This window comes from Megachile rotundata, chromosome 4 (assembly GCF_050947335.1).
Source record: "Megachile rotundata isolate GNS110a chromosome 4, iyMegRotu1, whole genome shotgun sequence".
Classification (NCBI taxonomy): Eukaryota; Metazoa; Arthropoda; class Insecta; order Hymenoptera; family Megachilidae; genus Megachile; species Megachile rotundata.
Genome location: NC_134986.1, coordinates 10048861 through 10464066, shown reverse-complemented (window position 1 = coordinate 10464066; position 415206 = coordinate 10048861). Strand labels below are relative to the sequence as shown.

At 34.4% G+C, this 415206-nt stretch overlaps 25 protein-coding genes, 2 long non-coding RNA genes and 3 pseudogenes across 48 annotated transcripts in view; 17 read left to right on the top strand and 13 right to left on the bottom strand.

The window, feature by feature from the left end:
• The first annotated feature begins 46683 nt into the window (after positions 1-46683).
• On the top strand, positions 46684-48130 carry crim (QVR superfamily protein crim). Its single transcript, XM_003701616.3, has 3 exons — positions 46684-47094; positions 47180-47314; positions 47411-48130. The coding sequence occupies exons 1-3, from the start codon at positions 47043-47045 to the stop codon at positions 47686-47688; spliced, it is 465 nt and encodes a 154-aa protein (XP_003701664.1). The 5' UTR covers positions 46684-47042; the 3' UTR covers positions 47689-48130.
• A 71-nt stretch (positions 48131-48201) lies between these two features.
• On the bottom strand, positions 48202-49415 carry LOC100880899 (protein lethal(2)essential for life pseudogene; annotated as a pseudogene). Of its 2 annotated transcripts, none has more exons than XR_013038003.1 (2): positions 49260-49415; positions 48202-49194 (listed from the first exon to the last, which is right to left on the bottom strand). The product of XR_013038003.1 is annotated as a protein lethal(2)essential for life pseudogene, transcript variant X1 (transcript). The 2 variants fall into 2 exon arrangements; XR_013038004.1 differs by having other exon boundaries at positions 48202-49187.
• A 1518-nt stretch (positions 49416-50933) lies between these two features.
• Positions 50934-51965, top strand: LOC100881013 (protein lethal(2)essential for life). The gene has a single exon (XM_003701655.3). The coding sequence runs from the start codon at positions 51081-51083 to the stop codon at positions 51672-51674; it is 594 nt and encodes a 197-aa protein (XP_003701703.1). The 5' UTR covers positions 50934-51080; the 3' UTR covers positions 51675-51965.
• Positions 51966-53214: 1249 nt separating this feature from the next.
• Positions 53215-54372, bottom strand: LOC100881126 (protein lethal(2)essential for life). The gene is made up of 2 exons (XM_003701656.3): positions 53916-54372; positions 53215-53633 (listed from the first exon to the last, which is right to left on the bottom strand). Exons 1-2 carry the CDS (start codon positions 54238-54240, stop codon positions 53380-53382), a joined length of 579 nt encoding a protein of 192 aa, XP_003701704.1. The 5' UTR covers positions 54241-54372; the 3' UTR covers positions 53215-53379.
• Positions 54373-59187: 4815 nt separating this feature from the next.
• On the top strand, positions 59188-60146 carry LOC100876534 (protein lethal(2)essential for life). Its single transcript, XM_003701617.3, has one exon. The coding sequence runs from the start codon at positions 59322-59324 to the stop codon at positions 59958-59960; it is 639 nt and encodes a 212-aa protein (XP_003701665.1). The 5' UTR covers positions 59188-59321; the 3' UTR covers positions 59961-60146.
• Positions 60147-61126: 980 nt separating this feature from the next.
• LOC100876645 (protein lethal(2)essential for life pseudogene) lies at positions 61127-62290 on the top strand (annotated as a pseudogene). The gene is made up of 2 exons (XR_013038006.1): positions 61127-61339; positions 61408-62290. The product of XR_013038006.1 is annotated as a protein lethal(2)essential for life pseudogene (transcript).
• An 842-nt stretch (positions 62291-63132) lies between these two features.
• On the top strand, positions 63133-64105 carry LOC100881236 (protein lethal(2)essential for life). The gene has a single exon (XM_003701657.3). The coding sequence runs from the start codon at positions 63317-63319 to the stop codon at positions 63956-63958; it is 642 nt and encodes a 213-aa protein (XP_003701705.1). The 5' UTR covers positions 63133-63316; the 3' UTR covers positions 63959-64105.
• Positions 64106-66373: 2268 nt separating this feature from the next.
• On the top strand, positions 66374-67240 carry LOC100881460 (protein lethal(2)essential for life pseudogene; annotated as a pseudogene).
• A 103-nt stretch (positions 67241-67343) lies between these two features.
• On the bottom strand, positions 67344-119069 carry LOC100881350 (uncharacterized). Its single transcript, XM_003701658.3, has 13 exons — positions 118782-119069; positions 118512-118591; positions 112927-113001; positions 75631-75798; positions 74881-74985; positions 74364-74766; positions 71465-74299; positions 71305-71408; positions 71117-71216; positions 69082-69163; positions 68768-68957; positions 68230-68325; positions 67344-67996 (listed from the first exon to the last, which is right to left on the bottom strand). Exons 1-13 carry the CDS (start codon positions 118882-118884, stop codon positions 67844-67846), a joined length of 4494 nt encoding a protein of 1497 aa, XP_003701706.2. The 5' UTR covers positions 118885-119069; the 3' UTR covers positions 67344-67843.
• A 1343-nt stretch (positions 119070-120412) lies between these two features.
• On the bottom strand, positions 120413-132003 carry LOC100876755 (aquaporin). The gene is made up of 4 exons (XM_012281452.2): positions 131809-132003; positions 123102-123359; positions 122165-122449; positions 120413-121584 (listed from the first exon to the last, which is right to left on the bottom strand). Exons 2-4 carry the CDS (start codon positions 123357-123359, stop codon positions 121366-121368), a joined length of 762 nt encoding a protein of 253 aa, XP_012136842.1. The 5' UTR covers positions 131809-132003; the 3' UTR covers positions 120413-121365.
• Positions 132004-142923: 10920 nt separating this feature from the next.
• Positions 142924-195796, top strand: LOC100881569 (aquaporin homolog protein drip). Of its 2 annotated transcripts, XM_076531085.1 has the most exons (5): positions 142924-143094; positions 146334-146466; positions 174667-174860; positions 193114-193257; positions 194239-195796. In XM_076531085.1, exons 1-5 carry the CDS (start codon positions 142939-142941, stop codon positions 194635-194637), a joined length of 1026 nt encoding a protein of 341 aa, XP_076387200.1. In that variant the 5' UTR covers positions 142924-142938; the 3' UTR covers positions 194638-195796. The 2 variants fall into 2 exon arrangements, with proteins under 2 accessions (XP_076387200.1, XP_012136841.1); XM_012281451.2 differs by lacking the exons at positions 142924-143094; positions 146334-146466 and adding an exon at positions 170957-171361.
• Positions 195797-196858: 1062 nt separating this feature from the next.
• LOC100881675 (SET and MYND domain containing, class 4, member 3) lies at positions 196859-201818 on the top strand. The gene is made up of 7 exons (XM_003701661.3): positions 196859-197620; positions 198284-198815; positions 199831-200153; positions 200369-200577; positions 200697-200821; positions 201124-201333; positions 201439-201818. Exons 1-7 carry the CDS (start codon positions 197314-197316, stop codon positions 201758-201760), a joined length of 2028 nt encoding a protein of 675 aa, XP_003701709.1. The 5' UTR covers positions 196859-197313; the 3' UTR covers positions 201761-201818.
• A 744-nt stretch (positions 201819-202562) lies between these two features.
• On the bottom strand, positions 202563-231257 carry LOC100876977 (uncharacterized). Of its 3 annotated transcripts, none has more exons than XM_012281454.2 (6): positions 231027-231257; positions 206950-207181; positions 206753-206892; positions 205846-206381; positions 204045-205730; positions 202563-203429 (listed from the first exon to the last, which is right to left on the bottom strand). In XM_012281454.2, the coding sequence occupies exons 2-6, from the start codon at positions 207170-207172 to the stop codon at positions 203366-203368; spliced, it is 2649 nt and encodes an 882-aa protein (XP_012136844.1). In that variant the 5' UTR covers positions 207173-207181; positions 231027-231257; the 3' UTR covers positions 202563-203365. The 3 variants fall into 3 exon arrangements, with proteins under 3 accessions (XP_012136844.1, XP_076386434.1, XP_076386433.1); XM_076530319.1 differs by lacking the exon at positions 231027-231257 and adding an exon at positions 229013-229168 and having other exon boundaries at positions 204004-205730; XM_076530318.1 differs by lacking the exon at positions 231027-231257 and adding an exon at positions 229013-229168.
• An 11255-nt stretch (positions 231258-242512) lies between these two features.
• Positions 242513-244784, bottom strand: LOC105662021 (uncharacterized). The gene is made up of 6 exons (XM_076530554.1): positions 244572-244784; positions 244148-244378; positions 243835-244032; positions 243264-243343; positions 242930-243128; positions 242513-242699 (listed from the first exon to the last, which is right to left on the bottom strand). Exons 1-6 carry the CDS (start codon positions 244747-244749, stop codon positions 242686-242688), a joined length of 900 nt encoding a protein of 299 aa, XP_076386669.1. The 5' UTR covers positions 244750-244784; the 3' UTR covers positions 242513-242685.
• Positions 244785-246625: 1841 nt separating this feature from the next.
• Positions 246626-249715, bottom strand: LOC105662023 (uncharacterized). Of its 7 annotated transcripts, none has more exons than XR_001095356.2 (6): positions 249583-249715; positions 249307-249502; positions 249111-249216; positions 248758-249026; positions 248164-248669; positions 246626-248076 (listed from the first exon to the last, which is right to left on the bottom strand). It is a non-coding gene; the product is annotated as an uncharacterized LOC105662023 (long non-coding RNA). The 7 variants fall into 7 exon arrangements; XR_013038072.1 differs by lacking the exon at positions 249111-249216 and having other exon boundaries at positions 246626-247136; positions 247262-248076; XR_013038070.1 differs by lacking the exon at positions 249111-249216 and having other exon boundaries at positions 246626-247515; positions 247606-248076.
• Positions 249716-250234: 519 nt separating this feature from the next.
• Positions 250235-258188, top strand: LOC100877200 (uncharacterized). 3 transcript variants are annotated; one of them, XM_012281457.2, is made up of 4 exons: positions 250235-250370; positions 251871-254428; positions 256756-257137; positions 257447-258188. In XM_012281457.2, the coding sequence occupies exons 2-4, from the start codon at positions 252600-252602 to the stop codon at positions 257582-257584; spliced, it is 2349 nt and encodes a 782-aa protein (XP_012136847.2). In that variant the 5' UTR covers positions 250235-250370; positions 251871-252599; the 3' UTR covers positions 257585-258188. The 3 variants fall into 3 exon arrangements, with proteins under 3 accessions (XP_012136847.2, XP_003701670.2, XP_076387324.1); XM_003701622.3 differs by having other exon boundaries at positions 250241-250379; XM_076531209.1 differs by lacking the exon at positions 250235-250370 and adding an exon at positions 250530-250834.
• LOC100881784 (coiled-coil domain-containing protein 124) lies at positions 257631-259913 on the bottom strand. Its single transcript, XM_003701662.3, has 4 exons — positions 259761-259913; positions 259053-259217; positions 258678-258949; positions 257631-258485 (listed from the first exon to the last, which is right to left on the bottom strand). Exons 2-4 carry the CDS (start codon positions 259209-259211, stop codon positions 258287-258289), a joined length of 630 nt encoding a protein of 209 aa, XP_003701710.1. The 5' UTR covers positions 259212-259217; positions 259761-259913; the 3' UTR covers positions 257631-258286.
• Positions 259475-261125, top strand: LOC100877314 (UPF0235 protein C15orf40 homolog). Its single transcript, XM_003701623.3, has 4 exons — positions 259475-259730; positions 260098-260188; positions 260249-260376; positions 260455-261125. The coding sequence occupies exons 1-4, from the start codon at positions 259605-259607 to the stop codon at positions 260542-260544; spliced, it is 435 nt and encodes a 144-aa protein (XP_003701671.1). The 5' UTR covers positions 259475-259604; the 3' UTR covers positions 260545-261125.
• Positions 260548-268651, bottom strand: Vdup1 (arrestin family protein Vdup1). Its single transcript, XM_003701663.3, has 6 exons — positions 268106-268651; positions 266758-266882; positions 265770-265987; positions 262602-262748; positions 261729-261950; positions 260548-261306 (listed from the first exon to the last, which is right to left on the bottom strand). Exons 1-6 carry the CDS (start codon positions 268216-268218, stop codon positions 261115-261117), a joined length of 1017 nt encoding a protein of 338 aa, XP_003701711.1. The 5' UTR covers positions 268219-268651; the 3' UTR covers positions 260548-261114.
• Positions 268652-269547: 896 nt separating this feature from the next.
• LOC100882001 (uncharacterized) lies at positions 269548-272012 on the top strand. Its single transcript, XM_003701664.3, has 5 exons — positions 269548-269714; positions 269968-271129; positions 271228-271382; positions 271455-271639; positions 271720-272012. Exons 1-5 carry the CDS (start codon positions 269602-269604, stop codon positions 271890-271892), a joined length of 1788 nt encoding a protein of 595 aa, XP_003701712.2. The 5' UTR covers positions 269548-269601; the 3' UTR covers positions 271893-272012.
• Positions 272013-273295: 1283 nt separating this feature from the next.
• Positions 273296-353242, top strand: igl (IQ calmodulin-binding domain containing protein igloo). The gene is made up of 4 exons (XM_003701665.3): positions 273296-273890; positions 314945-315232; positions 316242-316372; positions 347486-353242. Exons 1-4 carry the CDS (start codon positions 273818-273820, stop codon positions 347636-347638), a joined length of 645 nt encoding a protein of 214 aa, XP_003701713.1. The 5' UTR covers positions 273296-273817; the 3' UTR covers positions 347639-353242.
• A 14968-nt stretch (positions 353243-368210) lies between these two features.
• Positions 368211-372413, top strand: Cdc45 (cell division cycle protein 45). The gene is made up of 9 exons (XM_003701624.3): positions 368211-368615; positions 368903-369055; positions 369135-369344; positions 369418-369585; positions 369663-369907; positions 369988-370324; positions 370398-370792; positions 370867-370943; positions 371026-372413. Exons 1-9 carry the CDS (start codon positions 368565-368567, stop codon positions 371088-371090), a joined length of 1701 nt encoding a protein of 566 aa, XP_003701672.2. The 5' UTR covers positions 368211-368564; the 3' UTR covers positions 371091-372413.
• On the bottom strand, positions 371613-386966 carry LOC100882220 (nucleoredoxin). Of its 5 annotated transcripts, XM_012281463.2 has the most exons (9): positions 386106-386966; positions 378744-378920; positions 373634-373903; positions 373455-373555; positions 372822-373017; positions 372492-372582; positions 372276-372412; positions 371971-372216; positions 371613-371909 (listed from the first exon to the last, which is right to left on the bottom strand). In XM_012281463.2, exons 1-9 carry the CDS (start codon positions 386592-386594, stop codon positions 371901-371903), a joined length of 1716 nt encoding a protein of 571 aa, XP_012136853.1. In that variant the 5' UTR covers positions 386595-386966; the 3' UTR covers positions 371613-371900. The 5 variants fall into 5 exon arrangements, with proteins under 5 accessions (XP_012136853.1, XP_012136852.1, XP_012136854.1 ...); XM_012281462.2 differs by having other exon boundaries at positions 371613-372216; positions 386106-386954; XM_012281464.2 differs by having other exon boundaries at positions 371613-372189; positions 386106-386949.
• A 506-nt stretch (positions 386967-387472) lies between these two features.
• On the top strand, positions 387473-388437 carry LOC100877537 (mitochondrial import inner membrane translocase subunit Tim10 B). The gene is made up of 3 exons (XM_003701625.3): positions 387473-387804; positions 387907-388002; positions 388127-388437. Exons 1-3 carry the CDS (start codon positions 387781-387783, stop codon positions 388301-388303), a joined length of 297 nt encoding a protein of 98 aa, XP_003701673.1. The 5' UTR covers positions 387473-387780; the 3' UTR covers positions 388304-388437.
• A 188-nt stretch (positions 388438-388625) lies between these two features.
• On the bottom strand, positions 388626-392635 carry Arfip (ADP ribosylation factor interacting protein arfaptin). Of its 4 annotated transcripts, none has more exons than XM_012281467.2 (6): positions 392510-392635; positions 391802-391990; positions 391550-391717; positions 391165-391486; positions 390911-391088; positions 388626-390840 (listed from the first exon to the last, which is right to left on the bottom strand). In XM_012281467.2, the coding sequence occupies exons 2-6, from the start codon at positions 391971-391973 to the stop codon at positions 390688-390690; spliced, it is 993 nt and encodes a 330-aa protein (XP_012136857.1). In that variant the 5' UTR covers positions 391974-391990; positions 392510-392635; the 3' UTR covers positions 388626-390687. The 4 variants fall into 4 exon arrangements, with proteins under 4 accessions (XP_012136857.1, XP_012136859.1, XP_012136858.1 ...); XM_012281469.2 differs by having other exon boundaries at positions 392425-392581; XM_012281468.2 differs by lacking the exon at positions 392510-392635 and adding an exon at positions 392340-392428.
• Positions 392636-393115: 480 nt separating this feature from the next.
• pix (ATP-binding cassette sub-family E member 1 pix) lies at positions 393116-396571 on the top strand. The gene is made up of 9 exons (XM_012281471.2): positions 393116-393243; positions 393809-394042; positions 394120-394335; positions 394418-394625; positions 394891-395077; positions 395158-395564; positions 395640-395952; positions 396059-396293; positions 396382-396571. The coding sequence occupies exons 2-9, from the start codon at positions 393830-393832 to the stop codon at positions 396427-396429; spliced, it is 1827 nt and encodes a 608-aa protein (XP_012136861.1). The 5' UTR covers positions 393116-393243; positions 393809-393829; the 3' UTR covers positions 396430-396571.
• Positions 396572-398418: 1847 nt separating this feature from the next.
• On the top strand, positions 398419-404036 carry LOC100877763 (uncharacterized). The gene is made up of 11 exons (XM_076531099.1): positions 398419-398557; positions 400057-400201; positions 400295-400397; positions 400625-400782; positions 400881-401148; positions 401293-401485; positions 401572-401753; positions 401863-402073; positions 402157-402363; positions 402500-402733; positions 402898-404036. The coding sequence occupies exons 1-11, from the start codon at positions 398455-398457 to the stop codon at positions 403092-403094; spliced, it is 2001 nt and encodes a 666-aa protein (XP_076387214.1). The 5' UTR covers positions 398419-398454; the 3' UTR covers positions 403095-404036.
• The window catches only part of LOC100877876 (uncharacterized), an 18680-nt gene continuing 4638 nt past the window's right edge, over positions 401165-415206 (bottom strand). Inside the window, exons 6-10 of the mRNA XM_012281478.2 lie at positions 414978-415155; positions 404195-404584; positions 403792-404013; positions 403500-403718; positions 401165-403429 (exon numbers count right to left, since the gene is read on the bottom strand). Of these exons, the coding sequence (XP_012136868.2) occupies positions 403260-403429; positions 403500-403718; positions 403792-404013; positions 404195-404584; positions 414978-415155 (1179 nt within the window). The 3' untranslated portion in view covers positions 401165-403259. The remainder of the gene's footprint in view (positions 403430-403499; positions 403719-403791; positions 404014-404194; positions 404585-414977; positions 415156-415206) is intronic.
• On the bottom strand, positions 404766-412829 carry LOC105662024 (uncharacterized). Its single transcript, XM_012281477.2, has 2 exons — positions 412446-412829; positions 404766-409802 (listed from the first exon to the last, which is right to left on the bottom strand). Exons 1-2 carry the CDS (start codon positions 412827-412829, stop codon positions 409368-409370), a joined length of 819 nt encoding a protein of 272 aa, XP_012136867.1. The 3' UTR covers positions 404766-409367.
• Positions 409745-410434, top strand: LOC143264332 (uncharacterized). Its single transcript, XR_013038020.1, has 2 exons — positions 409745-409870; positions 410035-410434. It is a non-coding gene; the product is annotated as an uncharacterized LOC143264332 (long non-coding RNA).

The window sequence follows — 415206 nt, the reverse complement described above, 5'->3', positions numbered from 1 at the left end:
TTTGGACAATGTAGGAATTGGACAATGTGGGAATTGGACAATGTGAGTATTGCACAATATAGAAATTTGACAATGTGGAAATTGGACAATGTGGGAATTGGACAATGTGGGAATTGGACAATGTGGGAATTGGACAATGTGGGAATTGGATAATGTGGGAGTTGGACAATGTGGGAATTGGACAATGTGGGAACTGGACAATGTGAGAATTGAACAATGTAGGAATTGGACAATGCAAGAATTTGTGAATTTAGGAATTTGAACATTTGAAGATTTAGCATTTGGAAATTTTGTAAATGTGTAATTTTATTAATTTTGAAATTTGAAATATGAAAGTTGGCTAATTTGGTAATTTGAATTATATATCATCATATTAAATAGCATCCACAGAAATTTCACATAAAAAATGACAACCCTATGTGTCATCAAACTACATGTCACATCAAACTACATTAACCAAAATAACTAACACAAGTTTAAATATTGTAGCTCATACAAAATAACACAGATTTTACTTAATTTACCGCAATTCAGAGAAACATTTTATGGACCGTTACGAGCTCCCCGAACACGAATACGGTATAACGAACATGCAATTGACAAAACTCCGGAAATGGGTCGCATTAAAATTAACAGGAACCCACAGTTCGCTATTTACGAAGTTTCGGATTAACTTCATCGACGCGTAAGTAACAATTCACCGTTTCACTGGCAGTTTCATAGTGATCTGTATTTTTGCAACCATTGTTTTTTTTACCGTTGGCAAACGAAGTGGTCAATGGTCTTTCACGAAAATCCTTCCCTCGTTGAAATAATATTTATCGATCGAAATGTACTTCGGTTTTGATGACCACCAATCAGTCAGTATAACATTCAATCGTAACTCTCTCTCGAATTTCGTTGCAATAATTATCGACGCTCTAACGATCTATCATCGAGTATTATACGTTAATAATTTTCGCCCATCATTCTAAACGTCTGTGAAATTCTTGAACGCGAAATATAAATCACTGTGAAACGCGGTAATAAAGATGGCTAAATATACTGGGTGTGTATTGTCGCCATTTTCTTAAACTTTTAGAATTAAAGTTAACCTTCAAATAAAATTAATCAAGTTTAGAATTAATTCAGTTACCTTAATCTTTGAATAAAGTTAAACAATTAAGATCTCTACAATATTACCACTACTCTTTAAAATGTTACAAATTTTTAAATAAAAGAATTATTGAAAGTGATTCTCGGCAAGCGCCATCTTGTTTTCTTCGTGTCACGTACTTTAGTCTTCGTAGAGTTATTGTAACTGTTTTCGACTTTGCAGTTAATGTCAGAATTAGTTCAATGATTCTGTCACCTTGAGTTAACCTTTAGATGACCTTAAAGTAAACTTAAATTCTGAGATTTAGGTTAGTTCCATATTATCACAAGTTTAAATAACTAAAATATTCTTTATGATAACATATAATACAAAACGATATTATCCTCATTGGAACTATTTAATAATTTATCAATTAAATTTGTAAATTGAAGCTGTAACCATGTACAATTAAATTTATTAATTTGACTGAGTCCTTCAACCAGTCCAATGAAATAATTTTGTTGATCGAAATGTTTTTGTCAGTGAAATCTTCGAAGACACACCCTGTATACAGTGCGTAGAGCGACAGCGTGAAAATGCCGGTATAACTGCATCGAGGAAGCAGAAATCCAACGTCCATTAAAATGAACACCCCTGAAGAGAAGAGGGATGAATCCGAAAGGATTACAAGTTGGACGCGATCGGACGTACAGAATGACGGATCCGATAACGAAGGCTGCGCGAACCGAACCTTTCACCGGCATTTTCGATGGACGTGATGTGCTAGTTCGCGAACAAGCACGTAAAAGGATTCTCTTTATACCCTATAAAAGCTGAAACTCGAAAAAAGAGTGACCGACAACGGCTAATTATGTACTCTCATTCGTCGAACAGCCTTTGTAGGTTAATATCAACACCTACGTACATAAGTATCCATTTGCCATTCATCCCCTTTCATGCACATTCGTATACATTTTTTCATTATAACTTTTTTAAATCAAGGTTCAACTTAGGATATTAATATTCGATAACTTGTGTACTGATTAATACTTTCAAGTTGAAAGAAAGGAAGATTAATCATTTGGGGGTTGAAATTTCCAATCTTGAACTTGGAACAGAAATTACAAACTTGGTAATCTGGCGAATATATGATGCGATGTATATCTGCAGAAGTTACTTAAATAGTGATAAAACTCATCCCAAATTATGAAGGCCGATCAAAGTCATTTAAGATAGAGTTAAAGAGTTAATGTCGTTACCGTATGATTGATTTGTCAGGTACATTAGTTGAAGTACAACTACAATATTAAAATGGATAAAGAAGCTTGAAATGTTTGTCAGTCTGGTATTCGACAGTCTTCGAACATGAAAATCATAAGTGGACCCGAACTTCAAATTAAAGAGTTATTCAATTTCAATGAGTTATTCAGATTGAGGTCTTATCACGTTTGAAGTACGAGTGCGTGTTAACGCGAATAATATTCAGTATCAACTATAAAGGGAAAAAATGTGGGAGAATAAAGGAGAGTTAATTAAACTCGAAAAGGCAAGGAAGAATCACGGTAGACACTAAATGGAGTTTCTTCGTTTAATATTGGAATGCGACAGGTTACGAGACTGAACTAGAGCGACGCTATAGGTGCGAACAGAGGGCGGTCGCGGAAGGGATAGGTAGGGTGCGAAAAGGAGAAAGGGGGTGGTTCAGGGTAGACGGGGTGTTAGTTTCCTGGTCGGATATTAGCTGTCACGCGGCTCACTGGACACCAGACATATATACAGAGAGAGGAATCGGTGTAAAGGTAGCGCGGTGCAGCTAAGTACGGTGGACGGTCGACATTGGAAGCTTGCCACATTTATGTATAGAAAAGTCTGATCGTACCCAACAGACGTTACGGAAAACCTGGATCGACCATGGCAACGAATGAATTTCCTAGATTCCGAGTCTATCGTCGTCTTTTTTTCTCCCGAGAGCTCATTCTTCCGTTTCTCGGCCGAAATCTGGCTTCCTGGGAACGTTCGATTGACCGATCGACGATTACCGTTCCGTATCGGTCCGGTTGGCGACTTCGAACCCGCTGATAAGAACCGAGTGACACAGATAAGAGACTTCGGTTGCGGTCGACATGCTGATTATCGGAGTCCACCAGATTTCACCTGGGGTTCTTCTACAACTACCATTATTTCTTTACAACTCTACACTAATATCTACATTATATCGCTGATACATCTAAAGTGATATTCGGTACATCTTAAGTATAAACTGACACTAGGTATATTTTAAATATAAGTTAATATTAGGTATATTTTAAGTATAAATTAATATTAGGTATATTTCAAGTATAAATTAATATTAGATGTATTTTAAGTATAAGTTAATATTAGGTATATTTCAAGTATAAATTAATATTAGGTGTATTTTAAGTATAAGTTAATATTAGGTATATTTTAAGTATAAATTAATGTTAGGTATACTTCAAGTATAAATTAATATTACATATATTTTAATATACCAGGAAGAGTTTGTAACGGAACATTTATCAAACAAAAGCAAATGGACCCTATCAAAACTATCATGCATCAAAACAGTTAAATCACACAAGCTTTAAAACATCTGAAGCTTGCATCCTTTGACTATAGCTTCCCTGAATTTTCTCGAGCTTAACAGGGTGCGTGGATAAAAATTTGCATCCGCACGGCGGAAACAGGCCACGGAGCAAAATACACGACAGGGGGCTGTATTTTGTAGATTCAGGATGTAGAGCCTCCCGTGAAAATGAGTTTCGTCGTATGCAACTGCGACGGAGACGAGAGAGGATGTAGACACATGGTCGCGATTCGATATGAACACGAAGAAAAAGTAGCGTAGACAGAGTTGAGGAGGAATGGGAAGATGTGTGAGGGGTGGGGCAGGGATAGGGTAGTTTGGTATTCTGGTGACTACCTGGGCTGCATTGCATCACGTATAGCGAAGCTGTGCTATAACGTAGGCCGTAGGTTTACACGTAGCTGGATATCCCGTGGGGGATGAACGACGCTTACGTTCATCAGCCTGCTTTAACAACCCCTTTGCTGTACACTCTATTTTTACGGAAAACTGATTGGTCATCTTTTCAAATTTTATTTCATTCAATATAACCCTTGACAACTTACTTTGGAATCTTCTTTTAGGAAGTCAAGATGTTACAAAACTCCAAATCAATTTTACAGTTAATTTACTATAAGTCAATTTTATAGTTAATTTAAGGTTTCAGTATTGAAAATATGTTTCTCTGTTTTCATTAAAAAATAGATCTTTCTTGTCGACCTAAGAAGTTCAATTTTATTTTAGGAGTTTACGTAATCAAATTATTTGTGGCAAGCAAAGAAAAATGACTAGATAGTCTGCATGTGTGTATTATCTGATTGTGATTACATTATCGTGTAATCTCTGTTAGGGTTCAGAAAAAATTGCCATCACCAATTTCCTTGCTGACACGTTGGGGCTGAAGAAATATTTTTACCTAAATGCAGACATCACGGGACGATCGATCAATCAACTTGATACTTTTTAAGGCTTGGTACCTCATTCGACGTGGAACCAGGGTGTCGAAACACGATGGCGTTAATGACTCGAATTTCCTAATTTTGATTTAGCTTTCTTAAAATATTGAAATGACTACATTTAACAATAACCTTTGCATGTCATAATAGAATCTCATTAATAACATTTTTATCTATATTTACTGTCTTTAGCTTTCGTACAAATTTTTATGTGAATGACCTTTGTATGTATAAGTTACACTTACAGCTTTTTAATTTGTAATAATTCTGTTATTACTGTACATACTTGTATTGTACTTGTGCATCTTATACATACGTCTTGTACTTGTTTTCTGTATGTACTTATTACTATTGTGATATATTATTACTCTGTCTTGTACTGTCATGTCATTCCAATTTTGACGGCGTCGACGTAAATCTTTTTTTAAATTAAAACATTTTCATCCGAGAGATAAATCAAGATTCATCGTAGACGCGATCAAAATTGATTAAATCGCAATTTCTCAATCTTGACACGTGTAGCAAAAGAAAAAGAATGTTTTCTTTAATGAAGATCCCTACGCAAAGGGGGAAGTTTTCAGTTCGTCGAGTAATTAGTTTCCAAAGTTAACGAAGATGAAGCTGTCGGTCTTTTTCCCCTCGATTCGCCGTAATAAATAAAACGAGCCACGAAATTGCGAGAAATTGAACGGATGGCCGAGACCGGAAGCCGACCGACGAAACGCGCCATTAGAAAATAAATAATTTTCGATTCAGCAACGTAACCCGAGGAGGGAGAGGTTAAAGGAGCCGCTGTCTGAAGGAAAGCTGACCTGGGTGAAATCTAGAAGACACGGATATCATCGAGTAAAGTCACGAATCGACCGACGTATTTTTTGAAGGACCAGGAGACAAATTTGCCGAATCGACGGAATCCGTTTGCCCAAATGAGACCCACCTTCGCAAATCATGGATGCGCCGTCCGTCACTCACCGAATCTTAAAAATACCGTGTTTACTCAGAAATTAGAGATGAAATCGGTAGGACTACGTACTACGTGGATTTGGTACACGCGGTTATCCGCTGATTGCTATTTCAACAAATGGAATGCAAAAATTATTAGGGAAATTTTACTTCTTCATTAGCTTATTTTTTTATGTATTATATAATTACTTGAGAAGTTTTACATGTTCAGTATTATTAGAAAGATTGACTTATTTTATTTAATAAAAAAAAATAATAGTAATACTTTAATAATTAAAGTTGTTCAGAAACCACCTACCACCCCTTTTCAGTTCTTACAGTAGTTGTGTATCACCCTGTATAATTATTTGACTAATAGTGATTTTGCTATATAGAAGTGCTATTAAGAATTAAAGTCAGATAATTTGAAATAGAATTAATAGAGAAATATATAAATGAAAACATTGTATCTAAATTCTTTAACCGAAATGTCCCGGTAGAAAAGAGGAGTCTAGTTATCCTTGGTCTTCCTTTTTCAGCGTTGTTCCGCTTCGAAATTCCGCTTTGTACAAACGAAGCAAGGACGAAGACGGGCTTTCAGATAATTTGCCTCGTCGATAAAAGCTAATTCTCGTCACGGTTCAGGGGATCGAAAGAAAGAGAGGAAAAAAAGGAAGGGTTCTTGCGATTTAATTGACCGGCGCCTGAACGAAGCGGATTAAGTTATGGAATTAAGGGAGGACTCTTGAAATGTTTCCCTCTTATTTTTATCCGGATTTACTTTAATTAATACACCGTAGTGCAAAAAACTGATCGATTATCGATCATTGCAAGTTTCCCGAGACCTTTTTTGTTATTTCAGCTGTGCAAATGTTGATTTTAATATTGATTATTTTAACCCGCTCGTGTGATTCGATATCGTTTTACTGGGATAAAGTTACTATTGACATTTCATCTGTAATTCCAGCTTTCATTTTGATTTCGAGAGCTACCGTCCATTAAAATTATCGACCAATAACACAGTTGAAATTCCAAAATCATGGAAACGCTCATGTTTATTCGCCGTTTATATCCTCGAACTATGAATGCTAACGTTTGTTCTACATAACTGCTAACTGATATAAGGGTCTCTAAATTTGGTCATTTACGTTCGCGAATCTACACTTTGGAAAATTCAGAAAATCTTAAAAACTTTTGGACTTTAGAATTTAATTCACAGATTTTAAATTTAAAATTTATTTAGTGTTTATAGAATTAAAAAATTACAGAGTTTTATAATTTATATAAGTTGACGAACTTGGGATATCTAGCTTTTACATTTTCATATTCGGAAACGTTGAAATCTAATTACCCTTCAAAAATACAAATTTTATCGTAACTTCGTAACTTGTCAAATTTCCAAATTTCTATTCCGAGATCCCCTGAAGAAAGCACATCCGATAGTGCCTCAGCAAATATAAGAAATAGAAATGTCAGTAAAATAACAAAAGCATAAATACCCCAAAGACGTAATCGCAGAAGGCGCAACTGATCAAAAATCAGAACGTCGAAAATTTGTAGAAGGATAAAGAGTGGATATCGCGAGAAAGGATACGTCATTCGGTTAGCCAAACAAGCGAGGGTTATGATTTTAACGCGAGCCGATAGACCGACATAGATTGGTTGAAAGAGGTGCTGACGGGGCCGAGAGATCGAGGGGATGGTTCGAGGTCTGATACAAGCGGGGGAACCCTGGTATAGAAGGCAACCCGTAACAGTTAGGAACCCTAGCTTCGAGACTAGCAACGGGCTTTTCTATCCTTACCGCCACGAAGCCGTGGAGATTCGAGCAAGGGATGGCTGCCGGTGAACTCGAAGGTTGCAGAGATAGTTACGGGGGTTGGAAGGGTGGTTGAACGTGATCTTTCATAGCTGCTTGATTGGCCCGACCCTAGGGTAAAGCTATTGTCCCGTTCGCCGGTTAACCAGACCGCTGACCTCGCGACAAAATATTTAAGGTCCCTCTAAACTGGCAACAATAAAAGGAGACACGTTGATGAAATCAAGATCGCAGGAAAGTTGTGCGCCGGCTGACCCTGCACGTCCACGCGTTCGACGAAGACCACCAGACGGGTGTAGCCGGTGATCCAGAAGGAAACGGATGCTGGATGAAAGATGTATATACTTTCCACGCCGGACCGAGAGAATTTTAGGGGAGACGGAAAGAGAAATAAGCGCTGGATTTCCACCACGATAGGTCTTGATAGAAATTGCTGCCTACGTTATGAATCATCGTTTAAGCTCTCGTCAAATAACCCTGATAATGATCACGATATTAATCTTCCCTTCGTTATTTACTGCTCAAGCTGATTTTCCTTTGTTTCTCAAAATCATTTTGTTTATAGAAGCTGTTCCTTTCTGATGATTTACTTTTGAAAGAATTTTTTAAAGAATTGGTTTTTGATTATACAGGTTGTTACATAAAATGTGCTCTTTTCTGGTGATTTACTATTAAAGGTTTAAAATTTATTAACTTTCATTTGAAGTGTATTGGAAGTCACTTCTTGAAGAATTAATTTTTTGTTTGTACAGGTTGTTCCATTAGATGTGCTCTTTTCTGGTGATTTACTATTAAAGGTTTAAAATTTTTTAACTTTCATTTGAAGTGTATTGGAAATCACTTCTTGAAGAATTAATTTTTTGTTTGTACAGGTTGTTCCATAAGATGTGCTCTTTTCTGGTGATTTATTAAAGGTTTAAAATTTATTAACTTTCATTTGAAGTGTATTGGAAGTCACTTCTTGAAGAATTAATTTTTTGTTTGTACAGGTTGTTCCATTAGATGTGCTCTTTTCTGGTGATTTACTATTAAAGGTTTAAAATTAATTAACTGTCGTACGTCGTGTATTTGAAATCATTTGTTTAGGAATTAAGTTTTTGTTTATACAGGTTGTTCCATAAGAAGTACTCATTCCTGATTATTAACTATTAAAGGTTTAGAGTTAATCAACTTTCGTTTGAAGTATATTGTCAATCATTTTCAGAAGAATCAATTATTTATTTATACAGGTTGCTTCATAAAAAATGCTCCTTTCTGATGTATCACTTTTAAAGGTTTAAAATTGCCTAACTTCGAACTGTATCAAAAAACACTTCTTAAAGAATTAATTTTTTATACAGGTCGTTCCACAAAAAGCACACAGTAACGTACTATTAAACAATGAAATGAATTAACAACAATGAATTAACCCGCATTCGAGAAGAGCAAATATATCTGCATATAAACGTCAAGCTTCAACGCGGAAGTAAAATTAAATTACAAACAGTAATTAAAAATATGAAACATTAATATCCGCATGAAAGTTTACGGAATTCAAGGGTGCATAAATGGTCACGAAATAAAAATAAATTACAGTGATTAAAAATATGAAATATTAAAGTATATATAAAAGTTTACGGAATGCAAGAATGTTCACGTAAATGGTCACACTTGGAAATGAAAATAAATTACAAACGGAAATTAAAAATGTGAAATGCTAATGTATGTAAAAAAGTTTATACGTGGAATACGGTCACACTTGGAAAATAAATTACAGGCTATGATTAAATATTACTGTGATTATTATGGGATTAGTACATCGAACAAAGAATAATTATAAGTTTTTTCTTTAGTTGTATTAAGTAAATTATGGAGTTGTAAAGTATCATATAACGGTATGTTCAGGAACGTGGTCGATGCAGTTGACGCATTACGCCATTTTGTAGTGTCATAGTCACCATTTTGAAACAGGGTAACTTCACGAATTTCCTAATAGTTCACCGATAAAAAAATGAATAAAAAAATTGACTCACGTTTCTCGATGCAACTTTTGACCCCTGTAAAATCACGAGTGATCACGGTGTTCTCGAAACGTACGATCGACAGGTGATTCGCGCAAATACCTTGCAGTGGCTCGAAATACCTGGTCGTCTTGAATTGCTTCGAGCGAGATCCAAGGAGAGAAACGGCGGAAGAAAAACACGGAACACAGAGAGAGAAGGAAAACGAAAGAAACGAACCGAGGGGGTATCCGTGTATTTTCCAGAGGAAAAACGAGCAGAGTCGTGGCTCAGCTCGTAAATACTAGGCATCCTACCGTTGATTGGGGCGTGAATCTTCTGAGTAAATATATATCTATATACCGTCTACAACACGTATATATACTCCCTTAAACTGGCAACTTACTTTCGGCTGTGCGGTTGCAGCCACCGATACACTGATTACGCCACGGCAGCTTAATTGATTCCAGACCAATCTGGAGGTCCTTGGGACTGTTCTACTTTTTGAACTTTTTCCAGTCGTATCCTCCTTCTTTTTTTCCCGCTCTCCCACTCTTCGCTCGCTGATTTTTTGTTTCCTTCCCTCTTTGATTTCCTCGATGCAATCGAACCTCGACAGTGGGATACGTTTCGCAAGAAATCACCGTTAACTTCTAATACTTGCTACCGGTCCGCCAATGGAAAATGGCTACTCTGCTAGGGAAAATGGCGATATACGGCGCGATAAACGGAATTCGTTGATCTTTAGGGGTTTTCGAATTTATCTTGGGCGTTCAAGTTTAGAAACTTTTAAAACTATTAATTTTTTAATTTAGTAGGTTTGAAACATTGGGGGGTTGGAAATTAAAAAATTTACAAATATGAAAATTACAAAAGATATTTAGGAATTTGGAAATTTTTAGGTATGCAAACATATAACGGTTTGATGCTTGAAAATTTAGTAATTTAATAATTTTTGAAATTTGAAGATTCTAAACTCTTGCAACCCTTCGTAAACTCGTGGAATTTTAAAATTCGAGTCTGACTTATACAAGAAAAATTGTTCCCTGTCCGAGATTAATTATCGTCCCATGTTTTAGTGATCCGACTATGATGCCAGACAGAAAGAGGGAGGATTAAGCAGTTTCTCCTTTGCAAACGTAATGATGTACGTCGGCGGACCCTCCCTTATTTCCACCTTATCCTTCTTCGTCTCTTTTCGAAGTACCAACCCCTGGTGAAAAAGCTCTCCAACAGGCCTGTAAGTTAAGCGTGCAAACAGTTTCGCGATGGTGCAAGAACAAGAAGTAACAGCTGCAACGCGACCACGATATAATCCGAAAGATCGAGCAGACGAAAGTAATTATGCGCGATATATCGTGGCTGAACCCTTGCTCGTCCGCGAGCTTCTTAAATCTGCGGGCAAACTTTTTGATTTATCGTTTCGTACCCTTGTTTGATGCCCCGCTACCGAGCCTGTAATTTGCCAGAATGGGGGTTGCTTCTCCCTTGAACCTGATTTTATTGTTCTTTGTTCGATGCGACTCTGATATGTCAGAAATTATTAGAACTTATATTATGTTAATAATTATACATTATATGTTTATACATTTGATAGAATTGATTGTATGTTATTATATATACATTTTGATAGAATATAATGAAGTATTGGTGCACTTGAGTACACTTTAGGACTGAGTCACTTAAGTCAATTTAGAGACTAGTCCTATGAAAGTTTCTATGATAGCAATGTCAGTAAAAAAGTAATGTAATGTTTGTAGTAATTATGCAAATTAAATTTGAGTCAATTTAAGGACGGTCCTATGAAAAGTTTCTATGATGGCGATGTAAAAAATAATGTAGGAAGTTTATATAAATTATGCAAATTAAATTTGAGTCAATTTAAGGGCTATTCGTATGAAAAATTTCTATGACAGCAATGTGCGTAAAAAAATAATGTAGGTTCATATTAATTTTAAATCGAAAAAATTGCGTTAAATGTTTCGATTGTAACCGCAGTTTGTTAAACATTGTGACAGAAATCTGTTTAGATTGAAATTTCTCTCGCGGCATTTGCGCTAACACAACTGTACATAGACGCTTTGATCTATTAATCCAAGTAGATGGTGCATCAAGATCAAATCTTGACAATGAAATCGTTTACCCTTGAATGCATAATCAATATTGGTTCCTCGCTCAATGTAAATATCAATTCAGATCCCTCGCCTAAGAGAACCACGGCGTATATTCAATGAAACATGTTTGCCTACGTCCAACAATTGCGTTCAAGCCGCGATCCGTTTAGCCAACTTATCGTTGAAAATTCGGTCGATCGAGAAAAATCTACTTTTCGTTAGAGTCAAAGTTGATATTCATTAGAGACAAACTTGATTATATTTCTTTAGAGTCAGACTTGATTATATTTCTTTAGAGACAAACTTGATTATATTTCTTTAGAGTCAGACTTGATTTTATTTCTTTAGAGTCAGACTTGATTATATTTCTTTAGAGTCAGACTTGATTATAATTCTTTAAAGTCAAACTTGATTATATTTCTTTAGAGTCAAACTTGATTATAATTCTTTAAAGTCAAACTTGATTATATTTCTCTAGAGTCAAACTTGATTATATTTCTTTAGAGTCAAACTTGATTATACTTCTTTAGAGTCAGACTTGATTATATTTCTTTAGAGTCAAACTTGATTATATTTCCTTAGAGTCAAACTTGATTATATTTCTTCAGAGTCAGACTTGATTATATTTCTTTAGAGTCAGGCTTGATTATATTTCTTTAGAGTCAAACTTGATTACATTTCTTTAGAGTCAAACTTGATTATATTTCTTTAGAGTCAGACTTGATTATATTTCTTTAGAGTCAAACTTGATTATACTTCCTTGGAGTGAAATTTGATGAGCTTCTATTGGTGTCAAACCTCCTTGATTACATTTCATCAAACCCGATTTTAAATCATTAAAAATATATCATTTGATGAATTTTGTTCGTCCTCAGGTTCCATTCTCTCGATCCGCAATCGATTTAGGCTTTCATCGAAATCGTCGCCTTTACGGAAACTCTGGAATTCGAAAGAAAATTCATTAAACGAACGATTCCCTATCGAACAATCCGAACTATAATGCCTCTGGTAACTGCACACGTTCAGTGAGTACAATGTATCCATCGAGCATGTGGACGACACACTGACACGTGGCATAATTTCCATGCATGAATGTGGACGCGGTGTATTCAGGAGCTCGGTATAATGCTCGTGGACGAATATATCTATAATGGTGCGGGTATTCATGGGGTACGTGTGTCTGTGGCTATATACGAGGTGTTAAGAAAGTATTGGAGAAATAACTGTGATCTGGTTAAATTATTTATGTTGTGGAATAATAGATTGTGAGACAAAATTATTACTTGATAATATCAAGATGATAATACCTGATGGAGATGTAGAGATCTTGAAAGTGTATTTAATTTTTAGAATAAATTTGCGAAAGTCTTTGTAAAATTTATCTGTTGAATTATGTTTGTATTTGAACGAACGAGGCCATTAGACTCGTCCTGATCAGGTGAAGATTAATCTCCTAAATTCCTATGAATCAAAAGTGTTGAGAATTTCAAGTACGAAATCTTTGGTGCAATTCAATTTGCAATGATTAAGAATAATTTAATTAAATATTTTTAAGATCATAATTTTACGATACTCGGGTAAGACAAGACTGAATTCATTTTAGTTCATCAATAATCTATTTTTATCTTTAATCGATATTTGCCTTCATCGTCACTTTAGTATTTTCAGTAGTAAAGATCCTTCATTTCGCTGACAGCCACTCAATCTATTATATTATAACCTTTCGATATTCGTTATGTTTAATAGTTTTTATTTAGACGTGTCAAACTGTCAATATAATACCATACTTTAAAATGATATTCCTTAATTTAATTGAACAGAAATGAACAATTTAAACATTTAAATCATTTTTCTCATTTTCTCAATTTTATGATTTTCTGAGCAGTATAAAGTTTTATTTTTAGGTGAAATTTATGAAGTTACAAAAATGTATTAATGACTACATTTGTTCATTTAGCGTTCACCGACCTTTAAATTAATAAAAAAAAAATTGTTCCATTTGTCATTTCTTGACGTGAAGAAATTTTACAAATCTTATTATTTCAACAAAAGTCTACATTTTTAACAATCACTCATAACGAACACTATACCTAAAAAAAAATCATTAAAATTCACAAAGACGTCACAAGTCGACTTGACAAAAATTTCAAGAACGTGACACAAACTATTACTTCAACGACCATAACTTTCTGAACACCCAGTACATAAAAGGAGGTAGAGTTAGGTGGCAGGACGAGATGTTGGATGAGGTTGAAAAGGGACAAAGGATGCCGCCCACCAACCTGGAAGTAAAACAGAAGGAGAGAACGTTCCGCGGGAAATAATTGATTGTATTAGGTGAGTTAGTATTCCGCCTGCGGATTGCGCGGCCAAACTCTTGCCGCGTGAACCTCTCGGGCTTACTCCTCTCCGTATAGGTACACGTGTACCTGAATGTGCAGCTATGTACAGTCAACAGCAAATCTGACTTCCCTAGGGGAAATATGGCAACTGTGGGCGATAAAATCTTGTACACTTTCAAAAATTTTTGAGGTTTTGACGTTTGGTAGGTGGGTAGTTAGATCTTTGGGATTTGGGGATTTGGAGAGTTTAGGGTTGAGATACTTTAGGATTTGGGAAGCGGAGGATTTGGAGAGTTTAGAATTTGGGGAGCTGAGAATTTGGGGAGTTTAGGGTTTGGGGAGCTGAGGATTTGGGAAGCTGAGGATTTGGAGAGTTTAGAATTTGGGGTGTTTAGGGTTTGGGGAGCTGAGAATTTGGGAAGCTGAGGATTTGGAGAGTTTAGAATTTGGGGAGCTGAGAATTTGGGGAGTTTAGGATTTGGGGAGCAGAGGATTTGGAGAGTTTAGAATTTGGGGAGCTGAGAATTTGGGGAGTTTAGGGTTTGGGGAGCTGAGGATTTGGGAAGCTGAGGATTTGGAGAGTTTAGAATTTGGGGTGTTTAGGGTTTGGGGAGCTGAGAATTTGGGAAACTGAGGATTTTGAGAGTTTAGAATTTGGGGAGCTGAGAATTTGGGGAGTTTAGGGTTTGGGGAGCTGAGGATTTGGAGAGTTTAGAATTTGGGGAGCTGAGAATTTGGGGAGTTTAGGGTTTGGGGAGCTGAGGATTTGGAGAGTTTAGAATTTGGGGAGCTGAGAATTTGGGGAGTTTAGGGTTTGGGGAGCTGAGGATTTGGGAAGCTGAGGATTTGGAGAGTTTAGAATTTGGAGAGCTGAGAATTTGGGGAGTTTAGGGTTTGGGGAGCTGAGAATTTGGGAACCTGAGAATTTGGGAAGCTGAGGGTTTGGGGAGCTGAGGATTTGGAAAGCTGAGAATTTGAAGAGTTTAGAATTTGGACACTTTAAGATTTGGGGATCTGAGAATTTGGAGGTTTGAAATTTGGATACCTTAGGATTTGGAAAGTTCAGGATTTATCACTTTAGGTCTTGTAGTCTTTAGAATTTGGAGAAGTTAGAATTTGAATACTTTAGGATTTAGGGAGCTGAAGATTTGAAGGTTTTGAATTTGGACACATTAGATTTGGAGAGTTCAGAATTTGGCACTTTAGGTCTTGAAGACTTGAAGACAAATATGGAAAACTTGACAATTTAGAAATTTGAAGATGTAATACTTTGAGAACATTGAGATCTACGAACATGACACTGTTCTACAAATTTGATAATACAGAAACTTGAAGATTTAAATTGCAGCAAGTCTAAAGAATCAAGAAGCTTTAAAAAATGTTTCCATGGAAAGAAAGGTTGTAATCGAATGTACTAAATGCGGCCAACAGTAAATGTTTGCTCGAAATCACAAAGCTCGTATCCATCCAACGGGTGATTGGCTCGACGTTCACCATATAATAATCGCTGCTTTTAATCGAAGACCGCGTTACCGGAGTAAGGTGCAATGCGATAGCGTGATTAGATTGCGGCTGTAAGCATTGCTCGAATCGTTCGCGGTGTTTGGACTAGTAAACGTTGCTGCATCTCTGAAACCATGGAAAGAGGGATATTAGGGAAACGATGCTGCTATAGTGGATGAAGTAGCGAACTATTAACTGGAAAGTTTGGAACTCTATATACAGAAGAGTTTACTGTGGAGTACCTAATTTTTGGGTCATTTATGAAATTTAGTAGGAGGTCTGTCTGTTAACAAAACTGTTAATGGAAATGTAGCTTGATATTGTGAAGTTATGAGTTAATAATTCAAGTTTGCAAATATTAATATTCATTCTCTAATATTTATTCTAAACTCTAAGTCTCCAAATCTTGGTCTCCACACATCAACACTTGAATCTCCTCATTCTTAACTTGAGGTTTCAAAGCAATAACATCTATGTCTGCTAATAAATCTTCAAATGAAAGTATAGCTTGATATTGTGAGACTATAAGCAATACAACTTTCCAAATATTAATATTCATCCTATAATATTTATCGCCAACTCTTGAGTCTCCAAATCTTGGTCTTCACACTCAAACTCTTGAACCTCCCCATTCCCAACTTGAGCTTCCAAAACAATAACATCTATGTCTGTTAACAAATCTTCAAATGAAAGTATAGTAATCCAAATTTCCAAATATTAATATTCATCCTCCAATATTCAACCCTAACTCTTAAGTCTCCAAATCGTAATCTCCACACCTCAACTCTTAAACCTCCACAATCCCAACTTGAGCTTCCGAAAACTTTAGCATCTTAAGTCTGAAAATTAAACACTTTACCACTGCACCCTGCACCCATCACAATTTTCCCGCCATCGGTTCAGATTCTAAATCTCCTGAACTAAATCTCCAGACATATCAAAACGTGTATACCCCATTCGACCAGCAATAACCATCGAGCACCGCTGTCTTCCATAAAACACACTCCCTTCCGCTAAAAGTTAAAATGTTCAAAGGATTTGAAGTTACAAGAGCGGCAAAAAGAAGTCGATAGCTACCGCAAAGACTTAGCTTCTCGCATGTTCTCTGTCAAAAGATTCGCAACTCGGGCGTACGACAGTTGCAGGTAGGACGAAGAAAGAGGTTCGTACAGGATATTCGTAGTAGCAGGGTAATTGTAATTGAATCGTAACCCATATTTGCCGACCGAGAGTTTGAAAGAAACGGACAAAAGGGCGAACGGCTCGAGGGGCGGAAAAAGGGGAAAAGAAGCCGATGGCGATCGATCAGGTCGCAAGTTTCATAGAAACGAGCGGAGAAGATTTCACGATGGAGGAAAAAGGAAGGAGAGAAGCGGTGGTCTGTCGGTATTCGATGCCTATACACATCCAGCCAGGTGTAGAGAGGCATGAAGCAAGCCGTAAGTAAGCCGTAAGCCGAAGCAGACCGTGGGGGCTGCTTCTGACTGGCAGGTTTCTTCATCGAAGAAGTCACCGGAAATGATGCTTCCTTCCTTCCTACCGAGTATATATTGTCGCGGTACCAACTACCAGACGTATCCTCGGCCACGTCAATAAATGTACCATCGACGAAAATATACTTTAAATATGAAACAGTCAGGCGCAGGGCCTCCGATCCCCATCGAGATGACTCCCGACAGCAACATGCCTCGAACACGCTTCAACTCGCTATACCTTTGCCCTGCCCTCGCCCCGCTTACGGGAATACGCTCCTTTTCTACAACTTTACCGACGATGCACCGGAACTTTCTACGTTGTTCCTAAACGGAGCATAACCGCTCGAATCACGCATTTCATTTCGATACGCTTTTACTGATTCGCTGAGATCTCTTGCTGAAAGGTTTTTTTGGTTTCTTCATCAAATATCGAGATTTTTGGGATCTTGTGTGGGGATCGTTTTTGGGATCTTGTGTGAGAATCATTTTTGGGATCTTGTATGAGGAGGTTTCTGGGGTGATAATGAGTTGCGAGTTAGGTGACAATGTGAGGTGCATGTGGGGTGCACCTGAGAATACTGACGAATAAGCAGTTTTCTAGGTCTTGAAGTTGTTTATTTATCTCTTTACTTTTGTATTATCACATTTCTAAGTTCTTCAGTAGTAGTTTCCAAATCTAGAGATCCCCAATTCTGCAAGACCTCAAATCCTCAAATCATTAAATATCCAAATCGTTAGTTCTTCAAGTTCTCCAACCTCCAAATCCCCAAATCATCAAGTATCCAAATCTATAGTTCTTCAAATTCCTCAACCCCCAAACTCAATCCCTAAGTCCCTAATCGTCGAATCTCACATTTCCAACTTTCCAAATATTTGATTTGAAAGAACCCCTAACTCATACGAAAACACAAAAGTTATGTTACTAATATGAGTTAAAACCATACACTCACTCTTTCTTTCGTATTTAAAATTTTCTAACATATCAAGGTTGTGTGACATATGAAGGTTATATGACATATGAAGGTTATGACATGTGAAGGTTATATGACATACGAAGGTTATATAACATATCCAGTTATAAACATGTCATAATATGAAACATCAAAATATGATATTACTCCATAATCTTAAATTCCTCAAATAAAAACAGCTTCTGATTATAAAATGCACACGTTAAAATAATCATTACACAAACAATTAAATATCCTACCATAACTAGTATAAAACTTCAGTTTATCAACAAGTAATCATTTTAGATAGCGGTTCTTGTTGACACACCCTGTATACCTCTCGTTAGCCCTAAAACATAGCTTCTAAATTTGACGATACTCGTTTAGAGTTATCCTTTTAAGATTGGAAGGTTTGCTCGCCAATTTATACTTATGTAACAAGACAGTATTTGGATTTTCTTCCACGTGTTCGATTCTTCTTCCCGTTATGTCACACACACGAAAGGTATTCTCTAACGTTCGAGTAAACATTAATCAAGAGACGTACAGTTTTATTGTTGGTACATGAAACAGAATTATCTGAGCCGAGCAAACAGCAGCTCAAAACGTGCGAATAAATATCCTGTTACGTGATTGAGAGAAACTGACGAAATTAAGTGTTTGGTTAGGTTAGGTCAAGTAGCAAATTTTTTATTTATCTCGATAGAGTTTATTAGTTCGCGATAGAGTTTGAAAGTAGTTTTTTAAGGATCAGATTTTTAGGAGCTCTTAGCTAATTTCTGTTGATTTACAAAAGCGAAAGGTATCCTTTTGAGGATTCATGGAGATGCTACAATAGCTGAGAGAAATAGATGGAAACGCAATTGTGTTGCATACGGTTCTCTCCGCTTTTATGCGTATGCAATGGACCAAAGAATAAATTAACAGACGTTAATTTCCTGTTTGGTGTCGATAAAATTATCTTTGCTTGTGGTAAAACGGTGATGGGCCGATCTACTTGAGCTGCTCACGTGGGACATGGCGGGTACATTGATACGGTTTGCGGGGTTAGGGTTCTTCAAGTTTAGGATTTAGAGTTTTGGGAATTTGGGAGATTGGGAGATTGAGAGATTGAAAGATTAAGAGATTGAGAGATTAGGAGTTTGAGAGATAGAGAGATTGAGAGATTGCGAGATTGAGAGATTGAGAGATTGAGAGATTGAGAGATTGAGAGATTGAGAGATTGAGAGATTGAGAGATTGAGAGATTGAGAGATTGAGAGATTGAGTGATTGAGAGATAGAGAGATTGAGAGATTGAGAGATTGAGAAGTTGAGAGATTGAGAGATTGAGAAGTTGAGAGTTTGAGAGTTTGAGAGTTTGAGAGTTTGAGAGTTTAAGAGTTTGAGAGTTTAAGAGTTTGAGAGTTTAAGAGTTTAAGAGTTTAAGAGTTCAAGAGTTTGAAAGATTGAGAGATTAAAAAATTTGAAAGTGTAGAATTACACAAATTTTCAACTTTTCAAAAATGAAAATATCATTCCTCTAAATATACCAATTTCTGAATTTAAAACTTTGAGAACTTCCAAACCTAAAAATTTAGAAACCTGCAACAGTTATTCACTTCAAAAATAAATCAAAGAACTCAGATCTAAAATCATTTCAATCCTTCAGACTCGCTTACTCCAACATTTAAAAACATACGAGTCTTCAATTTTTCTCCGTACGCATCGTATAAAAATCCTCATAGCAGTCACAAGCGTAAAATCACTCGATGCATCACCGAAGATAAATTTCAAAAATCATACGACTCATGAGACGTTAAATTTGTCTCGGCTGACACGGACGAAAAATACAATTTTTCGAGTAAAATACATGGTCGTTTCTCTTGGAAAAGAAAGTCACGGTATTCCGCGTCTAAATAACTCGTACAAATGTGTTCAATTGAATCCTTAAGAGAGGGCACACGCCTCATTTCGGGTCTCGAGATCGCGGAGAACGAGCCAAGGTAAAATGGGGTGGGAGACATTCTTGTTATTTTGGTGGCGAAGCAAAGCATGGGCACTACAGCACGCCTGGTCTACGTAGAGGAGACCCCTTCGTCCAAAGTTTGAGGCCACTTCAACGGTCGACTCACAAATTGGACTCGTAGTTTGGTTAAAGTATAATTGGCATTCGTTTCTGATAACGAACAGTGGCCGACGCCATGTCGGTTCCTGCTTGGTGTACACTTCAAATTTTACTGTTTCTTTTTTTCGTAGTTGAATCGATAAGAAACACCAAAATTAATTTAGAGAAATTCAGTCAAAAAAAATTTGTGTCAATTTCTTTTGTGTTAAAACTGATTCAAGCTTGGAGAATTTTTTTTATGAAAAGTTCAACGAATTAACCCTTTGCGCTCAAGAGGTGACTCTCAGTCACCATTTTATTTCAAACAATAATTTGAAATTAGCATTTTTTAACTGATTCTATAATGACACGTGTGATGTATAAATATAGTGAAACAAACAATAATGGAAACTATTAGTAGAGGAATAACAGCCTCAAAAGAATTAATTTAACTTTTTAACTAACAATAAGTTTTAAAGTTGCTGTTTGCAAAACAGTGAAATTACCTTCGACTGCAAAGGGTTAATTTGTGTCATAAATGAAAATAAATCCAGAGAATTCATTCACGAGGAAATGAAGAAGAGTAGCTTAAAGAAATATTTTTATGAAAAGTGATAAATGAATATCAGTCATAAATGAAAATAAGGGAAATTAAAAAGTGTTACATTCACCCCCGTTACATTTAACCGCATACCCTAAACGGTGGTTAAACGCGTTAAGTAGCTGTTCACGAACCGTTAGCAAAAAGTGCGGTGCCTAATTGAGGCGCGATCGTCGGGCGTTGTTTCACAATAGGGAATAATTAGTCGTGGAGCAGCACGGTCGCGTAGTCCCTTATCGCCGCAACAGAAAAGAACGTAAACAATGGATCGAGGGTAGTTCATCGGTCGGCGATTGTGAAAGCGGCACACGTAGTCGCGAATAAGAGCCATAGATATTCGTCGTGGCGTGCTCGAATATAGGCAGGCATGGGCACGCGTGTTAGCAAGAGCCGACGTATGAAGATTGAAAATGGATTTTCGAAACGCAATTTCCCAGCGAGGAAATGAAGCGCGTGCACGACCGGCCGGTCGTACGTGTTTGCGCTCGTACGTTGAATATTAAAAGAAAAAAAGAACAAAAATATATATATATGTAGCAGAAAAAGAGAGCAGCCCAAGTTTCTCGTTCACTTGTCCCTTTTCGGTCGTCGCCAGACTGGGGGGCTCCTTTTTTTTTCTCGCCGGCATTTTCCGAAAGCTTCAAAGCGAACGGGCGAAACCGTCGATGTAGATTTCGGATGATAAACCCCCCGGAAAATTTGCACCGTCGTTCGAAAAAAATGCCGCTTCTATTATACGCGTGTATATTGAATCCGTGGAACCGTTTAATTGCAAGTTTCTGTACACGCGGTTTTCGGGATTTGTGTACACTGTTTGGCTATCCTTTTAAACGTTTCAACGTGGCGTTTTTTACGTGCGGCTCCAATTGATTTTCGGCTTATCGGGAAATTTTATCGTACCTAGTCATTTCGGCACGGAAATCAGGCTTTTTAATTTTTTAAACGAACGTACGCCTTCAATAAAACGGCCATTCATTAATGCAAACTCTGATTAATTCAGGTACCGATAATTAATTGAACTTTTAGTTTGACGTTTAATATGAATTTATACATTCAGAAATTTAAGAACAGAAATATTTGTAATTTCAGGAAGTGAAAGTTTTAATACATAAATTTAAAAGAAATTCAACATATAATACAAAAAAAAATGTTTCACTCCTTCTGAATGAATTTATACATTTTTATAAAAAATGAAGCTCCATAAAAATATGAATTTTGAATAATTTTTCATTAACACAAATATAAAATATTATATTTTGAGTGCAGAAAAATTATACACCCCTTCTGAATGAATTCGTACATTTTTATAAAAAGTGAAACTCCATAAAAATATGAATTTTAAATAATTTTTCATTAACACAAATATAAAATATTATATTTTGAGTGCAGAAAAATTATACACCCCTTCTGAATGAATTCGTACATTTTTATAAAAAATGAAACTCCATAAAAATATGAATTTTGAATAAGTTTTCATTAACACAAAAATAAAATATTATATTTTGAGTGCAGAAAAATTATACAATGCGTCCGAATGAATGCATAAACTTTTATAAAAAATAAGAGGACGAAATTTCGAATAATTTTTCATTAACAACAGTGGCAGACTTCGAAACAGTTTGAAATATAACGTTGACATCCCTCATTGAAAATTTTCTATCCAAAGTGGTTGTACACGAATGTACGAGTGAAAGGTGAACACCGGCTGCCAGATACACACGATGATTTTCAATCATTTTCGGGCATGCTTGAAGCACTGTACTGAAAATCGATTAAATATTGAGTGGGGCGATCTCATCGTACGAATAATATTCGTTATCGCATCAAATTGAAAATGTAGCGCGTATAAGAAATTAATGGTCTATTTATTCGTCAAACTTTTAACATCCATTAAAATAACGTTCGTTAATTAAAAGGTATTCCGACAAATTCATATTTTTGTGCAACGACGAAGTCGTGCGTGGTACAAACGTCATTCGCATATTTAGAAAATGGTATCACTTTGCGTCACGAATATTATGATATAATTATCGTGTTTTGGGGGAAATCGACCATTTGGCGCGATCTAATAGTGTCTTCGTAACGAAATAAACGTTTTAAATGGATAATTGGAGGAATTAATTTAGCACGCAAACTGTTCGTCCGAATTATTTCCCGTAATTTCGGCGGGTTCCACGGGAGCAAAAAGCGTCTGAATGATTATTTATCGTATTTACCGGCCCATGGGGAAAATCAGGTTAGACCGATATGGATCGAATCAACGAAATTTGTCGGAGTGTTGTAACGATAATTACGTAGCAACGCGTTAATAGGCATTACCGTGAACAGCCAGATTCACGCGCGACCATTAACGAAATCCTACACGAGAAAGGTTTTGATCAGCTAGTCGATTTTAATTACGTTGTCATTCTCTTCAATTTTCGCTGGACGATGTATGTTCATGGCATAAACTACTGCTACGGATATCGAAGCAGATCTCTGCTAAACCTACAAATTCATCATGGTTTTCGTTTGATTTAAACCAATTTAATTTTAACTGTAATTCAATTACGTTTTCTAAATCTTAAGACGGAGACTTTCAAATTGCGCGCCATAGTGGCGCTGCAGGTTCATGGCGGCCGCGTAAGTAATACAAAATGGACGTTCATGGAACATCTATTAGTCGAAAGTATTAAATGATGCTTTTTATTCGATGATTTTCTTTCAATTTGTATCACTCGTAAAATACGAAATGAGATTTTGGATTTTGAAATTTTGCAACGTTGGAACTTTGACATTTTCTAATTTTCAAACTCCAATGAAGTTTCGAATGATGTCCCGAAATTTTTAAGATACTTAAAAAGTTTGAAATCTTGATAAAGGGTTGCAATTTTTAAATATGGAGACTTCTACATTTTTCTACCTTAAAAATTTTTAATATTAAAATATTATAACTTTAGAAAATATTGTCTAAATTAAAAATAGTCTTCATTTACACAAAAATAAAATATTATATTTTGAGTGCAGAAAAATTATACAATGCGTCCGAATGAATGCATAAATTTTAGGAATTAAGTAAAATATGCGACGAGTTAAAGAATTAGATTTCGCGAGGACCACTCGATTCAAATAAATCTACTCGAGTAAATGAAATAAATCTGTGATAGCGCCTTAAACGAAGCATAAACGTTCATTTTTCACGGCACTATCAACGATACGTTCGTCTTTTAGCAGAAATCAGAAGAAAAACGAGAAGAAGAAGCTGCGCGAGTCACGATAGCGAATAAAAAGCTGGAGCCGCTTGAAATTCCCATTTGCGAAAATATACAGAAACGGGAGGGTAAAAAATCGAGAACGGTGGCTGCGCGACGGAACTGCGAAGCAGATTTCAACCCTCCGGGGGCTTGGAGCTAACCTCGGCTAGAGCCGATTAACGATGCAATTTATCAAAAAATAAAAGCTTGCTTTTAAGCTGATATTTCGCGACACATGGCGCTGCTTTGCTAGCGGAAAATCTCCTGTCGCAAATCGCCTTCAGTTTCTCCGTTAATGGCATAATTGTTCCACTTTTCGAATCTTGCGATCGTTTCAACAACAACCAATATACAATTCTTTTTTTCTTACCTCTTCGGCCCTTTTATTATCCCGCTAATACAAACACCGTCTACTTTGAAACATTTTTTTCTTAAAGAAAATGTAGCTTGCAGACATCTTTGAAAGCGAAACTTGAAACTTCGAAAGAGTGCTTTTCGCATTTTAAAACGGGGGTAGTTTAGTAAAGTTTACAACTTGAATTATGGAGTTCTGAAACTAATAATTAATTTGTATTATAAAGCAAGCTCTACTTAATTTTAATATAATTTTCTTCGTTCAGAATGTCTGGTTTAATACGAGACTTCTTGAAAAATAAACTGTATTTTATTAGAAGAAGACGCGAAATAATTGACATTTTTTCTTGAAGTGTAAAGAAAGGAATCTTCTATGAAGAATCTTCAGAATAATATTCACAAACATGCCTACTGCTTGATCCATGGCACAGGGTTTTGTGGCTGCTCGATAAATGTCTGTCAGATATCTGACAGTCCTGTAAGTACTTGTCATATAATTACATGTTCTCTATGTACCTTTCAGACAAATACTAGTTGTACAATTATCTGACAGGTAATTAAAAGTCCTACGATTACCAATTCGATAAGTACCTGCTATTTTTCTTATCTATAATAATCTATTTGATAATTGCCAGTTCAATAAGTGACAGTTCTATAACTGACAGTTACCTATAACCCAATTATTACTCTGTACTATAATTATCTACACAATTACCAGCACGATAAGTACCAGTCCTACAAATAACTGTCAGATAATCGTCAGTCCTATAAGTACCTGTCCAATAATTTCCTATCACATAATGTCACAAACTTAAATTTACATAAAATCTAGTATCTAAATCTTATTTTTGAGCAACCTTACCATTGTATACATTAATAATTTCAACGTGATTCAATATGATTTCTGATGGGTCCTTTTTGTCTCCACTATCTCCAACATCGTAACCTGTCAATTAGCTTATTGTGTTAATTAGCGAAAAAGTAGAAAACAATAATAAAGACATCACTATTTGTAACCGATATGATTAATGTCCTTGTTCGGAAAGTATTTGGGTAGAAAGTTGGACTAACGACGAAGATCGATAGAATATCTTGAGCGATCGCAAAACGGGACGAGTAAAATTGCCGGAACCGACGTCAGACAATATTTCGCTCGTTAAGAAGCAGACCGGTGGCGGAAGAGGGCAAGAGATATTAAAAGTAAGGCACGATGAGCGAACTTATCTCATTAGAACAGCTTGTACAGCCAATCTCCGCTGTGCTGTTGGGCCGACCTCGGATTACACGCGACTTTCGAAGATGATTGAGAGTTAAGGCCTGCCTGTCTTTCCCATAATCAGAATCGTTCCCACGAATAGTTTGCCCAAGAGAACACGGAACAAATGTTCGAGAAGTCCTCGATTTGATAGAGATAATGCTAAAGTTTGATGTATTAATCAGTCGACGCTCGCGACTTCTGTTGCTACGGTGGTTCTTCAACGTTTACCCTCGAAGTAACATATTTTCTGTTGAAGTATTTTTAACTGTGTACTTTCCAATTTTTAATTATACAATTTTTGGATATTTTCATATATTCGAAATGTTAGAAGTTTTGAAAGTTTGCAATTTTTTCATTCCTCGATTTCCAAATTTTTCATTTCCAAATTTTCAAGATTGATCTAAACTCTGATCCGGAGATTTACAAGCATTGAAATAGTGAATTTTCTGATCTGCAAATGAACACGTTAGCAAATTTTCAAATTTACATACTAGTACATATGGGTCCTAAGACATTTTCAAATTTTATTTGGAATTTTTTCATATTGACGCATACTGCAAAAAAATAAAAAATGAGGATAGAAATAAAAGTTCGATGTCCTATTTATTTTAAATAGGAGTTTCAGAGAAACTTTGAACTTGTTCTTCGAAAATCATCAGAGAGCAGTTGATGATCATATTCCACGCGATGGCCACGATTACGAAGTAAATCAAACCACAGGCGAATATTGAAATATGCTAAGGGAATCCATATCGCCAGCTGTTCCCTTAATGCACTCATATGTATGTGTAAGATATTCTAATGTGATTTCCAATTCATAATGCAGCGGAGGAAAGTAGGATAGATAAGATGACGCGAACGTGACGGTAACTAGAGGACGTGTCACCTTTTTCAAATTCTAACACGAGATCATATCTCCTAACTTTCATTTTGAACAGATCCGACGAAATTTGTTTGACACTTTTCGAAGTGAAACTTCTGTAACGCCGAGATCATGGTTGATCGGCAAATTCACCTGTCATGGAAGATGTATGCAGATTTTTCAGGGTTGTACTTCTTTACTTTTTACTGTTCTCAATTTTCAAATTTCCAAATTTCCAAATTTCCAAATTCCCAAGTTTCCAAATTTCCAAATTTCCAAGTTTCCAAGTTTCCAAATTTTTAAATTTCCAAATTTCCAAATTTCCAAATTCCCAAATTCCCAAATTCCCAAATTTCCAAATTCCCAAATTTCCAAATTTCCAAATTTCCAAATTTCCAAATTTCCAAATTTCCAAATTTCCAAATTTCCAAATTCCCAAATTCCCAAGTTTCCAAGTTTCCAAGTGTCCAAGTTTCCAAATTTCCAAATTTCCAAATTCCCAAATTCCCAAATTCTCAAATTCCCAAATTCCCAAATTCCCAAATTCCCATATTCCCAAATTCCCAAATTCCCAAATTCCCAAATTCCCAAATTCCCAAATTCCCAAATTCCCAAATTCCCAAATTCCCGAATTCCCAAATTCCCGAATTCCCAAATTCCCAAATTCCCAAATTCCCAAATTCCCAAATTCCCAAATTTCCAAATTTCCAATGTTTCTCCACATACTAAATATCAACTAAAAATCCTGTAGGTAAATATATGAGAGCAATAAGTCCCACCCTAGTCGAGTGTCTACTGTCTGAATTATTAAAAAAATGACTATAAAAAGTCTGTAGAAATGATTTGCTTAATTTTTCGTAGCATTACTTGAAGTGTATTTCTACTTTTCTTGGTTCTGTCCTTATTTTCCCACTCGTCTATTAATTGCTCTCAGCTTGTTTATCATTACGAAGTCATCGAACAACCGAAGACTCGTTTCACGCGACACGGATTTCAAGGACGTAATTATCCCAGAACAGCAGTAGGTGTTCGCGGTAATTAATTAACGAAACTCAGAAGTGGTAAGCACTCGACTACCCGGCGAATTAGCATGATCAAAGTGATTAATTTGTTTGCGATCTCGTAAACCCTTCGAGAATCTCGTCATTTTTAATATGGTCGCAGAAATAATTAACGAATAGGTCTCGGAATAAGGAAGATAGAAATTCGATGTCCTTCGAAGGGATTGTTCTGTCAAATCGTCGATAAACGGGGCATAATTTCCACATGGACCGGCATGCTAATTAGAAAGGGCATTTCCGGCCGTTCGTGATGACTGCCGTGGATATTGCTGAACGCGGCACGGTTAAATTATCCTTCGTCAGTTAGCCACATCCGGATTATGACCGGGCAACAATGGCTAATTTATAACATAACGCTCGGCTATACGGATAGTTACCGGGCCATTTATTCGCATTAACCATCATATCCGTTTCCATCTTGCCCTTTCGAAATATTTATCGTATCTCGTTACGATAAAGCGTAGATTTCTCCGGATGGATTTTGGTTTAGAAACTTCTGCATCATCCCTTCATACTACTCTCTTGTAAAGGCAGTTATTGCGTTCAGTTAACGCAAACTTTGCGCTTTGTATCCATTACATAAAATATGCAAATCTGTGCCGAAATTGTGCTATAGAAAAACTGGGATAAAACTAGGTGTTGGGACAGGTGGTATAAAGAAGATATGTATTGGAAGATACATCTCAAATGATATGTTTGAAAATAATTTTGCTTGATAATAATTTTGTTCATTTATTGAAATGTATCATGTGTGAGGGTTAACATAGGAAGACTAGGGACTAAAATCGTTGAATGAAGACATCTAGGTCCCCTAGGAATCTAGGGAATTGGCCCCAGTTCCGAACCCTATTTTTTAGGGAAGTTATGTGTCTTCAACTCAAATAACATCAGTGAAATTTTACTACTTTATTTTCTGAAATAATTAGAAGTTTATTCGTTAAAACATGAACGAAGTATATTCATCAGGGTACACAAGTATTTACTACATATTATTGTATAAATTATTGTTCATGCAATAACTAAACTAAACTATTTGAATTTCAAGCACAACTAACCACATCAAATGTATAATTGACAAATGGGAATAACAGAAGCATCATTCCTATTGTCTATAATTAGGATTGATTACACATTATTGTAATCGATATAACACCGTTAGATACAATAGTACGTTGATAAATGAAACTAATTTGAACGCATAGAAACTTTGCAGAAATATGAGGTATGCACAAGGTACAGTATCTGACATATGTAAAATATTCTTTAATGTGTTGATTAATTACATATATTACCACATTAGTGTCATTAGTATCATTCATGTGCATTGGTGTCATTCATATGTTCTTACGTAATTCGTATGCACTGTCATTCATATGTTGGTACGTAATTCGTATGCAGTGTCATTCATATGTTCATATGTGATTCGTATGTAAGGTCATTCATATGTTCGTAACTCATATGCAATGGCATCCACATATTCGCATGCACTTCGTACGTAAGGTAATATGCTCGTATGTACATCGTCTGTAATTTCACTCATACACATATGTTCATATGCAATTCGTATGTAATGTCATCCACATATTCGTATGTACTTCATCTGTACTTTCATTCATATTCTCATATGTAATTCGTATGTAATGTCATTCATATGTTCATACGTAATTCATATGCAATATCATCCACATATTTGTATGTACTTCATCTGTACTTTCATTCATATGTTCATATGCAATTCATATGTAATGCTACCTATACATACATATTTTTTTATGTGCTTCATACAAAAAGTACATTCATATGTTCATATTGTATAATTCGTATATAATGTCATCCATATGTGCATACGTAATTCATATGCAATGTCATCCACATATTCGTATGTACTTCATCTGTACTTTCATTCATATGTTCATATGCAATTCATACGTAATGCTACTTATACATACGTATATTTTTATGTGCTTCATACGAAAAGTATATTTATATGTTCATATTGTATAATTCGTACATAATGTCATCCATATGTTCATACGTAATTCATATGCAATGTCGTCCACACATTCATATGTACTTCGTAAGTAATTCATATGTTCACATGTACTTCATATGTTCATATGAAGTTTCTACGTAAAATGATGCATACATATGAAATTCATATGGCATTGATATTTTGGTAATTGCTATGTGAACCACCTATGTTCCTTTGCCTGTTTTTAAACAAATAAATACTACTCACTAGCAAGGATAATTTGATCAACGAATATCCTCGTTAAGGGTGCAACAGAAAAATCTCGTAACCCCACTGTTCGGGGTTTGCACAGAGAAAAATTCGATTCCCGACACGGACGACGACAAACTGGTAACCGCGACCGTATCCGCGAACCATCGATTGTTACGAATTGAAAAACAATTAGTGAATTGCGGTTTGTTGCCGACACCGCTACCATTTCAACCTATCCACGGATGCACCCCCATTCAGAAACTCTGCAATTCTCTCATCCTGCAATCTCGTCCGGGTCGTTCTATACGTATCGGCGTTCATTTGCATACACGCGTTGAAAAGAGTGAAATGGAAACGCAGAGAGTTCCGCGAAAGAATTCGAAAGAAGGTGAAAGAGAAAATATCGATAAAATAAACGAGGAGGAACGTATAATAAGCTGCTTTGACGGCTACCTAGGGGAGAGAGTAAAATATATTTTCTAAATCTCTACTTGTTTCGCAAATTTGATATACATATCAGAAATGTCATTTTTCAGATTACGAGTCATAATTCTAGTAAGCAGTAAACTTTTGACAATAAAGTAGACATTTTCTATTCTACATTTTTATATGTATTTTAAATTATAGACAGAAGTCTGCTTTAATGTCTTTTGTAACTTTTCACATTTATCTATAAACTTTCTTTTCATGTCCGAGTTACTTTGAGGTCTCCAAAATGGCGTCCTTCACAATTGTGACCGTTCGAAACGTTTCTTGCGTGCTTCATATCCTGATTTTTCAAAAAGGAAGATTTCATATCGAACGTTCGAAAAATGCTCATAATCGCCGATCGCTGTTGATAAAAATAAAATTCGATTCGACAGCATCGCCATTTTTTTGTCGGTTTTATAATCGTTCGAGGGAAATGAACGTTTATCGGAGCGAAGCTACCGATGTAGGTCGAGAGAAGCGATGAAAACACGACAGAGAAGCGCATTCGCTAAATCCGTCTTGCTTTTCGGAGCGAACTGTAATCCTATCGATTTTCAACAACACCGTAATGTTTTTCGGTAGAGTGTAAACTTCCCTGGAAACACTTAAACCAGCTTTTTCATAAAAATTTTCTACCATGTCCGGTCGCGATCGTATTTTTAACGATTTTAACCATTGACTTAGCATCAAATATGCATGGAGACTTTGACCTCGATCGATATATCGTGGGATCTAATTTCGGGAATAAATATGATGCAAATTTAGTAATTTGAGCATGATCGAGGATAGCTTTTCACTTTCTGTTATGGAGGACGGAACCTAACCTATAAACTGAAGCTGAAAATTATTTTTATTCGAACAAAATTTATGAATGAACAATACACATGTTTTTTAAGAAAAGAATATAATGTATAGAAATTATAATAAACTCTTTGGTTTTTTTTTATTTATAATCCTTACATTTAATCATGAATATTATGATCATGTGTATGTGCATGAAACAATATGATTACTAATATAAATGACTGTAATAAATTCTTTAAGTGTTTTACAATTTATAATACTATTTTTTAACCATGGAAAATATGATCATATGTATGTATTCAAAAAAATGTAATTACTAATATAAATGTCTACAATAAATTATTTAAGTCTTTTATAATTTATGATACTATTATTTAAACATGAACAATATGATCGTATGTATGTATTTAAACAAAATGGAATTACTAGTACAAATGTATATAATAAATTATATATTACAATTTATAACCTCAACACTTAGCAACAAATAATATGATCAGATATATTTATTTAAAAAAATGCAAATGGTAAGATGAAGGTACTACATAAATTCCTTAAGCTTCCTACAACTTATAACCTTAATAACCATAACTAGTAAAACTGCATGTACATATTTTTTTGAAAAATAATCATTAACAAACTTACATAAAACCCCACATAAATATCCACGCAAAAGTTTTATTTTAATTAGTTATAATCGTCCTAAAATTTTTATTTGATTTCTAATTTTGAACCAAACAAGTTTTACTAACTTGATATTTAATTTTTAACAAAATAAATTTTACAATTTGTAAATAGTGTTTGTAGACAATTACAAATATGAACAGACAGAACAGAACAAATATGATAAATGAAAAAATAAAATTTTGACAAAGTCTTCCCTCCTGAATAACAATAAAAAAATTAATTATTAAAAAAATACGTGTCAACAGCTGATACAGTGACCCGAGTTCTCAGCGAGGAATAAATCTTAATTATTCTCTAAGAACAAGCGATCATTCAAATGACAGGAGATATTCTTTCCTGTTCTCTGGTAGAATACCGTAGAAAATGCTAAGAATGAAAAAGAACGCGATAGCTCAGAAGAAAGTCGGCAATAAATCGCATGATTAGAATGATGTATAGCGCGGACACGTGGCGGTCGTGGCTGCAAAGTACAATGCACAACCGAACGAATTCTGTTTAGGTTGGATTCAAGTGTCCAAGCAGTTTAAGTAAAGACTATTTCTATTAACGTACTATTACAAATACATAACTGTTAATAAACGAACGCGTTAACAGTAAAGAACCTTAATAAAACAATACTGCCACTTTCGTTATTTTCCAACGCGTTTTGTTTATCGTACAAAACATATTTGCAAGTCAACATTTAAAAATAAACAAACGTGCCAATCATCGTTTCGTTTGTTCGTTTAATACAGGATTTGCAGAATGTTGAAATACGTTCTTGAAAATGGTCATTAACCCCTTGTCCTGCAATATCGTGTCACACGCGTGACGCACGCTACAGCTCATATGTGACGTACCAGTCGGGTGCTTTCATCGCAATTCAATTTTAGGTTCAATTCTAATTATCTTCACAATCAAGTATCGTACAGAACTTTGTCTTTATTTATTTTCGTGGTAGCAATTAATTATTTTTGCATAACGTAACTCCTATAGAAATTTGTGGGTTAAGGGGTTAAGGCACTTGTTTGTAAAGCAACCCCTAATGTAATGGATGTAATAGCAACTCCTAGTGTAATGGTGGTTGATGCTTTTATTTTCAATTACGAGTACAATTAACCTTTTCATAATGTATATAGTAGTTTGAGAACACGGTATAAATTGTATGTATGTTGTAAGAATATATAGCACTTTTGCAGGTATTATAGATATGACTATTTGATTTCCATATAGCACGACTCAGCAAACTTGAACAACTCCCATATATCATAAGTTTTGTTCAACGTCATTTTGCTATAATACCGGAGGAATTAATCGGGTTAGAAGGGTTGCCTATAGTAACTCCTAGTGGGAGACAAGTTTTACATAGTACTTTGGAAGAGTATGAACTTTTTAGTGTGAAAATTTAGAATGAAAGAAATTCTATAATTACAAAATCTCACTTCTTAAAGTTTCAAAGTTGCAAAATTACCAAAACTCCAAAATCACCATTTTCTTGTAGTCCCAAAATTCCCAAATTCCCAAACCCCCAAATCTTAAAATTCCTAACTTTTCAAAACCCTAAAATCACAAAATTCCAAGAGTTCCAAATTATGAGAGTCCCCAAATCCAAAAATTTCCAACTTACCTGAACCCTGAAATCCCTAGATTCGCATCTTACCAAAAGTCCAAAACTGCAAAATTCCCATCTTCTCAAAGCTCCAAATTCCCAAAACCTTAATATCTCAAAATTCCCAATCTTTCAAAGCCCTAAAATCCAAAAATTCCTAAAGTCCCTAAATCCAAAAATTCCCAAACCCTCAATATCTCAAAATTCCCAACCTTTCAAAGCCCTAAAATCCAAAAATTCCCAAACCCTCGATATCCCAAAATTCCTAACTTTCCAAAGCCCTAAAATCCAAAAATTCCTATAGTCCCTAAATCCAAAAATTTCCAAACCCTCAATATCCCAAAATTTCTAATTTTCCAAAACCCTAAAGTCCCTAAATCCAAAAATTCCCAACTTACCCAAACCCTAAAATCCTCAGATTCGCATCTCACCAAATTCCCACCTCACTAAATCCATAAAATTCCAAAATCCCCAATTTCCAAAGCTTCAAAATTCCACCCCGCCCAAACCCTAAAAATGTCAAACAACCCGAAACGCAATTTCCGAAAATACTAAATCATCTCCGCGAAAAATGTATTCTATTTTCGTGGCGCACGCTTTGCACAGTTTCATCGGGACCTACATTTCAGGAGTCTCTGGTTTAATAGGATCTGTCAGGCGCGAATAAAACAATTGCCAACTATCAAACGCACTACGGGCAACTTAAGTGCGTGTATTTGAAACGAGCCAAACGCACGGCGGGGTTTCGGGACGGTGGGTTTGGAATTTGATTTTCAAGTGATGCTCGTGCCGAGGATTGCACCGGTGCATCGGTCAGCGCGAATCTCTGGACACGCGTACGCGTATAAAACAGATGATTGTCAGAAGTACGTTCGTTCGCGTGTAGTTGAAATGATATGGAAATTAGCCGTAGGCTCGCCGTTGTGAAACGCCGCCGCGTTCGTCCTTCTTTTTCCCTCTGATATTTTTTCATTTTTCTCCAACCCCCGTGTATGCGCTACGTGTGTTTTTTTTTTTTCACTGTCCGTCGCGTTTAACCGCGCTCGCGTCGATGTCGCGTCCCGGCCGTGTTGCGAAACAAAAATTCAACCGTGTCCCATTCGAAAGACCACTTTCGTTAATAACTGTCGCCGTCCGGAACACGCGAAAATGATTTCCGAATCGATCGCGCTCCAACATTTCCACAATTTTCATCGAGTGGTCCGACGAATTTTCGTTAATAACGAACCGATACGCCAGCATCGCCGAATGTAACGTTTTTCATTAACCCCGCGAATTATTTTTGGTGAAATCAATCTTTTTTCTACTGTTAACCACTCGGAATAAATAAATAGAGAAAACATTCGATATTTGGAATCAAAAATTTGATATCGCTGTGGATGTTTATTTGTTTAATGGGCGAAACTTTTTTTCAGGTTGTATATACCGGGTGATTTGTCAGATATACTAATCAATTCAACTAGAAGAAAATTTTTGAAAGAAAAATTGTACTGTTTAACTTAACAATGAACATATAAAATAATTTTACGACTGTTGCTGTTTTCAAGGTTTTTTCAAGATCGTCCTGATTTTTAGATTGCAGTATACATATACTTTTAGCATCACACAGTTGTAGCTGATGTCAGTGAGATAATTTGTGAGTTAAAGGTTTTTACCTTTTAGATCATTTTTATACGTAATTTATGACAAATACAACATAGAACATAAATGATATATCATACAATACATACATGTGCCATATGATAACACACATGTTCATATAATACACACGTGTGTATAGTATTCATACAAATGCAGGTCCACAGTGATTTCACTGATCTTGAAATATCCTTTCAATATTACCATCCTAAATATTCCTTCCCACCTATGAAAATAAAATAACTACAAAAAGTTCACATATGAAAAATATCTTGGAAACCTCATCAAAAAGTTCACATATGAAAAATATCTTTGAAACCTCATCAAAATCAATTCCTCAACAATAAAAATCAGGCGATTTCGTAAAAAGTAATGAGACCTAAGTGCAAAAGTACCTTGTAGCCTTTCAGGATTAAGAAGAGTTTCGTGTCACGAGAAATAAAAGCGATTGATTATCGTCGCGTGAAACAGCGTCGAAATCTTCGATGAAAGGAAGAACGAGGATGGTTAATCGAATTATTTCTTGGTGGTTCCCAACTTATTTCGATGGATTGGCTCGGATCAGGATGTGAAAGAAGGTAAAAGCGAATTTGGGGAAGGGATAGATTGATAGGCAGCGGGAGGTAAAGTGTTGGGGGAAAAGTTAAGCGAGATATATTGAAGCTGAAACTCGGCCGAAAGGGTGCCAGCTATTTCCAACGAATTTTTCTTTCTGATTAAGTCATTTTATCGAGTGATGATGGCGGCAAACTTATCGTAGTTATTACTCACATCGACTAGCCGTTCACGAGGAAAAATCGTGCCAAAACGACGGAGTAATTAACTGCTGTGCTACGTCTTCGAATTTTATAATTATTCGTTGGAAAACTTGGAGTGTGGAACTGAAGGAGAACTTTGAGATAAATATTTCGTAGTCAAATTTTTAGTCAGATCTTATAAATTATTTTGTTTTAAATTTCTTTCCAGTCTTTCTAGAGTTGTGAACAAATGAATAAGCGAAGCATTAACTTCAGTAATGCAATCATTGTTTATTTCAAAATATGGCAGACATTTTAACAAACCTTCTGATGAAAATTTTTCAAGTAGCCAAATAGTCAATATTGCAAAATAAAAAATTTGTAAGTGATCAATAAATTTTGTAATATAGCGAAAGTTGATACCAGTTCTAGCGTGAAATAAAAATGCACCCTTAAGGGCACCCCTCCATGGTCCGTCATAAAGCATATTAAGCATTTTTATTTCCCCCAGCAAACGATAGGAAATAACTTCATACCGAACTAGAGAAGCCATATTATTTTTAATGGTTCCTTTATTGCTCGCTTCTCAGTCGGCTTAACGAAAATCACGAACAGCCGTTAATCGTAGAGCCTGTTATTAGCGGTGCAACATCGGGTCGAAGCATCGGTGTTTTAAAGGAATTATCGGGGCAGCATCTACGCAAAAGCACGGTATAATGAGTTTTACAAATAGAATTTCATCGTGCATCGTTCGTGTGTGCACGATAAATCGTGTGGCCCCCGGTGGTTGATGTGTTTCGAGATATTAAGCGGTTTTCACCGAGAAACGAATGGAAGTCCATGTGTTGGCATTATCGCGTCGTTCACGCGAATGGACACGACGCCTGTGAATTGCATTCGTGTCTGCGATTAATTTTCTCGATATACCCATCGTTCATCGTCCATCGAGTTTACGATTTTATTTTTTAAGATTCCACGACGTTTGTTCGGTCGACTTTTCTAACGACCGAAAACCACAGGTGGGGAGTTTTATAGAAGAATTATCGGGTATCTCGTGTGTGAATAACGCTAGAGATTCGCGATAGCTAAAATTTACACGCCAATGCTTAATTAATCATAACGTTCCTATCCGTGCTATCGTGACGCACGGATATCAATTTTTTTGCATCTAACCCCGCACGCCATTCAGTGCGACGACTTAATTTATTTGCACTTTGAGGGTTGAAATCGTCTCGGTTTATTATCTGGCTAGAAATTATTGTGACACGGTGCAATTAAGTTGTGTAAATCAACGATATGGCAGGTGAAAAATTACAGAAAGTTGAAGTTGGATGCAAGGACGTTATCGAAAGTCGCTTTTGAGAAAATGAATATGTGCTTTATAATAGAGCTATATACTGGGTGTCTCATAGTTGTGAGACATACACTTGTGAGACACCCTGTAGACTTTTATATAGATGGAGAAACTGTTGCAAAACAGAATATTGTCTTTGTGAACTAATAGAGTAATTTGATATTAGAATAACGAAATAGTCAAATAGTAACTTTGTAAAATAGAGGAATAATAATACTGCAAAATGATAAAATTGTAGAACAGTCAAATAATAGTACAGTACATAATGGAATAGTACAATTGCAATAATAAACACTACTGAAAATAATGACCAGTAAAAAATATGAACCCAGTGAAATAATAAGATGAAATGAAAGAATAGTAAAATAAAGAACAGTGTAATATTGCAATTGTACCAATAACTACCCAACCCAATACTGTAATAAAATATTGAAAAATAACCTAAAATAATCATACAGATATCGAAATATGAAGTATAAGAACGTCGATGAAAGTACATCTTGATGAAATGAAGAATGAAGAATGTAATTACACGTTTGATTAAAAAGTGTCTAAGTACCTCGACGTCCTTCAGTAACAAAACGCAAGAAAGTGGTCGCGATCGAAAGAAGCAAAATTGCTCGAAATCATCGAAGAAACGCGTGCAATTTGTTAGAATATTTTCATTCCCCTGTCACGGATTCACGGATCTGTGAATTTTTAAGGTCGGCTGATGATTATACCGACTAATGATGTGCTGAAGTGTGCTCCCACGAGCTTTCCAACACTCGACGTGACAGTCCGCCATGCTTCAACGTGCTTTGCCACCCTGTCGTTCTCCTTACGATTATTAAAACATTAATGAACGAAGATTATTTCAGCCGGCCGTATAATTGAGTCGGTCGAGTGGCAGAATCTGTACGAGCTTCCATAAATTATTAAACCGCTGTTCGCGTGTGTGTAACCTATCAGCATTATCTCTTATCGCGACACGATCTCGTTCTTTTAATTACATTACATAATTGCGTATCAAAATACCTGCGGGTTTACTCTTCTTCCTGTATTTTCCTCGGAACGTTGTTGAAGCTTGATAACCATTATTTTTATCGTAAATATGTTTGGTTGTTGACACGGATTGCTTCTGTACAGGGTTTTATCGACGATACTTTTTTCGGAGTGACACGTTTTTTAGGGCATGGAAATTTGTTTATTTACACGAAATTATTTTTACGTTGCTTGTTTAATTTTTTGATTACTTGTAAATTCATTTGAGTTTAAATAAAGGAATGTATGTACGTGTTTTATTTATGTAAGTATAATTGTTTACAGAAAGTGTAAGTGGAATTGGTGTGGAATTTGAAAATTTAAGTACTTAAAAATTTAGGTACTTGGAAAGTCATTTTAGGAATTTTTGTATGTGGAAACCTACAAATTTAGAAATTTAGAAATTTAATGACTTTATGTAGAAATTTAGAAATTTAGAAATTCAGAGGTTTAATGTAGTAATGTAATTATTTAGTAATTTAGAACTCCAATCATCTAAAAATTTATAAATTTAAAAATTGAAGAACTTGAGACTTTAAGACTTCTGAGACATACGTGAAAGTTAGGTTAGGTTGCGCATAAATGCTTACTATCCGCCATTAATCATTGAGAATTGAAAACAAATTGCATCGATTAATAAATCGATTAATAAATCATTGTAATGAATATCCTTAGCGATGCGCATGAAATAATACGGAATTAATGTCGATAAAAATCACTAATTTTCCGAGCAGATTATTTTCGATAGGAAGCCCCAAGGGATCAATAACGTGATTAAAACGCGACAACGAAAATACTGCTTTTCAATTTAACTCGTGAACAGGCCGAAATTAAAATGGAAGCTTATCGTGCTGTTGGTAATCGATTAAATAATTAAAAAAAAAGAGGAAAACGGTACATCGGCTATTTTCATTTAAATTCAAAACATTCGCGTATCGATATAGAGAATTCGTATTTCTGTGCCGTTTGACGAGTCGCAACGATCGATTTCCTCGTTAATTCGACCATTTTACATTGCGACGGAAACGTTAGTGGGAAAAGGCGCAAAAAACCGAGCGACAGGTAGAAAATTTCAATAACGTCGTCGCGATTTTCGAGTTAATATTACGATAAAAACGCATCAATTTTCGGTATGGCTTTCGATAATCGTATCAGTATCGATACGCACTTGCATTGATATTTCGATACAATTGCGGTACACGAGAGAATTTTCCCGGAATCACCGGCCGTTTCGCGTCTCTGTTCCTCCTCGTGTTTATCCCTGGATGCTGTTTCTCTCGGTCGGGAAACGAAAAAGAGGAAAGCAGCGACGAAACACGACAATTATCTGCAAATCGCTAATTTACAATTTTGAATGGTGCACCGGTGCAAGCTGCGTGGTCCGAAAGGATTACGCGAATTCCGACAGCGAATTCGAATTAATTAATCTAGATAATACGGGAAATAAAGTGAAAGTTCCCTGTCACTGTTAACGCGACGAGATTTGTCCTCGATATACGTGATTGGTCCCGCTGTAATTGAATTCTTGTCCAAATTTTTTAAACAATTTTGCCGAACGGCTTTCAATATGTTACGCATTTCGACCGAATTTAACGGGAAATTGTAAACGGTTATTGCGACGTTTAATTTCCTTTTCTATTTGTTCTATAATTTCGCTTTGAATTTATTCAAGAATTAAGAAATTTTTATGTTGAAAATTTTTTATTGGGATTTGAGAAGACTGTTTGAAAATTGGGAACTTGAGGTAGAATTTGAAAATTTAGACAGTTAAATATTTAAACATTTTTGGGTATATTATAACAAATTTAAGAAATAAAAAATTTGAATAAAAGTTTGAAAATTTCAAGTTTTAAAATTTTTATTACACTAGCTTGCAATAAAACACAAATTTCCACAAGCAAAACTATTCCTCAAAAGTCTTTCGAAAACACCCTATATGTCTAGTCTTTTTTTTTGCGGATAAAGTAGAGACTTGGTTCACACTGCCGTTTATTTCATCCTGCATACGGTAGGTTTGCAACGTATAAAAAAAGAAGAGCCTTCAGCACGGTTGCTGTTGAATTTGGTTTTTGTCGGTACACACGAGAGGGGTTGAACACGGTCATGTTCGAGATATCGTTGGATATACCCGGCATCGAACACGGTGTTCATACCCCTCTCCGACACCCTACTTCTCGATAGCACTCTTCCACGCATCGTTTCGAGATAGAATTTCGATTTGCAACACGTACGCGTGTTGTATAGTTGCGAGGGAAAAAAAAATACACGAATTGGGCCACTGGACCAATACTACATTTTCTATTTCGCCATACAACATCCCCTTTTGTCCCGTTCTCCTCGCCCGATGATGCATTGTTACATTCATGAAACTCCCTAATTTTTCTACAATCGTCGTATTCAACTTCTGCTGATTTTATTTCGCTCAGACGGATAAACGTTGATGCGGGTGAAAATTTCGGAATTCGGAAATTGTAGTTTCGGGGAATTTGATATGTACGGAATTTTAGAATTTGGGTTTGAGGATTTGAAGATTTGTGGAAGTGGAAAATTGAGGTTTTGGTAAATTGGTGATTTGGAAATTTGAGGGTTTAGTAATTTGGGGATTTGGAAAATTTTAAATTTAACGGTTTGGAAATGTGGAGATTGGAACTTTGGAAAGTTGAAGATTTGTGGATGTGGAAAATTGGGGTTTTGAGGTTTTGGTAAATTGGTGATTTGGAAATTTGAAGGTTTAGTAATTTGGGGATTTGGAAAATTTTTAATTTAAGGGTTTGGAAATGTGGAGGTTTGGGACTTTGAGGATTTGGAGGTTTGTGGATGTAAAAAATTGCGATTTTGGGGTTTTGGTAAATTGGTGATTTAGAAATTTGAGAGTTTAGTAATTTGGGGATTTGGAAATTTGGAAAATTTTAAATTTAAGGGTTTGGAAATGTGGAGATTGGAACTTTGGAAAGTTGAAGATTTGTGGATGTAGAAAATTGGGATTTTGAGGTTTCGGTGAATTGGTGATTTAGTGATTTGAGGATTTAGTAATTTGTAAATTTAAAAATTACATAATTTTTACCCCTCTAATTTTCCCACATTTCAACCATTCCTAAATTTAATTTCAAACAAAATTTTTAAAATAATTATACCAACAAGCAAACTAATAAATCTAAATAAGCACGTTTGTTACAAATATTTGAGTATCTCCATCCCCGTGATTTCAGTTTGCAACCTAACACCGATCGAATACATTTACGAGGTTGTATCGATAGTAACGAGTTACAAGAGTGCTCGTACACGAGATGAATCGCTCGACAACGTAACATGGGACTTTTTTTTAGGATCCACGGGAAATTCAACGATCATGCGCGCGTAAAAAAAAAAGGAATTGCGTCCGAATCGTCGATATTCGTAAATTGCGCGAGAGACGGAATAATATGGATGCGACCCAGAAATTCTATTCGGGCTGGGCCGGTGGTAGCCAGCGTGAGAATGTTATCGATAGAAATTCGAAGCGATCGGCAATTTACACGCGCGTTCTGTATCGATTATTTCAAAATTAATTGAACGTAGGAACAGATGTACTGATTGCTCGTGTTAACGCGGCTCCCCGTTCGCGCGTTGCAATATGGCTATAATTAATGAACGATAAAAGTGGACAAAAACTGGTGTAATTCGTTCGCGAAAATTCATTTACGTCCTTCAAAATGTTTCATTAAGAAAATTGCCTATGCATAGCTTTTAATAAGCTGCTTAACAACACGTTACTTTTATGGCTTTTTGATGCTAGGTGTATTTTTTAGAGATTTTATTCTTTTATTCTTTTATTCTTAATTCAAGACTAATGTTCTTAATAGAAAACTTATTCTAATATTAAGAACTTGAACAATATTATTATTGTTACGTACTATTGTTACATAACATTTTTGTATATGTTACATTATTTTGTATACCGTAATAATAATATATCAGTTGTGTAATATATTATAGGTTATGTTAGAGGTGCTACCAATTTTATATTTTTAAAAAACTGTACATCAGCCAATAATCTATTACTACAGTTTATTTAAAACCTTGACAATATAAAGGTACAAAAGGAATTTATATTTAAACCATTATCTTAATTTAATGAAAAGAGTGAAACAATTTAATGTCTCAAGTGAGGTTATGGCACATGATCAGACTACTTTCAAGATGGCCGCCAAAAGATTGCACACTACAAATTTTATATTATAATCTATTTAAAACCTTAACAATAGAAAAGTACAAAAGAAATTTATATTGAAAACATTATCTTAATTTAATGAAAAGAGTGAAACAATTTAATGACTAAAGTGAAGTTATGGCACATGATCACACTATTTTCAAGATGGCCGTCGATGGGCGTCGTTTTAATTTAAGCAATAAGCAAAAGCAATTGCAATCAAACTCATATTTACGATCTCAAAAGTTGTGCAAAACCGATGGATTGTTTTTTGACAAATGTTTTCGTTAACCTTTTCAAGACGTTTAACATAATGAACCATTTTATACGAAACTTTAGCCGAGAGAAAACAAACGAGATACATTTTCCTCAACGTGCGCAGATATTAAATTATTCAGCAAGTTTCGACGAGTAAACGAGGAACCAACAAAACGCGAACGTTGTCGAAGATTGTTAGCATTTTAATGTATACAGTAGGGTAGTTCGAAAAATTCGAACATTAAAATGGTGGTCAGAGATTTTCTTTCGTGTTCTTTTTGATGGGAGAATTTTTTACGAGAGAAATTTCAAGAAAATACAATGTTTAAAATCGGCGTCAGGTGGTTGGGTACTAGATCATGTAGTTTGTTAGATGAAACTTGGAAATTTGGACTGAACAAGATACATCATTAATTTCATATATTAGAGAATGTTAAAATAATTGTATTAGGAAACACTTATTCGGGACAATTATTGATAGTCATCACTTTACTCCAAATGAGATCAAGGGTTGATAGGGGTTTAAAGATGGAAATAGTCTTAACTAATTTAAAACAAATATATACTTTTATCAATTGTTTGTTACCAATTCTGGTAACAATTTTTCATCAGTTTTAAATTCTCCAAAATTTTTAATTATTTAACATTGATATGTGTAATAAATAATCTAGCAGTAACAGTGCAAGTAGAGATCCAAGTAAACCAAAGAACAAAAGAGACCCTTGCATATTTTACAAAAATCTTCTCCTACTTAAAATTCACCCTTTCATCTATTAACTCAAACAAACAGAGCCATATCTAATTTTAATAAAACCGCTTTTGTTGCATCGTTTAATCGCACGAACATCAAATAGAACAAAAGATCGTCGGAAAACTCAGATAAAAATTTCACGAAAAGTTGCAATTTCCTGTACGATCGTTGCACCGAGGCGATCGGTTTGCACGAGCGAAACGATATAGGAAGAAGATGATTCCCAATAAATTTGCAGAGGAGGAGACACTGTTTCGTATTCGCGTCGCAGCTTATCACGCGATGCAGAGATGCCAACGAACCGTGGCTCGTAGCCGAACGTCTTATCTCGATCATAAGATTCGGCTGGAAAGGTTTGTACATACGGATGACACGTGGCTGACTCATATCGGTCTATGCAAAGTTATGCCGTCACGTCGTGAGAGACGTGAGAGCATCGACTCGCTTCCTGCGAGGAAAAGTCCACGGAAGTTGGTTCAACGATAAATCTCCCGGCGACAGAGAGCACTCCTTCAAAGGCAATTTACTCGGTGTCTCGATAAACAGGAATTTAAACGCCGCCACGCGATAAGCAAAGACTATCGAAACTAATGTCAAGCTCGAGGAAATTGCGACTTTGCTGCGTGACGATACTCTATTATCGTATCTTTCAATTACCAATCTTCCCGCCAAATCTACAGAGATACTGAATAAATTTACCAGAAATCGTAGCACCTACTTTTCGTTGCCTGAGTGGGTCATTTTAGCAAATACCTTGTTACAGGTCAGCTGATATAAAGTACTTATAAACTAGCTAATGAAATTATGTATTTGTCAATAAATTTGTAAAATGCATTTGTAGATACATTTGTGAATTTACAATGTGAATATGCATTTGCAATATATATGTGTATCATGCATCTTATATTACAAGAAAATCATATATCCTACTTCATAAGAAATATATCCTATTTCAATATACATGCATCACTATTACAATTTACATAATAATTTTCCTGTTAACTCTAAACCTGTATACAACAAATTATAACCGCTTCAAATACCACAATGTAATTCTTTAACGTGATTAACATCGATTTTTAAGCATTATTAACTTTTATGCCCTTTATCTACCCCAAGTTTCTCGTATTTTGTTTCCCGCCCATTCTTTCGTCCCCCTTTTCTTTCCCTGCAGCTTGTCTACCGGTCTCACTGCCCCGGGCGCTTTCCGAAGCGCTAAATGGCAACCAAGATGGAAACTTAACGGTCTCGTTGAACCACCCTTACATTCCCTGCTCTAAACTTCGGGGAAATAAAAGCAGGATACCAACAGAGGGAAAGAAAGGACGATCGCCATTGAGAACGAAGTTCGATAATGCTAATCTTGCGTTACTTCGGTAGAAAGCATATCTTATGTTCTATAAAATTAACCCTTTTGAAATTGTTTAAAGATGTAGACATATCGCTGTCAGTGACAGTGACAAGTTTGTAAAATATTTGGTTCTTTTGAAATTTAGTAAGAAATGTTTAGTAGGATGTTCAAGTAAGTATCCTTACGTGGTGTAATTATTTTTTTGCAAGAATCATTCTGTTCTTCTGATGAACACTATAATGGTTGCTCACACAACATGCGTGTGACGATTGATAAACGTAGGTGGTTGCTCTAACAACTATCACACAAAGAAAAATATTAAATTTGTTATATTAAACGTCTCGTAATTATTGTTGTTCTCGTTCGTTTCATATCTATGTTTGCACACGTTGAATTATTTTGAAACTTCACATAAAATTTTGTTAAATTAATCCTCCAAAAATATTGCCAGGCCCATGTGACATTTGACTGCATAGGCAGCCATCATAGTGTTATTTCAATGCATGTAATAGCGTTAAGTAATCAATACATTGTTATATTACAAATAAATATATCTTTTATTCGTGCAGTTGCGTAACAAAAGTATTTGGTGAAATTCCACGCCGAAAGGGTATAAGGCAGTAAATATTTTCTAGCAATTCGGCGTATCTGGAAATCTAGTTGATCGCGAGCGTCTTACCAAAATAAACAGAAGACGAAGTAAAACTGACGAAGCCGCGACGGAGCAACGGTGGGTCCTTCGGGATAGCTGTAGAAACGGGCGGGAAGAGCCGCGGGCGGATCATCCATGCAGCAAGCGGAATCCACCTCGCGAATATCTAGATTTCTCCTTCACCTCCGCCAACCCCTCGGTTTTCTTCCTTCGCTTAGGTTCTTCGTTAGCGGTTTCGAGGGTGAAGTACCGTGGAGTTAGCTAATTGGTTGAACGCCTCGGGCTACTCCTGGAATCCATGAGATATCCAAAACCCTTCGACCTCCCTCCATATTTCCTCCGTTCAAACCTTTGCCTTTCGTATCTATATCCAAGTATCTGAAACGATACGAGGAAGAAGGAGGTGTAACTCTATGTACGTATAATGTATACCCGTTCGAGATTACGTAATCGCATTTTCAGTGTTCGAATGGAAAAGCCTGGAAAGCGGAGTAAAGAACAGGAGCGAAGGGAACACTTCGAGGACATTCGCGTCGAGTTTATCGTGAAAGTTTTCGCCGGTTGTCCGAGGATAAGGACAAAATCTGCAGATCTCCACCGACGACAATGAGGACGACTCTTCTAAGACGGTATCCAACGATCGTAATATAGTGCCACCGATTCCTGTGGCGAGAATCGCTGCCAGATACTGGTCGCTAGTTTTAACGTTTATTTTACCTGGTTAGATATCCCACGGGACGCTGGATCTTATTTATTGCGGAAATTATGCTACGTTTAGACGGGGTTTGGGATTTAATTGATTGGAAATTTACTTGTTTGGAAGAATACTTTTTTAGGTGCAATCTTTTGTCAAAGAAGCATGACATGAAAAATAAAATTTTTAATTTCAAATTAATTTTGAACTTATTAATAGCTGCAATACAACTCTTAAGTAAACAATAACATAACAGTTATATTATAACATACTTACGTATAATAATAACATACACAATTTTAATTTTAAGTTTCTAAAAGAATTCTATGTACTTTAAGTAATTTTTAAAAATATTTTGTAATTTAATAAGTTTAAAGAATATTTGGTATCGACTTTTTTCATTTTTTAGAAAATTGAATGGGTGGCGCCATCTCTCCGGCGAACAGGATGAACTACACGTATTTAAAACTGTAGTTTCATTAGTTCCTATCTTTCGCCGCTAGATGTCGAAGGAGTTGAAGTTTCTCGCTATAAAGTTGGTATTTAGACCTCTAGCGGTGGAAATAGGAACTAATGAAGTAGGTGATTCAAAACCGTGTAGTTCACCCTGTTCGCCGGAGAGATGGCGCTACTTGTTCCATTTTCGTCGATGACGTCACTTTTTGAAAAACGCGCTAAAATTTAAATTTTAAACAATATATAAGAATAAAACTATTATATATTCAGAACAGTTCGCACACTACGCAATATCTCGTCAATGATATAGGGAATAACATAATAATGGCAACAAAATTTCTTTTGTATCGCCAGAAACCATTCTCACAGATATCTTCTTTTGTGAACGATAGCTTAGTTTAAAAAAATTTAATTGATATCGGAGCATGATAGTTTTCCGAATTTGCGCCCACTTTTCTAACCCGTTCGATTTTGTAGAGCAATTTGCGATGTCGGTATAACATTCATTTCATTTCATTTTATTATTTTTTCACTTGATCGTTAGATGGCACTCGCAGTACTGTTTTTGAACTGATCAGAAATATAAATTTTAAAAACGATCACTTACGTTGTGATATAATCTTTAGCATCGCGCTTCTGTAAAATATGCAATAAAGCAGCTTGCTGTTAAAAGTCAGCATGGTCTTATGAAAATTTCATTTATTTCGAAACTGCCGGTTATAAATTATATATAGTGTATGTCGCACTGGGATTTGTTTCCTGTAACTGCCATTTTCCCCAGAGAAGGTAGAGTTACACTTGAATGTACAATCTAGAGATTAGTGTATATCACACAATATATACTGTAAGCGTACAAGGTTTATAAAAACACGAAGTGAAAACACAAACCTCAGCAAATTTTGGCTTTATATCTAAAATAAAAAAGATATTTTTTATTGTATATTTAAAATATTTTATACCATTAACTGTGAAAATGAACAAAATAATTTGTGTTATTGTGTTGTTGAGTATGCTCATTAATAAAGGTAAAATGATAGTTTAATTATTAATATATAAACAATATGATTAATGTAAATTTATATATTTAAAATGTGCAATCTATATTTGCAGGAGAGAGCTTGTACTGTTACAGATGTAACAGTAATCAGCCTGGGTGTGGCACTCCTTTAAATTGGTTATGGTATTGGGGAGAGACCTGCCCAGAATATGATGACAAATGTGTAAAAATTATTGAAAAGAAAGGAGGTACAAATATGGAGGAACTAGCATTAGCTTAAAAATACATTAATATTTAACTATATTTTCTAATTAATGTAACTATACTTTGTAAATTTTTTCCAGCGGAAACCATGATAACACGAGAGTGTTTAAGCTCTGTACGTGGCTTTAGAACAGACATTCCAGCAGATAGATATGAAGGTTGTAGAGCAGCTGCCAAAGATGTTAAATTGGGACATTATGTGAATAACTCTATTTCTCAACTGGATATTCATAGAGATTATTATGATGAAGTAATATGGTGTTTCTGTTATTTCGATCATAGGTGTAATACTGCTACTGGTATTACAATTTCAACCCTATTACTATTTATAGGTGTTGCTATACAATTTGCAACATAAGATATTTAGAAAATACTCAATTCTTACATTTCAGATTTACTTAAATGTATTTTTTTTTTAAATAGTTAGATCTGATTGCATTTACTTCAATTGGTATATGCATACATTTAAATGAACTAAATTTACTTCAAATTTTGATTCTCCACACTTGTACATAGTGTAAATAAGCGCTTTAAGTATTTTTGTGTTACCAGAAAAATGTGAAGTAATTATTGAGTGTTAAGAAAAGACATAGTACATGTTCCGTCCAAAAGATTATTAAAAGTTCAGAAATATTAATATTTTTATATAAGTAAGTAGTTAGACTATCTTAACATATCAAAGTGCCGTCCACTGTCAAAGAAACATATTTTTTAATCTTATATATTTAATTGTTAGGTTTTATAATCTTTTTTATCACAAATGTACAATTAATTATATTAAAGTTTTAATATAAATTGAATTTCCTATATTTTATTTCTATTTACCTTTCCCTAAATAGGACTTAAGGGAATAATAAATGAACACAAATAATTATATAAAAAACTTTAATTTTATTACAAAACACTTTATTACAAAGAAATTTTAAATAACATGACATACATAGTTACAAAAACAATTAAGGTATGTTTACAATCTCAATATTTTATGACATGTCAAAAATTTAATAACTTAATATCTATCTAAATTACTAATTTATAGGAACAATGAAAAATTACAGAACGAGATTAACACAATGATATTAACTTGAATGGAATGGAAAAGAATGCTTGAAATCAGTCATAAGTACAATGAAATAACAAAATACTGTTTACAAATATAACATGTTTGCTGCTAAAATGCAACCAACATTAAACAGATCTCTTAAGCAGCCTTAACTGTCTGCTCCTTCTGTCCTCTTTGTTGCGACGCACTTTTCTGAGGTGTTGCCTGTTGCTCTTTTTGTGCTTCATTTGATTTTGAGTCTTCTCTTAAAGCAGGTTGTCCTGTATTTTGAATTTTGATGATTCTCTCATTCTTTGGCTCTGACTCCTTTCTCGGGGCAGTGATCATTAATACTCCATCAGATGATAAACTTGACTGAATCTGATCGATATCGCACTGTTCTGGTACAAGGTACTTTCGTACGAACTGTCTGGAGATCCATCCATGTTCATCTTGTTTCTCTTCGTGTTTGCCCTCGATGACTACATTATTGCCCACAACTTTGACAGTCACTTCTTCTGGTGCAAATTGTTGAACATCCAATGTTACTTGGAACTTGTCCTTGTCAGCTTGTACTGTTGATGCTCCACTGGTTTTACGTTCAACAGCTCTGTCATAAGGTTGGTATCTCCTTACTCCACGACGACGTGGTCTAAGTACCAGAACGTCAGACTCGAAAGGTGCCAAAGCACTAGGCAGTTCGTCAGGACTCAATGTTAATCCAAAATGTTGATCAAAGAGACGATGAGGTCTCTCCAGATCCTCCCACCAGCTGGAGAATAGCATCGGTAGAAGAGACATCCTTTCTTCCGTTTCTGTAACCTTCAGTAAAATATGAATTTGTTCTCACAGACTTATTCTCTATATCACTCAAAACTGTAACTCACTCTTTTAATTTACAATCTCGCACTGTTTTTCGCGCTTAGAATACAACTTTTGGCAGCAGTAAGCGTCACCGTTAAAGATTCCTTCAAATGTACTCGTAATGGCCGCTGCGCGCGTCTATATATTGCTTTCGTCCAGGAACATAGTGGGGGTACTAGTAGCCGGTATATAGAATTTTCCCGAAATCGAGCTTTCCAGATATCAAACAAAAAATTAAAAATTTTGACAGAATACAGCTGATCAGAATGTGCACAATGCGAAGTCACGGTTCGAGAAAGTACAGTGACTCAGAATATGTGTCATTCTATTAAAATATGAATGTCATTTCAGAAGAGAACGTGTACAAATACACAACATACATGTTTGGATATAATTGTAAATTTTCTTATGTTTCCTGTATGAAATATATTGATTTAATATAAAATTTGAATTATTCTAAGTTTAATCTCTCATGGGACCTCTCTTTTATTTCAGAAAATAGTATTTTTATGTTATTAATTGATGAGTGCAAGTAATATAGGTTGTAAATGTTATTTTCTTATAAAACTGTTTTTTGTTAATGAAAAATGTGTTTATATGAAGTCCAATCATGAGATATTTAATTTTGGCATTTACAGCATTATTTATTTGCACTTTTTAGTTATTATAATACATTACTTGATTTGTAATATAAATTAGTTTTGGATATTATTCAAATTTTATGTAGAAAATAATTATTTGAATATTATAATGCTATACTTGACCAGATATTTTTTTAAATAATTGTGTTTTAGTTCATTTTTACATAAAACTGAAATTTTTCTAGATTATTCCATTATTTAGTTCTGAAGTGTTACAACTTTCTATTTTGCATTTAAATAAATTTTAATCAACTTCTGAAATACCTTTTGACATTTTTAAGTCAATATTTTCCAAATCTTAACAAATTATTTAAAAAATCATAAAACAATAGGAAAAGTTAGGTGAAAGTTCCAGAACTAGAATTCTCTAGAAAAACTAAAATTATACAAAATCGGCTATAAATAATACATAAACAGTTTTGTTTTCATTTAGAAAAATATATGTACGTTCATTAAAAGTAAGATTATCAAAGGAATCAATACAATACTCTAAATTAATTAAAAAATTTCGTTAAGGTACTTTATCGAATTACACACTGACTTTTGCAAAGATAAAAGATATTCATACATCCTATATTACTTTTCATCCATTATTTATTCAGTTCTTTTTGTTTTCGATTTAAAAATAAGCGTGCGCCGAAAGCCGGTAGGTCTAATGTCAAACTTGTAAATACAAAACAATTCAAACTGCCTACGTGAGCCTACTTAAATTTCAAAATTTTGTACTGTATAAAACAAGACAATTTCCAGTTTATAACAAAATTCATAAATAAATTCCATATCATCCGGTATGAAAAACATCCGATAGAATTCTCCAGCAAAAAAGAAGCAACATGATGTAGGTAATAATTAGAAGATAAACGATCTCGATTTTGTTTCTACGTGTTCGTTAGATGTGTAAACACATAATAATTCGAATAAATTGCCTACGTGAGCCGGCTTTTGCCTTCCATGAACGTTATATGCTATACAGCGCTGTCTGGATAACTGTTCGATTCTAGAAGTTTCGCGAATCGTCGCGAGCTGCGCCGGCTCGACCATAAATACGATCGCAGCCGGCTCTGAAAGCAGTACTTGCATAGCAACCGACGAGTGAGCATCGCGAGTTCAAGCGAATTTCTCGTTGCCTAAACGACACAAAGCGATAACATTTCAAATAACGTTTTCTTCAATTTCATCGCATAACAAGACTTAAAAATCATCATGTCTCTGGTACCATTGCTGTTCTCCGACTGGTGGGAGGATTTGGACCGCCCGCACCGACTGCTGGATCAGAATTTCGGTTTGGGTCTGTACCCGGAACAATTGCTGTCCCCCAGCCGCATGGAGCTGTATTTGCAACCACGAAGAAGAGCATCGTACTACAGACCCTGGGCTGATTTGCTTCGCACGAGCGAGGGAGGTGCATCGACCGTTCAGGCTGACAAGGACAAGTTCCAGGTAGTGCTCGATGTCCAGCAATTCGAGCCTAACGAGATCGACGTTAAAGTCGTCGACAAGTTCGTGGTGGTCTCGGCGAAGCACGAAGAGAAACGCGACGAACATGGCTGGATCTCCCGTCAGTTCATGAGAAAATACATGATACCGGAACAGTGCGATCTCGACCAGGTTCAGTCGAAGCTTTCTTCAGATGGTGTACTTACCATCACTGCACCAAGGAAGGACCAACCTAAGATCGAGAACGAGAGAACCATCAAGATCGAGCACACCGGCAAACCGGCGATCCAGAATAAACCGTCGAAACAGCAGCAGCAGCAGCAGAAGCAGGGCGAGGAGAAGAAAGAAGAGAAGAAGTGAAGAGGTTCCGTACTACTATCTGCCATTCATGATATTCCTATTCGATATAGTCATTAATCGTTTATCTACGGTTTAAAAATATTATAGTATTTTATATGTTATTAGTTCACCAACGTTCAACGATAGGTTTTTATATTTATAAGTTGTCATTTCGTTTCATAGCATATCATTTCGTTTTCGTTAGAGATTAATATACGTATGTGTATATATTCTCTGTCAGTAAGAAGACTATTAAAGACAATGTGTGTCATTTTTTTATGTTAATAAATTTATAAGTAAATTAAAATTAAATTTGTGTCGTGAATTGATCCTTACATTTCCCATCCCATAAATTCCATAAAGTATCTTGTTATCGATTTCGTTTTCGTTTCAAATGCAAAGTCGTTATTAGTTTTGAAGGACATAGTTGAATATAAAATAAACAGTTCGGTTCTAAAAGTTCTAGACATTGCGAAAAATAAATATAACTTTAGAGTTGAGTTTTGAATTGAGTTAGATTATTTCTTTGGTGCTCGATAAGATTATCATTGTTCCACAGAACTGCATTGCTGATAGTGCATTGTAAAGTATCAGTATCACTTAATATCGGACATAATATATAATTTTATATTAGACTTGCGTATACTTTGTTCGAAATAAAATTATTTGAAATATATTCATAATCGGTTCCAGTTCACTTACTTTTATTTGAGAAATAAAAGTTGTTTATTTTGTATGAAATTCAAATAAATCATCCCCTTAATAATTTGTTAAGATTTCATTGAAATAAATAATTTAACATATATAATCATTTTTGTAAGAATAAAATATTTTGTCGGAATAAACTAACCTGAGTTTGAATGAATTTGTTATATTTTTCAAAATATGTATTTTGACACAGCTGGCAATGTTAACAAAAGGAATAGTAAGTATTTGAAAAATTATTTTGATAAAAATTAGTATCAATACAAAATATAAATACTGAAATAATTCAAAGAGAATCCATTTTCTTATTTAAATAAACTAATGCAAAATTGTTTTAAACAGCATTTAATCATCAAATCGCAGAATAAATTATTTGAGTAATCATTCTGAAATTATGTTTTTCAAATAATATTCAAATTGCTTGAATTTAATTCGTTGAAATATTTAAAGGAACGTTCTGGTCGTTTACGAGACGTTTCGACGCAGCCGGCAAACAACATAACCTTATCTACTTCGATTCGGTAATCTAAATATTCAAACGCACAATACAAAAGGATAACTATATTTCTTTTATAATCTTATAACTTTGAAATATTAATTTTCAAATGAATTAACTTAAAATGATATTTATTTTCAGTATTATATTTATTTATATTCAGCCTAGTTTTACTATGAATATACCAAAAAATATCTTGTTTTGATGAAAATTTAAATTCCAATCGAAAAATAATGCAAATTTTGCACTTAAATCAAAGTTTAACTTAATTTTCTAAAAAACAGAATTATTCTATTCAAAGTTATGACAATTAAAAATTTTTTAATTAGCAGAAATGGACATCATATAAAATCCCAACAATTATTTTCTTTGTACAAAGTTTTTATTTAATTCGTACAAATTCAGACTTAACTTACAGAAACGTAAAAATTATTTATACATGTATCTATACACTAAATGAAGGAACACAGATGAAAGACTGATAAATATACTAAACACATAAGTAAAAAAACAGTCAACAAATTTCTATTGGCTTTGAGCTTGTCTTAATTTCTGAGGTTCCTCTTCTTCTGATGGCTTTTCCGTGCGTTCAATTTTAATAACCCTTTCTTTTTTGTTTTCAATGGCTTCCGGCTTCCTTGGTGCAACTATTGTCAAAACACCATCTGAGGACAAACTGCTCGTCGCCTTTTCAGGATCGCATTGATCGGGAACTAAGTACTTCCTGACGAAGTGTCTCGAAATCATACCGTGGTCGTCTTCCTTTTCTTCATGTTTTCCTGTAAAAATAATTATAGGAAAATTAGTATTCGATATAGATTAGTATTCGTTGCATATACGTAATAACTTAGCAACATAACTATAGTCGAAAGAAAGGAATAAATACTTCATTCAACTCAAAAATGAAAAAGTAACATTTTTAAAAGCTTCACCAAACGTCATTACAAATAAATAAAAATAAAGTCACTTCAATTACAATTTATTAGTACTACGCACTGTCCCCCACTATAGTTACGCAGCAGATCACAAGAGAGCGCGTAATTTTATTTTAAAACACTCACCTTCTACGACGATATAATTGTCGACGACTTTTACGTTAACCTCTTCAGGTTTGAACTGTTGCACGTCGAGAATGATTTTAAATTTGTCTTTATCGTCCTTTAATATCGACCATCCAGCCTTCTCTTCGCGTTCCCACTCTAACCAAGGTTGAAATGCATATTGCATCGGGGACATGCGAAATGGTGATCTATCGAATACCGAATTGAAGAACTGTTCCGGACGTAATGCTCTGCCGAAGTGTTGGTTCATCAACCGATGTGGTTGCTCCAACGTTTCCCACCAGTGAGAAAACAATCTTGGAATCAATGTTACACCTCGTCTCATTTTTATTTTTTAAAATCACTGAGAAGCTTGATATGAGGTTACGTGAACGATGCGAACGCCACGCTTGTTCTCTATGCACTGTCGCGTGAGCCGGCTACACAATTCCTATATATAGTTCATGGAGCTTCGAGCACGTGCAGTAGGTAGATTCTCGATTGATCTTTCTTTCACGAAAATTCTAGAACGTTCTACAAAATTTCTGATTAAATATAGATGTACATTAGATGTTAATTTTTTGTTAATTATAGTATTTAGCTAACCTTCGAATTTTTCTTTCATTCTTTCTGTCATGTTTGAAAATTCGAATAATGCCCGCGTTTGGTATCGACCGATGTTAACAATGACGTAACAGCGATTTGAAATTTTAACAGCTCTGATCTAACACAAAAATTCCTTTACCTGTAAAGTATTGTGTATTCTTCCCAGATATTTGATTGAGGATAATTATGGATAATTACTCTGATAATTATTAGACCTCAGAAACAATGTTTTATACAAGCTTTAGGTGTTATTAAGTTGTTAAGAAATTGTTGAGAATTGTTAGGAAATTGCATCAACCTATTCGCTAGGTTAAGTGAGTGTTGCATCAGCTGTATTATGACTTGGCTTTAATTTTGTTATCTATACAAGTTATTTTTGTTACATCAGGAAATTTGTCATGTCCTTATTGTACATCTCATATTTATTTTAATACAAATTAAAATACATTTAATTAATTTTTTAGTTATTCTGTCAAATATAGTAGTTAAATATATTTGTAATACTTTAGTAAGTTAATTTAGTATATAGTTTTTAATGCAGTGTGCAATTAAAATTCAATAAAGTGAACTACTGTGGAATATGTGTGTTTCATGTTTGTTAAAAATGGTGTCCTTCTTTGAATCAATATAAAATTATTTTGTGTCAATTATTACACACATTCTTAATTATAATAACCAATATATCAATTATATTATGCTACCACTATTATTATCACTTTTACAGTGTATAACATAATGAAAGATTTTTTATTAAAATAGCTGTTTTATTTTATTCTATCTCTAACTCAATTTTCACCAGTTTTTAATGCAAAATAAATAGGTCTCTCTAAAATAATTTTAGTTGAAGTTTCAATTAGTTTAAATTATAATTACTATACAATTCACTATACCAATCACTGTATAATTCATTGGATGATGTCTCAAGAGTATTCCACAACGTATCTGCTTGCTTGTATCGACGTTCTGACGTGGGCCAAACGCACGGTTAACGTCGCAGCAACGTTGTAGAAACGTTTACGTCTCAAATGTTACGTATTTCTTACGTTTACTTTTGTTTTGATATTCGTATTCCGCTGATCAAGAACGTCATCACAGTTGTACAAAAAATTGAAGTTATCGAGAAGCTCATTAACGGCGCTGATTAAATAATTAGTTTCTTTACTTAAATTACTATTTATCATTTTCCCATAAATGATTACGTCAAATAATACACTGTTATACATATTATAATAATTGTAAATGAACTTTCTATATATTTCCTATGAAACATAATTAAATACAATTTAATTTTGCAAGACTGTTTAGTTTCTCAAGATATTTTATATGTTTTTAGAACAGTTTAGAGATGTTCAAAACTGTTTCATGGTTATGGCAGAAATGGATATATAAAATGAATTTCTGCGCATTTATCTTGCTCCGAAACTGCGTAACTCATTTTCCGTGTTTCACGACACGTATACGTTAAGTCGACGATAAAAAGGTACAGACAGTGCCAAACACAAATATTTTTGCCATAGAAATTGCGATAAATTATCTATAGTCATTCATTACATATTACAATTCTTCTGTTAACATTCTTAAGAGCTGTTATTGGAAATTGATTAATTTTTCAGTAACATTATTTTGCGATAGCGTTAGTACAATACACGTTAGTAGTTAGCACTACAACTCAAATGATTATAGCAGTTGATATAATCTCTTTTAATAATATCTTTTAATAACATCAATATATAAAATGTCTTTTAATAATATCAATATATAAAATGTCTTTTAATAATATCAATATATAAAATGTCTTTTAATAACATCAATATATAAAATGTCTTTTAACAATATCTATATATAAAATGTCTTTTAACAATATCAATATATAAAATTAAGGATTAAACATAAATTTACTAATAAAACTAAATAATAATAGAAATTATACTTAAAGTCCCATAACGTGTCCTTACTTATTTCACTAACCAAACAATACTTTCCAGTAAATATTTAATCAGAGAAACATAAATATCCGAAAGTAGAGAAAAATCGAACGTCAGTCTGCGTTGGTCAGTTCGAACGTTTATTCAGCAGGAACTGCCTTGGACATTGGCCTTGTGGTTGATCAGCAATCTGGTTACATCACAATCCTGCGAACCCCATTTAGAAGGGGAAGGTTATGGCAAGGTTACTACGCATTTCGTTATCTTTATTTCCAAGAGCAGAGACGCCATATCTGCGTCGCAGTAACTCCGAGGGGTAGTTATTTCCAAGATAAAAAATAGCATGGTTGTTTACCTTCTGAAACATTCCAGTAACCATTTTGCTAAAAATTCAATTTCTCGTTGATGCACGCAGCATACTGTGTCAAAGTAAATTACTTGTATAATTTTTTATAATAAATTTTTATTCGAGATATTTATACTACGGAATTTTACTGATAGCATACTGTGCCATTATTTGTATCATTTTTCATAATAAATTTTATTTTGGACACTCATAGTGCAGTTACGCACAAAACACACCGTTCGCAGATAAGCTTCTATTTTCTACGTGATTATCATTAAAAAAATATTCGCAGACGCGGAGAAAATAAACTTATCGCGGATTATGGCTCATCGAAGGTGGGTTCGGATGGACACATGTGTGTTTTTTATTATTTAAATTAAGAAACACATGAAACATTAAATTTTGCATGAATTCGTTGAAACATTAATTTATTTATTTAATTGAATATTTATACATTTAAACATACATTAAAAAGATCATTTTTAATAAATTTAGAAAATAGACATGGATGTCTTTTTTATAGAAGCTCAAATTTTGTATGGATTCATTGAAATATTAATTTATTTATTTAATTGAACATTTATTTATTTAAACATACATGACAAATTTAAAATACATTATAAATTTTTTATAAATTTAGAAAGTATTGAATGTCTTTTTTATAGAAACTCAAATTTCACATAAAGCAAACGCAAGTATACTTGTGTATTAATCAACTTATTTTGCAGAGAAAGCATTTAGGGCAACGCCTCAGAATGATGCGTCACTGCTATGGTTAATTCGGGATGTTCTCTTTTTTTCTGACAGGTGTCAATTACGATGAGTAATACGCAGGTGACTTAACGGTTGTCACGTTATCTCTGTAAGCGAATTCGCAAGAGTGCGCAGACGCATGATTCGAGATTGATCCATTTGGAAAATTCGGGAACTCCCGGACAAAACGATTTTGTAGAAAGTTCGATATTTATAGATTGCGCGCACGCAGTATGTGAAAGTTTGAAGAAGCTTTGACAGTAACGTTCAGAATGTTCTAGTTTAAATAAAAAAATATGATATATTTCTTCATAATGTGAATGATGTAATACTTTACATTAAATAATCACTTTATGTGTTAACAGAGAAAAACCATATCTGCTAACATACTTAATTAAATTTTTAATTTACATGAAAAGAAAAACTGATTTTACTATTGAATATTTTTTTAAAGAATCAGTATAAGATAATAAATTAAAATTACAAGGAATAATTTAAAGATTTATTTCACGATTATAATATACTTAAAATATCCATTTTCATTTTATTCATATTCAACAAATGTTCATTTTAAAATTATTTTACTATTATTAAAGTATTAACAAAGAAAATAATCTTGGAAACAACGAGAACGTTGACCTCAATACAGAAAAGAGATATCGAAAATTCTAGACTTTTGTAGAAGATACCATTACCTTATTCTGTTTTCTTTTTAAGTTTACTTTTTCTTGATATTACGTGAAAATATGGATAATAAACAGTATTTCAAGAAATAATTGTTACAATGAATGTAAATAAAGTGCAAATTACGAAAAATGATAAGCTAAATTCCTTTCTTTTCACTTACGTAACTGTTACGTTGATCAGATTATTCAATTATCTCCGATTTCGTACAACCATTACGTAGGAATTCGGTACAACATTCTTGATAAACGTCATTTACAAAAGAAATCGTCTACTTACAATCTTTTACAAGAAAATAAAAAATATGAAGCATTAAATAATAAACTCTTTCCAATAAACGTCAATTTTGTATTAAAATGAGAAAATTACCAAATTAAGTTAGCAAAAATAATTTTTCAAAGATGTAACCTAATGTAAATTGTTTATAAGCGAAGAGTACTCGACGATATTGATTCAGACCTTGAATTTTAGCGTAAATCGCTTTGCAAAAAATAAAACAGCACACCAATAAATACTTATAAACGAAAATTTAAATATCCACAAAAGTGTCCTTCAAAATTAAATAACAATAGCAGCCAAACTACAGTCACCAAGTTAAAAATACCAAATATATTTCTAAAAATATCAGCCACGACCGATAATCGAACTTCCGTCACTTTATCTTAATTACGAATTAATTTATTTCGTCACCCAAAACCGAATTCGAGAAGTTTCATTCGACGTAACCCAAACGTACATCGAACGTACTCGAAGCGAAAACAGCGGCGTGTCGAGTCGCTCGTGAAAATTGATCGATAATGCAACGAGAAGAGGAAAACAGTATTAATTACCTCTCGCACAATCGGCTATCGTGTACAGAAACAAACGAAGCAAAACTCGCAGTTGACATTTTCGTTTTAGCCCGGTAACTTCTCGAAACCTGTAGATATAGATAATGTACCACCACATAGAAAGCCCAGCACATAAATAGCGGTCGCAGAGGGCAAAGCTCCAGTTACAACCGAGACAGCGAACAAGCGTGTATCGAAGCGAGATCTGTGTGTTTCTAACGTGCTTCTGTGCTCGAATTTTTTCGAAAAGTAAATTTTCAAGATACTGTCACCGATCGGAAGAATGTCGTTGCTGCCGTTGTTGTTCTCCGCATGGTGGGCGGATTTGGAGCGTCCCCATCGATTGCTGGATCAGAATTTCGGCATGGGACTCTATCCTGAACAACTGGTGTATCCCGGGATAGACAGGTTCTCTCCTCTGGGCAACAGAGGTGTCCTCGATCTGTATTACAGACCTTTTACCGACATCCTCCGAAAAGGAGAGGGCGGTACATCCACCATAACCGCCGATAAGGACACCTTCAAGGTCATCCTCGACGTGCAGCAGTTCAAACCAGAAGAGATCAGCGTGAAGTTGGTCGATCGCTTCATCGTCGTGGAGGCCAAACACGAGGAGAAGAGGGACGAGCATGGTTTCATCTCCAGACAATTCGTGAGGAAGTACCTGCTTCCGGAACAAGTCGACGAAAACGAACTGGCTTCCAACATATCCTCCGATGGTATTTTGACTATCTCCGCGCCTTTGAAGAAGACGGAGGAGAAACAGAACGAGAGGACGATCAAAATCGAGTTCACCGGTAAACCTGCCCTTCGGAGCGAGAAGGAAGGTGGAGGAACGACTACCAGCACAGAAAAAACGACCAAAGAGAGCGAGAGTCGTGAGGAAACGACTGAGACGACGGAAGAGAAGCCTGAGAAATAAGACTTAATTTTTTATGGTTCCTACATTTTTCTTTTTGTACAGACTATTCTCTGTTTTATATGTATATTGTCATAATGCAATTATTGTAGGTTAGAACTGATTTATATACTCTATTTAATATAGATGTAAAATTGTATGAAATCGTTACACTTCCCTTGTTTTTTAATAAAATAATTTATAACTTAATTTTGGTGTTTTCTCTATCTTTAGTTATAAGAATTCTTGTAATTAAAAGGCATTGAGACCTTCAGTATTTTTTATGATAGTTTTTCTTCATTTTTTTTTGATAAATTTTAAAATTTATTTAACTCTTCGTTTAATAACAAAAATTAGATTTTTACAGTTCATAAAACTTTGTAAATATAAGGCATTGAGACCTTCAGTATTTTTTATGATAGATTTTTTTCATTTTTTGATAAGTCTTGCAATTTATTTCATTCTCGTTTAACAACAAAAATTAAATTTTTACAATTCATAAAAATTTGTAAATATCTAAAGATCGAAGAATTTTTATTGTAGTAATTTATTTCTATTTATAGAGTATCTTGGACTTCGTTAAATTTTTTAGTTTTATTCCCATGGGATTCTACTCGGGAAAACCGGTTAGCCAAGTTCCTTGTCTTTCTATTGTAATCTCAATTTTGTACCTTGACAAACCGGGTGCAATGTTAAGTATGTTGCACCATGAAAGTATCGTGTTCAGTTTAAAATATTCACATTTTCACCTTAACGTTACAATTTAATATTTATTCAGAATTAATCAGAAAATTTTAACCACCATGACTATTTTTACTTTAAAGAAAGTGTATTTTTGAACCCTTATATTAATACAAAAATAACAAAAAATAGGTACGTATTTTTTATTACAAAAATTGATTTAAAGAAACATTTTGCAAAATTTCAATCTAAAATAAAAATTTGTACATATGTTTCTAGAAAGATATTCTTTGAATTTAATAAGCATGATACTATTATTATAAAGAACCATAGACTCGAAGATTTTAACAAAGTGTGTTAGTTTATTTACATATTCGAAACATTCACAAATTTCATGATGTATTATTTTACTTAGGATAATTGCAAAATAATGAAAAGAGTTTTTAAATTAATAATTTATAAAGAATTTTCAAACGAAAAGACTTTATAGCCTTTGTTACGTTCGCTGTTTATTCCCTGCTTAAAACAGCTGTAAAAATACCTCATTTAAAAGCAGTTCATATCAAGCTCGATTCAAATTTTACATATAGATGCTCAGCCGTTCGATCGAAGCGCCTCCTGTTAAATGGCACGGTCATGTTGCGAACCACACCAGTACATTGAGAGCAGTCGCATTGGCCAGAATTGGTGCATCGTGACAAAGTTCGCTCAGCCGTTTAAAAGTATGTAATAAGGTTGCTTCATTTGAAATCCAAAACTCGGTAAAGAAAATTAATTGAAAAATTTTCAGGTAGTCAATATGTCCCTGTTACCATTACTTTTCTCCAACTGGTGGGAACACCTGGAACGTCCCCATCGAATGCTGGGTCAAGATTTCGGCCTCGGGGTTAACATGGGGCGTTTAAACGACAGTGTTCCGAAATATTCCATGGCTTATTACAGGCCATGGGGCGGCGAAATGTTGCGACGAGAGAACGGGGGTGCATCGACCGTGAAAGCCGACAAGGACAAGTTTCGTGTGGACCTCGACGTGCAACAATTCTCACCTGATGAAATTAACGTGAAAGTGGTCGACCATTTTGTGATTGTCGAGGGAAAACACGAGGAGAAGCAAGACGCGCACGGTTGGATTTCCAGACAGTTCACGAGGAAGTACATGATACCTGAACAGTGTGACATCGACCTGGTGTCGTCGAAGCTCTCCTCCGACGGTATCCTTTCCATCATCGTACCTCGAAAACAGCAACTAACTTCCGAGGGTGAAAGAGTAATCAACATCGAGCATACCGGCAAGCCGGCTGAAGTGCGTCAAACCGAGGAAGACAACAAGAAGGAGGAGGAGGAGGAGGAGAAAGCAGAGTAATAAGTTGTCGAAGTTTTCTGCAAACCTTCCTAATTGTTGCATTATTGTACACGCATTTTGTAGCTCCTAACGCGAGTATTTATTCGATGTGATATTTATAAATGTATGCCTTTTAATAAATGTAGCGATACATTCCTCTTACGTGAGAACGCACCTTTATGGTGCAATAGACTGACTACGGTTTATCGACTTTATTCGATACCTATGGTATCATACTATTTTTTCTGGTTTTATTTTCTTATCAATAATCGTAGTTTTGCCTTATCTTATTTTGTATTGTTCTTTTTCGAATAAACTACGAGTTATAGAATTTGTATGGTTTTATTTGTTCCTCGCGTATTAGGTGATTTTAAACATCTCATTTAGACACATTCATTAAATAAATTTCATCAATATATTTGAGTATTCAAAATTTTTCAACAAATTTTTGTTCTATCATCAAGTAAAATTTCTCTGAAATTTTGAACTTTGTAAATTTCAAAGTTCTTAAAAAATTATGATCGTTCTGAAACTCTGTACATGAAAGTACCTAACATTAGAATGTAAAGATAAGAATTTAATAATAAACGACTAAAAATATTCGAATTTATTACTGCAAAAATAATTATTTAATAACCTCACATTTATGGTATCGATTCATTGACTGCCATGATCGAAACTTCGTCTTGACCTGAATACTACAGCACATATAATTATAAATAACTAAAGTTATTTCTATATACTTGTTTTATTATTTTTAATTGAAAAATTTTCACTGTTAAATTCGCAAATTTTTCAAGTTTCAAATTTTTAACTTTATTAGTTTATTAACTTTTGATTTTCTAAATTAAAAACTTTGATAATTCTCCAGTTAATTGTGCCGTTAATTGCATGATTCTAAAAAACGAATAAACAGAACCAGTTCCTAAACGTTTAAAGCAAACTCATTCGGTAGACACGTCTGAAAGCAGCGTCATCGCATATCAGATTATGGCGGGTCCCGAATCGACTCTGTTTACGTCGTGTTGCGCAGGTCCGTAACAGAACTGATCTTTAGCACGAAAAAGATAGCGCATTCAAGGACACCTCTGGTGTTTTCCAGGGTGTTCTCGAACACGCGGCGCCCCCACCATTTTGTCTAGCGCGCAACGTATAAAGAGAACTGCGTGGTTGCCGACGGTTGATTCACGTGTGAACGATATAACGGTGCGGCTGGACAACCGGTTGCGAATAAGCGATTCACTCGTTACATAATAATAGTCTTTCTAAAAATAGAATAGCTGTAGTAAACAAGGCTTAAATTAGAATCGTGGTATCGAAGTGTTTGGCGCGTTTGTGAATTGAATAACTTTTCATAATGTCGTTAATACCGATGTTGTTCTCCGACTGGTGGGAGGATCTAGACCGACCTCATCGCTTGTGGGATCAACACTTTGGCACGGTAGTAGATCCAGATGATATGCTGGATCTAGAGCCTCTGACTACAGATGTCCTGCTCTATCGACCATCATCCAGACGACTCCGAAAACGCTACCAGCCGTTCATCAAGAGCAGAAGGCACGGAAAAGGTGCATCCACGGTTCAGGCAGATAAAGATAAGTTTCAAGTGACTCTGGACGTCTCACAATTTGCGCCAGACGAGATTAACGTCAAAGTAGTGGACCAGAACGTTGTTGTCGAGGCCAAACACGAGGAGAAAGAAGACGAACACGGTTGGGTCTCCAGACAGTTCGTCAGAAAATATATTATACCGTCGCAGTGCGATATCAACCAAGTAGAATCGCATTTGTCCTCCGATGGTATCTTATCTATCACTGCACCAAGGAAAGAACCTTTAAAGTCGAAATCAAACGAGAAGGTTGTAAAAATACAATACACGGGTAAACCTGCGTTAACCAATTGCGAAAGTCAACAGAATGATACTGAAACGCAGAATGAACAGCCTCAGCAAAGGGGACAACATCAGCGTGGACGAAAGGGCAACGTGAAAGCTGCGTAGATGTAGAATTCATTCATCATCATCACTATTTGTATTTTAATTATTCATGCAAACACTTTATTGTATTGTAAATGTACAGTATGAGAACATTAAAAGACATTTTTGTATTGCTTGTGTGTTTAAATAAACTATTCTTTTGATTTAAAATGAAGACTTTATTTGTCCCTCTCTTCCTGAATCCTTGTACTTTCTTAAGATTGCTGAGTTCAAATTAGGTTATTTTTTATAAATGACTTTTTTATTAATGTAAATGTAGAGATTGGTTACAGAGAAATTGATATTTTTGCATAGTCGACAAATTTTTATTTAACGTTGATATCAGTCTTTCATTAAAATCAGTAATTTAAATGTTAAGAGAAGAGCAATGATTTTTAACCAAAATAAAATATTTCATACTAAACAAAACATTCGTATTAAAATTTGTATAATGTGCATCCTATTTTAATAAGTATTTTTAATAAACATTTCAATTTAAATACAAAAATTAATTTTGCATTCAGTTTGCTTGCGAAAATGATTTTTTTCTAAATTACATATTAATGATTTTTTATATTGAATCGCATATTTATCAGTTTTCTAAACAGTTATATTCGTCAGTATATTACTTAAAAACACAATATAAGGATAAATTTTTTACTCGAACGTCAAAAGGAATACGTGACGCTGTACACGCGCAACGCTCTGATGGTCACATTTTATCGTACAACCATCTAATTTTATACAACCAGAAAATTATGCCTGAATCTACATTACAAAATGAATAATTATCAGTCTGTAAATAGTATATATATCCAGCATAAAATAAGATCTGTCTAAAATAACGTGACGAAGGTTGCCAGAATGTTAAAATAGAAAATAGTATCCACATGAATGCGCAAATGATGCGTGTCAACTTTGTTCCTCATAGTAAAAGTGCTTCGATTTGTACCTAGAAGTGTCTAGAATTGCTCAGAGTACGTTGACCGATGCGATGATAAAGCATGTGGGCTTGCAGCCAACGTAAGCCAACAACTTAGTTAGAAACACCGAGAAAGATCGATTTTACTTCGCACAGAATTAGACCTGAGTTCGAATGGTACTCCAAGTAGAATCTTTTTTCCAGACATTGGTCACAGGATAGCCTTCTTGTTAGGTAAAATTTAAAGGGAACAGCTTGACCTAGGACGAAGAAAATCAATACCGAAACCTCATGGGTTAAGAAAGGTCTAGAAGGTGCGAACGAACGGTGGCTTAAATATAACTCGAGGAACCAAAATTTCGATTTGAATAATCACCTTGTCAGCGATAAATTTGAATGAAATACGAACGTTCTCCTAACGTTCTAATAAACGAAGAAATTAATAGAACAAAGTACAATGAATTATGAAAGTTGACAGTGATATTTAATTACGTTCTCACACTGGTTGGATTTATTTCTTGAAAGGGTAATAGGATATGTACTTAGAAAGCGGTGTAAGACGAGTAAATGGTACTTATTTATCTTTAACAGGCATACATATATGTCTGACTTGTCGAAAAAATGTTCCGTAGAAAATTCTAGAAAAGTCTAGAACTGGCACAAAGCGGAAAATTCTAGAAAAGTCTAGAACTGGCACAACGACGATGATCGTTGAAATTATTAATTAATATTATGTGTTGCGAAATTGCTAGACAAAGCAGAATTACATTGAGTTTTGTTGAAAAAATATTAATTGTTTATCTCATAACTTTTGTCATATTTGTCTGATGTAATATGACATCAGAAATCAATAAACGAATATTACAAACGTATGTCTTACGATTATTGCTGATAAGAACAAATGTCCGATAAAATAATCAATTTTCAAAATACAAGACAACACGTCACACATTTAATAATACTACACTTTTTATTGGAACTTCTTTTAAAAATTACTAATTTCATATAAAAATACATTGTATCTTTCCGTTGCATGATCCAATAAACTTTATTTCGAATGACATTGCTAGCCGCATTAGTCACGTCACTCGTACAGTCGTATCATAAGATTTCTAGAAACGACTCGTTTTTTCGTCGAGAAACGTTTCAGTCAATCACGCAAAGAACGTCGATAAAAAAGCAAGATTAACATTTTTCTCGAGGTAAAACGTATTTAAAAACATAAATAAACCGATCGAAATAAATATAGGGTTTCTACGAAACTACGCACTAGCTACATCTAGTACGTTGCGACCGCGTAGCGCAAACTTCTGCTCAATTTTCAAATTAATGACCGATGCATCCGTTGGACGAATGCAATTTTACATTGAAATTGTCGGTGAGTCACGTACATGCTCTAAAATATACTTTGATGCAAAAATAAAACAACGAATTTTCTCGAATATGTTTACGGATTTAGAACGTTCTGGACGCTCCACCTACCGCCGGCCTGCCGGTATAAATACGCGCGCCGTGAGGCGTAGCGACAGTGTTCTACGCAAAGCGAAGCGAACAAGATTCTCAAAGCGAGAAGACGACAAAGCGATTTACTCTGCGAGTCTTAAACATTTACGAGAGTAATTCAGTACATCAGTAATCCAAAAATGTCTTTGGTACCATTGCTGTTCTCTAACTGGTGGGAGGACTTGGACCACCCGCACCGGCTATTCGACCAGAACTTCGGTTTGGGCCTGTATCCTGAACAACTACGCAATCCATCCATCCTAGAACAATATCTTCTGCCCAGCCGGGACCGAAGACTCTTCAAATCACCTCTGCTGTACTACAGACCTTGGGGTGAACTGCTGAGGAGCACCGAAGGAGGCGGCACATCCACCGTGCAGGCTGACAAGGACAAGTTCCAGGTAGTCTTGGATGTCCAGCAATTCAAACCAGAAGAAATCAACGTCAAAGTCGTCGACAAATGCGTCGTCGTCGAAGGCAAACACGAGGAGAAGCAAGACGAGCATGGTTGGATCTCGAGACAGTTTGTCAGAAAGTACCTGATACCTGAGCAATGCGACATCGATCAGGTAACGTCCACATTGTCGTCTGATGGTGTACTCAGCATTACGGCACCCAGGAAAGACAAAGCGATCACGCAAAACGAAAGAAACGTCACCATCGAACAGACCGGCAAACCTGCGTTGAAAGAAGCAGGAGCGGAGGAGAAGAAGGAGGAGAAATAAATCTTTATATACCAAATATGTATTTGACTGTAAATGTATACCTCGTACTTTGTGTTCCTGTATTATATTCTCGTATTTGTTAATATTTTTAACATTTAGAACTTTGTTTTTGTAAAATAATTTAAGGTTCTTTTTTAATAAAATATTTGAAATGTACTTCTGGACTTGTTCTTTGGACATCTCTACCCTTAAGATAAAACTTTTACACTCTTAAGCTAAATGCGGAGTCAGGATTTTATGAAATAATTAGCCAGTATAATTAGAAGCATTATAATATAGTATATTTAACATAAATTTGTTACATATTTATTGCTAGCCCACCACGTCGTACTTATTCCTAGCGCGCGTACTCTTATATACACAATTGTTGTAAAACTTAAGAAAATGAGTTGGTTCAATCAAGGCATAGTAACAATACATTCAAATTAGATTAAGAGTAACGTGTAATAGCACTCTGACGAGCACGCAGAAAAATATGTTCCGATAATTTCAGCACGTATCACAAAATATACGTAAATAGATTTAATACTGTAAATATACTATCTCGTTCGTTGTACGATTTTAGACAAAATGATTCGTTAATGCTTAGTCATAAATTTATTTGCATAACTGAAACTGAAACTGAATAAACTTTTTTTTCTTCTGTAAAAACGATCTTAGTTTAATCACTGTATACCCCTTTTAAATTCAATTCTTTAAGGATTGCTTTCCACTACAGTCTTAAAGCGTATAAAACAGGGTATCCTGGAAGCTTTAATATCAGCTATCCTTCAACACTTCTTTCAGAATTGATCCTGTATTTCTGGCTGGAACGAAGTCTGGGAATGTTGGCAGATTCACGTTCGAAAGCAATAACGTAGACTGCGTTGACGATGTAGAATGTTGTCTACTGTGGCCGGGTCGTGGTAAAGCCTAAATGCATTATACAATTTCGTTCAATTAAAGTAAGTATTATAATTTGAGGGTTCCTTCAGTTAAAAAGAAACGCAGAAGAAGAAGTGTCTCGTCACCCGCTTTTATTATTCTTTTATGGTAAGAAGATAACAGGTTCTCCCTTGTCTTCTCATGAACTCTACGGTTTCTAAAATCGATGACTTCTTCTTCTACGTATTCTTAACGAAAAAGATAAATAGTTTTATACGAACCGATGTTTGAATCGGTAAGGCAGGTAACTGTGGTTTAGGCTTTGATTCACTTTCTAGAAATCTCACAAATGCAGCTGACAAGGATGTCTCATGATCCTGAAACATACAAATTATTAGTACAATATATTCAACTATAATATTACATTTATATTACATGTGTATAATCAAGTTTTTAAATTATCAAATTTCAAAATTTTTAAGTTCTAAAAATCGATTAAAATCAAATGCATCTTTTTTCTCTAAGGAATTCTTTCTGCACGCTGTTTGGACGGTATAATCTACTTGCAGAGTAAACCTCCCACCACTTCCGTTGTGTTAGAGCAACACAAAAGGTTATTCACCTGTCTGGATAAACAAAATAAAAGGAAACTCTATCAGTGGTAGTCAGACAAACTACTTCCCCCACATTGTTACAGAACCTGTTGCTCACGTGATGTGAACACAGCGCCCTCACTTTTGGCGGTAACATTGGAAGTGGTTTCGGCGATAGATTTTAAAATTGTGTTTAAACGAAATAGTGCAATATAAAGTTGTTTACCTTGTTGGGAACGGAAGAGCCACCACTTAAACGAGAGAACCAACTATTTTGAGCTACGGCGTTATTCAAACCGGCTTTATCCTTCTCCGTTTCATTGAAGTCCAAAACTGTAGAAAATACTCGGAGCACCGCGGACTTATCTGCTGCCGACGATGATAGGTAACCCAATAATAAGTTTTTAACGAGGGTTCTGTAAATATAATATATTTACTTATATGTACTTAATAGTACAGCACAAATTATATCATATGTATGTATATTCAATAGATACTTGTACTATGTTAGTACAGAATTAATAGCGAACATGTACTAACTTGTCAACTTTTCCCTCTCCATTTTGTTTTGCTTCTTCTATCCTATGATCGGCAGTGTTTACAAGATTCGATAACCGGTCAACTATAAATATACGATAAAACAAATAAGAAAGAGAATATTTAGTTTGTATATGCTTAAAGATATACGTATTGATAAAACTATTCGAGGAAAAATTTAGCATTTTGGATGCTTCGTTTCTATATACGTGCATTCCAACGTTGTAAACTTGGCAGATTTGAAGGTTGAAAAGATATGAGCGTAAGTATAATACAAGTACTGGTTGTCCGAATATTACACCAGTACCTGAATTAATACTCACACCCATGTCTTAATCGGTCATGCTGCATTCTTCATTTATCATGCCATACTAGCAAACTAACTTTGACTCATGCCACTAGAAGTAAGAAAGCTTTATTAATATAGTAAAAAGTATTTTAGTATGTTACAATAACGTGGCTGTAAATATTATATTTATTTCAAATTTAATAGTACGCTATTACAAAAGGTCAAACAATTCAGAAAGTAATTGTATGGAATAAAATTAAAACATACATATTATTGAGAGCAAAATAAAAGCTTTTAACTACATGCTTTGATCCTTGTAGGATAATGGTAACGGGTGGGAAACCCCACGAGGTAATATGAGCTTTTACAATTTACACACTCACAGTTACCGCATGAGATTACCCACTCCAACACCACCAAATTTTATATATACGTGGTTCTACATATAGTTTTCCTTATAACGTACAATTGAAACATGATTTAGTTTCAGTGGCAAGTTACACAGTTCATGATCAATAAGTGTAACGTTGTCATTACATTATTCCTAGCTTGTAAAGGAGGTATTATCTAACGTATTGCAGGAATAAGGTAATTACCAAATTAAATTTTTCATAGTTCTATCTGTACATAATTAATACCTTATATCAATAAGTAGGAATTTATATTTAAAAAAGAGAAGGTAGTACCAGCACCAGTGGCAATGCATGAGCCAATGAAGATGTGATTTAGTGCGCTAAGGCGATGGTCCGGTTCGTAGCCGGATACCAGCAAGAATCCTGGGCTATTGTCAAAATCCCAGAATTACCAGCTGATATTTGACTACACCACCGGATTGTCTATGTGTTTGATTTTGCAGATTAGTCACAGGTCATGCTCAATTTGATGATTATAGAGTGAATTTCAACCATTTCACCAGTGCATATATACATATTGTAATCAGAACATGTGATATTTTGTGTATTTATTTGTATAGAAGCTTTCACGGCATCAAACTCTTTTGCAGGTGCTTTCTTACATTTTGTATAAGGGGAACTTTAAGCATATTAATATACTCTTAAGAAATAACGGTATCTTTCTGTATTATTTTAGTTAGAATGATTCATTAATATGATGTTCAATAGTGGTCACAAGTACTTCAGAGCATAGGAACCAGACTTGGACTAATTTTTATTAAATTGTTTTAAATATAAAATTATATCATTGTACTGCTAAATAACCAAATAATCTTAAGAAAAATTATTCTCTTGTTCAAATCAATTATTTCACCTGGTATTTAAATAAGATAATGCATTACTTTAATAAGGTCCAAGACTGGTAGAAGCAATTAAACTATATAAAAAATTAATGAATCATTCCAAAAGTGATTACATTAAACATATATTGTTAGCCACTTATGTTACAAATTTCAATAATCAAAATGTCTAACTGATGGGCTGATTACTCGATAAATTTCCATTTGCAAATCGTGTTAAAAATTGCACACAAAAAACCCTTAAAATTTATAACCACACCAAAGAAGTACATAAGATTATTTACTTTCGTTCAGCGATAATTTCTGTAAATGACAATTAGTCAATGTTTGAAAATCAATTGCGTGATGTAACGATTCGTTGCGTTAGTTCGTTTCATTTGTTTAATAAACAATGACTTTAAATGTACTTGATTTGCAAAAAAATGCTAATCATGCGGAAGATAAAAGGAGCAAGATGCAGGCAGTTATAAAAATTCTAGAAGTATTGAATGAGGTACCTTCTTGGCTCAGTTGTTCGATACGTTCTGTTTTTTTATCGAGTTGTTCGCTTAATCTGGACGCTGCTTGCAAGCATTCTTTAGCTTCGGCTAATTGTTCCTATTAACAGGCATTAAAACATTTATCTTTAGGCAAACATGTATCTTCTATTAAACGTTTATTTCATTCATTATTAGCAAAGATATACCTTGAGATTGGTAACCTCATTGGCTAACTCTTCTTGTTTCCTATGAGATTCCTTCAACTTCAATTGTATCCTCTCTGTGGCTGCCACGACATCCTTTTCCTTATCTAAAAATCATACGTTTAGTTTTCATATTTCTTATTCAAATATATTTGAAACTCACCTCGCTGAAACTGTTCCAGGACAATTTGTAGATTGGTCAGAGAAGCAGTTTGCGACAAGATTTTATCCTCAGCAACAGACAACTTTTTCTGTATATCGTCCCTCTGTTGAACAATCAATGCCATCTGTTGTTGCAAAGTTTCCACCTGTTGATTAGCTCTGATGTTAGCAGACGTGTAGGCGGTGGAGCTACTCTTCACCTTCTCTTCAGCTTGCTGCAGTTTCGCCTCCAGTTCTTTACGAGTCTCTTCAGCTAACAAGGCTTCTTCGGTGTAACTCGATTGCATCTCGACCAGATGCGTCCTAAGCCTCTCCAACTCTTTCGCCGCGTTCGCTTCTTTGCTTTCACTCTCGTTCAGTTGATTCTGCAACATTCTGTTGTTGGATTGTTCCTGGATCAAGGCTGCCTCCAGCGCGTTGCACTTTTCATCCAGAAGCGCGATCTCCGCCGAAGTTTGCGTCGAATTTTCCGCACATGCTTTCTGGCTAGATTGACTCACACGTTCCTGAAGTCCATGCAACTCGTTCCTCATCCACGAAAGCTCCGCTTCCTTCTCCTTCAACTCGGATAAACTCGCGTCCTTTTCGGACATCAGGTTTCGAAGCTGTAACGTTTGCTCGTTCAACATGTGCGTCATCTTCTGAATTTCTCCGTGGTATTGCAAGCTTTCGTTGTGTTTAATGGTCACCAGTTTCACCAGTTCATCTCTTTCGTTCTTCACGGTCTGAAATTCGTTCGACAGTTCCGGATTATTCTTGGCTAGCTCGAGCGACTGTTTCAGGTTATTAATTTCTTCATCTTTCTTGCTGATCAGGTGGGACAGACTTTCTATGGTTTCTTTGGCCATATCGGCGGATTCTTTGTTGCTCTCGATGCTCTTCTGTAACTTCTTTTGCGATTCGATCGCCTCGGCCATCAGTTGTTCGTTGCTGGTCTTCAGGGTCTCATTCTCCCGTGTTCTCTCTTCTAACAGCGCCACGACTTGTTGCTTCTCGTTGTCGTAGGTGTTCTCGTTTACGCGATGCAGCAGTTCCTTCTTCTCCGCCTGCAGACACGCCACCTCGTGCTCTAACCTTCTGCAATTATCTTCAATCTCTTCGCGTTGGCTCTTGAAGGCATCGTTCTCCTCCGTGAGTCTTGCGAAACGTTCCTGCAAAGCTGTCAATTCTCTCTCCCTCAAACGCAGGGTTTCCACCTCGTTAGCCAGATGAGCGTAATCGTTTTGCATGGAGCTCAGTTTCTCCGTTAATTTCGAAACTTCTTCGCGTTTCTTCATCTCGTTCTGAAGATTCTCGTTCTCCAGTTGCAGCTGCTCGGCCCTCTCGTTCATCGACAAAAGTTCATTCTCCAATTTCGCGTATCTCTCCTCCGTTTCACGCAATCGTTCTCTAACTTCGTTCAGCTCTCCTTCGTTAGTTTCTACCTGCTCCTTCAGCTCGACCCGTTCCTGTTCCAGCAGAGACTTCTCGGTGTTCACCAGATCAATCTTATCGTTGGACTCGTCCTGAATGGCAGACAGCTGCTCTAGCAAGGAGCCTTTCTCCTTCATCAGGTTCTCGTTCTCCTGACTCAGCCTCGTTATGTGACTTTCCTTCAAGTCTATCTGAGCGAACGCTTCGTCCAGCTCTGCCCTCATGTTCAAGATATCGTACTCCAAATCGTCTTTCTCGCGAGTGACTCTGTCAAGCTGTTCCCGGAGGTTCTCCATCACGTCGTCGTTCGTTCCAGAGTTAACCTCCCGCCATTTCGCGATCTCCGTCTCCAGCTGTTCGTTCTTTCGGGACAGCTCCTCGTTCTCTCCCTCGATCTCTCTCTTCGCGTCTCGCAGGAGAGTCAAACTGTTCTCCAGCTGTTTCGCGTTAGAGGTGGAGGTTTTCAATTCCCGTCTGACGTTCTCCAAATCGAGCTTCAACTCCTCGATGAACTCGATGTTCTCGTCCAAGCCCTTGCACCTCTCCAGCGACATCCTCAGCTGTTCCTGCGTCTCCTTCTCCGCGTTCTCCAGCAAATCGACCTTCCTCCGCAGCTCGTCGTTCTCGTCCAAGGTCGCGTGCAACCTGCGATTCAGGTTCTCCACCGCGCTATCCGTTTCCTCGATGTCCTCTGGAATATCCTCTAACCTCGTCGGCTTTCTTCGGGACGCGGTTTGTCCTTGACTCTCCGTTCGGTTCTCGTTCACGCAACCTTCTCGCAACATCGCGTTCTCCTTCTTCAACGACGAGTTCTCGGATTGTAAACGCTTCACCTCTTCGTGCAACGATTCTGTTTCCGATTCTAGAGAGGCGACCCGTTCCTCGCTAGCCTCCGGTATGGACGGTAAATTCAATTTTAGGTCCTGAACCTCTAACAACAAGGAATCGATGTGCGATTGCATCACGTCGCATTCTACTTGCAAATTGTCCTTCATGTCCACAGCCTCTTCCAGGTCTCGGCTGAGCTCGGTTACCTTCTTCTCTAAGAGCTCCTTCTTCCATTTCGTGTCCACGTACTGTTTAGCGACAGCCTCGAATATAGACTCATTAGGTTCTGTTTCGACTACGGTACTCCTCAAGATATCCTTGATCCTCTCAGTTAACTCGGCGATGCTATTCTCATTGTCCTCCGTTGTTTGCAGATCATTCGTCTGGACAGATTTATCCGCACTGTCCAGCTGGCTTATTTGTATCGAACGAGACACAGTTTCGATCGGTGTACGTATCGTTGAATCCTTCAGCCTATCCTCCAACTGGGTAACTTTGTCCTGAGCCTGATTGTAGTCCACGTAAAGCTGCTCGTAAGCGTTTTGAAGGGACTGGTGCTTCTTCTCGACCTCCTCCTTCAGGGACAGCAGCTTCTCTGTAAATTGGACGGAGTTAAAGCAATGGATTAGCAGAAGATAGTTATAAGTTTTAATTTTTACCTATCGATTCTTCATGCTGTTGGTCCAACTCCTCAACGCTGGCGAACAGTCTTTTGTTCTCCTCCTGGAGCTCCTCGATCTTTTTGTATAACTCTGACTCCCTGTTGCTCGAAGCCTCGATAAATCCATCGTGCCGTTTATGATGCTCCGAGTTCACCTCGAAATTGGATTTTAACGGTACGGATTCGCTGTCAGGACCCTTGAACTTCTCGTCGAAGTCCGATTTTTCTTGTTTATTGGCCTCGCTCTGCTTCTCGTTCTCGCTTTCCAGCGCCTTCAACGCGGTCCGGACTAAATCCAACTTCTCCAGGGAGTTCAATTTCGACAACACAGTACGGAAATCGTTGATCAACGCCGTTTCATCCGATTGCACGCGTTTCGTGCTCCTCTCCGTTTCCCGACTCTAATTAAACAGAAAAGCTTCATCTTACACGCCGTCGCGATCGCGTATCTAATCGAAGCAGCTTATTTTATACACGAAAACAGATACCACTACGATTTAATGAAATGTCTCTACCTTTTCCTCCAGCTGTATTATGCGATTCACCATATCCTGCTTGGCTCTCACGAATTCCGCTTTTTGGTGACCATCGGTCAGTTCCTCTTTCAACGGATTATTAACCTGTAACCAACGATTAGAGTTTTTAATTAAGCGATCGAAAAGAATGATAAATTGATCACGTCGCGTCAGTCAGCGTGTAATAGCGTACCAATAAAATGGCAGTGATACAATATTGATTGAAGATAACGTGGATAAATGACACGTGTGGTCACGTGTGTGTGTGCGTGAAACGGTCGACAATGGCGAACGGTTAAAATTAAACGCAATTATCTGGAAATAATTGCCAAGGTAATTATCCCTTTAGCGTTTTGTGGGACAGAAGAGACAATGCGATTATTGACTACGTGAAAATATTACGTGGAACATAGGCGCCGATGATTTTCGAGAAATGCGTTAAAATGTTTCTTTAAAGGTGATTTATGATGGCGATGGGCAGATCGAGTAGTTGCTGATGTTCTTTAGGATATGGTCGTGTATGGTGTGCAGTAATGAGATTGCGAAAACGATGTCGAAGCTTTTCACTTCTGATTCGAATTAATTTCTTCAATTTTTTAAATTTACAAATATGTGTAATTTGGAAATCACACATTTTTGAACTTTGAAATTTTTTAGATCATAAGCTTAGCAACTTTTTATCATAAATTCTGGATATGAGATTGCAAAAATTTTTGAAGCTAATAAATTTACAGGAATCTCTCGATTTACCTTTTGAACGCGTTTTAATTCCGCTTCCAAATCGTGTATCCTCACGGAGGCTTGTGCCAACTGTTCCTGCAAGTGCCTAGCTTGGTTCTGATTCTTCGAGTTTCGACTTTTGGTGGCCAATGGGTCCCAAAAAAATACTTCGCTGTCCTCATCTTGGCTGATATCGTTCTGCAACAGAAAGACGATTCATAGTCTCAAATTTTCAAAGTTTCACAAATATAAATTTCATATAATAAACGAAGTTAATATCACTATAATATCTTGCTAAAAACTTGTCCAAAATTCACTATAATTGTCTAGAAACTGATGTCTATAAACATCTTCAGAATTAAATGATTCATAGAGAATGTAGTTTTCCTTTGAAGATATTGCTGTCAACAGTAACTTTAAAATTTTCTAATTAAAAAATTGGACGAAATTATTATTTCCTATTATTAATTATTATTAGTCTCTTCGAACAAGAGTAACGTTATATATTTAGTTGAAATTGTATTAAATGCACAGTGTATCTCTCCAGTACAAAGTTAACCCCTCATTTCGTTATTCGAAACTCGAGGTACTTTTATAATAAAAAAATTCAACTAAAATCAAGTATCAAACGAGTATCGTGTTTAGCGTGTTCCTTCAGAGTTTTAAGGCGGATCGAAGCAGGATGCAAGCAGAAAACCGTATGATTAGGAACATAGTATTGTAATCCACGTTTACATAAGTCGTGTCGCGAACAATGCGTGTTAGTACATATAGTGTCGGGCAGCAAAAGAAGAAGAAAACGAAGAAGAAGTAAAAAAAAGGGAAAACGGACGGGTGCAGTTATGCAATCGAAATTATGAACGGTTTGGCGATCTTCGAGGAAGAGAGCGAGAAAAAGGTAATCGAAGGCTCGTCGGCACATATTCGGTACTGAAATTGTCCGCGCCCCGAATGGAAAGGATGTCAAGATTTTACGGTGAATTGAGACCTTATAAAAGCCTTGTCATTCCATAGAAATTGCCTGGATTATGTAACCCTCGTGGACTTCTCTCACGTGTTCCATGCATATTTGCCCGTTGTTTTTATCCGATGCCGGCTCGAACCCGTGACGAACCAGCTCGGATATCTCAATTCAATTCAATTCAATTCCCGCGTTAATATCAAGGGTAAATCGAATTCGTATTGAAACGCGAGCTGAATAAATTACCTCCTTTTTTAATTTCATGATTAACGTGGGATACTGCATTTTGGATTGCGATTGTTCCCGGCTAATGGCCATTCGTTTTCACGGTGATTTCGGTGCAACCTTAATGTACATGTTAACACTTTGCACTCGGTTGTTCCTTCTGACGGGACATTTCAAATGACAAACTAAATTTTAGCAAAGGGTTAACGTACCCTCGAGAAGAAAATATTATAACTATTTTACAAAATAAGTCACATTTTAAACAGCTCGATATTGCTTTGACTTTATTTAAAGGCGTTCACCATTAGTCACGTGTAATTACAAAGCACTCGTATGTCACGTAATGCGTTCCAACACGTGTTTTCATGCGATCGCATACATTTTTCCGGAATATCGTAAGATCGTGTAACGAACGATCGCGAGAAAAAAAGCATGTAAAAAGCGCTTAAAGAAGTAATAGGTAAGAAAAGGTAGAAATTCGAGTTCGTATCAATAGAGAAACACGGGCTGTCAGTGAATCGATTCGAAAGTCCTTCGTCACGCATTACCATAATTCTATACAAATTATTCAACGGACTGTTATTGTAGCCCCGGTGTTGCCCTGACAAAAGACTACAAATAGGTTTTTAATCTACCATAAGTTTCCTCCCACTATGCGGGATTCACCTTTCGACCGGGCTTTTATGTCGTCCAAAGTTCTTTCATCTGAAAGTCAATTCCCCAGCTTACTTCGAACAGCTCGTACGTTTCCTCTCTGACATCTGCATAACACGGAAGGCTGCATCAATTTATATATACATACAGTCACCATCTGGAAAAGGTGCATTCTTTCGTGTGTACATACACGAATTCCATAACGCTGTTGGATCTTTTTCTTGGAGGAAACAAAAATTCTGATGCGGCAGGCGAAGTTTTGTTATTTTATACGTATGGTGATTCAGGGATGTGGAAATTTGCTGTTCGAAAATTTGGGTTTGGAAATTGTGGAATTTCAGGGTTTAGGGATTTAGGAAATTTGGGGAATTTGGAGAATTTGGAGATTTAGGAAATTTGGGAAATTAGGGGAATTCGGGGAATTTGAGGAATTTGGGGAATTTGAGGACTTTGGGGAATTTGGCGATTTGGGAAATTTGGGAAATTTGGGGATTTGGGGAATTCGGGGAATTTGGGGATTTGGGAAATTTAGGGATTTGGAGATTTGGGGATTTGGGGAATTTAGGGATTTGGGATTTGGGAGTTGGGGAATTTGGGGTTTTGGGGATTTGGGAAATCTTGGGAATTTGGGGATTTGGGGAATTTGGGGATTTGGGAAATTTGGGGATCTGGGGAATTTGGAAATTTGGGTATTTGGGGGATCTGAGGGATTCGGGGAATTTGGAGATTTGGGGAATCTGGGTATTTGGGAAATTTAGGGAATTTAGAGAGTTTAAGGATTTGGGGGAATTTGGGGATTTGAGCGTTTGGAGATTTGGGAATTTGAGAATTTGATAATTTGATAATTTGATAATTTGATAATTTGATAATTTGATAATTTGATAATTTGACAATTTGAGATTTTGAGAATATAAAACCTTGATAATTCATTGACAATTTGAAAATTTTCAAACTTTAAGTATTTGAATTTCTGCCTCTAGAAAATTAATTTTTCAAATTTCCAAATCGACTCTCTTACAATTCCCCACTACATTTTCCACAATACTAAACTCTTCGTCATAAAAGTTTCACCAAACAAGAATAAAAAAACCGATACATTAATGAACTTAATAACCGATGCAGTTTATCTCGCGCAGGAAGCCAGATAATTCGTTTTGTGTTGTTTCGTAAAGTTCGTCGCGACTCGATATACGGAATCGGAACGGAAACGAATTTGAAAGTGCACCCGTTACGTTGTTTTTCGGCCCTGTTCGGGCACGGTTCGCTCATGACAGATGCGGACGAAAAAATTCATTCTTGAATGGTGTCGTTGCATATTATTCAATCGCGTCTTTCAGATATGCGAACGATACCGAAAACTTCTCGCTGCACGTCATCGAAATGCTAATCGATGCATACGACTCGTGCATCTGCTCGAACTGACACGTCTTTGGACCGATTTTGTCCCCTGATAAAGTCCTGTTGTGCCCCTGCTTGTTTGATTATTCCGATTTTAGAGTGCGTCGGAAACGATCGGGGAAAAGAAATTCGATACGATATGGGACCAGTTTCGTGATGAATATGAAAAAAGACTCGGTTAGGTCAGGTCAAGGAATAATGCATCGTTGCGTATGAAAAGTTTCCTTCCGCCATTACTGTTTGTCTTATACGTTTACTTTACCTTGGACACATATTATGTCTTTGAAGGAGATCTGGATTCAGGGACGTTCGAAAGTGGAGGAAATTCGGTCGATTCGTTTTCGTCTCCTGAAATATTAGGATCTAGGGAAAATTTGGAACTTCAGGAATATTGATATGTTCTTAGTATGTGGACTTAGATGGGGTTGTAAGAATAGGAAAAATAAGGAAGGTGTAAATAAAATTTTTTACGTTGAAGTTTCACTGATTTCAAGTGTAAAAATTTGCAGTGTCAAGTTGAGGATTTAGGAGTTTGAAATTTTTTTAATTTTAATGCAGGAGCTTGGGAATTCAAAGTTTGCGAATTGTAAGATTTAGGAATACGAGACAACTTCTTTTTAGGGATTTATTATATTAAATTACAAGTTCAAAAAAGACTGTAAATTTAAAAATGTGTTCCTAATCTTCTGTCGAAATCTTTCGAAATCTTGAGTTATAATCTGTTTACTGACTTCGCCCGACTCTGTCCGACCTCACCCGATTCCGGCCGACGTTGCCCGAGGAGTCCTCAAAAGTCCGAAACCCGTTACTACTAATTTCTACTCCTTTCTCCTTGTATTTCACTAATTGATAACACAAATTAATAACGAGTTATGAAAACTACATTCGTTTATTCACGACGATAAGATTATTATCAGCAAACGATAAACGTATTACACTTGCTGCGCCTTTTTAAACAAATAAGGAAGTCAGGCTGTGAACCAACAATAAACATTTTTATACAATACATTTCTTTTTAACACTCTTTCGAGTATAAGATAGCAAGGAAGATTTAGATAACGTTCATTCTCAGTTTCCTGTCGATTCTTCAATATCATCGAACACCTGATAAACTCATAAAAAGCGTTCGCGTTTTTTTCGTGGAAATTCCCCGGTTTATCAATGAATGTTAATCTCGTCGCAAGACTTCGTAGAAATATTGTTCGAATCGACGTGAAATTAATTCGTGAACCGTGACACGACGTTTCGAGCGGTTCGTTAGAAATGCATCTGATAATGAGACGCTGATAAACCGTGCGGATGAATTGTCGCGATGCAGTTTCGAACTTGTGCCAACTTCAGAATCCACGATGAAACGTTCGAAGATATTCCTAAACGCCTAAAGTTATTTTGAAAGAAAATTTTCAGCGTTCGTTTATTTATGGACTCTCATGTTTTTTACGTATTGCCTCGTAATCGAACTGATAATTATAAATTCTGCAGATGACGGAAACAGAATCGGGCTATTCATTCTAATTCCGATGCTGACAATGATTCACATTCATGCGGTGAAGACAACGATATAATTCTGAATAGGGTGATAAGGAACGATGTAGTTATGTCACATGGGGGAATTGACTTCTTAATGAACAATAATATTGCTAATTTTAGGTACGGTGTAAATGTAAAACAAAAATGGGTATAGAAGATGTGAAGATATAGGGTTGTTGAAGTTTAGGGATTTCGAAGTTTAGATATATCTAGGGATATTGACGTTTAGAGATATTATCTAGGAGTTTCAAGGCTTAGAGAATGTTTATAGGAATATTGGGATATAGGGATATTGAGGCTTAAGGATTTCGGTGTTTGTGGACTTCGGGATTCAGAGATATCGATATCTGGACATGTAGAAATATATTGCTCGATATAACACGAACATGTTTCCTTTTTACAGTAGAATTAGCGATATTTTATCGCGATTAGTTTCATGTCACATATGCTGCTAATATCAGACACCTGCGATAAGAAAGTACAAAAATCGCAAATTTATTTCAAGAACGATTCAAGTCTCGAAATTTCAAGTAGTTGTCACTGCATGTATCCTGTGCTTTCGTTTTCCTTCTCTAATTTGTTAGTACAATTCCCAAACGAGAACAGCAAATACAGCTAAAAATAAGTCAAGATCAAGCATCGAAGGATCATAAACAAAGATATCGAACGCGTCGAACGAAACCTTGTTTTATATGGATTGTGGATATACTTCGAGGCCTCTAAGTACTAATTATAATCTTGCTAAGATAAATGACGTCACAATTTCAAACATGGTGACGAGTCATTCGAGCGCCATTAAATGGATATTGATCACCGCATTAGTAGTGAATCACGTGCAGCAAGGACACGTGTTATCCTAACTTATACGACAAATAATGCTCTCACGGCTGTCACATGCTCGAATAAAAGTAATAAATTAACTGCGGTTTTTGCACTTTAAATGCGGGGACATGTGCAAGTAAGAACATTTTATAAGGTATGAACATATGCATAAGAAGATTTTATATTGCATGAACGTACGTAGTAACATGAGAAGATTTTTTAGCATGTGAACATGTGTGACATAAGAATATTTTATATATATGAACATGTGCAGGTGTATTACATACGTACATATTCATATGAACGTATGAATATATGTAACATATGAACATATGTAGAAACATACGAACAGTTTACATGTATGATATATGTAGGTAATGTATGAACATGTGTAATAGCACATGAACATTTTATAACATATAAATATATGACATAACATAAGAACATTTTACACATATGACATATGCAGGCAATTTATGAACATGTGTAATAACATATGAACATATATAAGTAACAACATTTCAAACCATATAAACATATCAGTAACATAAGAACATTTTACACATATGACATATGCATGCAACGTATGAACATGTGCAATAACATATGAACATATGTAAGTGACATATGAACATATACAACAACACAACAACATTTTCTAACAGAAACATATGCAACAACGTAACAACGTTTTGTAACGTAAGACCATGTGCAATGACGTAACAAAATTTTATAGTGGATAAACATATGCAACAACGTAACAGCGCTATGTAACGTATGAACACGTGCAGCAGCGTAACAACGTTTTGTAACGCGAACACATATGCGATAGCATAAATAAAAAATATGCAAAGTAAAAATATTTGTAATCTTCTAACAACAGAATAAATTTTCGAATTCACAAGTTTTGTGAAAAATATATTTCACAGTTTATTGCAGTTCACGGTACGATTATTTCTTACAGTCCCATTTCTAAACGGTTCACGTGTAACTGTGCCATCTTATCAAAATACGTGTTGGAAATGTATGCTGCAACTACTGATAGTAACCGTGGGAAAGGAAGCTTTTATCAAGTTACTAGAATAAATTTAGCCCGTAATCTCCACGAAATAGGATATTTTGATACCGACAATAATTTATGAAACTTGTTAATGTCATTTGCTAATTTGCCCAAAGTTTTCTTCAAAATACAAAGTTTCCATGTTACAAAATACCTTCAAATTTTACACGAAATGACATGTATTTCCCCTAGAAATATCGCGATCAAGACCATAGAACCAACGTTTAAACCAAGCAGATGCTACTCGATATGCTAGCTCGAGCTATGTCAACACAGACTGCAATAAAATCCGCGTTACATCGTTTACACGCGTCCACGTGCCTTGTTTTAATCATACAATTCGTTCGCGATTCAATTCGATATTATTCAGCTGCCATTGTTGCTTGATGTCAGTCGATAATTGTGAAAACTATAATCTTCGAAGCTTATGTTTCCAATCGATGAGGTGTCATTCGTCAACCATTTGCAACGTGTTATGTTTACACTGCAAATAGTTGTTACAAGTGGTCATTTTGGTCAAGCCTATGCCTTCGTAACATCACACATCTATTTTATGATACTTTTACACGATGAAATCATGTTTCGAAATTGGTCATTACATAGATAGTGTACGATGCATGGTGTGCCTGGAGTTCAGGATGTGGGAAAGATGTCAGGATGTGGTTAATGTTCCCAAAAATTATACGGATGTCAACGCACGAGCTGGTGCGTGAAGAGATTGATGTTTAGAACTGTTACAATTAGTAGGAATAGAAAAATGGACAACTCACACGAATTTTCAAGGGCAGTATTAGTCTTATTTGCAGAAATGTAATACTGGAGGGGTTCACGATGATAGACTTCTTTTAGTTGTGGACCACACGTCCCCTCATGAGTTCACATATGTACATGTCTCTGTTGGGAATTCTTTCTAAAGAATTACTTCCAACAAGAACGAACAAATTTAGGTCTAGTTGTACCTCAACCAGGTTGATAATTAGTTAAAAACAAGAGGGTGCAAAGGTAACTAGTGTATATAACACTCTACAAGACAATCTCTACATAAACAACACTCTAGAAGTATGATCAAAATGCGCCATCTGCTCCTATAAGCAGTTTTAATATCCTTGAAATTCGCGCGTTGTCAGATGGCCAGAAAATCTGGCGAATCGAATTCTCTTATCTTGGACAGAAACTCGCTGAATGTTAACTTCTGAGTATCCTGACACGAGACACACGGTGTACCTTTTCTCGTCGTTAATATCTTGACGTTAGGAGGGGAACGAAGACGCTTGCACGAGTACTTGGAACGGTATGGAGGAGGTAGAAAACGAAGACCAAGGAAGAATGCGACGATGGGAACTTGTCGGTTTGCTGACTAATCGTCGGCTGTCTCCTAACTCTGATCCTCTTTTCGCGATCGTGTGACCTGCTGGAGAACGTTCTCGTATTCGCTCGCGAAATTCTAAAGAAATACTGTATTCTTTATTTTAACCGAGCAACTTTTTCATTCAGGATTCTTTGGAATTTAAATTCCGTGACTTTTGCGATTTGCAGACGTTCGAGCTCAGCAATCTTTATGTTTATCAATTTTTTTCTTGTAAATATTTTTAGTAGAAAAATTTCTGAAATTGTCCTTCATTCTTAATTTGTACGTTTTCTTTACATCAGAAATATAAAAATTGTCAAAATGACAGATTCTGAAATTTAGACATTGCAGAAATTAAAAATTTGGAAATCTTTAAATCTTACAAATTTTTAAATACTACGAATTTTCAACTTCATACACTCACACACTTAAGTTCAAAAACTTGCAATTTTTCTAAATAAAAAATTCTTAAATGTAAAAAAGCACAAAAATGAGTTCCAGTAGTGCAAAAAATAATGTCAGTTTTCGCTCAGGGTTTTAAAACTCCATACGGTACTGATTCTAATAAACGTCGGTCACCAAGTTACGTGAACGTAGCAATATACTATCGTCTTCGATGAGTCGAGTCATAAACAGGAATTTTTACGCTCTCTTCATTTCTGAAGTCCTCTTCGTTGCAACAATACAAGGGTCTGTTAAATGGTCGCTCGAAAACCGATTGCATCGTACTTTTCTTTTTGTCGTAACTGGCTTTTGTAGCTACGTGGGCTTCGGCGTTTATACTTCCATTCAATTTTAATTTCATTTAGTCGCGGTGGGTCGGAACCCTCGGAAGATTATTTGCTTAGAATGCAAATTGATTTTCCTTTTTAAACGTGCATGGTCAATTTTAATTTTTAATTAAATGCTTTCTTGTATTATGAATAGTGGCATTAAATGTGAGACTTTTGTTGTGGAAATTTCAGGATTTGTGAATTTGCGAATTTGAGGATTTGGGTGTACATAGATCTTTATATGTGTAGATATTCATACGTGTAGATCTCTACATGTGTAGATACTTATATATATGTGTAGATACCTATGCATATGTGTAGATCTCTACATGTGTAGATACCTACATGTGTAGATCTCTATATGTGTCGATACCTACATGTGTAGATCTCTATATGTGTAGATACCTACATGTGTAGATCTCTGCATGTGTAGATCTCTACATGTGTATAAACCTATATGTGTAGATCTCTACATGTGTAGATACCTATATGTGTAGATACCTACATGTGTAAATACCTATATGTGTAGATCTCTACATGTGTAGATACCTACATGTGTCGATACCTACATGTGTAGATCTCTATATGTGTAGATACCTACATGTGTAGATCTCTGCATGTGTAGATCTCTACATGTGTAGATACCTATATGTGTAGATCTCTACATGTGTAGATCTCTACATGTGTAGATCTCTACATGTGTAGATACCTGCATGTGTAGATCTCTACATGTGTAGATACCTATATATGTAAATCCCTATATTCCTAGATCCCCATATCCTAGCTCCCCACATCCCCACATCTCAACATTCTTAAATACTCATCTTCCTCACTAGCCCTAAATCCCCATAACCACACATCCCCAAAACTATATCCCTATATTCTCACATCCATAATTATTTTTTTTTTAAAACCATAAAATTTTAAACATTTACAAATTTTTAAAACTTGCATATAATACATGTATAAATATACATATAAGTGCGTAAACTTGCACTGAATTTATGGTCTCAATTAAGCTAGAATATATTACGCATAATTATCGAAAGAAAAATGTAAGACCAGTGGTTGCAATTTTTAAACGGAATAGTACGGCACGAATCGTTTCGCGAATTATCAAGTTTTGCAACGTTATGAAACAGTCTTAGCACCCGTTGTCACGTTACACGCGTGTTGGTGTGCGTGTGCAACGTTTCACGTTAACGTGCAGTGCTCTAATACTGTAGCGAAGCACATTGTACCTGTGCCGGTACCAACGTAATAATGTCGTGCGATGTCAGTGACGTAACTCCACGGTAGCCACCGTGCACTTTTATACTGAATGATCAAATTTCAATAGATCACCGCTTTTTTATTGAACTCTTCGAAATGAAACTTTTGCGGGTGATAGCTGGTTCGCAAATTTTCAAGCTTCTGTAGTTGTAAATTTCAATATTAATATTTTCATATTCTAAATTAATATTTTCAATATTTACGATATTTTCAATGTGTTCAATATTGTTCGTATATTTATTATTTTCGATATATACCTTCACGATTGTAGAAATCGAAAATATTTCAGTTTCAAAATTTCTAAATTTTCAGTCTCTTGAATTCCTACATTAATAAAATTTCCGATCTATACAATTTTCTTATTAACCTTGATTTCCCATCTTTCGCAATCGAAGTTTCCAACTAATTCAAGCGTCGTATCGGGCTGACAATAATTGGTATTTTTTACAGTACGTTAACAGAAGATAGGTGGAAGTGGAATTCCTTGACCAGACCGAGTACGTGCATCGGACTGTGTTTTAATTAAAAGAGCTTAATACAACTCGATCGATTCATCTCCAAAGCCGAGCAATTTCACTACTGCTGCATTGGTGAGTACATTAGATATCACTGCACAAAGTGTTCCAGTTTACAAGCTTGCAAATTGAAAAATTTACAATTGTCAAATTTTTTTATGTTCATATTCAGGAATTTAGGACTTGAATATATAAATTTGTGAACTTAGAAACTTTTTAATTTTAAACTTTTACATTCACATATGAATTTAATGCATATATGTCACTATGTACATATGACTATGTTCATAAGTATCAGGACAAATCAGAATTATTTTATACAAAGTGACTATTTAACACAAGTATTTGAAATTTGATACAAAGTGAATACTCTTGTAGGTTTGAAAACTTGATATATTTGTCGTATCATATACTTGTACTCATATACTTGTACTCAACTTGATATGTCATATACTTGTACTCATTGACATATCATATATTTGTACTCGATTCAAGAATTGAACACTGATACTTTGTTCTCTGATATGGTTCAAATTTTTCAAGCTGAGTAATAACCTAAAACTAGCTTTTAAAAAGATCATAACATAAATATGGTTATAGATATAAATTATGTGAAATTTCAGAGTTTTATTTAAAAAATACAACTCATCTATAAGATAGAGAAAATTAAGTGTATTTGTAATACACTCAACTAAAAATTGTATCTGGCGTAAGGTTCAATAAATTAACAGATCTAATCTTACTCTCAAAATTAGATTTAATTTTACTCTCAAAAATAGATTTAATATAATTAAGTAAACAGATGAAGTGTTCCAATACCCACTTGACTATATCTTGACCTGAGTATACTGGATGTCACGAACTTCCTCTTGTTTTTATTCAAAATACCTCTAAATTGCGGCGAAGTAGGATGTTTGCGTTACACCCATTATCCAGCAACGACACTTTCAGGGCAAACTTTCATTTTCAAAAAATTAGATCACTTTATCGACGCGTGGTGCTTTTAATGCCTAATTACGCAACGCAATTAACCTACATCGTCGAGCCACTTACAGTGCATTTTAAGCAATTGAAAATATTCGAAACGTGGAAACAATTCCATAGTTCCAAAGTAAATTTTTTAATTACACTTTCGTTAGCATTATCGCGTTAAGTAGATTTGTTCCCGGTTTGTAAGAGCGGTTCTTCAAACAGGGAAAGCAACAACCCGCATTGTATAACGCGTATAAATTCTCTTCATTTCGCAATTTGACCGTGTTGTATACTTATTCCTTTCAATTTCAACGATGTCACAGCTTTTTATGGCCTCTGTTGACAATTTTCCATTAATTCTTGAACCGTTTAGCTCGGCTTCCAACCGAACAAAACCTTCTCCTTGACTGCTTTTTACGGAAATTTATATTCAACCGCGGTACGATGTACCACTATTTCTAGAATCACTGTACGGAGTAATATTACCGCAAACTGGAGATTTTGGTTATATTTTGATGTATGGAACGAAGATTTTTACTTTGCAACGTTGCAAACTTATTTGCTTTATTATATGTTTTTAATGATTTCAATTACTTTACTTTTTTTAAGATATATATTTAAAAATTGATAAATGTTTCAAAATAAAATAATGATAATTGATTTTTCCTTATTTGGAAACCTGGAGTGTTTAATTTCTCTAAGTTACTTATTTTTTTAGTTACTTAGTTAGGTCTCTAGTTCTCCTCTAGTTATTTATTTAGTTGGGTGATTAGACAATTAGTTATGTCGCAGTTATTTATTTAGTCAGTTAATTAGTTATGTCTTCAGTTTTCCTCTAGTTACTTATTTTTCTAGTTACTTAGTTAATTAGTCAGTTAGTTACGTCTCTAGTTCTTCCCCAGTTACTTATTCAGTCAGTTAATCAGTTAGTTAGTTAATTAGTTTTGTCTTTAGTTCTCTTATAGTTACTTAGTTAGTTACGTCTTTAGTTCTCCTCTAGTTACTTATTTCTTTAGTTACTTAGTTAATTAGTCAGCTACTTATATCTCTAGTTTTCCCCTAGGTACTTACTTAGTCAGTTAATTAATCAGTTAGTTAATTAATCATGTCACTAGTTCTCCTCTAGCAATTCATTATATAGCAAGTCAATTAGTCAGTCAGTTAATTAATTATGTCCCTAGTTTTCCTCTAGTGACTCATTCAGTCAGTCAGTCAGTCATTTAGTTACGTCTCCTAGTTACTCAGTCAGTTTTTAAAAAATTCATATATTCGTCCCATACTGCTCCTCAGAAAAATTCAGACTGTCTTTTGGATCACGATTACCATTTCACAGTGACATTTAGCATGCAAGTAAATTTTGGAGGAGTAGGTTTTTGCGGTGAATCAACGGTGAAAAAAGCGGCGCGTCACATAGAGATATCCACGACGTACTCGAGACTGCAGCTAATATTTGCAGTGTGAACAATGCAACGAGTGGTTGAATACTCGAACGTTCGTTATTCCAGATACTTGGACTGACGTATCTAGGTGGAGGGAAAACGGGGAACCTTTAGTTGGCCGCTTCTTATCGTGACCTCCTTCGTGGATTGTCCGGCCATGCTGTTCGTTAATTCCCTTTTTTCTTGTTTTTACCTCGGTACCCACTAAATGGCCAAAAACCTGCGGTTTTAAATACCGTCACTCGGAAATGCAATATACATGATCTATCTTAAGCGGGATTTAATGTATTGTTCTGATGTCTTCATTTTTACATGTCTGTCAAGGTGGTTCTTGTATTACTGAATAACAAAGAGTCTTTTGAATAATATATACCTGTCTGGTCACATGGAAATTTCTACTCTGAGCCCTAGATTTCCAAGATTTCTGGTTGCTTTTGGATGACTACCAAATAACATATGACTTTACACATATGACACGTGTAGGCAATGTATGAACATATGTAATAACATATGACTTTACATATATGAACACTTTACACATATGACATATGTAGGCAATGTATGAATATATGTAATAACATATGATTTTACACATATGAACACTTTACACATATGACATATGTAGGCAATATGAACATATGTAGTAACATGTGAACATATGTAAGATCCTCATATCACTAAATACATATATTTACTAATTTTTGTATTCCAACAGGCCAATACTTAAATCCCCAATATTTTATGTATCACATCATCCAAATCTCTATATATTAAAATTCTCATATCTTTAAATAGTCAAAGCCCCAAATCTCTATATGCCAGATCCTCAAATCCTCCAATATTTAAATACCCAATCTCCAAAGCCCCAAACTTTGAAGTTTCGAAAAATCCAAATTTTCAAATCTCCAAATCTTGAAATTTCTATAACTCCAAATCTCCGAATTCTCAAACCTTCAAATCCCCGAACTCCCAAATTCTTAAACCTTCAAATCCCCGAATTCCCAAATTCTCAAACCTTCAGATCCCCGAACTCCCAAATTCTCAAACCTTCAAATCTCTGAACTCCCAAATTCTTAAACCTTCAAATCCCCAAACTCCCAAATTCTCAAACCTTCAGATCCCCGAACTCCCAAATTCTCAAACCTTCAAATCCCCGAACTCCCAAATTCTCAAATCTTCAAATCCCCAAACTCCCAAATTCTCAAACCTTCAAATCCCCGAACTCCCAAATTCTGAAACTTTCAAATCCCCGATCTCCCAAATTCTCAAATCTTCAACTCTCCAAACTCCCAAATTCTCAAATCTTCAAATCCCCGAACTCCCGAACTCCCAAATTCTCAAACCTTCAAATCCCAGAATTCCCAAATTCTCAAATCTTCAAATCTCCGAGCTCCCAAATTCTCAAATCTTCAACTCTCCAAACTCCCAAATTCTCGAACCTTCAAATCTCCAAATCCCAAAATATTAAAAAACCCAAATCCCCAAATATCTAAATACAAAATTTCCCAAATTCCATCCGTGCATTTCTAATTCTACTAGCAGACAGGCGGCCATATACTCAGACACGGCGGACAAGTAACTCGGCGGCCACGATTCACCGGAAAGCAGGTTTCTCGTCCCCGAGACGAGTGTCTCTTCTTTCGTAATTCTTGGGCAAATAATAGCGCCGAAAATACACACCGGCATGTGTGAAAGACCTTAAAGAAACTCCACATCCAGTTCACGGAATTCTGAAAGGCCTTAAACAATAAGACGCCTTGGAAATTCACACCGGCAGACTCGTTCGAACTCGATAAAAGGTAGCAAACGGTTTTCGGTAAAAAACAGGGCACCCTTCGTCACTCGTCGAAACGTTGTTTACATGGGCCAGGCGATAAAACGTGTATCGTTCCGGGCCCAAACTTGTTACCTTTCCGAGTCTCTATATGTCCCGTGTACTTTTGAGAAAACTATAAATCGTGCAATGTCGATTCAATTTATTCAGTTTAATTACTCGTAGACATTTTTTACTTGGCTTTGAAAAGACATTGACCTCGAGGTAAAGTGATTTTTTGGTGAGTTTGCATACGTGAGCTGTGAGGTTAAAGGTCTTCTACGTTAAATGGTTCCGTGAGAGGTCACATCAGAATTGTTCTCATTTACTCTTCTTTTATCCATTTCGATATCTTTCATCTTTTAACGCTAGGCTTACGGACATTTCTCGAATGTTACTTTCGAAAGAAGTTAGCAGAGCCTGCAAGTTTCATACTTAACGTGTCGCAAACGTCTGTAACCACGTTCACAAACGCGGTAGGAAGTTCAGTTGGCTGCTTTGCATTAATAATAATACTCGGATCCAAAGTTGTAACGACCATTGCACTTGGACTTTAACTCATGTCGCTCGACATCGAAAAAATTCCGGTGAAAAAACTTGAACAGCGGTTGATTTACAACGCGCTTAGAATATTGTTTAAAAGATCCGGATTTTTAAGCATCGTTCAAAACGAATCGATACGTAACACGAAAACAGTTCAATTCCCTTTCGTTCCAGTTGTTACGTTCAATTATCCTTGACAGCGTTTCCTTCGTGCGGCAATCGAATTTCTCGTAACAGGGTTACAAAAAGGTCTCGTTTTGAATATTAATCTCCCATCTGCAAAGTGGAAATTTATTCAGATACCTGTGTATTTTCATCCGACACGTACTTAAGTACATACCCGAGAACGAGAATAGCAGTCAATGTTTTCTTGAGATCTAGGATAACTTATTTTTACGATTTTCTTGGAGAAAGGTCAGCGAGAAACTGTTGACCTTTATTTAAGCAAAAATTAGCTGACATTAAGGTCTAATTTTTAATTATTCTAATTATGGAAGGTTAAAAGTGCTTTTGGTCAATCATTGTCAATGTTGGTTATTAATGATCATTATCGATGAAAGAAATTTAATATTGTTTGCCAGTAATCGATATGAATGATCTAAATTTTGTTTGGTTATTGATAACCATTATCGATGACGCAAATTTTTGTTGATTATCATAAATGAATATTGACAACAATTTGTTCTGGTTACGACGAGCATTTTCAATTTTTATTAACATTGCTCATAATTCATATTTGTTAAGAAATTATAAAAGGTGTCACAGTAAAATATCTGCATTAACTTTCAGATAAGATCAATAAAATAAAAGTGACATTTATTCATCAGTAATTTTATTCTATGAATTTATTGATCGTAACTGAGGCAAATAAAAAATTGTTCTTCGCCATTAATGGTAATCGATGAAAAAATTTAATCAGCAATGGTTATTGGTAAATAAAACAAATTATAATAATTGATATTGATTATCCATCATTTATATCATAATGAATTTATTTAATTAAAAATATCAACTGTTGGACCATAAAAATTTGTCTCATAATGTATGCTATACATAAATAAATGAATAATTATAAAATAATCAGCAAGATAAAATAATTGAGTAAAAATGAATGAAATAATTAACTAAGTAATTATAAAATAATAAAAAAGAAATTACATATGTATAATATAATAGAATATATTTAAAAACATAAAATACATGAAATAAAATTTGCACTTTGCCTTGCAAATGCACGAGGCACAGAAGGAACGTCAGTTTCTTAATTGTCCGCGTAAAAAGTGCATCTAAATGCACGCTATCGAGTGCAATAATTAATGCCGTTCCGTGACAGCCGTGTCACTCGCTGTTCTTGATCTTTGGTGCCGAAAAAAAAGTCCTATATTTCATCTACGAATAGCAAAAGTATCTGGCACAAGATAGATAAAAATGTAAAGAAAGAAAATGACGATATTGGTCCAAGCGACTAATAAATAATTACAGCAGCTACGAAAGCTTACTATTAGGTTGTTGCGTATCAAATTGCTGATTTCACAAGGTAGAAAGTCTGATACACGATTTGATGACATAAAAGTATCGCGAAATAACGTTTACGGTGTATCAATTTGAAGTTTAAAGTCTCATGAAAATGACTGTGTTATCGTTTCATCGATATTCTTAATGGAAATCGGGGGACAGATTGAATATCGGATATTTGAAAGGTATTGAACTATGGATTAGTTTGTTTCAAAGGGAAAAATGGACGATATTTAATGAAAGTATCGGTGGAGTTTATATGGCAATTTTTAGGGAATTTTTGTAGGTTTTTATGGGGAGAGTTTTGTAGTGTAGGAATTTTTGGATATATGAATAATTTAAGGTATTTGAAATTTTGGGATTTTTGGGCATTTTTGTACTTTGGGGATTTGAGAATTTGGGGATTTTGGGATTTGGAGATTTGGGGATTTGGAAATTTGGAAATTTGGAAATTTGGAAATTTGGAAATTAGGAAATTTAGTGATTTGGGGATTTGGGGATTTAGGGATTTGGAAATTTAGGGATTTGGGGATTTAAGGATTTTGGGGGTTTAGGGATTTGAAAATTTAGGGATTTGGAAATTTAGGGATTTTGGGGATTTGGAGATTTAGAGATTTAAGGATTTGGGGATTTGGGGATTTAAGGATTTGAAAATTTAGGGATTTGGAAATTTAGGAATTTGGAGATTTAGGGATTTTAGAGATTTAGAGATTTGGAAATTTAGGGATTTGGAAATTTAGGAATTTTGGGGATTTAGGACCTTGCAATCTTTGAATTTTGCAACTTTGAGATTTTGGGGATTTAGGACCTTGGAACCTTTAAATTTTGCAACTTTGAGAATTTGGGGATTTAGGACCTTAAAACCTTTGAATTTGGGAACTTTGAGATTTTGGACCTTTAGGACTTTAGAAATGTAGAGGTTTCTAATTTTACAAATTTGGGACGTCGAAATTTTGTGGCTTTAGGATTTCAGGGCTTTAAAAATATCAAATTTTAGAACTTTGGGACTTAGGAAATTTTTAAACTTTGCAAGTTCAGTTACGTAGAATTTTGCAAATTTCTAGATTAGTATCTTTGAAACGTTGTAATTTACGAACACATTTAATGAACGTTTGATGTATGCACATTGTACATTAAGTACTTTGAGACTTTAGGGTGAATTTCCCAATTTGGCAATCTTGAAATTTCTTAACACTACATCTTAAAATTTTATACCTCATCAATTTCGGAACATTGAAACTAAAAAATTGTTGAATATCAATTACTATTAAGTCTAAAATTTTGAACTTATAAATTGAACCTCGAAGAGTTGTGTACGATACAATTTCGCAGCCCCAATCGATCATGGCGCCCGGGGATACTATGACGCTATGAGTTAGGGAATCACTGGTAGCTGCAAATTGAAACGGCATAAGTGGTACATTGCGGTACGTTTACGTGATAATTTCGAACCTTTGTATCTTAGATTTCCATATGGAAACGTTCTAAGCGAGCGTAAACGATGGTTCGCGGATAGAAGTCGGGCTAAACCATTATTTCCCGATAACGAGGACGATTGCAAAACTCGTCAATGACGATTGACACATTTTCCGCATGCACGTTTATTAGCGACTATATGCGATATGTGTGTATATGTAGACACATTTACAATCGCTGACAATTGATTTGCAACTTTTTCTACCGATGAATTTCTATGCAAATGGCTGTGTTACATAAAGTTACGAAAATGCAATATGCATCGTTTCAAATAACACGTATTTATACGTACGTTATTATACATGCATTATACTTGTATTATATATATGGTATTTTATATGTATTGTACTATCTTTGATACTATATACATTACTACATATATTACTATATACAAACTGTATGTTATATACTTATGTTACATATATTGTTTTTTTTTTAATATTATATTGTGTTGTATTTGAAATTTTACATATTACATTAAGTTATAGTATATACATATAGGTATAACATATATGTTCATATATTAACATATATGTATAACATATAATTTCAAAGATAAACAATATATGTAATACAAGTATAATGTATATAATTTTAAAGATAATATAATATGTATATAATATAAATACCATACGTGCAATTTTATAGACATCATATAAGTATAACATACTCTACCGTCCATAAGTATCCGGACACAAGCGAAATATGCATTCGCGTTGCATGAAAGTTATTCAAGTATCTACAACAGTAACTAAAATCGATTTTTTTGTCTGCGAAGGTCAGAATACTGGAACGTTTTTCGATTAATAATTCTCGTTTGGAACTCATATCTCGATGGAAAAGAAGCTACAGACGAACTAAACCGAAACTGTCGAGTGCATTGCGTTACCTTCATTCTTATCTCCATTGAGGGAACCTAAACATCTACCAACAGTTTACAAACACTTGAAACATATCGAAGAACCCTCTGAATACGTTCTGCACCATAGAAATGAAACACAGTAGAAATTAAAATTTTTTTTAGAATCGAAAGCCTTTCATTGAATTCACAAATTTGGACTTTGTACTTCTGGACATGAATTTTACTTTCACACTCTCATTGTATAATTTGTACTTAAAAATTAATTCTATTATGTTATGACACCTCAAAAAAGATAATAATAATTATTACAAATGATATGATAACCCTAAATACCTTTCGTACAAAGTTCAACTGTGTTTTATGTAACGAAACCAAGTGTCCGGATACTTATGGACGGTAGTGTATGTGATGTTAAGAATAATAAAAAATATATATAACTTCAAAAAGAATTTCAAGAGTTTTTGACTGTGTATAAAATACCTAGGTGCAAGTATTTTTGCTAAAAAAAAAAAAGAAAGAAAAAGAAAAAAAGTTTTTTTTTGCAGTTTTTCTTTGTCAAATTTCAAAGCGATGAAAACGTAAAATATATTCGACAGGGAATTTCAAGGTTTTAAAAATTGTATACAAGCAACTTAATCTTAATCTGTATCTCTGTAAAATGGAATATTTTGTATGCTTGTTATTAATATATAAAAAAATATTAGGTAAAGAGGTTTCTAATCAATTGTCCACAACCGTGTACTCCATATCTAAACCGTTCGACAACAAAAATTCAACGACCAACGATAATCGTTATCTGTGAAACTTTAGATATATTCTAGAATTAGCAACCTTGACAGGTATTATTCATATTGTACACAAGATTGCATGAAGTTGATAAAAACGCTGCTAATATTTCGTTAAAAGTAAAACGTTTTAAATTACTGGAATTATGTCGGTGTTTCAGTGGTTAATAATAGGGAACAAATATTTGAGTAGTGATAATATTAAAAGTAAATATTCTATGTTTATTTTTTGTACTTTTGAGGGAAAGACATTTTAAGATTCAGTGGTATTTTATGTTGCATTAAATAAATATTTGTTTCATGGTATTTACTTGTTTCATATCCTAAATTTATTTTAATTTTTTATACCTAACGTTAGTAATTAAAATAGTATATATTATTTATAATTTACTATACATATGAATGTATTTTATATGTTATAAAAGATTAACCATAAACTGAGATTTGTTGCGTATAAAAATTTCAGAAAAATTGAACATACAATATTCGTAGACTAACCATATGTTATTTGCCGATGTTTGAACCTTGATGGCTCGTACGTTTCGTTGGAGCGAGATATCGATTGCCTTGAATGTTTCATTAAATGCTAATATTAGAAAAATTAGCAAAATCAAATGTACACGGAAATAAGGGGAACCTGAACTCTTCTGTCGCAAACATTCTACATAACGAGAATGTTTGAACATAAAGTTCTCATTTTGTGAAACAAAAATGTCTGCACTGAATAAAATGATCAAAAACGTATCCTATTTTTTGCAATTATTACACAATTTTTCTTATAAAAGAAAGTTATAAATTTTCAAGTACAAAATTCTTTTTCAGCTATTATTTTGTTAATTGTTTAACTTATAATTTTGTCATGAGTCAGAGCGACTTAATTATTATTGTAATGACCAAAGAATGTTCGACACACAAAGAGTGTTCAAATAGGAACATTTTGCATATGAGTCATGTGTATGGAATTAAAATTAAGCTCGAAATTCAATCATGGCAAAAATATGAGCTTTGTTTTATTTCAACAGCTATGGTCACGATGGGACACGATATCAAGGGAGTAATATCGCACGTGATGCAAATAATTTTTCTGAAAAGAAATCACGCAACGAACTGTTCAAATGCAGAAATGTTACTTTCGATCACGGAGTTTCTAATTTAATTTCCATAATTAACACGTGCGCCTCTGTGCCGATTATCTGCCGATTTCGTGTAAACGTTGCTAGTTAACACCTCTAAAATCACATTGAACTATATTTATCCACGTAATTGCGCTATCGTTTAGCCATTTCTCAAAGCGTACAAACGAAAAAGCAATTAAACTCAAGGTTTAATCGTTCATTTTCCTCGTCATTTTCTTCTCAACGTCGTCAAACGGAACGGTAGCTTCGTGTTCAAGATTACGTTCTCATAATGGCACATTAACGTTATCTGATCGTATAAAAACAGCTGCGAAGTTATGCATCCTGGCACTTTTCATTCAGCCAGTCGACGAAACGGTTGTCAGCACCTCCGAACAAATAATGCCATAATTCTTTTCACTTCTCCTTTTTCTTTTCCTCTCTCCTTTCGTTAAGTGAAAATATCACGGTGTTAATTTACTCGAGTTTACAGCATTCCATGGGTTGTGTGCGTTCAATTCACGCCTGAGTTTCTCCCCATGAACCATCCGACCAGATTCAGAAGCACGTTTCACTTATGCACGCGTCATTTTCAAATTTATGAAAACGTATAGTGCTGTCATGCTATAGTGTGTTCCGCGTATCTAGTGCTTTGAAACAAGGAAAAGTAACCTAAATGACCTAACCCACCCTAACTAAAACATAACCTAACAAAACCTAAAAACAACCTAACCTAGCCTTACCTCAAAATACCATACCCTATCCTAATTTAAAAATAACATAATCCAGTCTAACTCAAAAATAAAATAGCCTAGCCTAACCCAAAGATAACCTAATCAAGCCTAACCTAAAAGTAACCTAACCTAGCTTAACTTGAAAACAGCATAATCTATCATAACCTAAAAATAACATAACCTAGCCTAACTAAAAAATAAACTAACATAGCCTAACTTGAAAATATCATTACCTAGCCTAACACAAAAATAACCGAATCTAGTCTAACCTAAAAATAACCCAATCTAGGCTAACCTAAAAATAATCAAACCTAGCCTAACTTGAAAATATCATAACTCAGCTTAATCCAAAAATAACCTAATCTAGTCTAACCCAATCTAGCCCAACCTAAAAATAACGTAAGCTAACCTAACCTGAAAATAACATAACATATCCTAACCTAAAAATAACCTAATCTAGCCTAACCTAAAAATAACCCTATTTAGCCTAACCTAAAAATAACCTAACCCCTCTAGTATTTAACATGTCAATCGCAACACGTTACCGTCAATCACAGCAAATGTTCCTTCTTTCTCAACGTCTGAACTTTGTACGCGTTCATAAGACATCACACGGTCACTTACGTAAAGCCTAGACACGTTGCATTATGGCGCATTGAATCAAAGACAAGGATTGCACTAAATTCTGCGTTTACCCGAATCGTTACTCCGAATCTAGAAATCTGGGAATCGTCGTTAAGTTCGTTACAGCTACCACAGCTTGAATGTTGCGGAGCGGAGCGTGACAATCGCGTGATGCTTTTATTGCGCAACTTGGATTGTCGGACCTTGATTACGCTTGCACCTTCGCGGATATTTTTATCGTTTTATTTCTCTTCCTTTTTTTATTTCTCCTCTTGTCCACTTTGTTCCCGACCGCAGAATCGTGCAAAGCTCATTTCTCATTCGGATGTGACGGACGTTTCGCTCGACGAAAAGGTGTCCCGATTTAGGGGAGATGCGAGATTTTGATTATTTCGAGGTTTTTTACTTTCAATGAATTGCCGCTTATTTTTGGGGAAGGAGTCATTTGACGATGAGGATTCGCTTTGGAATGTTTTAATATTTGAGGATTTCAAGTATTAAGGGTCTAAAATTTTAAGGTTCATAGGTCCAAGATTTCAAGCTTAGAAAATTAAAAAATTTCAAATCCTTAGTCTCAGAATTCATAGACCTCGAAATTCCAGTGTCTCAAAATTCCAAAACTGGAAAATTCAAATCTTCAAAGTCTCAGAATTTCCAAATACCAGAATTAGAAGGATTCGAAATAAAAAAATTCCACGTCCTCTAAATTCCCATATACACAAGTTCCAATTCCCCAAATTCCATTTGAAAAGTGTCGACCCTCGAAAATTCTGAGCAGCATCAGAATGGCATTGTTTTCGTTCATCGAAACAAGAGTCCTATTGCACCTCGAAGAAAACTCGATCGGAATTTTCAGTAAACTATAAAGAAGTGCATACGGTAGTTCTGGAAACTCGTAAGCATTACGTAATTCGATCGGTGAACGCAGACCTTGATACCGTCTGCACCTCGGCAGATATATTTTTATTTTTTTTTCACGTCCTGGAATCGTTCAAGAATTTTTCCTTTTCATTCTGAATTCTCTCTCGTGCTCTCGTTTCGATATTTTCGACGGCCGGAAAACGTTCTCGTAAAATATTAACGGCGGATAATTAATGCCTCGATGAATCAACATTTTGCAAATATCACAATATGTATCCATGCTTGAAACGTGTCGCGCAATTACACACTGCATACTATATACCAAGGATTCAGACACCGTTTTCTTTAAGGTTAAAGTACAAGAAACAAGAATCGATTTAATTAGCTGGAGGTAATGCACACGTGTTACGTGTAACACGGTTTATCATTATCGCTTTTTCTTCGGCTCGTTTCTATCGCTCATTATGGTCGAACGAGTCTGTCGATACTTCTAACTTATTTTATTACGAAAAATTTATTCTAAGACGTGACTCATGGAACGATTTTGATTAAAGAGACCTAATCTGTGATCAGATTATCAGCTTATGATTGCGGATTGAAAACTTCTGTTCAGGGTTCATCTTATTGTGATTCAATAAATTATGGAACAATTTTATGAAACGTATAAATATTCAGTTTAATAAATTAACCTTGATAAATTAATCTTTGATCAGAATAAGAAATACATTAATAACAGAAATACCATAAAGGATTTAAATAAAAACTTTGAATTACGGAATTAAAATAGAAATTTTTTTCTAAAGTCTTGTATTTTTAATCGGAACTTTCGATCAATATTGAAATAATTTCTCAGTTTGAAAAATTTCAAAGTTAAATTCCCACTTCACTTAGGAATGGAACGAGATAATTAATTCTTAATTGAAGGAAATTTCGTTACAACTGAAACGTCAATTAGTGGTAAATTGAATAAAAATTCGATTAATTATTTGAAACGGTGCAAGGAACAATGTTCAGCGGGAAAAGAAGAGCAAGATTAACCTCTTCGACACCGCAGGTTGCATTTGCATCGACTTCCTCGCTCGGCGAGCGTTAATTTTAAATTCATTTTTCATTACACGATAACTAGAATGCTATAGGTTTCGTGTCATAAAAACTCCGGTATCGGCTTGATCGAAGTAATGTGTACGCCTATATAAACCGTTGATAAATTAGGCTGTGCCGTAATCTGTCGATCGTACGATATCACAATCTCACGATTAGTCACACTTTTAGAAAGGTTTCTTAAATCGACCAGAAAATTATTTTTTTACGCGAGCAACACGTGTGGTAAAACAGATTTTGTAACGGAGATTATTCAACTGTTCATTTCTATTTACTGTAGGGGAACAATGAACCCTCGAATAAAATGCATCGCGAATTTCGTCAAGCAACACCGACGACTTTTGTGGAATACAGGATGTTTTAGATTGAATTTTCAGATAGAAATATCAATAAAGAGACAATTACTCTTGATACAAGAGACTCTTGTTAAGAAAACTACTTGTTAGAGAGAGACAGAGAACAATTTAAATATACAAGTTGAGTGAATTGAGGAAGTACGAACGACGCGGTATTTCGAAGTGCGCATGCGCACAGCGTGAGCGGTCAGCGCATGCGCACAAATATGGCGGCCAAAGATCAGTTTAAATCTGCACATTCATCAGTAAATTTCTAATAAATATTCTGTCATTTTTCTGTAACATTCATTTGTACTTTCTAGTGATACATAGTCTGTCATTTCTTTATAAGTTATTTCTAATAATCATTTCAGTAATGTGCTTAAAATTTAAAGTTATGTAGACAAAATATGTGGACCAAATATAAAGTTATGTGGAGTAATTTTAGTATCTCTCTTTTCTAGCTTTTCAATGGTGTAAAATTGATGTACGAAAGCTAATATTAACAATAGATATACTTGTATATATTATGCATGTTTATTTGAAAAATCTTGCTATTTTGTAAAATGATTAGTATGGCTTTCGAAACTACACACGCGAATGAACGTCGCAGGTGTTCGACGCATTCGTTAAGTAACGTATAGGTAAATTCGTCCTTCGTCCATTATCTGCAACGATAGCGTGCTCGCTTTTACGTGTGCTCGTTCTTTTTTCATAATTTTTTACGTTCTCGAAAACTCTTTTGTACAAATAGACATTCGTAACGATATTTTATGTGGAACAAGGGTAGCGACTTTTTGTACGCAGGTTAAAAATAATATTTGTAACGTTACAAATATTTCATGTGTAATGTTACGTTGATAATGCAGCAGATGAAAAAAATATTTAGTGCAGAATTTTATTGGACTAATTAAAAAATTCATATAGAATATAGAGATGTATTTAATTAATGTGAATTATTGATCAATAATTGATTCTTTTATCAATTAATAAATTATCAGTATTAGTTATTGAACAATCTTTATTAATAAATAATTATTTTGTTCATTGCATAATAATAATCAGTTAATAGTCATCAATATTCCTATTAATTATTACCAACTATTCATCATTATTATAATATCACTTATCAATGAGTAAAATCAATACACACATCAATCCCACATCTCGTATTACATAAAACTTAATTTAAATTTCAAGAATAGCATTCGCAATTATTTAACATAACATAAGAAATCCATGAACCATTTGACCAGGTTTTTTGTTCAATATTAAAATCACGCCATGTTACATTATCAGAAACAGTTTCGATTTCTGCTCTGAAATCTATAAGAATATAAACGATTCAATTGACGGATAAAAGAGTTAATTTCCGAAATAATTACGCGTTCGTTCGCGAGAAATCCTTTCGAAACACGTTTGCGGAAAATCGTTTCGCGGAGTCGTTTGCACACCGAATGTTAATCCGCTCGTGGCTGTGTAACAGAAGAAGATTATTGCACGGCGAGCATTGTAACGCGACAAAATCCTGTCGCGAAAGCGATTTTCAGAACTCGTGAAAAGCCTGAACAAACGTATAATACCATGTACAGTCGAGAGTAACTCTGGCATTCTGAGGGGAAATGTGACAAACAAGGGGAGAGAGATCGTTCGCTCCTTTAAAATCGTTCGTTTTTAGTCACTGCGGTTGCGAATTTTAAATTTTACAAAATTTTGATAATTTGGAAATTTGGGAATTTGGGAATTTTTAAGTTTAATAGGTTAGGAATTTGTGGATTTAGAAATTTGAAAATTTAGGAATTTGGGGATTTAGAAATTTGGAAGTTTAGGGATTTATGGATTTAGAAAATTGGAAATTTAGGGATTTGGAGATTTAGGTATTTGGTAATTTAGAAATTTGGAAATTTAGGGATTTATGGATTTAGAAATTTGGAAATTTAGGGATTTATGGATTTAGAAATTTGGAAATTTAGGGATTTGGGATTTAGGTATTTGGGAATTTAGAAATTTGGAAATTTAGGTATTTGGGAATTTGGAAATTTGGAAATTCAGGGATTTATGGATTCAGAAATTTGGAAATTTACGGATTTGGAGTTTAGGTATTTGGGAATTTAGAAATTTGGAAATTTAGGGATTTGGGGATTTAGAAATTTGGAAATTTAGGAATTTGGGGATTTAGAAATTTGGGGATTTGGGAATTTAGAAATTTGGAAATATAGGGATTTGGGGGTTTAGAAATATGAAAATTTAGGGAATGAAAGATTTGGAAATCCACCAGTTTAGGAATTTGAGGATTTAGAAATTTAAGAACTCACAAATTTGGAAATTAATAAATTCTGAAATACTAAAATTCTGAAACTCGAGGATTTAAAAATCTAAAAATTGAGAAATAAATACTTATAAACATCATATATTCATCCTCATTCAAAAGACGTCTCATGTTATACCAGAGTGTACATTCGTGCAAATATCACGAGAGTGAACCTTTTTGGCTCGTTATCGTTCCACGAACGACTTTTCTGCAAATCCTCCTTGTTGGAGGATGCTTTTGCTCGATGTTCATCGAAGAGGAAGAAGAAGAAGAAGAAGAAGATAGAAGTTCAAAGCAAGGAAGCGTCTCGACGCAAGTGTTAATAAATAGTTCAAATCAAGTGTGCTTGAAAAGTTTGCCACGACCAGTTTAGATCTTGTGCTAACTTTTGTAATTTGTTAAATACTGTAGACTTTTGTTTTTGTAATTGCTAACTTGCCTGTGTTATATACTTATTTATCGTCAAACAAGGTTTACAAGTTTTCATTTTTAATTTAAAATTTTTTTGTTTCTTAATTTCTGAAGGTAAGAGTTTGTGGATTTGTGTTGTATATTCGTGATTTTGTGAATTATTGAATTTATATTGGTGTTATTAAATTTGTTCATTTTCTTGATGTATTTTCAAGCTTGGTAATATACAGCTTCTTATAATTTCAAATTTTTAAATTTAAAAATTTTTTAATTTAAAAATTTTTAAATTTTCGTTTTCAAGTTTTTAAATTTTCAAATTTTCCAATCCTCAAATTTCCAAATTTTCAAGGTTTCATATTTTCAAATTTTCCAATCTTCAAATTTCCAAATTTTCCAGGTTTCATATTTTCAAATTTTCCAAACTTCAAATTTCTAAATTCTCATATTTCCAACTCTTGATCATCTCAAATCCCCAAATATCAAAATCCTAAAAATTTCATAACCCTAAAGAAAAATTCTAAACCCCTCTATCACCTCCTTCTATGCCCCTCTATCATTTCACTACCCCTCCCATGCCCTCCGGTGCCCTGCGGTGCCCGGGAGCACATTCGCGGTCATTCGATCCACCTATCTCAGCCTCCCAACGATAAATTACGGTATAATTAAGTATACCGCAATATTGCGTACTGTTATTAGAACGAGGCACGATCACACTCCGTTAAAACACTGTCAAACGAAATCTAATATAGCGTAGGTAAATTCGATCGCAATATCTCCTGTGTCGTTTAGCAGCCCGTCGAATCAACGATACGTAACATTGTAACACGAATCTTATCGAACGTTACAAATATTATGTACAGCTAGCTACGATAATCCAACTGCGATGTGTTTCGATTCGTTTTCTAATCAGCTCGAACAGTATCGTCTATGTCAGATATCTGTGCCCTCTACGTGCGTGCACGTACGCGGACTGCTAAATCCAAGCATCATCGGCAAATTCTTCGTCGAATAGATACGTCACGACTTTTATGAACCATTTCGATTAAAACTCTGAAGTTCAACTTTTATTAACGCTAACATTTGCAGAGCTAATGTAGAACTGTATGTGGTAGTTTTAAAAATACAAACTGTTTTAATATTTAAAATTATATCATATCAAAATATTTTCTAGCTGAAATGGCCAAACAAATTGAACAGTCGATTGAATTCCCGATTTTACTGTATCGTGTCATTCTCTGCGGTTCATATGTGGTTCCATATATGATACAAATCAAACTCGTATTTTTACCCCAATTCAATTTTGAGATCAGTTTTAATATTCACTATCTAGGATCTGAATGCAAAATAAGATTGACATTTTGACTTTCTTTGTTTCTCTTAACTTTGTAGAAATAATTAGGTACGTATGATGTAGATGTAGAAAGTTGTTGGTTAAGGGTTGATATTAGTTCAAGCGACTTTAGCAAGTATCTAAGCAAAGGTCATGCATTAGTGCTCTAAATGCACCATTTTATTGTTCATTACTATCACATTGTTCAATGTCATTTGAAATTGTCATGTACCCAAACTTGGTTCTACCTAGTACTAGTCTGTTCAAATCATTAAATCCTTCACTAGCTGCATACTCTATATTCATCGAATCACCATCAAGTCTGCTGCTGAACAAATATGATACAATATTAATTTCTCAGCTTCGAATTCTATATATTTCCTCCAAAATTTAAATGTAATTTCAGAATCAATTTGAGCAACCACAGTACCCAAACGTGGCTCTACCTAGTACTAGTCTGTTCAAATAATTAAACCCTTCACTAGCTGCATACTCTATATGCATCGAATCACCATCAAGTCTGCTGCTGAACAAGTATGATACAACATTAATTTCTCAGGTTCGAACTCTATATATTTCCATCAAAATTTAAATCTAATTTCAGAATCAATGTTAGCAACCGCAGTACCCAAACGTGGCTCTACCTAGTACTACTCTGTTCAAATAATTAAATCCTTCACTAGCTATATATTCTATATTCATCAAATCACCATCAAATCTACTACTGAACAAATGTGATACAATATTAATTTTTCAGGTTCGAATTCTACATATTTTCTCCAAACTTTAAACTTGATTTCAGAACTATTCTGCAAGCACTACTTCACCAAGTCCTATTCCAAAAATCTCTCATATAAATCTCCTATATAAAATCAAATCTCCTATTACATAAACATATACATGCTCTGAAATTCTTCACCAAATCCATCCAGAGTCTCTAGTCTATCTACTGAACCCTATTTCCTTCAAAAATTAATATGACCCATGTCCAACAGGTAGCTAAATGAAGTTCCGTTTTAAACAATAAATTCTCTTACTTGTATCAATAGTTTCAGAGATAGACGGTTAGGTAGATCCTTCGAAAGATTCCTGTGCAACGGAAAAAACACGAAAGTCCATGGCGTGGCGCGAACCTTGATAGCCGGAGGACACCCGCGCTGGACACGTTCACCGTCCGACCGTCGAGAAGCGACTGTTCTTTCGCCACCACTCTTTCTCCTCCTCCTGCCACCTAGCTACCCTCCTCCATGGAGTGGAGGGCACAACGCAGCAAGAGGCCGTGTTCCACCGCTGACACACAAACGGTACGCAACAGCGCAGATATCAAAGATACCAATGCAAGCGCATTCGTTCTGTACACTCAGGTGCAACGTAGGCTTCGTTCTGTGGTGGGGGCGGTTAGGGGAACACGCCCCTACCTCTTTCTCGCGGTTTTAGAGCAATTTTCAAATTTTTTTTCGGTTAGACTTGCGGATTTCTGGGTTCGCAGATTTATGGATTTGTGGATTTTTGGGTTCGCAGATTTATGGATTTGTGGATTTAGGGATTTATGGATTTTTGGGTTCGCAGATTTATGGATTTGTGGATTTAGGGATTTGTAGATTTGTAGATTTGTGGATCTTTGATTTAGGAATTTAGAAATTTTCAAGTTTACTTCAAAAATTCTCAGAGTCAGAAATTTGCAAATTTTTTAGGTCTCAACTTTGCAGATTTCCAAGTCGAGCTCCCAAATTTACAAATTTTCAAGGTATAAGTTTTGCGAATTTTCAGATCGTCAAACTTGCAAATTTACACATACATAAATCTTCAAGTTACTTTGCAAAATTTCCAAATTCTCAGACTTCCAAATTCCAAAATCTCCAAGTCCCGACAAAAGGTAACTATGAATATCCAAATCGAGTGCAAATCTCCAAATCAACTCAAAAATTACCATCCACATCTCAACCATATCTAGCCCATCTCCCAAACCTCGAGCTAATGAATAAAAAGGTCTAAAAATCAAGGAACCTTAAAGGGTCACTTTTGGGTCACTCAAAGATTCTAAAAAAAGTAAAAAAAGAACGTCTACCGGGCGAAACTCACCGCTCGGACGAGAAACACCGTGGACACGGTCATGAATAATGTAATTAGGCTAGCTCTGCCGCCTTTTCCGTTGGGGACACGTTTGCGTACGAATGTACAACGCGTCGCTGTTAACGACAGGACATTTTTATCGGCCCCCATGCGAACAGAACCGCTGCGGGCGCAGCTGAAGGAAACCAGAGTGGAAAAGGTACATTACCGGTGACATTATGGTAATCGGAGGATTGCCCTCCTCGAGCTTCTTCTCCCCCTTCAGCCCCTCCCTGCCGAACCACGGGACGACGTCATATTTTTCGTGGGCCCGAGCCCACCTACGAGGAATTCCTTTTTTCGCCGGAAGAGCACTGTTTGACGAGAGAGGCGAGTTTCGTGAACTGGAAACCAACTTGGTACGTCATTCGTGATCCAAGTTCGTTGAACAGGTTCGCGAGCCTCTTGCGATCTTTTTGGGGAGGCAGAAAATTATCTTCTTGTTTATTCTCTCTTGATATATGTGATGCACGATTTTTTTTATGAATTACACTTGTTAATTATGGCTAACTTATTTTTTTTACTGCTCGGTAAATTTTGCGGTGGGTGATTTTGTTTGTAAATTGCACTTAAGTGTGGAAAAATTTGTTTAATTTGATTAGACAATACTGAGCAATTCTTGCGGAGGGTGATTTTTTTAATAAATTGCATTTGTAAATTGTGGCTGATTTTTTTTAATGCTAAATCTTGTGATGGGTGATTTTGTTTGTAAATTGCACTTATAAGTGTGGCAAAATCTTTTTAATTTTATTGGATGATTTTGAGCAATTCTTGTCTTGAAAAATGTCTTATACCAGAATTCAGGAACTGTACCATAGTCATAACAAAATAATCAAGACTCATAAACTATTCCAAAGCGATGGTACAAAAAATATTTCTCACCTTCATCAATAAAAAAAAAGCAACTAAAATGTGTACATAAAGTGTTTCCATAACGTATTAACATGAAAATTACCTCTTATATTACCATAATTACCAGTTTGCTATTATAAGTTTGCACTAATAATGAATATTATAATGCACTACAAACACCGTACACACAAATCCTATCTCCAACATCGAAAAGCTTGAATATAGAGGAATATAAATTAGTTCTACTGACCTTCTGACAAATTTCTTAATTAGACGAACAGATCGACAATGGACACGTAGGCAGAGTGGAAGCTCGTTCGACCTACATTTATAGCCATCCATGGGGGAAGGGGGGTAGTCATAGACACTATCACCCCGTGGATTAAGCACCCCTTTTATGCGACCTATCGTGTTCTGATACGTTATCGGTGAAAATGAAACAATAATGATCATACGCGGCGGCTAAATCAGATCGACGCGTTTTCCAACGATCTTCCTCCGATCAAATATTCAACGTGCTTGAATTAATTATTGATCGCTGAACGAAACAGAATTCGATCGAAGCTTCTATTTATTAGCGATCAATAAACGTGCATTTTAATCACATCACCATTAACTATTATTTTAGCAACTCAATTTTATTTACTACAGAGTTTTTACAGCAAGTAATAACACTTGATGTGGTCAGTAACATTTGATACTTGTAATGGTCTTAAATTATAAGTTTTTCTAATGTCATTCGATTAATTTTGCAACTTTAAATTTTTTACAAATTACAGTCTCTAATTTACAAGCTGTACTATAAACAAATTAGTAGCAATATTTTACAAAGTATTCCAGTATTTTTGAAATTGTCACAAAGGTAAATCCACAAAACGTGACTCATTAACGACGAATTTTTATCTGGTCGTTCAACGATCCAGCGGTGGAAATGTGGTGACACTTTGCCACCTGATTAGGTATTAAAAGCCATGGTGTCAGGGGTCATCAGCTACATCCGGTGCAGAGGCTCGTGAATGACACAATGCGTCGAAGCCACACGTGTTTCTTAACAGCGACCACAAAGGAGGATGGTATTCGGTGTTAGGGAAAGTTCTTCGGCTTTTGTTTCTTTCCAAGCCTTTTTTACATTTTTTTCCTAGGAAAATGTGCCGTGTTCCTTACATAAAACCCGTGGAAGGTATACCTTTTGTTTTCCTTTCTAATCCATGCCCTAATTGTCATTTTAAGAGACTTGTGTATTTAGTAGGGTAGAAGGTATGAATATACGAGTGGAAATGTGGGACAAGGTTTTAATCTTGAATAATTCTTGGTAATAATTAAAGAGCGGAAATAAATGAGCTACATCTGGAATTGATTAGTAATACAGTTAGTTTTAATCGGATAATATATATTTATTATCGATTTGAGTGAATGCTAGGAGATTGCTCCGCCATGCTGCTCTAAATTGGCGGTAAAATTCAAATCTCTTCGTATCACAAATGTTTATAGCGAAATAATAGAACCGATGTTCTTACGGTTTCATCTAAAATTCTAAAATTTGACAATTTTAATAACTGGACTTGAAAATTTAGAGACGTTGAAATTTAAGAAATAAAAAAAATTAAAGAACTTGGAAGTTAAACAGTTTGTTCAATTTAGTAGTTTAAAAACTTGTATCTTAAGAAATTTAAAACGAAAATTTGAAACATCACACTCGTAGAAATTTAGAATATCATTTAGAGCTACAGAACCTAAGATCCCTCCATAAGTCAAAAAGCAAACTAGATATTCCAGGTCGTCTGTGCCGGAAGGAATTCGGAAAATGAAGCGAAAAGAGGGAAAAGGGAGGATCCTTAAGCCTTGAACGTTACATTGCGACAACGGGGAGAGGTTAGACCTATCCTTTGTTGGTCCAAGATATGAAATAAAGTGCGAGGCTATAGTTATCGAGCTTATCTTGCATTCCTAGTGAACGTTTCTATCGCTGTACGGTGCAATATCGAAGTGGCCTTTTCACCTATTTCCTTCACTAACAATCTTTATCGTATCGTCGATTCGCACGAGGATTCACAAGTTTTCGGTTCACACGTTCTTTTTAGCTCACGAGTTTTTTCTGAGTTTACTGGTTTAATGGTTACTTGGTCTTCATTATCAGAAGGTTTATCCAAAGTGAATCAATCTGAATTTTTATAAATGAATGCACAAGTTGTTATGTGCGTATATTCATAATTGGATGAATTAGAATCCAAGAGTGGGTTAGTAGACCAATAATTCAGCGCACCATCATACCTACCCTAAAACTGTGTTATAGTTTCACCCTCAGACTCCCAAATATCCATGATTAAAGCGCTAAATTAATTTCTGTATTCACACGTTTACAATAAAGGAGAAATACAAGCTCATTCTTAGCATAATAGCAATTTCAACTACTTGCGTCACACCGTGCGTCATAGTTTCACCTACTCCCAAATCCACATTGAACCACCAAATTAATTTCTCTGTACACCCGTTTTACAACAAAGAAGAAGTAGTTTCCACTGTTTGCGTCACACGTCATAGTTTCACCTACTCCGAACTACCCAAATCCACAATTAAAACACCAAATTAATTTCGGTATTCACCCGTTTTGCAATAAAGAAGCTCGTTCAAAGTATAATAGCAGTTCCAATTGCTTGCGTCACTTTGGAAACTTAATAACGCACCGTGGCAAGCAATTTAACGACACCCGATCGCGGGTTATTATTGCGATGACCTAACAATGGACTTATCGTACGTCGAACGTTAACAGGGTAAATGTTTCGCGAACGTAGGGTACCTACGCCTAAGGTTTATGGATCGTGCAACCGCAACCGATCCTCGTGGCACGCTTATTGTTGCCATCATTTTTTGTTCCTCGTTTTACGAACGTCCACCGTTTTGTACGGCCCTTGTTTCTGCATACGCGGTTGTTACAGGGTTCAGGGAACTCTGTTCGCTCGTCAACTCGGAACGAAAAGGTACGCGACCGACAACCGCCTAAAAAACACGCGAAATTCTCGTGCAATTTTTATTTTCTTTACTTTCAAATCCCGTTCGAATGGTCGTTCGGAGATTTACAAACAGTGCGCAGGGTGCATTATTTAAATGGGGATATGTAAATATTTAGGTTATTTTGGATTTTATGCAAAGAGGAGAGGATGTTGGAAAAATATTCTTAAAATAACTCTTAGAGACTCTTTTAATATAAACAATAAATATTGAGACTTTTTTAAACTGTTCTAATCAAACCTAACTTCGTTCAAATTACTCTAATATAACTAAACTTCATTTAAACTATTCTGACATAAACTAACTTCATTCAAATTGTTCTAATGTAACCTGACTTTATTTAAACTATTCTAATCAAACCTACCTTCATTAAAATTATTTTAATGTTACCAAACTTCATTTAAACTATTGTAACCTAACCTGACTTCATTTAAACTATTTTAATCAAACCTACCTTCATTCAAATTATTTTAATGTAACTAAACTTCATTTAAACTATTCTAACTTAATCTAACTTCATTCAAATTGTTCTAATGTAACCTAACTTCATTTAAATTATCCTAATCAAACCTAACTTCATTTAAATTATTCTAATGTATCCTAGCCTTGTTTAAACTATTCTAATCAAACCTAACCTTATTCAAATCATTGTAATGTAACCTACCCTCCTTAAAATTATTCTAATGTAACCTAACTTCATTTAAACTATTCTAATGTAATCTAACCTTCTTAAAATTATTCTACTGTGACCTAGCCTCATTTGAAATATCCTAATGTAAACTAACCTTCTTAAAATTATTCTAATGTAACCTAACCTCATTTGAAATATCCTAATGTAAACTAACCTTCTTAAAATTATTCTATTGTAACCTAACCTCATTTGAATTCTCCTAATATACCCTAACCTCCTTTAAATTATTCTAATGTAACCTAACGTCATTTGAACAATCCTAATGTAACCTAATCTTCTTTAAATTATTCTAATGCAACCTAACTTTATTTGAACAATCGTAATGTAACCTAACCTCCTTTAAATTATTCTAATGCAACCTAACTTCATTACAACTATTGTAATGTAATCTAGTGTATCCTAATCCAATAATTGAACAAAACCTAACCTAACCAGATTAAACACCGAAATTTGTCGCGTTTGAAGCATTTCGACATATGTGAAGTTTCATACTCGACTTAATATGTAGTTGGCGCATATAAATGCGCGCAAATAAAGGTGGCAACAGCCGCAAAGGCTCCGTTTGCTAATGCAGGAGATACGAGATTATTTTGGAGTGCGACGAACGTTTGTAAGTCAATGTACTTAGCAAGGTTTTAAGAGTTGTATATTAGCGGCAACGCGTGGAAGCGTTAGAGCACGAGAAACGCAGCAGATGCGAGGAGGAAAGAAACGTTTAGCAGTTTTGTATCTGCTTCATCAGCTGCTACTCAGCATATACAACGAGCAGTCCCTGAAAGAGAACCGATCGCGAGCTGTTTATTATACACGTTGGAAGAAAGTTCATGGAAATATTATTTAAACACTTCCATAGATGCATCTTCGTTGTGTCGACGCAATTAAGAAAATTGATTCATCAGCAAGTTGCATTGTTGGGTGCTTATGCACTATTATAATAATCATATATAAATATGACATATAGTTTGAACAATCAGTAAGCTGTACAGTGATGTGCTTATGCACTATTATAATAATAATCATAGCATACTATATGTAATAAAAATAAGATAAATAATAATATAGAAATAGGAAAATATGTGATCATAGGCAGAAACATAAGATAGAAGATATAAAACTAAATATGTGGGATATGCAATAAATATGTACACTGAAAGAATATCATAACGAAACGTTTATTATGTAAACATTACGATTATAATTTTTACTATAATAAATTATAAACATTGCTATGTTCATTTTACTTCAACTCGTTATAATTGTTTACAAAATAATCCGTTGCATAACTTTTTCACAGAAATACTTTATTTCGTGAAAATACAGAATTTTCAATTTATAGAAAATAATTAAAAGAATGAAGATAATGGAATAACAATTAAAATATTCTTTCTATAACTTCATTTAAAGTTTCTTTAAATTTATTTTTAAAAAAAATTGCATAAATTACTGCATTGTAAATAACCATTGAACTATGGAACAATAATCCAATAACTATGGAATAATAATCAGAAAAGAAATGTTTTTGATAATTTTAATAACAGTTAAACATAGATTCCTTTGAGGTTCATTTTTCTTTCGAAGTTACAGTCATTTTAGTGAATAAGAAAATATCACTGTAACCATACGTATCACAGATAACCACAGGTAACAATTTATTTAAAAGTGATGCTCCATTTTAACATCGTCATATTTTCCTAATCGAACGAGAACGTGTTATTAGCTAGTCACGAACACGTAAACAGTTTCATGATTATCCGAGCTCTGAATATGCAAAGGTGGATTTGAAAAAGAACTACTATTTCCATACCAGCTTAGAGTGCTATTTGAAATGTAGATTGAACTGCAGTTATAGAAAATTCAAGTGTATATTGTTAACTTACCGAATCCTTTGGTTTTGCGTTCAATTCGACGACGGTTTTCTGGAGCTCGCAGTTCTGCCGACGTAGCAACGAAATCTGTGCAGAAAAATTATTACTGAGTCTTTTGGGGAATTTAGTGAAGTGTAGTTTGGTGTATTTGGGGATTTGGGGATTTTGGGGATATGGAGATTTTGGAGATTTGGGGATTTTGGGAATTTTGGGAATTTTGGGATTTGGGAATTTGGGAATTTTGGGATGGGGAATTATGGAATTGGAGAATTATGAAATTGAGGAATTATGGAATTGGGGAAATATGAAATTGGGGAAATTTGGGATTTGGGAATTTAGGGATAGGGGACTTGGGTATTGGGGAATTTTGGAATTTGGAAATTTTGGGATTGGAGAATTATGGAATTGGGGAATTATGGAATTTGGGAATTTTGGGATTGGAGAATTATGGAATTGGGGAAATATGAAATTGGGGAAATTTGGATTTGGGAATTTAGGGATAAGGGACTTGAGTATTGGGGAATTTTGGGATTGGGGAATTATGGAATTGGGAATTATGGAATTGGGGAATTGTGGAATTGGGGAATTATGGAATTGGGGAAATGTGGAATTGTGGAATTAGGAATTGGGAAATTAACTATGGGGAAATTAGAGAACTAAAGAATTTAGAAATTGGGCCTAAATCTACGAACCAAAATCTGAAAATTCTAAGACACAAAAATCTGAAGAACCTAAATTTCGAAAAACATCGAAACACTCGAAAACTTTTATTAAAAATGTTTCGAACGACGGGTTGAAGTTGAAAATGATTTCAGTTTGGTTGCTTTGAGAGTCCATATTAAAGGACGGTGTCGTATAGGTAGAAATAACGTTTGGAAAAGGAGAAGGGCGGTTATCGCAGCGCAAACCTGAGATAAGGAAGGCAAACAGAAACGCACATCGTACGGTCCGTATGCCCACAGCGTACCACCGGACTTCCTTCTGATTATGGTTACCAATATTTAAGTCTGTAGCATGATTACCGCGTTCCCCATGTCAACGTTCTTTTTTTATTTTTTTTCCCCCACCTTATACGAGATACCGATTTTTCGTTGCTGCTCCAAGAATCACGTATTCTGAGAACGGCGATCTACGAACTTTGTTAAACGAAACTGGTAAATTTTTAAGCCCTCACGTCCCTAGATTTCCAATTTCTAAGTTTTTAAATTTTTGAATTAACAAATTTCTAAATTTCCAAATTTCTTAATTATCAAATTTCTAAATTTTTCAATTCCTAAATTTCTAATATTTAATTTCTAATACCTACTTTCCCAATACTTAATTTCCGAATTCCATATTTTCCCTATTCCATAATTTTCCAATTCCATAATTTTCCAATTCCATAATTCCCCAATCCCAAAATTCCCCAATTCCATAATTCCCCAATCCCAAAATTCCCCAATTCCATAATTCCCCAATCCCAAAATTCCCCAATACCCAAGTCCCCAATTCCTAAATTTCCAACCCTTAAATTCCCAATCCCTAAATTTCCACTCTTCAATTTCCCAATCCCTAAATCCCCAATCCCTAAATCCCCAATCCCTAAATCCCCAATCCCTAAATCCCCAATCCCTAAATCCCCAATCCCTAAATCCCCAATCCCTAAATCCCCAATCCCTAAATCCCCAATCCCTAAATCCCCAATCCCTAAATCCCCAATCCCTAAATCCCCAATCCCTAAATCCCCAATCCCTAAATCCCCAATCCCTAAATCCCCAATCCCTAAATCTCCAATCACTAAATCCCCATTCTCCAAATCCCCACTCCCTACATTTCCAAATTCACATTTCCAAATTTCATCATTTCACAACAAGTTAAATTTGGAAATTTCCTAACGATTCGAAAGCAAACGGGTGCATAGAAAATGATGGACATCTTGACCATGTAGCGTCCCATCAAAAGTGTTTGCCATAGTCTATGGTTTATATTCCAGGAACATGGCGCAGATATCCAACGTTAATATTGGAAAACGATATTACGATTCCAGCAGGTTGATAACGCGATTAACAGATGCTCGAAAGTTTGAACAACTATGGTCGCCTACGAGGGTAGATAAATTTATTCCTTAACTTTGCGAATACTTGACGTTGAATTTTTTTGAGTAACACTTTATACAATTACTTGTGCGCGTCTGGTGGGTTGGCAGATGAAAGCAATCTTGTCTAGTGCACCAACTTACCAGATGTGTGCAATATCTGTTTCTTATGACTTGAAAGAATTTCTAATTTTTTTGTAGAAAAATTTCTATGTGGTTTTACTATTTCAAAATAATATTCTATTTTATTATTTTAAAAATTTAATATTCAAAATATGCAAATATTATTTATGTCTTTAGTACCTACAGCACTTTCAAATATATCATTGAACTATTTTAGCTAAGTCATTCCTATTAATTTAAAAACAAATTTATTTCACTTTCCAAATTTACTTCAGTTTTGTTATGAACGTCAGTTTAAGTGCATAACATATAAATACTAATTTTAAAAACCTTTACAATTGCATTTAAATATATTATAAAAGAACTGCAATAAACTTGAACCAAATACAATCTATTTAGCTACAGCACTTTTAATTTTATCAGTTAATACCTGCTTAGCCATTACCTAACCGCCATTATCTGTTACGTTTTTGTACCGACTGCGCACATGAAGATTGATTTGACTTTTATAAAATACATTTAGTTAAGTGTATCGAATGCTCAATTAGTGTGAGATATAATTTTATACAACAAAGATGACATGGATAACGTTGTCCTTGACAAATTTTTTCAAACTAGAAAGTAAAAACGCATCTCATTGTCTATGGTTCAAGGACTGCAGTGAATATTCACTTAATTTACTGAATAGCATTCAATTATAACGCGAATGAAATTTACCCGTCAAGGTTTATTAAATTTTTTAATTTTGCACTTTCAAATTTATAAATTTTTAAATGTAGCAATTTCTAGATTTATAAAATAAATTAGGAAATTTTACAATTTTTAAATTTCCTAATACCTAATTTCCCAATTTCTAAATTCCCCAAACCCTGAATTCTCAAATCCCAAAATTCCCCAATTCCATAATTCCCCAATTCCATAATTCCCCAATTCCATAATTCCCCAATTCCATAATTCCCAATTCCATAATTTCACAATTCCATAATTCCCCAATCCCAAAATTCTCCAATTCCATAATTCCCCAATTCCATAATTCCCAATTCCATAATTCCCAATTCCATAATTCCCAATTCCATAATTCCCAATTCCATAATTCCCCAATTCCATAATTTCCCAATTCCATAATTCCCAATTCCATAATTCCAAATTCCATAATTCCCCAATTCCATAATTTTCCAATTCCATAATTTCCCAATTCCATAATTCCCAATTCCATAATTCCCAATTCCATAATTCCCCAATTCCATAATTCCCCAATTCCATAATTTTCCAATTCCATAATTTCCCAATTCCATAATTCCCCAATTCCATAATTCCCAAATCCCAAAATTCCCCAATTCCATAATTCCCAGTTACATAATTTCTCAATCCCGAAATTCCCTAATACCCAAGTCCCCAATCCCAAAATTCTCAAATCTCAAAATTCCCAAATCCCAAAATTCCCAAATCCCAAAATTCCCAAATCCCAAAATTCCCAAATCCCAAAATTCCCAAATCCCAAAATTCCCAAATCCCAAAATTCCCAAATTCCCAAATCCCAAAATTCCCAAATTCCAAACTTCCAAAATTCCAAAATTCCCAAATCCCAAAATTTCCAAAACCCAAAATTCTCAATTTCTGAATTCCCAATACCCAAGTCCCCAATTCCTAAATTTCCCAATACCTAATTTCGCAACACCTAATTTCCTACTACCTAATTTCCTCAATACCTAATTTATCACATCAAATGGTAATTTAAATATTTTAATTAAATAAACGAAACGTAAATTTTCAAATATCTTACTTTATATCTCAGTTATAATTACATTAAGAAGTATTATTCATTTTGTGTCAGACAGATGATGACTTAAAGCCATTACCGATTTCCGTTCTCCACCATGTGATTTATAACAGCGTCCTATAAATTCCACCCTTTTTAAAACTCTCTCGACTTAATGTCGTTGATCAGTTTACGAACGGTCGTGTTTCGTGCAAACACACACCTAAGGGAGGGTGGTAAAAGTCAATCGTTGCGCATTAATACCGTAACGTTATAGGCATACGGGTTTCTAGAGGGTGAGACAAAAGCATTGTTAAACGTCTACCAAAGGCATTGATATCGCTATCTATCGGTTCGTGGAACAACAGAAGAGTGGTTTACCACAAAAGCACACCAGGGCAAATGTGGCGCGCGCTTTCGGTCTCTTATGCGTCCACAAATTGTTCGCGATAACAAACCGGAACGACGTGACCATGCAAGACTTTAATGACCCGCTCGCAGAACTATTTTTGCAACGTTGGAACAATTGCGCGTTCGAAGGTCGAAACAAGTTACGTTTATGAAAGAAGCACGATCAAATGCTTCGGTTATAACGATAGAAGAATTTTGCCCGGGAGATGCCCTAAAGGCGCGTTAGGGCATTTGGAGATAGGGATAGTCAAGTTTTCTATTTGATATCCTGATAATTTTAATTTTGAAGACACAAGGTTTCCATATCTTTAAATTTTTTATTTTTGAATCACAGATTTGTAATTTTTCAATCAAATCTGTGACTTGAAAATTAAGAAATTTCTGTATTTTTAGAGTTCTAATTTTTGCAATTCTTAAAATTGTAGATTTGAAATATTTCAGTTTGCAAATTTCGTGGTCAGAAAATTTGTAAATTCACATTTCTAAATTTTCACATTCAACATTTCTACATTTGTAAATTTATACGTTCGATATTTCTAAATTTGTAAATTTGCATATTTGACTTTTGTAACTTTGTAAATTTGTAAATTTGGATACTCAACATTTGTAACTTTGTAAATTTGTAAATTTGCATATTCGACATTTGTAACTTTGTAAATTTGTACATTAGTCACATCTAAATTTGTGAATTAAAAATTTAAAGCTTGAAAGAACAATAAATATATAAATGAAATCGAGGAGTAAATTTTGAAATTTTTCAATCAATTGATTAAAATTTCAAATTTCTAAAATAGAACATTTGAAGTTTGAGGAATAAGGATTCAATACGTGTCGGTTGCCCATAAGCCGTTCGATGGGCCCTTAATCTGCCCATCACCGGTACAGAATTATCGTGTATAACGTATGATCGATAGTCGGAGCAATAAGAGGCAGCCTTCTATCGCCCCTTGCCGAGGGTTGAAAGGATTCGGGGTTGGTGTTATAGGAGATAAGGTAAACGTGTTTGCATTACACTCAATCCCGTTTATTATGGAAAGCAGCATCTGTTAAAATAATTTCCGACTGTCGTACATTAACTTAGTCCTTATCGTAGTCGACATCTGCGTAGGGAATTTACAGTAAAACGTCGATACGATTAATCGACATATTTAAAAACTCCAACAAACTTGATACATAAAATATAAAAAAAATTCTAACAAAAACACAAAATAGTAATGGAAGTATACTTACTTCAGCATCCTTCGAATTCAGTATTTCTTGCAATTCGACGCACTTTTGATTCGCTTCTTTCAACGCTTTCGATCGTTCGTCTGTGAAAAAGATTGAATACATTTACAAATTGAATGAAAAACGCGCGAACGCGATTTGAATTTCCCGCCAAATGTCCGTTGCGCGGTCGGTAAAACAGACCCTTATATTGACAGTCGTCAGTAACCTATACAACGCGAGGTTAAACAACGATTCCCGGTGATTAAATGATTTAAAGAAAATCGTACACACCTATTTCTTCTACTATTCCGTCTGATAATACTTCCTTGGTGAAACTTGTCAGCTGTCCCTTTAAATTCGACAAGCTAGGCAATCCGTCACCGAACCACGCCATTTTACACGTCGACAGTTAACCCTGAATAGACTTCTTCTTTAAGGTCTAAGCGAACACCGTTTTTTTAGGTTATACACACCACATATTTTGCTGAAATAACACACGTCAATGGCATTAAGGTATCAAAACATGTACTAACAGGAACCACGTAGTAACCTCCACAAAATATACAAGCTAGTTGAGCATGGCTGACAACGCGACGCGAGAAATCACTAGATACGGAGGACTATTTTGAGGGAAATTACTAGGTACTGTGTGATGGTAAGGAAGATTTGGGAGGATTTTTATGCAAATGTCAAGTAGCTCTTTTTAACAATAAAATGATGCGATAGTCATTTCATGGAGTTTGAGAGAGTGTTTGAAATATTTGAGCATTTATGGTGTTGATATTTGATGCTGATGAAATGGCTGTAGTTTGTTTGGTTTTAGGAGTTGTTTATTTGTATGTTATATTAGTTTGTGGTAATGAAACTGAATGTGTGCTGCTAATGGAGTTTGAAGTTTTGATATTTTAAATCGTTGTGGGACTGAAAATAGAAGCGTTAATAACATCTAATGGTGGAAAGTATAATTAACAAAATAGAAAGTTATGGTTTCTGAAGAATTACGGTGGCTCACAATTTAAAGATTTGGAGATTGAAATTTTGTAACTTTTGAATTTATGAATTCACCGAAATTTCTGAATTGGAAGATTTGATCCTGATGATTTAGGAAGTGCTTGAAATTAGTTTGAAAAGTTTGGGAGATCCATTGTTAGATGGCCCGACATGTACCATCTATATTATTCAAATATTGTCGTTCTATATTTGAAATAAATATATTATAAACAGTATAAAATCAATAGTAATAAATGTATAATAAATATACAGTATATTATTCAATAAAATCGATATTATTTGAATTAAAAAAAAAATCGAACAAGTGGCGCCATCTCTCCGGCGAATAGGGTGAACTACACACTTTTTAAACTGCTGTTTCATTAGTACCATTGCCTGCCACTAGACGGCGCCACGTGTTGCTTTACGCCATCTAGTGGTAGAAATAGGAACTAATGAACTTGGTGTTTCAAAAGCGTGTAGTTCACCCTGTTCGCCGGAGAGATGGCGCCACTAGTTCCATTTTTTTTTTTAAATTTAATTAACATTGATTTTATTGGTGTAATTTACCTAAATATGCATTGAATTACGTCGGAGTGCAAGACTAATTAATTTTGGAATGTTTTGACGTTACTATTATCAATAACCAAGCCATTATTAGTTTATAAAGGAAACATTAGTAAGAACATTTTTTGGGGACTCGAAAAAATTTTGTACACCTGTAATTTTATAAAAAACATGTTTTATTTCATACAGTAGAATTTAGCAAACACTGAAATATACATTTTATTATGAATATAGATATGGGGATAATTACATGATATTAATGTAATATTAATATTACAATTACATTATAATGTATAATTAATAAAAAAACAAGGTATATGGTACCATATTATAAAAATAGCAGGATATCAAATGAGTAGAGGCAATTTTTCAGCATAATAAAAAAAATTGTTACTAAAAAATGATACAATGATAAGAAAATGTAATGCAATACAAAGAAAGTGTAATCTTAATACATAGTAGCTTAAATAATTTCTTTTTTTAATTATTTGTCTTCAAATTTAATATGCGTTTGCAAGCAACATATTGGTCCGAGATTTTGGAACCAATTTTTAGTTTTATACCCAGAAGAGTATTATTCGAGTAAGACAGTGCTGATATGTTATCACTTTATCTGCAAAGTGTTTCAGCTCTCACGAAAGAAAAATCTTAGCTCAGGGTGAAATTAACCTCTGAACCTTCGAGTTGAAATCCTAAATGTCAATACAAATTATTTTTATCAGTTAATAATTTCTGTAATATAAATCCACGTCTCCACCTCAATCGATGCACATATTTAAAATAAATATTAATCAAAGCATCTACCTCTACGTTCCTAACTAACAAATCAAAAAAGCACTACACAGAAAATATCTTATTCATATCATATAAGTCTTTCACAATTCTTAATTCTACAAGTTACAGACCTAGAATTACTTCTTAATTATAACACAAATGCAGCTTAACAACTAGTTAATATTTTAATAACATAAGCATTACGCTCAGGTAATCCTGTTTCATACGAGGCAAAGAAAGTGTTACATCGCTCACATTAATACGAGGTTTAAAATCAACCCCCATTTTCTCAAATATCTATCATAATCCTACTGTAAAATCCTATTATAAAAAGTTGCTCATATCATAACAAAATGTAACATGTTCTATCTAAAAGTTGACATTCGTTTCAGAGCCAAGTATCTTCAAAGCGCATAAAGTTAACCACATATTTTGTTCGCGATGCTTTATGAAATATTTCTTCGTTGAATCGGTTTTGGATGTCAGCGGAAAGCAAACGAAAACCGTCTCGATAACTGCATTCATATTATTAGCAGCTTCTTGTTTACCGTTCCCCTTTTTCGGCTGTCGCAACAGTAGCGTAAACTCTTCGAGGAAGTTCCTCTTCCTTCGCAGGACCGACTACGAACACGTAAATCAGAGCTCCTGCCATTCCGCCGAGAATTGGACCCACCCAGTACAACCAGTGGTCATCGAACATGTTCATCACCGCTGCGCTGCCCAATGATCGAGCTGGATTCATTCCTGCTCCTGTTCTTGGCACCTATTTGAACGCCAATTTTTATTTTACCACTTTTCATTTCTTTTTGGAAAGTTTCTAACTTGTCTACACATCTTTGTACAACTATATACTTTGCTATTTCTATTAGCTTATTATTTTATGCAGGTATTTTGTGCATTTCTTTTTTACAAGATTTGTAATTAAAAAGTTTTTGGAACTCTTTCTTTGAGGAAATTGTAATGTGATTGACAGAGTTGAAATTCTGTACTTTACTATTAACTTTATTAACTTTATTAATTTTATTCTTTTATGAGGTATTCAATTTTGCATAGTTTTTCCTTTATAGAAAGATTTGCAATTAGAAAGTTTCTGAAGCACTTTCTTTGAAGAATTTGTAATATAATTGATTGACAGAATTAATCTTGTTGAGTGGACAGAATTAAGTGTGTCAGAATTAGAAGACATAGAAACATACATGCAAACTTGCAAATTTCTAAATAAATCTATAAATCTTGAAATGTAAACCTGTAAATCTTGAAATCTATATTTGTAAATTTTTATCATAAAAAGTACGAACGCAAGATGCTAAGAAAAGTAAAGAAGTATGAAAAACGTGTCTTACACCAACGATATGTCCAACCGAAACAGTAAGTCCGATTACAAGCGGAGCAATTCCTTTGCTGTAATTTTTAGCCGAGTCGCAGGCTCCGCAAACGACGAAGACCAGTATTAGGGCTAAGAAAAATTCTATACCAAATCCTTGAACAGGTGTAACATCGATGGAAAGAGACACAACCCCTAGTAAACTTTCCATTCTTTCGGGGGATAATGCTCTTAACACACCCGAGCCTGCTATTGCTCCGATGCATTGAGCTACCACGTACAACAACCCCCTCACTATTGGCACCTGTAAAATTAAGAAAATCTTTCAATAAATTATATTTTGTAAAGAACTTACAAATGAAGGTCACTTAGTCAAAATATATTAAGAGGAGCCTTGGTGCTTGAACTAACATTAACTATGTCATGTAACATTAATCCAATATTAATGCAATAAGTTTGAATAGACTTCAATAAGTTTGAATAGACTTCAAACTTATAATAGACTTGAATAAATTTTCAATTTATAGTATAAACATAGTTTGTATATTATGTGAGGCACATAATGAGACTTGAAGACAATGGTGATTATTGGTAGAAACATAGTAACTTCAAAAAATATTTTTAATGAAATTCATTGTTAATATGTATGTATGATACACATGTAACATAAACACAGGGTGACTTAAAAACAACAGTGATTAATACTAAAAAATAATAACCTCAAATAATTATCATCACACTAAAATAAATATTTATAAACATACATAGGCTCTCCTGACTTAAACCTTCAGAAATAAAAATGAATACCTGAATTCTTGAATATCTGAATGAATTCGGTTCAAATCTCACGTTAAGAAGGTGAACCGAAATCAAATTATTTTCTAATTATTTATTAATTATTACAAAGAAAAATTTTGTTAGATGTATATAATACGATACTTCGCAGTTTCTCTTACCTTGCCAATTACCATTAAACCGAAGGTAACAGCGGGATTAATATGGCCGCCGGAGAGATGTCCTATTCCTTGAACAGCGGCGGCAACCGTCAAACCAAAGGCCAAGCTTATGGTCAGAACGTTCTCTGTGACGACCGATCCGCAGCCAAAGAAGTTCAACAGCATCGTACCAAAGAATTCCGCTACCAGAGCTCGATAAATGCCGGATTCCTTATCGGTAAGTTCTCTGAGCCCCAGAGCCTCTTTCAAGTTCGACATCTACCAAACGAGTCGTTCGTAGAACCATGTAAAGATTTAAACATCTCTGATTAGCGCGCGTATACACGTACTATGTAATGTAGTTTCGATCTGATAAAAGAAATGGCACACTATGTTTGTAATAGACGCACGTTTCTACCATAACCGAGACGTTCACTATTTTTAACCGACTTCGAAAAAGGAGGAGGTTACTCAATTCGATCAGTATATTTTTTTTTTTTTTTTTTTTTTTTTTTTTTTATTATTTTTTCTCGAGTACCGTTCGAGAAGCGAGTCCTTGAGTCACGCTTCACTGGTTGAACAGTTACGAAGGGTAGAACTTTTTGTTCGGCGGAAAATTGAAAATTTTACGATCGTGGAGATTGTGAAGTTTTTATCGAGGTTTTATGAAGTTTTTTAGCGTTGATCGGGGTTTTGAGGTAAGTGGATGAAGATCAGGTGCGAATTTTAGAGGTTGTTTGAAGTTTTTGTGAAGTGTGTTTTACTAATACTTTTTGTTGTGGTAAAAGTTATTTTGGTCTGTTTGAGGTTTGAGGTGAAGTGGTAGGGAATTGTGGAGATTATGGAAGTTGTGAATTTGGGAAATTGGGTATTTTAGGAATTTTGGAACTTGGGGAGGTGGGAATTTGGGGAGGTGGGAATTTGGGGAGGTGGGAATTTGGGAAGATGGGAATTTGAGAAGATGGGAATTTGGGAAGATGGGAATTTGGAAAGATGGGAATTTGGGAAGATGGGAATTTGGGAAGATGGGAATTTGGGGATTTGAGAATTTGGGAAAGTGGGAATTTGGGAAGATGGGAGTTTGGGAAGATGGGAATTTGGGGATTTGAGAATTTGGGAAGGTGGGAATTTGGGAAGATGGGAATTTGGGGATTTGAAAATTTGGGAAGGTGGGAATTTGGGAAGATGGGAATTTCAGAAGATGGGAATTTGGAGATTTGAGAATTTGGAAAGTTGGGAATTTGGGGATTTGAGAATTTGGGAAGGTAGGAATTTGGGAAGATGAGAATTTGGAGATTTGAGAATTTGGGAAGGTGGGAATTTGGGAAGATGGGAATTTGAGAAGATGGGAATTTGGAAAGATGGGAATTTGGAGATTTGAGAATTCGGAAAGTTGGGAATTTGGGGATTTGAGAATTCGAAGATTTGAGAATTTGGAGATTTGAGAATTTGGGTATTTGAGAATTTGGGAACTTGAAAATTTGGAATTACCTTGAAATAACCTTGAAAATTCCTAAATTTCTCAAACAAGATACAAAACAACGAAACTATAAAACTAAAACAATCCATCACCAAAGACAGTAGAAGACACAGAAAATAATTAGAGATCATAAAGATAGCATAATAACCATGACAACGCAACATCTCCCTAATGACCCTACACGCATAACCTTACATATCTTTGTCAAGAATCACAGTCCTTGCATTAACAAAAGAAATCTTCCACTATCAAAACCAATGGTCTGATACTAAATACTCCCATTATATTAAAGCTCCATACTAACGGTTTGATTTCTGATCCATCGTTCATTAACCACTTTGAAAATGAAGCCGGTCGATCGTTTAGCAGTTCCCTCGATTCGCGTCGCAGATTTAGATCGAGGACACGCATACGTACATATGTACATACACGTAACTACGAATTATGTACATCGGAGAAACGAAACGTTAGGTTAACGAGCGACGCATCCAGGTTGCATTATGCATGCAGATCGTCATATCCTCGACGAATAGGGCGGACGATCCCGATCGTTTCAAATTACTTAATCATCGTCGCTGGAGAAGCTAATCGTCACCCACGCTTTTGCATTTTATGTCTTTTGTGGATTTAGGTCGTTTTGGGAGGAGCTTCTATTAAACTGTTACGAGAATTAAACCGTATGTTATGTGCTAAACCGTGTGTGTACTTTTCAAATTAAAAATGAGCACACGCGTTAATCTTTTATCTTGATGAAAGTCAATGCAGATTTTAATGGAAACACTTCGACAAATTGTGTGATAATAAGAAATTTGTGGAATGGTGATTTAATTGGTTTAGTTTAGGTTAGGTTTAAGTTAAGTTAGATTTAGATTAGGTTAGGTTTAGTTTAGTCTTAGGTTATGTTACATTTAGGTTAGGTTTAGTTTTAGTATTAATCTCCGGACTTGAAAGATTTACTCTCCTGATGCACATATGTCGAAATTAATTAAGGAAGTGTTAGATCAAATACAAAAATTGTTACAACACTATTCAGAAATTTGTGTTCATTCATATTTGACAAGATGCAAAAATTGAAATATCAAAATCAATTTCTTGAACCTTGCCAAGAAAAACCTTCTTCACCAAAAATTATTCATAAATTCTTTAACAAAATAAATAAAAATTTGTCTATTATACAACAAAATTGTAATTTTCATCCATATTTATACTAATCGTCTGTCTTTCCATAAATGTGAAGCAATGCAAGTGGTATTTACAACCTTTTTATTTTTACACAATTATCAATTGCGAAATTGTTTATGACAGATGGTAAATAAATTTAGGTTGAAAGCACGCGAAAAAACGATTCGACCGACTCAACGATGGATTTAATTCGCGTGAGATCATCTTCGCTGCGAGCGAAAGACGACGCGGTAATTCTTCATCCAGCGCAATTTCCACGTCGTGTATCGCCCATATAAGTACGCAGTATTATATATAGCCGTGTCCTTCTGACGACTTGTTTTCTTCCACCATGAACTATCGTCAGTATCCTTTCTGATTGAATAATTGTATTGATTTGATGCTGTATTTTATTTCGCGTAATTTCTTATTGAAGTCAACTTGACAACGTACATTCAACCCCTTACTATCAAACTAATTACACTTTCAAATTAATTTATTTAATTGTGTCATAGAGTTTTAGGTTTCATATGTTATTTTATTGCTAGATTTTGTTGAGATTTCAATGCGAAGAATAGCTAATTTTATGCAAAGAATAGAGTGAGTAGAATTCAATTTATTTTGTGGAATTTCAATTTAATGTATTTTGTTCAATCGACCATGCAACTGTTTAGTTTTAAATTATAGTTTCCTTTATTCTATTACAGTCATTTGAACAGATTATAATGAACGCCTGATTCCCCAAAGAAACATTGAATTTTTCCATAAAAACTTCCATTGTAATTATAATAATAATACTACTTAGTTTCCTTCCGTAGTATCATTTTCTTCCAGTGAATTTGTGCTTCAGTCATCGATGATTCAACATTTACACATATCATTAACAAATGAATTGCGAAACTGATACTTTTATTCGATGACGAAGAGATCAATAGAAATTTTGACAACCAAGATTGCAGAAATCTAAGTTTAAAATAATCCAAAATGATTTATGTAAATAAATAATCGAACTTAAATCGACTTTCCATCGAGCGAACATCTGGTAAGCTAAATTATACACGAACGGGTGTCGTTAAAAAAGTCGTTTGAAACCAGCCTGGCTTTGCATATGGATGTATGATTTTTCTGATGATGTCATAATCTATGATTACTCTTCTTTTGCTGTGTGATCGATCGCATTTTATAGTTTGCATTGTAGTGCTTTTTTGTTATCAGTGAGAGATGAGATAGCACCTCTTGTGTTTGAGGATTATTCGAATGATTAACTTCGGTTGCTTATTTCATGAATTTTGTATTAAGGATATTAAGTAATCATTTTTTAGAAGCTTAGGGAGATTAAAAAGTTTAAGGTATTGTGAATGACATTCCATGCTTTTCTGCATTGAAATTTTCTTAAACTTTTGCTTCGAATCTGTCGAGTCTCGTTTCATGAAGTATAAGATTATGCGATATAAGTGAAAATCATTTTATATTGAAAATTTTAAAGGTGCATTTACATAAGCATATTAAGCAAACTTTAACCTTTAATTTGATATATCATATGTGCTATTTTGTGATACTTTTATGTCATCAAATTAAATTTGAATTTATACGTTCTGAGAACGTCCATTGCTATATGACAACCATTTTGAAATCATTCTTCTTTAAAAACATAGTAAACGATTTGATGGTACTTTAAAATTCAAATTGATATACAATCAATGACTTTCTGTTTCAAATTCTATTTTTGTCTCCGCCATTTTATGTGTAACAATAACTCATCTTCCGATACTTCTTTCAAAACAGTTTTCTTTTAGAAACACAGTAAACGTTTCAATAGCATTTTCATGAGACTTTAAAATTCAAATTGATGTTCAATCAATGACTTTCGATTTTCTCTTTCAAATTCTATTTCTGTTTCCGCCATGTTGTATACAGCAACATAAGAATAACTGAATGATCATCTTCCTCTGACTTTTATTTCGATTCAATAGTCTTTTCATAGGGCCTTAAAATTCAGATTGATACACAATCAACAATGTTTGACTTTCTATTTCAAACTCTTTGTCCGCCATTTTATATATATATAACAACTGAACGATCAACTCATCCTCCATTAACATTTATTTTCAAATCAAACAAAAATAAATAGACGATAAAATACAGGGTGTTCCGCAATAACTACAAGAGCCGAAAAAGGATGGTAAGTGGGGTGATTCTGTATAAAATAAAACATCCATTAATTCATCTCGAATAAAATCAACAGAAAGTTGAAGAAAAGCATCTTAACCTCAAATGAAGAGTAAATCGCCTATATGACCGGTTTGATAGTTGCACTAAAAATCGTTTAATAACGAAGTTTATGTTGTTATAAAATCTATTTTCTATTATTTTATAATCTTGCAGGGTCGTAAAAGTAACGGAAATCGGTCGATTTCACATAGTCTACCGGTTAGGTCTTTCGCGATTTATCGACATACACCTTCGATGCTCGTTATCCCTATATGGCGCAGTACAGGTGCGCGATATCTCTCCTTATCTCTTCTCATCTCTTTCTCTCGTACCCTGGTTTCTTTAATCGCGGATAAAGCGTTATTTAAACTTTTCTCGGCGTCGTTTATTACCTGAATACATGTACCGAAGACAAACGCGAGACAAATTTCTTCGCTTAATGTTTCACGCTCGTCAACGTTTTTCTTCTGATGCAGTGCATGAAGAAAATCGGAGGAGAGCTTGATTCATTTGCCATAAATATGATTGTGACGATGTTGGTGATTGAGAATTTGGGAATTTAGGAATTTGGGAACTGGGAATGGATGGTTTGGGGATTTGGGAGTGGGAGTTTAGGAATTTTTGAGGTTTAGAGGGGGAAAGTTGAAAATTGGAGAATTTGGGGAGTGGGAAGTTTAGGATTGGGGAGGTTTGAGAGGAGGAAAGTTAGAAATTGGGGACTTTGGGAATTTGGACATTTGAGAGTTTGGGAATTTAGGAATTTGGAAATTTAGGAGTAGGTGATTTGAGGATTTGGGAATTTTGAGAGTAGGGAGTTTAGAAATTTGGGAATTTGGGGAGTGGGAGTTTAGGAATTGGGGAGGTTTGAGAGGAGGAAAGTTAGAAATTGGGGACTTTGGGAATTTGGACATTTGAGAGTTTGGGAATTTAGGAATTTGGAAATTTAGGAGTAGGTGATTTGAGGATTTGGGAATTTTGAGAGTAGGGAGTTTAGAAATTTGGGAATTTGGGGAGTGGGAGTTTAGGAATTGGGGAGGTTTGAGAGGAGGAAAGTTAGAAATTGGGGACTTTGGGAATTTGGACATTTGAGAGTTTGGGAGTGGGTGATTTGAGGATTTGGTAATTTTGAGAGTAGGGAGTTTAGAAATTTGGGAATTTGGGGAGTGGGAAGTTTAGGAATTGGGGAGGTTTGAGAGGGAGAAATTTAGAAATTAGGAAATTTGGGTAATGGGGAGTTTAGGAGTTTGGGAAATTCAGAGGGTGGAAGTTAAAAATTGGGGAATTTGGACATTTGAGAATTTGGGAATTTGGGGAACCAGGGATTTAGAAATTTGGGAATCTTGCGAGGAGTAAAATTTAGAAATTTTAGAATTTAGAAATCTGAGAATTTGAAAATTTGAGTATCTGAGAATGAAAAAACTTGTCAATTTGTAAATATAGAAAACTTAGAACCTTGCAAATATAAAAATATAAAAATTTCGAAATATGTATAGAAACCTAAAAATCTAAAAATGATAATATAGAAATGTACAAATTCAGAAATTTGTAACTATAGAAACATAAAATATTAAGAATCGTTCATTTCCCAACATACGCAACTTTCCTAATTATAATTAATCAAATACATTTTCCGCGTACAAGCTACCTCCTAAAATTAGAATTTATTATAGATATGACTGTCGGTCTGACTAGCAATCTACCTGTTCTACTTTTCAGTAGTGTTAATGTGGGCTATTTCTGCTGTCAAGTTTGAAATGTTGTCACCACATTGTGTTTCGTAATTTTCAGAAAACGGCGTGCAAAAGTAACCAGTAGAGTTTAGTTAACCCATTTGTCGTTCTCAAAACTATTCTCAGAGTAAACGATGCCAATTAGTGGAAAACGATTCTTAAATTAGAAATTTAATTGAATGCAATGTTGTATTAGATTACTATCTTTTAATTGATTACTGTATACAAATAATAACTTGTATATATTTCATGTATGTATAATTTAACATTCTCAAGATTTACATTTTCGTTGGATGTATCATTCTATAAAATACAGAATAACAACTGCCTTTATTCAATATCAAAATAATGAAATAATAATTATTTTCATATTAAAGTAAATTAAGATTGATTAACAAAATATTATAATTAAATAATAATATTGTGATTGTGTTACAATACACATAATATCATTGCTATCAATATTGTATAAAATATTGTTATTAATAATATCAATGTATATTATTTAAACAACTGTTCTTTATTACTCAAATAATTCTGGCGAGTGGTTGTGTAACAGTTAAGAAAATATGAAATTAGAATCGTTTTTAAATTGAACGTCTCCAAAGTTTACTTACACGTCCATATAAATATTCACAAAAGGCGTGCAAAGTGCACCTTGAACAATCATACATCCTTCTAATTATCTTAAGCGACCAAACAGATCTACTATTTGTTTGTGGAACAAAATATTTGCTTTCAATTATACGCTCGATTCTATTACTGCTATGCTACTTACCAGTGTTGTATCTCAAACAAATTTGTAGTCTTTGACATTCCTTTTTTGAGTCGGAAATTTAGGTATGTGGACATGTTAAGGATATGAAAATTAGGAATCTTGGATTTTGGGATTTGGGGATTTGGAAATTTGGGATTAGGGAGTTTGGGGATTTGGAAATTTGGGTGTTTTGAATTTGGGATTAGGGAGTTTTGGGATTTGGGAATTTTGGGATTTGGGAATTTTGGGATTAGAGAGTTTGGGGATTTGGAAATTTTGGGATTAGAGAGTTTGGGGATTTGGAAATTTTGGGATTAGAGAGTTTGGGGATTTGGAAATTTTGGGATTAGAGTTTGGAATTTTGGAATTTTTGAATTTTGGGATTTGGGAATTTTGGGATTTGGGAATTTTGGGATTTGGGAATTTTGGGATTTGGGAATTTTGGGATTTGGGAATTTTGGGATTTGGGAATTTTGGGATTTGGGAATTTTGGGATTTGGGAATTTTGGGATTTGGGAATTTTGGGATTTGGGAATTTTGGGATTTGGGAATTTTGGGATTTGGGAATTTTGGGATTTGGGAATTTTGGGATTTGGGAATTTTGGAATTTTGGAATTTTGGAATTTTGGGATTTGGGAATTTTGGGATTTGGGAATTTTGGGATTTGGGAATTTTGGGATTTGGGAATTTTGGGATTTGGAAATTTTGGGATTTGGGAATTTTGGGATTTGGGAATTTTGGGATTTGGGAATTTTGGGATTTGGGAATTTTGGGATTTGGGAATTTTGGGATTTGGGAATTTTGGGATTTGGGAATTTTGGGATTTGGGAATTTTGGGATTTGGGAATTTTGGGATTTGGGAATTTTTGAATTTTGGAATTTTGGAATTTGGAAATTTGGAATTGTGAAAATTTTGCAAATTTGGAATTTGAAGAATTGGGATTTAGACATTTAGGATTTGGAAATTTGGTATTTTGAAATTTTGGAATTTTGGAAGTTTGGAATTTTGGAATTTTGGAATTTTGGAATTTTGAAATTTTGGAATTTTGGAAATCGGAAATTTGGGAATTTGGATATGTAGGGTTTTGGAAATATAGTAATTTGAAAATATAGGGATTTGTTAACGTAGTAATTTAGAAATATAGGATTTGATAATCTAGTTATTTAGAAATATGAATTCACAAAACTAGAATTCGAAAACATGAAGTTTGCAAACGTAGAAATTCATAAATTTAGAATTCACTAATTTTCAGAATTTTATATACTTTTACAACCTCAAAAATTTGAAAATCTACACTTTCAAAAACATAAAACTTAAACTTTCAAAATTGTAAATAATTACTCCATTTCCCATATCCTTCACAATGTCACAAATTAAAAGAAACTCACCTTGAGGATGATTCAAAACGTGTCCAATAACAAAGTATTTATATCTCTGATTTGTCTACAACGTTTTTTTATAGTGGAATCTGTCACAAGTATCTCGTTAGCAACCCTCGAAGAAGTGAACGGTCAGAGTCACTAAGAGACAACTGTTGAGCCTCCCGAGCATAGAAACCAACTGGTCTCCTGTTAGGTATCTAACTGCGTCTGTTCTCGTACTCTGGTAACTGCTGCCAGAGTAGGGATATCACGGTTAAAACGAAACCATCATCTCCAGGTAACATCGTTGTTTTGTTGTTGCACTTGCACCACGCACAACTCTATGCAACTCGAATCACAATTCTTACTTGATTACGGGATCGGCGGTAATTTTAGCAAACCGAATCTTGAATTTCTTTTGGTGACTTTCTTAGGAAAATCTTTGGGAAATTTGTGTTTCTTTTGGATTTGATTAATTTTTTTTTAGGTTTAGAATTTGAGGAGGTTAGTGAGGAAGATGTTTTCTAATATGGGAATTTTGATGTTGTATCTGGAAATAATTTTGTATTTGCAAATTTTTATGTTTTGGTTTTGGAGTTTTTTAATTAGGAATTGACTGATTTGGAAGTTTGGGAATTTGGAGATAAATTTAGAAATTTATTGATTTACAAGTTTACCCCTTTACAAATTTAGTGATTAAAAATTTAGAAATTTGGAATTGTGCAGATTTGAAAATTTAGTAATTTGCAAGTTTAGAATTAGGAAAATTTACTAATTTGAAAATTTAGAAATTTGAAGGTGTACAAATTTCGAAATTTACTCGCATGAAAATTTTCAGAGTTGGAACTTTAAAAAAGTTGAAATTTAAAACTTTGCAAATTTACAAATTAACAAATTAACAAATTTACTAACTTTAAAATTTGTGTTTCTACCTATTTAAAACTCTACAAATTTACAAGTGCACAAATCTAAAGATCTATAAGTTAATAAATATAAAAAATTTTCAAAATCATAAATTTTTTAATTTGCATCCCTTCAAACCCTTTACTTCCCAAGTACAAGCCTTCAAAGTAACAAACGTTAAAATTTAGAAATGAACAAATTTTCAAGCAGGCAAACTCTTATCACAAGATAAGCGAATGGTAAACATACGTGGATATTATTTTATGACAGTAAATATTTCTATCTTTCAATGATTCCGCTTTATTTTTACCGCATTGTGTGTCTGTTTCTACTGTCATAGTGATAATTAAACGTAATGAGAACAACACCGATGTCCTTCATAGGTTAACGAAGAAAATTGAAAGCAACTTTTTTACGATATCAAGGATTATGAAATAATCGAGCGTATAAACATTCCTATAATTATTCGATTAAAATTATCTCGTTCAAATGAAGACATTAATATGACTGTTTATTTTGAAAGTGTAAGTTCATTTTCATGAATATATTAGTTAAATCACCTGATACAAATTACACATTGATCAATTGGTAAAAAAATTGCTGAACTGCTAGTCTTGATATAAATAACCTATATTTTTACATTGACATGCTAAGCTTTCATTTTCTCAAAGAAATGAAAATGGACACGATTTTCAAAATGAAGGATCTATTAATAATGATGTTAAGGAACAAAATCATTAATTTTGTGGATATTCAAGATTTTTAGAATTTGAATAGTTTTAACTCTGAAAAGTGAAGTAGAATATGAGTAGAAATTGTGAAGCTTAACTATTCTAAAACACTTAACTTAAACCTAACTTAACCCTAACCTAAACCTAACCGAAACCTAATAGAAACCTAACCGAAACCTAACCGAAGCTTAATCTAAACCTAACATAATCTTAACACAAACCCAACCTAAACCTAACCTAACCCTAACCTAAACCAAACCTAAACCAAACCTAAACCAAACCGAAACCCAACCGAAACCTAACCGAAACCTAACCGAAACTTAACCTAAACCTAACTTAAGCCTAACCTAAACCTAACCTAAGCCTAACCTAAACCTAACCTAAACCTAACCTAAACCTAACCGAAACCCAACCCAAATCTAACTTAAACTTATCCTAAAACACTATCAAGTCAAGAAACCTTAATAATTCTTAACAAATAGTCTCAAATTGCCTTAAATCACACAAGTACAAGAAAACTGTTGTTAATGATCAAGTCCATAATGCGAAGCAGTTCCATTTATAATTTTCATTTCCCCTAATCTCGATACTAGATCTTTTTCTTTCATCAACATTCGTTGGTACTTGAAACGAGTATCTCGATTTTTTTCAGTCCGCAAACGGAAACATAACTTGCGAACGAGACTTCCGTGCAAAACAGCCGATGCAGAACGTTGCGAGTTACGTGCTCGCGATTACGCGAAAAGAAAAACTTCGATGTGCTTCCAAGTCTTACGGTTCATCTGGCTATCTCGAATTATCGAAAGTAGCAATTCATTTTTAGAACGGGTATAACAGATATTAATCAGCGACTTTGTCCGTTCATTAAGCTTGTGATATGCACGATTAATTTCCTTGATTGATGTTTGTGACATATTTCATTGAACTCTTAACCTAACCTCGAATTGATTTTTAACGTCGTAGATCGTGTGCGTAAAAGTTGAATTTCAATGACTTTTTGAAGGAGAATTTGTGAGCGGAGATTAAATATGCAGTTGATTAAAATTAGATTGCTGGAATATTTGTCTGATAATTATTTAGGTAAAAGTTATTCGGAATGTTTAGGATAATGTAGTAAATATTTGTACTGAATTATATTTCATTATGTTAGATTATTTATTCGAATGTTTACTTTAATATTTTATTGGAATTTAATATTACTTATTGTGTTTGAAAGAATTTCGTTTTAATTAGGAATTTTTATTCTTTATTCTGAAATAATTAGCCGTGGTTCTGATATCTTTAGAACTCATGAAATATCTTCGAAATTCATTATTCAATATGGCCGCGTTAATTACACATCGTATTAATAAAGATTGGTTAAAATTAAGATCGTGTTTCAATACAGTTGCAATTACACAATATTTGATCAATAAAGAGCTATCTTTGTTTCATTCTTCATCGAGAATTGTTTTCTGACATTTCTCGTCAATTCGCTATAAACTTCACGGTTTACGTGGAAAAGTACACGCATCTACAATGCCATAGAAGGCGGATATGTTACATGGCATTCACAGAAAGCAAAAAAATGTAACCGAGAGCTGTTATTAACAATTCGCTGTAGTACGTTCCTTGAAATGGAAATTTACATCTTTCTTATTTACTATGAGTACATATACTTATGTATATTCGCATTAATTATAAGAACTATACCTTTGAATATTTCTAATAAATACATAAATTATACTTGTGTACATTCTCACTAAAAGAATTATACTATACTCTTATTAAGCATAAAAACTACCCTTAACCTGTATACATGTATTCCTACAACTTAAAAGAACAAAATTAAAAAATTTCCCACTCCATGTTTCAATACACAACAACCTGCTCATCTAAAAAAATGAATAAACATTTAAATTTCTTTCTCGCAAACAGAAAGATTTCCATCAAGCGTGTATAATTGAAAGCAAATACAAAAGTGATAGTACAGGATGACTCGTTTAGTGTTACAAATTGATGCATCAGAGAATTTGCATTTCTAAACGCAATATTCCACGCCTCCGTTGATTCTCTACTTGAGGATGATTTAATTCATTCATATATCAACTTCCTTAACGAGATTAAGTTGCCACGTTATGTTAATCAGACTCGAGTGGTATGCTATAAAAAGCACATACGTTAATCGAACGTTGCCTCTTGATAATATTGTTTTCCTTCTGATAACGCTGCGGTTGAAACGCGTTTCTGCACTCCATTATTTCGAAAACGTCTGCTTAATTACTCGAGGAAGGATAACAGTGATAACGTTATTGTAATAAGTCTGGCAAAAGTGAGATTTGTTGTGGTTATTATCATACAATAACCTTTACTGAAGTGCTACACGTATAGCATGATACAGTTACTCTGATGTAATTGTTAGTTTAGAATTCATTGCTTTTACTGAAGTAATTGTTAGGTTAGGTTTTATTACTTTTACTGAAGTAATTGTTAAGTTAGGTTTTATTACTTTTGTTGGAGTAATTGTTAGGTTAGGGTTTATTATTTTTGCTGAGGTAATTGTTAGTTTAGGATTCATTGCTTTTACTGAAGTAATTGTTAGGTTAGGTTTTATTACTTTTGCTGAAGTGAATGTTAGGTTAGGTTTTATTTCTTTTGTTGGAGTAATTGTTAGTTTAGGATTCATTGGTTTTATTGAAGTAATTGTTAGGTTAGGTTTTAGTACTTTTGCTGAAGTGAATGTTAGGTTAGGTTTTATTACTTTTGCTGAAGTATTTGTTAGGTTAAGTTTTATTATTTTTGCTGTAGTAATTGTTAGGTTAGGTTTTATTACTTTTGCTGAAATAATTGCTCCTTTTGGTCTAAAATTACAGTGAAAATTGTTACAGTTGTCATTAATTTTAATACATTTTAAAAATGAATGACAATTATGTACATTCGGTTATTTCTATCCTTTCATGATTTTCACCCTCCATTATTTCTACTCTTGTAAAATATGGAGTGTTTAACAGTTCTCTTAACAGTTCTTTTTCCGTACGGAATAAAGTTCATGGTCGTCAAGGTGATGTTACAGTGAAAACTTGATATCAACTCGTTTACGGAAGACTCTTTTAGTTTATAGAACTTGTACACGTACCTGACAAGTGAAATCACCTACTTTCCTGGAAATAGCATAACAGGATCGTCGTCTTTGTCGCTACTTCTTTTAACGAGTTTGTGGATGGCAATAATTAAGCTTATAAGGAGAATCACTTATTTCAAATTATGCACAATTATATGTGACACGTAATAATTCTACAAACTCACAAATTATATAAAAATTGAAACCATGGAATGCAAGAAATTTCTGATAATTTCACTAAATGCAAATAACAAATACTACAAAAATTGAAACCACAAAATGTAAGAAATTTCTACTAATTTCTAAAAATAAGAAATTTTTGCTAATTTCATTAATCACGAAACGTGAAATTCAACAAAGTACAAGAACTTCTCCGTAAATTATTTCACGTATCATCTTTGCAATGATAAATAAAATTGCACAATTTACACAAGGTAACAAGTGGAAAGTATAAATTAAAAGCGATTGTATTTTAAGTAGACAATTATAATTCTAGCGTGTTTCGCTATACATGGTGATACTCAGTGTGTCGGTCAACGTGTGAAGTACCTAACCTGCTGCCACTGCACATGTGCTCTTGCTCCACATTTCACCCGTACAATTGTTCTCTAGGTATACATTTGACTCATTACTAGCAATTATCTTACTTGTAGTACTTTTTCGTGGAAATCTAACTGTTCTTCGATGTCGGCGAACCATATTGCTGCGTCGAGAAGGTGGACGGGTCAGCGATGCGTGTTTCCGGCATTATTTTCAAACTCGATTGTTCGCAGACCTGGAACAATGTTTCGATCGACTGGGAATACTGCGTTTGCAAATATTTGCATTATGCTTTTTTCAATTTTAGGTTTATAGATTTTTCATTTTTTAATTTCTAAGTCATTTGAATTTTTTTTAATTTGTAAGTATTTTTTCAATTCTGAAATTTTCAAATTCTACATTCTTAAATCTCAATTTTTCAAATTTCTTAATTTCTAAGTTCCAATTTTAAAATTTCCGAATCCCACATTTTCAAATTCTCAAATTTCCAAATTCCACATTTTCAAATTCCAATTTTCCAAATTTCTAAATTTTCAAGTTCCAATTTTTCCAGTTTCTAAATTTCCGAATCCCACATTTTCAAATTCTTAAATTTCCAAATTCCAATTTTCCAGATTCCTAAATTTCCAAGTTCCAATTTTTCCAATTTCTAAATTTCCGAATCCCACATTCTCAAATTCTCAAATTTCCAAATTCCACATTTTCAAATTCCAATTTTCCAAATTTCTAAATTTTCAAGTCCCAATTTTTCCAATTTCTAAATTTTCGAATTCCACATTTTCAAATTCTCAAATTTCCAAATTCCACATTTTCCAATTCCAATTTTCCAAATTCCTAAATTTCCTAGTTTCAATTTTTCCAATTTCTAAATTTCCAAATCCCACATTTCCAAATTCTCAAATCCCCAAACCCTACATTTCCAAGTCTCTAAATGTCCATATTCTCAAATCTGACTTTCTAATCCGTAACTCCCAAAATCCTCAAATTCCCAAGTCCATAAATTTCCAAAATCCCAACCTCCTAAACTCACAACTATAAATTGCATGTTGTTCTCAGGCCTGTAACGTCCAACGACTCAATCAAGCATGTTGCATCGATTCGATAAAGAAATTCGCAGTATCGATGCTGTTTAGTGTCAGACATGAAGAAGTGGACGTAATGAAAACCAGCTGCCTCGCCTTAAACACACCTTAATCTTTGTGGCTCGATTTAGAGCCCGAAGGATGCACATCAAAGGGTTCCTTTCGTGTTGTCCTTCACAAAGCTTCGTTTCGAAATACGAGTTCATTAATCTTCCAACAGGGAACCGCCTTTTATTGAAGAGAAACACTCAAGAATCGAGATACAGAGTTCTAATGAAATTGTTAATCCTTGGATGGTTGGCTCGAGACTTTGCTTCATTTTAAATTTAATTTCAAATTTACAGTTCTTTTTATTTGATGCATTTTATTTTTCATAACTTTACGTTTTATTTTTCCAGTGAAAATCGAGTAGTTTGTTAATTCTATACTCATTTATTAATTTGAAAATTTTTGTATTCAGAAATTAAGTTTTTAAATTTTAAAAAGAAGTTTTAAGAAGTTGTAATTTTCCTAAATATAAAACGTTGAGAATTTTTCAGTTTTATAATATATAAAAATTCCTTGATTATTAAAAGTATTTTTAAATTATTAAGTATGGCAATGTTGAAAAATTTTCCAGGCAACAATTATGTTTCCAATAAATAGATTTAGATGGTAAAGTTCACAGTATCGATGAAAAAATACAAACGATAGAACGTGCACACAGGGTAAAATATTAACGATTGCACAATTATTCACGTTATCTTGTACGTGCATCACTTATTACGATCAAGGATTTATGTTCTGCGAAAACAAGTATGAGTTAATGTTAACACTTTATGTGCAATTATTCTTGATGATATTTTATGTACCTGTGAACATATTTTGTTCTTCATATGATTCATGGTAGCTGATGTCCCTGACGAATTATACAATTTCAATTTATATTAATTATATTATTGAAGTAGCTTAATGTATATACGTATTATGAGGCACATTTATCATTAATATTTAACATTAACTTTTGACTTAAGTATTTTGTATTCAGTTTTGATCTCGATGTTTGACATTAAGCCTTGATAGGAACATTTGATATTAACATTTAATAATAATATTAAACAGTAACATTTTATAGTAACACTAAACAGTAGCATTTCATATTAACATTAAACATAAACATTAAACATAAATATTAAACATAAACATTAAACATAAACATTAAACATAAACATTAAACATAAATATTAAACATAAACATTAAACATAAACATTAAACATAAACATTAAACATAAACATTAAACATAAACATTAAACATAAACATTAAACATAAACATTAAACATAAACATTAAACATAAACATTAAACATAAACATTAAACATAAACATTAAACATAAACATTAAACATAAACATTAAACATAAACATTAAACAGAAACATTAAACATATACATTAAACATAAACATTAAACATGAACATTAAACATGAACATTAAACATAAACATTAAACATGAACATTAAACATAAACGTTAAATATGAATATTAAATATGAACATTAAATATAAACATTAAACATGAATATTTAATATTAACATTTTAATATGAACATTTAATATGAACATTTAATATGAACATTAAACATGAATATTTAATATTAACATTTTAATATGAACATTTAATATGAACATTTAATATGAACATTTAATATGAACATTTAATATGAACATTTAATATGAACATTTAATATGAACATTTAATATGAACATTTAATATGAACATTTAGTATGAACATTAAACTCCCTCAGTAATATTAATCACAATACCTCTTTGAAGTCATGAACAATTAAAAACAGAAACCGCAGCTCCGTCGCAAACAAGAACAGAAGAGGCGTCCATTATAAAGAAGCTCCATCATGAATATGATCAGACGAAATAAAAACAGAGGAGGCATAAGGCGCAAAACAAAGACGATGAATTTTTCATCGTCGAACAAGTGGTCAGACACCATAGCGTTTGGCGCAGATCGTCGCCGCGAGTGCAAGACACTGCAGACGTGACGTTCCATCGCACCTCTTTCTCGAATCCATCGACTGACCTCACGTATGCTAATTGTCACGGTTTTATCTGCACGCGAGCTCACCATTGCTGTAATATCAGTTAACGACTCGATATAGGCCACAGGAAGAGCTTCTAACCAGTGGCGGATTTTTGCGAGGGTAGAAAAAAACGAACTTTTAGGGCGAACTTTAGTGGTTTTCGAATTTTTGAAAACCCCATTTTAATTCTTTGATTTGTACAAGAAATTGATACTGTATTTTCTTTACGTTTATGGAGTCAAAAAATATATGTGTACAAGGTTAATAAAAAAGGTTATGTTAATTGTTTAAGTAAGTAAACGAAGGTTATGTTGATTGCATGTTGACTTTTTTAAAATTACAATTGTTCATAATGATTATTATCAACTTTTAATGTTTTTATATTATAAATTTTATACTTGTATCTGATGATGTTAATGTGTGTACAAATTAGGTTGACATACATTATACGTACATATGTATACACATATGTAAACATATGCAGTCTGTATATACACATGTATGTATGTATGTATGTATGTATGTATACATACGTTATATGTATACACATGTATGTATGTATTTACACATACGTTATATGATTCACATGCATGTATGTATTTACACATACGTTATATGATTCACATGCATGTATGTATTTACACATACGTTATATGATTCACATGCATGTATGTATTTACACATACGTTATATGATTCATATGCATGTATGTATTTACACATACGTTATATGATTCACATGCAGGTATGTATTTACACATACGTTATATGATTCACATGCAGGTATGTATTTACACATACGTTATATGATTCACATGCATGTATGTATTTACACATACGTTATATGATTCACATGCATGTATGTATTTACACATACGTTATATGATTCACATATATGTATGCATTTACACATACGTTATACATACGTTATACAAACATGTAAACATATGCATACATACATACATATATACACATACCAATGTAACACGTATCTACATGTATTTTGAATAAAAAGTATTAAGAACACCTAATAAACACATCGGACCATTTCACAAATAATACCAAATAAAATTCCAAATTTTGCATAGGGTTCTCTAACCACAAACTCCGTCCCTGTTTCAAGGATTGATTTACATCGAACGTAAAAATATTTCTCACGACGTTTCACCAATACGTTCATCTAAAACCGGCAGCTGTCTTGCGTGAAATAAATTTTCGCGTTTTTCATCCGGATAAGGAGGACCTGTACGAAGCAACGACGACCCAGTTGCATATCGTATCGCACACTATAGATCTCGGCCATCAAGCGAGTGTTAAACGTGGGACCTGGCTGACGATGACCGGAAGTTGTGGTCAAGCATTGTTGAACGACCTTCAAACAAAACTCTTATCATTATCCTTGATATTGTACTGTATCATGCTGAAATTAGTTTACCAATAGTTTAAGAGAAATTTAATTAGTACTTGTATTTTAATAAATATATGATAGAGAAAAATAATCTGAGTTATGACACGATGCAAAATTGCGTGTGAGGTAATGGCTGGGGAGGGTGATTTGGGGATTTGAGAATTTTAATGTTTGAGGATTTGGGGATGTGGGAATTGGAGAATTTGGGGGTTTGGGGATGGGGGGATTTGGAGATGTGGGGATATGGGCATGTGAGGATTTGGGGATGCGGGGATTTAGAGATGTGGGGATATGGGCATGTGAGGATTTGGGCATGTGAGGATTTGGGGATGTGAGGATTTGGGGATGTGGGATTTAGGGATGTGGGGATTTGGGAACGTGGGGATTTGGGAACGTGGGGATTTGGGAACGTGGGGATTTGGTAACGTGGGGATTTGGAAATTTAGACTTTGAAAAATTGGGATTTGGAAGCTTGGAATTTGCGAATTTAGGATTTGGAAGTATGGGAATTTGAGAATGTATGGATTTGGAAATGTAGGGATTTGGGAATGTGGGGATTTGAGAATGTGGGGATCTAGGAAAGTGGGAATTTGGGAATGTGGGGATTTGAGAATGTGGGGGTCTAGGAAAGTGGGAACTTGGGAATGTGGGGATTTGAGAATGTGGGGACTTGGAAAGTGGGAATTTGGGAATGTGGGGATTTGAGAATGTGGGGACTTGGAAATGTGGGGATCTAGGAAAGTGGGAATTTGGAAATGTGGGGATCTAGGAAAGTGGGAATTTGGAAATGTGGGGATCTAGGAAAGTGGGAATTTGAGAATGCGGGGATCTAGAAAAGTGGAAATTTCAGAATGTAAGAATTCGAAAATTTCTAAATCTGAAAATTCAGGAATTTGGTGATTTGGTCATTCACGAACCTACAAATTTAACCTTTTAAAATATGAAAATTTGAGACTGCTTCGAATCATCGTCCACAAGCCATAAATTAATCACCAAGAATTAAAACGGACATTCAAAGTGCACTATCGTGGTTATCACTCAAAAAGGATCACCGTACACGTTGTTTCCTGCTCGGTGACCATCTTCGTGTCACGCAATTGCAGCCGGGGTTGTTTGTCAAGGGCATCGTGTACGCAAGATCTCGTGTTCTGTCACGCTACATTCACGATTGCACGAGGATCCTAGTAGTCGCGCGGAAACTGGCGCTAGGTGTACTCTATACCGATACACGCGATTCTCCCGCGGGATTTTCGCCTGTTCCTTGAACCGAACCGCTGCCACGTGGTTTCGCCAGGTGTATTGCGCAGTGGCAAGGTTTATGACTGGACAAGGCCGTGGACAGGGTGAAGAAATCGCCTTGCTGCAACTCCGTAAGGGGATGCAACGTTCAGTGGGCAAGAAACCTTCCTATCTGAATCTTTGGCACGAGTTCCTCACCATCCAGCAGAAACACAATCAGTTGCCTTCGAATATTGTGAGTGATTACGTGAGTCACGTGCTTTTGTGATAATATGAAAAGTATGTGTGTTCTGTTTTGGATATTTGAGTTTTTACCATGCTCAGTTGCAAGTTCTATCTTTTACGAGTGATGGGTGCGAGATACGTATAATCATTTAGATGAGTAAATGTTTGAAGTTGAAGATGAGGATGTTTGTTTTAAAATAATTGTGCAGTTACATTTTCTTGGAAACCATAGGGTATTTATTCGTTTTAATGGTATTTAATTTAATAATATTTAATGGTACTTAGTTGTGCAAATAAATTATTTAAATGTAACTTTATTGGCACATGTAGTGATGGGTATAAAGCGTGTATACCTGTATGACATATATAACTGAAATTATAGTTTTATTGCTGCATAAAATAGATATGATCAACGTCAGTATAATGAAATGAAATAAAATGTTCCAACCATATTAAGCAATAAAAAATGTATTCCAAGTGCGAATTTTTATAACATAATAAAATGTATAGTGTGACAGTATGTTATGTTATATTATCGTTAAATTTCTATAAATATAACAATGCAAAATATTAAAAAAAGTTAGTTTGATAGCTAAATGTAAAAGATATATTGGTGTATCAATAACGAGATTTGAAATTAATTTCGCGTACGAAAATTAATGTTTGGTAAACTGAAAGTATCCGTCCGGTTTAGTTCCATCGAAAGTATAACGTATTCGAGATGATAATGATACGGTGATAAGAATAGCAGCGATGTTATCAAACGGTGGCTCGAGAATGCGAGATGAGAAAGCGTAATCGTGATGCATTTAGGTCACAATGGAAATAAAGAGTTCCAGAAGATTCTGTTACGTTAGTGCTAGAATACTTGCATTTTTTATTCTTCATTATTTTAGAATGTCAAATGGAAAATTTGAACGATTTAAAATATATGAAACTAATAATCGCGTTATTAATAATGTGGTAATGTTTGAATTAGGAACAAAATATTTGGTCTGATGATTAAGATTTCTTCTTTAATGATAAAAGGCGTAGATGTACCATTTCAAAATTTATGGTTAAATATTGCAATTATTTTATGTCCAGTCACTACAATTATTTTTGAAATTTTTCAATTTTCAAAGGATGGAACTTTGGAATTTGGAGTTCTTTTAATTTTGAAATTGTGGAATTTGGAATTGCTAGAATTTCGGAATGCTGGAGTGTTGGAATGTTGAGATGTTGGAATGTGGTAATGTTGGAATATTCGAAAACTGGAATGTGGGAGCGTGGGAATATTGGACTGTAGAAATGTTAGAATGATGAAATATTAGAATGTGGGAATATGGGAATATGCAAATATGGAAATATGGAAATATGGGAATGTGGGATATGGGAATGTGGGATATGGGAATGTGGGATATGGGAATGTGGGATATGGGAATGTGGGATATGGGAATGTGGGATATGGGAATGTGGGATATGGGAATGTGGGATATGGGAATGTGGAAATATGGAAATATTAGAATGTGGGAATATGGAAATATGGAAATATGGAAATATGGAAATATGGGAATGTGGAAATATGGAAATATGGGAATGTGGGATATGGGAATGTGGAAATGTGGAAATATGGAAATATGGAAATATGGAAATATGGAAATATGGAAATATGGAAATATGGAAATATGGAAATATGGAAATATGGAAATATGGAAATATGGAAATATGGAAATATGGAAATATGGGAATGTGGAAATATGGGAATATGGGAGTGTGGGAATGTGGAAGTGTGGGAATGTGGAAATATGGGAATGTGGGAATGTGAGTGTTTTTAGAATCTTGAAATTCTGGATTTTGAAACTTCGGAGTTCCAGAACCTCAAAACCTTAAAATTTTTAAAATATTAAATTTCGACAATCTATGACTCTCAAAAATAAAAATCCACAGTAAATCTATAGCACCTTCTCTGAATCCCCTAAACACGTCCCACACTTGCTCAATAATTACCTCTACTCTAACATCAGTTAAGAAACAATTTAATTTCTAATTTATTCCTTCTCTACAGAAGACGTAACGGAAATGATCGATTATTTTTTATCCTTGACTGATGGAACATTTTTACCTTCACCTTCGATCGCTTTTAATCTGTTTTTTAGTACTTGATCCACTTGAATAAACGCTACTTTAATAGGGGAAATCAACGCTCACATTTGCGACAAGGTGTCAAAAGTAAGCTCTAATGAATCGAATTTAAACGTTCCATTAGCGATACCTGATCTAATACGATCAGATAATACGGTCGGTCAAAAAGTATTCAACAGCCATACGGAACGTTACTTGCTCATCTCCTCGATAAAATTACAATTTCTATTAATTAAAATACTTGCCGCAAGTGGTTTCAAGGATCATCATGAATGTAAATTACGTTCGTTTGTTTAATATTTATTTTAGTTTACGTGCCTGAAATAATAAGATTAAGGATGGATCAGTATTCATTTAGTTGTTGAAGATTGCTGTTATTTATTTACTTATTAAAGATCATTGTTATTTAGTTTCTTATTAAAGATCATTGTTATTTAGTTTCTTATTAAATATCATTGTTATTTAGTTTCTTATTAAAGATAGATTTATTTCATTTATTTTACTTATGAAAAATAGATCATTTACTTAGGTATTATGGGTATATCGTTTCTGATTTAGTTATTCATTAAAGTTAGATCATTGTTACTCATTGTTACTCACTAAGGATACATCATCGCTGCTTATTAAAAATAGATCATTGTTACTCATTTAACTATTTATTAAAGATAGATCATTACTTATTTTCATACTTATTAAAGGTAGATCATAGCTACTTATTAAAGATAGATCATTACTTATTTTCATACTTATTAAAGGTAGATCATAGCTACTTATCAAAGATAGATCATTGTTACTTTTTTACCTCTTAAGGACACATCATATTCAGTTACTCATTAATAGGTCATTGCAATATATTTGCTAAAAATAGATCAATCACTCACTCTTACTTTCATTAAATTTTCCAGGATTCGAAGGTTAAATTTCTAATAATTGGTCATGGTAAACAATTGCCAGTAAAATACGATTAACGTTAAAATATTGAAATAACGATTAAATTTTAAGTGATACAAGCTCTAAAAAGCATTCAGGTTTCCTAAAACGAGATTCTAAAATATAAAATGATCGTCGAGAACGATCCAGAATTTTACGAAATTTGTTCAATGACATGTTCCGTGTTATTTCCAGTTTTACAAGTCGAGAGGTATTATGAATGTGTCCACCGTGTTTCCGGAAGGACTTACTGAAAACGAGAGGCCACAGCAACGTCATGCATCAGCGAGCGTGAAGGATGACGAAGAGGTTCAGGATAGATACAATCGTAAGTACTTGCAAATTCTAACCTTTCTGTATCGCAATTCTGCATGATAATTTTACATTAGAATTTTTGAGTCACCGCGTTAGACCCTCTTTGATTGTACGTATGTCTCGTAACGCTATTTCATAATCTGCGTATTTAACACAAATTTATATTAACTTCAAGTTTAACAAGTTATTTTAAATAATTTACTTTGATATCAAAAGGTTGTGAAGATGAAGACATTGTATAGTGAATTGAAGAAGGGTATATAAGTTACAGGTAGAAATTAATATGCTTCTTAATTTCGCAAGGAAATTCTGCAAAATTATTAATTGTAATTTTGCTTTTTCGTGTTAGGTCAGGTATTAGTTATATCGTGTTTGAAAGGGTTATATAACGATTAGTCTGTGTTTTTCCTTAACAACGAAGTCTTAAAGCTCGTCTTTGTAAAGGCAAAGGTTGTTCAGAACACGTCAGCAACCACTTTCTAACAGTAACAATAATTGTGAGACATTCTGTACAAATTATATCAAGTGTAAAAGGATAATAAGAACAGGAGAAAAAGGATAATAAGATCATATTGAAAAAGAAAACAAATACCGAAATTTCTAATAAATTCCTCAAACGTTTATTAACAATAAAACTGGTCATAAAATTAAAATAAAATTCTTATTTCGCCACAATTCATAAATTTAATATTACAGTATCAGAGTGTTTTTTATAATAAAAAACGCGTGATAATACATTATTGAAGTGTATTTAAAAATGAATGGCATACCGACGAGCGTAATTCTAACGAGAGATTGTGATTCACTATCTATCGATTCGGCATGCAATTATTTCCTGGCAAGGCGCCCTGCGAGAAGCAATGTTACCTTCATTTACATGAACTCGTAATTCTCCTACCGAGCTGCTTATGCAATTACCGTAAAATTAACCGATACATCGCGTCTCGCGTCTAACGCATGCCATTTTGCGCTCGTCCTAAGAAAATAATCGGAAAAAGTTTTCCACTTCGTTTAATGCGCGAATGATACCAGGAAATAATTAAAGAAGTACGATTAGTGGAACTATAGATGTTATCTACGTGTTTTTTGTTCGTCTAGAACTGTAATTGCAAATAAGGTTATTTGCAAAAGTGTTCATAGGAATTCAGAATATTTTCTTTTTTAAAATTTTACTCTTTAAAATATTTATAGTGCTTCGAATAATAATTGAAATATAATAACTGTTGGGTTATAATAATTATTAGGGTAAGGAGATTATTGAGTATAGATATTATTTAAACAATTGTTGAACTACATTAAAATTTCATTGATTAATAATATTAATAGATGGGAGAGGTTTTGAAGGACACTAAATATTTGATGTAATTTCTTTTGCTCCGTGACATTTCGCTAAAAAGTAATAGTGAAGGGAAATGATTGATTACCGTTTTATCGACTGAGAACGCGCGGTTAATTTTAAATTGAAAGGATTCTCGATAGATTGCGACTCCCTATTGTACTGAAACGATAATGCATAGAAATGTTAGGAACGTATAACTTTAAATAACAAGTACTGCTTTTCCACTTACTGTTTTCAACTTTTCAAGTTTAAGACTTCCAAATACACAAATTTCTTTTGAGTTCCAAATTTTCTAATTTTCCAAATTCTCAAATTCTCAAATTTTCAGATCTCTAAATCCTCAAAGTCCTAAGTGCCAAAATTTTTAAATTTCTAAGTTTCCAAGTTCCCATTTTTACAAATTTCCTTAAATATGTAAATCTATAAACCCTCAAATTAAATTACTAAATTTTCACATTCTGAAATTTCTGCATTTCCAAAATTCTAACTTCTCAATTCTGAAGATGTTTCAACCCTCACATATGTAAATTCACAGATCTCCAAATCCTCACATTATTAAATTTCTAAATTTCCAAATTACTAAATTCTTAATTTAGCAAATATTGAAATCTTCAAATATGGAAATCTATAAATCCCCAAATTCTCACATTTTCAAATTCCTAAGCTTTCAAATTTCCAAAGCTACAAACACTTCCAAAATACAATTCCTAACATCTAAATTAATCCTTAAATCTGCAAATTCACAAACTCCCAAAGTTTCAAAGTCTTACAAAGTCCCCTCCCAAAACTTTAAAATCAAAAACTTCCACATTAAAAAATCAAATTACATCAAATATATTAAAAAATAAAATTAGATACAAGACATTATAATAAACCTTAAACATGACTATGCACACTTGCAGTCTGCTCACAGTAGTCGCAAAAAAGGGGCGTAGAAAAATTGATTTCTCTCGATGAATCTGTCACAACAACGTTTATAGAAAGTTGCAGGTTCGATCCGATCTCTCCGATCCGCTCGCAATGACAGAAGAGATCTGGTACAGTAAGAAGCATGATTCATTCAGTCGGAGCATTTGGAAATTTCCAGATTTCACCTTGACTTTGATTGTACGTAGCACGCGAGCTCGAACGTGCGAATCTCTCGGATAAAACACGCTGCTACGTGTTGTGTGTACCAAACAAATCTCCTGGACAAGCACTGAATTCCGTTTACATCGACGCTGCTCATTTTTCATTCATCAATTTTTATCGAACGAGAAAAACGATTTTTCGCTTCCTTACTGATTTTGTTTCCTCCGATAATTTTTATATTGGGGGACATTTGAGATGGTGGAATTTTGGGGGTTTGAGGAATTTTTGGAATTTGAGGAATTTGAAGAATTTGAGGAATTTGAGGAATTTGAGAAATTTGAGGAATTTGAGGAATTTAAGGAAATTGGGGAAATTGAGAAATTTGAGGAATTTGAGGAATTTGAGGAATTTGAGGAATTTGAGGAATTTGAGGAATTTGAGGAATTTGAGGAATATGAGGAATTTGGGAATTTTGGAATTTGAGAGTTTTGGAATTGGAAAATTTTGGAATTTGAGAATTTTGGAATTTGAGAATTTTGGAATTTGAGAGTTTTGGAATTTGAGAGTTTTGGAATTGGAGAATTTTGGAATTTGAGAATTCTGGAATTTGAGAATTTTGGAATTTGAGAGTTTTAGAATTTGAGAGTTTTGGAATTTGAGAGGTTTGAAATTTGAGAATTCTGGAATTTGAGAATTCTGGAATTTGAGAATTCTGGAATTTAAGAATTCTGGAATTTGAGAATTTTGGAATTTGAGAGTTTTGGAATTTGAGAGTTTTGGAATTTGAGAATTCTGGAATTTGAGAGTTTTGGAATTTGAGAATTCTGGAATTTGAGAGTTTTGGAATTTGAGAGCTTTGAAATTTGAGAATCTTGGAATTTGAGAATTCTGGAATTTGAGAATTCTGGAATTTCAGAGTTTTGGAATTTGAGAGTTTTAGAATTTGAGAGTTTTGGAATTTGAGAGCTTTGAAATTTGAGAATTCTGGAATTTAAGAATTCTGGAATTTGAGAATTTTGGAATTTGAGAGTTTTGGAATTTGGGAATTCTGGAATTTGAGAGTTTTGGAATTTGAGAATTCTGGAATTTGAGAGTTTTGGAATTTGAGAATCTTAGAATTGGAGAATTCTGGAATTTGAGAGTTTTCGAATTTGAGAATCTTGGAATTTTAGAACTTTGGAATTTTGGAATTTTGTCATTTTATTATATTGAAATTTTGCAATTCCAACATGTAGAACAAGATGTACAATTTTTGACTCTTAAGAAATTATCACCTTAAAATTTTGTAACTTTGCTAACCAAATTTCTAAATTTTTTAAATCTAAATTTTTCAATCTTCAAATTTTATTACTCACATACTCAAAATATTTTAATTTTCTAACTTTACAACTCCAAAACATGAAACATCCTTAAAATCCTATCAAATAAACCTCACAAAAGTCCAATAAAATTATTGAAATAATTATAAAGTAACAATAAATTCAAATGAATAATCTCGGAAATCCCTACCAATAACTAATGTCATGTAAATCAATTATTCCCTCTTAATTATCTATTTCAAGCTCGTTCTTTTGCTCACGATGCGTTCACTATGACTCTATGCACGTTCCGATTCTCATTTACTATGTGTTTCGAATTAGATGCACGCAGAAGAAGCTTGCGACGTTCTTCTAGGTTACGTGGTTTTGCGGTATGCTTGGTTTTCTGCAATTTCCACCGGTAACATCGCCGGTTCATTACGAAACGTGACTTTTATGTTTCTAGCTATTCATTTCCTGTCACCTTTTCATTCTTCCACTTGCAACTCTATTAATTTACAAATAGCGTTGCCAATTCCCGGGGGCTGTTCGTGTTTCGCGTTTGTTTCAAACTTTCATATCTATGTGGTATACGTAATACTCTTATCACATAATACGCTTTCATTTTTTGCGGAGGAATTATGATTAATTTATTTTCGCTTTTAATTTAATTGAAATATTTTATGTATTTCTGCGAATGAAATTTTGTATTTTAATGCGAATATAGAGGATTACTTTTCAATTTTTTAATTAAACTTTTAAAAATTTTCAGAACTTGCTTATTACTGTTCATAGGTATTAGAACATTTTTATGAAATCATAATTAAAATTTAATTAAAACTGAAAGTAAATTAGAATTTTAAGAGAAACTTAACACTAATTGAAACTTTGTATACTACTAATGATTCATGCATTTATATAATAATACTAAGTGTACAAATACTAATACACTGTCCCTCTTAAGATTTCCCAAAATTACATACAACTTAAATTATACATATTAACCAACATAAGTTACGCACCCCATCAACATTTCCTATTTTATATATCTTCAATTTTGTCTTCGACATTTTTTCTCCAAACCAGATTTCGATTCGCAAAATGAAACACAGCTCGTATGCCTTGAGGTTCATATTACACAGTAAATACGTAAGGTTTTCAACCGCGATATGCGATCACGTAACCCATTAAAGTTCAGGAAGAAACCAAGGTACATCACAGTTAATCTGATGAAAAATCTAGCAAAAATTTTATCGTTTCCTTGTCGAGGATTTTGTAAGGCCGATTCGTTGAACGCATAATAATTCGACGTTTGCAAATATTCTCGAGATTTCTGGGAAAATGTAGCCTTTAGACGACGTCGTTAACTGACAAAATAATAGATTACGGTGACATAAAAATTGTCAAGTTTTAAAGTTATGAAGTTGGAAATTGGGAATTCGGTAGGTTATAAATTTGTAATTTTTTGGAGGGGCAAACTTAGGAATTTGGGATTTTTCGAATTTATAATTTTTTGAGTTTGCAAGCTTCCGAGTTTGCAATGTTTCGGTTTTGCAATTTTTCCGAATTTGCAATTTTTCGAGTTTGCCATCTTTCGAATTTGCAATCTTTCGAATTTGCAATCTTTCGAATTTCCAATCTTCCGAATTTGGGATCTCTTAAATTTGCAATCTTCCGAATTTACAATCCCCCGAATTTCTAATCTTCCGAATTTCCAATGCTCCGAATTTCTAATCTTCTGAATTTGCAATCTCCCGAATTTGCAATCTTTCGAATTTGCAAGCCCTCGAATTTGCAATCCCCCGAATTTGCAATGTTCCGAATTTGCAATCTCCCGAATTTGCAATCCCCCGAATTTGCAATCTTTCGAATTTGCAAGCTCCCGAATTTGCAATCCCCCGAATTTGCAATGTTCCGAATTTGCAATCCCCCGAATTTGCAATGTTCCGAATTTGCAATCTTTCGAATTTGCAATCTTTCGAATTTCTAATCTTCCGAATTTGCAATCCCCCGAATTTGCAATCTTTCGAATTTCTAATCTTCCGAATTTGCAATCCCCCGAATTTGCAATCCCCCAAATTTGCAATCTCCCGAATTTGCAATCTTTCGAATTTGCAATGTTCCGAATTTGCAATCTTTCGAATTTGCAATCCCCCGAATTTCTAATCTTCCGAATTTGCAATCTCCCGAATTTGTAATCCCCCGAATTTGCAATCCCCCGAATTTCTACTCCTCCGAATTTGCAATCCCTCGAATTCGCAATCCCCCAAACTTGCAATCTCCCCAATTCCAAACCTTCCAAATTTCCCACCTTCCCAACTTAAAACCTTCCTCCTACAAAAATTCCCCCAATCCTCCAAAGATACATCTCAATACAGACATCCATTTTCCCATTCTAACCAATCGTAACCACGCCCCTCTTCTAAACACGCCCTCCACGCGCCAACTCATGGGTAGACATCGGTACGCACGTTTCGATTAGCGGATGATAACTAATTCGTGAGAATGATCCTAAAATTTTTGCAAACACGCATCGACAAACAAGGCTGGATCGTTACCGACGATAAACATTAATCACTATGATGGATCGTATTAAGTTGGATTTGTGTTCTACGGTGATTTAATTCGATACGGGAAATTGATAGTAACGAATGAATAAATGTATGAACAGGGAGTTCGTTAGTAATGTTGGTACCGTGCGTGTAATTTCGTCCATTACTAATAATTGTACTTGTATTAATACGGCGATATACAGCAGGCCGCTTAAAATTGCTGTATTATTTAACCATTTCGTGGCGGAACTGGCTTTTTGTAGATTAAATCTGTAACGCGAAGTTTTAGTTTCGTTCGAAGGTGCTTTCAGTTTTGTGTGTTTATTGGTTCTTTGGAATTTTCGTGTTGGAGCTTTGGAATGTTTAAATTTTTGGAATTTTTGAGTTTAGAATTTTTGAAGTTTAGGAATGTAAGAATTTTCAGTCTGTCGTCAATAATATTAAAATAATATTCTTCTCCAAAAATACATATAATATAAAAAGGAAAACCGGTTTGGACGTCGTAGCTCATTTTAATAAGCTGGACGTCTTTCACGAACTACACGTGTCACTAATTAACTAAAGTTCAAAGAGCTAGTGCACAATTTGCAAAAGTATCGAGAACGTGACAATAGTACATAACTGTCTAGGCTTTCACTGAAAGAGCAATTTTTAAAAGAACCTATTTTCGTATTCCATTATTTCAAAAATTGAACTCAATTTAAATACAGTAATAGTCATAAAAAATATTATTCAAACTTAAAAAAAATTATTAAATTTAGTACATTATACTTGTGCTATAAATTAAATAAATATTTCAATTTTATTTTAATTATATAATTCTAAAATTTAGAAACCAGTTTATGTATTTTATAAATTAACTGAAAAATTGAATTTTTCAAATCCACAAAAAATATCGACTTAAAAATTGTTAGTAGGTATCGAATATATAAAACATGAAAGCAGGTTGTCGAATGTTGGTTTATTTAAAAAAACCAGTTCCGACGTTCTCTTTAAAAAAATCGACAAAGCCCAGTTACAATGAACGAAACCGTCTGTGGCTTGCTTACCATTAACAGACTACCATAATGACCGGTCTTCGTTCTAACTGGATTGATTAACTTAACACGTGCTGTAAACCTGCTCCGTGCATCGTCGGCCAACCGCGTAATTACACCACGAATGCAATGTTGATGTTCGTCGAATTCGAGGTGTCTCGTTACGAGACACGCGAAACACCTGTGGAGAAATAAAAGAGGCACACCATTTTGCTGTAGGATTCGGAGTGTTTCGTTCGAAAAGGAGAAAAAATAAAGTCGTGCACGGGTCACATTGACTTTTAACGATGCGACTGTCGCCGGACTCGAGGCCGACACGTGCGAATCACGATTCACGGGAATTCGATGCAGTTACTTCGTCTAACTTTCGTTCGTTGATAATTTCGGGATATAGGGATTTAGGGATTTTAGGATATAGGAATTTTGGGACATAGTTATTTTGAAATATGAGGATTTCAGTATTTGAAGATTTTGGAATAGAGACATCTAACAATATACAAATTTAGAAATATAGGTGTATAGGGTGTCTCACAATTAGTGTAGGTCCCTGAAATGGGAGGTGGCTGACGTGATTCTGAATAAGATTTCCCTTTGCAAAAATGGGGTTTGAAACTTCGTTTTTGAATTATTAAGGAAAAACACGGACCAATCAGTGCGCGAGGATTACGCATCTGCAGACGCGAGAGCGGCAGCTTCGGACAACGCGTAATTATCCAACGCGTAGTAATGCAACGCGTGGTAATGCAACGCGTGGTAATCCTACGCGTAGTGATCCAACGCGTAGTAATACAACGTGTAGTAATACAGCGTGTGGATATCCAACGCGTAGTAATCCAGCGCGTGGATATTCAACGCGTAGTAGTCCAACGCGTAGTAATGCAACGCGTAGTAGTCCATCGCGTAGTAATGCAACGCGTGGTAATTCTAAGCGTAGGAATCTAACGCGTGGTAATTCTAAGCGTAGAAATCTAACGCGTGGTAATGTAACGCGTAGTTAACCAACGCACAGTAATCCAATGCGTAGTAATCCAACGCGTAATAATGCAACGCGTGATACCTAATTCTAAGCGTAGGAATCTAATGCATGGTAATCTAACGCGTAGTAATTCAGCGTGTGGATATCCAACGCGTAGTAATCCAGCGCGTGGATATTCAACGCGTAGTAGTCCAACGCGTAGTAATGCAACGCGTAGTAGTCCATCGCGTAGTAATGCAACGCGTGGTAATTCTAAGCGTAGGAATCTAACGCGTGGTAATTCTAAGCGTAGGAATCTAACGCGTGGTAATGTAACACGTAGTTAACCAACGCATAGTAATCCAATGCGTAGTAATCCAACGCGTAATAATGCAACGCGTGGTAATTCGAAGCGTAGGAATCTAATGCGTGGTAATCTAACGCGTAGTAATCCAGCGTGTGGATATCCAACGCGTAGTAATCCAGCGCGTGGATATTCAACGCGTAATAGTCCAAGGCGTAGTAATGCAACGCATGGTAATTCTAAGCATAGGAATCTAACGCGTGGTAATCTAACGCGTAGTTAACCAACGTGCAGTAATCCAACGCGTAATAATCCTCGCGCTCTGATTGATCCGTGTTTTTCCTTAATAATTCAAAAACGAAGCTTCTAACCCCATTTTTTCAAAGGAAAATCTTATTCATATCTACTGATACTATCAAATTATCGAGATGTATGAACAGTTACTATATGCAATCATCACATTAACTGTACCTTACTGAAAAGAATGCGCAAAGCTACTTTATAACACGATTAATCCGATATCAGATTTATTCCGCTATTGTTTACACACTGGTTATACAATCAAAAGAATAATTCCAAGAACAATTTCATTGAGAACTCAGTCACAGAAGCAGGAACATTAATTAATTCCGCGGTGATCGCATGATTTTCCCAGCTTCTGTTTAAGGTTTAGCATTTGCGGAAGAATCCAGAAAAGCATGCCAAGTGTACACAATAGGTTTACATAATCTGTTACCTTGCTGCGGCATCTATACTGATGTAACCTTAACCTTACGAGACATTGAAAGATCGTTAATTCGACTGCGTAATCCAGGAGGAAAATATATACTAACCCGTTGCCAGTTCATTCCTGAAACTCAGCCAACCGGAACTACCTGCGAAAGAGAAGTCGAAGCGTGAACGGTATACGCGATTTATCACCGCCTTAGGTTTCGTTAGGGAAAATGGCGATATAGCGGAAGAGGGTGTCTTTAGTGACTGAGAGTTATCATCGTTACGTCTATTGTGCGGGGTACATGATATCGTATATTCAGGCTTCCTATGCTCATGTTTCAAGATTTTATAATTTTTAAGCTTTTAAATTTAGTAATTTTTGAATTCATAAATTTCCATACACTCAAATTTCTGGAATTACTCAAATTTTCAAAATTACAAATTTCCATAGTTCCAAGTTCTCCAAATTCCAAGTTTCCCAAATTCCAAATTTCCCAAATTCCAAACTTCCCAAATTCCAAATTTCCCTAATTTCAAACTCCCCAAATTCCAAACTCCCCAAATTCCAAATTCCCCAAATTCTAAATTTCCCAAATTCCAATTTTCCCAAATTCCAAACTCCCCAAATTTCAAATTCCCCAAATTCTAAATTTCCCAAATTCCAAATTCCCTAAATTCCAAATTTCCCAAATTCCAAACTTCCCAAATTCCAAATTTCCCAAATTCCAATTTTCCCAAATTCCAATTTTCCCAAATTCCAAACTCCCCAAATTTCAAATTCCCCAAATTCTAAATTTCCCAAATTCCAAACTCCCCAAATTCCAAATTTCCCAAATTCCAAATTCTCCAAATTCCAATTTTCTCAAATTCCAAATTTCCCAAATTCCAAACTTCCCAAATTCCAAATTTCCTAAATTCCAATTTTCCCAAATTCCAAACTCCCCAAATTCCAAATTCCCCAAATTCCAAATTCCCCAAATTCTAAATTTCCCAAATTCCAAACTCCCCAAATTCCAAATTTCCCAAATTCCAATTTTCCCAAATTCCAATCTCTCCAAATTCCAAATTCCCCAAATACCAAATTCCCCAAAATTCCAAATTTCCCAAATTCCAAACTCACCAAATTCCAAATTCTCCAACTTCCTATTGTCCCAAATTCCAAACTTCCCAAATTCCAAACTCTCCAAATTCCAAATTCCCCAAATTCCAATTTTCCCAAATTCCAAATTCCCCAAATTCCAAATTCCCCAAATTTCAATTTCCTCAAATTCCAAATTCCCCAAATTTCCCAAGATCCACGAAATCCCAAATTCCCCAGATTCGAAATTTGTCTAATTCTCAAACCCCAGAATTCCAAATCCACAATTTCTCAGCATTCCCCAAATCTTCAAAATTCCAATTTCCAAATTCTCATCTAATCACACTAATACAATTATAAAATTCATACTCCTGAACCTATACAGTTCTCAAAGAGGATGTTGCTAATAAAAAGAAGTAAATTAACAGTCGACGCCTCTAAATTCTCGACAAAAAAAATTCCTACGACAAAAACGTCCTTCAGCATACGCATAATTAGGTTTATTGCCATTTCTAGTTAACCACAAGGATGATGGCAGCATCTCCGACAAAGATTAGTCGTAACCGTCGTTTACAAGTGGAATGAGCTGCTACGTGTTCAGCCGACAGCACTTAATCTCCGATTAATTTTTCCATTACTTCATAGCTCGATATTTATCTCGATTACGTCTCGACTTCTACCCTGCAGGTACATGCCGTCCTAAATAGAATTATCGATTTGAAAAGAGACTCTCTTTTTCTGGAAATTTGATTTTATCTGCGGGGAAGAGTAATGATATAATTAAGTAGGCGATACGTTTCTGTATATGATCGAATGTGACTCAGCTTCATCTCCTCATTTCTCTTCTTCATCTCTTCATTTCTCCTCTTCTTCTCCTTAAATATTCAATTTGATCGTAGTAACATCTTTATCAATTAGTATTAGCAAGTTTACCAACGAGTAGAAACACTCTACTCGGAAACAGTCGTGTCAAGATCAACTGGCAAATACTGGTCAGCTTCAATTACACAATAAACAACGATTAACATAATAACCCTCGGTGCATATAATGTTATCGTCGATGACCCATTCTGCCAACAGATCCTGCAGTGTTCTCTCACGTCGCGACTGAAAAAGAAAAGAACGTCGACGGTAACAATTTAATAACTAAACAACTATCGTCAACACTTATCTGCCCTCGATCTTCGACGTAAAACAATTACAAGCGTTGTTCGTAATCTCATATCTGAATAATTCTTCGTCGCACAAAGAAATATTTTTCTCGGATGCATGAGATATGTGCATAATAAATTCTAATCGTGCTGCTTCTTGCTGTACTTGTAAAGAATAAATTTGAATAATGACCATAATTCCAAAATTATATGTAAGTTTCTGTTATGTTACTTTATTGCAATATCTGTTACAATAGTTTTGTTGTTCGTTGTCGTTCTATGTTTCGAAATCCATTTGCAATCGCTCAATAGAATCGCAATTTTTCTGTCTGGTAATCGAAAAGTAAAAGGTGAGAGGATTAAAAAGGAAAGAGTACAATGGTTTCGTCAGTGCTAATCCTTCTGCACTAATTGCAAAAAGAATATCATTGTCCTAGATAATCGAATCATTTATGCATAACATGGTCATTTGCATCAAAATGAAATAATCGTATATGCATTTTTATTTATATCGCACCTTGGTCGGTTTCCCCACCTTCCCAAATTCTCAAAACCCCAAATTCTCAAATTTCCAAATTCTCATATCCCCAAACTCTCAAATCCCCAAATTCTCAAATCCCCAAATTCTCAAATCTCCAAATTCTCATATCTCCAAATTCTCAAATCCCCAAACTCTCAAATCCCTAAATTCTCAAATCCCCCAGATTCTCAGACCTCCAAATTCTTAAATCTACAAATTCTCATATTTTCAAATTCTCAAATCTCCAAACTCTCAAATCTCCACATTCTCAAATCCCCAAATTCTCAAATCTCCGACTTCTCGAATCCCCAAATTCCCAACTTCCCAAATTCTCAAATCCCCAAATTCTCAAATCTCCGACTTCTCAAATCCCCAAATTCCCAACTTCCCAAATTCTCAAATCCCCAAATTCCCACCTTCCCAAATTCTCAAACCCCCTAAATTCTCAAACCCCCCAAATTCTCAAATCCCCAAATTCTCAAACTCCCAAATTCTCAAACCCCCAAACTATCAAATCCCTAAATTCTCAAACCCCCCAAATTCTCAAATCCCCTAAATTCTCAAACCCCCCAAATTTTCAAATCCCCGAATTCTCAAACTCCCAAATTCTCAAACCCCCAAACTATCAAATCCCCAAATTCTCAAACCCCGAAATTCTCAAATCCTCAAATTCTCAAACCCGTAAATTCTCAAATCCTAGAAATTGGAAAATTTACTTGTTAATAAAGTTCTCACCGTTACTATTTTTCAAAACTCCCTTGTTTTTGTTATATTACATAAATAATAATTCTCAATACATTCGTCTCTCTTCCGATTTACCAGAGTATCAAAACAAGAATTGATTGCATCCCGACATTACTGGAATCTTCTTATGTCGATGGAGGCTCGTTAAAACTATTATCACGTAACGAGTAACCATGTTCGTTCAGCTAGCTCAAGAATATTTCATAGTCACGGTATAGTAATTTACCTTTTTCTAACAAGTTCTCACGTGGAACTCTTGAAAATCCGCGATAATACCCTGTTTCCTATAACACTTCCTAGAAATCCGATTGTTTCTCGTTTGGTTGAACAATAGTACTTATCGCCTGCCAATTTTGGCATAAATCGCGATCGAAGCACCTATTATAATGTAGTTTCTCCGTGTTCGCAATACCGCCGTCCATTTTCTTTGCAAAACATTGCAGACTATCTCGCGTGTTGCAATTCGAGTGAATAACTGCGTGACAATTAATAGTTACGTTTGCAAACATACTGGAAACGAATCGCTTGTTAAGTGTTATACAGGTGATTTCAATTAGGTGCTCCGCATTTTTATTCACGCTTTATCTTTTATTTGTTTTTATACTCGTTTCCTGTTTGCGGTTGTGCTGCGCCTCGGTTACACCTAAGTTAGAAGTTTGTGTGATAAGGTTAGAGTTTTAGAATTTTTTTTGGAATTAGTGTTGGAATTTGGAGGTGTTAGAGTTTTGGAACTTTGGAATTTTTAGATTTTGGTGTCTTGGGATTTTAGAATTTAAAAATTTGTAAATTTTCAAATATTGGAATGTGGGAAGATTGGAATGTTGAAATGATGGAATGATGGAATGATGGAATAAGGAAATGATGGAATAAGGAAATGATGAAATAAGGAAATGATGGAATAAGGAAATGATGGAATAAGGGAATGATGGAATAAGGGAATGATGGAATAAGGGAGTGATGGAGTAAGGGAATGATGGAATAAGGAAATGATGGAATAAGGAAATGATGGAATAAGGAAATGATGGAATAAGGAAATGATGGAATAAGGAAATGATGAAATAAGGAAATGATGGAATAAGGAAATGATGGAATAAGGAAATGATGGAATAAGGGAATGATGGAATAAGGAAATGATGGAATAAGGGAATGATGGAATAAGGGAATGATGGTATAAGGGAATGATGGAATGATAGAATGATGGAATATTGAAATATCGTAATGTGGAAATATAGGAATGTGATTGTGGAATGTCAGCTAAACTTCGTGACTTAGAAAATTTATGACTTTCATACCTTAAAGAACCAAAACTATTGAATACTAAAATTCTAAAACATTAAGATTTCAAAAAATAATATATTACGAACAAATAAGTCGAAGTTACCACCTCCAAAAATGAATCTAAATTATCCAAGAAAATTTCAAGAACCTTGCTTAACTCTCCGTATCAAAAATACATAAATGAAAATCCAAGAATCAAAGTTTAATAAAAATACCGTAATGCACCTTCTGCAAGTTTAATGTCACTATTAACCTAGTTCATTCGTTCAATCCAGATCCGTGCTAATTCCATTATTCCACTAAAATCCAATTACCGTTTTATTACCTAGATTCTCTCCACCATGAGAATAAATCAAAGAACAAATACTAATAAAACATCTCCATTGTACATTTGAAGCTTACTTTCACACGGAAGCTTTCTACCATTGTACCACGAATTAAATCTCCATTTGCATTAACGGAGAAAATAAAAATAGATTCGACGAAATTCCCTCGTTACTAATGAGAAGACGATATAATGTAACCAATAAACGAGTGAAAACAAGATCGAGATGTTTGTAGTATCATTCCCATAAAATGAGATCCTTTCCATAGGATTTGTTTAATCGGCGAACATGGCGGCAACCTATTCAGGGGAACAAAAGGAACTTTCTCTGACTACCCTGAAACTGAATCTCTTGGTTGAATTGTAACTTAAAAACAATCTTTACTCGACAAAAGCAGGAAGTTTCATTATAAATTAGCGTTTTCACCCGTGGGCTGTTGGCTCGTGGATAGAGTTCATTAGCGCTCACTTTTACCGCTTCTTTTCGACAAAACTGTTCTCGTACGATTATTGTCGTGAACAGTGGCAACTGTTATTTTTTTATTGGAAGGTTATCAAATTTTTTAATTTAACAATTTGGAGGATTTTGAAATTTGAGGATTGGAAGTTGGAAACCTGAGAGCTTGTGGTTTTGAAAATTTGACTATTAAGAAATTTGGAAATTTACAAAGTTGAAAAATGAAAATTTTGAAATTGTAAGAATCTGAGACTCGTAGAATTTAGCAATTCTAAAAAATCTCAAAGACTGTGAAAAATTTTAATATTGTAATATAATGAAGAAACAAACAGTAGAAATAAAAGTAACTAAATGTCGCTTTATCTAACAGTTATGAGTCTTTGTACTTCTCAAGCAACGGGTCCAGTTGCGTGAACATTCGATAATAATCACAAAAATTAGTTTCACCGAAGTCTGTCACAACGACAAAGCTAACTCGTGAGCATGATTTATTACCAGGTCAATCGTCCTGGCTTCCTACTTATAAATTGTTTCGCTAGCCTAACGAAATATCTGACGTAAAGGTTTCTGTTCACCGGTCGGTGAATGTGCCACACGAAATTGCTACAATTATATCGCGCACCGTGATCGTTCTTTTCCGCCGCCATAGTAAAAAGCGAGCTCCAGTGAAAACTTTCCTTTTTCGACGATTAAACTCTGCAAACTTGACGAGGAAAAAAATTCCTTGAAAAAATATGATATCCAAATTTAGATTTAGAAATTTTGAAAACCTCAAATCAAGGTTTTTAATTTACGGAAGATTAGATTTTTGAATTAGCAAATTATTAAATTTGTGGATTTGTATGTCTTTCAATTCCAGGTTCGGAAATTCTGAAATTTTGAAATTTTCTAAAATTCAAATTTTGAAATGAATACATCCGCGAATTCTCAAATCCCCAAATTCTCATACCACGCAGATTCTTAAACCCCTCGAATTCTCAAACCCTGTAGATTCTCAAACCCCCAAATTCTCAACTCCCCGAATTCCCAACTTCCCGAATTTCCAACTTCCCGAATTCCCACCTTCCCAAATTCTTAGATCTCCTAATTCTCGAATCCCCAAATTCTCAAATTTCGAAATTCTCAACTCACCAAATTCTCAAATCCCCAAATTCCCAACTTCCCGAATTCCCACCTTCCCAAATTCTCAAATCCCCAAATTCCCAACTTCCCGAATTCCCACCTTCCCAAATTCTCAAATCCCCAAATTCCCAACTTCCCGAATTCCCACCTTCCCAAATTCTCAAATCCCCAAATTCCCAACTTCCCGAATTCCCACCTTCCCAAATTCTCAAATCCCCAAATTCCCAACTTCCCGAATTCCCACCTTCCCAAATTCCCACCTTCCCAAATTCTCAAATCCCCAAATTCCCAACTTCCCGAATTCCCACCTTCCCAAATTCTCAAATCCCCAAATTCCCAACTTCCCGAATTCCCACCTTCCCAAATTCCCACCTTCCCAAATTCTCAAATCCCCAAATTTTCAAATTTCGAAATTCTCAACTCACCAAATTCTCAAATCCCCAAATTCCCAACTTCCCGAATTCCCACCTTCCCAAATTCTCAAATCCCCAAATTCTCAAATCTCCTAATTCTCAAATCCCCAAATTCTCAAATTTCGAAATTCTCAACTCACCAAATTCTCAAATCCCCAAATTTCCAACTTCCGGAATTCTCACCTTCCCAAATTCTCAAATCCCCAAATTCCCAACTTCCCGAATTCCCACCTTCCTAAATTCCCAACTTCCCGAATTCCCACCTTCCCAAATTCTCAAATCTCCAAAATCCACTTAAAACAAATAACGTTAAAAACCCACAATTCATCAAACAAACAAAACAAAACGACTTCTTGAAATACAGATCGTTGGACATATTCCCCTTTAAAATTCATACATACGTTCTCAAGTGCGTCTCACGTTCATTCTCGAGAGCCGCGAGACTACTAAACAAACATGTCTCTTATTTCCCGATAATTGTTCGCTAAGAAGTAGCTTGTTACATTGCGTTAAGTACGTGTCAATGTAGAAGGAAATTATTCTCGTCAATGCGACAGGTGGCAATTTGATAAAGCAGTAAATTACCGGTGTACACTGTGCAGCTAACGGAAAAATTTCACAGCAACTAGTACGACTTTGAAGTACACTGTTTGCCTGAAGAATAGCAATCGAATCTCTCTCTATTCCCGGAGGAAATTAAATGTCAAATTTCACGACCCTTCGGCGAACAATGTGCAAATTTGACTCGAGGCGCAATTTCGCAAACTTCGTGACCCAGAAAATGCAGCCCTGGGGCTGCACTTATGAATTCGCTGAGTTTTTAGGGTGTGAATTATTGCGAAAAGTTTTATTGATTGTCTGGATGGAGTCATTCGGATATTTTTAGAATTATTGAAGTTTTAGGATATTCAGGAACTTTTGGAATTTTTGGAGTTTTTAGAATTTTTGGAATTTTTGGGATTTTAGGAATTTTAGGAATTTTAGGAATTTTAGGAATTTTAGGAATTTTAGGAATTTTTGGAATTTTAGGAATTTTAGGAATTTTAGGAATTTTAGGAATTTTAGGAATTTTAGAAATTTTAAGAATTTTAGGAATTTTAGGAATTTTAGGAATTTTAGGAATTTTAGGAATTTTAGGAATTTTAGGAATTTTAGGAATCTTAGGAATTTTAGGAATTTTAAGAATTTTAAGAATTTCATTGAATGACCCAAAAATTTTGTCAACCATTCATAAAAATAATACTAAAATAAACCTTCATTCACTCCCTCCATAAATCTATAAACAAACAGGAAATTATAATGGCAACCTCATCAGCAAAACACATTCAACCATCATATTTTATGTTCCTAATTATGTGTATGTTCCTTTTTATGTTCCTAATCAGTTTATCAAAATATTTCATGTTCATGGTCGTAAAAGTATTTTTCCACTATTCCAAGAAATAAAATTACTCATTGTCAGATAAATTCTCGGAACTATTTTTAAACGTTCCACCTTAACACTGAACAAGTATAATACACTCGCCTTTCGGTTACATGATTTTACCATTCGCATATTTTGCAGACTACTCTAAAATAAGATAAAAAGTTTTCTTTATACATCTGTATAAACGTATCTTCACTTTGCATCTGTTATTCACGATCGTTCTAAGAGGTTGAAAACAGTTTTTTCAAATATTTTTGTTCAATTTTTTTGTCTTCAGTTGACTATTTAGGAATTTTATTGCTATAAAATAATTGATGGAAGTATGTTTAGAATTTATTTGTGATTGACTGAAATACATAGAATAACATATATGTGGAATTTATATAGAAATAATTAACAAAAATAAGTGTATAATTTATGTATGTATAATAGACAATAATAAACATACAATATACAATATATACAAATAATTGATAACAATAAGCATACAATTTGTACATGTCTTATTGACAAATGTAATTGTACAATTTATATATGTATTATAGACAAAAATAAGTGTACCATAAATATACAAATAATTGATTACAATAAGCATACAATTTGTACATGTCTTATTGACAAATGTAATTGTACATTTTATATATGTATTATAGACAAAAATAAGTGTACCATGAATATACAAATAATTGATTACAATAAGCATACGATTTGTACATATATAATTGACAAAAGTAATTATACAATTCACATATGTATAATAGGCAAAAATAAGTATACAATGTATATACAAATAATTAATTACAATAAGCATACGATTTGTACATGTATAATGAATATAATAAATATATTTATATACAAACAATTAATTGAAATAAATAAATAATTTATATACATAAAATGATAAAAAGTAAGTATAGAATTTGTGTAGACATAATCGACAAAATAAGTGTAGAATAAAATAGAATTATTTAAGAACAAAATAAAATATAATTTACAAAGATTTCAGGTTTATGAGAATCTCCTTAATTTCAGAACACCCTGTATGTAGTATATATCAGTCTTTTTCTAGTTCGTTCATGTTCAGTTACCTATAAACGACATGAGTGAATAGATACACAGGTGTGCTGGCTACTGATGGTTTGCAGAAGCCATTTCTACGGTACACGAGTCCAATTAAAGCTATTTAATTATCCTACGAAAAGCCTACATTGCTATTTCTCTACCCGAACATTTTTAATCTCGAATATTACCAAGTTTAATTAAACGAACGAATTAATTGATACATTCTGTTGAGTTCTTTAATAAAACAAATACACGATATTTCATTGCGCTGTGTAGCTGTTTTTCATTCTTGTAATTAGTTCCTTTTCTCGTTATATGGCTCTGGAGGAAAGTGTAATGATCCGCGATGTAATTTATGAATTTAAATACTTTTTAAGTTGGACGTTTTCTAATTTTGAAATTTCTGAAGTCGAAAATTTGCATTTTTGAACATTTTTATATTTGAAAATTTCGGGATTTTCAAATTACTGCGAATTAGAGATTCGGAGATTTCAGATTTCGGATCGTTCGAAAATTTGGGACTATGAGAATTTGGACGTTTGAAATTTAGGGATTTGGAAAATTTGGAAGTTGGGAAATGTGGAAATCTTGAAAATTTCAGAATTCCAAGATTTAGAGTTTCCAGAATTTGGAGATCACAGGATTTGAGAATTTGAAGATTAAGGGATTTAAAAATTTGCAAATTAAAAGATTTGAGAGTGTAAAGCTTGAGAGATTAGAAAATTTATAAATCCTCAAAGAAAAGATTATGAAAATTTCAAGACCTTAAAATTTGCGAATTTGGAAAATTTGATAAACCCAAAAATAAGTTCCCCAAATATTCCTAAATTTAAATCCTTGAGATTTCCAAATTTTCAAAACAAAATGAATACCTAAAAAATTGAAGTTTTCCTCCAAAATCCACAGCAATCATACACGAAAGTTACAAATCCCAAATTTAATAAGTACCAGTAAGCACAAGTTTGAAAAGCCAGCCATAAATTAAGGTGGTTACAATAGCTTAGCCTGCTTTGAACCACGTGATGTTAGACAGTGCAAATGAAGCGGCAGGTGCACGAAGGATCTATTTACAGGAGATACTTCGCTACGCAGTGACCCAATTAATGACGTTTAATTACTATCGAGGGACATGTGTAGAGGCAGTGCAACATGGTTTCGCAATCCGTAAGAATTCGACGAGCGTAAGTGGTTATCTGCCGGTAGTGCAGCGCCGGTTGCAGATAGCTGCTGATAATAACAACGAAAATATCTCGCATACCGTTCCCCATGATATTTGCATACTATTGTTGACTCTTGAAGCGGTAATTACTTTGTTGATACTGCTTCCCTATGCACTCGATGATGTCACTTTGAAAATACACTGAGGGTATTTACATAATGATTTTACTTAAATTATTGGATTTTATGGTGTCTATCGGGGTTTAGGTTTTATGGATTTGGCGACTAGGTTATGTAGGTTTAGATTTTTTTATGTTAATTAGATCTGGAGAAGTTTATTTTGGTTATTAGGTTGTTTAGGTTGTTTAGGTTATTTAGGTTATTTAGGTTATTAGGTTATTTAGGTTTTTCAGGTTATTGAGGTTATTTAGGCTATTTAGGCTATTTAGGCTATTTAGGCTATTTAGGCTATTTAGGCTATTTAGGCTATTTAGGTTAATTAGGTTATTTAGGTCGTTTAGGTTTTTTGGGTTATTTAGGTTATTTAGGTTATTTAGGTTGTTTAGATTATTAGGTTACTTAAGTTATTTAGATTGTTTGGGTTATTTAGATTATTTGGGTTATTTAGGTTATTTAGGTTATTTAGGTTATTTAGGTTTTTTAGGTTATTCAGGTTATTTAGGTTATTTAGGTTATTTAGGTTATTTAGGCTATTTAGGTTTTTTTAGGTTATTTAAGTTATTTAGATTATTTGGGTTATTTAGGTTATTTAGGTTATTTAGGTTATTTAGGTTAATTAGGTTATTTAGGTTGTTTAGGTTATTTGGGTTGTTTAGGTTATTTAGGTTATTAGGTCATTTAGTTTATTAGATTTTTTAATTTGATTGTTACATTGTAGACATTTAGATATTAGCTTATATAGGTTTACATTAACTATTAAATTAGATGAAGTTGATTATCTAATTGTATATTATACATATTTAAGATTCCTTTAGGATTAGTACACATCGATTTAGTGCACATCTACGTTTGATAATTTCTCGTGTTTGGGGCTCTACAAGAGGGACTTTCTGAAAGAGTAATTATTATGGTGTTCTCACATCTGAATCAAAAGTTCTTGTACATGAACAAAGTAAAAGATATACATTCCTTGTGTAAGTACAAAATGGAAGACGTATAATCCTTGTACAAGAACAAAATGAAAGATGTGCATGTCTAGTACAGGTACACAAAGGGGAGACAATTATCGGGTGGCTATTTAACAGTACTTCTACTCTTACATTGAAGCAAGCATATTTTAACATATTGCAAAGTCTCAGTTTAATTCTAGACACATATTTTAGCAAATGTTTTGGACATATTTTTAAACAAATTCTAAATGCTGTTTTATTTTTTATAGGAGGATAAATATTTTGTAAACATTTGTACAATGATTTAGGTTAAAACAACAATTGTTCGAAGGTTAAATTGTTGTTTGGTTAAATTAACATATTTCTTGATACTTCAATGTTCGTGTATAAAACTATAAAACTATAATGTCGCAGTCGAAATTGATTTAATTTGTAATTAAGGAGTATCGTTCCAATAAAGTTGAAGACCATTTCGCATGATTCCCACGAAACAACGTGCTCCACAACGTGCCCGATCGCCTTCCTCTTTCAAACTAAATCCAAACACGGATTATGTAAGAATCTGACCGGATGAGCGGTAAAAAGAGATCGAAAGAACTAGGATAGTTGTAGCTGACGATCAGGGATTTACAGACAGCGTGCAAAATTGGACAGGAAATTCGTGGTTTGCGATTCGTTCGAATCTTGATAACATTTTTGCAATTCAAAACAGATGTTTCATTACATCTCGTCCGGTGCTGACACAACCGGTTATAATTTGAGATCGATACGTTTTGTGACTAAAATAAACGTATTCCTACGACGTTGCGGTGGATAAATATTCTAAATGCGTGTTACGGTTTCATTTACTTCGATACGGTTTTATAAAAGAATCTACTTTTGTGGTTTAGTATCATTTTTAATAGTGATAAATCTTTAAGTATAATAGCATTATTTTTATAATGGGTGATGTTAAAGATATTAAAATTTGGTAATCTAGTTACCAGGTGATTTTGAGATATAAATAGTTAAGGATGTGAGAATTTGATCTATCAAAGTAGAATATAGTATGCCTTTTACAATAAAAATATGAAATCGTTGTTACTTCAATAACCATCAAAGAATTAAGTATTGTAACTCCTTATCTTTACACATTATCCTTCATTAAGAAATAATTAGACCCATTTCCATTTGAAAGTTATATAATTCTATACCTATAATCAATTAGTAAATGAAGTTCTTCATAATTTGCAATTCAGATAAATAAATTCCATTTACAATTTTTCCATTTACGCAATTCATAACTCTACAAATTCTTTCACTATCACTTTTGCTTGAGATAGTTGTAGGATGTCGCTTTTACATCACTGTCATATCATATAGATATTTGTATTACGTATGTACATACATTCGAGTGACGCATTATTTTATCAATGAACATTTAAGTTTGTCTGCCAATTCAAATATAACTGAACAGATTTAAAATATTCTACTTTGATGAACCGCCCGTATACACGATTTTTATCCCACGGATTGCAAATTAAGGAATTCGATTAAGAAACTGATTCCCACAAATTCACTTTTATTTATGGATTTTTCATTTTTTAATGAAATTAGTGATTTCCATTATTTATGTTCTGATTATGAATTACGTAAGGCTACTTGGCGTACGGTGTAGCAGATTCCTTTGCATTCTCTTATCTCTGCATTGTACGTCAGTGAAACGTTGATAAATTGATTCGTTATTCATTGACGTGTATCCCTTTAATTATCATCGTAATTGTAACTATTTGAGCAATTTAGGGATTTGGGCATTTAGGGAGTTGGATATTTAGGGATTTGGGGAAAAAATTCCTAAGAAAAATTCTTAAGAATCTCTAATTTCCCGATACCTACTTCCACAATTCCACATTTCCCCAATTCCATAATTCCCCAATTCCATAATTCCCCAATTCCATAATTCCCCAATTCTATAATTCCCCAATTCCATAATTCCCCAATTCCATAATTCCCCAATCCCAAAATTCCCCAATACCCAAGTCCCCTAACCCTAAATTTCCAAATCCCATATTTCCCCAATTCCATTATTCCACAATTCCATAATTCCCCAATTCCATAATTCCAAAATCCCAAAATTCCCAAATCCCAAAATTCCCAAATCCCAAATTTCCCAAATCCCAAAATTCCCAAATCCCAAAATTCCCAAATCCCAAAATTCCCAAATCCCAAACTTCCCAAATCCCAAAATTCCCAAATCCCAAAATTCCCAAATCCCAAACTTCCCAAATCCCAAACTTCCCAAATCCCAAACTTCCCAAATCCCAAAATTCCCAAATCCCAAAATTCCCAAATCCCAAAATTCCCAAATCCCAAAATTCCCAAATCCCAAACTTCCCAAATCCCAAAATTCCCAAATCCCAAAATTCCCAAATCCCAAAATTCCCAAATCCCAAAATTCCCAAATCCCAAAATTCCCAAATCCCAAAATTCCCAAATCCCAAAATTCCCAAATCCCAAAATTCCCAAATCCCAAAATTCCCAAATCCCAAAATTCCCAAATCCCAAAATTCCCAAATCCCAAAATTCCCAAATCCCAAAATTCCCAAATCCCAAATTCCCAAAGCCCAAAATTCCTAATTCCAAACTTAACTAACTGATCAGGTGTTAAATTCTTAATTTCACATCACTGATCTCACTTTCTGTTACTATCCAATTCCGGACACGTGTATCTTAATAATTCTCATTAAATTTCTGTGCAAGCAATTATCATTTCTACACTGCGGAAGTGTGATATGCGAACATCCAAGTGTACGCAAAATGTATGCAAAGTATATGCAGGATAAATATAGCATACCTATCAATACGCACTTCCATAGGGACTACGAAACCCATATACTTTTGTTTAATCAATATATTTACCTACATTACATGTTACCTGAAGCCATTACCAAATTATTAAAAATTATGAATTATTGTACTACTTAACCCCTAACTATAAATAACAAAAAACACCACCCTATAACATCTAATAAAATTGTACCAAAAAATAAAATATAATATAATTTAAATATAATACCAAAATATAATATAATTTAAAAATAATACCAAGTAACATTCCATGAAAAGCAGATCTAGTTCCCTTCGACTAGCGCCAAAAACGATCCCACTGGGTCCATTATCTCTCGAATTACATTATCCTGTATCGTGTCAAGGATACTACAGAACCCCCAGGAGCGGGTCACAAAAACGACCCACCGTTTTGAATGAGTTTTCGAGCGGGGCCACGCCGTCGAAGTAGTCGGAGGTGGAGGAGGTGAAAAAAGGGGGGATTCGCGTGTCGATTGTGGGGAGGACGGCAGTGGAGAACAGCGATATATGAAGGCGAAACTCGCGCTCCGCAGACTCAATAGCCCAGAGATCCCACGTGGTGTGTACCATTCGAAACATCGCGAATTCTACATATTTCCTCTTCTTCTGGAACGTGGTCGCAGTCGGTTTGCTTCGAAGTTGCTCGTCACGCCGAACGAGATCGCGATAAAGGGTGATAAGTTGTTCGGCATTGTCTTGTTCTTTCGAAACAACCCTTTGTCTCGGCGCAACACGGGAAGAAGAGTTGTGATCGGTGATCGGTGATCGATAGTCACGGGTGGTGTTGGACGAGTTTCAGTGAAAAGAACAGTAAGCTGGCGTTGACTGTTACTGTGGAAAGCGAGAACACGGGTGGCAGATCGGAGGAAACGTTAATTCGACGAAACTCTGCTTGTTGTATTAGAAGAATGAGTAAGGGCTGGAAGGGTATGTAACACAGATTTATAGTAGAAACCATATACACACACTCGTGTCCCTATAAATATTAAGAGGCATATATTCACACGTGTCTAGAAATGTATACGGAAGATGCATACTCTCACATATTCATAAGTTTACACGAGTTTTCACGTGTATATAAATGTATACGAAAAACGTAACGCCTTCACATATTCATACATGAGAAACATATAATATATACCTTCATATGTCTATAATAGTATGTAGAAGTATACACACCCTCACATATGTACAATATACATGAACGTTTAATATACGTCTTCACATGTGTATAATATGTGTGAGAGACCTATACTCCACGTGTCTAGCATTATGTATGAAATATATGTATGCTGTCACATGTCTATACATACATATGAAAAACAGATAATACATGCATGTGTATGGCATATGACACGTGTATGTATATAATATACAAATATGATGTGTGTATGTGTATGTAGTATTCTACGCATGTGGACTTATGTAGTGTATGATATATGGTATTCTGCATATGTAAGGATGTAATGTAGAAATCTGAGAGTATAGGAATACAAGGATCAGGATGTAGAGGTATAGGGGTGTAGGGTTCTGAAGATATGGGGATACTGGAGAATTGAAATCAAGAGCTATAGAAATCTAGAGATACAGCTATTTAGGGATATAGAGATCAGGAGATATAGGGATCTGGGAATTCAGAAATCTAAGGATGTAGGAATTTTGAAGTATAGAAATCTAGAAATATAGAAGTCGAAAAATGTGATTTATGGATATAGGAATTGGGGGATGTTGAGACCTGTGAATGTAGGGATCTAGATATATAGCAACCTGACGATATAGAAATCTAGAAATCCAGAAATCTAGAGATCTAGGAACCTAGGTAAAGATCTATAAATCTAGAGATGCACCAGAAATAAAAGAACCTAACAATAACGTAGAATAAGAAAAGTATTGATTCAAGGACATAAGAATATAGAAATTTAGAAATGTGCATCTCACTATAATAGCTAAGCGTGTCCCCCTTCTGTAAATACCACGTTGAAAGCATAAATGGTCCGAAACAATATTAACCATATAATATTCCAGTCTTTCATGATGAACAAAGTTTCGAACAATTAGAAATGGTGAACACGCATATCGGCGATATCCCTGTTTCCAGCAGTTGGTTCGATAATAAATTACACAGGAAACATTTCTGTCGCTTCACGGTACACGGCTCATTATAAAAGGACTTAAACGGTAAAACCGTTTGTACAAGTGATGAAACATGACACAAATGTTCCTATTTTCAGTGTCTAGAACTTTCATCTTACTGTGAGCTCTACGGAGATTTCCCACCGCCTTGATTTCTTATCATCGTTGTACGTGGCTGTTTCATTTTTCTGCTGTTTTATGCTCGAAAGCGTAGGTAACACGACAGAACAAAGTTTTGACATCTATTAACGATATTTTATCGTCTTACTAAATACTGATTAGGTATCAAGATTCAATTTTCAGATATTATGATTAAATTAGAGATTAAAAGATTAACAGCTCTTCAGATTTAATAATGAAAAATATTATCTGTTATTGCTGTTTTTTGGCAATATTACATGTTAGATTATCGAGTTCTATTACGTGTTATAAAGACTACGTGTTGGATTTGCCACGCGTTATGTCGCCACGTGTTATACCGCCACGCGTTGGATTGCCACTCGTTATATCGCCACGTGTTGTAGTACTACGCGTTATATTGTCACGCGTTGGACTTACCGCGCGTTGTATTGCCTCGCGTTAGATTTTCCACGCGTTATATCGCCACGCGTTGTATTACCACACGTAGGATTTTCCGCGCGTTATATTACCACGTGTTGGATTTTTCACGCGTTATATTACCACGCGTTGGATTTTTCACGCGTTATATTACCACGCGTTGGATTTCCCACGCGTTGTATTACCACGCGTTGAATTTTCCACGCGTTATATCGCCACGCGTTATAGTACCATGCGTTGGATTTTCCGCGCGTTGTATTACCACGCATTGGATTTTCCACGCGTTATATCGCCACACATTATATTGCCATGTGTTATATTACCATGCGTTGGATTTTTCACGCGTTATATTAACACGCGTTGGATTTTTCACGCGTTATATTACCACGCGTTGGATTTCCCACGCGTTGTATTACCATGCGTTGAATTTTCCACGCGTTATATCGCCACGCGTTATAGTACCATGCGTTGGATTTTCCGCGCGTTGTATTACCACGCGTTGAATTTTCCACGCGTTATAGTACCATGCGTTGGATTTTCCGCGCGTTGTATTACCACGCATTGGATTTTCCACGCATTATATCGCCACACATTATATTGCCATGTGTTATATTACCATGCGTTGGATTTTCCACGCGTTATATTACCATGCGTTGGATTTTCCACGCGTTATATCACCACGCGTTATATTACCATGCGTTGGATTTACCACGCGTTGGATTTGCCACGCGTTGTATTACCACGCGTTGAATTTTCCACGCGTTATATCGCCACGCGTTATAGTACCATGCGTTGGATTTGCCACGCATTGTATTAGCACGCGTTCGATTTGCCAGGCATTATATTACCACACATTGAATTTGCCATGCGTCATATCGCCGCGCGTTATATTGCCACGTATGAAATCGCTACACATCGCAATTACCATGTATTAAATCACTACCTATCAAAATTACTACGCATTAAATTACCACATGTTATATCGCCACTTGTAATATTGCTACGCGTTAGGTCAGCATGCGCCACAATTACCACGCATCAAATCAACAAGCATCGAAATGACCTTGCATTAAATCACTTAATATTACATCGCCACCCGTTACATGACTACGTGTTATATCGCCGCGCATTAAGTGACGCATCAAACGGTACGAAAAATATTTAACTATCAATTATCACTGTACTTTGACAACGCACTGTCTAAAGCATTCAAGGAATACCTAACGTTTCGACACCGTCACTTCGCGAAAAAGCTTCTCTCGGAATTTGTTTACACTTTCTGGTCTTGTTTTATGCAATGCCCGAACTTTGCGTCATTCGTACCATTGATTCCAGTGACGTAATCGTTCCACGAGAACGAAAGAAAATAAGAGTAAAATCCGAATCGAAATCGATCTCGGTAAAATAAATCATCTGCGACGTCCATAGAAACATCGTCACGTTCTGACACGTGCCAGCGATCGTTCAAAGAAAACAGTAAAAATGATCGTTTTTACCGCTTGTTCGGTGCTTAATTAACGCTTTCTTATTTCTCTGTGCAGGTGCAAAGGACTTCGTCGGCTTCGAAGAGGTGACGAAGGTCGAGTTTCTGGTGATGCTGTTCGCCGAGGCTCTAGGAACCTTTCTTCTGGTGTTGATCGGTTGTGCATCCTGTGTCACATGGGAGCCGGGTTCTCCACCCACGGTGGTGCACATCGCGTTCACCTTTGGCCTTGCGGTCGCGAGTTTGGCACACGTAAGTCCGTGTATAAATATTTTCTTATTTTGCATGTTATGTTTGTGCACGTTTGTTGAGCAGATGTGAATATTTAATTTACCTTGTAATGGTACAACGGTCGGTGCGTATTGGAAATCATATAAGAGGAAGCAGATTAAATATTGATAATCATAGTGGTTTTAATTTATAGTTGCGAAACGATAATAATTCGCTATCGAACAAGTATGTTCTCGTATGATACATGATTGTCAGCATACCATTTCGTTGTTCCACCTAAGATTGATAAAATCTTATCAACTTGTACAGTGATTGCGTATTATCAATTATTGGATTTTTGTACGAAATAACAAAATCAGAAGCTTCAGTACAGATTTTTAAACGATCCTAATTTATAAGATAAAATCAATAAAATCAATGAAATCAATGAAATCAATGAAATCAATGAAATCAATAAAATCAATGAAATCAATGAAATCAATGAAATCAATGAAATCTATAAAATCAATGAAATCAATGAAATCAATGAAATCAATGAAATCAATGAAATCAATAAAATCAATGAAATCAATGAAATGAATAAAAACAATAAAATCAATAAAATCAATGAAATCAATGAAATCAATGAAATCAATGAAATCGATGAAATCAATGAAATCGATGAAATCAATGAAATCGATGAAATCAATGAAATCAATGAAATCAATAAAATCAATCAAATCAGTAAAATCAGTAAAATCAGTAAAATCAGTAAAATCAATAAAATCAATAAAATCAATAAAATCAATGAAATGAAATAAAATGAAATGATCGTACCTGTATCAGATTCGATGCGATACGAAAGTTCATTAATATAGTTACAGAAATAATGTTATTCAAAAGATAACGAAACTGCAAATTAAGTGCTAAAAATACAACAATCAACACTCGGAGATGGGAAAATATAGTAGCTGTAAGAATACCGTAAGCAGGAGTCAGCAATACGACAAGATTTATCGTTGAATTTAAGGTCGTAATTAAGGAAGTAATAAATATCACGAGTTCGTAGGAAGACGCGTAACAAATTACACATCCAACATGTTAAAGTGCTCGATTCAAAAACAAAACTTTGATTGATTGTTTAATTGTCAGAAATAAGAACCATGAAATGATGAGACCCAAAAGAAACAACGTCGAATAAAAACGTGTACATTACCGTTTTATAGAACGGTAGAAGAAAATAAATGGCACTGAAAGTATGGAGTACATACGCTAGGTTGATTGACCTTTGAATAAGTATAACCAGAATTTAACTTTAACTTCAGTTTTGGTTTGAAAGATGTAGAATATGCTGTCGAGGTCAACTTGTTAAAACAGTTAAAAGGATTTTAAATTAAAAATTATTTTGTAAAGGATACGTTTCGACCATTTTTTTTGAGAATGGTACAATATTACAATTACATTTGTAAATGACAAGAATGTGCAAAAACAAAATTAAGTAGTTTGATATTAAAACAAAGTTAAAATGTCATGTCAATTTGGTACTATACAATCTTTATATATGCAAACTTTTAACTTGAACTCGAACTTTTCCAAAGTGTATTAATTCAAGTAAAATTGTTCATGAAGTGCAACACGAGACTAGTCAAAATAGTGCAAGGTTCAATACACGTTTCACACAATTTAATCTCCATTGTATTTCCCAATTAACTTTCATACTAAATTGTCATACAAAAATTCAAAATCACAGAAAATATATAATGAACATATACGTATTCATAGAAAATGAACAGTTAATGATTCGCTGCTAACATTTCGAGTATCTCATTTTTCGCGGTGCCTCTTTCACGCGTTGCCCGAGTGATAAATCGTTTACCGGCTCGCATTTGTTTGATTTCATTGAATGGACAAAAGCAATCGTGTTCTTGACTCGTCCAGAAAGAACTGTGTGTACCTCGAATGCCCTGGGGAGAACAGGAAAAAGAGGGGATCCCATTCACTTCGATCGACTGTTTCACGAACGAGTTGCTTTCGTTACTCTCGCTATCGTTCGTTCATGTGCTCGCGGTGCTACTTTCATGGTCGATTAACGAATTTGGAAATTAATCTGTTGCTTCGATAACCCTGCAGTGTCTCAAGCACGGTTTACCCTGAAAAAGTTATATATGAAGAGGAAAGAGGTTCATCTTTTCTGGAATTTTTAATTTTTTTAGATTTTTAGATTTTAGGGTTTTAGGATTTTGGAACTTTTTAATTTTAGAATTTTGAAATTTAAAAATATTCAAATTTTGGAATTTTTTAGTTTTGACATTCTGGGATTTTAGGATTTCGAAATTATTGAATTATTGAATTATTGAATTATTGAATTATTGAATTATTGAATTATTGAATTATTAAATTATTGAATTATCGAATCATTGAATCACTGAATCATTGAATTATTGAATTATTGAATTATTGAATTATTGAATTATTGAATTATTGAATTATTGAATTATTGAATTATTGAATCATTGAATCATTGAATCATTGAATCATTGATTCATTGAATCATTGAATTATTGAATTATTGAATCATTGAATTATTGAATCATTGAATCATTGAATTATTGAATTATTGAATCATTGGATCATTGAATCATTGAATTTTTGAACTCTCGAATTTCTGACGTTTTGAATGTTTGATTTTTTAACTTTTTGATTTTTTGAATTTTTATAATGTTTGAAACTTTAAAATTCTTGAAGACTATACTTCCATCAGAATACACATAATTCCACGATAAAAATTTCGAAAATCAATTTACATTCACTTCAAATTGCCTTCAAATTAATTCCAATCGAATCAGATACGATAAAATTAGTACGCAATTTTTCACCGAAACGCATTAATCTTTGAAGTCCGAAATAAAGATCGAAACCGATTGCATTTTTACAAATGAACCATTGCGGTATCGATCTGTCAGTAATAACTAATTAAGGTGGCGATTAAAGTAAAGTCGAAAATATCCGACTGATTGGATAATCGGTCTTATACCTTTAAACGTATAATTAAGAAATTCGATTTCAAATGTTTGTACATAAATAAGCAACTTGGTGAATACCTCGTGAAGCAGATTTAAGAGGAAAACGAACACGTTATCTTTTCGTCGTGCATGTACCTGCACTGAATGTATCTCGAGCGAAAATAATTAATTTTATTTGGAATCCATGATTTATCATGTCCTGTGGATACGACGTATTTGAGGATCGCTAAGAGAAGTTCAAAGAAAACAGGTCGCATATTGGTGGTCGACAACCATTATCTTGACAGCGAAGTTGAAGTGCAAGGTGTTAAAGATTGAACGTGCAACATTTTACTGCGTTACGAGTCTTTTAAACCGAGTAAATCTTTTTTAAATGCGACCTATTTTCTCGTTCGAAACATTGCTTCGCTTTCGAGCCAATGTTGCATTTCGCAACTGTTCTGAAAACGTTGCCAACGCCGACAATATCGGCGACAAATTTGCTAAAAAATTGACAATAAAATCCGCCATATTTCTTCTTTGATCGTAGACGGTAACGAAATTCTTTGTAACGAACCACCGCTTTGTTGGGACGTAATCCTTTAAGTGCGATGAAGTATTATGTTGTACACGCACTTTTGAAAAGTATGGATTTGAATAATTGTTCACTATTTTGGGGGGATTTGGGATTTGGGGAATTTAACATTTCAGGAGTCCCGAATTTGGGAAATTTGGAGAATTTGAGGAATTTGGGGAATTTGCAAAATTTAGAATCTGGGGAATTTGGAATTTCGGGAGTTTGGAATGTGGGAAATTTGGAATTTGGGGGATTTGGAATTGGGGGGGTTTGGTACCTGGGTAATTTGGAACTTAGGAAATCTAGAATCTGGGGAATTTGGAATTTTTGGGAAATTGGAATTTGGAGAATATGGAATCTGGGGACTTTGGAATTTGATGAATATGGAATCTGTGGGAATTTGAATTTTGGGAAATTGGAATATGGAGAATATGGAATCTAGGGAATTTGGAATCTGGGGAAATTGGAATTTGGAGAATATGGAATCTGGGGAAATTGGAATTTGGAGAATATGGATTCTGGGGAAATTGGAATTTGGAGAATGTGGAATCTGGGGAATTTGAAACTTGAGGAATATGGAATCTGGGGAATTTGGAATTTGGTAAATTTGGAATTCGGGGACATTGGAATTTGGAGAGTTTGGAATTTGGGGAAATTGGAATTTGGAGAAATTGGAATTTGGGGAGTTTGGAATTTGGGGAATTTGGAGTCTATAGAACTTGAAACTTAAAGAATTTGAAATTTGAAACATCTGACTTGTGCTGAATTTGTAAGTTGGTGAACTTGGAATTTGAAACTTAAAAATAGTCATATTTGAAAATCTATAAATCCAACAATTCCTAATTAATTAATACTGAGATTTAATCACCACACCATGTGTGATAATCTCTATATCCATGAGTCTCCATCGCAACAAAAAAAGCACGACAAAAAACGTTGTCGATGAATCGAAAAAAACTCGAACCCGTTTGACCCGATCATGTTCACATAATTGCTTAACGAGGCGTAGGTAGGTCGAACACGTGGGTGGTAGATGGTTCACGAAATCAGCAATTTGCCAGGCTTGCCACCTTTAGTAACTAGACTGCCTGTCTCTTTCACGGCGTCGATCTTCACCGGAAGGCATGTCAGCCTTCTCCTCGGCAGAGCACGCGTTCAACTTCGCCTCCGCATTCATTGACATTTCGAAAAAAAATAATCATTCAGTACAGAGACTCTGAATGACTGACATCGAGTCTCGGCTAAACTTATTATTACGAGAATTTAGGACGGAACCGATTCGCATAACCGATGTTACACAATTAGACTATTAGGTCATCTGGTTAATCTAAAGAACCTTGCTATTGTCTTTTGGGAAAGTTTATTTGAGATCTAAGGGAGAATTTTTTTGGGGAAAATAGGGATGGATAGTTGTTAATTTTGTTTTGTTAAATAATTGTTTTATGAAATAGATAATTTGTTAAAATTCTTATTTGTTTATTGGATTATTTACTTTGTTATTTTTTGTTCTTTTACTTCATTTTTACTGCAATGCAAATTTATTGTTAAATTTATTTTACTTTATTACGGAGTTATCAACTATTATTGCTATTTCAGATATTTGTTTTCGAGTATTATTATTATTTCAAATATTTAGTTTACTCAAATTACTTCGGCATATTGTAACATGTTAAAAATTAATTTACTTACTGTAAATTTTAATTTATAAATTCTATTCTATAAATTGTAACCTATACTAACCTACGAATTCTAACCTAAAAATTCCAACCTATTTGCAACCTAATTTGTAGCCTAATCAAACCCATAAATAGATCGATATTTAATGCACCAAGAGATCATTTGACAAGAATATTGACAAGTAGAGCAAGAAATTTGAGGTTGAGCAAGTAGAACATTTCGGTGAACGTTTGAATGATACTGTCCATGTTTAAAAATTTGCACTGTGATAACTCAAGATTGTGTACAGTGTAAACAACAATGTTGGTCATTAATCAAACATGATAAATCACCATGAAAAGGATGAAAGTAGAAGGCAAGTTTCTTTGAAGAAGCCGATTCCTATAACCAGATCGCTGGTTACAGGATTTTCAAGGTAACTATCCCAAAACGGAAAGGTGGCAATTTTGAAAGCGTTACTCGTTGCTGACAACTTAGCAAACGGTTTTAAACGCCCTCGGTTTCTTTTCAGCGGCAGTCAAACACCTCGAGCGTGATGTATAGGGTGTTTCAGAAATATTTATTAAGATGACAAGTTTCATTCGACATGAAATATATTATAAAAATATATACAGCAAATTATGTTGAATGCTGTCTTTGTCATCTTCATAGAATCTTCAAAGAATCTTTTATTATCTTCATAATAAAGAAAAGTTAGCAGCTACAGGTTGTCTCAAGAATGATGGTATAACTGCCTAACGATTGCATGCAATAATAAGTTTAAAATAAAAAAGTTTCGTTCATATTTGTTACACGACTTGTTAAGTTGATTCATGTGTTTATTAAAAATTTTTATTTAATTATTTCTCAAACTTGATGCTACAGTATACAACTTCAAAAACAACGATGCACAATAAATTTCAGTGGTTTCACTTGTGTTATAAATTTACAAAAACGTTACTAAAATTATTATCTCTCCTATAGTAAAGATCATATCATTTTACAAGCACATCAAGAGCTCTTCAAAATAAAAAACTCATGAAAAACTCTTCTCCCCAAAAATGATGTCGAATATGAAAAATAACTTATACTCTTATAACATATGAATAATAAATTTTGAATAAAATTTTGCCACCAAAATGCTTCATTGATTTGATCAGAAATTTCCGAATTGATCCCCCAATTTTTGAGACAGCCAGTACACCACTGAACATTAAGTACATTAGAAAGAAGTAAAAGAGAAGCAAGTTGAATAGAGATAGCAAACGAAAGAGAAGGATGAAATTTTGAAGCGTTTTATCGTGCAGTGCCTTTTACGCGTTACGTATGCACACGCGTGTATTGAGTCTTACACGTGACGTTAGCCGGGATCTCAGAAAGCCGGCGGCACGTTGGTAGAAGGGTAAATAAGGCCGCTGATTCGCCCAAGGGGGTCTAACTGTACGGATGGTGCAATTTTGCCCCGAAGGCCCCGACAACCTACTCGAGACTCGACTCCGATCGACTAATGTGACTCTTGTTCTGTCTCTTTTGATACTTTACTTTCCGACAGCTCGCCTCACGGATATCGATATTTATAGCATCGGTCAATATTGCCCCCTTATTGATACTTTACACACTTTCTGATTTTTTGCGCGGGTTGAAATTTAGGTGTTTAATCAATTGGAAATTTGACAACTTCATTTTCAAATTCATATAAATATAAATTCATTTAATCAATATGGTGTTTGTACACTTCATGTAATTATTTCAAAGTAATTAATTATAAATTTTGTCTAATACGGATGAAAATTAATACAGAAATTTAATGTGTTAGTTTGGAAAATTATGCACTGAAACATTGTCATAATTTACACACTGAAACGAAAAAATTTAGCAATATGAAAATTTATGAATGTATAAATGTGGAAATTTATGTATTTAGAAATTGCCATAATTTACATACAGAAATGACAAAATTATAAATGTGGACATTTATGTAATTTAAAAATTGTCACAATTTCCATACAGAAATAAAAAAATTTAGCAATATGAAAATTTGGAAAATTACGAATGTTTAAATGTGCAAAATATTTTTAAAAACTATTGTCAAGCATAAAAATGAATAAAATTGCCAACTTGAAAATTTCGCCAGAACCCAAAAATATAAAGAAATGTCACCAGCCTTTGAGTCCCATATTTATACCATGACTTACATTTAAATAAATAATTAATGGAACTCGGTCATTCTCTGTTGCCTTGCCCTTTTCTCACCAAAGAGACGTGTTGAAAGAATAGCAAGTAAGGTCAAAAGGAAGGGAAACAAAGAAAGAAGAGATTGAAACGATGGAAAGACATCAAAGTCACAATCGCCACGACACGAATGCAAATCACACGTTTCCCGCCCTGTACGTCATTTGTTGTGCACCAACAATCGTTAAAGATGCAGACGTGAACGTTGCATAATCATGTCACGAAATATGAATCGTAAAAACAAAAACAATACCGTGAATGATTTCGCGAGACGAAAGCTTCAACGTACCTTTATGTATTCCTTTCGGGCCTCACTTATTAAGCCGTTGAAAATCAAATGAGTAACTTCTTAACACATTTGACGGCCATAAAAAGGAATTTTAAATCCCTTTCTGTGCGTAACAAAAGATTTATCGAGTAATATATTAGTGTCGGTGTAACTGTTTAACAATTTTTTAAATTTAAATTCATTTCATTTGTCATGTATAATTAATTCAAAGTAGTTATTTATAAATTTCATCTAACTCATATAATTAATTATTCAAAAATAAATTATAGATTGATGTAACTTATATAATTGTTTGAAAGTAATTATAAATGATTATTATAAATTTATTGAAAATATGTAAATTTATTAAATGATTATTAAAAATAATTTATAAATTTATTTTTACTCACATTTCATGTAAGTATTTAAGAAAATAATCTAAATTTATATACGTAATAAAATTGTTTAGAAATATATTGCTTAAAAATTGTTTATCGAAGGTATATTCAATTAAGTAGTATGATTATAATCGCGTAAGATAAATCATGGTATGTAAAATGGGTGAAGGACTCCGCTGGGAATTAAAGTGTTAACAAACGATGAACATTTATAAGTTTGCGTAGATTAATCGAAAGTTAAGACCCATTTTTCGCAGATGACTAATTCATCAACATAGTAATTGCTTCTTGGCTCTAGGCGAATTATTTGATCCTAGAAATTGCTCATAGTCGTACTCAAAATGTACTCGGAATATTATCGAAATGATCATTCAAACCACCATTAAGCTGTCAGAATTTTGGTGATGTGTTACAAGGTTACTGCTCCTATACGATTGAAACAAAGAGTTATTATAAAACGATCGATCAATCGAAATAAAAGCAACCGCAATTGTTTACGGCTAATCAATTGGTACAAATTTTTTCATTTTTAAATTTTCAAGTTTTCAAAAATTTCAAAATCGCAAATTTTCAAGTTAATTCAATTTTTCATATTACCAGATCTTCTAATTTTCTGATTACAAAATTTCCTACTTTCAGTGTTGCAGGTATTAAAATTCTGAAATTTCGAAGTTGGGGAATTTGGAATGTGGGGGATTTGGAATTTGGGGAATTTGGGGAATTTGGGGAATTTGGGGAATTTGGAATTTGGGAAATTTTGAATCTGGGGAATTTGGAACCTAGGAAATCTAGAATTTGGGGAATTTGGCATTTGGAGAATTTAGAATTTGGAGAATATGGAATATGGAGAATATGGAATCTAGGGAATTTGGAATCTGAAGAATTTGGAATTTGGGGAATATGGAATCTGGGGAAATTGGAATTTGAGGAAATTGGAATTTGGGGAATTTGGAGAGTTTGGAATTTGGGGAGTTTGGAATTTGGGAAATTTGAAATTTGGGAAAATTGGAATTTGGAGCATTTGAAATTTGGGAAGTTTGGAATTTGGGAAATTTGGAATTTGGGAAATTTGAAATTTGGGAAAATTGGAATTTGGAGAGTTTGGAATTTGGGAAATTTGGAATTTGGGGAAATTTCTCGCTCCCCAAATCGCCAAAATTACCAAATCCTAAAATCCCTCAACCTCAAATTTCCAATTTCCCCAATTCCTAAATACCAAAACCCCTCAATTTTCACACCTTTACATCCCCAAGTCCCTAAATCACCAGCCACCTAATATGCTAAGTCGTTATGCCCCAAATTTCTAAATTCCTAAATCCCGAAATCCCTAAATTCTCAAATCTTCACATCTCTTAATCACTAAATTCCCCAGTTCCTAAAAATCGCAAGACTCTTAATGTGATCCTCAACCGATGCCCGGTGAGCTTGCACCTTTGATTACGCAAGTGAAAAATATTCGTCGCTTATCTGATGTACCGTGCTGCACAGCTGATGACGTTACCTGGCTTAGCAGATGCAGGTGTCACGCGTTACACGTCTTTTTATTTTTGCACGATGTGACACTGTATAAACATTTCTGTTTCGCCGTGGTGAACAGCATTTTTTCTTTCTCCTTTCTGTTTCGTGCAATTGAGACTCAATCCGAGACAACTTGTAGGGAAGAGTAACAAGCTACGTTTTTTAAATGGAATTTAGAAATTTGGGAATCTAGAATTTTTGGAAGTCGATGGATTTGGGAATGTAGGGACTTTGGGTAACTAAGGATTTGGGAATCTAGGGAATTGGGAATCTTGGGATTTGGGAATCTAGGGATTTAGTAGTCTCAGGATTTGAGAATTTAGGGAATTGGATATCTTGGGATTTTGGGAATCTGGGAATTTTGGAAGTCTGGGGATTTGATAATTTGGAGATTTGGGAATCTAGGGAATTGGATATCTTGGGATTTTGGGAATCTGGGGATTTTAGAAGTCTAGGGATTTGGTAATTTGGAGATTTGGGAATTTGGAGATTTGGGAATCTAAGAATTTTGGAAGTCTAGGGATTTGGTAATTTGGAGATTTGGGAATCCAGAGATTTGGTAATTTGGAGATTTGGGAATCCAGGGATTTAGATATCTTGGGATTTTGGGAATCTGGAGATTTTGGAATCTAGGAATTTTGGAAGTCTAGGGATTTGGTAATTTGGAGATTTGGGAATCCAGGGATTTGGTAATTTGGAGATTGGGGAATCTAGGGAATTGGATATCTTGGGATTTTGGGAATCTGAAGATTTTGGAAGTCTAGGGATTTGTTAATTTGAAGATTTGGAAATCTAGGAATTTGGTCATTTGGAGATTTGGGAATCTAAGGATTTTGGAAGTCTAGTGATTTGAATCTAAGAAATTGGGAATCTACCTTCAAGAATCTAGGGATAATCGAATCTAAGGATTTGGAAATTGACAGAGAAATAAAAAAATATCTAAACATCTCTAGCACGTTACACAAAGCAAAATACCAAGCGTATCTAAAACCGATCATTATTGCGTCCATGTGTTCGAGCTTTGAGCAACCATTTAAGGAAGTGCAGTGAAAAGTAGAAATTTAATAGATGGCTGTATGACAATGATTTCACGTGAGATTGTCCAGATTTTGCAACTTTGTTGTAACTTGGTCTTTGAATAAAAGATTGCATCGAAAGTCGAAGCACATTAAATAGTCGACAATTCTCAAGAAATTATACTCTGATGCATACCATTAATTGCTATTAATTACACTTACCTGAGTCTTTGTGAAACGAAACTTTCTATTATGTCGTTGCATATCAAATGACGGTTTTCGAAATGTAGAAAGTCTTGGCAAATTATGGCGTAATTCGATGACATAAAGGTATCTGAATGGCACTTATGGCATCTTGATTTCATTCTTAAAATTTAGTATTGCTATTTAATTTTTTTAATGTAGTTCATGGGCAAGGGGTAGTTTTTAGAAGTACATTATAGCTGGATCAGTTTATGTGCGAGTTATTATATATAGGTTACAATGTAGATTAATATTGATAACAGAAATAGTGAAGTAAACAATTTATTTAAAAAAACAAATGTATTTTTAAAAAAACAAATGGATGTAGTTGAAGTAAACTGTGCAATGCAAAATATAGTGAAATAAATACAAAATAATGTTAGTATATTACTAAGTAAAAATCTATAAAATACAGTTAGTAAAATACGAACCATACAACGTTGTTGATAAACTTTAAAATATAAATCCATAGAATGTCAGTTATGAAAAACAGTAGAAGGGTTGTATCGATAAAATCTAGTGATGGTAAAATGAATTCCTAATCTGCTATTACAGTTTAAGTTCCGCAAAATTCACAGAGCATAGCGAAGGTTTTGCTCGGTGCTCTCATAATTAGGGTGCACGGTGTTGCACACGAGCTGCAAGGTTCACGTACGATCACGCGGGACAATGATCTTTCTTTCGCTCGTGGATCACGTTGCACAATAACCCGAAATCAGGGAGCGGTCTTCTCATAGCAAGCAAGATGACTCTAATATTTGCCGAAGGATACGGTTATTACGACAGGATCGATTTTATCGTGAATTTTAAACTTCACATTTTATTGTTCCGAGAAAACCTCGTTTCAAAATAAACCACATTCTATTAATTATTGTAGACATTGTTTACTGTTTATAGACATTATTTATTATTTATAATAGACATTTTTAAGCACAATTTATACAATTATTTCTTAATAAAATTTTTATATTATTTACATTATACATATATGTACATATAATTGTTACTAAAAGGAGATATAATTTGTTCTTTCATATTTGATATAACTTCTTCGTATTCTCTCATAATTTCATATTTGAATAGAAAGATAATTGTCAAAAAATTATATTCATTAAGTACATTGATTATGTACAGCATGTTTATTTGAAATTCATTGGCAAAGTTTAATATTTAACCAAATGTCTTAGAAATAAAATCAATTTCTGAAACATGCCTTCGTAGCCCGTGGGTATACATATTACGTACAAGACGTTAACAAATTATACAGCTACCCGTCACTTTCTGGAACAAGTGATTAATAGATTTTCGACCGTGGTTAAATACGACGTGTACGACATCACAATGAATCTATGATCCGCGATTCGTTTGAGAAAACGAGAGCAAAGACACAGCCGCGTGCCGTGCAATAAACGTGTCCGGAGGCTGTGGGTCGTGTAACCCCGAGGGAACAAAATCTATGAGCTAATTCGAACCTTTGCAATTCTTAATAAACGCGCTATACAACGAAACGTTCCGCAATATCTAAATCCTTGAATAAATTACGCCACCTATTGGCTAAAAGGATCCCTCTCGAACATTTGTAACTCCAAGGAATCTGCAAAAAATAATTTGCAATATTATTACCGAGATTATTAAAATTATTTAAATATAGTAATGAAAAATAATTTTATTCAGATATACGAGTATACATATAAGTATACATATACTGTCTATTTATTATATAGAATATAACATTAAATAAATGAACATATCAAGTAATATATGGATATAAATACATAAATATACGTAACTTCATTTTTAGAAGAATAATCTGACGCACCTGGTGCGTCTATTTAAAAAATAATATCTAGCAGTGAGCTGCAGCTTTTCACTCTCCAAGTCTTTGAATCCATGTTAGTTTCCTAAATAAACAAAAAACTTCTACTTGACGAAAATTAACCATAAGTTAAATTAAAAAATCACCCCACAAATAATTCTCAAAAAATAATGGAACGTATCCTGCGTCCTAGAGTAGCTATAAATTCGTCAAAAAATGTAGGAAAATAGTAATATCAAGGCGAAATAAGCCACTCCTCGGAATAATAAAGAGGCAGTGCGTCGACCTCGTTTCAAGATCCCACGAATCTCCGAAGTTCACGATTTTCAGCGCGTGCCCGTTTCTCGAAGGTGTTTCGCCACCGGTAAATCCCATCGTACGTCTCTACGGTATCTAGACACTTTGCAGAATTAATAATTCAAGATTAATGCGAGATAAGGCGGTCCCGAACGCGCACGCGCAACAAGAAGAGGGCGTACTTGGCGAAAAAAGAACGCTTTATCGAGGTGCAAGTTGCCGAATGAAAGAAAAGAAAAGAAAAAAAATAAGCGGGCTTCGTTTATTGCTTTTCTTGGAACAACGAGCAAGCAACGAGGACGAAGGACGCACACGGTGAAAAGTGAAGCAACACTTTCCCCTTTGTGCGCTCGCGAGCGCCCGCGCGAGCAATGGCGCGGTTGATAGGCGTGTCGAGAGACGGGTATTAATTAAAATCGCGGGAGATAGGATTTTTTCATTCGGCACAAGGTCCATGCTCTTGATCAACGCACGAAATTAATTTAATTAATACAGGGTGTCCCGCAATTAGTGTAGGACCCGAAAAGGGGTGGTAGGTGGGGCGATTCTGAGCAACTTTTTCCTTTGCCAAAATATTGGTTGAGGCTCCATTTTCGAGTTATTAGCAAAAAACACTGACCAATGAGAGCGTGCATAGACCGGGCGCGCGAAAGCGTGAGCGACAGCTTCGAATATGACGGCTGATCGTCGTCGCGAACAAACGTATCGATACCGTCGGTATAACGTCGGTATATCGTCGGTATAACAGGAAGCTATTAGGTGAAAGTTGAATAATGAATTATGAAGTTAAGAATAATATTAAGTTCTTCGTAATTCGTGAATGGGAGATAAATCAATTAGTTGTTGTTTACCCAGACCAAGTATCTTGTATTTATTTTAAGCCTTCAAAAAGGAAAAAGAATAAATTCACGAAAATTCATTCTGTCGATTATTCTAATGAAGCAAATGAATAAATTCATGTTTCAAAACGAATGAGTACCTTTCCTACGAAATGGGATAAAATTGGAATAAAATATCTAATGCAGTACCTCATTGAAGTGAAATAAATCAATTGCTGCGTACGTATAATTTTAAAAATACGGAAATAACTTAAATAAAACTTACCCATTGATTCATGAAAAAACTAGCTTCGATAAAAAATATTTATGTCACCGGGTAGATCCATCAATCAGAGCATCAACAGCTGATATCCTGGCAGGGTCAATGAACTCTCAATTTATTTCATTGTCTCTTTCTAATAATTGCACAACATATGCACGACCGGTAAACGGACCGAATGAAAACGCGTGAACGATTATTCATAGATATGTATGTTTAACGATATGCTATATTCTCATTATAAGGTATCCGAATTGAGGAATCGATATTATATTGTATTTTATTAGAAGACATTGTTAGACTGGCCACGGATCGCGGTTTCGTTTTCGATCGCGAGGCATACGTCGCGAACGGTTGCCATGCAACGATGATCTGTTGAACGACTGCGGCGTCGATCGACAGTCATCGTTTATTGTCGACAGATACGTGTTGAAATAAAATGTATCGTAGTTTTTAATAAAAAATTCTGTTTTCTTGCTTTCAAGATAATAAGTTTAAATTATTTATGAATATTTGTTTATGTGTTTTCATTCGTCGTATTTATGTGTTGAACTCACAGTGAAAATTAGTGAAAATTAGTGAAAAATGACAAAAAAAAGTGATAATAAAAACTAAGAATGAAAGGTGACAGTGATAGGTGACAGTGAAGTTTCTTGAGAGTTTTTTCAGAGTTTCTAGTATTTATGAGAACAGTAGGGATTGGTGGATTGGCCCAGTGACAGAGATGCATTTTCATCGTGATTATTTGCGGTTCAATGGGTGAGTTACATTTAAATTTATTAATTATTCAATTCAAATTTTTATTTGTTGAATAGAAAAGTTATTTAATTTTTTAAAAATGAGAATTTGTTCTTTTTCATCATCACAATATCGAACGAAAATAACGGATAAATATTTTATCCGTTATTTCTTTGCCATAACGAATAAAGGTATCGAATAAATTCGATTTATTCTGATTACGTGAGTAGGGACTGATTTCGTTATTTCTTATTCAGGAATGAATGGTAATTCAAGAATAATCCAGATTTTTTATTCATTATTCGATGTAACTTTCATCTAACAGCTTTCTATTATACCGACGTTATATCGACATTATACCGACGCGGTATCGATACATTTGTTCACGACGACGATCAGCCGTCACACTCGAAGCTTTTGCTTACGCTTTCGCGCGCCCGGTCTATGCGCGCTCTCATTGGTCAGTGTTTTTTGCTAATAACTCGAAAATGGAGCCTCAACCAATATTTTGGCAAAGGAAAAAGTTGTTCAGAATCGCCCCACCTACCACCCCTTTTCGGGTCCTACACTAATTGCGGGACACCCTGTATAAGGGACGCGATCTTTCGGGGTCGCCATTTTTACGCTCCAAAATGATACGTTCTCTGCGATAACTCAAGATACTTCCATTTTTACTGTTTTCTTTTACTTATATTCAAGTATTTAGTTAAGTTAGTTTCTAATTTAGTTTAGGACATAATAGTTTAGTTTCTAGTTTAGGACGTAATAATGTGAAGAAAAGTACAATGGCGATACTGGTACATAGCAGATGTTTGGTAAGTTGACACACGAATTGATTGTGCATTTTATGCAAGAGCCTGCTTATCAAAATCCTATTTATGCACTACGTATGGTGCAAGTTCAGAAATGCTTATAAATGCTGGATAAGTTAGGTTACCATTGTATAAGTTACAATGAACTCTGACTGTTCGTGTACTGTAAATAATCCACTCCAATAAGAGTTACGACACATTACGTCATGTTATATTATTTTAGGTTAGTTCATTTAATTTAATAAACACACATGTAAAAGCACCTGTCCTATTTTTTGTACATCACGTTCAAAAAGTCATGGTACAAATAACTGAGTGATGATTCTGCATAAAGAAGTTGAGAAAAGAAAAGAATGAAATATGATCATATTTGCCTGTATTTTTAGAGCAGCGGAATTTAAAAATTCTCTGATATATTTATAAGAAAAATTGTTTACAAAAATATGATAATTTTAACGTGATTTCGGGCCAGCTTGTATTTAAACAACAGTTTCAAAAGTCACCAATAAAAGGAAAATAAAAATTCCGCTTTAAGGTTCTCAAGATGGCGTAACCCCTTAAAGCGAGAACCTCTTCATCCCATAATTGCTGTTCTCACGCGGGTAGCCTTTTATTAAAGGAGGTCCGGGCACGCACGCGTCGTTCGCGCTCGATCTTGCAATTAATAAAATCAATTAATCGATACCGTGGCGTTTGGTCTTCTCTCTAAGCAGTCGGAAATTTAATGACGAACTGGTAGCCCACCGTCGATGAAGATGCTTACCGAAAGAAGAAAAGAATCGCCCAGAAGGAGAAGAACAAGATGAGTGGAAAAACGTACGATCCACGAAGATCGGTTGCGTAATCGCCAGCGCATGTGTACCGATCGCCCGGGGCGAACCGAGACCTTGCCGACATGCATGAGAACTGGGCCGCGTTGGGACCCACCGCCATTACACGCCAATTCTATACGACTCAAATCGAACCACCAATCGATCTACGACATTTACACTTCCCTCTATGCTTACGTTCTTCTTCTACCCTCACTTTTACCCATTTTTCGAATTGACGATGGCTGAATTTTAACTATTTTGGAATTAATCATGATGGACTTAACTGGTCAAATTTATTTAGGTAACAGCTTTTCAACAATTACTACATTTTTTTATGGTATTTTGTTGGATGTGTTATTTGTAGGTTTTTAAGTACTAGTACTAGTACTACACTTACTACTAGTATTTTCAGTCGAGGTTAGGGTACTTATCTTAACCCTTTGCACTCGAAGATAATTTTACTGTTTGCAAACAGTAACTTTAAAATATTAATTAAAATGTTAAATGACTTCTTTTGAAGTTATTATTTCTCTACTAATAATTTCCACTATTGTCTATTTCACTATGTTTATACATCACATAAGCACTATTATAGAATTAATTAAATAATACTTCTTTTAAATTATTGTATTAAATCGAATGGCGCCTCTTAGGCGCCTCTCGAGCGCAAAGGGTTAACTTAGTTAGGGTAGGTTATTGAATTCATGGTTGTTAGAAATAATTTGTTTGTTACACTGAAGTAGGTAAAGGTTATATTAGATAGTACTTTTACTTTCAATAAATTATACTAAACTTCGTTGTCGTACTTTGTTATATTTATTATTCACAGTTCCAAGTATGTACATAGTCAGAACGAGTTAGTGAAGAAATCCACCCATGACGCACAGCTCAAAACAGAGGGTTGTATAATGAACAAGTAAACCAATATACAAATCCATCTTCAAATTTGAAAGAATAAAATAAAAATAGAAAAATCAATCTCCAAAAAATCAATATCTTAAAAAACCCCGTTTCCACAAGAAAAGCACAACCATTTGCGTGGTAAATTAAACTGAAACTTTGCATATCTCGATATTTCACACGAAACACGCGTTCCAAGGACTAAAACGAAAAATATAATCGTAAAAAATGGGCTGACTTATGAAACACCTGGAAGAAATCAGTGCGGAACTGTGGCATTTTGTAAACACAGGCTCCTAGATTCAACACAACAGACCTTGGTTTCGCCACGGAGATGTGGAGCACACCGTGTTCGTTAAGAAATATTATTCTTGTCGTGAGATAAGCGTAAGATCTCTTTATCGTCGCTCGTATGACCAGTCACGAGATTATGAAATTTGAATTAGAATTAGAGATTTTGTTGCAAGAACGAGCGCGAGTTACGTTCGTGGTCAGATTTTCGGGCTAACAAATGTTATCTGTTTCACGTAACGTGCATGTTACCATTTTTGTGGGGAAAACGAGTGACGCACATCCAGTTTATATAGAGACGATAAGCATCGAGAATTCTTTGCTAGGTTGACAATCATTTGAATATCTCGTAGGATGCCACTGGAATGTGGACATTTGTTGCAAGATACTATTGTGTTTATATTTCTGCGAATTTTAGGACTGGTTGTGAATCAGTTTGAAAAGTTGAATATTTCGAGAATGAAATTTGTGTGAAATTATTTTGTTTGGACTTGTTAGGGAGTTGTAGGTTTTGCAATTTGTTGGGTCTTTGGAAGCATTACTACTATTTTTCATTTTTTATTTTTCTTGATGGATATTTAATCTAGTTATTCTTGCATAATGGAGAGTTTTTTGTTTTAGGTGCTGGGACCAATTTCAGGCTGTCATGTGAATCCAGCGGTATCGCTCGGTCTCTTAGTTAGCGGAAATTGCAGTTTCCTGAAAGCATTATGTTATATAGTTTGTCAATGCTGTGGTGCGATTGCAGGGTCCGCAGTTCTGAAGGTAAATTTGGAATTTTTAATTAAAATTACACATTTGGAATTTTTGCATTTCTAAATTTTAAAATTACCAAACTTACCAAATTATCTACCTAAGAAATTTATCATAAAACCAATTAACGAATGTATAAAATTATTAAATGTATTTACTGAAATTTACAAAATCACCAAATTGTAATAATAGAAAAGTAAACCTTTTTCTTTCAAATCATACTTTTCTAATTTCTTTGAGAATAGAATTAAAACTGCGAGGGTCAAGGTCTGACATCTGTTAACACGACATTGATTACGTCAGAGGTAGACAAGTTAAATGAATTCTATATACAGAAGGCGCATGACGCTTGATTCATTCGTGACAGTTGATTAATGCATAAATTAATTTCTGTGATTAGCCGTAACATCAACGAGTAATTACCTGGAAATGTCTACCATAATGAAAATGAGTGATAATAAATTATACTGTCATATTGTCGTTGTATGAAATCTATCTTCATAAGAGTTCATTGCTATGTACATTAGTATATGTTCTACACACATGTAAATATGTGAATACACATCTAATATTGATCACTCTACAGCAATATCGTTATTTTTCATATAAATTTACTAATAAATTCAAGCTAGATTAATACAAATATAATGGACTTATCCATTGACTTTGAAAGTTTTGGAATTGAAAAATGTGGAAATTGGGAAAATTCTAAAAATTGAAAAAATTTCAACAATTTACAAATTTACAAATTTACAAATCTGAAAGGATGGACAGAAATATTTAGAAAGTCCAAAATTTCAATATCTAAAAATTCCAAATTACAAAAATATTATTTTAAAAAAATTCCTGAAATAAATTTAAAATCTTCAAGACCTAAAGAAACTAACAAAATTAAAAAGACCCAAACAGAAATTTCTTTAAAGATAAAAAATCCTACACTCCTATACAGTATCCTACACAATATATTTTATGAAAAATGTATTTATTTAACAGGTATTAATACCCGCAAGCGCAAGTGCCCTCGGTTTGGGAGTCACGTCGCTCCACTCGCAAGTAACCGAGAGCCAAGGCATCTTCATAGAAGCGATAGTGACATTTCTGCTGCTGTTAGTCGTGCACGCCGTAACAGACCCAAAACGAACGGACACAAAAGGATGGGCACCAATGGCGATCGGTTTAACCATCACCGTCGCCCACATGGCTGCTGTTCCCGTAACAGGAAGCAGCATGAACCCCGCCAGATCACTGGGACCCGCAGTTATCCTGGATTACTGGGAACATCACTGGGTTTACTGGATCGGACCTATCCTCGGAGGATGCGTCGCCGGTGTGCTCTACAAAATGGCGTTCAGACGAAAGAAAGAAGACGACGAGGCATCCTACGATTTCTAAACGAAAGAAACACGATTTGTGATGCAATCTTCTCGACAGGGAACGAACCGAAATTTCTTACAATACTCCGTAATTATATATAAACGATGTAAAATATTGGCGCTGTAAAAACGTGACGAATTCAGAAAAGTTCGTTCGGTTTGGGGAAATATGAGATTAATGGACGGAGCGTGAAACGCGACTGACTGGATGTTTGAGGCTGGACAAGAAGGGATGTTCTATTTATTATACTGTACAGTTTAAGCGATTTTTCGACGAATATTTAACACGACTAGTTTAGAGAATTAATGTCACTTGGATGTGCTGAGGGAATGTGTACAGTGATGAGGTGATTTGAGATCTGTAATTTTTAGGGGGAGATGTTGGGAGATTGGATATTGTTCGGAATCTTGGATTTATTGCACTTTCGAATTCTCAGTTTGGAGATTTGGAAAATTGGGAGCTTAATTTGGGGAATTGGCGATGTGGGAATTTAGAAATTTTGAAAGGGGAGTTTGGAATTTGGGGTGTTGGGAATTTGAGGTGTTGGCAATTTGCAGAGATTGGAATTTGGGGTGTTGGGAATTTGAGGTGTTGGCAATTTGAGGAGATTGAAATTTGGGGTGATAAGAATTTGGCGAGACTGGAATTTAGGGTGATAGGAATTTGGGGAGATTGGAATTTGGGGAGACTGGAATTTAGGGTGATAGGAATTTGGGGTGATAGGAATTTGGGAAGACTGGAATTTGGAGAGATTGGAATTTGGGGTGTTGGGAATTTGAGGTGTTGGCAATTTGAGAAGCTTGGAATTTGGGGTGATAAGAATTTGGGGAGACTGGAAGTTAGGGTGATAGGAATTTGGGGAGATTGGAATTTGGGGAGTCTGGAATTTGGGGTGATAGGAATTTGGGGTGATAAGAATTTGAGGAGATTGGAATTTGGGGTGATAAGAATTTGAGGAGATTGGAATTTGGGGTGATAGGAATTTGGGAAGACTGGAATTTGGGGTGATAGGAATTTGGGGCGCTGGGAATTTGCAGTATTTACAATTTGAGAAGATTAGAATTGAGGAGATTGGAATTTGGAGTGCTGGGAATTTGAAATATTTGGAATCTAGAGAGATTGGAATTTGGGACGCTGAGAATTTGAAGTATTTCAAACCTTAAATTATAAAAACTTGCAGACTTAAAAATTTGCAAATATCAAATTTTCAAATTGAATAATTAACTGTACCTTACAGACCCATCACTGTTGCACAATCAAGAAATTATAAAAACGCAAGAACTATTTTGTAATTTACTGTTAATTCTTTCCTATACTATATTTTCTATCTTTTTAATCGAGAAGTCTCGCTTAAAAAACAAAAATATCTTGTTGAAAATAAAATATCATCGTTAATTATATGAATGATATAATGATTCTCTCTATAATACAATATTTGTTACATGTATAGTAGAAATGTTTAAAAATTTTAAGTATTAAACATTCGAATTTTACTCTAATATTTTAAATGTTAAATATTCAAATTTTATTGCAATACTTTAAATATTAAACACTGAAATTTTCTATTTTAATATTCATTCAAAATTTCAACATTTTTACCAGAAGAGTATTTAATATGCATATTACACATAAAATCACATTTTATAACATCTCTTTCATTTCTTGATAAAAGTCTATTTCGTGTACATTTCGTAAATCGTTTAAGTTTTGTACATATTGTACTTAAATTATTTTATAAGATACCATCTTTAAATATATGATTTATACTGTGCACTAAATGTTTGTGAATCATTCGTTCCAAATTCTTGACAAATTATTCAATAGTTTTACTGTAAAATTATTTGTTAACTGGTTTAATAGATTATTGTTAGAAAGGTAAGACAAATACATTAATAGAATAAGATATTAAAATAAATAAAATAACTGGTTAGCAATAACAAATATCAACCACCTACTTTTTTCTAAATTATTTCTTCCTTAAGCTTCCTTAACTAGTTGAAGTACTATTCTCACAAAATATAATCCATAGATTATATTTTTAAACGTTGAGATTTCCTCTAACAACAACTTTGTTAATCAACTAATTCCAACAAATTGCTATGAAAGAAATCTATGTAAAGTGAATTATATCAATTAGATTCGCGTTCCGATATTTACACGTGCTTCTGTCGTGCTTCCTTGTTCCAATCGCACACCTCTACCAGGCCGAAAATAACGCAAACAGAAATAGACGAACGTAGTATTTAGTAGCTGTAGACGATGCCAGTAGCATCGAGTGTCGTCGACCGTCGACGTGTCATTCGGATGCACGTTTAATCAGAACTTGTAAAAGCAACTACTCTCAAAAAATTTCGCAACGTTTCAAATCTCTGTGAATGAAGGAACAGTTCATTCAGAAGTACCAAAAACTTTCTAATTTTTATTCGTGCGCCGAACATCCGAATCGTAAGGAATTCGTAAACAGAACGAGTATGAATCACCAGGAAATTATAAATAGTAAACAATTATAAATAATCGCATAATTATAAACAGCGTAAATTACACCTTTTGTAAACATAAATACTATAAATAATTGTGATATTCGTAAATCTGTGCACAAAATTGAAATCTATAAATCAGATTATTGTGACATTCGCAAATTTGTGATTGAATCGTAAATCTATGAACAGCAAGTTTAATTAAAATACATAAAATATGTTGAAAGACGAAGAGAACGAAATCAGTGATTACTTTGCCGCGAATTTCTCGCAGCTGCAACGTGCAATTAGCCCGCAAGAGATGAAGAAGTTCAGATCACTGGATAACAATTCGGATAGGATTGCTTTTTTGTTGGGATACCCAGAGACCCACCTTCTGTCCCTTGAAGTGATGGAAGCGATGTTGAAGAGCAGTGAGAAAGCTCTGCAACTTAAAGATGTCGGTAACAAGTATTTTGGACGTGGGGAATTTGTGAAGGCACTGGAAACTTATTCGAATGCTGTTCTTCTGGCACCTAAAGAAGGTACCCTTTTAAAATCTCTGTCAGTAATGTAGGGGAAGTAATAATATTGTTGAATTTTCATTTTAGTTTTTTTGATGTACCTCTGTATGTCTATGTTCATATGTTACCTGTGACACATTTGTATCATATATATCATGTGACACGTGTGTATCAGCTATATCATCTGAAGTACCTATGTCATGTGTGACATCTACGTCACCTATGTCACTTACGTATGTCCTTATGTCCACATATCATCTGTAACTCTCTATCTACACATCATCGATATCCACATATCATCTATAACCTTCTAACTACACATCATCCATATCCACATATCATCTATAACCCTCTATCTACACATCATCTATATTCACATATCATCTATATACGTCTCTTCACATATCATCTTTATTTCTACCTAACATCCACATCGCTGAACTCTAATATTCTTCATAACCCTATATCTCCTATATCACTACATTTCTAATGACTCTACATCTCCCAAATCCCTATATTCCTAGTATACCTACATCCTCCACATGTCTAAATATCAAATATATCCACATTCCCAACATTCCTACACATATCCTCCACAATACGTCTATATCTCAAAAACCCATCCCTACATCCCCAACTTCACTTAAAAACAAAATAAATTTCACTCCAATATTAATTCCTCAGATTTGGGCGTAATACTGGCAAATCGTTCAGCAACGCTCTACCATCTTGAAAAGCACCGCGAAGCTCTGACGGACGTAGAAGAAGCTATACGAGTTGGTTATCCAAAAGAACTGCTCTACAAACTAGAAGAAAGACGAGCCAGATGTTTGCTCGGTTTAAAAAGACACGACGAAGCAATAGTAGCATTTAGAAAAGCTTTGAAATCTCTAGACGACGCGAAGTTACCCTTCGAGAAGAAGCAGAAGCTGGAGGCTGATATGAGGGTGATGCTCGCTGTGATGGAGAAGGGTAATCAAATCGCGCAGAAGTCGAACAAGATGAACCTGAAGAAGGATAAAATTGATGGATCTAAGAGATCGTGTCCGAAGATCGAGGATGGCAATCCTTTGTTTCTGTCTTGTAGTAAAGCTGTTACTATAAGAAACGACGGTGGCGATATAGGGAGACACGCTGTCGCTACTAGGAACATCGAGCCTGGTGAAATACTTGTGGTAGAGAAACCACATTGTTCGTTTATATTGGCGGAATACAGGTGCGATTTATATTTAATTTTGATATTATTCTTTGATTTATTTGGGAAGATTGTTGTTCATTTTGTAAACCAATTTGTGGGGATTTGAGATTCTGGAAGTTTGAGAGTTTTGGTGATTCGAGTGTTTGGGAGTCAAGGATTTGAAGATTTGGAAATTCGGAAATTTGTGTATCTGGGGATTTGGTGATTTGGGATTGGAGAAGGTTGGAAATTTGGAGGGTCGAGAATTTGAGTTTGGGGACTTGAGAATTTGGAAGTTTGAGAGTTTGAAAATTTCAAAATTTGAGAGTTTGAGAGTTTGGAAATTCTGAGAATTTGGGGTTTGAGAGTTTGGAAAAATTCAGAATTTGGGGTTTGGGAATTTGGGAGTTTGAGAGTTTGGAAATTTTGAGAATTTGGAAGGTTGAGAGTTTGGAAATTTCAAAATTTGAGGGTTTGAGAATTTGGGAGTTTGAGAGTTTGGAAATTTTGAGAATTTGGGGTTTGAGAGTTTGGAAATTTCAGAATTTGGGGTTTGAGAGTTTGGAAAATTTCAGAATTTGGGAGTTTGAGGGTTTGGAAATTTTGAGAATTTGGGGTTTGAGAGTTTGGAAAATTTCAGAATGTGGGGTTTGAGAATTTGGGAGTTTGAGAGTTTGGAAATTTTGAGAATTTGGAAGTTTGAGAGTTTGGAAATTTCAGAATTTGGGGTTTGAGAGTTTGGAAAATTTCAGAATGTGGGATTTGAGAATTTGGGAGTTTGAGAATTTGGAAATTTTGAGAATTTGGAGATTTGAGAGTTTGGAAATTTCAAAATTTGAGGGTTTGAGAATTTGGGAATTTGAGAGTTTAGAAATTTTCATAATTTGGGGTTTGAGAATTTGGAAAATTTCAGAATTTGGTGTTTGAGAATTTAGGAGTTTGTGAGTTTGGAAATTTTGAGAATTTGGAGATTTGAGAGTTTGGGAGTTTGAGAGTTCGGAATTTTGAGAATTCAAACAAATAAAAAATTAGAAATTTAACAATTTCATTTCAGGCTTACTCACTGTCATCTCTGCATGAACAAGATATTCGTACCAATACCATCCAAATGTCAAGTATGCAGTTACCTAGCGTATTGCAGTACTTCCTGCAGAGATGCAGACGCAAAAATCCACGAAAGCGAATGCGCAGTGTTACCTAGTTTGTGGATGTCGAAAACATCTGTCACGTGTTTCTTAGCTTTAAGGGCGATCACCCAGCGATCCTTCGAAGAATTCATTAAATTAAAGGATAAGTTAAAATCTACGAAGGGTAGATTCGAAATTACTCAGCAAAGGCCTTACCGATCTGACGATTTCGAAGCCTATTATGGTTTAGGTAATCAACTGATATTATTGTCAAAATGAAATGCATAATTTTTAATGAAAATCTTCAAATCAAAATTGATTCGAATTTTTTATTTTCAATGAAGTTATACATTATTCTCTACGCAGTCTTTATTCTGGTCTTTATTATCCCCAGTCTTTATTTAATAAAACTAGTGTTATAAGTACAGGTAGATATATTAAATATTCTGCTGTTTTTATGTGTAGTGACTCACGAAGACGAAAGAACTGATGAAGACATGCTTCACAGAACGTACATAGCCGTCTGGTTATTGAGGCTATTGAAATTAAGTCGATATTTCCCTGAAAATGTGAAAACTCCGGATACAGCCGAAGCGAAACCATCTGAAGATGAATTATTTATAGGAAGTTTAATTTTACATGGTTTAATGTTACTGCAATTCAATGCTCATGAGGTACACCTTATAAAAATTCTACGCTTCATAAATCATATGCTTCATAATTAAAATCAAATATAATCAAGTAATAGAAAATGTTATTTTGTAAAATATTATTCTTTGTAAAAATATTTTAGATATCAGAATTAACAATACCAAGAGGCGAAAAAACCTTAGCAAAAGCTAAAAGCACCTTCATAGGCGGTGGTCTCTTCCCGACAATAGCGTTATTTAACCATTCATGTAATCCTGGTGTCATCAGGTGCGTTCGATTACATCTAATTTAATTACTGATAAAATGTTTGTACAGTGCAATGTCATAGATTACAAATTAAGTAATATTATTACATGTAGGAACGTTTTACTGGTATTATGAATTGTTTATTATAATTTATTTAAACTGTATTATTATAGATCTGTATGATTAAGTCATTTATTATAAATTCAAACAATTTTAATAGCCATTCAATTAGCATACTTTGCCATTCAATTAGTGTGCTTTTATAAGCCAAGATATTTTGAAGATGATTATAGATATAATATTATGTAATTATAAATATATAGATATTTTATCGGAACTACTATGGTTGTACGAGCGATCCGTTCAATCGCGGCGGGAGAAGAAATATCAGAAAATTATGGTCCAATTTTTACCATGTCCCCTGAAGCTGAACGGAAAAGGACTCTGAGATGGCAATATTGGTTCGACTGTAATTGTGAAGCTTGCGTCGGTCATTGGCCCCTTTTGGACGACATCGACCCAACAATTCTAAGGTTCTTCAACTCATCATTTATTTTAAAAAATATTCAAACTTACAAAACGTAAAGAATTTAATAGTACAACTTTTTACTATTCTACTAATCACACTTCATTTTCAGATTCAAATGTGACACTGGACGAGAATGTGGAAACATTCTACCCGTGAAAACCGATACGAACGAGTTCATGATCAGATGTCCGAAGTGTGGGAAAAATACAAACATTTTGAAAGGTTTAAAGGCATTGCAGGATACCGATTCACTTTTCAGAGTTGCCTCTAACAATCTAGAAGATGGAAAACATGTGGAAGCATTAAGCTCTTATTTGAAGATTCTGAAACTTCTGGATGAAACCCTCGCTTTGCCTATCAGAGACTATCACGTTTGTCAACAGGGTGTTCGATTATGTACGCTTGCCCTGGGAAACTGCAGTTATGTTTGAGTATATATTACCATCAAATGCATGAACTGAAAAATAAAAAACTGCAAGGAAAACCAAATTTGTTCTTATATTTCAATAATCATTTATATCCATTGCATATTAATCAATAAAATCAATATTAAAAAAAAAAATAGAACAAGTGGCGCCATCTCTCCTGCGAAGCGGGTGAACTACACACTTTTGGAACTGTAGTTTCGTTAGTTCCTACTTTCCACCGCTAGATGGCGGAGCATGTTTTCGAAAGTACAACTAGCGCCATCTCTCCGGCGAACAGTGTGAACTACACGTATTTGTAACACCACGTTCATTAGTTCCTATTTCCGCCGCTAGAGGTCCAAACATCAACTCTAGAGCGAGAAACTTGAACTCCTGGGACATCTAGCGGTGAAAAGTTGGAACTAATGAATGTGGTGTCTCAAATACGTGTAGTTCACCCTGTTCGCCGGAGAGATGGCGCCACTCGTTCGATGACGTCACTCCTTGAAAGCGCGCGTAAATTTGAATTTCAAACAGCGTACAAGAATGAAACTTAGAAAAATATAGAAAATTATAATGGTAATATAATACTAATATAATATAATGGTAATTATAATGGTAATATAACAACGGTAATATAGAAAATTGCAATGGTAAAAATTTATTGTAAAAATTATTTAAAATCATTCACAAAATTTTATTTATTCAAAAGTGTCTGTTATAAATCAAGCACAATGCGTGTTATTGCGAGTTATACCTCTTTTCTGAAAAAATGTCTTTAAAAGGGAAGATCTAAAAGGCTGTTAAAAGTTATAAAACACTGAAAGCAAATTAACGATGACCGTTTATTAACAAACCAGATTTATTTTAAATACAATTTGTACGATACCAGCTAATGCGACTACAATGAATATCACAGCATTTCTCAGGTAGACATTCTGGATGTCAGTCTCAGTAGCTCAAAAGTATTAATCAACTAAATACTACTCTTACTCTTTAAATTGGGTAGTGAGTAAATGGCGAGTACTCGTATAAGTTAATCCACTCCATTTCTCGTGTAGTTCGTCATCAAACAAAAATATATTTCACAACGAAACATACGTTAACTCCGAACTACGTCCAACTAAATAGCCATAGTCCAGCTTGTTAGCGTTCTACATCTAACGGGACATGACTATGTACAATTTTATTGTAATTATTAACACAAACACGAATTTACAATATACATGAAAGCCCATGAAAGTCCTTTGGATAAAAACTGAATATCTTCTCGAAACACGTTCTTCATATTTCCATCACGTATATTGCAGTTAATCGAACTTAAGCAAAATTTTCTGGTACATCGGTGAAATTATAAGGTCGTTTAATCTCATTAAGTTCGAAACGAAAACTGAAGTACAGCTTCTTGGTAAAAATAGTTAACCGATATCACAATTGCCTTAATTAAATCTAAACCAATGACATATTATACAGCGAACACGTTGATTACGTATCAATCGAGAAAGAAATGCATTCGTGAATTTACAAAAATTAAATCGTGAGTCGTAAACAACGTGACTTAAACTCTACGCGAAATATGTACATCATTTTCTGAGCCATGACAAGTGTAATTTTAATGACTGATTCTCTTCATTCGACTCCGGTCTCCATTAGTTTGTCCAGACAATCGTACGATTTTGATTGAATAATGTATCTGTAACAAAGTAATATTCATTTTTTATTAATATTTGTAGGAGATAAAATTAATCATTTTTTTAGTATTCTATAATAAGCGAGTTTAATGCATCCTCCATCTTAGTTATTTTATGGTTAAAATCATTCGTTCAAATCCACCCATAAGCATTATAGTAGCTGTCACAATTATTCATCTAAAATCTGAAGCAAACCATATTAATTTTATATTCGATATTTTCTAACTGATGAGTCGCCATCTTAGTTATTTTAAAATTAGACCCTAACTTCGTTAGCACTTAGACTCTGAAAGCATCAGAGTCTCAAGAAGACCATCAACCCCACAAGCAAGAGTTATCACAGCAATAATAATAGATTAGTTTCGTAATAGAAATTTGTTGCAAGTAAAAGCAAATATGGTAACCAAATCTTAACTAGTTCACCATCTTAACCATTGTAACATCACCCTCTAGATCCATCTATCAGAAGATCCATAACAAAGTTAAATAAGCCTAACCTCAACCCTCACATCAGCCCCATAAGCAAGAATCAGCATTAAGCAAAATGTTAATAAAGCAAAGCACCATAGAACTAACCCAAAGTTACCGTCACCGGTATCTATCTCTTGTAACCCAACCGTTTATGTGTCGGGTCTCTTCTGCCCACATGTAGGACCATCTTCCCAGCCTTGGCGGCCTTAAAAGTCTGCAGCGCCTTGGCATGAGTCAACCCATCCATCGATATTCCATTGATCGCCAGAATCTCATCTCCAACTTTCAGAGTGCCCTCTTCTGCAGCTTGGCCACCGGCTATGATGTCCTTCACGAAAATACCCATGGATCCTTTGTTGCTATCGGAGCCTCCAACGATGGAGAAACCCAACTTCTTCGAGGCACCCTTGTCCAGTGTAATTGTCAGCAGATCCATCGACAGACTGGTTGCTCTTCGAGGACAGACGAGAGTGGTGGCTCGTTTTCGTACCACGTAGAACTTCCTCATACCAGTCATCTTTTGATCCGAGTCCTTCTTGGAATTCGTCTCGGAGTCCATGCTGCTGATGGACAAGTTAGCCTCGTCCTTCGCCACCTTATTGTCCTTATCGTCGACGGAAGCGGAAACATCCTTCTCCTTCAACGTCCACACAGCAGAGTCGCTTCTGGTTCGCACTAGAATGTCTCCCCAGGTGTCACCCAACTCTTCCCCGAAGGTGAAGGTCGGTTCCCTCGCTATCTGCAGCTCGACAGTGCCCAGACAGTTCTTCAGGGCGTTCCTCGCCTCCGCGATGGACATTCCCCTCAACCTGCGTCCACAAACGCGGACGATTTCGTCCCCTATGCGAAACTGCTTCGACTTCGCTGCCTCCCCGTTGACGTTCATCTTGGAGATCACGTAGAAAGGTCTGACAGCTTCCCTCCTCTCCACGGAGATTCCTAGACTCCCAGGTTTATCTACGGTCAGCTTCATGGTCTTCAGCTCCCGACGCACCAGGGTCTTCGCAGGGGTCGGAAGAGGATGCTCCATCTTCGTGGACTTCTTTATCTTGTTTCTGTTGTTGACGTCGCAGTCGTCGGGCTCGATACTGGACCTGGTCCTCTTCGGGCTGTAGTACTGCACGGTGTTGCTGATCGTCGAGTTGATCTTCGTGGCTGGTGGACTATCCTTGCAAGGAGAAGCAGCGTTCTCCAGTAGGTTCAGAGTACTCGAGTGCGTGTGCTTCCGAGATCTGAGGGGAATCTGCGATATCCTCGGCTCCTTCTGCAGCTTTACTGCCTGCGAAAGTGGCTCCGATCTGGCGAACCTCTTCGTAGGTATCCTACTGACCTCGTTGCTCCCTGAAGTGGACGGTATTCTCGCCTCAAGGTCGCTGGCAGCTTTGGACGGAGTCTCGCATCTCCTCAAGGTGTTTTCGGGTTTGACTTGCTGAGGCACGCAGTTGTCGCGGAACTGCGAATACTCTTCGAAAGTGTCATCGCCGTCGGATACCAAGGCAGTAGTATTCGTTTCTATCGACTCATTGAGTACGTTGCTGTCGATTACCACGGTGTCATCCAGACAGGGAGCCTCGTTCTCGTTGGTCTCGCTCGGCTCGTCTCTTTCCTTCGGGGTGTTGGCAGGCAGGGATAAATCCACACCGTGGTAGTCGTCGGAGGTTATGGAAAAGCTACGGGGTTTCAACATAGCTGGCACAGATTGCTCGCTGTCTGGAGAGTCTGCTCCAGCACGGGTGCTGTCAGAGTCGTACCCGCTTTCGTCACAGCCTAGTCGCAGGTTGTTCATCAGGTCCTCCAAACCGGTCGTCGGACAAGGTCTCTGAGTCTCCGCTCTGCAAAATATTTTAAATTGGTATCAATTTTATTGATATCTTAATAACACCCTTAATAATATTAATACCTTAGCAACACACCAGCAAGGTATTAAGATTATTTTAAACAACTCACCTGTCGCATTCAGTTGACCTTGAACTAAACAAATTCCTCTTGATATTATTGAGTTGATTGCTGAAGAAATCCTTCGTCTGCGTAGAACCATGGCTTTTACTTCCATCCGCAGTGGTTCTGTTAGGACTCAATCTTCTAACCTTGTTCAAGGTCTCCTTCGCAAAGGTAGTACCTTCCTGCGTTTTTAGCATACTCTGGTTCTTTAAGATGTAGTCAAGAACGCGTTGCTGTTCCTGGAGGTCCTGTATACTGCGACTGAGTTGCTTCTTCTTCTCGTGCAGAAGAGTTCCACGATTCAATCGACTGTCATCCATGCTGATTCTGAAAGGCACGTTCTTTATCGCACCCTCGCTTAGGGCTTTCTCCATGGGATAATGGCCGATGCAAGTGACGTCTTCTTCCTGAATCGTCACATTCCTTGACGCGTCACCGCTAAGAAAATTGTTATTTCTCTCGCTACCTCTGAACAGGTTTCGTAACGATTCCACCCTGGATATTCTCTTTGGCTTTGGTAATTCTGGCGATCCGATGGCACCCTGGGAATTATTATATTATTTATTCAACACGTCATTCGTACACTTACGTGTGAGCAAATATTTAAGTAATTGATAGCCATATGTGATCATTTCTTTAGCTCTGACATTCCTCAATGCAGTAATTTAACACACATTGGATTACATCAAATGTAATAATAATATTAATGATGTTGATACGTTGCAAGTTAATAGTAACGATAATGTTAGCAATAATTAGAATGACTATGCATACATATGTGAAACTAGTGGCATCAAAAAGTGATATCAGGCTGAGTTAAATTAGCCTCATCAAATTTTCTCAGTTGGATGTTAAACACTAAAAGATGATTCTTTGAAACTCTTACTGATTAAGATATTATAATTGAATTTACATTTTCATTGTCGTCGCCGGTGCCTTTAGGATTGGGACTCCATCGTCTCCGTCTACCCGAAACCGAAAGCAGTTCGGAGCTGTCCGATCTCTTCAGCTGATCCCATCTTCGACCCACTTTCCTTCCCCATGTTGAAATTCCTGCGACGCAAGCCATATTTAATACGCTATTCATTTTTTGCTCAGTGATCAACTCACCTTTACGATTCGACACGCAAGACTGCGACGAAGAAGGTTTATCGCTGGAATTTTCTTTCGTGCAATCTCCTCTCGATCCGTCGTTCTCGTTCTCGGGTATTTTGCCACTCTGATTAGAATTTTCGTCCACCACCGTCAAAGGCACGCTGCCATCCTGAGATAACGGGGTGGCCGAAACTAGTTGAGGACTGGTGTTACAGGTTTGCCGTTTGAATAAACGCATCGTGATAGCCTGGAACAAACGATGTCGTTAAATAATTAAATAGAATTGACCATTCAAGCTTTCATTGCGCGCATCTGCTTCGGGGTACAGCTACCAAATATGGTCTTCGGTTCGTTAGCTCGACGAGCACCTGCTAAACATTTACATTTACGTTTATCAATTTCCGTTCGCTTTTTATCCGCGATCATTCGCAATATATTCTGGTTATCGCTTTGAAAACCATGGCCATTTCAATTTTTATATTCCTGCTATAGAAGAGAAACGTTCATATGTGTTTTACTGACAATATAGATCTGCACACAAGAGTTTGAAGATCTGCACATCTCTAGTATTCTATAGAAGTAGGTTCTTGTGTTAATACATTTCTAAATGTACAAATTTCATTGACGAGATTCATGGATAATTATATTTTCATGTATTTAGATCAGTAGGTCTAAATACCGAGATCTCCAGATAAATCTATAAAATTATATTTGGGAAAATTTTAATATATCTAGAACAGTAAATCTCCAGCTTTCTGTATGTCAAAATTATATCTCCAGATTTTTGTATGCCAAAATTATATTTTAAGAGCACTGTTCTCTACTTTCCATACTACCAAATATAACTCTAAATTCCAATATTCCAAACTAGTTACGTTCAAGGTCTCTATACAACGAAATCCCTAGATTCCAAAATCACTAGATATCAAAAATACTTAGATTCCAATATCCCTAAACCCCAAAAGCACCTTACCAAAAAAATCCCAAGATACAAGATTTCCTAGATTTCAAAATTCGAATGTTCCAAAATCTCAATATTTCGAAATTTTCGTATACAAAAATCCCTATATTCTAAAATCTCTAAGTCCCAAAAATGCTAAGATCACAGAAATCCCTAGATCCCAAAAATTCCAAGATCCCAAAATTCTAAAACCCCGAAATCCGTAGATCCCAAAATTCCAAGACCCCGAAATCCTTAGATCCCAAAAATCCCAAGATCCCAAAAATCCCAAGATCCCAAAATTCCAATACCCCGAAATCCCTAGATCCCAAAAATCCCAAGATCCCAGAAATCCCTAAATCCCAAACATCTCTAGATCCCAAAATCCCCAGATTTCACAAATCCCTAGATTCCAAAAATCTCTAGATCCCCAAATCCCACAAATCTCTTAATCCCAGAAATCTCTAGATCACAAAAATCCCTAAATTCCAAAATCCCAAGATCCTACAAATCCCCAAATCTCAGAAATCCCAAGATCCCACAAATCTCCAAATCCGAGAAATCCCTAGATTCCACAAATCCCCAAATCCCAGAAATCCCTAGATCCCAAAAATCCCCAGATCCCAGAAATCTCAAAATCCCAAAAATCCCAATATCCCAAAATCCTTCCATTTAAAAATTCCCTAGTAAAAATATTAAAAATTGTAAAATTCCTATAACAATAATAAAAATTTCAGTGTTAAAAATTACGATCGCAAAGAAAAGAAAGTAGACAGTATTATTTTAATGATTAGCAGCATCTATCTCGGGTGAGCAAGTTTGATACGCCTGAAGGAGCAATTACACAACGAAAATGCGTTTCTGACATAACCCAGCCCATTAAAACTCTTCTCACGCACGATTCGATATAAATAATCTGCTCACAATTAATCAGAGACCCACGCTTCCGAACAGAAGTAAAAGGTCACCGGGTGAATATTAAGAATATTGCTAAACTACTCGAAACGGCTACGCGCCGCGAATGTAGCCATTATTATTAGTCAGAACTGGCAGAAACCGATGTACCCAAGAAAAAATCGCTGACAGTAATTAATATTGGGACATCAAGTATACAGAAGTGTAACGCATCGTCGTTGAACGCGTTAGAGCTATTAAATATCAATTTGCGAACGACTTTATACGCTCCCTAAGAGCGGGATGATATTTATGGTGCAATAAAATAGCGAGTTCGCTTTCGGTACAACTTCGGATGGATTATTTAAAAACATTATCGTGATACGGGGTTTTTATGGTTGATCGTTTTATTTTTCTTTTAGTGCTTCTTTGTGGGTATTTTTAGAGACAAGGTTTGACAAGGTTTATTTGAACTGAGTAAAAATGTTGAAAATTTGATCAAATAAAATTTTAATGCGATAGTTAGCAGAAACGTGTTACTAATTCTATCGTGTTTGATCAAATTTGAAATTGTTTCATGTAGAATGTTTCATGTAGAATATATAGAAGAATAAATTTTGTTAAGATATTTTATGTTCAGTTGGTTTCAAATTTAAATTAATTTTCATTTTTATATATCTAATACGTACTCATAGTAAAAATTCTTTAGAACTATTTTTTTTATCTGGTTCTAAGAGGAAAAGATACGATTTAATTTTACAAAGACAGATGTTACTTATTTGATAATATACCGTGATACTTGACGATCAAGAAGAAATAATTAGTGATAAAATTAAGATTGCAATGGTTAATTATTAAAAAGTGTAAGTAAAGGCCTGTTAATAAAAATGTTGCTTTGGAAGTGTAATTATAATGTTCGAATTTGGAAGGGATTCCAAAAGTGTCACCCGTTATACGTCAACAGACTGTTCCAGGAGCGGAGAAGAGAGAACAGGGTGTGGAGACAGGAGAGAAATAAAAAAAGTGCATGTAGTGTGCCCACGTGTGCCCCGATCCAGCCGTATAAGTGCATATCACATACACCACATGCCGCGGCTAAGTACACTCGGGTGCAACGTAGCTTTCCTTTAAATAACTATATATATGTGAACCTGGCAAGTTTTTAATACATTTATTTCTGCATCAACAATTTTCGACGTCCCCAAAATCCTAAAGCCACAAATTACTACATTCCCAAATCCCAAGATCATCAAATTCCTACGTCCCCAAATTCCTACATTCCCAAATTCCAAGATCACCAAATTCCTACATCCCCAAATCCCAAGATCACCAAATTTCTACGTCCCCAAATTCCCACATTCCCAAATTCCAAGATCACCAAATTTCTACGTCTCCAAATTCCTACATCCCCAAATTCCTACATTCTCAAATTCCAAGATCACCAAATTCCTACGTCCCCAAATTCCAACATCCCCAAATTCCTACGTCCCCAAATTCCCACATTCCCAAATTCCTACATTCCCAAATTCCAAGATCACCAAATTCCTACATCCCCAAATCCCAAGATCACCAAATTTCTACGTCCCCAAATTCCCACATTCCCAAATTCCAAGATCACCAAATTTCTACGTCTCCAAATTCCTACATTCCCAAATTGCAAGATCACCAAATTCCTACGTCCCCAAATTCCTACATCCCCAAATTCCTACGTCCCCAAATTCCCACATTCCCAAATTCCAAGATCACCAAATTTCTACGTCTCCAAATTCCTACATCCCCAAATTCCTACATTCTCAAATTCCAAGATCACCAAATTCCTACGTCCCCAAATTCCCAAATTCCCACATTCCCAAATTCCAAGATCACCAAATTCCTACATCCCCAAATCCCAAGATCACCAAATTTCTACGTCCCCAAATTCCCACATTCCCAAATTCCAAGATCACCAAATTTCTACGTCTCCAAATTCCTACATTCCCAAATTCCAAGATCACCAAATTCCTACGTCCCCAAATTCCTACATCCCCAAATTCCTACGTCCCCAAATTCCCACATTCCCAAATTCCAAGATCACCAAATTTCTACATCCCCAAATTCCTACGTCCCCAAATTCCCACATGCCCAAATTCCAAGATCACCAAATTCCTACGTCCCCAAATTCCTACATCCCCAAATTTTTACATCCCCAAATTCCTAGATCATCAAATTCCTACGTCCGTAAATTCCTACATCCCCAAATTCCTACATCCCCAAACCCCTACATCCTCAAATTTCTACATCCCCAAATTCCTAGATCATCAAATTCCTACGTCCGTAAATTCCTACATCCCCAAACCCCTACATCCTCAAATCCTTGTCTTCCAAACCAATTCAATTCCTACCTTCATAAATCGCTAAATCCCTAAACCTCCATATTTCAGTATTTATATTCGTACGTTTCCAAATCCCTACATCCACAAATTCCTGTGTCTCCGAAACCCCTACTTGCACAACTTCCTATATTTCTAAACTTCCAAATCCCCAGATATCAATAGACCCCCACATACCCAAATCTCGAATCCTCTAATCTTGAATCCACCTATAAATTTTGATTTTTCTAAAAACGAACGAGTGAAGGACCTCTTCCAATTTAATTGTCAGATTTTCCCTAGGTAAGCTACATTTGTTACTGACTGTACAGCGCATTTTTCCGGGGCGAAGCGTGTACGGGAGCTCGCGTGAAAACGGCTATGCTCTTCTCGTTGCTGTCGAGTCGAACGCGAGTAAATGCGGCGCATCCGGTCGCGATTACGACGTCGAAAAAATTCCGACAGCTCGCTAAATCACTTGACTAAGCATAAAATCAACTTTGATACGAACGTGGTAAAGTGCTTTCCTTTTTATTGCAATTTATTGTTGGACGACGTTCACCTTCGGCTATCGAGCTCGCCGTGCAATTTTATTAATCTGCGACAAAATTATTGCTTTGGAGGAACATTAACTATCGTTGCTTTTTTTATTTTTGTTGTAATATATGATATTCTGATTGATATTGATGGTTAAATGTGTGGGTTTCACTGGATCTCTATATTTCTAAATTTAGTAGATTCTTAGGCATCTACGTCACTATTTAACTAAATATAAATGAAATTATTTACTTAATAAAATTAGTTAAAATAATTAATGCAAATATTTGAACAAAACGACATAAAGAGAATTAAACTTAAAGAGGATATAATTTTGAATTAATAAATGTAATAACTTGAAGAAAGTATAATTATGAATTAAACTTTATTGGATATTTAACTCATCGTTCAAAATTGTAAAATCTCTAAATTATAAAAATATTCAAATTTAAAATCGTAAATTTTTAAATTAATTAATTGATATAAATTTTGAAGGGCTTCGTCATATATGCTTACTTTAATAATTTTAATAAGCCGTAACCTATAATCGAAATTATTTAAACAAGGTATTTGTACCGAAAAACTTTGAATCATAGCAGTTACGAGCAGCAATTAACGATAAAAGTAGATTACGGCAACGTGAAGGAAACACCAGGATATTTCCTGCACGAAGTTGCGCTCGATGGTCATTTTACCGTAAAAAGATAAACTTTTGTAACTTTCTATGTCGTTTTGTGAAACTGAAAATCGATAATGACTTTCTCCTAGATTCACGCGTCTCTTAATCGATCAACGATTAATACGAGTGTTTATAAAATTTCTCCCGGCTTTCGCTCGCCTACATTAAGTTATCCAGTTTTTCGAGCGGAACATTATCTCGAGTCGAGCCACGATTCACACCGTCGCGATAATTATCGCTTGTACAGCTATAAATCATCCAACCGAATATAGGTATACGATTTTTCCGATTGAAACTACCCTTTACGAGCGATTGCAATTATAGATAATTGAAGGAGGTATCGTGTTACAAAGAAATTATTTTCTTTTATGCAATAAAAACAACGTGTACTCTGCAACTTGTGGTACAAGTGTTAGAATCATGTGGGTCATTAGAGACTGTTATTATTAGTATGTGGAGTATGGTTTATGTACTGTATGTGGTATAAAAAAATGGTATTGTATCTGTAATGAAGTAAACAATTTTTCATGTGATTTATTGACTTTATTGTACTTTATTATACTTATAATTTTATTACAGTAGTGACATATTTTAAATAATGTAAACTATGTTTCCATTCATAATAATGATATACTCATATCATGAAATAATGTTGTATAAAGTCATATCATCTTCAAAATGATTACTGACATGTTTTGAATAATGTAAACTATGCTTCCATTCATAATAATGATATACTCATATCATGAAATAAATTTGTATAAAGTTAAATCATCTTCAAAATGATTACTGACATGTTTTGAATAATGTAAACTATGCTTCCATTCATAATAATGATATACTCATGTCAAGAAATAAAATTGTAAAAAGTCAAATCATCTTCAAAATGATCACTGACATGTTTTGAATAATGTAAACTATGCTTCCATTCATAATAATGATATACTCATGTCAAGAAATAAAATTGTAAAAAGGCAAATCATCTTCAAAATGATCACTGACATGTTTTGAATAATGTAAACTATGCTTCCATTCATAATAATGATATACTCATGTCAAGAAATAAAATTGTAAAAAGGCAAATCATTTTCAAAATGATCACTGACATGTTTTAAATAATGTAAACTATGTTTCCAACCATAATAATGATATACTCATGTCAAGAAATAAAATTGTAAAAAGTCAAATCATCTTCAAAATGATCACTGACATGTTTTAAATAATGTAAACTATGTTTTCAGCCATAATAATGATATACCCATATCATGAAATAAAATTGTACAAAGTGAAACCACCTTCAAAGTGGTCTCAATATAATACAAAATTTTATACTTGTAATTTATTATAAAATCATAAATTGCATTTTTACAAAAATACCTTTCTGCAAGATCTAATAAACATGTAACTCTTGACTGAATGTAAAAATTTCTATTATCAAAAGTTACAATGCTGCAACAAGTCAGTGTCCACACATCAGGTAACCAAATAACTCTATCTCAGAAAAAATGTCTATTATCAAAAATTACTATGTTGCAACACATCAATGTCCACACATCAGGTAACCAAATAAATCCATCTCAGAAAAAATGTCTATTATCAAAAATTACAATATTGCAACATATCAATGTCCACATCAAGTGTACAAATAAATCCGTCTCAGAAAAATGTCTATTATCAAAAATTCTATTATTAAAAATTACAATATTGCCACATGTCAATATCCACATCATACAAATCCGTCTCAGAAACAAGAATTACAAGAAAAAAAAAAGGGTTAGATCACATAGATCAAAGAGCGATCCACGCCCTCTCATTTTCATCGAGCCAGCTCTTCACGGTTGACCGTCTACCGAAAACAGCTATTTGACCGCGTCCCATAAAGAATCACGCCGGCATATCAGGCCCATAACGAACAACGCGATTCCCCATAAAGCAACGCGGTTTTATCGTCACGATTCCATGGAAACGCAGCGTGCAACGATTAAACGGCATCGAATTACACAGCACCCACGTCTTCTTTGTACGAGCATTTGAGCCGGTTAGAAGCCTCGATGCACCTAACGGGCTTCCTCCCAGACTTTTCATTCACCAATCCGAAAACTATCTTGTTCCTCCTTCCACGAACCGTCTACGAGCCTCCAGAAATAGATGCATCAGGATGTCGCCTTGGAACACCGGAAACAGTCGCTTCCTCTCGTCATCTTTTTTTTTCTCTTCCCTCTTTTTTTCCTCCATTTTCATTTCCTCTTCATGGTCCGCTCGTTTTTTCTGCTCGTTTCCCATGGAAAATTGAAATGGTCGAATCTCTGTTATTCACTAGTCAGCGTAAGCTCACCTATTTCCAGGTAACGGTGCGAGATCATAGGTGACGGGAGATGCATTACAGTTATGTCTAGCCATGTGTGGCCAAGCTTTGCTCTAGTCACCGCTCGTTTCGCTGTGATAAATTAAATAGATCGCTCAGGGACGATAAAGGTGGAAGACAGGAAATACGATCTTGCGGAATGTTTGAGAAATTCTGGTAGTAAGCTGGGGAGGAAGGAAGGATAGGAAGACTGAAGGAACTTAAAGGCTACTTGTTTAGTATGATGATTCAAGTAATTTGGTGGCTTGGGAAATTTGGGATTTGGGGAGATAGGAACTTGGAGGACTAGTTTGGCGATGTAGGAACTTGGAGGTCTAGGAATTTAGAGGTCTAGGAGTTTGAAGGTATAGGCACTTGGAGGTCCAGATATTTGGAGGTCTAGCAACTTGGAGGTCCAGAGATTTGGAGATCCAGAAATTTGGTGGTCTAGGAATTTGAAGGTATAGGAACTTGGAAGTCCAGATATTTGGAGGTCTAGGAACTTGGAGGTCCAGAGATTTGGAGGTCTAGGAATTTGAAGGTATAGGAACTTGGAGATCCAGAGATTTGGAGGTCTAGGGAATGGAAGGTCCAGAGATTTGGAGGTGCAGAAATTTGGAGGTCTCGCAATTTGAAGGTATAGGAACTTGGAGGCCCAGATATTTGGAGGTCTAGGAAATGAGAGGTCCAGAGATTTGGAGGTGCCGAAATTTGGAAGTCTAGGAATTTGAAGGTATAGGAACTTGGAGATCTAGGAAGTGGGAGGTCTAGGAACTTGGAGGCCCAGATATTTGGAGGTCTAGGAAGTGCGAGGTCTTGGAACTTGAAGGTCCAGATATTTGGAGGTCTAGGAATTTGAAGGTATAGGAACTTGGAGGTCCAGATATTTGGAGGTCTAGAAACTTGGAAGTCTAGGAATGTAGTGACACAGGAACTTGGAAGTCTAGGAATGTAGTGACACAGGAACTTGTAAGTCCAAGAATTTGACAACACAGAAACTTGGAGGTCCAAGAATTTGACAACACATAAACTTGAAGGTCCAGAAATTTTGAAGTCTACTTTGACACAAGAAGATTTTAGATAAATCCACATAGCAACACAGCGACAATTAAAAACCTTTATTACAAAATCAACAAATAAACTACATTTAATAAACTACATTTCAAAAGAACTGTTCCTCTTCATCCACCCTTAATCTCCACCTTAACCGTCTCACATTCAGTAGAAACACCGCAGAACCCTGTAAGCAACCTTCACAAAAAGCTTCGCGCCAAGGTAATCGAAATAAAATTTTCAACAATCTCGTAACAATAAACTCGGTACAGAAAACACGCGGCCCTTAATTCCTCTCACTTTACAACCGCGAGGAGTTTCGTAGAAATCAAACACTCGGTGGATGTTGCTCGTTAGAGTCCAGGTAGGAAACAGCAACGTTTGTGCAATCGTGGCTCGAAGTAGCCGGCGATAATTAAAACTTTTTACAACAACTACGAGACGTTGAATGAACGTTGCCGAGCGTATTCCAAGAATGCAACAGGTTTTTCTTTCGGAAGAGCCACTGTAAATGTAACAAACAAGATCGCTGGATATTATCCACGACTGGTTAAGAATGTTCGTCAACAGCCCTACATTCCGTCTTAAACGAGGCAAATCTAATGGGATCATTCGCCCCGATGAGAATCGTGCCACGACTAGAAGAAGCTGTCCTTGCTTTAAGCAGCTTATACTTACCATAAAGAGAAGATAAAAATCGACGTTGAATATTCTTCGAGCGTTTATTAACACTGAAACTACCTAATGACCTCTTTAGAGACTTTTTGCTGGGAGTTACGGAATCTGTTTACGCGAATTTGCTTGGGATATTCGTTTTTAGAGACATTGAGGTTCAATGTGTACTTAATTCTTAACTAGACTTCATTCTTAAATCTCCAAATCCTTAGATTCATAAATTAGTAAGCTACAAAATGGCTATATTCCCAAATTTCTACGTCTGGAATTACCTATACCTATGATTACTTGTAACGTAACGTATATCGTCGAATTCCTTGAAATATCAGTAAATCTCCAAATTGCAAAATCCTAAAATTTCTGTGTCCACGTCTTAAACCCATCCCTAAATTTTCCAATCCCCAAAATCCCTAAAAATCAACCTTCTTTCAGACTTCTTTCGATCAGTATATTTTTCATGAAGGAGACAGTTCCGCCTAAGGCAACATTTTCACTCGTCCGTCAACTTAAGCTCCGAAAACCGAACCTGCAACCCAACAAATCCGCTTTCGACTACGTCCGCGAACAACCGTGAAAATCCTCTCTCGGGATCCATGGAGGACACCGTTCGAAATCTGTGTCAGATGATCGTGCCGAGGACGCTTGAGACCCATAGTTTTACTTTCTACGGCCGGAACAGACGAAAACAGACAAAAATGAAGACGAGGAAAGAGACGACCGAAATACCGTGGCACCGATTTCTTTCGATCTTGCCTTCTCGATTGTTCAGGTTGCATTACTCTCGATGTAATCGCGTTACATTGTCGAACAGTTAAATTGAACCGGTTTCTCGAAATCGGAAAAGAAAGTTGCCATTTTTGGAATTCGTCGTTCACTTCAGAACGCGTTGAAATAAGAAAGAAAGATACTGTAAAAGTTTAATTATTGCAGGAAAATAAATTTTGATTTGGTGGAGGATATGTAAACTTGGTTAAATATGGGCAAAATGGGTGTAGAAGTAAATTGACATAAATATTATCTATTATATCTATACATTGATATACATAGATTCATACCGAACGTAGATATGTATAATTCTTTTTCATACGAAGTTGTATATTTTTACTCGTATCGGAACTGCATAGAGTATCAAGATATAATGTTAAAAAAAAATAAATATTATGCTGTCGTTGATTATGCAAATTATTGGACTTGAACTCCAAATTGAAGCGTTGTAAAAATTCGATTAAAATTGATCGCAGCTGAGGTGCGCCACGAAGCAGACTCGTCAAAATGGCGGAAAGGGTTGATATAAGAAAAACATAAAAACTGAGAAGTTTAACGAGTAAGGCTAATAAAAGTAAAACATACAAAAGTAAGCTTAATAGAAGTAAAATATAAAAAGCAAACTACCAGTAAAATATAAAAAGCTTAATACAAGCCCACCAAGCAAAATTATCGTTTATAATTTTCAAGAAGCCATCTTGTTGCATTCACAGTGTAGAAACCTGTACGGCATTATCCGGCGATAAAACGAAATAAAACTTAGAAATCGAGCGTTTCGAGCCGTACACTCGATACTTTATTAGTCTGAAGGTAATTTCCAGCAACATTTTCTTTCATCAAACGTTGTATACGAAATCCCAACTTTGTTGAGGTTGATTACGCTTAAGAACGCTTCGTTAAGAAAGAATGTAGCGTGTACTCGAACTGAATAACGCATGTACTGTCGCGTGACTACTTATATTTGTTTAGCTATCTGCGAGTAAAAACACGTTTCAGAGAGTGCACAGAGAGGAGGGGGAAACTCTGTCGAGTGCAACGGTGCACTCCATTTCCATCGAATAATAGATGCAAACTGCGTATAAATTTCGCGCAAGGAGAAGAGGCGTTAGAAAGGAATGGAGCAGCAACCGTGCTATCACTGTCTATTGAAACAAATCAAGCTGAATAGAGGCGCGGACGATGGAAATTCCTCTCGTTATCCTCCATTCGAAGGCTTCGATACTTGTTACTCGACGTCTTTATATCGAATAACTGTTAAATACTCCTTGGCTTCCTTTATGTTAGCAAGATACGTATTTTCAAATTTTAATTCTTTTTTATTCTCAAATTTACACATTTTTGAAATTCTTCAGTTTTCGAATTTTTAATACTACTATTGTGCACTTCATACCCTGTAAATATTTTTTTCGTAAGGTGACTGCAAGTGGGAGAAAAATCGTGAATAGCGTTACAGGTAACATCTTGTACGTCTCATCAAATTCTTCACCTAACCTAAATTTCCAAATTTTCCAACTATCCTAAATTCTTCCTCAAAAGGAACGATTCTCTAAGTATTACTTATTGATGGATAACTAAGAGTCTCTCAAGTTCTCTCTCCCTTAGATCTCAGTTATATTTCCTCTTATATTACATTTCCTAAAGCCATATTTGCTTGTGACTGCCCAACATTGTCTTCCACACTCGGAAACGACCAGAACGTGGACAAAAGGTCCAGTTTCAGGATAACCCAGCGAGCTGCCTCAGGATTTATGTAAATTAGCCGACCAGGATGTTTCGCCGTGAAACCCGACAAACAAACAATGTCCGTTCGAACGTGAGAGAAACGCGGATGAGACGCGCGCAAAAATTAACACGCTCGGTGTGAACTCGCGCTTATGCGATATACACCAATGGGTGTATTACGGAACGTCGAGATCCAACATCGCGATTCATTGTTAGGGAAACAGTGTTGGGTTTCAGGAGCATTTTAAGCGTGTAGGTAACGAAACCGGAAGAGTTTTGCGGAGTTTTATTGGAAATTTGTTGGTGGAACCTTCTTTAAGCTGTTATTCTATAATTAATAATTTCTCTATTTCATTCTAATAATTTCTACAAGTTGTCATTCTATATTTCAACAATTTCTATAATTTCAGTTGTCGACAATTTGTATAACTTAATATAAAAATTCCCACAAACATATATTTCTCTACAATTATTATAATTTCTCTCAAAACAAGAAAATCGTCACGTTGTCCCATAAATCCAATATCAAACTAAAAATCTACTAAATCCAAAATAAACTCACATCTAGAATAAGTACACACATAATATATAAGTATACAAAAAAGGGAAATAAAAGATGGAAACGAACTGTACAATAGATTCAGCGTGGGAGAATCGTCGGAAACGTACACGAGGTGTGCAGAACCTGCAAAGAACGACAAAGAGGAAGGACACTCGACATCTGTTCCGTGGCACATTGGAAACCCTAGCCTAGGGCTGGCGAAGGGCAGGTTCCCATGAGCAAAAGGGACAGGCAGGTATATGCACTTGAGGTCAGGTGTGCCAGTTGGACCCCGTTTTAAGTCCATTTTCAACAACTTCCAGCTTTTCGCGATTAAGTTGCTCATTAAATGCGACAGGACATTTGTCCTTTGTAAAACCAGGTATATTTGAAGCACCTTTATGACTGGCCTTTCAATATTTCATATTTATGGTCGTTATTCTGACTGGGTAGGGAAGGTTTATGGTACGGAGAAAGTTTGAAGAAATTTGGGAAGTTTTGAGGGAATCATTTTGGGTACTGTAATTTAGAGTGGAGTTTGTGGAGTAAGTTGGATTTGAAATTTTTGAGTTTTTAAGATTCTAAAAATTTGTAAGTTGGTTGAATTTTTATGGTACTAATTTTGCACTAATTTTATAATTTTTGTAATTTGAAATTTTTTAATTTTTATTGTAAATTTAATAATTTGAGGATTTCTAAATTTGTTAGTTCTCGAATTTGGTAAGTATCAAATCTATCAATTTCTCAGACTTCCCAATTTTTTATTGTTAAAGTACTAAAGGGTTTCAAATTTTGTAGACTTTCAAGTTTTTAAATTTCCCAATTTTCAAATTTGTAAATTCCACAAGTTAAAATTTTTAAATACTTCAAGTTCCCAAATTTCAAAATTCCTCAAGCTTCCAAATTTCTAAATTTCTCAAGATTCCATATGTTCCACTTTCCATAATTTCCAATTTCCCAAAACTTCCTACTGTCAAATTTCTAAATTTCCTATCAAATTTTCCAAGTTTCCTAATCACATTTCCCAATTTCCTAAATATTCTAATCTCAAGTTTTTTAATTCTCAAATTTCCAACGTCACTGTGCTCACAACATTAATTTTATGGATCTTCCAACTATACTGTCCTTGAATTTTATGATCCAACAGAAGACAAAGACTAAATTTGTGTTTATCTTCTTATTGAATTGCAAATACTGCACTTTAATGCCTCATAAATGATACTAATGTAAACTTAATTATCAAATGGTAATTTTGATAATTACCAATTGCAATTTCAAAGAAATACTAAATGCTAATTTCGATAATTACGAACTGTTAATTTCCATAAATTACCGGATGATAATTTGGATAAATTACCAACTAATAATTCATCTCCAAAATTATTATATGACAAATGTAGAATTTATATTATCCTTAAAGTCAAATTTATACAATCAATAAATTCAATCAACATAGAATTCATATTATCCTCAAAGTCATATTTATCTAATCAATAAATTCAATCAATATAGAATTCATATTATCCTCAAACTCATATTTGTTCACTCAATAAATTCAGTCAACATAGAATTCATATTATCCTTAAACTCCTATTTGTCCAATCAACAAATTTAAATTTGCTATATTTTAATATTATAATATTATTGAAACTCAAACATAAAAGAAAGCTAAAAGATTTATCACATTACAGGGCTATCATCACAACAGAAGCACGCACTAATTACATCCTACGTGGAATCATTAACCTAGCTTCCATTGTGTTACACTAGTTTGCATTTAACGAACCGAGTTCTCAACTATCGCCCAGCCACTATGAAACACCGCCATAGAATAACCCCTTTACGCAATTAACTAAACGTTCTATTACTTCGACTGGTGTAAAAATACAATTACACCTTTGTTACGTAATAAAAATTTCATTAAACTCTTCGTTCATTGACACCCGTCTGTGATTATAGCAATTTACGTGTAGGTATTAGTAGTTTGTAATTTTTTCTAATTATTCATTTTTAGATTTGAGGATGTGATGATTTGGGAAGGTTACGTTTGGGAAATTAATTGGAAAATTTGGAAATTTGGAGGTTTGCAAGGTGGAGAATTTGGAAATTTGAGGATTTGGGGATTTGCAAGGTTGGGAATTTGGATATTTGGGGATTTGAAGATTTGGGGATTTGCAAGGTTGGGAATTTGGAGATTTGGGGATTTGCAAGTTGGGAATTTGAAGATTTGGAAATTTAAGGATTTGGGGATTTGCAAGGTTGGGAATTTGGAGATTTGGAAATTTGCAAGTTGGGAATTTGAAGATTTGGAAATTTAAGGATTTGGGGATTTGCAAGGTTGGGAATTTGAAGATTTGGAAATTTAAGGATTTGGGGATTTGCAAGGTTGGGAATTTGGAGATTTGGAAATTTGCAAGGTTGGGAATTTGAAGATTTGGAAATTTGAGAACTTGGGGATTTGCAAGGTTGGGAATTTGAAGATTTGGAAATTTGAGGATTTGGGGATTTGCAAGGTTGGGAATTTGGAGATTTGGAAATTTGCAAGTTGGGAATTTGAAGATTTGGAAATTTAAGGATTTGGGGATTTGCAAGGTTGAGAATTTGGAGATATGGAAATTTTCAAGTTGGGAATTTGAAGATTTGGAAATTTAAGGATTTGGGGATTTGCAAGGTTGAGAATTTGGAGATTTGGAAATTTGCAAGTTGGGAATTTGAAGATTTGGAAATTTGAGGATTTGGGGATTTGCAAGGTTGGGAATTTGGAGATTTGGAAATTTGCAAGGTTAGGAATTTGAAGATTTGGAAATTTAAGAATTTGGGGATTTGCAAGGTTGGGAATTTGAAAATTTGGAAATTTGAGGATTTGCAAGGTTGGGAATTTGAAGATTTGGAAATTTGAGGATTTGGGGACTCGCAAAGCTGGTAATTTGGAGATTTGGAAATTTGCAAGGTTGCTAATTTGGAGATGTGCAAAGTTAATAATTTCAACATTTGCAAAAAAATCCACATATTCATTAATCCTAACTTCACATTTCATCCTCCAAACACTCCTCCCTCAACTCAGTCCATTCCCCAAAACAAAATAGAAACTACCTCAGCAACAAAGTACAAAAATTTCCAAAAATTGTACAAACCCCCCGCCACCTGCTTAATGTACCATATTAATAACAATTAAAACTTTCGACGTTAACATTCATCTCCGGGAATTATCAGAGCATAATACGCGATCCATTGTAAATTTTCCGGTGCAAGATTAAAGAATCTGTTCGAAATAATAGCTCACTTTGGTTAATGGTAACACAGTGTACCATTTTAGGTAAAGGCAACGTAGCTGAAACGTTTCGCTTATCGTTTCTCTTAGCCAGCATATTTAATGCGTCTCCTTAATTGCAGTTCCACAAAGTAATCGTTAGCGCGAAACGGTATAATTACAAGACCCAGAGCTTAAGGCTTACTTTCCTAAAGGGCAGATAATCGTTCCGAAGCTAATTCTTCTGTAGCACGTGTCACGTTTATAAATTGCTCTTTTGCAAACTAAATTACCCCCCTTTCCTGCGTATTATTACCGTACTTTTCGCTACCGTTTCACCTGTGCCGATCGATGTTATAGGAAGCTTAATTGTCCGTTGAATTAACAGTGTGAGTCATGGATTGGGCTTCGTATTTGAACGCTTGGATAGTAATTTTATTTAGGAGGTCTTTGGAGGTCATTGGTTGGGTGGAAATTTTACTGTGTTAAAGGAATACTGTGTTAATGGAAAGTTATAGTAAACTAGTTACATATTTTAATTTTTCAAGTTCACGGTTCTTCAATTTTTCAATTTTTCAAGTTCACAATTCTTCAATTTTTCAATTTCTGGACTCCCTAATTTCTACATCCCCTAATTTTTAGATTCCTCTATTTCTACATTCCACAATTCCTAAATTCCCCACTTCCTAAATTCCCAATTCCTAAATTTCCCACTTCCTACATTCCCCAATTCCTAAATTTCCCATTTCCTAAATTCCCACTTCCCAAATTCCCAATACCTAAATTCCCCCACTTCCTAAATTCCCCACTCCCTAAATTCCCAATTCCTAAATCCCATATTTCCTAAATTCCCCACTCCCTAAATTCCCAATTCCTAAATCCCATATTTCCTAAATTCCCCACTCCCTAAATTTCCAATTCCTAAATGCCCCTTCCTAAATCCCCAACTCCTAAATTCCCAAAATCTAAATCCCTAAAATCCCAAAATCCCAAAATCTTAAATAACCAACTTCCCAAGCTTCTAAATTTCCAAGTCATTTCAAATCACCCCACTTAGCAAAGTATTTTGCATACCACCACAATGTTCATCATTAAACTAAAAATCTAAGAGAGAAACGGCTAATAATTATCTTCGAAAAAAAAATAGAATCGACAATATTTACTCAGAAAAAGTAACCAATTAGAATGTTAGCATGTATTACAGCGCAGAGCTGCACAATTAGTTTCCTCGTTAATTACAAGAGAAGATGTGCGACCGAGATTCAAAAGATAAAGCGCAGGTATTACAGCATCTGAAGAAAGTTAAGCAGAGCTTGCTCTCTTGAATATTTTCGAAATCTGTGGTAATTAGACGAGTGGAAGACGTTCTCAACTGAGAAATTATCTAAGAGGAAATTATTAAGGTTCTATTGCATGCTTTGATGCAATGTACGTTTCCTTTGAATGAAATTTATACAAATTTAATATTCACTCATATAATTTGTATTTATATATTTCTTCTTTTATAATATTTCTGTAATCCTTGAATTTTAAAAGTTTCAGGTATATGTATCACTAAGTTTGAAAATGTGAAATTCTTTTTATTAAAAATTTTTATAAAGAAATATTTGTTGGAATTTTTCAAAATGAGGAGTTTTGTAAAATGAGTAAGATTAAATTTTTGGATTACCAATTTCTATATTTCGACTTGTAGATTTAGCAATTCCTAGATTTCCTAATTTCTGTACTCTCTAATTTCTACATTCTCCAATTTCTACATTCCCCAATTCCTAAATATCCCAAATTTCTACATCCCCCAATTTCCACATCCCCTAATTTCCAGATTCCCTAATTTCTACATTCCCCAAATTCCACATCCCCTAATTTCCAGATTCCCCAATTCTCAAACTCCCCAAATTTCTACATCCCCCAGTTCCTAAATTCCCCAATTCCTTCATCCCCCAATTTCTACATTCTCCAATTTCTGGATTCCCCAATTCCTAAATACCCCAATTCCCACATTCCTCAATTTCTACATTCTCCAAATTCTGCATACCCTAATTTCTACACTCCCCAATTCCTTCATCTCCTAATTTCTAAATTTCCCAATTTCTGCATCTCCTAATTCCTTCATCCCCCAATTCCTACATCCCCCAATTTCTACATTCCCCAACTTCTGCATACCCTAATTTCTACACTCCCGAATTCCTCCATCCCCTAATTTCAAAATTTCCCAATTTCTACATCCCCTAAATCCCACCTCTCAATTTCCACCTCCCCAATTCCTCCACCCCCAAAGAAACCTCGCAAAAGAAAACCGCATCCACAAAATTCCCCACAACAAGTGATCAAACCAATCTCGCAATCTCATTCGCCGTCCCTTTATCTAGGTCCCGAACGACACGCGTCTGCGCGTGGAGGTCAGATGTAGATGTCCAGATTAGATTTGACGTTCTCAAAGAAGGAAAAAGCGACGTTGGAAAGAAGGTCGAGGAAAAAGGACGGAAACGAGTTAAGGTTGAAACCGAGAGAAGTCAAAAGGAGACGATGAGAAGAGAGAGGTGTATCAAGCTAGCAGAGAGTTCGTTGGCCGATTGGCTGACTCCGTCGGTGTGTACCTCTTCTTAGCTCGTCCGTTTTGTCCTTTTTTATTCAGCAAGCATCGAAGAACACGCGTACACGCTCGCAAGGTAGATATACACAAGGAGTGGTACCTGGTTTCGTCGAGGATGACGTCATCGATCGACAAATCCACCCAGGTGAGTTCAGGTTGCCCGGTGAAACCACCGTTCCTTCCCATCCTTACCCTTTTTCGTGCAAGGATAATATTAAACGATGATGAAATTCCTTTCGTTCGGATGGGCTAATCTTTTCGATACGCTGTACCTTTCGTCGCGTTCGCGCTTAATTTCGACTTGTGTTAGGTTAGATGTTACGCTGGCTTTGTTGACTTTCTTTTGTGGACTTTGCTTTCAACCGTACAAAGTTCTGGCTGAATTTTTGATGAGATGATAATGTGATTAGAAATTGTTAGCAGTGGTTGAAGGATACTCTTATGAATGATATGATTCTTTATTTATTAGGGAGTTTAGGGACTGTCTATATTGTGACCATAACTGGTGCTGGTAGCATTGATAGTAGGTAGTTGAATTTTTGCCTTTCTAGCTTTACCTGTACAAGATATGTCGTTGGACAGAGAAATCTCTTGCCTCCTTTGTCTGACGACTTGATACAGGCGAAGAAACAGAAAGATTTGACTAGCTACTGGAAAGGTTACTAGCACCAATTACTGACTTATTGCAGATGGTCCCTAATGAAGAGTGTAAAGTACTGTAGTATATTTAAGTATGTAGTATCTAGTGTTGATGTAGCATATGTGTTTATGTAATATGTATTTATAGCAAGATGAAAGTTTCTGTGAGCTATGAATTTTTGAAACAGTGTTTCTATGAGACTTTGATACTACTAAAAAATTATGAATTATATTTTTGACTTGTTTCAATGAAACTCACTTCAGTTTCTCATTTAAACCTAATGAAGTATTTGAATAACTACAAATGTTCACTTAATAACTTCACAAATATATTTGGTAATTTGAAACTTTGGAGAAGATAATATCTGAAGAAGTTAAAAGAGTGAGAAGAAGTGGTAGCAAATGTTCAGTTAGTACCTTGAGAATTTAATTTGGTAATTTAAGAGTTTAGAGAAATAAAGTAGTCCATAATTATAGATAATCTGATAATCTACTCCACATACCGCAAACGAAGAAAATGATCTCACGTTTAATTTCATTCATTCAAAGCCTTTTAACGAGCAAATACGATGAATGCATGGAACAATGAGTATGGAAACAAGGATTGCAAAAGTTGCATCTATGATTGGACGACTCAGGGGTCATTAACGCCCATACATCGAGATACGTGATACTCGAGTTAGCGGTCTAACAATAAGATCAGCAGTCGCATAATGCAATTATCGTTAATACTGCGTGTACGTTTGTGCTGGCTTGATCTTGTGTCATTTTGATTTTTTATTTTTTAGATACAATTTGAGGCTCATTGTTTGATGTGACAATTGGATATTTGAATCGAATTGATCTAGATGTGTTTCTTCATTTTTTTTTGAATATTAAGATTAGAAAAATTATTTCATTTTTTTTGAACTGGGAAATTGGTAGTTTCTGCAATATTTCGCAAGTTACTTATTGCAAATATAATTTTTGCTGTTAGATATTGATAATTTCTGTAATATTTTTTTCGTTACTAAAAGTTAAGCTAATTTTTTTTAAGTTTTGTTTATTTGTTGCTGTCAGTGGATTTTATAACAAATATTGTAAACTTATATTTTTTAATACTTCCACCTAAGCTAACCTAACTTTAACCTTATTGCGTACTAATAAAATAAAAATATTTCTCAAACTAATATTAATAATATTTAGAACACCCAATGACATAAAATATAATAAAACTCCAGTTTATTGTAATCTAAAGAATATTTCACTATTTCTTTATGGAACCTTTTATGAATCCCAGGCAAGTTTATTACAGCGAACATATAAAACTATCTTTACGATAGGTATTTTTACCTGATACTCAGGTAGCTACGTTTTCGAAAACAATACAAATCACAATGGTTTATCGGTGCAACGAAGAACATATTTACCGAACCATGCGACTAGTGTGTACATTTTTATCCGTGTTATGGTTACAGCATTCCTTTATTGTTTTACCAAATCCATTTCGTATAAACACGTGTTTCAAATGACAGAATAGGATTTTTCTTCTTCACGCTTGATTTAAATGGAAAAAGACTCAGTTCTAGTTGGAAGGATTTTATTCTTTCAAATTATTAAACATTTTGAATTATGCAGAAAAGAATGAAGTTTAATAATTTTTGTGAACTAACAAATTGACTGAGTTATGTGTCTTGAAATATCAGAACATTTTATTTCTTTAAATTATTAAACATTTATCTTAAATTATATTTAAAAATTTGAAGTATTTTTACAAACTAAACTTCTGTCTCAAAATATCAAAAACATCAGAACATTTTATTTTTGTAAATTATTAAATATTTACCTAAAATTATATTAAAAGAGTTGAAGTATTTTTGCAAACTAAACTTGTCTCCACATATCAGAAAAGATCAAAGACCTTTCTTTTTTTAAATTGCCTAACATCCATCTTAAATTACATACAAAAGTTTGAAGTATTCTATTTTCACAAACTGAACTTGTATTTCAAAATATGAAAAACAATCAAATCATTTTATTTCTTCAATTTATTAAGCTTGCACTTGTTATCATTTTTAAACTTGTTATCAACTTACACCGACAATGTTCGGTAAAAATATTGTATTCATTTTAATAGTTAAATATATTTATTTGTCGAGAGTTATATATAAAAGCAAATAAAAATGATGAAAAATAATAATTCGCGACTAAACAGCAGAAAATTAATTTTATCTAAAAATAGATAAAATTGTGTGCAGTAAGGATGGAAATTTTCGAAATGATTAAACACCGGTTGGTAGCATTATCGGTGGGATAATTCATATGGGTAATTCCCGAGACGAGTGGCCAATAATTCAAGTTTGTTTCTTGAATCCTTGTATTCATACCACGAAAAAGTATTTGCCTATGATTTACAGCCGGTTACCGCGATTACGAATGACCGGGAATATATTAAATGCATCTTCTGGTTACAAGACACTCGCATTTACATAATTTATACCGCGTATCGGGTTTATTTGCCAAATCAACGACCTCTAAGTACCCGCTGCACCGTTTGTGTACCTTTCAACGAGGATAACTAAGCGTAATTGTTAAATGCATTTGCATGCACCGAACAAGCGAATTCCGTTCGATTACCCTTTGAAATCTAGAACAAGGTACTATTGTTCCTGTTGGAATTCTACAAAAATTATCTCACAAAAATTCGATGAGGAGGTTATAATAAATTTATGATAATAGGTTAGGAAATAGAGATTAGGTTAGGTAATACAGGTTGCGATTTTAATTAAATATTTTCTGGAAGATTTTTATACGTTCTATAAATTATTATAGAACTTTTAGTACACTAAGAAATTTTTAACAAACCTTACAAATTTTTAGTTAAAGAGCTTCAAATGTTCAGACTTGATCGAGAAATTTTCCTTACTAAAATTAAATGTTCTACGAATATAAAATATCTTTCTACAAATAATATTTAAAAAAGTATGCTATCCACTAAAATTCAAAATAAAATTTCACCTAAATAAATATTTTAAAAACTTCAGGATATCAAACACCTTAAAGTATCGTCGTAACTCAAATGTTGCAAAATTCGAAAATTAATATAATATCGTACTTACAGTCTTTTCTACACTCATTCCGTTCGACTCTCACAAATATCTCTAAAACACAATTTCGAAAAACTACCGAAAACGCTTAGCAACGACTGCCTTGAACTAGCAACTGCTATCGAATTAAACGAACTGCTATCGAAACGGTTTCATGTACTCAAAATTTTGTTCGAACAAATTCAAGGGCAAACATTTCAAGGTTTAATTTCGCGTGTAAACAGTGTTGAACTCCATTCGTGAAAATCGCGATTCTCATGGAACGAAACCGCGATTCGACCAAAACAAAACGTTCTCGTGTGACACAGAGAATGTTGCAGTAATGGTGAATCGAGAAAATCGTGAAACGTTTCGCGAATGTTTCGCTAATTGGTTTCGAGTCGACAAAGGAACCGCGGTTGCCACGCGAAGATTCTTCGTGCATTTGTACACAATGGGGCTTGAAACAAATTCTTCTTTATACAAAAATTATTATTTTTAATTCCGTATTATAGAAATTAGTTTAGCTTAGTGGTTCTTCGTGGAAGATGGCGTTTGATGGAGGCTCATTTAGAAATATGTATATTACAGAAATTAATTATGAAATGGACTTTGAAAGAAAATAGAAAAAATAGAAAATTATACAAAAATTATTATTTTTAATTCCATATTATAGAAATTAGTTTAGTGGTTCTTCGTGGAAGATGGCGTTTGATGGGCGCTCATTTAGAAATATATTACAGAAATTAATTTTGAAATGGACATTGAAAGAAAATAGTAAAGAAGTATCTGTTAACAGTGTCTGTAAAATTATATATCTATATCTGTGTAATTTTTTATTGTTACAGGAGGAACTTTATGACGGCACTAAAAAGTCTAATTTAGCAAATGAGTTCTTTGTGAATTCTTCATGTATGAACGCGAGACGAATTCTCAAACGATGAAATAGTATTCATAAATTTATTTACATAAATGAGGTTTTGATTCGAGCTGGAATTATGTTAAATATTTTAATATATAGATGCAGGAACGAAAAGAGTGGTGAACGTTTTGCTTGGAAAATGTGAAGGGTGGAAAAATTATCGAAATATTAAAATGTTTCGAATAACGTTTGAATGAAATTTGTATAAATACAATTTCAAATAAACGAACGTGGCATAAATACAATTTGAAAGAACTGAAATTTGTATAAATTCAATTTCACATGCATAAAATAAAATTTATATGAATGCAACGTATAATGAAACTTGTACAAATTTATATTTTATTCAAAACACAATTTGAATAAATCCAACTGCACATAAAATTAAATTTACATAAATACCAGATTATGTAAAATGAAGCTTGCATAAATGCAATTTCGTTGAAAATAAAACCTGAATAAATTTTACTTTGTAAATCTCAAAGTATACAAAATAAAATTTCTTTAAACCCCAAACCACCCAAGACAAAATTTGTATAAATCCCAACTTACACAAAATAAAATTTCTCTAAACCCCAAACCACCTAAGATAAAATTTGTATAAATTCCAACCTACATAAAATAAAATTTCTCCAAATCCCAAACCACACAAAATAAAATTTCTCCAAATCCCAAACCACACAAAATAAAATTTTCATAAACCCCAAATTACACGAGACAAAATTTCTCTAAATCACAAACTACACAAAATAAAATTTCTCCAAATCCCAACCCACGCAAAATAAAATTTCTCCAAATTCCAAACCACACAAAATAAAATTTCCATAAATCCTAAACTACTCAAGACAAAATTGCTCCGAATTCCAACCCACACAAACCAAAATTTCTCTAAACACCCAACAAATTAATACAAATTCCAAACCCCACATTTTCCCAAAATCCAAAATTCTAAAAAGTAAAATTTGCATAAACCCACTATGCAAAACTCCTCCAACATCATCATAAAAATCTCGAACAAATCCAGTATCGATAAACGTATAAAATAAAACGTAATCTTCTCAAAATGCATATAAAATAAAATCGTACAGGTAATTTAAAAAAAAAAATAACGAAATAGGAGCTCACCTCCGACTAGATGTCTCACGAGTCAACGCATAATAGCGTATTAAAAAGTTCGTTCGCGATTCCGCGTGCACATTAAAGAAACATCACTCGAGGAATAGTATTGCGATAAACAATAGCACTTTTATAAATTTGAGGCCGATTCACGCGTTGCAATGACGTATCGTGGAACGATCGGATCGTTGGAGCGATCACGGGCACGACTCTGTCGAAACTGGCGAGCGGATACTGAAACTCGCAGCTCCAGGGTAAGGTTGCCTACGCGGTGATGCACGTGGGTTAAGGAGAGGGGAATGGCAACAACGAGGAGGAATATCGAGAGCCCGTAGGTAGTAAGGTATTCGCGAATAGCATTTCCCTGGACGGGAAACAGGGTGGTGTAAATCATTCGCACCCTCCGCGAGGTATCCGTCTTCCTTTTTCCTCTCCTTCCAACGAATACTTTCTACTTTAACGATCTATGGTATTTCCTGCGCTATGGACTTCATTTTTCATTATGCCATGCCTGGATTTGATTAGAATTAAAAATTGTAGACGCTACGAAAACAACCCTTTAGAAACTCTTCGCTGTGGATTTTCTTTGATCTTTATACAATTTTTTAGTTATACAGGAATAATAATTTTTTAGTTATACAGGAACACAGTTAATCAATTTTTATTTTTTGGAAATTTCATTTATGGGGTTTATGAATTTTTATTGTTGAAGATATGAATTTTCATGTTTCTTGAATTTCTGAATCAATTTTTTGATGCTCTGAATTTTTAATTTCTGAATTAAACAGTTAGCAATTTATTGTGTTATACATATGAAAATTTTCTATTATACGAAAATATGAATATTTGAAAATTTTCTGTCTCCAGATTTATCTGTTGGGAATCTCAAAATTGCAGATTTGAAAATTGAACTTTGATCAACAATATATTATACAAATATATTTAAATAATTTCAAGACTAGACCATTTCCTATAATTTAATATTTTTGCATTTGCTAAAAGGAAACGAAATGTGATAAAATGAAGAGGAAACAGAAGAAAATCTATTGCAGGAAGAATAGATGATTAGGAAGCGCCAGTTATCAAGCATCCTGTTTCGTAAAAGTGAATTCAATAGAAATTAATCATATTCGTTAGATAAATTACGTCACAATTTCTTCGAAAACCGGAAAAACATAAATCAAACGATGTCGTCAAACATCGAGATTCAATTTAATCTTGAAGTTAGTATAATGCAGTGAGTTTCATCACAAAAATATTTTAATTAATATTCATGATATCAAGTATCACCAACTCTTCTGCTACCATAAGATTTTATTTATTTGGTTATTAAACCAAAATGGCAGAGAGTTTAATTATTTATTTCTTAATTATAGAAACTGTTTAATTTTCCTAAAACTAAAATTGCTAACTGAAAGAATTTGTCAAAGTTTCATCTGAAAAATCGTCACCTTTTTCCGCTTCACGCCTTAACCAAAATTTCACGCTCGTTTTCAAGCTCTCGACTCGAAAAGTCGTCGATTCATGTAAACATCGTCTCGAAGCATAATCGAACGCGCGAAATAGATTATATTTCGATCGTGTAACTCGATTCGACCTGTTTCCGAAGCGGCTTTCAACGAGCCTATTGGCTGCACCCTGACTTCGAAAAGAAGCTGAAATAAACGTAAAGAAGAAGCAGAGGGGAACAGGTTCTAGATTCATTCACATCTCGTGTCGAGACCTTGAAGAGCCTATGGTAAAAAAAGCATCCTGTGCCGTTCCTTACCCATAGACTCATCCTATATTCTGTTACGCGAATCGCTAAGATTCAACGAGACTGAGACACTTTCAGTTAAAAAGACAGTTTTCAGTTAAAGTCCAGCTAATATTTTTATTGGGAAAACTATTACTATGTATGGACTGATTTTTGAGGAGATGTGTGGATGGATTAGGAGTTTTGGACGAAGAGGACTATTGTCAGAAGATAAGGTATTTATTCACATACTTAATACTTTAATGGCTGCCTCAAATGTCGCCAGGGGTTGCGACATTTTCAAAGAAATATTTTTGAAGAATTAATTTTAAAAAACTTCACATAAATTCACACGTGTACAAACATACACGTATAACATTTAATACAACAAATTTAATATTTTCCTTTGTGCAATAAGTAAAGCAGCCTATGTTCATCAATCATCACGCACATGTTATATGAGCGGTCATTAACAAGTGTTAATATGGTTTGACATAGGTATGACTTTATGGAGGGAGAAATGTATGACTGTTTCTATTGATTGGAACTTTGGGGTTGGCAAAAGATATTCTCGGTGCGTTGCCCATCGTTGGACCTTGGGACACGTCACAATTCCATCGGTACCTCTCAGCTATGAACCGTCGTAAATGTCCAGCGAGACAAACCAATAAACCTTCCTCACAAAAACCATCACAGATAAATAATATTTTTGGGATTTCCATTTTCCTTTTCGGTAGAATACAAGGCCAAAAAATACGGACTGTCATGTGTAATAACGAATTCAATATGTACATTCATTAGAATTAATTAAAATATTAGAAATGTGTTAAAGACGATGACATAATCTTTGTGATTATATGTAATAATAAAATTATACTTTTCAATCTGGAATGTTGTATTTTGTAATGGCTGAAAAGGGACTTTGGAAATTTGTAGACTTCAGAACCTAAACATAAATTTAAAAAATAAATAAATAAAAAAATTACCAATTAAAAACGATATAAAAGCAAATCAGTTCTCACTAGATCCTAAATGAAGTGGTGTCTATTTTGGACCAGACCTTAAAGACATCTCTATCCAACTATTATTACATCAATCATACACGTGTTAGTAAAAAAAAATCTGATCAAATCTCACCTACCAACAAAAAAATAATCCATCATATCACAACCCACGAAGTACCAGAAAAAGAAATCGATCGATTTGTCCTCGATAAAGAACGAAGTTAATCCTAACAACCTGTTGAGCGTCGGATTATACGAACCTCCCCAAAATTGGATATCAGAGATAAATAATCAGCCATCGTGTCAGCCTTCGCGCATGAAAATCGAAACGATTGCAAAATTCGCGTCGCGTACCACGCAACTCTCGCGAAACATTCGCGAATCGAAGGAAAGTAAATCCGGATCCCTGCCAATTTCTCGTTTATAACGTACGGCCCTGAGCACATACTACGCGTTATCTCGGGGCACTAATCTAAAATGTTTCAACGTGGGTTGCGTGGGTATGGACGAACATCGCCGCTTTAGAAACACCTCGTGTGCCTACGCCTTTCACACATGTGGTCAGGCATGAGGAATCAAAGGATCCCAGGTGATTTTGACGCTCGCACATTTGCGTAACGCGTTTAATCTACCTGTACTGTTATCTGGAAATCAATTATACTGTACGTTCTTGAATGTTGAAATCTGATGATTTACGGTTTGGGACATTAGGGAATGTGTAGATTTCAGGTGGGTGCAGTTATCACATTTCAATGTAACTTGGATTAAAACTTTACTATCATATTTTACTTAACTATCACATTTAACACATTTGACTTAGAGTTAGAAGTTCACACGTAACCCAAATTAAGATTCTGAGTATAGGTACCAAAACTACATAGATTTAACTCAAATATAACTCCTAAATGTAACTGGACTTCATCAAATCTAGAAAACCTTAGGTTCAATTGAAACGAAATCAAAACTTAATTTTTCCATTAAACCACAAAATGTTGACCTCAAAAATTCTCCACGTCGAACGAATTCTCCACCTTGAAATTTATTAAAACGACGTGTAAATGGTTCAAAAGAAGCAACTCGAATTATGCAGATCAAACAATCTAGCAAAAAGCCTGAAGTTCTCTGCCATTAGCTAATGAGAAATTTACTTGTAACGTTTACTCTAACAGCCACCGCGCTATCCCTTAATTGCCCTCGGAATGACAGACCCAATTAGTTAGATCGTTTATTAATTTAGAATCATGCTAGAAGGATCGAGTCACGATGTTCCTTTCACTCGAACCAGGTCCTTATTATACACCGACTACTGGATACTCAATGTCAATGGCTACTAAATTTATTCTAATTTATTCGGCCACGATACGAGAATCGTGACTTACCGTGCACCACGACTTTCCTCATCTTTGTTGTAGAAATGTCGACGAAATAGTGGACGGAATTTTCGAAACGCTCAAGGTCGATCGTGCCACCCACAAGACTTTGCGAAATCGTTTTTCACCTCCCTCAATCGATGAATATTTAATTTTTATTTAAATTTGCGCAAGAGAAGAACTTCAAATTCTTCTATTCCATCGATAAATTTTGTATATTGTAAATTGTAAATTATAAATTTTGTGAAAATGGTTCCATCACAAGAATTTTTAATTCTACCCCTTTTGAATACGATAAGTGAATTCACAAAGATGCATAATTTTTACGTAATGGTTCCTTATAAAAATAACGAGTCAATGCGCTAAAATTTAATTGCTGGGAGAAAGTATGTTTCAACGGTTATCGTTGACCCAGGAAATTCTTATCTGTCGATTGCTTCGAACGAATATATCAAATTTTCGCCAGTTAACAAGTCCGTTAAGTTCTTGTCGTTTATAAACAATAATTAACAGGTTAAAACTGAAAGGTGTCTAGCCAGGGGAACAGCAGAGGACAGGTGAGGAGTCTCATCAACCGCAATGTGTCCAACTGCCGTCTCTCGGTGTACACCTTTTGCTCAGTACGGTGCATTCGCGTTTCAGCTGGGTGAAAAACTCGAAATTAATTGTGGCAATAGGTGTCCTCAACCGGAAATAGGTTTGTGCCTACCGTCTCGTGTGAACCGACAGATTGCCCGGAACACGTTTACCGGTTAAAATTTCAAATTTTTGTCAAATTTACGACGGTTATTTTGAAATATTCCTATAGAACTTTATTAAATTTTGTACTATGTTTCAAAGTATTTATTTTAACACTAAACTATCAAACCGGTCAAATGACCGCTCCATAAGTTTCTCATTATAAAATACATACTTTGTTAAACTATATTTCTTGAAATCAGCATTGACTTTCATCAAGATAAAGAATAAATGTGTGTACTAATTTATGTTTCATTTATTTATTTTTTAACTTCAATATGTCGTGTTGAACAAAATAAACATGAGAATTTTACAAAATTCAGAAGTCTGTAATTCGAAAGTACCATATTAGCAACGTTGCTCGAAGCGAATATCGGCGTTTAAAAATTGTTCTGAAAAAGGAGAGACAACTCCGCTGTTCAAATTACGTAATAGGTGATCGCGTTTATTGGCAATTAAGAGAAAAGAAACAACGTTATATTGCGGGTCTGACATTTGGAAATTCCGAAATACGAGAGGTCGAAATTTCGTCGTCGTCCAGGTATAATTCTCTTGTCAGAATCGTAACCCTTTTCCCTCGCGAAATTACCGCCAGGCTAATTCGCCGAATCGTTTCGTAATGTGCCACGACTCGTTACCAAAACGAGTCACTTTAAAAGGTTTTAAATCGAAAGTAAATAAATAACGAAAAATAATCTGAAAAATGTGATGGACGCTTCAGATCTTCCCGTGTTAATTTGTATTTATGAATCGGTCTTTTATACACGTTCACGTGTATACAACACACGATAACGTCGAAGCAGTCATTTATTGCAAATGATAACTGCTATCATTTAACGGTCCTCTTATGGGAACACCTACTCGAGGCTTAGCCTCGAGTCAGCAACCAGATTATAAGATCATTAGATCTAAGACGTACATAATCAACAGCTATTATAGTGTATCATGTAACCTAATTGAGTGTTATGGCTTCAACATGCCTAAGTATCTCCATATGAATGACTCTTAAAAGATAACGATTATTTTTCATCACCACGTACGGGGTTTAGAAAATTGAAACACTGTAGAGAAGAAACTTTCCTGTATTTTCAGTGCTTCAATTTGAATTTCAAATTTCAGAATAAAACACAGGAACAAAATAAGTACTTTCCCTATATCGCAATTTCCTCAATAATATTCTTCCTTAATACTCTAAATTTAGAACTCAAATTCTAAATACAATTCGATTGAAACTTGACGACTAAATTCCACGACCATCAACATTGTATTAAATTTTTTGTTTATGAACCAAGAACCGTGGTATGAAGTATGAGTTCATAGTAAAGCAATCGATTCTTGCACGAAATACCAGTGCAACCCTTGGAGCAATTTGCAACGAACTTCCATTCATCCTTAACAATGCTAAATATAACCAATCGTTATACGCTCCAGTGGATCTTTATATTCTCCACCGGACAACGATGGCGTCTCGACGCCTCGGGCGCCTTTTGGAAGTCATCAAGCTTTGTCCTTGTCTGCCTTCGAGTTAATGGCTCCTCTATCCCATTACGCCCTCTGGTATCGCTTATTTTTCTTCCTAGACTCGAAATAAAAATGAAAATAGACGTCGACGGATTCCTCTTCTACACCAGCTAATTAGTTCCACGTCCTAGAATCTAATTTTAAAATTTATGTTCTGACTTCTTGTAATTATTAAATTTACCCTTTATACACCGTTCAAAAATTTCATTTTTATTTAAAGAGAGAATTTATTGTTTAGAGAGATTTATTTATCTATGTATTGTTTAAAGAGATTTATTATTTACTAACTGTATATTATTTTGCACCCAAAGATTACTAAAATGACGTTTATTTAAGTTTGAAAATGTAACGAACTGTAATGAGAAATATTAATTTTGGATGGCTGCTCGACCGTGAAGCATACCTCTTGAAGGGGCAAGAAGTGGAAGTCAATCGTGCAACGTATTCCAGAAGGTCCCCGAAGGCGAGACGTCCATCCGTTAATCTAGGAAATTCCGGTTGTAAACGGGATGGGTATTGCCGCTGGGGGGCACCCCATATAATCCTATACAAGTTAACACCGATTTTATAGTCAATTTGTTAACTTGGTAATCGGTTGAGCATCCTGCCGAAAAATTGAAATTTTAATCTTATTTCTGATCAATAACCTGCGAGCAAAATATCACACGAGAAGGGAGGGTCAACAAGTAAAATATCTTAGGGAGAATTCAATACAAATCCTATGAAAACTCGTTGCAAATTTTGTCTCACTTTCTGTTGATAAAAAGAAAAAATTCTTCTAATTTGTTTGACAAATGCGTCGTTTGTGCCCTGCGGCACCGATTAGTTGCGTAATTTTCGTCTTGGATGAAAAGTCACAAGAGCGGAAAAGGTAAAAGCACATATTAGTACAGGTCCGTTTAATTGGGACCTCCACGGAGGCATAATGTTCGCGCGTGCCATATGCGACGTCTTCGAGGGAGCTCCTCAAGCACCCCCGGGGACATCATCGTTGTCCTGCATAGTCCTCCAGAAGGACTCGACGTGCAACGGCAGTGAACCGTGAAAATTTAATGTCCAGTTCCTTCGAGGGGCCAAAGAGGAGTGTACTGTTACCGCAACATGGCGGAAGTCGGATATCCAGGCCCGTTCGATGGAGCCAGCTGGTCGGATCCGTGGGTGGTCTATCGATGTTGTTCGTTTGCTCTATAAACTTGAAGAGTTAGATCCTTGGCCAGGTGTAGATTAATACACGATCTTTAAATTGAACTATGGTACAATGTATGGTCGAGTACGAGGACTTCCTTTGAAGAACATTGTGAACTTGACGTTTTACCTCCAAAGTAAATGTTTCCGAATGTTTAAATCCACAAATTACATTTATAGATTGATGAAATTTTTTTCCAGGTTTATTCGCAAATTTTATGGGTTTAATGTATTCAAATTTCTTGAACTCGCAGATTGCAGATTTTTTTAAGTCCCGAACTTATTCGAATCTCCAAATTTCTAATTCGACGAATCTCTAAATCTCTAATTCTTAGTACCTTTCTTCAGATACCTAAATCGCTGATTCTCCAAACACCCAAATCGCTAATTCTCAAATACCTAAATTCCTAATCCAAATTTCTAATTTTTCAAATCCCCAAATTTCTAGATTACGAAACTTCTAAGTTCAATACCGCCGAAATTAAAATAACTTTAATAAACTAATCCCCTAATGGAGTGAATGAAAATGTGAAGTAAGGTGTCTTCAACGAGACATATTTTACGTTTATGGAAACAAAGAGACGACCGTAGGTGAAGGACGAGAGTTAACAATTTCATGAGCATGCACGCGATACTATTTAGATAACGTTCCGTAATTTGTAACGATCATGGAAGAAAATAGTGTAGGAAGATTGAAAGAGATTGCTCGGAGATAGATATTATTGGCATGCTTGGTTCGCCATTCGATGTTAATCTTTTTTTCGACATACATGAGTATTTATGTGCAACACTGTAATCTATACAATAGGCACTTCCTTCTTCAAATCGTTAACATTATTTGCAAGGTGTGTTGCAATCGATTCCAGGTAATCGAAAGATTGTTTGCGGAATTAAATCGAATTTGTGTGCCTTTGGCAAACTGTACATTGTCTATTATTATTCTTTTAATTTTGCTAGAAACAGATAAATATGAGACATCAAAATCATTCAATAAAATGAAATAAAAACAAACTTATTGTACAGACTCCTATATTATTATTAACTTGAATGGAGATCAAATACACAAATTGTGCAAAATAAACAATATGATTAATAAAATCAATTAACAATATCAAAATTAAACCATAAAGCTGTAAGTGTTGTTCCTAAATTTTTACAAAAATTCGTAATTTTGAGTCAAAAGAAACAAGATGAAATGCACAGCAAACTAAAGATATAATTAAATACAATTTTGTATGATAAATTGTAATTTAATATTGAGATATGAAAATCAAATTTTATTTAAAAATAAATTAATCGAAATCTCAAGTTTAGAGACGCAAAATTATCTTGTTTGTCAGTTGTTCCACCATCTTGAGGAATTCAGCCCACAGTTTTACAAACTCACCTCTTTGTCGTCTTACCTTGGCAAGGTAGCGGTCCTTATCCCAGGATCAAGTGCACGTCGCGTGAAACGATTTCTCGACAGGAAGAGAGGATCCTTCTGCAAGGTATTCTGCAGTAAATTTTATTGTTCGGAGACAGGACGACCCACGCTGTCCGGCTTCAACGACGAGCAAATAAAAATCTTATCGTAGTTTGTACACTCTGATGAAACCTCTCTCGTATACCACTTGTCTTCTGTAACAATACAATTACAACGTTCGACTTCGCTTGTTAAGGAAATATCTGCCTATCGATCGATAAATCGATACAGTAATCTCATAGAAGACACTTTCCATTTTGCTACATAGCCAACCATCACATCCATGACTCATTTTTTACGTTCATATTCTTTTTTTTAATATTTATATCTTTCATCTGAGTGTACAAGATGTGACTTCGCATTTTTTTAATTATTTCTATACTAATAGCTATTTAATATATTTACCCCTGAATTTAAAAATACTTTCGATATAAGTTTTTATAATTAAAAAAATATTTAACTCTGTACATTACGTGACACCAAAAGTGGACAGATTAAATGTTCCATTTTAAGCTTGAACATTAATATTTTAAAATTAAATGGAAAAGATGTGTACTCGATTCAAGGGACAAATGAAGTGTGAATGAAATAAGTTTTCCAATAACTTCTGTTCAAAAAAGAAACGGAGGTTTACGGCTCTCGAATGGATGCGCGAGTAGGAGAAACAAGTTGCCATTCCCACGGCAGGATGCTGCGACCACTTTCGCTATTATCCAACATTATCCAACGTATTGCGAAACGCATAATGGGTTCGTGTCTGCGAGATATTTTCAATCGGATCTTCTTGACTCATTGTATACCGCAACTGCATAGATTTCATCGAGTTGGATTAATTGAGTTAGAAAGCTACGTCTTAATAAACAGCCGAAGAGCCCCTTTATCCTCGAAGTAATAAAAAATGAGCGAGAATTATTTATCTCGTGATTAGAGGATTTTGTGAGTTACATTCTGTGACGATTATCGTGAAATGTTCCTTTACAAATCATAGTTGCTCAATTTATATATTTATTCAATTTATTCAATTTTCATTGGAAGGATAATTTTACTTCTGAACTTAAATTTTGAAATTCTTTTAGAAGTTTAGAAATTTAACAAGTTTTAACTTTAAGCTTTTAGGTAAGCTTTTAGCAGTTCTTTTTAAACATACAGAATTTTTCAAATTTAAATTTACAAAATCGAGAAGTATCAAAATTCTTGAATTCATAATTTGAAAACTGTTCTTTCAAAGTTCACGCATTCCAAAGTTCGAAAAGTTCCACCTTTTTAACATAAGAAAATTTCGAGCGCCGAAGGGTCTCGGTTAGAGCCCCGTTCGCAAGGATATAACGGAAGTACTCGAAAATAATGCAGCTTTCATGGATTCCACAGATTCTATGGCTCTGAAAATAGACAATGGTTAGTGGGAAAAATTTGTCTTATTACGCTGAAATAAAACGAAATCGATTACCGTTGGTTGCATGGCGGTCGACTCGAAGCCGACCCGCGTTTCATTACACCTGCGTCCCTATGAGCAAGAAGCAACAATTCCGTCGGGTTTTCTCAGCCCTCGTCGTAAACAGTAATGGCATAGTGTTTCGCCACGGTGCACCTGAACGGAACGCCATCGCTGTTCCTCCAACACCTGTTCCCGACACCTGACATCAAGGTTCGTTTCTCCGCAGGGGTTCGGTCGCGAAAAGAGACCATCATCAATTGTCGCCTATCTTTAATACGTTGTTCGACTTATGCTAGATGTATCAATTAGTCTTTATGTTAAAATGAAAAGATACATGCTAAAACAAGCATAAATATTTTCTGAAACTAAATTTTTTCGAGATATGAAATTTTAGTGAAAAGTTTCTTTAATTCTTTATTGAAGTTCTTAGAAAAGGCTTACTGATTTATATAAATTATAACGGTATGTGATGTTATAAAACAAAATTCAACGTGTACGAAACTTCTCTGTTTTTATCGCGAGATTTTCAAGATTGTAATATACCCATTAATTTGACGGTGTTTATGAATTAGGGACTACTGCACTATTTCTGCACTGGTCACAAAATGAAATATTTCACGCACAACCTGTCGATATATTTTGCACGGTTAAAAGTAAGGATAAAGATATAAGTGAACGGTGAAAGAGTAATTGATATAGGGATTAATTATCTTGATTACAATCAGTATTTGTCAGAAAGTTTGTCAATTTTAAAATCTTTTCGAAATTTCATTTTACAGTTTTTGGTATTCTTTATCGTTGAACTTCACTTTACACGAAGTACAGGTCTATGAAATTAGAAATCTTGAATTTTGCTTTAATTATTGACAGTTAATCGAATATTTAAGTACTTGTAACTTCTATTTCGTTGTACAGCACCTTCAGAGTATGCAATTACTTTGAATCATGTGTCGTGCGGGTTGCATCTGCAGGAGCATAAAGTTGCAGCACTATCGTAGAAATATCTATCAAATAATTTTACGTTTAAATACAGAACATGCAATTGTTTCGAATGAAAATTAACATATATATTTAATTAATAACTTCGTTACAACGATTCTTAGTCTACCGTAATTTGTAAATTCAACAAAAGAATGTTATAAAATAAGAATATATCGATTTTGATTGTCCCATATAGTTTATGACGTTGTAATAAAATTTCCGTTTATTATGCAATCATCCGTGGTAGCCTGAAAATAAATATGTCAGATTTTACGTTCGTCTTCTCTATTTATCGCCGTCTCTTAATTATTATTATATAAATTTACAATAGTATACTACATACTTTTAGATCTTTCACTATATAATAACATTATCGCAGATGGGAACACAGTAAACTCTCAAAAATGTTTATAGAAGTTAGTAATGCTTTTGATAGAAAATGCCAAAAATTATAAACCACGTTAGAAATAAAACCTACCGCTTAAGCAATTGTAGCCACTGCACTGTTTCGAAGAATCGACATTTTGTGTTGCGTAGCAAGAAGCATCACACCTGTAATTGTAATATATTCCACATCCTGAGCAGTCAATTCCAATACGATATCCACCATATCCACCATATCCACCATATCCACCATATCCACCATATCCGCCATATCCGCCATATCCATTATACACCTATAAAAAATACATAATGTTATTAATGTTTTTTACGGAAACAAGTAATCGAAAAATGTTTAATGTCTATTTCTTTCACCCCGATATGTACATTTAATAGAAGCGTATTGAAATGTAAAATTTGAGCGTACTTACACTAATGCAAAGCCATATGTTTACATATGGACATCCGCTATAATGTGGATACTGTGGTTGCGGTGGACAGTAGCAGGTAGCTAATTAAAAAAAATATTAATCTCATTAATAAATACGCATTTTCACATTTACATTATTTCTTTATGCCCTGACTGCATGACATTTGTTAATGAATATACGTATTGTGTGTTACCAGATGCGTCTTTACCATGAGAAATTAACAGAATGCAATGATGTTAGTTGGTGCATCATATATGACTTACACTTATTCTCGTAACGCATATTAAAGTTTAATAAATTTATCTCTTCTCATGTATGATACACGAATTATTCTAAAAACGTTTGCTAGTAATGTACAGACTATATATTGTAAAGAAATTGCCAAAAAGTTTTACTAATCGTAAGCAGATTGCGCTTGAAAATCAGGACGTCGTGTACAAAATATAGCATAATACACAGCAAAGTTATGACATACGTATTGTGTACAAAAATAAATGAAGTGCTGCTGATATCACACTTTACGAAAAGTTGATTCGCATAATTATAGACGATGCGATGTTTTGTTACTTACGACAACATGGCGGTGGTGGCGGTGGTGGCGGTGGTGGCGGTGGTGGCGGTGGTGGCGGTGGTGGCGGAGGTGGTGGCGGTGGTGGCGGAGGTGGTGGCGGTGGTGGCGGAGGTGGTGGCGGTGGTGGCGGTGGTGGCGGTGGTGGCGGTGGTGGCGGTGGTGGCGATGATGGACATGGGGTCGGCGGGGTGCATTGTGCTAATTAAATGAAAAAATAATTATTCAATTAAAAGTAATAACCTGTGCTCCTTTCCTTGCAAGAATAACTATAATTAGAATTCGAATCGTATTAAATGATCCTTTCGTTACTCACGACAACATGTTACATTCGCATTGAAGTTATTGCGAATATCGATTACGGTGGAAATGTTAGTACTCGCTGGCTGGATAACATTCTCCTTGGTCTTGCACTCCGCGGAAATACAGTCAATTTCCTCTTCGTATATGTGCTTGCGTTTTGTTATCTGTGCGCAAAAGCTGCACTTGCTTTCGCATTTTAATGCAGGGCTGCAGTTGTCATAGCAATCGTCCGGGCAATGAGAATCTTAATGAAATTTCATTTATGCACATTAATCGTGTATCATTAAAGTGACTAAAAATAGAAGTATACATTTACAACTAAAAAAGATGTACAAAGACTAAAGATTAGCATTAAACAGCATTGGACGTTTAACACTTTAAGCAATATTAGATCTATCATAATATGAATCCCTTATAAATTGTTTTTGGTGTCTAACCGTAACGGGGATAATTATGATGTCTTTTCAGTCTCCTCAAGCACTGTATGTAGGTCCTGTAATCCGAGTGCTTGCATTCCGATTCTTTCGCATATGCGGCCTCAACAGAGGTGTCTAGCAACGCGAACTCAACCAAACAGACTAGAACGACAATAAAGCAAACTGTCCGCGACAGCATCGCGAAACTTTAACGAAATGGGTGACCGATGCGAGACGATCCTCTCTTTATACTCATTACAGGTCGTTGGGCAAACAACTTGCACGTTAATTCCTCTGTTAGAGGGTTAGAAGATGTTTACACCAAGCGCAGAGATAGCAGAAACGTCGCACTCTAAACTAATATTTTAGCACGTAAATTTTTCACCGCGCCTGGAAAGCCGCCACGACAAATTTGCACTGCTTATCATGAAATTACATTGGTATCCTCTTTCCTGCTTCGCTGGAAATGCAACTAAAATTATTATATTTTGATAAATATCGATTATGGTACCTTATTTTCGGCTTGAAACCACCATGACAATCGTAGATAACACTAACGGTAACAAAGTATGGGATCAGATTAGTTCATTTGGTTATTTTAGACTAGATTTCGATCTAGCTCTTTTGCAACTTGAGTAACTACAATTGGAACTATTTACTTTGAGACTTAACGTGAAATAATTGTATCATTTTATAAACTGAACCAGGGTTGACAATCATAGTTAAATACTGTACATTTTTTAACACATATCGACTTCATATTGTTCTCCAAATCAGTTAGGTGTAATCCAATAAATTTGGAGCCTCTCAAGTTTGTTTATTCTCTGACCTGACTCACTTTGATTATTTCTTTTAACTTTGTTCATATTTTGAATTTGTTCATATTCCTATCCAAACTGATACAACTTGATCATTCTTTGATCAAACCTTAATCAATTTGATCGTTCTGTTGATTAAGCTTAACAACGCATTCTTCGATTAATTGCAACCTCGTTATTTTCGATCAAAAAATAACGAAACCTCATCATTTTTAGACTGATCTTGACCATATGCTACACAAATTAAGACTTGAGCACCATGGCACGCCCATGTATTACGTTTTTATGGCGTTTGTCAAAGCAATTATGACACTATTTGCTCTACAACTAGGACCGATAGCTCTGATAAAAGTCAAGCAAACGATGATCTGTAGATAGCATCAAAATATTCAGATTAAATATACTTTAATCCGTTCAGTAGACGCGAAGTAACAATCGGATAAAAAACGTTATCTAATAGGTCAGAGAAATAAAACATAGCGCATTGAACTATACATCGGGGCTGGTCTTCATTGTGTGTGAAGTATTTGGCTGTTTGCAGAATTCTCGAGAAATTGAAAGGAAATTTAAGTTTATATAATTCCGTAGAAACTAATTATCAAAGTTCTAAATTTGATTATTATATTTATTTTCTGAGTCTTTTTCTAAATCATCAAATTGCTAGATAGCAAATACCCAATTCTTCAAACCATCTTATAAACCCTAAACCCTAAAATTCTAAAATGTTCAAACGAATCAAATAATTATTTATTTGATTAAATTTGTCCTAGTGGACAACCTCCGAGGTAATTGACGTTTTAACGCAGCATTAAAAATAATAAAAAGAGTCCGCACTGTCCCGTGCGATCGTTTTGTGTCATTACAATTTGTTTGCACGCATAGTTAAACATAATACCACGCGTGGTATCCAATTATTTCTTAGAAGCGGGTGTACTCGAGCGAATTGAACGCGCTTGGTAGCAAAACCGTCCATTTCAACCAGAAAGAAGCTGCATGCCGTACATGATTATACGGGGATAACTGCATAAACATGGTGGAAACAGTAAACATTTGGCAACAACCTCTGATTATATACTTTCAGCATGACTTTCCAGCGAACCGTTAAAGGAATTTCTTTGTGACAATATACACGTGCAGGATGAGATAATGACACATTTTGCATAACGTTCGTGGAAGATAAATATTGCAGTGATAACGTGTAAAGATAGCAAGGGAAAGGTTACTTTATATTACATAAGCGAATTATACAACGATGAATTACATTAATAAGTTTATTTACAGTTTCCAATACATTTTCTTTCGTTTGTAAAAATGCATCTGAAATATGTCGTTTCGATACAGTTACGTATTTGCGGAAACGTTTTACTCCAATTTTTCTACGATACTTCAGTAAATTATTTGAACAGAGATATCCTAAATCAGATATCTTATTCTTGATCAAGTATTTACAAGTCGATCGCTACAAATTCTCGATGTGAGTGTTTGTATAGTTTTAGATATAGTACGATCTTATTATATTGCCGATTAATGACATTATCAAGCTTGCAAATTATTCATTTAAAAATTTGAGAATTTGAGATTATGGGGATTTGAAAATTTATATGACATCATTTATTTGACGTCTCTTACTGTATTCCTGAATGAAGGTGTAGTCATTGCCCTCTTATCAGGATTTCTAGGTACACGTACCTTATCGCTTTTTTTACCGGTGTCAACTATCGATATCTGTGGCATTTTTAGTTAATAAATATCGGACAAGCACGACGCCCTAAAAAGTGCATTTTTAGTACTCAAGTTTCAATACAGGATATTTACTTATAATTTTTCAATCTTCTAATTATTCCACACCAATATAGCTCTATTAAAATCGCTTTATTTTAACACGTGACTCACGATCGCCGAGATATAATTAGAACGCTTATTAGACCATCACGAGTCCTGATTTCCAATCGGCAGACCTTGCGAATGACACACTGTACATGCAATTAAACGTTATTATATCCGAGAATGTCATCAAGGAACGTCTGTAGTATGTTGTTATAAGTGTGATTAATGTTAGAAGTGTCGCAAAAAAAATCTATTAATAATCTAACAAAAAATGTGTTAGCGTTTACAATAATTTGGGTCGCGGTCCCGTATTGCAGTGGCTGAAAATAATTTTAATCGATGCTCATACGGTACAAAGATGGCGACTGGAATATTAATGCCTCGTAACAGTAGAATTTTTCTAAACGAACCGTTTAAAATGATGCTACTGAGTTTTCTTGATAAAGTCTTCTCTTTATTAAGCCATTAAAAGATTTGTAACTTGAAGATTTTTTAGAAAGTGTACACTGATGAGATATATGTTGCATGGTCCGTTTGTTGCCAGCCTAAAAATTTTATGCTGCCATTAATGTTTAACCTCATTTTGTTAGTACCGTTCGATCACCGGAAGCGCAGCATCATACGTGATGACATTTAATACCCAGCCTCATTCGGACAGTGTTAATTCTTTCCTTCCTTTCTAATATTTCATTATTTTCAAAGTCCAGTGAATTTAGTTCAAAGAAAATAACCGAATGAAAGAAACATAATTACAACACCAGTGTTGAATAATATTTACAACAGTCTTTGTAATTTCTGTGCGAAGACCATGTTATAGAAAGGATGTGGATCTAGTTTATTTATCTGACCAAGGACCATTAAACAGCAACGCCCAGATTTCTCTGCAAACAACACAGAAGTGAGATTCCACGGACAAATGAAATTTGTTTTCTATCGTCAGCTTTCTTTTACCGGAACTAGATTTTTACCTGTTTCCGCTATGTGCACCGATCGTTTTCTCGTTTTGTCGGATGTAGGACAAACATTGTTTCGAATGTAACAAAATTATGTTTAAAAGTCAAAAGAGATTTAATAGATTTAAATAAAAATGTCATCCTTACTTGTTAAAATTAACATCTGCGTTAAGTGCAGTTGTTACTTAAATGAATATATGTCCGAAACTATTTAAGACTCTTTTAATAAATTAATACTTTTGAACCGTACTGTACGCATAACATGATACTTTAAATCAGTTAAGATTGAGTATGATTAGAATTAATCAGCCGAAGCTATCTTACTGATACACCAAACGGCATGATTTTTTTAAAAATTGATCACATGATTTTTAGTACCAAGAATTTGAGGGTACAGATATTCTATGATAATCTTGTTCCAAAATTGATTATGAGATGGGCATAACCTCTGTTCCTGTGACGTGACCGCGGCAGAAAAGTAACGGGCACTGTGGCACGTTGTGCTTTCAACGCAGTAGACTCTAAATACATCGGGTGTTCGAAAATTACAATCTCTACATAGTATACAATTTTAGTCTATCAAGAAATATTGATCAGTTAATTACTAACCCTTGTACAGCACTGAGTCTCAGTCCACTGAGATGTTTGACAGTTTAAATCAAATGTCAGACTTTTCCATTTTCATTTTCTAAAATGTAAATTTTTCCTCTAGATGCTATTTTTGCTGTACAAAGAAGTCCTTTCTTTCAAAATCTAGTCAAAGTGTTCTTGCATGTGTTCCGTATGTTTACTTTTTATCGTAGAATCACTCGTCATCCATTGTCGCTTTTTCCCGCCATTTCACTTAACCTCTATTACCCTAATCAGTTCACAGTGTTCTAAAAATCAAAACAATACTCAGTTAGCTAAATAATAAACTGATCGAAATAATAATTAATAGTGAAAATGTTTTTTAATAATACTTGATAGGGTACTAGTACGAGTACTAGCTTTTTCTTCGATGAACAAGCAAGCATAGATTCTATCAACGCACACAAATCGATATTTTGAATAATTTATCTCGCATTCCTACGACGTTAACCTTCTTGTATTAATTTACAAGTGCACATATAAATTTATAGTTTGTGTTACTTTTTCTTTAAATGAATAGATACGTACGCATTATATTTACATTTACAACTCAATATTTTAAACAACTTGACTTTCACTCCTAATAACAAATTGTAGTGATTCCTTAATTAATAATATTCCTGCTTGAAAATCACTCTTTATCCACTTTCCTCTTTCTCCCGCCATTTCGTAAATCTCTAACTTCTGCACTAATCAGTCCATGATCAAATGCCTGATGTCTGTTCTAAAAGCAATAATTTCTATTTCAAAAATTCATTCACTAAATGAATCTTATGGAATGAAATAAAAAGTAATGAAAAGTACCTGATGCGGATATCCTGTTCAAAAGAAGAAGAAATATGAATGCAACAGGATTGTCAGGACACCGTATAGGAAAGGTGGTCGAAGTGGGGTGGCGCTGTCCCGTGTGCGCGGCGTGCGTGTGCCTCGGGACGCGCAATGGCCGCCGTGACCCGACGTGCGGCGGTTCAGTGTCAATCGTCCTTAATTTTCCCGTTTTAATTCGCCGTTCCACGCCCACGAAAATGCGCGCTACCTCGTCGTGCATACAGTCGATGCGGCTCCGTGACGCGGTGTACTTCGACGAACCCGAGTGTTCCTTCGTCGGCGCGATCCTGTCGCGGATGTTTCAACGGTCGTCGAGAATCACCGTGTACGTTGACACGCGACCGAGCGTGTCGAGAACGCGTGCATCCTGTTCTTTTCCTCGTGGATAATTGGCTCGACAGGTAAAAAAAAGAAACGACCCAGTGAACATGAATTTTCAACGTGTGCCCCCGTTGGGTGGCTCTCGTGTCTCGTGAAAGTGGTCCCCCAAGTTCCTGTGCCCGATTTTTTCGCCAGCAAGAACGGTCCGCCTCCTCTGAGAGGAAGTGTCAATTGACGGTTTAACGCGCGTTGTTAACAGATCGAACTTGGTGTTAAAAACGTTCCTTTTTTCGAGTGAATAGTCGAAGTGAGAATCACTGGCGAGCAACAAGTGGTCTTCCAGCGAGCGAGGGATGGGTAAAGCTCGCAGTCAGCTTTGAACCACGCTCCACCGACGTGTGTGCTCGCGCCGTGTGCGGAAAAAAAGGCAATCGACAGTCAAGGTACGAAGGGTAAGTGCAATAACGGCTGTTTGTCGCGAGCCAAGGGTTAAATGAATATTGCACGTCATTTAAGAGCTGCGCAAACAAAGGTTTGCTCATGTACCGTTTCTCCCCCTTGTGAGAGTTTCTGCGTAACGAGAGTGTCATTGTTGAGCCTCTGTCCGTAAAACAGGAAACCGCTCGTAATGCGGAACAGTCAGCAATTATAATAACGTCTATCGTGCCAACGAAGACGAGATAACAGTACACTGTTATTATCTCGTGGTACAATATGTTATTATTAAGATTATTTTTTTTTCGCTTTGGACGTTTTGAATCTGCGCGCGCACTCACTTCGGTAAAGTTCGTCTCGCAACCGATGTTCATAGTTCGATGAGAATGTAACGCCTGGCATGCTACGAGACAATTTATTCGAATAACCTGCATAATGGACAAGGAACGTATACGTAATTATATCGAGGATGGTAGGTATAAAATATCGAAGTATACTCTTACTCCGAGTATGGGGATAATTGGGGAGCAAGCTTATCGAACTTTCTATCGTACTTATTTACATATATTCGCAAAAATGAAACAAATGGAGTGTCTGATATTTAATTGCGACACCGTCGTAAGTGTATAAACCTGATCGGAATATGCCAGGTAAACGGCTACTGCGCGCATTTAAACTGAATCACGCGGGAAACGTGAAAAACAAATCTTGATAACCTGTTTGACAACAATGGTTATTGAAAAATGAACAGAGGAATATTTCTGTATGACAGAATTTGAAAAATGGGAACCAGTTATAGTGTTTAATGCGCATATCAGAATTTGCTTTTCGTTTTCTGCAATATATTTTTTCGTGCATTATATTCCTATATTGTAATGCGTAGGTTTACAAGGCTACATTACACAGAAATGTAGGACTTTAAAATTTTTTAATCTGGGGATGTCGGGATTTGAATTTTCAGATTTTGGAATTCTAAACTTTTTTAGTAGTTTACAGCTTTCGAGACTTTACGACTATTTTGAGATTTATTCCTGCAGGATATATGTTACTTCCCGTTTGCCTCAGGGTCGTGTTCGTCATCGGCGCATCTGTTATGCGAAATAGCATAACAATTGGCTCATCGTTTTGCGAATCGATGCAATTGTAGTGTTCGCGAGCAGAAACGGAATTATCAATGATTGAATAACTAATGGAAAACAGTGTTACAGGAGCGTGTAACCGAGATCATGAGTCTCATTATTTAAGTCTTATGTATCATTAACTAATTGCAATTGTTAAAGCGTGAAATAGCATGGCAAGATTTATGCGAGCACATTTAATTGTTTCTTAGAATATGATTAATTATTTCTCGAGATTGAAGACACACGGAAGTGGATTATATAAAAGTCGTTCGGCTTGCGAGAAGTGTTCGGTTATAATATTTGAAACGCTGTCGGTTTCGAGCGTATCGCACAAAATATCATTGGAAAGAAGATGCATTCACCATTAATCGAATTTCTTCTCCGCAGGTCGAAGCATCAAAGGTAGCAATTAGACGTTCTGACGTTGGAACGAGCATTGGTAACCCAGCGAACCGTGAACCCACCACCGGCAAACACGAGGAGCCACGAGAAATGTTACTTTCGTTTTTCGCGGGGAAATCGTGTCTGTCCGAGCAAGGATTGCAGGAATTACAGGAAAAGTGTTGCAAAACCGAGAATGCAGTCCGGTGGAACGAACGAGCTAACGCGAAAATTTGAACAAAGTCATCGGCAACGATTATTAAACTATGAACAACGATAAAAACGGGCCATTGTCGTTTAACACGGTTCACGCCTCTTTAGACGCTCATAATTAATTGGTTGAACATTGTAGGTCGAGCAAAAAGCTACCGATGTGAAATTTCCTCCGAAAAAGAGGAGAACGGAACGTGCAGCAGTCAATAAACCCAAAGAATCGAGTGTATTTTGGACTCGGATGAGCAAGAACGCGAGTTTAACGGTTACCACAGCTGATAGCGTCATTATTACGATATTCAACGGTGAAAACTTGTCTTTATTTACGAAGAGGAAACATCGTGAGTCAGAAAGTACACTCGCAGGCAGTTTATAGCCAGCCGTCTAGTTGGTTCACGACTGTGCAGCTCCACAACGAACGGAACCTACCGCATATCTTCTTATCGGCAATAAATATCATTGTTCGGCGAGAAAATTCGAGAATATCGTCGTCATCTTTATGATTGACAAGTCATCGGAAACATGGAGGCAGAAGAGGCTGTACCGGCGACACCCTGGTACACCAAGTTCTTCGAATACTGGAGAAACAGGAACCGAGTGGGTCCAGGCAAGGTAGAGCTTCCCGACTGCGACTTCTTCATCGTGGGCCCACGAAGAACCTTGAGGATCTTGAAGCCCACCCTGAAGAGCGGTTGGTACTACGAGAACACCAGTGACCGGCCTGAATCCATCGTAGACAATTTCTTCACTCGGTGGTCGAGACGACCTCATTCTTCGGGAAACTGTAGATGCTCTTTCCGGCAGTCGAGGCGATTGAGCACCGCGGAAGAGCAAATCATCTCCGCGGAACTAAACAGAATCAGAACGAGCCTGTGCGAAGCTGAGAAGAGCGAGCATGGTATAGAAGAACTCGAGCAAAGAGTCTCGGTGAATTTGCAGAAACTGCAGGTTCCTGAAAACGAGCCAGCTAAGACGGAGGAGAAGGATGCTTCAGTAACGAACGACAATGATGGCGTTGATAAGAAAGATCAGCAAGCGAGCGAGCAGAAGATCAAGAACAAAATCGTGAAGGATCTGGAGAAGTACATCAACGTGCTGCTCGAAGAGATCTTGGACGACACGGTGAGGTACATAGCCGGCGCGGAGGACACTCTTATCAAAGATCCAAGGGTTGGTAATAAGGAAAACGGCTCGGGACGATCGAGCACGGATAAAGAAACGTCGAATGAAAGGAAATCAGAGGACGATGAACCGTTCAAAGACATCAGTTTCTCTTTCCAGCCTGAGAAGCAGGAGACGGAGTCGAAGGACAACGAAGGCTACGTGAATCGTGGCTTCATAGGTTCTGCCAACGATCCAGATTCGTTGGATTTTTATTTGAGGCCGGAAGTCACCTTAGAACAATTGGACTGCGTCGATTCGGGGATCAACAGCGTGGAGACGATCGAGTTCCAGCCGGACCAGGAGCCTAGCCTGGAGCAATCGTTGCTGAGGATCATCGACGAGAAACTGGGCAGAACGCCACTGTTGCTGAGAAACAGTTGGGAGGATCTGAGCGGCACAGGTGGCCAGGAGAACGATCCTCGAGGTCAGCCGACAAAGAGAGCGGACGGGACGATGATTCCGAGAAGCGGCGAGCAGCTGACCAACGAGGGATCGGAGGTCACCGGGAAGAATGATGCGGAAAGGAGCAAGCCGCAGGATTCGAGCGTTCGAGCAGTCCAACAAGGAATCGATATCTCGACGGATAATCTCGAGAGCGCGGACCAGCAGCCCGCGAAGCAGCTAGAGGAAACTGTTAACGAGGCCAGTTTCGAGAAGCTGCGCTTGGAATTCAAGGACAACGAGTCGTCCTTCAGGCCTAAGAAGAGCAACGCGATGGCCAAGTTGAAGGAAAAGCTCTGTGTGAACCCTGTCGAGTCCGACGAGTCCTTGGAGAAGTCCAGCTGGAACGAGAAAATGGGAAGATTCGAGCTGAGAACGGAGGCTGCGCCCATCGAATTGGAGGATTACAGGAAAACGTGGCCAAATATCGAGGATATGGACCCTTCTATGGGAGACGAACAGACTCCTTTAGATTTGGTGACGTTTAGAAGAAACAGAAAACCCATGATCGTCTTCCTGCACGGTTTTGGGTCGTCCGCGGATATCTTTGAACATCAGCTTCAGTACTTTTCCGCTCTGGGCTATCCTTGCATCGCTCCTGAAATGCTGGGACACGGGATGAGCTCAGCACCTAGTCGATCCAGAGATTATCATTTTAATAAGCTTCTGAAGGATTTGGATACCATCCTGTGCCACTACGCGTTCAGACCCGGTCAGAAGTGTGTTCTGGTTGCACATAATTATGGGTAAGTCTGCCTGTTACGAGTATTCATTTCATTTATGGCTTCTTTACAGGTTTTCTGCTACTTTAACTTGTTTAACAAAACATTTCAGAACAAATATTAGAATGAATCAGTCCAAATGAACATAACGGGTATTTTATACCACTGGATATGTAGAGCAGAATTTCATTAAAACCCCAGTTCAACTTACTTTAAGCTCTTGTTGAAAATATACAACTATAAATAATCCATACTTATTACTGTACTAATTATACTTTTAAACGTGTGTGCTGACAACTAGTCTGCTAAATAGAATAGTAGATCTCATATGAAGCACTCGTATGTTAATTTCGACCTACCACATTGTGCCATAAATATGTGGGCATCAAAATTCGATGCTTAATCCGCTTTAATTAAAATATAATCGATAATCCGTAAACGGTAACATCCAGCTACCAACATACCGTCCCCGAGTATACCTCGGTCTACGTTTATCACCGTCATAGAATTATTTGACCGTGACTAGTAGAAACTTGACTGTAATCGCGTAACTTATCTTTGACCATTTAAAAGCATCTGTTGGTATCGTAATTGCACGGTACACGCGAGACTGTGTGTCTTATCGGATCTCTCTTCTTGAAGATTACAAATTCCTTGACGTTCAAATCGTTGCATTACCTGCACGCGTTTAACCGACAAAACGGCTAATGGTTGAAGTTGAAAGCGCATTTAATTCACGTTCCTCGAGTTCCTCAGATTTACCTGGCTGATCGATTCATTTTTACAAATGCCTGCGGAATGGACGTTTTAACGTTTCTTTTTAGTGCTTCATTTAATCGCGTTCAATTTATTTCCCGCGCCGAAACTACGATTCATCCGGCATTATAACGTGGCACAGTGTTATTAGAGTGTAACTTACACGGGTGAATTACGTTGCGGTTTCTTAGGTGAGAGATTCAATAATTAGAATGTTGCACGTGCTTGTTAATTTGTAATTTTGTATCAGGTCGTTCCACATGTAACGCGAATTTCCTGAGAGATAAGTTCAACAAATGATACTCGTTATGACTGTTATTTGTCTATTTCATACGTATTATAAATGGCAAATTAAATACCGCGATTAATATAGAAAATGGAACTTTAACACAACGGAGAGGTATTCAAGATAAATTATAACATTAGTCTACAGATAAAGATATTAATGGATAGGCAAATCAGCTTTAAAAAGGAAACTGCAATCTTAGAAATGAATACAACAGTTTTTGTTCAGAAATTGAATTAGCTGAATTTGATTTGCACTCTATATGTAGAAAAAATTGCATTAATTATAGTATAGTTAGAAAAAAAAGATGTAAACATTTAAATTGCTTGTATAAGACGATAATAATTTTTTAAGATCTGTCACGCGAGTCTCGTGATCTTTTTTTATTGGTAGTATAAATTACTAATGAATACGGTCAGTTGGCCGACAATCACGACCTACACGACGCGATGCCGTAATAACGAGGCGGGCGCTATTAATTCATCGCGCGACATTGCAACACGACATGTAGGCCGTTGGCTATGTCCACGAACCACGTACGGTTCAATAGCCGTTCAACTGCGAAAAAAATCCACACCTATGTCCTACACAAGATTGCGGCAACGAGTTAAGAACGCGTTCTCTAAGCCTAGTATGAATCGCGGAGAAAGGACATTATCGGTCCAATAAATAACGTCTCTGGATTTCGATCCTTTTTTCGTGAAAATATCCTGCAAAGATTTCATTGTTCGCTTATGATAAGAATTTAGTTTCCTTTTGGAAAATCTAAGGAAAGACGAGATTGTTGGAAGAGAGACAAAGAAAACCTAAGATTTCGAGAAGCTTATGATTTATGAGCAATTTAGAATCTAGACAAAACTGAGGTAGAATCTAGAATGAGATCCTATGGAAACTTATGATTGGAGATCTGGAGAGAACTAATTGAGAATGTAGGACCTAGAAAAAGCGTAAAACCTACAGGAGACCTAAGGAGAACTTAGAAGCTATGGAGATCCTAAGAGAGTCTAGGACTTACACCTCAAGATCCTAAAGGTGCTGGACCTAGAAAAAGCTAAAAGAATCTATGATCTAAAGAGAGCTTAATTTTCTCTACATTTCATCGTACCTAAAAGAAATCTAACGACTTTCAAATAGAAATCTTCATAGCAAAACTTTGAATTATGCAAACAAGAAAGAAATACCTCACCACAATATATCATAGTTTAACATAGAAATAAAGTTCTGTGAAATGAAATGGACTGGAAAGGAATGTAAAGAACCAACGAGTGTAGTGATAAAGTGTCAATTGCGTAATTTTCGTTAATTACAGATGCAGTTTCGCAGCCGCGTTGGCTTGTAAATACGACACCAGCATCCATCAGCTAGTCCTGATATCCGGAGGTGGCCCGACACCTTTAGCAGCACCTAGCACCGAAAGCGCTGGTCATTGTTGCTTGAGAGCAATTCTGGCGCCCTTTTTAATGTGCGGCCTTCACAGAGATATATTATATTCGGCGAGAGGACGTCAACACCCATATTGTGGACCCGAGCCACCAGAACAATGGCCATCGCACATGAAACACGTTTTGGACGGCATGGTCTGGCCGGAAGGGGATTATGTTTTCCATAGAAGGATATGCACGCCGACTCTTCTCATACATGGCCTAAGGGACAACAAGGTGTCGCTCGTGCAGGAATGCCAAATGGAGAGGGTACGGTTTTTCGACAATTCTTTTATGGTGTTCAGTTGTATACCAAACAGTTGTAAAACGGGAACAGTCTAATTTCGTTTCATGACAGAGAAGTATTGCAAAATAGCATTTTTGCTACGTCAATTTATATCTCAAAATTTGACAAAAATTTTGTCGGTTACAAGTGATGTATCAACTTATTTTGAAATATAAAAGTAGTCTAAAACAATTCATATTTCTAAAGAATTAAAATATTTAAATAATATTTGATAATTCAAAAATAATTCTAATTTTATTGCTAACATTAATTGTGATTATTTCATGTTTTAGACTATGTTGAAAGCTTTCCTCGAAGCTATACCAACTGCCGGCCATACACCGATGACTGATTGCCCGGAGCAAGTGAATCACATGATACACTGTTTCATAGATTTATGGAAGAACAAGAAGGTGGTTACGGTGAAATGACTGGGTATATATGTTCACTAGGAAAAAATACGTTTTGCGGACCATGTATGTTATTACTTGATAAGATTATATTTTAAATCAAGTTCTTTGTACGGGTATTTTACTCATTGTACATGACAAACGAAATCACAGTGCCTTGTGCTTGATTTGCCGCGGCGAATTGAATGCATCGAGACAAAGATTAGGATGGATTGTATATAAATCTAAGAGTCTAACGGGTGAAAATTCATTTGTATAGAATAATATTTTTATACAATTGTAATTAAGTAACCGATCTGTTTTTTTGAACTATTTTATCTTTTATACGAATTTTTATATAGCGAAGACAAATGAATATAGGATACTGAAATTTTGTAAAATTCTACAAGTCTGTATAGTAACTGTGCCAAAACGTGTACACGATTGTTGAAGCGATTCCGTTCGAATTTACGCAGCCTTTAATCAACGATCATCTTATTCTTTTTGTAAATGAAAGTGTAAAATACAATGTAGAGGCTATGTAGTAGCGTATAAGTTATACCAAAGATGATTTTATGCAAATGTTATTTTATGTGTTCTACCCGGAGTATAACTTATTCGTTTACAATAAAATTGTGTACAGATACTTGATTTGTTCGTGATTATATTTATTATGAGTCTTCTCATTTCACGTGTTCCTTGGAGCCATCTAATCAGTCGTATACGTGTTTCTTGTGTTTTGTATCAACGATTCAGGAGTAATTTTTGATTCAGAGGATTCTCGGGCGACTTCATCCATTCTTTCTTTAATATCTGCTTCAATTGACTTAACCTTAAAGTAGGATTTTGCTCCTTAATTATAGGCATCATTCTCTCTTCAAAACTTGCAAACGCAGCCTTCACACGCTTTTCAGGATGACGATCGATTTCTGGATCCTTTGTACTAAAATGGATAATTTTACATTTATTTAAGATGCACATTTAAATCTTATGCGAGCAACTTCATATACATTTCTACATTTTTTTTAATCGTGTTCTTGTTAAACTAATGCCATATTAAGATTTTAAAGAGTACCATTTCTAAGTTGCCCACATAAGTGTTAAAGAATGAGTATGCATTTGTAGTTATTGTTACCTTAAAACAGATAAAGCTTCATCTATACCATGTGCTGTTTCACCTTCAATAGTTAACCTATTCAAATTTTCTTCAATTGGTTTCTCTTCTTCTTTCTTCTTCGTCGTTGCTGCCTGATTTCGTTTCTCCGTTACCGCTACAATTTCTGCTCTAGTTATTTTTGCAGCAGGTTGTTTTCCACCTACTTTTATAGTTGCCATTTCCTTTTCAAGCAAAGCTTTCACTTCTGCTTTCTTCTCTAGCTGCTGTTGTCGCTTCTTTTCAAGCTCCTCCTGAAAGTTCAGTCCAATTGAGATAAATATTAAAATAAATCATTTACTTAAATTAGAAGGTATTCAGTTATTTAAACTAAAAAATGTTCATTTATTTAAATACCTGTCGCTGTTTCTTTTTTAACAGCTGCTTGTCGTCATCCTTCCAAGCTTTCTCTTCAGCTTCCAGAGCTTTTTTTGTATTTTCAGCTTCTTTTGCCGCTGCCTTCCTTGCCCTAGCAGCGACAGCTTTGCTGTTTTCACCGACGAACTTCTTGGGCATTTTGATCTATATTTTATTAAAAATAAATTCGTTTTATTAATACAGAAAGTATTACAAATTACAAGAATTATATTAGACATGTTAATGTTTAAAAAAATTAGCAATGAAAAAGTCTAAAGCTTTTACAAAGTTTTATCAAAATTGAAGAGTTGAACGTAGTTAAAATAAATCAATTTTTGCAGTTTTACATTGTTAAATTTTTGCATGTCCAAAAGTTTAAAAATTCGGATATTTCGCGCGCATACAAATTCCCCTAGGTTGGCAGCACTGCCACACGTGCGCAGATGCATCGGTCAGAGGAACAGTTGTTGAGGTTAAAAGTATCAACCGAATCATCATAAAGCAAAGCCGCTAATTCTAAAATATGGTGCAAGTGATCGAGAGAAATTCTAAATGACGTGGTACTTTGGTAATACATGCCTACGCAGAAAACTTTTGCGATACTTTGCAAATACTCGAGAAATGTCGAAGCAGGGTTCAAAGAAAGCTGGAAAGACTAAAAAAGTAGCGGTCACTGAGGTTAGTTAGCGAGATAAATTAACGGCTTACCAATCCCAATTGCGAGGATGATAAATTGATGAGTGATCGTGATTTGATCACCTATTAAGAAAATAACATGACATTTTCTATGTTACACCTTCTAGTTATATTTCACGCTGCTAGGCGTCGCTTGCGAATACAGGAACGGCAACGTTATATTTGCAATTTACTAGATACTGTTTTTAAAATAGAATCCCTCCTTATCAAGTGTTGCGCACTTTTTGAATCTAAAATTGAAATATTATTTTTGCATCTGTATTTATACATTCGACATAGCATTTCAAATATATTTATTAAATTTGTTTTGTATATTCCGATTGCGATTTTAACAACTTAATTTTAATAGGAACCGAAGGGACCCATCGGTACGGATAAAAGTGGAAATGTTACTATAAAAATTCAAGCAAAACCTGGAGCGAAGCATAACAATATAACCGGTAAAATTTTTTTGTAAATAATTTGTGATAAATTAAACTTCCAGTAAACATTTCTTTTAGATATTTCCGAGGATGCTGTAGGGGTTGCAATTTCGGCACCTCCTGTCGAAGGCGAAGCAAACACGGAACTCGTGAAATATTTAGCTTCCGTTTTGGGAATGAGAAAATCCGACGTGTCTTTAGACCGAGTTAGTTCAATACCTGTTGATTGAATTTCAATTTTCTTTCTCCCTATTAATTTTTATACGAGTTATTATTTTTTATAGGGCTCTAAAAGTCGGCAGAAGGTTATTCTAGTGTCTGGGACCACCGTGGAGAAAGTTTTGGAGAAATTGAAAGGAGAGATGGGGACTTGAAAATAATTGTAAACTTTCTGTATTATACTCTCTTTTCACGAGTCATATTTATCGTACATAAATATGGCAGTTTCGTCGATGTGAACACGTAATTTTATACATCTTGTAAAAATATTTTGTTAATAATAACATTAATTTCGGCAGTTAAATAAGTACCTAAAAGCTTCGCTAATAATTTGGATTTTTATTCGACACGTAAATCGAATGTTCACTAATCTATACTTAAGAATATGCAGAGAATATTTTTTACAATACGTTTAATTCGCAACGCGACATTTACAAAGTATTAACATAGTCCCTAAATCTACATTGGTTTTTTAATACCTAGATTTGTATATTCCCTACCTAGTTTCTAAATTTAGTAAAAAGTACGAAAATACATGGAATGTGAATATAATAAGTACTTTTAGTCCTCGTTTGTATTTTAGTTCAGTTAAATTCAGTTTGATCAAAAAATAAACATTGTTATAAGCGTATTAACTCTGTCGAAGGGTCGTAGGTTCTTCATTGTTTTATATCATTCTGTCAACAGTTTTGTATCAAGGCCATCGGAGAAAGTTAATTAAACGTTCACTCTTGTATTTCGAAAGCTTTATCGTCCAACCACGGCCGAAATATCGGCAGGGTCGACGGGTAATGTGCTCCCCTTTTCGACGGTGCAGTTCCCGCTGGAGCACCTTCCTGTCTCAAAGGATACGTCGCCAGAACAATTGGTATTTGTAGCTTGATCTCTTTATCCAAGCTCTTCGGACTTATCACGAACTGTAACATAAAAGATAACACTTATAGTCATATCGCTGTAATATTTCTATGATCGCATTTATTCTAGTTATTCAAAATTTAGATTATCGATAAACATAACTGTAAGCAGTTCCGTGATGCTCTCAGTAACAATTGTGTTATATTACATGCGACAAAACATCTACAACACCTCTGTAGTTAACTTTTGTTATATTAGAAAACTAATATAAATTATTAGTTTTAATTATCATTTTACTACAAGAAGAATTCGAAAGTCTACAAAGAAATGTTACGATTCGCAGCTAAGAAGTCACATCGTTTTTTTCAGACACTCCGTTTATTTTGTGTAAAAAGGTTGAAGCAAGAAGCAGAAAGAAAGTGCGACTAATTAGTCATGCTACATGCAATTGTAATCACGATAATTTAAACGTTATTGTACTTACGTAGACGTGATAAAGAACGTTGATGAGATTGCAGCCACGAAGATTAGTGGGTGGTAAGGGCGGAACGTACATTTGTTCGTTCAGCCACTCTTCCCCTTCACCAGGACGGATCTTCCCTCGGGAAACACTTGCCAACTCTCTTGTCTCGCTTGCGAGTACTTTACCTCGACACCGGTACTGGATCGTTTCAGTCAAGGATGCTTTAGTCGACTTCATCGTTACCTGTTGAAGTTATCAATTATGCGAGATACAACTTGACAAGTGTTATCGAATATTCTCTTCAAATTTATGTGCCAATCAAGATGGATAACTGGTTATAAATCGTTCTTCGGATTAAATCTGAAGAAACTTCAAGTTCTGCGATGGTTTCCATTATTTTTCGTAAAATTATACTTTGCATGCCAGTATGATAAAAAATATACATTATAAAAAAATGACTTTCCAAAGGAAAATGGTGCAAAATAAAATTGTTACATCTTATTTTTTGAATATCTATCTTCATACATTTTGCATTATGAAATTGTTTCCAACAAATATCTTAAATTTTTGTTACACTGAAAGTTTATCGTATATCAGAAACTTTTTATAAAACATGGAGGTAACTATAAAATGTCTTATAATTTTTCTCTTCTCATAAAAAGATAATAATTTTTAAATAGCCTTTGTATTCAGTTTCTTTTTAGGTAGAATTGCGAAGGTATTGGAAGGTTCTTTAGTGCATCTATCGACACCTTATCGACTTGCTTCACATACAATTCAAGCAGAAAGAACATTCACCTGTTAAAAGATATACGATAGTATCATATTATGCTGACCCTATTTCCACGCTAGAAATTCTTTTGGTTAACCATCCAGTCGAAATATGATACGTACTTTGCTTCGATTGCTGACAGTCGCTGAAATGCCAATAGTTTCACCAGGTACGTATCCGCCTCGGTCGAGGCTCACTCTGCAAAATACTGGTCCACCGGAAACGCAAGACACTCCGACCCGTTGTTCAATTTCCTGTCTTGCTGGTTGCTATTGGAAACAGATAAAAAACGTTCATTGGATTTTTCATCTTCTCTGATTTGATGCCTCAAGCTTTATATAATGGAATAATTATTGACAGGAGAACGCGTTGATTCCTGGCGAGCCAGTTGCGGCGACTTTCATTGTATTGGTGCTGAATTACAGTAGACTCTCGTTATATTGTCGCTTTTAACGGGATTTGCGGGCTAGTTGTATGGAGAGTTGTGTAATTAACAAATTCCTATGTCACAAATTCCTATGTCACAAACTTCTATGTCTCAAATTAATATATCCCAAATTCCTAAACTCCCAAATCTCTTATCTTCCAAATTTCTACATTACCAAATCCCTAAACTCTCAAATCCCTACACCCCCAAATCCCTAAACTCCCAAATCTCTTATCTTCCAAATTCCCACATTACCAAATCTCTAAACTCTCATATTCCTACATCCCCCAATCCCTACACCCCCAAATCCTTACACCCCCAAATCCCTAAACTCCCAAATTTCTTATCTTCCAAATTCCCACATTACCAAATCCCTACACCCCCAAATCCTTACACCCCCAAATCCTTGAACTCCCAAATCTCTAACCCCCAAATCCCTTATCTTTCAAATCCCTAAACTCTCATATTCCTACACCCCCAAATCCCTACACCCCCAAATCATTACACCCCCAAATCCTTACACCCCAAATCCCTAAACCCCCAAATCCCTAAACTCCCAAATCTCTAACCCCCAAATCTCTAAACTCCCAAATCCCCAAATTCCCAAATCCAAGAATTGTCAACTGCTACGCCCCCCTTTGCGGCAATATAACAAGTCAACTCTTTATGAAAGAATTTTCTCCAAGATGGACTAGCATAATTTTTCTTCTAAACAAGAAAATAACTGCTTTCCCCGTGGGAATAAGTAGTGGATGTAATTGAGCTTCTCTGTAACATAACAGTTTCTAGGAACAGGTGTCTATTGTCTTTCACTCTTTATTCTTTTCGCATACTTGCGATGTTCGAGTATTCATTTACTTCCACATTCACCGGGAGATCAATGCTATCGGCTATCACTTGAAAACCTGTCGATTACGCAATTCAAGGCGTGTGCAATGAATGTGACTACACAATTGAATCAACAATGCGGTCGCTCGCGTTCGAAACTGAATGTCACATGCCTACGTAATAATTATCTTATATTACATATTGTTTGCTGTTGTGCGTTTCTCTGGTCAGGTAAACGGCAGTACCATCGATGTAGCGTCAAACAATTTTCGCAACAAATTGTTCTGTTTTGCAGAAATTGTGTCGCGCAATGTCAGAAACCTTGAACTCGATAAAACAAGATGGAGGAGTGGAGAACAGACACTGACAGTCTTTGCATTATTCTGCAAGTATTTTATATGAAATAATGCACTGTACTGTTGTTATATCTTGTAATACACTCTTCGTTATTATTTAAATTACCGTAAATATTCCTTGTCTTCCTTTTTTTATTTAATCACAGTGTTTTATTACTAAACGTGAAGAAGTTGGAATTTCATCAAAGAACTGCTTCAAGACACTGAATGAAGATTACTTTAATTACTAATAAGCCACCTTAAATTATAAAGCCAATACAGTATAGATTGTCATTTTATAAGTTTTAGTTAAAAAATGACTTATTTATGAAACGTTAAGAAGTATTGGTTTGAATAAAAGAACAGTAGAAGTACTACAAGACAAATTTTCATGACAAATGATCGGAAAGAACGTGTACTGAAATTTTGATGCAGGAAACGAAAGAAAGTAACATAATTTCCGTGGACCATGGGTCATGATCGCTTTCTACACAGGTCGTTGACCATTATCCAGAACTTGGTTATAAAACGCTCGAAGAAGCAAGAATCTGTTAATATGCAAGAAAGAATACGTGCGTGTAAAAACGTCACTTTTTTCAGACGTTACAGAACATTGCGATCAAGTAAGTGTAACTAATATCTGTGTTGCTGCGTTAATGTTCGCATAATTTTCAGAACGGTATCTCAAGCCGAACGAATCGAATTTCGAGTCATGTTCATCGATTAATTTCAATCAAACATAGGTTTCTCTCGTTAGAGAGCCATTACGAACGAAACGGTCGTGTCGCGTGCAACGAGATTGCAAATGAAATCGTTTAAGTGTAATCGTAAGCGCAATAAAATCAACCGACCGACACTGTTTCGTGATTTAGGACTCGTCGCGAGAGGATTTGTTTAATTACTCGTGAATTGCACGCCGATCTTCAATGTTAATTATATACTATGTTAATTATACGTAATTCAATGTTAATTATAAGTTTATGTAGTTTTGCTTATATGCAGTTATATGTATGTTTGGTACCTTTGTAAGGTTTAAGAAATGTGGAATGCATTTTTAAAGGTTGATGAATGAGATTTAGCAATGGTGGATGGGGACCAAAGTAGACTCTACCCTAGGCACCTAATCTACTTCTAAAACAATATACATATGTAGGCAAGGATGTTACAAATTTTCAAACTCCAAATTCTCACATTTTTAGATTTCCAATAAACTGCAATTCGAAAATCCTTAATTGGAAATTTATAAAATTTGAAGTCGTCAAACTTCTAAATTTCTAACCTGTTAATACCCTAAATTTTCAAACTTGTAAACGTCCAAAATTTCCACATTGCTAAATTCCTAAAACCACCCCTAAAATTCCGAAATCCCTAAAATTCTGAAACCCCTAAATTCCCATATTTCTGAATACCTAAATTTCTATATTCCTGAATCTCTAAATTCCTAAGATCCTAAATCCCCAAAATTCTTAAACCCCTAAATTCCTATATTTCTAAATGCCTAAATTTCTAAGTTCCTACCTCCCTAATTTCCCAAATACCTAAATACCCAAAATTCTAAATAATTCCCAAACTTCTAAATTCCTATATTTCCCAACTCCCAAATTCCGAATTGCCAAACTTCCACATTTCCAACTACTCCTAAAATTTTCAAACTCCGCGCAATAATATCAAACATTCAGTGTAATAATATTTAACCTCACCGCTAAAATTGGTTGTTCCAAATTCAGATCGATGGGGTTCATCACGATGAAGACTTGTTGATTCTTATGAGTCAAGCCACCGGGTTCACGAAGCGCAGCCTTGCAATAATACTGTACCCAGCCATGTTTACCCAAGAAAGTAGACGGCAGACCCAAAGGCAAGCCTAATTTGAATGGAAAGCTATGGATTCCCGGTGATAGCAGCGATGGTCCCTCTCCTGAACGATGGTGTCATCGCACGTGCAACACAGAACCAAGAAGAATGGTTTTTGCATTATTATGCGAAGCATGGTGGTGGCAGGTGCGGCATGGGGCACAGAAGTTTTGTACACAACCGTTGGATCGAAATGTTTGTATTTTTTAATAGTTATTTACGACTGTTTTCTTAGAAACGAGCTCGTATGAAAATTTATATTTTTGCTCCCAATTTCTAGCGTTTTCGTATTCTGAACTTGTCAGTAATCTTCATGCTCTATCAATTGGATTATAGAAAGTGACATTAGAAATTTTAGTTTCTATTGGTTTTACATGCTCTTGTTATATTGCTGTCTTTAGAAAAGAAATTAGAAATTTGAGGAAACTATAAGTGGGATACTTGAAAACTAGATTTCGAAATTTCGAAATTTAACTTTGAAATTGGGTGAATTTTTTGAAATTTTATAACACAGAAACTTGAACATTTATCTTCGAAAATCTTTCGGTGCAACACTTTCTTGGCAATATAATCAGAGTTACATTATTCTGATACATCAAATACTCTTAATCTAATATAACTGTAAAAACAAACGAGCTCAGGTAAACTGAAGCATCAATGATTAAGGGTAATGCATCACTTCCAGTTGCGATTATTTATGCGAATTCTTGTGGACTTGATTTAACTATTAAAATGCAGGCTTATCGTGCAAGGTTCATTATACGAAAGTACATTGTGCCCATTTCGCCTTAACGGCTACATTAAATGTACCGTAATGCAATTTCTTTTCATTACCTGGCTCGCCCAGTAATCTCATACGAAAATCAATGTAGTTTTCTTTGTCGTAAACCCTCTCGGCCCGTTGGCTGCGTACACGGACCACTCCTTCGCCGATTACGTGAAAATGCAACCCTGAAACACTGGAACACATCAAACGTATCATTAAACAGAGATTAATTAAATAATTCCATTCTTATCTTTCTTTTATAAATATCATAAACAGTGGGAAATTTTGTTCGTGCGTTTCCAACCTTTTCAAGAATGAACTTCTACTACATTTTTATTTTTTAAATAAATATATTAAAAATGTCATACATAGGATAAATGTATTTTATGTATTTAATTAACGTACACACTATAACTAATATATTTTATTTTAAATTGGTAATGATTAAATTTAATATAAAAAAAAGATTCTGATATATGACCTTGGGTTATAGAATTTATTAAAGAATTAACATATATGTGTCAGTATCCTTGAAAAGATTAATTGGTTTCTTGATGCGATAAGTTCTTTGAGAAAAGAAAACTCGATTACTGTTCACAATTAGTTCCATAGATGGTTACCTAGAGGCATTTAATTCAAGTATCATTTATAAAAACTAGTGCGAAATAATTTGTTTTTCAACATTTAAAAATCGAGTTCACTTTCCACTGAGAAAGTAATTCTATATCATTAACACGATTCGAAATTGTTACACTAAATTAACACTTTCATTAGCATTAATTAATTATATGATTCTAACAGAGTGAAACCTTATTACGAATAATATGTGCCGAGTATAAAAGAACATTTGTTATCAGGATCATTCGCGTTAATTATTTTCTCAGTTAATTATTGTTATGACTATCACTACTAATTACTGAGTTATCTATTCATGGTACTCGATTATAATCATGATAAAATATTTATTACAGCTATAATCGATATTATAATACGATATTCATTATAACTAGAATAATTCATATACATAATTATAATAAACATAAATACATAAATACATAATGTTATGTATTGTAATAAATATTATAATATTGTATAATTCATTATTGTTATCGATGACAATTAATAATATGTATAATGAACGATACAATTATCCACATTTATGTCGTGAAAGTCTTCAACGGCCACAGAAGATGTTACGCGAATTTGACGTAATCACTCCCCCACATTTTCCGCCCGTTAATGTACAAAACCAAAAAGAATTCGAATTTCAGTCATCAAGCCGTCTGAAGGTTAATATTCAACACCTCACCGTGATGACGTCCCTTCGCTAATAACTATTCACAAATACCACTCTGAAAATAGCATCACCGATTCCATCACTTACGGATAAACCTTGAATATCACCCAATTACTTACTAGGCCTCGTCATCCAGCTCGATGAGTACTCTTCCCGACAAAAAGTGTCCCGGGAAATACAGGAGGTTGGTGTTGTCGAAGAGTATCAGGAACTTGCTCAGTTTTCGCGTCATGTTTTCGGCTGTTCAGGATCAGGATTAGGTGGAACGTTTAGCTAAGGTCGGAACTGTTTCACGATGATTGACGAGCAAAATTTGTGCATGCATGTCAGTGAGAATCACTGGCACAGCACTGCTATAACCTTGCACACGATACGTTTCTCTGTTTGGAACTGGTCTGGCGGGGAATCTCACAGCGCCAGGTAGGCTCTCCTCGATCCGACGATCGCGTCGTTCCTCGCTTTCATTTTCCACGCACGCACGATGATAATTTCGAGCCAACCGGTCAAGAATAAAACGAACCGGGTATCGACGGATCGACGGTAAAACGTCGATAACAATGCTCCTACGTCAAAAGTATCAGCCGCTGGCTCAAGGAGCCCGTCTCTTCCTGCCCATTCTTGGAGCTGTGTTCACTTTCGCTCCCCTACCTCCTCCTACTGTTGGTTTCCACCTCCAGCACCACGTAAATTACTCACTTTCCTCTGGTCGACCAATGGAGAACCGTTCTCCAGTTTCTCGTACACCGACCACGGATTAGATCGTCTCGGTTTGTCGCGTTCCTGACTAGCCTATACCTGGGGTCGATGGATAAAGTCGATAAGGTTCGTCTGGCATGGGGCACCGTGAATCCTACGGCTGGGGCCACACGAGCATGCATAATCACGTCCGTTTGCGTCGGACGTTCATTTGCAAGTGTGTACATACATGTAGAGGAACTTAAGTCTCCCTGGGACCTCTTAGATTGCTCAATTCTAAGACTGTTTTTGGCACTTAGATCTTTTTGCCAAGGTCTTTTTAGAAACCTCGATTCTTCCACCACTTTTGTCAATTATATATTTTCTAGGACCTCCCTCGGATTTTTAGCTCTTCTTAGGATCTCCACAATTTTCAAGATCTCCCTGAGTTTTATGGTTACAGATCTCCCTAAGCTCCTCAAGCTTCAGTGGAACTACTGTGAATTCTTTTAACTTTCTTTAGGACATTTATAAGTTATTTAATTTTCTATAAAATTTCTTAGGATTCTTGAGGACCTCAGACAATTAACAGATGCTTTCAATACTCTGGATTCTTAATAGATATTATCCAAAATTGTTGATAGTACTCTATTAACAATATATGTATAATAGTGATGTATTTAAGAATTTGTATACATAGATCTTGAAATTTGAGAATGTACAAATCGGTATTTTGAAATTTAAAAATTTGGAGGTCAACGTGTGTTAATATTATACTGGCAGTACTAATTACAGTATACATATACATATGTCTCCATTATCTATTTTTTTAAAAAACATAAGGAATATTAAATATTTTCGCGCTAAATATTTAAATGTTGAGCGCAGTGCCATCGCGTGATCAGTATACGAAACCGCGCGTAAATGTGCGTTGGCAGTCATGGAGAAGAAGTTTGCTGATCAGAAAGAATATTTAAAGAAATATTTGTCCTCCGGAGATGGCGAAGATAAAAAGAAGAAGAAAAAGAAAAAGATGAAAGTCGGAGCAAAGACGTAAGTTGTAATTTGCAAATAATATACCTTCCCTTGGCAGTTTCAACAGTAAACCCTTGTGTTTTAGGTTATAGTAATTGTTTTACGCATCTTCCAGAAGTACATGTTTTGAAATTTTGTTTAAAGATGCGAAGGATCGTGTTTTCACAGAGAAAGTTACAAAATCGATAATCGATTTTAACTTTGGAAACTAATTGATCCTTTACAAAGATTGCTAAGTTCATTTGCACAAATTATAAGATGTGTTTTGCAGAGTAAAGATCATTGATGATGACATAGACTTGAAGAACATGAGACCTATGGAGGAAAACGAATTTGATATTTTCATTGATGCTGAAGATGCACCTCAGATCGCCGGTGTAGTGGACGAACGTGGACCGGTTGACTTCTCAGATAAAAGGAGATGGAAAATTGTAGCTGATACCGAAGGTGGAGACTTGACTATCACCAGTTCTAACAAAGAAAACAAAAGATCTAGGAAGGAAAAAAATATGTTGGATCATGATTTATCTCCACGGAGAAAACAAAAGAAACCTTCGGATGATAATGATTTGTCTCCTCCAAGGATGTCTAAGAAACAGAACAGAACAGATGCTGACAGTGATTTGAGTCCACCTAGAAGAAAGTCGAAGAAACATGCAAAGAAATCTTCGGAAAGTAGTAGTGACAGTGATAGTTCAGTGAATATTCCGACTCATAAAGTTAAAAAAAAGAAGAAAAGAAAAGAGAAATATTCTGACTTTGATTTAAGTCCACCAAGAAAGAGTAAAAAACATAAATCTGATAAGAAGTTAAAATATGGAGATAAACATGATTCAGACTTGAGTCCTCCTAGAAGAAATAAAAAAGGATCTGATTCAGACTTAAGTCCTCCTAGGAAAGCTAGGAATGATTCTGACTCAGATTTAAGTCCTCCTAGAAGAGTCAGAAAGGATTCTGATGGAGACTTAAGTCCACCAAGGAAAAAGAAACATAAACACTATGATTCTGATCTTAGTCCACCAAGACAAAGCAAGAAACATAAAAGTTCATACTCTGATGCTAAATATAATAAACACAGTGATTTCAACCCAGAGAGAGAACATAGACATAGAAGCAATCATTCAGACTCACGCAGGGAAAAAGATTATAAACATTTTGATAAAAGCTCCAAGTCAAACAGAAAACATTATGATTCAGATTTGAGCCCACCTAGGAGAAAGAGTAAACATACAGAAAATTCTTATAGGAAGGAGAGATCTAAACACGATAGTAACAGACAATCAGAATCAAAACACAGAGATATTGAGGATGTGGATAATGAAAGACGGATGAAGAAAACTTTGGATGGAAAGACAGCAGGATTGCAGGATGCTAGAGCTTTAAGAGAAGAAACAGAGGCACATAAAAAAAGAGAGGCTGAGCAATTCAGCAAGGTATTTGCTAATTTTATTTTCTTATTATATTGACTGTCATGTTGAAACAGTTTTATTGAGTAAATAAATTATTTTCTAAAATTTGTTTTCTTTTACAGCTTAGTAAAGATGTTACTGGTGTTGGTCAAGCGGTGATTGTACGCGATTCTAAAACTGGTAGAAAGCGTAACCTAGAAGCGGAAGCAGCTGAGGAACGTGAGAAACAAAAGCGGCAAGCAGAACTTGACGAAAAGTATGCTAAATGGGGAGCCGGGTAAGTAAACATCTTATTTACAGCATAAAATCGCCTTTGTGCGAAATTCTAAGAGTACACTTCTTTTATCAGTTTGAAACAAGTAGAAGATCGTGAAGAAAAGTTAAAAGACGATTTGTACGAAATGAGTAAGCCATTAGCGAGATATGCGGATGATGCTGATTTGGACAGAAGACTCAGAGAACAAGAAAGAGAAGGTGATCCCATGTTGGAATACATTAAACAGAAACAAATAAAGGAAGGAAAGAGGAAACCAGGTAATGTATTATTTATACTTAATTATTGCTTGTTGATATGTTTGACACATGTACTTATATCTTAATTTTTATACTTTCAGATCGGCCAAAATACGAGGGGTCATATATGCCGAATCGTTTCGGCATAAAACCAGGTCACAGATGGGATGGCGTCGACAGGAGTAACGGATACGAAAAACGGTGGTTCGATGCTCAGAACGCAAAGATAGCTCGTCAGGAAGAAGCTTACAAGTGGAGCACTTCCGACATGTAAAATAAAAGTACATATTTTCTACAAATTACATAAAAACTGTGACAAAATATATATTAGAAATTGTAAACAACAATTTCTACTGCATATACTTAATAAAAACCACCTTAAATTCGTTAATAACCGTTCCAATTTTCTATCTGAAACATCTCCATGATAGAGCAGTCGCGCGTGCCGAAGGTGTATAAAAAAAAGAGCCGGCAGCTATTTGTCGCTCTTTAATAGAAGTCACGCGAGATATATACCGGAAACAAATACGCGAGTCGCGTTCGTCCGACATGAATCACTCGTGCAGGATTATCAAAACCGTAAAATCGATATTCGTTCCAGAAAACCAGACAAGTACGAAAGCTGGCGCCTGTCTGCCACCAGTCTGCTCGGTGCAACAAAGCGACCATCGAAGTTTGTGAAATCAATGAAAACTAGAAAATGTGCACACGAGAGCTGGGAGTGGCATTTAGCTAAAAGATAATCCGCCTTAAAGCGTATTTCATTTCATTTGAGTCAAGTTCGCAAAGTCATTATCGTTTTAATTTTTATTATTTCTCGCGCCACACGTGGATCTATATTCGACTGCAATTTGATGTAGAAATGCATTATTATCGCGTCACGTGAAATCATCATAGAGTTACATAAATTTATGGAAATTACGGGTAACACGTGTAATAAAAGAATATACGTATATTTTGATACGAGAGTATATTCGAGCTGCACTTTACAGATGTATAATAATAATTTCGCAGAATCACGTCATTTAACGTGGCGTGATATTAATGTGTTATTACCCTTAGGATCCTGGTTACGAAGGGAGAGTTCCCTATCACTTGAAGGAATCTCGAGTGAACTTAACACACATTAGAGAGCATGGTAGGCTTCCCTAAGAAAAGGCGACTGTATAAAAATGGGAAAATTTGAGTGTATAAAAATGGGAATATTCCTTTTGGAACTTCAAAAATTTGGGAATTGAAGAATTTATAAATGTAGAAATTGGGAAATGGTTGTTTGAGAATTTGATGAGTTAGGGATTGGAGGGTAAATTTGAAAGAAGGTGAAATTTTAAGAAATTTGAAAAACTGCTTTACAAATTTGAATATTTATTACTTATGAAATTTTGAAAATTGGAATATTTATAAATTTATGAATGTGGTTTTTGCAGTGTTCCTATTTGATGTCCCAGAATCGGAGGAGTAGGAGTCCGTTCCCCTTGATCCATCCTTATCCAAAGGAAGCCTACAAGCACACACGGCTATATAAAACGATTGACGGGTCACTTGTTCCCCTACATTCCCCTAAAATAAAGGAAGCCTACGCTACACGCGACCATACATGCGTACGCATATATATCGACTCGCGTAGTCGCGACGCAAGGGCAGGGTCGTCGGCTGTGCCAGTACGCTTCGCGACGCCGACGAGACAGTTGTGTTCTTGGATAATCGTGTAGTTTAGCGTTTAGTGTTCGCCGGATGTAGCTTTTGTACGATTTTAATACCGCCGACATTTATCTCGGGAAAGTACGGAAACGTAACCGAATCGAATTTACCGATACGTCCATTTCGACCAACCGCACAAACCCCGTCGTACATTTTCGTCCTGGCTCGCGTAAGCCGGTACCACGCCGTGTCGTTCACCCCCGGTCAACGGAAAATTGTTTTTCTTCCGTACGCTCTGTGATTTATCGAATCAACGAATAATTGCGTCCTCGCCGAGTCATCCGGTTCACTTTTCGAGTACGTACACGGTGCGTGTCGCGGCTTCTTCGTGGTAATCGTGCCTTTTATACCGGACGACTCGATGTTAACGAGAAAAGTACTTGGTCGATCGTAATCGCGAATTACACGACGAGGAACGTTGGGCGTTTGCGATTGCCAGGATACAAAGGAGATCCAGAGAAATTCCGAACAGGATATAAAGGAGTAGACCAGTGAAAAATGGGATGCAATACGAGCAAGGAGAGTGTACAGCCGGTGGGGGATGAAGCCAAGGAGGATGTTAAGAACGGTGGTGAGTAACATACTTTTATTGTTTTTTTTTCTTCTAATGCATGATTCATCTGTGCAACTATTTATCATGTGACGATATTATTTACCGATTATTATTATTACGTAATGATTATTCGAGGGCATTGTCATTTTTGATAAAACTTCGGAGATGATTTAACTTTCCGGTGAATCATTTCATCTTGTTAAAAAATACAGTTTTCTACCATCAGAGATAATAACCAGGAAAGAGGCAGCGGAATTTTCCCGACTCGTGCGGTTATATTAAAATATATCTTGTTATTTTTTCTTTTTTTTTTAATGATCTCACTGATGTACGTAAAAATAGCTTTTAGTCAGATTTTAAACATTTCATTAACATATATGATTCATGGTAAGATCACAAGTTTTATGGTTGAGAAGTACGTTGTACTAACTTCAACCCCCTTTAATCGATTCCCCTTAAGATTCACTGATATCATATGGAGACATTTGGTGTCTTATGGAGATATTTTTAAGTCAGATTTTGGTTCATAAAAATTGCACGTATGTGACAACAAGGATATAATTTACAATTATATCAGCCCAAAACGTTAAACTATAAATACAAATGAAACCTTGAATTTCAACAATAGGAAAATATGCAGTTTATTTATGTTTGGCAAGATGCAGAAATTTCGCAATTATTTTATGTAACATATTTGCAATACAATAGGTTGAAGTATAGTTGTGAGAAAACAGTGAAGGTGATTTTTAATTCTTCGCTGCACGCTGCTGCAAGTGCGCTTCGCAAAGTAAACTACCAAATCTTTGTATTTTAACTGAATAACAATCTTAATAATAATTTAGTAATTTTATAATTTACTATTACTAAATATTTAAAACCATGCTATTGTTTGCATAGAAAGTACTCACAGAATATATTTTAAATTGCTGAAAATTATCTTCGGAGAAATTAGAAATTGTTTAAAGTGAAGTCTCTAATGAACCAATTAAGAAAGTTTTTAATAGGAATTCAGAAAAGTTCTCAGTTTAATGGTGACGTTTTCTTAAAACATTATTGATGATGGTCTGATGATTCAAGAGCTCTGATCATCTTAGCAGCGCAACATTCGTTTAACCTTTTAATTGACTAATCGTCAGTCGTTCTTTTGCGATAAACAGTTGCAGCATGAACTTTATATCTTCGCGAGAGTATTCTTTTGTTGGAGAGTTAAGCAATGTCTGTTATCAATTATCACGGACGCTTTTCTGCGTTCTTAAGTATAATTATTATTCGGAATGCGTTGGAACGGATAATACAATTAATAGCTAAAAATAGCTGTTCAACGAATTTATTTATTTGAGATATTTTAGTATATGTATAATGACAAAGAATCTATTTACTGAGGTAATTAAGTATTAAAATAATAAAATAATAGATCAGTGTAACAGCAAAATAGTAGTATAATAATATAACTAATTAGTGAAGTAATGAAGCAGTCAAGTAATAGAGTGGCAATATAATGAGTGAGTCAAGTAGCTAAATAGTGAAGTATCTAGTTAGTAAAACAATAGAAAAGTATAACAGAAAAATAGTACTGGTATGGTAACTAAAGAAAATAGTAGTATAATAATATAGTAAAGTAGTTAACTAACAAGGCAGTCAAATAGTAGAGTGGCGATATAACGAGTGAGTCAAGTAATTAAATAGCAAAACATCTAGTTAGTAAAACAATAGAAAAGTATAACAGAAAAATATTAGTGATATGATAACTAAAGAAAATAATAGTATAATAATATAATAAAGTAGTTAACTAACAAGGCAGTCAAATAGTAGAGTGGCGATATAACGAGTGAGTCAAGTAATTAAATAGAAAAATATCTAGTTAGTAAAACAATAGAAAAGTATACCAGAAAAATATTAGTGGTATAATAACTAATGAAAGTAGTAGTATAATGTAGTAAAACAGCGAACTAACATTACAGTCAGATAGTAGAGTGGCAATATAACGAGTGAGTGAAATAGTAGAGTGGCAATATAACGAGTGAGTCAAATAGTAGAATAGCAATATAATGAGTCAAGTTGAATAGTAAGTAGTACAGTGTACTAAGTTATGATAATAATTATGAAACAATAAAGAAGTAAAATAGTTGAATAGCAAACAAACCAAACAGTTAAGTAGTAAAGAACTAAAATAATAAAATAGTATAACAGCAAAATGGCAGAATCTGAGATCTAATCTCGAGCAGGATTTTAAAGCGATAAATTAAAGTTTCAAAAAAATTTTCATTTAGTCACAGTGTGGAATTTTATCATTGTTGACGTCATAGAAATAGCTCGGTCATAACCCGGGGCCACCCCTTTCATTTACCCCACGATATGACCTTTGCACTTAATCCTGGTAACTCAATCGAAGGTGACAACAGCGCATATCGGATAAACAATATCTAGTCTATTCCCTAGGACACAAGAATCTCCTTTCATGATGAGGAACTTGATTCCTCGAGTTACAATTCTTCGTTGTAAAACGAAGGTCAATAGATCTCTCGAATTACTAGTCTGATGTGTTGCTTCTTGGCCTTCTGTCTCGATTTTTTCTTTCATCCGATTAACTCGTCGCTGTTATTAAACTACGCTGCATCCTTCGTTTAATCCTTTTCTTAATTACGAAGCCGTTGGAAAATGGAGTCGGACAATTTCTTGACAGTAATTCTTCAGTTTCTGATTGTCGAAAGCAATCACAATTAATTGATTAATTTTTGTTGCAGTCTTGATTAATTTTTCATTAGTTACTCGTTATTGATGTATTATTAATCAGTTTATATTGTAGCTTTGATTAATGCATTATATTGTAACCTTGATTGTTAATCGATCAATTTATGTAACCTTGATTTATTTGCCAGTAATCAATCAGCTCATACATTGATTAATGGTACATATTAATTAATTTACCTGGATTGCAATCTTAAATTATAATTACTCAAATTAACTTTTCTAATCTTGATCACCATTAATCAATCAACTTGTAATGCAACTTACATTCATTTATCATTTATCTTCATCCCTCAACCTGTACTGTTTCCATAATTGAAAGCAATTACATATAATTTTTATCGTACACATACTTTTTATTATAATTACATATTTTTACTTTGATTACATATAATCTTTATATCTGTAATCAGTTTTTATTCTTTCAAAGAGTAATTATATTTGGATAAAATCACCAATAACCTCACAAACTTCCATTACTTTTTTATGCAACCATGATAAACATACAGAAGGTACATTAATTATCTCTTAGAATGTTATAAGAGGTTAATCATGATCAAAAGAGTACTCATTTCGTGATTAATGGTAGTTCAGCTGATCATGTCCTTTGATTACGAGTCTCAATTACTTTCTTATTCATCGTATATTATCTTGCCTTCGTTTATGGTTACTTATAAATGAAGTAATTTATCAAATAACTTTTCGTTCAACTTTCCTCAACTTTTGCTAATATCAATATTTAAAATTATTTGTATATACAAATTCCTAAATTTCCAAATTCTCATCCTTTACAAATTGAATTAGTTATTTACTAATTTTTACATAATAAAATAATTCAAATTTAATTTCATTTCCATCTCCTAAATTCCATAAAATTTCTGTGGAGTATACGAGACCTCGTTTAAAAATTGGCAGATTGAACTTTAGTAGAAATCCCATAGGTTCCCGATTAACCTAACTCCGTTCGAGGGTTAAATAATGGACCCATGAAACTATACATAGAACCACGTGAATTCATAAACCCAAACTTCTCCATTTTCAATATCTGTTACTAACTTTTCCTTTGCAAAATAGGCATAAAATCAGCGCCGAAAGTCAGAAAGTATATTCTCGATTGAACGAATCGAAATATTCGAGTCACGAACAGGGCCGTATATTTCGTTTGGGTACTCGAGCACGAAATCTGTTCGTACGTTTACAATATTCACACGCGATGTATCATCGTCATTCGGAATAATATTTTGGCTCGTTCGTTCTTCTTTGGTATTCTGTTTACTTCGCGTTCTATTTGCGACAACGTAGCTGCAGGCGATATGTGGAGGATGCAATTTTAAAAACTGCATCCATTCTGAAATAATTTATTCCTTTTATTTTTTAATATTTAATGCGCTGATTTATGTATGTTCTTGGTGAGATATAATGGTATTTTATGTGTATCGTTATTGCAGTAGCGGTTTGTTGTTATTTTACTGTTTTGGTATTTTTCTGGTTCACTATTTTGATAGTTTGCTATTTGGTTATTTTAGTATTTTGGTATTTCACTATTTCCTCATTTCTTCATTTCACTGTCTGGCTATTTTGCTCCTTCATTGTTTTACTGTGATCTTTCTTTGTGGTAGAAAATGGCTGATTGCCAGAAAATTTTTTATTTTGTTATCTGAATATTTTACTGGTATGCTGTTTTACTACTTTGCTATTTTATTATCTCACTATTTCAACATTTCACTATTTCACTAATCTACTATTCCACTATTTTACTGTTCCACTCTCATATTCTTCTCACTTGTCCATAATTCCACTACATCACACTGTAACTATTTTTGACTTCTTTTTTATCATTTTATTATCTTGCCATTTTACTATCTTATTATCCTACTCTGCTTCACTATTTTATCGTTTCATTATTTTACCATTTGTACCATTTTTCATAAAATTTCAAAAAAAAATGTTGACAAAACTAAGATCATTTCATTATTTTTCCACCTGTATCAATTTTCATAAAATTTCCAAAAAAAAATGTTGACAAAACTAAAATCATTTTAAAATATCTGAAATCTGAAACTTGCCTATGTAATCATCAAAGTATCATAATTGTATAAATTTGTTTCACGACCTAATGACGTATTCTTGAAATAGTAAGCTTCCCTACATAGCATTAAAAGTAAAGAAAAAAGAACACTACAGTTAAAGGCACGTTGCCATCGAATTATGCATCAGTGGAAGCATCTTTGCAAAGCAATATCGGTCGTATACGTATGAAAATTTTATTCGAGACGAATGGTTCGCGTTTCCTTGCAGACGTTTCAGATAGATATTCCACCTCACGGAGGATCATCGATAACGCGATATTATCTATCCGTTTCTATCATCTCTCATCCTGTAATATACATACAGCAAATTTTTATTTCTATTAATCTTTTGTTCTCCAAACTTGATATTTACCTTTTAATTTTTTTTTAATTATTTTTATTGATCACTTCATTTTCCAACTTCCTTGTTTTTAAATTTTTAAATTCAAGATTTCTACATTTTTCAACTTTGTAGTTTTTAAATTTTCTGCTTGTCAAATTTCGTATTTACAAATTTCTGTTATTCATTCTTTTATATTTCATCAAGTCCCAAATTGACAACTGTTGAAATCACTTCCAAATCACCAAAGCCCAACATCACGTAAGGATGAAACGTAACACCAAAATATCTAAAATAGATTCGCCATTCAAAAAACAATTTGAGAGTAAATTCATCGTTGTCGAAAGTGAAGGTGAACGCAAAGGGTTTAATTCGTGCCTTTCTGCCATTAAACCAACAATTTCCAACGAAAGTCGAAGCACGTTTGTTCGGAAAATTTCATTACTCTCGCGAGTCATTGAACCCGGGCGCCACTCTCGTTTTCCCAGGCCGTGGAGAAACTTGTTGGCGTGATAAAGGGAAATACCGTCGGGGAAAAAAACGAGATTTCTTCCGTTCATTTGTAGGTTAACCTGATTTTAGTCTTCGAGCAAAGTAACTCGTTGCTTATCGCGAACTTTAAGCCTCTCCTATTTCGTTGAACCCCGAACTTGTTCGCGTGATAGGGCTGAACTTTCCTCGGTATTCGGAGCCATGAAAGAATCCTTTATTTATTTAGAAAGACCTTCATGTCTACGTTTCGACGGAGACTACGAAATAAGATCTTTGCTGACGAAAAATTAGAGTTTTTTCTTTGTTTTCTTTAAAACTTTGCTTCGTTAACTCGCAAGGTTACCGACGACACTGTGCTGCACCTATTTCTATTTTATATTGTCGATAACATTTAATATCTTTTCTTTAATTCTTTCTTTATACAGTAAAGATCCGATATGAGTGAATTACAAACATGTTTATAAATGCTTGTTTCCTTGTACACAATTTTAAAATAAAGGCTAAAGATTTTCTAGAGCGCCATTAATTTTAGCGCCATTGCAAATGGCCGCCGCTGTGACTCACTCGGTGTGATGCAGTTTGAAATTAATATTTTTCAACTGAAACTGTAATATACGCGTGATGTATCATTATAGTGAAAAGAATGGTGGTAATTAATAATGGAGAAGCTTCAAAAGAATTCTGAAAGGTTTGACGGCAATGAAGACTAAATTATACCTGCGATAGCGACTGATATTAACTGCAAATTAAAAATGCAACTAATTACAAATTGTACAAATTTAAGGCACAAAATTAACAGTGCCTTGTAAAGATGTCTCTGGTACGTCATTGCAAGAAAAATATATAAAAATTATTTTGATAGTCTTCCTGTATCCTTTACAGATAATTCAATAGATTTGTTTGAGTACCGAAATAAATTCTCATTTATGGGACATAAACGGAACCGATGTCGGCTAGAAGATAAAGTTCTTCCAATCAATTATTTTCGTGCCGGTTGGAAACGAACTTTTCCTTTTTTCCTCTTCTTTCTGTCGCTTGCCAAAGCTGACACGTAGGGTCGAATAATGTATTTATTCCACTGACAAGTTGTGAGAGCCAACGGTACTTGAGTGGAAAAGTGCCAAACTGTTCCAACCAGCCACGTGCGACCGAGCCATTCTCTTTTTTCTATTTTTCAATACCGGCGAATCGTATACTTTTCAATTGAAAAAAACTCGTGAACGAACTCGATACACGTTTTGTCCATTCGGTAGAAAATAAAATTCCGAGTATTCTTTTTTCCGCGTTTAATTATCGAAGGCTACGTGTTGAATATCGAGTCGAAAAATTTAAGTGTTCCGACATTTTGTGTCTACTCGTTTCTCACTTCGGTTGAACTTTCGCATTTTTTATAAGTTAAACAAGTTTATTAATCTTAATTTTCCTGGGTTATTCATAAGTTTCTTCTATAAGTTATTTAAACTCCAATTATTTGTAAGTTTACTTAAGTTTCCATTAATTATCCTTAATTATATTGACTGAAATTTTCATATCTTATTTTTAAGCAGTTAGTTTTGAATTACAGAGCCATTAACGTTAACACAAAAATGTGTATTATTATATTGAATTTCTCTAAAAAGTACAAAGCTTCATATTATAAAAAATTATAAACGAATCAAAATGAACGATCAAAGCAAAGTTAACAAGCTCACACAGTATAATGAGTCTAATTTCTGCAGAAAATTTAAAAGTTTTTTTTAACACGATTGAAGTTTTGAAATGTTCAAAGAACTTCTGTAGTACGAAGTTCCTCGAAATCAATCGATCGGGCACAAATACACCCACCAGGCGAGTTAACTCAAGGCCGCATTGATTGAAGCACGAGCATGCGATATCGATTAACGGTGTCTCGGTTCGATCGAGTTCCTGCCACGCAGATTCGATCTTTTCCTATTTTTTTCCTCTCGTTTAATTCCCTTAATCGACGTAACGACAAGTGGCGCGGCGTGTTCGATTCTCTCGAATCGCAAACAGAGGGTACAGGTTGCGTTCGTGCTCGATCACACGTATCTCGCGAGGTCGCGTGCGATGCCTGACCTCTTTCATGATGTCCGTGTGATAATACGTCTAATACATCTTTTTTAAACTTACTTTGTACACGGGAATTAAAAATTGCAATGTAATTGTGGAAAAAGGCTCGGTTTCATTAACCTTCTCGGTTTCATCCACTACTATGATTTTCACAATTAAATTTAATTAACTGACATTTCTCCGAAATTAATTATTGTTGGAGGTTTAAGCTTGTTAAGATGTATTAACTTTGAGTTAAATTTATTTGACTTTGAGTTGCATTAACTCAACTTTGAGTTGAATTAACTCAGCTTCATTTGAATTGAATTAACTTAAGTTTGTTTAAGATGTATTAACTTAACTTTGAGTTAAATTTATTTGACTTTGAGTTGAATTAACTTAACTTCATTTGAATTGAATTAACTTAAGTTTGTTTAAGATGTATTAACTTAACTTTGAGTTAAATTTATTTGACTTTGAGTTGAATTAACTTAACTTCGTTTGAATTGAATTAACTTAAGTTTCTTTAAGACGTATTAACTTAACTTTGAGTTAGATTTATTTGACTTCGTTTGAGTTGCATTAACTCAACTTTGAGTTGAATTACCGTAACCTTATTTGAGTTGTATTTAACTTAAGTTTGCCTTGAATGAACTCACCTTTATTTGAGTTCAGTTAACTCACCTAACTAAGTTAGATTTTTATGAGCTTACCTAAGTTTCCATAAGTCATCTTTCAGTTTACTTAAGTTTAAGTTTTAGTGAGTTCATGAATTTGTTTAAGTTTCAGACATTTTAAACATCGATTAGTTAATTGCAAGTGTACTTACGTTTTTATTTATTTAACTTAATTTACTTCTTAATAATTTTCTCGCTATATTTAGGTTCGTCTGAATTATTCATAAATGCACTTCCATTGATTATCATCAAATTGATTTTTTCACACAAACTCACCTTAGTTGTCCTTCAATTTACTCGAGTTACAAACTATCGTATGAAACTTTTTACGCTTCATCAACCCCATAAAAATGACCGCTGAATAAAATTCCTGCCTAGTACAAACAATGTCTCCACACTATTGTCGTAGAGAAAACGTTGCTCTACGAGTGCTGGGTCGCTCGTGGCTTAAAAACGCGTTCGTGCGAGAAACGAATGAATTATTTATACGATCGTTAACAGCGACGATAAGTTTCCTTAATGGACACGCTACATTTCCATCGACAATTCGAGCGCGAGACAGAAAGATCGTTGTTTGTCTCGGAATTGTCGTGAGAACTCAACGCCGAAATAACAACAAAATTTGTATATTAATTGATAAAAGAACCCCGTGACGATCGCGCTTACAACAAGAATCTAATTGATACACGTATTTTCCACTCTATAAACATTTTCGTGGAAAGACTCGATAACAATGATAAAAATAAAAGCATTCTTTGCATAGCAATTCGCCGTTTAAATAGCCAAGTATCACGGATAACTCGGTTGTAATCGTTGCACGTGTAGAGACAACGGAACGCAATTTTCTCGTGTCGACGTTTGATCGATGTTGTTTTCCCTGATCGATATACAAGATCGTTAAAAAATAGAGCCTCAAGGTGCAGTGAATCGAGCTCAAACAAACGCGATCAAATCTCTTTTCCTTTCTTCTGGCAAGTCGGCCAACATCGATTTCATTCCCAAGCAATTACTGCCGGCAATAACTCGAAATATGGGACGCCAGGCGTTCTGGGGTTTGTTCATGGGTGCCCGACAGTCTGATGTGCTCAATGGCCACACCCCGTGTTCTGCACGGACCTAATTTCTTTAAAACCAACCCCAATTATTTATTTAAAGTGTCAATTACCTGTGTATTAACTTAATTCGAGATGTTCAGTTACAGCAGCTATAATTAATTGCACTGTGAGTTGCTGGGCAGGTAGAATATAAATATGCATTCATACGATGAGTGCCTCATGTGTGAACATATGTAGAGGTCTAGCAATATGTACAGAAATTATATGAATATATAAGATGTTCGTACAGTTAGAATATTTAGAAATGTGCAAGTATAATGTATGTAACATGTGAGTGCCTCATATGTGAACATATGTAGAGGTCTAGCAACATGTACAAAAATTATATGAATATATAAGATGTTCATACAGTTAGAATATTTAGAAATGTGCAAGTATAATGTATGTGACATGTGAGTGCCTCATATGTGAACATATGTAGAGGTCTAGCAACATGTACAAAAATTATATGAATATATAAGATGTTCATACAGTTAGAATATTTAGAAATGTGCAAGTATAATGTATGTGACATGTGAGTGCCTCATATGTGAACATATGTAGAGGTCTAGCAACATGTACAGAAATTATATGAATATATAAGATGTTCATACAGTTAGAATATTTCAAAATGTCCAAGTATAATGTATGTAACATGTGAGTGCCTCATATGTGAACATATGTAGAGGTCTACTAACATATGCAGAATGTATGAGTTCAAATCATTCAATTACATCGTGTCTAATTAATTAGAATGTGTATGTTGAGACAATTACAATATTTTAAAATATGCAACTATAATATAGATGAAATATGGAGTATCTCATGTGTGATCATATGTAGAGGTCTAACAACATATGCAGAAAGTATATGGTTCCAAATCATTCAATTATATTGTGTCTAATAAATAATTAGAACATGGATATTTATACATTTAGAACATTTTGAAATGTGAAAATATAATATACATGAGAAATATGAGTATGCAACATGTGAACATATGTGGAAGTCTAGCAATATAGTATATAGGTTCAACTCCTTCAATTACATCGTGTAATTAATGACACAGTACATTGTTATGCAAGTAGAATATTTTAAAATATGTAAGTATAACACAATACATATTCATATGTGAAATATGAATACCATATGTGAACATTTGGAAAGTTTGAAAAGTTTCTAAAATATGAAAAGTTTGAAAATGTCTAGATACAAAAAAAGATACCAAACAAAAATAAAAGTAAAGGATTAATATAGTCCTATAGTAAAGCATTTAATTTAGCCTATTGATTCCTATCGAAGGTATTGGTCCAATTTGAAGTCTATGCAGGTGCATGCTAATAATTTGGAGATTGAATAAAATGAATCCACGAATGCATACGTGAAAGCGACAGGAGATTTTGGGGGTAGAATGTGGGTCAGAATCATTGGTATTTTAACGGGTGAATTGAGATTAACTGAGTGACGCGAGGCATTGCAAGCAATTGGCATTAATGCATTTTTCGATGCAATTTGCACATTTATGAACTGCGAAGAATTCCAGTAACTAATCAATTACTTGTATAGTTATTATAGCAATATTTATGTAGCATATTCTGAAGAACTTCAGTCGTGATTAAACTGTAATTTTGATCCATTATATTTCTGCTTATACGTTAAGACACAATTTGTATATTCTTGCAGCTTAATAAAAATGAAGCAAAAACGTAAACGTACGTGTGGAGTCCATCAGGTGTTAAGAAATATTTCACCACAAATATTTTACAATATAATTATTAAGTTCTCGTAGCAACTTAATGAAAATCTAGAAAGAACCTTCGTACCGAGTTCATCAGGTGTTAAGAAATATTTCACTACAAATATTTTACAATATAATTATTAAGTTCTCGTAGCAATTTAATAAAAATCTATCAAGAACCTTCGTACCGATTCGATCAGGTGTTAAGAAATATTTCACCACAAATACTTCCCATTTCCAATTTCTTTCATTCGAACAGACTCCACACCGCAAAAATGTCGTTATCAGGAGGTTATCTTTGATCGAGGATGCAAATGATATTCGATAACGAAGATGTCGAGTACGAAGGAGGGTGGTTCTCCGGCTATTTACCTTTGAAGCGAGATAATTGTGACTGGTCCGTATAATAGGTCATTTGACGAACACTTGTCGACGTGCCAAGCTCGGTTGGATGGCTAACGACTGCTTTGCCAATCTTAAGGTGAAGGGTCAAAGGTTATAGAACGTTCACCTCGAAGTGTGCAAGAAAAGAAACGTTCTTTTTAAACGCTGATGCTGACAAATCAATAAACAGGTCGCCCGACGACCAGACCATTAAGTTTCAGGCTAGCACGGTAGTTTACTTATAGACTTAAAAGTGTTACGATTTCATTATTCATGTCTTTTGTATGTCGTATGATGTTCTTATGCCCATGTTATAAAGACGTCTAGTTTTAATAGCATCATTACTGTCGTGGATTATTACTGACAGCTAATTGGGACCTTGCGTTTTATTGCAGAGGTTGTGGTTTACTCGTTCATTCGCAATTATTATTATCGAGACATTTTGTACCTTTTTTGTTAAAGAGTTTGATTAAATAATTTTTGGATCATTATTATTGCCATTTTTGAATCGTCGATTTTGAAAATTTCAACATTACTAATTTCCAATTCACTAACTAAATGAACGAATAAACATTGCATATTTCGCAAATATTCTTTGTATAGTATTTAACTAATTGCATCATTCGAGAGTTATTAAACATTTGAATGAACATAAACCATTTAAATCGGCTAAAGTGGATTATTGTTTTTCCCGCTAGATTTCAAAGGATTTATGCATCTCTTCCGGCGCTGTTATCGTCATTGTTTCATTTTGTTTCCACGATTTTTCATTCACAAAAGGAAAGCTTTATAAAAGTATTAAATAGAAACGATAGCATTCAAAGAACGTCTGAAAAGCAAAACACGTTTTACAAAATATTCAGTCTCTGCAAAAAATTGCGACTTTTATCTCTGAACTGTGAAACACGTGTCTTCGCTCAGAGTAATATTTATTTTTTTATCGAAATGGGCGCATTAAAATTTATCTGTTTTCTCAGGTAGAAACAAGATTATATTAATTTTTGTTTTAATTCAAAATATAGAAAATTGTCTGATAATGAGGAATATTATTGTCTAAAATTTATGTTAATATAATTGTCTAAAATTTAATATGACTTTACATTGTCTAAATTTTATGTTGACTGTCTAAAATGACATGTTAACATTTTCCCAAACATATGTGTGGGATAACACAACATTAACAATTTCTACGACCTTTTACTTTCCTCCCAAAATATTTTAAAACCCAAACAAGCTTAAAATAAAACAAATAAAATAAAGTAGATAAAATTGAAACATTCGATTCGTAATAAAAAGATGTTCACTTTTATCGATGACACTCGTGTTATCGAGCCGAGAGTACTTTGTTATTGTAACCTAAAATTATTCGTCAACGAACAAATTTCATTTTTATCGCACGTGTATTTTCGAAGTTGAAATAGCAGAGGGAAACTGTCGCGTACACGATCTTCGCGTTCGCGTTTATCATGTCTCGATAACTATGGCGGAAGTTGGAAGTTATGTTTCCTGGAAACGTAATACATCGAGAATAATCAAACCTTGAATCGAATCTGTCGACGGGAAATCGTGTTAATAAATCTACCACGTGCTTGTTCTGACTAACTGATTGCAAACTAATGCGGAGTTGATATTCATTGTGATTTTGTCGGTCGATTACTCATTTTCCGAGTATTAATTGATTTTGTCAGACTATCTTTATGTATTCGGAATGATTTTATAATTATTTATAAGTAATTGTATTGGTTATAATTAATACAATAGATTTGATCAAATTATTTATAATTGATAGTATTGATTTTGAAGGAATCATTGTTACATTTTAAAGAACAGCAAAATTGTTTTTTAATTTTAATTGAATTATTTAGTGGAAGAAAATGCATGTTTGTAAAGTATAAACAACTAGTAAGTTTATTATCATCATCATTATTATTATCATTATTAGTGTCATTATTAGTGTCATTATCATTATTATCATCATAAGTTTATTATCATCATCATCATTATCAATATTAGCATCATTATCATCATCATCATCATCATCATCATTATTATTATTATAGTTATTCTGCATATTTTCTAAAAGTACTGATTTGTAGAGAATTATAGAATTTTATCTGAAATAAATGCAAAATAAATTTGCATTCCAACCGCAGCGTTCGTTCAAATAAATATTCATTTGGAATAAATCTCAAATATAGCCAGTCATAAATTTTTGTATAAACTCTCCTGTTATTTCTACTTTATTTTTGTTTTCTATCGTTTTGCTTCTTCTCTAAACAGATTGTTAATAGTTCAAATTACTTTCAACTAAAATATTGTCACAGCATAACATTTTATCCTATAATAAAATAATTTGGAAATTGAATATTGAACATTAAAAATTGGGAGAATACAAAATATTAACAAAATCAACATTTTTTGTTTGCTATTGTATTGCTTTCTGTTAAAACAGATTGTTAATAGTTCAAATTACTTTCAACTACAATATTGTCACAGCATAACATTTTATCCTATAATAAAATAATTTGGAAATTAAATATTGAACATAAAAATTGAGAGAATACAAAATATTAACAAAATCAACATTTTTTGTTTGCTATTGTATTGCTTTCTATTAAAACAGATTGTTAATAGCTCAAATTACTTTCAACTAAAATATTGTCACAACATAAAATTTTATTATATAATAAAATAATTTGGAAATTAAATATTGAACATTAAAAATTGAGAGAATACAAAATATTAAGAAAATCGAAATCATACTTGAAATAAAAAATTTTGAAGTTCAAATATGAAAAGATAAATTGTAAAATTGAATCCTTATCCATAACAATAAATTCAAGTCCTCCATAACAATGAATTCAACAATAAACAATAGAATAGAATTCAATAGAATAGAATTCAAGAATATTCAACAATAAATTCTTTAAGTTTCACCAGTAAAATGCTACGAACGTTAATATAGGTTAGGAACATTAAACTTCCGATAGCGAATAACCAAATCAACAGAATATGATTACTCAACAGAAATAAATGTTAGCTCGATGATGTGAACGATCGTGTGAGTCATTGTATTTCTCGTTGCATTCCAACAGCTTTATTTCTGCGTTCGACCGATCTATTTATTCGCCTCTTGCTACTACGTCAACAGTCAAGATTTACTGATCGACTTTTTGCTCCCAGCTTCTTTATTTTTCACTACGAACACCTCGATTTCTACGATTTCGGAACGAGAATCATATTATACACTTGGAAAGTTTATTTTTGGTAGACAAAGTAGAAAATGTACGTTTAAACTGGAACTTCGGTTGCAGCTATTAAAATTGTAATTAACTGAACACTTGTACTTACCTCATCGCATATGGACACCTGTATTAATTGAAACACGCGTGCAAACATGGCGATGCATGTTTGAGGATGGAAGAATTCAGTGAAAATTATGAACTAGTTTTCTTATTTCGTATTAGAAATAATTTTTATTTATTTGTTGCTTCAGTGATCTCAATTGTGAAATATCTGTATTTCTTAATTTGCAACTTTTATATTTTGAAATTCGCACCCTCATAATTTCCATATCACAAAAATCCAAACTTCTCAAATCTCTAAATTTCCAAACTTCCATATTATTAAATTTCCACCCTCAAAATTTCCATATCACAAAAATCCAAACTTGTCAAATTTCTAAATTTCCAAACTTTCATATTATCAATTTCCCACCCACAAAATTTCCATATCACAAAAATCCACACTTCTCAAATTTCTAAATTTCCAAACTTTCATATTACCAAATTCCAACCCTCCAAATTTCCATATCACTAAAATTCAACCTTCTCAAATTTCTAAATTTCCAAACTTCCATATTATCAAATTTCCACCCTCCAAATTTCCATATCACAAAAATCTAAACTTCTCAAATTTCTAAATTTCCAAACTTTCATATTTTCAAATTCCCACCCTCCAAATTTCCATATCACAAAAATTCAAACTTCTCAAATTTATAAATTTCCAAACTCTCATATTTTCAAATTCCCACCCTCCAAATTTCCATATCACAAAAATTCAAACTTCTCAAATTTATAAATTTCCAAACTCTCATATTTTCAAATTCCCACCCTCCAAATTTCCATCTCATAAAAATTCAAACTTCTCAAATTTCTAAATTTCCAAACTTTCATATTTTCAAATTCCCACCCTCCAAATTCCCACATCACAAAAACTCAAACTTCTCAAACATAAAAATTGATAATTTCTATACATCAAAAATTCCAATTTCCAAATCTCTAACTCACTAAATTCATTAATAAACTACCTTCAAATCCCAAATTTCTACCTTATACTCTTCTATTTCTAAATCCTTATTTCTATTCCTAAATAACGAAATTTGAAACCTCTCCAAATCATTCCAATCACGACACAAGAAACCAACTCGACTTTTTCGATAACTCATCAGTTTTTGTTCCGCACAAATCAGCGTTCCTCCGAAACTAATTCGAGATAACGTTCTCGATTTCTTCGTAATCATCAAACGTCCCTTTAGAGAGTGTTTTTATGATCGAAGAATGATAGTACGATATAATTTGTTACTGTCAGGACACGAGAGCATGATGGATGACTAATTACTGTTTCCTTTGAGTCATATTTTTTTATCTCCTATTTTTTTGTTTTTTACCCGCCGGTGTACTATACGTAGTCTAGAGTTATAGTTATTAGAGATGAAAGAACATTTCTCTTCTGTTAATAAGTGTACACCTCTTTTCACTAATGGCACAGCTTAATTTACCTAACTGTTGACGATCCTTTTCAGCAGCAATGGTTTCATGTTTCGTTAAAACTTCTTCTTCTTCTTCTTTTTTCTGACGCAGAGCTTGTTAGATACAACGTTCAATATTTTTTTATGAACTTCTTGACAAACGTGCATGTTGATCTTTTGTTAATTTCACATAAATATTTAGCTTCTGAATTTTCTTCTTTTTTTGATGTTTTGTTGAAGATAGAATTTTGCGTATTTTTGTGCATAATTTTACAACAATTTTATTTTTACAATTTTTACGTAAAGTTGCATATGAAATGTTAATATTATAATTCTTTAAAATAGAATAATTTTTATTTATGTTTTTAATTATATTTATATTTATAATTGTTAAAAGTTATACATATGTCATATATGTAATGCACATATGTTAATGTAGTTTACATAGAAATGAACATATGTATATTATTATATTATTATTTTTTTTTAAATTATGAAACGCAGAAATACAGTGAAAATATTAATAATATCTTTTGATTAACTATCTCACACTTCTACAACATTCACATCATCAATGTTCTTCAAGTTCCCTCTGTTTTTCGAGCATATTAAATTTATCAAGCCCACAGCATTCACTTGTTAAAGTGAAACCGTGCAGATGGCTACCAGCAAGTAGTACGAGACGTGCATGGTCAGACTTCAAACTTGTTCCAGCATAGTTCCAAACTATTCTCTGCGATTGTTTGATATCAGTGAATTAAAATACCTCGTCGTCCGAGGGAAATCCAACAGAAGTATTCGACTAAACTGAATAACCAAAGAAATTCCGTCTTGCTGGTGGAATGATAAGTGATCGGAAAGAATGTTAAACTGCGCGTTGTTTAGAAAAATTTGTTTCAATTAGAAATTTACACGACTTTATGGAGATAATTAAATCTATCGAGTATTAAATCTATTTTGGAGTTTAAAATATGACTTTGAATGTTTGCAAAAATTCTAGGAAATTTTTAAATACTTGTTTCTTTTACTTCATTAAATATTTGTTGTTTCGCTTCATTAAATAAATTTTTGGAATGTTTTCAAACATTCTATTAAAAAACAAGACAGTGATATAATTGTATCGATGGATTTTTCTATTTATACATATCGTACATAAAAGAAGTTAATATAATTAATTAAAACATGTAAAAGAAATAAAAATGCAATTTTTGTAAAAACTGAAACATGACAAAATTTGAGACAAATAAAATAAATGTAGGAATAAAGTAATTTTTTTTACCATAAAATTCTGGCTAAGCAGAAATCTATTAAAGTCTTGAATTCAAGAATAATTTATAAAATAATAATTTATTTGTTATAAAGTCTTAAAACCAAAAGTCCGGTGGTAACAGAACTTTCCTTATCGATTCGTGTCTCCGACAATATGTATTCTTTTTCTTCAACGCTGAACGTATGCAGATTTATTCATACAAGCGTGCAATAAACAAACACTCCTAACTTCACAAGTATCTGAACACGTGTAGAGATTTAAAAATACGCATGCAAATCTACGCGGAAATAATTGCGCCATAAAACATGGTAATAAAACGAACACCTATGTAGCGAGACGTATAGACAGCAGTATAAAACGCATTAAAACATTTACAAAAAGTGATAAAACTAGCTTACGATAAAACGAACTGTTTGTAGAAGTTTGCTAAAATACATAGACTACCATTATGAGGAACGATTGTATGAAAACTTGTGAAAATATTTTTAAATTCGTTATGTTATAATGTTATTAAATATACTTTGACTTTAAATAATTACTCCGGATTGTTGTTATACAAGATTATATTACAACATTATTTATTACTACTGAAATTTATCCAACTTCTCAAATTTCCAAATTCTCAAATTTCTAACTTCTCAAATTTCCAAATTCTCAAATTTCCAAATTCTCAAATTTCCAACTTCTCAAATTTCCAAAGTCTCAAATTTCCAAATTCTCAAATTTCCAACTTCTCAAATTTCCAAATTCTCAAATTTCCAACTTCTCAAATTTCCAAATTCTCAAATTTCCAACTTCTCAAATTTCCAACTTCTCAAATTTCCAACTTCTCAAATTTCCAAATTCTCAAATTTCCAACTTCTCAAATTTCCAAAGTCTCAAATTTCCAAATTCTCAAATTTCCAAATTCTCAAATTTCCAACTTCTCAAATTTCCAAAGTCTCAAATTTCCAACTTCTCAAATTTCCAAAGTCTCAAATTTCCAAATTCTCAAATTTCCAAATTCTCAAATTTCCAACTTCTCAAATTTCCAAAGTCTCAAATTTCCAACTTCTCAAATTTCCAAAGTCTCAAATTTCCAAATTCTCAAATTTCCAAATTCTCAAATTTCCAACTTCTCATATTTCCAAATTCTCAAATTTCCAACTTCTCAAAGTTCCAAATTCCCAAATTCCTAAATTCCCAAATTCCCAAATTCGCAAATTCCTAAATTCCTAAATTCCCAAATTCCCAAATTCTCAAATTCCCAAATTCCCTCAAAACTCCCAGATCCTCTAAATTTCCCCAATTCCCAAATTCTCAAATTCCCAAATTCCCCCAAAACTCCCAGATCCCCTAAATTTCCCAAATTCCCAAATTCATTATGTTATAATGTTATTAAATATACTTTGACTTTAAATAATTACACCGGATTCTTGTTATACAAGATTATATTACAACATTATTTATTACTACTGAAATTTATCCTTTTTATTAATACTTCAATTTACAATAAACATTAATTATTAATTACGAAAGTCTTTAATCGATTAACCTTCCAATCAATACAAAATTATAAATCAAATAATCAACAGTAATAAATTAACAAAAATTCAATAAAAATGCTCTAATACTTCACTATAAAATTATTTATTCATAAAATAAATTTTGAATGTCCATAAAAATATACAACCACCGAAGAGTGATAAAAAATTTCGAAACTTAAATCTTGTATCGTGGCGCAAGAACAAGTAGTATAGGTCGGTCATATATCAGACATAGGGTAAGTTTCCGACGATCAACCACTAGAATAACAAAGTGCTGCTCGTAGGTAAAGTCGTGCAAGCTTCCAGTATCCGAAAGCTCTCCCGCTCTGCTTTATCGGCTGTAGTTCACAGTCGAATGGAATTCGAACGATTTCGTCGAGTGGTCTCGAACAGGTGGCAGCAAAAGAGCATCGCCGTTTTGAAGCCTTCAAGAAATAAGGGATGCAAGAACGATCACGGCTTAAAGTAATTATACGTTTTATCGCGGAGATTGTTCTTGGCCCTCGAGCACGTATCCATCCGCTATTCGATCTTTAATTGGACTCTCTAAACCCGTTTCTTGCCTGATCCTCTTCAGGCAGCTCCTAGTCGACTGTAAGATTTAATTTCCACAAATTTATTCAGTTACGTGACACTCTTTCCGATTTTATTTCTGTATTCTTGCTCTTAATTTTGAAGGTTCTTTTACTCGGCTATTTTCAAAATTTACATTCTTTCATGGTCATGCTTTAAGCTTCCGGTATCAAATTTTCAGTTACCTTACAGTTCCCAGCTAAGTAGTGATTACAATTTCCATTTTCATAACTTTAAACTTTTCTGGGTGGAATTTAAAAATTCTTATGTGTAGTTTTAAATTATCTTCAACTTCTCAGTTATATTCTCAGTGTTCACTTCCTAAATATTCAGCTTACAATTTTTAACTTCGATATTTAATACCAGCTACCAATTCTAAAATTCAAATTAAAAATTTTCGTTTCATATTCTTCAAACTTGCAACTTTCTTAAAATTTAAAATAAAATAACTTTTATGACACAAATTTCGTAACGAGTTTTGTTTTTCACGCAACACTTTCCATTTCCACGCACATAAATACCAAGGACACCGAGTTCAATTATGGAAATGGTCCGAATGAAAATAGCAATCGAATGAAAAATTGAAGGAACAGAGATTAATTTTCATTTGACGAGTCACGGTTGACAAATTGTCGTGTCATAAAGTCTGGCGATCGCTGATCGATATCTCTTAGCGTGGTCATCGTAAATTTTGCGTTCGGTGAGAAAATAGTAACTAAATACTACCACGTTGCCACTAACTACAGTTCACAACCACATAACTCGTAAACCAGATGGTATTTCTAAAGTTTTGTGACCCATGAACTGGCAAGTTCCTCTGCTTCTCTCTTGTGTAATTTAACTAAGCCATATCACTGTCCTCGATACTAAATAGAACGTATTTATTAACAATTTTAAACAATTTTAATTAATTTCGCTTGAGGTTAATTTCAAATAATATATTTTTTATATGGTAAATTTATGGTGAAGGGGTTAATTAGATATGTATATTTTTTATTTCATTGCAGATTCATTTTAAGTAATATTATATTTATTTCTTTCAATGTTGATTATTTTTTTTAATTGCAAAATGTATATTTTTGTGTAATTATATATACAGTTAATTCATTTGCATATGATGGAAAATTAAATTTATAAATATTTATTCTATTACAAATTGATCTTGAATAATATTTTATTTATTTTCTTCAACATTGATTAACTCTTTTATTTTAAAAAATGATGACAACTCTAGTTAATTCATTAATGTGTAGTGTCATAGAAAACTAGAAACACAAGTTCATAATTAAACTTAATTTCTAATAAAATTTATTTGTAGTTAAAATTTATAAATTTTTGTTAAGATACAAGTTTTCCTGTCACATAATAGTTGTTGTTAAGTATCAATGCACACAAAAATTAGGTCATACAGAGGTTGTAAGATCTTCAAGCAGTTCAGTATTATTTTAACTAACAGTGTATACTCCACGTTTTACGTGATGTAGATTGTAGAGTACCTAGGTTTCCAATTACTCTAACTAAATCGATAACGTGGGTCGTAGTTTCAACCGGCTTGAAAAAATGTTTACTTTCTAAACGTATTTGTACTGCATGGATGCTCGTACATGAATAATATTTCTGCTTCTAACAGAATTAAACAACACTAGTTATTCCATTAATTAAACATTATTACAACCAGTGATTGTATTATTTATTCATAATTAGTGTATCATTAGTACTCAATTTAAAATTTTATACTCTTCATATTATTTTACTTTCTATCATTATGTAAATTGGTATCTTTAGAAAATATACCTAATTTTCTCTGCACTGAAAATTTTTACAATTTATTTGAGATCTACTACTAACAATTGTATTATTAGAAATTTTCTAAGAATGTTAACTAATGAAGCAATGATCATTTTGTTAAAAATTATTTGGTACATGAATGCATTAAAAATTATTCAGCACATGAATGCATTAAAAATTATTTGGCACATGAATGTATTAAAAATTATTTGGCACATGAATTCTTTAACAATCATCTGAAATATGAGTTCATTAAAAATTACCTCATACATAGATTCATTAAAAATTATCTAGTACAACGACATACTATATACATCTGAAAACAACAACCATGAACAATAGATACTTTTTTAGATCTCCCAAAATTTTACATGATTTTACAAGATTTCCCAAAAACCAATAACATCGACAAAATACAAAATAAATCCTCAACATTGACCATATTTAAAAAGTGTCTCACAAACCCAATATCTTATCCCGAATAAAAACCGTCACCAAATACAAAGACAAAATCAAGAAGAAATAAAAGTTTATATAAAATTAATGATAAATCACGGAGGGGTTGAAAAAGGAAAAAGTGTAGCAGATTTTCGCGAAGAACCATAACAAGATATTCGAAAGAGATTGATATTTCCGAGGTCTTAACATGCCCTGCCAACTACGAGATGTAGTATTTTCTTTTTGGTAACTCCATTTACTATATTTGCAATTAAATTTTGTAAAAATCTATGTTTTTCTTAAAATAAAATCTGCAAAATGTGTGTGTTTAAATTTGATTAGTTAATGGGTTAAAAAAAATTGTGAACGGTGTCTATGTAGAGACGGCACTGTGTTTCACAGAGACTGCGTGGCGTTGCGCGCAGGGCCGTGTCACCGAGAGGTTATAAAAGGTACCGGCGGTACCCAGAATGCGCCAGTCGCACATTGGGTCAGGTAGCGTACGTACACGCAGGTGAAAAACAAGGGTTAGGCGTCGCGATCGTCCAGGTGAGTCGTATACTGAGCTTGATTTTTAAAGGGGATGCGTGTCGTCGAATGCGAGATTTGCATGTAACGCGAACACTTAGAAATGCGGTGTAAGGTTAAAACCGGAGGGAAAATATGTTTATGGGACCGCGACACGCGAAATGCATCTATTTCTTTCGCAAATAAAAATAATAGCCGGGATAAAGGGCGAGGTGTTAAGGTTGTTGGTATACATTAAAAATAGTACATTTTATAATTGGAGAATAAATATTGGGAAATTATTTCTTTTTACTGATGGAAAGATAGATTTTGTAATTTTCGAGAATTAAAACAAATTTGTTGTATATTTTCTTAGGGTTAAAAAATGTAATTAGTAAAAATTGGGATGGGTAACTTGTTTGGGATTGAAAAGTAATTTATAATATTGGGGTGCATTGTTGATTAAAATTCAAGTATTTGTTAATTAATTGTTGGAGAAGAGGGTACATAGCTTGACGTTGAGGGATACATTAATTTTAATAATATTAAATAATATTAAATATTATATAATATTAAAATTAATTACATTATTAAATGCAATATTTTAATGAAAAATTAATAAAATATAAATTAGTATTTTAATATGATTTGCCATATTTAAAAATGAGAACATCTATTTTTTAAATTAGGGAAATAAATATAAAACCTCTAATTTTTTTAAACAAATAGGAACTTGTTAACAATGTTTACGAATTACAATAAAAATACATAACATTTTTTCTCATCATAGGTTTTTGTGGAATAATTTAATAAACGCAGTTAATTATTTTAATTCAGTGTACATCAAGCTTGAAATAAAAAAGTGAATAAATACATTGTTATCTCAATAACAGTCAATATAATACTTCAACGAAAGTGGTTCAATAATGTCTATAATTTAAAATAAACATGTTCACATTTATGAGCAGTAATTAATTACCTAAAAGTAGCGGTGCAATTTATTTAAATACTCGATACACTAGAAACTGAAATTGAAAATAAATAAATAAATTCGTTATCTCCATAAAACCATCCTCTCGACAATAATATCTGTACCTTCTTTAAATCCGTGAATTTGTAAATTTCGGTGTTAGAGTTTTTAAAATTTTTAAACTTTCACGTTTTAAATTTTTATTGCTAAATCTTCAAATTTCAAAGTTGCTATATTTTTAAATTTTTTACGTTCTTAAAGTTAGAAATTCCCAAATTACTAAATTTCCAAATTTTCTGAATTCTCAAATTTCTAAATTCTGAAGTTACTGATTTTCTAAATTCCCTACATTCTCAAGTTTCCAAATTTCTAAAATTCTAAATTTCCTAAATTTCCTAATTACCTAAATTACTGAAATTTCTAAATTACCTAAAATTCCTAAATTTTCTAAATTTCTTAAATTTCCTAATTTCCAAATTTCCTAAAGTTCTAAAGGACATAAAATTCCTAAATTCCACGATTTTTTAAATTTCCTAAATTTCTAAATTACTTAAATTACCTAAATTTCCTAAAGTTCTAAAGTACCTAAAATTCCTAAATTCCTAGATTTCCTAAATTTTCTAAATTTCTTAAATTTCCTAAAGTTCTAAAGGACATAAAATTCCTAAATTCCACGATTTTTTAAATTTCCTAAATTTCTAAATTACTTAAATTACCTAAATTTCCTAAAGTTCTAAAGTACCTAAAATTCCTAAATTCCTAGATTTCCTAAATTTTCTAAATTTCTTAAATTTCCTAAAGTTCTAAAGGACATAAAATTCCTAAATTCCACAATTTGTTAAATTTCCTAAATTTCTAAATTACTTAAATTACCTAAAGTTCTAAAGTACCTAAAATTCCTAAATTCCTAGATTTTCTAAATTTCTTAAAGTTCCTAAATTCCCCAAATTTCTAAATTACCGAATTCCTAAGTGCTCCAATTTCTTATCATCCAAAGTTTCCAAATTCCCAAATTCCTTAATTCCCAACTTCCCAAATTTCCACACGTCCCCAAAAAAATATTTTCTCTCAGCTCTAACAGTAATTCCCAATACTAAAACCGCTCCTACTTGCAATATATCGAAAAGGAAATTCTGTACGCACGAGGCCGATTTTAATTCACTCGCCGGATGAGCGACTACACAGCTCCGAACGCGAGTTGACGGGTGTACACGAAGAATCGATAACGATCGTGTGTAATTTAGTAAGCAGACAGGCCATTATCGTGGTCACACCCGATAATTAATGCAATCGGAAGCGAATTCGAGCGGGCAGCTCTGGAACGATTTTATTTACCATCGAAGGAAGCCCGCAGACGAAAGAGGGAAAAACAACAAGAATCCAAAAGAACGAAACAATCCAAAATGGAAAGGAATATTCGAGCAACAGCGAGTTGTTTGTTCCTCTTTGCGGCCCGGGTTGATACACAACCGGAAACAATAGGATTGTTTGAATTTCGCGGTTCCGCAGAATTTTTTATCTCGTAGTTTCGGCAAAACTCGGTCAACTTCGCGTCGAATTTCCGTCACAATTTTCTTGTTCGGAAATTCCCTTCATCGATCATTTATTTTATAACATTAGACCGTTTCGTTCGCAAATTCCATACTTGTCAAGACAAGGCCGACATTGTTTAAACAGAGAGTTTGCGATGTTCGCAAACACCTCGAGCGATACGGGACTCTTTTGTCCGGGAATCTCCGTTGAAATTTCCTCCGGTATTCTCTGTTTCACAGCCGCTAGATGAAGCGAATATCTCGTTTATTTTTCCTCGGGAAATAATCGTGATATTCTGTCACGGAGTTGCACGATTAATTTATTTTAAGCGAGTCTCTGTTTCAAAAGACTTCGTTGAAAATTACGCTGCAAATGAGGGCTATTAACGCCATTTTTTGAGATATCGTTTCGTTTATGGGCTCGCTGTTTATCGACGTGGATTTCAGTTAAGGGGGATGAAAGTGTTACTACAATTATTACTGGATTTTATGTGGGGAATTATGGATGTTAGATGTGGAAGTGTAGGGACATTCGTATAGGGAAATTTAAGCATTTAGGGAATTTGGAGATGTGAGGATTTATGTAGAGATATAAGTGTTGATGGCTGTAGAGATAATATGTATATGCATATGTACATGTATGTGTGATGTATAGGGGTGTAGAAATTTGGAAACACAAGGTCTGGGATTTAGAGATCTAGAACTATAGGGATCTAGGGAATATAGGGATCTTGTGGATATAGGTATCATAGGAAATATTGTAATTTGGGGATTTACAAATCTAAAAATTCCAAACATGAACAATTAGAAAATTGGAAATTCAAGAATTTAGAAATTTAGGAATTTAAAGACCTGGAAATCTAGGAATCTAGGAGCCTAGAAAAATAAGACTAGAATCGAGGGTCCGAGAATAATAAAAATTTCATCCACTAACATAGAGCAATAAATCTCTAAAAACCTATAATAACAAAAATCTAAAAATCTCTAACAAAAATCTAAAATCCAACATAACCTAAAAGTATAAAAACCCATAATAAAAACCTAAGTGCCAAAAATAATAAAACTAGGGATCCATAAAATTTGCGTCTAGGGACTTATTAATACCTATCCTTAAACAAGCATATCTCAGATTTATACCGTCGATTGATGAGTTTCGGAGCAAAACACGGAAGTTTCAACGACCCCATCATTAAGGAAACTTCGCGTGCAGGAGTCTATGGTGTTCAAGTAACAAGCGTGATTCGTAATAATGCGTGTAGCAAATAATGTGACTGGGGACATCTGTGTTTGACGTGGAATTATTACAGGTAATATTACCATTGGAAACCTCTGTTCGTGTCCGTGTGATGCATAAATCGCTACGTAAATCAATGCCACCAACAGCTCGCGGTTCCAGCCGGGTAAAAAAAGATCCGACGGTATGTAACCGAGAGCGTAAATGAACTCTCGAAGCCGAGAAACGATTATCAGAGGGCTCGTTCGAGTGCAGATAGTATCATGGAGAAGAATTTTAGATTTACGTGTTCATTAAATCGCGAAACGTATCTGAACGCGTGCTGCACGAATGCTGTATACCGGGTGTTCCGTAAATTTGGGGTTTTAGGTGAAAATTGTGAAAGGGAGGAATTTAGAAATTTGGAGACGTACACGTTTATGTTTTTTATTTTAGGTTGTTCAAAGTGATTATTTAAATGGTGGTCAAGGAGTTGAAAGGAGTTGGAGGGAGTTGAAATATTGCAATTATAAGTAGTTTCTTTGTCGCTTTAAAGACTGTTTTCTTAGTGGGGTGTGTGGTAAATGGTAGGGGTTGATATTTGGAAATGTAGAAAGTTGGAACTGTGCACTTTGTGTGCGTTTGAGGATAGAGGTGTAAAGCTCTGAATATATGGGGATTTAGGAATTTAGAAATGTAGGAAATTGGGATTTAGAAATCTAGAAATATAGGAAGTTGGAATTTAGAAATTTTAAAATAGCGAAAATTAGAGTTTAGAAATTTAGAAATATAGAAAGGTGGAATTTAGAAATTGAGAAATGTAGGGGATTGGAATTTAGAAATTTAGAAATATAAAAAATTGAAATTTAGAAATGTAGAAATATAGAAAATTAAAATTTAAAAATCTTGAAATACAAAAATTGAAATTTAGAAATTTTGAAATACACCAAATTGAAATTAAAAAATCTGAAAATACAGAAAGTGAAAATTGAAAACTGTAGAAATATAAAAATTTCAAACTGTAGACTCCTATATCTAAAAATTTGAAAATACAAAACACTGAAAAGAAAAGAATCTGAGAACCACAGTACATTTGTCACGCGCAAGGAATTAGTTATTCTGGAATTTTATTCGCACCAGTACAGGTTTAATTAGCTACTTGTAATTCGGCGAATGATTTCAGGCAAGAGAGACTCTCAGGAGAGACATTCGTCGACCGACTGAGGTAATTGGTTAAAGTAGATCGAGGTCGAACGGTGGTCTGACACAACTGCATCGATTGATCACTTGTGTGTCGTATGGTGTTTAGAAATCCTAGTATTCTTCAACTTCCCTGTGAAATTTTACATAACTTCTTTACTTACGTAATTTAACTTCATACTTTACATCTCTTACATAATTCATAATAATCTTTGCCGGGTTACTTAAAAACCTTAATACTGTATTTTATTACTGCATTTATTTACGCGTTATCGTATTTCATTAAGCTCTCATTTGAATTTAATCTTCTGAATACCTTTTTTAATTACAAACTCGTGGAACATGTTTTATATATAATTTCACTGCTGTTAAATTATGGACATTGAATAATATCGAGGTATATGATTGAAACATTTTTTAATTTTTTGTAATTGGAAAAATTGGGTGCCATGTTTTATTGAGACACCCTATACGGGTTGTATAGCGTTTGCTGATGTGATATAATCGAGAATGAGATGAATCTACATGAAAAAATATGTCAAGGATGTAGAGTAAAATTAGTTCGCATGCAGCGTCATTTTAGAGAAAATTAATTTGGAAAATTTTTCAAGCTTTGAAAATTTATTTTGTGACACGGAAAGTTATAATTATACAGACTTTTTGGTAATTAGTGAATATTATGAAGTAAATATAGTTGTTAATGTTACTGAAATGTGTTTTTATATTTATGATACACGTTTGTACTACATACATGTAGTTGTACGTATATTATAATATTGACACTACATATAATTACATGTTACATTACGGTACTACATACAGGGTGTTTCACAACTAGTGTAGTTCCCTGAAATGGTAGCTGACGTGATTCTGAATAAGATTTCCCTCTGCAAAAATGGTGTGGGAAGCTTCGTTTTTGAATTATTAAGGAAAAACACGGACCAATCAGAGCGTGAGGATTACGCAGACGCGAGAGCGACAGCTTCGAGCCTAGTGGCTCGCGATACTCGCGCTCTGATTGGTCCGTATTCAGCTACCCCCATTGGTGCACGTTAGCTACCCCATTACAGGGACCTACAATGGTTGTGAGACACCCTGTATAGCTACATATTATACATATTGATGCTACATATAATTACATATTAATTTACAAATAGTTACATTTTATCACATAATTATCATTCACATAATTACACTTTACAGTACACATTTAACAAATATTTTTACAAACACGTGATAAATTTTCAAACTCACTTCTCTCGAAAATGAATCAGCATAGAAAGAACAATTGACATAAAAAATATATATTCATCCCCTAACCTAACCTACATTACAAAAACGTAAAGATAACCTTAATAACAAAACCTACTCTACCAATAATTACACCATCAAATACTATAATGTACAGTATTTATCGTATCTTCGGCAATAAAATAACGACGTTCGACCGACTTTACAGAAGGAATGCGAGCAGAGTAACAAGGAGATTTTTAAAGAAGAAAAAAAATGGCGGAAAATAAACGAGCAACACCGTGGCTCGTTGCTTGCTAAAGTTTATCGGTGTCGCGCGATAAAAGTTTAACGTCTTAACGTTAAGTCGAGCTGAATTCGCTTCTCGACGTTCCTTCTTTCTCCCTCGATGGCGAAACAACGTTTTGACATAATTTCTACGTTTTAACGGCGAAAACGTTCCTTTTGAATAAACAATGTTTTACCGCGACGCGAATGTCCATGGCGACATTTAATTAATTAAAGTCAATTCGAAGCAATTGAATTTAATTACACCGGTAGAGTAATTATATTATTAATTCATGCTAAGTTTCGATATTTTGTTTCACTTATTTTTACAAGGTAAAGTCATAGCAATAAAGGTCTCATTTTTCAATAATTTATTATTTATTTACTAGTTATAACTTGTTCATTCATAATTTGAAATATGTTCATTTATTTATTTATTGGTTATTTAAATTTATTTAAAAGTTCAGACACTTCTCCTTATTTTATGATTTTTCAATTTAAGATTTAGTTGAAATTTAAATTATTTAAACAATAAGATGCAGTAGAATAACATTATTTAAAAAGTAAGATACATAAAATCGCTATAATAATTCACTCACTGTTATTTTAAATCCTCCTTATTTTTCTGCTTCGTATTTTCCAAAAAATGAGAACACATGTTCTCTTTAACTGTTAAATGTTCCATTTAATTTAATTGCAGCACATTTCGCGTTTCATTTAAATCACACATTCGTACGAAAGTCGCAGTTAAACCAAGGTTCGTTCAAGCCGTGACGGAAAAACCGACCCTTATAAAAGTAAAGTGCAGCATGAATCAGAGATCAATTTCAATAATTGGTCACAATTTCTTTTTTATCTTACGGAAAACACGATACTCGTCTAGGTAGTAATGTATCGATAATGTCGTTTTAAATGGCCGAGTATCGGAAATATGGCGATACTTTTCACCCGCTTCGTGTGCGTCTTCTAATTGGATTCCGTGTCGAATGCATTTACATTAAATTGGATTTCGAGCAATCGCGAGGATGAACGCCGAGATAATCCTTAATCTAAATGAACTTCGTAGATGATCGGTTCGTTGGCTTATAGATTAAACAATTTTTAAAAAACCTTAATGATCTTCTACTTTTTAAACAATAGATTCTTTCGAAAAATTTTAGATTTCGCAATTAATACAACCGTGATACACAATTATGTGTTACACCCATATTTTACAATTCTTAACAATTTATTAACACGTTTGGTAAAATGTGTTGTACCCAATATTACAGCAGTTCTTCTTCAATTATTTAATTTCTAAAAATAAATGAACTAACCGAATTAATTTCTACACAGTTCATTTCGTTCTGCAAATATGAAATAGTTCATATAATCCGATTCGTTTCGCCATTTACCAGTTAACAGGTTTGTTGACACAGCATCGGAACATGGCTGAAAAGTGTCTGGTACACTGAAAAAAAAATAGTATCAAAGGACAAATAAAAGAGCGTTTTTTTTTTTTCAGTTTGCTGGTGGAATATTGGTCTTGTCTATCGCAGTGCAAAGTTTGCACGTCAATAACGATCAGGATTCGAACGAGAATATTGTTGATTTATTTCGTTCATTCGAGCACGATAAAACTGTTTCATATTTGAGATGGCGATAAAACATCTATAACGTTTCCGAAAACGTGGATACGCAACGTAATGGACACCCGGATATGTGTCTTGTGAAAGTAGGAAAGAATTATTTGCAATGCATTTTCTCGTTTATAACCTGTTTGAAGTTTAATCACGTCGTCGGTGAATTTCGTACAAAGACAACTGCTTTACGACTTTCAATAAAGGAAAATTCGTGTCGTAAAGTGAAAGGTTGTAAATTCTTTAATGTTTGCCACGGTTGGAAACATGTGCTGTCAGATCTTTATAAAGTTAGTGGGTAGCTGATAACGCAGATTTTGACGCGGATTGAGCAGTAAAATATATGATCTACGAATCTTTCGTACTGAATGTTATCTGAGTATTTCGTAATTTCGATTACGAAACTCGTTTACGATCAGTTTCTTTAATAATTTCTTTTTTTAATGTATAAATTAGTCAGTCCACACAAGTGGTAATGCCAAAGTGATCTTCAGCTTATAATGTAATGTAATTCAATTCGTCTCAAAATATACATAAGAATATTTGAAATATACATTAAAAAGATATCTTAAATATTTCAAGCTTGTTCATGATTGTATCAGTAAAGTCCAACATAAAGATGCTCAACCTGAACTAAATCAAAACTAACTTAGACTGAATTTACCTAATGTAACCTAACATAAACTGAAGCTACTTAAATGTAACCTAACCTACTCTGAATGTACCTAGATGTAACCTAACCTACATTGAATCTATCTAAATGTAACCTAACCTGAATTGAATTTACTTAAATTTGACCTAACCTAAACTGAATATTCCTAAATGTAACCTAACCTACATTGAATCTACCTAAACGTAACCTAACGTACATTGAATCTACCTAAATGTAACCTAACCTACATTGAATCTTCCTAAACGTAACCTAACCTACGTTGAATCTACCTAAATGTAACCTAACCTAAGTTGAATTTACTTAAATTTAACCTAACCCAAACTGAATATTCCTAAATGTAACCTAACCTACATTGAATCTTCCTAAACGTAACCTAACCTACGTTGAATCTACCTAAATGTAACCTAACCTACATTGAATCTTCCTAAACGTAACCTAACCTACGTTGAATCTACCTAAATGTAACCTAACCTAAGTTGAATATACTTAAATTTAACCTAACCTAAACTGAATATTCCTAAATGTAACCTAACCTACATTGAATCTTCCTAAACGTAACGTAACCTACACTGAATCTACTTAAATGTAATCTAACCTAAACTGAATCTACTTAAATTTAACCTAACCTAGCCAAACTAAATATAACCTAATCTCTCGTCAAAAAGCTCTCAATAAATTAACTTTCTCCAGAAACATATAAATCCTCTCAATCATTCCGTTATTACCCCAAATCCATGCCCGTCACAACCCAATAAATTAAGCAATTAATCAAATGCTTCGAAGGTTTGATTAATGAATATTACTTGCATCGAAGTCATAGACAGTTTCATGAATAAATCAGTTATTTAATTTGCAACGAGCTAACGCAAAATAGAACAATCAGCAAACTAATTTAGTCGCAGTGACGTAAGCACAAGTCACGCTCCACGAGATCAAATTAGCATTGCAAGTTTGTCCAGCGAGCAAGTAGATACGTCTTCATCTAAACGCGTCCCTTTATCCCGTTCTCATTCTTTTTCCTTGAAAAACCACCGAAACAGAAATTCCACGGAAGCGAGATTCTTCAACGGATCACGTTTCATTAGCGAAACTTCAAAGGAAGAGTTGGCACGTTGCATTTTCTTGCGGAATTACGGAAGAAGTTTCGCTTGAAACGGATGCAAGCACGCCTTGCTACTACTTCGCAAGCATAAAATTAACGATTCTCTATTTTTACCCGTTCCGGCACTTCCGGTCCCGCATTCTCTGCCGTTTGTGCAAGGGGATGAATAAAAAAGAAAAGAAAGAGGCGGGAGAAACGAGGGAAATTTTCCGAAGAAAAGGATAGTCTTACGAACGATGAATGACGATGTGTAATAAAAACGATGCCAGATCAATGGCTATAAATACGATGAAATTGATCGACTGTACGGTTAAATTGTCACGAAGAGACGCGTATTTTTACACATTGAATTCCGGATCATCGACGTTGAAAATCTCGACGAAGCGCGAACATTTCGCTAAGCAGCTTTGTTCAGACTAAAGTGCTATGTGGCCTACGCTTATAACGTCGTACCTACGGAGCTAGGTTAACGAGCACAGAATGAATTATAAAAGAGTGGCCACGATGACGTCTTTTCTTTCTTGCTGGGTGGGAGAAAAATGTTGCAACGATTATGCAGGAAATTTCGCCCCTTGGGTGAAAATGTCGAGGAAATTAAAAGAAAAGGAAAAAAAAAGAATGAAGGGGCACGTTTAAAGCGGGAATGAACCCGACGTTGGCAAAGGTGGGATATTCATAAATAATACAGTTCAGTACACTCTGGTTTCTAGCTTCATTAAGCTTTTTACCGTGTTTCCGTTTCGGGATTATTTAAGAAAAAGTTTGCCACGCTTTGGGTACATTTTTAAGTTGGTTCGTTGAAATGTCGGATATGATTTTGAGTGCTGCAAAATGTTGCTTATTTTATATCAATTCATGGAGAGTTACTTAAAAATTTTATAAATATTTTTCGTAGTAAATGTATAAATATTACATGTTTGTAAATTGTTGTATTAATTAATGATGTAGCATATTGAGTATTCAGTTAGCCACTATAAAAGTTTAAGACAACTTTATGACAGAGAAGTATCTCAAAATGACACTTCTGCTATCTCAATTTAAAGTTTGAGGCTTCTCAATAGTGCCTACATGTATGAAACTTCTAATAATGTTCTTAATATAACGTATATAATTATTCATTGTAATAAAGATTGTTGCTGTATGTCAATACTCCAGTTTCAGAATATAAACTGCAAGATAATTTCATGACAGAAAAGTATCTCAGAATGACACTTATGATACATCAATTTAAAGGTCAAGACTTGACAAAAATGTCTGTATAAATGCCCCATTAATATTCTTAATATATATTGAATAATTATTAACTATAACAAAGCATGTCGGTCTGCACCAAATACTAAAATTCAAAACGGAATATGTCAAAGATAATTTCATGACAGAAAAGTATCTCAAAATGATGCTTATGTTATATCAATTTAAAGGTTAAAACTTGACAAAAACATGTACGTAAGAGCTCCATTAATATTCTTCATATGTCATGAATAATTATTAATTGCAACAAACTATATCGTACCGTGTCAAATATCTAGTTTTGGAAATGTGAAAAGTCTGTGACAATTTCATGACAGAAAAGTGTCTCAAAATGGCGCTGATACTACATCAATTTAAAGGTTAAAACTTGACAAATATAGGTACATAACAGCCTCATGAATATTCTTAATATGTCATGAATAATTATTAATTGCAACAAACTCTGTCGTACCGTGTCAAATATCTAGTTTTGGAAATGTGAAAAGTCTGTGACAATTTCATGACAGAAAAGTGTCTCAAAATGGCGCTGATACTACATCAATTTAAAGGTTAGAACTTGACAAAAACATGTACATAACAGCCCCATTAATATTCTTCATATGTCATGAATAATAATTAATTGCAACAAACTCTGTCGTACCATGTTAAATATCCAATTCTGGAAATATGAAAAGTCTATGACAATTTCATGAGAGAAAAGTGTCTCAAAATGGCGCTGATAATACATCGATTTAAAGGTTAAAACTTGAGAAAAACATGTGCATAAGAGCCCTATTAATATTCTTCGTATAACAAGAATTAATTGCAGTAATCCCCGTAGTGTACCAAATATCCACTTTCGCAAATACAGAAATCCCAAACTAATTTCATGGCAGAATCTCAAATTCCCATTTAAATCTCAAAGCACGTCAAAAATAACAAGCCAAAGCTTTCACAGATTCTCCAAAGTGTACCACTGCACGTGTACTCATTTTGCATTATTGAATTCGTGGTATCGAATACCAACGAGACAATTAAAAGGCGATAAACTGTCCACAAAGTTGAAATATTCAGTGCCTTTATTGTACCGTATATGTCTGTCATGTTTAATCCATATGTGGCACGCTATTTCGTATTCCATGGGGATCGATCAAAGCAACGTCCCTCGAGGTTCGAAACGTAATTCGTTAGCTCGTAGAGAGAGGCTTCCTTGTAATCTACGAAGCAATTTGCCTAAACGTATTAGCATCAGGCATCTGAAAGTAAAATTCAGAACGGACGATTTTAACCCGAAATCAGGCTGTTTCTATTCTACGACTTTTCACGATGGTTTACAATTTTACCGCTTGTTTCTGCCCGAATATTTTCTTGGTACTTCCACTTATTAATTGACACCATTGGTTGAAGGTGATTCTCAAAATTCTTTCTATTCAGCGATTCTCAAGATCTTCGAGAGGCGACCGATTAAAGCAACACGAGTCATCGATTACCTACCCGAAGGGTGCTCCGTTGTTGTCGTTTTGTATTTTCTACAATTTCGCCCTGAAAAGCAATCGAGAATCGATGGTATTTAATAGGCTCGCGGCTTCACTTCGATATTCAATACCGCGCATCTGTTGCTGGCGAATTTCTTCTCAACAATATTTTATCGCTGTTGAATTGTTCTTTTATCGGAACGCTTTATAATTCGTTCTTATGAGCTGTATCCATTGTTTTATGTTATTAGCCTGCCCATTCAAGACCTTTTCACGTATTTTCTTTTGAAATTGCTGGGACATTTATGAGGTATATTGTTCAAGATTAATGCTTTAAACGTTACAAATCAAATCTATATAATTTTTCATTAATTTTGAATATAATTTATTAGTGCAGTTTATTGAAATTTAGTGAAAGAGATTGTGTGTGTGGTAGTTATGTGAGTTATGAGTGAGATTTCTGTATTTATTATTACATTGGTGAATTTGGAAATTTGAAGTTTAATAAGTTGATAATTTGAGCATTTAGGAATTTGAGAATTTAAGAAGTTGGAAATTTGAAGATTTGGATATTCAAGGTTTGGCAGTCTGACAATTTGAGCATTTAGGAATTTGAGAATTTGGAAAGATGAAAATTTAAGGTTTGACAATCTGATTATTTGAGCATTTAGGAATTTGAGAATTTCGAAAGATGAAAATTTGAGAATTTGGAAATTCAAGGTTTGACAGTCTGACAATTTGAGTATTTAGAAATTTGAGAATTTGGGAATTTGGAAATTGAAAAATTTGGGAATTTAAGAATTTGGGGACATAGAATCTAGGAACTTGTGAATTTGGAGAATCTGCAAGTTGAAAAGTTGAAAATTTCAAACTTAGAAATTTGGAAAAGTGAAAAATTGGTATTTGGGAATTTTGGAGATCAGAAATTTGAAAATTTGAAAACTTGAAAATTTGGAAATTTGAAAACTTGAAAATTTGGAAATTTGAAAACTTGAAAACTTGAAAACTTGAAAACTTGAAAACCTGAAAACCTGAGAATTTGAAAACTAGAAAATTTGAAAAATTGAAAACTAGAAAATTTGAAAAATTGAAAGCATAAAAATTTAAAGATCTCAAAATTTGAAAACTTAGAATCCTGAAAATTGAAAAATGTAAAAACTTGAAAATCTAAAAATATAAAACCTAAAAATTAAAAAATGCAAAACTTGAAATTTCACATTCTCCCTAAAGTACTCCACCACCATCATTATTTGGTAAAAATAATTACGATTAAAAATGTGATATCCACAAGTTGAATTTCAAAATGGGTCAGATTTGTTCGTCACAATAAATCAAGCGTGGCAAAATTTCGAGTGTGCAAATGCTTGTCTGTTTAACAAGCTGCAAGTTGAACTTTCCGCTCGAACGCTCGTCTGCCTGCGCTCGTTAACGGTTGAAGGGTAAAGGTGAAACTTACCCCTAAAACGGTACCCCCTATTATCGCGTGTTATCCCCGCTAAAAACCATGAATTAGTGGAAGGTGAAGGTGAGACTTCTGGAAGCCACTTAAAATTCAACGTTCACTCGTGGAGGATTTGGCTTTTTCATCCTTGGATCAAGGTTTTGGATAATTAATTAACTCCTTCATTTCAGTTAGCACTAATTAGTTATGAATCTTTCATTCGTAGTTCAATTTTCTTTAATTAAGAACTGAATTGCTGAGTGGATGATTTTGTGAGCGAGAAGTAATCAACTTTTTATTATGATTAATGCAAATTTTAGTATTACTGAAATTTCTATGAAATGGATCTATTTATTGAATTCATTAAAAGGTCGAGTTAATTTGATAGAACTAAGGAATTAAATTTTTATTGAAACTACGTGAAAGATTAAAAATTTTACCTCAGAATTTTTTCAGTTAACATTTAACTTTCAATTGTTAAATGAAACTTTTAATTCAGACTAAAAATACAATTAAATTACAACTGAACTATCATTCAAATTTGGCTTCTTATTTCCATCAAATTATAATTGAAACGTGCTTAAAATAAGAATGTTCAAATCCTTAAAAACTAAAATCGTCAAATGTAAAGTTTAAGTAAGACATAAAAATTATAATTTAATAATCAATCGTCAACAGAGTATGTTTAAGTCTCTCCGCGTCCCAGATACGCTTAAGCAAAGCTTACGATATCTGGTTAGAGTATAATCATAGTTCAGCCCGTTTGTCACAAACGGATTACTGCCTTGCTCATTTCTTACGTTCTTCAAATTTGTCCTCCTTTGGAATACGAATTCCCGTGGGGTACTTGTTTAACGAAGGCTAATTGCCCCGTTAAATCTTCATTCGGTTTCAGAATGACTTGGTAAACTCTCGTTAAGATGCGCAACAATCGAGGAAAACATCATTATGCGTTCTGTACAGTGATAAACGTTCTAATTTCGTTTTATTGTGTCCTCCTATTTCAGATTTTCTGTCCGCCGTTAATATTCGTTGAATCTTGTTATTGCGTAACTAAGTGCGGAGGAAACTGTTAAGTCGAATGACAAGTTTTTTCACGGAGGTGGACTTTTTCTTTTAAATTCAAAGATTCTTGTCCGTGATAGAAAGTAGGGAAATGGGTCACAATGGAAAAGGAATAATAAAAAATAATAGGACATGGTGCATTGAAGGAATAGATATCCTTTCTGTAGATTTTGTATAAGTAATGAGAGTGTGGGATATATTGGTAATATTTCAGAATTCGTAGGGTCAATATAGGTTTACATTATTGGAAGTTTTGGGAATTTTATGTTAATGTTACATGTGTATAGTATTAAAGTGTATAAAGTTGTTATATTATATGTATAAATGCTTTACTGTGATATTAAAATGTATACAGGGTGTCTCGCAACTAGTGTAGGTCCCTGTAATGGGGTAGCTGACGTGACCAATGGGGAATGGCTGAGCACGGACCAATCAGAGCGCGAGTATTGCGCGCGCTCAGCTACTAGGCTCGCAACTGTCGCTCTCGCGTCTGCGCGTGCGTAATCCTCGCGCTCTGATTGGTCACGTCGGTTATCTCCCATTTCAGGGACCTACACTAGTTGTGAGACACCCTGTACACATATACACGTGTGTTTTCGATAAGTATATTCTAAAACACATACGTATATATAAACCCATATATTATCAACAAATAATAAAAACCTTATAAGTGGAAATATTACCACTATGCAATATATCTATTACCAATAACCTCTTTCATATATAACTCTAAATATACATTCACCTTCTAAATACCAGTCTTGCACACCTTTTATTTGCTTATCAAAATTGATTACAGCACATTTTGTAACGTAAACACGTAGTTAATTTCGCGTTTACAGTAAATTAAGTCGTTTAAACACTATAATTCAGCCTCGTTAATTCGGGACAACAACATTACCATTGTTTCATTCACAAATTTCCGGAATTTCACCGGAATCAACAGCTGCCTGTTGATTACGAATTAACCTACCTTTGAAATTAAATTCGTCCAACTGTTGTACCCGAAAGTGGAAGAAGGACAAAGAAACTAATCTAGCCATCATATTTCCTTTCGACCCTGTTTCGTCCTTTTCGACCCAACTTTTACGTTCCCGTAAATCCTCGTCGAGTTTTCATAGCGTCGTAAAAAAAAAAGGCAAAAAGAACAACGAAATCGTTTTCTGACCATATTGCCCAGATCACGGATCACCAATTTACGTATAAAACATTTATCCATAAAATAACTTATCTGTTTATGTTTAATTTGTAAGAGGTGGACAAACATTTTTTGGGTGTATTTTTTAGTAATGGTAGAAATTTATAAATATATTTGTATGCAGAATTATACTAGAGGTAATATATTATCCTTATAACATAAATGATATAATATTTACTTCGTGTAATATCTTTATGTTAAATAGTATTTGTATTAAGTACACTAACTGTATTAATAAAATATATCATTGTATAGTGTGTTATATGAAATCACATATGATCACATGTCACTATAAATTTTTTGCTATTTATTTTTTTCATAAAAAATCATGTTTATGGTTGTTCCGCAAAATTTGTAACACCCTTTATATTAAACACAATATGAATATAATTGTATGTTACATAAAATCACATATGAACTAATGTCACCATAAATACTCTGCTATTTATATTTTTTCATAGAAAATGATCTATATGGTTTGTTCCACCAAATTTGTAACACCCTGTATACTACATATAACACGAATATAATTTGTCCGAGTGAAGTCAAAGATATTACATGAAATTATCATCGAATAATAAATACGATTACTAAACTCGATATGTAACATTTAATATTCTGTACTGTAATTATTTTGAATAACTTACTGTATTACACATTACTAAAATATTAAAAATATCTGTAAAAATAAAAAAGCCGAAAGAAATCCCTTTGTCCGTTCAAGTACCAGAACCAAAAAGTTTCCCCTTTGTATTCAAAAGTTTCTTTGAAATTGATCCATATCCCCGATTCGTGGATACAAAATTTGTTCCTTTTAATTCGCGATTTCGTCTGTTCCCGTTCGTTTTTGTTCCTTTATATCAGAGATGTTTCTTCTGAAAGGAATTCCTTGAGGCGTGCCGCGAAAAAGCAAAGTGCCGCCTTAAAAATAGGACGAAAATTGCTGCACGAAATATGAAGGCGGTAATTAGACTCGCCTAACTGAGGAAGTGCACGTGTATTCATCGTGTACACGTGTCACCGGTAGTGTAGCGGCAATGATTCACGGCTTTCTTTGTTACCACCCACGTCACTTCATTCTCTTCTTTCATTTTTACCCGTAATACGTTGCAATATATTCTTACGCGTCCCTTATTCCAACGAGGACACGTGTTCAAATATATTCACCTGCGTGTTTTTGTCCTCGAGACGAATCCGTTTTGATATCTGCATTTTTTTTGTTTCGAATTTTATGGCCGAGTTTCATTTTCTGTTTTTATTTTTTTCTTTTTCGTGCTCATTTTCATTCTTGTTTTCATTTTTATTTTTTTGGGATTTTTATTTTTGTTTACATTATCATTTACATTTGCATTTACAGTACCATTTACATTTGCACTTTTATTTAAAGTACCATTTACATTTTCTTTTTTAGTTAAACTACCATTTACATTTTTTTTTATTTAAAGTATCATTTACATTTACATTTTTATTCTCATTTGTAGTTTCGTTTTAACTGGAAAGTTTCATTACCTCGAAGTTGACTAAATCTGGAAACCAAAATTTTTATTTTGAATGTTTTTAGACTTATACATTTAAGAATTTCTCAATTTAAAAGTTTCAAAGATTCATACTTCTAAAAATTTTCAAGCTTCCATCTTTCAATTTGAAATATTATAAAGTTATAAAATTGTTCAAAAATTGAAGCATGTAAAAATTAGTAAGTATTTTAAGTAAAAATCAAGGTGGATGAGTGATACCAAGGATCTTGTGTGTAATATGTTTCCGAGAACCATATGGGGGTTAAATAAGTACATAGATGTATGTGCCTCATACAAATAGCGATCAGTTTCAGTAGACCTCTCAAACAAAGCTGAAATAGAGCAACGAGGAATTCCTAAAGGATGGAGTGTCTAATCAAGATCGCTTCAAAGAGATTCGTATATACGTGTACTCGTGCTTCAAAGTCTGTGATTAAATCTCTCGGTGAACGATACACTTGAGTTGAGCTATGAATCGGTAAAAAACAATGTACATCATACGATATCGTGTACTTAAAATTTTTAAAAAGACAAAATTATAATTATTTTTGAACTCTCTTCTCTCAATTAACTATGCAGAAAATATGTAAATAACATTTTTTAGGAGCTTTTAAATATTATAAGATAATGTATTTTAACATTACAGTAAAAATATTTGTTCCACTTGAAGTTATAAAATATACAACCTTATTTGAATATAAAAATTGAATCACCCACTATAAGCTAGCTATCAATTTTCACTTCTAATAACGTATAGTGCTATAAAAAAATAATGCACCAAAATATGCGATATTGCATAAATAAGATATTGTACGATACAAATATTCTTCAAGTATAACTTGTCTTATCTTCAACGATGTTTCATTGTGCTTGCAGATATTCCAAAAGCATCCGAAGGCAGTGCAGCAAAAGTAGAATCGCAGGAAGCGACGCAGGAGAAGTCGGAAGAATCGAAGGACTCTAAACAGGAGCAAAAGAACGAAGACAAAGTAGCAGAGAAAACAAGGGAGGAAGCCGCGACCAGGATACAAGCGGCATTCCGCGGCCATCACGCTAGGAAGAGTATGAAAGAGACTGAATCATCGACAAAGCAGACAGGGACCAAATCAAACTCAGAACCAACGAAAGAACAACTTCAACAGGAGTTCCGTTCCGACGACAAGGGTGAGTGCGTCACGTAGCAACCCTTCAAATCATCCCGAAGGAACATCTTTGATTTTAAACATTTCCTTTTTTTCTACCTTCAACGTCAATCTTCTCACGTTCCTGAAACCCTGGCGGATTTCAGATCGCATCGAAATTCAACGGGCGATTCTATCGAGCTCTTACCATTAAGAGCGTGATTTTCACAAATCGGTGATATTTTGTGAAAATTGAATTACCTCTTTATTTCCTCTTTTCTTTCGTTCATTGAGATTTCAGTATTTTTGACATGGGTTTAATTATTTCATTTGTGGATATAGGTGTATTGGTTAGGTTGTCATACCTTTTGGCGGGAAATGTTGTGGGAGGTGTTTAGAAATTTAATTTTTTTTTTCTTGGAGAAAATTTGTTACTGAAAATAGCTATTGAGATTTTAGTACTATTTGACAGGTGTTCAATTATTTAATTTATGGGTTGTTATCGGTTATGTGTTATGTGTATAGGTTAGGTGCAAGGTTGTCTTTTTGGCGGGAAAGTACCATAAGAGTTGTTCAGAAATTTGTTTGTTAACAAAAATTCGTGAGTGGTTATTGAAATTGTTTCTTTTGTACTTAGAAACCCTCTGCAACTATAAAAAATGAAAAACTATATAACATCCCAATTTTGTAAATTTCTGAATACAAGAAATATTGAACCTTCAACCAAAAATAAAATTAAATATTCAACCTTTAACCAAAAATAAAATGAAATATTCAACATCATTTACCCAAGAATCTACCCTCGCGTAGACTAATAATAAAAACGATATCTCCAATATGATATATCGAATGAATCGAAGCGTAAGTTCCATCGAGAAGTAAATTCACGAAAGTTGCGAGAATTTGATGCTGAAAGGCACGTACACGTTTGCCTTCTCGATAGAGTCGAAACGCCCCAATCCTGTTTCGTACGTCTGTCGAGAAGGAAGCGTATCGATCCCAGACTCGACTATCGACATGAAGTTAAGGCTATCTTTTTCTCCCGTTGACAGAGCTTTGCGAAGCAGCGACGAAAATCCAGGCATCTTTCCGAGGCCACATGTCGAGAAAGGAACAGGCTGCAGCTATCGTCAAGTCGGCGGAAAACGCCGTTGGTGATATCGCATCCAAAATGGACGAAAAGGTACGTTCTTTCGTTTTTTATCTTCTTTGTATTAACCCTTTTGCATACTAAGCAGGTTTCACTTAGGGTACTACGGTATCTTCTATATACGGGTTAGGTTAGGTTAGGTTAGAAGAGATACCTTACAGATACTATCAGTTGCTGATGGAATTATGTTGCAAGGGATGTAACTAGGGAAATTATGTTAATATTTGTCTTATTAGAAATTTTGCTGCAAATAAGATTTTGAGGATATATGAGAAAGTATTGAAATTTGGACACTTGGAAATTTGAAGATTTGGAGTTTTGGAAGTTTAGGAATTTTTGAAATGGTTGAATTTTGCTAAATTTTAGGAATTTGGAATTTGAGGATTTGAAGATTTGGTGATTTGTCAATTTAAGTATTTGCAGATTGCTTAATTTGTGATATTTGATAACATAAATATTTCCTAATTTGTAAATCGACAAATTTGATAAACGACCTTCTAAAAAGCCAAAAATTCCAAAATATGGAAATTTAAATAACTTAATTAATGCTCATACAACAGTCTAAAATATTAACCAAAAAAAAAATGAAATCAGTAACAATAAATTATCTACATCCTTAAATACCCCGTTTAACAAATAAAACCTCGATTTCAAGTTAATTACACATTGTAAAATTCATTGAGAGAAATAATGCAACAGTGCAATTTCTCTCCTTACACCGAAGTATAAAATAGGTGAAGTGTCCTTCATGAATGTACGATGGACTCTCATTATATTGCCACGGACGGGTCTCCGAGCGCAGAAGATTCTTACACGCCATGAAACCTGGAGTTTATCAATTTTTTCCAAGTTTCTAAGAATTTTTCTCGCATGGTGATTTCTGCAAGTAGGTTGCAACCCATATACACCGAGCACGTATTATAATAAGCGTTAAAGTAAACCCGGCTTAAAATTCAGTGGCTCGTCCCCTTGAGATTAATTGGTAATCAATATTCTATTATCGAGACTAATATCGTACTCGATTAGTTCTTGATCGGACACGTTATCCCTATATCTTTATCTTCGCTTTTATCTTATGAAACTTTGCAATATCGGTTTATTGCAGTTCTCCTTTTAATCCCAATCATTAACGAATGCTTCAATTTTGATCATTTTTTCAGTTCTTTATAGATTTCTAATTATTTTTACTTTAGGTACTTTGTGGATAATTAATAACAATATATATTAAGTAATATATTGACGAGTCTGACTCGTGACGCATTCATACTTTAGCTATGATCAATTTTAATCGAATTTTTATTAAATTTCAATTTGAAGTTCAAGTTTAATAATTTTTATAATCAATGATTGTATAGTAACAAATTAACATAACATTTTACCTTTCTTTGTTTTAATATTGTCACTGTGGTTAGTTACCTCTGACTGACGCACCTGATAAATCATTGGGGTTAAACAAAATAGTGCTAAGAGAGTTTTGAGACAGTTATGATTTTTAGGTCAAAAGTGAATGCCAACAAACATCACTCAAATTGATGTCTCTCACGTGTCCACTAATTTTTATGTCCATTTCGTACAATTTTAAGACAAAATTATCATTGCAGCTGTGATTAGTTAGTTCTGATGCACCTGACAAATAAAATAGACAAGGGGTTATATAAAATTTTAAGATAGTTATGTTAGGTCAAACGCAAGTGCCATCAAATATCACTCGAATTGACGTTTCTCATGTGTCCACTAATTTTTACGTCCATTTCGTACAATTTTAAGACAAAATTAACATTGCAGCTGTGATTAGTTAGTTCTGACGCACCTGTCAAATAAAATAGACAGGGGGTTATATAAAATTTTAAGATAGTTATGTTAGGTCAAACGCAAGTGCCATCAAATATCACTCGAATTGACGTTTCTCATGTGTCCACTAATTTTTGCGACCATTTCGTACAATTTTAAGACAAAATTAACATTGCAGCTGTGATTAGTTAGTTCCGACGTACCTGTCAAATAAAATAGACAGGGGTTTAAAAGAAACGCTAAGAAAATTGCAAGACCACGATTTCTAGGTCAAAAGCGAGTGCCAAAATCACTCGAATTAACGTCTCCCAAGTGTCCACTAATTTCTGCCACCATTCCGTACAATTTTCCGAGAAAATATGAGAAGTCGCGAATCAGCTGCCAAGTTAATACCATTTTTCTCCGATATCCATAAACGAAATTCCATTAAGATGCGATGTTCATTTCTGAAATATCGTTGTGTAGCTCGCACGAATCTCTGGAATAAAGGAAGAACGAGATTCCGGGACATCGTTCGTGCTTACGTCTGATTCGATTATGCGAGTCGCGTATATGCATATAGATATAGCTAAGTTAGCTGAGATACGGATAGAAAGAGCTTCATTTTTCGGGGAGAATATGCGGCACACGTGAGACCCATAAGGAATTTCTTCATATATAGAACGTTGCAACTGTGGATCAATACGCGTTTGCATTTCTTTTCACCTGATTAACGTACATAAGTGTGTCAGCGGAATGTGCTGCAAATTGAGAGTAATATCGATTGCTGTTGCTTTGCCAATTTCATTCGTAATCTCTTCGCTTATGGTTTAAGTGTGCCATTTGTGGAATTATTATTTGATGTGTTACGGAGGCCACTTGAGGAATTGTTATTTATCGATGCGAGGGTGAAGGTTGAGGTGAACTGTGTTTTAAAGTAGTTATTGTGGATTTGAGGGGTACATTCTGATAGTGGTATTATATGGGATATTTCAAATTCGGAGAGGTGGAAATTTGGAAACTTGGATTTTGGAATTTTGGAGATTTGGAAATTTGGAAATTTGAGAATTTAGGAATTGGGGTGTGTAGGAATTTGGAAATTTAGGAATTTGGAGGGGTTGAAAGTAGTGAATTTGAGAATTTTGGAATTTGAGGTTGTGGGAACTTGAAAATTTTGGAATTGGGGGATGTTGAGTGGTGAATTTGAGAATTTGAAAATTTTTGAATTTGGGGATGTTGAAAGTGGTGAATTTGAGAATTTGAAAATTTTTGAATTTGGGGATGTTGAAAGTGGTGAATTTGAGAATTTGAAAATTTTTGAATTTGGGAATGTTGAAAGTGGTGAATTTGAGAATTTGAAAATTTTGGAATTTGGGAATGTTGAAAGTGGTGAATTTGAGAATTTGAGAATTTTGGAATTTGGGGATGTTGAAAGTGGTGAATTTGAGAATTAGAGAATTTTGGAATTTGGGGATGTAGGAACTTGAAAATTTTGGAATTTGGGGATGTTGAAAGTGGAGAATTTGAGGATTCGTATATTTAGAAATTTGGAAGGGTAGAAATTTGATAACATAGAAATTTTTAAATTTGAAAATTTGAAAATATAAAAATATGAAAATTTAAAAATTTAGAAATACAGCACAAAATTTAAAAAGCTAATAAAATCAGTAATTTTAGAATAACGTCACAACAAATGATTTCTGTATTTAACACAAAACTTCATTCATTAAACCTTGAAAATAATTTGTTGATCTCCACTGTACTCACCGTCCTCCAAAATGCAAAATATTTAAATTGATGCAAATTTATACCTAGTTTATAATTCCTGTCTTCATACCTTGTTCATTTCTGAAATCACCCTGTACTTATCTCGTCAGATAATTAAAAAAATTCTTATTACTTTGAAGTGCATGTTGGTTTTCAATAACCGTGAAATTAAAGAGCATGTGCCTTTCATACTGTTGAGAGAAGAACAAAGTGGAGGAAAAAATAATACGGTCAACAAGCTTTCTCTTGAAACGACCCAGAGACTAGAAACACGCGAATGAGACAATGTTGGCTTCTCTTCTATCACATAATTTTTGTAAAATATTTTTAATCTTTTAACGACGACACAATTTTATTTTCCGCCTGTTAGTTTTCCTATTTTCTACTTGAATTTTCGTATTATGAAATTTAGTTTGGGTAGAAATTAAATGTTAAATGTTATACAAGGTACTTGGAAATAAAATATTATAGTTTACGGTATTTAGAAATTAATTATACAATTTTATTTTAGATAGAAATGAAATATTTTAGAATTTAATTTAGTTAAAATCAAGTATTTTAGAATTTAATTTAGTTAAAATTAAATATTATACAATTTACTATGTTTAGAAATTAAATATTATGTAGTTCACTATATTTAGAAATTAAATATTGTACAATTTTATTTTATTTACAAATTTAATATTTTAGAATTTAATTTACTTCAAATTAAATATTACATAATTTATTATGTTTAGAAATGAAATATTATACAGTTTACTATATTTGTAAATTAAATATTGTATAATTTTATATTATTTACAAATTAAATATTCTACAATTTACTTTACTCGAAATTAAATATTACACAGTTTACTTTACTTAGAAATTAAAAATTATACAATTTACTTTAAATACATATATACAAAATTAAACAACTTGAAACTTGAACATTGCAAAATTTATTACACTACATAAATATTAATACTATACAAAATAAATATTATTAATAAAATTGTCAATATTATATTATTAAACACAACAATTAATATCAGCCAATAATACAACTGAATCATAAAAATCCTAAACAAAAACATTAACATTTCATGTTCAATAAAAATGTCAATTTTCAATAAAAATCTATCACACTAATTACATATGTAATTAAAAATACACACATAAACACATGACATTAAAAGCGCCTAAAAGTCCCTGTAATTTTTCATAAAAAATAATTGTTGATTTTATACAACAATGTGACATTTTTGACGTGCTCGAAGGATGAATGATCGATCGCTACAAAAACAACAGAAAAAAGAGTCACTTTCAGGGTGGATCGAAGCGCGTTGAAAATTTGAAAGCGACGAAACGTCGGTTCCCTTTTTGTACAGTGTTTTAATTCGTTTTCGACGAGACTTTGAAAGAGAGGAAGGTAATCCACTCTGTCCACCGCTGAGCTAATTGCAAGGTACAGGTGTGCTTCGTTACTTTCCTGACGTCCAAACTTTGTCCTGGTTTCGCGGACCGCTGTTCTGGCAAACTTTGCAAAATGTATGGCGAATTTTTTTCTACGGCGACGTTTATGCGACACACTTTCTGCAAATAATGTTTTATTCTCATCAAACCCGGGTATCTGTGGAACGCTATTTCTTTATAACGAAATGGGGGTTTCGGAGTTGTTTTAGAGATATTTGTACGTTTTTTTATGAATTTGCAGATGACTTGGTTTAGGTTTAATTTTTTGTGTTGGAGTTTTTTGTGGATTTGCAAATTGTGGTTTTGAGGACAAATGGTTGGAGGTCTAAATTTACAGAAGTGTAGATTCACAAGTTTAGAAATTTAGAAATTTTAGAATTTTAGAAATTTAGAAATTTTAGAATTTTAGAATTTTAGAATTTTAGAATTTTAGAATTTTAGAATTTTAGAATTTTAGAATTTTAGAATTTTAGAATTTTAGAATTTTAGAATTTTAGAATTTTAGAATTTTAGAATTTTAGAATTTTAGAATTTTAGAATTTTAGAAATTTTACAAGATTACAATAAATATCAAAATTTTCTAAACTTCAGATTCTCAAGATTTGAAGTCCCAAACTTTTCAATTTGAACATTATCAATTTCGGAACTTTCATAAATCTAATTTGCAAATATCAAGTCTTGAGAAGTTAATATTTTCAGTATCTAATTTTTCAAATTTCAAGCCCCTAAAAATAAAAATTTTCAATTTCAAAGTTCGCAGATCTCCAAAATCTTGATAGTTTCAAATCTTCTATTTTTCAACCCCTTTCCAAACTATCATCGTTTACCACTATTAAACTTATACAAAACAACATCTCTCTTATACTAATACATCTTTGAATCTTAATTATAACTTTCACATGTACTATGAGTTACTTGATATGAATATTCAAATGTTACTTTGTGTTACTTGATATAAATCCAAATGTTCAAATGTTACTTCATGTTACTTGATATAAATCCAAATGTTCAAATGTTACTTCGTGTCACTTGATATAAATCCAAATGTTCAAATGTTACTTCGTGTTACTTGATATAAATTCAAATGTTCAAATGCTACTTCGTGTTACTTGATATAAATCCAAATGTTCAAATGTTACTTCGTGTTACTTGATATAAATTCAAATGTTCAAATGCTACTTCGTGTTACTTGATATAAATTCAAATGTTCAAATGTTACTTCGTGTCACTTGATATAAATCCAAATGTTCAAATGTTACTTCGTGTTACTTGATATAAATTCAAATGTTCAAATGCTACTTCGTGTTACTTGACATAAATCCAAATGTTCAAATGTTACTTCGTAACTTATACTTCGTAACAAATTAATTTTCGAAGTCAAGTTGAGTATTGAAATTATTCGCTACCAATCGCCTCATCTTCAAATCGTTAATTTATGCATTTTCACATCCGACGAAGCATTAAAGTCGCTAATTCCGTGCCAGGAACTAATTAATCGGAGATATAACACGTAGCAATACGATTTCACGGTAAATAGTATCGATATCGAAACGTGTGCGACGCTTCCATGATTGGATTTCGCCACTTTCACTCAATTTTAAATCGGTCGTTCGAGCATAGCAACGCATCAACGGAACGTCCCGTACGTCAAGTTAGCATTTGCCAATTGCACCTCCACACAGAGACATTTCCATTTCGTTGTTGCTCACGTCACGCGTTACGAACTTTGACGTTTTAATCAGCCGCGTTTCAATTCGTCTCCGAAATCCAGTAACGAACTTCGTGCTTCACGATTTTCGACAAGGTTAATGTTCCCATTAGGGACCACGTACTCTTTTACTGAATATTTATAGCATTTTATCTGAATTGAGGTAATTATGTGGAAAACGAGTGGACTGATTTTAGTGGCCTTGAAATATGTTGTCAAGGTTAACATTTTGAACAACTTTTCTCTATAGATATAATTGCTGTTTCGCTTTAATTTTAGAGATATTGGTAAAAATGCTGGTGATGACGTATTTGTTTATAACGAGACACAAAGTTTACCGATTTCGATGACCTTGAAATATGTTATCAAGGTTGACATTTTGAACAACTTTTCTCTCTATATATAATTGCCGTTTGGATTTAATTTTAGAGATATTAGCAAAAATGTTGTTGATGACGTAATTGTTTATAACGAGACACAAAGTTTACCGATTTCGATGACCTTGAAATATGTTATCAAGGTTAACATTTTGAACAACTTTTCTCAATATATATAATTGCCGTTTGGATTTAATTTTAGAGATATTAGCAAAAATGTTATTGATGACATAATTGTTTATAACGAGACACAAAGTTTACCGATTTCGATGACCTTGAAATATGTTATCAAGGTTAACATTTTGAACAAGTTTTCTCTATATATATAAGTGCCGTTTGGTTTTAATTTTGGAGATATTAGCAAAAATGTTGTTGATGACGTAATTGTTTATAACAACGCACAAGGTTTACCGATTTCAATGACCTTGAAATATGTTGTCAAGAACATCATTCTAAACAACATCTCTTTCTATATGTAACCACCATTCTGCTTTAGTTTTGAAGATATTTGCAAAAATGTTGAAAATTTGATACATGAGAACAAAAGGTCACACACTTCATCATTGTCGACGACCTTGAAATATATAGTCAAGGTCAACGTTCTGAATAATTTTTCATACATACTTGAACACCTCCTGACCATATTTCCTGAAATATACATAAGAAATTGAAGTAAAATTTACATTAAATAGTAATATTTTTAACATAGAATATTTTATTGCTATATATCTGATCATCAACCACTTTTTTTTGTTTCCTCAATATACTATATTTCACATATCATCCTCCTCATTCGACCAACAACAACTTAATTATATTTTTCTATTTCAAGCTCAAAATGAACTTTCGGTTCGAACTTCACCGCTGAATATTCCAGCATATTTCGTGACCGTCTTTTTTAGACCCTGCATCTTTAATTTCTTTAAAAGCCTAAAAAAAAGGTACCCTGAGTAACGTTAATGCGATCGTTCGAGTTCTGTTGTGCACTTTTAGAATTACATTTCAGCCGGGGTTCGTCGTAAATTCTGCACGGACTTAAGGGTGTCACGCAAGAAAATACTTCTAAGCCCTCGTGTTTCTTCCAACGACGACCGTGTATTATGAAACACGCCAATCCAATTATTCACGGACTAATAAAATACGCTTTAACCGTTCGATATCGGTTAGGAAGAGAGTTTAGGTCCACGGGAAGTTCTCGTGATTCACAAGAACGTGCGGGTACCAAGTTCGCTTAAGAGATTGTCGATTTTCTTGCATTTTTCTTTTAATTAAATTGTATTAAAAATGTTGGAGCCTGCAGTGATTTTTGAAAATTTAAGAAAGCAAGGACAAAATACTTGATCGTGATTTGTTGGCCAGTAGAAAGTCTACGGATCTAATTAGCTTGATACCAATTCAATACGGCCGGGGATATTTCGAGGGTACTCCAGCTGAATCGTAGAAAACGAACGCGAAAATACGGCAAATGCTGGAATTAGAACGCAAGAGAGAAATTGGCAACGAAATTTATGATTTTCTCGATCCCGTTTTCGACCACCACACTTTTATTCCTCGATCTCTTTTTGTCGAAATTTGTTGGAACTGCTGGAGAATTCCGTGTTAAATGAACGAAGAAGTACCGCAAATGTTGAAGCTGTACTACTTTACATATGCTGTTTCACATAAATAACAGCAGACTTTAATTGTTAAAAATTCAACATTTTGATAACGAACAGTTTGAGTTACTTTTTGTTTTAACAAAGTTCCCCCCATTTTCTGTTAAGAATGTTTATGAAACTTTTTCGTGGACATTTTTGTGAAACTTTAAATTTTAAATTACTGTATCATACACGCCATTTTGAGATACTTTTATGTCATGAAATTTTTATGAAACTTTTTATGACTCATCATTATTTGTTATAATACAAAAGCAGTACTTGCTACAATTAATTATTAATCAGTGTATATTAAGAATATAAAAAAAGCATTTACATAGCGAGTTTCTTTAAACTTTAAGCTTTAAATCGATGTATCATAAGCAGCAATTTGATATATTTTTCTGTTATGACATCAGCGTTGAAGTTTTTACTTTTCGAAGTTCCATATTTGATACCATTATATCGTTAGCTACAACTGGCAGTCAGCCATTTTGTATTAAGAATATTAATGGACCATCTATGCATACTTTTCCTTGCTAAAGTTCACACTTTAAATTTATATTACTGACGTGCTATTTTACAGTACTTTTCATTTATGAACTCGTTTAAGTTTTTGCTTATCGAAATTCAATATTTAATACAGTACACTGTATGCACGTGGCAATCAATCATTTTATTTTAAGAATATTGGCGGAACACTTTTATAGTTGCTTTTATCATACTTTGAGCTTTAAATTGACATATCGTAATCGTTATTCTGTAATACTTTTCTGTCATGAAATTCTTATGAACTTTTACCTTTTTGAAATGGGATATTGGACGTGGTAGTGGAATGTTTGCTATAACTGATGACTATCTATTTTACATGAAGAATATTGATGGTGCATTTATATAGCCGTTTTTGTTGAGGGTTAAGCTTTAAATTGACGTACTGTGAGCGTCATTCTGAAATACTTTTCTGTCATGAATTTGTCGTAGACTTTTAACATTTTGAAATGGGATATTGGATGTAGTACAAAGATATTGCTCATTGCAATTGATAATTATCAATTTTACAGTAAGAATATTGATGGTGCACTTATGCAGTCTTTTTTGTGAGGGATTAAGCTTTAAATTGATGTATTGTAAGCGTCATTCTGAAATACTTTTCTGTCATGAATTTGTCGTAGACTTTTAACATTTTGAAATGGGATATTGGATGTAGTACAAAGATATTGCTCACTGCAATTGATAATTATCAATTTTACAGTAAGAATATTGATGATGCTCTTATGCAGTCTTTTTTGTGAGGGATTAAGCTTTAAATTGACATACTGTAAGTGTCATTCTGTAATACTTTTCTGTCATGAATTTCTCGTAGACTTTTAACTCTTCGAAACTGAATATTGCACACAGCACAAGAACTACTTGACATAACTCATAACCAGCTATAATACATTACAAATACCGAAGGTGCATTTATATGGTCGTTTTATTCAAGCTTTAATCTTGAAATTGATGTATCATAATCCTAATTTCGTGATACTTTTCTGTCATGAAATTGTCAGACTTTTTCGAAACAGTGCTTTCGACCACTGCTGCTAAACCGTCCATTTCGTTCAATCAAACCTTCATGCTGAGTCTAAATAATTTTTACCCGACTCTAAGGTTAAAATAGACGTAACATACCACTTCGAGATATTTTTCCATCACGAAACCGCGGTGCAAATTATGAAAGTGTTACATAAGATCGATAGGAAGGTGTATTTAAAAAAGGACAAAGTTTGAGAAACCCTGAGGTACCGAATCCTATCAGAAGTATTCCCACAAGCTTGGTTTTGTGTATACACCACAGTCGTTTGTTCCTTTATTGCTAGCATCGTTTGTTTCTGCGGTTGCATCGGTGTGGAAAAGTTTTCTTCCATCGGGTGCAACGCTGCAGCTAGCCGGCCATTAATATGTGCACGGAGGAAAAAAAGAAAGACGCGTACACAACTCCATGAGGTAGAAAGAGAGATCAAAAGCAGGAAATGAAAGGGGGAAAAAGGAGCAGGGTAACAACAAGAAGGGAAAGAATGGGGAAAGGAAAAAGGAGGTTAAAAGCACAGAAGCCTGAACAAGCATTGGAAAAAGGCAGAGTGCAATGGAAGCTGTAGGAAAATGGGAAAATTGAAGGGAAGAAGAAATGTGATCACGCAAGTAGTATTAATTCGAGAACAAGAGAATCGTGTTCTCGTTTCCCGTTAAACATTTTTACCTTCGATTTTTCTCTGTTGACATCCGGATCGTTCGATCATCGAGCGCTCAAAAATTTACCGACGCACGCGAACTGTGAAATTAAACTTGACTCGCGGATTTAGTCTAAATAAATCCTGGAAAAGGAATGTTTAATCAAAGCCCGTTACAATCTAAAGGGAATATTAAAGCTCTTCTATGTACCAACTATTCGAATTAAAGGTAGAATTCTCTATGAAGACGGTACAGTGACTTCCAACCGCTGTTGTGCAGTTACGATATCGAGGAATTCCAATGTAAAAACTTTACGGGGGAATTTTTCGAATCAGATTCCGCCGGAAGAAATATCCGTTCTCGTTGTACTCCACAGAAATCGAATTATGTTGGTTCTGTTCCGGCAGGGAATCGATTTGGCAAGCTTCCTTCTTATCGGACGTCTGTTTATTATCGATTATGGTTCTTGGATCGAGATCTCTTACCATTCCAAATTTACATAGAAAATATCTTTTATAAATTTACAACTTGCACATTATTTCATTAGATTCATTTATGTATTATAATGTACGTAATACTACATGTACTACATATGTGATGTATTCCTGTATGTATGTAGTACAAACACATTAGTTTAATATGTAATTATATGTAGTGTCAATATGTATTATACTATACGTACAACTACATACATTACATATGTGATTTATTCCTGTATGTATATAGTACAAGCACGTTAGTTTAATATGTGATTATATGTAGTGTCAATATGTATTATAATATACGTACCATTACATGTATTACATATGTGATTTATTCCTGTATGTATGTAGTACAAACACGGTAGTTTAATATGTAATTATATGTAGTGTCAATATGTATTATAATATACGTACCACTACATGTATTACATATGTGATGTATTCCTGTATGTATGTAGTACAAACCAATAGTGTAATATGTAATTATATATAATGTCAATATGTATTATAATATACGTACAACTACATGTATTACACATATGTAGTACAAACTGTATTACACATATGTAGTACAAAATGTATCGTCCCTCTGTATCCCTATTTTCCATTTCCTCATGTTATCTTCCAAGATTCCTGTACTCCTATGGATGTACCCCTATTAAAATTTTCGTTTAAAAGTCAAATATAAAATAAACGTAATTTATTATTAATACCACATTTGCGAGTACATCTAAAAGCGTTTTTTATAGCATCGTTTCATGACGTTTGCAGGAAAATGGCCCCATTTACAATGGAATCGATATCGAGACGCATCCCGAGCGTCGTCCTATTTTCTTTTTCGATTTTGTATCACAATAAAATTTCATATCTCCCGCCAGTATTGCCAGACAATTTTGGCAAGCATCGTTTCCATGCAGTTATCGATTCCGGGACCCGGGAAAGCTGTCCACTTAACCGACAAGCTCCTCCCGAGAAATGCATCAAACTTAAGGAACTTGAAAAAGCTTCGTATTTCGTTGAAAATTTTTTACCACCTTTGAACCATCGAGCTACCGTGACGATGAAAGTTAAGAAAATAAAGCGAAATGAAAGGTGGACGCGCGTTAAAAGGGTGCAGGTTGTACGTAATTAATTAAGTGCATCGTTATCATTAAAGCTCGAGGAAATCTGTATTGAACGCGGCCTCCCGTTTCTTTCGGGGAACGAATAATAATTTCTTTAACGAGCTTCGCGGTTGCTAAAGCTGCAAGGAGAATATTTCTCGCGTTATCGCTCGGTAATTAGTAATCATTTCGTCAAAGAGCAAGTATCAAAACAGCGGGCCGGATTAATTTAATTAATGCAGCGCGTCTGTGCGGTGAAATAACATTATTATTCCCGGATAAATATGGAACCGATAATGAGCTTTTGAACGATACATACTGTGTCGAACCGCGATCGAAAGGCTTTTAATGTTGGCGTTCTATGAATACGGAGGAAAAGAATCATTCTCTGTTTTATTGTTCGACTTTTTAGTTGCGATTTTTAATCATTAATTGTTCGAAGTCGTGGAATGTTATCGGAAGAAATATTTACGGTATTCGAAAATTAGTGATTGTAATATTGATCTTTGACGTGTGGGTTGCGATACAACGTCGAGACAAATGATTGGTAATTTTCGGAAGTGGATCTGGGGGTTTGGTGTTAGTGGAATTTAGGACTTGGGGATTTTTGGCTTTACGAATATGAGATTTTTGGGTTTGTGGGTTTGGGATTCTGGGATTTTGAAATTTTGGGGTTTTGGAATTTTAGAGTGTTGAAATTTTAAGGTGATGGAATTTTAGGGTGGTGGAATATTAGGATTTTGGAATTTTAGGGTGGTGGATTATTAGGATTTTGGAAATTTGGGGTTTTGGAATTTTAGGGTGGTGGAATTTTAGTGTTGGAATTTTAGGGTGTTGGAATTTTAAGGTGTTGGAATTTTAGGGTGGTGGAATATTAGGATTATCGAATTTTAGGGTGGTGGAATATTAGGATTATCGAATTTTAGGGTGGTGGAATATTAGGATTTTGGAAATTTGGGGTTTTGGAATTTTAGGGTGTTGGAATTTTAAGGTGTTGGAATATTAGGATTTTGGAATTTTAGGGTGGTGGAATATTAGGATTTTGGAAATTTAGAGTTTTGGAATTTTAGGGTGGTGGAATTTTAGAGTGTTGGAATTTTAGGGTGTTGGAATTTTAAGGTGTTGGAATTTTAGGGTGGTGGAATATTAGGATTTTGGAATTTTGGGGTGTGGAATTATAGGATTTTGGAAATTTGGGGTTTTGAAATTTTGGGATTGTGGAATTTTAAGATTTTGAGATTTTAGAATTTTAGGAATTCTAGGAGTAGTCCATGGAATCCTAGGGAATTCTAGGAGTAGCCTATGGAATCCTAGAGAATTCTAGGAGTAATCTATGGAATCCTAGGGAATTGTAGGAGCAATTTATGGAAACTTAGGGAACTCTAGGAATAGTCTATAGAATCCTAGGGAATTCTAGAAACAGTCTATGACCCCTAGGGAATTCTAGGAGCAGTCTATGGTACCTCTAGGGAATCCTAGAAATAATCTATGGAATCCTAGGGAATTCTATTAACAATTTAAAACCTAGAAAACCCTAGAAAATGTTAGAGGCCTATAAAACTCCTTCGAAACACTTAAAAAGAATCTAAAGAAGCTATCTAGTCTAGTAAAAAACTTCCTGATGATATAGTATTCAAAAAAAAAATACTAAAAAAATTTTCAGTAAAGTGTAAATATCGTTTTCATGGAATTTTTCGCGATTTTTATCGACACAAAGGAAAATCACGGGATGATTGCCAGACGCGTAATGAGGTGGCATCGAACCGAAGGAAACAATCCACCTTCACCGCAAGACACGTCGCGTCAGCTTTCGATAGTCGACTATCCGTGTCGAGATCTCGATGTTACATACTCGAAACTGTCGAGCTCAGATAGCCCCAGGGTGTGTCTCGATAATTCGTTCTGTAGCCAACCACGGATACAAACGACAGGATTTAATCTGTTATACCGGCACGACAAGATCGAACCAATGTCTGCCGCAATTTCAGCGTTCGCGATAAACGTTATCGATCTTACTGACGCTCCGCGGAATATTCTGGTGAACGCCTTTGATGCCGAGGAATCTTTGCTGGATCAAAGCAATCGATGTTATCGTTATGCGATTATCGTAGGGTATTTAGATTCTTTTTAACCCTTCACGATTTGTCTCTTTTTTTTTTTTGAATGAAAATTGTGGAACATTTGGATGCAAGTTTGGTCGTCGATTTATGGCGTATTCTTTTAAATGGACGGACGCTATAAGAATTTTTTATTTTACTGATTTATTACTGTGTTCGCTATTTTACCGTTCAATCACGTTTATCATTTTATTGTTTTATTACTTGCAGTATTTTATCACTGTTTTAGTACTTTTGCCGTTCTAGCGTATTGACGTTCTATCACTCTGTTTTAATATTCTTTCGTTCTGCTTTGTTGTTTTACCATTTTACTGCTTCATCATTCTGTGATTTTGCTATTCTACTATTCTATAGTTCTCTATTTTATTATTTTATTTGTTATTCGACAATTTTGCGATTTATTTTACCTTCGTTTTATCGTTCAACATTTCTACCATATTTTATACCCTTCCTGAAAACTTGTAATTGTAATTTTGATACAGTTTGAGGAACTCGAAACTTTGCGAAGAATCAAAAATGATATTACAGAAAATGGAACGGAGGAAAAGGGGATGTTCAGATAATGATAATTGTACTGTACGTATTCAGTGATCACGGAAACTTTTATCATTTTCTTTCTTATCCTCGATACGGGAAACTCAATTTACTTTCCACCGTTATATCGGGTCAGATAGAGTAATCTCCTTTATCTTCGTCCCCTTCTTCAATTTTCTGACGTGAGATGTGTTCACGATGAAAAAGTTGGACTGACACCCTAGTATCGGTTCCTTTAATGCGAGAGAACGTTGGAACGTTTGCTATTTTACTATCTTCCATTAGCGAATATTAATTATACAAAATTTTCCACATATATTACATACTTAAATACACATATTTTATCATTAAGACAAATTGAAATTAATTGAATAATTATGGTAAATAAATTGTTAACACGGGAAGTAAGTAGGTTGTGTCAGGTGATCAGACATCAACACATACATACATTTTATAAATACAACTACAACTTAAAATATTTAATTCATATAAAATAAATGGTACAAATTAAATTAATAATATAAAACAAATACAAAAAAAATATCTAAAATATCTTCTCCATCAAAAATTTATGAGTTTAAATCTACAAATATAAAATGTGATTTTCATACAATATAAAGAAACAATGATTCATTTGTTGTCAGAGAATCATGTTCTACAGAAACTGACCATATTATTTGTATGCACAGTAAGTTATCGAGATAATAGTTTTACGAAGCGAAACTATTGGTTAAGTAACTCGAAATTTCTATCAAGTGGATAAACTTTCTACGCCTCGTTTTCATGGAAGTTAGGTGGAAATTAAGCGGTCGAGGCTTAGGAACGAGCACTTTAAAACAATCAAGACCGTTCGCTGTAGCTATTTTCCAAGTTTTGTATAGACAGAAAGTTTCCGAAGCTAGCCAATTTAACGAGTCTCCATGAAAGTCTAATGTCTGACCCTATATCGTTCTTACTACTGTGTATCGGTCAGTTGCGTTACTTTTATTCATACATTCGTGAATACATTTCAGAGAATATTGTTTACTAGCTTCCTACTGGTGAATTTTTTAATTTTTTAACACTAAACCTACCGGCGTATAATGTACACTTACTTTGAAATTAAAAATGAAGTTAAAGAATAAATATACAAACGAAACATAAATTAGCACACACATTTATTCTGTATCTTGATGAAAATCAATGCTAATTTCAAGAAATATACTTTAACAAAATGTGTACCTTATAATAAGAAACTTGTAGGGCGGTTTGGTAGTTTTAGTGTTAATTATTGACGTATACGGTATTGCTTGTGAAATCGAAAGTTTCGAAAACTTATTGACCTTTCAATTAAAACTTCATTGAAATTTCCTGAATTTGGTAGAATTAAAAAACTCAGAAGACTTTAAAAAAAAGTTTCTCAAATGAATTAATTTTGAAATAACTGAATTCTTTAACCTTACAAGTATTTAACTCGATCAATATCTCCGTGAAATGCAAAGGTGAAATTTGTTGAATGTCTGACAGCACACCGGCTGAGAAAATCAATACGGTGTCTCATTGAAAGTGGTATCGAACGCGTTAAAAAAGCCTTCCCACCGAAAGATTCCAAGTGCAGAATTCATCCCTGCGCGTTAATATTATTTCTTCTGGTCTATTTTCCCGTTGCACGTTGACACGGATTTCTCGGGTTGCTCAACGAAGGTGAAGCGATTTTTCATCGGTACCCTTTCCATCTTTTCTTCCCAAGTGAATATGTAGCACCTGCAAGCTCTCGAGCTGACCCATATCGCGTCTCTCCTGTATATTTGCCTCCTTCGCCTCGTGGAAACGCTTTTCTTTTTCTCGATATAAGCCTCGTTCAACGATCGAGAAGTCTTGTTTCAACGCGTCTTCTCATCACTGCAAAGATTTTCCCTTATTTCTTTCTTTCGTTCGACAACCACTCACAAGATGGTCCGCATTAGCGGCTGTGGCTAATGTACCCATTAGCGAACTTCGCTGTTTCGAATTTCACGGATTTCTGTTCTGCAATTTTTTCTGCTTGACATTTGGAATTTTTCAGTTTGGAATTTCGAACTTTTCTGTTTTTAGAGGTTTTGGTTTGAGGTGTTGGATTTCTGCGATTTGAGACTTTGGCACTGTGGAATTTTTATTGTTTGACACATTGAAAGTTAACATTTTTGGAACTTGGCGAGGGTAACTTTTATATTTATAAAATTATAGATCAATAAAGACGTTATTAACCTGACAAGCTCTGACAACTTTTGTCAATTTTTTATCCACTTTGCTAACTTCAGAATGTCTCAATTTTTCGATTTGAAAATTTATCAAAAAACAGACATGATTCTGTAAAATGCCCCTATAAATACATCTACTGAGACCTTGTAAAAATACTAAATATTATTTATTAAAAGGAAAGAAACTCGTAACGCAATTTTCAATAGTTCCACCATAGCTGATGACTAAATAATTAATTTACAGCAAACTTATCTGTCGAAGGTTACTGAGTTTCTACTTGCGGAACTAACTTGCCGTGTTTAGTTAACTTCGGAAAATATTAGAGCGAGCACGAGGGTCACTGTAATTAACTAGTCCAGCCGAATATAGCAAAAGTTCTCGCGTGTACCGGAATAATTTTACATTCCTGAACATTTAACGATCGACTTCCACCGAATCCTAGAATTCTATACATACAGAGGCCAACCTCGAGTTTCTACCTCCGTTGCAAAACTGCTGCCGTCGAACTTCATGAATCAATATTTTGCACCGACCTTCTAATTACCATTGTCTCAGCGTTTCCGCACGAAACGAGCGTTCTTACGTAATACAGGATTTTTACAAGTGACCTGCGACCTCGTGTTTCGTCGATAAAAAACCTCCGGATTTAATGACGTGGAAAACTTTCTACACAACTTGTTTTTACTTCGTCGACTCCAATATAATTGGATTTTCTCGACATAATTACATTTTTCCTTGTGTTATTCAATTTTTTAATAAACTGGAAGGTTGAACATGTTTTGGAGACGCAACTGATGCGTCACTAAGTATTTTGTGTTTGGTACGTATTGACGCACTGGGTGCGTCATTGATTATTATATATTAAATGTTATATGACGCACCTGATGTGTCATCAAGTGTTCTGCTGACACGTATTGACGCACGTATTGCATTTGGCACGTATTGACGCACTAGGTGCGTCAATGATTGTTATATATTAAATGTTATATGACGCACGTAGTGTGTCATCAAGTGTTTTGTATTAGGTATGTATTGACGCACTAGATGCGTCATTGATTGTATATATTAAATGTTATATGACGCACCTGGTATGTCATCAAGTGTTCTGTATTTGATATATGTTGACGCACTAAATGCGTCATTGATTGTTACACATTAAATGTTATATGACGCACCTGGTACGTCCTCCACTATGTTGCATTTAATTCTGAGTGACAAACCTGATGCGTCACCGATTCTTCCATTTAGTTATTGATTGACGCACCTGGTGCGTTGTGAACTATTTTCTATTAATCATAGAATGACGCACCTGGTGCGTCGTCCACTGTATCGCATTCAGCTCTAAATGACAAACCTGATGCGTCACCGACTCTTGCATTTAGTTATTGATTGACGCATCTGGTGCGTCGTGAACTATTTTCTATTAATCATAGAATGACGCACCTGGTGCGTCGTCCACTGTATCGCATTCAATTCTAAATGGCAAACCTGATACATCACCGACTCTTGCATTTAGTTATTAATTGACGCACCTGATGCGTCGTCAACTATTTTCTATTAATCATAGAGTGACGCACCTGGTGCGTCGTCCACTGTATCGCATTCAGTTCTAAATGACAAACCTGATGCGTCACCGACTCTTGCATTTAGTTAATGATTGACGCACCTGGTGCGTCGTCAAATATTTTCTATTAATCATAGAATGACGCACCTGGTGCGTCATTCTATTAATCATAGAGTGACGCACCTGGTGCGTCGTCCACTGTATCGCATTCAGTTCTAAATGACAAACCTGATGCGTCACCGACTCTTGCATTTAGTTAATGATTGACGCACCTGGTGCGTCGTCAAATATTTTCTATTAATCATAGAATGACGCACCTGGTGCGTCATCCACTGTATCGCATTCAGCTCTAAATGACAAACCTGATGCGTCACCGACTCTTGCATTTAGTTATTGATTGACGCATCTGGTGCGTCGTGAACTATTTTCTATTAATCATAGAATGACGCACCTGGTGCGTCGTCCACTGTATCGCATTCAATTCTAAATGACAAACCTGATACGTCACTGACTCTTGCATTTAGTTATTAATTGACGCACCTGATGCGTCGTCAACTTTTTTCCATTAATCATAGAATGACGCACCTGATGCGTCATCAATTTCTACCGCACTATCAAAGCTTTTGCAAATAATTTCCGCTAAAAATCGTCGACGTGAATCTCAGCGTAGATCCCAGAGTAAACGCATCTAAATTCTCGCGGAATATCGTTTGAAGAAGTGCAAGAATAAATCCTGTACGACGACGTCGAAGGTGCACGAAATTGCCGATAAATTACGCTCTAACCAAAACAAACGAGCCATTTCTCCGGCTAAGTCTCGCGAACGATCAAAGACTTATTCGCAGGAACTTTTTTCGAGAGAGCCTTGGACGTATTCACGAATCGGGAGCACACGGAAAGAATATTAGAGGGAAAAAAACGTCGTTGAAAATTTTGTGGTCTGCTTCCGTCGGTACGGAACCGCAACACGCAACTGGTTTTGCCTTTTTCCCCGAACTTTTTTAATGATTTTTCCCTCGGTTTTCTTAGTCCTTCCGCGATCAGTGAAGTGGTTCAACGGGGACGAAACTTTTCCCCGGAGGGTTGAAAAAAGTTTGATATTACGCCACTTTCCGATGCACTGGTTCGCTCGGACGAACGATACCACATGGGAAAAACGACGAACTTAAGGAAAACAAAGAGCCCGCTCGCGTGCCCCGACCTTTGTGCACGTACAACTCGACGAAGTTTAAGGTCAGACCAACACGAAACCGTTTTTTCTGGCCTCGATATACTTCTCGACGGAAGAAAAATTACTAGTCAGATCCAGCGGGGCTTAATCAAACCCAGTGCCGTGCCTGTGTGCAAAACACCTGGGTCCCGTACTGAAACTACAGAAAATCTTAACATTTCTTTGTTTATTACATTTTCTCTAATATCGTTAGTGTTCTTAAGAGAAGAAAATTTTAGTATTTTTAAACCTTGAAATATTGTTCACATCTGCGCTCGTATAGTTACCCTTTTAATTAATGAAGTACTCCGTAAATAATTAATTAGTCAGTTCTCAACCTGAAACACATCATATTATAAAATATTGTTCATTCAAAGATGTTATCGTATATTGCACTATGATCATGAATATTACCAATAAACAATTTTAATATTTTTTGTAAATTTCCTTCTACGCAAACAACACATGTAATCATAATTTAATATGAATATCAGGGTTTGTTCGAAATACGAATTGTAAGATTTGAGAAATATCCCCCAGGTAAATTTCGGAAGCAATGTACACAACTCCCGTCTGGTGGATTAAAAAACTCCCCGCAGACTGATAAACTAGAATGATAAACATTCCGTCGGTGGACAACCACGAGCAAACGATCATTTGTCTGTATACATTCCATTATTCTGTCCGGGGTGTTCGATCAAGGGGAAAGTTATTTTCCACGTTTCCTGTACGCTAACACTCATGATGAACGGGTATCAAGCACCCGTGTGTGCTTTCCAAGTGACCCACATTGTACCACAAATACATCAAACGAATGACACACGGGAAATAGATCTTCGAGTCCTATTCTTTTTTTTCCTTTCATGGAACGGACAAAATTGCAACGTAGGATACAGTGGGTGTTTCGAATATGAAGTATAATGGTTATCAGAATGGATACGAACTGTAATTTATATTGATATTAGTCGATATTCGTGTTTAATTTATTTTTGCAAGATTAGGAATACTGATTTACGTTCGTTGATTTGGAGAGAATGAAAATGGGAGAGATGGGGTTGAAATGTGAAATGTGTTGGGAGAAGCAGGGTGTAATTGGCAGATGCTGTTCTATTACTGTTACTGGTACTATTCTAGTCTATTGGATTACTATGCGTTGGTTAAATACGTGTTCGACTCCTATGCTTAGAATTACCACGCGTTGGATTACTACGCGTTGGTTAAATACGCGTTAGACTGCTATGCTTAGAATTACCACGCGTTGCATTACTACGCATTGCATTACTACGCGTTGCATTACTACGCATTGCATTACTACGCGTTGGACTATTACGCGTTGAATATCCACGCGTTAGATTACTATGCGTTGGATATCCACACGCTGGATTACTGCGCGTTAGATTACCACGCATTAGATTCCTACGCTTAGAATTACCACGCGTTGCATTATTACGCGTTGGATTACCACGCATTAGATTTCCACGCTTAGAATTACCACGCGTTGCATTATTAAGCGTTGGACTACTACGCGTTGCATATCCACGCGTTGGATTACTACGCGTTGGATATCCACACGCTGGATTACTACGCGTTAGATTACCACACATTAGATTCCCACGCTTAGAATTACCACGCGTTGCATTATTAAGCGTTGGATTACTACGCGTTGAATATGCACGCGCTGGATTACTACGCGTTGGATATCCACACGCTGGATTACTACGCGTTGTATTACTACGCGTTGCATTACCACGCGTTGCATTACTACGCGTTAGATTACCGCGCGTTGGATAACTACGCATTATCCGAAGCTGCCGCTCTCGCGTCTGCGCATCCGTAATCCTCGCGCTCTGATTGATCTGTGTTTTTCCTTAATAATTCAAAAACGAAGCTTCAAACCCCATTTTTGCGAAGGGAAATCTTATTCAGCATCACGTCACCTCCCATTTCAGGGACCTACACTAATTGTGAAGCACCCTAACCATTCTTCCATTTTACTATACTACTATTTTACTATTCCATAATTTACAGTGCACTTGAAAATATGTCCACTACACTCGAAATGGAACTTCACATATCCAGCTATACCCTCATTTACATTTATATCGATCGGTACCCTTCATACCACAAAACGTATTAAACTCATATCGTAAAACCCGATCTACCGATTCCACTTATCTACGAATTTAAAATTCAGAGTTCAAAAAAACCATCACTCTTCATTCTTTATCTGACCATGATTGTCAACTTTCCAGAGGGAAATTTTTCAAACTGGAACTTTCTGGTCAAAACTGTAGAAAGCTTAGGCAGTAAACAAAACGTGTTTCATCCCTTAACACTAGAACTACCGACACTGAATGCTCGTTTATCGAAGAATGAAAAATAAAATGAAAAGAAAAATAAATAAATACTAAAACATCAAGCAACATATAGAACTAGTATGACAGACATTTTCATAGAAGCATGACAATAAAATTTTGTAATATAAAATGAGAAATCTGAAACCAGTCATTTTGACTGGTTGGTAGTTCCAGTGTTAAAGTCAATTTAGCCCCAAACAATTCTCCAGTCGCGAAAAATAACGAATCCATGAAACAACTGCAACCGCAGGCACGGAAATCGAAGATAGAAACGCGAGGAGAAATCGAAAGAACTCCATTCGAAAAGGAAAAGTCCTTCAGTTGCTGTTCCGACGTTCCGGTGTCTTGTATTGTGGATATCCAGTCGAACGGATATTCCGGGACCGAACGATTTCCTCTCGCGTGGTACGTGACAGGAAAATGGCCGTGCACTTCCTGCCAGCTATTTAACCCCTTGACCTGGAATTTGATCGGTATCCGCGCGTGTCCGAACTGATGCGCGCAATTCGAAGCAAGATGCCGTTCGGATTCATTTGATCGAAAAAGATTGCGTGCATGCACGATACGCAAACTACGAACTTTATGGATCTTGTTTCGCGTTCGAAGTTCCTTGCGAGTTTGCAGGATTTCGTAGTTGGTTTCAGACTTTGGAGCTGCGAATTTGGAGAGGGGACTTTGCAAATTTGAACGTTTGGGAGATTGGGAAGGTATTGGCAGTTTTGGGGTTTGAAATATTGAGGTTTTGAAATTGGAGGATTTGGGGGATTCGGGGATTTGGAGATGTTGGAGAGTTAGAGGATTTAGTGACACGGGAATTTAGTAATATGCATATTTTAGAATTTGAGGATTTGAAAATGTTAATTTGGAGATTTGGAAATTTAGGGGTTAAGGATATTGTGATTTAGAAATTTAGAAATTTAGAAATCTAGAAATCTAGAAATCTGGAAATTTGGAAATTTAGAAATCTAACCTTGAAGTTACTAATCTTGAAAATATAGTAATTTATAAATTGAAAAATTGAAAAATTGAAAAATTGAAAAATTGAGTTTGAAAGTTTGAAAATTTGAAAATTCAAAAACTTGAAAATTTGAAAATTCAAAAACTTGAAAATTTGAAAATTCGAAAACTTGAAAATTTGAAAATTCAAAAACTTGAAAATTTGAAAATTCGAAAACTTGAAAATTTGAAAATTTGGAAAACTGAAAATTCGAAACTTTGAAAATTAAAAAATTGAGACTTTCATAACTTCACAATTCCACAACTTAAAACCAGAAAATTCAGAAATTGAAAAATATGATAATATACTTGTACTCTTCGTAACAGGTATATCTGGCAGCACCATAATCCCTCCCTAATTGCGTACATAAAATTTTCACTCAAAAAGCAAAGAAAATCCTGAAAAGTATCAGTGGCTGTTAATCGATAAATTCAGTGTACAGCTAATCGAGGTATTAACAATTCAAATCTCGCTGCATTGGAAGCACGTGTAATCTCGCAAATGGAGGCAACAAATCAGCAACGATCCTGATGAAAATGGTAACGCGTCCATCAACAAGCTTAACAGAAGACATTAACAAGAAACTACGATAATTCGTTGTCGGATCTAACCTCAGTCTATAACGTGATCAATGTTGAGCAGGTCGATAAATTTTGGGTTTCTTGTACAACTATTGATCGATAGATTCGATTTTCAGTTTTAGATAGTCACTTTCTTAAATTTCTATAGATGGGTATTTATTAGTTAGCAGTTTTGATGATTTTAAATGTGATAGTGTGTCTATTTTCAAAATTGTATATTTAAAATTTTACAGATTTATAAATTTTCTAGTCGAAATTTGCAAGTTTGATATTTTGATATTCCTATATTTAGAGGTCTCCATGAATTTAGATTTCCAAGTTTAAATTTTCAGATGTTGAGGTTACCAAGTTGATAAATTTCTAAATTTTCTTTTCTGAATTTGCAAATTTGATATTTTGGTATTCCTATATTTCTAGGTCTCTTTGAATGTAGATTTCTAAGTTTAAATATTCAGATTTAGAAGTTACCAAATAGCTAGATTTGTAACTTCTGAAACTTCTGAATTAAGAAATTTGATATTTCTATATTTATAATAGATCTGTAGATTTTTGTATTGAAGGATTTGTAGATTCACACATTCATAGATTTATTGACTTTTAGACTTCAAGATGTATTAACTTACAGGTTTATAGATTGATAGATTGATAATATGATATATAGATGTATTGATGTATTGATATATTGATGTATTGATGTATTGATATATTGATACATTGATATATTGATACATTGATATATTGATACATTGATATATTGATGTATTGAAATATTTATATATTGATGTATTGATATATTGATATATTGATATATTGATGTATTGATATATTGATACATTGATATATTGGTGTATTGAAATATTTATATATTGATGTATTGATATATTGATGTATTGATGTATTGATATATTGATGTATTGAAATATTGATGTATTGATATATTGATATATTGATATATTGATACATTGATATATTGGTGTATTGAAATATTTATATATTGATGTATTGATATATTGATATATTGATATATTGATACATTGATACATTGATATATTGATGTATTGAAATATTTATATATTGATACATTGATATATTGATGTATTGAAATATTTATATATTCATGTATTGATATATTGATATATTGATATATTGATACATTGACAGATTTATAGATTTGTAGATTTATAGATGCACATATTTATAGATTTGCAGATTTAAAGATTTGTAGATTGGGTCGATATTGACCAATACCTTGATCAACCTACCACACCTATTGTTAGCCTCTTCATGGTTATGTTGATTCATCAGCACGAGGTCGTAATCGAACGGTAATCAGCTGCGCCTCTGGGTCCTTTCAATTCATTCCATGATCGCCGGATCTTTCGCAAAAGGTTCTTCGTACTGGCTCGTATTGTCACGAAACAGAAATAGAGTTTGCTATTCGAAGGAACTCTGTTATCGAACACCGGTTAGTCGAAGGCCCTTTTGTGGATCCACGTTGGATATTATGTGGCGTGCAGATTCGTTAATTTCCGGCCAATTCTGCTGTGCCGAAGCTTTTTAAATAGAACACACGAGTTACGCCTTGCTTGGTGAAATAGGCCCATCGATTTTTCTTAAACTAACTTATGGTCTTCTTACTTAACCCAACTTCTTATGGTTTTCTTACTTAACTGAGCTTTTTATGATTTTCTTCCTTAACTGTGTTTGTTATGGTTTTCCTACTTAACTGAGCTTTTTATGATTTTCTTACTTAACTGAGCTTTTTATGATTTTCTTCCTTAACTGTGTTTGTTATGATTTTCTTACTTAACTGAGCTTTTTATGGTTTTCTTACTTAACTGAGCTTTTTATGATTTTCTTCCTTAACTGTGTTTGTTATGATTTTCTTACTTAACTGAGCTTTTTATGATTTTCTTACTTAACTGAGCTTTTTATGATTTTCTTACTTAACTGAGCTTTTTATGATTTTCTTACTTAACTGAGCTTTTTATGATTTTCTTCCTTAACTGTGTTTGTTATGATTTTCTTACTTAACTGAGCTTTTTATGGTTTTCTTATTTAACTGAGCTTTTTATGATTTTCTTACTTAACTGAGCTTTTTATGATTTTCTTCCTTAACTGTGTTTGTTATGGTTTTCCTACTTAACTGAGCTTTTTATGATTTTCTTCCTTAACTGTGTTTGTTATGATTTTCTTACTTAACTGAGCTTTTTATGATTTTCTTATTTAACTGAGCTTTTTATGATTTTCTTACTTAACTGAGCTTTTTATGATTTTCTTACTTAACTGTGTTTGTTATGGTTTTCCTACTTAACTGAGCTTTTTATGATTTTCTTACTTAACTGAGCTTTTTATGATTTTCTTAGTTAACCTAACTTCTTGTGGTTTTCTTACTTAGCCTAACTTCTTATTATTTTCATACTTAACCTAACTGCTTATGATTTTCTTACATAACCTAACTTCTTATGGTCCTCTTCGTTAACCTAACTTCTTATGACTTTCTTACTTAACCTAACTTCTAATGGTTCTCACAGTAATCCAACTTCTTATAATTTTCTTTAATAATTCCTCAGCTTATAATAATGTTTTCCTTATAACGTTTTACATAGCTGTTTTTCCTTATTAATAAACAATTTTCTCCTATCTCCCTCAATTTCATTAAGAACAATCAGGTTAAACACTATTTAACCGCCGTACGAAGCTTCAAAACTGCACAAAGCTACATGAAGCTATATTACATACGTGCACCTTTACTTTAATAAATTCCATTCTATATTTCCAAACAATCTCGAAAATAAGTGGTAAATAAATCCGTGGAAGAACGATGATCTGTCCAACAAGGGGTACGAAGAAGAAAGCGCGAAAGCTGGTTTTAAAGACCCCTCAAAGATTTCGAGCTTTCAGCCAACAAGGGCTTTTACTTAAGATCACACTTCACCCTGGCAGATCTTAATACTCGAGAACTTTGTTAATGGTTGTATGATCTTCCTAACAGTGCTCCTACAATTAAACTACAATTTACAGTCACCCTTGTTTCATTAATTTCCTGCAATTTCGGTTTTCTGGGTCGTGTATAGACGTACTAGTTGAATTAACAACGTTTCAAGGACGCGATTTTAATCTCTTCTCTGGCTTTTTTTTCTGACAATACCACATTGTTCCGCACTGTGTGCGTATTTCATGAAAGGGAGATTTAATTTCGGTTTCTTTTGCGCACGTCCGTCTCGCCGGAAGTCGTTCATCTTGCTTTCAACGTTTTGCAGGTTGACGCAACGTTTTACAGCTACGCGGATCATCCAATTTTACCATCTATCTTTCGCTGTCGTGCATGGAACGGTTTTCATGAATTTTTGATTCGTAAGACTTCGAATATCTTGTTTTATGCTATCGTCGCTGGATCACTGAGCTTGAAATTACTTTTTAAAAAAATTTTTATTTTCGAAGATAGAAATTTAGGGTTGTTAAAAGTTTATGTATTTTTGGATCTCGAAATTCTTTTATACATTTGGAAATTTATTAGATTTCTTTTATTTGGAGATTTTTAAAGTTGAAGTTTTTTGAATTTGCAGAATTTTGAGGTTTTGCAAATTGCAGAGTTTTGAAATTTTGCAAATTGTGGAATTTTGAAATTTTTTAAATTGTAGAATTTAGAGGTTTGCTAATGTAAGAAGTTTAGAGGTTTAGAAAGCTGGAGAATTTTTATTGGACAAATTGTAAAAATTCAGAAATTTAACAATTTTTTAGTTTAGGAGTTTCATAAGTTTAAATATTTAGAGATGTTTTAATTCAAGAATTTCATGACATCATAAAATTAAAGATGTCTTAATGCAGAAGTACCACAACTTCAAAAATTTAGAAATGTTTTAATTCATGATTTTCATAAATTCATAAAATTAAAAATGTTTTAATACAAAAGTTCCACGACTTCAAAAATTTAGAAATGTTTTAATTCATGATTTTCAAAAGTTCATAAAATTAAAGATGTTTTAATGCAAAAGTTTCACAACTTCAAAAATTTAAAAATGTTTTAATTCACGATTTTTATGAGTTCATAAAATTAAAGATGTTTTAATTCATGATTTTCACAAATTCATAAGTGTAATTGTTTTTCAATATAACAATTTTAATAATCCAAAAACCTAGAAACATTTTTATTTACAAATATAAAAAACGCAATACATATTTTGCTTTTATTTACACTTTAACTAAAAATGAAATTCTAATAAATTACAAAGAAAAAAAATTTGTTGAAATTCAAATAAAGTCACATCAATCATAAGAAATCGATAATTATTATAGTTGTTAACGGTAAAAATGCACTTTGAACATCGTAACCTGTCAAGTCTTAAAACATTCGGCATCAAGCCATCAAAATAACTCACGATTCAAAGGGTGACGAATAACGTTGGGTCACGAAAGATCCGAATACCTTTGTCCGAACAAGTTGGTCGTCGAAAGTAACGACGACACGGAAAGCCTTCTCGCACGAATCCCTCGTTGCTAGAAAAGCTGGGTAAAATCGGTTTTATAAAAGAGAAACTTGTATATGTCTGCGAGATATCGGGACTGTATTCATAAATTCTGAGATCCTTTACATTCTTTTTCTTCGTGCTTGTCTCTCGATTCACAAATTTAACATTTCTGTATTTTTACATATTTCCATATTTTTATATTTCTATATTTTCATGTTTTAAATTTTTAGATTTTTCAGGTTTGCAAGTTTGAACATTTATTAAATAGAAAATTTGATATTTTTAAATTTTTGAAAATATTTAAAAATTCTTTAAAATGTTTGAAGATATTTAAAAATATTTTTGCATCGATTTGACATTAACAAACCTATAAATTGTTTAACTAATCCACAAATAGAAAACGTAATGTTCCTAAACGTCTCAGTATCTGCATTTAAAAATTCCATTTACATTTCTGTATTTCTGTATTCACTTCACATTAACAAACCCATAAATTGTTTAACTAATCTTCAAATAGAAAACTTGATGTTCCTAAACGTCTCAGTACCTGCATTTAAAAATTCCATTTACATTTCTATATTTCTACATTCATTTCACATTAACAAACCTATAAATTGTTTAACTAATCCACAAATAGAAAACTTGATGTTCCTAAACGTCTCAGTATCTGCATTTAAAAATTTCATTTACATTTCTGTATTTCTACATTCATTTCACATTAACAAGCCTATAAATTGTTTAACTAATCTTCAAATAGAAAACGTAATGTTCCTAAACGTCTCAGTATCTGCATTTAAAAATTCCATTTACATTTCTGTATTTCTACATTCATTTCACATTAACAATCCTATAAATTAACTTTAATCATCTTAAATTTTAATCACTTTAAAATATTCCGTCCAATAATTCACCATTTTTCTTTAAAATTTTATCGATCCCCTGTCGGAAGCATGAAAGTGAATAGAGGATGGTTAACGATAGGCCGAAGAGTAGGGGTAGAATGCAAATATCTTGTCGCTTAATTGCAATCTACATGTTTATAAACCTGCTCTTTTGCATGTGGTGGCTCCTCTTTTTTTCCCCGAGCCCTTGTTAAGCCAGCTTAACCCTGCTGGTGACATCAGAGCCACTTGTTTCGTTATAATCAAGCCTAAATTTAGCCGGTGGGATAATAATTGCGCGCATAATCGCGAGAAATAGGCCGTGACAAGAAGGGCGACGCGACGACGTCTTTTTTGGAGGTTCCTGTTCAACGTTGCGTTTGTTCCCGTGGATCGATCGATGACTCTATTGAGAGTGGCAAGTTCTTTTTTTAAAACGATGCCGTTGTGTCGAGGAAGCGTCATAGTTGAGTTGTGAATGTTTTTAAATAGCGATACAACAAAGGCGGCTCGTATACGAGAGTAATACAAAAGAACTTTTAAAGTCTAGTAAGATGATTTTATCACTGTAAAAAAATTGCGAAATGGTACATATAATACATCAAATTAAAGCTTAAGATCTAGTAAAAATGACTGTATTAATACCTCTTTAATGGTCTTCATATTTAATGACTTGTGATTAATTATAGCGCATCTGTTTCTGTAATAAATGGTGTAATAATTTTGAAACGTGAAGAGTCTGTGACAAATTCATGACAGAAAAGTATCTCAGAATTGAACTTTTGATACATCAATTTAAAGCTTAAAGCTTGACCAAAATGACTGTATAAGTGCCCCTTCATTGTTCCTAATATTTAATGTCCGGTAATTAATTATGACACATTTGTTTTTGTAATAAATGCTGTAATAATTTTGAAACGTGAAGAGTCTGTGACAAATTCATGACAGAAAAGTATCTCAGTATTGAACTTGTGATACATCAATTTAAAGCTTAAAGCTTGACCAAAATGACTGTATAAGTGCCCCTTCATTGTTCCTAATATTTAATGTCCGGTAATTAATTATGACACATTTGTTTTTGTAATAAATGGTATAATAATTTTGAAACGTGAAGAGTCTGTGACAAATTCATGACAGAAAAGTATCTCAGAATTGCACTTGTGATACATCAATTTAAAGCTTAAAACCTCACCAAAGTGACTGTATAAGTGCCCCTTTAATATTCGTAATACAGAACAATTGATTGCCAATTGAAGTGAACAGTGATTTCTCACGCATCAACAGTTCAGCTTCAAATCTAAAAAGTCTGATAAAAATTCATGACATAAAAGTAATACAAAGCAGCACATATGACATATCAATACGAAGCTTAAACCTTGACAAAAATGTCTGTGTAAATGCTCCATCAATATTCTTAACACAAAATGGCTGATTCGTTGAAAGATTAGATACTTGCTAATGAATAACAAATAAAGATAATAGATTTGCTTCAACTAATTAGCCATTTTGCACTAAGAATATTAATAAAACGTTTATATTATAATTTTCTCTAAATTTTAAACTATAAAACGACTTATTTTCTCAATACTAATATGATCAAATTGCATCACGCTATCCGCGTTTCAAAATCGTTCCACTTTAGTGTAACAATTTAACTCGCGTATAATTATGAATGCACGTAACCATGTTACATTTAATTGTTGCAGGCAAAGGAAGCCATGAACGAGCTGGAGGGCATCGACCTGACGGATCCGGATCTGCACAAAGCAGCGACGAAAATCCAGGCGAGCTTCCGGGGTCACAAGGTTCGCCAGGAAGTGTTATCGACTCCCGGCCAGAACGAGGAGCCGAAGAAATAAATAGAATCAGACATAAGAGCTGATCTTACGAAATCGAATTGTCGATATGTCTGAAACAAACAAACCAAAAAAAAAAGCAACCAAGAATCAACAACAGAACAAATCCGGGCTTCGTGTTTACTTTTTCGTTTGTCCTCGACGCGATATGAATACGAAACCCTTTCATTTGATCCCCCGACAACTTTCATCGCGTTCAATTTGTTATCCTTCGAATTGTTTGAGGTTAGAATTCGTCGTTTTCGTTCTTCCGAAAATTGAAGGTTCACCCATTCGGATCGATACACGCGGATAATCGACGGATATTGATGTATTGATTATTCGCAAATTGACATTACGCCGATACGTGAAACGTGGGTCAAACGAATCGGAAGATCGAACGGGTCAACGAGAAGAAACACTTTGCTCGTTATGGTGCACTCGACGGATCAGGGTCTCGTTAAACCCTTTGAGGACGATGAACTAGTTACTGCACCTAAGAAATGTACTAAGAAATTCGTCGTATACCGTGTAATCCTCCGTTATTCGGCAGCTGCAAAAGCATGTAACGATGGTACATAAAATTCCGTAATTTATTTCACCCGCCAATAACAGAGGATTTAACCCTTAGAGTACAGATAGTTTGCATGTGCAAATTTTGTTTGTATAAGAGTTAATAAATTTCAAAGTAAAAAGCGTATCATTGCGTTGTAGCAAGTTCAAAATTGTATGCTGGTACCCTGAGGGTTAAAATTGCTAATGTAGATGCTTTAATCGTTCCTTTCGCAAAGGGTTGAATCGAGAGTATTTCGAAAAGAAATTGTATCCATCGAATATTGTTAAATTGGATAAAAAATTCCGATATCAGGGTATATCGATCGTATTTCGTAAATACAATTCGCGTCGATATTTGACGATTAGGTGTCAAGAATTCGTAGAGTCGTTGAAGAGTTTTCGATTTGCCACGAACGAGCGAATATTTTCGGCTAAATGAATCGATACGAGATGTAAACCTTCGATAATCGTTCGAAAGTCGAACACCCCTTTCTGAATTCTTGCGTCTGTCGTTTAACGTCCACCATTTTGGGACGTCACCGGTGACCTACATGGCGACTTGTTAATTATTAAATTTACTTCTAATTTTGTATTTTGCGCTGGTGTTTGAAATTCGACGGCATATTAAGTTTGAAACGTCACCTGGGACCGCTGTGAGGAGTACACGTTTCTCAAATTTAAGCCTTTTATGTTAACAATGTTCGAAATTGTAAGGAATATTAAATGTAAGACATTGTCGACTCCCACGAGGGCTGAGCGTTGTACTTCTAAAATTTAAGCGTTCGGTATTTTATGTTAATTTTATATTTAATTTGGGACCCAAATAAACGTAGTCCTCAAATTTAAGCGTTAAATTTCGTATTCGTTATTATTATATTATTAATTTATATTATTGTTACAAAGTTATTTAATTTGAGACCAGTGAATTGCACTTTCTTACTTTTTATTGTTAATGTTGCAAAATTCATAAAATATTAAATTTGAGGTCTTACTAGAACGACAGAAAGCTTTCAGTTTGTTAAATTAAATTAATATTACAATTTTAATATGTATGTTAAAAATTTATAATGGTTCAGCGACTTAGTTTTTTCTCAGTAAACTTTCAGTTTGTTAAATTAAATTAATATTACAATTTTAATATGTATGTTAAAGCAACAGTTCAACTTGGTATTTCTCAGTAAGCTTTAAGTTTGTTAAATTAAATTAATATTATAATTGTCATCGTATGTTATAGCAGTTCAGTAATGAACTTAAACAAATTTTAATATTAGTTTCCAAGCTTCGAAAATTAAATCTGAAACGTCCACAATGGCAGTCACAAGCATTCACTCTACTATTTTATATTAATCCAAATTCGATATTAAATTTGAAACCATACTTCTATCGTGTATATTTCTCGAATTAAAACTTTCAACTTACAATTTTATAACTGATATTCCAAATTTCAAGGAATATGACATCACGAGTGATACCTATTACCAATTTTTAAACATTATTTTAAATTGTGCTAATTTTAAGAAACCACACCCCGTGGTAATAAAATTGAATTCGCTATTTTATATAATTGATATTAAAAATTGAGACCATGGTAATTTTCTATAATTATGAAATATTAAACGAGGCATCACCAGTGATCTCAAAGTCAAGTAAATTTACCACAATTTTTCAACTAACAATTTCTAAGCTTGAAACGACCATAGAGTATATAACATAGTAATTGAAGTTCGTGCTTGCACCTCTGAAAGGGTTTAATCGATAGACGTGTCGTCGCAGTTGCATTAAGCAACGTAGTAGGTATTTTTTAAACTATACGAAATGCATATATTTTTACCGTGTAAAAACACACGTTACGATGCATGTTCCGTAGAAACAATCGTTGAAAAAAAAAGAGACATTGTTAACACCCTAGTCGAACTGCCATATAACGAGTACGCGTTTCACATCTAGTCCCCCGTTTAATCTCCCATTTCGTGTTTGTTCCGATCAAATTGATCGATCGATAGGAAAGTATCGTTGTTTTTAGCAGGCCTAAAAACGTTTGTGTCTCTTTTCTTTATTATCTTTGCGATCGTTCGTGTCACGTTTTATCTTATTTTTGTCTTGTTTCTTGTGCGGACTTGCTATTGATCCACTCGGCACGGCATCGTTGAAATTTCAACACGGGCTTGCAAAATTAATCATTCTGGAAATTCATTGATTCAAACGAGTTGCGAAATGATAACAGAAAAAACACGATAACGCTGATATTTTTTCAACGTGGCATTGAAACTATTGAAATTTGTAGAAAGTGGTGTTACAGAGAATTCACTTGGTGAAAAATCGTGACCATGAACGGACATTAATGCGCGGATGTGGGCAAACCTAAATTCCATTCAACTCCCGATATTGTACAGAATTGTACAGTATGCGTTGTAAAAGGAAGTTCAAAATATTCAGTAACTTATATATACGAGTATGATAATCATTTTCCATTCAATTTTGGAGGAAACGAATCTCTTCTCGATCAATCAACTTTTCAAACCTGTTTCTGCGATATTTTCTGTGTTCTTTGTTCTACTTTTTTATTCTACTTGTAGGTTAATACTTTGGTGGATGCAATTGTTTCATGGTGGGCGATATTGCTATCTTTTACACGAGATAACGTTATTGCGTTTTACAATAGCTATTGTCAATTTCGATACACGTAACGCGTTACATCGTGAAACAAAGGCTAGTTAGATTGCAAATTCTATTGTGTCAATGCGATGTATACAGAGTGTTACAACTAGTATAGGACCATGAAATAGGGGTAACGTGATTCTGAATAAGATTTTCCTTTGTAGAAATGGAATATGAAGCTTCGGCTTTGAATTATTAAGGGAAAATACGGAATAATAAGGAATTTGACGCGTGGAGATTTAACGTGAGGGAATTTAACGGGTGGAAATTCAACGCAGGGGAATTCATCGCTTGGAAATTCAACGCGTGAGAATTCAACGCGTGGGAATTCAACGCATGAGAATTCAACGCGTAGGAATTCAACGCGTGGAGATGTAATGCGTGGAAATTCATCGCATGGGAATTCAACGCGTGGGAATTCAACACATGAGAATTCAACGCATGGGAGTTCAACGCATAGAAATTCAACGCATAGGAGTTCAACGCGTAGAAATTCAACGCATGGAAGTTCAACGCGTAGGAATTCAACGCGTGGAGATCTAATGCATGGAAATTCATCGCATGGGAATTCAACGCTTGAAAATTCAACGCGTGGGAATTCAACGCTTGGAAATTCAACGCGTGAGAATTCAACGCGTGGAAATTCGGCGCATGGAAATCCAACGCATGGAAATCCAACGCATGGGAATTCAACGCGTGGAAATCCAGCGCATGGAAATCCAACGCATGGGAATCCAACGCATGGAAATCCAACGCATGGAAATCCAACGCGTGGAAATCCAACGCGTGGAAATCCAACGCATGGGAATTCAACGCGTGGAAATCCAACGCATGGAAATCCAACGCATGGGAATCCAACGCATGGGAATCCAACGCATGGAAATCCAACGCGTGGAAATCCAACGCGTGGAAATCCAACGCGTGGAAATCCAACGCATAGGAACTCTACGCGTGGAGATCTAATGCGTGGAAATTTATCGCATGGGAATTCAACGCGTGGAAATTTAACGCGTGAAAATTCAACGCAATGGGAATTCAGCGCGTGTAAATCCAACTCGCAAAAATCCAACGCGTTTGGTCCGTGTTTTTCCTTAATAATTAAAAAACAAGGCTTCAAACCCCATTTCTGCAAAGGGAAATCTTATTCAGAATCACGTCAGCTACCCCCCATTTCTAGGACCTACACTTATGAAACACCCTGCAGCATTCACCTATAATACCTTAAATTCTATTGCGTTCAGTACAAATTGAGGTACAAATCATATTGTCAATATATTTTTTATCCCAAGTAAAACAAGGGTATAGAAATAACAAGAATCTATTTTTTATTAAGTGAAAAACTAAGGATTATCGTTCCTTAATTTTATCACGTTATAAATTCTAGATAATTTCCCCGTGAAAAATTGCAAGAAGCGCACATCCATCAAAGTGTTAATTTACAGCGAGTGTCACCGTTAACACGTTTCTCGACTTTCCAGCGTGCAATCCGCGCTGTCTTTCGAAAACTATTCCAATTTTCTCTCGCATTTTTCACGTTACCTCATAGGTTACCGCTTGTAGAAAGCCGAGACAGATAAATCTATCGTCGAAAATGTCTATGGGAATTCAGCGTCCAAAATCCACGTCTAAATTGAATTAAAGACGAGATCGCAAGCCGATTCACACTGCGACAAAAGTCGGCAACGACGAAAAAAAAAGTCTATATAGAGAAAACAAATCTAATATATTGAATCTATTTATAATATTATATTCCCTGTTATAATAATATTTATATGCTACACGAACTAAGGCTCCTGTATGAATATTATTATAATCTATATTGACACTATATTAATACTATTAATATTGTATTTATATATTATATATGTGTATAATAATATTAATATTGTCATGATCTCTGTCAACGATACGAACACGACAGCTACGTTTTATCATAGTGAGGATCGGCTTTGTATTTTCATGAAATTATTATTCGTTCAACGGGGAGATAATTATGATTCGATACTTCATGGTAAAAAAATTTCCAAGGGATTTTCCTTGGAAGTAAATCAACACGAAAGAGAAAGGGATGATTTTTTAAACTGCTGTAAGCAAAATTATTGTCCAAACGATTATAATATTAAAATATACATATTCAAGATATTTTCAAGCTTCCGTAGTTGCAAATATTTCCCTCGCTACGTACGGTTAGCGATTACGAGAATGAATATTATTAAGGAGGATTATTGTAATAAATTATAGGCATTTTCTTCGGTACGTGAAGTTATCACACAACAATCTAGATTAGTAACGCACAAGATGTTGCGGTAAATTGTACTCTAAGGATGTAACAAACGATTGTAACATTTAAACGAGCAACATCGTATATATATGTAATCTGTTTGGTTAAAATAAATACCCTTTAAGTGTACAAAATGTGTTCTGTTTTTATTAGTTCGTAGCTATTGAAATACCTTAACTACACTAATTACTTTCCTACCCTCATCTTGATTACATTTTTAGATAATTTTGTTAAGCTCATCGCCTTTGTAGTATTTTAGTATTTAGTATGTTGTATTGCAGTACATTATATTATTGTAGTACATTAATATAAACGGAAGAAAATTTCAATATACGAATACATTACTTACAAGAATTTTGTTGCTGTAAAGAGCTTGAAATATTGCACTGTATGCTTCATAATTTGAAATTCGCGCATTCGGAGATTGTACTATTGTCGTCATCTAGCAATCGACTGGAGACCAAAAAAATACAAATAATAAAATAATTCCTCTTAGAATATTAACGAGGGTTGGTACAGTGATGGTACGAAAGCTACACTTTCGATTCAATATATGCTACAATCGTACGTACCTAAAAAATCGATGGAATGAAGAAAGCAGAACAATCTTTGAATTATCCTTTAGATCAGGTATAGGTTATGTTAGGAACAGCTCGATGAAATCTAAAACATTCAGAAATTAATTATATTTGCTCTCTCATGTAATTTAATGCATATTTAAAATAATTAAGCTAATAAAATCAATATTAATACAGTAAAAAAAAAATCGAACTAGTGGCGCCATCTCTCCGGCGAACAGGGTGAACTACACGTATTTGAGACACCACGTTCATTAGTTCCAACTTTTCACCGCTAGATGTCTGAGGAGTTGAAGTTTCTCGCTTTAGAGTTGATATTCGGACCTCTGACGGTGGAAATAAGAACTAATGAACGTGGTGTCTCAAATACGTGTAGTTCACCCTGTTCGCCGGAGAGATGGCGCTAGTTGTACTTTCAAAAGTACGCCCTGCCATCTAGCGGTAAAAGTAAGAACTAATGAACCTAGAGTTCCAAATGCATGTAGTTCACCCAGTTCGCCGAAGAGATGGCGCCACATGTTCTATTTTTGAAAAATCGATTAATATTGATTTTGTCGGCTTAATTTACTATAATATGCATTCCCAAGTTATTTCGACATGTTTTCTGATGTAAATTGCAATTAATTAAGCCAATAAAATCACTATTAAATGAATTCCAAAAATTGAAAACGTGGCGCCATCTCTCCGACGAACGAGGTGAACTACACACTTTTGAAACTGCAGTTACGTTAGTTCCACACCCCGCCGCAAGAAGGCGCCACAATTTTCCGGGAACTTTGAATTTAGAGAGAGCAGATAGATTCATTTCACAAACGAAAATATTGCACAATAAATAAAATTAGAAACTGCAAGTTAGAATCGTAGCTCTTAGCTCGATATCGTTTTCTAAAGTTCATTATGTAAAAAGTATTTAGAAAACGATACCGATTACCAGATCACACCACGTGGAGGTGGCTACGATAGTGACCCACCCTAACTCCAAATCCCTTCCTCCCTCCAAATGCAACCTCATTTATCAGAAGGATAAATGAGTTCTAACTCTACTCAGCTCATAGGCTCGCATATACAAATTCTTTACCACAATCCAGTAAAGAACTTGTATCACACACTCACACACATACATTAACTTAATACTAATCGCATGGGATCCCACACACGCACGCTTATCTTATTCTAAACGCCGCACGGTACCTCTCATTCTAAGATTGCACTCGAATAATCTATGACGAAGTGAAAAAACAAAGGGGCAAAAAAGAAAGTTAGAAGAACTTTCTACTAAAAGAGAAGAAAGTTAGAAGAACTTTCTACCAAAAGAAAAGAAAGTTAGAAGAACTTTCTATCAAAAAAGGGGACCATTATTTTTCGCCAAGCGAACCTTGCTTTCCATGGGTCAAAGGGCAGTCCATAGTGGCTTACGTGAACCACGACGGCAAAGATGAACCGAAGATACCTTTGGCAAGAACGAGTGATACACCCCAGTTGGCGGAGGGTTCCCATTTCCCCCAGCGCTCTCGCGTCTTACCACAGAGAGGATACCCAGACCGTGATGCCCCTTGGCAGAATGGCGGCGGGTCGGGGAGGCACATCAGAGTATGAGAGGTGCCAACCCCGATCCGCCCCGCCGGGCAAAGAATATCACTCGCGCTACACCGGCACTTGCAGCTCACCTCTACCGCGTGTTCACAGCGCTATGAACCCCCAATGATCCACTTGGGCGCAGAACGATTGACAAAAAATAAGTGGGTATACTACAAACTAACGCGTACAAAGTTTGAGAATTGTGAAGATGAGTGCAAGTTGGAATGAGAGGTACTTACAGGGACCCACCCTCCCTACCCACACGATTACAATTAACTCAAAAACTAACGCACGCATAAAATTACTTAAAACTAGCGCACGCATGAAATTAACTTAAAACTAGCGCACGCATCCCTCGATGATCCCTCGATGATCCCTTGATGATCGATGTCTTCAATGATGATCTATTCATTACCTGTAAAATAAGTAGATGTGAAAATAAAGAAATGAAACAGAAAAGGAAATGCAACATTATCTAGTTAAAATAAAAATCTGTAACATCTGAATGAAATCAAGATAAACAAGAATTATTAACACAAACACCTGAGACATCTCAATGAAATTAAAACAAATAAGAAGCGTTGAAATAGAACCCTGAAACATACAAATACAATTGAGACACATATGAACAAGTAAATTACGTACACGAAATAAAAACCTGAAACATACAAAAATGATTAAGCCCTATATGTGCCATTTGTTCTAAAATTGCACTTGTATAATTTAAAACTTTGTAGAGAAAAGGGGGAAAGAAGAAAGTTGGAAGAACTTTCTTTTAAGTTTCGAGCAATTGACAATAAAAATGACTATTACTACAGTCTGATATGTAAAAAGTTAAAGAATATTTGTAAAGATAAGTGCAAGTTAGAACAAAAGGCACAATTCGCGCAAGCTTTTCGCCACATGTGACGAAAAACCTGCGCCCGAGCCCACCCTTCCTCCCACAGCTCGGAATTAATGTAATTTAGATATGAAATTGAGAAGTTATAATCGTAGCTCTTAGCTCGATATCGTTTTCTAAAGTTAATTTCGTGAAAAATATTTAGAAAACGACATCGATTACCAGGTCACACCACGAGGAGGTGGCTACGTTAGAAAGTGACCCACCCTAACTCCAAATCCCTACCACCCTCCATTTGCAAATCGCTCATTTATCGGAAGGGTAAATGAGTTCTGACTCTACTTAGCTCATAGGCTCGCATATACAAGTTCTTTACCACAATGCAGCAAAGAATTTGTATCACATACACGCACACATGCATTAACTTAATACTAGGCGCATGGGTACCCACACACGTACGCTTAACTTATTCTAAACGCCGCATGGTACCTCTTATTCTAAGATTGCACTCGAATAATCTATGACGAATTCAAAAAGCAAAGGGAAGAAAGTTAGAAGAACTTTCTACTAAAAGCAAAGAAAGTTAGAAGAACTTTCTGTCAAAAAGCAAAGAAAGTTAGAAGAACTTTCTGTCAAAAAAGGGGATCAGTATTTTTCGCCAAGTGAACCTCGCCTTCCATGGGTCAAAGGGTAGTCCATAGTGGCTTACGTGAACCACGAGACAGAGATGAACCGAAAATGCTGGCAAGAACGAGTGACACATCCGCGGAGGGTCTCCCATTTCTCCCCGCTTGCGTTTGAGGCAAGTCTGACCGCAGAGAGGAGACCCCTGCCGTGAGGCGGCAAATCGAGATGGTTCATCAATCGATCGGCCCCGCAGAGATGTGTCCCTGGCGCTACACCAGCACTTGCAGCTCACCTCTGCCGCGTGTTCACAGCGCTATGAACCCCCAATGATCCACTTGGGTTCGGAACGATTGACAAAAAATAGCTAGGCATACTACAAGCTAACGCGTACAAAGTTTGAGAATTGAGAAGACGAGTGCAAGTTAGAATAAGAGGCACTTACAGGGACCCACCCGCCCGCCCACGAGCACACTTTACTTAAGACTAGCGTACGCATTAAATTAACTTAAAACTAACGCACTCATCCCTCGAAGATTCCTCGATAATCCCTCGATGATCGATGTCTTCAATCTTCGCGTATACGCATTTCAGACGTACACTCATTCACACTACAATGTATTACAATAGACGCAACTTAAAATTAACTTAAAATTACTTAAAATTAGTTGATGAAGTCCCTCGAAGGAAGTCTTCAATAATGACCCATTCATTATCTATACAATAATTGGAGGTAACAATAAAAAAAAGAAATAGAGAAGCACATGCAAGATTAGAAACGTTATAATGTTTAGGCATGCACAATTCATGCTAACATGCAAAATTCATGCTGGCATGCAAAATTCATGCTGACATGCAAAATTCATGCTAACATATTCGGAATAAAAGTGAAATAAAACTTGAGTCGATTCGATAAAAATACGTAAATAAAATACAATATACTTGGGACATATATAATTACTTACAATTTTAACTTCTAACATAAAAATGTAATTAAGACACATATGAAACATTTCATTACCTAATTAAAATAAGAACCTGAAACATCTAAACGAAATTAAGACAAACATGAATTGTTAAAATAAAAACCTGAAACATCTTAACGAAATTAAGACAAAAATGAATTATTAAAATAAAAACCTGAAACATCTTAACGAAATTAAGACAAAAATGAATTATTAAAATAAAAACCTGAAACATCTGAATAAAATTAAGACAAACATAAATTATTAAAATGAAAATATGAAACATAAAAATATAATTGAGACACATGAATAATTCACTTACTTACTTAAAATAAAAATCTGTAACAAAGAAAAGCAATTAAGACAAATATGAATTATTAAAAATTACTTACATAAAATTAAAACCTGAAACATACAAAAATAGTTAAGACACATATGAATTATTAAAAATTACTTCCATAATATTAAAACCTGAAACATACAAAAATAGTTGAGACAAACATGAAACATTCGAAATTACTTACTTAATTTAAAAACCTGAAACAGACAAATATAATTAGGCAAACATAAATCATTGAATTACTTACTTCAAATAAAAATCTGAAACAGACAAATAGCATTAGACAAATAGATAAAATTAAATTACTTACTTGAAATAAAAATCTGGAACACAAATCTAATTAGACACATGAAAAATTAAATTACTTACTTGAAATAAAAATCTGAAACAGACAAAGAGGATTAGACAAATAGATAAAATTAAATTACTTACTTGAAATAAAAATCTGGAACACAAAGGTAATTAGACACATGAAAAATTAAATTACTTACTTGAAATAAAAATCTGAAACAGACAAAGAGGAATTAGACAAACATAAATCAATGAATTACTTACTTAAGATAAAAATCTGAAACAGATAAAAATAATTAGACACATATGAAACATTGAATTACATACTTGAAATAAAAATCTGAAACAGATAAGAATAATTAGACACATATGAAACATTGAATTACTTACTTCAAATAAAAACCTGAAACAGACAAATATAATTAGACAATTATGAAAAGTTAAATTACTTACTCAAGATAAAAATCTGAAACAGATAAAAATATTTAGACTCATATGAAACATTAAATTACTTACTTCAAATAAAAACCTGAAACAGACAAATATAATTAGACAAATATGAAAAGTTAAATTACTTACTTGAAATAAAAATCTGAAACAGATCAGAATAATTAGACACATATGAAACATTGAATTACTTACTTCAAATAAAAATTTGAAACAGACAAAGAGGAATTAGGCAAACATAAATCAATGAAGTACTTACTTGAAATAAAAATCTGAACCAGATAAAAATAATTAGACACATATGAAACATTGAATTACTTACTTGAAATAAAAATCTGAAACAGATAAGAATAATTAGACACATATGAAACATTGAATTACTTACTTGAAATAAAAATCTGAAGCAGACAAAAATTAATTAGATAAACATAAATCAATGAATTACTTACTTAAAATAAAAACCTGAAACAGACAAATATAATTAGACAAATATGAAAAGTTAAATTACTTACTTGAAATAAAAATCTGAAACAGATCAGAATAATTAGACACATATGAAACATTGAATTACTTACTTCAAATAAAAATTTGAAACAGACAAAGAGGAATTAGGCAAACATAAATCAATGAAGTACTTACTTGAAATAAAAATCTGAACCAGATAAAAATAATTAGACACATATGAAACATTGAATTACTTACTTGAAATAAAAATCTGAAACAGATAAGAATAATTAGACACATATGAAACATTGAATTACTTACTTGAAATAAAAATCTGAAGCAGACAAAAATTAATTAGATAAACATAAATCAATGAATTACTTACTTAAAATAAAAACCTGAAACAGACAAATATAATTAGACAATTATGAAAAGTTAAATTACTTACTTAAGATAAAAATCTGAAGCAGACAAAAATTAATTAGACAAACATAAATCAACAAATTACTTACTTAAGATAAAAATCTGAAACAGATAAAAATATTTAGACACATATGAAACATTGAATTACTTACTTCAAATAAAAACCTGAAACAGACAAATATAATTAGACAAATATGAAAAGTTAAATTACTTACTTGAAATAAAAATCTGAAACAGATAAGAATAATTAGACACATATGAAACATTGAATTACTTATTTGAAATAAAAACCTGAAACAGACAAATATAATTAGACAAATATGAAAAGTTAAATTACTTACTTGAAATAAAAATCTGAAACAGACGAAAAGTAATTAGACATACATAAATCAATAAATTACTTACATGAAATAAAAATCTGGAACAGACAAAGAGGAATTTAACAAACATAAATCAATAAATTACTTACTTGAAATCAAAACCTGAAATAGAGAAAAATAATTAAGGCAGAAAATTGAAGGAGCAAGGAATGAAATCTCCCTCCGAAACAAAACTCTTCAAAAATCGAAATCGTAGATTTTGAAAACCTTAAAATCCTCAAGAAATTACGATGTTTAAAATCTCAACTCCGAAATAAAAAGACAAATAAAATAGTCAAGAAATTAAAACTTCAGAACCGAATAGAAATGACGAGGTGATTCAAAAACTTCGACACTCAAAATAATATTCTCGCATAAAATGAAAGAGAAACTGAAACGAAAGTACAAGTAATAAAAACCAATCAAATAATAAAGTAAGACAGGGGAAGAAATAAAATGGTGAGGAGGCTTGAAAACTTCGAAGGTAGAAATAAAATCACGGTGCTCTTTGAAATCTCAAATCTGAAATAAAATCCTCAAGAAATTAAAAACTTCAAATCCGAATTGAAATGACGAGGTGATCCAAAAACTTCGACACTCGAAATAATATTCACGCATAAAATGAAAGAGAAACTGAAATCAATGTACAAGTATTAAAAACCAACCAAATAATAAAGTAAGAGAGAGGAAAAAATAGAATCTTGAAAACTTTGAAGCTAGAAATAAAATCAGAAAGAGTATTAGAGGCCCTATCAGTGAGTACAGGATGCAGGACCCGTTTCATTCACACACTCACGCATACTTTAATACATATTACAAGTGCCCTACATGTACCTCTTATTCTAAAATTGCACTCGCATATAAAACTTTGTAGAAAAAAGCAAAAGGATATGAAAGAAAGTTGTAGGAACTTTCTTCTAAGTTTGAAGAAATTAAGAAAAGACTAACAAACTATTAATATGCAAAAATCTAATATGTACATTAAAAAATTGTGATAAAGGTGAGTGCAAGTTAGAATAAGAGGTACTTACAATGTGCGCAAGCTTTTCGCCACAAATTGTGACGAAAAACCTGCGCCCGAGCCCACCCTTCCTCCCACAAGCTCGGAATTAAAAAACTAATGCATTAAACAGAACTTACCAAAAATTACATTCTGAAACATACCAAAATTTAATAAGACAGAAATTTGAGAAGTGTGAATATGATAACTTACCAAGAATTAAATTCTGAAATACACAAAAATTTATTAATACAGAAATTTGAGAAGAAAGAACTTACCAAGAATTAAATGCTGAAACAGATAAAATTTTATTAACATAGAACATTAGGCAAATGAGTGAAATATTACTTAAGCCCACCCACAAATTAGAAAATTAAGCACAGTAGGAAAACATTACTTTACCCCACCCAGACATTCATAATATGGAAAAAGCAATAAAAAAACCTGATAGTTCGAAATAAAATCGCGAAACAAAACCGTAGCTCTTAGCTCGGTATAGTTTTCTAAAGACTTTAAAAAATCTTTAGAGAACTATACCGATTACCGAGTCACACCACGTGGAGGTGGCTACGATAGTGACCCACCCTAACTCCAAATCCCTTCCTCCCTCCAAATGCAACCTCATTTATCAGAAGGATAAATGAGTTCCGACTCTACTTAGCTCATAGGCCCGCATATACAAATTCTTTACCACAATCCAGTAAAGAACTTGTATCACACACTCACACACATACATTAACTTAATACTAATCGCATGGGATCCCACACACGCACGCTTAACTTATTCTAAACGCCGCACGATACCTCTCATTCCAAGATTGCACTCAAATAATCTATGACGAAGTAAAAAAGCAAAGGGGCAAAAAAGAAAGTTAGAAGAACTTTCTACTAAAAGAGAAGAAAGTTAGAAGAACTTTCTACTAAAAGAAAAGAAAGTTAGAAGAACTTTCTATCAAAAAAGGGGACCATTATTTTTCGCCAAGCGAACCTTGCTTTCCATGGGTCAAAGGGCAGTCCATAGTGGCTTACGTGAACCACGACGGCAAAGATGAACCGAAGATACCTTTGGCAAGAACGAGTGATACACCCCAGTTGGCGAAGGGTTCCCATTTCCCCCAGCGCTCTCGCGTCTTACCACAGAGAGGATACCCAGACCGTGATGCCCCTTGGCAGAATGGCGGCGGGTCGGGGAGGCACATCAGAGTATGAGAGGTGCCAACCCCGATCCGCCCCGCCGGGCAAAGAATATCACTCGCGCTACACCGGCACTTGCAGCTCACCTCTACCGCGTGTTCACAGCGCTACGAACCCCCAATGATCCACTTGGGCGCAGAACGATTGGCAAAAAATAAGTGGGTATACTACAAGCTAACGCGTACAAATATTGAGAATTGAGCAGATGAGTGCTAGTTGGAATGAGAGGTACTTACAAGGACCCACCCACCCTTCCCACGAGCACACTTAACTTAGAATTAACGCACGCATACAATTAGCTTAAAACTAACGCACGCATACAATTAGCTTAAAACTAACGCACGCATCCCTCGATGATCCCTCGATGATCCCACGATGATCCCTCGATGATTGATATCCTCAATAATGACCTATTACCTGTAGAATAAATAGGTGTAACAATAATTCATACTGACATGTAAATTTATATTAACATTTTCAGAATAAAAATTAAATAAACCTCGAATCGACTCGGTAAAAACCTGAAACAGACAAATACAATTAAGACACATATGAATAAATAAGTTGCTTGCATAAAATTAAAACCTGAAACATACAAAAATGATTAAGACAAATATAGAACATTGAAAACACTTACATAAAATTAAAGCCCTAAATGTGCCTTTTGTTCTAAAATTGCACTCGTGTAATGTAAAGGTAAGTAAAGAAAAGAGTAAAAGAAGAAAGTTGGAAGAACTTTCTTTTAAGTTTAAAGCAACTGTTCATAAAAATGATAGGCTACTACTACGAACTAATATCTAACAAGTTAAAAAATTGTAAAGATGAGCGCAAGTTAGAACAAAAGGCACAATTTGCGTAAGTTTTTCGCCACAAATCGTCACGATTTGTGGCGAAAAACTTACGCCCGAGCCCACCCTTCCTCCCACAGCTCGGAATTAACTTAAAACTAATGCACTGAACATAACTTACCAAAAATTAAATTCTGAAACAGACAAAAATTTATTAACATAGAAATTTGGGAAGAGAGAAGAATATAAGAACTTACCAAAAATTAAATTCTGAAACAGATAAAAATTTATTAACACAGAAAATTGTGGGAGGAGGTGCAAAATTTTTCTTTATTTCATACAAAAATTTCAAAAAATACGAAACGCAATGAAAATTGCGGATTTGAGGAAACGACAGAACTTAGCAAAGAAGAAGCACTAAAACCGACAAAAATTTGTTAACTCAGGAATTCGAGAAGAAAGAGCAATGTAAGAACTTATCAAAAATTAAATTCTGAAACAGACAAAATTTTATTAAGGCAAATATAAATTATTTCATTACTTACGTAAAATAAAAATCTGAAACAGACAAAAGTTATTAAGACATATAAATTATTTCATTACTTACGTAAAATAAAAATCTGAAACAGACAAAATTCTATTAACACAGAAAATTGTGGGAGGAGGAGGAAAATTTTTCTTTATTTCATACAAAAATTTCAAAAAATACGAAACGCAATGAAAATTGCGGATTTGAGGAAACGACAGAACTTAGCAAAGAAGAAACACTGAAACAGACAAAAATTTATTAAGACAGAAATTTGGGAAAAGAGAGCATTAACTTACCAAAAAATAAAAACTGAAACATACAAAATTTTATTATCCTATAAAATTGTACGAGAAGAAGCGAAACAACCCTATCGAGACACAGAAAACACAATGACAATTACGAAATTAAGATCAATCAACAATAAAACAATTTATTCAAAATCAATTCCTGAAACAGAGAAAAATAATTAACACATAAAAATCAGGGAAATTAAAATCGCGAAGGGGTATACAAATCTCGAAGCTCGAAATAAAATCGCGAAGGGATATAAATATCTCGAATCTCAAAATTTAATCGCGAAGGGATACGAAAATCTTTAATTTCGTACTGTAAACGCGAGGGATGCAAAAATCTCTAATTTTGTAATGCAATCGCGAAGGGATGCAAAAATCTTTAATTTCGTACTGTAATCGCGAAAGGATACAAAAATCTCTAATCTCGAAATTTAATTGGGCGGGCATAAAAATCTCGAATCGCGAAGGCATGCAAAAATCTCTAATTTCGTAATGTAATCGCGAAGGGACACAAAAGTCTCTAATCGTGAAATTTAATTGGGCGGGCATAAAAATCTCGAATCGCGAAGGGATATAAAAATCTCTAATCACAGAATTTAATCGCGAAGTTATGAAAAAATCTTTAATCTCGAAATTTAATTGGGAGGGTATAAAAATCGCGGGTGGCTTTGCTCGTAAAAATTCGAGCAAAACGATACATTTTGTATCGTTCAAAAAAACACATGTAAAATACAAAAAAATAATTAGCGAGCATAGTGACAAAATGACTCTCCATCCTAAGATGGACAGCCATTAATAGTTCCCCTCTTCTTTGGCAACTTTGCCGGGGCTCTTCGGCATATAGCCTCTTCTCTCTTCGGCATAGCCTCACGAAAATCACTCGCGATATTTTACGGTAACTCGGACATTCTTAGTTTTCAATTACATAAATTCTCAATTTTACTACCAATCTCCATAAACGGATAGCAGACAATTTTATAAAAATAAAATTGCACTACTATCCATTTATTTCGATCGATAACAAAATCGAAATTTTATGCAATATATAATAAGTTAGTTTGGTAAGAAAAATAATTACTTAAAATAAAAATACGAACAGCGATTCTTAAAACACGCTGTCCGTAAAAGAATGTCCGAGCAGAATATTTTATTTCACTGCACTTCACTTCACAGTGTACTTCATTTTTGCAGTCGGATCTAGAACCCGACTGCGACTTACAAACTAAAAGGCCTGGCCTGAACGAAAAATCGAGTTCAAGAGAATATTAAATAAATTCATATTTAATATTTTTCTCTTCTCGATTTTTCGTGAACCCCCCAGATGCAAGCATCTCACGTGTGAGAGAGGAGGAAAGAGAAACATGAATGCTTGCTCTGGCCCTACCTACTTAAAACTAACTCATTCACACCAGAAGTAAACTACCTGCCTGCCTATCGCTATATTTAAAAAATTGCAAAGTCCATTCTCACAAAAACACACTCCACGATTCTCACACATACCACCCGGGTGCAAAAAGCCTATTCCTAGGGAGTACGTCCCGGGACGTCTCCGACACCCGAGTTCAATACAACATTCACACTCTAAGTTCATACCTTTTTGCTGAAATCGATCGACAATCGACAGTGAACATACATATTTCATTTTCGTACTCTTTCGAATATTCAATGTAATATGCACATGTAATAATTTAAACTACTCATACAATTTTCTAACTTAATTAATTTATAAAATTTTCAAATGGCTCTACTTGCATTTTGTATGCATTTTCAAATGACTCTACTTGCATTTTGTATGCATTCTCAAATGACTCGACTTGCATTTTGTATGCATTTTCAAATAGAATTTTACAAAATTTAGAAAATAAATCTACAGTTTAATCGACACAAGGTCCACGACCTAACCACACACACACGTGTAACTTGTGTCGATAATTCACTGTCAATTTGTCGATCGCCAAACATCTTAAAACTAAACCGTGTCCACCTGCCCTAACCCATGCAAGAGCATCTAAGCACGCGCATGAGTATAGAGCATAAAAATGAACACGGCCACATGTATTTTGACCTACCAGTTTTCTTCATGTGTGCTGAAAATCCTGAGCTAAAATCATGATTAGAAACATGCTAATAAAGTGTCTTCCAGTAAAAATTGACTTTAACTTTAAAAAATTTTCAAAATGGAAAATGGAAGATCACTTTGCAAAAATCTAAGTATACGGTAGTTTCATTTTTAACAGATTTGTGATATCAAAGTAAATTTCTAAATGACTCAAACATTCGTAAATAACTTTGATATCGAAATCTGTTTTTCGCGATACTTTCTTGTACATATGTAAAATATTGAATTGATAAAATTTATAAAAATTTAAAAGTGACTCGACAATACTACTATGACTCGACAACTACTATGAAATCGGAGGGTCATCCGACTTCTATGTAGTTTTAAAAATTGATAAGAAAAGAAAAAATGTACAAGAAAACCCTGACCTGATCTAATAAATAAAATAAACAGTTTGTACGAATTTTGCACGATCGTACAGTCGTGGTCACTATGCTCGCTCAAAAATATAAAATACAACCAGTTCCCGTGCCGTTTCGGACCATTCGTCCTACGACATGATGGGAACCGGAGGAACCGTAAAGCATGCGACTCACCGATCGCTGACTCGCACTACTCGGCTCGTAACGCGGCTCAAAGTGATCGGTTGCACTCGTATTGCATCGTTGGAGGTCGGTTGCACTCGCATTGCATCGTTAGAGATTGGTTGATTGCGTCTTGGAGGTTGACCCGCAATCTGCTGCGTTGTATGGTCAGCATTTCGGCTTGGCATGGAAACGTCCTTCTGTAAACAGAACAAGCCACAACACGTTAGAAAACTGTGTATCAATTTGTATTTCGAATGATTTTTTTTTCAATAAACATATTTGAAAATAAGTAGCATGCAGACGAATACAAACACACATGCAAAACTGTACAGAAATATTAAATGCATTGAAATATTTGCACAAACGTAGTAAAACATGCAACTACGTCTAAAACCGTTGAAACATTTTCAAATGTACGTAAAAACACATGGGTAACTACACCATAAAACTGTATAAATTATTCACTAAAATATGTCAAAACACTTGAGTATTCACACCATAAAACCCATTAAACATTCACTAAAATATGTCAAAACCCATAGGTAATAACACCATGAAATTATATAAAACATTCACTAAAATATGTCAAAACTTAAATATTCACACCATAAAACTCATTAAAATTTGTGTAAAATATTAGTAAAACACTTAAAAAACCACACCATAAAACACACTAATGTATCCGTATACACATGCGCAATCACCACTTAAATCACACTGGTAAACACGTGGGTACATGGGGAACCACACCATAAAACACATTAATACACCCCCGTATATATTTAAAAAATCATATTAATACACACTATACACTTGCACTACAACACTAGGTAACACAGTATTAAATACACGATCGATTAATTAAGACTTTGACTCGTACCGGTGCGAAACGTCAAGGTGATTCGAACAGGTCGGCGACTTAAACAAGACTGAGCGCGCGCGACATTCACCGAGGTGAACCGAGGACCAATCATGATAACAAACCAATACCAGACACCTTGAACAGTACTGTGCACCAATAATTTATCAGCTTATCAATGATAGGGTATTCGAGGGCCAATCAGCTATCACGTAATCAACCAATACCGGGTAATGACGTCATTCGTACCTGTATATGCTATATCAACGTTATTTTACTTAAATTTTTTATTTTTTTAGTTATTTTTTCAACAAATTGTTAAATTAACTATTAAAATTTATTATTTTTATGGCTTTTTCGCGTGAATGGTATATGAAATTTTGTTAATTTATGTGTTGAAATTTATTTTTTTATAATGTTTAATTTTTCAATTGTTTATTTATTAAATTATTGTTGTATCTAATAAAATTTATTATTTATATAATTAACATTTTGTGTATGTCGTACAAATATTTGTTAATTATTGCATTAAAATTAATTTTATTATAATTTTAATTTGCATTTGTTCTTTTTATGTAAAACCGGTTTCAATCGATATAACAGTATTGGAATCCTTCTTTACCTAACGTTGCAAACTCAGTACAGTATCGAATGGTAATTATCGGTAATTGTCGATAAGTACGATTTTTTAAGACCCTCAGAATACATACAGATATTAAAAAACATACAGAAGTAAAATTTTCAAAGTTTCTTAAATTAATTACTTTACAGTGAACTAATGTTCACTTTTTATTGCAGAATATATCATTAACATTTATTTGAGAACTTTTTATCGATTTTTCTGAATACAGTATAATACATGCTAAGACTCGAGTGCTATACTCAGTGTACAAAGCCCCTTCCTCTTTATCGCCATTTTCCCCAGAAACGTTGGATTTGTATTTTAGCGTACGGGCGTGATGCTACTGTAACGAAATCTAATATAAAATAATTTTTATTATGTCAACACAAACATTATAATTTTTTAAGTCATTACAAATTTTAACAAAATTATTCTATGAAGCAGTGTAATTTATGATATTTATCATTGAAAGTTCTTCCGTGAAAGTTGGTGCAACACCTTGCATCTTGTATATGCCGCGAACGGCTGTTATCATGAATTGTGTTTGGTTTTAGCGGTAAATGAGGCATGGTGAAATAGAGTAACAAAAGTGCAGTAAATGTAAAAAATACTCCCATGCCGAGAATCGTTGCAACATGTTTGTAGAAGATTTAGAACGAGAATTTTATCGTTTAATAAGGGACGACGTAAGTTTTTATTTGAATTCTTTACAATTTAAAAATTTATCAATCTGTCATATTTACATAGGTTAAACACTCTTATTAAAAATATATTTAAAATTATATATTTAATACATATTGTACACAATATAGAATATCTATACGGTTTTCAATTAGGTTTTCTTCTTATTTTTATATAGTGTTAAATAACAATTATGAAGAAATGTGTTTATACATGAGCATGGAGTAGATAAATAAATTATGAGAAACTGTTAAATTCGATTATAGATGTTAATATGTACTTTCTGTTGCAGAGATGCCTGCTGTTGGTTAATTTCGATGTTGATGCCATTTGTGCCTGCAGAATTTTACAGCAACTTTTTAAAAATGATAACATGATATATACGCTTATACCTGTCCAGGGGGTCCAAGATATGGTTTGTGCGTTTGAGGAACATTGTGAAGAGGTCTGAAAAATTAAATAATACACCCAGTTAAAGTTGTGTAGCATGGTATAATAATATTACACATTTTTTATATTTTTAGATAAAGAATGTTATTTTTATAAATTGTGGTGGTACCTTGGATCTAGTGGAATTACTACAGCCTGCCGAATCTGTGATATTTTATGTAATTGATAGTCATAGGCCTTATGATTTATGTAATATATATTCTGAAAATCAAGTGCGTATACTTGGTAAAGCTGATGAGGATGATGAAATTCCAGAATATAATGAAGTCTTCAGAGATGATTCAGTAAGCATCTTTACTTAATACTTAAGCAAGTGATTATAAGTTGAGAAAACAAGCTCCATTTTTTAATTTTTAGTCTGATGAAGATGAAGATGATGAAGAATTGGAAAGTGATGAATCTCAGAGGAAAAGACGAAGACTAAATGAAGAAGATGTTATTAAAAGAGTTGAAAGGAGAAAGTGGGCTGAAAAACGAGCAACTATTTTATTCAATTATACACAGTACAGTTATTATGGCAGATCAGTATGAACTATTGAAATTAATCAGTAATAAATTACTAACTACAAAATTAAGAAATTTTTAACTTCTTATTCTTGTAGAGTGCAATGCTTGTTTTTGACATGGCATGGAATATGTCAAAAGACAATTTAGATATGGTTTGGTGGGCTATAGTTGGTTCTACTGAACAGGCTATTCTTGGTAAAGTAGAATCAAGATTAAGTGTTCTTGAAGAAGGATCTCTTCAAGCTCATGTATCTCGATTAACTCATAAACAAGGAGCCGAAGTTGACCAACAGCAGCAACAACAACAGCACAGTACAGTCAGAATTACTTATGATAAAGAGTATCCTTTCACAAGAAAGTTTATTTTTAAAAGATTTATTTACACCATAATATGAAATAATTTCCTTATATATAAAACAGTCTCTTACTTGCATTATATCGGCACTGGACTGTGGAAGCTAGTTTAAAACATTCAATACCAACTGCAGTATCATTACGACTTTGGTCGATTAGAGGAGAACAACGTCTGAAAGAACTTTTAGCTGAAATGGGTTTGCCTTTAGCACAATCAAAGCAACAATTTTCTGCAATGGATTTAGCACTTAGACAAGAATTCAAACAAATGGTTGAAAAATTAGCAGGAAAATATAAAGTAGATACCATTATTGGGACCAGTTTTACTCTTCAATATGGCTACAGGTTTAAATACTGTGCTTCAGACATAGTTTATGCTATGCTGGCCTTAATAGAATCTTCTGTAAGTAAGCATTTATGTATTTTTAATGTACACATTAAAATTGATACTGATTTTAGTTTTCTTAATATTCCAGTCAAAAGAAAAATTGCCGCAACGTTGTTTTTTAGATGCATTAGATTGTTTATCTCGCACAAAAAAGGGTATTTTAGAAGGCGGCATAGAAAAAGCAAAATTTATGCTTAGTAATATTTTTAAGGCTGCACAGGGTATTTTACAGATGAAACGAATTAGAAGCGCTGGTTCGTTTCTTTACGTAATCGTCCCAGAAGGATGTATTGATAGTCACATGTTTGCGCATCCATATTCATTATTGATATTAGCTCAGTATATTTTAAAAGCTTATGTAGACTCCTCAAAAAATAGACGAGCACCCGAATGGCCGCTAGTAGCTTCTTCGACATATGATGTAGAAACGGGTACGTGCCTCATGGTTGGTATACCGCCAGTTTGTGAAGACCAACCGAGAAGGTAATTATTGCAAATAATTATGAAAATATTTTGAACTGTACTTAAATCTAATTACAATAATACTTATTCTTCAGTTTATTTGGAAGAGCCTTCGAACAAGCGGCCAAAAATACAAATTCACTCATAGAGGCGGATTATTTCGACACCACAAGTAAGAATTGACTAAAAATCTTGACCTATATTTTATTTTGCAAGTATTTTTTTTAAATAAGTATTCATATTTTGTGTTCTAGTAATAAGACTGAAGATCGAAGAAAGATCAAAATTTTTAGATGCTCTGGCAGCTCTTCTAGTATAAAATTTTAATAATTGATTTGACGTATGAAAATAAGAAATCCCTTCCTAATATTTATTTTTTAGATAAAATAGTACAAATAGTGACAATAATATTTTTTACAACATACGACGACGAAATCAATGTAATCTTTATTTCTTACGACATATCGGAGCTTTTTGGTTAACGTGAATTACTCATATTTATTTTATAACTGACGACACATATAGCTTTAATTATATCATAGATACATGTACAAAGCGAAAATAACGCGATTTCATTTATATATGCAATGGATGATTAATCAATCTTTCTTTTCAATCATGGAATGAATAATGATCAAACAAAATAAAATGTTTAAGAAACAAATTATGACGTAAAAAATAAATTACTAATTCGTAAACGTATAATGTAATGTTTATATATGTATATAAAAATATTTCTAAAAGGGAATAGAAGTTTCAGCGAATTTGTCTAAATTTTGACGATAGAACGATTACTTTTTGTATAAAGCATAGAATTAATAAATAGTAATTCAAAGATACCTTCGACGTGTTCATTTGACGTTTATTAAGTAATACATTAGAATATATTAACGTGTGCATGTGTACACTTAAAAATACAATTCGCTCAGTTTTCATTGACTATGATATATAATACATGTCTTTTGGTTATTTCCACAAGGGGGTGTGCGAATACAAACGCAACTTTGCGCGAGATCCTTCCTACGAAAGGAGCAATGGTATCACAGAGACAGGATCAAGAAGAGAGGATGGGGGTTTCTTTATTTTGTGGTTGTATAATGACCACTTGAAAACCTAACTGCTCCTTTCTTCACGTGGTCTGCAATAATTTGTATAAAATCATCCGTTGCTAACTCTCGAATAAAGATTCAAGTAGAAACCTGGTCATTTTTCGCAGCAGTTTTGTGTACCGCGGCTATTTTGTTTATAGGTAGTTTGTCATTACGAAATCCATCGACAAATTGTTGTACAGAATCTACAGTTATTTCGGCACCATCCTCCATCACGACATAAACTCCTCGAGGTATATCAATCGCTGTTAAAAGGGGCACAGCATCGTCTAAACCAACAAATTCGCGAAGAATGTCCGACGTCTCACACTGCGATAAATAAAAGCGGTGATGTATCTATTAAATATAAAATAATTATACATCGATGTAGCATTTGCATTTAAAATAGTACTCACATCTAATGCTATATAAAACTGCAAAACGTCATCTGGATCATCATAGTTTGGATCATAATCGGGTCTGTCTTTCCTGTACGCCTGTGCGGCTGGTAATAATACGCTTTCCGCGAATTGAATCTCGCAATCTTCGCCTTCTGTCGAAACATATTATCAACGTAAAAACGAACGATCAAAAATGTTAAACAGAATGCAAATACTATATGTCAATCTTACCAACAAACAGTATAATCGCCGGCGCGTCGTGCAACGAGGTGGCATACTTTTCGGTTAAAATATTTACCAAACGACTGGTCCATGGGAAATTCTGGAAAGTTACTTTGTTCACAATTGTGTTGATGTGAATTACAGTATAATTTAGTTACATTGTATTTTAATTAAGCAGTAATTCAATTACGTTCTACCTCTTATCCAATTTGATTACCTCTTAATTTGAAATTCACAGTTCTACTCTATATTTTACAACTGTTAATTGAATTACTTCGTAATCATTTATGAAATAATTCAAAGACAAAGTGTATTATAAAAACAATTCTTTTGTTTTACCAGTCCCTCGGGATCCTCGATCAACTCTGCCCGTCCGTCTAATGTGATAATATTATCCCGAGGATCGAGTATCACTAAAGTGGGTATTGCTTGTACATCGAGAGCTCTTGCTAATTTTTTTCGTCTCTCTTCCTGAGTAAAAGGTATCCTCAACCAAGGCATTGTTTCAATATAAACGTTATAAGACTCTTCGCTCCTAAAAGCATAAAAAATTGTATTTTAACAGACTCTGTCAGATAGTCTTTTCCAATTATGGTTAGGTGGACTAAGGATAAGATGGAACTTTCTATAAATTGTTAGTTTAAAATGTTACTTTACATTACATTATGTTACATTAGTTAGTTTATACAAGTTGTGGAATCTTCAACTTATAGATTACAGTGTAACTACTAATTTCTATTATGTAGGTTTGATAATTTAAAATCTTTAAAGTTTGATAACTTAAAAATTAACAAATTTTATTTGTAGATAAGATACTTATAGATCCAGTACTGTTGTTTAGTACATCTACTGTTTGTAAATACATAATCAATAAGTATAAGTTCTGAAATAATTTTTTGAGGTGTTCCATCTTGCTCCTAGTGCTTTTAGGTTTAAACAGCAAACGTGCAAAGTGACATAAATCAAACTGACCTATCAGAACTCACAAAAATCACCTCGAAATCATGACCCCTCTCCCGAATTCGTTGATAAGTATCCACAAGTTGTGGGGTAAACGCTTTGCAAGGTGGACACTAAAAGAAAACCAGATTATTTTAAACTCGTCATGTAACATACACAATTTCTCTGAAACAGAACAGCAAAATGTTTACCCAATGCGCGCTAAAGTAAACACCCTTAAAACAGTGCCTCAACTCCTCGTGCAACATGGGTTCATTGCTATCGCGAGCTCCGCATGGCAATAAAGGTCCATCCTCGAGAGCAGCTTTCGGATGAGGTGGCTTCCAAGGGAATTCAGCTCCACCAGGATCACCGATCGTTCGTTCTACACCTCCTCTCGTTATTATCGAACCGTTAGAACCGTCCAATAAAATCAAAGTCGGTACGCCAGCCTTTATTCGATACCTTCGAGTCAGTCTGGTCTGTAAAAAAGAAAAAAACATTTGATCGTAAGAGTATTTCAACGTCGATCCTTGAAGCTACTTCATAAATATTCGTTCGCTTTTGTATCAAAGCAATGAGATTTACATTCAAGGGTTCCTATGATCTCCGTTCTCCGAATCAAAGTAGATACTAAAAGCAAAATATGAATTGCGTTAAGTAGAGTTTTGATAAGATACGGAATGTCTAAATTACATTTATCTTCGAAGACTAAAAAATTTAGCCAGGATTTAATTTAAGGAATTCTACAGTTATTTATTTCTTAAGATGTAGATGTCGACAACCATTTTGTTTAAAGAATTCGGTTCAAATAACGCGGACAGATGTCGCTAGAGTCACATAAAAAAATGTTAAAGAACTAAACGCTAATTTCTTGTGAAATTAAATCTGAAGAGTTCTCGATGAATTGCATCGTCGCCCAGCAATCTCGCAGTTAGTTAAATGTAAAAATTGTATTCAAAGTCAATAAGTAGAAAAACGTCGGTTTCGCGTTATACAATTTCACAGAAGCTCGTTTCACGGTCCGTGTACCGTGGTTCGAATTCAGCTCGCGTGGAGTATTGACCCGTAAATAAAAAAAAGAAAAAACGAAGGAAGATCGAAAGCCCATCAATTTGAAGAAGCGTGAGAGGAATACACATGTGCAGAGCGTAAGAGATTCGAGACACGTAGAGTACGGCCTCTGTTTCTTCCGTTATCCTTGCTGGCCAAGCCCACGAAACTCAACCACGACGAAAAAGGGCGCAACGAGTGTCTACAGGGGAGTAATGTCTGCTGACAATGAGTGCTATCCCTTCTGGCCCTGGCTGCATGATTACAGTGCTATAAGAGGCTACAGAGAAGGGTCGGAGAAGGGATGAAAAAGGGTTCGAGCGTGATAGTAGAAACTGGCTGAAAGTTTTCCACGCCGGAAGAGATAAGAAAGAATAGACAAGCAGGAGAGAAGAAAATGTATATAGGGAAAATTTTCGTTTTCTTCGTAGATAAGCAATCAACTTCTTTCACTGTCACGTCTGAACGACGAGGAAAAAAGGATTGTCTTTTCTTTCTTTTCGTGAACGAGGGAAATGTCTGCTTTCCGGTGAAGATATCGGGAACAGAGTTCGCTGATAATAAGTACTGTCGTCTCTTCTAGTAGGCTGCACGATTACAGTAACATCAGACACGGAAAGGAAACAGATAGGATGGCGTGAAAGCTTCTGTTCTGGGTTGTATGAAAGGGAATCACTCTTGGGAGTTAAGGAATGCGTGAGAATATTTTGTTTTGACAGATGTTGAAATTTTGAGGATTTGGGAATGTTTGGATGTAGGAACCTGGAGACATGGAAATTTGAAAATCTAGAAAATTAGTTTAATATTATAGATATCCTTGAATTTGTATATCTAGGGAATTGGAATAAACCAATTTGTAAGTCTAGGGAAATATGATATGTCGATTTGGAAATCTAGGGAATTGGGGTATGTCAATTTGGATATCTAGGGAATTGGGGCATGTCAATTTGGAAATCTAGGGAATCGGGGTATGGCAAGTTGGAAATCTAGGGAATTGGGAAATACCAAGTTGGAAATCTAGGGAATTGGGGTATGCCAATTTGGGAATTTACGGAATTGGAATATGTGGATTTGGGAATTTAGGAAATTGGAATATTCCAATTTTGGAATTTAGGGAATTGGAATATTCCACTTTGGGAAACTAGGGAATTGGGATATTCCAATTTGGGCATCTAGGGAATTGGGATATTCCAATTTGGGAATCTAGGGAATTGGGATATTCCAATTTGGGAAACTAGGGAATTGGGATATTCCAATTTGGGCATCTAGGGAATTGGGATATTCCAATTTGGGAATCTAGGGAATTGGGATATTCCAATTTGGGAAACTAGGGAATTGGGATATTCCAATTTGGGCATCTAGGGAATTGGGATATTCCAATTTGGGAATCTAGGGAATTGGGATATTCCAATTTGGGAAACTAGGGAATTGGGATATTCCAATTTGGGCATCTAGGGAATTGGGATATTCCAATTTGGGAATCTAGGGAATTGGGATATTCCAATTTGGGAATCTGGGGAATTGGGATATGGTGATTTGGGAATCTAGGGAATTAATATATTCCAATTTAAGAATCTGAAAATCTGTAAACTTGGAAGTCAAAGAATTAAAAAATTTATAAATTTGAATATCCATGCATCGAGAAATCTAGGGAATCTAAAAAATTTAGGAATCGGCAAATTCTGAAATCTAAGAATCAGGACCGGAGAGATTAAAGAAATCGATAGAATCTAAATAACTGATTTTTGTAGAACATAGTACATAGTAGAGTTATGAAGACAATCGACTGTCATTAATGTTGGAAACCGATTCTCATTAAGCTGTCTGATCACCAGGGAACAAGAAAGGAGCAGAAAAGACCTAAGTACAATAGACATATTGTGAAAGCCTTCTACATTGAAGTAGATAATGAAGATGAGTCTAAGAAGTGAAACAGCAGTTTTAATCATTCGATTTTTATTACATTTTTCGAAAGCAAATAATTTACCGGTCCGGTGAGTCTCGGTATTTGCGGTTAATAATTTGATACGGTCTTTGTTACCATTATTGTACAAAGTATTAAAAACGACTTATAATGTGCAAGGTGTTTATTGTACGCATTGCGAACCTTTTCATGTATTAAAGTATGTCACTTTTTATCTTTATGTAATGAAATTTTTCATCCTTCAATGAGAAGGCACTTTATATTTTCATGCGAAACATTTTTATTCGAGACAGATAAATTTTATAATTTCTTAATTTTTTAATTTTCATGTTTTTAAATTCTAATATTCTCAAATCTTCAAGTTTCTAAAATCTGCAAATCTATAACTTTCTGATTTCTAAATATTCAATGCCCCGTATTCCCAATTCCCCAATTTCCTACCGCGTCACAAAAACAAAACCTCCACATTTTTTCCAAAGGGTGCGCTCCCTAAAACCGCACCGACAGGAAGACAGATTTCCATCATAAACATACCATCCTCCGTCCGCACAAAGCTTCATAATTTTCGCAAACACGTTCCATTGAATTTAACAAGCAGCGTGTACTCCATAAACATTAAATCCCTTTGGCTCCCTAATAGTGTTCCTTTGTTCAGTGACGTATCCTTACAAAAGATAATATTATTCGCTTTCCATCGACAAACCGTATTCATTGCAGACAGAAACGACAATGAGCTTCGGCGAATCGACTAGCTGCCATAACATCGGAAGCTAGCGCAAAGATAAAAGGGCATCTCCATCAAGGCTCGAAAGAGCGAGATTTCAATAAAACTTTGTAGCAGACACCTGTCGGCTAGCTGCGTACCGACGTACAACGGTAAGCAACAAATCGATCCTCTTTGAAACTATCGTTCTAAAAGGAAGACATTTCGACCGGGAGTTTCAAACGAAAACCTCTATCCCTTTTGTCCCGGTGATCGGAGCAAATCGAGACACGTAAAATTGTCGAGCGATGCGCGTTGCAGCCGCACACAAAGGAAGGGTGAGCGTCAGAATAAGGCAAGAAGGGTCTCTCTCCTCCTATATAGGTACCCGAACGTGCGACGTCGTACGTTATCGCGACCCTCCACGGGGAGGCATTACCTCGTCCCTTCGTATATTTCCTACGGGCGTTCTCCCGTTCGTTCCTACGGGCCGAGTTCACAGGGTGTCCCGTAATTCTTCGTTCACCGATAACTGATACTTCCAGGGGTGAAAAAGGGTGGAATTTCAAACCGAAAGTTCCTTTTCCGATTTTGGCTAGCATCGGTATTTACGGAGTTATCGAGAATTAAAGTTGACCAATCAGACGCGCGGAACGCAGGGGCGGAGCGTGCTGTCGGGCACCCCGCGCTCACGGTACGGATTTGGTAAATTTTTTTACTTAAATATTTACGGAGTATGAAAGTTTAAGAATTTGACAAATTTGTAAATCTGGAAACTCGAGGATTTTGATACTTGAAAATTTTTTAATTTAGAACAAGGAAACTTGAGATTGAAGAATTTGTGAATTTGAAAATCTATGATTTTGGGAATATTTTAATGTAGGAATTTGAGATTGAAGATTTGGAAATTCTGGTATTTAGGGATTTAGAAAATGTGAAAGTATGAGGATCTGCGGATTTGAGAATCTAGGGATTTTTTACTTGTAAATCTGGGAATTTATGGATTAGTGATTTGTACATTTGAGAATCTAGGGAGAATGGAAATTTGAGAACACTGATATTTAGGGATTTGGAAAATGTAAAAATCTAAGGATCTGGGATTGGAGAATCTAGGGATTTGTAATCTAGAAACTTTGGAAACTAGGAATTTATCATCTTGAGTTTGGGGAATCTAGAAACTTAGGGATTTGCGCCTAGGGAATTCGAGAAATATAAAATTTAATTATCTAAGAATATTTCTGTCCTAAAACTGATCCTCATCCAAAGAAGCCTAGCAAGAATCCCGAGTATACCCTCATTGAAACTTCATTTTATTTCTTCATATTATGAAATTAGTAAACAAGTAAATAATCCATAAAACAAACATCTAAGAACTAGATAAATTCCTAATAGTACTTCACCGATTAATATTTTCATTAATATGAAAAACCGGTGAAGTGTACAATAAGCTCAGGGGCCCCATACCGTACGTTCCTGCGTCCTCCACCCAACTATCACTTGTATCAACTTTAATTCCAAAATAACTGACTAAATACCATAACCCGAAACAAAGTAAAAAATGGAACATTCGTTTAAAAATTCCACCTTCTCCCACCTGCCGAAAATATTAATTAAGAAGTTATGGGACACCCTGTATACGTACGTTCGTTTGCCGTCTCCGTCTGGGGCGGTCGATAACGCGTACGTCCTCCCTTGGCGTTGCTGCCGCTCGCTCGACGGTGCTATCGTTATTTCCCCCGGTGGTCTGTATGTCCCCTACCACGCTGCTTCTCCATCGCTCCTGCTTGCTCGTTTCCCCGTCTCGTCCTTGCACCATCACCTGCTTACCCTCGTCGATTCAACTTGTATCGGTACGAAAAATCCTAGTGTAATATCACTATCGCGTCACGCTACCTACGCTGCATATCGCGAAATACCAAAAGTGACGCGATAAAGGTCGAACTCGTCGAAATCGATTATTGGACAGTAATGTCGTTTTGACGGTAACGGGAAATGGCATCGTTTCTCTCTATGGTAATTTTCAATGCACGAGGGGAGAAATGGTTTAGGCGCGATGGAAGATAATTTGAAAAGTGTCGTTTTTTACTCCGCGATTTCATTGGCGTAAGTACGGATTCTGGGGTTGGATGCGTACGCTACTCTCGCTAATAACATTAGCCACGATCACGTGACTATTGGAAACTTGGATATTTCAGTACCGGAAAAGTCAAATATTATAACACTTTCAAGATATATAGGGATCAAAGAAATTTAAGAGTTTAGAAATTTTAAGATTTGGAAATCTAGGGACTTTTTGAGATTTGGAAACTTGGGGATATTGGAACTTTCAGGAATGTTAACTTTTGACATGTAGAGACTTGGAAATTTGTCGATGCAAAGATTTGGAAATCTAGGGATTTTTTTAGATTTGGAAACTTGGGAATCTAGGGACTTTCGGGAATGTTAAATTTTGAGATATGGAGACTTGGAAATTTGTCGACGTAGAAATTTGGAAACTTAGGAATCTAGGGACTTTGTGAAATTGGGAAACTTCGGAATCTAGGGACTTTTTGAGGTTCGGAAACTTAGGAATCTAGGAACTTTCAGGTGTGTTAAATTTTGAAATATGGAGACTTGGAAATTTGTCGATGTAGAGATTTGGAAATTTAAGAATGCAGTGACTTTTGGAATTTGGAAATCTAGAGATTCTGGAGATTTAAAGATTTGGTAATTTTGGAATTTAGGAACTTCAGGAATTTGGGGATCTAAATACTTTTAAATTCGGGAGTTTAGGGATTCGAGAATTTAAGAATGTAGGAATTTAGCGATTCTAAAATTTGAAAATCTAGGAATTTTGTATATTTTACAATTTTAAACCCTAAAGATTTAGAACTTCAAAAATATGTGAACCTAAGAGAATTTCGAAGATTGGAATTTATAATAAAAGACATATAAGTTATCGTGCGTCGTGCACAGCATCCGGTGGGACCAGCCGAAATCTCGTGGGAGGGAATTAGGCCCACCCTGGTTCCTATCTAGTTACGCCAATGTTCATTTTCTACCAGACACTCTACCGCTTGGTCTCTTCAGCAAGGGGAACCCCTTGCCGTACCGTGACATCGGGTAGAAGACGAGCGATGGAGGGGAAGGGATGAGATCACTGTTGACTCGTTCGCGCGCGTTCAATCGCCTCCTTCGTGAACGACAGAGGTGCACAACGCAAGCTTTGTCGTGGTAAATTTTCCGGAAAACTTGCGTGTTCCTGCTAAACGCTTTAACTAGTGAAACACAATAAACGTTTTACCCGCGGAATACAATTTATTCGTTGTAATTTTCGTTTTAATAAAAATCGTTTACGGTGTATACACTTTCATGTTCCGTGCCGTTTAAAAGTCGCACGTCCGGATGTGTCGGTGACTTTAAGTTATTAAGGCGCCTTGAAAATCTTCTAAGGGTCGCGTGCGTCCAGGCTATTCAGCTGCTTTGGCTATTTAATCGCTTGAACGTCGTAACGAGTACGAAGCATGGAAATACGTGGAAATAATTGTTTTAATGTACCATATTGTTCTAACCTTACATTGAAAGACGCGATAATTTGCATCGTGTGCACAGTTTATGGTTGTTGCATTTAATGTGTAATTTATTACGGTTCAAGTAGCGTGGCTGCCTATGAAGCTATGGATCAATGTACAAGGTGTTCTATTAACGTTCTATATATAAAAATAAGTTTAAAACGTACAATAAAACTTAATTGTACGTATCCACGTTTTTTAGAACAATAGATTTGAAGGTTGCACAAAATATTCGTACGAAAATTAACTTATGGCGCACAAAATAATATCAACAAGTTAATTTAATTTATGAATGCTACAAGCTAATATGATTATTAACGATATAATTATTCGTCGCTGTAATTATTTTAAACGTTTTAACCGAGTCAATGCATTTAATTTTCATCTCCAGCATTCGGAGTTGTGCACCCCTGTTATATATAGATATCGCGGCCTCCCGACATCTCTCGTCCGACCGAGACTGACGAGACCACTGTTTCCATTGGTCAACCCCAGGAGCGTCTTAAGCTACCGCTTTCAATTACACGCAAACGAATACACGTTTGTGTACGACTTGAACTGTTGTAGAACATGGAAGAACTTCTGGCATTCTGTTAAGGATCGATCTCGTAGGGCTTACGAATGACAATGGAGACACGATCGCGTTGTCGTCAAGCTGCTCACAAAAGGAAGGCACTGCTATAGTAAAAATACGAACCCGAGTTCAGTGATACTCGGATAGAAAACCCTCGCTGGGAAACTCTTTCAAATGGTCCATTACTTCGACGAAAAAGACCCTAATCAACGCAACTTCAATTTGACGTAATGTAATAATCTAAACTCGAATTTAATTCCAATTTAACTTAACCTGATTTAATCCTAGCTTGATCTATCCTAGCTTAATCTGAGCTTAACCTAGAACTTACTCACTAGAATTAGCCTTAATGATACCTTAGGATTATAAATACCGTGAAGCATCAATGAAATATTAATAGCGTATAACCTACAACCTCTAAACGTCACGATCTAACAATAAAATTGCAGTTACCAAAGGTTTAAAACGAACGAAGTTAACGAAAGGAATTTCCGTGTAAAAAGACATGTCCGCACGACAAATGGCGCGGAACATTAAATTTTTTCCTTGCGCAATTTTCTAGCACTTATCCGCGATACTGTCGACGGCGTCAAAGCGTTCGAAGAGATTTCACGCGAGTTTTCGAGTCATAGGCACTGGAATACATTTATTCGGGCGATTCGCACGTACTTCACATTTCCTTTGACCATCGCCGAGTAGGTCGTATGTAATCTACGCGATATGCCGGCTAAAAAGCAGACAGGAGCCAGGGGAGGAAAGACGGAGGAGACGGAGCGAGGATTACATAGCGCCGCGTACGGGCCACTCTGTGTACGAACTACCTCAAAGTCTATCTAGATTCCAACGTTTCTCCCGTTCCTTTTTTCTTCTTCCCGTTTCAGTCGTTTTCGTGGGAAGAGACCTGTGCATCGCCACCCAATTCACTCTCTCTCTCGCCTTCCTTCCGATACCGTATATACACAAACGTAAATATATATTTTCTCTCTCTACGCTACCACCTTTCCGTCGCTTTCTTGATCTCGCCGGTCGAATGAGAAAGCTATTTGCAGAAGATATGGGTCGGCCACCCCGAATGGAAAGGCTGCTCGGCTTGACTCTTTTTCTACGGCGTTTCCCCGTTCAAGGCAAAGCCGTGTACCTTTATGAAACGGTTTACGTCGTACAAACGATGAGCAGCCGTGGCTCTATTACACCGTTCAAGCGGCGGATATCCTAGCACCGCGGGCTTTTATGGCGCTTACCGTTCAATTTTGTCAAACTGGACAGCTACGCTGCACCACCGTGTAAAGATACGCTGTGTCGGATCAAAGGTCAACCGCAGGATAATCAACATCTGCTAAATATAATGTCCATCTTTCCTACTTGTTTAACTTTCTTAACAGCACAATAGATGCTTACATATTTTATAAATTTTATAATATTATGAAATTATATATAATTTTATATATAGCTTCATTTAAATTTATAAATGTAATCACCTAGGAATTTAAAATCCTAAAAGTTTGTAAATTGAGAAATTCGTGTCTACTTCCGAAATGTTGGGGATCTCGAGACATGTCAATCTCACGATCTCACCCGATCTCGCCCGAAGCGCTTCCGTCCCGTCCCGAAATTCTCGAAGCGTAAGACCCATGCTTTTTTACATAATTTTATACATTTCCCAGATAAAACGTAGTTTATGTGGCTATATACATTCATTACGGGTGTATACATTGTAACTTCTGTAATCAGAATTCGCGGTTAAAAAAGGGTACTCGTCTCAGATTTCTTAACTTACTTTCAATGCCAGATAAGAAGACCGGGAATTCGATGTTTTCCTTCTGCTCACAGCATTTCATAAACCGAAGTTGCTCTTCTTATTGTTAAATGAATGGAACAGTATACAAAGAATCTACGATTTCAAGGGGGTGATTCTCAGCGTGGATCGGGTAGATAGGCGGAATAACAAGCAAGGAAGAATCACGAAGCTACTTGACGCTAATTGCGCAGGACGCTTATCGTTACATTTACTCGCGAATCAGACTATTGAGTGTATGTATATGCATCACAGACACCAACTGCTCGAGTGGCCTGACTAATGATCGTGGAAAAAAGTGAGGGAATAACGAACTCCGATCGTCTCTTACATTTGTACACCAATTCGTATACACACAAGTATCAAAAATATTCATCTTACATACAAGTTTTGTGACATGGATGCTATACGAGTTATTACCCTGAAGCTCTGCATACAAACCGCGCATATCCTTATCTCTTTTTTGGATGCCTTAAGGGTTGAAGTGTGCGAGATTACAGACCTTCGAGATCGGGACGTCGGGTGACTTCGGGACAGATCGGATGAGATCTCGCTATGACACGAAATTCCGAAAGAATTTTATTTTTAAACTCATGAATGTGTAATAATTTTGTACTGCATAAATTGTGTAAAATCGATGCGTCTTAATGGAACCCCCTTCAGTAACTGTGCGATACGATCGAAGCTTGTAAACTTGTATAAAAATTCCCGCGCTAATGCGAATATATGCTATGGGTGTTCAAAGTGCCGTAATGTAACGCCAGAGTCACTCAAACTTTTGAAACAAGAGATACATGCGTGCGTCATCGAGGTGCGTGGGTGATGAAAAGATCAATGTACGAAGCAGTTCCACCGTCTGCTTTAATTGCTACGAGTAACATCTTGAATTGAATTTATTAATTCATGTATTTTCAATTAGATACTTAGTTGCGTTATCTGATGGATTTCGAACGCCACAAAAATTACGTTCGTTATTAAATCTTGTGTATAAGGCGTTACAATATTATGCCGCCACAAAAGAATCATTCTACGTATAAAAATAAATTAAAATTGTAAAAAAATTAATTTGTATTTAACACTACTTTGCTTCTCAGATGTTCTAACCCATCTACATATATCATAGCCTATGACACATCACCCTCGGTAAAATTGACGTTAAATAAACTTATGAAATGATAACCCATGAAAGTTGACTTCCAGAAAAATAATTAGCACTAATTGACAGTGGAAAATGTAAAAAAAGAATTAAAAACTATTAACGAAGGAAAGAATTACGCCGAAAAAAAAACGGCTTAAACTAAAAGTTTGCAGGGCAAACGACGGTAGCAGATGCGTTGTGGAAAATATTACGAACGATTTTTAGTTAGAGAAAGTCGACTCTGCCTCGTGTGTCGGTGCAAATAAAATCGGACCCTAAATAGCACGTCTGGCGAGGGGTTAAAACACCCGCTGGAAATAAAAAAGGCGCTGCGCGCACGGTCCTTCTGCATAACGGCATGTGTGCCCGTCTATGTGTACATATGTAACTTTATGACAGGCATGTGTATACAAATTTCGAATAATACACTCGCCTGAATTGATCATACCGTCTGACCGTAAATTTCCCACAGCCCGTTAAAAAAATACACCGAATGATCGTGAAACGTGAGCTTATACAAATGCAAAGATACACGGGGTAACATAGAGAAAAACTATTGAAATTATAGTGATTTTGCATGAAAAGACATAATCGTCGCAAGGATATTTTAATTTCTGTAGATATGTAAAAAAATAGTGTAACTTCAATCATTTGTTGAGATATATTAGGTTAGGTTAATTTATATTAGGTCATGTTAGGTTAGATTATGTTGCGGTTAGGTTAGGTCCGCCAGTAAAAAAAATTAGATAAGAGTTGTATTAAGGTTAACTAGCAAAAATATTTTAATTCCTGCAGATATATAAAAAATAGTGTAACTCATTCGTTGAAATATATCAGGTTAGGTTAATTTATATTAGGTCAAGTTAGGTTAGTAATATGTTACAGTTAGGCTAGGTCCGCCATTAAAAAAAATAGTTATGTTAAGGTTAGGTTAGGTCCACTGATATTGAGATAAATTTATAATTACATAAGGTTGAAGTTAGGTCAACTATTTTAGAATAAATTGAATTAGGGTTAAATTATATTAAGTGCACCCATATTGTACTAACCGAGGTTAACAATCGCTGTACTTCTTTGCTACTTAATATTCAGCATATCGTATCCATAAAAATTTTATTCTCGGTAGAAGTTTTGAATGCATAATTCCCGATACTATTATCTCGAACAGTTATTAATTGTTTTAAAGTTCCAAGAACTTATAAATTATCTGAACGAGTGTACCAACGAGCGATCATTATTCAACTTAAAAACCGAGTCTAATTATTTAATTGAATTTAATTGAAGTTCATGCATGCCTGCACGATTGAACGATAAAGAGTCGGTGACATCGGATTGAACCAGAAAAAGGGGGCAGAGAAACGTAATCATTCGTACGTTCGTTATTCGATGAAAATACTCGGCGAAAGTGTAATAGTGTTTCTCTATGTAATACTGACAGGACAGATGTATAAAAAATTGTGGAATGTGTCATATAAATTGGACTCTTTCCATGCAAATTTTGATTGGCGAAACCCTGTCGAAAATTTACATTCAATGGAGAATTTGTGATCGTATTCATCGACCAGAGACAACTTTTGAAATTGTGTGATAGGTCATCTGCGCTACGTCCACATAAATAATGTGAAAGTTCGTATAAACAATAATTTACTAAATGAGTCATATAGCGAGATTGCACTAAACAATAAGTACCGCATTAAGCTGTATACAGATCTTGTGATTAAACGTATACTTTATAAAAAGCTTGACTGATACTATTTTTAAAGAATCTTGACAATGTTAAATGATATCAATAAATCACCATAGATTACTAAAGCGCGTTAGTAAAAAGTTTCAATACCAATGGTACTATAAATCATAGTGAAACTACTGATATTACAAATTTATCTTATCAAAGGGCTTATTAGCAAGTGTAACCGGTGAGAAGTACAAAAAGAGATGTAACTTACCTTTCTTTCGTAATCTAGGTTCGGTACCGCTAACCAGGGTAATTCCGAAACGTGTGCACGAAAACTCTCTTCAAAGTCGAGGACATCGGCTACGTTACTCCAGAGAACCACGTGCACGACCTCGAACCTTTTCCTCCTTTCCCTTCCTCTGCCAGAACTCTCAGCATCTCGGTCATTTTCCGCGTGCGACGAATTGACACTCGCGTAAAGGTCGAGCAGCTGACGCGTAAAGTCATCGCAGGTAGCACCGGGGTTAATAAAACTAAAGTACACACCGATCACCTCACAAGTCGGCTGGCCATCGTCGTCAACGATAGTACCACTTGCATCGCACGGTTTTGTTTCTTGCTGATTAACCTGACTGCACCGCGACAGTTGTTTACCGAACAGCCTGTGTTGCCAGCAGACTGGTTTCGCGGCGGCCGCAGGCGACTTTTTCGTTACGTTTCCTGAAGTGGATGCTGCCTGCTCGCTATAGCACGCGGCCATCGCACGTAATAATTAGCCCGCTTCATTCACCGGCGACACGCACCGACAAATCTTCTGTTTCCACAATGATTCCAGTCGAACTTGATCCTTCGTTCCGTCAACGCTGACTGATTCACGTTTCGCTGACTCGAATCCGACAACCAATCATAAACGACTCGATCCGATCTTAGCCGAGTGGTCACGAACTTCACCGATAAAAGCGCGCTTTTTCTTGATATCGAAACATGGAACTTTTTATTAAAATATGCTTCTCACGCAAATGTACATTATTGTTCCAAACCATATGACATATAATAGTGTACGAAATGTGTATAGAAAGATTATGTTACATTTTACACACGTTTATATGTAGTGGTACGTAGATATATGTAACTATGTGCTGGTATGTATTAACATTATGACGAGTTAGATACAATATTAAATATATGATTAACTTTATGTTTAGATAAAGAAACTAGAGTTATTATCTTTAATAATGTTTATGAATTCGTTCAACGAAAGATCATACCTGTTTCGTGCATCGAGACTAACTTTAGTAAACTCCCCACCCGTTAATATTACCACAACACTGTACGCTTTACACTCGGTCCACCATATATACAATGGCGGATGAAATAAAAATGCCCGGGAAAAATAGACGATACAAAACAAGCATGACTAAATGATAGCTTGTGTATCACATTTGCTTATCACCAAACTTTCAACTTTTTAGACACCCAAATTTGCAAATTCCACACCTATATACTTGACAGTCGTCACACATCTAATATAAAGAATATATAAAACAAAGTCTACTGGGTATATGCATTTTATGAAAGTCACAAACGCGCATGTGCATTGTTTTTGGTGAAAAAATGAGTTTCAACCAATGAAATTTGACATGCGCAGAATGATCAAAAACATATGATGAACGCGTACGGTCTTTTCATTGATAAAATTATATGTATATAGTGATTGTACAATGAAATAAAATTTAAATTATAAATGTAATTTATTACTGTTTCATTACGAGAAGTAATTTTTATATGCAAGCAAGTGTAAAATCTATCGAACGTGAGTTAAAATACTCATTACGCAGCGAAGAATTATAGTGGCAAACTAACCTTAATGAAAGGACCGGCAAATACTAAAATTTTGCAAACGAACTACATTACTACAACCGAAAACTAAAGAATATTACTTAAACATGGATACCTCATTTGTTAGAAATGTATTTGACTGTTATTGACTTGTTTTATTAATGAAGTACTGATTCCTAACCTATGAATATAAGTAACCACGAAAACATTTTTATATAATTATTATTTTATAGATCAAGGACTTTCAACTTCTGTATAATCAAATTTCTGAAACATGTTTTAAAACCTGTGTGAGTACATTTATTTCAAGGGATGTCTCTATTGATGAGGTGTGTTTTATAATTAATATTTGTAGTATATTATTTTATTTATAGTGTACATTTGGCATAACATAATAGTAAAGAAATTTAATTAATAAGGAATCCAAAGTCATCATTTTTAAATACATTATAGGATCAATGTATAGAAAATTGTTCAGGCAAACACATTAATGCTAATCATAAAATAATGGAAATATTTATGGAAGTACAGCCTCTCATTATTCGTAAAAATGTGGAAGAATTTCAGAAATCTCAAGCAAATCTAGAGACACAAGTGCAAAACGAACAAAGTGTTGAAAATAAAACATAGTTTGACAAATCTAATTAATTGTATTTTCTGTTATTGTTCCAAAAAAATAATATTTTCAAGTACCTCATGTAATTTTAAATATTTTTGAAAAGAAAATTGTATATTGCTATAAATATATGTATATACACCTGAAATTATGTAACTGTTACTGATTGTTTTTTATTGTTATGTACATCATAAATCAATATTATATTTTAAGAAATGAATAAATCAATAATAAATAATTTTCAGCATTATATTTGTAGATGTAGAATGAAAACCCAATATTAATACAGAAAAAGTATTAATATTAAGTAGCAAAAATAGCATAAAAAGCACTATATATATAAGCATTCATTTATTATTTGGAGTTTGTATACACATAATATACACACAACAACATCATGATTAGGAACAAAATACAGTCGCTACATGTTTTATAAATTAAAAAGTGCTCAAACTGCACATTTCAGTTATGTAAGTTATTCAACATTATTTTTCATTCTTATTTCTACTTAATAATAAAAGATTTTATTTTTATTTAATTACAATGTATTTCATTGGCCTAAAACATTCCTAACAAAAATGTTCAAATAATGGAATGCATTTCTTATGGATTTTAACAAAATATAAAAAAGAAGAAATTAATCATCTTCAGAGATTGCACAGTATATAAAACTAAATTACAAAAAATAAAATATTATTATGTCATGGGTCATAGATCTTATCTTACTGTTTATCATTATTGTTTTAAATTTACAATGATGAGACTTTTTGGAAGTTTAAAAAATATAGTGAATTGTATATGGAACACATATACAGTTCAGTTACATATGTATTATTTTATGCACATTAAAAGAGTCATTTATGATCTCACTGGAAGAATTTTATTTGAATATCTATGACAAAACATTCTGGTATCATATTGTTAATAGATTAATTTTTATAGTTTAAATTACTATTCATTTCAGTATAAACTATGAATTGAAGCAATAAACAATAATGATAATGTACACATGTCTATTTTATCTATACTAAGAATTTTCTATTTGTGAAGCGTAATTATCTGTAATGTCTTAGTACAGACATGTATTGCTGGTTTAAAAAAACTTAAGTAAGGGTAATAATCATAGTAGTAAATAACAGATCTTAATTTCAATTCATTAATTTTTTTGCTTAAAAAATATGACTAGTATATTTCTGTTTTACAACAATAATTCTTTTTTACTTCAATATAAATACTTTTGATTAAAAATAATCATGTCTAATGAAATTGTACTTTCACATTCTGTGTGAAAAGTTACATAAATATATGTATACCTTCTTTTTAATACTTTGAAGTACTTGTAAAAATTAAATCATAAAAAATATGATATAAGATGTGAATGTAATTTTCTTACTTTTATATACTGATAAGTTACTAAATATAATTAATAAATTAATTTGATTAGGTCAAAATTAAGTAACTTTCATCGTTAAAAGCTCTTATTTATACGTTAAAAAATTGGACAGAAAAAGCAAGATGACCTAAGAATACCGTTTAGTTTGGAGTTTGATAACTCATTTTACTCTTAACATATTTAAAACAGTTAATTTTGATTTAAAAATCAGTAAATATATGAACATGACGTCAACATTTAAATACAATAAATAAGATATAGAAATATACAAAATTTAATACATATTAGGAAGTATTAAAACTGTTATGTAATTATATATGGCTTAATGAAACACATTAACTTATATGTGTTCAAATGAAGAATAAATGATTATGTAGCGAGTTGAGATGAATAATTAAAATTCAATCGACATTTGATCCATAAAATGGGATAAAAAGTACAAAAAATATGTAACCTTAAAACTTTCTTCAATTCATTCTGGTTTTCTTATTAGCAACAGTGATATACCTATTAGACTGGTGCAAAATGTAATATAAAGAACCAATGAATACTGTTTTGTACATACTATAAAATTCAAAGCTCAGTATATCGTATTTCATGTATTTACATTAGGACTTCTCTAAGAAGCCTGATATAAAAATTAAATATCTATTGCCTTTAAAGTTTTATAAGCATCACTATTGAATAAAGAGAGATTTTACCAAATCCTTCAGCTGGCATATTTTTAACTAATAATCAAGATTTGCTGATGCATGAACCACATACAGATATTGGCTAATGTTAAAGAGAAAAAATTCAGTCTGATTTTACATTATTTATCCACTTCTGCTCCAAAAATCATTTGAAATGATAAATTATTTAACAGCAGTGTTTTGTAACATTTCTGAGAACTTCTGAAGTTATTCTACCTTGTCATTTCCTCCATTGTTTAGAAAGAAATTCGTTTGGACGAATGTGCCTTTTATTCATACCTTTGAAAACATGCATTTATTTCTTTTAGAGTAACTACTGCTCCAGCCACGATGGTAAAGATGAATTTGGTGATTTAATCTTTATGTTAAATTGTTTCAATGTAGCTTCTAGTGCTGTTTGATTACCAGAAAAGTATGCAGAGACAGCATTATGAAACAGTAATAACTGTTTATGCATTACCTTGATCTGTAACAAGAATATAGTAATAAGAATATTAAAAATATTAAAAAAAATAAATGAATATAAAAAAACATACCCTATTTTCATCTAAGAATTTGAGTTTAATTGAAACATCTGATCTTAATTTTTCAAAATTTTGTTTATGTTCTTCATAATTAGCTTGTGCCTCTTCTAATCTTGCTGCATTGCTACCATCAGATTTTGTTGCTTGTGCTAATGCTTCAAGATCTGTTCTATAGGCATCATATTCTATTCTGTAAATAGATTAATAGTATTTATTATAATCATATGTAACATATTTTTTACTGAAATACTGTACCATTTCATTACCTTGCTGTTTCATACTGTCGTACTGTAAGTAATGTGTCTTCAATAGTTTTATTACAAAGTGTATTTACGGATGAAACAAAAAAATTTAAGGCCCCTAGTAATGTTTCACCATTTTTAGTCAAGTTTCTTTGTGTTTCTGAATTGTATAGAAACTCTTCTTGTAATTCTGGAGATTTCTGTGCTAATTCAGAAAATGCTTCTCCTAAAGCATGTTGTGTTTGAACAACATGATGAAAGTGAGAAGCTAATGCTCTTGATAATCGTAAAACATTACAATATTTTTTCTGAGTATCTCTTAATAATTCAATTTGTGTTTCAAGCTCTAAAAATATAAGAACAATTATATTTATAGAATATAAACAATTAAAATATATTCAGAACTTACCTGAATCCACTGTACGAGATGTTTTTCCAAGTTTTTCATACATTAATTGTCTTGTACACTTGTAAGTAGAAATACTCCAATTTTTAATGCTTTCAATTTTACTTTGAGCAGTACGCATTGTTTGTGTATCACCATTTTGGATAGGCGTGTTTGGTGATACTGTTACAGCTATTACAAGGATATGCTTATGTCAGTCTTAGAACAAGTATTTAATTTCTTATAATGTATTTAAATATCATTAAAGTTACTTACACACTTGTGAAGTAGGACTACCCAAAGTTAAATTTATTGTAGCTGGTCTTGGTTGACTATCATTACTACAATTGTTTGGTACATGAGGTGGAGGAGTCCCACTGTGGACTGCACTATCACTATCATTTAAAGATGGGGCATCTTTTAACATTTCATGAATACTTCGCTCCATTCCACTTAATGTAATAGCTATATGTAATATATTAAATAAAAAATATTATTATACTGCACATATTTCTTAACACAAGTCTAAAATATACTACAAGAAATTTACTAAATCCAGTTAACAAGAAAAGAAATTTATGTCACAAAAATGCTAAACTGTTTTGTATAGCTATAATTATATAAAAATATTTAATAAGCAAATAATAATTAAGAAGTTTATAGAAAGGATAGATATTTATGCGAAACCGCCATTTTTTTTATAACATTGAAATTTGCAAAAGTTGTTACAAATAAAAAATGCTAAGTATAAGTAGTAATTATAAGTAATACACTACGTTACGAGATATTATTTTTTTATATTACGTTAGCATACCAAATATTACAAATAAAAGAATTACTAAGAACTGTCACTTGACACTTGTTTTAAACTAAATGTGAACAGAGTAACATTTGCTCACATTAAATGACAAAGAGTTCCTTAAATAGCTAAAAACTTAAGATCGTCGAGAATTAAAATAAGTACCATTTTAAAATAGTACTCACTATAAAATCAGATGATATATTTAAGTAATTCCTATTATTCTATACACAAAACTTCAGAATGAATCTTTATAATGTTTCATGAGAGGTGCAGAATATTGAGCTAGGTGGCGTGACATAAATGATTTTTGGAAACACCCAATGAAATTTATAATGCAACTTTACTGCAATTTTATGTGAAAAAGTTTATATTTTTATCACAAAACCCTAATGAGGATATGAAAGCAAGTTTTATGACAGAAATATATGATTTATGAGTAATAATTTAGCGTTTTATAGCTTGTGCTTCATTCACAAGAGTAACCTACATCTGTGCAGTTCAACAGCCTAGGGAGATCTGTGAGATGTGTGATACCTCTCTATATCAATTTTGTTCCTTTTAGGGCAGGTTTTAGGGTAGGACAAAATGAACGATTAGGGAGAATAAGATGATAACTCTAATAATGGTTATAAAACAGAAGTTTTTCAAAAGAAGTTTCAAGTTATGAAGCTTTCTGTTTGTTAGATACCATAAATTAGGGAATCAAACAAAGTTACCTTACTCAGAAGAAATTAGGATTCGTTATTTAGAAAAATTATTCTCTCATCGAATGAAATATAGTAAATTTTATTTTTAGTAAGTACTCCATCTCTCTATATTCTATGACCAAAATCAAGACATGCGGCGGTGTAGAAGTGTGGAAACTCCTTCGAAAAGGTTGTAAAGGAGTTTCCTTTACGGTTTTTAATTTTGACAGGTATATATTTGTATGCGTGCTTATTAAATATCATGAAATAATGGCGTAATATATTTTAATTAAATTAATTTTGTTGTTTACGTTATTCTATTCATAGTACTCCTGTAGTAGCATGTTTTACATTTAATTGTATGAGGTTATAAGCTCGTGGTGGAATTAAGAATTGTAATAAAAATGAAATTATATATTTTAATTACTGTACAGTTACGAAGTAATTCTTTTGTAAAATGTTCAGCGTTAATTGATGAATTTTTATCTTACATTCTAATTAGTCAAATGACTATTGTTTTCAAAAGGGTACAAGTAGAACATATGTTGAATTTTGTTTGATATCTTTTAATTATTTAATGATATTATCAATCTGAAAAATGATTTTGTACATTAAAATAGTTGTCATATTCTTAAATTTCTTTTTTTTAAATAAATTGACAATTGTATATAATTTTTAAGCATTCAGGAGTTTTTCTATATTTTTCTTCATTAATAATTTTATAAGTACTACTAACTATAAGTCAATTATTTAATATTAAGATAAAGTTAACTTTATATTACATATAATTTTCAGGCAGATAAATATTTTACCATCATGCCGCCAAAAAAGTCTATGGAAGAAACAGATCGTTTGACCCGTATAGCTATTGTTAATTCTGATAAGTGCAAACCAAAAAGATGTAGACAAGAATGTAAACGATCTTGTCCAGTAGTTAGGATGGGCAAACTTTGTATAGAAGTCAATCCAAATAGTAAAATAGCATCAATTTCTGAAGAATTATGTATTGGGTGTGGTATTTGCGTTAAGGTATGATTACAAATTTTGCAAGCAAACTGTTAAGAATATGACATTTTTATTATTTATAATATTACTTTTGTTTTTAGAAATGTCCGTTTGAGGCAATATCTATTATCAATCTTCCTAGCAATTTAGAAAAAGAAACTACTCATCGTTATTCGAAAAATTCATTTAAACTTCATAGACTACCAATTCCACGTCCTGGAGAAGTATTAGGTTTAGTTGGTACCAATGGTATTGGTAAATCAACTGCTCTTAAAATTTTGGCAGGAAAGCAGAAGCCTAATTTAGGCAGATTTACTGTATGTATAGCTATGTGCTCTTTGTATATTATAATGTAATTTTTGATGAATTTTACAAAATTGGTTTATTTTATTAATACAGGATCCTCCAGACTGGACAGAAATTTTAAGCCATTTTAGGGGTAGTGAATTGCAAAACTATTTTACCAAAATATTAGAAGATGATTTGAAAGCTCTTATTAAACCTCAGTATGTAGATCAAATTCCTAAGGCTGTAAAAGGTACTGTACAACAACTATTAGACAAGAAGGATGAGTGCAAGAATCAGCTAGAAATTTGTAAAATGTTGGGTAAGTTAGTATTAATACTAAATGTTGTACATATTTTTGAAAAGTATGCAATGTAGTCTCAGAATTGAAGTTAACCCTTTACACTCCCAGCATGTGTATTGTTATTTATACTTTCACTTTTACTAGGGTTTGGTGGTTAATAGCTCTAAAGCATAGCTTCCAAAATTTTTATGGATGCAAATTGCAAAGTTCTAAATAAGTAATAATAAAACTGAATGAAAATGTTGCCTTGTAAATAAAAAGTGAGAAATGTAATTATTTGTAGATTTAATGCACATACGTGACAGAGGAATCGACGCACTTTCTGGTGGAGAACTTCAACGTTTTGCTTGTGCTATGGTATGCATTCAGAATGGAGATATTTTCATGTTCGATGAACCTTCTTCATACTTAGATGTAAAACAGCGTCTTAACGCTGCGTTGACGATTCGGTCCCTTATTCATCCTGACAAGTAAATAGTTAACATTAATACCATAAAATAATAATAAAACTGCATTCTTTACGCTATTAACAATTCACTAAAATTAACAGGTTTATTATAGTAGTGGAACATGACTTATCAGTGTTAGACTATTTGTCAGATTTCATTTGTTGTCTGTATGGTGTTCCTGGGGCATACGGTGTCGTTACTATGCCCTTCTCTGTAAGGGAAGGTATTAATATCTTCCTTGATGGTTTTGTGCCAACGGAAAATCTGAGATTCCGTGAGGAATCTCTTGTATTTAAAGTAGCCGAAAGCGCGACTGAAGAAGAAGTTAAACGTATGAATCACTATGAGTATCCTGCGATGACGAAAACAATGGGTTCGTTTAAATTAGATGTCGAGAAGGGTCAGTTCACGGATTCAGAAATTCTTGTATTACTTGGAGAAAATGGAACGGGGAAGACGACGTTCATCAGAATGTTGGCTGGTAATTTGCCACCTGATGATGGTTCTGGTAAGTTCAGTCTATTTTGTACATTTTAACTCTTTACATTTAAAATTAGTTATTGTACAATTTTATTGTTTACAGGAAATATTCCTCAGTTACATATTAGTTACAAACCACAGAAAATTAGTCCTAAATCACAAGGCGTTGTTCGACAGTTATTGCATGAAAAGATAAGGGACGCTTATGTCCACCCTCAGTTTGTAACTGATGTTATGAAACCATTGAAGATAGATGATATTATGGACCAAGAAGTACAGAATCTTTCTGGTGGAGAGTTACAGCGAGTAGCTTTAGCTCTATGTCTTGGAAAGCCAGCTGATGTTTATTTGATTGATGAACCTTCTGCTTATTTGGACTCTGAACAACGTTTAGTTGCAGCTAAAGTAATAAAACGGTAAAGAACAATTCTATTTATTCTTTCTTATTACCATAATGAATGTATTACTGAAATACATTGAAACACATTTAAGAGATCATTAAAATTTATCTTATTATTATAGGTTTATTTTACATGCAAAGAAAACAGGATTTGTAGTAGAGCACGATTTCATTATGGCAACTTATTTGGCTGACCGTGTAATCGTATTTTCTGGTACTCCATCTCTTTCAACTACAGCTCATAGTCCGCAGTCCTTACTGAATGGAATGAACAGATTTTTAGAACTCTTAGGTATCACTTTCAGAAGAGATCCAAACAATTTCCGACCAAGAATTAATAAGAGTCAATCTGTAAAGGCACGTAACGTTACATGTTAATCTTTCAATAATGAATAGATAAACAATTTATGATATTTTATAATATGTTTACCGTGTTGTTTAACAGGATTTGGAACAGAAGAAAGCTGGACAATATTTCTTCCTGGAGGAGTAAGATGTGATCTCATCTACAAATCGATTAGCAGCTTATATAAAAATACTGTTAAGAAGTTTTTGTAAATCTTTATACATTTAAAAGCCGGGAATGGATTTCTTACAATATATGAACATACTAGTGGCGCATATTTTGCGTTCAATCGAAATATTCTTCATTTCAAAATATCAGCCCTTTTAGGATATTTATTTAAGCGAACGAATATTGCAGATTTGTTGATGTATGTCTCAATATATCGAAGAACTTGATTGAAAGAGAAATGCAGTCGTATTTTTGTACGAATTAATGCTGCCACAAATTTATTTATATTAATTAGCATATGTCACAATTCGCATTTAGACATAAATTATGCAAAACGCATTTTTCTGTACGAATAATTTATGTTTGATTATATGTAATAAATCAAGGGAGATTTAATATCTCGGTACATGTACAACTGGTATGGATATGGAACATGAATTATACAAATGAACTATGAAGGAAACGGATCGATTATTTGATGAACCTAATGAATTTAGTGATTTTAAGCTTGGTGCGATATGAATTTTATTGTAAATTAAGAATAAACATCGATTTTAACTGGTATTAAAAAATATTTTTGTTAAATTCATACGGTTACTCATAAATCATTCAAATATGAATAAAATAGATAATGTTCAAATTTGTGTACTGTTTGTAATGACAAAGTAAACAAGAGAAATTACTTTTTCCTGGTACCATTAAAATTTGTGTACTAATTATTTACTATGTTCATTTAGTTATCTTAATTACTCGGTACATACGCTTTTCAGTATTAGGATTAAAATATCAAATTTGTTTGTCAATTAAACTTGACCTTCGGTAATGCACAAGAAATAAATTAAGAAAAATTTGCGAAGATGTAATAAACAACAGCACAATAATCAATGAATGTTATCAAGGTGAAACAGCGACGGTATTAATCGAAGCATCGCTGAAAAGATCGTGTATATTAAAAAATGTTACTTTCTCATATATTGTGAATGTAACAAGAATCTAATAAATCATTTGAAGTAAAAAGATTGAAGTTTCTGATTTTGCCTGTTACATCATCATCCATAAATTTTATTTTGGTACAAAGAATTATGATCCTTGCTCTCTCTTTTTATAACAGAGGTTTCTAAATTTTTGTAAGCTAAGTTTTTAGAGAAAGATCGTTTTCACTTGCAATATATTTCTCGACATGGAAAACTCCCAACATCAGGAAGTTATAAAATTGAAAAGTTTAAAATCGCAAAATTTAAATATTCCGAGGTTTATGTAAAATATGTATTTACATAAATATCTGTTATTCAGCGATACTGCACTCCTACAAACATTTATGGCAACATTCGTAACACTACTCAAAAACTACTTAACTTCAATTTCAATATTGATAACTTCCCTCCACAATTTGAGATTAAATATTACTTGCTAAAATTATTAACAACTTGTCATTTTTTGTAAACATCTACTCTAAGGTCTAATTTTCTTATTTTTAGTACCACATTAAGTAGATGAAAATACCGATTTGGTTGTTTATTACAAAAAAGATAAATTAATACCGTGTTAAATAGAAGTACGTATACTAAGGATAACAGTTTCGAATAACAATAAATTTTATAAACGATTTGCAATTACACCGCCTAGATTAAAAAATTTTGTAAATTTCTGACGACGTGTACACCTGCATTGATTTAACGCAAATAATGTTTCCCATGTATAAGTAAAATGTAATGAATATTATATGTATTCCTATCAATCCATGTATCAAACGATGTCCTTGCCATCGCATAATTTAAAAGCGGTGTCGAAAAGCTTTCAAATGATAAGTTGTACGATATAATTAAAGACCAATGCGGTAGCCGGAAATGTCAGTCGATAATTTTTCGTGTTCAAATTGCTTCTATTTTTCCTATAAATTGTGCCCCCGTACGTTAGACAAGTTTAGTTGTTCATCGAAACAGAAAATAAATGGTCAAAATTTATTAACTCCTCGGCACAGTTCAGAATTATACGTGAAAGACAATGTATATTCGATTGTCGATCATTCACGATATTTCTAGAAATTTTATAAAATTGTACACTTTATTTTTACTTTTACTCGTCTGCACGAAACAGTCGTATTGCTGTAAGTATAATATAAATTTATTTTTTCATTGATGCATTGTGTGGGTCTACATGGTTTTCTAACTTTACGTACAATTGGTCTTTTCTTTTGAAAATACTTTTATTTAATATTTATATATTTATAAGTTATTTTCAGTATAATTTAAGATTTATATTGATGTAATACAAAGGTAAACTATGAGAAAAGCGGTGCATTAATGATGGGGTTGAAATTACCATTTTTGAAAACGATGCTCGATATTTTGAAAGAGGGTAGTTAGGGAATAAGGGAATTCGAGAATTTGAAAATTTTCTGACTTCGGGAATTATGAATGTGGAATTTGCGAATTTGGGAATTTGGGAATTTGGGAAATTAAGAATTTGGATATTATAGAATTTCAAAACCTTAGAATTTTCGAACTTCAAAACTATAATACCTGAAAAGTTCAAAACTTCCAAAATTTGAAACTTTAGAATTCCAAAACTTCAGGCACCAGCACTCTAAAATTTCTAAACACAAAATTTCGAAATTTTGAAAAAATAAAACATTGGAAAACTATTGAAGTTTTCCGCGATTGAGTTAATCTGACAATTAGAGTCACCAAATTACTTAGATATTCGTCAACAAACGCATTATTCAAATGGTCTTTACTCCGCCAATTATTTTGCTAATATTGCCTAACTATGAACATTAAAAGATAAAACTGACCTTAAAAAATAATAATAGCTCTTTAAATAAGTATATACTGCTTTTTTATTTCCTTGGGGATTTACAAATAAACATTTAGCTGTGTTAATTGGTTATTTAGTTAATCATTTGAATTGCAGTGACGTTATTTACGTCGGTTGTTTGTCGCCGCGAATATGTAAATGCCTTGTCGTCAGATTTCGCAGTTCGATAGTGTCTTTATTAAGGAATATGAACATGTAAAAACGCGATAAACTCGCATTTCAGTTAGCTAGTGACATTCTAGCACGTAACAAGTGAATAAATTAGTTTGTGGAAAACTTAACTTTTTCATAACATATTTTTCATAACGAGACGGCTGCTTTACATACAAACTTTAAAACAGAAAAGAAAAGTAGGCTTAAAACCGCTTTCTACAATTTAACTGTAAAAACTATAACACTGATACTAGAAGAAATAGAAGATACAGTGTTTGTTTTTCTTTTTCGAATATGTAGTAATAATTAAGCTGAACCAGTTTAGGGATGCAATGTTAATTACTGCGAATCCTCAGCAATAATTGTTTGAGACATTTCACTTTGCAATGGTAATACTGTCATTTTTCTTTACATAACAAAATTGATAAGACTTTAATTGTCAGTCGCATTTTGAACTCTGCCTTTTGAGAAAGAAATTTCAAATGAAAACTTTTCTTCCATTCTTATTTTAATTTCAAGAAGAGAATTTCTTTGATAAAATTCATCTTATTTATATCTGTAGTGTTTTATTACAATTTTCATTTTCTGATAGTAATACTGTAATATTTAATGTCCCTTTCTATAATATTTATACAGGGTACAATTATTACGATTGGGACATATCCGAATTGGGTGTAAACGTATCAACGCCTGAAGAATGCGCGCGGCCTTGTAGAAATAACGAAGCACCAAAAATTTGTTACTACAAATTCCACATTGCTTACTACACGACAGTAGGACCGTACGTATTATACAAAATTAATATATATATTTAATGCTACAGGTATCTTTTTAATTTATAATCAATGACATGTTTCATTTCAATCGTTTCTAGTGCTTGCGATGAAAAAGCTTTCCTAAGTCAGTGTATTTATGGTGATGGATTTGAAAAAACAGTGCTACCTATTAATCGACAAATACCAGGTCCAAAAATTGAGGTATATTCAATAAACAATTTTCTACCGGATTTTGTTAATAATAAATAAACTGATCTTCTTCAAGATTTTTACATTTAAAGATCTGTTTCGTACAAACGACTTTAAAAATGAAAGTAAATCATTCTTAAGTACAGTTCATGTATTCGTTGACGTCTAAAATTTTTATATACGTGGATTGTTTCCTTAAAAAATTAATAAATACTTGTAACATATAATATATTTCGTAGGTGTGTAAAAATGATAGAATCATAGTCGACGTAGAAAACGCAGCATCGGGTGTGGAAATTTCAATCCACTGGCACGGACTTTACCAAAATGGATTTCAATATTATGATGGTGTTCCTTATGTTACTCAATGTCCAATTCATTCCTCATCGACGTTTAGGTAAAAGGATTTTAGCCAAATATTTCCAATACTAGAATCTGCAACATATTGATTCTATAGTTTCACTCAATATTTTCTTCTAATTTCTTGAATAATAGATACGACTTCGTGGCGCAAAATCCAGGAACGCATTTCTATCATTCCCACATATCAACGCACATGTTAGACGGGCAATACGGTCCTCTTATTATAAAACCACCTCTAAACCAAGAACCTTTCTTAAATTTATATGATAAAGATGAACATATAATGGTCCTTAGCGATTGGATGCATGAATTGTCATTGGAACGTTTCCCTGGTCGGTACAGGCATAATTTAGGACAATTTGCGGATAATATATTGATAAATGGTCTGGGACATTCTAAGGTAAGAAATATACTGATTAATTTGTAGAATATATTTATATCAGACCTTTCTGTTCATTTAAAAGAACGTACACTTACTTAAAATTATATACAGTTGTCTGTTGTTATTTGTAAAAATTTCTAAAACTTTTTCTTAATTTTTTAGGTATTTCATCTGCAGGCACCATTGGCAACATTTACGGTGACAAAAGGAAAACGGTATCGAATGCGTATAATCAACGCCTTTACCACAGTATGCTTGGCAGAATTAAGGATACAGGATCATGATTTTCTTGTAATTGCACAGGACGGTGCAAACGTGAGACCTAAAAAAGTGAACGCCATTGTTACAGCTGCAGGTCATATACATTTCTTGAAATTTTATTTATTAAATTTATATTGAATTAATAAATAATTTCAACTTCGTGCGTATTCCTATACACAGGAGAACGAGTAGATGTCATTTTGAATGCAAATAAACCTGTGGACACTTACTGGATACAAGTACGAGGTCTCGGGGAATGTCAAAATACAAAAGTACAACAATTAGCTATGTTACAGTACAGAAATGGTCCTTCGAAACCGTCGAAACCAGCACCTACTTATGATCAGGAGCCAACTGGCGTTGTAAGTATTAGCTTGCAATTAGTACCAACTGAAATGTGATAGTTAAACGAAACATGAAAAAAGTCCATGAGTAAAAATAAATTGAAAAGTTATTTTAAATGTTTTCTAGATATACAACTCGGAAGATTCAACAAAGTGTAATACGAAGGATACATCAAAATCGGTTTGTGTCAATCAATTTGAGAGTATAGAGGAAGATGACAGAGATCTTTATAAAATCGAGCCAGATGAGCGACACATAATGAACCTTTGGTTCTACAATTATACCGAATATGGCAATTATCCTCTGTTTGCACCGAATTCAACTCGCCCCTTTTTCAGTACGGTTACTTTTCAGTGAAACACTAAACATCTTAGTAACACTAAATGTACACACGTCTTTATGGAATCTTATTTATTTCAGGTGCCACCGATAAATCTCAAATTGTTTCTATGTTCAACGACATCACGTTTGAGCCACCAGCTTCTCCCTTCATCTCACAACCCAGAAATACTTATCAAGCCATGTGTAAGCGGAATCAACCCAGCACGTGCACTGAACCTTGTACATGCGCTGAAGTTATTCATACAAAATTGAATAATGTTGTGGAATTAGTAATTTACGATGCAGGTAATACTTTATATTTGTTCCTGTAGTACTTTTGTTGTGTATATTAACATGAGTTCTAACATAAAATTCAAACTACAAGCTGCAACCATGTTAATACTTATTAAAGGTCGTTGATAAACGATAAATGATATTTCAGTGCCACAGGACGATATTCATCACCCAATGCATCTACACGGATACCATTTTAAGGTCTTTAGCGTAGGTCAATTCACCGATGGCAGAAATCTATCAAGAAGCGATATGAATGCAGTAGTTAGGCAACACACGCAACGCCTACAACGAGGAGAGTACCGCAATGTACCTCTTAAAGATAATGTCAAAGTACCCCTCCGTGGATATGTGATTCTACGTTTTAAGGCAAACAATCCAGGTACAATATTTTAATCAGTCGTCGTTTTTAAATTTATAAATTAACGATCACAGAGAAAGAATGACCTAATAAGTATAGTCAATTCTTGTCATGATCTTTTATTATTAATTAAAGTATTTAATAATCCACTTGTTATCTGATGTATTACACGTCCTTTCTTATAGGATGGTGGCTAATTCATTGTCACTTTACTTGGCATCACATCACTGGAATGGAACTTATCATCCATGTCGGCGACCAAGGAGATCTTCCACCACCTCCGCCTGGTTTCCCGAAATGCAGCAATTGGAAACCACCATTGCTCGCTCTGCACGAGTTTTATGGTTTTGGACATCCAGATTACTATTACTTTCACCAGTGAATAGAATGTCTTTCCTCGCCTCTTTATGTTTTCCTGTTTTATTTATAAAATGGTGCTAAATCATTTCTTTATGAGAACATAATTTATGGTACACTGAATCTTATACAGTTAATCAAGATTAAAGGCAATAGAAGGAATTATAAAATAAACACGAGATACAGTGAATCAGTGCGTTTCGAATACATTGTCCGGAGGTTTATTATTTCCACACGTCGGGAAATCCACGGGTACTGGTGGAAAACTTTCGTGATCTCCTACTTTTAGTAAAAATTGTATTCCTGGTCCTGACACTTTTGAAGAGATTGCTGAGCTTCTTGCTTCCCACAACCAGTATCCTATCAAGATTATTTTGCTTGTATAACATGTGTGAATAAGAACAGAACAGAATGAATTAGAGGAACTTACCTAAATTATCAGTGAACAGGCGTAGAATAATGTAACCTTTATTTGGGACAACAAAGCTATCTTTCTGAGGAGGATCTATGAAATTACGATGTAACTGCTTGTCACGATCCAAAGATATAATTTCATCCTTAGTAACTGGTCGTCCGAAACTACTCCTTCCTAGAATACTCGCATGATACCCGTGTATGTGGAATGTTTGAGAATCATTTCCTCCAAAACCTACACAAAAATCATTCTTAACATAACTATAAAAATATAAATAATTTCCTATAAATTTTTGTTAACAAATTACCTTCATCTATTAAGACAATGTCAATGTGTTCTCTGGCTGAGACTTCAATCACCTGGGTACATTCACAGAACAGTGGTGTGTCAGCACACTGTATTGAAGGATTTTCAAGAGAACAAATTGATTCTTCTTGTATATCTTTTGGTTGTGATAGTAGTGGAGATGTAGGATACTTGAATGTTATTCCATTGACTTGCATAATTCTTGTTTCATTTTTGTCCATTGCTGAAATAAAGATATAATTAATATTGACTTACTATTATTTACCTTTAATCTAAATAACAAGAAATGACTTAACAATAAATACGATTCATGATAAATATGATAAACTCAAATTTATCAAATGAAAAGAAGAATAATTTCAGTTTTATAAGTAGTAGTTGTATTCACATATTTATATTCTTACTTAAATAAGAAGGATAGAAAGCACATCCATAAATATTGTATCTATTATCAGACTGTTCATCGGTGAAATGTGGGAAAACATTCACGTCGAACGGAATATAAATAATTTGATTCGCATAAATCTCGTTCGATGTCCACTTTGATCCTTTTAAGTCCAACGTGCATATAAAATTCTTTGATATGTCATGACAATCGTAGCCCTTGTTCGCAATTGCATGGTCATCGATTTTCAATAGTTCTTCGTCCTTTATCATTGCGGACTCTGGTTCTGCGTTGTCATAAAGGATGAAAGCTTCCTGACGAAGGTTTTGACACTCGTGAAGGCCCTTTACATCGATCAGGTACTTGCCGGAGAGTTGATTTGTTTCGACGATCGTGTCCAACCTCTCACCTGAAATTAAATCATTTTGTTTAAATTCTTTTCAATCTTACAGAATCTCTTGTCTTTACCTTCATTTTTATGGTACTTTTCAACAAACAAAGAAATTATAAAGAAGTAAAAAATGATTGTAATTCCTACATTTATTGCCTTATGTTACTGTCGCGAAAAGAGAAGAAACTGCACCCCAAAGAACGCTTATTCCTAATCATTTTATTGAACAGAAGTATACAATGTTAAACGCACGTTGATACGCTGTAAATGTTACAAAAAAGAAATAGTATAAAGAATTCTGACAGTTTATCATAAGAAAGAATTGTTTTTTGTGTCTGTGTAAATATAACTTCCGTAAAGTCTTTATTTTTGGGTTCAACCGAACTTTCCTTATCTTAATTCTTAAAAATTAATTCTAACGTAACAAATATAAAGCTAACAAAGTTATTCCAATGTTCTTTGTTTCGGAAACAAACAAATGTACATACAAAAGTTTTACAAAATTCATGAGAAGGAAACCATAAGTACACGGTAACATTAATTTCTTTAACAACCACCTTGATTTCTCTTGAACTTACAATTAGATAATCTTACCACCTATGTTCTTTTTACAACGAATTTTTACACTAGTGAACTTAATCATACTTATCGATACGCTAGGATTAATATTGTAATCGCTATCTAAGGGAAGAGAAATTCAGACGAGGGATATCAAGGCAGTGATCGCAGTTTAACTCTGGCATATTAACCCGTATAACGAATTATCTTACAATATTTTAATCCACGCTTTCAATCGTCAATTTTCTTTTGCGTAGAATCACAATTACGTTTCTATGAAATTCAAGATTGACAAGAAGGACTTCAGACGATCAATATTGTCAATACTGTTAATATTTATATTTGAGTAGTTAAGATTCGAAAAATATTTAATTTAAAAAATCAAATTTAGATAAAGTTAGAAAATTTGGGAGCTTAGGAATTGAAAAATATGAAAATTTGCAAAGTTTATTAGTCGTCCGATCTGTGTAACATTTCGCAAAGAATGAGAATGTAAAATAGCATAACAGCAGCTTCTGTAAAGAATATCAAGTTGAAAATGTTTGTACATTTCCAATTTAATTCACACGTTTTTCATCAATTTTTGTGTTAATTTGTTGCGTTTGAATATCTTGTAATCACACATTACATTTTTCTTTATTTTAGTCTTTCAATCATCAACTTTAATAACAGTTATACTGCGATTTTGTCAACGTTAAATTCAACATTACAATACATTATCGTGTATGATGGAGACTCACATATGAAACACGAATAGACTATAACGAGATAAAAAAATCAACAACTTAGTAACATGCACTGAACTTTTCAATTTTGTATTCTACTAATTATTCGATATTAAAAATACTGATATTCGAAGAGAAATATTTGATAAACAAAAATAGTACGTTCGTGACTTGAAATGAAATGTACCCAAAGTACATGCCTTAATAATATTAAGCAAGAGTTTGAACTTTGAACTTTTTACATTCCAAATATATCTTCCAGGTATATTCAACCAGCTCTAGTTACTATTTTCCATATATTTCATGAAAAAAGCAATTATTATTTTAGTACTAATACCTTATCGGCTAAAAATTTGTTAACAGATTTATTGATGTCAACAGCTGTCAAAAGCTTTTGAAATTCATACATAATTTAATAAAAGTATTAAAATCTAGGAGTACTACAATTAACAGAACACTGATAGTGTAAATTACTTTCAATTTTTAATAAATATCGAGTTATAAACATTGACGTAACTAAATGAGCAATACTTGAAAAAGTCAGAGTGCAAAAATGGTTCAAAAAGAAATAATACAAAAATATAAAACTATCATATAATCAGGAACAACAATGAATACATTATAAAGACTTACACCGGAGACTGACGGTTTCTTGCGTACATCGCTGTGTAACTACTAATGGAAAACCTGTTGTCTATTGATATGAAACATTATGTAGATTTGTTTTAAACGGAAGTCAAGCAAGTTTAAGACTTATCTTCGATTTTACGGAGGGATTTTTTCTTGATAAAAAATAGTTCGCTATCTATACAGCTTACTACGACCTACTATTTAAAGCCCTGAAACAATACCAATGAACTGTTTACGATCTAATTTTATTCGTGAGACAGATTGTATCAGTGACATAAGAGGAGTAAATGTTAGAGGAAATTAATAATATTTGGTCAACAATATTTTATCAATTTGAAGTTCAATAATAGTCAAATGAGTGTCTGCAACTTCTTTAATTCAGTATTATTTTCTTGTCACAATAAATAATACTTCTGGACTTTTAACAGAAAGTTAATATTCCTCTAACATCAAGTGATTTATTGCATGATATAAATGTTCATTGGCGTAAGCAAGATTTTTGTCCGAGGGTTAGTCGTGCATTAGATTACCGCACGTTACATATTTGTGTGTCAGATCGCCACATGTTTGATCCCTACGCGTCAGATCGCGTATAACCACCCAACATTCTAGACAAATAGAATGTAATAGAATAAACAAACCCTAATCCCTAGTTACGCCAATATGAACATTTCAATCTGACTCGAACGACGTTTCGCTTACTTTTTACATCTAAAATCACATATCCGCTATTCTATCGAATATGAGTAACATTTCATTCGACGATTGTACGTAAAGATCGACGAAAGTCCACTTAAAAAAATATTCGATTGGTGTTATCGTGCCAGACAAACCAGACCACGAAAAACAGTTTCATTTAAAATACAGTCTTTCTCATGAATCCAAGTTCAAAAATATTACACATGTGTCGAGCACTTTTATTTGATAAACGCAAGGCATTTATAATGCGAATTTACTTTTTTTCGTCTTTCTAATTCGAAAGCGTTCGCCCCGTAACGCAAGACGTTTATATTTTATCATCATGCAAACTATAGAATATAATACAATTTGATCGTATTTTACAAAATACGCATTAACTTTCGAAGATACGCGTACGTTTGCAAGCAAAATTCTACTTTTAAAAAAGGATTTAATATTACTTTTGATTTTTCGCAATCCTAACGATACGTAGTCGACTTTTACTTACGGAAATAATGAATTTTATTCCTGGGGCCTTAAGTGATTATCTCCCAGGAGAAAACTCAATCTTGTACAATTATCGAAAAAATATAACATTACGTGTAAACAGTTTTCTAAATACGATTTTTTTTTGCTTTCTTGGAAGCTTCGTAATGAGCGGCACAATAAACGTCTTCTCCGCTAATTATATACTCGAACCCGGCATAACTCGAACTGCGTAAATTACAGCGCACTTTACAGCCATTTTTGTATCGCGCTATACAATGTTATCGTTGAAATTTTATGTTTCGATGCGTTTGAACGCGTTTTGTTAAAAGTTCTTGAATACCGAACTTCTCTTACCACTCTCAATCGCTAATTTTGTTTATCTAACGCATAAAAGAGATAAAATTAGCAGGAAATTTATACAACTTTCGTAAAACTTTTAAACGCGTATTAAATATAAAATTAATCATAGCAATATAAATTTGTAGTGGTCCTATAAAAAATAATGTACGTATTATCTTTCCGAAGAATTTCCAATAAAGAACTGAGAATTTACAATAAAATTTGAAATGCTATTAAAACGCGCATTTCGAAATGATCACTAACTGATGATTTTCATAATGTCGTAGCACTTGCACCTACATCATAATGACGTTGATGCTTTTTCGTTAAATACAGATTTAATCAATTTTCAAATACTTCTGCATTTCAACGTTTCTCATTATGAATCATTAACACGTGTTCGAGTGCTGGTAACAAGCCAGTTAAAAGTCAATTTATATTATTCGTTTAGACACGCGGTGTCCGCCATTCAAACAAATATTCTTATGGATACTTCATAGATCAATATGTACAGACTGTGCCAATAAAATGTATACACGAATATTAACATCAAATATAAAAATGATAACAAAAATATTTTACAAATAATGTGGTCAATATTGCTTTACTATAAATATATGGAAAGCTGAAAAATAATGTCAATATATTTATATACACTGATCGTCTGAGGTCTCAATTACAGTCATATAAATAGAATAGCTTGTATCAGAGCATAACAGATTCGTTCATACATGTGTCAATTGAAAGAAAATGTTTCGCATGATACGATATGGTAATCAACTTTGAAGGAAATAGGAAAACATTCTAATCAACCCAATACGCGAATAATGTATGTACGTTTACGTCTTCCAAACGTAGTTACTTGAACCGTTCACTGGGGTACAACTGGGTTTCCTTTGGACAGGGACACATATGCAAACTTGAAAATTTTTAAACTCTCCAAATTTTCATATTGATCAATTTCTTGATATTCAAGTTTTAAACAAGCCATCAAGTCCCTAGAATCTAAGGTTTAGATTGTTAATCCATCAAACTTTCCAATCCTCAAAAATTTCTAAAAATCAACGACTGCCATATCTGTACTCTACAGACCACGTCCGTATAAAAAAACTTCACAATTTTCTTTTGTAATATCTGAAAAGTTGTGAAACAATTATCATCGCAAAGTAATTGTTCAAAGGACAAAGAATGCCGCATGCCTAAACGAATACCATAAATCGGCTTTCAATCGTCATGATGAAACCTTGAGCTTCATATTTCCCATCTTACGAGGACGTTTCACCATATCTCCATCAGAACATTTCATTATCATCGAGCATCAAAGCTGTACGGACAGCAATTGATCATTGATTAAAGTCAGAGCGTCTCTGTTGTCGCGCTTGTTAGCGACGTGTTTGCGCGTAAATGCCGATTTCAGCTTCGAAGAGAATTTGATTGATCCTCAGTTTCGCGACGGACCTCGAGTAAGAGTCTGGGATCTCCGCTAGCTGCACAGCGATGCTTTCCGCAAATTTCGCGAACTCCTCTTTCGTTCTCTTCCGCTCGTCCGTCCTGGTTTCGACCTTCGTTTGCCCAGACTCGTCCAAATCGCCGATGGGACTATTGTAATGGTCCGGTAACGACGAGCCGTTGTAAAGCTCCATCGCTTTCAAACTCGACGACGATGATTCCTCCGCATCCTCGCTCAACGAGGCGTTTAAAGAACCGGTGCCGGAACCGTTCGTTTCCTCGTTACAGTCTATGAAGGTGATGCTCTCGGGATCGATGTCGCTCACTATGTACTCCTCTTGCAGTTTTGGCGTCTCTTCCTCGGTTTTCTACGAGAAAAATAATGTTGTAAAGGAAAATTCAATGTGTCTACACGATTGTCAATCATTCTTTTTAAGTGAATACAACTACTTAACTCTATGTCTTCATCAAGTTTAAAAGTTGAACATAGACTTTTTCAAGAAAATTAGAGAATTAGGTTATAATGAATTATAGGGAGATTCTTCCTTGAAAGAATAAAAGGACCCAGGGGAAAACTAACCGAAAACTTTCTATTATCAGGCATAAGATGGACGAAGAATGCGGTAGGACATCACCCCTTAATTAAACCTAAGTTGCACGTGACTGTACACTCGGGTGCAACATAATGGAGACTTCACACGATCAATATTATGTATATTGTCTTCAGGGTTCTCAATATTTATTTATAATACTAAAATGTAAATTTTAATATACTTTTAATATGCACTGATCGATGTCTCTTTTTCTTTAAATGTGGAGACTTTGAAATTTTTTAATTTTGCATCTTCCTAAATTGTAAGTTGTTATTGAATTTTATATTTGTAATGATCGACGATCGTTTTGTAACATGTACAACGATCGAAACCCAGTTGCTGTTCAACCTTTTCTTTATAATAAAAAAATGTGCCAAGGCTTTGAAATAGCTGACATATAAGCAAAACATTCATATTTGAATAACATATCGATTGTAACTATGCCTGAAAGTTTTATTAACGGGTCAGTTAATATATTATATCGGTGAAAGTAATAATGTTTCAAGAATTGGAACAAGAAGATTGCAGAAACCTTAATGTACAGTTAGAGAAAACAATACACGGGCGTGAAAGCAACAAAATGTAATAAACGTTTATGTGTTAGAATCGTATAAATTTATCGTAATTTTAATTAAATTCTTGTATCACATATTATTAGTACATTACAGTATTCTTACAGATTTTCATTCACTATCAATGAATTTTTGTAAAATCTTTTACCTGAAATTTTAATTCTAAATGTTGTATTTCCAAGTTTGTAATAATGTAATTATTATTCACTTAAAATTTATTGCTATTCTTGTTTCATGTTCGATTTGATGAATGGTCAAGCACTAATAATAGTCGATGTAACAACTAATACTGATATTAATCATTCCAGTTGATCTAACACAGTTCCTTAAGAAATCAAACAAAATTTCTTCCGAACATTCACTTCGCATACGTATAATTTACCTACTTCCATCGAACGGGAGAAAACTTTACATTCCCTGTTATTGTAATTAGGCGGCACCATAAAAACAATCGAATCGAATCGCGATCCAATCTGCTGCCATACCTAGAGTTCACATGATTCAACGTTAATCTAGCATTTCGATCTATGAAGAAACTTCGCGTTAAAACTTTCACGGGAGTATATTTAAATGTTCCAAACAATAATGCTTGAATAAATCCCATACGGTTAATTAGGAAAAAGTACACGCGTTTGTACTGTGTCCCTACAGGGTGTTAACCCTTCGTTGCGTTGTGTTACAATTATGCTACAAACAATAATACATACGTCGAACACATATCTCGATACTGCAAACACATATTATATTTCGCTTTTATGGTACAGACAATACCTATTGCAAATATGCCACATTTTGTTAAATAGAAAAAATTATTATCTTGTTATCACATAAGAAAATTTAAAATCGTATTTTTAATTAATAAAATCATGCAACGAAGAGTCAGTCTGAGAAATTAAATTTAGCGTCGTTTCTGAACATATCTCTGCTCGTAACTTTCATTTTCTTTGTAAGACGCACACGGTGCGCAGTTGATTCGAAATGCATTAAACACAATAGGATCGAATAGCACGAGGGATGATACGTCCGTGACAGACGCCACGAGATCCGTTGAAATACATATTTCATCGAAGATTAGTCGAGTTAAGCAGCAGTTTCTATGAAACGCACTCAGCTTCACAATGGTCTTTCTCCGAAATTGGTTAGTCAATTACGCGATGGCGTAAACTGGCCTCCTTATAACCGGAGAAAGGGATCCCTTAAGGCTGTTCTACTTGTACTCTATTCGTTCAACAACGTGGAAGACAAACGTTTCTCGCGTGTTCCAAAAGTTAACATTCACTGATAATCACTGTTATCTGCACGTTGATGCAAAGTGTTTTTTGAGTAAGGTCCATTTTAAAATTACCGCCAACTGAAATATGGAAACGGGATTACGATTATATAGTATCGTTATATGATTCATTTAGCTGACTGTCGGGTGTTTAATTATTGCCAGATTGATGCAAATAATTTGTGCCGTGTGCTGCAATAAATAATTCCGTCAACTGTGAAGTACGTGCCGTTGTCCGATTTTTGCCAGGAAAAAAATTGTGCTACGGAAATATGGATGCAGCTTTATTACGGTCTAAATATTATCGGTGGTAAAAGAATTTAGAAATTATAAAATTTTGGAATTCGAAGTTTGTGAGAATTTATGAAATTGCTTGCACTTCTCGCGATATGATCTGACATTCGAACATAACGCTCCCGCGTCGAATCGCTTCCACAGAGATTTCACTTAAGAAAACACGCCTCATATTTCGTCGACTTATCAGTAGGCACGTGGAAAAAATTGCAACTGGGTTTCTCGTTCATGTTTACACACGGTTCGTCCCGACTACGACTTAGCGTCCATCCGGATACGTACCTTCTTCCGCTTGCTGTATCTGCGTGTGCCGAATTGCAGAAACTGCATCGCCTTGAACGCGAACCACTTGGACACGTAAACATCGTCGGGTCCGGTGGCGGCGTCTCGACTATTTTGTATCTTGTGCACCTCTCTCGAATACTGACACTTCAGATTAGTGATCTTCTTCTCGATTTCGAGCGTGTTACAGCAAAGTATCTCGGCGAGCTCTTGGATGGCACGTTTCCGCTTGGTCCGGTCCCGATAGCCGCGAGCATTCCAGTCCCAGAGGACGCGTCTCTGTTGATACTCGCGCAGTAGCTCGAGGGTTTTATCGCGAGTCCACTCCATGCCGAGGCGTGTATCGTTCGTCTCTGACTCGTTCCACGCGTGGTCGCTGGACATGGGAAACAAAGCGGCACGGTGTACGGGCCGCTTGAACGGTGGCGGCCAATGTTTTCGAAGAAATCGTGCAGGAGAGACGGAGATGCGGACGGACGTGGACGGTTAACCGGTAGGCGAACAGCCAGACAGGCAGACAGGCGGGCGGGCGGGCGGGCGGCTACGTTCGCGTAGCCGCTAATAAATCGTCGACTACGAGCCGACAACGACGCCGCAGCCGCGAATCGAGCACGCGTTTTAATGATTTTTGCGCGAGACCCGCGCGCGCTTGGTCGCCTTCCTTTCTTTATTTCCCTTTGCGGAAACCCGGCGAGAATACGAAGACGGCCGAGTCTGCGCGAACGAGCCTGCCCACCGCTGCACGCCGCATCGCTAAATGTATGAGCGCCAAGCAGTTTCATCCTTTCCTCTCTCGATCTGTCTCTTTCTTCTACTCCTCCTCTGTGGCCCTCATTGGCGTAACTACCATCTATCTTTGGGGTGGGCCAGGTCCCCTTGCTCTTATCATTCTGTCGAGCAACCACCAGCACCAACTGGCCTTTGAAATTTTGGGAATTTGGACATTTGGACATTTGGCAATTTGAGAATTTTCATATCTGGAAATTTGAAAAAAATGGAAAGTTAGAAAATTGGGAGTCTGGAAACTTAAACATTTGAGGATTAACAAATCTTTGAATTTGGAAATTTGGGACTTAAAAATTTGGAAATCAGCAGCTTTGATAGCTTCTCATATGAGGTACACAACGTATTGCATACTACATACCTCGTGTTACATGGGGATGACCAGTTGGTACTTTGTGGAGGGGGAAGTAGGCCCACTCTGGTCCCCATCTAATTACGCCAATGCTGGCCCCTTTCCCTTTCGCATTTCTTCTCACTGAACGCCGGACGCCGTCTACTCTCTATTCGTTCCCTTCCTCCTTTGTTTGCCGAACGACCTTGCGACTCGTTTCATCGTTTTTTGTTCCTCAGTTCGCTTTCTTTCTTGCTTTCGATGTTTTCCTTTTCTATATTGCCTTACGTTATCTTCTCTCTGTGTTCTTTTATTAATTAATTTCTTCGTTTATAAGACACTTTCTTGTACCTATGAACGTACTTAGTTAGCGCCGTTGGTACATCGCTCCGATTCCCTTTATCGTTTTCCTTTCATTCTCCGTCCCCTTTCCTTCACGCTCTTTATCGCGTTACATCCTCTTCGCTTTTGTCGTGGCTTTTTCTGCGCAGTCTGCAATTTCCTTTTCTTTCTTCAGGCTATGGTTCTTATAGCATTGCTATGGTTCCTTGGAGATGAATGTTATAAAACAGAATTGCACTGTGCTTCAACGTACTCCGATATACTGTTGTCCTTCTCATACATTTACACTTTAACGTATATTCGCTTAAAAATCGTTTCAAGCAGAAAGCTAGAATTTTACATACATTAATCTTCCGTGATTTAACATAGATGTAAATCTGGACAAAATTCATGAATATCCATACATCCGCGATTATGAACCATAAATTAACGTTGGAACAGAAATTTTTTAATGTACACAGATTATCTTCCTATTTAATCTACTATTTATTATATATATTTATATAGTTTATATCACTTTAATTTATAACTCATTTTTGTTGTTATAAAATATATTATACTCTATTGATAGATCACGTTACTGCAGAGTCCAACAGCAGTGTTTACAAATTTTCTCTTACTTTGATAACTATTTAAAATCTTCTTAAGAGTTTACTAGACGTTTATTCTTTTCTTAATTATAACCTTTCCTAGTTTCATTTTCTCTCTTCCACTTCAGCTCCATATAATATACATAATTATGGAGACCTCAGGCAATCAATACATATCGTCACTATTTCAGGTTTCTCAATATTTGCAAACAATACTGAAATGTTAACAGTATTGCATTAACAATATATACTGATTGCGAGAAACCTAAAATACTAACGATGTGTAGTGATTAATTCAAGTCTTCAATAAGGCACGATTATTCAAAAGCAGAATAAGGCAATATATGTAGATATACAATCTTAGATCAGCTAAAATGTTTTACACAGAAGTGTGCGCACGCGTGCGTTTAGCACGTACAATGATCATATCTTACGTGCGTGGAATATGCGGGATGCGTGGATAAGCGAGAAAAATTCAAAACGTACCTGGATACAAAACGACGTGTTTGCCTGTCACCGATTGAACCACGTACCCATCAGCAGCAGATACACGAAAATCATGTCCAGAAATGGATATCCGTACAGGACAATTGTACGCGTTCGCATTAACCAGTCGTAGTAAATATCGTTTGCCATAGTTGACTCTCAAGATTGTTCCGTCACTCTGTAAATAAAGAAGCTCGTTAATGACCAGCATCGATTTTTGCATAACGTT

Coding starts and splice junctions, on each gene's coding strand:
- LOC100881569 (XM_076531085.1), top strand. CDS start 142,939: ATGACTGGACAAGGCCGTGGACAGGGTGAAGAAATCGCCTTGCTGCAA. Junction 143,095..146,333: donor ATCAGTTGCCTTCGAATATT/GTGAGTGATTAC, acceptor TGTTATTTCCAG/TTTTACAAGTCGAGAGGTAT. Junction 193,258..194,238: donor CAGGGTCCGCAGTTCTGAAG/GTAAATTTGGAA, acceptor TTTATTTAACAG/GTATTAATACCCGCAAGCGC.
- LOC100881784 (XM_003701662.3), bottom strand. CDS start 259,211: ATGCCCAAGAAGTTCGTCGGTGAAAACAGCAAAGCTGTCGCTGCTAGG. Junction 258,950..259,052: donor TAAAAAAGAAACAGCGACAG/GTATTTAAATAA, acceptor CTGAACTTTCAG/GAGGAGCTTGAAAAGAAGCG. Junction 258,486..258,677: donor GAAGCTTTATCTGTTTTAAG/GTAACAATAACT, acceptor TATCCATTTTAG/TACAAAGGATCCAGAAATCG.
- LOC100876534 (XM_003701617.3), top strand. CDS start 59,322: ATGTCGTTGCTGCCGTTGTTGTTCTCCGCATGGTGGGCGGATTTGGAG.
- pix (XM_012281471.2), top strand. CDS start 393,830: ATGCCGCCAAAAAAGTCTATGGAAGAAACAGATCGTTTGACCCGTATA. Junction 394,043..394,119: donor GGTGTGGTATTTGCGTTAAG/GTATGATTACAA, acceptor TTTTGTTTTTAG/AAATGTCCGTTTGAGGCAAT. Junction 395,953..396,058: donor GCAGCTAAAGTAATAAAACG/GTAAAGAACAAT, acceptor TTATTATTATAG/GTTTATTTTACATGCAAAGA.
- LOC100877200 (XM_012281457.2), top strand. CDS start 252,600: ATGGAGGCAGAAGAGGCTGTACCGGCGACACCCTGGTACACCAAGTTC. Junction 254,429..256,755: donor CTGGTTGCACATAATTATGG/GTAAGTCTGCCT, acceptor CGTTAATTACAG/ATGCAGTTTCGCAGCCGCGT. Junction 257,138..257,446: donor AGGAATGCCAAATGGAGAGG/GTACGGTTTTTC, acceptor TTCATGTTTTAG/ACTATGTTGAAAGCTTTCCT.
- Cdc45 (XM_003701624.3), top strand. CDS start 368,565: ATGTTTGTAGAAGATTTAGAACGAGAATTTTATCGTTTAATAAGGGAC. Junction 370,793..370,866: donor TGTGAAGACCAACCGAGAAG/GTAATTATTGCA, acceptor CTTATTCTTCAG/TTTATTTGGAAGAGCCTTCG. Junction 370,944..371,025: donor GGATTATTTCGACACCACAA/GTAAGAATTGAC, acceptor TTTGTGTTCTAG/TAATAAGACTGAAGATCGAA.
- LOC100882220 (XM_012281462.2), bottom strand. CDS start 386,594: ATGGCCGCGTGCTATAGCGAGCAGGCAGCATCCACTTCAGGAAACGTA. Junction 373,904..378,743: donor GACGGAGACGGCAAACGAAC/GTACGTATACAG, acceptor TCTTTTTTACAG/ACCAGACTGACTCGAAGGTA. Junction 372,413..372,491: donor GGCGATTATACTGTTTGTTG/GTAAGATTGACA, acceptor ATGTTTCGACAG/AAGGCGAAGATTGCGAGATT.
- LOC100876977 (XM_076530318.1), bottom strand. Junction 206,382..206,752: donor CCGGCGACGACAATGAAAAT/GTAAATTCAATT, acceptor AATAATTCCCAG/GGTGCCATCGGATCGCCAGA. Junction 205,731..205,845: donor AGGTCAACTGAATGCGACAG/GTGAGTTGTTTA, acceptor AATATTTTGCAG/AGCGGAGACTCAGAGACCTT.
- Vdup1 (XM_003701663.3), bottom strand. CDS start 268,218: ATGACGCGAAAACTGAGCAAGTTCCTGATACTCTTCGACAACACCAAC. Junction 266,883..268,105: donor GAGCTGGATGACGAGGCCTA/GTAAGTAATTGG, acceptor GATGTGTTCCAG/TGTTTCAGGGTTGCATTTTC. Junction 262,749..265,769: donor TGGAACAACCAATTTTAGCG/GTGAGGTTAAAT, acceptor TGTTTCCAATAG/CAACCAGCAAGACAGGAAAT.
- LOC100877537 (XM_003701625.3), top strand. CDS start 387,781: ATGGATACCTCATTTGTTAGAAAT. Junction 387,805..387,906: donor ATACCTCATTTGTTAGAAAT/GTATTTGACTGT, acceptor ATTATTTTATAG/ATCAAGGACTTTCAACTTCT. Junction 388,003..388,126: donor GGGATGTCTCTATTGATGAG/GTGTGTTTTATA, acceptor AATACATTATAG/GATCAATGTATAGAAAATTG.
- LOC100881675 (XM_003701661.3), top strand. CDS start 197,314: ATGTTGAAAGACGAAGAGAACGAAATCAGTGATTACTTTGCCGCGAAT. Junction 200,154..200,368: donor CGAAGCCTATTATGGTTTAG/GTAATCAACTGA, acceptor TTTTATGTGTAG/TGACTCACGAAGACGAAAGA. Junction 200,578..200,696: donor TGCAATTCAATGCTCATGAG/GTACACCTTATA, acceptor AAAATATTTTAG/ATATCAGAATTAACAATACC.
- igl (XM_003701665.3), top strand. CDS start 273,818: ATGGGATGCAATACGAGCAAGGAGAGTGTACAGCCGGTGGGGGATGAA. Junction 273,891..314,944: donor GGAGGATGTTAAGAACGGTG/GTGAGTAACATA, acceptor TTGTGCTTGCAG/ATATTCCAAAAGCATCCGAA. Junction 316,373..347,485: donor CATCCAAAATGGACGAAAAG/GTACGTTCTTTC, acceptor TAATTGTTGCAG/GCAAAGGAAGCCATGAACGA.
- LOC100882001 (XM_003701664.3), top strand. CDS start 269,602: ATGGAGAAGAAGTTTGCTGATCAGAAAGAATATTTAAAGAAATATTTG. Junction 271,130..271,227: donor AGGCTGAGCAATTCAGCAAG/GTATTTGCTAAT, acceptor TTTCTTTTACAG/CTTAGTAAAGATGTTACTGG. Junction 271,640..271,719: donor GGAAGGAAAGAGGAAACCAG/GTAATGTATTAT, acceptor TTATACTTTCAG/ATCGGCCAAAATACGAGGGG.
- Arfip (XM_012281467.2), bottom strand. CDS start 391,973: ATGGAGCGAAGTATTCATGAAATGTTAAAAGATGCCCCATCTTTAAAT. Junction 391,718..391,801: donor TAGTCCTACTTCACAAGTGT/GTAAGTAACTTT, acceptor TCCTTGTAATAG/CTGTAACAGTATCACCAAAC. Junction 391,487..391,549: donor ATCTCGTACAGTGGATTCAG/GTAAGTTCTGAA, acceptor TTATATTTTTAG/AGCTTGAAACACAAATTGAA.
- crim (XM_003701616.3), top strand. CDS start 47,043: ATGAACAAAATAATTTGTGTTATTGTGTTGTTGAGTATGCTCATTAAT. Junction 47,095..47,179: donor GAGTATGCTCATTAATAAAG/GTAAAATGATAG, acceptor CTATATTTGCAG/GAGAGAGCTTGTACTGTTAC. Junction 47,315..47,410: donor AATTATTGAAAAGAAAGGAG/GTACAAATATGG, acceptor AATTTTTTCCAG/CGGAAACCATGATAACACGA.
- LOC100876755 (XM_012281452.2), bottom strand. CDS start 123,359: ATGTCGAACTTGAAAGAGGCTCTGGGGCTCAGAGAACTTACCGATAAG. Junction 122,450..123,101: donor GTTTAATGGTAATTGGCAAG/GTAAGAGAAACT, acceptor TTAATTTTACAG/GTGCCAATAGTGAGGGGGTT. Junction 121,585..122,164: donor CGGTTGGACATATCGTTGGT/GTAAGACACGTT, acceptor GCGTTCAAATAG/GTGCCAAGAACAGGAGCAGG.
- LOC100877314 (XM_003701623.3), top strand. CDS start 259,605: ATGACGTGGTACTTTGGTAATACATGCCTACGCAGAAAACTTTTGCGA. Junction 260,189..260,248: donor GAAGCATAACAATATAACCG/GTAAAATTTTTT, acceptor CATTTCTTTTAG/ATATTTCCGAGGATGCTGTA. Junction 260,377..260,454: donor CCGACGTGTCTTTAGACCGA/GTTAGTTCAATA, acceptor TATTTTTTATAG/GGCTCTAAAAGTCGGCAGAA.
- LOC100881236 (XM_003701657.3), top strand. CDS start 63,317: ATGTCGTTAATACCGATGTTGTTCTCCGACTGGTGGGAGGATCTAGAC.
- LOC100881126 (XM_003701656.3), bottom strand. CDS start 54,240: ATGAGACGAGGTGTAACATTGATTCCAAGATTGTTTTCTCACTGGTGG. Junction 53,634..53,915: donor CAATTATATCGTCGTAGAAG/GTGAGTGTTTTA, acceptor TTATTTTTACAG/GAAAACATGAAGAAAAGGAA.
- LOC105662021 (XM_076530554.1), bottom strand. CDS start 244,749: ATGCTGTCGCGGACAGTTTGCTTTATTGTCGTTCTAGTCTGTTTGGTT. Junction 244,379..244,571: donor TCATAATTATCCCCGTTACG/GTTAGACACCAA, acceptor AATTTCATTAAG/ATTCTCATTGCCCGGACGAT. Junction 244,033..244,147: donor TGCGAATGTAACATGTTGTC/GTGAGTAACGAA, acceptor TCATTTAATTAG/CACAATGCACCCCGCCGACC.
- LOC100881350 (XM_003701658.3), bottom strand. CDS start 118,884: ATGGCGTGGTTCGGTGACGGATTGCCTAGCTTGTCGAATTTAAAGGGA. Junction 74,986..75,630: donor AATTAAAACGCGTTCAAAAG/GTAAATCGAGAG, acceptor CGTTGGTTACAG/GTTAATAATCCGTTGAAAGA. Junction 74,300..74,363: donor ACAGCATGAAGAATCGATAG/GTAAAAATTAAA, acceptor TCCAATTTACAG/AGAAGCTGCTGTCCCTGAAG.
- LOC100881013 (XM_003701655.3), top strand. CDS start 51,081: ATGTCTCTGGTACCATTGCTGTTCTCCGACTGGTGGGAGGATTTGGAC.
- LOC105662024 (XM_012281477.2), bottom strand. CDS start 412,829: ATGTCCAGCGACCACGCGTGGAACGAGTCAGAGACGAACGATACACGC. Junction 409,803..412,445: donor GATACAGCAAGCGGAAGAAG/GTACGTATCCGG, acceptor TTTTTCTCGTAG/AAAACCGAGGAAGAGACGCC.
- LOC100877763 (XM_076531099.1), top strand. CDS start 398,455: ATGTATATTCGATTGTCGATCATTCACGATATTTCTAGAAATTTTATA. Junction 401,486..401,571: donor CGCCATTGTTACAGCTGCAG/GTCATATACATT, acceptor TCCTATACACAG/GAGAACGAGTAGATGTCATT. Junction 402,734..402,897: donor TTTTAAGGCAAACAATCCAG/GTACAATATTTT, acceptor CCTTTCTTATAG/GATGGTGGCTAATTCATTGT.